Source organism: Prionailurus bengalensis, chromosome B4 (genome assembly GCF_016509475.1).
Source record: "Prionailurus bengalensis isolate Pbe53 chromosome B4, Fcat_Pben_1.1_paternal_pri, whole genome shotgun sequence".
Taxonomy (NCBI): Eukaryota; Metazoa; Chordata; class Mammalia; order Carnivora; family Felidae; genus Prionailurus; species Prionailurus bengalensis.
Window position 1 is genome coordinate 1,122,378 of NC_057358.1, and position 576,716 is coordinate 1,699,093.

At 50.6% G+C, this 576,716-nt stretch overlaps 1 protein-coding gene, 1 long non-coding RNA gene and 1 other non-coding gene across 3 annotated transcripts; 2 read left to right on the forward strand and 1 right to left on the reverse strand.

Moving 5' to 3' along the window:
* Window positions 1-26,767: 26,767 nt before the first annotated feature.
* ADARB2 (adenosine deaminase RNA specific B2 (inactive)) lies at window positions 26,768-449,578 on the reverse strand. Its single transcript, XM_043563430.1, has 10 exons — window positions 448,989-449,578; window positions 168,867-168,953; window positions 160,044-160,918; window positions 91,267-91,381; window positions 76,040-76,208; window positions 75,007-75,158; window positions 66,658-66,826; window positions 52,721-52,902; window positions 33,887-34,065; window positions 26,768-32,192 (listed from the first exon to the last, which is right to left on the reverse strand). Exons 1-10 carry the CDS (start codon window positions 449,086-449,088, stop codon window positions 32,016-32,018), a joined length of 2,205 nt encoding a protein of 734 aa, XP_043419365.1. The 5' UTR covers window positions 449,089-449,578; the 3' UTR covers window positions 26,768-32,015.
* On the forward strand, window positions 117,550-120,553 carry LOC122473200. Its single transcript, XR_006294619.1, has 2 exons — window positions 117,550-118,965; window positions 119,768-120,553. It is a non-coding gene; the product is annotated as an uncharacterized LOC122473200 (long non-coding RNA).
* Window positions 348,552-348,636, forward strand: TRNAQ-UUG. Its single transcript has one exon. It is a non-coding gene; the product is annotated as a tRNA-Gln (tRNA).
* Window positions 449,579-576,716: the final 127,138 nt, after the last annotated feature.

Consider the following 576,716-nt stretch of genomic DNA (forward strand, 5'->3'; position numbering starts at 1 on the left):
TCCTAAATTTATCTGAAACAAAGGCCAGGATTGATGTGATATCCCAGAAAACAGGAGGAAGGAAAGGAGAAGAAAATGGTTTCCTAATCCTGGCAGGGCTGTGGTAGATAGAATGTACTTTTGGCACAGGGCTGGAGAAATTGACCAGTGAGGTTAGGAAGAGATCAGATTGATTCAAGTATCTGTGAAAATTTGGAACATGTCATCTCCTAGAACCACAAGTCGGGAAGAAAGTGGCCTGTGTAATTAATTAATGGTTCTAGTGTTATTAGTTATTAGTGTCATTAGTTATTAGTTATTAATGGTTCTAGTGTGGATGGAACGGGAAACGAATCTGGATCCCTACCTCACACCAAAGAAAACCAGTGCAAACATTATATGTGAAAGGGAAAACATTAACTTTTCAAAAAAATACGAGAATGTTTGTATGATTTTGGGCCTATTCAGCAACTCTCCAAAAATGCATTAATCATACTAGAAAAAAATGATACATTCAACCATGTTAAAAGTGAAGATTTGTGCTTTACAGGGCATGCTAGAAGAGGTGAGTGGTAAGCCACAGATGGTAGTCACAGCATATATAATCCACAAAGCATTAATATCCAGGATGGTATAAACAAAATTCTACATGTCAGTAGAAGAATTAGAAATTGGGCAGGAGGCGTGAATAGGTGTGTCACAAAAGGGAAAACTTGACTAGTCAATAAGGAAGCATAGAAATAATAAAAAAAAAAAATCAAAATGAAATACTATTTCACAGCCATTAGATTTGGGAAAACTCTGTCAAGCATATATACTGTTGGAATGCCTATAACTGTTGGTTTGGGGATAAAATAATGCAGCAAGTTGGAAAACACGATCTTGCAAGTCTGAATGTGTGAATGCCGCCTGGCCCCAGCAATTACGAGCTGTCTTTAGAACATGGTTTGTTAAGGATGATGTGTGGAGACCATGCGGGTCTGTCTGTGAAAATGAAGATTTCTGGCCCACAGCTACTGGCTGAGGATCGGGATCGATTGCAAGAATCTGCACCTCGAACAAGCCTCTGCTTGTGATTCTGCTGTCCATTTTGGGACCCACAGTCCTGACACACCTTTTCCACGGGTGCCCGAGGGGATGTGAGCAAGGTCGTAGCGCCAGACTGGAAGCGACCAAGCAACATGGACCGACTGGGATGTAAGTGGTGGCACGTCCGTGCCATGAAATACAGCAGTGAAAATGAATGGGCCACACAGGACTACGTGGGATTGTTGATCTTGGAACATTGTGTTGAATCAAAAGCCATTTTTATAGAGCATGAGCAAGCCCAGCCATACACAAGTAGGGTCACATATTTTGGAACATGGGAGTTAAAACTCCAGATTCTTCCTGCTGTTCTCTAGGCCGGCTGTGGAGTAGTGGGATGGGAGGTGAGGTGGGGTCAGGAAGAGCCCAGACTTCATGGCGTCCAGTTCCTGATGTAGACACCAAGCCTGTGTTCCAGCTTTCGTACTTCACAACTTAGGTGTCCTTATTACTGTTTTGTTAATGTGTCTACCATTATACGATTAAGGTAATATAAAAAATTCTAAACAGAAGATGCGTGCTATTACAAGGGTGGATGAGCGTGGTGGTGATAAAATGGGGGTTTTTGGAGTAATATTTTTGTCTGTGTCACGTTCAGGCCTCTCGCATACCCCTGTTCTACTCCAGAAATTAATTCTTGTTCCTCTTACAAACATGTGGTTTTATGATTCTACGGTGACTGATTTTTCAGTGTGTGCGTTCCATGGGAGGAAAGACAAAGCCAGTTTTGTTCCGAGATAATATTCTTGAAAAAAAATACTAAGGAAATTGTAAAAAGGCCATGTTACACTGTGTCAAAATTGTGTTGTTTTCAAATACATTTTGGAAATTCTAGCTTTAAAGTGGGAAATGTAATAAGGATTTCATTTACCAGGTGTGATCATAAAACAATAAAAGTAGCTTTCTTATGTTGCTCATAAACTGAAGTAATTTCAAATCCAGGAGACAGTCCAAAAATTATGTTGCGTAATGGCCACATACCAGAGTAGAATGTTTTTTCTCACAGCCTGTGTTTTGGGGAAAGCAGCACTTATTTGTCTAGGTGGCTAAGTTTTGGTATATTTGCTTAAAAATATCATTTTCTACAGTGCACATGTATTACAGGTGTCTTCTTGATCTGAATTAATTTTCAGTAAAAACAAAAGTCCTGCTGTAAACTTCATGTTTTCTTTTTCAGTGACAGAAGTAATTGTATATATTCTAAATTTTTTTTTTTTTTTTTTACATTTTATTTATTTTTTATAGAGACAGTGCACACTTGGGGGAGGGGCAGAGAGAGAGGGAGACACAGAATCCAAAGCAGGCTCCAGGCTCCGAGCTGTCAACACAGAGCCCAACGTGGGACTCAGACCCACAAACCGCGAGATCATGACCCGAGTGGAAGTCGGACACTTAACCAACTGAGCCACCCAGGTGCCCCAGTAATTCTGTATATTCTATAACCAATCCCTAAGTGTTACATGAAACTAATTTTATTTTTTCCTCTTTAAAAGTTTTTTTTAGTGTTTATTTTTGAGAGAGAGAGAGAGAGAGAGAGAGAGAGATGAGAGAGAGAGAGAGATGAGGGAGAGAGAGAGAATCCAAAGCAGGCTCCAGGCTCTGAGCTGTCAGCACAGAGCCCGACGTGGGTCTCGAACTCATGAACCAACTGTGAGATCATGACCTGAGCCAAAGTTGGGCACTCAACTGACTGAGCCCCCCAGGCGCCCCTATTTTTTGCTCTTTTTAAAAACAGCTTTATTGTGGTATAGTTGATCAAGCATACGCTGAACATTTATAGAGTGTAAGATTGGGTAGGTTTTGACATATTCACCCATGAAGACCTTGCCACAGTCAAGATAAATGCAGCTTGTCACCCAGTTGTTCATGCCTGTCTGCATTTCCTCCCTGCTGCCCCTCCAGACTCCGTTCCTGGTGACCACCCTGTCCACTTTCTGTCACTGAAGCTTATTTTGCATTTTCTATAATTTTATGTAAACGCACTTACGCAGTTTGTGCTGAGTTTTGTCTTCTTCCACAAAAGCTGGTCTTGCATATGTGAGTGTGTTCTGCTTTATTGCCGACTGGTGTCGTTTGCATGGATGTTATCACGTTTGTTTATGCACGTCCCTGTTGATGGAGGTGTGGGTTGTTTTCAGCCTTTGGCTGTCCCAGGTAAAGCTGGTGGGAATGCACGCGTGTCAGCCCTGTGTTCACGCACTGACACGCTTCTGCTGGGCGGACACCCAGGAGTGGAACCTCTGGGCCATGTGGAGAGAGTGTTTTTCTTGAGAAGAAACTGCCCTGCAGTTTCCAAAGGGCTCGTTCTGGAGACTTGTGGTTTCTGCTGTGACATGTGGAAAGCTCAGAAGTTCTCTCTTCTTCCCTCATAACGAGAGAAAAGGCGAACGGACTGAAATCAGTGACTCTTCTGAGGTCCACGAGAGAATTGAGGGCAGAGGGCACACCGCTGCCGTGAAAACTGGAGACGCAGCAGGTGCACAGAGGCAGCTGGAATGGGAGCCCATCAGGGGCCGAGGGGGGTCAGGCTGGAGAGTTCAAGCCCCTGGGGCCCAGCCAGTGGGTGTTGTCTCCAGGGGCAGCGCTGAGTTCCCAAAGTTCCCATTGGGAAGATCAGAGGAAAGCCTGTCATTCTGGTCCGGAGGCGGGGAGGGACAGATGCCTCCTCACCGAGGGAGAAGCCTCACCGCAGCTGGGCCCTGTCTCGTGCAAGGGCAAGGGCGCCTGAGCGGCCCCGGGGGGTCACGGCCCAGGGCCCAGGCGCCCTGTGAAATCGCGGCAGACCTGGGTGTGGCTGAAGGCAGCACGAGGCACATGCCCAAGGCCCAAGGCCGTGTGGAAAGGGCAGGTGGGGAACGTGAACAGAGGGGGAGCTCCAAGGAAGAATCAAGAGAAATACTAGAAATAAAGACACACTCACAGGAGTGAAGGTCTTTGATGGCTCTTTCTGTAGACCTGACCCAGCCGAAGAAGGAAACCCTCAAGACAGCTTTAAGATCAGTCGATAGAAACTTCCCAAACTGAAAAGCAAAGAGAAGGGTGAACAAAGCAGAACGGAATGCCCAGGTGTTGTTGAACGGTTATAGAAAGGTGTGACACACACACACACACACACACACACACACACACACGGGAACAGTGGAGGAAGAGGGAAGAGAGCGGGAGAAAGACTTGAAGTCCTAATTGAGAATTTCCCCAAATTAATGACAAACAAAACCACAAATCAAGGAAGTTAGGGCGTAGCAGGTGAGTAAATGCCAGGAAGTCAGTACTTGGGCAAATCAAATGACAGCTGAGGGCACTGGGGTGTCTTGGTGGCTCAGTGTCAAGCCTGCGACTCTTGATCTCAGGGTTGTGAGTTCAAGCCCCACGCTGGGTGCAGAAATTCCTTAAAGATAAAGCCTTTATTTATTTTTTTTATTATTATTTTTTTTAATGTTTATTTATTTTTGAGACAGAGAGAGACAGAGCATGAACGGGGGAGGGGCAGAGAGAGAGGGAGACACAGAATCGGAAACAGGCTCCAGGCTCTGAGCCATCAGCCCAGAGCCTGACGCGGGGCTCGAACTCACAGACCGTGAGATCGTGACCTGGCTGAAGTCGGACGCTTAACCGACTGCGCCACCCAGGCGCCCCGATAAAGCCTTTAAAAAACAAACAATAGGGGCGCCTGGGTGGCTCAGTCGGTTGAGCATCCGACTTGAGCTCAGGTCATGATCTCGTGGTCTGTGAGTTCGAGCCCTGCGTGGGCCTCTGGGCTGACAGCTCGGAGCCCGGAGCCTGCTTTGGATTCTGTGTCGCCCTCTCTCTCTGGCGCTCCCCTGCTCACGCTCTGTCTCTCTATATCAAAAAATGAATAAACGTTAAAAAAAACCCACAAAAAACAATAAAAGAGCAGATCTTGAAAGGAGCCAGAGAAAACACACGACACCTACAGAGGAGCGGTGATCAGGAACCACACAAGCCACAGGAGGGGAGAGTGGAATAGTTGCCTCAGAAGGAAAGACCGCCAGTCTCCAATTTTGGATCCACAGGAGTGAAGGGAGAAGACAGCTTTTCCCCAACAGTAAAGGTTGGGGGCGGGGGGAGTACATCTATCCCTCAGCCTCAAGGGTTTCCCGAATTCACCTGTTCTAACAGATTTAAAAAAAATGTATTTGTTTATTTAAATTAGCCTTCACGCCCAGCACGGACCCCAACTTGGGGCTTGAACTCACAACCCTGAGATGAAGATTTGGACCCTTAACTGAGCCACCAAGTCACCCTTCAAACAGATTTTAAAATAGATTCTTTTGGATTGTCTTCTTTTTTTTTTAAATACTTATTTGAGAGAGATTGAGAGAGAGAGAGAGAGAGAGACGGTGTGAGCGGGGGAGGAGAAGAGAGAGACCGGGAGACACAGAATCCGAAGCAGGCTCCAGGCTCTGAGCTGTCAGCACAGAGCCCGACGCGGGGCTCCAACTTGTGAACCAAGAGATCGTGACCTAAGCCAAAGTCAGACACTTAACTGACTGAGCCACCCAGGCGTCCCCTGGATTGTCTTCATAGGGGGTCCTGTCACTTTCTCACCTTGTCTTCCTGCACAGGCTGGAGCCCAGCGTGGTGCTGGAAGAGCTGGTGACGGCGACCTGCGTCGTTTCTGATGGGGAGAAAATACTCCCTGTTTGACCCACGAGTTACCACGTCAGCAGTGCTTGCACATGTGCTCGCTCCATTGGAGTAACTCCTCAGGATTGTTGAAGGGGCTTTAGCAGGAACAGATGTGGGGTTTTCCTCAGTTGCCATTTTTGTGTGTTTATTGAGGTAATCTCGACTGTTTTTTTGTAGTTAGTGGATACGATGCTTTAGGTTGATGGATTTATATGAATATTGAACCGACCTTGCCTTTTTGGGATAAACCCTATTTTGTCAGAACGTACTATTAAGAAAGTTAGCGTGTGTGAGAGTAGGGAAGGAGCAGAGAGAGAAGGAGAGAGAGAATCCCAAGCAGGCTCTGCACTGTCAGTGCACCTGTGTCTGAATGGCAACATCTCCTGAAATCTGAGTAGGACCTCTGTGTTTAAGTTCTTTTTTTTTTGTTTCTTTTAGAAATTTTAATACTTGTTTTTTAAGTTTATTTTGAGAGAGAGAGAACGAATAGGGGAGGGGCAGAGAGGGAGGGAGAGAGAAAGCCCGAGGCAAGTGTAAAGCCTGACGCGGGGTTCTAACTCCTGAACCGTGAGATCATGACCTGAGCCGAAACCAAGAGTTGGACACTCAACCCACTGAGCCACCAGCCGCCCCCATATTGTACGATTTTGTATATTGCCGGGCATCATTGGCTCCTACTATGTTGAGGATTTTGGTGTCTCATTCTCGTACCATTGTCTGGTTTTGGCATTAATGTAACGCAGGCCTCGTAGAGTGGCTTTGGAAGCCTTCTTTTGCAGTTTTCTGTGAGAGTTTTTGTAGAGTTGCTATTATCTCTCCCTTAAATGTTTGCCAGAATTCACTAGTAAAGTCGTGGCCTGCAGTTTCCTGTGTTTGTGTGTGTGTGGGGTGTGTGTGGGGGTAACTCTGAATGAACAGAAGCTTATTCAGGTTATGTTTCTGCCCGAGTAAGCTTTTGTAGTGTTTCTCAAGAACGCGTGTGCTTCATCAGAGCTGTTGAATTTATCAGTATCAAGGTGCTCGTATTACTTCCTATATTCCCTCGTCCCTGGAGCCTGTAAGAGTAATCTTGGCGTTTCCTCCAGACCTCTGTTGCAGCATGGGTGACGCTTCAGTGTGACTGCTGTGTGTTCTACCCTCAAGCGGACTCTAAGACCGGCCAGGAACCGTGGGGTCGGCCGGAGGTGGAGACTGCTGGGAACGTGGACACTTGCCCCGGCCTCCGCCCCTCACGCTGCCCTCACCCCTGCGGTCGGCTGTGTGCTTCTGCTCACCGTGTTAGGGGCTAGCTAACATCTCGGTGAACTGCTCCAAGTTCTTGAGAAAAAAAAATTGTTTTAATGTTTACTTATTTTTGGGAGAGAGAGAGAGAGAGAGACAAGGCTCGAGCAGGGGAGGGGCAGAGAGAGAGGGAGACACAGAATCTGAAGCAGGCTCCAGGCTCCGAGGTGTCAGCACAGAGCCTGACGCGGGGCTTGAACTCACAGACTGTGAGATCATCACCTGAGCTTAAGTTGGACACTTCACCGACTGAGCCCCCTAGGCGCCCCGAGAAACAATTTTTTTTTCTTTTTTTTTTTTTAACGTTTATTTATTTTTGGGACAGAGAGAGACAGAGCATGAACGGGGGAGGGGCAGAGAGAGAGGGAGACACAGAATCGGAAACAGGCTCCAGGCTCTGAGCCATCAGCCCAGAGCCTGACGCGGGGCTCGAACTCACGGACCGCGAGATCGTGACCTGGCTGAAGTCGGACGCTCAACCGACTGCGCCACCCAGGCGCCCGAGAAACAATTTTTTAATGTGTGAAAACAACAACCAACGTTGTTAGCTTCTGAATGGTCATTAGTATCTCTTAAGTTGACTTGACCTGAGATGTGGCAGCAGCGATTTCCCAGGGAGCCCGTCTTCTGTCCCCTGTTCTCGGCCATGGGCACCGCCAGGTGGCAAATGGGTCACCTTGGCCGTTATCAGTGTTTGCCAGCGTCACAGGGTGGAGACTGCCTTGTGCACACTGCTCTGCAATGTGCTCGTCGGCGCATCCTGTGGGTCACGCCTGGCTGGCGAGCTGGGTTTCCGGGCTGAGTGGCTCTGACAGTCTCTGTGGAGGGAGGAGAGACAAGGGACGAGGACCATCTCCCACAGTCTGCCCTTTCTCAACCGTTGACCTTGACTGAGGGTCCCTGCACCACAGGCTGCGTATAGGGCGGCTGCGACACGTCCCCGGAGTCCAGGGTTTGAGATGCAGACGTTCCTGGGGCCGTGATTCTGGATCGCCGCTGGTACACATTTGAGGTCACCGCTTAAAGAATCTCCTTTCCGTGCCTACAGTATGAACGAGGTTTAGTTGCACAATGTTGTGAAACACGCATGTAGTTCTGAGCTCCTGAGCGCTTCCTTGCGTTTACAGGAGCGAACGTCGGCCCGGCTTTGCTGTTCCCTGGACGTGCATTTACTAGCCTGGATTCTCTTTTTCTCTACAAATTGGACAGAAGTGGTTTCATGTGAGCAAGCATTCTGTGTGTCCCCATTTCCGATTTTTGGGTTTCCTGTCAATTTATTATGGTCATCAGAGTCCAAATATGATCTTCATTCTAGGGAAGTTTGCCGGACAGATGGGGAGGTAAGAGATCTCTCCAAACGTTGAAATGCTGAAATCCCAGTTTTCAAGGGAGTGCAGCTCACGTGATGCTGAAGAATTGACCTGAAAACAGTCCGAACCACGGAGCCACCCCTTCTGGGCAGGGCCTTCGCACGGGTGACGTGGCTGGAGTGGCGGGAGGCGTGCGGGAGGCCGGTGGTGGCTCTGTGTCCCAGTGTGTCCGGCCACGAGGGTGGGACACAGCAGCTGCTTATTATTTGAACGTTTCCTGGTTTTCAGATTCGTCCTGAGACCTTGTATCCATCCAAGGTCTCAGGCCGCACAGGGTGGTGTCCGGGTCCAGACAAGCTGGTGGAGCCTGGGGAGGAGACAGCAGCTCTTCCTGTGTTGTTTAAGGCACAAACAGACAAGGTGCCTGTGGGTCCTGGGAACACACATTTGTCTGGTGTTATGTCCAGATGAGTGTGTCGTCTTGTTTTGGCTTCTTTGTTTTGCCCTCTGAGGTTGACGGCCAGGGACTCCCTGGCTGCCAGGGGCTCGTTGGTCCGGGTGACCACACGCTGCCCCTTCCCTGTGTCTTCTCCGTAACTAGCCTGGTTCGCAGTCTCAGTGAACCGCTCGGGGCCCAGCTCATCCTGCTGGTCCTGCGCTGCTCGCGTCCTCTGTCTCGGGCTCCTTGAGGACCTGCCGTGTGACCTCTGTGCCCAGAGGCACCAAGAGGGAGTGTGCTGGTGTCTGCTCTGAGGTACGCCCGTCAGCAGCCCGTTTCAACGCAGCTGGGCCTGTGCCCTGACGACACCCCTGGACCGGGCGGCCTCCCCTCTGGCCTCTACACACAGCAGTAGGGAGGCAGGATGAATTCGTCAGGACGCTGCGTGCTCGCTCCTTTGCTTCTGCACCTGGGGAGTTCCTCCCATCAGCTCGACGTCATGTTCACAGTGTGCTGTGTAACAAGTGGCTTGTCCCAGGCAGGGTCACAGAGAAGGTCACGCAGGGGCGCATCTGTGTCCCCACCTGATTTCCGTGTGCGGTTGTGGGGTCCCGTCGAGCCAGGGGCACGGCGCGTTTCTGGACATGCCCCTTCTGTTGTCCGTCAGTCGGTATGTCCACGTGAACAGCTCCATGCCTGCAGCGGAGATCCTGACGGAGACCCCTCTTCTTGTACAGACGGGAGCACAGACGAATCCCAGAGGGAAGCCGGCGAAGGGGCAGCCGTGTCTGCGTGATGCCACCCGCTCGGGGGTTCTTGAGCGGAAGAAGCCGGGTGCGGTGCTGACCTGACGTTCGAGGCCCAAGAGACAAAATGTGTGTGTTAGAGACAGAGAGGCAGAGGCAGGGAGAGGGTGAGAGAGACAGAGGCAGAGACAGACGGAGGTGGAGACACACACAGGCAGGGGCGTCTGGACCGGGCAGGCTGGGTGGGAGGTGCTGAGGCACAGGGACAGGACTGGAGAAGTAGTCTAAGGACAGGACGGACATTTATTTGGCCCTGGATGGTTGGCTTCTTGTTAATCTCTCCCAGCTCCTGGCACGCTCTTGGAGGCTTTTTGTTTGTTTAGCGTTTAGTAAGGATGCGATATTTTTCCAATTGAGAGGTCGTGCAGATAACCACGACGGAAAAAGGTAATTGGAACTCGAGCAGAAATTGAACATCGGCAAGAACCAGGCGGAGACCTCATTTTAAAGATGAGGGTGTGGAGACTCAGAGATTCACGACTTTGGCCATAATCCGTAAGTGTCAGGATTAGGGTGTGGACACAGCACTCAGGGTCGTCGGCATTTTTCGCTGTCCTTCACTGAGACACGCGCAGCATGAGCATTACGCCACAGGCCTCTCCCTTCTCGGCACACGTGTCCGGGCAGACGCTCACCGCTCACACGCTAGGCGCTAGAATCCAGATGTCACCTTGCGTCCAGAAGACGGGCCTTATGCTAGTGACACAGAAGCATAAACAAGCTCAGGAGTTGTAACTTGAGGACAGGGGTTTGCACACCATCCGGGGAGGACGCGATTCCCAGACCTCCCCTCCTCATGGCTGTCCAGTGTGTCAGGCACCATAGCAGGTGCACAGGATACACCTCACTGTTGTCCTGTGAAAGACTGACAACGTGAGAGGCTTACACAGGACGTGGGCCATCCATGCACGTTTGTTGGGTGGGACGCGGGGCCACAGTGTTGGAGGGAGAGCTTGGGGAGGAGGGGACGGGGCAGCCCGTGGCAGGATGACAGAGTCAAGTCACCGAAGGTCCTAGAGGAACGGGGCAGTCGAGGGGAGTTCAGTGACGGCACCATATGTGGCATGCGCAAAGGGTTGAGGGAAACTCGGGAAGGAGGGCTGTGTGGACCTGGTGAGTGGCTGCCACAGAGGCAGTGAGGGCAGCTGGGAGCCACATGTGATCCCACGGCTGCCCTGGGCTCGCTCTCTCCAGTGCACATGCGTGCATGTCCATCACACGGGACACCCACAGGCTTGCATGAGCACACCAGATGCGTGCACACGCCCCACGTGTAACCGCACGTGACCCGCATGCCACACTTGACCACCTACCACACGCATGTGCTCGTGGTGCACTGCACACACCACACACAGGCACACACGTGCAGTGCTCATGTCACCCATGTACACTCATGCACGTGTGCATCACGTGTGTATGCACACACGCTGGGGACACAGAATGGGGGTGACGGCACCCTGCGGACGAGTGCTGCTCCTGGGCACACGCAGGGTGTCCCCCTGCCCTTCCTTCTCTGACGGAGGGCCCTGGAGCAGCACCCCTCCCGCCTGAGACCCGCCATCTGCTCTTGGGTCGTCGTCTTACAAGGCAGAAGGGAAGGCAGTAAATACATAATTTTCTGTTGCCTGGGCAGCAGTATTGACCGCTTCCTTTTCCCTTTTCTCTTCTTTCTAAACTGCTTGTTACGGACATTTGCAAACATACACAAAAGCAGAAGAGGATGATGAGCCCTGTTCCCACAGCCGGTTCTGATAGTTTCCATCTCATGGCCCATGTCCTGTGAGCTCTGTCCCTGTCTGTTTGTTTTGATACAAATCTCTGATGTCCCACTGCTATTTGATATGTAACATGTAATTCTTGAGGAGACCCGGATTGCGGCCTCCAGATCTCAGAGATTCTGTGCTATTCAGTAATCAATCCTGTTTTTAAAAAAGGTTGTAATATTTAGAAATGGGAAGATTAAACTGGGGTCTAGTATAAGAGGACACACATCTTTAAGATTCTTAAGGATTGGAAGAACCAGTGTTGTTAAAACGTCCATCCTACCCAAAGCACCGTGGAGATTCTGTGCAATCCCTGTCCGGATTCTAACGACATTTATCCGTACGGCTGGAACAAGTCCTAACATTTGTGTGGAACCACAAAAGACTCTGAAAATTGAAAGCAGTCGTGAGAAAGCACAAAGCTGGAGGCATCGAGCTCCTTGATTTTAAACTACGTCACACAGTTCTAGTGATCGAAACAGCATGGTCCTGGCACAAAAACAGACACATAACTTGGCAGAACAGGATGGGATCCAGAAATAAACCCACACCTACGTGACCAATTAATTCACGACAAGGGAGCAAGAACACACAATGGCGAAAGGACAGTCTCTTCCACAAATGGTGTTGCAAGAACTGGACAGCAGCATTGAAGAATGACACTGGGCCACTGTCCTCCACCGTGCACAAACATAACGTCAGAACGGATGAAAGTCTTAAATCTAAGACCCCAGGCAGTAAGCGCCTTGTCATCAGTCTTGGCGACGAGTTTTTGGACCTGACACCAAAAGCAAAGACAACAAAAACAACAGTGAACAGGTGGGACCACATCAAACTAAAAAGCTTCCGCTCAGCAAAGGAAACCATCCACAGGGTGAAAAGGCAGCCTACCGGGGATATAATACTTGGAAATCACATGTCTCATAAAAGGCTAATTTCCAAAATATATAAAGAACTTCTATGACTTGAAAGCAAAAAAACCCCAATCTGATTGAAATAGGGGCAGAGATACCTTTCCAAAGAAGACAAATAGGTAGCCAACAGGTACGTGAGGAGGTGCTCAGTGTCACCGACCGTCGGGGAAATGCAAACCACAAGGAGGTGCCACCTGACACCTGTCAGAATGGCTGGGATCCAACACACAAGAAACAGCAGGTGCTGGCGAGGATGCAGAGAGAGGAGAACCTCTTGCACTGCTGGTGGGAGTGCAAACTGGTGCAGCCGCTCTGCCAAAACCAGTATGGGGGGGTCCCCAAAAAGTTAAAAATGAAATTACCTTATGATCCAGCCATCCAGCTTTTGGGTATTTATCTGTAGAAAATGAGAACACTTAATTCAAAAAAATATCTGCACCCTCTGTTCACTGCAGCATTATTCACGGTAGCGAAGACCTGGAAACAAGCTAAGTATCTGTTGACGGATGAGTGGGTAAAGAAGATGTGGTGTGTATACGACGGAATGTTACTCAGCCATGAGAAAGAAAGAGATCTTCCCACACAGGTGGATGTCATGGGCGTTCTGCTAAGTGAAAGAAGTCATAAAGACAAATACTGTATGGTCTTACTTGTATGTGGAATCTAAAACCAAAATAAACTTAAACGGCGGAACAGATTGGTGGTTGACAGGGTGGGGGTGGGGGTGGAAAAAAAGGGTAAAAGGCGGAAAATGTTTAAAAAATTTGAACATATGGAAAAGCATTCCACACTTTTGGCAAGGAGTCTCCACACCAAAAGTCATCGGTCCCCCTAAAGTTAGTCCATAAATTTAATTAATCCCAATAAAACTTGGAATAGGATTCTAGACGAGTTAATCCAGAAGCGAGCAGTGAGTAAAACTAGTCATGAAAATGTTGATGGGGGTTGCTAGAGATTAAAAATCTATAGTGGTTAAAGCTATGCAGTAGTAGTAAATGCACACAGAGGTAGATCAAAGAAATGTCCACCAATAGACTAAAGAACACCTAGGAATTCGGGGCGCCTTGGTGGCTCAGTCGGTTAAGCGTCTGACTTCAGGTCAGGTCATGATCTCATGGTTCCCCAGTTTGGGCTGTGTGTTGACGGCGTGGAGCCTGCTTGGGATTCTCCCTCTCTCTCTGGCCTTCCCCCCCCCTCCCCCCCCCCCCCCCGCTTGTATGTGCACACTCTCTCTCAAAAGTAAATAAAGCATTAAAAAGAAAGAACATATAGGAATTTGATTGTTTTATAAGGTTAACATTAAAGATTTTTGAATTTTGAATCTCACAAGATGAAGTTCTTGGGTATTCCACGAAGTTCTCTTCGTCTTGTACAGCCAGTGTTTACCTGCGCGATGAAGCCTGCTCCAGCCCTGGACACTGCGTTTGTCTCACCTGAGTTCTCGGTGACAGCCCTCAGAGCCACCTTTCCTTCTCTGGCACGCAAAGCCGCTGGGGACAGCGCACCTGCTGTGTGGGCCCAGGGTGGGGGCGGCCTGTCTTCCCGACTCCCGAGTGAGCCGTGTGATTTCTCCTGGGGTGCGTGCTGCCCGAGAGTGCGCTGACCTTGTCTGTCTGTCCCTGAGGCAACCGACACGTGCCAGGTGCCCAGGGTTTGGCCTCGCGCCACGGCGTGAGGAATTAACAGGAAACCCGTGAAGACGTCTACTTGTGTCGGTTGGAAGAGGAGAATGAGCTTCTGGGACGGCCGTCTGCTGATTAATTTTCCCCTTCAGAGGGTCCTGGTGCCGGTGGTCCACACCTCCCACCCCTGTGGGAGCCCCAGGGCCGATTTTGGGCAGGCCTCTCATGGAATTTCCAAAACCCAGGCTGACGCTTGGCTTTGTTTTGAAAAATAAGGAAGCGTGGTGTCAGCTGTCCACCGTGGCCCCGTGGTTTTGTGTGAGGTGCTCAGGAATGGGGCGGAGTAAGAGCAAGGCTGTGGGGGACCACTGTGTCCCTGAGCCCAGAAGGAGGGGCAGGTGACGGGAACGCAGCCCCGTGGCTCTGGGCTGGTTCTGGGGACGGGGAGCCACCGCCCCCGTGCCGTGCACACCGCCTCTCACGTGCCAGCATGCTCGATCCCACGGCGGTCAGGATGCAGGACATGCCACCACGTCCCAGGTGGGAATTCGTGTCTGTGGATGCTTCCGGCATGTTCCGTGCCTCTGTGAGTAGCGCTGCCTCAGGTCTTCAGTCCTGACGGAGCGACTTCCCATGCCTTCAGGTCTCGCACACGCAAAGGCGGGATCCCGAACCCTCCATTGTGAGCAACCCCTTCCCCATCACAGGATACCTGCTGTGTAGTCACTACCCTTATCTTTGATACACTAATAAAACCATAGCAAAGGAACAAAAAGCACCTAGGAATGGTGTTGCTCTAAAAACAAAAACTTTAAGCGGAAATTGACCACATCTATCAGGCAGCGCCTTAAATGCCTGCATAGGATTTAAAGACAAGGTGTAGTGTGACATTTAGGAGGGACAGGGCACTTGTACTTGAGTTAAAGGTAGAGTGTTGCCAGTAACCCAGACCTGCCCGTCCTACCTGATTTCCTTTCTCCTAAACGTGACCTTTGTCTGGACGTCTGTGACACTACTCCTCTGCATTTCTTTGTAGCTTTAATGGAAATAGAACCCTTGAGTCGTGATTGCTCAGATGTGCCTGTGTTTGAGTCTCATGTAAGTGGATCCGTGTCCTGTTACGCTCCCAGGCCTCACCCTCCAGGACACAAGCAGTTCTGGCCACACATGTCCAAGCTGCAGTGGAGGACGGTGGGTGGCCCCGCTCGTCTCTTCCCAACTCAGTGGCTCGCGCCCCTCTGCCCATATCTCCCCTCGTTCTGTGGGTACCGGCCGGGCTGGGCGTGCTCACTGGCTTTTCCCATGCAGTGGCTGTCCCTTGCTGGGCTGGTGACAAGGATGCCTGCTTCACGGCCACTGAGGGGTCTGGCAGCGCGCGGAGTTCACCCGCACTGTGGACAAGATTGTCTGTGAACTCACGGCCTGGCCTGGTTACGGGAAGGGCCCTCCCAGGCGCAGCCATCGGGAGACTCGAAAGAAGTTGTCAGCAGGGTGGGCCCCAGCCAGGTGTTCGCAGGTCCATGTTTACACGTCTGCCAGTCCCAGACCCAGCCTGGGCACAAAGAGGGGACAGCCTGAGTGCGTGAACAGCCGTGCTGTTGGGTACAGGGCTACGGGTGAGCTTTCCTAAGTCTCCGGTGGGTGGGCACAGGATTTTATGGGCCTATTCCCTGACACTGAGTTGCTGGGCTGTCTGATGTCTCTTGTTCAGCTATGCTAACAAGTACAGCTAGTTCATGGGGGTGGCTGGGCAGTCACACGGGCCCTGCCCTTGGCACGCCCCACACTTGGTTCCTGCTCTGCTCAAGTCTCTCCAAATGATCTTGTCAATGTTTATTTATCTTTGATAGAGAGACAGCAAGCAGGGGAGGGGCAGAGAGAGAGAGAGAGAGATTGAGAGGGAGAGAGAGAAGGGGAGAGAATCCCAAGCAGACTCTGCATTGTCAGCGCATGGTCCGATGTGGGACTTGAACCCATGAACTGTGAGATCCTGACCTGAGCTGAAACCGAGTCAGATGCTTAACCAACTGAGCCACCCAGGTGCCCCTAAAAAGTTTTAATGGAGTCAAATTTATCAATATTTTCCTTTGTAGGTTTTGTTTTTTGTATCTACGTTATTGAAATTTTTCCCTTTCCCAAGGTTACAAAGGTAGTTTTCTGTGTAATCTTGCAAAAGATTCCACACCTGGCCTCCAACACAACTGGAATCAACTTTTACATATAGTGGGAGATCGGAGCACGCCTTCCTGTGTTTTCCACATGAATGTTCAGTGGTCCCGGTACCAGTGACCCACACAGTCCCCTCGGACACTTACCCAGCGTCCGTCTGTGGACACGTATCCTGCCCTGTGTCTGGGCTCGCGGTATTCTGATCTGCTGCCTATTTCCCAATCCCCGTGTCAATATCTTGATTAACCAAGTTTTGTAATCTTTGCATTTAATAGGGAAAACCTAGGGTTTAAAAAATAAAAGTCTGTTGGGAGTTTGGATTGGCATCCACTGAATCTGGAGGTCAATTTGGAGAGAATTGATGTTTTAAAGGAACGTGTCTTCCAATATAAGAACGTGGGCTAACACTGCGTGTATTTAGGTCTTTCTATTTTTAATAATTCTCAGTGAAGTTGTATAATTTTCTCCATAAAGTCTTAAACATCTGTGGTTAGTTATTCCTAGGTACTTCGTAATTGTAATGTTTTAGTAAATGGTGTTTTAAAAGTTTATTTTTGAACGATTTATTGTTCATAAAAAGAAATGCAATTGTTTTTGTGTGTGTGTGTGTTGCTCTTATGTTGGAAAATTTGCTGAAATCTCAATTTATTTTTCATATATTGCTTATTTTTTAAATGTTTACTTGTTTTGAGAGAGAGTGAATGTGCACACGTTGGGGAGGGGCACGAGGAGAAAGAGAGAAACCCAAGCAGGCTCTGTGCTGTCAGCGCAGAGCCTGATGCGGGGCTGGAACTCAGGAACTATGAGATCATGACCTGAGCCAAAATCAACATTTGGATGCTTAACTGACTGAGCCACCCAGGTGCCCCATATATTTCTTATTTTGGGATAATTTTAGATCAACAGAAAAGTTGAAAATGTAGTACAAAGAGTTACTGTGTACCTGTCACCTGGATTCCTTACATCTTACACGACCGTGGCACGCTTGTCCACACTAAGAGATTAACAAGGACACACCAGTGTGAGTAAGCTCCAGACTTTACTTGGGTCTTGCAGGCTCTCCCACTATGTCTTTTTCTGTCCCAGGGCCTGTCTGAGACCCCCAACGTGTGTAGCTGCTTAGTCTCCTCAGTCTTCGCTTGTTTCTTGTGGCCTTGACAGTTTTGAAGACTGTTAGTCTTGTGCAGTGTCCCTCAGATTCAGTTTCTCTGGTGTCTTCCTCAAGTTTAGACTTCAGGTGTGGGTGTTTGGGAAGATACCACTTTCTCATTGCATGATATCAGGACGTGTCATAGCAACGTGACTTATCACTGGGGATGATAAACCTTGATGAAGGTGGTACCAGCCCCTCTGTCCACTGTGAGGTTACCAATTTTCCCTTCCATAATCTGTTCCTTGGAGTAAGTGAATAAGTCTAACCCACTGTCAGCTTGGGTTGGAGAGTGTGTCCATATGCTCCTGGAAATCTTCTAAGGGCTCTCAGTCTCCTCTTCACCCTTCATTTATGCAGTCATTTACTTGTATCCGTCTGGACTCATGGGTATTTGTTTTATACTTTGGGTTATGATCCAATACTACATTATTCACTGTACTTCTGTTTTTTTTTTTTTTTTCTATTTAGGGCCCTTTCAAGTTGACTCTTTTGTCCCTTTGAGGTACGCCCATAATTATGGGTTTCTTTTTATTCAGCAACGTCTTTCTTTCTGTTACAAAAAGATGTTCTGGGATCATCTTTCTCTGCCCCAACCCCAGAGTCAGCCAGTTCTCCGAAAAATCATGGAGAAATACCATCCTCCTTGTCCTGGAGAATGATATTTAGAAACCACGACCCCAGCATTTGGTGTGCTTGTTGCTACGGGGCGTCACTGGTGACGTGACCACGCAGCTGACAGAGCGACTCATGCCTGTGTGAACATGTGTGTGTACCCTGTTTCTTTATCATTTATCTGTCCACCCCTCATCCCTCTCTATAAATGAAACACGGATTTTTGCTGATGTTTCTGATGAAAGCATGTGTTCTAACCTCCCACATCCTCACTTATTTGCGCCTTGTCCCCAACATGGAGAAACCAGGCCCCCACGTCCACTGTCTCTGTTTGTTCATCTCTAGGACAGAAGGAGACTATGTTCAGAATTGGTAGCTCACACCCTGTGACAAACAGATGCAGAGAGTCAGGTTCGGTTCTTCCGTCTTTAGTTTCTAGTCCCAATAGCAGCTACTTTGGTAGGCACCTCCATCTTTAATCTACTCTCTAGAGTGAAGTTATATCGTACGCTTGTCATTCAGATGTCGTTATTTTAGATTTACTTGTCATATTCCATTCTAGGACCTTGTTTTGTATTTGCGTTGGAAAGTTCGCTCTTCATGCTGTCCAGTTCTGTGGGTTTGGGCAAATGCACAGTCAAGTTTCCATCACCCAGAACCATACAGAACAGGCCCACCACCCGGGGACCGTACGGGAAGGCCCACCACCCTAAAATTTCCCCCGTGGTTCCCTTGCAGCCGTCACCCACCATGCTCTGGCATTGCCTGTTCTGTTTTCTGGCCTAATGATTTTGCCTTTTCCAGAATGTCACATGAATAGAAGTAAACAAAGTGTATTTATATCTTATACATTCTCCCTTTAACTTTGATGATTTATATGTAAATTATCTTGAACTTTCTATATTTAAAATCTTACCATCTGTAAATAATGACAGCTTTGTTTCTTATTTTTAACTCCTTATGCGTTTTGCTTCTTTTTCTTGAAATTTCATTGTCTAGTGTCCTGTAAGGTCAACACACATAGTCCGATGTTTATTATATTTGGGCTTTTGAAAAGCTGTATTTCTAGTGAATCATTTTTAATGACACATCGTGCATGGCTTTCCATTAGCCGTTTTCAAGCTCTCAGATGTTCTGGAGCTATTATGGCTAAATGGATAGGAAAACTTATCTCTGTTCATGAAAAAATGCTCAACAGAGGACAGAGCCTCTTCTGTAAGAAAGATTGATCTTTGGAGCAGGTAACAAAGATTGGGAAGCTTCATGGGGGAACCAAGGGGTTCTCTCAGATGTTTAATGATGTACAGCGTAACTTCTGGAACAGAAGCTGAAGCTCAGGCTTTTCCTTCTACTTAGTATGTGCACAGCCAGGACCCTGACCATACAAGCAGGCAGCTTTGCTATGGCACTTTGGGAGTGGAGAGTGGGGACCCCTGAAAACCTTCTCTTTGAAAGCAGTGAGAACACTGACAAAAATTGTCACAATCACCCTTTGCAGAGCTCTGGAAAATGCCCAAAGACTGCAGCAGACTTTCAAGGGAAAGTGCCTGAATCTTGAATCTTGGTAGAAATAGCAAGTTTAGTGTTGGTTTAACTTCAGCTGTCCCTGTCCCCCAGCCTCACAGTGACAGCAGTGCAAGATACTGCGGCCTGGTCACCACTGGAGAGAGCTCCCCAAGAGCCCTGTCCCCAGAGCATCGCCATGTGACTGTTGTCAAAAGTGCTACCTCCCCGGGAACCCTGCCTCACAGGGCTTGTCTTCCTTTGGTCTGACCCACAACTTGTCCTGTGAACAGCCTGTTTCCCTGGGCCGCTTGTTAGGGAGAAAGTCAGCAACTGCTCCCCATCACAGCTGCCTGGGGTGACAGTCACAGGACACATAAGAAGCTGACCAAAAACTGAACAGGAAAGGCTGCGGAAATGGATGTCCACAGAGGGCTTTGGGAAAGCTCGCCCAGTCCTGGGGATCTGTGCACAACTCCGCGCCCGGGAAGACCCGAGTCGGTCCTGATCTCCCCCTCCTGGCTGAGCTCAAGGCTCTGCACAGGGAGAGGGTGGAGGGCCGAGACGCAGTCGTAAGCGGCCTGTCGGGGCAGTAAAGGTGTGCTCCCACGTGCTCCCAGAGTCCTCCACAAACACCGGGCATCTTACTGGTTCACGGCATTTATGGTGATTGTTGAAGGGCTCTGTTAGCTGGTTACCAAGCTCACTGGACAGAGACTTTGGTGGCCACACGTGACAGAAGGAGACACGTGATACAGGAAGAGAAACAGTCAGTAGAGTCTGTCCCTGAGGAAGTCCAGATGCTAACTTCCTGGACAGGGACTTTATTTTACTTTTATTTTTTTTTTGAGCTTATTTATTTATTTTGAAAGAGAAAGTACAAGTTGGGGAGGGGCAGAGACAGAGGGCGAGAGAGAGGATCCCAAGCAGGCTCTGGGCTGTCAGCACAGAGCCTGATTCAGGGCTCGATCCCATGAACCATGAGCCCATGACCTGAGCTGAAATCAAGAGTCGGCCGCTCAACCGGCTGAGCCCCCCAGGTGCCCTGACAGGGACTTTAAGTGAGCTGTTTTGATGTGTCGAGCTGGGGGAAGCCCAGCCTAAAGAATGAAGTCCACTAACGTAAATGTCGTCTCACCAAGCAGAGACTAGCAGGAAAGAGACAGAAGTTACAAGAGGAACCAAGCAGAATTGTGAAGCTAAAAAGTACCAGAGGGCTTTTATTAATTTCCTGTTGTAAGAAATGAACGTAAACGTAGTGGCTTCAAACAACACAGACTTATTCCCTTGCTGTCCTGGCAGTCAGCAATCTGAAAGTGAGGTCTTTGTTGGGCTGCGTCCTTTCCTGAGGCCTTGGTGGGGGTGGGGGCGGGGGGCAGTGGGGGGAAGCCCTTCTTGCTTTCTGTGGTGTTGCAGGCTGCCTGCGTTCTTCGGCTGGTGCTCCCTTCTCATCACCGGTGTCTCTTGCTTCTGTCCTGGCATCTTCTATTATGCACTCTGATCCTCGGAGTCTTTTGTAAGGACCCTTGTGACTGCAGTGGGGCTAGTTCAGATAACCCGGGATAATCTCTCCTTCTCAAGATCCTTAACTGCATCACACATGCAAAGTCCCTGTGCTCTCTAAGGTAACCCAAGTTCTTGGAATTAGGATGTGGGACATCTTTGGGAGGAAGCATTGTCCAGGCTACACATAGGACTGAAGAACAGATTTGCGTTGCCAGGATAAATAATCGGTGAATTTGAAGATACGTCCATTGAGATGATTCCATCCAAAGAACAGAGAGAAATAAGAATGAAGTAAAATGAACAGAGCCTCAGAGACCATCAGGTGACAAACACACCTGTCATGGCCATGAGTCCCAAGGGAGAGGGGAAAGACAGGGGCAGAAATAATATTTGAACAAGTAATGACCAGAATCTTGCCAAATTTCATGAAAAACATTAGTCTCAATGAACTCTAGGTAGGATAAACATAAGGAGATCGGTACCTGGACACATCTTAATTAAACTGTGAAAAAACAAAGACAAAGAATCTTGAGTGAATCTAGAGAGAAATATCACGTACAGGGGATCCTCCATAATATTAATAGCTGGTTTCTGATCGGAAACGAGGTCAAAAGGCATCAGACATGTTCAAAATGCTAGAAGAAGAGGTCAGCCAGGAAGCCAGACGTGAAAGGCCAGCAGTTCTTCAGAACTAGAGAACGTTAGCTGTCCCCAGATAAACAAACTGAGGATCTGTCAGCAGCAGACCCCTGCCTTGGCAAGAACGCACCTCAGTCCCTCAGGCTGACGCGAAAGGACACTAGATAGGGGCTCAAATGGCGGTGTCAGTAGATGCAGGGGAAGCACTGGGAAAAGTCCACCACTCAGCAAACCAGGGGCAGAAGGGAGCTTTCTCCACCCATTAAGGGCTGTCTACAAGTAACCTACAGCTACCTCCCACTCGATGGTGAAAGACTGAAATCCTCCTCCCTAAGATTTGGAACAAGACCAAACCCCTGTTTTCACTACTGTTTCCAACATTGAACCAAAGGTTCTGGCCAGGAAATTAAGCAAGAAAAATAGTCAGAAGATGTAAGTATTGGAAAGGAAGAAGTCAGGTGGTCTCTGTGTACACGGATGTGACCCTGAGGAATCCACAGAAGAACTTCTACAGCCCATACACAGTTCCTCATATTTATGGTCAGTTGGTTTTTGAGAAGGGCGCCAAGACCGGTCCATGGAGAATGAGCACTCTTCAACAAATGATAGGCTGTCTGGATTCCCACATGCCAAGGAGTGAGGCTGGACCCCTACCTCACTCCGTATGTAAGAATTAACCCAAAGGGGAGAAATTTCCTAAATGTAAGAGCTATGCAACTCCTGGAAGGAGACACAGGTTGAAATCTTCCTGGCTTTGGGTTGGACAGGAGTCCCTTACACATGAAAGCAATGGCATAAGCAACAAAAGGGAAAATAGATAAATTGGGTTTCATCAAAGTTAGACATTTTTGTGCTTACAGGGACATCATCAAGAAAGTAGAGCAGCAGTGTAGAGAGGGAGGGAAAACTTTTAAGTTACTTTTGTAATGTATCTGAGGAGGAAATAGTATCCAGAACAAGCAAAGAAATCTTGTAGTTCAACAATAAAAAGGCAAATAACCCAGATTCACAGTGGGCAAGGGATCTGATATTTCTTGAAAGAAGACATACAGGCGACCAACAGGCATGTGAAAAGCCCAACCTCATTAGTCATTAAGGAAATGCAGCCTGAGCTCAGTGGGATCCCCCTGACGCTCGCTGATGGCTGTAATGGCAAAGAAGACAGACAGGTGCCGGTCTCTGTTTAAAAATAACAGGTATATGTAAGGATGTGGAGAAAATTGGAAAGCTCATGCACTGCTGGTGGGAATGCAAAGAGATGCAGCCACTTTGGAAGATGGTTTACATTTTTCAAAGTGTTAACTATGGGATTGCTGACTGACCTATAGCAGTTCCGCTGCTAGGTATATACCCAAGAGAAGTTAAAACCTGCCCATTCAAGGGGCGCCCGGGTGGCTCAGTCGGTTGAGCATCCAACTTGGTCATGATCTCACAGATCACGAATTCAAGGCCCAAGTCGGGCTCTGTGCTGACAGCTCAGAGCCTGGTGCTGGCTTCGGATTCTGTGTCTCCCTCTCTCTCCCTGCCCCTCCCCCGCTCATGCTCTGTCTCCCTCTCTCAAAAATAAACATAAAAAATCTTTAAAAAGAAACAAACAAAAACACGTGCCCATACAAAAACTTGTACGTGAGCGTTTACAGCGGCATTATTCATAATCGTAAGAAAGTGGAAACAACCTGAGGATCCACCAGCTGCTGGGTGGATGACAACACGGGTCGTGTCCATACAGTGGAATGTTACTCAGAAATAAGGAATGAAGGCCTGGCACAGCCTACAACACGGATGGACCTTGACAACGTGATGCCAGGTGAAAGCGGCAGATGCCAAAGGCCCCACGGTGTCTGATCCCTGCGATTCCGTGAACGTGCTGGCTGGGATGGGCGGGGCAGGCGTACGGACACGGAAAGTAGGTCTGTGGTTCCAGCAGCTGGCAGGGGCTGGGGGCGGGGCGTGGCGGCTAAGGGCACAGCACTTCTTTCTGGGTAACGAAGGGTCTCAGATCGAGATGGTGCTGTCGGCTGTGCAAATTTTGGGCGCGGTGGTTGCCACTTAACACAAGTGGAGTTTGGAGGATAGCACAGAAGGGTAGTAAACTGTAGACCCAGGATTGGGAAAGGGAGGGAACAGAGTGGCTACTTTGTTTTCCTGGTTTGACCGGAATTTCTCAAAAGGAGGGACCATATTTGCTCTAAAACCTGCCTTGAGTTCCTGGTATGCGCGTATCTTTTGTCTCCTGAATCTCCAGCAGCACCTAGGAAGGCATTCAGTGTGGATTCTTGCAGTACTTGCTTGGGATTTAACGGCCGTGAGTGATGAGAAATTCTGTATTTACTACTGAAGCGCGCAGCCTTGACTGTCCAACATTATGGACTCCAGGCCGATAGGAACCGCCTCTGTTTTACTGTCCTCCTGGCACGGCTCTCTCCTCCAGAGCACAATAAAAATTCTCTGATGACAACAAGGAGGGTAGTTTAATACTCCTTCGAAAATGGAAACGCGCCCTTCAGCTGTACCGTCCGACTAGCGGGTGCTGCGGCCTCGGGAGCTGGCTTCCTTAGCAAGTGCCAGACCCCTGCTTGGGCGGGCTCTATTCTGCCAGTGTCTGGCTTTGGTGTTATTGTAACTGGAACCTTATTATGTTCTGTTTCACCTGGTAATCTGTCACTTCCTTGGGACCAGACATCCACATAGTTTTTATTTGTCTCAGGACTGAGCACGGTGGCTTGTCCGAGGCAAGGCTCAAGACACGCTGTTTATTATAGAAGCTGGGGGGAGGAGGGCCTGCGGTGGCTCCTTGAGCACCTGTCTCAGTGCCCAGCTGGACTCGGGGGTGTGTGAGTAGCACGTGGAATTCCGGGGGTGGTCCCCTTGGGTATCTGAAAGATAACGCGTGTCTCCCCTGTGTGCACCCTTGGGGGGTGGGGAGAGGCCTACGCTGCGAACCAGGATCAGAGCCACTGAGCACGCAGGGCCCCGTCCGGCCCCACACCCTCTGCCTCCGTCCCTTCCCGGCTCCGCTGGCCGGCCTGCCGCCCTCGCCGCGGGCTGCTATCTCATATTGTGGAGGACATTGCCATTTCGGGTGACCAGAACTGACAGGACCGAGGCCCATTTTGTCAAAGGCAGAGTGGAGCAGGGAAGAGCATCTCCGTGACTTTAGTTGCTCGGAAAGGAGACAGTGTCTCTTTGCTGTCTTGACAGCATCGCCCTGGGTTTGTCTTGAGGGTCCCAGCCTACTCCTGAGGCCTGGGCCTGGCAAGCCTAGGGCTGTGGTGGACCCCAGTGGCTGTCCCAGGACCCTCACTGCCTGCGCTCACGGAGCCTGTGTGAACACCGCACGGAAGGTCTGATGAGTGTCCCTCGGCTGGCTGCCGGGGCGTCTGGGGCAGCGCTGTGGTGGCGTAATTGAAGGGGCAGGTGCAGTGGAAGGGACGTTTGCTGAGCAGGTGGTAGGTGTGGAGTGAATGGGCGTGAGCCGTGCTCTTCCAGGGAGGAGGCTTACGGAGCAGCGACTTTGTATCCTGTAGTGTGAGTGTGTGAGAGTGTGAGTGTGCGAGTGTGTGTATGTGAGGAAGAGGGAGGGGGAGAGAGGGAGAGGGGTGAGAGAAGGAGAGGGAGGGGGAGGGAAGGGAGGGGACAGGAGGGGGGGAGGGAGGAAAGGAGGGAAGAGAGAGGGGAGGGGAAAGGACAGGGAGAGAAGGAGGGGGAGGGGGAGACAGGGAGGAGGGGAGAGGAGGGGGAGGGAGGAAGAGACAGGGAGAGGGGAAGGGGGGAGAGAGGGGGAGGGGGCAGAGGGGGAGGCAGAGTGGGGAGGGAGGAAGAAGACGGAGAGGGGGAGGGGGGAGAGGAGGAGGGGGAAGAGGGAGAGAGGGGGAGAGGAGGGAGGGAGGGGAGGGGAAGGAAGAGAGAGGGGGAGGAGAATGGGGAGGGGGAAGAGGACGGGGGAGAGGGAGAGGGGGAGGGAGGGAGAGCGGGTCCTCTCACCCTCCATCTTTGGGGATGACGTTTCCAGAAAGCGGGTCTGTAAGGACACTGGCTTCCTGAAACTCACTTGGGAGAGCGCATTTTTTGCCAAGTTAAGGCCAGCCCACGCCCTGAGTAGCTGTGGAGTGGACAAGGCACGATGGTCACGGTGCTCATCTGGTCACCTCGCTCCTCAGACTTCATGCACACCCGTCACGTTCTCTGTCTGTCCTGCCGCTCTCCCCTGGCAGGAGGGTGTCCTCCAGGAGTGAGAGTGCGTGTTGGGTACCGGCCGAGAGTCACTTCTGGGACACGCGGAGGCCAGTCTGCAGAGGTTTTTTGGTCTTTGGTCAGTGGTGACAGTCCCTGCTGCCAGACATCTGGACTCCCAAAGCTTGGAGATTTGGACCAGGTGACGTCTGAGACGTGTTACACTCCTGATGTGTCTGTGACTTGTCTTGAACCTTCTTTGTGTGCTCAGGTCTGCTCTCTTCCTTACTAGTAACCGTGGCCCCGACTTCCTCTCTCTCGGGGGAAACTCACAGCGAGACCTGCCCAGTCCTCCCTGGCCCTGGCCCGAGGGTGAACGTGTGTGTCAGACCCCTGCCTTCACCTCTGCCCTCAACCTGAGCCCCGCTATGTCCTGCCTTGAGTGGAGTCTCACTGTGGTTAGTGGAAGTAAGTGTGGACAACGCGAGAAATCATCACCCAAAGGCACGCGTGCTGGAGTTTCAGACACTGGTGGACCAGACGCTTACTTGCAGACGAGCCGTCCTATGTGTAGCCCACAAGTCCTGTGCTCAGCACACTGCTAGAGTGACAGGTGACATGGCCGGTCCCCAGGAAGGGACAGAGCGTGTCACTGGGAAATGTTGGGTTGAACTCTGGAATGTTCAGCCATGCACAGTCCTGTAGAGCCGAGGCCACCAACAACCTGAGTGATGTTTTCGGTCCACGAGTGTTCCGCAGGAGAGCTACCAGCCCACCTTTCATGTGTGGTGGCACATATGGGCGGGGCACAGAGCCTCTTAAGTATTTGCAGTGTGTTTACCCTTTCAAAGCACCACAACACCCCGAGTCCACTCATGGCCCTCGAGGCTGGGGGATGACGGTTGTCCCCACACTTGACAGTGAGGAAATGGAGGCAAAGGCACACGTTGATTTGTGATGCTTTTGGTCGCTGGTTTACAGGACGGCTGTGAGGGTAGCGTCGGGGCTGGGGGACCCCCTGGGTTTAGAGTGGATGTGCCACTTCCCTGGGGCAGGCAGACCCTCTGAGACCCCTCCCTAAACCTACACACCATTCTCCAGAGACCCCCTGCCCCCAGGACTCTGCTCAATGAAGAAGGGCCAACAGTCAGAGAAGCACAACTTTACTCGATGTTTTTATTCACTTAACAGAAACATTCACTTATCAGATATCACTGAAGTGCAGTTTCCAGCACTTAGAAGCAAATTAACGTGTAAATTAATACTTTAAGGTTTTGGAGGTTTGTTTTTTTTGTTTTTGTTTTTTTTACAAATATTACAAATGTACATCCAATATTGCCATTCACCCATGCTTTTTATGTACATACCTTTGCTTAAGAATTACTATTTATTAAGTTCATTTGCTTACAAAATGCTGAAAATTAGCTGAAAATTAAGTGGGCACTGCTGGGAAAGTGTTTGTGTTTGTTATCGATGCACATAGGGCAGAATGGTAAGATCCAGTGCCTGTATGAAAAGAGGCCATTGAACCCAGATCATTTTACCTTTATCTTTAGAGAGTGTTTCATCCCTGCAACTTTGATTTTGAAATGAGTTGGGAAATAAGGAATTTCTTTCTCCGGGGCCAACGCTGTCTGTAGTTCCCTGCAGGTGCTGCTGTTTGGTCTAACTTTCTAGAGACTCGGCCGTCAGTGACCCTTTGGCGGCAGTTCGGACTAATGGACGTGTTGCAGGAGTCCAAGAAAGGACTCCAGTAGACCCTCCGCCCCCGGACGTGCCTTGGCGTCAGTCTGATGCACAGGTCAGCGCCGTGGAGCTCAGGGGTGGACAGCCTGAGGTCTGGAGCTCAGCTGCACCAGGAATCACAGGTCTAGGGTAGGGAGAGCAGGCACTAAAACAGGGAAGAGGAAGGGGAGGGGGAGGGAAATGTGAGGGAGACAGCGGAGGCGCTCTGTTGGGAGGATAAGAGGTGGAGGTAGGTCTGGTCTCGAATCTCTGGTCTCCCAGAACGGGGAGGTGCTCCTCTGTTCTGGGCCGCCTCTGGATAACCTGCATCTTTTGCACCCTTCTTCACCCCCAGCCCCCCAATCCTTCCCTTTATGTGAATCAGAATTTGTGGGAGAAGTTTGACGGGAGCCAACAAGATCCCCGCATTGCTGGGAACAGCCCTTTGGGCAGCACCACGGACAGCACCGGCGAGTGTGCCCCAGCCCTGCCCTCCTCCCTCCTGCCCTCTGGGTATCCCACCCCCACCCCTGTCTGGGAGGGCACAGAACACCAGGGGGGCCTCACAGGGGTGGGTTAGTCCCCCAAAGCCTTTCCTGAAACACAGAGCTTTAAATTTTCACTTTCTCCGTGAGCTCCATAAGAACTCAAAGCTGGACAGCCTGTCCAGGAGTGCAGATGGCGGACCTTCCTGACCCTGGCTGGGTTATGACTCCACAGACTCTACTGAGGGGTGGGGGTGGCGGAGGAGCCAGCAAAGGGACACTGGTTTGCTTCGTGTCGGGTGAAACCTCTGTCCCCTGAGGCGGTTGTGGCGTCAAGGGGCGGTATGTGAAAACAGCCTTGTCCTGACTTCCCTTTGGTCTTTATTAGAAAGAGATATTTATTGTGTTTGGGCCAATTAGATGATTTTATTACAATGGCTTCTTAAAAAATGGTTATAGAAGTTTCCCTAAATTATAAATGTCTAAGTTTCAAATGTCTTTTTAAATTTTTTAAAACAAGATACTATAGATACATCTTGAAATTTATAATCTAAAAATAGTGTTTCATCAAAATACTCTAACTATTCTATTCTGGGCATTGATATACCATGTATTTACTGTTTATGGCTCTCCAGACATGGTAAACACTATAGCAAAAAAACCTCAAACAAACAAAAAACAAAAATCAAACCCAAAACAGCCATTTGACCGTATTGATAAGAACAGCTTCCTGTGAAAAGGAAATCATATGAGAAACTATATGGGAAAAACTTGACGTTTCTGAGGAACAGCAAGACTCACAAACTCAGTAGTGACATGATAGGTATATACAGACCTGAAAAGACCCACAAGTATAAAAAGAAACAATACTTCTAGACCTGCAAATCCTTTCCTTGTGGCAAAAAGAAAAACCAAAGAAACCCTAGATCCAGTCAGTACCTTGCAGTGAAGCCGGGTGCTAGGAATGGACAGGCGGGGCTCCATGACCGGGTGACCTTCTTGACCACGTGCTAGGAATGGACAGCCAGGGCTCTGTGACCCATTGACCTTCCCCCTTGGACGTAGTCCCATGGAAATGCTTGCAGATACTGACTTTGTGGCTGAGAGCCAGACAGGAAGCCTTCCTTTGCTGACCTCCCTGCCAGGAATGCAGCGTGTGCTTTGGAGGCTGACAGAGGTGGTGTTGCCTTTATTTGGACTGGAGTCGCAGGTGCAGTAGGTGGGGAACAGAGGACTCTGAGCCAGCGGCCGTGAGGCGCATTGAGACAGGCCTAGATGCCAGCAGGCCCCTGACACTGCTCCGTGGCCTTGGGGCGCCTGAAGGTCACACATCACATACCTGAGCTCTGTTTTCCGTCCGGAAGCCCAAGGTGGCGCGGTGTCTGCGGCTCCTCCCCAGGCTGTGACTCACCGTTGACGCCGCGGCATTGGCCTGGCCTCTGACCCAGAGTGGTGTTGGGTGTTCTCATGGACTTTGAAGTGCAGAGCGAAATCCGCAGGCCGCCTCATCTCCAGGCTGGTGCTGCCCATCCCTCCAGCCTTAAGCAGGTGCCACAGCAGAACCCTGTGACTGGCCTCCCGTTGGCCGGGCCAGCCTTCTGGTCAGCCCTGCTCTCCTGCCTTCCCCCCACCCCCTTGTGCGCCCAGAGCCTGGGCCGGCGCCTCCTCTCCGTGGCCCTGTCCGTCCCCACTCCTGGACATGCACCTCGCACCATGCTCAGGCTCTCGCTCGGGGCTTCCTGCTGCCATGCCAATGCCTCTGCCGCTGTCAACCTCCTCTGTGGAGCCATCTCCTTTCCCCGCAGGATGTCCCCTCTGGCCTGATGGACGAGTCCTATGCTGGCGCTGAGGTCTGGCTTTCTCCAGAAGGAGATACTTATATTTTAGTGACGCTTCTGGAGAGCCAGTGTCTCAGACGAAACGAATGGTGACCGGATAGCCACAGTTTGACCCTTATGGGAGTGTCTGTTATTAGCGAGCTGAGCGCCACCCAAGTCGCCGGGGTCAGATCTCCTGGTGGAACCCGCTGTGTGGTTTGTGGATGGATCTGTCTGGCGTCTGTCCTCTGGCTCCTGCTGCTGCTGTTGGCTCCTCTTGGTGGAAGGACCATTATTTGGAGCACGTTGATATAAAGCAACAGCTCAGAATGTCAGTAATGGAAGGTTCAGGACACAGGTTTCCTCCAGGACTCGACCGCGCCTCCTTCCTTTCAGAGGAGGGCTCCGGAGAAGGGCGAGTCAGAGTCTAAGTCATAAGTCAGCTCTGGGTTTCTGGGTCCCTAAGCTTCCTCCTGGTGACATGTCAGACTATCAGAAACTAATGTAAAGTGGCAATTTGACTATAGCTTTTATACTGAGTTAACATTTCATTGTTATTTCCTCAACTTTTATGAAAGATTGGTATGCGTCTTATGTTTGCAAAAACATTTTCATATCTTTCAAAACTTTGTCTTGAGGAACTTGTGCACTCAGTGGCCATTTCCTTTTCTGGAAGAACTTGAACAATGGGTCTGACTCTATATTAAGTCCTAGAGAGAGTTTGCTTCCATACTAACACCTCTACTTGTTAGCCCATAACAAGTCTCTAAAACATATTTTGTTTCATTTTTGCCTCGCTGTTAGATCTGCAATCTGTACTTGAGTATCTACTGCATGATGTTGTGCTCACATTTCTTGTGTTATGGGGCAATCCTGTGTTTTCAGGGTGTGCGCCCATGGGTGGCCAGCTGGGATTCTAACCAGGAGGCCCATGCCCAGCGCTGGCTACTGTGAAGCTTTGCTGTTTGCCACAGTGACTTGCAGATGTGGATCTTCTGTTGGAGAAATTAGAGGCCTGTTAGGTAGCATGTTGGATGTTAGAAATGAGTCCTTAGTGGTCAGAGTGGAACAATTCAAGGTACCTGGATGGAACGAAGGTGTGTAAGAGAAATGCCTCCCTCTGACGTGGACAGGCCATGTGGCCTCGCCCTGACTCTTAAGAAGGGTGCCACAGGCTAAATCCCAAATGGTCTGGTTGTTTGGCACCTGCCATGAAGGGGACAGAATCCTGCCTCTTGCATTTCAGCAGCTGCATTATGTGATTTTTTTTTTTTTTTTTTGGTCATGCAAGATGGTGATCAGGGGACCCAAAGCAATAGAGAGCTGATACTTCTCAAGCTCCAAGTAAAGTTTGCTCTGGATGTTTTTTCTTTGCTCACTCTCTAATAAAGATTTAGTTAAAAGTCAGAGTGTGGTCCAAGACTTGGTGTCCTTGTGACCTGGTGAGGGGCTTGTGGGGTAGTTAACCCCCAAGCAACAACAGCTCAAACATTGCCAGCAGCTGTGGGCACCTGTCACAGAGACTGTGGTCCAGGTGTGGCTGGTGGGGACTGGGGAGGACCAGTGGGGACTGGTCCGGGTGTGGCTGGTGGGGACCAGTGGGGACCGGTCGGGACTGGTGGGGACTGTTGAGGACTGGTGGGGACCGGTGGGGACCAGTGAGGACCGGTGGGGACCGGTCCAGGTACAGGGGTGGTCTGTGGCACACAGTTCTGGAAGTTCAGTCTGCCCACGTCCTACATCTCTGCTCACGGGTGCTGTGGGCCCTGTTCCTTCGCTCTGCAAGAGTGGACTTCATTTCTCTGGTCCTGGCTGAGGGGTTCTTCAGTATTGCACATCTTGAATCTGCTGTGAAAGGAGGTGGAGTTAAAACTTAAGTGAGTAATGAGGGTGGTAGAGCTTTCTGTTGGCTTCTTTGGAGAGGAGCCCATGGCTTTTCTCTTCATTGTGGCTTATCCTGAAGTATCGTGTCAGCTTGTGCTAGAGAGAACCAGACGCGTCGCTCGAGGCGCGTGGTGGGGAGGAAGACCCAGGGAACGGTGCCCGAGGCTCGTTTCCAGCCGCAGCCCTCGGCTCCGCTGCTCAAGGCTGCACCTCAGACCCTTTAGCCTGAACGGAAGCTTTCCCTTTGACACACCAGGAAGAGTTGGCTGCACCTGCGCCTCCAGGTCGGGGGGCCGCCCGGCTTCTGACAACGCGGGAGCAGTACGCTCCCGGTTTGAGTCTAGCTGCCCGTCGAACGTTGGCCACGCATGTGCTTCTGGAACACCGAGGGGAAATGAGCAGGAAGAGCCGGTGAGCACCGCCTGCCGCCCCACGCACGCGCACTCACCCCGCCCTGCCCGGGCGCCCACTCCGCTCCGGGAACCGCAGGTCCGGTGGCTCAGAGGGTTAGTAGGAACTGGTCCTGCTCAGGCGGCTTCCTCACCCATGTGCCCAGCCCGGCCTTCTGAAATGCCTTGAACAGCTGCTGCTTAACAGACTGGTAGGTGCAGGCCCCCCGCTTGGCCTCACAGTACACAGACGGCGTGTCTCCGTGGCTCGGAATCCGTGTGCTCAGCTGTGGGCCAGGAACGAGACAGAGAGCGGGTTAGACGCTCGCACCAGCTGGGCCACCTGTCCCGCTCTCTTACTAGGAGACGGGAAAGCGACACGTGTGTGAAGTTTGCCCAAAAGGGGCTTCTTAAGGTGAGTGTTCTCCCCGCATGTGGTGACGGTCTGTCAGCTAGCACGGTCGTGGTTCTCAGTGTGTGTGCCTCAGAATGCCATGTGACGCGCCCTCAGTGTATCTGATGCTGTGTGTTATATATGTTATAAATGTATCCAATGTCATGTTACATGCCTTAAATATATCCAATGTTAGGTCAGTCTTCCCCAGGAAAGCTCTTAACAAAAGATAAATATCCATTCTCCTTAATTTACCTGTTGACAAAGTAATATTTCATCTAAATCTGAAAAAGGATCAGAAGAGTAACTGCCGTGGCCAGCCAGCTCCGTCCAGCAGTCCTGGGGCTCCGTGGAGGGAGTGCCCAGCAAACAAAATAGCCCTATAGCTCACCTGCTACTGAGAAGACACACTGTGTATTTTCCTTTTGGGGGAAGGATCAGGGGCCCATGTTGGGGTGGGGATGGTCCCCCAGGGATGTTCATGGGCGCCGAAGCAGCACTGCACAGACGCGAGATGGGTGGGTTTCCAGGCAGGAACTCGGTGGGAGCAGGCTGTCTCCTCTGTTGGGTTTCTGAGCTGGTACTGGGCAGGGCCTTGTGGCTAGTGTGGGCAGGGAGGTGGGGAGGCCAGGGTGTGGCGCGCTGAGGTGGGAGGCCCGAATCCCCTGTGTGCTTTCCAGGGAGTCGGGGGACCGGCCTGCCCACTGGCTGGCAGCCCCCCCCCCCCCCCCCGCAGTGGGTGCAAAGGGCCCTTTAGGAAGACAAAGCGATGTGCTCTGACACGGCCCCACCTCTGTGCAGAACAGGGAGACACGGACGGTGCCCTGAGTGGACAGAGAGGCATGTGAGGCCGTCAGGGCGGTCAGGGCAGAGCCAGGTCCCCATCGGCGGCTCGTGGCAGCCACAGAAGTCGTGCCTTGCTAAGGACGACACGCACAACTTCCAGGGCCCTCTGAGTTGAAAGGAACGTTTATCTTGAGGGTCAATGTGTCTGTCCTGCTCCGGTGGCCGGGAGACCTCCCCACGCTGTCACTGCTGTGTGGAGCTGTGGGAGGAAGGAGTGTGGGGAAGCCGGCCCAGCCGCTTGAAGCGTTTCTGCTGTTTGGTTTCTGTGTGTTTTGTTTTGTCGCGTTGTTTGCTCGCGCCGGGGCCTGCTATGCATTGGGAGCATGTGGAAATCTGTAGATCTCAACCTGAAGTCTGTAGATACAGTTATCGAGCAGAAAGGAAGCTCAGAATTGCAGCAGACACGCACAGCCTGGGGGTTGCGGGGAGAGCTCTCACCTTCCGCCTGGCATTCGCGGGAAACCACCCAGTTTCCTTCCACCTAAACTGGGAGTCATACCAACTTCAGGGGCTTCCTCTGGACTTCCCTGACGATGCCCTCCACGAAGCCGCCGGCCCCTCCTCTCGCCCTGAGGCTGCTGCCGGCACGGACCCTGCGCAGAGTGGCCGCGGGCACCCGGGGGGAGAAGACGGAATGGGAGCCGGTGTTCGTGCCACGTGCCACTCTTGCTCAGACAAGGTGACGGCTTTCCGTGGGCCCCTCCCCTTGGTCACTGGGAGCCGCCCCCCAAGGACTATTACCTTTCCATAAAGCCGCGCCCACCGCGCGGAGAACACGTGCTTGCAGAGCCTCGAGGAGCCCCCGCAGCTCCGCCTGCCGGTGGTGCCATCGATAACCTCCACGTCGGTGTTGCCCACCACCCAGTTCACGCTGAAGTGTGGGGACTTTCCAGGCTGGCGCGCCTCGGCATGGCTCACACCTGTCGGGGGGGGGGGGACCGGGAGACAGCCGGGCGTCAGCGCTCTGGGCCACTAGGTTCCTGCGGGAAAGGTGAGGGCCAAACGGTCTGGGTTTGCGCGGGTGTGGGGTGCCTTTTCTCACGGGACTTGTGGATTTTAACTCAGGAATTGTAAATGGTATCAGGCCCTGAGGTTTGTAGTTTGGTTGACGAGATTTAAAAAGCTAATGCAGGGGCATCTGGGGGACTCAGTGGCTTCAGTGTCTGCCTGTCGGATTCAGCTCAGGTCATGATCCCATGGTTTGTGAGATCGAGCCCCACGTTGGGTTTTGTGCTGACAGTGCAGAGCCTGGTTGCGATTCTCTCCCTCTGCCCCTGCCCCACTCTCTCTCAAATAAGTAAACTTAAAAAAAAAAAAAAAAAGCTAATGAAAACGACAGAGCCAAGAGTGTAGGATAGTTAATTAACCAAGCAAGGTGGTCCAGAAATAGCACCGGCTGCAGAACTTCCAAGACCCCGCACAAAACGAAAGCATGAGGCCCCGCGTTCAGTAGCTGTTAGGAATTTCAGGATGATGGCGGGTCTTTCTAGCTATGTTCCCCATGACTTCCCCAGAAGCAGTGCCCCGGGTGACACCGGCCTGTGCAGAGCGCCTCCGGGGTTGTCCACGGAGCCCTCCCTCCAGAGTTTCCCCGTATCGGGTTGTGAGCTGGTTTCAGTTGGGACACAGCCAACTGTGGATCAGGGAAGGGGGCACCGGTGACCCTCCTCGGGGGCAGCACCATCGGGCGTCTGGCCTCTGCCTGGCCTATGTCCTGCCCACGGCGTGGAGTCTGCTAGTGGGAACACGAGGGCTTTCCACCCAGCCATCCGAGGATTCTAGAATGTGCTGCCCCGACCTCCGCCCGAGGGTTGCTCATTCCCACCCTGCGTGACCTCAGGGGAGAAGCGTGAAGCACGAGGTAGGAAAGGCCCCACGGTGCCCCCGCTCTGTGCCCGCACCGTGGGGAGCACAGCCTGCCACACTCAGCGGGATGGAGGAGGGGCCCCAACTCCCGCTGCTTCAGTTTACAGCCCCCCACCCCCTCCCATCGCTCCCACAGCCGCTGCCCCTCCTCGGGACACCTTCCAGAGCCTGCCCCTCTGGTGTGCCTGTCCTCTCCTCCACGACCACACCACCTGCTCCTTCCCCTGAACACCCTGGGCGGAAGGGTGGGGGCCGAGTTAGTGACCTGTGCCATGGGGGTCCCAGAGCTGAGAAGCCCTGGCGTTGGGAAGCAGTCTGGCCCCTGAGGGCCTGCAGCAGACATCCTGGGAGGGGGCGCCCCCCGCACCCCACGCCCTGTTGGAGCCGCACAGCTACAGACCCGGGGCCCTCCCGCTGCGCCCAGTCTCACGCACCATCCAGGGGCCGCCCGCCCTCGGCACACACTGGTCTGCATTTGCACCTGCTGCTGCAGCAGCCTGAGTCCACAGCAGAGTCACCCGGTGACCTTCTCCTGGTCACGGATGGGCAGTGCCAGGCGCCCGGGCTAATTCCATCCATGTCAGCTTGTTCCCTTTCCTTGAAGCGATTCCCTGTGGCAGCTGCCCACACTGAGAGCTGGGCAGGGGGACAATCTGGCACATTGGCAGCGAGGCGGCCCCTTGGGCAGAGGGAGGCAGTGGCCAAGGTCAGGAGTGACCAGCCACAAAGAGAAGCCAGCCTGCTCCAGAGCCTGCTGTCTGTCCCTCCACCCCGAGACGGTGGGGGGGGGGGGACACCCACAACAGTCAGGACTGAGCGCCGAGGCCCAGGGCTCCGGCATCGTCACCCGGGTCTCCTCACCGCTCTGGACTTGGGGGAAAGGCTCCAAGTCCCAGATGGATGTTGCCATCAGACCTCCCTGCTCCCTCCGTGTCCTCTGTGCTGTGGAAAGTGCCTGCTTTGCTGCCGGCTCTCAGCTCACAGACACCTGCTTGGAGAGCAGCCCCGGCAGGGAGGCCACACGCTGGCCACTGGCCTCACCAGGGGCCGCCCTGTCTGCCAGCTGCACACACAGACATGCACAGAGAGAAGGGGCCGGCAGTGGGCAGGAGTCTGACTGCAGACAGGCAGCTCCCACCTCCCCACCAGCCCTTGAGCCCCCTTCTTCGCAGGCGGGGCCCAGGTCGTTGGTGTGTGCTGAGGCACAGAAGGGCCTGTGCTGTCAGTCACAGCGGCTCCATGAATCACACACAAAAATCGTCGATTTCCAACTGTAATAGTCCCATAATGACTACTTGCAACGAAATGAAATTTTAGGTCCAGTGATGACGTTCTACATCACCGAGCCTCTGTTCCCAGACGTGGGAAATGTGGGGTGAGATCTGTGTTGACTCAGGAGTCAGAAACAGCTCCAGTCCTGCCTTTGCTCCTAATTTGCTCTTCCACACCTGCTCTGTTCCCTGCCACCCACCCTGTTCCCTTCCACCCGCCCTCTGTTCCCTTCCACCTGCCCTCTGTGCCCTTCCACCCGCCCTCTGTGCCCTCCCACCCACCCTGTTCCCTTCCACCTTCTCTGTGCCCTCCCACCCACCCTGTTCCCTTCCACCTGCCCTCTGTTCCCTTCCACCTTCTCTGTGCCCTCCCACCCACCCTGTTCCCTTCCACCCGCCCTCTGTTCCCTTCCACCTGCTCTGTGCCCTTCCACCCGCCCTCTGTGCCCTTCCACCCACCCTCTGTTCCCTTCCACCTTCTCTGTGCCCTCCCACCCACCCTGTTCCCTTCCACCTGCCCTCTGTTCCCTTCCACCTTCTCTGTGCCCTCCCACCCACCCTGTTCCCTTCCACCCGCCCTCTGTTCCCTTCCACCTGCTCTGTGCCCTTCCACCCGCCCTCTGTGCCCTTCCACCCACCCTCTGTTCCCTTCCACCTTCTCTGTGCCCTCCCACCCACCCTGTTCCCTTCCACCCGCCCTCTGTTCCCTTCCACCTGCTCTGTGCCCTTCCACCCGCCCTCTGTTCCCTTCCACCTGCTCTGTGCCCTTCCACCCGCCCTCTGTGCCCTTCCACCCACCCTCTGTTCCATTCCACCTGCTCTGTGCCCTCCCACCCACCCTGTTCCCTTCCACCCGCCCTCTGTTCCCTTCCACCTGCTCTGTGCCCTTCCACCCGCCCTCTGTGCCCTTCCACCCGCCCTCTGTGCCCTTCCACCTTCTCTGTGCCCTCCCACCCACCCTGTTCCCTTCCACCCGCCCTCTGTTCCCTTCCACCTGCTCTGTGCCCTTCCACCCGCCCTCTGTGCCCTTCCACCTTCTCTGTGCCCTCCCACCCACCCTGTTCCCTTCCACCCGCCCTCTGTTCCCTTCCACCTGCTCTGTGCCCTTCCACCCGCCCTCTGTGCCCTTCCACCCGCCCTCTGTTCCCTTCCACCTTCTCTGTGCCCTCCCACCCACCCTGTTCCCTTCCACCCGCCCTCTGTGCCCTTCCACCCACCCTCTGTTCCCTTCCACCTTCTCTGTGCCCTCCCACCCACCCTGTTCCCTTCCACCCGCCCTCTGTTCCCTTCCACCTGCTCTGTGCCCTTCCACCCGCCCTCTGTGCCCTTCCACCCACCCTCTGTTCCCTTCCACCTTCTCTGTGCCCTCCCACCCACCCTGTTCCCTTCCACCCGCCCTCTGTGCCCTTCCACCCACCCTCTGTTCCCTTCCACCTTCTCTGTGCCCTCCCACCCACCCTGTTCCCTTCCACCTGCCCTCTGTTCCCTTCCACCTTCTCTGTGCCCTCCCACCCACCCTGTTCCCTTCCACCCGCCCTCTGTTCCCTTCCACCTGCTCTGTGCCCTTCCACCCGCCCTCTGTGCCCTTCCACCCGCCCTCTGTTCCCTTCCACCTGCTCTGTGCCCTTCCACCCGCCCTCTGTGCCCTTCCACCCACCCTCTGTTCCCTTCCACCTTCTCTGTGCCCTCCCACCCACCCTGTTCCCTTCCACCCGCCCTCTGTTCCCTTCCACCTGCTCTGTGCCCTTCCACCCGCCCTCTGTGCCCTTCCACCCACCCTCTGTTCCCTTCCACCTTCTCTGTGCCCTCCCACCCACCCTGTTCCCTTCCACCCACCCTCTGTTCCCTTCCACCTGCTCTGTGCCCTTCCACCCACCCTCTGTGCCCTTCCACCCACCCTCTGTTCCCTTCCACCTTCTCTGTGCCCTCCCACCCACCCTGTTCCCTTCCACCCGCCCTCTGTGCCCTTCCACCCACCCTCTGTGCCCTTCCACCCACCCTCTGTGCCCTTCCACCCACCCTCTGTTCCCTTCCACCTTCTCTGTGCCCTCCCACCCACCCTGTTCCCTTCCACCCGCCCTCTGTGCCCTTCCACCCACCCTCTGTGCCCTTCCACCCGCCCTCTGTGCCCTTCCACCCACCCTCTGTTCCCTTCCACCTTCTCTGTGCCCTTCCACCCGCCCTCTGTTCCCTTCCACCTGCTCTGTGCCCTTCCACCCGCCCTCTGTGCCCTTCCACCCGCCCTCTGTGCCCTTCCACCTTCTCTGTGCCCTCCCACCCACCCTGTTCCCTTCCACCCGCCCTCTGTTCCCTTCCACCTGCTCTGTGCCCTTCCACCCACCCTCTGTGCCCTTCCACCCACCCTCTGTTCCCTTCCACCTTCTCTGTGCCCTCCCACCCACCCTGTTCCCTTCCACCTGCTCTGTGCCCTTCCACCCGCCCTCTGTGCCCTTCCACCCACCCTCTGTTCCCTTCCACCTTCTCTGTGCCCTCCCACCCACCCTGTTCCCTTCCACCCGCCCTCTGTGCCCTTCCACCCACCCTCTGTGCCCTTCCACCCACCCTCTGTGCCCTTCCACCCACCCTCTGTTCCCTTCCACCTTCTCTGTGCCCTCCCACCCACCCTGTTCCCTTCCACCCGCCTTCTGTTCCCTTCCACCTGCTCTGTGCCCTTCCACCCGCCCTCTGTGCCCTTCCACCCACCCTCTGTTCCCTTCCACCTTCTCTGTGCCCTTCCACCCGCCCTCTGTTCCCTTCCACCTGCTCTGTGCCCTCCCACCCACCCTGTTCCCTTCCACCCGCCCTCTGTGCCCTTCCACCCACCCTCTGTTCCCTTCCACCTTCTCTGTGCCCTTCCACCCGCCCTCTGTTCCCTTCCACCTGCTCTGTGCCCTCCCACCCACCCTGTTCCCTTCCACCCGCCCTCTGTGCCCTTCCACCTTCTCTGTGCCCTCCCACCCACCCTGTTCCCTTCCACCTGCCCTCTGTTCCCTTCCACCTGCTCTGTGCCCTTCCACCCGCCCTCTGTGCCCTTCCACCCACCCTCTGTTCCCTTCCACCTTCTCTGTGCCCTCCCACCCACCCTGTTCCCTTCCACCCGCCCTCTGTGCCCTTCCACCCGCCCTCTGTGCCCTTCCACCCGCCCTCTGTGCCCTTCCACCCGCCCTCTGTTCCCTTCCACCTGCTCTGTGCCCTTCCACCCGCCCTCTGTGCCCTTCCACCCACCCTCTGTTCCCTTCCACCTTCTCTGTGCCCTCCCACCCACCCTGTTCCCTTCCACCCGCCCTCTGTTCCCTTCCACCTGCTCTGTGCCCTTCCACCCGCCCTCTGTGCCCTTCCACCCACCCTCTGTTCCCTTCCACCTTCTCTGTGCCCTCCCACCCACCCTGTTCCCTTCCACCCACCCTCTGTTCCCTTCCACCCGCCCTCTGTGCCCTTCCACCCACCCTCTGTTCCCTTCCACCTTCTCTGTGCCCTCCCACCCACCCTGTTCCCTTCCACCCGCCCTCTGTGCCCTTCCACCCACCCTCTGTTCCCTTCCACCTTCTCTGTGCCCTCCCACCCACCCTGTTCCCTTCCACCTGCCCTCTGTTCCCTTCCACCTTCTCTGTGCCCTCCCACCCACCCTGTTCCCTTCCACCCGCCCTCTGTTCCCTTCCACCTGCTCTGTGCCCTTCCACCCGCCCTCTGTGCCCTTCCACCCGCCCTCTGTTCCCTTCCACCTGCTCTGTGCCCTTCCACCCGCCCTCTGTGCCCTTCCACCCACCCTCTGTTCCCTTCCACCTTCTCTGTGCCCTCCCACCCACCCTGTTCCCTTCCACCCGCCCTCTGTTCCCTTCCACCTGCTCTGTGCCCTTCCACCCGCCCTCTGTGCCCTTCCACCCACCCTCTGTTCCCTTCCACCTTCTCTGTGCCCTCCCACCCACCCTGTTCCCTTCCACCCACCCTCTGTTCCCTTCCACCTGCTCTGTGCCCTTCCACCCACCCTCTGTGCCCTTCCACCCACCCTCTGTTCCCTTCCACCTTCTCTGTGCCCTCCCACCCACCCTGTTCCCTTCCACCCGCCCTCTGTGCCCTTCCACCCACCCTCTGTGCCCTTCCACCCACCCTCTGTGCCCTTCCACCCACCCTCTGTTCCCTTCCACCTTCTCTGTGCCCTCCCACCCACCCTGTTCCCTTCCACCCGCCCTCTGTGCCCTTCCACCCACCCTCTGTGCCCTTCCACCCGCCCTCTGTGCCCTTCCACCCACCCTCTGTTCCCTTCCACCTTCTCTGTGCCCTTCCACCCGCCCTCTGTTCCCTTCCACCTGCTCTGTGCCCTTCCACCCGCCCTCTGTGCCCTTCCACCCACCCTCTGTGCCCTTCCACCTTCTCTGTGCCCTCCCACCCACCCTGTTCCCTTCCACCCGCCCTCTGTTCCCTTCCACCTGCTCTGTGCCCTTCCACCCACCCTCTGTGCCCTTCCACCCACCCTCTGTTCCCTTCCACCTTCTCTGTGCCCTCCCACCCACCCTGTTCCCTTCCACCCGCCCTCTGTTCCCTTCCACCTGCTCTGTGCCCTTCCACCCGCCCTCTGTGCCCTTCCACCCACCCTCTGTTCCCTTCCACCTTCTCTGTGCCCTCCCACCCACCCTGTTCCCTTCCAGCCGCCCTCTGTGCCCTTCCACCCACCCTCTGTGCCCTTCCACCCACCCTCTGTGCCCTTCCACCCACCCTCTGTTCCCTTCCACCTTCTCTGTGCCCTCCCACCCACCCTGTTCCCTTCCACCCGCCTTCTGTTCCCTTCCACCTGCTCTGTGCCCTTCCACCCTCCCTCTGTGCCCTTCCACCCACCCTCTGTTCCCTTCCACCTTCTCTGTGCCCTTCCACCCGCCCTCTGTTCCCTTCCACCTGCTCTGTGCCCTCCCACCCACCCTGTTCCCTTCCACCCGCCCTCTGTGCCCTTCCACCTTCTCTGTGCCCTCCCACCCACCCTGTTCCCTTCCACCTGCCCTCTGTTCCCTTCCACCTGCTCTGTGCCCTTCCACCCGCCCTCTGTGCCCTTCCACCCACCCTCTGTTCCCTTCCACCTTCTCTGTGCCCTCCCACCCACCCTGTTCCCTTCCACCCGCCCTCTGTGCCCTTCCACCCGCCCTCTGTGCCCTTCCACCCGCCCTCTGTGCCCTTCCACCCGCCCTCTGTTCCCTTCCACCTGCTCTGTGCCCTTCCACCCGCCCTCTGTGCCCTTCCACCCACCCTCTGTTCCCTTCCACCTTCTCTGTGCCCTCCCACCCACCCTGTTCCCTTCCACCCGCCCTCTGTTCCCTTCCACCTGCTCTGTGCCCTTCCACCCGCCCTCTGTGCCCTTCCACCCACCCTCTGTTCCCTTCCACCTTCTCTGTGCCCTCCCACCCACCCTGTTCCCTTCCACCCACCCTCTGTTCCCTTCCACCTGCTCTGTGCCCTTCCACCCACCCTCTGTGCCCTTCCACCCACCCTCTGTTCCCTTCCACCTTCTCTGTGCCCTCCCACCCACCCTGTTCCCTTCCACCCGCCCTCTGTTCCCTTCCACCTGCTCTGTGCCCTTCCACCCGCCCTCTGTGCCCTTCCACCCACCCTCTGTTCCCTTCCACCTTCTCTGTGCCCTCCCACCCACCCTGTTCCCTTCCACCCGCCCTCTGTGCCCTTCCACCCACCCTCTGTGCCCTTCCACCCACCCTCTGTTCCCTTCCACCTTCTCTGTGCCCTCCCACCCACCCTGTTCCCTTCCACCCGCCCTCTGTTCCCTTCCACCTGCTCTGTGCCCTTCCACCCGCCCTCTGTGCCCTTCCACCCACCCTCTGTTCCCTTCCACCTTCTCTGTGCCCTCCCACCCACCCTGTTCCCTTCCACCCGCCCTCTTGCCCTTCCACCCACCCTCTGTGCCCTTCCACCCGCCCTCTGTGCCCTTCCACCCGCCCTCTGTTCCCTTCCACCTTCTCTGTGCCCTTCCACCCGCCCTCTGTTCCCTTCCACCTGCTCTGTGCCCTTCCACCCGCCCTCTGTGCCCTTCCACCCACCCTCTGTGCCCTTCCACCTTCTCTGTGCCCTCCCACCCACCCTGTTCCCTTCCACCCGCCCTCTGTTCCCTTCCACCTGCTCTGTGCCCTTCCACCCACCCTCTGTGCCCTTCCACCCACCCTCTGTTCCCTTCCACCTTCTCTGTGCCCTCCCACCCACCCTGTTCCCTTCCACCCGCCCTCTGTTCCCTTCCACCTGCTCTGTGCCCTTCCACCCGCCCTCTGTGCCCTTCCACCCACCCTCTGTTCCCTTCCACCTTCTCTGTGCCCTCCCACCCACCCTGTTCCCTTCCACCCGCCCTCTGTGCCCTTCCACCCACCCTCTGTGCCCTTCCACCCACCCTCTGTGCCCTTCCACCTTCTCTGTGCCCTCCCACCCACCCTGTTCCCTTCCACCCGCCTTCTGTTCCCTTCCACCTGCTCTGTGCCCTTCCACCCGCCCTCTGTGCCCTTCCACCCGCCTTCTGTTCCCTTCCACCTGCTCTGTGCCCTTCCACCCGCCCTCTGTGCCCTTCCACCCGCCCTCTGTGCCCTTCCACCCGCCCTCTGTTCCCTTCCACCTGCTCTGTGCCCTTCCACCCGCCCTCTGTGCCCTTCCACCCACCCTCTGTTCCCTTCCACCTTCTCTGTGCTCTCCCACCCACCCTGTTCCCTTCCACCCGCCCTCTGTTCCCTGAGCCTGAGCAGGCTCCCGCCGGCTTGTTGGCCAGGCTTTTGTTAACTCATGGCAGCCAGGGGGAGCTGTGATCACCTGCCTCCTAAGGAGCGTCGTGTGCATTGAGTGAGCTCATTCATCACGTGCCGGCTTCATAATTTTCCAGCAGCTTCCCAGGAGCCACGCGGGGACTGGGGCCAGAGAAGGGGCTCGTCCAGCGTCCTCTCCAGGCCGAGGACGGCGTGCTTCTGTGAGCGCTGGAGCCGGGCAGAGATGTGACCACATGGTGTGGTTAGAGGAAGACACACTGCTCAGGCCCAGAAAGGAGACTCTGGTCTGCATTTTATTTTTCCTCCCATTGGCTGGAAGTGATCATTCCTCTGGAAGCAGTCGTCAAATGACTGAAGGTAAAAATCAAGTCTCAAGTTCAAGTTCAAGTTCAAGTGCACAATGTATTTACAGTCATGGGCATCACCGCCTACTGCTGGCTTTTGTTATCATGCTTGAGATGACAACTCATTGGCACATCGTCCAGATCCAGTCACTTAGAACGTATAGCATAACCTTCTGTCCCCAAATCCACAGCTTGAACTGCCTCCTGGCGGCTCATCAGAGCTCTCCATCCAGAGGAAGGTCCCGGTCGACATGGGCCCCTGTCCCAGTTAGGGTTTAGGGAAGAGCTTTACATTCTGAGCAGTGAAAGCAGGAGCCTGTGCCTGCTGTGCTCCAGGAGAAGGTCCTCTCAAATAGTAACACGTGGAGAACCCAGCACTGTGTACAGATGACCTCTGTCCAAGGTCACAGGGTCTCTCTGCAAGCACATACGTGGACTCTTCGTATTTTTCAGCCCGGACTACCTGTGCCAGTCTGCAAACCTGCACCTTCACATCCAGAAACAAAAATAATTCAAAATAAAACTGACCCAGCGTGGATCCTGGGGGACTTCTGCCTTGACTGTGTGGTAACATAGGAACAATGTTGCATTTTTCACTGTGGTTTCCGCTCCGGAGATTTTATAGGTCAACACTGCAGCACTGTGTTAGTCCCCTGGCCGCTATGATCACCTGCCAGCAAGTGTGGTGGCTGGAAGAGGACAACAGTGTATCCCTGCATCGTCCTGGAGGCTGGCAGGTGTGACTAGGCAGGGTACCCCTGCGTTACCCTGGAGGCGAAAGCCCAAGACAGGCTGAGAGAAGAGGTGTCCCTGAAAGCTGGTCGCCAGGTGGGTGAGGACCAGGTCCGATTCCTTCTTCCTTAGTGAAATCTGTAGTAATTATTCCCAGCCATCTTGGAAAGAACCTCATCTTCCCAAACTCTTTCTCCATCAGCACGGACATGCATGGCCTCTGTTGGCTTGTCTTTGTGCCATACCATATGCAGGCCATTCATCTTTTATGAAATGTCCTAGACGAGTATTTTACTTCAAAGCGGATACCGGTGAGACCAAGCAGGTCTCCACCAGCCTGTGACACAAATACTCTGCCGTGGTGGCAAATATACAGAGGGTCTCCATGGAGATTGTTTGACATTTCATTCAGTGTCCACAGTCGTGTGAATAGGCTGAACTTGAAGACCTCGTTCAATGTCATGTCTGTCACTTACCAGCAGTGTGGCCTTTTGATGGGTTAGTTAGCCTGCTAACCACCACCATGCGTTACCGCCACGGTCAGGACAACGGTTACCATGGCCACTGCTGCAGTTACTGGAGTCACCACCACCATTAGTGCTGCCCCATCACCACTATGACCGCCATCACTGAGAGCAGTGGGGGCAAATCCTCCATCATCTGTGGAAATGGCTTATCTAGCTATGAAAAGATGCCTCATTTGGAGAAAACCCTTATACACCTTTTTAAAAAGCAGTACGTAAGAGAGAGCGCAGCATGTCTTTAGATAGCCAGTGGGCCTAATGTATTTAAAATCTGATTCCCTTTCTCCAGATTAAGTTTACACGAGACACTGAGGAATGTGACATTGACAGGAAGTGAGGCCCGTCTGTGTCTCAGGGCGCCACTGCGTCCAGTCTTGTGACATGGCTGATACAGCAGAGTCCACTGGCAGGCCCTGTTGTGTTACACACTGCTGGCTGCCCACGTGCCATCCCTTGCACGTGCACATAGACACACTTGTCACACACGCACACCACACTTCTAAGGGAAGTGGAGCTAGGGGTATTTAATGCCGACTTACAGATTTGGAGTAACTAATAAGGCTGTATTAATGTCCTTTTATTCATTTTCATTAGCACGAACACCATTATAATTGACAGTAATTTTACAGCTACTGTCTTGTCCTAATAGAGCACGTTTCTAGGCAAGTGTGGGGAATGTGCTAGAGTGTGCAGGACTGCTGCGAGATGCTTGTCCCAGTTCGTGGGTTCCTGCCAGCCCGAGGGGACACACAGATAAGACCCGGGCTGCTTCGGCTTCCCTTGCCTCCTCTCCTCTGACCAGTTGGTGAGGTTTAGGGTGTGTGTGCACACTGCTTGAAGGTATGCCGTTGCTGGGGAGTTCTACTGGAAGGTTCCGGGGTCACCTGCTTGGGGAGCTGGAACCTTTTCTTATAGTGAGAGTTTTCCCCACAGATTTTCAGGGACTCCCGTCCTGGAGTCAATAGGAATGTGACCTTGTCTGTGCACATAGTGACTGTGGTTTGTGGTCTGCATAGTTTAAAATGCATGGGCCCACAGGACCCTCTGAAAGGTGTGAAATTTCCTCTGTGGCAGGAAAAAAATTTGAATATTTCACTTTATAACCTGATAATGACATGGTTCCTGGTACTGATAAGGATTGTCATTGCTTTAGAGGACATGGGACAAGGGGACTTTGGCAGAATATGGTCATTTTTTTCCTTCATATTATGCATCTTTCACTGCTATGGTATCCAAAATAAGGCAAGTTTTATACTGGTAAAAATGCAGATTATTTTCATCACTTTTTATTTGACTTTATCTATTGAGGACCATTTTCCTTATGCCCCAGTAACACACTTAATGTCTCCTGCAGCACAAGTCTGCTGGAGCTGATAGAGCTCTGTCTGTCTGTCCACAGTGGTGTCTTGTTCTCATTTTTAAAGAATGCTTTTATTGGGTCTAGGATTGTAGGTTGAGATTCATTTTCTATCAGCATTTTAAAGATGCTGTTTTATTGTTTTTTTATCTTCCCAGAACCAGCTACTAGTCTTAGTTCCCCTGTATTATTCTTTTATTTTCTGACCGCTTTTAAAGATTTTATGTATGTATGTATGTATGTATGTATGTATATATTTATAAGCCGTTTTACTGCTGAGCGGAGAACTTAAGAAGATCCTTCTTGGGCCATAATATGCATCTTAGGTCTGTAGTTTGATGCTCTTCAACTGTCCTGGAGAGTTTCTTGCCTTAGTTATTGCCTCTTTAAAGGTTATGTCTTAGGTACGTCAGACTTCCTCACTCCGTCTCTGACCTGGCTTGTATTTTCCCAGTGGGATGGTTACTTGCATGTGTCAGGTTGGCTGGTCTATGGTGCCCAGTTGCTTCGTCAAACACCAGGCAGATGTTGCCGTGAGGGACTTTTAGGTGTAACTGATGTTTGAATCAGTAGATGTGGAGTAAAGCGATGACTGTCCACTATGAAGGTGGGTCTCATATAATGAGCCGACAACCCTAGAAGCAAGGAGTGTGGTTCCTTGAAGAGGAAGGAGTTCTGCCTCCAGACTATCCTTGGACACAGGTACAATGTCATCTCCTGCTGGAATTTCCAGGCTGCTGGCCTGCCCTGCAGAGATCAGACTTGCCAGTCCCTGCATTCATGCGAGCCAGTCCCTTAAAATAAATCCCTCTTTTCTAGTAGGAAAATGAATATACTGTTTCCTATTGGTTCTGCTCTCTGGAGAACCCTACCTAATGCACCTTCTTTCTGTTTCTCTGCTGTATTCAGGATCTTTGTCAGGGGGATGTTCCAATTTACTAATTCTCTCCTCAGCTGTGTTTAATTTGCTATTCAACCTATCCACTGTTACACAAATTGTTTTATTTTCTTTACTTCTGAAATTCCTATTCAGTTCTTTTTTTTTTCTTTTTTTGGCTTCTATCTCCCCCCTGCATTTTCCTTCTTATTTTTTTTAAGATTAAAAAAAATTTTTATTCATTAAAAAAAAATTTTTTTAAATCTTTATTCTTGAGAGAGAGAGAGAGAGAGAGAGAGAGAAGGAGAGGGGCAGAGAGAGAGGGAGACAGAATCTGAAGCAGGCTCCAGGCTTTGAGCTGTCAGCACAGAGCCTGATGTGGGGCTCGATCCCACACACTGTTAGATCATGACCTGAGCTGAAGTCAGACGCTCAACTGACTGAACCACCCAGGCGCCCCTCCTTGTTTTTCACATCTCTTTTTCGCTGGTGAGTCTGCATCCGAGAACAGTGATCTCTGCAGCTGTGACTCCTTCCCCACTCCTGTGCCTGCTGGCTTTTGTTAAAGTGGTCTTGTCTCCTACCATGCCTGGTTAGTTTTTGCTCTGTGCCCGTGTTGTATTTCCATATTTTTTTGTAGCATTATTTTGATCCAGCTCTTAGAGGGGTTCCCTCAGTGTGAATTTGGGAATGGAGACAGTTTCACACTGCTCTGGGAACCCCTCAAGGGCCTGCTTACCTGGGTTCAGACTTGGTCCTGATTTAATCCACAGAAGCCTGGCCTCTGTCCTGAATCCCCTGGAGACTCTCCTCCTGCTTCTGGCCCCCAGGCTCTTCCCTGGCAGCCCCTCCCCACATTATCTCTCTTCCTGCAGGATTTTGCTCCAAAGTCACCCCCAGTGAGGTTTGTCCTCACCCTCTGGTTTAAGGTCAAAGCTCACTTTTAATCCTTTCTTTGCTTTATTTTTCTGCAAAGCATTTTCATTTTGTCCCCCCTGGAATGTAATCTTCCTGGGGCATGGGTTTTTGACCGTTTCATTCACTGCTGCATTCCCAGGGTGTAACTAACTGTCCATGGTATGCCTAGGCAATCAATACATATTTGTTGAATGATTAAGTAAGTATGGATTATGTTGACCAACTTCTTGATGTTTGCATAAATGAAATGTATTGACAATGGAAGTATTTGCCTTAAAGGGTAAAAATTTCAAGAGCAATGGAATTAAGGTTGGTGTTCAAATACTTTGGTGAACGAATTCCTTAAAATCATGGGGGAAATTAAATGTAACTTGACTAATATACAAGTATTTTTGGAAAAACTCCTCAGAAAACTAAAACAAGGTTTTTCTATAATTGTAAATTTATCATAAGCTATGTGCCATCTGATTTGCAGGGGGAGATCAGTGCTAATCTATGGAAATGTCTTATTAAATATTTGTTGAATCTAACATTTCAATCTTTAGGCAAAAATATTAGGATTGCCTTTAGATTATTCTAGCAAGATTTATAATAATCTTTTTCTACCAAAGATTCCTTCAAGGGCTCAGGAGATAAATTTCTACTTCTAACAACCCCAAGACAAAGCAGCTGCTCAGATACACTTTTAAGCTCATGTGTTTTATCCTAAACATTTATGAAAAATTTGTAGGTTTTTCCATAATAAACCAGTGTTTATTTTAGTATAAAAATAATACTGCGAATTCGTTACCATCTGCATAAAAGACAATGTTTGCTCCTACCCCACTGGGTTGTTTTGCAAGACACTATTAATGACCATTGACTTCAGAAATTTCTCCTGAATTAAAGAGGCGCAGCTCTCCCCGTCAGATTCTACAGCTTGAGTGACAATACTTTGGAGACTGGAACTCACAAAAGCATGGCTATGCATGGCGACAGACCTCCTCCTCCATCCCACCCACTACCGCTCCCTAAAGAGAGGTGTCTGGAGTGCAACCAGCAGGTGGTGTTGGGCAGGATTTACAGACTGTGTTGGTAGACATTTCAACACATTCAGCTCCTTGAGAAACATGGAGTCTGAAAAGGCTCTGACATGCCAGCTAGCCATTTTTACGCTTCTGGGAAGATGTGCACTGGGAAGGGAGACAACCGATGTCTGCTTATCACGATCCTGTGATTTCCATCACGTGCACAAGAACCAGGGGTCCGAAAGAACTCGCGGTTCTGACATCCAATTCCCTGCGTCCATCTCTTGGATATCATTTTCGTTGCCAAGACCTTGCCATGGGCTGTAAAACTAATTGTAAGTTTTATCTTCAGTGTGGACTACGAAGGCTCATTGTTGAAAACCAGATCCATTAAATATGCTGTTAAGAGGAATACAGAACCTGTGCATTCCACCCAGATTTTCTGCCTTGGCTGGGATTCTTTTTCTTGATGAAGAAAAATAAGTTTATTTTTCTTCAACTTTGAGGTTGGAAGCTCAGACACACCATACCCCCGGTCTGGAAGAACAGGCTTCAAAGTCACTTTGTATGTCACTTTATGTTTTCCTAAAAAGATGAGTATTCAGAGCACAGATTTTTATTGATTGTCATCATCACCATTTTTTCACCATATCGAATATGCTGAGAAACGGGAAAGGCAAGCTCCTTTATGGTGGCTGCTCCCACCTGGTGATGTGACTCTTGCCGAAGGGTTCGGGCTGCTCCGCAGCCGAGGTGTGGACGTCCACATTGTGGTGTTTTGCCCGTAGGTATAGGCTGGTCTGTGCAGAATGTTTCAAGATCTCTTTGGAGGACATTAGTATACCCTATAACCATGTCAATAGGGCATCTTTTCAGCTCGGCTGCTTCTTATTAACCCAGAACTGATTGAGCCCTAGCTAAACGTAGGACTCCTGCACTAATATGTGGGCTTCATCTTCTCGGGCAATTTTGCAAACTGACCTTGAGGGAATCTTCAAGCAGATTTCATGTGCTTGTTTGAGTGTGTTTCATTATCATCCTTATATAAGATCTCTCTCTCTCTCTTCTGTTGCAAAAAATCCTGATGATTTCCTTTCAAAACTTGAATGATTGGTTTTTAAATATCCATCAGAGCAATGCAGTCACTGCAGTTAAAAGCATGTAGGTGAGAAACCATGGATGGCGTGGGCTTCTTTGCATCTCGGCAATAATAAAAACTGTATTTTTTTTAATGTTCATTTATTTTTGAGAGAGAGAGAGAGACGGAGTGCAAGTGCATGAGTGGGGGAAGGGCAGAGACAGAGGGAGGTGGAGCATCCGAAGCAGGTTCCCTGCTATCAGCACAGAGCCTGATGTGGGGCTCGAACCCACAAACTGTGAGATCGTGACCTGAGCCGAAGTCGGACGCCTAACTGACTGAACCATGCAGGTACCCCAAACGGTATTTTAAATAGGCATCTAAGCATAGACTGAAGTGTCTAGTCACTGTCCTGGTTGTAAATAGGGGTGACTACTCCTCTGGATGGCAGGGTGGGGGTTCACGTAGGTCTCAGGCACTTTGCCACTTGATGATTTCAGGTGTTCTGAATTTCTCTAATTACATTTTTTAAAAAATTCACTTGTGTCACACTTATAATTCACAATTCCTGTTTTCATCTATGTGTACATGTTCCAAGTTGAACTTAGGATTTTTAAAAAGCATTGCCAGAAGAATGGATGCCGGCAGTATTGTGTGGTACCCAAAGGATGAATGAAAAGCAGCCACTGGCGGAGGCTGGTAAGTATTTGCTTTCTGTATTCCTTGTGCTCATGGGGCTTAAGTAACTTCCTCACTGGGAGATGAACGTAGAGGAGAGAGGCCACTCGAGGAGCTGGAAGCCTGGGAAAAGATGGCACGTGACACCCGTGCAGACAGATCAGAGTTCTCTCACGGTTACTTAGGAACTAAGAACCTCACTGTGGTTTGCGGCGCCCCCGAGATGGGAATTTTGGACTTGAGCACCAAACCAGTAGTTCTAGATCTCCTGGGGTCCGCTCTGGAGCTGTGTTGGCAGTTCAACTGTAAGAAGTAAATATTCTTTGCCATTTTGAGGAAAAAAAAAAAAAAGGAAAAATAAAAGAAAGAGGTTGAAACTGAACTACACCTGAACCTGCTAACTTTAAAATAATAAATGTGGGGCACCTGAGTGGCTCAGTCAGTTAAGTGTCCCACTCTTGATTTCAGCTCAGGTTTGATCTCATGGTTCTTGAGTTCGAGCCCCGTGTTGGGCTCTGCACTGACAGTGCAGAGCCTGCTTGGGATTCTCTCTCTCCCTCTCTCTCTCTGCCCCTCCCCATCCCCCCCTCTCAAAATACATAAACTTAAAAAAAAATAAATGTAATTTCATAAACTTTGACGCTGGGTGAGCTGGCAGTGAGCCTCCAGGGCTGTGTGAGCCCTGGGCTGGTTTGCCACTCCCATTTTGCATTATTAATTTTTATGGGATTAAAAATATAGGCATCAGTTAAATGGTGCGGGCCACGGGATGCAGTGTGGAAAGATGAAAGAGCTTAGCTCTGTAGTCAAGCCGAGTTCGAATCCTTGCCCCATGTCAATGGATGGAGCATCGCAGCAAGTGACTGAATTTCTAGGAGCCTCTTCCCACACCTGTGACATGGAGACGGTTGGTGTGATGAGGCGTCGTGCACCGTGTTTGTTGAGAAGGACGAGTGGCTGAGTGTCCTTCCCTCGTGTTGGCCGTGTAGCCGCTCCCAGAAAGAGACTCGAGTGCTGTGTCCTCACCGCTCTGTGCAGACCGGGCCCCTCAGGCGCTCGCCCCCCAGCAAGACCGCCCACAGGCCCGTCAATGCCCGGAATCGGTTCTGGTTCGAGTCAAGGGCCCTGCAGTATTGGGCACAGGGTTTCGAGCGAGGATGGTGCTGAGGAAACCCTGCCTTGCTGATCGTGTTACCTTGGCCCCTGGGACAGTGGTGAAGAATGGACCCCCTGCCACAAAGGAGCGGCCCTGGGGACCAGCAGGGAAAGGTGAGACCCTAAAAGATGGTGACTGTCCTGCGTTCCTGGACAGACTCTGTGACCCCGTTTCAGATGAAGTGTGCAGATCTTCAGGCCTTGCTGAAGTGTGCAGACTTTTGCATGGAAGGCTCCCTCCCTGGACACATGGAGCCCCCGGACTCTACCATGGTCACAGGGATTTGAGGACAGGGGACACAAGTTTTGGACGCAGGCTGATTTCAGACCTACTGCCTGAGGGCCACACCTCCTCCCTCAGCAACAGAGAGGTGGTTCTTGGCTCAGGGTCTGGGGTCCTAAGAACGGGATCTCACGTGTAATGCAGCGGGGACCTGACTGGTCACGCCAGCCCAGCCCCAGGCTCTTCCTGAAGCAGCAGGTGCGAGTTGCTGCCTGTGGTCGGTGGTCGGTGTGCAGAATGAACAAATGTGGAGGTATCTTTTCTTAAATCCATGCCAAATGTCATAAAGCGCTGCTCATGAACCGTGCCTGCTCCCACTCCCACCCCGTGGGGCACTATTATCACCCTGATAATGTCATTTAGAGAAAGTTCAGAATCCTGGGAGTGAATCTCCAGCCCAGCTCTGAGCCGCAGCACTGAACACCTCTAATTTTCCTGTTTCTCTCCCAGGTGATCTAGTCTAAGACTTAAGCTGGCATTTCACCGCGTGGGCACTGCAGACCCCTAGTTACAGTGGTCAGGTGGTGCGCTGAGTCCTGGTCTGTGCCCCCCTCAGAACGCTGCCCACTCCTGCCCGTGGGATGCACTGTGACCCTCTCATTTTGTTTCGGATCTTTGTAACTTTGCTCGCTAAATCTTAAATAGCCGTTGGCCAAAATGGGTACCGTGTGCCCGAGTAAGGACCCATGGGGCGGGCCGATGGGAGGGCATTGGTGCGCGTCTCCGGGGAGGGTTTTCTTACCACTGAGGAGGGGCCGGTTGTGCCTGTAGGAGGTCGGCAGCTGGCCGATGTCCTCGGTCCGGTGGCTCATCACCCGGGAGAGATGGCCGGTGTGGTGCAGACTCCCCACGATGATGCTGTGCAGGTACACGGGCTCGATGAAGTGGCAGAGCAGCGCGCCCTGCAGTCCCAGCACATTCCACCTGGAAGGAAAGGGCATCAGCGCGGTGCCCCCGAAGGTGGGTACCCTCTGTGCCCCCAGAGCAGCCTCCCTTCCCTCCTCCCCTCCCCATAGGGCACTGGCTGTGAGAGCCCCCCCTCCGCGCCAGCCCTCCACCTGGGGGTGCTGTGCGAACCCCCTCCCCTCCTGCCCTCGGCCCCGGGCTGTGGGGGCTGTGACCCCCCATCAAGCAGGCCAAAGGACAAGCTCCTTGGCACACGGACCGGGAGCAACCCCAGCTTAGGCGACTGATGGTTCTGAGCCCCTCAATGCCGTGCAGGGGTCTGATGGGGGGCTCTGCATTTTAATGAACGCGGCTTCCTTTTCTGGAAAATGAGTTGTTAGATGGACTGGAAGCTACATATTCTCTCAGGGACTTGAAATTAGGTTAAAAAAAAAAAGACAGTGTCCCCAAAGTAAATCTGAATTTTTCTTTACGTGAGCAGGGAAATATCAGAAGGGAGTTTATTTATTTCAGTTTAGGGAAAAATGCTTTCTCCTCCTTTTGTCCTCAGCAGTCAGAATGACCTGTTGTGTGGAAATTAAATGACATTAATAAATGGCCCTGTTTTGCTCTGAGGAAGATTGTGGTTTTAGAAGCCCAGAGCAGACATGAAGGACAAGGCCGCTCTCCTGTGACATAAATATAGCCCCGGGCAGGTGTTTTTGCTTCTGCAAGCAAAGATGACAGCAGCATTTTAAGACTTTTCCCCCTAAACTTGGGTGGTACAAGGTTACATGTATCTGTTTGAGGCAACGGTTTGTGGTTTCCACTGTAAATAACGTGTTTCGAACCCAACCCAGCCTCCGTCGGAGGCTGACATTATGCAGCTAATTTCTTACATCATTGTTCTTTTCATTAATTAACATTTCTCCGCTGTTAGAGCAATTACCGTGGTGCCTCCACGCTGTACATTTCTTTTCATGATTAATAAGGAGTCATTATATTTCCCTTTCCTGAAGCAGTCAATTAACACAGAATTCTTTCCATTAATTACCGCATGTTTAAAACCAGCATGCCCTACCTGGAGAGCAATCTGCTCTGAGAACCTGTGACACCAATCGCTTTAAAAAGTTCTCTTTAAATTTTATTCCGAAAACACAAGCAATTTAGCTGGCGATATTAATTTGCCTCAGAAGCATCACAGTGAATGAGAGACATGTTTTAATCTCATGCAAGAAAAGGCAGCCATCTGGCGGGCGGGAACCGAGTCTCCCCGCAAACGCGGGTCATTAAAGTAATGTGTTCATCTACATAAAACTCAAATGGAATATAAAAGGTAATATTTATATACAAACAATTTAGTCCTACAATTTAAACAGTCATTGGTTTTATGAAACATTTACTTTAGTCTATCAGATTTGCATAACTTCACTTAAAAAATAATTGTGGTCATTTCTGTAAGTCACATCATTTCTTTTAGAAAGGCCTGAAACTGCTGTCCTTTGGAGATATCTGTGTATCTTATGTATCTATATATGTATCTATCATCCATCTATTATCTACCTATCAATCTATCCATCTATCAACGTATCCATCATCTATTATCTATCTATGTATCTTTCTATTATCTATCATCTATTTAGCTAGCTAGCTATTATCTAATTTTAAAAAGTACATGTGGCAAAGTTCTGAAGGAGCACACATTTCTGAAGGCCGCACATGTACTTCTCACTACTTTGTAGGAGTCCCTTCACTTGATGATGTTGCCTCTGCCCAGGCTTCTGTTCCCACCTGACTGTACAAGCGGGCACACCAGCTGGGGCCCTGGGGAGGCTGCCTTTCCCTCACTTTTCACTGATGAATTACAGAATTCCCACAAAATCCCGGAGAGGAGGTACATGAACTTTCCATGGAAGGAACACTGATGTTTTTGAGGGATTGGGTTCCTTCCCTTAAATCTGAGACTGTATTTCTGGGCAGGGCCAAGGACACACCAGAAAGTGAGGACAAGTTCAACAGAGTCACTTCATTTGGGATTTCGAATACCTCCTTCCCAGATTTGAAGGTACGCCAAGAAACAGAGAGACAGCACATGTAGTGAGTAATCCCTTTCACTCTGGAGGTGTGCAATATTTGTGGTTTAAGTGTGTGCTTTACTCCTGACCCACGTGTAGGATCTCCTGCTTTGGGAGACGCTCTTGCAGCAAGGGTCACAGACGTAGTAAATCGCAGTTACGAGGCCAGGTCGCCATTGATGGGATGGCAAAGCGCTCCGGGACGCAGGCGGCTGAAGTGGTGTCTTGTTATCTCTCTGACCGCTAGTGAAGTTTGAACATTCCTTATGAATTAAAAGCAGGTAAATGGACATTTCCCCCATTGATAACAAAGTGCTTGCTTGAAATAAGCCAAGTCTTGAACAAGAAAATTAGTACTTCCGGAAGAGACAGCGCTATCCTGTGGGCCATCCAAGTATTGGTGCTGAAGAGACTTCTGGAACATATTCAAGTGGTTCTGAGTCTGTGGGATCGTCAAAAAAACCCCAAATACCTTCTATATCTAGTTCCCTCTCAATAACCTTTATAATAAAGAGAAAATCAGCCTTCTTCTTATCTGGCTATAGGAGTTTAAACTCATTCAGCTAACCTGATCAATAATACCAAATGTCTTCCTGAACATAAACTGGGGAATTTTCAATGTCCAGGATCGAATGAATATACCTCTCCTTTTGTTCAAACAGCTGATATTTCTGCAATGTTGACAGAGAAAAAAAATCCCTTGTCTGGTTTTCAGTATAGATAATCCCTCAATAAATATCTTTTTGTCTGTTTGTCAATCATGGAATACGGAAATACCAGAGATAAGTGGAGGCAGCGCCTTGGGAAAAGCTGCATTTCTTTCACCAGGAGATGTCGTCTCCATGCTCAGTTCAAGTTGTGGCTTCTAAGGACCAGCGGAAACAGTCGCAGGGGTGAGCCCTCTGAGCCCTGGCTCAGGTGGTCACCGCTGGTGTGTGCCTGGCACATGAGACAGGATGGTGATGACTGTTACATACTGTGGACAGTTGGGGTCCTTGCCTACTGTTTTTGCCACCTTGATGTGGCCCTGTGGGAAGATGTAACTCTGTAAAATTACAGTGAGGTCCGTGGTACCGTCTTCAAGTACCATCAGAGACATACACTTACTTGGCATAAAAATAGGCACACAGATCAATGGAACAGGATAGAGAGCCCAGAAATAAACCCATGCTTATACAGTCAATTAATTTACAACAAAGGGTCTAAGAATACACAACGGAGCAAGAACAGTCTCTAATAAATGTGCTGGAAACACTGGAGAGCTACATGCAGAAGAATGAAACCAGACCACTTCCTGACACCATACCCCCAAATCAACTCAAAATGGATTCAAGACCATCTCCTTATGGATCCCGACCCAGGAGTCCATGAAGGGGAACCCGGTCTCAGCCCACAGTCTGGCCGAGCTCCTAGCGGATCGTCAACACCAGCTGGCCAGCCATGTGAGCGTGCCATCTAAAGGGGGCCCTCTGGCCCCAGGGAGCTGCCCTGGCTGACCCCATGGAGCCCAAATGAGACATCCTCTTGAGCCCCTGTCCCCCACACTGAAGGTCTGCACACAGAACAAATGACTCGTTTGAGGCCACTAGGTTTGGGCGTGGTTGTTACAGACAGTGGACAAGCCTTGTGCAATCCACTGCATTTTCCCAGGTGACCTTGCTCCCAGTAACCCCTTAGGAAGTCTGGTTATGTCATGGCGACCAGGGTAGCCCGGACAGTGCAGGACCGTGTGCAGTGGATGTGGGCTCTGACTGCAGACGTAGGGGACACAGGTGCCCTGGAGGTCAGGTTGGGGTCAGGACGATGTGCCGCTTCTGTGTGTTTTCAGCTGGAAGAAATTCTGCTTCACGTGGTGTCTTGTTTCTGTGCTCTGAAACCTACCTGGGAAGTGTCCTCCCTCTCGACATCACATTTCTGGCTCCATCTGCCCCTGACAGACCGGTATACTGTGAACGCTTTCACCAGACAGACAGCAGCTCTGTGACTAGGTCGTTCCATTCTTGGTGCTGACAAGTTCTGCATATGGGGGGCAACGGTCTCTAGGGTGTGTGGGGTTTCTAGTGCCGAACGTGGGCTCTGTGCTGGGCCTCTGGCTGACTCTCAGAGCTGGACTCCATGACCCCCCTTACAGGGGCTGCATTTGGCCCCTTGGCTCCTGGGGGACAAATGTCACATGTTACTTACTCTAGGGAATATCTTTTGTTTCTTTTGTGAAGATGGAAACTGTAAGGTAAAGAAGCTTCCAACACTGCGTGTGCCACACAGGCTCTTTCTGCACAGACCTGTGCTCAAGGCTGTTGCTTCTCAAGTCTCTGGGCCCAGTGTCCTTCTCTCAGCCCCATCACCAGGACCCCCAGCACGTCCAGCCAACATCTGTACTATTCATGAGATGTCTGTGGTCTGGCCTGTACTGTCACATTGCCAACACGCTCTTGGTATTGTCTCCTGTGGGCCAACCAGGTCTCTAGCTTGTTTTGCAGAAACCGAGTTTCTCAGCCCTTTTCAGCGTCCTGGGGTGGATGGCTGTGGATGGTGGGTTGATACTCACGTGTGTGCCTGCCTTAGCTGTTGTTGCAAAAGCAGTGGAGGCAGCAGACACACAGTGTCCCTGACTGTTGCTCCTACTTCTCTGTTGGATCCATAGTATTGAATTTATCACTAGAGATTAGGTAAGACTGGTGCAGAAGCTATAGTAAGGTTACCACACAATCTCTGGTACAAGAGGTGCGAGAGGATTGTTAAACCAGGCTGCAAGCACTCTGGGGTTGGGTATCTAGGAAGCACCTATTTTACAAGGACCTGTATTCCGAGACTGGAAAATGACCAACACCTCCAGTTGATTTCTGCAGAGCTGGTGAGGCTGGTGAGACTTCAACAAGACGACCGCCACAGATGGGGGGTGGAGTGGAGCACAGCCATAGATGGGGGGCTGGGGCGGGAAGGGGGGGTGCTGGGACGGGGAGGCAGGGGGACGCAGCCATAGATGGGGGGCTGGGGTGGGGAGGGGGGGAGGGTGGCATGGCACACAGAGAAAGCACTCTTCACATCTGGAATCTAAGTTTAGAAGTCAGACAGTGCCTCGCTCCCCAGAGAACAGCTATAATTTTTTACAGTTCATTTTTATGGAGAAAGTTTTAATCTGTTCATTTAAAGACACATTGTGATCAATAATCAAGCTCAGGTACTTAAAATTAGAAACCATATCTAAAGGAACATTAGTTCCAGAAGATTTAGATTTTTATGTGCCGCTAACTTTGGATTCTCAGAGGCAAAGGCAAAAAGCATGGCTTTGGTTTGCCTATCCTTCTGGGAGGTGGGCGTTTGCCTGTCGGCGAGGCTGTAGATGGCGGACGAGCAGACCCCGCATTCAGGACAGTGCACCATGGCAGTGGCATTGGTGCCGTCTGTCCCTCCCGTCTCGCGGATGTGCAGTGTTTGCTGTTTGATCTTTTTGAAGGGAAGTTGCACTGCTCTTTGCTGTGCTGCTACGCAACGTCAACTTGTGGTTTTGAAGGTCAGCTTTCATTGACCCAGTGAAACGACTCATTTCCCGCAGTTACACCCAGGCTTTACCATGGCGATCTTGAAGGGTGCATTTTGGGAACTGACTTTACTATGACTTTCTCTGGTTCCATAATTTCCAAGGAGCAAATGAGTTGGTCTGAGTAATGCCTCTTACCTGGTTGTTCTGGTCTTCTGGGGCCCTGTGGCACACACCACAAACCGGGGGGTTTCTTACAGTCCCAGAGGCCAGAACACTGAAGTCAAGGTGTGGGCAGGGCTGTGAAGCCTCCAGAGGCTCTGAGAGAGTCTGTGCCAGACCTTTCTTGGATCTTCTGCTGGCTTCTGGCCATCCTTGGTGTTCTCAGCTTGTGGACATGTCACTCCAGCCTCTGTGTCCACCCCCACATGGAATTTTCCTCTGTGTGACCTCTTCTTGTCCCCAGCTCCCTCTGCCTGTCTCTTATGAGGATCTAGAACCAGCCTGAATAACCCAGGGTAAGTTCCTCCTCTCATGCTTGCCTGAGTCCCATCCTGTAAGGGCACATTCACAGGTTCCGGGTGTGAGGACACCTGAGTCCCATCCTGTAAGGGCACATTTGCAGATTCTGGGAGTGAGGACATGGAATATCTTTTTGGAGGCTACCATCCAGCCCAGTGCACCTGCTGTGGCCCACCCAGAGGTCCCAGCCTGTCTCGTTTATGAGAACCTTCTGTTTCCCCTCTGCCGTGGTGGGGTCTATGACCCACAGAGGGGAGTATATCTGAATACATACTTGGAGATTTGGGAAAAAAACTTTTGTGTGCAGACATTAGGGGAAACATTCTTCCCAGTAGCAGTCAGGTGGGAGCATCCCAGATGACCAGCGACGGGAGCATGCTGATGGATGGATTGCTCTGAGACAGACTGCAGGGCACCACGAGCACAGGGTGGATAAGGGATGGCCAGCCATCTGCCGCAGCCAGGCCTGCACACGGGATAAGGGATGGCTGTCTGTTCACCTGTGCACAGCAGGAACTGTGAGCAGAGGCGGGAGGCTCTGGGTAACAGAGCAGAAGCTTGCGGCTGTCTTCTGGGTCTGCTGGGGTATCACCAGTGGTTTCTTCTCTGCTTTCCACCTTGTTCTCCTATCTCTTCATTGGGTTTGACTTTGTCATGGAGGGAAAGCCTCTCTGTGTGGTTGGGCTTGCTCTGAGCTCTTCCTTGGCAGTAGCGGATGTGACTGCTTGGTCTTGATTCTGCTCAGTTGCCCCCATCTGGGGGCCGCCTCCAGCCGGGAACTTTGTGGTTTGGTTTGGTTTTCCGTGCAAAGCCAGCTCATCCACACAGGATTGACCTCCTCCCCCCCCCCCCCCCCCCCGCCGGGTCTGGAGCACTGGGACCACTTTTATCGTCAAGATAGCATTTATGCCATTTCTACAGAATCTACAAAGAAGAAATTATTTCACTTTCAAAAGACTTTGATGACCCAAGAATTTTCCTAGTGATTCTGATGACTTTGTTCCCAACAAAAGAAACCACCTTTCGTTTTGTGCATGTTCAATGTCAAAATTATGTTTTAAGGGAAAAAAAATTAGTCTGTATCTCCATATTTCAAGGTTCTGGGGTGTCTTTTCCCATCAAAAGGGGAGCAATACTCTGATTTGCAGTGTTTGTCTTTTGGGCTTGGGGTAGGGGTCCATCAGTTGCCCCCCACCACTGTGCAGGATACCCCAGGCCTTACTTCCAGAAGGAGCTGAGCATGAGCTCCGTCAGGCAAGGGACCCACCTGTGTCCAGAATGAAGCCTTCAGGAGAGGAGATGTGGTTAGCCGTGTTAACTCAGGCACACACGCTTCTCAGGTCTTGGGTCCCCTGCCTTTGGACAGGAGTTTAATGGAATGACATCACCATACCAGCAGCTGCCCTGTTCACCTTGGACGGTTGCTTGAGCACTGGACTTACTGAGAGAAACCGTATGAGGGTTGCATCTGTAGCTGTGGCCTTTGTCCACTCTCTCTGCATCCTGGGCCCAGAGCCTTGCCAGCTGCTCAGCTTGTGTGGTTTCACTCTACAGGCGTGGCTGGGTGCCGGCCCTCCACTGTCCCAGGCCACAGAAGCCCTGCCCTCCTGGCTGTGACACCCCTGCCCCTGAGATGCAGGAAACCTCGCTGGGCACAGGCCACCTGGCTCCTGGCCAGGTGCTGGCCACCCTCCCATGTTCTCCCCTCTGCAGCGCAGGGCAATCGACAGGGAGGGGACCCCAGCCTGCACATCTAGTGGTAGGAAGTCTGTGCTTCTGAGTCCATCGTCCCCTCACAGGGCTGGACTCGGTTTGTTGCTCCTGGGTAGTCTCGGTGAGCCAGCAGCACCGTCCACAGCCCCTTTCTGTCTCAAGATGGCTAAGTGAGCATCACATCCGTGGGCACCTGCCACACTCTGTGTGTTCTACAACCCTGGTGGGGGGCCCAGGGGTGCACATGATTTCTACTCACTCCCTTATATGTAGCGTCTGCTGGGGGGCGAGGCATAAAATAGGCCACTTCCATGAGACAAGACTCTTCCCAGGTGAAAAATGGTCCTTTGAGGCCAATAAGCACTGATGTATAACCAGCGTTGTTCTTGCTGCTCAGAGGTGGGTGGGAGATCTCCAGGTGACATAGGCGGAGTTCTGCCTGTCACTGAGCCTCAGATCCTTGGGGGGTGGTGGTGGTGTTTCAGGTGGATGGGGGACCAGGCCGAGTGAGCCCTGAATCGTCCGTCTTGAAGGGTAGAAAAGTTGCCTGTGGACAGAGGGATGTACACAGGAGCTCCCATCTCTGAGGAGGGCTGAGCCCCTCTTGTAATGGGCAGAATTAGTTATGTGATTTCCAGAGAATCCTAGAGGGCTTGTGGGAGAGTCATATTGCTGGCCTAGGGGGGATTGACCTTCTCTGTAGTGAGGCTCTTGTCCTCGTGGGGAACAGGGGCACTCGGTCATCTTGCTCGCCCAGGATGCGGCTGCTGCTGCAGGGCTGTGGCAGGGTGAGGTGGGGGGTGGTCTTCAGGCAAGGCCAGAGGACACAAAAGACCAACTGGAAGCCGTAGAGAATACGCAGGCAGTGTGAGCACTTATCCAATGGCTGGAATCCAGGAAATGTGTTCACAATATCTTATGGCTCATTTTAAACCACTGTAAAAATTTCAAGCTTTCTATAACATGTTGTGCTGTAAATCTGTGTTTGCACTCTTACCGCTGACGTTGTAAAATGACGTCAATTGTTAGTCACGAAATCGTACTCAGGGTATGTATGGTGCTTTAATTGACATTGCTTACATGTCATTGATCCAAAAGTGACCCCTGTGTATTGGTTTTGATCTCTGGGAGGAGAGTTGTTTAGAGTTGTTTAGAGTTTAGAGTTGTTTAGAGTTGCTGGTTGTTTAGGTCTTTAGACATTGGCGGTTCCCTGTTCATTACACACGGATATGAAGGGATTTGCAAATCTGGTGGATGCACTTTCTTTACCTTAGTTAAAAATACAATTTTATTCATTTATTTTTATCTAAATACAGAAAAGTCACATGTGATAGGTAATTAAGTCAGCCGACTATTTCTGTTTCATGGCTGCTCGACTACAACTCCACCTGCGATTGGAGAAACTTCTGAACTACTGTGTGGACACAGCTTGTGGGTCCAAGCAGCTTTGGGGTCACACCCTTGGGATGACAGTCAGCAGTTAGACTTACTTGTCTGTGACCCTTCCTGACAGTCTCTGGGCAGCACAAATAACCGTTAGCGTTGGCAGCCGGTGGGCAGCGTGAGGGGTCAGCGGAGGCTGGACCCCTGCATTTGACAGGCCGTCTGGGCCATTGGAAGGAAGTAGGCCCTTAGCTTCTGGTTCCCATTGGGCCCCCCGAGCCACACTTTTCACGTTGGACGTTGTGGCTGCTCTGGGCATAGACAGGTCACGTTGGTGCGGTATTTCCCGACCGCCAATGGGAGGCACCTGTTTGTGCTGCGTGAAGGCACAGAACTTCAGGGTTTGGCGCCTCATCAGATGGGGGAGTGGCTGGAAAGTCCGAGACAGCTCTGTCTTTCCTGCTGTTCTCCCGAAGCAACAGCCAGGAGCTTCCACGTGTTCACTGATGACTGTCCTCGGCAGCCCCTGCTGGCCCGGTCATCTGCTCCCGGTCTGTCTGCCTCACAACGTCCCACACGCAGGCTCTGGGGTTCAGACGCCAGGACTGCCTCCGTCACCCTTTCTCCTATACCTGTCCACTTCTCTGTTTCTCTTGCAAGTGTGAATGTGATGTAGTGCTCAAGGGGTGGGTGGACCAGGGTAGGAAGAGCAGGCAGCCCCATGGGACCCACTAGTGACATGAGGGACGGGAGGGTGGTGCCCTTGTCAGCCTCCGTGGGGACGACCTTGCCCACGTGGTGCAGACTGAAGCCAGGTGCCTCCGGCTGGGGCTGATTGTGGACGGTTCTCCCAGGATGCCTGTGTTAGGAAGGCAGTGTGTCCGCACTGGTGGGGGGTTTGTTTGCTTGGTGAGAAGGATGAGCTGTGTGACGACAGCGCAGCCAGGGTCAGGCCAGCAGATGTGGGAATGAATGAGAGGGAGACGGGGCTAGGGAAGCAGAGGGGAGGATGAGAGGGGGCACCAGGGAGGCAGGCTCTGGCCCCCAGAGGAGTGATGAGGGGCAGCATTGGGACTGGGGTCCCAGACGGGATGGGACAGGCCTGTGTCTCCCACCTGCACACACACGCCTGTTTTGATTCCTGTCCTGATGTGTTCACGTCCTCCCAAGTGAGAGGACACACGTGTCATTTCTAGTGTCCATAACTTGGTAAGGTCCTGCATGACTCTGATGTCACTGGTGTGCTGCTAACAGCCGGCTCTCCAGAAAAGAAAAGGCACTGATTTGTAACCTTTGCCAATTTCCATGGTGTAAGTACCATCCCTGTGGCCAATTTCATGGGGCTGGTGTGAGGCCAGTGAGCACAGATTTGGGACAAGGTGTGCAGGAGCTGACATTTTGTGGACCTCCGAGATACAGACACAATGGGTGTGGAAAGGGCACAAATAACAGTAAATAATTAGGAGGCGGTGAGTTTTGAGTGTTTCCTGCCTTTATTTTTGATATAACTTATTTAGCTGTGAGTCGCTGTTATCTGACTCGTATTAACAGCTAAGTCTGACAGTCGGCGTTCAAAGTTGCCTGAAAACCATCAGCTCATCAGCCACGTTGGCCCTGGAGGCCCTGGAGGCCCTGCCCAGCGTGTGGCGTGTTGTGCTTACAGATTTGAGAGCCAGGTAGGTCCTCCCCCAGCCATAGGCTCCTGAAAGGCAGACGTGACTTGCACATCTCCGAGCTCATACCCACACTCTCCATGCAGAACCTCAAATGTGCCAGGATGGCAGCATGAGCTCTCCGAGTTGGAACACTTTCTCTGTGTTTCTGTAGGAAGAGTCCTTATTTGGAACGTTACTGAAGCCCTAGGCGTGATTTCGTTTCTGTACAGGACAGAAAACAGACGCACATGTACATCACCGGGTGGTCCCTTTGTGAAGCCTCTGCACAAGTCACGTGTGTTGCAGACGCTTGTGGTCTTGAGTCACATGCCATTGTGTGCTTCCGTTCAAACCCTGCCGCGTGCGCCGACATAACTCACGCATTGGTGCTGACACCCTCGACTTGTGTGCGGGGCCATGCAGACACTGCTGCACCACAGCGCATGATCTTCCTTCATCATCGCCGCCATCCTTGGCCCAGTGTGCAGGGGCGCCAGCAAGTACTGTCTAGCAAGAGCCACACCTGCACCTCACTGTGGAGAGATGGGCCCTGAGCTTGGCCCTTCCACGCAGAAGCAAGCAGTCCCTGCATTTTTGGGGGGGGGGGCGGCAGAGACAGACACGGAGACACAGACACAGGGGGAGGCAGAGAGGAAGAGAAAATGGGGCTGGGGGGCAGTAGGAAGGTGGGTGAGGGCTTGGAGAGATGAATGAGTGAGGGGAGGGCTCTGTGTGCCCCTCAGTGGCCCTGCTACTAGATGTAGGGACCTGAGCTCAGTGCACGGAGAGGGACTGCCTGCGGGGCTGGGGTCCACCTGGCTCTGTCCATTAGTTCCTGGCTCAGCTCAGGGAGAGACAGCTGACCTTCCAGGCTGCCCAGAGCTGTGATGGTCAGTGTCTCCACACGTGTACCCAGGGTACCGTGTGAACCCCCTGCGGGGATGCAAGTGGGCTTTTGTTTTTCCAGATGTTATTAAAAAAAGTGGAGCCTGGCTTCGGAGCAGGTGCATCGCCGTGGACACACCTGTGAACAATGGCCCTGCTGTGCATTCTGTATCCCGGGTTTGATTTGCTGCCGGTTGACGTTTAAGGTCCCAAAGACAATGAAATCACACTTCTGCAGTGTTAATTCACTTCATTCTTCCAGGGAGTCAGAGAGTTAATTTAGAAGCCCAATGTGATCTTCAGGCACCCAGAAGATTTCCATTGAGTGAAAATTGCCCCTTTTTTCCTGCTTCTTGAATAGATGAGATTATTACAAAGGAGGAATACATTTTCTTCTGGAAGATGAGCTGCTTGACGAGTCTGGGCTGTTCGTTTGATGCAGAAATCAGTGCTTTGATTTATTGTCATTAGGCTGTCCTGTCGCCTCTGCTGGCCCTGACAGTCACAGCCAGGGAGGTAGGTAAATGGCCCTACTTTTCCTGTAGCTATTTGGTAATTCCCCAGGAGAGTTTGGCTTTGCCACTCAGCCTGAGAAGTCTGAGGAGGCAGGGGCGCCATGTGCAGGGCCTGCAGTGGCCTGGGGCAGGCCTGGGTCCCCGGCCCACAGACAGTGGCCTCCCCTCGCTCTGCCCTGTCCTTGCTCTTGCCTCACCCAACAGCTCCTCTCTTGGCCTCCCAGGAGACACACCGCATCTCCTGGTAAAGCAGGCGTCTGGCCAGTCAGCAAACACCTGCGGAGCAGTGGGCATGCCCAGCCCTGTGCTAAGTGTCGTCTGATCGACCGATGGGCAGACAGTCCTGCCTCACTGGTGTCCACCTCCCGGGAACCATACCTGGGAGGGTGCACCTTCCCTGGGCCCTGTGGGGACACCCTGCCACCTTCATCTTGCCTCCAGGTCCCCCCGTGGTGGTGGCACATTCTAGGTGTGGTCCTCCATTGCTTGCACCTGGTCTGGCTTCCCTTGGGCCTCCACATCACCCCCACCCCTTAACCTTGCTCTCCTGTCTCTGGTGAGTTCCAACCCGAGGGCTTTCCAGGCCAAGGACCTTGGGGACAGCAATGTGGCTGGGTGGGGTGGGGCTCGCCCCAAGACCCCATCTACATAGAACTTACTATTTTTACTTAGTTTACAGATTACAGATTAATGAGCGTAACCAAGTGTCCAAGAGATGTTTTGATGCACTCTTAACAATAACCTCATTGTTACTGTCACCATCAGGGTGGCTCTGGAACAGTTTACGGCTGTCTTGGGGCAAACTCTTGCTGCAGTGTTCCCTCCCTGCCATCCCCAGGTGCTCTGGGATGGTTTCCAAACCCAAGTGACAGGAATGCTCCTCTGTGGGGATGGCATCTGGGAACACAGGAAGAGGGTGGTGGGGTCGTGAGCAAGAGGGCTCTCCCTGAGGACAAGGTGCCTTTGAGGGGCACCTGCATGCCCTTTGTAAATCCCTCTTCCTCCTGCTGGCTCCCTGCCCAGAGCCTTCAAGGGGGGACTTTTGATGTTCCATCTAAAAAGAGACTCTTTCCTGGCACAGAGGGGGAACTCCCACCCAGCTGGCATCATGGGTGGACACGTTTTCTGGAAGGTCTGTCACACTTTAGGGAGATCTGATGGCAGGGCCCACATGCTGGAGGCAAAAAGGCCCAGCTTTCTGGAGAGCTGTGGGGTCTGTGAGGTGGGCTGGCTACTTGGGTGGGGAGTGGCTCCCAGGGCCGTGCTCAGCAAAGGTGGGCCTGGAAAGCTCTGTCTGCTTCTCGATGGCCCCGTGAGCCAGCCTGGTGGAGCTGGACCACTGGGATGCTGCCCTGAGCCCGTGTTTCTGTGAGAGTGCCTGCTGGCCGCAGCCTGCAGCAACCAGGCCCTTGCTTGGGCACGCACATGCAGCTGAGAGTGTGGCCTGTGAGAGAGGCAGAGGGATAAGGCTTCCTGCTCCCCCAGGACACCTTCCCTGTTCCACCCTCACTCAGACCTCGCCAGGCCGCAGCCACCTGGGCGGAGGTGAGCAAGGGGGCCGTTACCTGGCAATCTTGTCTGTGCAGGACATGGTGACCAGTTGCTCACCCAGCAGGACGCCATCCCATGTCTGTACGGTGCTGGGGCCCCGGACGGGGACGGTCCCTTCCCCAGACTCGATCTTGGTGCGTAGATGTCCACGGAGCTTCCTGACGATGTGCTTACTGCTGTTGACTAGGAGGTAAGAGGCAGCTGTGAGAGGCTGGGACCCTGTTTGTGCAGAGGGTGAATCCCCACCCGGAGTGATTGGGAGGAGGGGGGCCCCCGTGCCGTGGACACCTGCTAGTCTGGGGAAGCACAGATAAGTGTCCCAGTGGAGGGGGGCAGTAACTGGTACAGAGCTGGGCTCCAGAGTGCCACCTCTAGACCAGGTCAGCTGACTTTGTATAATGGGCCAGACAGTAAATATCAGAGGCTCCGTGGCCTTTTGGCCTCTGTCCAGCCACTCACTGTGCTGCCACAGCATAGACAGGTCAGTGAATGAGTGTGGCTGCATTCCACTTTATGGATGCTGAAATCTGAGTTCCATATAACTTTCATTTGTTGTGAGATATTACTCTTTTCACCTTTCTCAGCCATCTAAAAATGTGAAAACCATGCTTCATTCACGGGCCATACAGAAAGGAAGTGGGTGGGATCTGGCCTGTGGGCTGTGTTCTGTAGGCCCTACGTTTCCTAGCTCCTTAACCTTGGGAAAGTTACTCATGACCACTGAGACATAATTATTGCATCTTAAACTAGGGCGAATCATGATGCCTGCCTCCTGGGCTATGGGGGTGGATGAGATAGGGCATGGACAGTACAACAGGGTGTCCATTGTCCCCCAGGGTCTCTATGAGGACGAGATGGAGCCTATGACTGGTTCCTGTGGGTCCCTCATGCCTCCATTTCATATTCTCCTTTCCCTTCTGGAGCCCCCTCCACACACACACACACACACACACAGAGGCACACACACCTACGCCACACCCCATAGTCCATGGTTATTTGGAGAACTAGCATGAACAAGGTGAAGATTGTTTTTATCCTGTCTTTCTTTAAAAAAGTTCTGCACATTAAGTCTGGATTATATTGGGATATGGAAATGGTTAACTGCTTTGCATACAAATGATATATAGCACAGTTATTCCAGCATTTATATACATATGGCGACATGCATGGATACTAAAGATACTTCCTTTAAAAATGTTCTATTTAAGTTTTGAAGTCCTGGAAATAGGATTTCTTATTTATCATTACTGAAGGCATAAAATAATCAAAAATATGTGGATTTATATAGGCACCTTCTTTTATAGATCTCAAAGTAATTTCCAGTCTATTTTATCATTGTTTGTAGGAACTGAAGTTCTTTGACTACATTTTCATTGTACCTCAAGCCCATGTCTTAGGGAGAAAGACTGCTGTACTCCTTGAAGAAAGTAAACTTTTAAGAGGTTTCAGATTGCTTTTTGATCCTCACCAATGAGGTACTTGATGAGATCCAATTTTGACTGATCTGTAAGTCATCCACAGAAGGAAGAACCAAGATGAGAGACTGAGCCCTGGGTATGCAAGCCAGGGATGCCCCACGATGATGACAATGAGGGTACAAATCTCTGTTGCTTTCAATGGCACTAGGAAATCAGATGATGACAATGACTCTGGTGGTGATAGTGATGATCATCATGGCAGTGATGGTGATGATGATGATGGTAATGGTGATGCTGGTGGTCATGATGATGATGATGATGGTGATGGTGATGATGGATATGGTAATGATGGTAATGGTGATGCTGGTGATGATGGTAATGGTGATGATGATGGTGATAGTGATGATGGAGATGGTGATGATGGTGGTGGTGATGGTGAGTGGTGATGATGGTGATGGTAGTGATGATGGTGATGATGACAATGGTGGTGATGACGATGGTGGTGATGATGGTGATAGTGATGATGGAGATGAGGGTGATGGTGGTGGTGATGAGGGTGATGGTGACAGTGGTGATGATGGTGGTGTTGATGGTGATGGTAGTGATGATGGCGATGATGACAACGGTGGTGGTGATGATGATGGTGGTGATGACGGTGATAGTGATGATGGAGATGAGGATGATGGTGATGATAGTGATGGTGATGGTGACAGTGGTGATGATGACGATGGTGATGATGGTGATGATGATGATGGTGATGATGGTAATGGTGATGATCGTGGTGATGATGGACATGAGGATAATGGTGGTGATGATGATGATGGTGATGATGGTGATTATAATGGTGGTCAGGATGGTGATGTCGATGATGGTGATGATGACAATGGTGGTGATTATGAGGGTGATGGTGACGATGGTAATGGTGATGAGGAGACATGATGATGACGATGATGTAGAAGATGATATAATGACAGAGATGATGACAGTAATGGTGACGATGGTAAAATGAACATCAAATCATTCATATGACTCAAGACGCTCGAGCAAACATTTGCTTTGACCTGACTCTTTACACTGCCCAGGTGGGGTCTTACTTATCTCATCGACTTCCTGTGGCAGGCAGCACTGGGAGAGTGGAGGACCAATACACCTCAGTTCCCACAGTTTACCACAGTGTCATAGAGCTTGTCATATCCCCCTAAGATGGGGATATTTTCTCAGGGAATATGGTACTTTCTGCTCCTCTCTTTGTATTAATTATAGTGTCCTTGTCGTTCTCTCGGTGCTCCAACTGTTGTGTAATTTTTCAGACTTTGGAAGTTGCCTGATATATTGTAAGGCTTTTCTAAATTCTTACCCTCTGCTTCTGCACAACTGACTTTCCATGCAGTAGACTTTATGGTCCGTTAATGCCCTGACAACAGGGAGTCCTGGCTTCAGTCAACAATTGGTTTGTAGGAGTTAACTCAAAGTTCTCAGGTGGATTAATTTTGCCTAAAGAGCCAGGTGCATGAGGCACTCCTGAAAAGTGTTTATTTTTGGAAGTGCTGTGTCTCGGGCTGCCTTCCCCAGCATGCTCCCTGATGAGCGTGATCCATCCTGGGGGCAGGGGGTGCTCTGAGTGTTGGTGAGCCCACTTCCTCCAGTTCCTTCTTGCCTTATTGTGAGCGGGGAGAGAGAGCTAAAGTTGGCACTTGAAGCAGAACAAAACAGCAGTCCAGCCAGAGGCTGCATGGACTGGATCTGCATGGGCTGTGGCGTAGTGCACCCAGGAGACCCTGGGGGTGTGCAGTGTTGAGACCCTGCCTGCCTTGTGCATGCAGATACCCCCAAATCTATAGGAATGTTCTAATCTGCTGCTAGTACTCTAAGTCCTCAGACTCTTCATTATGGCATTTATCAATCTCAAGCCCTTACCTGTGAAGATGGATGTCAAGATAAAGTAAGGATTGTCATATGCTTTATAGGGTTTTCAAGTGAATGTTTAATTTTTAGGAGAGACTGGAAAGAAAGCAGAGATCAATGGCAATTGAAGGAGCCCACCTAGGGAGCACAGCTGTGTCTAAAGAGCGAGACATGGCTGCTGCAATGCCGTTGGCAGAAAGAGAGCCAGAAATGGGGGAGAAAGGAGTAGGAATGGAAGACAGTATTTCTAAGCAACAGATAAACTTTTAATTTCTACATCATCTTTAAAAGGTGTATGTATCCCATAAGGTACACCTACGGTGAGATCCAGTATTTATTGTAATAGTGTCTGCATCATCCGTCGTGTAGTCATGTGGGTGTCCTTTGTCTTATGTGACACAGCGGTGATCGTGATGGTGGTCAGTTATGAGGTCATCTGAATGTGTTTTTTTCTATGGTGCACCGATATTGTCATATGTTGCACACGTCTGTGACTCAGTGGGCAGAAACCTGAAGATAGGGCTTTCAGGAATGTGCTTTAGACTTCCAGACTTTGTATGTGATTTTGGTTTAATCTCTTGAACTCCCCTAGGTACAATCAATGGAGCAGGCTTAGAACATACTGGCATTTAGTACGTGCTCGTGAGATATGATGCAGTCATGCCCTTTGTCATAGCATTTGGGGGAAGATGGAGGGGAGAATTTACGCGGTTAAATCTTGGAAAATGGCAGTAAGAACTGAGTTTCCCAGGTTATTTAAAAGATGCACCATGAAAGGCATTTGCATTAATGATGTTGGTGAGTCAGGAGGATGGTGGTTGCTCAGCCGCAGTGAAGGGCCCTGGATCTTGTCTATGGAGGCTCCCCTCACAGCCAGCTGGGGCCAGCCCAGCTCTGCCCACAGCCATTCAGGACATGACATCACCCTTGTGGCTCTGCCCTTGGGGAATGAATGGAGTTGCTCTGGGTCGCCAAGACCAATGACCGTCATAGCATAGGCTCATCCCTACTGGTAAGAGCCTTGTCCACCTGCCCTCCACGCCAGCCTGGCCCCTGCAGAGACTCTGGGAGACCCCTTTTGCATGCAGACCCAATCTGGGCAGGAGGCTGCTAGGGGATTTTGAGTCCTGTTGCTGGAAACACGTCAGATTCTCAGAACACTGGGGAGGTTTTAAAAGTTCCCCACTCTACCCTGAATACACCAGAATCTTAGGAAGAGTGGTGGCAGGAAGCCACATTTGTGAGACTCCCCAGGTGATCCCGATAGAGAAGCCGGGTTTGGAAACAGTTCGCCTGCTGGCAGGCAACACGCCTTGCAAACATTTCAGACCGATTGGTTTTGATTTCACTTTTAAAGACTCCAGGAAGGAAGAATTATGATCTATCTAGATGAATATTTTTGAGGAAAAAAATAAAACTGGGGAATTTAGAATTTTTTGAGCTGCAGGCGTCTGAGGGAGGTGAGGCTGCTTCACAGCACAGGGCTCAGTGTTGTCTGAGACATGGACAGGGCCTTAGGGACTTCGGGGTCAGGGAGTCATGGACCCATTAGAGCCCCTGAGACAACAGGGCCAGGCATCGTGGGTGGATGGCCACCATCGCTCTGTGGCACTTGCTCTTGGAAACACCAGGTCAGATTCGGTTCTCTGCCGGGCCTTGCGGCATGTGACACTGGCTTACTGGCTGTCCAGACCTCTCTACAGAACTTCCTTGCCACACTGCACTCTTTAGACGAAGGGGAATGATGTCAGCAGCTGTGTCCAGAACTTTCTCTTAGACTCAGTATGTGATTCAGGTGTGATTACAGCTCCTGATGCATCACACTCCTGTCGAGATGTGTGTGTTCACATGGGTGTCCCTGTGTGTGCGCACGTGTCTTGTGCGTGTGTGTGGGGGCGGAGAGCCCGGAGCACTGTCGCTTCCTGCCGAGCAGAGGAGGCTGAGGACAAACGCGGGGATGTGGTGGGCAGCAGGCGGGGAAGGTGTGGAGGGCCTGGGGAGGTCTCAGCTCCAGTGCTGGGGCTCCTGGGCACGGGTGGACCCAGCACATCTGTGTCCATGCACCTTTGGGGCTGTGATTCCAGAGCTCCGTTTAGGAACATGGAGCCGGGCTGGATTCTCCAGGGTTACCTGTTGGAGGTAGAGGCACTGACTTCTGGGAGTGGATGGCCCCACAGGCCTGCACATCCTGCAGGGACTTGTCCCCACTGGCTCCCTGGCAAGAGCCCCTGAGAGCAGAGACCCAGTTGCCCACATCTCCCCTGTGCGCCCTCCTTCTGAAGCAAAGGCCTGCACTGGGCGATGGCTGCAGGTTCCCTGGGAAGCCCTTCCATGCGGGGTTGGCAGGAGCCAGTGTTGGCTTTGCTGAGAGTGCAGGGAGGTGATGTGTGCTCTGGCTGGGAGTCTGAGTCCAGACTTGCCGACAGCCCCTCCTCGGTGGTCCTGGGGAGGAAGTGCCAGAGGCTGCGGTCTAAATAACCCCTGCACCTAGGTGGCTTAGGTGGTTGAGTGTCCAACTTCGGCTCAGGTCATGATCTCACGGTTCATGAGTTTGAGCCCTGCGTCGAGCTCTGTGCTGACAGCTCAGAGCCTGGAGCCTGCTTTAGATTGTGTCTCCCTCTCTCTCTGCCCCTGCCCCACTCGTGCTCTGTCTCTCTCTCACTAATAAATAAACGTTAAAAAAATTTTTTTTAAATAAGCCCCAGCAGCAGCTCGTTCCTGCCTGGCATATCTGCGGTAAAAATGTGAGGAAGATGCTCTATTTTCTTCCTAGCAGCACCTGCCACTTCTAAAAGCACCAAGAAATAAAAGACATCTGTGTCAGGAAGTGAGCCCCAGGGTGCATCTGAGGATGTATTTGTTTGTTTTTCTGAACCACTGGTTTTGCAAGTTGGAACCGGGGCGGGGGGGGGGGGGGGGGGGGGGGGGGGGGGGGGGGGGGGGAGCTGGGAGGCTGCGGTGGGTGCTGGGCGCAGAGAGGCAGGGGGACACAGTGGGTCTCAGGGTGTCCCCACTTGGCCATGCCGGCCTCAGGAGGAAGTGGGTAAATTAGGTAAATTAGGGCCGGCCCTGAACATTCTGCCAGGCCTCTCCTCCCAGACCTCAGGGCTCCTGGGTCTTCATGATGCCAGACTTTCGGGAGCAAATGGAAAGACAGTTCTAAGCAGCTGTCTAATGGAGCACAGTTCACAGTTTTATACAGGAAGCCGGTCTCCTGGAGATCCAGCTTGATGAACCCTCCAGGAAAAATGAATCTGTTCCATGTTGTTTCTCCTCCTTTCTCTGGGATATGTGACAGTGAAGGGTCCCTGCTCTACCCTTGGTGGGGGGGGGCGCCTGCTGTCACCTGCCAGCTCCCGGGGAAGCTCCCCGAAAGGCCTCTATATTTGGGGAGCTCCCTTATCCTGACTCTCAGTTGCATTTGCTTTCCATAGGGTGTGGCTCTGGGCTGGACGTTTGTGTTGGACACACAACTTGGACCAACTCTTGTGTTGAAGCCCCAGCCCCAAGGGGATGGAGTCAAGAGGAGGGAACTCTGGGGGTGATGAGGCCATGAGGGCCCCCCTGATGTGATCACTGCCCTTGGGAGGGAGCCCCCGCAGAGACCCCGTACCTCCCCACCCACGTGAGGATACAGCGGCTCCCCCAGACACTGGGTCCTGCACTCCCCGTCCCCAGATTGTGGGCAGCCAATGCCTGTTGTTTCTAATCCACCCCAGCTGTGCTGTTGGGTTCCAGCAATCATGGGGGAAGAGAGGGGTGACACTTACTCAGAGCCACACTATGGGGATCTCCCCGACCACTCTCCACAGGGGAGAGTGAGGGTCTTGGAGCAAATCTGGAGGAAAGGGGAATGGATCTTTCTGGACAGGCTGCAATCCGTGTTAGAGAACTAGGTTAAGTTCAGTACACGTAGGGTTTCTCAAAAGTGCTCTTCCTCTGCACCTGCTTTATCTCAGCAAAGCCTGGGCATTCAGAAAGTGCTTCTCTGTCCTTCCACTGGCAATTAGAACACAAACGCAGCCTTCCGTGGGGGAAATCAGATGCCAAAAATAAACCTTCCCTACGCGTGTCTCGTCTGCTGCACCTCAACTGAAGATTTCCCGGGATGAGTCAGCATCTTTACTGGGACCAGATACCTCATAATATACGCGTCTAATTTCACTGCCTGCCTCAGACGGTCTGCCTGGTGCTGCTTTTGGGAGGGGTCTGTGTGTGCATGTGCACGTGTGTGCATGTGTGGGGGTGCATGCACGCACGGTACATGTTGCACGCACGAATAATATCAGGAAGAGAATTTACTGGCACTCTGGAGCAGCTGAACACTCTTCCCGAGATGCTGATGTCATCAGACCCACACAGGAGAGGCCGGCTGTGTCCCCGCACTCCAGAACACAGCGTCCCCTCTGTTGGGTGCGCAGCGCTCACACCGGGGTTTGCTACCCGGGGCGACACCCACTGCTGGCTTAGTTACACATAAATAAACACGCTCAGCGTTATTCTCTGCAAAGCTGCAAACACAGGTGAGCAAAGCCACCTGGACCTGCTCTTTCTCTGCGTAATTCTCTCCCCATCTCCTCCCCTCTCTTGTGCAGAGCGGGCAGGGGCCGCTGATCAACTGAAATGAGGCAGAGAACCATAGCAATTAAATAGCTAATTTTAGGGGCGCCTGGGTGGCGCAGTCGGTTAAGCGTCCGACTTCAGCCAGGTCATGATCTCGCGGTCCGTGAGTTCGAGCCCCGCGTCGGGCTCTGGGCTGATGGCTCGGAGCCTGGAGCCTCTTTCCGATTCTGTGTCTCCCTCTCTCTCTGCCCCTCCCCCGTTCATGCTCTGTCTCTCTCTGTCCCAAAAATAAATAAACGTTGAAAAAAAAAATTTAAATAGCTAATTTTAGCTTTTCAAGCCACCCTGCTCTCAGTGATGTGGGCGATTCACACGAGGGTTTGGAGGCTGAGGGGGCAGCCAGGCCACACGAGTGAGCATGCTCAGCGCAGAAAGCCCAGCCCGGGGGCTGGCGGAGGGGAGGGGGCTGTGTCTTACGGTCGGCCGTGATCTCGTAGGGTGAGTGCAGCCTGGCATCTCCACAGGGGGACGTGCTCACGTAGAGATGGAACAGCACGTTGTCCCGCAGCCGGTAGCCGCCGTCCTTGGACCGTTCGAATATCGAGTGCTCTGAGTCCTCCCGCCGCTTGCTAGGGTCAGAGAGAGGGTCCTCGTCACTCATTATGAACCAACAGGAAAGGCGCCCATTGGGCCGATGCCTTTGCATCTTATTTTGTGTCTTATTTCCCCATGTCTTTCTCGTGGCCCTCTGCCTACTGCGTCTAGAGCAGGTGGCAGTGAAATGGGGAAGGGGGACCCAGTGACAGCAGTTCTGTTCTGTGCCCCCAGCCGTGTGTCCGGCCTCAAGAGGGCACCACTCCAGATGCCTGTGGCTGGGTCTGTGGGGTGCTGTAGTCGCGTGGAGACACTGCCCTTTGGCGACCACCTTGCTAGAGGCTGGACGTCTGTGTCCCCCAACTTAATATGTTGGAGTCCTGCACCCCAGGATGTCAGTGTCAGCACGTGGGGCCTCTGGGAGGGGAGGAGGCCATGAGGTGGGGCCCCCATGATGGGATTAGTGTCCTTATGAAGGAGACCCCAGGGCGCCCCCTCGCCCCTTCCACACGTGAGGAGGACACAGGAGAAGACACCGCCTGTGACCCAGGGTGCAGCGTCTCATCAGACACCAGACCTGCTGCCCCTTGAATCCTGGACGTCCAGCGAGAGCTGCGAGTGATTGGGAGCCTGTGGTGTTCTGTGGCGGCCGCTTGGGCCTGGACAGTCCCCATGACTGGGGGGATAAGCCTGTTACCGGGCGTGTTTGTACGTGTGGGCAGGCGGGGCACGTGCACCTTGCAGACCATCTGCTGCAGCCACCCGTGGGCGAGCAGGTGCCCCAGGAGGGAGGCCAGAGGAGAAGGCGGCCTGGCATTTCAGGCTGGCCAGCGCTCAGCGGACGCACCGTCTGGGTCACAATGTGCTGTGGGCAGACGGCTGTCCACACAGGCCCGTCCCTGGGGTCGCCGCTTACCTGAGGTGAAGCTCCAGCTGTGCGTACAGGAAGTGGACCAGCGCCCTCCGGGCCACGATCTCCGCGTGGCAGTCATTGACCACCAGCCCCTGGTCGTTGATGTGCTCGCCGCTGATGCACTTGGTGCCCGAGGACAGGACGATGACCTGTGCCTGCCTGACGTCCAAGCCTGGGGGACAGAGAGGGCATCAGACCCCCATCGGACCCCCTCCGTCAGAACCCCCCTTCCCGTCAGATCCCCCATCGGACCCCCATCGGACCCCACCAGAACCCCCGTCAGACCCCCTCCATCAGATCCCCCATCAGACGTCCGTCAGACCCCCCATCGGACCCCCGTCAGACCTCCGTCAGACCCCCCCCCCGTCAGATCCCCCCCATCAGACCCCTCCCGTCAGACCCCCGTGCAGGAGCGAGGCCGCCCTCCCCTCATGGGACCCTGGCGGCCCCGGCCTGGAAGTCCCGTGTGAACGGGCACCACACCGCGGGCCGGGTACGGGGGCCGCACTTCACGACAGGTGCCTGGGGTCTCGGGCCCACCCGGCCCGCAGAAAGCTCCGCCCCGAGAACTCCTTACTTCCCAAATCGAGACCCGCGGGGGCGCCCGAGCGTGCCCCTGCCGACTCCGGACGGACGCGGAGGGGCTCCCCACTCTGGCGGCCGCGACGCTTCGAGGGCCGGGCCCGGAGCACGTGGCCTGGCCGCGCCCAGAGGCCCCCCTCGCCCCCCGCCGCTGACGCCCGGAAACCCGCCCCGCGCGCCCCGCCGCGCGGGCTGGGATTGGCTGGTGCGGGCGTGTCGAGCACCTGCCGGGGTGGGGGGTGGCGCCGGGAGCCAGGCGGGGGCGGGGGCGGGGCGGACGACGCACCCGCGCACGCTGACCCCGAGCGACCGTCCGCGCCAGCTCCCCGCGTGGGGCCGCCGCGACCGGGGCCCGCGGGGCGGGCGCGTGCCTGCGTCACGTGCCCGGCGCCCTGGGCCCCGAGGCCCCCGGTGACCGTGGCATTTCAGGGCCGGGGACCTGGGGTGTGCGGTGGGGCCGCCCCCTCTCCGGCCCGGCGCGGAAGTGGGAGCCACCCCGTCCCCCACCGGCGCGGCCTCGCTTCGCCGCCGCAGTTCAGGAGCCACGTGGAAGCCGCGGGACCTGAGCGCCAAGCGCGAGGCCGCGGTCACAGACGGCGTGCAAATGGTGAGTGTCCTGTTTGGGCGCCACCAGGCTGTTGTTCGTAAAGAGCCGCAGCACAGACAGGAACTCCGTGGCGGGGGGGAGTGTGTGTGAAGCTCTGGCCCCCCTCCCCCCGTCCCTGCGCGGGTGAGGGGCTGGCGGGGGTCCCGAGGGGCCCCGGCACCGTCTCCCCGCCCCTCCCCCCCTCCCCCTCCCCGTCCCTGCGCAGGTGAGGGGCCTTGCGGGGGCCTCCTGAGGCCGGGAGCGGATGGGTCATTCCCACAGTGGAGGCTCCTTGATTTAACCGTCTCAGGACAGTGCTCGTTCTGACCACAGTCCCAACGACATTCTCTGCAAGAACGGGGAACAAAACCAAAGAAACCTTAAGAACGAACCCCACACTCCCGTTTTCACAAGTGATGTGGGTCACCTGCATTTAGGGGAGCCCTGGAAGACCACAGGCCGAGTTTGTTGTCCTGACTGCACAGCCGGATCCCGCTCCCGATTCGCCCCCCACGCTCCCCGTCGGAGTGGAGCTGAGGAAAGTGAGTGACCTTGTGAGGAAGGGGTGCTGGTACCCGCTGTCTGTGTCTCCCGTGGCTGTGCCCCGGGTGGAGGAGGCCCTTGCCCTGTGCCCCCTGCACCCCCGGCTCCCTGTACCTCTGTACCCCCTGCACCCCCTGTGCCCCCTGCTCTCTCTGTACCCCCCACCCCGTTCCCCCTGCACCCCCAGTACCCCTGTGCCCCCTGCACACTCTATACCCTTGTGTCCCCTGTGCCCCCTGCACCTAGGCTGCTGAGATCTGTGAGTAATAAACGTTGTGACTTCCTCCCTTGTACTGAAGCTGCGCCTTCAGTCCATATGGGCCTGGGGTGTCGTGGGGGCTCGGAGGCAGGGGGGGGGGGAGCCAGCTGCTGGCCCCACGCAGGTGGCTTGTGCCTCCCCTTCAGTAGGTCACACAGTGGGTATTCCTGGTTCAGTGAAGCTCGGCTGCTCAATGCACTGACCTAATAGGCTTATGGGTCCACGAATGTAGCCCTATTTTCTCTTCATGTAGATGGTGAATTCCTTCAGGAGTCAGAATTGCCATAAAATATTTCAAGAAGGGTCTCCCCGGAGAGTCCGTGTAATTGGATGGGTCACCTGCGACAATCCAGTCAGTTTTCCTGAGTTAGTAACAAATCTGATTTCCAGGTGCTGCATGGGAAGATGGTGTCAGGAAACCATAAGCCAGATCCACCTGTTAAGCAAAAAAAAGGACCCCACCTGCAGCTTGTGGGGTCCTGAATTCTGTGCTGCGTGTGGTCAGCAGATACCCGACAGGTTAGCAGATGGTGGTATTGCTCTGTTGAGTCCCTCAGAACTTAGTCTGAAGGCCAGATGACATCTGCCCGCGCCTGCCCCATAAGTGTGGGTCCTTCTTTTGAAATGAAACAGGAGAGGAAAAAAGAAGGAAAGATGTGGAGTGGGGGAGCACCACACATCCCCCTGCGGTCAGGAGGCTGGCCCTCTGTGTGTGCAGTGGGGGAGGAGGCCCTCCATGTGTGTGTGCAGTGGGGAGGGGGCCAGGGGGCCCTCTGTGTGTTAAGGCGAGACTGCCTGATGGATGGATGGGGTGCAGCAGTGTTTCTTTCTGCGTGTCCGTCCATTCTATTCCTTCCTTCCTTCCTCCGTCTCCGTTTCTGTGGCCCCAGACTGCCCAGTGCCCTGGCCAGGCTGGCCCTCGCCGGCCCTCTCCATGTGAGATGTGGCTTTGTGGACATCTCGGGAAACAATTGGATGCTCACTTCTTTTGTTCTGGTCACACAGTCAGCTGCGCTGCTCTGAGAAGAGGGAACATAGGATCCGATTAACCCCCTGTGGTTTCTTCCCCAGGACTGGCGAAATGTTTGAAAGCAGCCCCCAGATCAGCTGCTCCCATTCCACTGCCTGCAGCATCCTGGCACTCGCTTGGGGGACACCCGAGAGTCATCGATCAATAGGCCCTCGTCCCAGGGGATAAGGCCGGCCAGCTGCCAGGGAGCCGCATTCTAGCAAAGGTGGTTATCCGGTGGAGCCCGTTGTGGACGAGCCAGCTTGATGGAGAAATGGCTTTGCAGATCCCAGCTTAATTAAAGCAGGTATTTAGAGTAATGGAAAGTAACGTTTACAATGGTTTCCTTAGTTTTTCCACCTTCAGATGTCTGTGCACGTGCCCGATAGCTTAGCAACGGAGGACGGTTTGGGACTTGTCCCCATTTCTCTTGAGGGCCGGTCTGATTCTCCTCTCTTGATTCTGTGGAAGTTGGAGCTGTAGAAACAGAAATTGCTGTCCCTTCACCCTTCAATAATCCTCACTTCTCTGGACTCCAGGCTCTGCCTTATTCAGTGTAGTTATGTGCCCCTAGAGATACACTATTTGCTTCTTCACCTCCTGTGTGCCATTCCATGCCACATGCCACAGTCCTACTCTTCAAAGGATTTATCATGAATTTGGGGAGATGATTCAGACACAGAAATGTCTACAATATAAGGTATTATGTGATAAATATCATGAAAATCTGCACACAGAATGTCATCAGGGGAAGGGGAGGGGAGAGAACTCTGTGCTTGGGGTCTCTACAAGCTGGCCGGGGCCTGGGCTTCCTGGGAAGTGATTCATTGAGTTCTCTTGGAGGCTCTTGGAAGGCAGTTATGCAAACAGAGAGGGTGAGGGAAGAAGCCAGGCAAAGAGAAGGTTTCACATGAGCCTAGTCTCCAGCTGATCTGACAGAAAACTCTGGAACTTGTAGGTGCCACAGAGGCCATGTGCTCTGGGACACAGGTGCTGAGCTGTGGCCCCTGTTGTGGTGACTGTTACTCTGAAGGGCGACATGATGCATGGTCATAGAAGACACAACCATACTGAGTTATACAGAACGAACAGAAGTGGTCAGAGGCCCCTGCCCGCAAAGCACCAAGCCCCGTTAGTTTTGTGGGAGAATTGTACCAAACTTTAAGTAGCAGACAATTTCAAGGCTATTTAAAGTGTTCCAGAGCGTATGAAGACCAGGAAAGGCTTCAAATGATTTTTATCATGAAATGCCTGTTACTGCTATATCCACCTGACTGAGAACGCGCAGAAGGAAAACTTCAGGTAGCCTCGGTTATAGGTATTGAAAAGTCTAACCGCCAAGCATTGGAGGAGAAGAGCAATACAGTAAGTACTACAAGGGTGGTTTATTCCAGAAATGCAAAAGCGGGTTCAATTAAAATGCAATTCAAAAATACGATTATAATTACAGAGACTGAAAAGGCATCTACAAAATCCAACAACTACTTTTGGTAAAAATTCAATAAAAAATAGGTGGATCTTTAAATGTGATTTTACATGTACGTGCGTGTATATGTATATATTACATAGCTATGTACACACACACACACATGTACGTCATAAAGATATAGATATACTCACACGTTATAGAGAGATGTGTATACAGACCCAGATGTTATAGAGGTATATGTGTTATATAGAGAGATACATACACATGCACAATGTTATAGAGAGTTGGATGTAGACACAAATGCATGTTATAGAGAGATGTACACACATAGACATATGTAGGCAGAGGTATACACACAGGCACACACACACATATATAATATATAGAAAGAGGTGTAGACACACGCAGAGACAGGTATATTCACATACATGGTAGAGAGGGATATGCACATGCACCCTCCCCTAGCATCATGCTTGCTGGGGAAACAGTAGAGGGGTGTCCACTGAGCCCAGGAATACCGCAAGAATGCCCATGGTAACTTCCTTACTTAACATTTGCTGAAGTTATTAGCCAGCACAAGAAGAGAAGGAAATTGGAGATACAGTAATTGGAACGGAGAAGTAAGAGTGTTGCTATTGAACGTGCTATGATTTATATGTGGAAATCTCTGGAGAATCCAATTGGAATACAGCTAGAAATAGAGAATCAGAAAGGGGATAGGGTGCAAGTTAATATACAGAAATCAATAGCTTTCATCTGTACACACAACAGCGGGTAAGAGACTGTAAGGGACAAACCGCTCTGTTTACAGCAGCAAACAAGGTAACAGGAATAAGTTTAATAAGAAATGATCAAGACGAATAACCAATAAAACATTACCCTTCCTCCCGCAAGACACCAACAAAGTGTGAACAAGTGGATGTCCCACATACTCAGACAGGAAGATCTGACGTCATGAAGCCTCTCTAAAGTGATTGATGAGGTTAACATGGTTCTGACGGGAACAGCACTAGGGCTTTGTTTCTGACAAAGAAAATCGGGTTGAAAAGTATAGTTTTGTCCTATCATTTATATTTGAGCCACGCAAGTTGATTCTGGTAGGAAACCCAGGAAATTCTGGGAAAGAACACCAATAGTAGCACACAAAGCTGGAAGATACCAAGCAGATTACAAGGACTCAGTAACAACTTGCTGTGGTTCTGATCCATGAAGTCCCACAAGGGGAACAGAGCAGAGTCCAGAAATTGACCCAAAGTCATGCAGGAAGTTGGTGTAGGATACGGTGATAGCATCTCAAACCTCGGGGGCAAAGGGCCACTATTCCATTAGTGCTATCTAGTAACTGAAGAGCCATCTGAGAAATAAAATTGTATCTTCACCTTATACCATGCATTCAGGACCAATTCCAGGCAGATCAAAGGTTTAGGTGCAAAAAAATGAAGACCTACACATGGGTGTTTCCAGCAGTTTCATTCATAATCTCCCAAACTTGGAAGCAACCAAGATGTTCTCTGTTAGTAGGTGATGTGGTCCGCCCAGACAGTGGAACAGTGTTCGGGTGATGCGGCCCGTCCAGACAATAGAATAGTATTTGGCACTAAAAAGAAATGAGCTCTCAAATCATGAAGAGACATGGAGGAAACTGGCATGCTTATTACCAAGTGAAGGACGCCAACTTCCTTCCTAGGGCTCCACACTGTGTGACTGCAGCTACATGACGCTCCAGGAGAGGCGAAAGTATGAGACAGAAAAAGATCAGTGATTAAAGGGCTGGAGGGAGCGTGGGGTGAAGAGACGGAACACATGGAGAGGGTTCTTAGGGCAGTGAGACTGGTCAGTGTGACACTGTAATGGTGGATCCATGTTGTTACACATTTGTCCAAACCCACAGAATGTACAACACCAAGAATGTAAACTGTGGCCTTTGGTTATTAAGAAAAAGAAGACGTGGGGGTGCGTGCCTGGTTCAGTCGGTAGAATGTGTGACTCTTGATCTTGGGGTCATGAGTTCAAGCCTCATGTTGGGTGTGAAGATTACTTAAAAATAAAAATCTAAAAAGATGTCAGTGTGCTAGAAGAAAACATGGGATAATCTCTTCACAAATCTGGCAGGTGAAAGACCTTTTAATTATAATTAAAAGTCTCAAAGTAGTAAAAATCGCTAAATTCAAATGCATAAAATAATTCTCAACAGAAAAACATCCTAAAGTCAGTAAAAAGACAATTAAAAACGGGAAAAATACAATTTGTGTCACAAATAATTTGTATCTAATATATAAAGAACTTTTGGAAAAAAAATCCCAAAAGAATAATGTGAAAGGCTATATAAAAACATTTCACAGAAAGTAAATAAAAAGTGTTCCTAAATATATGGAAAAACAGTCTCACTGATTTAAAGAGTATGACGTTCAAAATACAATGAGACGCAGTTTTTCACCCATCAGGTTGGTCAACATCTAAAGGTTTATTAATGTACAGTTGGAAAGGCTGTGGGGTAGCCTCTGCCCTTATGAGCAGGGGCAGGAATATTTATGGATAGAGTGCATTTGAATGACAAACTCACAAATGCATGTACCCTTTGACTCAGCAGTTCTGTTTCTGGCAATTTACGTGACCCGTTCATAAGCCATGTGTGAAAACGATGTGGGCACACAGCCATGTGGCACAGTGATGTTTGTCACAGCACACCTTCTCAGGGCCTGTGTCCAGCAGCAGGGAAAATAAACCATTGGGTGAAAAAAGCAAGTGGCAGGGCAATGATGTAACAGCCGCACCTCTTGTGTGCGTTTCCTTGCATTTGCATAAAGAAACTCTGGGAGGGTGTTGGTCACGGTCTGGGACTCTACCTGATGTACAAGGTGGCAGGTCAGCCCGTACTGCCTGAGGGATGCTGGCTCAAGACATGAGATTCCTGGCTCAGAGACTAAGGGTATCACTGCAGCCCAGCACAGCAGTTGGCTCCTATTTGCTGTGGTGCCCTGGCCCCCACCTCATGGGCATGTGCCGGGTCCCAGAGGACACTGCAGCTGGGCAGCTGGGGACACTGAGCTCTGGAAGGTCTCTGTCATGGTGATTCAGTGTGGTTCACTGTGAGTGGAAGCAGGCACACCAGCACTCTGTCCCAGAGGAAGACAGTCGAGAAAAGTTCCAGGACTGGAGTGAATGTGTCTCCCTGGCTGGCCTCTTGCGTCGCCCTGGTCACTTCCGGGAGAACTGGACTGTCTGCTCACTAGCTGACGCGGTCACCTCTCCCCACTAGGAAGCCGGTACCGGGTCGTGGGAAGGTGACTGGGCTGGCTTGCTCTCTGGCTGGTCTCCATCTGATGCACTGAACTTCTAAGTCGGTGGGCTTCTCCCCAGTGCACCCTGGCCCTGGCGCGCCAACTTCGGGCAGTCGTTTGGAATGTACTTTTATTTATTTAACTGGGGAGGAGCGGTTCTTAGCCCATTCAAACCTTGAATGGAATTTTCACAACACAACCTCTGATTTTGGAGGGAAATGATTACATTTCTGAGAATAAAGGTAAATATACCAACCAGCATCCAAGAAACGAATATCAAAACTATGGATTTATCCCACATGCAGACTGCCCAGGGTTGCGGTGTAGAAATGAGTTCTGACTCCCTGTTTCCTAGCGCTGCACCCACTGAGTGTCATGACCCTGGCATTAGGGTTTCTATAATCTCCTGTGGAGACAGTGGCCAGCCTTGATGTAGGGCTCGACCATTGGGAAGTGTCCCCCAGCAGGAGCCACCCGGCACCCTGCAGTGTCTGCCTCAGACTGCCAAAAGCTTGCCCTTTCGCCTCTGTCCTCACTTGGTCAGACCCTGATTATCTCTTTTCCTTCAAATCAGTTCCTTCCTATTGTCAGTCTCTGTTTCTGTTCTTTAAATTTCCTTTAGTTAGTTTGAAATCAAGTGCATTTAAAAATGTTGGCTCAGGCACCTCTTGTGTGGGAGCGCCATGGGTAAGACCGAAGGAAACGTTTTCACTTTTGACGGAGACTTTTCTCCCATCAGCGTCTCGGTTTACGGCCATCCCGCAGGGCTGTATTCTCTAAACATTGCAGATGCGTGGACTTTAGGAGGAAATTTCGTAAGCTGTGTGAACAAGCTTTGTGCGCTGCCCTGGGGATGGCAGTGCCGGGTGGGGACATAAAGCCACGGGATGTGACCCGCACCGGGACCCAAGCTTTGGAGTCAGGTGACCCTGTTTCTGCTACTGACCTCAGACTTGGGTCACAGGAGCTTGTCCGCTGTCTCCTGTGGCAAATGGGGACAAAACTAGTGCTGTCAAGGTTTTGAGGATGAAAGGGAATCGTATAAAGTTGTGACAGGGGCCGTTGAATCCCAAAGAAATGCTGTGATTTCTAGCCTTTAGTGTCACAGGTATTGGTTCCTCTGATCTGCAGCCAGACTAGTGACATCCGCTGGTAGAAGTCATTAAAGCCACGTGTTCTTTTATGACTTATATTGACTATGAAACATGTTCTTTGTATGAGGAGAGGACTCTTGGAGCAGGTGATAAACAGAGTGTGTTCAAGGACCCCTTAAAAATCAACCTGACCACACCCCTCCTGGGCTGCAGGCGAATGGCTGCTGCATTATAATCCCACAGGTTCCAATCGTTCATTCGTCACAAAAATATTATAGTTTAAGAGACTAGAATAAAGTCGAGGTTAGTTTAAATGCCTGGAAGTAAAACAGGGTGTGGTTTTCTTCCACCGGTGAACTCTTTGGGGGCAGTTACCTGCCAGGTTGTGATGTCATGATGAGGAAAATGCCGAAGTGTTTGAACAGCTTTGACGGGGGCGCCCGGTCTTGAGAGAGAGTTCAGAACTGCCGCCTTCCTCCCCGTCTGTGTCTCCTTGTGCGCGTCTGGCGAGAAGCGAGGGCTCAGGTGTCTGGTGTGGGGTTAGCCAAGGTCGGCCGCTGCCCCTCCGCAGGTGGCTTCTCCGGAGACAGGCTGGGCCTGTGGCGACTTGGGTGAGTGAGGGCTCTTCTCTTCTCTCCATTTTAAGGAGGGGCGTTCAGCGTAAACATGTCAGCAGTCATGCTACACAAGGCTCAGCAGTAAAATACACCCTGCGTTTTGTGGTTTAGACCTCACCGTCTGCACCAAAGCCTGAAAATCATTGTCGCACATGCTCCTTACTGTACAAGGTGGGGCCGCACGCATGGTGACGTGCCTGGACACCAGGACCTTCCTCCCTGCCGCCTGCCTCTGCACCTATCAGCAGGGTCTGGGACCAGCCCCCTGAGGCCTTTGGGGCACCGGGTGCCATGGGAGGATCGGGGCAAAGACAGCCTTACCTGGTGGCTGGCTCCGTACCCCGCCAGAGCATGGCGTGACATCCCAGAAGCAGATTTCTTCACCCCACGTGGTCATTTTAGGTTCAGAGCAACACGCTCTGAAACACAGTGGAACACATGTTCCATGTTGTTGCTTGGGACTTTGAGATTGTCCCAGGAAGACGGGCCGGCCTGCTTAGCCCACACGGTTCTGACGTGCTGAACGGAGCTGTTCTGGGCTGTTTTCACGAAGTTTGACCTCACCGTTTTCTTCCCTGTCCCGTTTTCAAGGAGTTGTGCGTTTTTTTCTGGGGAGTCCTAAATCCCAGGCATTTGTGAGCAGTTATAGCTGAACGTCAGCTGAAACCAGACAGATGTTTGTCAAAGCCGTAGCCTCTGGGTGTGTTGTGCAGGGTGGGCCAGTGGAAGACGAGCTGGAGCCTGAACTTCGGAGAGTACACACCAGGAAAGTCTTTCTTCTGGTTGTTTATTTAACAAGCTTAGAAGTAAGTCATTTTCAGGCAAAGATCGAGCATCTCAGCACGATGCCTCGTGCTCAGTCTAAAGGGACCCCCACATCTTGCCGAGACTCGGGAGAGGCACCTAGCCTCTTGGTCTCCTTGTCTGTGTTTCTTAAAAGCTGTAATTAAGATTCCTGCCTTTCCCACTTCTCAGGGTTGGAGCAATTAACTTGATTAGTGTGTGCAAAAGTGCTATCAAAATTATAAATTTGCATATCAAATGAAAATCATCATTACTAAAGGCCTCTTCAAGAATCTCTTTCTCATGGAAACACCCGCCTTGCTTCACAAAGAAGCCCGAGCTGTTGCTTGACAACTTGGCTAAACGGTCAGTGTCCAGGTTTCCGGTTCAGGAGGTCAGAGTGAGTGACGTGTTGCTTCTCCTCCCGTGGGATCCACCGAAGGAAAGGATTCTGGGGGGTGTGTGGCGGCATGGAGGGGCAGGATGACATCCCAGCACCGCGTGGAGGAGCCGTCACAAGGGAGCAATGGCCTGCGGGGTGGGCTCAGAGAAAGCAGGCACCGACCAGCAGGCCCCAAGGGCAGGTTCACTGGGTGACTTTCAATTTAAGGGGCCTTGTCTGGTCCCGACCCACCTGGGTCAAGGAGGCTTCCGATGGGGGGGAGCCCCCACCTTCCGCTGTATCCCCGGAAAGGGATACAATTCTAGAGGAAATCAGAGCTGCACTGGTGATAGTTGAGCTAGTATTTTTCTCATGAATGTGAATATTCAGACAAAAGCCAAAAAGAGACAGAGACAGACAGTAAACAAAGCTCCATCACAGAGGAGGCCCAGGCCTCAGCTGCTGAGTCTCCCCAGGGACCTGTGGGGAGTGTCACCTCAATAAAACAGGAGAAGGGAGGAACCTGAGGTGATGAATGATGAAGATTGCAGAGATTAAGAAGCGACGGACAGGGTTGCCTGGGTGGCTCAGTCAGTTGAGCATCCGACTTCAGCTCAGGTCATGATCTCACCGTTTGTGAGTTCCAGCCCCACGTTGGGTTCTGTGCTGACAGCTCAGAGCCTGGAGCCTGCTTTGGATTCTGTGTCTCCCTCTTTCTCTGCTCCTCCCCTGCTTGTGCTCTGTCTTTCTCTGTCTCTCAAAAATAAATTTTAAAATGTTAAAAAAAAATTTAAGAAGCGACGGGCAGTTGAAGAGGGTCAGGGAAGTTTCAGAAATGCCCAAGAACAGAGGAAAAGGGTAGACGACATCAGGAAGTAAGACCGAGGGTTCAGTCAGAATACTGAATGTTTGACAAAAAGTGTGTAAAGGAAGGAATTTATCAACAGAATGATAGAAGGAAACAGTGCAGAAACAGAACAGCTTAAATAAATCAGGGTGGGTGCATGGCTCCCACATGCACATATTCTTGTGAAATTAGAAAACATTCAGTTTATTTATTTGTTTTTAAAGTTTATTTTTATTTATTTAGAGAGAGAACGAGCAGGGGTAGGGGCAGAGAGAGAAGGAGAAAGGGAGAGACAGAGAATCCCAAGCAGGCTCCTCACTGTCCGTGCAGAGCCCAAGCCAAGACTTGAACTCACAAACCGTGAGATCATGACCTGAGCTAAAATCAAGAGTTGGAGGTTTAACCGAATGAGCCCCCCCCTCCCCCGATGCCCCTAAAACATTCAGTTTAACAAAGGACCCTTTCCCTTCCTTGGGTGGGGTGGGGGCTATCCGGCAAAGATGTCAGCCGGATGTTTCTAGTTAGAAACATTAGTAAGCGATAATAGAAAAATCCCCTCCAGATGTGCAGGGAAAATAATTTTCAGTGTGGAATTCTCCCTAAGCAAAGCTATTCCAGTAATGTGAAAGGCACAGTCAGGACACTGCCTGGCGAGCGAGCCTGCTGGTTTCTGTTCCCCACGCGTTTTAAAGGGTGTTTCTTGAGGCTGCACCTGTCAGGGAGAAGGGAGGAGAAAGAGGTGTCGTGTGTGTTGGGGGCACAGTCACAGCTGGGGGAGGGTGTGGACCTGTCCACAGACACAGGGACTTGCAGGCACTTCCTTCTTTTCAGCGAAATAGAAGAAAGTTGAGCGTTCTGCCAAACACACATACTACCTCAGAAGGTCTTTAAGGAAGTCTAGCTACAGATTTGGGCCGACCCTAAATGTGACATGGCTTTGAGTGGTGGCAGAAGGAGAATCTGTAAGACTGGATGATACTGCTCTCAGGACACGGTCTGGTGACAGCACAGCCACCCTAGGTCAGCCCGTGCTTGGCGCTGGGGCCCTACGGCATCCTGACCGCGTGGAGGCCAAGTGCTGGTTTCCAACTTCAGATGACCGGACAGAGTAGGGAAGACTTCAGTACGGCGGAGAGTACAGTACAGTATCGTTATACGACAATACAGATATACACGCACAGTGATACAAGGCCACTTGCAAGGCAGAGCACGAAGTAAAGATAAATCATCTCCGCTTGTAGGACAAGAAATAAAAGCATATTATCTAAAACTACAAATATTACAAATATCACGAAAACTAAAAGTGTCCGATTGTAATGGTGCAGATCAGTATTACTCAGAATTGAAACAGTGAACACGGAACCGATAGTGTTGAGAGTTGGGAGGACACAAATAGACCATGAGTGACGGCTTCCCTGAGGGGCTGGCAGGAGAGCGCCGTGTCTCGACCTGAGCTCTCTTCTGGAGTTTTGACCAGTGACTGCATCATTTAGATAAAAGTAAAAGCTATTCTATTCACAGGTGTATGTTTTTGCAATCAGATTTCTCCTGATGGCCACACAAGGGCAAGCACGTTGCAGGGGCTGAGTCTCGCCCACCTAGAAGTGGACGGGCCTCTGAGTCCCGTTTTCCTGCAGAATCACTGCATTTTTACAACTTTGTACACAGATAGGAACTCGAGCCAGAACAACCTTCCCTCTTGGAGCTTCCTAGGCATTAGCTTAAATATCTGTACTAGGACTGGGGTCAAGTGCCACATCAGCTTTAAGTCAATGATTAAAGAAAATACTTGTCAGTAATTCTGCACACATCTCCCTAATGTCTTGTGAATCAACATGTTTATTAAATCTTCTCTTTGTAACAGGAAAGTAAATTTCAGCAATTTATTCTTCAACGTTTAAAGTTACTAATTAGTGAAACTTCACTTTGTACAGTTGCACTTAATAGAATAAGTTTTGTTCATGCAGATAAATTGTCAGCACATAAAACGGTGTATTCACTGACCACTTTTACATGCAGTTTTCCCACGAATCTTTGCAAAGTATTACTCCCCTTCCTTCCTTCCTCCTCCCCTCCCTCCCTCCTTCCTTCCTCGCCTCCTTTCTCCCCTCCCTCTTCCTTCCTCTCTTCCTCCCCTCCCTCCTTCCTTCCCACTCCCCTCCTTTTTTCCCTTCCTCTTTTCCCTTCCTCTTTACTTCCTCCCCTCCCTCTTCCCTCCTTCCATCCCTCCTTCCCTCCTTCCCCCTCCTCCCCCCTCCCTTCTTCCTTCCTTCCCTTCTTCCTTCCTTCCTTTATCTTCTTCCCTCCCTCCCTCCCTCCTTCCTTCTTTTTTCCCTCTAAGTTGCAGAGAGGCTGATTGACCTATAGTCATGGCTAGTTGAAGGTGGGGCTGGGATTCAAACCCAAGCGACTGTTCTTGGACTCTAGCACCTCTCACGGTTTCCTAGATTATGTCCTAAAGTGGGGGCTCTTCTTTCCTGGCACCCCCTTAGTGTGCAGAATGGTGCCGGGCATGTAGAGGCATCTGGGCTGCTGGCCGGCTGGAGAAAAGAATGGCCATGTCCAGCAGGAATGATCTCGATGGAGGTGGAGTCCTAGCCCTCAACTTAGAATATCGCATTTTCTACAGAAAATGGCAGATGTTTGTGCAAGTACAAGAGGGGGCAGGTGTCGGTGACTAGGGCCGAATGGAGGCACTGGGCACCGTGGTATCGTTGGCAAAACTGAATTGCCTTGGCCTCAGCACGTCGTCCTCCTACAGTAGTCGTTACCTTTCAAAGCATTTCATATGCCTCATCCTACTCACCAAATAACAGCAGGTGGGGGGGGGGTGGGGGTGGCACTTTTATTTCCATTTTACTAAGATGCCCTGGATGGAAAGGACATGGGATCCTGAGTGGCTTTGCCGCTCCTCCGGCATCCTCACACTGGGCCCCCTGGGGCTGGGATGATAGGTAAATGATGCCGACTATCTGGTTTTAATGGATTTTTAACCTAAATCTGTTTCGTCATCAGATAGATAGTCTTTGTGTAGACACGCAAAGTCTCTGTGTGAAACCTAGCCCAAAGTCAGTTATTTCTGCCATAATCATTTTGAGCGGGTCGCTACCAACTCGTGCTGAGCTGTGGAGCCAGAAACAGTAGGATTCAAACAACCAGCCGGTTAGTTACTATTCATAGGCTAGTGATGAGACGTTTTCACTAAAACCGATTGCTGAAAATCAGCCATCGCCTCTCCCGCCCTGGCCGTCCCAGGCCGAGACCTTCTCTGCGGTCTGGAAGTTCCCCTCCCGTCCTGCCGCTCGTGTGGGGCGGGTGCCACGTCTGCGATCCATTTGGCAGGAAGGAGAGCACCCCATGTCCTGTGCTGGGGTTGGCACCCGGTGGGGACTCAGACTCCCTGTGCAGAGGAGACGCAGGCACCCGAGGGCAGCCTCCTCACCCACCCGCCCGCGGCACCGGTCGGCGGCTGGGCCTGACCTTGGCTTCCAGTGCTAGCAACACCAACGTGCCTGGCGTTCTCCACTGCGGCTTGGGAGCCTAATGGGAAACACAGGCCAGGTCCTCACGTGGCCCTTCTTGGCGGGACCCGAGGCGCGTGGGCAGAGCTGGCTCTGAGGTGGTGGGCTTTACGGCCACTGGTGGCATGGCTCTGCTGACCATCTATTCTGGTCACAGAGCTCCCTGGGTCCTATTCCTGTTTCTCTTGTTGGCGTCTTCGTGTGGAAGAGGGATTTGTCTTGCTCCCAAGATCAGGCAAACACTAAATCTCCTCTCCTTGCAGGTGAGGTTCCCACGGGGAAAACAAGAGGTGTTACCTGTGGTCATGACGATCCCTGCCAGTGCTTTGTGGCGGGCGTGCGCGGACGCCAGGCCCACGGTCAGCTCGCGGAACTTCTGTGTGACCAGCTGGGACACGGAGTCTGCGAATTCCTGAAAGACACAAGCACCAGGGCCTCTTTGACGGCTGAGCGCGGGCGGTGGCCTGGCCTCCCTCCTCCTCCAAGCCACGTCCCCATGTGCGGTGTCCAGACGACACCATGCCCACTATCCTACGACCCCATGGCCTGGGGAAAGAACCAGATATTACACTGAACTGGTGGCAGACCACGGTTGTGGGGGAGGACCCCAAGCCTGGCCCCGAGTCTGGGCAGAGCCTGCCCGTGGGAGGCCACAGACACTCCCACCCTCCCCTGCCCCTTGGAGGGGCCAGCCTGGGGCTGTCCTTCTGGGATTCTCGTTTCACAGAACCCTGAGTGGAGCTGGGGGCTTGCACAAACCACACACTTGGTTCCCTGTCTTCGGGGTTGTAGAACCAGTTTCTAAGTACCCCACGATCTCAGGTGCCTCCTGGCTGAGCTGCTCCCTGCTAACCCACAGTCTGCCTTCACATTTCTGCACACGTGCGCATGCACACATGCATGTGCACACGAGCACTCACAGAGACACTTTCACAGTGCGTACCCACACACGTGCATATGCACAGCTGTGCACAAATACATTCGGACAGCGCGTGTGCACGCACACACGCACACACAAGAGTCGACATAACCCCACGTGTTGAAATTTTCCTAGTGTGACCAGCGTCCCTACGGAAGCCACTCATCTGCAGTGACAAGGCCGGCGTGGTCCACGGATGTGGTTTTCTCGTCACCCTTCTCCCTCCGACATGGCCCCACGGTGGCCGTGTCGCTTCTCTGCCGCAGGAGGCAGGCTGGGATGCAGCGCCCTTCACGGCACTGGAGGCAGAGATGTGGTGTGAGTCACGAGGGCCCGTTTAATAAGGTAATCCTCTTTGTTTTGAGCTGACGGTGTTTCTATGAGGATTCAATGCACTCACGTGTCTGAAATGCTGAGTGTGCTGCCATGGGCTTTCTAAGTGTTCTTCGTTCATCACCATCGTTGTTACTAATGATCGTTTCCCTGGTCGCTGCAGACGCTGGTGGCATCTTCCTGTAGCCACGTCCAGCATCCGCTTACCTGTGAGGTGGGCAAGTGGCTCGTTTCTGTGACGGGACGGACGTTCATTTCCCGCCAGGCGTCTGCACGTTGTGCTGCAGACAGGAACAGGTCTTGGCAAAGATGCGGAAGATAGAGACTGCGTTAAAAAAAACGCATTTACGGTCAGTGAAATGTGTTGATACAGAAACAGGCCTGCCTCTCGGATGCTGGAAACGTGCAGCGACGACACTGAGGCTTTGGCGGCTGCTTGTCCAGTGCCGCTGGGGGCTCGGCGCCTTTCCCTGTGCTGCTGTGGCTGCTGCCGAAGCCTGGAGTGGCGGGTGCCATACAGGTGTGACGGTTCAGGCCTGGCAGGTGGCGTGGGGCCTGCTGGGCGTGGGGCGTGTGTGCTGGGGGGTCTTCCCTGGCTTGGCCCCAGAGGCAGCGAGGCTGCTGGGTGAGGTGCCTCACCTCCACTGGGCACTGTGGAATCAGTCATGGGCAAGACGAATCCTGGAGACTGTCCTGTCCTGTGTGACCTGAAGATGGAGGTCCAGAGAGAGTGGGTATGTGTCCCAGGCGCACTGGGTGTGGGTGTCCTGGGGCAGCCGGAACTGGAGACCACAAACGGGGTGGTTCAGAACAGCAGAAATCTGTTCCCGCCTGGCTCTGGAGACAGTAGTCTGAGGTCAAGGTGTCGAGGGCATTCTCCCTCCTGAGGCTCCAGGGAGGGTCCTTTCCGCCTCCTCCAGCTTCTGGGAGGGGGCTCCACGTATCCCTGGGCTTGTGGCCATGTCCTTCCTGTCTCTGCTTCCATCATCATGTGGCTTCTGTTCTGCGTCTGCCTCTCCTTCTCTGTCTCTTACAAGATGCCTGTCACTGGGTTTAGGGCTACTCTCATCCAGGATGAGCTCACCTCGGTTCCTTCAGTTCACATCTGGATAGACCCAGGCACGGGCTCCGGGGCAGGATACGGGCATGCCTTTTTGGGGCCACATTCAGACCATTTCTCCTTGTCATGACTCTTCCCCTCTTGTGCTGTAACTGAGAGGGCAGCAGTTTTTCACAGAGTGTGAGTTTGGGTAATTTCTGCACGTCTTGGATGAGCCTGACTTCTTAATTTGTGTGGGAAGATTAATTGCATCATCAGGCTTTGCCAGGCACCCAGACCATGACCTGGGCAGTCGTAACTGCTGTTTCTTGAGCAGCTACAGGTGCGGACACGGGGCTGGTAGGGTTCATGGTGCCTTGGCCCCACCTCCGAGGGCAGGGTTTATCCTTTCCCCTGACACATACTTAGGTCCCACCTCTGGAGGCTAGTGGGGAGGGGAGCTCAGAGCTCTGACTGACGGGACACAAACAGGGAGCTGGGCTCCGTGGGAACAGGGGTCTGAGGGCTCTGTGGGGTGTCCGAGAGGCCCGCTCTTGGGCAAGAGCCTTTGGGCACTGTTCCCGCAGGACCAGCAGGAAGACGCAGCCTCGGTGCCACCTGCCTCTCAGGGAGGAGGGGCTCTCACCTGGCCACGGAGAATGAGGCTCCTGTCTAGGCACAGGGGGCCAGAAAGGCATCACTGGAGCTGACAGCCGAGATGGACCTTGAGGAACCAGTGGGCCTAAGGCCTTACCTTTTGCCTTTGTCAGGTCACAGGAGGACGTGGTCTTCCTTCCTCCGGCTCCTCAGCATGCTGGCCGTTGGGGGAGAGCCGAGATGCTGTTCTGTGGGGGGACCTAACTGCTCGGGTGCGCCCTGCCTGCTGGGCACCATGGCGCCTGCAGGTGGCTGTCCGTGCAGTCTCTCTCTGGGATGGGCTTCCTGGGGCTTCACATGCTGCCTTCTTCTGGCTTCCCCATGGTTTTAAGCGGCTCAAGGGCAGACTGCCTGTCTTTTACTTCTCTAAAAATGTTTAAAAAATTGAAGTATGGCGAAGCTACTGTGTTATATTCAATACTAGTTTCAGGTGTGCAACATAAGGATGAGATAACTCTGTTCAGCACTCAGTGCTCGTGATGATATGAAGGAGACTCTCAGTCTCCTTCACCTATCACCCCCCCCCCCCCACCACTTCCCCTCTGGTGACCATCAATGAATGAGGTCATACAGTGTTTGTCTGTCTTTGACTGATTTTTCTTAGAATATATTCTCGTTCCATCTACGTTGTTGCAAATGGCAAGATTTCATTCGTTTTTATGGCTGAGTAATATTTCATTGTGTATATACACCACCTCTTCTTTATCTGGTCATCAAACTATGGAAACTTGTTTGCTTTCCATATCTTGGTGGTTGTTGATAGTGCTGCCATCAACACTGGGGTGTGTATCTTGTGAATTAGTGTTTTTATTTTCTTTGGGTAAATACTAGTGGAATTATCGCATTAGCTTTTTGAGGCACCTCCACATTGTTTTCCAGAGCAGCTGCACCAGTTTGCATTCCCACCAGCAGTGCAAGAGGGTTCCCGTTTCTCCACATCCTCGCCAACATCTGCTTGTTCAGTTGTTAAATTATAGCCACTCTGACCAGTGTGAGGTGGTATCTCCTGGTGGTTTTGATTTGTATTTTCCTGATGATGAGTGATGTTGAGCATCTTTTCGTGTGTCTGTTGGCCATCTGGATGTCTTCTTTGGAAAAATGTTTATTCAGGTCATCTGCCCATGTTTAATTGGATTATTTGGGGTGGTTTTTGGTGTTGAGTTGTAGAAGTTCTTTACAGATTTTGGATACTAACCCCTTGTTGGATGCGTCATTTGTGAGTGTCTTATCCTGCTCAGTAGGTTGCCTCGTCATTTTATTGAGGGTTTCCTTGTCCAGTAAGTTTTCAAGGTGCTGAGATCTGATTCCCATGCCTTGTATGCTCTGAGGTGGGATTCCAACGGACCTCTGATTGCCCTTTTTCCTTCCCTTGAAAGTGAAGTTTCTGAATGTCCGCGAAGCCATAGACCATCAGCCCAGGAGGTGTCTCGTTGTTCTGTGCGCCTGATGGGCCCTGTGAGGCTCCCAGAAGAGGACGTCCCAAACCACTGCCTGAGCCTGGGTGCCGGCGGATGGTTCCTCTCAGGACCACTTCTCGGTGTGTGCACAGACAGCGAGCTGGAGTCTCCTCTTGTATGGACGCTGACCCTGGTGTGGGGCCCACCCTCACGACCTCATCTGACTCTGGTCATTGCCTTAGAGGCTTTGCTCCAAATACAGCCACCTGGGGGTGGGGGTTTCAACCTGGGGATTTGGGGACACAAACATCCAGCCCACAGATGCGTGAGATGTGGCGCGGCGAGTGACCTCTCTGGCAGCAGTGTCATGTGTTGCTCTGGCTGCTGACGTTTGTGCGGGACCCCTCCTGTCTCCGGCTGTCTAGCTCCCCCATCCTTCCTTTCTTGTCCCCTGGCTGGGTACCCAACCTTGCTGGAGACTCTTGAGGGTGGACCTACCACGGAGGAGCCGGGGACCCAGCCGCCCACCCACTGGCACCCGGGTGGTTTCTCGGCTACTCAGGCACTGCTTTTGAGGATGTAGGTTGCAGCAAGAGCGTTATTTACTCCAGCATAAGAATGAGAGGAGTTTATTATGAAACAGCAGGTAAAGCCTGACAAATTAAGGGAAACGAATAGTGCACAGAGCGCCGCCTGCACAGCTGGCGCTCCAGGCATCGTAGATCCGGGTGAGCTGACCTCTAACCCTGGTGCCCTCTAGGGGGTGTTCGGGCTCCAGGGCCCCGACAGCGTGGGTCAGCAGCTCTGCACAGTTCTGTTGCCAGTGACGTGCACAGGTGGAAAGACAAACATAGCAGGACACAGGACAGACGGAGCCATGGCCGGGGGTAAGGACAGGCTGCTGGGCAGCCACGAAGCAGTTCTGAGGGGTGCACACGTGCTCCCGCTGCCCCCGGCCTTGGCCGCCCCCTCCCCTCTGACCTGGGCACTCCCTGTTGGGACCTGGTTTTTTAAAAAACATCTCCTCTGCTACAATCTTTTGCTTTATTTTTGCATTTTCAGAGGTCCTTGGCATTTATGTGAAGGACATTTCTCCATGAACATTTTATAAAGGTAAACGTAAAAAGAAAGGCCGAGATGTGTCTGACCCTCCTCACGTCGGGCGGTGGCAACCTAACTAAAGCACAGGGGAGGGTTTAGTGAACTGTTGAAAATTTACCTCTGCTACGTAACTGATGCTATTTCCTAAGACTGCCCATAAATCCTTGCTTGTGGTTTTGCCAGGGAGATGGAATATTTATGAACTGAACTATGTCCCTCGGTTTTCCTGGTTGTAAAAGTGGACAGGAGAGAAATCAGCACAGGAAGCATCGGTTGCGGGGACTCGAGTCGTCTCTGTACAGACCTGTGGGGTCTTTGAGAAGTTAAACGTGTGTGGGCTTCGGAAAAGCCCAGAGAAACCCGCCCTGGGGCGTCTCTGCCCTGCCTCCACATCTTCCTGGAGGAAGCCTCCCCTCTCTGCCCGCCCCCCCCCATCTCCTGCAATGCGGGCTATTTTAGGCGATTGGTTTTTAATTAAGTCACACACATGATTACGGCTGTAGGTAGGTTTTCGTAGTTGCTTTTGTGTATGTAAATGAGGCTGTGGTTGATTATGTGGGGCTACAAGCTAGATGGAAACTCAGAATTCACGTTGGGAGGTATGTCCTTACTGTCTAACTTAACACTAGGGATTATTTATGTTTTAATCACTTGGGATTTAATGTATACAGTCAACTTTGGTTACCACAAACCCAACTAATCAGATCACAAAATAATTCGATTTTCTTCCCCACCTGGCACTTGGTTTATAGTAGAAGCAGCCAGAGTGCTTGCAAATAGCTCATGTCACTGATTATTTTTGTAGATTCAAATTCCAGGGTATGCCTGTGGGCCACTCGGACTTCATCCCATCCCTGTGGGACGGGCGAGTGCATGGGAACTAATAGCACGCTGTTGAACTTACAGAGTATTCAGCGCATGGGTCAGGCTGTATTATAGCATTTCTTTCTTTCTTTCTTTCTTTCTTTCTTTTTTTTTTTTAATCTTTCTTTCTTTTTTAATTTTATTTTTTAAATTTACACCCAAGTTAGTTACATATAGTGCAACAATGATTTCAGGGGTAGATTCCTTAATGTACCTTACTCATTTAGCCCATCCCCCCTCCCACAACCTCTCCCGTAACCCTCAGTTTGTTTTCTATATGAGTCTCTTCTGTTTTGTCCCCCTCGCTGTTTTTATATTATTTTTGCTTCCCTTCCCTTATGTTCATCTGTTCTGTGTCTTAACGTCCTCATGTGAGTGAAGTCATATGATATTGTCTTTCTTTAATTTCACTTAGCATAATACCTTCTAGATCCATCCATGTAGTTGCAAATGGCAAGATTTCATTCTTTTTGATTGATGAGTAATACTCCATTGTGTATGTGTATGTGTGTGTGTGTGTGTGTGTGTGTGTGTATGTACATATATATATATATATATATATATATATATATATATATCACGTCTTCTTTATCCATTCATCCATCGATGGACATTTGGGCTCTTTCCATACTTTGGCTATTGTTGATAGCACTGCTATAAACATGGGGGTGCATGTGCCCCTTTGAAACAGCACACCTGTATCCTCTGGGTAAATAGCTAGTAGTGCAATTACTGGGTCATAGGGTAGTTCTATTTTTAGTTTTTTGAGGAACCTCCATACTGTTTTCCAGAGTGGCTGCACCAGCTTGCATTCCCACCAGCAATGCAAAAGAGATCTTCTTTCTCCGCATCCTCGCCAACATCTGTTGTTGCCTGAGTTGTTAATGTTAGCCATTCTGACAGGTGTGAGGTGGTATCTCATTGTGGTTTTGATGTGTATTTCCCTGATGACGAGTGATGTTGAGCATTTTTTCATGTGTCTGTTAGCCATCTGGATGTCTTCTTTGGAGAAGTGTCTATTCATGTCTTTTGCCCATTTCTTCACTGGATTATTTGTTTTTTGGGTGTTGAGTTTAAGTTCTTTATCAATTTTGGATACTAATCCTTTATCTGATACGTCATTTGCAAATATCTTCTCCCATTCTGTTGGTTGCCTTTTAGTTTTGCTGATTGTTTCCTTTGCTGTGCAGAAGCTTTTTATTTTGATGAGGTCCCACTAGTTCATTTTTGCTTTTGTTTCCCTGGCCTCTGGAGATGTGTTGAGTAAGAAGTTGCTGCAGCTAAGATCAAAGAGGTTTTTGCCTGCTTTCTTCTCCTTGAGGATTTTGATGGCTTCCTGTCTTACATTCAGGTCTTTCATCTGTTTTGAGTTTATTTTTGTATATGGTGTAAGAAAGTGTTCCAGGTTTATTCTTCTGCATGTCGCTGTCCAGTTTTCCCAGCACCACTTGCTGAAGAGACTGTCTTTATTCCTTTGGATATTCTTTCCTGCTTTGTCAAAGGTTAGTTGGCCATACGTTTGTGGGTCCATTTCTGGGTTCTCTAGTCTGTTGCATTGATCTGAGTGTCTGTTTTTGTGCCATGTAGCATCACTTTCTACGTTAACCCTAAGACCCAACAGCGAGCGCACAAACGCATCACTGTGAATCAGAGCAACCACGTGCTCGCTTTCCCCAGGCCACGTCCAGGGCTCGGTGGGAGCTGCCTCAGTGCCTGCGTACCCGTCTCCTGTCTCTGTCCGCGTGAGCCTCACAGACCATGGGCAGTCAGCCTCCTCACCCTTCTCACAACAGAGCCCCTGGCCGAGCTCCTGTTATGGCCTCCACAGTGATTGTGATTTTCCTCCAGACCCAGGAGCACCTAGAACCTGTCTCCTCTTGTGGTACATCCTGGAAAAGTAGTTTTTCTTTCTCTTTTGCACGTCATGTATATACATGTATATAGCCCTGTGCACGAGGGGTCTATGTTTTTACTGATTTTACAGGTAATAGCAATTATAGCTGGTATTATTTTGAGGTCATTAGTTGTCAAACACTTTATAAAAGTGGTGAGTGTGCTATTACAATTAATCTTCAACGAATTGCCTCATGGTTAAGGAGCTGTCGTATCTCTGTTTTTGTTAATGATCATGTGAGTTAGTTACAGTATAGACTGGTTATGATTCATGTCCTCCATGTGACTCACTGGGGGAGAGTGAGCCACCATGTGAACCAAGTAGTGTGGACAGCTCACAGGGGGAGAGTGAACCACTCAAGTGCAGTGTAGACAGATCATTGGCAGGGAGGTGGTGAACCACTGTGTGAATCAAGTGTAGTGTAGACAGCTCACTGGGGAGAGTGGAACATCTGCAGGAGAAAGAGGTCACCTGTGGTCAGCGGCTGGGGGGCAGACCCCTCAGGGACGGCTTTCTGAGGATGCAGATGGGCTGGGCCTGCAGGGTCATTTAAGCGAAGTTTCTGGGGTCATGAGCAGGACAGCCTGGGGAAGTCATGGCTGGAGAAGTTCAGAGGTGGGATGGTGCATTTGCAGGGAGGCGATGAGCTGCTCGGACGGGTGGGGTGAAGGACCTGGGCGTGGTAGTGATGAGAGATCACACCCAGGTTCCAAGCCCAGGAGCTCCTGCGAGAACTCAGTGAATGTTCCCCGACTGCTTCCTGGGGCTCAGTGGGGCATACCCAGTGGGGACGCAGCGTGGGAACAACAGAGGGCCCCTGCATGGCTCTGGTCCCATCTTACGGCTGCAGAGACGGGCGCTTGAGACCGGACATGTGCACAACTGGGCGCGACAGGTTGTGTGTGTCTGCCTTCTGGGTCGTGCTGTTGGGTCTCAGCATGTAGTGTCGGCCGCTCTTCTGGGGCCGGTTTCTCAAACCTCAGAAGACAACCTAAATCCAAGCGCATGCTGGATGTGCTCTGAGGCGACTGTGAGCATGTGGTGATTCGCTCAGGCGGTGCCGAGACCCTCGCTGATGGTAGTCAGCTGGATCTCAGGCTAACCCTCCACCCTGAGGGGGCCTCAAGGGGTGCTGAGGGGGGTGGGGGTCCCGGCACTCTCGGGCCCCCTCAGAGCGCTTGCTCAGGGTGGGGACAGCGGCCTCTCTGTTCCAAGGGGTAGAGGCTGGCAGAATTTGGGGACAGCTGGGCCCCCTTTGGGACATTTTTTGTGACAAGTGGGGAAGCCAGGAGGCCTTGCATGGGAGCAGGTGTCGAGAGGTCGGGGGCCTCTGGAGCAGGTGAGCCTGTTGCCTCACCCACCCCGTCACCGAACCCACGGCCCTTGGGCTCATGCCGCTGTAGCCTGTCACTGCTTTTGCTTCCTCCAGCCCCGGGTGCAAGTCCTGCCCCTGAGATAGCCTGCACTCACAGAAGCTGGAGCCAGGCGCAGGTGCCCAAGCCTGTGGCCATCCAGGAGTAACGGATAGGAGGGAGATGAGGGGGTCCTGCGGAGACCCTTCCATGGTCTGTCTAGCCCAGTCCTTGGCTGGGAGGGAGGGGAAGGGGGTCCTGCAGAGACCCCTCCATGGTCTGTCTAGCCCAGTCCTTGGCTGGGAGGGAGGGGAAGGGGGTCCTGCAGAGACCCCTCCGTGGTCTGTCTAGCTCAGTCCTTTGGTGGGAGCACACCCTTCAGACAACTTGGGGTGGGATGGTGGCCTTCCGTACACCTATCCCCTGCAGTGGCCAGGTGAGGTTCTGGTGTGCTCTGGGGTGGTACCAGGAGAGGCTGGCCCTGGCACCTGGGAAGGGCCAGCTTTGCAATAGAAAAGTGTGCACAGAGAGGCTTTAAAGACCTAACACCTGGGAAAATAAACTGAAGTCATTTGCAACATAAATTCTTTGTTAAATATGAAAAAGAGACATCCAGCTATACTCATTATTGGTGGTTTAGCAGTTTAGAAAAAGCCTGCAGAGGGGTCCCTTGGCAGTGGGAGGGGGTTAATGTGTCCTTCACGAGGCCTCCCTGCATACACCCGCTGGGGAAGGAGATGCCACCGAAAGCCTCTCCTCCTGGGAACGTTACAAAGCAATGTCCCCACCCCCGTTCTCTTATGGCAGGAGCACATGCGGGCAGTGGGGCTGGCGGGGGGTGGGGGGAATGTCTCCGGGCGGCAGCCCCGATGAGCCTACATCTGAGATGTGCAGCGTTGCTGGTGTTCACACACAGATTGGCACAGGCTGGACGTTTGGAACAGAAATGATCAGAGGAGAGAGGATTTGGCTTCTGGTTAAATGATAGTGATAATCAGGTGCTTGTGTCCCAAAGGTTAAGTGGGGAAGCTGGCCCCACACTTAACGAGCTGTGTATCACTGCACGAAATGCCACGCTAGCTTCTGCCTGGGGTTGTGCCCGGTGCCTGTTGGCCCCAATTACCGTGGCAAATTACCAGCATTATTCAAATAGAAAAAATAAACTTTAAATAGGAACACTGAAAGACTCAAACTTTACTCATTTCCAACACTAATATTTTGAATGCCGTAAATAAATAAAGTGTGTTCAAATTTGCAATCGTAGGTCCTCAGGGTAAAATTGACATTTAGCCAAAGTGGTAAGGATATTAAAATCGATAGATTATGAAAGAAAAAGCCTTCAGTAAATATTTTCCTATTGAAATCCTGTCTTTGGGTTTATAATGCTAAAATATCGGAAAGGTTAGATTTGCATATAGGCGGGGCCAGGCAGGATCTGGGAGCACAGGCGACCCCATCCCTGTTATCCCGTCTATGGTGCTAGTTGTGGGCTCCCTCGGTGAATATGGGGAGTGCCCTGGGGTCGGGGGGGAGCCTGCCAGGAGGGGCCGTGGCTGCCTGTGCCCCCTTCTAGGACTGGGCAGCAGAAGGGTTCCTCCAGAAGGTGGACAGCCAGTGGACAGCCCGTCGTGGCCTAGAGAAATCCCACTAACTGGGAGATGAACTTCCACGGCTCCTCGTGTGTCCATGGAAGAAGTGTCTTTTGGTCTTGGAATGATTTCTGTTTGCTGACGATGGCAATCAAGCCTCATTAATTTCAAAGTCTGACTACGTAATTCAAATTAACTGACTACTTAATTATTCTATATCTCAAATTATCTAGAGGCTAATACGAAATTTGAAGGAAGTCATGAAAGATGAACGAAATCCTTATTGTTACCCACATAGTGGAAAAAGCGTTAAAATTGGAATCAGAGGAATGGTGCAGGTAGCCTCTCTGAGGCACGGCTTCTGCGTTTGTAAAAGAGGCATCAGGAATTAGCCCTGATGGTCCTGATTCTGACTCTCGGCATGCGGACCTGGCCTGTAGCATCACAGAGATGTTTCTGGATGATGTGCTTTCTTCTGGAGGGGGAAGACCTTTAGTATCTCAGGAAGCAGTGTTGCTCAGGTGACCAGGGGCTGGGTGTAATGGGAGGTAGAAAGGAAGGCTGGGAGGGCACTGCTTCGGGGTTAGGCCTCCGAACACAGGCCGCAGGGAGCTAGATGGTGGTCATCCTGGGGCCAGGGAATGGCAGCACAGCCCTGTATCTGGGGAACCACTGACTGTACCGCGATTGACAGGCGCCGGCACGAGGCTCCCGCAAGCCCTTTCTTTGTGCTCCCTGCTTGGGTACCTCAGCACCGTGTGGCGTGGATCCCAAGGCTAGGAGGTACTTTATCTTGGCAGATTGCATTTTCCAAAGCCGGCTGTGCCAACGTTGCCCATCCTGCCAGCTCCTCTTTCCATGGACCTCCGTGTGGCCGCTATGCAGTGGTTGGCCCTATGTCCTCTCCTTGGAGACTGTCCCAGCAGATGGAGCGAGGAGGGGATCGTGGCATGTGACTTTTGTTCCTGGGGTGCTCCCTCTTGGAACCCAGCCAGGAGGGACCCTGTGCGGAGGAGCCTCCGTCCTGGCCATGGGCCAGGCCGAGCTCTCAGACCACAGCCAGCACCAACCTGCAGCTCCCGGCCACACCCTCTGGGGAGGGGTCCTTAGCGCCCAGCCAAACTGCCCAGCTTGAGCAGAGGGGCACCATCTCCCCCAAGCCCTGCCCAAACGGCAGGTGCATGAGCAGAATGAATGCCCGTGGGTTTCAGAGTGGTTTTGATGCCATAGTGATGAACGCAGATAGAGGTAGGGTGTTACGGACCATGTGTATGTAGATCATGAGGGGTTATTTGGCCCAGGACTTAACCATGGACTCTCTGATGTCATTCTGACCCAGATTCAAATCCTGCTGTTGCTACTTAACAGTGGCCTGACTCTGAACATTACGTAGGCCTTGATCTCCCCTTCTCTGAGATGAGGCTAGTGCCTACATCACACGATTCTTACCAGGTGCAGTGCGAGAGTGGGTGTGAGATGCTGGGTCCTGTGCCCGGTAGTGTACATGCAGTGTCTCACTCTGCTCTTGTCGTCATTGTTGCCCGGACTCATGCAAACGCAAAGTTTCCTAGAAATACTCCTCGCTTATTCGGTTGGTCAGTGAGATTACAGTTTTCTCAGGACTCGGGCTGTTTGAGGGACACGTTCTGGCACCGTTAGGCAGGTGCATACAATGCTGAGCATGTGTGTTGAGACAGAACTTCCCGAAACGCCTCCCGGAGTTGACTCCTCCCTGGGCCCGGGTTAACCCCGACTGCTGCTCTTCCGGCGCGATGCGCCCTAAGGGAGCCTGGTTACCAGCTGAATAGTGGGGCAGCCTGAAAGCTGCACCTTGGACTGTACTCCACACCCCACGCACAGACACTGCCTCTTCTTGGATCCAAAGCTGGTCTTAGGGAGAAATCACGCACATGTCAACTGTTTGATATAGTCCCTATTCAGTGAACACATCGGTCAGTTTTGGGTGAGTTAAACTATTCGCTTGATCTTTTATCAGCTTCCAGTCTGTTATTCTGTTTTCATCTGGAGGACGGTGTTATGCCAACAGCGCATTTGGGCATTAAATATTGTCTGGAGTTACGTTGTCCTGCGTTGTGGGCTGCTTGTTTGCCCACCGTTCTCTGGCTTCGGGTTCCGTCCTCTCTGATTTTGTCCTCAGGCCACATGATTTTGTGACTGTCAGCATGAATGTCCCCCCAATTGGCCTGGATGCCTGAGGACGAGAGTTCTGTCTTACTCATCGTGGCAATCACCACACCGACACACGCACACGGTGAACCCCAAACACAGTGTGCATTTCCCTTGGGGGGGCCTCGTAGAGCACACCCAGCTTCTGAAGCACCCCCCAAGGCAAGCCAGAGTGGAACAGGATTGTCAGAGCCGCCACTGGGGAGAGCTCAGCTGTGTCCACAATGGCCCCGGAGAAACCACAGTGGAGACAGTGTCTCAGGCATTTCCACTGTTATCTCTACACCTGTCCCTTGGGGAAAAGAACAAATCAAAATTTATTGAGCAGGACACTAATGAAATATAGAGACGAAGAAGACAAGGTCCTCTATATAAAAAAGCCCGTAATACAAAATAGGAAATACAGGAAGAACATCGTGGGATAGATGGTAGCCAACATTCCTCAAGGGTTTGCTGCATGTCAGGTGCTAAGTGCCCAGTGAGTCGTGTTTCCCTTGGTCTACGTTATTGTCCTAGGATACTATTATTACCCCACTTTACGGATGAGCAAGCTAAGGCTGGGTGAAGTCAGCCTCCTGGCCAGAGGCACATGCGGTCCTGAGTGCACACAGGTGTGGTCAGAGCCCCCGCCACAGACCCCCCGCCATGCTCCATCGCTGTTCTGCCTCAAGAGAGGTGGACAGAGCAGGAAGGTGTCACTTAGACTCAGACCACACGAGCACATGAGCCTAATGAACCTAAACAGGCATAGAGGTGGAGGCAGGAGTGTGAAATTCTGCCTCTCACACAAATTTGGGTTTTATGACTATCTTAACTGTAGGAGTTTAGGGAACAGAGGACCCCTGGTAGTTGGGGAAGGAGGACTTCCCAGGGGTCAGGAGAGCACCCGGGGACATCTGTGGGTCCACAGGCCCCTTCCTGGATCCCCTGAATCAGAATTTCAGGCAGCAGAGCCCACACCAGCATTTTCTTTAAAAAAAATTTTTTTTTAATGTTTATTTATTTTTGAGACTGAGAGAGACAGAGCATGACTGGGGGAGGGTCAGAGAGAGAGGGAAACACAGAATCTGAAGGAGGCTCCAGGCTCTGAGCTGTCAGCACAGAGCCCGATGCGGGGCTTCAACTCACAAACCACGAGATCATGACCTGAGCTGAAGTTGGACGCTTAACCAGCTGAGCCACCCAGGCGCCCCAAGACTTCTCCAAATGTCTTTAAAAAATTTTTTTTAAATGTTTTTATTTATTTTTGAGACAGAGACAGAGCGTGAGCAGGGGAGGGTCAGAGAGAGAGGGAGACACAGAATCTGAAGCAGGCTCCAGGCTCTGAGCTGTCAGCACAGAGCCTGACACGGGGCTCAAACTCACAGACCGTGAGATCATGAGCTGAGCCAAAGTCGGAAGCTCAACCGACTGAGCCACCCAGGTGCCCCCACATTGGCATTTTCTGATCGAATTCCTAATCCTCAGCACCGCAAGGTAACATGTGACCACCCGTTCTGTCTTTGGCGGGACCCCCTTCACCTGTGATGTTTCTTCTTTGTGATTCCCATGCACTGACCCCACCTGCCGTGTGGCTCTAACCCTCACTTCCCATGCTGCGTCCATTCCTGCAGGGCCCCTCACCTGCCAGCGTTGTGTAAACGTGGAGAGGGCCTGTGGGTCAGCAGTGGGGGTGGATGGCAGGGTTGGTGCAGACCGGGGAACTGTGACTGGCCAGCCAGCCACACCCCCACACTTGCTGGGATTGGGAACCAACCGCCTTCACCCGCAAGAGCAAAGACCTGGGCATGTGCCTTGGAACATCAGTCTGACTTATCATCTTGTAGTCTCCAGTCTGGGTCCCCAGACAACAGCCTGCTCCCTCTCACCCGCTGGCTCTGTGCCTGCCCGGCCCCCACTCCTTTGGTCTTTGCAGGCCTCACCCCACTCATCGCCACTCAGTGCCCCCCACCAAATTCGTCCCCTCAAGGAAGACAGCAACCTGTATCCTTCCCTCTGCATGTGTCGGGATCAACCAAACAAATCCAGGGGCACAACAGTAAGGTCCCCTGTCCCAAGGGGACAGGCTCTAGCTGCCGCTTATTTGCCGAACAAAAAAATTCTTTGCCAGTGGATAAGAAGATCCCTCTTATGTATGATGGGACAGATATGAATAGACAGGGCTGGGGGCTGGCCACTTCCGTAAATACAATTTTACAGACACAAAGGCACTTTTAGTCGTGTATTGTGGGCATTGTTAAATTCTACATGATTAGTTATAGTGAAGAAATAGTCTAGGGAAAATGAATAAAATAGTGTTTTTAAAATAAAGGACCTATATAAAGTAAAAGGTAGGGGACATTTATATAGATGGCTCATGCTACGTTGATGACAAAAGTGTAATAACCTCAGGGACCAGCCTTCTTTTTTCCCTATGGCTGACTGATTACACTCCCTGCGTTCTGCTGTTTCTTTTGTGAATTTGCTCTCTGGCTCCTGTGCACCTTCAGTGGAGAGCAGCTGGAGGGCCACGGGGGCTCAGTGGTCGGGGGGCAGGTGAAGGCTCCCCTCCTGACAGGCGGGAGGAGAATGGTGCCAGCACCACGGCTCACCTGGGGCAGTTCCTGGGGACCAGGCGTGGTGGCATGAATGCTTTGTGGATGGGCAGCCAAGACTGAGCGTGTCGAGCTGACTCAGCCAGTCAGTGTTAGGATTAGAATCTCACGCACGTGTTTGAATTCTGGCTCCAGTATCTGGGCTCTTGGCCACAGTATACCCTTCCACAACCTTTTTACTAACTAAGGATTTCAGAAAAGCCTACGATGAGAGACCACATGTTTGTTACCTTAATAACTGAGAGCTGAGGGCTATGTGCACAGATACCTATGCACCTACCTATTGGTTAAGTAAATTTGTAGCTACTCACAATTACCTAAATTGTTACATAGCCACAAATCTGTTTATACTTATTAACAGTGGTTACTACTTTAACAATCACCTTCAAATCAAAATAAAAAATATGTAGAAAATAAACTAAAATTGCATTGGAAAAATGTAATATCTCTGTTTTTCTTGAGCTTGTGATTTCTGATGTACTCAGGAAGATATTTTGCATCTGGGTTTAATTAGAATCTTTAAAATGTCATTAGTGTGCTAATAAGAGGGTGCCAACAGATGAAGTCCTCTGTTTGGGGTTGATTCATAGTTGTTTGAGTTCATTAGGATTTAAAAAGACATGTACAAGGAAAGCCATCCCAGTGCATCAAGAGAAAAAGATGCAGGTAGAAAAAGTAGCTGTTCCATAAAGGAACAACTTTATTTACTTTCCCAGCTTTTGTTAAGTTCAAGAAGAGTTTTATAATTATTGCCTAAATAATAAAGAATGCTAACACCTGTTTTGCAATAGCCCCATTGACATCAGTGTCATGTTCACTTATGAATGCCATAAAGGACAAACTCCAAATGCCTCTGTCTTGTGACTTTGCCGCCCACCCTCCTGCTCCCCACAGTGTTCTTTCTTTACCCTGAAAATAGGTTCTGGAGAGGAGAAATGAAGTAGATGAAAATCATTAAATAATTTCAAATAGTGCATCTGAAGCACTAAAGCCAGGGCTTAGCCATCATCGTGCATTTCCTCAAGCTCACAGAGATACTTGAGACCAGAGAGACACATATATCCCAGCCCTTTTTACTGGACATAACAAATAGGATAGAGATGGCCCAGAAAATGCCTATTCTTTCAGCTGAACCTCCATGGACAAGAAAGGCATTGCCTCCATGCCCTGGTCTCAGTGCTGCTGTGTGCACACCTGTGAACTGGACTTCATGTTGTCACACTCCGTGGAACCAGTGCCAAATCTGGCACCACTGTGCATGCCAGCCAGCTGGTGCCCTTGCACTCATTGGCCAGTGAAGGCCTTTCCTGCTGAAGTGAGCCCTTAAGCTCTGGAAGAAGTGACCGTTCCTTCAAATGTATAGACACCAAATCAAGGCTACATGGAACACAAAACATTTCTAGTAACCAACCCTAAAGGAATGGAGACCCATGAATTTCCTGACGAAGAATTCAAAATAATGGTTTAAAAAAAGCTCACTGAGCTACAAGGAACAAGATAGACAACTTGATGCAATCAGGAAAACAACACATGAACAAAATGATGGGTTTAACAAAGAGATAGAAATAATAAAATAGAGCCAAGGGGCACCTGGGTGGCTCAGTCGGTTCAGGATCTGACTTTGGCTCAGGTAATTATCTCATGGTTCATGGGTTTGAGCCCCGTATCGGGCTTTGTGCTGACAGCTCAGAGCCTGGAGCCTACTTCAGATTCTGTGTCTCCCTCTCTCTCTGCTCCTCCCCTACTCACGGTGTGTCTCTGTCTCTCAAAAATGAATAAATATTAAAAAAAAAAGACTTTCTGGAACTGAAGAATGCAATGATAGTAATGAAAAAAAAAATGTAACAGAGAGCTTCAATGACAGACTTGATCAAGCAGAGGAAAGTGCCTGTGAATTCAAAGACAAGGCATTTGAGATTACCCAGAGGAGAAAAAAGAATAAAAAAGAGTGAAAAAAGCCTATGAGATTTATAGGATGCCCTCAAAGGAACAAAATATGCATTCTTGAGAGTCCATAAGGAGCAGAGAAAGAAAAAAGAGGCAGAAAGCATATTTAAAGAAATAATGACAAAAAAATACCCCAAATCTAGGGAAGGAAATAAACAGATGGATTCAAGAAACCCAAGGATTTCAAATAAGTTAAACATAAAGAGGTCTACATGGAGATACATTGCAATTATCAGAAATTGTAATTGTAATTGTAATTGTAGAAATCAATTGTAATTGTAATTGTAGAAATCAAAGGCAAGAAGAATTTTGAAAGCAGCAAGGGGAAAGTGACTCGTCACATACAAGGGAACACCTGCAAGATTACTGGTAAACTTCTCAGCAGAAACCTCATAGACCAGAAGAGAGTGGGTGACATATTCAAAGTACTGAAAAAAATAAGACCAACAAAGTACTAAACCTGGCAAACTACCCTTTAAAAATGAAGAAGAGGGGTGCCTGGGTGGCTCACTCAGTTGAGCGTCTGACTTCCTCTCAGATCATGATCTCACAATTTGTGAGTTCGAGCCCCACGTTGGGCTCTGTGCTGACAGCTCGGAGCCTGGAGCCTGCTTTGGATTCTGTGTCTCCCTCTCTCTCCGCCCCCCTCCCCCCCACTCACACTCTGTCTCTGTCTCTCAAAAATGAATAAATGTAAAAAAAAAAGAGATAAAGACTTTCCCAAATAAAAATTGAGGCAGTTTATCACCTTGTTTCTTGCCTTGCAAGAAATACTGAAGAGAGTTTTTTAAACAAAAACAGATGCACTCCAAACAGCAACATGAAAACATGTGGAGGCATATATTTCACTCCTGAAGGTGAACTGGGTAGACCCACCAAAGACAGAATATGCGACACTGTAATGGTGGTGAGTGATTTTGTATGCGACTAAAGTAAAATTGTTACCAATTGTTTACAGCTATGAATATATTTTATGCGTGCCTTGCAGCAACCACAGAAAAACTATAATAGAGGTACAAGAGAAAAGGAAAAGAATCAATGCACATCACTGCCAAAAATGCAAGTAACAAAGGAAGATAGCAAGAGAGCAACAAAGTGATAAAAAACTATAAGCCAGTAGAAAACAAGGAACAGAGTGGCAATAGGAAGTCCCCTCCTCCCCATAATTACTCCGAAGGTCAAATGGATTAAACTCCCCAACCAAAAGGCCCAGTGTGGCTGAAACAAACGCACAAGATGCAGTGATGTGCTGCCTAAAGAGACTCCCTTACAGGTAAGGACACACAGGCTGAGAGAGAAGGGGTGGAAGATACTTCGTTCAAGTGGCCGCCGGGGAACAGAGAGGGAGCTATACTGCTTTCAGACAAAATAGTAAACTACGAACGCCGTGGCAAGAGACATAGAGGGTCATTATACGACGAGGAGGGAGTCAATTCAACAGAAGGGCTTAAGGGTTATAAACATCTGTGTACCCAACATCAGAGACTTACATATACAAAGCAAATTTTGACAGACCTGAGGGGGAGAGCAACATCAATGCAGGGATAGTAGGAGACTGTTACATAGTCCTCCAGTGCCATGTTGCAACTACCACTACGTTATCATATAATACTGTTCAATAAGAGGGATTGTCCATGAAGCTACAATTACTGCTGTGTTATATAATACTGTTCAATAAGAAGAGACTATTACATGATGCTGCAACTACTACTCTATCATCATATAATACTGTTAAATAATAGGAGACTATTATTTTCAACAGTGGACAGAGCACCCATGTAGAAAATCAATAAAGAAACGGGTGATTTGAACAAAAGTATAGGCCAGGTGCATTCTAACAGGCATGTACAGAACTTTCCATCTCCAAGCAGAAGAATGCACATCCTTCTCAGGCACGCAGTGAACCTCCTCTAAGATAAATCACAGATTAAGTCACTTGGCAAGTCTTAACAAATTTAAGAATCTAGAAATCATTCCAAGCCTCTTTTCCCACCACAGTGGAATACAACTAGAATTTTTTTTTAAAGAGAGAAAATTCACAAATAAATGGGAACTGAATAACATCGTCTTGAATAACTATTGGTTCAAAGAAGAAATGAAAATGGAATTTAAAAAGTGTTTCAAGGGGCGCCTGGGTGGCTCAGTAGATTGAACACCTGGTTCTTGATTTCAGCTTAGGTCATGACCCTAGAGTGGTGGGATTGTGCCCTGTGTTCGGCTCTGCACTGAGTAGGGTGCCTACTTGGGATTCTCTCTCCGTCTGCTCCTCCCCCTGTTCTCTCTCTCTGTTCTCTAATATAAAAAAATAATAATGGCAAATTAAAAAATATTTTGAGTCAAATGAAAACAAAAGCACAGCACACTAAAACTTAGGGGATTCAGCAAAACCTGAACTAAGAGGGAAGTTTATAGCAATAAATGCCAACATTGAAAAAGAAGTAAGATCTCAACTATAGAACCTAACTGTGCACCCCATCTAGGAAAAGAAGAGCAAACTAAGCCCAAAGCTATGGGGAGGAAGGGAATAATAAAGAGGAGAGCAGAAATAGAGAATAGAAAACGATGGAAAAAAGTCAACAAATCTTTGAAATTTGTTTTGGGTTTTTGAAAAAGATACACCAAACTGACCAACCCTCAGCTAGGTTAACTGAGAAAAAAAAAAAGAAAAGCCTCAAATGAATTAACTTAGAATGAAAGAGGAGACATTACAACATGAAAATGGTCATGAGAGGTGTGATGAACAATTACACGCCAACAATTGGATAACACTGAAGAAATGGATAAATTCCCAGAAACCTATGACCTACCAAAACTGAATGAAGAAGAAATCGAATGCCTGGAAAGACCGAATAACAATATATATCGTTGTTCTAACAAATACAGAGATTGAATCAGCAAGAAAAACATCTCTCGACTAGATTTCAATTTTTAAAAAGTTAAAAATCTCTTAACAAAGAAAAGCTCGGGACCAGATGGCCTCACTGGTGATTTCTACTAAACATTCCAAGAAGAATCAATGCCAATTATTTTAACACTCTTCCAACAGATAGAATAGGAGAGAACACTTGCACCTAATTTTATGAGGCCAAGTCACCCTAACGCCAAAGTCAGACACAGACACCATGAGAGGAGAAAGTGACAGGCCAATATCAATATCCCTGAGCACAGGTGCAAAAATCCTCCATTAATACTGGCAAACCCAATTCAACAGCACGTTAAGAGTGATGGTGACCACGCAGGGTTCATCCCTGGGATGTGAGGACAATTCACCCTAATTGATGAAGTGCTAGAGGCCCCAGCCAGAGCAGATACACGAGAGAAAGAGGCAAAAGGCATTCACATTGAAAGGAAGAGGTAAAGTGATCTGTTTGCAGTTGACATGATTATATGTGTAGAAAACCTGAAGGCTTCCCAGCAGTCTCTTTTACTTCGGTGGTTTGTTCACATGTCTGATGGTCCCACTGGAGTGAAGGCTTCTGGGTTCATCTCTGGATTCCTGAACTAAGCAAGGGGCTTGCCAGGCCGTGGGACCTGACAAATATTTGGAAAAGTCAGTGTCACAAATGGAGTGATGGACACAGTCTGCTTCGGCTGGGTAGTGTTTCAGATATGAAAGCAAGATGCCCCTTTGGGTGGACGCCCTCCTGTCGGGCTCTCCTGCCTCTCCAGACGGCACTGGTCAGCCTCTGTAGCCAGCAGGCCTCTGTGCACCCTCTGCAGAGGAGGGGACCCCCAGGGGTGTCTTCACGTCTGTGGACTTCCTCTGAGGCTCCAGTGGTCACTGCTGCTCAGGAAGGAGCCTTGTGCAGCTGCAGGGGTTCGGGGCTTACAGGGATGGACCGTGCTTGTATCAGGCATGTGTCAGGCCTGTCTGATGCCCCCACGACCTCTCCTGTGGCAGTGACCTTAAGGCCATCAGCCTGCCTGTGTCCGGACAAGCTTCAGGGCCCAGTGGCTGCTGTGCAGGCCGGCAGATGGGCGTCCTCTCCCCTGGGGGGCTGGTGGGCCGGCAGGCGCTCGGGCCAGAGACACGGTGGAGGAGACAGAATGTGACCGAAAATTCCCACTAAGGGCCTTTTATCTGCGATAAAGAGAAGTTGTGTTTTCTGTCAGACGTGGCATTTCACGTTCCCTGGCTTCCTCACACGCATTAATGAATAAATATTTGTCTCCACGAAATGTTTAGGGGGAAATAGAAAACATTACATAAATTACTTTTTCAGGATCAATAGCCATCACTTTGTGAAGCCTGTTTATCCCAATTAGACAAAATGCTTTTGATCTGAGGCCAAGCTCTGGCCCTTCTCTGTGGAGGCATTTTCTTCCCAAATCATAACACACTTAGAAACTCAGTAGGTTTTTTGTTTTTGTTTTTCCTGGTACAGTGGGTGTTCTGTTCATCCCACATCGTGCCCGAATCAAAGATGGCTCGTATCGGCCTCCTGCCCTGTTGTGAGGAAGCCTTGCTGGGTCCCGTAACAGTGCTGAGGGTGACACATGGTCCCCTAACATGGACGTCATGTTCCTAGGACGGGGCCACGGGTCCTCTGTCCGCAGCTCACTTGGAGGACGTCTGCGGCCCCGAGCAGAGGTGGGAGCAAGCAGCTGTGGCCTGTTCTCTGAATAAGGGTCCCGTTAACGGAATGCTCTCACCCTGGCTTTTCCTCAGTGACTCGCGGGGAGAAAAACCCAAAGCTGGGTGGTAGCAAATATGTTGCTAAGATACCGACGTTCTGTGACTGCGAAGTTGAACCTTTTTGGAAAAGTCTGTCACGGCCAGAGAATGAGAGAAAGAAGGGGAGAGATTTCAAAGCAGTTTTCCTTTTCATGAGGCCTGTTTCATTCTCTTCTGTCGCTGTCTTTCTTCTCCTGTGCATTCAAAAAGCCGCTAATAGGTTTTGGAAAGCAAGTCTTGTTTTTGTTGTGAGCCTCTCGGATTTCCCTTTTGCATTTTAAGGGCACTGGCTGGGAAGGCTTGGACTCGCCAGACAAACTACTATACCAGTGGAAGTCTGTCCAGTTTCTGATAACACCAGAACTAATTTATTTTTTGTTTATACTCCACTACCTTTGACAAAGCTTCCTCTGGAGATGTATATCTTCATTCTCAGCTCTTTTGGTTTGTCATCTTTTTTTTTTTTTTTTTTTTTGGCTTTGTTTTGCAACTGACAAGGGGAAAAAAAATCTGACATCAACCTTGGAAGATGGTTATGCATTCAAGACTTTTTTTTTCCTTTCAGATCTGATAAAAATCTTGCCTAAAACCATGTCCAACCTTTTCAGCAGGAAGTCCAGATGGCTTTGCAGCCTGTATAACAGACTTTACTCACTGATGCTTTGCAGAGTGTCGGCAGGGCAATGTGTTTCCCGAAACAGAAATGCAAAACAAAAGACGGCAGTTGGCTGTGTCTCGGGGCAGGTCTGGGGGCACGGATGTGGGGGGCACGTGGGGGGCGGAGGGGAGTGCAAACAGAGGAGAAGTCTTAGAGCTCTCTCAAAAGGCAATCTTGAGAATGAGAATTCCATCCGTGGGAGCCTGGGGGGTTGGGGGGGGGCATGGCTGAAAATCAGATGCATGTGGGGCAAAAATGGATTTTTCTCGACGGGGAAGAATGTAACTTCCCTACTGTTGAAGATGAGCTGTTGCTGATGTGATCAGTGAGGTGTGTTTGCCCATCTCTTTCGGCCGAAGGGTTCCTGCAGTGTCTGCTGTGGGCGATTGCCTCTTTGGTGTCCACTGGAGACTTACCATCAGCAGTGCGTGCATGAAGTGAGGCCAGGAAGACTCGCGCCGGCAGTGGGCGCGGGCAGGAGTGACGTCTTTGGTCACTTATTTTTACTCGCTGTCAGAATGAGCCATCATCATTCCTAGTTATGCCTTCGCTAGCCACAGCTAGCGCATTCCGGGAGGATGAGATCATTTGCAAACATAGCTGATGAGGCCTTTGGCTTTCTGGGGAGCTGAGTGTGTAGGACTGACATCCTGTTTTCCAGCTGGAGGAGCGGAGGCTCCGGCGGCGACGACTTCAAGCTCCTTTCGTTAGCAGCCAGGCCCAGGGACGGACGGTTTTCCTCCGACTTCCCCCAGGCTGCCTCCCTGCACCTGCACACTGCTGTCTCACTCCCCCATCCAGCCACATGCCCAGTGGATACAGCTCTCCGGCCCTTCTCTCTCTCGCTCCCAGTTCCGGAGCTTGGTTGGGCTCGTTATGATGCCTGGGATGGGATAGCAGCCACCCGCGTCCTTCCCCAGCCGCCTCTGCCTCCGCCAGGCGGCCATCCCTAATTGGCCCGACCCAGCGCTGACCCACCTGTGCACCATGGCGTGACGTGGTGGTTCTCAGCCCTGCGTGCGTGTTATATTCTCCTGGGGAGATTGAAAACATTCCAGTGCCAAGGCCCCAGCCTACACCAATTATAATAGAGCGCCTGGGGGTGAGGCCAGGACTTATGTGCTTTTAAAAGCAGATTCCAGCATGCAGAGAGAAAGTCACTGCATAGAGGTAAATGGCTTACGTTGGTTTCTAGTGAAAACACTTGAATGTCTTCGTCAGGTGTTTCGGCTACTTCAACTTTGGTGTGCTCGGAAGGCCAGCACACCATCTTTCTGTCTGGGATCACGTGATGGGCCCATCGGCGGAGGTGTGAGTGTGACATGGGAGGGAGGAAAGTCACAGGAGTGACAACCCCAGGAATGACCTTCCTGTGTGTACAGGTCCTGATAAGGACCTGACGAGTTGGGTGCAGGGAGATATGTGTCCCAGGTATTTGGACACCCGTCGGAAAGTGTTCAAATGAATCGATGTGAACTTTTTGGCTTCGTAAAGCCGTTTTGGGAAACACTACGGCACAGTAGCACAGTTTCATGAGAAAAGCTGGGGACAGTACGAGAGATGTCTGATCCAGCTTAGGAGACAGGAGAGCACGGGGAGCAGACGGACGTCTGAAAGGCTGAGCTGCTGTGCGACTTTGTTTCTTCATCTGCTAAATGTACCAACGTTATCAGTCTTGTCGCTAAGATTTGGTTTGTTTGTAGATCGGAAATAGCAGAGGATGGTCGTTAAGAATTTTTTACTTTCAGTATTATCTGAATCTGAAATACAGAATAATGATAAATATTGTTTTCTTTCGTTTGTTATCTCAGAGTATCCTTCAGAGAAATAATCTGTAGGACGTCTGATATGGGAACCATACAGCTTCCTTAAAAGTCTGTGAACTGAGACGTTAGTAGCAAAATGGCTTCGTATGTGGTGTATTAGTGAAGTGCTTTCTGGGTGACCGATAGTTCCCAAACTCAGTAGGAAGCCTCGGCTGTTTGCTCAGCGTCTGGAGTCTGGCTGGGGTGAGTGACCTTTCTGGGCTTCCCAGTGGCGAATGTCTGGCCCTGGCCAGGTGAGGGGCTCCTGAGACGAGCTCCCATCACCGTGGGGCCAGAGGGGCAAGCGCAGTCCAGGTGCTGGGGCAGGGCAGGCCGCTGAGCACCCGCTGGTCCCTCCAGACCTGCAGCGCTGGGGTGGGGGACAGCACCCTTTCCAGGGCCGGGAGGAGAGAGCGAGTATGAGCTCGCCTGCCCATGCAGTCTGCGTCCCTGGCTTGGTGCAGGGTGTGAAGCACCGTGGAGGCTCTGGAAAGGTTGGGCTGTGCCCTGGGCCCGAGGGGCTGGTCTGCTTTGTGACACATGCTCCTTGAATTGCAGGGCCCTTGGCAGAGGTGGGGGTGGGGGGACGGAGTGTGCCCTGGAAGGCGGGTCTGGACGGTGCCTTTCCAGCAGCTCTCGCCAGGTGAGATCTGGTGTCCAGAAGGACTGACAGACAGACGGGGCGTCAGAGGGTGGGGAAGGGTGGGTGGCCGCAAGGTCATGAGGTCATGACTGCTGTCGCGGCTGGGGGGGGGGTCTCAGGGCGTTCTGCCCTTAGGTCTGTGACTTAGGAGCACCAAGCACCCCACCCCACCCCACCCCCACGCGATGGGTGGGGGGTGGGGCCACACACCTGCACTCCCAGTGAGGCGGGGAGGAGGTGGTTCCCGTGTGGGCGCGGGGCCTCCCCACCCCGGGGATACCCACGCAGTCAGACGGCGGATCCGAGTTTTGCAAGCCCGCCCCCCCTTCCCCTGCCTCCCAGGTCTGTGGCCACAGCGTGTGGCCTCCCAGATGACCGGGTTCCCCAGTTCCGACCAGATTCTGGTCTCTCTGTCCGTCAGTGCTGCCAGCCTTTCCTTCATCCCTGAACCAGCCAGTGGGGCCACCTCCTCCTTCTTGCGGAAGGACCTCACCCCTTCCCTGAGGAGAACCAGACATGGCCCCTCACCATCCAGTCCCTCACCTCCATGCCCCAGCCAGCACCCTCCTCCCTGGACCTCCGGATTTTGCACTTCGCCCTCCTGCCCCCTGCCCCCACCCCCTGCCCCCCTGCTCTTGCCTCCTGCCCCCCTGCCCCGGCCCACCTGCCCTCCTGCCCCCCTGCCCCGGCCCACCTGCCCTCCTGCCCCCTGCCCCCACCCCCTGCCCCCCTGCTCTTGCCTCCTGCCCCCCTGCCCCGGCCCACCTGCCCTCCTGCCCCCCTGCTCCAGTCCTCCTACCCACCCCCCCGTCCCCCGTTCCCCTGCCCTCCAGACCCTGCCGTTTTGACCTCCTGTCCTCCTTCTCCCCCACCCCCGCCCTTCCTAATTCCGGTCTCTCCAGCACTTTTGTTTGCTTGTGTATCAGTCAGACTGGGTTGAATAGTGTTGCACCAAATTATATCCACTTGGAACCTCAGGATGTCTGCTCAGGTGGAAATAGTTAGATGTAATCAGTTAGAATCTGGAGATCGGGGTTTAGAGTCGCTGGGAACCTGGTCCCTGGTTGCTTATTGCTTCACTGTCAGCCGACACTTGTTAGTGCCAAAGCCTACCAGTGCCAGACTCAAATTTGTGCACACTCAGCAATTTAAAACTAACGTGAACGTGCAGGTTTTTAGCCATTGAGAGATTGCCTACTTTTCAGACTGCACAGAACCTGACAGCTGTTACCCATAGATAAGACAGGTCCCAAGATGCGGTGGTCCTTGGCGTTCTCTGATCCAGAGCCCCCTCACCAGACTGCCGAGTCACCTCACCTAGACACGTAACCCTCTCTGAGCACCCAGGCCCTCCTGGCCACCCCAGGACAGGCTGGTGCTGTGAGGGACGCCCTGGCCTGCAAACCTGTCACGGTGTTGTGTTGTCTAAATAACCTCACGTGAGCTGCCACCACTGTGTGGCCATGGCTCCTTCCTGGATCTGCCCCGAGATGCCTGGACCCTTCACAGGCACAGACAGAGGCGGGGCCTGGGGTGGCCGGTCTGGCTCCCAGAAGCTGGAGGGAGGAAGGAGCCTCAGCCCAGGCAGCGCCTTGGTCTCCATTCTGCTGTTGAGTTTTGGCAACAGGGGAACACAGTTCTGTGGTTCTGAGCTGTTCGTATGTGGTGATTCATCACGCAGCCCAGGGATACCCACACACACGACCTTGCTCTCCACCCGTGCTGAGTCTCTGATGTGCCCAGAGTCGTGGGGCTGGCGGCTGGCACGTTTTCACTGTATTTATAAGCACAAACAGGCCCCTGTTAGCAGGAAGCCGGGTACCTGTCCTGGGCCACAGAGCCTCGGCGGGGAGGCTGACTTGTCTCCCTCACACCAGAGACTGCCCCAAACGGAGCATCCGTGCCTTGATTCCTCCAGCAGATGCGCACTGAGTGCCCCGTGCGTGCCCTGCACCGTGCTGGGCGTCAGAAGAGACCCCTGTCCTTTCTGGACAGTAACACGTGTACAAAACACATCGACCTTGAGGGAGGCTGGAGGGGAGGTGGCCAGCCGACCACAGGGCAGCTGAACAGAGATACAGAAGGCTGTGCTGGAAGAAACAGGACACACGTGACAGGCGTGGAGGAGAAAACCGCGTCCGGCATCCCAGGGCCACACGGCCTCTCCTGTCAATGCTGTTATTTACTCAGTGATGGATGGCCACCCTCCTCAGTCACTCCGCCAAGCCAAGCGGAGGAAGAGTGCTGTCACGTGTGCTCCGTGTTCAGAAGGGAAGGCAGGAGCTGCCCGGCGGGACATAACAATTCGGGGGTTGGGGAAGGACCCCGAGACCAGCAGGCAGGTAAGCAGAGACCCGACAGAGATCAAGAGTCGCTCTGTAAACAGTGGGGTGGGAATGGCCTCACACACGGAGGCTCGGGTGTCTGGGTTACTGGGGGGCCGGGGGTGGCCACGCACCGTGGATACTCCGTTTTCCTTCCTGCCACCCCTTCCCTCTTGTCCGAGGGTGCTCCTTTCCCTGCTGTGGTGACACTTCCCGCAGAGCACAGGTGTCAGAAAATTTGCGAGACTTGCGGACCTACCGTGTGCCATCACCTCCATTTAAAACCACCGACTCCGGGGGGCGCTCGGCCCGGTCCCGGGAAGCACTGCTGCCGGGAAAGCCCGCGTCTCTCCTCTCTCCTTAGGAGCGAGGACTGGGGAGTGCTTCTTCCCGCCCCCCGTTCCCGCAGCCATTTAGCAGGCCAGCAGATTTATGGACTCCGTGCCCGGGTTTTAAAGATACAAGATAAAAGCGTAGAGCTATTTATTTGACTGCATTAAAAATCTCCTACAGGAGCCACTTAACTTTTGAATGTTGGTAGATGTGAGCGGTAGCGGCCAGGCCGGACTTGTTGGCTCTGGCTACCGCCAATAGAGGGTGACAGCAGTTTTCTGTATGGGATTAGCTGAAATCGAACACATTGACTTCAGAATCTAAACCGGTGATACAAAGAAGGCTTGTATATGTTATTAAAAACAAAAGCTGTGGGATTTTGTATAGAATATGCACGTCTACCGCAAATCTCCCGGAAAGCCAACCTGACGCAGACGCGCGGGACCTTCTCCGTGTCTCTGTCTCTGATCGTCTGTCCCTCTCCCAGGGTCCATCACTCTGGCTGATGAAACACTGGGGTGAATAATGAGAACCCCGAGGGGGTCATGCAAGGCCACCTAAGGAACCATTACAGAATTCCTGGCAGTTTATTTCCTGTCATGGATGTTTGCACAGACGGCTCTGGTACAACACCATCAGGTAACTCTGTTTTTCCTTAGTGGACTTTATTTTCCAGACAGTTTGTAGTTTTAGAGCAATAGTGAGTGTGACATAGACATTTCCCACATACGCTGCTGCCAACACACCGCAGCCTCCCCCACCGGCAGTGTCCCCACCAGATGGTGCATTTCTCACAATCACTGCCCCCACAGGGCATGTCGTCGTCACCCGAGTCCATGGTTTACACTGGGGTCACTTGGCATTGTACATACTGTGGGTCTGGACAAGTGTATGAGGACAGGTGTCCGCGTTGTGTCATCACACAGAGCAGTTTCACTGCCCCCAAGTCCCCTGTGCTCCACCTGTTCAACCCTCCCTCCCTTCGACTCCCAGAAATCCCTCACGCTTTTCACCGTCTCCACCGTTCTGCCTTTCCGGGGTGTCAGATAGTGGGACTCACACAGGATGAAGCCTCTTTAGATCGGCGCCCCTCGCTTAGTCATACGCTGTCACGTTTCCTCCGTGTGTTTTCATGGCTTGGTAGCTCGTTTCTTTTTATGGCCGAATACCGTTCCACCGCCTGGATGGACCAAGTTTGTTTATCCAGCACCTACTGAAGGACATCTTCGATGCCTCCAAGTTTTGGCGATTGTGAGTAAAACCGCTATACACATCTGCGGGCAGGGTTTTGTACCAACACAGCTTTCAACTCATTTGAGTAAACGTCAAGGGGCACGGTGGCCGGGTCGTGTGGCGAGGGTACGTTTAGTCCTGTAGGAACCCACCAGACCGTCCTCCCGAGTGGCTGCCCCGTCTGTGTGCCCGCCTGCCGTGCCCGAGAGACGCTGTGGCTCGACGTCCTCGCCAGCATGTGCTGGTGTCGGGGGCCTGGGTTTGGGCCCTTCTAACAGGCGAGCAGTGTTGTCTCCTTGTCTGAATTTGCGTTTCCAGGTAACTATTTTTTTAAATGTTAATTTATTTATTTTGAGAGAGAGCATGAGTGGGGAGGGGCAGAGAGAGAGAGGGAGAGAGGGAATCCCGGGCAGGCTCTGCACTGACAGCATGGGGCCTGACGTGGGACTCAAACTCACAAGCCGTGGGCTGAAATCAAGAGTCGGATGCTTAACCGACTGAACCACCCAGGTGCCCCAGTCACTAATTTTTGACTGTACAGTTTACTTTTGTGGGCTCTTAGCCGGCTGGGAAACTCTAACCACAGATCACGTCTTTGTTTTTCTATTTCTAAAGGACAGGATACAGAGAGAGCATGGGGTTCATAGTCTTCTCCAGCTTTTTATTTTCTCGGCCTCAGAAGAGTTTATGAAAGTGATTTTCTAGAGCCAGTAGATGGGGCTTCTTGTAAGATGGTTTTGGCCAGGATCAGATTTTATCAGACCCATAGACCGAGATTTCCTAGAGGGAAAACAAAATGGGCAGTGATTCCATACAATGAGGTTCCTTTACTAACGGATATTTAGACTGTACTACATTCACTTCCTCCCCTATAGTAAACAATGTAGTTTTCACTTGAGGGAATGAAGTTTTGGGTTGCTTCCGGGAAGTTCAGGGCTCTGTACTCACAGGGCGATCAACAGACACCATCACTTTGAAGGTACTGAGCAATGAACTTGATTGAAAACAAAATGGTGCCACTGCCTAAATAGTGTGTGGTTGATCTCAGCCTTGTCTTGACTATTCAATCTTACTTTCACTTACAGACGCCCCCTCCCCCGCACCCCTGCGCAGCCATCACTGGGCATGCGCTGAAGGTGATCCCTGCGCTGCATGAGGCATGATTAGCGGACCAGGGTTCATCCCTGGGACAGGGATTCTGCGAGGCTGGTCAGTTAGACTCTCGGGGGTGGTCATGGGGGGCGATAAATTTAGCTGCAAGAAGCAGTGATGCTCTTTTGCTTGTTTCTGGCTTAGATTTAGAATTTGAGAAGTTTTGTGAAATGTACCAGGACCAACGCCTGCCATGCCAACCGCAGGGATTTCAGTCAGATTGCACGTTACTCTTTGTTGCTAAGTGTTGGCATTCATGGTTTCGGGTCTGGCAAGGCGGGCTGAAGTCTTCAGTTCCAGTCTCCAGGCAGCCCACGGCCCAGCGGTCAGCCTAGATTTGGGGCCGTTGGGGAGGGTTTTGTCTGTGGTGGAGTCCGCCCTCCTCCTGTCTCACATGGCGCCCTCAGGGCGCTCCCGCTTTGAGTAAGACGTTGCTCTGTCCTTCCACCGCTTCCTTCTGCAGATTTGGACTTGCTCCTGCCTGTCTGATTTCAGATGCTTCGTTCTGCTTGGGATTTCCAGCTGTGGCTCCTTCTGTCCTCTGCACAGTGGTTTAATTTCTGCCGGTTTTTGTTCTCGTCTTAACTCCGTGTGTTCCCGTGATCAGCTTGCACCTTACTTCTCCATGTTAGCCTGCTTCTTAATCCTTGCTTCCAGAGAGCCCGCCGTGATTTCTCGCTGCCTCATTCATGCCGCACCTGCTTACTGCGGCTGGCTTGGGGACAGGTATGATCCAGGGACGGGGTGCACACAGAGACTAGAATGACTGCCGGTTTCTACAGTGCTCCGCGAGGAGACACGTTCCTGGATGCTAAGACTCCCCACTTCTATGAGAGTGGCCTCAATGGGACGTTGTCTGCATCAGATGTTAAACACTTCTGATAAACTACAGACGCCTAAGAACCAGTGTGGAAAGAAAGGCCTTCTTGTCTGTGTGTAAGGATCTGCTGCCTAAGTTAAATTATGAACCTAGCTGGCAGGTGCCACTGAAGCCCACTGTGTGCCCGGCCTGCTGGGAACAGGGCTAACCTGGTGCTGGGCTGATGGGACTTCTCCGCCAGGCTGGGGACCCCTCTCCTGGCAGCTCCTGGTGGCCCCTCTTGGTGGACAGGAGGGAGGGGCAGGGCTCTCTCTGGGTCCAGCCCCTGCCCTCCTCAGGAAGTCAGGGAAGGAGGAGACACAACTATAAAGAGGAGAAAGACCTTTTAGTCACTTGAATTAAAAGGGATTGAGGTTCATGGTTGAATGTTGAACTATATGAATCTGGCTGTAGTTGACTTCTGAGCTCGGTAATGTCGCATACTTGAACCTAATCCCTTAGACAAGTGCTCTGAAGTAGATGTGGGTTTTAGTTACTCAGGCGAGGTCTACACCAGTCCTCCAACAGTGTAGACTTGCCGGGAAGGCCTGCAAAGGAAGGCAAGTGCCCTGTGGCGGTGGAGGCTGGACGAAGGGTGACCACGGGCCAAAAGATCTGCACTAAGTCTGTGCTTTGCCGTTACCCACCCATGTCCGTGGGCAGGTGTGGCTGCCTGTCCAGTGCCTTCCGTAAAGAGAGGAAGGGGGAGGCTCGAGGGTGGAGAGGGGGCAGACCGGACACTGGCCTGGAGCTGCCTGCCACCAGCCTGTCCAGCTCCAACTTGGCTCTGGCCCAGCTCTGGCGTTTCTGGTGTGCAGTTTGGCCTGGGGTGGCCACACGGAGCTGCCTGGGCCAGAGTCCCTGGGGCCTTGGTCATGAGCGCAGTCTGTGCGCATTGTTAGCATGCCTCCTTTTGCACACTGAGACACCAGGCCCGGTGCCCCGGGGCGGCCCTGCAGGGACGGCTGTGTGCCTGTACCTGGCATTGGGCCAGAGGTACAGGGGCTGCTGGTGGGGGCTGGGTGCACAAGGGCGCCCTGAGGAGCCTCTGTGATTCGCTCACCCCCAGGTGTCCCTCCAAGGTCCTTGTAGCTCTTCCGTCTGCAGGAATGTGTGTGAGGCTGGCCCTGCACAATAGCAGGTGCCCGGCAAGGATGCATGCGTGCTTCGATCCGCGCTGGCCCCGCCCTGCCCCGGGGACTGTCCCCTCCCTGCCAAGACGGAAGCCAAGTTAAATGAATTTCTTTCTGGAGCCAATGGGCCGGATCTTAAGCCTTCCTGAGAACTGAAGTGTAATTTAAGAAACTGGAAGAAATTATTGAGTTGGTGTCCTAATCCCCCGAGAGTCTCCGTGCGCACTCCACTGAGCAGCCTAATCCCCGCTGGTGCCTCGACCCCGGTGGAATCCTTAATTACCAGAATCTCATTTCCGCTTCGTGGGCTACCTGAGTAGCATCTGTCGCTCAAATAAACTCATGTGAAAATAAAGTATTAAAATCAATAATTCAACTCGGGGGTGAAATGGAACAGAAAACTAACTGCAGCCTGCACGCCAGATTCCTGGGTGGCCCTCGCGAGGCTCTGACCTCTGCTCTCTCCGTCTTCCGCAGGGGTGGCGGTGTGCGTTTTGGCATCTGCACTGTCTGGAAGCAGGGACAGCCGCCTTCTTACAGGACCGGGCCCAGTCCCCGGGAGAGGCGCTGGCCACTGTCCCCTCTGGGTCAGGGGTCACCTCTAGGAGGGGCCACGCAGGCCCAGGAACTTCTCTTATCTGTTTCCATCCTGATGACATCTGAACTGGTCTGAAAGGCCACCTTCTCTGGGATGTCTCTCCGGATTACCCTGATTACCCGTCTTTGTAGGCTCATGAAAAGCACCAAGGGTTATCAGTTGCTTGTCATTTTGTGTAGTGCTGTGATAGGCACGTGACTGCCTCTCCGAGTCATCCCAGAAGAAAGGACACGGCTGGTGTGTGGCCTCCCAGACTTGCATGGCCCCTTCTTGTCTGTGAGGGAGTGATCTGACCTGCACACACCAGGGAACATCTGTGTGCAGGAGGCCGGTCTGTTTCTGCCCCACCTGGGTTTGTGTGTGTGGGGGGCAGGGAACACAGTGAGGTGCCCTGGGCCCCATCAAGTCGGGACCCACGCTCACCAGGCAGTGACCAGACGGTGTCACTCATGAGGGCTTATCCCCAAAGTGTGGGGGGGGGGAGGTCGCAGAAACAGGCATCCCCATACCCAGCAGGGGGACCCCACCCAGCAGGGACGGTCACGGTTTTAGTGACTGCTTTCTGGGAAGGAAGGCCAGCTGTGAATGGCTGGTGCCAGGTTTCCCTCCCTCCAGGAAGGAGGCGAAGCTGGGCGGCGGGGAGCGAGGAGGCCTCAGCTACACAGGCCAAAGGCGTCGTGCAAATCTTGTGCAGCAACGTATGGTCATGTCACTTCCTTTCCGGGTCTGCAGAAGTCCCCAAATGCCCGTGGCTACCCTGCCGACCTCCACCCCATCTCTCTCCAGCCAGCACAGGCCGCTGGGGGCCACAGCGCTGGTCTTTGGCCAACTGGTAAGGTTTCTGGAGTCCTCAGATCTGGAAAGCAGTCATTTGGAATGTTCCACGGGTGATTCAGCATCGACTGACGAAGGGGGAGACGGTCTGTGAAGCCCAAACATGTGGTCGTGAGGGGCTGGGACGCTGGTGATTTGGGGTTCCCGCTGTCGCCAGGCTGACGCTCTAGAGTCTCACCTGCCCCCTCCCCCACTTTGTACCCGGTGCAGCTGTGGTCATTACAGGAACCACACCCAGACCATCCGCACCTGCCTGTCCACACAGCCGGAAATCTGAACACGCTCCAAGCAGCCGAGGTTCTCACTGACGCCCCACTTCCAGCCACAGCACCCCCCTACCCCCACACCACCTCAGTTCACAGGAGGAGAAATCCCAGACGGAACACAGCTTGCAAGATGTCACCTCACCTCCCAGGTTCCCCCAGCTGGGCCCAATTGGTGACGGGCTCACGTCTTAGCCCAGCTGCACTGCTGAGCCCTTCCCTGCCTCGTCCCCCTGCACCACCCCCAGGGCCCCTTCCCCAGGCTGCCCACACCCTCCCTCCATCTCCCTCCACCAGCCTGTGGTTAGCAGGGCCGCGAACGCCAGCACGCTGTGTGCAGAGTACAGATCCTCCTGGGATCTGAGGTCTCTGGGACGCAGGGTCTGTCTACACCCGCTGAGACAGGCCTCCCTACGAGGCATTTCCATCAGCACGCAAACAGAAATGGGAAACAATGGGAATTTCTCCCAGATAACGGAAAGGGTCAGCGTTTCTCCAGGAGCAACCACACCACCAAGCCTTGGGTGGCTCTGTGCTGGGCTGCTTTGCTGTCATGGGGACCAGCATAAACTTGATGGGCCTCTTTTGCTCCTTGGCTATTTCACTGTTGGTGCAACATTTTCTAGACTAGAGTTCACCCCGCTTCAGGGGGAGAGGGGAAAGGAAAGTCTGCCCCAGAAAGACTTGGGGTGGGGCTCGCGCCGGCTCCTTGGCCGTGCTGTCACTCCAGGCGCCACAGCCACGCTCACCATGAGACAGGGTGGGCATTGGAGTCCTCCTCCCCACCTCCCTGCCTCGGCGGCCGCAGGTGCAGCCCTCTGCTGAGGAGGTCTGGGGCGGGCGGCGGCTCGACAGCAGGGTCCATGGGCACCGGCTAAGCAGCAAGCGTGGGAGTAGGAGGAAAGTCTGCCCAGCCCGCTCGCCGCTTCCTCAGGTTTGCTGACTGCTGCTCAGGGCGCACGGCTGGGTGAGCGCCAAGCCCTCGCTGCCTTGTTGGCATGGCTCCAGCTCTTGAGCACCCCCCGGCCGGCCATGCATCATAGAATATTGATACGGTTCCCCCAGACTTCTGCACCTGACATTTGATTTATAGCTTTAGGTGTTCTTTTTAATTCTAAACACTCGATAGAGGATCAAAGGAAATGTCATATTTGCAGCGTTTAAGCCCAGAGTGACACCTCGGCAGCCAGAAGGGGGGGGGGGCGCCCGAGGTGGCTTTTGCCAGCGGCCTCTTCCCTGCCTGCCATCCTGGGGTTCAGAGTGCCCCGTGCTTAGGCTGACACCCCTCCTCTGTGCCCCCAACACTTCAAATATTTATCACATTATATAGCAACCTCCAGAATATTGCCTTCATTTAAGCTTTTCACGTCCCAATGATTTTTTATTATTTCCATCGACCAAAATAAATGAAGAAATGTTTTAGACTACACTTGAAAGCATGTAAAAATCAATAACTGGATTTTAAAAGATTTAAAATGTCTTGAATACATTCATTTTCAAACATTTTCCTCTGATCTTTAAATAGCTTTTCTTGGAGCATAACATTTTTTTGAAAAGTCAAATATGGAGCATTAAGGGTATAATTACCATTTTAATTATAACTCAATCATCCTATCTGCTTTGCATAGAAATTAAAGCTTTTATGTCAGGATTTGGGGCGCTCACAAATGTTCAGGAGCAATTAATGTTAAAAGTTTAATTTTTTTCACAACCAGGATGAACTTTAGAGTTCCTAATTTCGTTCTTGCTCAGAGTGGAAAGCGTGGATGCTCCCCCTTGTCACTTGTCGCTGAAGTAAATCCCTTCCCACTGGTGACTTGGTTTGGTGTCCAAGGAAGCACAATGGCAGAGTCACAGCTCTGCCCCTGGGCATGGGGCCCGGCTGGAGTGACAGCCCCTCGTCTGTGGGACTGTGAGTGTGCAAGCTGTGGGAGGCCTGGGGGTCCATGGCCTGTGCTCACCTTAGGCTTGCAGGAGCCCCTCTCTGCTGTAGGATCTAGAATAGTCCCTGCCACTCAGGGGTGTGACTTTGCCTTCTGCCCCCAAACGGTAGCACCTTTCAATCCTGTAGGTTCAAGAGGCAGGGACTGTTTTTATGACATAGCAAACCAGTACCCAGCCTGATGACGCTTGGGCTTATGGGAAGTAACACTGGCTGCAGACCCACTGGAGTTCATGGCACTTAGCCCTGAAAAAGAAATGTTAAATGATGGATTTCCCATCGTTTTGCTGCAAATGACTGATGTGCTCCACTGCTGGCTCCTGGGGCCCAGGCTGCAGGTGTTTGAGTACACGTGCACGTGTGCAGATACGTGCACGTGTGTACCCGTGCATGTGTGTGCATGTGTGCACATGTGCGTGTTATGTGCGTCCGTGTGCCTACATGTGGGCATGCATGTGCTTGTGGTGCACGTGTCCACGTGTGCATATTTGTGCACTGTGCACATGTGTATGTGCGCACACATGTATGTGTATGTGTGCGTGCACATGTATGTGCACATGTGCACACATGTGCACATGTGCCCATTTGTGCATGCATGTGTTTGTGCGCGCACATGTCCACACACATGCGTATGTGCATGTATGCATATGTGCACGCGCACACACATTTGTGTATGTGTGCATGTGCGTGCATGTGCGTGCATGTGCATATACGTGCATGTGGGGTACATGCATGTGCACATGTGTGCATGTGCACACATATGTGCATGCGTACGTATATGCATGTGTGCATCCATGTGTGTGTGCATATGTATGTGCATGTGTGTATGTATGTGCACACACATGGGTACATGCACGTGTGTGGGCTTGCTTCTGTGTAAAGTTCAACCTCGCCATTTTTCTCCCAGTTAAGCCCCCAGTCTAGGACCCTGCACATTTCCTCCTGGGCCGCCAGTGTTCAGGCTGGAAAGAAAGTCATGTTTGTGGGTGTTGCTGAAACAAAACGAAATACTCACATTTCTAGGCCATCTGTGGAAGCCCCCTCTTCCCTGTACTTTGTGCTGCCTGTGTGTCTCCTCTTGACTTTTTATTTTAGCCTGTGTTTGTGGTTTGTATTTTCCTCCCTTGTGCTCATGCCTTACTTTTTGGCTTTGTTAGGAGAAGTGGCAACGGAGGCAGGCGGACATAAGTTTAAAATAGTGACTGTACCAACTCTTCTCCACCTGGAGTGAGGCCGTGCTCCCTGAGCATCACTTGCACACGCACATAATCCCGACCAGGAGTGTGGAATATCCCGTAATCACTAATGCCTGGCAGGCAGAGGCAGCCGGCTTTGTGAGTGATCCCAGGGCCTAGAGGTTTCCCAGGACGGTGGGGATTTCACATACTTTTATTATTTCCAAGGAAGGAAAAATTTTTAAAAATCCGAGTAAATACGAGTTAGGGTTTAATGGTTCTGGAGGGCTCCTCCTATAAATAGCTTCACCCCTCAGGAAGTATCCCTTTCTCGGGCACTGGCTGCAGACTTGGGTGCGGTACAGGAGGCAGCAGCACGATGGGTAAGTTGAGTCCCACGGCATGCTCAGGGCTTCCCTCAGCCCCTCCCTGGCCTTGGGAGGCACGCGGGCAGTGTGGTGCTGGCAGGGCTGCAGCCCTGGGGCCGAGGGGCCCGTTTGTACCCTCACCCCCGCCGGCCCCAGGCTACAGGGTGCTGCTGTTTTCCTGGTGCTTGCCCAGCCCTGGCCACACCGTGGTAAGGGCCCCCCACTCCGTGGTCCCTCGCTGGTGGTGTGAGTGCAGGTTCCTGATGACGCACATCCACGAGCACGCTAGCAGTGGCAGTGGGCCCACCCCATCCAGGTGGGTTTGAAGCTACTGATCGTCTGCATTCTGCCTGGCTGGGCAATTTGCAACGGTGAAGAACGTAGTATAATTTTGTCAGATGAAGTAAGGTCTTGTCATTTTCCAGCGTTTACTGCTGTGTGAGTTTCATAGGAACACAGCAAAGAACAGAAGCAAAACCCATCCATGATTGAAGGTGCCAATCACAGGTACCAGCTGGCTGGCGGAGGACACGGCCCGCCTGTGGGGGTGCCACACGGCACCATGGGTTCACCTTCCCACGACCTCCTGGGCGTTCCCTGCAGAATTCGCTCCCTGCAGAATCTGTGAACCACCCGCCGGAGGGAGAGCGACTGAGCTCAGGCAGGGGCATCAGGAGTGACGTCGGAAAGGCTGCCGGAAACAAGACGCACCAGAGATGCTCCCATTCTGGAGCTCAGTGGCGGGTGCCGGTGTCATTCCTGTGCTGCTTACCACGTACTGATTTGTGCACTCAGACTTCTCCCTATGAAAAACCCTCCATGGTACTTGGGGTAAAAAGTGAAATAAAAGGTGCCCGGGGCCCGTGGCGGGTGGGAGGACCAGTGAGGTCTCCAAGGGGACAGTCATAATCACAGCCTCCCTGTGGACGAGAACTCACCACAGGCGTTCCTGTCTTTTCCCAACTTGGGAACAGTCCAGTTTCTGGCGAATGGGTTACTGGAGGGGCGTTGGGGTTCACACTGCTGTTTCCCTCTCAGCCTCCGGCTTGTCCTCAGTCCCGCATGCCGCCATCCCTGGACAGGTGTGGGGCTCACCCGGGTTCTGCCTCCTCAGCCTCTGCTGTCTTGTCGCAGGGGGCCCGGGCTTCCCAACCACCGCCGTCAGAATGGAAACCACATGTAGATGGAGTTTCATCCCCAGTGCTCGGTGCACAAGTGTGTCAGGTGGCTCCCACGTCCAAGACATACTTCCTATTTGTTTGTTTGTTTGTTTGTTTATGAGCAGGGGAGTGAGAGAGCACAAGCGGGGAGTAGGGGAGGTGCAGAGAGAGAGAGAGAGAGAGAGAATACCAAGCAGGCTCTGCACTGTCATCGCAGAGCCCAAAATGGGACTCCAACCCACAAACCATGAGATCCTGACCTGAGCTGAAACCGAAAGTTGGATGTCTAACCAACTGAGCCCCCCAGGCACCCCCCAAACATGCTTCTGAGAACAGAGCAGGCCTCAGGATTGTTGTTAACACAGCAAGGGAGAGGGGCTCCCAAGAGCATTTGACTTTTACAAGAGAGAAGGGAGTGGTTTGTCCAGATAAACTAGCCCACTCAGGGGCAGTGTGTCACACAGGGGTTGTTTTCACTGTGGGTGGTTTTGCGCAGAGAGGAGGCTGGCGTCGGAACCCAGGCTGGCCTCTGTGTCATTGGTTGCTCCCCATCGAAGGCACAGTGTCCTCTCTCAGGCTGAGAAAAATGACCAGAGGAGGTGTAGCGGACAGTTCCTGGTTGTAATACGCACAATTTAACCACCGTCTGCGGAGAGGGAGTTCTCTCGGTGACTTTATAACTGTCATTCCGCCAGATAAGATGAGGTTTGCTGACAGGCTGCTGGGTCCTATAAATTCATTCATTTTTCCATAATGGGAGAAGATGATAAGGTGGCAATACGAAATAAGACACAGATGATAAAACAATTCCCTACGGAAAAAACATCAACGCGGAAGTGCTGGCGGGCAGATGATAAAATGCCTGTTTCCTGGTTTTTAGGCCCTTAGATAAAACATTCTGGAGAATTGGCCTTGTGGGTGTGTCGCGTGCCAAGCCCTGTGGCAGCACAGGACTGTTGGGGTTAGTTCTCGGGGCGGGGGGGGGGGGGGGAGCACGTCTTACTGTTAAATGTCCTGACTGCACCTGAGGTTGTCAAGTCTTCTTAGACAAAGGTTTGGCTTCGACTTCTGTCTGTGAGACTGATGGGTCTGTAGTGAAAAACCGTCGTAACTCATTTGGAGCCGAAGTCCATCCCATTGGCTCTTACAGGCCTCCCTGTGTGGTGCTATTCACGTGGGCCTCTCCTCCCATCTGTGGGGAAGCCGCCAAATCCTTCCCCACCCTGGTCAGGCAGCGGGCATGCCCTGGGGAGTCGCCCTCATTCCAGAGACTGCACCTCAACCCGCACTGCTTGAAAAAGTCCACTGTGAGCAAAGACCATCACACCACCCGCCATTCTCGGAGGCTGATGATGCTACAGTTTCAGTACGCTCCTTGTGACCAAAGACACACACTCTGTTCTCGGGAGAATGTCCTGGCTACCAGGACCTTCATCCGGGGTTGGAAGCAGGGCAGGGCCGGGAGCCCCTATTCTCCAGCACAAGAGGAGGGGGGTAAAGGATGTGACACGGACTCCAGCTTCCCACCGTGGGAGTGGCCATGGGGATGGGGAGCAGAGGGCAGGGTCAGTCCTGGAGGGTGAGCGAGTTCCGTGTCCTCTTGGCCATGGGATGAGAGCCCAAAGCAGAAACAGACTGGCCGGCTCTCTCCTCAGAGCAACCCAAGTTTTGGGCTCAGGAGACACAAATTGGTCCCTGGTGATAGTTGTAAATAACTCGGCACTAGAGAAAAGTGCGGGTCTCAACATTCCTCGCTATGTCTTTAATGAAAGTCTCTGAAGCTTGGTAAGAGGCAACGGGAGAGCTGGAAATCATTAAGGATGGGCCATAAACTTGATTTCCTGTGTTCTGTGCTAAACCTCACTTTCTGCTGCTGCAAAGAACTCAATCCTATTTGATAAAATCTTTGGTAGGCATAGTCCTTCTTGGAAACTGTTTTGTCTTTTTTAAAAACTCAGTGCCATGTAGGGCTCAGCACTAGGGGGACAGTAGTCTGATTTCGATTTCTGTCTCTGTCTTCTTATACTTTTTCTAATTCTTTAGACTATAAAGTACTTGAGCTGGGTTTTCTCACTGCCTGCTACTCAAGTTCTTGGTTTGGGGGAAATAATGACTAGTTAGTTTGGGAGCTTGGTGAGGAGCTCAAGTGAGGGATGGTGAGGACAGAGCACTGTGTGTTTATTAGGCTGATACTGAGGTGGGGGAAAAAAGCATTAAAACAACACCAAGAAAGGATGTTTAAAGCAGTTGGCCATTTGGGACCATTTACTGAAAGAAAAATAGGAAGTAGTCAAACAGATCACAGCAGCTATGGAAAGCTTTACTCCATTGTAATTGAGTATAATCTTCTAGGTCCACAATGATGTAGGGTCTAGAAAAATGACACTTGATGGTTGGGGCACTCTCCTTAAGAAGAAAAGCTGTTGCATTTATGATGATTCCTATCCAAATTACTTTAAAAAGTTTGGCGTTAAAAATATATTTATTTCAATTATTCCAGTTATTTTAAAATTCAATTTTGGATTTATCCATTGCGTTTTTCCCTAATGTAACTAAGATGGAACCAGCAGCACATCACTGAGACACGATTCCACCCTATTTATTACATTTGGCACAAAGAGAAAGAGCAAAGACTTGGCTGACTTTGTTACAGCAATGCTGGAATCAAACCATAACACATCTGTTTGGTCTGTTAGCGGACAGTTTAAAAAGTAGATTGGGGCTTGAAAAAGCATTGGAAGTCAGTAAAGGGGGGAAGACCTTTTCCAGAAGCTACTTTTGTCTTTTAAATGAATTAATATACTAATACATTCAGAACAGCACCAGAACAGAACCAGTGTGTACCATATACGCTTCAGTCAATATAGTCACCATGGTCAGCACCACACTGCACAGATGCTTTAGGATATCTTGAGTTTGTAAATATACACAATTAGTATCTGTATGTTGAAAATTAACAACATGCAAATGGAAGAAATCAAGTAAGACCTAAGTTAATGGAGAGATGTACTATGTTCATGAACGGGAAAACTCAAATAGTCAAAGTGTCAACTTTCATGAAACTGACCTATAGTTTAATGCAATTCTTATCAAAATACCAGAAAACATTTTTGTAGATGTATACAAGCTTATTCCAAAACTTATATGTAAAGGCACAAGTCCTGGAATAACTAAAACACCCATTTCATGAGAAGTGGAAAGAATTGCATCACCTGATGTTGAGGTTTAATGGGAAACTGCTAATCAAGACTGTGTGGTGTTGTGAGGGGGTGGATGGATAATCCATGGGACAGAACAGAAAGCCATGCAAATGTGCCCAGCTGAGTTCTGACAAAGGTCCATGGGCAGTTCAGTGGAGGAAGAATTGCCTTTTCAGCAAACGGAGCTGGAACAACTGGATTTCCATAAGCAACCCCCACATCGACGTGCATCTCACACCTACACAAACATTAACTGAAAGTAGCCATAGTCTTGAACTTTTAGAAAAATGCAGGAGAAAATTCTTAGGTGCTACAACAAGGCAAAGAACTCTTAGACTTGACAGAAAAAGCACAAGAAAGGAAGATACTGGGGACTTGGAACTCACAACGATGGAAGGTTCACGATAGACCCTCTCACTTATGCGGATGAAAGCCACACTAGCAAGAGGAAATGTTCGCAAGTCCCAAATCTGACAAAGTGCTAGTAACCGGAGCACACGGAAGACTCTCAAAATCGTCAGTGAAAACATACAATTGAACTAGAAAATGGGCAAAAGACACGAGGTATGTTAGCGAAGAGGATGTGCAGATGGCAGATTAGCATGTGATAAGATGTTCAGCTTCATCTGTCACCCAGGAGATGCAGATTAAACCACATGGGACCCTACGATACACCTGCCAGAATGGCTAAAATAAAGGGTGCTGGCACCACCGGATGCTGGTGAACAGTGAAGGACCTAATCCCTCACATGGCTGGTGCTGTGCAAACTGGTGCAGCCACTCTGAGCAACAGCCTGGCAACTTCTCATTGCACTGAAGACCGGATCCCTGTATGACCCTGGAAAATGCCTACGGGCGTTTATCCCAGAGAAATGGAAATTTATGTTCTTACACGAAAACTACATTGATGCTTAGAGGAGCTTTAGTCATGATCGTCCCAACTGGAATCAACCTGATGTCCTTCACTGTGTAAAGTTTAGACAGAGCGTGGCCCATTTGCACCACGGAACACCACCCAGCAGTAAAAACAAAGTCTTGATTCACACAGCAAGCTGGATGGATCACCAAAGGACTATGCCGAGTGATAAGAACAATTCCACATACACACGGTATGATTGCATTTACATTATGGTAAGGAAAAAAACAAAATTATAGGAACAGAGGACAGATTGGTGGGTGCCAGGATTAAGGAAGGGGTGTGGGAGGCAGGTGGCTGTGGCTTTCAGAGGCAGCAGGACACACCTGTGACGATAGGTGTCCTGTGTTGTCACTGTAGTGCTGACTGCACAAACATACCTACATGTGTGACAGAATTGCATAGCACTGAACACACACACACACACAGAGTCCTGGGCCTCATCCCAAGCCGATCAACCTGAATGTCTTGAGAGTGAAGCCAGGTATGTCTGCGACACAAGCATCTTGAGGATTCTGTAGAAGGAACCAACCTTATGCTAGGTCTCCGACCATTCAGGAGCCACAGCCAGCAGAGTCCTCCTTCCTGGCCTGGACTCTGTCTTTGTGAGTGTCCCCTGAGCAGAGGGTGGCAACATGCATGCTGACAGGACCCAGTGCAATGTGGCAGCTTCACACCATGCCTCCACAGTTGCTGGATGAGGACTTCGGTCTGGCACGTGCCAGCGTTTTGCTCCCCTTGGCACGTTGGGGCTGATGCCATTACGTCCCTGCAGCACCACTCCTTATAATACACTGCACAGTGAAGGGAACAATCAGCAAAACTACTAGGCAACCAACAGAATGGGAGAAGATATTTGCAAATGACATATCAGATAAAAGGTTAGTATCCAAAATCTATAAAAAACTTACCTAACTCAACACCCAAAAAATAAATAATCCAGTGTAGAAATGGGCAAAAGACACGAATAGACACTTTTCCAAGGAAGACATCCATATGGCCAACAGACGAAAAAATGCTCAACATCACTCATCATCAGGGAAATATAAATCAAAACCACAATGAGATACCACCTCACACCTGTCAGAATGGCTAACATTAACAACTCAGGCAACAACAGATGTTGTCAAAGATACAGAGAAAGGGGAACACTTTTGCAATGCTGGTGGAATGCAAACTGGTGCAGCCACTCTGGAAAACAGTATGGAGGTTCCTCAAAAAACTAAAAATAGAACTACCCTATGACCCAGCAATTGCACTACTAGGCATTTATCCAAGGGATAGAGTTATGCTGTTTCGAAGGGACACATGCACCCCCATGTTTATAGCAGCACTACCGACAATATCCAAAGTATGGAAAGAGCCCAAATGTCCATCGATGAATGGATAAAGAAGATGTGGTGTATATGTGGTGTGTGTGTATATATATATATATATATATACACACACACACACACATATATATATATATATATACACAATGGAGTATTACTCGGTGATGAAAAAGAATGAAATCTTACCATTTACAACTACGTGGATGGAACTGGAGGGTATTATGCTGAGTGAAATAAGTCAGTTGGAGAAAGACAAATATCATATGTTTTGACTCATGGCATTTGAGAAACACAACAGATGAGCATAGGGGAAGGGAAGGAAAAATAAGATAAAAAGAGAGAGGGAGGCAAACCATAAGAGACTCTTAAATACAGAGAACAAACTGAGGGTCGCTGGAGGGGTGGGGTAGGAGATGGGCTAAATGCATGAAGGGCATTAAGGAGGGCACCTGTTGGGATGAGCACCGGGTGTCATATGTAAGTGATGAATCACTGGATTCTACTCATGAAACTGATACTACATTGTATGTTAACTAACTTGAATTTAAATTAAAAAAATTAAAAACTAAAAAATACTAAAAAATATTTTGTAATTGTCCACACCACCCCCCCCGCCCTCCCCCACAACACGCACAAAACACTGCAAACAACCTGCCTAAACTTTGAAGGGGTAACTGGAGGTTGACTTTGCTCCATATTTAAATATTTCTCTCATTCAGAAAAATAAGTAAGAGCATTCAAATAACATTAGGAGACCCCAGGGCCTCTTTGTGTAATGGGTGGCTGTCAGCTAGCAGTGATCAGCCTCCAGAAAAGGCCTCCAATGCTCCCGCAGGGCTCTGTGCTGGGCCCCCAGGCAGAGAAGACCCGTCGTTTTCACCCCGCAGAGAAGGGAGCTCACCCCGGGCTCAGGAGCTCTGTGATGCCTGGTGCCCAGGGATGTCTAGAGAGTCCTTCTCCCAAGTGCCAGGCCGTGGTGAGGTGTGCACGTCTTCCTGGTTAGCGGGACTTCTGTACTTTTCATTTACACCGTTTGCTTGGAAGAATTGGTTGGTGGACCCAGTGTCTCTCAGAGAATCTCCACAACGGGGAAGGCAGTCAGTTACAACAGTAGATGTGCAAATACTAAGAAATTCTAATCTTGAAAATGGCATGGAAGTGAATTGGACCTTTTCCATTTGGCAAACATCCATTGTGGTGTTTTGACTATAAAGTTAAAAATATAGAGAAGAATAAATCACTTTCTTGAGTTAAAAATATACTTTTAGGCCCTTTTGGCATAGAAGGCTAAGCAGGTATGAATTCATGATTCATCAAGGACTATGGTCTGAGGCTATTGAGAGCTTTGGTGACATTGTGAACGAAGAGAGACAAGGTGGGAAGACTGTGACACACAATTAAGAGGACCCATATTCTAGTTCTGTCTCAGCCACTGTTTTTCTGTGACCTCGCGAGTGACCTTGCCAGATCCCACACCCACAGTTTAGCTGTTCTTGCCATAGTAGTGGCAAAGGAGGAGGATAAGGAAGAGAAAAAGGGGAAAACAACAGAAAGAACATTAGTCCTCTCCTCCAAAGGACTTTGTTAGGCCACATTTACGCTAACATTGGTGCAGCTGGGGGTGTGCCCTCTGTCCCCAGACCACATAGGCGGGAAGTGGCCAGTGGCACAAAGGCCTTGAGAAAGAGGAATGCATCCCTGACATCACAGAGTGACATCATGGAGTGGCATCATGCAGTGACACCACAAAGTGACATCACGGAGTGACATCCTGGAGCACCGCAGGAGCCGGAGGGGGGCAGTGGCCTGGGCTGAGAGGGCACTGTGAAGGGAGATGATGAGGTATTTGAGGGCCGATCGGTGTCAGAGGCTGCAGGTCAGGGGTCGGGAAGGATGGTTCCAGCCAGCACAGTATGGTGGTGGCAGAGCCCTGCCTCTGGGCCAGGGGAACCCCAAGGGGCGTGGCTCCCGACAGGGCCGAGTCCTGACCCCCAGCTCAGAGGCGGTGCTCTGATTATGTCTGGCCTGGCGGAGGCACTGAAAGAGTTTGAGCAGGCGAGAAGCATGCCCGAGTATGGGGCTCAGCGAGATTGCTGAGGCAGCTTCACGGAAGAAGCGGGGCAGTCTCCCGGGACCTGGTCAGAATGTGGAGGGAACCTACTGCAGGTGCAGCAAGGGCTGCTAGGTCCCTGAGGCACCGAGAAGTGGAATCCACATGTGTTGGAGTCGTGGGGTGAGACTGGACAGAGCTGCAAACGGCCCAGCCTCGCGGAAAGATTCTAAACATGGTGGAAAGGTGGGGTCCGGAGGAGTATTAGTGCCCGGATTCCCTGTCCTCCTGTGTCCTTCTGGTTCCTGTGGGATGGAGCAAACAGCCTACGCTCAAGTGTCAGTTCGGAATCAGCCACGGGAAGTGCCGCTCTTCCACGCAAGCCCGTGTGGTAGCTTCTCCTTGTTCTTGACCGGGTCAAATTATTACCTGTTTCTGGGGCTATGAATCACGATGTGTTTTGCAGATACTCCTGGAGCAGGGAGGGCTCCCCCTGGCTTGTGCGCCAGGCGGAGGGGATGCCTGGCGGCCTCCCGCCGTGCCAGACTCGCCCTGTGGAGCTTTGGCACCTAACACTCTTATTTCTTGTTGCTTATCAAGAAGCGGCTCGGGAGAAAGGAGGCTCCAGAAGTTTGTCACTGCGCTAATTTATGAAACGTCGAGTTCAGACACGTTGCTCTGATTCAATATGAGGTTCACACTCCAGCTCATGCCACCCGTGGCAGCCACGTAGATAAAGGGTTTAACAAAATGCTGCCGTATTGCATTTCGGCACGACGGAGAGCTTCTTGGCAGCTGCCTCGTATTTTGTGCCTGCTGCCAGTTGAGATGTAAAACTTGTCAGACTATTTCTAAATGGAAATCCAGGCATTGACAATAATGAAAGTGTGAGTAAAATAGGAGAAACCCCTGCTATTAAATCTGTGCCAACGACTTCTTAAGAGTTTAAATAATTAAGTCTATTAAAATGTATCACTTGTTCAAAATCTTTCAGACTGGAAACCAGAATGTCCTGACCTATCAGCACATTAAAGCAGCTGTGCGCCTGGTGAGCGAGCCCGCCAGGCCTGGCGGCACCCTTTCCGGTTCCTTCCTCAACCACTCCCGCAGTTCCTGCTGCCGACCGTTTCCAGGCTGTCTGCCCAGCAGTCCCAAGTGCCCAGTCTCCTTTCTGGGCACGGTTCTTCTCCCTCAGCTCCCGCCTGAACTTTGCTGCTCTGCGCGTTTGTTTCGGGAGCTGAGGGTTCTTGTGGACGGCTGCCTCTCTCTGCTCCCAAAACACTGTGTCTTCACCCCTTCTAAGATCCGTCTACGGCAGCATCTCAGCCACGGGCTGGCCCCAGATTCCACGTGTCACGAAGGACCAGCCTGGATACCTGACTTGTCCTTGGAAACAGGACCTGGCAGAAACGTTCTGACAGGTGGTGGGGTGGGCAGGATCAGGGGCTGGTGGCTTGCCGCTGCCTGTTGAGAAGGCTCCGGAATGGATGCCTACGGTTCAGGGTCCTGGGCCCAGGAAAGCTGTGTAGAAGAAATGAAATTTTTTCTTTGGTTTTTCCTAATCATATGTAAACATGACTGGAGTGTTTTCTCAGACTGAAGTGACATGTTCAACGGTGTCTTCCCTTGAGTGGCACTTTATTATCTTTGCATTTCCATAGAAGTAGGGTACGGCTGCATAATCGCTGAATTTTATCCATGTTCTTTTTTATCTGAAGATGGAAGTAAGGACTTCTTCAGCAAGGAGGGGTGAGTCGGGGCTGATTGAGCCACATGTTCTCCTGGGCACCTCTCAGGCAGCAGAACAGAAGTCAGTACAGCCTGTGGCGTGATGTGTAATGTGGGTGGCCCTTCCTGGTGTGGGCTGACCACAGTCACAGGCTTGGCGAAGCCACACTAGAGCCCTGGGGCCTTCGAACTGACTCTACACTGTACATCTAAAGTAGCTTTGAGTGTTCTTTCCACATACACACGTCAATCCATTTATAGATGGTGTGGGCTGCTCTATTAATTAATTTGTAAAACATACACAGAGGTAGAAATTGAAAAATCACCAGCCGTGTTCCAGGAATGAGGGGTATAAGGGAACTTCCTTAACCTGAGAAAGTAACCATGAAAACCCACCGCTCACATCATACTCAACGGTGACTGAATGCTTTCACCTGACTGTCAGGAATAAGACCAGGGTGTCTGCTCTGACCACTTCTATTCAACACCATCTGGAGCTTATAAAGCCATCACAAGAGAACACTGGAGTCTAGCTTCATGACCTCAGTGGGGTGATGATTTCTTAGCTATGACACCAGAAGTACAGGTCACAAAAGGAAAAATGGATCAAGTGGGCTTCATCAACATTAAAAACTGTCATACTTTAAAGGACATCATCAAGAAAGTTCAGAGACAACCACGGAGTGGGAGGAAGCATTTGCAATCCTGTATCTGATACGGGACTAGTATCCAGAATGTACAAAGGCATCTCATAACTCATAAAAGACCCAGATAAAAACAGTCCAAGAAGCTGAACAGATATTTCTGCAAAGATGCACACATGAAAAGATAGTCAAGATTGCTGGTTGTCAGGGAAATGCAAGTCGAAACCACAACGAGATGCCATTTCACACCAACGAGGATGGCTAAGACAGAAGCCAGCTAACAACAGGTGTTGGCAAGGATGTGGGGAACCTGGAGCACCCACTCATTTCTGGTGGCACTGTAAAGTGATGCAGCCACTTTGGAAGAGACTTTGGAGATTTCTCAAAATGTTACGAAAGTACTTGTAGCACTTCCACCAGTAGATGCATATACCCAAAGGAGATGAAAACACATGTCCACACAAAAACGTGTGTGCACATGTTCACAGCAGCATTATTCATAATAGCCCGAAAGTGGAAACAACCCCAATGTTGAACGGATCAAGTGATGGATGGATAAAGGAAATGTGGTTCATCCATAAAGTGTAATGTTATTTGGCTATAAAAATGAATGAACAACCAATACATTCTATATCATGGATGGAATTTGAATAAAATATGCTAAATGAGAGAAGCCAGACACGAAAGCTTCAATTTGTATGATTCCATACACTTGAAATGGCCAGTCCTTAGAGACAGAACATAGATCAGTGGTTGCCAGGGGCTGGGGAAGGGGAGAATGCTAGTAGGGTTTTTTGGGGGTGGTTAAAACATTCTAAAATTAGATGGTGGTAACAGTTGCACAACTCTGTGAATATACGAAAGACCATTGGATTATGGACCCAACCATTTGCAGTTACCTAGCAAGCTGTTAGGTTTGTCTCAGAAATCTCCTGTACCCGTGATATGGTGGTTGTTATGTGGACAGTTTGGGAAGACTTGAGGAAAATCACTCTTGAATCTGTCAGGCTACAACATTTGGACTCAGAATGTCCCCTACTGTTCTTTCCACGCGCATACATTTGAACATTAGGGTCTGTGAAGCCCCGTGCTAAAATCCTAAATCTGCAAATAGGCAAAACTGGAAATGCTTGTTGACCAGCATTGGCTTTTGTTGCTTTTGGAGCATCTAATAGATGTTGAACACCTTTTGCTGATTAATGAGAACTATTCCAATGAAGAATGGCATGTTTTTGATATTTTGACATAAGGATTCACAGGACTTCAAGACAGTACAGGTGCTTCCCTCTGAGAGCAGAGAATAGAAATGGAGAGAATTCATAAGTTTAGGACCAGAGCCTTCCACCTGCCCCTTTCGTCCTCCATATATTTTTGTAATTTTGGTTTTTTGATGATATGTATTCAATATAGAAATGATGAGATGGGTAACTAATTCAAATGGGATACACCAGTTTGAGGAAAAATCCCAAAACTTTCAAGTGATTTGTTTGACTAAATTGACTACTCATAAGTAAAAATGATGAGTCTGATTGCTCTGGGAAACACAGCTACAGTTTTCCCTTCTGTAGATTTTACATTATGCACTTTCTTCCCGGTCTCCTTCCCTGCCCTTAACCAATATCTCATGGTGTGTTAACTAAAATTTAAATAAGCACATAAATAAGTGAAATAAAAATGTAAGAAGTGTATGTGTGGGGCAGCAGACACTGTGTTGGCAGGAGCAGACCCAGGTGGCGGGAGGGGTGGGGGTGCTTGTCTGAGGCCAGCCCATCTTCTGGGTCTCGGCCCCATTCGCACAATGCCAGTTGCTAGTGGCCAGCTCAGAACTCACGTCCCTGAGCTCATTAAAGGAAAGTGCTCGATCCGTTTCTCGTTCAATTGCCAGCTCATTAGAAGTGCCCCCGACTTAGCTGAGTTTACTCAATTTTTACTAGCTTTCCCCTTGGTTTTGATTAACTTTGGCGCTGTAATTGCTCAGTTCGCAGTCATCCTACGTTACACGATCCTTAGGCGGCCAGCGTTGTGTTGCCGGTAGTGACAGGGCATCCAGCGTGCATGAGGCTCTTTGATTTACCCTCCCCGCAGCCTGTGCGGTCGGTTCTTCTGTTTACCAATTTTGTACGAGGGTGAACAGGCAGTGTGCCGTGGGGAGGGGGGAGGTTCGGGCTCCTGAGTCCATAGCCCTGACCATGGGGGGGGGGCCTCTCCTCACGGGCTTGCTGAGCACACGGTAATTTTGAGGGTGCTGTTTGTGTCAGCAGGTAGTTATCCTGACATGGGTTTTCTCATCATACGAGTACATCATTCTAGTAAATAAGCAAAGTGTGTGTGTGTGTTTAACGGAGAAAGGTCCCAGGAAAACAAGTGTGTGCAGCAGGAGGAGGCTGGGGAAGGTAGGGGCAGCCCAGCAGCCAAGGACCAGAAAGGAAGCAGACACAGTCACTGTCCTGCACGGGAGAGCCGGTGACAGACCGGCCGTCAAACCACCTGCCTGGCCACCTTCCCATGTCAGCCTTAGAGCAGGACACGTTTCAGAGGAAGAGGGAAGCATATGCTATGGGGCCAGTGCTCAGCGGATCTCCAGCAAATGGATCAGTTTCGTGTCAATTAGTGAATGGCATGACGTATGAAAGAGATCAGGCTCTTATGGGTCAAATACATTTGAAAATACGACTGGTGCTGTGGGCAGTAACATCTGAATCTGTTGTACGTAAAGCTCGCGGATCAATCGCTCTGGGCTTCTTAAAGAGAAATCTGCTTCAGGAGAATAGGCATGTTTTCCTGTACCGTGTACACAAAGTCTCTCTTCACATATGAATGTGTACATTTATTGTTATAATTCACATCTGTCAATCCAGCTACTTCAGTGTAGATCCTCTTATTAAGACTTACAGCCTCAATAGATGTATCCTTAAGGTTTCAAAGTGGATGATTTTCCATGATTTTGCAGTTTTCCTTGTATAAGGAAAGTTGTTTCCTGAAGCCAAACACATTTATATAGAGTTAAAAGTAACTTCCTATTTTACCATTTGGTTTTCTGTTGAGTGTATCTGACTTAGCGCTCTATCCTCACCTTTACCAAATGCTTAACACTTGTCTAAAACAGCACAGTAAAACGTATTATAATTATTGCTTTCATTTCAAGTCTTTTCCTGAGTTCGGTTCTGAAATTTTAGCATGACTAGTAATCATTTGGGGTAATTGTTAAAAAGGGAGCCAAAGATATTCTGATTTGGCAAGTCTAGGCTCAGTGCCCCGTATCTGCATTTTAAAATGTGATGTCCAGGCAGATTTATGCTGGGAGTTATTGGATCACAATGGGGAAACCCATTGACCAGCTGTGAGCAATTCTCAAGGGGAAGGGTTTTATCCTGTTCACCTCTGTATATTCCTAGCACCTGGCACATCACCTGAGGCAGCATATGCTCATTACATTCTTGTAAGATGGATCGATGGATGGATGGACGGAGGGATGCATGGATGGATGGATGGATGGATGGATGGATGGACGGAGGGATGCATAGATTGATGGATGGATGGATGCATGGATGAATGGATGCATGGATGGACAGAGGGATGCACAGATGGATGGATGGATGAATAGATGGACGGATGGCTGGCTGGATGGCCGGCGGGTGGATACATGGAAACCACTCTCTTTGCAAGCAGGTCTGACAGTTTATAAGCCATTAGTTGAGCTATGAACAAACTTTGGCAGTCGTTTATGTCTTTTATAAACCCTAAGGAACATTTTTGTATGTCTTAAATAAGAATAAATCAGTGCCTGCCTAAATATGATATACTTTCATTTTTTTTTCTGATTTCAAAAGTCATCAAAGCAAAATCTGTGCATCCTGATTATCTCATTGTCTTTGCAACTAGCTCATTGCTTTGTTTATCCTGTTTTGTGCATACAAGTCAGAAATATGTTTGCATCACAAACTGCCTTCCAAGTGCCTTAACACCGAATTTGGATTTGAATAGTACTAAATGGGTCTTCACATTGGCTGTTGTGGTTAATATGACCATTCATAGCATGTTTCCATATATCTTCGTGACAAATGTAAACATAATTAACTCTTATTCAAAAGTAATTGGGTTGTAAAATCTAGTGATTTCTAAACGTGTCCCCCATTTTAAGAAAGTCCATTATGCAAACATTCAAATTTGTGGAATGCATATAAATTCAGCACCAACTCATTTCAAAATTATTCTTTGCTTTACCACAGGATTCAGTGCAGGAGGTTTTCCAACAATGGGATTCCACAAAGCATTTACAATGTTACTAATTTTGTAATAATCCGATGTCGCCCATATGGAGTGCAGCAGCCCCTCTGTTAAGGCAATTATCTCATTATCGTGGGACTCTTGAGGCTGTCTTTTATGCTCACCATGACTTTCTTAATGGGTTTCATCATGTTCGCCTTTGTTTCATCAGTGTCTTAAAGGCTTGGTGCCTAATTAATACTCTAAGCATCTAAAGGACTTTTTTTTTTTTTTTTGGATTCTTGCACACCTCTGTCCCTTGAGATTCCTAAAACATTGTGGGAGCCCCTCAATATTTATTAAATGGATGCTCTTGCTGTAGAAAGGCAGATAATTCTATATTATGATGTATGAGTGCCGTGTGGCTGTGGAAGGAAATGAAGGCTTTGAAGGCTCCTTGGAAATTTCTTCTTGTTATAAAGCAAGAATGACCTTTGCAACTCCACTTAGGTTCACTCCTAGTGAATTACGAGGTGTTCCTCATGGAGGAGACATTTCCTGTACTCTGCTCACCCCCCGAAGACCACAAAAGTTCTCTGTAGAAAAAATTACACCTTCTCAGTCCGCCGAGGGTTACCTATGTCAGGTGAAGTTTATCACTATCCTTGGTTTCAGGAAGAATGACTCTCAGGGTGGCTCAGCTCATTACCTCTGCTCCTCAACCGCCGTTCTCAGTGGCCGTGGCCTTTGTGCTGGGTGTACAGCCTCTCTGTGCTCCCTTCTCCCCCCACGGAAATAGCACGTGGCCCGGCAGTGGGGATCCACTCAGGACGCCAGAAACCAGCAGCCAGGACATGAAATGGGGCAATTTTAGAAGGAACTCAGAAACTTTGCTCCCTTTTTCACTTAAAGATTTGTTTGTGGGCCTTATACGCAACACTGAGTCGACTTTCCCAAAGTCAGTTACTGGGAGAGATAAAGAAAGAGGGTCCAGGGGCACCTGGGCAGCTCAGTAGGTTAAGCGTCCGACTCCTGATTTCAGCTCAGGTCATGATCTCACAGTTCTTGAGGTCGAGCCACATGTCATTCTCTGTGCTGACAGCATGGAGCCTGCTTGGGATCCTTTCTGTCTTTCTGCCCCTCCCCTTCTCTCTCTCTCTCTCTCTCTCTCAAAATAACTGAATAAGTATTAAAAAAGTAGATCCGTGTAGTAGATGCCTATAAGCACCTAGCACAGGGGTGTGCCTATGTGAACTTCTCTCCAAATTGAATTCCAGTCCTTGACCAAACAACCAAGTGGTGGAAAGACAAAAATACCCACTGTGCTTCCCTGAGTGCGGACTGGTTGTGGCACAGCCGTGTCAACCACAGTGAAAGGATGTGTAGGTTTTGGCTCATGTGACAGGTGAGCGGGCAAGTGGTCCGTCCGGTTTCTTGGGACTGGTCAGTTCAGGGATGCCGTCGAACCTATGTGTGTGCAGGTGGCTTGCCGTCCACCCCTCCTGCCTTCCGGCCCCTCTCCTTGTCCCCTTGGCCTCACGGAGGGGGAGCCGTGGGCAGTTAGAGGAAACCTAACACCTGCTCTGCTGTTCAGGTCCCAGTTAGCCACATGACTGTGCTCCATTGATCTCATTCCCGTTTCAAATGCCAGCAGAAGTTAGAGGGTGAGTCACGACGTCTTTCAAGGTACCTGGTTAGCCTGTGGAAGGGGGAACATACAGGGCTGGGCACGCCAGAGTCTGCTGACAGGCCCGCTCCAGCCTGCGCCGGGTCTGGGGCTGACGCCAGCCTCGTCTTGGCGTTGTCTAGTGTCGCTGCGGTCCTCTGCCAGGTGGAGCGTACGTCCTGGTGTCCTGAAAAGCATCTGTTTTAAATGGGAAGGTCTCATGGAAGCCAGTCCCCATGGAGGAAGCCTGAGGGTGCCTGTGGTTCCCAACGCTGCGGGCATCTCACTGGAAACGGGGAGTCCATCCACGGGTGACGGTCATGCCGGCTGACAACACACAGCCCACTTCCCGAGCGCAGCCTGCACATTTCAGCTGATTCCTGCACAGTCGGGCGGTCTTGGGCTCCGGGTTCACTGCTTCTGGTCCCTGGTCCCTGGTCCCTGCAGGTAGACTTCATTTTGTATCCTTCTCTCCCCATTTCCACTTTCCGTTCTTCAGATTCATGTTAGGTAAGATGTTCACTTTCACCTCCCTCCCAAATCCCTCTGTGGGGAAAGTACCGGAACAAGAAAATCAGGCCCAGCTCGTGGTCTGTGGATTGTCTAGAATGGTGTGGATTTTCCGTGGGGATGGCCGTGGTCCTCTGAGGAGAGCCAGCCACAGGGCAAGCCTCTGGGATGGCCCCCTGACACCCCACACTAGTGGATTTTGGGGCAGAGGTAATGGACCTCTAGGCCGAAGGAAGACAGAGCCGCCTTCCTCTGTGCTCCGCCAGTGAGTCGGTTCCAGACTCTGAAAAGGAGTGCTGGGCGGGGTCCCTGTTCCTCCGCAGGGTCCTGGGCTGCCGAGCCCCTGGCTTGCTCATCCCGATGCCCTCTTGGTCCTCGTTCACGTCCGTGTTGCCGTCACCAGCAGCCTCTGCAGGGGCCCAGATTCTGGATTCAAAGCACTGTTTTCCTCTTGGGGTCCCTCTGGTTCTGGCTCCATGGCTTCTAGCCATCTGCATGTCCCGCCCTGGGACCCCCAAAGCCAGCCTGGCTGCATAATCATCTTCCTCCAGGGCTATCCCTGCTCTGCGGTGGACAATTGGATCGAACTGGGGTCTGCAGCATTGCAACAGCACACGTACTGCGGTGAGTGTCCCCCTGTACCTTCCGCTGACCAGACTCCGGAGAGCAGAGAGCGGCGGCCTGCAAGGGCAGACGTCCACGAGGGGGTCAATCAGAGCCTTCCGCCAATTCGTGTAGTGGTTTGTAAAGACACGCCATGGAGCCCCACCTGGGTCTTCGAGGGTTTTTCTTTTCTGATGCCTTCCACCTGTACCCATCTGCTTTGCTTACAAAAGGGATTAAGAGCAGACAAAGCAAAAAGACAGCGGCCAGTCCAGGGTACGGTGGATTTGTGCCAGACTTTGAATATTTTGTGAGTCAGCACTTCCACAGGAAAGAGCTTCTCCCGCTCTGAGAAGTTGCTCTTGGCAGAGGGTGTCCTGGTGGCTGCTGAGACAGAGAGGCGTCCGTCTGTGATGGTGCCGACCCTACTCGAGATCACATGCAGATTTGATAAAAGTACTCTGAACAATAGAGCACAAGGCTGGGGAAGACCTGCTTTTGATGTAGATCCTGACCGTTTCGAAGCTGTCCCGGCAGCCTCACTTCGCCGTCCTGCATTCTGGCGGTTTCTTGGAGAGCCAGGGTCTTGATGGCCGGGGAGAAGGGGAGCACGTGGCCTCCAAGTTCTGTGGCCCAAGCGGGCTGGGAATTACCCTGGGCTACAACTCAGCTAGATCCAGCCAGAACCGCCCATCCCACGGCCCAGTGTCCCGAGGCTGCACGTCACGCCTTTGCAATCGGCTTGTTTTGCCTGGGACACTTCTGCCCGCTGACCCGGGACACTGACTGTTCCTCTGCTGTGCATGTTCCAGGTTCTACTGATCACAACGGTCCTGTGTGGTTCTTCCAACCAAATTGGGCCATACAGCAGGAAAGTGCCATTTGTCAAGGATGCGGGGGTTCTGGGGGTTGTCCCACCAGGACCCTGTCCCTGTGTGCTTTCTCCTGCTCACGTGCAAATACCACCGTTAGGGTGCAGATAGAGAGTCAGCACCTGACCCGACGTGATGTGCCCCACGTAATCACCGAGCAGCCCATGGTGCGTCCCCCCTCCCAGGGAGGTCAGCAGCCCTCAGCCTCACACGTGGCCCCTGGCAGACCAGGACTGAAGCTCTGATGTGTGACCTCAGAGCCCCCTCGTCACCACACCGTCTCCCTGACGTTAGTGGGGGCTGGCATCCATTCCCCGCCTCCCCGCCCTGCCACCTCCCGGGTTTGTCTGCTTAGAGGTCGGGGGGAGGCTGCAATGTGGGCTCTGCCCGAGACTCGCGGGCTCTCGGGAAAGTCGGCCATCATGTGGGCACCCCAGCCTCCCTCTCACACCTCCGACACAGCCGTCTGCATGCTGGTCTCGTCCACCGGCTGCTTGGTCTGGGCTGGATGAGAAGTTGGTTGGGAAAAGAGGGGTTTGACCACAGCCCCTCCCCATCTCTCCTGCCATTTATTATTCTGACTTTTTACTCTTTTTTTTTTTGAAATTCTCTCCATCTCGAGAGCAAGATTCTCGGCTGTGTTCATGAAGGAAAGTGACCCCAACCCAGGAAATCCCCCAAAGCTCTCCACTGGAATGTGGGAGGAAAATACTAAAATTTCAACGTCTGGTGTGATTGCAACAATGTTTTGCATTTTTTGCAAGCACAGGACTTCAGTTTTATGTGTTCTCAGCGTGGGCCAGAATTTTGGTTTTCTTTGTTTTATGGGTCTTGGGTTTGGAGAGAGGACGGTGTGTGTGTGGTCTGTGTGGCATCCACAGCAGGGCGCACTTAGAGCTCCTTGGATCCTGGTGGCACAAGGGACCTGAGGACCACAGACACTTCCAGGTTAAACAGAAATGCCGCACACATAACACACGCGCTAGTTCAGGGCTGTTCTTGTTGCAAAGTCCTCCTCATAGAAGCCTGGTTTGGTGGGAGGAGTCCGCACGTCCCAGAAGGAACACCAGGCCCCCGTCTCACCTCCACGCCCCCCCCCCCCCAAGTCGCTGGGCTGTGTCACTTCTGCAGGGTCTGGTGCAACGTCTATGACATAAGGGCTGCCTCTCAAGTTCTACATCATCTGATTTACTAACCAAACCAGAAGACCAAGGCAGGACACAAAGCCATAGTTCAGCCGTGAAAGAGTCACTCCTGGGTGCTGGGGTCACACGTAATCCTTAGCCCTGGTGAGTGCCTGGGTCAGGGCATCCAGCATGGGAACCGGTACCTGCCGTGTGTCCAGAAGCAGGGAGAAAGGCTGGGGGGCTGGTGCTCAGCCTCCGGGAGCTTCCCGGGAGACACGGCACCACAGGTGGGCTTGGGGCCGGGGACCCACACGAAGGGCTGCCCGGTGCCCAGCCACCGGCTCCCACTGTGCTTTTTGGGCCCAACACTCCCAGTTCCTGCCCCAGGTAAGAGGCAGCGCCGACTGTGGGGATCAGAGGTAGCGAGCAGGTGCCCTGGGGGTTCCCTGGACCCATACACCAATGTCAATGCCCTAAATGCAGAGGCGTCCAGAGTCACCCCGAGGCTGTGTAAGATGGACTGAACCCTCAGGGTGCCCGAGCCTCCCCGTTTCACCACCCTCAACCCCAGAGGTGCTCACGGCAGCCCCTCCGTTGGGAAAGGTGAGGAAACGCAGAGATTTTGAATGAGTTGCCCAAGGGCACTGGCCGTGAAGGCTGTGGCTGGACCTGAATTCAAGGCTGCTGGCCCCCGAGCGGCCTGGTGCCAGTGGGACCCCCACCAGGATCTGGTCTGCGATTGCATGGACCCCCTGGCCCTGCATACACCTGCCCCCTTGGGCCCGGAGCTCCAGGGGCTCCCGTGTCCTGCACCGAGCAGACTTGGTATCCTTTGCCTTCCCCACACTGTGTGTGCCTCTGGGGGCCTTTGCAGCCTGGGGTCACCTCCCCTCCTCATGCAGTCTGTCCTTCCCTGATTCCACCACAATCAACCCCTCGTCCATTTCTCAGCACTCTGCTTCCAGCCCTCATACCCCGGTTCTCAAGCCCCAGTGGCTGCTGCAGCTCCTGATGCCACGTCCTCCCTCGGGGGCCCTTGTTCCAGGCGCGGGGACCTGACCCGATGGCCTGCGGGCCCAGCCGGCACAAAGATGTCCCCGCTGTAGGCCAGCGTGCATGCTCTCTGGAAGCCCATTTGCTCTGATTTCCCAGTTCAGATAACTGAATAAAACCCCTGCCTTAAACCATGCAACCTGAGGGTCGTTTACTGAATGCTTTTCCTTTTGCTGAAACTGTCTGATGAAACACGGTTAAGACACACAGAGATGTGTGCTGCCGGCTGAAGACAGCTTTTTACTGTAATCCTGACCAGAGGGGATGGCTCTGAACCACAGCAAGTTTCCTTGGGGTTTGGATGGTGACTTTTGCTCTGTAGTACTTGAGTGAACTCACAATTCCACCGGGTGCGCTGATTTACGAAAATGCATTTTAAAAATGTTTCATTGTGGTGCTGTTGTTACAAACCATCATTTCACGGGTCTGGGAACCTGCGCTCATCTCTCTCCAAGCTGAGATGGCCCCGCCCTCGTGTGATGGGAAGGAAAGTGGCATCCTGAACACAGGCCACTTGCCCCAGTGCTGGGGGGACCGGGGCAGACACTGCGTTTCACTGGAAATACAGCCACAGAGGGAAGAATCGATGACTGAGACGTGACGCAGGGCTGAGTGTGACCCCACCCGTGCACTGCATCGTGTTCCCGGGAGCTTGAGGCCAGTAGAGACACGGGCGCTTGGGGACACAGTGTGTGAACAGGTTTGCAATTCAGAGAGGCAGGCGGGCATCTGAGGGCTGCTTGCCGGCCATGGGACACGCTCCCTGCTGGTATCGCCACTCCCCAGCCCGACTGTGGGCCAAGGGCTCGATGTCTTGTGTCTCGGTGTCCTCATCTGTGCAACAGGACATGGTAGCACTGTCTCCGAGGACGTTACGAGGCTCAAATGTGCTGTTGTAAGTCAGGTGCCAACGACAACGCGGTGCCTGGTGAGTGTCAGCTCCTAATGTCGTTGCCGTATCAGCCGCACCAGCAGTGTTAATCGTGGCCGAGGAATAGCAAGACAAATGGGGAAGGTTGGTTTAGAGACTGCAGAATTAATCAACAGTCATATTAACTGTATTTGGAAATGTCAAACACAGTGCTGGGAACGTTTAAGCTCACACATTACTTAACTCCTACTGAAGTTGCGCTGAACTTGTTTCAGTAAGAGGTAAGATGGTGGAGGCTATGGTATAAACACAGGTCTCACGTTGCACGTACGTTGTGCGAGTGTGCACCACACAGTATACGTTGTATATAGTTGCACATCGCATACGCATTGTGCAAATGTATAAATGTGTTGTTAACAAAGCCTTCAGCACTCTCGTCAAGGAGAGAATTTTAGAAGGGTTTTCCATGCACAATATGACAGGGAGGTGACCTGTCAATACAGTTCTGTGGAAACAAGGAAATGAAGAAGGTTAAGCCAAGTTCAGGGCCGGCTGGGCACGCAGGAGCGTGTCTTCCTTCTATAAAAGGCTGCCTTTTTCTTCTCGCGGACCACGGGAGGGTGTGTGTGGTCGCAAAACCCAGACGGCTGTGTAGTCACACCTCAGCCCTGGGCAGGGGGTCTTAGAGCAGGAGGAGAAGAATTCCAGGGAGGCAGACAGGCTTCCGGGGCCTTCTGGGGCAGCAGGACGTCCTGGTGACGCCGAGTACTAGAGGTTTAGACCCAAAGCCGACGCTTTGAGGCTCCAGAGACTGGGATCATCTCGGGGCACGTTGATGGAAAATAACAGAGCTTCACAAGGGCCTCATGCTCCTGGTGACTCGGGTCCATGACGTCTACCTGCTCAGGGCACAAGTCCCACCCAGGAGAGTGGACACAGAGAGCGGAGTTTGTTTGGGGGGACTCTCAGGTGGTGATCCTGTGAGGCCCCTTCTCAGGAAGGCAACACGATTCTGGGTGAAACAGCAGTGTGGTCTCCCTACTCTTGCCTCCCTTGGTCTCCCCCCTCTTGCCTCCCTCATCTCTTCTCCAACAAAATACCAACAAAGCACCTTCAGAGCTTACGGAACGAGCATTTACCGCAGACCAGCCACCTAACAGAAGGTCCAGGTCTCCCTTGGTGCACGGTAGTGAGACCCAGAGCGGCCTGGCGGGAAGGGCCGGGCCCTAAGTGATGCCCAGCGAATGTTGCATACTCAGACTGCTGCAGCGAGCGAGACCTCACTCTGGCTGCTTCTGGGTCCACGTCAGAACTTTTACAGTTTTAGCATCAGTGACACCAGACGGTGACCAGGAACACACATGAATGAAGGATTCCGTGGCAGACCAAGGTTCTGCATGGCACGGGGGCACTGACACTAACCCGTGCTGTCCCGCCCTGTGTCAGTGCTGGTCACCTGCGTGGGCACCCCCAGAAGACATGTTCACCAGTGAATGGGGACGGACACTACTTTCTGGCTGGCGGGGACTGTGGTATCCGAGGGGCGGACAGAGTCCTGGTCAGTGTCCCCAAGTGGGACCCTGGTGTATCAGGCTTCTCTGCGCCCTGAGAGGGACAGGGAGGGTGCGAGTAAGACAACTGGTGGCCACAGACATGCCCTCCTCCCACCCAGAGCCTCTGTCCACAGCACCTCATCTTATATTCTCTGCTGCTTCTCCGTTGCAAGTAGGGCTGCCTGAGTTTGTAGCGGATGAAACCACAGGACATCCAGGTGCGTTTGAGTGTCAGGCAGGCAGCACGTACTCTGTCCACATAAGCGTTGTTGCTGAATTTTACCTGCCGGCCCCGAACTCAAGCAGACGTCACCTCTGTATCTAAAAGCCAGACCTACCGCGAGTGACCGGTGTCCTCCCTGCCCGCTGTGTGCATTTGAGTGTCCTCGAGGCAAAAAGAAGACGTCCCAAAGAACTGAGCCTCTGACTGTGTCTGGATCACCGCGATAACACCAAGACAAGCTAGTGATCATCGGGCGCTAGAAAACAGAGCTGCATGGAGGTCAGATTCCTTGGTGGAGAAAACAGCTTTTGCTAAATGTCTGGAATGTGACACGAAGGACAGACATGTTTCTCCTACCTTTGCACAAACTGCTGGTGGGCGTCTTTCTCTCTGGAGGTGGAATCACACAAGACATGTGTATATGTACATCCTGCATGTGCAGTGTGTGTGTGTGTGTGTGTGTGTGTGTGTGTGAGAGAGAGAGAGAGAGAGAGAGAGAGAGAGAGAGAGAGGGAGGGAGAGGGAGAGGGAGAAAGAGGGAGCTGTAGAGATCACTGATTTTGCTCTGAGTCAAAAAAGTGGGTTCATCTTGACCGGTTGGCTGACCTGACTAAAGCCATTAATGAAAACTGGACGTGATCGTGTTTCTGCGTCAATTTTATAATTTCTCAGTGTTGGGACAGAGGACAGTGTCAGCCTGTCCTCTTCTGTACCTGCCTCTTTGCTGTGTCTCTGGTGTCTTTCCACATCTCGCCTGGAATCCATCACCATGTCTGATTGGAAGGGAACGTGCTTGTCCCCACTGTAGGGATGCTTGGTGATAAGGTCATATCCTATTTATTTGAGATGGTAAAGACCAAGGTTCTTTGCATACGGACTCTGCGTACACATTTTACATTGTTAGTAGTTGCATTCCCAAATACAAACTCATAGTACCCAAATCAAATACGTGTTCCTGGGCCTCACCTGCAGCCTGGGAAGGGGAGGGTGGCCGTGCTGCCTGGGGCCACCATGGGTGTCCGTTCAGAACGGCCCCTCCCCCCACAAGGGTTTTTGCAGCAAAACAAAATTGTTGTTTTAATCTATGAAAAGGCATCCAAGGAACTGTTCCCCTTTGGGAAATGACTGGTTCAAAAAGTGAACTCGGTGTGCGACTGGGGAGCAGTGGACAACAGGTTTAGGGCCGAGCTGCAGAAACCAGAGCAATTGGGTTGTGGTGTTCTTGGGTGCAAGACTGCTTCTTGCCGAGTCCCGGGCATGCTGTGATGCCAGCATGGTCATTCCTGACCCAGCTCCCCAAGCAAAACGGTGTTGGGGGAGGTCGTTTGTCCCCTGGTACAAACTCCTCTTGAGACATAATGATGACTTTACAATGGCTCTGCTGTGATGAGCCCCATGACGCTGACCTCACACAGCAGAGCCGTGGAGAAGCCCCCGCCCCATCCTGCTACCAGAAAAGGGGGCTGGTGACTGTGTTGATGCAGGCGAATGGCTGGGTACGGTGGCACTGAGTCTTTTATCCCACAATGGCTACTGAGACGTGTTTTCTCTCGGAGTATGGCCCCTGTTCACGTGGGCTGGCTCCTTAGGGGACTGAGGACAGAGTGACACAAAGGCTGAGTGGGTGGGTTGGGGTCAGGTCAGCTGGTGGTGTAGTAAGCCGGTTTGTTCTGCCTTGAGTGTCGGTGTGTAGCATTCTCTGTAATGTTAATGGTTGACAGATTGCTGTAGTCAGACTGCTTGTGACCCCCTCCCCAAGTTCGTGTGGGACACCTAACCCCCAAGGTGATGATGTCAGGAGGCAGGGCCTCTGGGAGGTGATGAGGTCATGATGGTTGAGCCGACTCGATGGGATTAGTGTCCTTGTGAAGGACACCCCGGGGAGCCCCCTGACCACTCCCCCCAGGTGAGGACACAGCGAGAAGACGCTGTCTGTGAACCAGGAGGAGATTCCTCACCAGACATGGAATCTGCCGGCTCCTGGACCTTGGCCTCCAGCGCCACGAGGCTAAATTTGTTGCCTATGAACCACCCTATGAACGGTATTCTGTTACAGCAGCCTGAATGCACTGACTTTTATGAGAATCCCAGATTGGTGAATTTCACCCGTACGTTTCCCAGATCAGGTGGAAATCATCCCAGGCACGTGCCTGTCCTCCCTCGCAGCTCTCACCGACCACACCTGTCCACGTGGTTGCACAGGTATCTGCCTGTCTTTTATAAGCCACCTGTACCAGAACTAGCACCAGAGTTGAGATCACCTTGTCTGGATGCTTCAAGTGGAAGAGAGACATTGGGTTCCCTGACACACAGGGCTTTTGGGGACGGTGGTGGTGAGAGACAGCATGTAGGTAGAGCAGGTCGAGGATGAGGGGCGGGGGGTGGTGCTGATGGCTGTCGGGCCCCGTACCTTCTGGCCATTCCTGCAAGCCTCAGCGGAAGTCCCCGGAGACCCCAGGTCAGCTGCTTGGCTGAGTTCTTTAGCTTAGGGTCTCTTTGGCCAGAACTGTGCTTCTACGATGGTCCTGGGCCACCTTGGGGCTCCTGTGCCAGCCAGTGCCTGCATGTGGGGAGGTCAGACCTTAATCCCACTCCCCAGGGGACAATAGGAAAATAGCTGAGAAACTGAAATCCTGTCAGATGGGACAGCCACATGGAAATGAGAAAACACCTTGTTGTCCTGACTCCAAGAAGGTCACTTGGAGTCCAGAAGTGATCCTTTCTGCCTGTGGGACACGCAGAGCTCTAGGACTCTGTTCAGGCGTCTGTCTGGAATTGCCCTGGGCTGCGCCCATGGCCTACCGCAAGGCTGGCACTGGCTGGCCCGTCTCGTGTCCCCCAGAGCCGAGTGGCAAGGACACGTGGGCACCTGCTGCTGTTTTTGGGTGTCCTTGGGTAAACCAGCTAGACAGCATTAAGCCGTTTCAAAGCCAAGTGCATATGATTTCCATAGCTATCTGTTTTTAATTTAAGCCTATTTAAAACTTGAGGGCCCCTCTATAGCTAATTTGTTACAGCAATATTAATTAACGGTTTCACGTGACAGTGGTTAGGATGCCACTCCTATTGAGTAAGATAGATTTGCAGGAGCAGGAGATCAGAAGAACAATCTGTGAAGTGGCCAGAGGCGGCTGGGGGTCACCTTGGGGTTTGGGAGAAGGACGGCACGTTTGCGCAAACGTGCTATTAGCGTCCCGCAGTGCAGCTGTTGAGGAGCCAGTACGGCCCCCCTGGCCTCATTCCGCGGCTAATTATGGGGGGCAGATTCCGTGAGATGGGATCGCGGACTGCAGCTCGGATCCACATTTGCTGTAAAATGCTCAAACTTAAAAAGCAATTGTTCCTTTCCATCGGGTTATAAATTCCCATAGTTTCTCCCCTCCCCCACAGTGATCGCTGCATACACCGGAGCAAAGCAGGGTGTGGTTAGTGGGTCCCTGAAAGGATCCCCCCAGAGGGCGTGGCAGGGACCACGCACCTGCGTGAACAGTTTTAAGTTACTCCCCCTCTTCCTCTGTGGGCAAGACACACGGCTGACACCACCACAGTCTGACATGGAAATTAAAAACAAAACAAAGCAAAATAAAATGAGGGGGATCCTCGAGTGTGAAGGAGAAGCTGACCCAAAGTCAGGAACCGCGTTTGTTTCCACCCGAGGGTGCTTCCTGGTGTCCCTGTAACTTTCTCTCGCGCTCCCTTTATGGCCTTCCTGTTTACTCACTCTCTTCTCCACGGTGGGAGAGACGCCTTTCTGATGGAATCTGGTGCTTTCCTGAGTCACCTGTTTTCATGCTGGGGCTAGGAAGCAAAGACCGGAGAGAGATGGAGATTTTGTGATTTTATCTTGTTTTATGATAATGTTTCCAGGGAATGAGTATTCACAGATCCTCCTTGACTTAATGATGGGTTATGTCCCGATTGAGGGACACCGGAGCCGAATGGCAGTGTGGGTGTGGATGAGTGTAGTTGTCCACGCGTCGACTGTTACTCTCATGATCGAGGGGCTGGCTGCGAGCCACTCACGAGAGAGGATCGTCCTACATGCCGCTGCCCGGGACAAGATCCAAATTCAAAATTCAAAGAATGGTTTCTACTGAATGAATACCGCTTTTGCACCATCGTCTAAACATCATTAAGTCAAACCGTCTTAAGTTGGGGACCATCTGTATGTGTCAACACAGTGTCATTATCACTTCCTATCTCGTTAATGCAGAGGAGTCCTGTAGGCCAGGAAAATGGGAAGAGTCGGGACGGCTGGCCTAGCTACCTCCTGGTCTGCCTCGGGTACCCTTATCAACCGATATTTGCAGAGTGCACAACCTGTGCACCAGTGTGGGTGTTATAGACTGCTCCCCCAGCTCAGATAGGTCTGTACTGTGCTCTAGAGAATTTAATGAAGTCTTGATCTCAGCCCTGTGGATAAGAGACCAAAGCCAGATCTCGCGGAAGTGAAAGAAGAAAACTAGCCCAATTCTGAGAGATGCCCCCCACAAAGGAATGGGTGACAATCAGATCCTGGAGAAATCAACACCTACGATTTTAATCTTCACTGAGAATATCGCTCTTCAGAACTTCCTCCTTCGAAACGGAGGTGGAACCAAGTGCCACTTTTCCTTTCTCCTTCGAAACGGAGTGGAACCAGTGCCACTTTCCCTTTCCCTTCCTGGTGGACGGTGACATGACGTCCCACACCTCTGGCAAGGTCGGTATTTGCTCCAGACAGGCTCCCTTCAGGTCTTCAGCAGAGGGATGTGAGGAAGCTATGCTCACCCAGACTTGTCTTGAGGTCAGAGCAAACCTCCAGCTGGCCCAGCCCGTCCTGTGTGGTCCTGCTTTCTGGGCTCAGGCTGGAGCAGAGCCGCGAAAAGGTTCGAATGGTGCAGGTGAGCCGACCTACCTTCGTGGGAACCAGAAGTTCAGGGGCCAGCTTGATGGGTTTTTACAGTGGGACCCACCGTGGCATTTAAGCACGCTACCCACATGGCTCCACGTGCTATCTCGTTTGAATTTTCCCTCATTGTGGGTCACTGTGAGGGAGCGCCCGTCAGAGTGTTCATGGCAGACAGAGACTTTGTGAAAGCCTTCAACAGAGACTCGGTTTGTCATCTGTTCACCCAAGACCACCCTGTGTGGGACAGAACCTCGAAACTGGGCCGGGAACGTTGAATGCTGATGTTGACACCCAGTTCTAAAATTGTCACTCTAGCAGTGAGCGGGGCCACCGTCCTCCCCGTGGGCTTGGGCAGGGTCCTTACGGCTCAGTGTCAGGGCACCTGCCTTTTCCGGAAGTCTGGCTGGGCCTGGGGCTGCCGGCTTGCTCTCCTGCACAGATGCTAACAGCACAGCTAGGGAAAAAAGGGTCGTGCCTTTGGGGACCTGGAGCCCCAGGACCGGGGGAAGCCGGCTGTATGGACAGCATCGGGCAGCGCAGGAGAGCAGAGCAGGACTTACAGGGATTCTTGGGATCTTTTCCTGAATTAAAGATCAGTCCAAGAATCCAGGCCACATCTAAGACAGGATTCGGATTCAATAAAGCCACTGATGGTGACTGGTCCTGAGTCCCCCGGCCAGCTCAGCCCCACCCAGCCCCGGGGTGCAGGGGCGAGGCGACAGGTAATGAGCCTGCGAGATGGCGGAGCCTGGGGTGTGATGGATGGCCCGCAACCCTCACGCTGCTCCGCGCCCTCCATCATCCAGTCGGGGTGGTTAGCAGACTGTCAGAGAAAAATAATTTAGCGGCCGTGGCTTTAACTGATGTGCTGCATTCTGGGGTCAAATGACTGTTACAAAGCAGTGGTGCTGCCTGGTTCTTCCGTCTGAGCGCTCGGGGTTGACAACATGAAGAAGAAGGCGTCGCGGTCAGAACTCACTGACACCCTTCAACCTTCAGCGGGGCCGGTGCAGCGGCCACAGAGGGAGGAGGACGGGGAGAACGGCCAGGCCGGCGGAGGCCCGCGGGGGCCCGGCATGGGGGGCGTCCTCAGAGAAGGTGGCTGGGAGACACAGGCCATGGCCAACGTCACGGCAGCCTGGGGCTCACGCAGGCCGCAGAGGGCACAGCGGCTTCCTTGGGTGTTGTTGGCGAGTTTAAGTGACGAGTGGAGACACAGGACAGGAGGGAACAAAGGACACAAACCAGCAGGGGTGCAGAAGACAGGGAGCAAGACGCAGCCCCTCCCTCCCTCGGAGACGTGCGGGGACTCACAGGGATGCCCGGCTGCTTTGCAAACACCGTGTTTACTTGGACGGTGTGTTACTTGAGGGTAGGTCGCAAGACAAGGCAAGGTTACAGTCTAAACGGCCCCAACTGGCCTCCTACAACGTGCAGCAAGTATCTGAAAACCAAAGGACGGGATCAAGGGCAGAGGGAGCAGAGAAACAGGAATATCTCGCTCAGCAGTCTCCCTCCATCTCTCTACCCCGCTGTGGGGGGCAGGCCACGGCCGGAGCAGGCCCCTGCCCTCCTGTGCCCTGCAGCCGCTAAGGGTCAAAGACTGACGGATGAGTGAGTGAGTGAGTGGGTGCCTGCCCTGGCGTGATTCTGCTCTAGGGTCTTTCCCACAGCCATTTGCTCTGATGGCTGTGCAGCCCCTTGTTCTCCCCGGGGAGCATGCGCCCGGTCCCCTGGGTGCGGCGAACTCTGTTCCGGATGCTGTGATGGGGGGCATGGTAGTCCCAGCGGTAACTCAGGTACACGGGGCCCACTCTGCGCTCACACTGGCCTCTGTGCTTTCTAACTGCGTGAAGCACGTCTGTCCTCGATTGATGCTGAAGCCAATATAGACACCGTCCTGTATCTAACACACACACAGGACGCCCACAAGTCCCCAGAGTGGTGACAGGAAGGGTGATTTGCATAAATAAGCACTTTCAAGACTTGGAGGGAAGAGGTTGTTACAAAATCACAGATAGACCGTTCCCGACACACGGACGGCGCCACAAAATATTCCCCGAATGAGCGACCCAGTGTTGCAGAAACGGCAAGGTTGTGGCCGTGACGCAGGCGCGAGCCCCCTCTCCCTCCCCGAGCTCTCGGCTTCCCGCCAGCCCCTGGCCTCAGCCCCTGCACCTCTGTCTGGCCTGGCCGGGGCCCCCGACTGGCATCACCCGGGCGAGATGAGCCACGTTCGCGGGGCTTTCTGCCGGCCCTCAGCTGGAGGCCCCACCCCTGGACCCCGCCTGGCGCACACATCACGCTGCTGCGCTCACTGCAGTGACCTGCCGCTAACCCTCTCCCCGGGGAGGGCCCACTGCGGCCCCTCATGGGTGGCATGGCCATCTCCAGGGTGATCTGCTACCTGCTCCGGGAGCGTGGACACTGTCTTCACACTCACACGACCCGCTCTCTCTCTCCAAAGGCCTGCAAATCGCTCCTAACAATGATGCGGGGGGCGGGGGGCCCGCCAGTGATGGGAGCAGAGGGGTCTGCCCGCCACCCGGCCTCCTGGCTTCAGAAGACGGCCGCCTGTGGCAGCACCTGAGAGGCTCACCTGGGGCAGGAGCTGACCTCTACTCCTGCTGGGGACGTGGCCCGGCAGCCGGATGTCGAAGAGGGCCTGGAGGGCGGCCCGCGCCGCCTGGCCCTTGGCCAGCTTCTTGCTGCGTCCTGAGCCCTCGAACGTCCTGCCGTCCACGCACACGGCCATGACGAAGCTCTTGGCCCGCTGCTTCTCGGCCGGCTCCGCGAGGCACACGTAGCGCAGGCCGGAGCGCAGCTTGTTTAGCACGACCACCGGGTTCCTGTCGCCCGGGGCCGCAGGGCCCACCAGATCCAGCGGGTGGCAGAGGAGCCGGCCCCGCGGGCAGGCCGTGGCCAGCAGCCCGGGGTCGGCGGGCCGGCGGCCGGGGAAGGCCTCGCTGGGGGCGGCGGGCGCGAACTCCTTGAACAGCGTGTCGGGGAAGTCGGCCTGGTCGGAGGTGAAGTCCGTGGATGGCCCGGCGCCACCGCCCATGGCCAGCTGGGCCTGGCAGGCGTTGGGGAACTGCACGAAGGACCTCAGCGCCAGCTCGGCCGCCCGCATCTTGGCTTTCTTCTTGGTGGGCCCCGTGCCCTCGAAGGTGAGCCCGTTGACCTCCACGGCCACGGCGAAGACGGGCGCGTGCACGGGGCCGGTCTGGGACACCATGCGGTACTGCAGGCCCGGGCGTAGGTCGTGCAACTGCACCAGCGCGTTCTTGGGCGCCATGGACCACGAGAGCTTCCTCCAGACGAGCTGCAGGGGGCACAGGTGGCCGCCGTTACCCTCCTCCAGAGGCCTCTTCCGCTTCATGCCGGGCGTGCCGCCTCTGGCCCTGTCGCTGGCGGCCAGGGGCCTCGCCTCCCAGTTGCTCACGCGGTTTTCCTTCACGTCCGCGCTGCTGGTACCTGCGGGCGAGAAAGACAGCCGTGACCCAGGGCCCTGGCGGCTGGCCGCCGACGTCAGACGGTACCCCTGCAGCCGCCAGCAGGACGGCCGGCTGGGGACTCGCGCTCGGCCCGGGGCCCGGGGCCCGGGGCCCGGGGAGGGGGTTGTGTGGACGTGGGGGCCGCTCTCCAGGAGGGAAGGGCCCGCGTCCCGGGCGGTTCTTGCGGAGAGGCATTTCTGAGAAGGAGGTGCCGGTGGGGCCCGCGAGGCCTCCAGGCTGCGGCCGGCTGCCTGCCCTGGGCACGGACGCCGCGCCTATCTCCCCAGGCCGCCCCGAACCAACCAAACAGGCGTCCCCTTCCTCCTACGGGCTTTGGGCAATGCTGAGGGTCAGGGCGGCCTTTCCTGCCCAGGGCGGTGGTGGGCGAATTGTGGTGCCGTCATTCAAGGGAAGGCCACGTGGCACTTGCACTTAATCAACTACGTGTGTATGCGTCCACGTAGGTGACTGAGAAATGGGTTAGATGACGCAAACCAACGCGTAGGGCGAGGACAGCACCAGATTTTGCAGACACAGACCTTATACACTGTTTGTGGAATCACACATAGGGGGTAAAGGTTAGAGACTTCCCACCTTCCCCGAGACACAAGGACGGAAAACGGATGTGGGCTTACAGGGTGGCTTCCTTTGTGTCTACGGTGTTTCCTTTTCCCCTTTCTTCCTTTCCTTGCAGGAAATGGTGGGAAGTAAATTTGGCGAAACCATCCCTTGTTAACTGTGGGTGGTGGATGGGATGCGTGTAATGGTGACTTAACTTCCGTGGCCTGGCCTTCTTGGACCCCTCTCAGCCCAGACAGCTGTTCCGTGTGGGACATGTGTCGCTTCGGGACCACAGGACGAGGTCCCCACTGCTCCAGAGACAAGGGCGCTTCTGGGGCGCGGACCCCTCAGGTCTCGTCCCAAATCCTCAGGGGACGGTGGTGGCGAGCGGTGCCGTTACCTTTCACGGAGGGCCCTCACACCTTCACTTTGCTGCCTTTCTTATTCCTAAAACCCACCCTGGGTGGGGTCGTGGCACCAGTTTCTAGAAGAAACGAGGCTCACAGAGGGAAATGCTTGCCCTGGGCTAGTTGGTGGAGATGTGAATGCGTCCTAGGAATGTCTGTCTAATGCACGGGTGGTTTCACAGAAACAGAATCGTCCCACCATTTTCTCAGCCCTCTCGCAGGGCACCTGCGCTGGGCTCTCCAGGAGGTGGTGAGGGAGTTATCGTCGGCCATCGGTTTGGACAGACGCGGGGGCCACGCACGGCCCTTGAAGGCTTCCCCGGAGTCAGGAGTGGGTTTTTTCTCATTAAGCACGCGGAGATGAGGGGGGATTTTTACAGCTGGCTCACAGCCTACGGACAGACGCCCAGCGGGTTCCCCTCAGTCCTGCCCCGGAAGGCGAGCAGCGTTAAGAGCCGTAGACTCCGTGACCTTGCCCTCGAGGCGTCGCTGGCAGAGAAAAGGCAAAGCAGTGCAGCCTGCCAGCCTGGGTGGGGGGGAGGGGGGTGCCCTCGCGTTCCTGTGCGGCCCCGCCCAGTGCTCCCTAGCCAGCCTGCACCATTCGCCTTTCCTGGAGCCGTTCGCTTCTACGAGGTGCTAGGTCTGCACAGGTAACTTTGCTCAAAGGCTGGACACGGTGGGTTTTGTAAGAGGTGGGTGGCATCTATTTACGGTCTATTTTGGTAGAAATAACTACCTTCCAAATATCAAGCACTTAATCTCTACCCCTTTTTTAATCATTATGGGTCTTGGCTATAGACAGACGGCAAATAGCTCTGCCATTTTTAGGGCATTTCGGGCCAAGAGACAGTAGATCAGATTAACCATGCAGCTTCTCAAATTGAACGTAAAGATGGGAAAAAAACCCAACCCAACCAAAAAGGCCTACTCCAGATTGAGTAGATGTTGCCGGAGTCCTCTAATTTCTTATTGATTTCCCACAAGGTGGGGGTCCGTGAGCCGTTCGTGCCAGTGGAGCAGGCAGTATATCAGATGACCTCCGTTGCCTTTTGAGGTAGAAAGGTTTATCTTGGAGGAACAGCCCTCACAGACCGACATTTCCCTATGGCTGCCGTGGCATAAGCCGTGGTTGTCAGATTGTGGCAGGAAGACCCCTTCCATAATAACCAATAACTGACAAAAATTGATGAAAAATGTGGGCTTCTGGGTCCCGTCCGGGAAACACTAGCTACAATGTCTGGGTTTTGCAAATGAGCCGGGTGGGGGTTCCACTTGGTTCCACACAGCCCGGCTGCCCTTGGAGCTGGAGCCTGCAGGGGGCGGGGGGCAGCAGCCTCTCCACCCGCTCTGGGCTCAGGCACACGAGATGTCCAAGTCCCCTCGGCCCTTCCGGTGCGTGTCCCTCCGCCCGCCCGCACTCCATTTTCTTACAGTGGCTTCAATAGCCTTGCCTTGTGGGATTATTCTGAGGTTGAACCAGAGGAGCGTGTGAAGGAGGCTCAGCCCAAACCCTCACATACAGCAAAGTCTCACGCAGGTTTTTGAAAATAGCAGGACAGACTGAGACAGAGACTCCCGAACTCTTGAGAATGACTTTTCCCTGGAATTCTAGGACCGCCGGGGATCAGGGGAGCAGCCTTTCTGTCACAGTGCGCCGGGAGCCGGGGGCTCCTGAGGCCAGGCCTGAAGACGTCCACTCCGTTGCTGAGGCCATGGTCCCCACAGTGCGACACAAATGCCTCCTGTGTGTCTCCCGTGTGGTTGGCAAGGCAAACTCTGATCACACGGACTTACCAGACCCGTCTGAGCGTCAGCAGCCTTCTGGGTCCCGAGACAGACAGGGGCGAAAGTAGACTTTGTCATTTGGGACAGTCAGTCCGGTGGGGGAGACGGAAGGACACCTGGACCACATGCACCGTAGCTCCTGGCTGCCAGAGGAGGGATGGACGGGGACCTCGCAGGGAGACCTGTCCTGCAGCCATAGTGCTGCTTAGAGATCCACGAGCCTGTCCTGGAAAACCTCTCGCCACTTGCCGGGTCCCTGCAGGGCTTTGCTGTAGCAAGGCCGCTTGGGTTTCTTATGGGACTCCAGCTCTGACCTTCTTGTCTCCTCCACACGGACGGTACTAAACTCATTGCAATCCCCCCACCCCCCGACCTAGGAGAGGATTCTCATTCTGTTCTCCATCATGGTTAACGCGTTTCCCATACACTGTTGTCAGAATGACCCGGAGACAAGAAGTCAGGAGGCTGAGAAGGCTCTCACTCCTGATACAGGCTGTTGGGTGCCTGTCCCTGCACACGTGCCCTTGGGTCTGGGCACCACGGAGCCCACGCACCCAGGGCTCTGTCCCAGCACAGTCTTCTGCTCCTTGACCCTGGGGTCACCCCTGAGGTGCCTGGAGATCACGGATTCTCCTCGTCCAGGACAGCAGGGCCTGGTCTCTGCTCCTGGCCTGGCTGCCCTGAGAATCGCCCTGCAGGCATGTTGCTGACACACACTGGGGCCCCTCGATGTGGGCAGCGGGCTCCTGTCATCCCCAAGCTGCCCAGGAGCTCGTGTCCTGTGCTGACCCTCCAGGCGTGCATTTTTTGCTGGTTCAGAGTTGGCCTTCTCTCAGGGAGCTGACCCCAGGCCTCATGGACGGCACGAGCACTGTCTCTGGAGACGGAAGGAAGGTGCAGCTGGGGCTCTGCACGGGGCTGGCGGCAGAGTCGTGCACAGACAGAACCCACCAGTGGGGCCTTTGTGAGGGTCCAGGGGGATAACGCACCAAGACTTTCCACATGATCTGTAAACGCTGCGGCTCTCTGACCGGCGACCGATCATGGCCGCCTCGGAGGTAGCAGTTGCCAGGACTCTCCCAGGGTTCCAGGGGGCGAGACGTGGCTCTGGAATATTTATTGTACGATAAAAACGGGTTGTTTCTGAAAGTGTATTTGTTGTACGCTCGGAAGCCCTCAAACAGACGGGTCATACTACGATATAAGAACGGGCGAGTCCTTAATTCTACCCTGGAATTCATTCTCCCGAACGATTGCTTTTCTTGCGGGTCATAACTCAGAGACTCGCAGGACGTTCGAGCTTGGAGCAGCTCTGCAGGGAAACTCACCTCCCGTGTGGGGGGCCGGACGGGGGCTGTCACTTGTTACAAGTCAGGTGCACGTTAAGGTGCATTTAAGGATTTGCCCGTCCCTACACTCTTTGTGCACGTGTGTGTGCGTGTGCCCTCGGGACGCCAGCCTGCGGGCGAATGCTCGGAAACAGAATGGGGAGCAGAATGGGGCGGTGGGCCTGGGGGCCCAGGGCAGCTCCCACCACCCCACTGTGTCCCCATCCAGGGCTCACGTCATGTTTCTCCCCCTTGGAAAATGCCTTCCATTGGCAAAGTCCGCTCCCGAGGGAACCACGCGCAGGCGCCCTGAGAGCCCACGCTGGCTGGCGCGTTGCTGCGGTAGGACACCGGTGACCTCCCTCATCCTCACGCCATCCGGCACCAGACGTCCGTGAACTGCGGTGTCTGTGACTCCCACAGTTTCGTGTGCCCTTCCATCGTGGGAAGTGGAAGAAACGCAGGCAAATACAGATACCACAAAGGTCAGTGATGGACGCTCAGCGGCGACTTGAAGACGGCCGGGCACAAAGCCACCCTCCGAGGCCGAGTGGCCGTGCGCGCGGGAACTTCAACCACGGCCACGTCCGTTCCGCTCCCTCACGCGTCGGCCCGTCTCCTGAGCCCACAAGTACTTCTCCTGTCTGACAAAAAGTGTCAGCAAATGCAGTGCTGTCTGTGAAGGTCCAGCGCATAAAAGAAACGCATTTTGGGGAGAAAGACCAGAGTTTTATCCTGGCCTGGCTGTGGCTAAACTTGAATTTTCCAGGTGAAGTATTTCCTCCCAGAGTTAAGTCCGGTTATCGCACTGTCCTTGCGCACTGGCTGTCGGCCGTCAGATGTGAACAGGCCACGTGGAGGGCGAGGTCCTCGGCTGTGGGCTCATGGCCCTCACGGCTCCGGCGCGAGTGCAGGCGGCACGTGGGGCTGTGTATTATGCCCACGCTCCGCCCCTCCCTGCCCCTCCCCTCGCCCCCTCGCCCCCTCGCCCCCTTGCCCCTTTCTGGGGCCAGCATCTGCCTGGTTATGATGCAGCCGGACTTCTCCAAGCAGTGCCAGTGCCGGGAGCTGTTCAGCGCCGCGTGTCTGCTGTGTCCGCAGCTGGCGGGGCGCCAAGGAACCGGCCGTCTGAGCTCCACATTCATGTCTGACAAGGGTGCGGCCAGGAGCCAGGCCAGTGGCCCGGAGCTCCGTTCACAGGAGGAGGGAGGTCCTGGGGCCTCGAGGGTGTGGGCTGTGGCCCACTCTCTGAGCACAGAGAGCCCTGTGGGCCGGCTGGCTGGGGTTGCAGAAGGGCAGGCCCGACCGGGTGGCTCCTGGATCGGGCTGGGAAGCAGGCCAAGGCGGCCTCCTTTGCAGGACCTGACCTGTCACACGCGGTCCTGGACGCTGTGCCTGCCGCACATCTGGGGGAGGATCAAGCAGGCACGGCGGGCGGGTCTTCCTCCCTCCAGACCCAGTACAGGAAGCACCCCAGGAGTGGGCATCACCGTCCCGCCTCATGTGACCTGGGTCAGTGGTGGGCATCAAGGTCGGGGGGCCAGTGTTCAGAGAAGAAAGCTTTCTGAGCTGCCCGCTTAAGCAGGAAGTCTCAGCAAAGTGGCGTCGTCCCGTAGACCCTTGGCGGAAACCCACCCCCGCTGACAGCTTCCAGAGGGGCTCACGGGCACCACTTCTCTCCGGCTGAGTCTCTCTGGCCACCAACCCCGGACCCCAGCTGTGCCCTTGGCGTTGGGACGAGGGAGGTGAGTGCCGGTGGCCGCACGGGGGGCCTGCCTGACGGTCCCGCCCCTCACTCCGCGCGTGGAGCGGGCAGAGCACTTTCATGTACCACCAGCCCACGCACACCAGAGCCACGTGACCTAAGAACAGAAGGAGACCGCAAAGCCGGTTCACACTTGCTCCTACCCCTCCACCCTCTCTCCCTGCACAGGCGTGTGCACGCACATGCCACACGCGTCAGACACATACCCCTGCCCTCTCAGGGGAGTCACCACTGGTTCCTCTCCCGCCTTCCAGTGGCGCTAGGGTTACAAATTGTGCAGGCTGTGTCGGAGAACTAGAGTTGCGAAGACAAGGGCACGGCTTGGGGTCTGTCTCTGAACGGTGTCCGAGCACAGGGTTTCCTAAGTACATCAGCAGCTTATATGGCAAAGACGGATGGCCACTCCACTGACAGAAAACAATTTTCTGAGCATTGCTAAGGCATTTTAGCAGGTAACAAACAGCGAAAAACCACCTGTTAGCCAGGGAGCTGAATTAGGGGAAATCCCCTTAATTGCTGTTAGCCAACTTGGGCACTTCCTCTCTTCCAGGTCCTTGCTGAACGTCTCGATGCATCGTCCTGATTCCGATCTCAACTCCGTGACTCAGGTAACGTTCCCTTCCCCACTTTGCAAACGAGGTGCTAGGGCTCTGAGCCGTGGGTCTCGTGGCCAGGCTCGTGGGGGCACTTACAGAGCACGTGGCCGTGTCCACACTGGGCTCCCGAGTAGACACACAGCGTTCCAGCCCCTCGAGGTGGGAAAGAAGAGGAAGCAGAGGGATATTCTCTTTCCCAACTCATATATTGCACGTGTGTTATCAGATAGCTTTGGCCATACGTCCAGTCCAGCGTGGGGCTCGTGTGCATGCCTGCTTAGAATATGCATTCATGGACACGTACACATGCATGTGCACTTTGTGTGTGTGTGTGCGCGCGCGCGCACGCCCCACATTTCTGAAGCAGCTCAGTAAATTGACCGAGTCCTAGAAATTTTCTCATTTAGACCCTGAGAGAAGAAAAACAAGCACTTGCAGACTTTCCCTTGGGCGCATGTGCTTTGCTGAGGCCCTGACCCCGAACTGAGGGTCCAGAGACGCATGTTCTGATTTCCACGCAGGGCGGCGACCTCAGCCTCCAGTCCCCTTGACGGTTGGGTTTCCTGGGAGGGGCCCCTGCTTCTTCCCAGCTGGCGGCAGAGGGGACAGCACTCCCGTGTGGGTCCCCGACGGTGCCTTCTGCCCTGGGAGCTCCCGCACACGCCCCTCGCCCCCTCACCGCAGGCAGCAAGCACGCCCTTCACTCTTGGCTGGAAGGGCGACCCATCTGTCAGATAATATTGAAATGCGAGAGGGATCTGTGTGGACTGGGATGCTTCACCCCTCGCGTGAATGGTTGACAGTGCGCCACAGACTGGAGACCGTGTGTGTCAGGCACGCCCGGGCACCTGCACACGCACACCAGCCCTGCCTCCCTTGGGGGCCCTCAGTGGTCTCGGCAGGGGGACTGTTCAGATCCCCTCCCCCAACCAGCTTTTTGGTCCCCACACCACACTGCTTTGGTGTCTGGTTTCATCCATGAGCCAGAACTATTGTCCCAAAGGGCAGGCAACCATCCAGCTCTTTCCTTGTTGGATGATCATACAAACTGTGTTCACCTCCCTCTCTCCCTCTTCTCTCCCCGTCTTTCTCCCTTCCTTCCTCCCCCTCTCTCTTGCTACCTCCCTCCTTCCCTTCCTCCCTCCCTTTCTTCTTTTTGGAGGGAAAAACAAAGGAAAGAGAGGCGGGGGTGGTCCAAGAGAACTGTTTCTTCCCTGCCATTGCTGGAGTTCTCAATTATATAGTCACTGCTCCTATTTTCCCACCACCCAGGTGGGGACAGGATTGCAGGTGGGGATGGGATTCATGATGGGGAAGGGACTCCAGGTGGGGACAGGAGTGGAGCCTCCTGCTCTGGGAAACCCACACAGTCCCCCCCCCCCCCCCCGTCACCCCAAGGGTCTCTCATTCGGGGACAGTAGAGGACACCCCCTCAGCGCGTGGGGCTGGGACCCCCTCCACTCTTCAGGGAAGGGAAACCGCTTACTTAGATTGTCTTCATCCTCCGTGTTGGTGGCCCCGGGGCTTAAGTGCTTGAAGGGAGCGATGAAGGCTGACAACATGGTTACTTTGTCTGGAAAGAAAAGAAGAACAGGAAATGCACTTTTGACATTGAGTTTCAGAAAAACTCAGTGCTCTCCCAAGTTCTTATTACTGCGGGTTTGGACGGGGCGTTGAAGGCTTGTTTTGGCTTCAGCCACTTCATTCTGGTTCAGTCTTTTATTGAATTTCTGACAGCGTTTTCATCAAACCCCTCTCTCCATTCAATTTTAGACTTTATGATTTCCATCTTTCTTCTTTTCTCATTTTTGGCATCTCCCCTCCTCTTGTTCCCTGTCCCTCAAAACTCCACAAACGATCGTCTCCAGGGCGACAACCTTGCGTGGGCTCCCGGGGTGCTGGGTGGGGCAGAGCTCGGGCCGAGGGCATTTCACAGGGAGGCAGTGAAGCAAGTACCAAAAAAAAAAAAAAAAATGCCACAATTAAACGAGAATCGTGCAATTCAAGCCCAGACCTTTCCTCCCCCGTCAATGGAGAACTTGCCATGTGGGCCGGAAGTGCATGAGCAAGGATGGACCTTCAAGCTGCCAAACAGGGGCAGCGAGGGAGGGAGGGAGGGGTGCAGGATGGGGGCCCCATGTCCATCCTGCAGACGGGCGCCCAGCAGAGCCTGGAGGGGAGCCGGCGGGAGGACAGGCAGTGGGGACAGCATCATCCCATGTTTGGGCTCTTGACATCTGCGTGGGCAGCTGGCCCGGGGGGACGCTGCTCGTGGCCGACGGGACGTGTTTTCCCACAGTCTCGGCGCTGCGAATCTTTTTATTTTATTTATGTATTTATTAAAAATATTTTTTTAATGTTTATTTTTGGGAGACAGACAGCACAAGTGGGGGAGGGGCAGAGAGAGAGGGAGACACAGAATCCGAAGCAGGCTCCAGGCTCCGAGCTGTCAGCACAGAGCCCGATGTGGGGCTCGAACCCAGGGAACACGGGATCATGACCTGATCCAAATTCGTACGCTTAACTGACTGAGCCCCCCAGGCACCCCTCAGCGATGAGTCTCTTAAAAAGAAAGACAGGATTGTGGGAGGAGTTCAGAGGGGAGACACTACAGACGGAATATTAAAGGGCCCGGAGGAGAAGCTCCGTGTTGTAGAGACTCCACTGATTACATCCAGCCTCCAGAGCTAGGCGCTTGTCCACAGGGGAGCCTCCTCGGGGGCAGAGGCGAGTGCACCCTGGGTCCGCATGTGGACACCCGCCTCTCCCGGGCCCCCTCCCCACCGTTCTGGGCAGCCCTCGTGTCCGGACCTGGCCCGCAGGGGTTGAGCTACTTTGCTACGGGGACACTCCGTAGGAATCGGTTGGCACCAGAGGGCAGGGTTTTCAGTGCCCCCTGCTGCTTCTGTCCGCAGGAAGGGGGCCTGCTGGCGTGTGGGGCTCCCTTCTGGGCACAGCTCTGACCGTGACTTCGCCCGAAAGCCTCAGCTGGTGGTTTTATCTGCAGTTAGCCTTCAGGCGTTCAGACCCAGGCCGGCAACATGTTCTTTTTCTTTCAATTCTGAGCCCGTTTTCTCTTTACCCAAGCTTCCCAGAGGCCAGAGGACTCCACATTGAAATTCATTCAGGAGCCTGTTAACAGCTGTTGTTTCCAGTGGGGACGGGCAGCGATGTAATGTTCACTCAGAGAGAACAATAAATAACTCAAATATAAAATGCCTGCTCCTTCTTCATTCTACGGAACGAGAAGAATAAGCCAGGGAGGCACTGGCTCTCCCAGACCCTCACAGCCCAAGCTAATTTACTATGAGGGAATGAAATCTTTTGCTTGAGTTATAATTTCATTAAGGGCGCCCAATAATGTTACACAAAGAGTGTGAAGCTCAAATGATTTAGTCTGGAGCATCTCAAAATGAAATTACATTTTTCTAATAGAGCGGAGGCTACCAGCCAAACACCCACAAAAATACACTAAACCATTTCAGAGTTCACCTTAGCAAAATTGTGAAATATTTAAAGACTGTTTCAGATCCTCAGAGTTCTTGCTTTCTAGGGTTGCCAGATTTATCAAATAAAAACACAAGACCCCGAGTCAAAACTGAGTTTCAGATAAACAGCAGATACTTATTGAGTGTGTGTAAATGTCCAGTATTGTATGCCGCGTGCATATACCGAAATGTTATTCAGTTTATCTGAAATCCAGATTTAAGGCAGGGGACTTGAATAGACATTTCTCCGAAGAAGACATCCAGATGGTCAGCTGACACGTGGAAAGATGCTCCACATCAGTCGCCATCAGGGAAATACAAATCAAAACCACGAGACACCACCTCACACCCGTCAGAATTGCTCCCATCCCAAAGCCAGCTAGGAGGTGACAAGAGTCGGTGAGGATGTGGAGGACTCGGAGCCTTGACCACCGAGAGTGGGAGTGAGAAATGGTGCAGCCTCCATGAAACCAGCAAGCCCGCGTGTGGGTCTGCACCCAAGAGAATAGAAAGCAGGGTCTCAGAGAGGTATTTGCGCCCCTGTGTTCCCAGCAGCACTATTCAAAACAGCTGAACGGTGGAAACAGCCACGTGTCTGCCTGACAGAGGAGTGGACAACAAAATGGAGTGAATGCACACAGCGGAACATTATTCATCCTTAAAAAGGGAGGCGACTCTGCAAGACGTGACCACGTGGATGAACCTTGAGGCCATTATGCTGAGTGAAATAAACCAGCCACAGAAAGACCAATACTGTGGGATCCACTTATTTGAGGTCCCTAGAGGAGTCAAAGCCACAGAGACTGTACAATGGTGGGCGCCAGGGGCTGGGGCTGGCGGGGGTCAGTGTCTAGTGGAGACAGAGATTCAGTCTGAGAAAATTAGGAGGTTCCGGGGATGGATGGTGGTGATGGTTGCATAACAATATATATGTATTTAATGCCACCAAACTATATGCTTAAAAACCGTTAATGTGTCAACTTTTATGTTATATATATTTTACCACAATTCGATCATTCAAATTTGACTGGATATCCAGTATTCTATGTAGTAACCCTACCTCTTTCACATCCTATCGACTCCTCTGCGGCAGTGGATTTTAGGTTCCCAGCCCAAACTCGCCAACCCGAACAAAACAGGGCACCTGCTGCTGGCCTGTCTGCTGGGGAATCCCACATCGTTGCTTCTGTGAGAATCAGTTGTCCCTGAGAGTGGGAAGGCTGCCGCTTTAGCGTGTCATTAGGACACACGGTGGAAATTTCAGTTTTTATTTAGAATAATCACACTGAAAATGATTCGGTGTCAACGCCTTTCTTTGTGGCTGTTTCCTTGACCCACTGTGTCAGTTGAGCCTCCCGTTGGCGTGGCCCTGTCTGAGCTGCGCTCAGACTTCTGGCTCTGTCTGCTGTCTGTGTTCACCACAGTCGTGAGGTCGGGCTCATACGGGTTACTGATGAAAACAGAGGCTGTGCTTGCATTTTACCCGATTCCGGACATTTTGTGTACACTGAGAGAGGCTGGCTCCAGAATTCCCCACGCTTCTGCCGCCCCCACCCCCTGTGTAAAGTCGGGAAGAAGGAGAAGGTGTTTCCTATAGGGAGAGTATCTGGAAGGGGTGGCTGGGCCCTGCACCCAGAGTATCTGATGTGGCCCAGCCGGAAATTGAGCCGAAAGAGCAGCCCTACACTGGCCGTGATGCTGGATGGCGCCCGGGGCTGCCCTCCAGCCAAGACTCCCTCTCCGGGAAGGCCCGGTCGCCATTTGTCATATCACAGCACGCCGTTTCTAATGCATTTCTCAAAATGATCCAGGACATTTGCGTTATAAACCTTATTACTCATTGCAAAATAAAGGCCTATGGCCCCGTGGAAGTGATGTGATTTCATGTATTTTCGGAGCACGTGGGAAGCATTTTCAGAGGGCAGAAACTCTTGGCTGGAACCAAACGAGATCACATTCGCTGAGAATATTGATAACAAAGAACAAATACAATTTGGTAGTGATGTAAAGATAGATAAATAATCCAGGGGGACAACACAGAGCATTCAGGAATAGAATCGTACCTATAAGATCAATTGATTTTCAACAAAGAATTCAAAGTAATACAATGGAGTGAAAGAAAGTCTTATCAACAAACAGCTGAAAAAATTGTACACCAGGTTGGGAAAAATGAATTCTGAGCTGTGCCTCATACCATATATGGAGATTGTCACAAAATGGGCCATAAACCTAAATGTGAAAGCTATAACTCTAAAACTTGTGGAAGAAAATACAGATCACTGTCATGGTCCTCATGTGTGCGGATTTCTTAGGACACAGAAAAGCACTAATCATAGAAGAAAAAAACAAATTAGTTTTCATCAAAATTAAAAATTTCAGCACTGAAATATACTGTTAAGAAAACAAAAAGCAGGTCGTACGTTAGGGTAACAGACATATAATCAAGACAACTGATTTGTATCCAGAGTATAAGAACCCTTTCGACTGGATAATAAAGGGAAAAAAGTCCAAAGTTTAAGAAATGGGCAAAACACTCGAACAGAAACTTGACAGAGGAGAATATCAGAAGCCAGTAAGCCCACGCGAAAGTGCTTAACATCACTGCACACAGGGGGAAATGCAAATTAAAACCATAAAGGTGTAGTGTGTCAGCACACTACAGTGGCACAGCAGTGGAACAGCTGAGACTTAGGACTGTAGCTCAGTCTAGGCAAAGACACAGGGGGGCCAGGATGCACCACTCTGTCCCTGGGACACTTTGGAAGATGTTTTGGCCGTTACATATACACCTGTTATGCTTCTAAATATTTACCTGAGATAAATGAAACACGTGTTAAAAAAAAAGATTTGTGCAAGAATGTTTAGAGACATTTCATTCATTACAGCTCAAAATTAGAAACATCCCGCATGCATATCATTAGAAGAATGGATAAGTGAATTGTGTTACATTTACATGAAGGCTAACTATCAGCAACAACAACGCCTGAGGGACTATGGATGAAACTCTAAAACATTATAGTAAGAAAATAAAAATCTGGGCACAGAAGAGCAGGTGGGAAGTACTTTCATTTCTATGCAGTTCCCAAACAGGCAGACCACTCTCTGGGGAAAGAAGTCAGGTGGCGGCCTGGAAGAGTGAGCGTGCGCAGTCGTGGCCCCCCAGGGGCACTGGGTTCTCGGGTTTGTTTTTGCTTATTTCATGGAGTTGGAAGCTCAAATATCTTAGAAGGCTTGGCGGTGGTTATAGGAAGAGTCACCGCCTGAAAGGTGGAGCCCCTTGGAGACACCCTCAGACTCCCGTCAAGACTGCGCATGCCTGGAAACCAGGGGAACTGGCGGGGATGGGGGTGGAAGTGAGAACCACAGCAGGTGCACAGAGAACTGGAGCACTCCCGCCACGCCCGTGACTTAAGACTCTGCTTACTCATGAGGGCGGCAGGAGGGGCTGTGGAACCTGGTTCGTAAGTGTGGTGATTGCCTTCACAAGCTGTTTTGTTTATAAATGATGTATGAAGCAATTTTACTAAGTGAAATGAATTTTTTTATTTTTTTTTTATTTTAGAGAGAGAGATTGTGAGCGCGGGAGACAGAGAGAGAGAATCCCAAGCAGGCTCTGTGCTCAATCCCACGACCCTGGGATCCTGACCTGAGCCGAAATCAAGGGTCAGATGCTTAACGACTGAGCCACCAGGCGCCCCGGTAAGAGGAAAATTTTAGAAAGTCCTCTGGTGCTTGAGCACATGTCAGTTACCTGGAGAGTATGTTCATGTGATATAACGTGTTTGCTGGAACTTTTACTCAACCATAATTGCTAAAATATCTAAGCATTTGATCTTCTGCTCTGCCTCCTTAAAAGCACTAAATATTTCACAGTTTAGGTTATTTTTAAAAGTTCCATAAGTTGAGCACTTTGGTTCCTCCCTCATTTCAACAATTTAAAGTGAGGTTTTGAACAACACATCTCTGCTTTGTCGGCCACACTCATGCCCACGTCTAGCACAGCTCAGCTCTCTCAGACAGTCGTGTCCCTGGACAAGAAGGTGACAGTTGGAAGCCACAGAACTCTGCTGGTGCCTCTGGGCTACAAACCTCAGCCCCTCCAAAGTCCCTTTCTTAGGGTTTCTTTTTGCCAAAATGCACTCTGACAGATGGCCTCCCTCAAGCCTGACCCACTTTCCTTCCTAGCCATATATTGTGATCAGATACAGGTATGTCTTTAATGGATGTTCCTTCTTTCTAAACACAAACACAAATCAGTTTGAACAGGTGGGTTACCCTGGGAAGCAAAAAAATAATTAACCTCTATGCGGGCAGGAGAAAAGGAGTAACGTCTTGGGGGAAAGGCAAAGGATTTTTCTGAGTTTCAGGAACATGTATTTTAAAACACTGTTTTCAAGCTGCTGTTCTATGAACGACACAAGGGAGGTCAGGCAACATTAACACAAAGGAGATCCTGGGTCTGCATGGGGTTTTGTGGCACACAAGGAGGTCTGATTGTCACGAGATGATGAAGACCCCTTTTGGAATTTCCCGATAGGGAGCAGTCGCGAGTGGTCTTGAATGGGTCCAGTAAGCAGGCGGCCAGCATGGAGTAAGTCACTCGTTTGCTGTGTGGGCTGAACTATGACTTTCCCCCAAATCCACGTTGGAGCCCTGACTCCAGGAACTCAGGGTGTGACTGTGTTCAGAGACGGGGTCCTCAAAGAGGGGCTGGAGGTGAAACGAGGTCACTAGGGTGGCCCCAATCCAATCACAGACACGCACAGAGGGATGACCAGGTGGGGACATGGGGAAGGAACGACATCTACACGCCCAGGAGAGAGGCCTCGGATAAACCAGTCCTGCCCACGCCCAGATCTCACACTCCCTGCCTTCAGCATGTGGGACAGTGAACGTCTGCTGTATAGCTGCCCGGTCTGTGGTTCTTTGTTACAACCTGGGCTGACTAATACCTTCACTCAACAAATCTTTGTTGAATGCAAATAGTTGCACACCTAATCCATGAAATTTCCAACTCCAACGCCAAGAAGGAATCATGCAAAGAGACCTTGCCAGGCCAGGGGAATCTAGAACCTCAGGGACCTCGCCTGGCCAGGGGGGATCTAGAACGTCAGGGACCTCACCTGGCCGGGGGGGGGTATCTAGAACATCAGGGACCTCGCCTGGTTGGGGGGGGGTCTAGAACGTCAGGGTCTTCGCCTGGCCAGAGGGGGGGATCTAGAATGTCAGGGACCTCTCCTGGCTGGGGGGTGGTGGTCTAGAACATCAGGGACTTTGCCTGGAGGGGGGGGAGGATCTAGAACATCAGGAACCTTGCCTGGCCGGGGGGGGGCGGTCTAGAACGTCAGGGACTTTGCCTGGCCGGGGGTGGGGATCTAGAACGTCAGGGACCTCGCCTGGTTGGGGGGGGGGTCTAGAACCTCAGGGACCTCGCCTGGCCAGGGGGGATCTAGAACGTCAGGGACCTCACCTGGCCGGGGGGGGGTATCTAGAACATCAGGGACCTTGCCTGGTTGGGGGGGGGGTCTAGAACGTCAGGGACTTCGCCTGGCCAGAGGGGGGGATCTAGAATGTCAGGGACCTCTCCTGGCCGGGGGGGGGATCTAGAACATCAGGGACCTCACCTGGCTGGGGGGTGGTGGTCTAGAACATCAGGGACTTTGCCTGGAGGGGGGGGAGGATCTAGAACATCAGGAACCTTGCCTGGCCAGGGGGGGGGGCGGTCTAGAACGTCAGGGACTTTGCCTGGCCGGGGGTGGGGATCTAGAACGTCAGGGACCTCTCCTGGCCAGGCGGGGGGGGGGTCTAGAATGTCAGGGAGCTCGCCTGGCTGGGGGGATCTAGAACGTCAGGGACCTCACCTGGCCGGGGGGATCTAGAACATCAGGGGAGGCATCCTTCAGGAGGTGACTGCTTAGCTGAGACCTAATGGAGAATAGTAAGTTTCCCATTTATTGAACTGGGAGGTCTGCTCCAGAACCGAGATACTCCTGCTGGAAGGGTGAGAATGGGACTGTGCACTTTAGGGAGGGAAGACCACCCCACCCGGAAGGAGCGGCATGTGCAAAGGCTCTGAGTCAGTGCACCAGGTTCTCAGTTCAGCCTCTGAAGCTTGGCAGCTGTGTCTGGGTGGCTCCCCATTACCATGGGCTTGGGGCCTTGATTCTGTATTGAGGGCCACAGGGGATCAGAGGGCAGCACACGTGAGACTTCATGTGGGAGAGCCACCACTGAGGGACATTGGTCCCCTGGGAGGGTCACCACTGAGGACACGGTGGTCCCTGGGAGAGCCACCACTGAGGGACACTGGTCCCCTGGGAGGGTCACCGCTGAGGACACGGTGGCCATTTCGACAGAGGTTCCTTCCCTCCCCTCCCCCGGATGGGCTCAGAATGGGTTCTGTGATGGTGAACTTCAGTCGGGACAGGATGGGTCTCTCGGGTGGGAAATGAGCCTGGAGTTGAGGCTCTGCCTGGGATTTGCTGAGGGTTTGGGGGCAGAGCATGATAGTCCTTCTGTGTTTATAGCATGGAGTTACAACTTCCAGTGAGCCAGTGGACCCGGCCTGGGCCCCAGTGCTTTCCCAGGAGGGCTCTGTGCGGGTGCCGGGTGTGCGGGGCGACGGGGGAGCGGGAGCGCTTCCCTCCCCCTGGGACTCCAAGGACGTCGGGGGACACATGACCCCCATCTTCCTTCGCGAAGCCCCCAGATTTCTCAGGCAGCAAGCCCTAAGTGAAGGGCACCTGAGCGCCAGCACCCCGCCTGCACCTGCGAAAGCGTGACTGTGGCTCCTGGAGCTTGAGCCCCACCCTTGAGGTCCCGCACGGATGCCTCCGGAGACAGGCTCCCTGGGTGACAGTGACAGCACCGATGTGGGACATATCCTGGGAGGGGGAGGGGGGATCCTGATCCGGCCTCGATCGCGGCCCTACGACAGTCTCGGGGCCGTGCAGACACTTCGGGCGTGACGCGAGCTGCACTCCACCACCCGGCGTATTTTTGTAAGCCGTGGAAGACAAACACACTGGCACCAGATTGCGGTGAGCAGAGAGCAGGCAAAGACAGATGGTCTGACAACTGATTGACGGACGAGAAGGTGACTCTAGTTAAGTTTTAAATGCGCACACGTAAAGGTGTGGGTTCACACTTCACTTTTACTCGAGCCCTCCCAATTATCTGGCTTGCCGTCTAGATGCTGACTCCGTTCCAGGCTCCGCCTGCAGGCGGCCGTGACATCATTCTCCGAATCAGTGTGGTGCCTCCACTAGAGGCTCCCCGTCCTTTCGGCCAGGACAGCAGTCTGTGCAGGACGACAAGAGGTTTCAGACCTAACGGCCGTCCAGCCTGGATGCGGTCCTCACTGCCATCCCTGTTTGCGGCAGAAGGTCCGCGCCAGTAATGGGTCTCGGCGGGCGGGGGGCAAAGCCACGGTTCAGCTGGGACTCTGAGGCCGTTTCAGACTGCACTTCTCCCAGAAGGCTTTCTTTCTGTTGTAACCAGCGAGGTCAAAGTTCATCAGAGCCTCCCCCCCCCCCCCCCATTCCATCAAGGTCACAGTTCATCTGAGCCCCTCCCACTCCCATCAGCAGATGGTGACCGGACTGGCTCTGAGGAGCAGTGAGTATACGAGAGGGTCTACAAGACATGGCTGGACTGTGATCCCGGCCAGGAATTCTAGGAGAGAATTATCTTGAGGCTGGAAATTTTCACCAATGCAAGTAACCCCACAGACCTGATAGGCACCCAGGGGGCTGTAGTTAGGGAGCCGTGGGTACAACGAGAGTATAATACTCCGCAAATAAGCGCGAATCCCGCACTGTCTGGATTTCTTGCCCTTAGAGACACGCCGCCCCCAAAGTCCTTCGGTGTTGTCGGTTCCTTGCAGCTCCTTGGGCTTCCTTCCTTAGCATGCTGGTTTCTTTGGAGACGTGCCAAACCAAAATGCTTTTATTTTTCAGTTTTACATTCTATTCTTCCATTTTTTATGAAAAGACCTCCTGTATTAGTTTCCTCTGGCCCAGACCATCCTTCACCCGTTCTCACCTCGCGCCCTTCCTGCACTAGAGGCTTCAACCCTCAACCGTTGCTTCTGTGAGTGAGTGAGAGCTTCACCAGCGTTCGTCTCTGACTCAAGGTCACCGGATTCCCTGAGCACCGAACGGCACATCTGTCGGGTGATAACCACGACTCTACAGAAACACCATGAGTGGCACATTTGTGTTGGTTAATTGTATGTGTTACCTTGAATGGGCCCTGGGTGCCTGGATATGTGGCCACACATGATTCTGATGCGTCTGTGAGGGAGTTTCTGGTCGAGACCAGAATTCGAATCGGAGGACTGAGTCGAGCAGAGAACTCCGGCTGAGGTGGGTGGGCCTCACCCAATCAGTTGAGGACTTGCACAGACAGAAAGGTGGAGAAGGGAGGGGGATTCTCACTCTTCCAACTCTTGGTTCACGGGCCCTCACATGTGGACTGGGGTCTCGGAACCTGTAGCACCAGGTCCCCTGGGTCACGGACCTTCCAGCCGTGTATCATCTTCCTGCGTCTCCAGCTTGCAGGTGACAGACGGTGGTGGGGGGTGGGGCTCTGCGCGCTCCGTGATGAGGGAGCCGGTGCCTCGTAATCTCTGTTACTCTGCTGGCTTCCTCTCTCAGGACCCTGATGTGGCACTAGCGCCCCTGTGGCATGGCTACTTTATATACACGCCCACGGCGCAGCAGAGCCCGGGTGACCGAACCTGTGGCCTCTTCTCCCTTCCCCGCCTGAAAGTCAGCCGCGTCCAGATCAGGGAGCTTGTGCGGGCCAGGCGTGCCCTTGCCAGCATGCTCTCCGAGGCCGCGAGTGATGGCCAGCGTCCCCGCCGTCCCTCCACGCGTGCTCTCCCACCTGAGCGGGGGTTCTGGGCTCGGAGCGGCATCCCTGAGGGTTTCTGCTGCGGTCCCAGGCGGTCCCAGGCGGTGCCAGGCGGTCCCGGTCTGCCCAGCGTGACTATCAGCAACTCGTGCACGCCGACAGGGGTCGTGGCTCGCGTGGGCGGCAGCGGGCGTCCCGCGCTCAGACGGAGCTCTCATTTGCAGGCGGGTGGCCCGAAGGCGTTCTCCTCCTCCAACCCTGCCCGACTCCCTTGTGACGCGTTGGCCACGTTTTCCACTTCCGGCGGGCACTGTGCCGAATTGCTGTAGACGCGTCTGAGTCCGTCTGCTCCAGACGCGGTGAGCGTCTCCAGTCAAATCCAGCATTCCCGGTGTTCATCGCCCCCGCGCTCATCCTTTCCGCCTGGGGCTCCAACGGGAAGCCCGAGTCACGGGACTCACCTGCTTCCTCACGTGGTGACCTGGCGCCCTGCTTTCCCAGTGTGCCCCTGGCTGCTGTCACATCCGCACCCCTGCTCTCAGCCCGCCCGCGCCCTTCCCGGGTTTCGGCGCTGATCCCCCATCGGTCTGTCCTTCCAACGGTTGCCTGAGCCACGCTCCTGATGGGGTCCTGCAGGGTCCGGCAGGGAGGAGGGAGCACAGAGCCTCTTGGTCTCTGCTGGTCTGAACGTCTGGCGTGTGGCAGGGGCGGGGGAGGTGAGAGTGTCAGGTGCACGGTGGGCAGGAGAGGAGCCACCGGCCCCCAGGGCTCCATTTCCCGAGCATGTGAGCTGGTGGTACCTCCAAGGTGTGCAGGTCAGGGCTGCCCAGGGCAGTGACAGTTTGCAGAGATCACCACACAGGGCTTCCAAGGGGACAGCGCTCATGGAAGGAAGGACTTTCATTCTTCAAGACGAATAGTCCTCTGCGAGCCCCTTCTCAGAGGCCCCCAGGGCAGCGGATGATGCCGCCCTGAACGTGAAGTTTGACATGGAGGCTGGACTCTATGCCGCCATGAGTGACCGTGAGACCCTAGATGTCTCTCACGTGCGTGGTGCTCTTTGAAGGACCTGACTGCGCCTCATTTGTCATGGGGGTTCTGGTGGTTGTTGGAGGAGAGAGAGGCGAGGTCACTGCCCATCCCAGTCACCGCCCCGTCCTTACAGTCTTTCCTGTGACAGGATTCCCTCCAGTGTTCACTGCCCACACCTCATGCTGGGCTGTCCCCACGTGTCTGCCTTCCCTCTGTGTGTTTGTCTCACCAGCTGGACCACTAGCCCCGTGGGTGTGCAGGCTGCCTGCTCGGTGTCTGGGTCCCAGCCCACTACCAGCTGGGGGATCAGCCCCGTTGCCTGGCCTCCCCAGGTCTCCATTCCCTCATCTCTGAAATGCAGTCATCCCCTACGTCAGGGGTGTGGGTCAGATTTAAGTGAGATGTACGGGTAACACACACATCCTGACAAGGGACACGTACCCAATACGGGTCAGCAGTGACTGGTTCAAACACGATGATGAAGTCAGAACGATCTAGGACGCAAGCAATTTCTTGATGTTACTAGGCTGTCAGGAGATGCTTGGTGACTCCTGCATTCCTCAAGCCAACTAGATCTAGCGTTGTTTTTATTTTGTTTTCTTACATTATTTTTATTATGTAAGGTGCTGAAGCGAGTTCATTCGAGAGCAAGAAATGAGACATCATGGAAGCTCCTGGCAGGGCCCCCTGTCCTCTGCTGACTTTGTTAAGTCCCACTGTCAACAACAGTAATGTCTTCAATGCTGTTTGAAATTTGGCTAATTTCTCATCTCTTATATGAGTGAGATATTCTAATAACCGAGAATAGAACACTCATTACATAAGCAGTTGTTTAGAGAGCAGGTCAAAGTGTTGGTATCTGAATTTGCAAGTCTAAATTTAATTATCTCCCTTTAGAAGGGAGCTCGTGGCTGATGTATGTAAATGATATTTATTATTTCCAAGCTAATAGCTCGTCTGTTCGTGCAGCACGCCCAAGGCTGACCTGAACCCATGGTACCCAAGTGGTTCTCTGCTGTTCTGATGAGTGGTCACCTATGATGCTCACACATGGTGGGGGCCCGAGGCAAGTGCTGTCCTGAAAAGTCTAGGCTCCTCAGACCCAGACTGGCATTCGTTGACTCCATTTGCTCAGTCAACAAAGGGTCATGGAGAACATGCTATGCTCCAAAGCCTAGGACACCCCTGGAACAGTCTAGAACAGTCTAGAACTTTCTTTTCTTTTCTTTTCTTTTCTTTTCTTTTCTTTTCTTTTCTTTTCTTTCCTTTCCTTTCCTTTTTTTAAGCGTATTTATTTGTTTTGAGAGAAAGTGAGAGAGAGAACCCCAAGCAGGCTCCAAGCTGTCAGTGCACAGCCTGATGTGGGGCTCAAACTCACGAACCGTGAGATCACAACCTGAGCTGAAATCAAGAGTGGGACGCTTCACTGACTGAGCCACCTGGGTGCCCCTCTTTCTCTATTTTCTGTGCAGACTGTATCACATCTTCAGTGCTATTTGTCACGCCTGTTTAATTCGCCCTCTCTCCCGACTAGACGCGGAATCACATGGGTAGACGGTGTACCTGCTTTCACGATAAGACCCTGCAGTTTGCAGACCAACCCATTGCACAGGATGGGCGGGTGCTGGTCACACATCAGCGATGTTCTTTCCCCCGGCCACTGTTTTCCTTACACAGTGCCATTTCCCTCCTTGCTGACTGAACTCCAGTCGGTGTTCAGGCTCATCCAGCCCTGCTGCTGAGGTCTTGGCCTCTTCACCCCCTTGTCGCTCACTAACGCTCAGTTGTGCCGCGCGGGTACTCTTAAGCCCCACCCCCATGTGTTCAGGGGCTCTGTGGTCCTGGTGGGAGGTGCATCAGCCCACACACACCGTCACCGAGAAAGCCGGGGCACGGCCAACCGGGGAAGGTGTACCCATGTCCCAGATCAGGACCGTAGGTGTAGGTGGGTGCTGTCACCAGGGTGTGCAGGTCAGGGTGGCCTGGCAGGGGCCCATGCAGGCAGTCCACGGGACCAGGCCCCACGCAGCCTGTCCTGGGAGGGGCTGGAGCCGCCACGCTTTCCCGTCTGGTTCTGGTTGGCCCTGATGCACACGGAGGAAGAGGAGCCAGCGCTTAGCTGTTCGGGGAAGAGGAGAAAATTCTGGAAGAGCGAGGGCGGTGCGTGGCGGGCAGAGATGAGGAGGCCGAACAGAGGACGGGTAGATGTGGGCTCTGGGTGCTGCCCTGGCCCCAGGCCTCCCCTTCCTGCCAGAGGGAGTGAGCGGATCTCGTGTCCGTGTGAGCGGGCACTTGAGGAGACCGCCTGGGAGGCCGTGCCTACGTCGGGCTCCATTGGAGGGGAAGGCGTTCGCAGGGTGAGGCGCGCTGCCTTGTGAAGTACGAGCTTCTGATTACTTGTGCTGAAGCACAAGGCGAGTAGAAAGTGGTGTGGTGGATGGATTTTCTATGAGACGGGCAACGTGTGTGTTGTTCTCTATTAGATTCCATGAAAATCAATCTGCAACCTAGTTCAGCCTGGTAAAATTAGATCTAAAACTATTTAATTTTGTTTCAGGAGTGTTTTTCCCATCTGATGCCTAGCCTGAGGACACACAGTGATAAAATACCTTGAGTTATTACCAGCTCTGTGCGCCTCTGTCTGGGTGAGACTCACACAGTGTTATGTATTTGCTCCGTACTGCTGCTCCAGAGCCCGGGATAAAATGCAAGCCTTCCCCGTTACCGAGAGCCTCGTTTTTTATGCTCCTCTTTTGCATTCCACATGGTTCGGGAATAAGAAGTGGCAAATGGATGCTTTTAATTTGCCTGAGAGTGCGTTTTTGTGTGTTTGGGGTCAGACCGGCTAAATGGCTGAGCGCTCTGAGCGGGGAGTGTTTGGGGGCGGCCGCACTCTGGCCAGGCCGGCCCTTAAAGACGGGGGTGAGGGAGGATTTCGAGTTGCTGCTGCTTGGACCAGAATCTTCTCCACTTGGGGGCTCTGGTAAGAAGGGAATAATCAGAGGGTTCCAAGAACACCTCGTCAGGGCACCAAGCATGACAACCTGTGTTTGCCGATGCTAATGTTGAAACCAGTGTTACACTTTGCTAGGATCCCGTGCCTTCCCAGGGCTTCTGGGTCTCCCCGGCCTGCTCAGCTGACCCCGCTCTCCCAGTCACAGGCGGGAAGAGACCCCGGGATGCGAGGCGCCTACGAGGGTTGGAGGCAAGCAGGCGTGGGGGCCGGCTGTGGGTGGACTTCCCAGTGAGGCATGGTGAGCCTCACAGAGGTGTGAAAAGCAGGGACAAGTCACACCGTGCCCCGTGGAGCGTTGGGGCCTTGGCTCGAACGGGCGGGGCTCTGGGAGGCGCTACGGTGCCGGCTACACGGCAGCGACACAGGGCTTGGTTTTACTCCCCATCCAGACAGACTTCAGTACCACACGTGGCCCCTCACTGCGTCATCCCTGGTCTTTCAGGGGTGCTGTGGGGTACAGCGTGGCCCTCTTGGCTTTCCTCTTCTCTGGTAGGAAAGTCAGGTGCAGGGCGGTGGGGTGACCACGCGTGTGTGGCTCGCAGGGCCCCCGCCGCTCAGCTGTGTTGGTAAGACCAGGCTGAATTAAAGTACTCAGATGGGTTTGTCATGGCCAAGAAGTATTTGCATGAGCAAATACACTTGAGGAATGCCGAGTTCTATGAAACCGAGCACATCTCTCTACCGAAGGGCTTCCAGGGGCTTATAACGCACAGTCTGCTAATGTGACTTGAAAATCTTCACAATGGAGTGGGCAAACAGCACTTCTCATGACCTTGGAGCGTGCTTTTCAGGAGCATCCACGAGGTGCTCCTGAAAAACACGCTCCAAGGTTCTGTTCCACGAGATGCTACTGGAGAAATGCTGACAGATGGGGCTCTGGAAGGCCTCGCCTGATGTCTCGGGCACAGCCCTGCGGGCATTTCCGACATGGTGCGGTGGAAAATCTCCAGTCAGCTGTGGATCTCTGGGATACAGGCTGGGGGTGAGGGAGGCTGCCTGACTCTGTGTCTGACGCAAAAGTCCGTGCACGCGTGCAGAGGTCTGGCCTCGTCAGGGGTGTATCTAAGGTCTGATTTTTGAGTGGTTCGCTCATCGGCAGTCACTCGGGGAGTGTTTGTGGAAAGCCTACTATGTGTAAGCACTGTCCTTGCACTGGGGGTCAGCAGAGAACAGGATAATGTCCTTCCTCTGCCCCCGGGACTCACACGCCGGCCTGTGTAAGCTCAGAACGCATCTCCCTTAGCACCTTGCACTGCAGATTCTGCCCCAAGGGTAAGTAATTATTCTACGACCTTTGCGTCCAGCACATCTGACCATCAAGCGAAGTGTCCATATCACCACTGGTGTCACGGCACAGTATCGGCTTCTCTGTCCCTGTGTGGGAGAAGGACCTTGTCTGGGCCACCACCCCCCGCCTGTTCTGGTGACGTGGGAACCCCAGACCTGGGGCAGAGGGAATAATTGTGGGGCATGGCTACTCTCCTTGAAAGTGCGATTTTTGGGTCTTTCGTCTTCTCTTTCAAAGTTTAGAGAGAGAGAGGGAGAGAGACAGAGAGCGTGGGGGAGAGGGAGGGAGAGAATCCCCAGCAGGCTCCTTGCTGTCAGCGCAGAGCCTGACTCGGGGCTTGAACCCACGAACGATGAGATCCTGACCTGAGCTGAAATCAAGAGTTGGATGCTTACCCAAAGAGCCACCCAGGTGCCCAGTGATTTTGTTTCAACAGGACTTTTTGCTGCCGCCGCCCCACGTTCACCTGCAGACCGTGCCTGCCGGAGTGAACAGGCTGGGACTGCTGACACGGGAAGCTGGTCTGAGAACCCAGAGCAGCACAGAATTGCGAGAGTCCCCCACACACCCTCATCAGAGCCGCTGTCACACTGTCTGTCACAGAGGTGGCCTTGGGCCCGGCTCACGCGGCCCCTTGTGCGCTGGCTCACACCTGTGTCACTGGGAATGCTTGTGGGGTTGCTGACTCAGTGCTCACGGGGAGCAGTGTTTTACCCCCGCTGTCACGAGTAGGGGTGCAGTCATGCTCGGGGCTCAGAGAACCAGGGCACAGTCCTCTTCTCCAAAGCTTGGAAGCCCAGCTGGTCTGGGAGGAGGAGTACTTTTAGCCAAAGGGCTCATGCCCCGTCGGTGTCTCTTGATGACAAGTTCCCGAGTTCCCTACCTCTTAATTAAAACATAAGGTTTGTTGCCCCAAAGGGGAGAATGGGAGGCAAATCCTTTCTTTGAACTGAGGAAAGTGTTTCCAAGAACCGCCTTTGAGGCTCGGCCGTGCAGAGGGCCGCCGCATGGAGGGGCTGTGTTCGAAGGGTTCGTGTGCAGAGAGCTCGGCTGGAGAGACTTCCTGGGGGCCTGTCAAGCTTCTGGGAGCACGCTTCTCAGTGTGTCTCAGAGGCCCTGCCTGGCCGTGACGCGCATCAGCAGCGATAATGGTGGCCGTGCGTCTGGGTCCCCGGGCAGGGAGCTGTCAGCCTGCCCTCGAGGGTCTGGCTGGGCAGGAGCTCTGCAAAATGGAGCCGCTCATTTGCTGGCTGTCACCGCTCCGCTGGCGTTCCACGGTGTCCCCAGTGCCTGCTGGGTCAGAGCGGGCCAGGCCGCAGAGAGCGCCGTGTGGGGGCACATGGGGAGCACTGAGTCTGGCCCCGATGCCCGTGCGTTTAGTGAAAACACATCCTGCCATAACTCACGATCTGTAGGTCAGGTGCGCACAGGGCAGGGCTTGGGGGGGGGGCAGTAGCGCAGGCACCTCCCAGACGTTACTGTGGATCGCGGGGTCGCGGCTCTGGGGTCGAGACCGCCTTGCATCGCTTCACTGAAATCCGTGGACCCAAGACCCCAAAGGCAAAGCGATGAGTGGTTGTTCTGAAGTTCTTGAAATGAAAGCTGGAACGAGAGATGTTAGGGCCATCTTTCTGGCTCTTTCTCGTCTCTTGGGAGGTACCGGGCTTACTTTGTATTGCTTCTTTTACTTTAAACGGTTTAAGAATGTGGGGCTTGTGTAAACAGCACAATGTTCCTCTCTTTTTGTCCAAATTAAATCTCGGGTCTCAGAAGCTTCATAGGTAAGACTCTTGGCGTCGGGGCCAAGTAGGGTGTGCTGAGCCTGCACCCTGTCCCCTGTGTCCCTCGGGGAGCGCTCACACCCCTCCTGGTCAGAGCCTGGGGGTGCCCTGGGCACCGTCGGAGCTGAGGAGGGCAGGGGGGGAGCCCATGTCAGGATGCACACTGCACAATCCTCACATGCTCGGTCCCTGTGACAGGCTCGCGTCGACAACAGTGAGTGTTTGCTGTGTATGGACTGTGTCAGGGACACAGTGGAAAGAAAGCATCAGTGTTCATGCGTTTCCTCAACTAGCACCCATGACGGTCTTGAGATAGCTATCACCAGTAAGGAAACCGAGGCACGGAGGAAGTGCGCATTGGCTCACGTTCAGGCTGGCTGGCACGCAGGCCTGCGCGGAACAGCATGGACATCTGTGGCCAGGCTGCCGCGAGTCAGAGAATCTGGGGAGATGCACCGCCATGTACCCACATCAGGCTGCCGCCTCTGAGAAGCCAGAGCGTTCACCCTCCTGCTTACAGATGCCGATGATAATTGTTCTTTTCAAAACGGCCTGCCCTGATACGGGTACAGGCTTTCATCTGGATGAACAGACGGGTGTGGCCCAGAGCTGGGTGCTGGCCGGGTCTCAGGCCGATTGCCCAGCGAGTATCCCTGCCTTTGACGTGTCAGCCCTCCTTCCGTGGCTGGGACACAGAGCTGGTGGACACATGTTGCCCTCAGGACACCGCGGCCCGACCAGCCTTCACTCAGACCCGCAGGTTCGAGCACAGCCACACGGACGGAGAAGGGAGCAGACAGCGGACGCGCCCTTGGCAGCTGAGGTGAGGACAGCAGAGGGCGATCGGAATTGACGGCGGCCATCTTCCAATGGAACCCCTTTCTTCTGAATCTGCACGGAGGAGATTCAGCCCCCCTGCACGGACTCTGTGACTTCCTGTAAGTAAACACGGCCTTGACCTCCCCCGTGGACTGAAGTGTCTTTCAAACTCTGGAGAAACTCTCGGACAATTGACATGGCTGCTGGGAATGAAGGGCCACGTCCGGTGTTTCCGGGCTGCCAGATGCAGAGCCAACGCGCCTGGACGGGTACCGGCTGCCAGCACCGCAGCTGGTGTCGCCGGTGTGTCTGAGCTTCAGTGGGAGCCGCCCCGGGCGTGGTCCCATGAACATAGGATTCGGGAAGTGTGGTGGGACGCTGTGGGGAGCCGTGCGGAATAGGGAGGGAGCCCACGCCCTGCGGAGAGGCCGCCCTGGGCGATCCCACCGGCCCAAGACCTGAGGGCCGTGAGGCCCATCTTCCTTGCTGCTGTGGGCACCGCAGAGCCCTCGGAATTACGACCTCACCTTAAATTAAACGTGTTGTTTTACACCAGCACTTTCACAGCCCACTAACTACGCTTACCGGCCCTGAGCCCCACCAGGGGCCGGCCCACCCCCGACCCACTTGCACCAGCCTGGCGGGAAGGCCTCTCGCCCTCCGCACCTGCCCCGTCCCTCTGTCCTCTGCAGGTGCCCCCAGAAGGAGAGCCACTTCTGGACATCTAGGCGGAGTTCACGGCTATTTGTGAGGAGGCCGTGTGCGGCTGAAGGACCAGCCCCGCTCCTGTAGCCCTGCCAGCACGGAAGGACGGAGCTGTCCTTGGGGCTGGGAAGGGGCAGGGGAGCCACCGAGCCCAAGTCCCCAAGGCCGAGGCCTGGCCTTCTGGTTGAACCACTGAAGTCCAGGCTGGCGCTGTCCTGCCCTCCTGCAGGGTGTGAGGAGTCAGTGTCCTGGTGGGGGTGCGCGCGGCCTCAATCCAGGCCCCCTAAAATAACCAAGCGGGCGGTGGCCCGTCCCTTCCTTCACGGACAGATGTCAGGGTCAGTGCAGAACTAGGTTGTCGAATGCTCGTCTCCTGCCTGCAACCACCTGTCCTGCAGCTGAGTGATGGCGGGTAGGTGGGGCCATGGATGGGTTGCTGGTGGAGGATAGACAGGTGGACAGACCCTTGTACCTTGTCAGAGTTGTGGACTGTATCTGGGAATGTGGAGACCTGCCAGGTGAGAAGTCAGTCACTGTTTTTTTGGTGTGCTTGCTTATGTGTCAGAAAATGATAGTATGATTGGATTTCTTCATTTCATCAAGTTGGCTTTGTGCATATCAGCTAACTGCCTTAATATAATAGATTAGCTGTTTATTTAAAATTAAAAGTAATAGGGGCGCCTGGGTGGCTCAGTTGGTTAAGCATCCAACTTTGGATCAGGTCATGATCTCACGGTTCGTGGGTTCGAGCCCCACACTGGGCTCTGTGCTGACAGCTGGGAGCCTGGAGCCTCCTTCGGATTCTGCATCTCCCTCTCTCTCTGCCCCTCCCCTGCTCGTGCTCTGTCTGTCTCTCTCACTCAAAAAATAAATATATGTTAAAAAATTGTTTAAATTAAAGGTAATACTATAGTTTCTAGTAAGGATAAAACTCAGTTAGGAGGTTATTTGCTTTGAATCAAGGGTCAAAAGAAAGTAATTGTCAGTTTGGCGAAGAGTCAGGTCTTTCCCAAATGCCACCTCTTCCAGGCAGCCTTCCTGATCAAAGTAAAGCAGTGGCACCTCTCCTGTGAACGTTGTTGGAGCTCATATTATGGTGGCTGGTGCAGGCTATTGTGGTGACGAGGACCCGGATGGAAGTCCCGGTTCCGTCACTTGTCACATGGGTGGTCACACCCTACACAGCGACTGGCCCTGGCCCCCCATCCCTGCTCTCCAAAACAGGCAGGAGCGATAGGGCTGAACTCGCGAGCTGTGGCGAGCAGGTGGGACTAGCAGTCTGGGAAGGTCTCATACCGACTGTCGTTCGGGCAGATCTCGTTTTCCCGCTGCAAGTTCTGAGACATGGCGGCCCGCGGGACACACACGCGTCCCTATGTGCACACAGAACACACACACAGGCATGGACACGTGCGTGTACACACAGAGATAAGTTGATATACACACGTTTGCATGTAAGATAGTGTTTGCCGAGCAGAAGGTCCTGGAACCACTTACTGCACATGTGAGCTACCGAGCATCACACTGAGAGCAGCTGGAGGTGAAATCGTTAGGGCCCAGCGGGCATGTGCACGTGGCCGTGTTTGCAGGGCGGACGGCCACCATTTCACTGACTTACTCCGCGGGCCCGAGTTTTCCAGAGCGCTGGAGGTGGGGTGGGGCGGGCAGGCCAGAGGGGCGAGCGCCAGCCGGCAAGTATGGGCCCGTCCTATGGGGGCCACATCCTGTGGGTGTCCCTCTGCTCGCCCGTGTCCCCTCTTTATTTAGCACCAGCCCCAGAGGCCTGAGCCCACTGGCCATGCGGTGTTTACTAGGACAGTCCTGCTGGGAGCCGCCCTTCTCTTTCTGGCTGCCGGGCGGTCCTGCCTCCTTATGGTCAGCCACCCAACCAGGCCTGGAGGGTGGTGTCGAGGGAGAGGGTGGGGCTGTGACGTCCAGGCTGGGGTGAGGAAGTGTGTGGACAGGGAAGTGCGGTGTGGACTAGGGGATCGGGAAGACTCTACATTTGTTGTGAGATTTCCAGGCGCTCTGCTACGTGTTCGCACCGTTATCTTATTGTCCCTAAAGTGATGAAGGGCAGATACTCTTAAGAGTCTTCCCATGATGCCCGAGGTGCTAGGGAGATGTGCTACCAATGGTCACCTCATCGAGATGTCAACAAAACAACTGAAACCACGTGGACAGAAGGGAAATTGTCTGCGCTCAACAGCAACTCTCTGAGGCATCTGCCGTCTTGAGTGCGTTAGTTCTGCATCGTGCTCCGCGTAGACTCGAGAATGTCAGTCCAGGGCTGCAAGAGCACCTGTCGAATGGCACACGGGTCCAAATTGTGTCCTCCCCAGTGCCCAGCTGGTTGTAGGTTGAACAATGTTGATGGAATGGTTTTTACAAAGTGCAACAGCATTCCAAATTCCGTAACTGTATCGAGCCTTCCAAATAAATATGTTTATATAAAAATATATGGATACATGTATGTGTATAGACATATCGAGTTTCCAGAAACACTGAAAAACCCAACGGGATGCCAGCATTGTCAAAAGATGCATTATTTCGGTTGTTTTATTTTCTAGTACTGTTTGGACTCTCTGGGGGAGGAAGATCCACTCCTCAGTTTTTGCGAATTTTCTAGGAAATTCCCCTTTTCTATTGAATGTGCTACACACCATGAACCAGTTACGTGTGACCTGTGGCTTTTTGGTAAGTGCAGCTGCAGAGCCTAGGGAAGAGAAAGATTCACCTCGAACACAGCATCTCAAGCAAATAATGAGTTAATGGGCATGTAGACAAAGTTGGCTTTAAGAAAATAAGACAGAAGCAGGGGTTTATACACACACAGAAACGTCAGGTGACACCGCATCTCAGGTGTGTGCGGATCTCCTCTCCATTTAATACACAATTCTAATTTAGAACTCAGCGCGGGAAAGCGGAGCCTCACGACAATACACTTAGGAGAAAATCAAGGGGAAATCAATGCAAGGGGTTTATCTCGCCTCTCAGCAGAGTGGGTGAGTTCAAGGGAAACCAGGAGCCCCCGTGGAGGGTACGGCTTCTGCAGACGGTGAGTCCCGAAGGCTGCAGGTGCATGAAGGGTGACGGAGGGATGCTGCTGGTGGCCTAGGGGTTTGTCCCTCATGTCCGTCTACACAGCTCTTGTTATATAACCGAGTGAGTTACACTGCCCAGGGTTAGTGCTCAGATAATCTGCTGAAGATCCTGGGTTCCCTTTTATCACACGGATCTAAGTGTTAACTAAGTGCTTGTTAGCTTTTCACATTACATTGGAGGGATTCATTAGCTCTTCTGAATCTGGGTTTGTGCTTTAAGAGTCTTTAAAGATGAATCAAAGTGATTCCGTTCTGCAAGTTTTGGATTAGAAATCAGTGTCTCTCTGGATATCATCCAAGTGTAAAATGTAGCACAAATTGCCTTTAAAAATTAATAATTCACAAAATCTATGGGCTAAGCCCAGTCTGGCTTGAGAAGATAAGTAAAATAAATATTGTAAAGTCAATTTTTAATAATCTGTGGCATGGAATTTAAGCACAAGAGAAAACATTTAGCAATTAGGCAGGAGCATTTGGTGCGTGATTAAATGTGAATAATAATATTTAAAGCCCCGTACCTTCCTTGCTTGCAGAAAATATCACTTGAAGTTCTAATCTAGCACACAACACAGCTCGTACCATTTCTTTGTTTAATGAGCTCCTGTCTTGAAATGTTCATGTTTGAGCAGTTACTTTTATAAGTATTTTTACATCGACAGCTATGTGTAAAGCTGGCGAGAAGTAGCAGAGACAGATATTTGATGAGGGATTGTCAGACCAGTGCAGTCACAGAAAATAATATAATTAGATCCGTCACCAGGCTGGTAACCAGTGGTCGGGCATATTTATCTAATTATTGAGACAGCGCATTTACATCTGAGGGGATTTTATTATAAGAGGTTTATAAGATTGGGAGTTAAGGCTGATCTCCCGACTCTATCTACCAAATAGAAGCTGGCCTCTGGGCTATGGTTTTTCATGATGAAGAATAAAATCCCTGATGGATGATGGCAGGTCCTCATCTTCCAGAAAGAGGCATCAACATAAAAGGCTGAGGAAACGGAGCAGCCTGACTGGAAAATAGACAGAGAGAGAGAGAGAGAGAGAGAGAGCATGTGTGAGCACACACCTGCTCTCAGATGCGAGGGGCAGCCTGCTGCAAGAGCATTGCTCCGCACCCAGGACGGGGGTTCTGGAAAGACAGAGACAAGGGGGGGAGGTAATTCTGGAGGACCACAGGGTTATCTGCTGCAATCAGAAGGCAGTCCTGAACGAACCGACACTAAGGTTTTCCTGCCTGTGCCGCCCTCGAAACCGCGTTTTGTGGGTTTGCACTATGCGTGTGCCCGGAGCGAGTCTGTGTCGGGAAGGGGTGGGGTGGAAGCCTGGTCATCTCCGAGCCCCCGTGCGTGGCCGGTCCTCCTGTGCCGCTGGCCACCCGGGGCGGCAGTGGCAGCCACCGGCCTCTAGAGGGAGCTCAGGGCTCTCAGAGCCTCTACCGCTGGTCCCACAAAGTACCAGTAACACTCAAGGTGGTGTCTCCGGGCATTGTGGGGGGCGGTGGGGAAGCTGGGTGGAGAAGGAACTGTGTGGACACTTCCTTGCGCCTGCCGTGATTTACTCCACGCTGAGGTGGGAACCAAAACTTCTGTTAAGGACTGGATGTGTCCTCCCCAAATGCCTGTGTTGAAACTGAACCCCAGGGTGATGATGTCAAGAGGTGAGGCCTCTGGGAGGGGAGGGGGTCGTGAGGGTGGTGCCCCCACAATGGGATTAATGTCCTCATAAAGGGGACCCCGGAGGGCCCCTCCCTGCCATGTGAGGACACAGCGAGAAATTGCCGTCCCTGAACCAGGAAGCAGATTCTCTCCGCCCTGGGATCTGCTGGCACCTGGATCTTGGACTCTCCAGCCGTGGGGAGTCCATCCCTGTGGTCTAAGCCGCCGTCTGAGGGGGTCTCTTACAGCAGCTTATAGTGAAAACACTACAAGTCCGTCTGCCCGTGTGCTCTGTGGTTTTTGTCTCCTGTTCAGATTCACAAGCCTTGTGCTTTGCAGGCTTGTTGGGGTCGGAGATCTAAATTCTAGCTACGCACAACGCAGCCTCAATACATCTCAAGTGACCCAGCCACAAGCTTCAGGGTTGCCACCCGTGATGGCACCGAAGCCACTGAATCCTTCCGTGTAATAATTGGCCCATGTCTGAGAGCTTTGGGAGTGCGGGAGTTCTGGAAGGATTTGAACTCTGTCTTCTTTAAGACCACCTTTATGATAGAATTTTATTGTCTTGAGGAACACATGTTTATTGACACCACCTATGGGCCAGACACTGTTCCAGACCCTGAGGGTGTAGCGGTGAACCAAATGAGCAAAGCTCCTGCCCTTGTGACTGCACGTGCCCGGGCTTGAACCAGGTCAAACGTAAAGTTACAGGGCACTCAGCCAGGACGGCCCGGCAGTGGGAGCGTTTGGGTAAAGGAGGCGTGGTGATGTAGCATCCAAGCACTGTCAGCCCCACCCACTGTCACCCAAAGGAAACCAGGACTGGGACATGCTGACGGGAAGGGGGTTGGAGGGCGGGAAGGGGGGATCACTGCCTAACCCTGGCCCCAGCCAGAAGGCTGCTCTTGGGGAGCAGTAAGTTTCAGGGAGCGTTCCTGGACTGGGAGGGAGGACACATCGTGTACAGTCATGCTTTGTCCTTGACCTGCCGCTGTTGGTCTGCACGGCCGGGGGTGGGGGTGGGGGCAGGAGCTAGGTGTGAGTGTGGAAAGAATGTGGCAGTAAAAGTCCTGAAGCGTCAAGCTCTGATAGTGGGGTTTGAGGCTTGCAGCATCCGAATCTGACACCTGTTCTGAGGAACCCACCACTCAAGAAGCCCAGTTCTAAGCCAGCGTCTCCCACCAAAGCTCTGGAACCTTCCCTGGGAACAAAGACTCAGTTCCCGACCTCCACGCTTGCCATCCAAGGTCATCGGAAGGAGCGGAGTACGGACGCGAAAGGAGGCGCAAGAATGGCAGGAGACACGAAGACTCAGTCAGGTGAAGAAGGATCTCACAGCGTCCTGCTTTTCCCTAGGGTCAGCAGTTGTAGCCGCTCTTTGGCTGTAAATTGATTGACAAAGACCGTCATCCTGGGGTTGAGTGAGTGCTCATGCGAGGGGAGGGGCCGCAGTCAGCTCTCCCGTGGCCCACGAGCAGCCAGTGCTTCAGGGACAGAAGCTCCAGCCTGGGGGCATGAGCAGAACTGCCAGGGGGGGTGGTGTGCACCTGGCCCGCAGGTGGCCGTCAGGACAGGGGGCAGCGACAACCCACACTGTGCTAATAACACTGACAAAGAGGCAACTATCTTCCGGGTCGGGCTCAGGCCCCCTGGCCGTGATTCAGTCATCTGGAGCCACGGCACCTGCAAGCCACTAACGCATATAGATCTCCAAAGAGTTGACATAATTTACCAGCTACTTGGTGAAAGATGACAGTGGACTCTCGAAAATTGCAATAACGATCACCACTAATCTATTCGTGCAAACCAAAGAACACAGGCTATGCAGTTACTCAGACTGGAAGGACCCACTGGGCTTGCCTAAGGCACTCAAGTTACTTGCAGTATGAAAGGCGTCCGTATGCTCTCTAGGGCCAGACGTCAAACTCCACCTATGGTTTACTCCCTCTCCCCAAGTCCCTCATGCAGATGGAAAACAGTGCAGGCTTTCTAAAAATGGCCCTTGCTGCATGGCAGCAATAGCACTCACCTTTCCGGCATTATAGCTGACAAGCCCTGTCACTGAATAGTCCTATGAGGGGGGTGGGATAAACACGATCCCCATTTTATAGAGCCATAGACAGGTGCTCTGACTTCCACAATATGAGCCTCCAGCCAGTGAGGGGGACTCCAGGAGGAGTCCTCTCTCTGCTCAGAATCCTGCTGTCTCCACCACATAGGTCTCCATCACCCAGCTCTAGCTCACCTCCCCAGCTCTGCCGTTGTACATGCCACACCTCCTGCACAGCCCCCCCAGTGGTGCACACAGGTCCATGCACCCAGCTTCATGCTAGTGCCCACGTCATTGACCTCCTCCCCTCCTAGAATTACTGCTGTCCTTACTACCCCCACTAATCTGAATCCCACTCATCCCTAAAAACCTAGATCAACTCCTCTATCCTCTCTGAGGACTCCCCTTCTGTGAGCCTTAGGGACTTCTCCATCCTCCTCACTCCTGAAACATTCACGGTCTCAAGCCTCAGACCAGCCTCATGAGACCCTTTGCATGGGTAGGCATTGCTCACGTGCGTTCATTGTACTCAAGGTGATGCTAAGCTTCTTGACGGGAGGGGGGACACTTCTTGACTTATCTTTACATTCTCCCTAGTGCCTGGTGGGGTTCCAAGTGAACAGTAGGTCCTCAAAGACTTTGTTGATTGATCTTAACTGAGAAACATAGGAGAATATTAAAATTTTTCATGTGAGTTGGAGAGTTAGAGGGGTCCAGGGCTAACTAGCTAGCTACCCCCTAGTCTAGTGGACACTATTTGCCCATCAGTGGCAGGAAGAAATGCTCCACGTCCCACGTGGGAGTCCATGTTAGAGCCGTGGCTGGGAGTCTCACAAGAGGCAGAGCCCTCTGGAGCCTCTTCCTGGTGTTACTGACTCATGACAAAGCCCCATCTTCAAGCAGCGTGTTTACAAATGGCTTTCATACGCCACTGCAGAGTTCTGTTAAAGGTTGGTCTCATTTTCCTGGATTATACCCTAGGAAAGTTTTCTGACATGTCAACGAAGCTAGCTTCTCAATGTGTTCATTTGGTGCACATGTAAACTCAGCACTTTGGATTTCATGATAGTGCATTGGGAGATTGAGAGAGAGAGAGAGAGAGAGAGAGAGAGATAAATAAAAAATAAAAGGCACAGATGGGGCATGGACAGTTTCTCATTGCTTGTTCCATATGATAGAACTCAACACATCTGGTCTGCTACGAAAAGCATCTTTGCACTAATTTGTTTGTCAGTATCCATTGAGAGGATGATCTGTCATCCTGTCGTATTTTGGTTGCCCCGAGATGTTTGAAGACAAGGCTAGCCACAAATTGGAACTGTGGCCACCCGGGAGTGAGCGGTGGAAACCACCAGCTGTTCGAAGTAACATCAACTGTGATATTTTTAAAGCTGAAATTTTAACCTAACCTCTCCAAAGGCATTTAGCAGCTGTGTGAAAAAAGCTAATCACTGTAAGAGGAGAATGAATCAGTTTGTCCCCATGTTCGTGTGTGTGTGTGTGTGTGTGTGTGTGTGTGTTTTCAACCCTTATTACTGGTTGGAAAAACAATAGAATGGGGCAGACTTCAAAGGGAATGGGACCTCCATCTTGCTCCTTGGTATTTTAAGGCTTTCTGGTCAAAGGAGACCTAATGTTCCATAATTTGTCTTGGTTTGCAGAGACAAGAATTGAGATTTCAATGTTATGCTTCATTTGAGTTCATGATGGTGTAATCTGGTCATGGTGCCCCCCTGCTTCCTCTTCACTTTACCTCATTCGCCCCCTGTTTCTCAGAACATATTATGCTGCATGGCATTCATTTGTTTAAATTTATGTCTCCCTGAATAAGTTTTAATCTTCCCAGGGCACAGAGACTATGCTTTGTCCTGGAACACAATAGATGTTCAATTAATGTTATTTGGATTGAACTAATTTAAAGGTGTATCTTTGGAGCAGTGTATGAAATGTGCTAATCTGTTATTCCTCACGTGCTGCTGTTCAGTGTTCTGAAGGTTTCTTTATAGATTCCAGTCCATTGACTCCATTCTAAGAGCTCTGTGGAGTAACCAAGCGGTGGACACTACTGTGCTCGTTGTCCTTTGTGTCTTGTAGAGAATGACCAGGGTCTATGAGGAGACAGCCTGCCTTTGCTAGACTTCTGAGGTCTCGTAAATTGCCGACCAACAAAAGCTATCTTTGCTCTTGACTTGGTGACCCTTTAACTCTTGCCTTTCCCTTACTTTCCCACTTGTCAGCAGGTTAGTTTAGAATGTGAATTACATGACTAAGTTGGATATATTTTGATCTCTGTGGACACATCACAGGCATGTGATGGGAAAGACGAGCACATACTGACTCCTGCCCAAGCCGTAGTCTTCCAGCAGAAGCCCCATCATCAGAGAGAGCTGTGAGAGGGGGAGGAGGGCCATCCCAGTCAGGGGCAGAGTGGGTTATAGGTGCCTTCTCCAGACCGTTTACTCTGGAAACTTGAAGCCGGTGTGTCGCTTCCTTTCGCTGTTCAGGCAGGTCGTCTTGCACTGTGCTGGCTTCTCAGAAGGCTGTACTTATGTTTTCTATTTGATCTGAAGTGACAAAACGAAACTGATCTAGAGAACGGGAATCAAGGTCTGAAGGGTAAAAGAGCCCGTGGTTTAAAACATGGTGGTATTCTGGGCTCCCGGGTCCATGTAGGAGGCCACGTGACGCAGCAGACAGATTGCCACCCTCGGGATGACGAACCTCCAGGGTGCAGGCGTCGCTGAGCGAGGGCCGCATGGTTCTTCGAAATGGAGGTTCTGTCATCTTTACATGAATGAGGTATTTCACAGTAGGAAAACAAACAAGGAAAAACCTACCATCCTTCAGGGCATCAGCCTTTGTAACCCTTTCCTTTTCCTTTTTCATGTTATTTTCCTTTGCCAGAAAAACCTGTCCTACATGACGATTCAGAGAATCGATAAGATTGGTAGGCACACACATTCATTTTTACGGGCCCCTTTCTGTCCCCCTGAACCCTGGGAGTCCTCCAATTTTTTCTTGACGCCCCCCCCCCCCCATTGTAGGGTGAAAGCAGAGGAGCTCAGCCCCGACCTACACCCCAGGGGGAGGGGCAGAGGTTGTTGTGTGTGATCCACGGAAGTGCAGGGGCAGGGTCTGCAGTGAAGGGAGCTGGAGCAAGCAGGTTGGTGTTGGTGGACTGTCATAGGCCCACAGTGCAACCATCTGTCCCCTTTACACCCTGATTCTGCCATCAGACCAAGGCAGAATCTTGGGTAGGTTGTTTTGGGTTGGACAAAATACAGAGGTGGCCAGCAAGCAAGGTGCCAGAGAAAGAGCCAGAGCACCGGCTGGTCCTCCAGTGACTTCTGTCCTCAAACCCACGCCTGTTTCAAGAGAGGCCCAGGCTGCTGGCTCCACCTCTGTCTCCTGGTCTCTGCAGCAAACCACTCACTCTCCCAGGCTCTGGGAGCCCTGAGCATATGGGGACATCCACACATGGGATAATAGTAAGAGTTACGGGTGATTGAATAAATCGTCTCAACAACCCTGTGAGGAAAGTATTATCCCCATTTCATAGATGAGAAAGCGGATGCCCAGGGAGTCATTTGTTAAGTATTACTCAGCTAATAAATGATCCCATTGGGAGAAAAAACCAGGTCACTTGAACACAAAGTCTGTTCTTTCTCTACTCTGCCTCACTCTAACACAAAGGGTATCCCACATCCTCATTTGCAATGTCTTCTAGGAAGGAAGTCGCTCTTATGTGCAGAGCTCACAATTTCTTCTTCAACAGGCAATCAGATGTCTGACATTTGCCAAGGAAGCCACAGCTCTGTCTCACAAGATCAGCAGTGTCTTTGTGTGTATTCAGACTTGGTTTTATGTTGTTCATAATGATTTGCTATGACTGCATTTCATCTGAACAGTACACTGAACAGTAGCTGTTTGCTTGTCCTGCTGTGTTCCCTTCTCTACAGACATACAGCTTGACAAAAGGGCAGACTTAAGCCCCAACATATCAGCGATTACCTTACATGTGAATTGTCCAAAATACCACCTAAGTGACAGGGATTGACAGAGTGAATTAAAAAAAATAAATCCATGATCCAACAATATGTTGTTTTCATGAAACTCACTTAAATTACAATGACATAGGTAGGTTGAGAGTGGGGGATAGGAAAAGATACACCATGCGACTCTGAATTAAAGTATCAGGAATGGTCATATTAAGATCAGATAAAGTAGACCTTACAGCAAAGAAAATTGCTAAAGAGGGATATATGTAATAATGACAGGATCAATCTGCTGGGAAGACATAACTGTCTAACTATGTGTGCACCAAATAGCAAAGTGTCAGAATACATGTAGCAAAAAGCTGACAGACCTGAGATGAGAAAGAGACAAATCCTGCATGCTAGTTGGGGACTTCACACCCGGCTCCCAGCAACTTATGGGACCACACAACTGAAAGCCACCAAGGAGGTAGGGGAGCTGAACAACACCATCGGCCATCAGGGGCTAACCAATGTTTACAGAGGATCTCACGCAACAGCACAGAACTCACACACTTTCCAAGATGGAACAGTCACCATGCAGACCATCACTCACTGGGCCATAAAACAAATCTCAACAGATCACAAGGAATCAAGATCATATCAGGTGTATTTTCCAACCATAGTGAAATTAAATCAGAAATCAATAACATACATCAATAACAACAGGAATGTCTCCAGATACTTGGAAATTAAATAGCACGCTTCTAAACAATCCATGCATCAAAGAGGAAGTCTCAAAGGAAATGAAAATGCATAGGGTGCAGCTAAAGCTGTGTGAACAGGGAAATTTATAGCCCTAAATGCCCACATTAGAAATGAAGAAAGTTCTCAAATCAATAGTTATGTTCCTATCCTAAGAAACTAGAAAAGGAAGACAAAAGTCAACTCAAAGCAAGCAGAAGGAAGGAAATAATAAAGAGAGAGGAGAAATCAATGCAGTTAAAAACAGGAAAACATACAATAAGTGGAATAAAGCTAATTCTTCAAAAAATATCCGTAAAACTGAGAAACATCTTGCTAGACTGAGAAAGACAAGAAGAGGCCACTGATCCCAGAGATGATCCCAGGGACATGGTGACAGATCCTGTAGCCAAGAAAAGGGTACTAATGGGATACTATGAACAACTTTATGTTCATAAATCCAGTAAGTTGGAAAAAATGGTTTCTAGAAAACTGTAAGGTACAGAAACTCAGCCAAAGTGGAGTAGCTAAACCTATAGTCCTCCAACCGTTAGAAGAAATCAACTGGTAATTAGAAATCCTCCCCAAAGCCAGTACCTCCGATCCATCAGGCACATGTATGGGAAGCCCTCAGCAGAAGAGAAAAGCTTCTCTTTTCCCACATGGCATTTATCACAGCTCATGACATTGTATTTGTTGATGTGATCATTTTATTGAGGTTTCTTTCTCATAATCCTGTAAATCCCACAATTTCCTACATGTCCCCAGCATGATGCCTGATAGCTCACAGGAAATGCATAGCTATTGAACGAGTGAATAAACGAACAAACGAATGGATACCTTTGGATGACAGAAACAAAACTGTTAGTTTGGCTTATTTAAATTATGACATATTCGAATTTGCTCTAGGATGTCAAAGTTGATTTTGTTTAGCTTAGAAATTTGCCATTGACAAATGTGAGCTGCCAGGAGCAGTAGCTTTCAGTAGTTAGAGCAGAAAGAGAGGTAAGAACAAAGTATATGCCCCCTAATTCTCTACATTTTCACAAAATACCAAGTTTGTTTCCTTTTTTATGAAGTCTTGGCTAATTACTGTGATATTTATATTTATAATTTTGCTTAGAATATTTTCTCATTAGTGTTTTTAACCCAGGATGCTCACTTGCTTTACCAAACAAAAAGTCCCAAGTTGTGGGATTCCAGATCTCTTTAATGAAGGATGACATTGCTATTTATTTTCTTTGTTTGGCAACATAATCTTGCCGTCAGGCTCGTGGTACAGGTTTAACAAATATTTATTCAAAGAATGAATGAAGAGGTCCCAAGGGTTCCATTTTCTCCTTTGTCTCACTTTGTTATTGGTGGCTGTCCTTACTGAGTCAGTCACATTGGGGCGGGGAAGGCTGGAGCTGACCGTGTGGACATCCCCCAGCTGAGGACGGGTCTGTGTGCCCACTGTCATGCGCCAAAACCTCAGGCAGCAGCGGGTCTCCATGAAAACTTCTGGAATGAATGAATGAGTGAATGAATGTGTGAGTGAGCAATTCATTTTAAAGGTGGTCCTAGGTAGAGACGGAACCTGTCCCATAGACATACTTAAAGAGAAAAACAAAGAAACAAGCAGACGAGCAAAAACAAAAACAAAACAAAACAAAAACAAACAAAAAAAACCCCTGGAAACCAAAAAACCCCCAAAAACCCAAATCCCAAAAGTCCTGTGCTTTCTAACTCAGCCCAACTTTAAAAAATGTCTTATTTTCAATCTGGTCCATAAATAATTCAGGATGACATTTCAACTCTAAGCTTTGAGAATGGCAATTATCATAATCAAAGAGGGAATAAAATTAAGAGGGGATAATGAAAGGAGTTGTTCAAGAGAAAGGCCAGCATCGGGGAAGAACAGAAATACGGTGAACCAGGATGATGAGTCCCTCTGACTTGCTGCCACTTGAACTATGTTGAGGCTGACGGACCTCATTTGTCCCCCAGAAGGGTTAGCACAGAGGGTAACTCAGGCCTTAAATGTCTGATGTTACGATTAACGAGGCCAACCGGAGACCGTGTGGTTTGTGATTGACTGAAGGTAATCTGAGAGGAATGAGACGAAGGAGTGTGAGCAGGGAAATATGGGTAAGAGGGCACAGACCACCCACTGCATCCGGGTCTCGGAGACCCCTACGACAACTGTGTGGAGGAAATGTTTATTCTTGTCTCATGGACGTGGAAAGCGAGGCAGCGAGGTGAGCTCACGTGAGCAGGTCACCGGGTAGGTGAGGGGTGGCGTGGGGGTCCTAACCCAAGTGCGTCCCGCTCCACAGGACGGTGCCTCTTCCCACAGCACAGTCTTGCCACCGAGTGGCGGGGTTAGTGCGACCCCGTAGCACGGACGGGGACACTTCCAGATGGGGAACAGAAAGTTTGAAGGATAACGTGGAGAGTATTTAGAGGATGGGTCGTGGGCCGTTCCCTTCATGTGTGCAGAACGTCTGAGAATCTGAAGGATTCCCAGAGGACTTTAAAAACTCTGCAATACAGGTCTGAAGTACGTTTGGAAAACTGAGCAGAACTTCCATTCAGATGGACGAGCCTCAGTCTACCTCACACTGTAACATGACTGTCATACTGTTAACGATCGTCTTGACTGGAAATGCAACTATATAGTCACTTGACAAGTCAGTGCGTATCAGATGGACAGGGAGGGACAGTACGGCACTTGATATTTACGTACTGATATTTTTGTGCTCAGAAAGAAAGCACTAATGTTATTAAGATGTTAGGCAAAGAGCATGGGTTTTGGATGAAGCCATCAGACGCAGAGTAAGGTGATATTGAGAGGGAACTTAAGGTGACGTGAAAGCAGGTGATGTCAATGGAGACCACTATCATAAATTCCCATGTAAATACGATTTGCAATTTTTTTTATTTGTCGCTATTTATATCTATTTAAATGAATAATGTTTGGCAAGTGTTCACCAAGGGCTTGCTCTATGCCAGGGTTCAGCTCCTGCTGGCGATTCAGAAGCGAGCCAGACACTGCCTGCTTGGGCTCATGGCCCAGTATCAGTGTCAATATCAGTATCGACATCGGGACCGACGCTGAATGCACCTGGAGCTCATCTGGAGGCCTGAGAGTATAGAGTGGAGCCATGTCACGCACGCCGGTGGGTGACTCTAATGGGAGGGGTCTCTGGGCCATGGCGTCCTGAGCAGGGACAGCCAGGAGGATGGACAGCACGGGCAGGGCAGACGCTCTGGGAGGACGGTGCTGTGTGGGCACGTGGCTGACAGGAGCTGGAGTTTAATAGTTGCCTTTTGTATACAACTCATTCAAGGAGGTTTGTGAAGCTTTAACCCTCTCCCGTTAGTTCTAGTGGAGAAAGCTCGTTAAGGATGATATGATCCCTGCTCTATGAAAATTAGGGCCATTTAATTATGGAGACGGTTTCCTTCAGCTCCCGCGCCGTCCCCATGGGCTGCCCGGTGCTGAGTACTCTGTGCCACATGCTACGCCTTGTTTCTCGTAATCTGAGCTGCAGCACCGCCCAGCACTTCATGGGCCGGACATCCTGAGTGTGCACAACTTGTGCACGGCGTGTCTCGGGCGCAGGTGTGTCAGTCAGTGACACTCACTTGCGCATGGCCGTGTCTCGGGCATGGGCACCTGTCCCTTGGTGACCCTCCTGCCTCCCAGGTCCCGGCCTGAGGAGGATGGACAGATGCACCATGAGGTCAGGCTTTAGGGAAGCATCTAGTCCACATGTTGTTCCTAACAGGGAATTCAGTAGAATGTGCACTAATGTTTTAGAAAGAAAACCCTTTCAAAGGGAGGGGAAAGAATAGTTTTGGTAATGAGACCACTTAGCCGTGTTGCTAACGGCTGACCACCTTTCCCCGTGATAAAGTTTGTCTTATTAACCAAACAAATGTTAGCTCAGAGTGAAATTGTATACAAACCGGAGAAGTCAGGGGGATGTTTTAGGTTTAAACCCGAGTAATCACCTTCGGTAATAAGATTTCATTCTATGATAAAAACGACTCTTAGAAGGCCCTCACTGTGTGTGTGTGTGTGTGTGTGTGTGAGCACGCGTGTGTGTCTGCACAGAGTGAAGAGCGTTTTCACACACAGCTGTTCCTCAGAAACCACTTACGTGTATCAACTGTCTGTTCATTTTCTAGAATTTTGCAATATAAAGACTCATCATGAAAGGAACCTGTAATTTCCTAACAGCTATTTTTTAATCCCTTTTGTAATTATCCCAGATCACTTTTTGTTTTAAAGGAACTCTTTACTGATTTTTAGCAATCACATTTATTTCTTGTGCTCAAAAGCTGGTAATGTCTGTGGCTTAAAAGTCAATTATGCCTGGGCTTTCATTCAAAAGTGACTTTGATATTACAAAAACATAACACGTGGCAATGTTAGGACTGAAATGGGGCCATTCTTCATATAATACTTTGTGGCAATATAAACACCTTTATAATAATAAAAAAGCATTTACATTGTGAACACTTAATTTTTGTTTTCTAAAAATCTCTGCCTTCCAAAAGCTTTTAGGGAATAGAACATTAAAATATGGTAATGCACATGGACGCATCTGAATTTCCCTTGGGGAGAAGATACCTTAACCGCCATTTCAAGTTTTACATTTTTGCTCTAAATGAATGATTTCATTTAAATAAAAAGGTCTTATTTTCTATGATGAAAATTCATCTGCTTCGTGTGACTCTGAAGCATCTTGATTTATTATTGACTTGATTCTCTTTCAAGGAGAATATTCTTCTAAAGACATTATGCAGGAATCCTCCTATTTCTAACTCTTTGGCGCTTTCTATTAATCTCACCATATCTGTGTTCATGCTATTTGGATAAAAAATTAGAAACAGACGGTAGTTACAGATTTGGATAAATACTCCTGCAAGAATTAACTCTCTCTGTTCACCCAGAAGAGCTGTCTGTCCCAGGCCACTCGCTGTGTGAGGGAGTCTTTGAGGTTTAAGAAGCATTTTGCCTGGAGAGAGGAAAGGCAGTGGAAAGGTTCTTTCTCAGTCCTCTAGAAAAAGTGCATGAAGTTTGTGAAAATAACTTAGAGATTGTTTCTGTAAGAGATGTGAAGGAGGAAAATTTTTTCTACGAACTTGCATGGGTATATGCCTCCCATATATGTGTATACACTTGTAAGTTACAGGTATGCCTCGTTGGGGTTTGTGTATACTTACGGTCCACATCTACCTGGTCATAGACACGCATACTTTTATAGCACACGTCCGATGCATTCGAATCCACTCTCCAGAAGGGACTTTTACAGACAGACACGCAGCCACCGGTTTCTGAGCAACAGAAGTTAAACAGCGTTCTTTGGGAGCACCGTGAACCCACCGCCGTGGTAACGTAAAAGACGCTGACCCAACGGATGTGTGGAAATGCATCTCTGGCCCCAAGATGGGGCTTCTCCTGCCCCGGGGCCACATCCGCAAGCAGGAACCTGGACAACCTCAGTGTCCCTGTATGTGCCCTGCCTGACCAGAGACACAGACCTTCCAGTCAGCCAACCCACCCTGGGTCCACTCACCCCAATGGGGGTGACTGTGTGGCCCCAGCTGGTCAGATATTTTCTCTCTTTCTCTCCTTGTTCTCTATTCTTTATCCCGTAGGACCTCCCCGCCTTGCGCCCCACTCTAGTTCTCCGAGTAGACTGCCCAGCTTACGAGAGCGGAGATTCGTACGTGGCCTGCTGTCTGCCCCCCACTGTGGCCGCTGGCCCTCACCCCCTCCTTTGTGAACTAGGCAGTGTGCAGTGACGCTGGGCTCGCAAACCCGGCCCCAGGTGACTATCATCTCTGCACCCTAGGCACAGAATGTTTTCACGCTTAAACAGATTGGGGCAAACCGACCGCTCTTCAGTCCCGCTAGTCCCCGTTGCACATTTATTTGACGAACAAGCTTGGAATTTGCAACCACCGATGAAGGCAATGAACCAAGTGTCCAGGGAGAGACAGGCCACTTGTTAGCTGAGTGGCTGAGGGCCGGTCAGCCCATCCTCACGGTCTTAGTCCTATTTCCTCTGTGGCCGACATTTGGTCTCAGGCCTCTGGCACTCCAAAACCTTTTCTCCCACCCTGGGCTTATGCCCATCACTCTCCCCTTCTCTTCTTTCTTTTTGGTGTGCCATGTATAAAATACGGAGCACCTGAGGTCAGAGACGGCTCTTTGGAGCCCGTCAGCCCCTACACACGTTCCCAGATCGTAGCACAATTTCAATGTCATGATGATGAATGACTCCAGCCATGGATTTTACTTCCAATTTTAAGTTTTAGTTTCCCACTGCCTAATTTATTTGTAGCCCACCCCAGAGGCTGCTCCGTGCTAATGTCCTGAGGCATGGCTAGTGTGTAATGTAAATCAATCAAGATCATGCAACGCTCCCGTCCAGGGCGCATTGCGAACCATGTGTTAATTGTAAAATACCCCCTGAAGTGTTTTCCAGAGCCCAATGGAAGGAACACAGGGGATACCAGGGAGTGGGACTCTGTTTTAAATTGAGAAGGGGGATCTGCGGGAGAACACGAGCTATAGAGACCAGGTGAGTTTCACATGGTTTCTTGTGCCTCAGCCGAGCCCACGGAAGACCCAGCAATGAAAATTCATGTGTACACACCTCACATCAGTCATTGCCACAGCTAAGGGAATAAACAGCTCGTGCACCGCAGACATTTTGTCATTATACTTTCTACTTGGGTTCAACAGCCGCCAGTGTTTTTGCTCACTTGATGGCATTAGCCGAATCACGCCCCTGAGTACAAGTGTCGGGTAGACCAGATGCCAGCTTCTGGATGTTGCATTAGACACCCAGTTTCATTTGCTGCGGAGGGGAGGCTGTGGGGGGAGTGGACAGGAGGACAAGAAATATTTCTAGAAAATCCTTTTCCTCCAACAAGCTCAATTATCTGAAAAAAATGTGTTTTGGGAAATCAATATTCCTGTCTACTGTTTTCATCATTTTTCTTCATATCCCCTCCTTTTAACATTCACTTTCTAGCATCTCAGAGAAAGAAGCATGTGTGTGATTAATCTTTCAAAACAGAGAGGTAACTCCTCTAATAAAAGCTGTTGCAGGAAATTCATGGTTTTCCTCCAGTGGTTTTTGAGGACAGTCTTCATGGTGCTAATAGTGGCTAACAGTATTTTCCTGAACCCGTCCCCATGTTACCTCCACGAACTCTTGCGTGAGTCCTTCCTGGGCTGGTATGGCTCTTCACTCGTGCCAAGCCACACAGGAAGTAAAGCCAATCATTTTTATTTATTTCCATGGAATTTTAGGTTGTACTTTTTGCCACCGTGACAATCTCTTAATGTTGTAATAATCAAAAGGGATTTTCACATTTGCTGGACCATTGATGCTTCCAATACTAAGGAATTTATACAGATGGTCTCTTTGATTTTCAAGTTTGGCATAAGAACGGCATTTTATTCTCTCTTACACAGGAGTTGAGCTCAGGGAAATTAAGTAACTTGTGCTAATTCTGTGATTCTGAATTTTCTTTTTACATTATGGAAATAACAAGGAATGTTCGTTCGATTTTGTATTGCAAGTGAACCCAGTGTGCTCAACATACTGGCCCCAATTAACGTCACAAAAACTACCAAAAAAATTTCAAACAGATGGCGGGTTGACTTTTAAGCAAGCATACTCGCAAAATTCTTGAAATGGGATCTTTCTACAGCTTTCTCCTAACTATGCAGGTAAGTTCCCCATGGAGATCAATTAAGCTAATGAGATTGAGATCAAGTAATTGTATGATATCTGGATTACCGAGATTCTCCGGGATAGCTTTTCTCCTTGCTGCCCTGGCCCACCAGGTGCTTCCCTTTTTTTCTGTGAACCCTCCTTGGGCCATCAGATAGTGAAGGCTTCTCTCCTGTGTGGGAGGTTCCTAACGACCCAGCTGTGTGTCCTGGGGGCACCTCAACTAGAGACCCTGTGGGGCTCATGCGCTGGTGTCAGGTTTCAATCTAAATCTCAAGTTTCCCCCGTGCTGGTGTGTGTCACTGTTTCCCGTTTCAGACCCCAGGCTCCCACCGCGGGCCTGGGAGAGAAGGCCACGCGCTACTTGAGGCTGAGCTGAAAACAAGAACGGGAGCAGAAAAGCAACCACCTCCAGCTAATGGCTTCTCTGTTGGCTCAAATAATGACAGTGTCCGTGTCGGCTGGCCCCTTGCTGGCCAACTGACGGTAAGCATTTTCATACAGTGCAGGAATCAGTAGCTACCATCATGAGAGTAAGGCGCCCGCTACTTACGAGATTAAATGAGATCGATAAGAGCCCAGCCAGACGTTATATTGTGTATGATAAAAACACAGCAAATGGAAAAAACCCAGCTGAATACTTCGTCTCTTTTTTCCCCTGAGAAACTTGGAAGGATGATAATGAGAATTCTGACCTCGTCCAAGGACCCAAGAGATGCTCACGTGAACGCCCGCAGAGCCGAGGGGGCATAATCCGGCCTGGGGGGCACCGTGTGGGACAGACACGTGAGCCAGGCTTTCCGAGAGGAAGCTGAGCACAAACGAGTTCGAACTGCTCCTCCAGGCAGGCACAGCCCGAGCGAAAAACACACCCCAGACCCAAGCCGGTTTTCGCGTCCTTTCCTGGGACTCACTCCTCTGAGTTGCGGGAGGCGGGAGGCGGCCCGGGCCCCAGCTCCGTCCTGCTGTGGCCTCCTGGCCGTTGCTGTCACCTTCCTGAGTGCGTGGCGATCCCCCACGTCCCATCCCGACGGTGTCCCCGCTCCCACTCCCACACAGGGAAAGCTCCGGCCTGGAGGACGTGCTTTAACGGCAAGTACTGGGTCAGTTTGTTAGTACAGGACAGCAGGGTGCTGGGCATGACAGACCCGAGACGGGGGGGGGGGGGGGGCGCGTGATGGGAGGGCTGCGCAATGAACATGTGAGACGGAATGAGCTAACCATAGTGGACAGAACTGTCGTGGGCCGCCCGGCACTCGAGGGACAGAACAGGCCAGCACCCCACCGGGCTCCTTCTGCTGGACACGATGGCACAAAATCGAACTGCGTGACAGCTTGTCTTGTGGCCCGTGCTCCCGCGGGGACGCCCTGCATCCCTGGACGCCCCCGGGACGTGTGAGGACTGTCAGCTGCACACGGGGGCCACGCACCCAGCTCTCAGGCCAGAGGAGGGAGTGGGGCAAAGGCACAGGATGTGAGTATGACAGTGTGACAGTGAGGCACCCACTTTCTGGACAGAATTCACGCCATCTCCTTGAGCCTTTGTGTCTCCATTCCTGGAACACGGGTGTGGTTGTCACTGGACAACTTTACTCTTCTCGCGTGGGTCCTTGCTGGGAGATGAGGACAGGACTCTGCATGCGGCCCAGGGGTGGCAGCCGGTCGTCCCGGCCTCACACACACACTCATTCCTCCGCTCTGCACAGCGCTCTGCGAGGCGCATGTGGCTGTGAATCTCCCCACTCCACTCACGGGCAAAGGGAGCCGGAGCCCGAGGTGTGAAGGGTGGGGAGCAGGGTGCACGCACCTCTCTGCCTGTCAGCAGCTGTGCTGCTTAGGGGAAGTCACTTGTACTCTCTGAGCAAGAGTTTGTGCATTTGTTAAAAAGAGTGAGAACTTCTGTCTGTCTGGCGATGTTCTCGTGAGGGTCAGATGTTATACACGTGTGGTCACCTCTTCGGGGCGTGGTTCCTGGAAGGTCCTGGGGGCATGGCTTTCTCCTGTGTTTATTCAATCCTTTTCACGGCCCGACGCTCCTCCCAGAGCACTTGACTTATGGCCAGGGAACACTGACTGTTCGTGTTCTATCCCACTCTTCTTAATTTAACTGTAGCACTTGAAGCTTATGACTTCATTAAGGAAATATTTGAAAATTGATTATTTAATCACTTAATTGTGAAACACGAATGGAACTTCTAGGTTAATGAAAGCTGGTGGGTAAGAGTTTAATTGTGATTTTGTATGCCAGACTTAGGCAGGGCATCTTAAAGGCGGGATTAAATCCGGTATGTTTGGATGCACAGGTGAGTAGGATCCTTCTCCGAGCACTGCGTGAAAACCCGGACAGCACAGAGGACATGCTTTATATTAGAATCTGGGACGGCATGGTCGCTCTGTCTCTAGAAATACCTGAGCTTATCCTAGAGAAAATAAATCACTTAACCCCTTTGGGTCTCAGTTTTCCCTTCCGTAAAATGGGATTTTTACGCCTCTTTCCAGAAGGTGTTGTCAGGGTGAGATGCTGTCCCCCTGAGGTCCATCACAGGCAACACCCTGCGTGGCCATCCGGTTTCAGGGGGAAGAGGCATGGCCAGACACGTGCTGGGGACCCAACATCTGTGTCCTCCCAAGGTCTGTGCACTGACGCCTCACCCCCAGGGTGATGGTGTCGGGGGGCAGGGCCTCTGGGGGACGAGGTCATGAGCGTGGGGGGCCTGCCTGATGGGAGTTGTGTCCTTATAAGAACACACGTTTGCTCTCTTTGCTGTCCCTCACGTGAGGACACAGCGAGAAGACGCCGTCCACGAACCAGGAAGAAGCTCTCACCAGACGCGGATCTGGCGAAAGCTGGATCTCGGACGTCCAGCCTCCAGAGCCGGGAGAAAGAAATGTGTCTTGTGTGCAAGCCCCCAGTTCTTGGTGTCGTGTCACAGCACCCCGGGCTGCCAGAGACAGGGTGTTACTGCAGTTCCGACGGGCAGAATAGCGTCGGGGGAGAACACCCAAGTCCAGCGGACAGCGTCTGCAGTTTGGACTGAGGAGAAACCCCATGCAGTTTTATTTTAAAGAAAGGAAGGATTAAAAACACGCAGGCTAAAATCGCTGCGCTTCAGTTGTCCAAGGGGAGAGGTATTCATACGCCCTGTGGTGTCCGATACACAAATGCAGACGTTTGAATTGAACACGTGAGCCGTGCTGGAGACCACGCGTGAACACGTGTGTCTCAGGTAAACCGTGGAAGAGGCTGGTGGACGTGCCCGTGACCTCGATGATGGTGACAGTTCCACGTGTCTCAAACTGCACCTACCTTGTGCTGCTTAGTGTATCTCGACCTCAGCTGGGCCGTGGGACACACACGTGCATTTGGTACGCACCTGGGTCAGCAGTGTCTACACCACTGGCCACTTCTATGCCCCCCGGGTCAGCAGGGTCTACACCACCGGCTGCTTCTACCCCTGGTGACCAGGGTCTACACGGCCGGCCACTTCTATCCCCGGGTGACCAGGGTCTACACTGCCGGCTGTTTCTCCCCACCCCCCAGGTCAGTGAGGTCTACACTGCTGGCCGCTTCTATCCCCGGGTGACCAGGGTCTACACCACCAGCCGCTTCTACCCCCCGGTGACCAGGGTCTACACGGCCGGCCACTTCTACCCCCGGGTGACCAGGGTCTACACAACCGGCCGCTTCTACCCCCAGTGACCAGGGTCTACACCACTGGCTGCTTCCACCCCCCACCCCCCACCCCAGAAAACGATTCCTTCCCATGAGTAGTACTTGCTTCTTCCCCTCCTGCTCTGACTGCTGTTTTCATCGACTTTAAGTATCACGTCCACCCAACGGCGATGCAGTCCGTGTCTGGGATGGGGCCACCCGAACCGTGCTGGATTTGTTCCTTCCCTCTGGAGACGGACCCCCACATCTGAGACTCAGTTTCCCCGTGATAGTAGGACACGCACAGGGCAGTGGCCGGCTCACGCGCTGTCGGGGACACAAAGCACCTGAGGACAGTGCCAGGCGTTTGCAACTTGCTTGGAAATGTCAGCTGCCCGAGTGACTATGAGATTAATATTAATGAGAACAGGTGTGCCAAAGACGTCATCGTTTTCAGGACACAAGCCAGAAAGGAAACGGGAGAATGTCAGTGTTAAGAATTCAGGCTCAGAGAGGTTCTGCACACGGCCAGGACAGAGGTGGCCGAGAAGCCACCGTCCACGGAGAGCACGCCGAGGGGCGCGGAGGACGCAACGTCATCGCCTTGGGGCGGTCCACGTGACCGGTGAACACGTGCGTAAATGAGTCAGAGGGCTTGTCAGAAAAAGTGAAGTATGGAATAACAAGAAAAAGATCAAACGGGTCCAAGGAACAGAACTCAGGGCTGAGAATACGAGCAAATGCAAATGTTATAAAATGTTGGCTTTCAATGAAATGTGTAAGTTCGAGTATGTCTGACCTACAATTGCCTTTTTGTGACAAAGCCCATGAGAACCCACATGGGAAGACACGTGTACCATAGGGCAGGGCCTGGCTCGTATCACATCGCCCACCTGCTCTTGGCACCGACCTGCCCCTTCCCGGGGGGGCTGTCACACCAGACGTGGCCGCAGAGGCCCGGTCATCTTCCACCCAAATGTGTGGAAAATATTTGGAAACTGCATTTTAAGCAATTTACCTATCATAGAATTTAAAGCCCGTACACGCATAATAAAATTAAAGTGGATATAACGTGGGGTGGGATGGAAACTTCACATGGACTCCGGGGAGGCGACATGACATCTCAAAGAAACTTTACTTTTGCAGCTGACTGGTTCCTGCCCCAGACCCGGGGAGTCTGGGGCTCGTTTTCCTGTGCCGCCCAGAGTCACTCAGTGGGAGGTTCCTGCGGATGGTGGGCCCCCCCAACATGCACAGGTCACGTGTCTGGGAGAATCTCAGCTCTGGGGAGCACCCGTCTGACGGAGTGAAATGGAGTGACTTCTGACTTTAACCCAGTGGCATTCGGGCTTGAGGATGTGGCCAGTGGCCGGTGGTGGCATTTTCTTGAGAGGCGGAACCATGACTCAGATTGGCCCAATCTCAAAGATTCCCGAACACTAGAAGGCTTACGGTTTTAACTCTCATTTCCTATCAGCAAGACACAGGAATGTTTATGCTATCGGGGAATCTTCAATACCAGCTGATGACGAAAATGGTTTTCTTAGTAAGGAAGATAGCCAGTAGCAGAAACTAAGTACGGAACTGTCCAGATTACCAAATGGCCTTTCGCTTCATCTTTCTGTTTGAAGACTCTAGGGCCTATCCTTAGAGGTCTGGAGACCGAGATGGACCCGACAGGACTACAGTCGGTCCAGTGACAGGACGTCCCAGGACACAGCGCTGGCTCTGTGTCTCCCAGGTAGTTAGACTCCTTTCCAGGTGACCTTTGTGCCGCTGGAGACAGCGTGAGCAATTATTAGCCTCACGGGGAAACTACGTGCTTCGCTTGAAAACACAAGAACAACAGAAAGGAAAGCAATAAGAAAGAAGCAAACAGGAGAGGAATGGCTGTTCCCCCACCGTACGAATAAAGGACATCCCAGGAAAGCACGTATGCTGCCCTCGAGCACTTAGCGGGGCTGGGGGAGGGATGGAGAAGCCACTCACAAAATGCCATCTGCCAGGCTTGCGTAAGAGGAAGACGGGCCACAGCCCACGGGGCGCCGGGCTCCCTCAGCTCCCCAGCTGCTGACCACGGAGGGGCCCCTCCTCAGCCCACCGCACCCCAGCCTGGCTATCCCCACCCTTGGTGGTTCCCTGGCCCTTCCACACCCTGCCCATGACCGCACGTCGCACAAGACGCAGCCCTGCGGCCCCAGCCCTCCCACATCACTCCTGCAGGACGCCTTGGGGTGTGTGCGTGCCCGCGAACCTGAGTCAGGGCTGCGTGGTTTCTGCCCTGGAGAGCCGGCTCCCTCTGTGATCTCTTTGTCAGACGGGGGAGGACAAACTGTGTCACCTGAAGTGACGCCCCCTTTCTTTCGTTTCCAGGGACAATTTGCACCAAATATGGTCATCAGAGGCTGTCGCTTTCCCACCCTGCCTAATTCTCTGCCATTGTTTCACTTCCTTGCGCAAAACCCCTTACGTTTTCATTTTTCCTACTTGCATCCCGTGCCCCTTCGGATATTGATATCCTTCCTTGTCGTCCAGCTACCCTCCTCCACTGAGTTTAAGTACGTCCAATTTATCCTTAAAGTGAAAAAAATTTTTAAGTCATACTATCCATTGATCTTATCGATTTCCTCCCGTTCCTATCCCAAACCTCTCCCGTGACCTCCGTTTCTTCTCGTTTAACTCCTTCCACGATGCTCTACACCAGCAGATCAAACAGCTTTATGAAGGGTTCCTTTTTATGAAGGGTTCCTTAGAGCAGAAATCAGATTCTTTTCCAAAGAGAATTCCCAAAGGAGAAGCCTGACAGAGCCCACGTACAATTAGGTCCTTGTTAGCAGAAATTACAGGTATTATATAGAAAGAGGGGACTTCGTAGTGACCCAGCCCTGGGTGCTTTGTGCAAAGTGGCTCCAGCAAGATTGAAACAGAGTCAGTATCTCCAGGTCTGATTTCATTTCTATTAGGCCCTCGGTGGCTAAATTAAGAACCTTACGGATACCTAATTTAGATAAACCCTTAACTATTAACCTCCAATAATGTCATCATTTCACTGAGTAGAAAAGAAAACATCTGGCTGAGTTCAATTAGCCAAGGGCGTGGGTACAGAGGCCTCTGCATTCTAATTGCGTCTCACTGACCTTGATGGACGACTTCCCCAGGAAGCAGGGCTCACGGGCGTAGCGGCCGCTGTGCATGTGGACAGGGCGCTGCCTTTCTGCAAACAGCTTCCACGGGAGCGCCTGTACCCAGGCACAGCTGAGGGGTGCAGAGGAGGCCTGCTTTACGCGCAGCTCCGAGCCTCGGCTGTGAGCCCCTTTCCTATTTTGGCCTTAAACACTGGGGACTAATTGCCTTTTTTTCCCAATTGTTGTCTCCTATAGAAAAGACTTGCACGATCTCTAAAAAATTATTGTTTCCTTCCACCTTGTTTCTTGTCTAAATGATGCCATTTTTTTTTTAGTAGCTGCTGTTGCATTTGGTGCACTATAGGTCACAGCGTGTTGAATCTCTGCCTCCAGGGCCCTGCCTTTGGTACTTATTAGATTCGTGGGCTACTTCTCAGAATATGCCTCACGTACCTGTCGATCACCTCCACACCCCAGCTCTTTGACCTGTTTTTTTCTGACTTTGCTTTTGTTGGGCACATCCGGCTCTCCTCCACTTGAATTTGATCGTAAAGGGGATTGAACAAGACTGGACTGTCCTGGGCGCCTGGGTGGCTCGGTCGGTTGAGTGTCCGACTCGTGATTTTAGCTCAGGTCATGATCCCAGGGTCATGGGGTCGAGCCCCATGTCAGGCTGCGTGCTGAGTGTGGAGCCTGCTCGGGATTCTCTGTCTCCCTCTGCCCTTTCCCCGCTCACACACACTCTCTCTCGCTCTTGCTTTTTCCCCAAAGCAAGTTCCAAGACAAGCATCGGAGTATAGGAAATTTTTTCTGGGCATAATACCAGCCTGGCCTGGATGGGGTGATGCGGAGGGGGTGTAGAAGAGATGGGCCAGTCCACTGATGGCCCCTGGGGCTCAACCCACTCTGAGCCCTGGAAGGTGACACAGAACCTCCCTCTGCTGTCCCCCACCCCAGAGACCAGGATGTGGGGTGGTCGTCTGCTGACCCAGCCATAGCTGCCGAGGGCTGCTGCTGGAGGGAGGGGGCATCAACCCCCCGATTCTCCAGGCTGGTCTGCACGAAGTTGCCACGTAAAGTTCACACAGACTCAAGCTTCTACAGAAGGAGGCCGCCGAGTGTTGAGGAAAACGTGGGACTGATCAGCGTGTTCCATGTTTTCGTGAGATTGTTCAGACAAAGAAAAAAGAAAAAGGTTTGTGTTCAAATAAAATTTGGAGAATGACCATATTCTCATCTTTTGGAGAGTCTCAGAGTTTTCTTTTTTCCTTTTTCCCCCCAATTTTTAAAAGTGTATTTATTTTGAGAGAGAGAGAGAGAGAGAGAATGCATGTGCACATGAGCGGGGAGGGGGGCAGAGAGGGAGAGAGAGAGAATCCCAAGCAGGCTCCCCATTGTCAGTGCAGAGCCCAATGGGGGCTCGATCCCATGAACCGTGAGATCATGACCTGAGCTGAAACCGAGACTTGGATGCTTAACCGACTGAGGCGCCCCTTGACGTTGTCTTATTAAAGGCTCTGAGAGGTCGTGGACTGAAGAAAAATAAAGCTGACCTACTTAACTCCTGCTTTCTGGATAGAACACTTTCTCCTCCCAGGTAACCCCTGGTGATATTATGCAAAAAGCTTTATGGAATGATAAACTAGTGATCCAGTAAAAAGAGCCCCCAGCCTTTCTAGGTGAAAGGTGGCAGAGGACCTATGAAACGGAACACATTTGGAATGTTCATCCCCTAGGGACGGAGAAGAAGCTGGCGTGGGCTTTGCTCACTGTGGACACTGATGCCCTAAGCTTCGCCACCCACGGGGCCACGTGGGGCTCACAGTCTGTGCAGAAACGCTGTGGACTCCAAGGTCCATGCACCGGCTGGGATCGGCACCCGTCCAGGAGGGGACACACGTGCAGGGGACGGGGGCTGCAGCCCTGGGTGAACAGCCCAGCAGGACACGCTGCAGAATCAGGGCTCTTTTCTCTCACGGGTGGGAGGGATGGGGGCGTCTGGCATGTTGCTCGTAGACTTCTGGAGAAGAACGGCTCTGGATGCTGCCTTCTTCGGAAAGAGGTTCCAGGTGATCTCGGCTGTTTGTCAGAGGGCAGACACACGAGAATGAAGAGGAAATGAAATGGAGTTGTGGACAAGCCTGCTGAGTGCTGTCCCCTTGGCTGTGGGAGGCAGGGGCCCGGCCCACGGGAGGACGAGCCTTCGTCAGAGTCAGAGTCTCTGCCTCCGCCAGGCAACAGAGTTTGCCTTAATCCGGGATGGTAAGTTTCCAGCCGCAGAGCTCTGGCGGCGTCATGACGCGCACATCCGAGCAGATCGCGGGTGTGGAAGGACTGGTCCACTGTGCACACGGTGTGGCCCCGAGTCCGTGCTTCCATGGGAGTCTCAACCTGCGCCCACGTGTGAATAATTGAGGGGCGAAGCCTGGTTTCTCACTCTCCGTGCCTGCCTAGTTCTTACCTCAGCCCAAAGAACTTCTAAGACATGAGAGTTGACGTTAGCCTGCTTCAGAATCACCCGGATGGTTTGCTTGCCTCCCCCAGGGTGCTGACTCCACAGGGTAGGGGCACGGGGGGAGGGGGCAGGGATCTGAGAATCTGCCTTCGTACAAGTCCAGGTGATGCTGCTCTAGCCGGTCAGGACCACACTTTGAGAGCTGCTGTTCTGTACCCTCTGACCCCGACCTCAGAGGGGTCGTGTCAGCGCAAGGGTGGGCCACACGGCTCTGGGTCCCTGTTACGCACAGAAATGCCGGGTAAACTACAGCGGACTGGGTAAAACGGCTCCGTGGGAACTCTCAGACTAATCAAGGTCTGCAGCAAGCAAGCAAACAGCGGCAGGAAAGTCTGTGGTGTCTCTGCGCACTCTTGTCCCGCCCTCCCTGCGCAGCCGGGCACAGGCAGAGGAAGCCACCCCATTCCCCGTTCCTCCTTTGGACACAGGATGGGAGTGGAACTTCTCTGCACATTCTGGCTTGTTGGGGGGCTCCCTTGAGACGGATTTCTGTCTTGCCTGAACTACAACTGCCAGCCAATAGCTCTACATGTGGAAACATTGTCCTTTGAAAATCAGGGAGAAATTAAGACATTGCCAGATAAGCAAAGGCTGGCAGAGTTCTTTACTGATAGATCTGCAGTAAATGCTAGACGGGGTCCTTCAAGTCGGAGTCAAAAGGTGCCAGGTGGCTGCTTAAAGCCACACGAAAATATAACGTTCTCCTAAAGATAAACACATGGACAAGTACATAAGCCAGCGGTCCATCATTTTGGTCCATCATCTCCGCTCTTTATTCTTTTATGGGGTTTGGCACGTGCAGTGGGTACACCACGCAGAGATGTGACCTGTGACATCGGTAGTGTGAAGAGTGGGGGGGCAGAGCTATACGGGGGGTGGGGGGAGCTACTGTATGCCGTTGAGGCTAATTATTATCAGTTTAAAGTAGATTGGTATCATGGCACAGTTTAGATGATTCCCATAGCAGCCACAAAAGAAGCGTCTGTAAAACAGACACAAAAGGGAGGAGAAGGGAATCAAAACTTGTCATTATAAAAGATCAACTGACCACAAAGGAACGGAGTGAGGAACAAAACAACCGATAAGCCATACAGAGAGCAAAAAGTAAAATGTCAGAAGTGTGTCCTTCCCCATCAGTACTTACTTTAAATGTAAGTGGATTAAACTCCCCAGTCAAAAGACAGATTGGCAGAATGGGTTAAAAAAATAGGGTCCAACCATCTGCGGATCTACAAGAGACTCACTTTAGGCGTAAAGACACAGGTAAGTTGACAGTGCAGGGTTGAGAAACTTGTTCCGTGCCGGTATTATTGAAAGGGAGGCTGTGCTAACACCAGACCAAACAGACTTTAAGTGAAAGATTGTTACTTAAAGAAAGCATTGTAAGAGACAAGGACCTTATATAATGACAAAGAGGTCAGCATAACAATTATAAGTATACATGCATTAAACATCAGAGTTCCAAAATCTACGAGGCAAACGTTGACAGAAGTGAAGGGAGCAGCAGAGGACTATTGTGATAATGATAATAAAGTGGCCTCCACTATGCCACCTCAGAGACTAGAGAGAACAATCAGAAGATCAGGAAGGAAACAGGACGTGAACAGTGCCCTTAACCAACGGGACCTAACAGATGTGTACAGAACCCCCCACCCAACAACAGCAAAGCACACATTTTTCTCAAGTGCACATGGAACATTTCTAGGATGAACCATATGAAGACCACCAAGCAAGCATTATTAAATTTAAAAAAAAAGTTGAAATATGCAAAGTATCTTTTTTTGTTGTTTTTTTAAATCACGATGGAGTGAAACCAGAAGTCAACAGAAGCTTGAGACTGGAAAATCCATAAATAGGTGGGAATTAAACAACATACTCTAAAATAACTAATGGGTCAAAGAGGAAATCACAGGGGAAATTAGAAATTATTTCCAGGCAGATGAAAATAAAAACACAACCTACCAAAACATATGGGAAGGCTGGAAAGCAGTGCTAAGGGGGAAATTTGTAGCTGTCAACATGTACATTAAAAAAGAAGAAAGATCGCGAATCAACACTCCAGCTTTCTAGCTTAAGGAACAGAAAAATAACAAATTAGACTCAAAGGTAGAAAAAAGGAAGTAATAGAGATAGGATCAGAGATAAAACAGGGAATAAAAAATTGATAGAGAAAATCAGCAAACCCAAGAGTTAATTCTTCTAAAAGATCAACAAAACTGACAGATTTTTAGCTAGACTGTCCAAAAAAGAGGGAGACAGAAGAATGCTATATCTAAAATCAGAAATAAAGGGACATTACTATTGATTTTACAGAAATGAAAGGGATTATAAACAAAGTACTATGAATGATACCAACAATTCGGATAATCTCTATGAAATGAAAAAATTCCTAGAAACACATAACCTATAGATACTGAATTATGAAAATGTAGAAAATCTGAGCAGATCTATAATTAGTAAGGAGATTAAGTCAGTAATCAAAAACCTACCAACAAAGAAAAGTCCAGGAACAAATGGCTTCACTGGTGAAGCCAAGCATTTAAAGAAGAAATCATACCATTCCTTCTCAAACTCTGCTGAAAAGCTGAACAGGAGGGAATATTTCTTAGTTCATTGTATGAGGCCAAGATCATCCTGATTCCAAAGCCAAATAAAGACACTATAAGAAAAAACTGTAGATTCATATTCTTGATAAATACTGATGCAAAAAACCCTCAACACAATACTAGAGAACACAATTCAACAGCACATGAAAAGGATAGCACCGTGGCCACGTGGGATTTATTACTGGAATGTGGGATGATTCCACATTAAAAATCAATTGGTAAGGGGCGCCTGGGTGGTTCAGTCGGTTAGGCATCCAACTTCGGCTCAGGTCATGATCTCGCGGTTCATGAGTTCGAGCCCTGCGTCGGGCTCTGTGCTGACAGCTCGGAGCTGGGGGCCTGCTTCGGATTCTGTGTCTCCCTCCCTCCCTCTCTCTCTGCCCATCCCCCACTTGCACTCTCTCTCTCTCTCTCTCTCTCTGTCAAAAATAAATAAACATTTAAAAAAATAAAAAAAATCAATTGGTAAAATACGCCACATCCATGAAATGAAGGTGGGGGAGAAACAATCTCATCTCAACTGATGCAGAAAACTCATTTGACAAAATTCAAAACCTTTTCATGATTAAGACAAGATATAGGGAGCTACATCAACTAATAAAGGCCGTATGTGAAAAGCCCATACTGCACTCAATGATGAAAGGTTGAAAACTTTTCCTCTAAGATCAGATGCCTGATCTAAGAAGAGATGCCTGCTTTTGCCACTTGCATTCAAGATAGTACTAGAAGTCCTAGCCAAGCAATTAGTCAAGAAAAACAAAGGGCATCCACACTGGAAAGGACAAAGTAAAATATCTTTGTTCACAGATGACATCTTGCATGCAGATGGGCTACATATGTAGATGATCTACAAGTGTACACGATACAAAACCCTAATGATTACACACACACACACACACACACACCTGTTAGAACTAAAAACGAATTCAGCAAAGTTGCAGGAAATAAAAGCAACACTCAAAAATCAGCTGCATTTCTATAGACTAATAATGAACAATCTGAAAAGGATATTGAGCAAACAATTCAATTTACAATAGAAGCTGACAGAACGTAATGCCTAGGAATAAACATAAACCAAGGAGACAAAGACTTGTACAGAACTTGTACAGAAAACTTGTACAGGGGGCGCCTGGGTGGCGCAGTCGGTTGGGCGTCCGACTTCAGCCAGGTCACGATCTCGCGGTCTGTGAGTTCGAGCCCCGCATCAGGCTCTGGGCTGATGGCTTGGAGCCTGGAGCCTGTTTCCGATTCTGTGTCTCCCTCTCTCTCTGCCCCTCCCCCGTTCATGCTCTGTCTCTCTCTGTCCCAAAAATAAATAAAAACGTTGAAAAAAAAAATTAAAAAAAAAAAAAAAAGAAAACTTGTACAGAAAACTACAGAACATTGCTGAAAGGAATTAAAGATGCAATAAAGGGAAAGGCATCCCACGTTTGTGGATTGGTGGATGTTAATACTAAGAAAGGTAATTGGGAGATGCAAAGCATCTCTATCAAAATCTCAGTGACATCCTTTTTTGCATAGCAAGAAAACTCCATCCTAAAATTCTTACAGAATCTCAAGGCTCTCTGTAGGTTCAAAACAATCTTGGTAAAGAATAAAGGTGGTTGTCTCACACTTCCAGACTTCAAAACTTACTACAAAGCTACAGTAATCAAAACAGTGCAGTCCTGGTATAAAGACAGACATGTAGACCCACAGAATAGAACAGATAGCCCAGATATAAGCCCTTGTATATACGGTCAAGTTACTTTTCAGAAGTTGTCAAGACCCAACCAGTGCTTCTGGGAAAACTGGGTGTGCACATACAACAGAATGAAATTAAAACCTTACCCAATTCCATATGCAAAAAGTAATTCAAAATGGATCAATGACCTAAATGCAAGAGCCAAAACTGTCCTGTTCTTGGAAGAAAGCATAATGAAATCTTCATGATATTGCATTTGGCAACAGTTTCTTGTATACAGTGCCCAAAGCACAGGAAACAAACAAAATAGATAGATTGAACTTAACCAAAATTAAAATATTTGGTTCACCAAAAGACGCAGAATGAGAAGGCAACCTCCAGAATGGGAGAAAATTTCTGCAAATCATAAATGCTATTAGGGGTTAATATCCAGACTATTTGGAGAAGTCCTACAACTGCACACCAAACCAAACCACAAACAAAGAAAAACAAACTCCAAAGAAGCAAAAAACCAAAAAACCTGGTTTAGAAATGAGCAGAGGACTTGAACAGATGTATGACCACACAAGAGCTACAAATGGGTGATAAGCACATAGGAAGATGTTCAACGTGACTGATCATTAGGGAAATGCAAATCAAGACCACCATGAGACTCCACCACCTGCCCAGTAAGGGGGCAACTATTACAAAGAGAAGAGAAGTGTTGGTGAGGATGTGGGCAAACTGGAACACTGAGGAGTGCTCTCGGCAGGAGTGTAAAATGGTACGAATGTGATGGAAGATAGATAGTGTGGCGGTTCCTCAAAACGCTGAAGCACAGAATCACCGTCCCACCCAGCACCTGCACTTCTGGTTCTGGACTCAACAGCACCAAAAGCAAGGACACGGAGAGACATCCGCACACATGTGTCCACAACAGCCGAGAGTTGGAAGAAAACCTCATGTCCGTCCGCAGATAAACGGAGAACAAAATGTGGTTCAGACACGCAACGGAATATCATCCAGTCTGGAAAAGGACGGAGATTCAGACACTCCCCGTCACACAGATGGCCATTGAGAGCATTAAGCTCAGTGAAGAAAGTCCATCACGAAAGGGCAAAAGCTGTATGATGCCACTTACACGGGCTACTTCGGGTGGTAAAAATCGTGGAGACAGAATGGTGGCTGCCGGGGCTGCAGTGCTTCCTGGGGACAGAGCTCTGGTTTGGGAAGACGAGAAACTTCTGGAGATAGATGGTGGGGAAGGGTGCACAACATGAATGCACTTAATGTCACCGAACTGTGTGCTTAAAGACGGTCAACATGGTAAACACTGTGCTATGTGTGTTTTACCACGATTAGAAAAAGGAGAAGAGAAGACCCCTGTGAGGCCAAGCTTTAAGAGCAACGCCTCCTTGTCTTCTAATATTCTGCAGGGAGCCAGACTGCCCCGTGTTACTGTTTTAATAGCAACCCGCGACGGAGGAAGTTCTGAGTGAGTTCACTCACACTGTGGAAATCTGCTTGCAAACCAATACTGGAATCCCATTCCTCAAGGACCTTCCCGCCTCCACGGAAAGAGTACATTGGCAGTGAACTACGTGATTTTCACTGGCGTGGTTTTCTTACTGCTATTTTTAGGTAACTGAGTTATTTGTGGTGGCCAATTTCTGAATTTCTTAATGGGTTCAAACTCATTTCTAATTCATCCAACTACACACTTTTTTGTGATCAAGAGTTTACCAAAAGAAAGCAATTTTTGCACACGGAAACTCCTTCTCCACCCCCAGCAGTTCCTGCTTTATAGGAATGCAAATGAAATAACGCACACTCTTCAGCTTTCTCTGGAGTTGGTGTTGAGTGAGGGATCACACAGTTCCTAGCTGGTCAGCTCATTCCTAAATGAGTGGTTGCAAAGTTTCATTCATAGTAGGGCATTCTGAATAAATAATCTGGGTATAGTTATCAGTAGGCCCTTTCCAGGCAAATTAACAGCCCAGCTGAACTCAACATGTAATTCTATCGTAAGTGAATATTTCAAATCAGTGAAACACACCCTTGGGACCTGCTGGAGGGAGAGCTCAGAGAACTTTCTAGAGCAAATCTACCAGTGAGAACAGAAGCCAATCTAGGTCCTGGTCCCTGTACTAAGTAATGCTGGGACCAACCAAAACTGATCTTGCCACTTCCTCCAGGAAATATCTGGTCCTGAAAGAGAAGCCTGATGACTGGCAAAACAGCTTCCTCATCTTCACCCCAGCTTCCTCACGGAGACCCGTTTCCAGAGCATCGCCTCATGGAGCCCACAACCCGTCACATCATGAACCCTGCTGTGCCCGACCAGGTCCCTGCCTGCAGGGCCCACCGTACTGGTGCCTCTTGCCCCCGCCCTGCCCCAGTTCTAGTTGGGGACGGGGCCAAGGCTCCCTGAAGGGACATCCTTGCCCACCGCTGCACGTCCTACAAACTTAACTCTGTGCATCCAAGGTCATCCTGCAGGCTTTTCTGAGAGCGGCCCTTGACGCTGTTAGTAAGGTGACTTCTAGGCACGGCCCACGGTAAAAAAAGATCACCAGTCACTTTTCTGCCGCCCCCTTCCCCATCCAAGTGCCCACATAACCTCTTGCTTTGGGTGAGACAAACAGTGAGGTTTCCCCAGGAAAAATGGGATTGTTTGGGTGCCTGAGAAGGATCAGTTCCTTTTCTTGAAAAGAGGTTGTGTCTCATGATCTCCCGACATTTCACCCGAACATTTTCACCCGAAACCGTACATTTCTCCTGAATAAAATACAACCAGTCAAAACTCTGAGGAAATCTTAAGAGAATAATGTCCTGGCAACTGAAATACAAAATAAATTTAGAAAGACATCAGACTCAGCTCTGTGGTGGAAGGTTGAAGACCCGCTTGGAGGGGTGGGGACCGCTGTTGACGCTGTACCACGAACCCGGTTCTGAGAGCTTTGGGCCCCGACAGGGCTGGGCCAGCAGGCTGCCTCAGGCCCCCTGTCCGGATGCTGCCCTTCCAGTGGGGGTGGGACGTACGCCTCATTAGCTCGCACACAGAGAGGCATCTCGCGGCCCCGTGGGGGTCTCGGTCATGCCACTAACACGTACGCATACATATCCGAGTCTCCGTGGGAAGAACGGCCTGCCTCCGCATTTAAATTTCTACATTCATGGTACTTCCCCCCACAAAGCGAGCTCCCCGCCGCAACGTGGGGCAGCTGTGAATCTTCCGGCAGCAGCAAGCTGCGAAGTCTCTCTGGAAAGCACGCCTCTGGAGCCTCACACGGTCCCTTCTCTTCCCTGATTTAATGAGGAGTCTATGAAATTAAGCTTCTCTGCGTTTTGGTGTTAACGAAGTGCACACTTTTATGGAAGCTACAGAGAAAGAAGGCCAAGATGCCAGTGCTCAGCTCAGGAGCTGAGGGTTGTGTTTCCCAGCCAGGGTCCCCAAGAGAAGGTCTCTTTTCCTTCTGTACCTCCATGGCCATCGTCCTCACCGTGGTGCCCCTGATCCTGAGATCCCAGCCCACTCACAGCTTCTGCCCTGTCACTGAGCCTGTGGGATTTCTCCCTCCAGGCTCAGGGGCTCCCCTCCCGCATGGCTTGACTTTTCTCCACGATGTGGGATGAATTGCATGGGGCCCAGATTCCTATGTTTCTATTTGGAGACAAGGGTTTTAAAGAGGTGTGCTTGGTGTCCTTATAAGAAGAGGTCTGGCCCCACAGACACAGGGGACAGGCCTCAGGAGAAACGGACTTTGGGGCACCTTGGATTTGGACCAGCCTCCAGACTGGGAGACAGTGAATCCCACTGCTGAAGTCCCAGCCAGTGGTGTTCATTGTGGCAGACCGGAGGACCATTTGGCACAAGTGGGAGAGACCCATGAAGAAGACCATTTTGTGTACGATGTGCTCATGGGTTTTGTGGCCAAACTTAAATGCTAATTTGAACATGACATAGTCTGTTGTTTTTGACTATTTTTAGTAGGACAGAGAAAAGTGGTTATTTTCAGCCCAACGGAATGAACTCCTTCAAAGCCAGACCCTGCCGCGAGCTGTGGACGGGGACACGAGGAAACCACGTCGCAGCAATCTTACACCCGACTCCTCGACAAGGAGATGTTAGATCGGTGACATCACGAAAACTGCCTCCAAACCGAAGTGTTCCTGTGACACAGCCCTCTCATTACAGTCCTAGCGTTTGGGGACCGCCTTGCATCTCAGATGTCCCGCCCCGTTGGCTTTAAAAGTACACGTGTACCTGTCAGGTTCGCTGTCCCGATGCCGGTCCAGGAAATATGGCCACGGTAATTATAGTTCTTCACGGGGTGAGGAAATGAGAACCAGCCGTAATCCTCTTATCGTGGAGCCGGAGGATTTATTCCTCAGCAAAGGAGAGCAGAGAAATTTCAAGGGCAATTTATCTAATTCTTTCCCCGCATATAATTTTTAAAAAGGAAATTTTCCCCGATGAGGAAATGTATGTTTTTAAGAGTGATTCTTTAAAGATATTGATCTCTGGCGCATTCCCTGGCCTCTGATAGACTTTAAATAATTGTCCCAATTAGGCTACAAGGTGAGTTTCTAAATCTTTCTCTCCTTGACGAGGCACAGGTGAATTTTAAACTGTTTTAATTATTTTCCCATCGTTTTTCTGTTTTCCAAAGCAGAACCATTAAGGCTTCCTTTCAGCTTCCTGTCCCACTTTTTGGGGCACACCGCCTCCCTTCCACCTTTGCTTACAGCGCCCCCAGCCTGTGCCCCTGGCCCACACCCCCCTGAGCGCACGCCTCCCAGCCCTTGCCCCCTGGCCTGAGCCTCCTAGCCTGCACCCCTCAGCCCACGTCCCCCTCCCCCCACCAGCCTGCGCCCCCAGCCACCAGGGCTCACCTGTACCCTTCTCTCGCGGCTGAGCTAGCTTGACCGCCAATACACTACACGGGTGCTAACTGCCCAGAAAATGTTTCAGTAAATGGGAGCCATGGGAGAGAAATCAAACAGTGGACGCTACAGGTTGAGTGTCATGTCCCCCCAAGATTCGTATGCTGAAGCGATACCCCTGTGTCAGGTGTCAGGAGGTGGGGCCTCTGTGGGGTAAGGAGGTCGTGGGGGTGGAGCCCCCATGAGGGATTAGAGTGCCCCCTCGCCTGTTCCCCCAGGTGAGGACACAGGGAGAGGACGCTGTCTGTGACCCAGGCGGATTCACCGGACCCCGGGTCTGCCGGCACCAGGATCTTGGACGTCCAGCCTCCAGAGCCGTGAGGCCTCAGTGCCTGCAGTTTATGACCCCCTGGCCCTGTGGTCAGTTATGGCGGCCTGAGTGGACACGGGGGCCACTGGTACAAAAGACTGTAGCGTCTGACAGAAGCCAGGATGAGCCTCTACCCGCTTCCCGGGCTGCGTTCCAGCCAGAGAGACGCGAGGTGATTGTGGTGGCTTCCAGACCGGGATGCAGGTTTGTGGGGCAGAGAATTACCCTGTGTGTGTGCTTCCAGTCAGTTATGAATAAAACAAGCCACAAATGTGAGTATCACTTCAATGAGAAATAGACTCACATCTGCGGCGTGCACCTGCCGAGAGCTTGCCCTGACGTGCCTTGGCCAGCAGCGTGGCTTTCCCTCATGTGCCCACAGGTCAGCCCGGACACTGGAGAAATCCCCTGGAAGCAGTGTGTGGGGCGGTGGGGAGCAGGCTGGGGGCACCTGGGTGGGGGCAGGGTGAGGTCGTGACCGAGGGGAGGGGTCAGGGTGGGTGTGGGAGCACTGGCAGGTGAGGGGGGAAGGAGGCGGCTCCTGACTCGAGCGACTGGGAGGGTGACTGGCCTGGTACGCACTCCTCAGAGCTGGATGTTCATGGGGCCTTTATTCAAGTGCTCAGGACACGGTCACCACATGACTGTCCCTGTCAAGGGGACCTGCTCAGGTGAAGAGCCCAAGCCAGCAACGCTCTGGCCTGAATTAGCAGAGGGGAAGGTTTGGAGCCCCCACCCAGTCAGGGACACGGGTGGCGGCCCGCGGCAGGCGGCTGATCCGGGTTCAGTAACTTGCATTTCCATATCAGTAATGAGTCATTTTATGTCTGATTAATGAAGTGCCTTTGGAGACAACGAACAAGTGTTCTGTCTCACGTTTTACAAAAGGCCAAATGCTCCCCTCTGAACATGACTTGCTGAAAGAATTTTTGGCACAGACCCACCTTTAATGCAACTTAACTGGTTGGGCTTCATCAGTGTGTGCTCCTCGAAATGCACACTTCAGGGAGTGAGAAGACACGCCATGGTCCGGGGGAAAATGCCTGCAAGACACGTGTCCTACACGCGTGGGGCCCTGTGGCCAGAATATATCGTGTGTTCTCACTCAGCAGTAAGTAGATGGTCAAGCCGGTGGAAAAGGGGCAGTGAATCTGAACAGACACAGGGGCGAAGATGGTGGTTGTGGGAAACGTGGGGGAGACCGGACGAGGCACCTCCCCGTGCTGCTGGGGCCCAAGGATGGCCGTGCCAGCCTGGACAGAGACACAGGCTTACGTGGGGCCCGAGGACGGCCGTGCTGGCCTGGACACAGACCGTGCTTACACAGGGCCTGAGGACGGTGGTGCTGGCTGAGACGTTGACTGTGCTTACGCAGGGCCCGAGGACATCAGTGCTGGCCTGGACACAGACTGTGCTTACGCAGGGCCTGAGGACAGCCGTGCTGGCCTGGACACAGACACACGCTTACGTGGGGCCCGAGGACGGTGGTGCTGGCTGAGACATTGACCGTGATTATGCGGGGCCCAAGGACCTCAGTGCTGGCCTGGACACAGACTGTGCTTACGTGGGGCCCGAGGACGGCCGTGCTGGCCTGGACACAGACCATGCTTACGCGGGGCCCGAGGACGGCAGTGCTGGCCTGGACACAGACACAGGCTTACGTGGGGCCCGAGGATGGCCGTGCTGGCCTGGACACAGACCGCGCTTATGGGGGCCCAAGGACAGTGGTGCTGGCTGAGACACTGACCGCAATTATGCAGGCCCTGAGGACGGCAGTGCTGGCCTGGACACAGACACACGCTTACGCGGGGCCTGAGGACATCAGTGCTGGCCTAGACACGAACACACGCTTACACGGGGCCTGAGGACGGTGGTGCTGGCTGAGACATTGACTGTGCTTACGCGGGGCCCAAGGACATCCGTGCTGGCCTGGACAGAGACTACACTTACACAGGGCCCGAGGACATCAGTGTTGGCCTGGACACGGACACATTGTGCTTACGCGGGGCCCGAGGATATCAGTGCTGGCCTGGACACAGACCGCCCTTACGCGGGGCCCGAGGACGGCCATGCTGGCCTAGACACAGACACACGCTTATGTGGGGCCCAAGGACGGCCGTGCTGGCCTGGACACAGACCACACTTGCGCAGGGCCTGAGGACATCAGTGCTGGCCTGGACACGGACGCATGCTTACACGGGGCCTGAGGACGGTGGTGCTGGCTGAGACATTGACCATGCTTACGCGGGGCCCAAGGACATCTGTGCTGGCCTGGACACAGACTGCGCTTACGGGGGGCCCGAGAATGGCCGTGCTGGCCTGGACACAGAAACACGCTTACATAGGGCCCGAGGACATCAGTGCTGGCCTAGACACAGACACACGCTTACGCGGGGCCCGAGGACCTCAGTGCTGGCCTGGACACAGACCACACTTATGCGGGGCCTGAGGACACCAGTGCTGGCCTGGACACAGACATGCTTATGCGGGGCCCAAGGATGGCCGTGCTGGCCTAGACACAGACACATGCTTATGCGGGGCCCAAGGACCTCAGTGCTGGCCTGGACACAGACCGCGCTTACGCGGGGTCTGAGGACAGCTGTGCTGGCCTAGACACAGACACAGGCTTACGTGGGGCCTGAGGATGGCAGTGCTGGCCTGGACACAGACACGCTTATGCGGGGCCCAAGGACGGCCATGCTGGCCTGGACACAGAATGCGCTTATGCGGGGCCCGAGGACGGCCATGCTGGCCTGGACACAGACACGCGCTTATGTGGGGCCCGAGGACAGTGGTGCTGGCTGAGACGTTGACTACACTTACGCAGGGCCCAAGGACATCAGTGCTGGCCTGGGCACAGACACACGCTTACGCAGGGCCCAAGGACGGTGGTGCCGGCTGAGATGTTGACCGTGCTTACGCAGGGCCCAAGGACCTCAGCGCTGGCCTGGACACAGACTGCGCTTACATGGGGCCTGAGAATGGCCGTGCTGGCCTGGACACAGAAACATGCTTACATAGGGCCCGAGGACATCAGTGCTGGCCTAGACACGAACACACGCTTACACGGGGCCCGAGGACGGTGGTGCTGGCTGAGACATTGACTGTGCTTACGCGGGGCCCAAGGACATCTGTGCTGGCCTGGACAGAGACTACGCTTACGCAGGGCCCGAGGACATCAGTGCTGGCCTGGACACGGACACATTGTGCTTACGCGGGGCCCGAGGATATCAGTGCTGGCCTGGACACAGACCGCCCTTACGCGGGGCCCGAGGACGGCCATGCTGGCCTAGACACAGACACACGCTTATGTGGGGCCCAAGGACGGCCGTGCTGGCCTGGACACAGACCACACTTGCGCGGGGCCTGAGGACATCAATGCTGGCCTGGACACGGACGCATGCTTACACGGGGCCTGAGGACGGTGGTGCTGGCTGAGACATTGACCGTGCTTACGCGGGGCCCAAGGACATCTGTGCTGGCCTGGACACAGACTGCGCTTACGGGGGGCCCGAGAATGGCCGTGCTGGCCTGGACACAGAAACACGCTTACATAGGGCCCGAGGACATCAGTGCTGGCCTAGACACAGACACACGCTTACACGGGGCCCGAGGGCCTCCGTGCTGGCCTGGACACAGACCGCGCTTATGCGGGGCCCGAGGACCTCAGTGCTGGCCTGGACACAGACCGCGCTTATGCGGGGCCCGAGGACCTCAGTGCTGGCCTAGACACAGACACATGCTTACGCGGGGCCTGAGGACAGCCATGCTGGCCTAGACACAGACACACGCTTACGCGGGGCCCGAGGACGGTGGTGCTGGCTGAGATGTTGACTGCGCTTATGTGGGGCCCGAGGACATCTGTGCTGGCTTGGACACAGACACACGCTTACGCGGGGCCCCAGGACAGTGGTGCTGGCTGAGATATTGACCATGCTTATGTGGGGCCTGTGAGCACTTGGTGCACAGCGTGCCAGCGTTCTGTGAAAGTACATGGAGGACCTTCCATCCACATGACTCAGTGCCCCCGTCACTGCCCGGAGGAAGTGACGTCCTTCCCTCCACAGGCCGCAGTGTGAGCGTCCACGGCTTGCTCACCACCGCCCTGAGTGCATTCCATCAGGACAATGGGTGAAGAAGCCTGGCTCAGCCATGGGAGGGAGGAAACTTCTGGAAGCTCAGGTGATGATTCCATTCTGGGCATTCTTGAAAAGGCAAGGTTGTAGGGACAGGAGAGAGATCAGGAGTTGGGTTGGGGGCGGGCTCTGCCTGCAAAGGGCAGGAGGGAATGTTTCTGGGCCTGGGCTGATGGAACTATTTTATATTTTGATGGTGCTTTTAAGGCTGTTCTGCTGTCAAAACTGGTAGGTCTGTGCACTGAAAGAGCCAGTTTTACTGCGCATTCCTTATACTTCAGTCAGTCAGAGATTTTGTAAGAAATAGGCCAGGGCAGAGGAAGCAGCCTGCTTCTCTCAGTTTGAAAGTGTCAAAAATTCCCTGAAATGCCCCATCCCCGCACACTTGCCTCTTCAGGATGAGGGGTTTCCTTCCCATGGTGTTAAACCTTTGATAATCTCCAGAACCTCAGGAGAACGGCGTCCACTGCTCAACAGGAAGGCCCCGGGGAGAAAATCCACAAAGATAATGGGTTTATAAGTATGGATGGCAAAGAGAGTGGAGAAGCACATTCTTAATTTTTTTGGTTAATTTTATTTATTTTTATTTATTTTTTTCATGTTTACTTATTTTTGAGAGAGAGAGAGAGAGAGCAAGCAGGAGAGGGGCAGAGAGAGAGGGAGACACAGAATCCAAAGCAGGCTCCAGGCTCCGGGCTGTCAGCACAGAGCCCGACGTGGGGCTCAAACCCACCAACTGTGAGTTCATGACCTGAGCCAAAGTCGGACGCTCAACCGACTGAGCCACCCAGGCGCCCCTCCAGTCATGCACTGTTTTTATTTATGTTTTATTTTTATTTTTTACTGTTTATTTTTGAGAGGCAGAGAGACAGAGTATGAGCGGGAGAGGGGCAGAGAGAGAGGGAGACACAGAATCTGAAACAGGCTCCAGGCTCTGAGCTGTCAGCACAGAACCCAACGTGAGGCTGGAACTCACAAACGGTGAGATCATGACCTGAGCTGAAGTCGGACGTTTAACCGACTGAGCCACCCAGGCGCCCCTTTTCTGTTAATTTTAATGATAAGAAAGGAGTAACCAGGGTGAACTCCGAGGGCCATGGAAGAACCTGTCACGTAGGATTCCCCTGATGGGGCCCCTGCTGTTGGGCCCCTGCAGCAGGTGCTCACGGGGCAGAGTTTCAGTTTGAGAAGATGGTTATGACCTGGAGATGGTGGCCATGGGTCACAGCAAAGTGTGTTCAATGCCCTGAACTCTGTATGCACTCAGAGCTGGTGAGAACAGTAAGTTTCCTGTTATGTACGTCACCTAAAGTAAATAAATAGAAAAGACTAACCCATCGGCTCCGTCGCCAGCACCAGGGAACTGACTCGCGTGAGCTCTTGCTTTCCAGAATGGCCTTTTCACACGTGTGGACCCCAGGTACCACATGTGTCTGTGTCCCCAAGGACTCCGCGGTCTCCCTCGGAGCCCACGACAGCTCTGTGACCCTGAAAAGCATCTCCCGCAGCTTCCCCTTTGCGACCTCAGGACAGCTGGGGCGTCGGGGAGACTCTTGGTCTCTTGGCTCTGAGGATCTTACCTCCTGTTTGTGGTACGGAACCAACTTCACCTTAACCATCAATTTTGGGTCTTTTTTCACTAGTGGAGTTCACCCCAGCCTGACGTCTGTCCTGTCCTGCCCGGGGAGTGCAGGGCCAGTCCCCCTCCCCCAGGCCTGTAAATGGAGCTTCTGAGGACGGAGATGATGGAGGCCGAGGTTGAGGAGAGGCTTCTGATTCCGCTGCTATGCTGCTGGGCTGCTGTCCTCCGGGGCGTGGGGAGCCGGCAGCAGGCGGGGTGCCGGGCGGAGACCTGGCAGCGGCCTCTGGCCCAGAGCCTCGGTGATGAGAGAAGGGCCCTCTGGGCCACTCTGGGAGGTGGGGCTCCAGGGCCACCAGCTGTGGGCTGGTGGGTGGGCCTCAGTGTACCTGTCTCTCTGAGGTCACTCTGTGAAGCGTTTTCAATGGCTCCTGGCCGTGGTGAGCATTCAGCCAAGGTGAGCAGGTCAGCATGTGCGTTGGAGCCCCCCCGGGACGGCCATGCATGCCATCAGTCCCTGTGCCCTTGCAGCTGTGGCCGTTGGTTGAAGCATGACTAATGTTCTCTTGTATAAATTTTCGGCTTTTCTTTTCTGCCGACGGAAGGGGTTAGGCTCCCAGGCCCGAGCTCGAGCTTTTCCTCCTCAGCGTGGGGCAGGCTGGAGGCCCAGATTTGTTAGGCTAGAACTCACACCCGCTGGCTCTTGGGCGGGGGCAAAGGCACAGGAGAGGCCCAGGGGGCCCGCCGTGTACCTGAGCAGGTCCCGCAGGGGCTGAGCTCGGACTCCCGGCCTTGCGGTCAAGCTGTCTCTTAAATTCCCACAGCTGTGTGTGAACGAGAAAGGACATTTAAGCGGGGCTCCTCCCTCTCTCCACGGTGGATGTGGGTCAGAAAGTTCTGGGTGGCCCCAAGCAGCGTCACACTGCTCCACCCACACGTTCGCTGGCCTGTGAGCTCTCTCTCCAACTAGGTCAGGACGCTTGGAAATGCCACACACAGGTGAGTAACACAGAGTTCATTGACTTCTCTGAGGCCCCCGGGGGGAGGGGGCAGCCACGTCTCGTGGTTAAGTTGGTTTACCCAAGTTCACACGCAGGGAGAGACACAGGCCCACCATGCTCCAAATGGAGTATCTGTGCCCAGAGAGCACAGCCAGTGGGCAGAGGCTGATCTCTGTGCTGTAGTGCCTACAAGTCCCACCCTTGGAACGCATTAGACTTTCCCAGAATCATATCCCAGAAGGCCCCACAAAAGCCACATCTGACTCTTCCGGACAAGTGCCCGCAGCCATGATGTGGCTGGCGAGCCCAGTGGTCTGAGGCTGGGTCTTGGGCAGACTGGATTTTGATGTAAATTGGAACCGAGGAAGAACAATTTAGGCACCGCCCTTGACTACTGAGTACAGAACGCAGGTGGTTCCTGAGAGGGGAAGGAAGAAGGGGGCAGGCGTCAGGTTACAAGTTTCGAAGGCTTGGCCTTGACTCTCTGTTTTGGTCTCAAATCTATTATTCCCTCTGTCTCCCCACTTCCTGCCACACTGTAACCCACCTCGTAAACCAGCGGGGTGACTCCTGGTTCCCATCTACCACATGAACTTGGAGCACACGGCAGCCACTTTGTCCATATCCATCTTTAACATGGTAAGTGCTCACCATTTAGCTCTCGCCTACCCATTTGAGAGGCACACAGATTCAGGAAGAACATTTGTGCCAAAAGGCATTAGCAGTTTTCAAGCTTCGGTCTGTTCTTGAAAGCAAGTGTCCTTCTGATGAAACCAATTAAAAAAAAAAAATGCCCGGTTGGGTTTTTGAGAATTAATCAAGGACTGTGTGGCCTCTCGAGAGAATGTTCTCCTTCCGTGTCTCCTTCTCGGTGCCTTGGAAATTAGGCTGAGGTTAGAAGGCCCATCACAGGCTGTTTCTATGGTGTTTCTCTTTGGGCCGTGTTGACACAGGAAAGCCACACTGCTTCCGTGGTTGGCGCCGGAGCAAGATGGAGGCCGAGAGAGAGGGGGACGCGACGAATGTAGAAGGGCCGTGTCACCTTCCTGTGGGGGTTCAGCCCCGAGGGGCGACGCCCGGCGGGCTAGCAGCCCTGCCTATTAACCAGTCAGCCTGGTTCCCGGGGGGCCCAGAAAGCGACGTCCAGAACGAATCGTGTCAGCATTCCTATGCGGGGCTGGCGCTCCATGCTTTGGGAAAATAAAAATAAGTGTTTATGCTGGCGAATTGTAAAATCTGCTATTTCCTTTATTCCATCTTGTGCTTTTAAATAGACCACATTAAGCTCACCGGGGTAGCGTCTCTGACACAGCGCGCGTCCCTCCCCGCGGAATGAAAGCAATCTGTCTGACGAGGGCATTGAGGACCAGTAATTTACTACCTCAGCTGTGATTTTAAATGCTCCCCCACTGCAGGGACGGGAGCCTTCTTTCTCTAATTACAGTGGAATCAGTGGCTCGCACACGCATGTACCATGCTGCCGTGCCCGCTATTTATAACAGTCGCGTCTCCGCCGACGTGTTCTCAATATGTCATCCACGAAGGGCTGTCGGGATCAATCCTGTCCTTTCTTTTTTCTTTCTTTATTATTTTTTTCTCTAAAATAATATCATCACTTGAAAATTCAAATACGTGCAAAACTGAAACGTAATAGGAAAATGGCACCAAGCAAAATTGAAGTCAACTCACACCCAGTTGCCCACTGGGCGTCTCCCAGAATCGCGCTTTCCGGACGGAGGCCACGGTGAAACGCCAATGCCTGCCTGGGACGGGCGTCGCAGCGGCCTCTCTGCCTGGCGAGAGCTCCTGCCCCGGGTGGAGACTCCGCCAGTGTGCCCGCCGCCCGCTCTCTGCACCCCATGTAGCTTTGTGCTGCTTGCCACACCCCTCCGTCTCGATGGGGCCAGCTCCTGTGGTTGGTTATCTCCTAGCACCCGCTGCGGTGTACCGGCCGCACCTCTACACACTCGACCCAGTACCTTGCAGTGGAAAGGGCAGCCATCAACGAGAGACGGAGGAAGCAGACAGATCTGAGGGGCACAGAGGGTGCTTTGGGCGCCCGAGCCTGGGCTTTCCGCTCCCACCGGAGGAGTGCTCCTGGGAGGTTGGGGGCGCTGGCCCTGCTCTGGCCCAGAACCGCAGTGGTTTCCCCTCTCGCGGGTCGAGGGGGCCGTCCTGTGTTGGGCGAGTCTGATGCTAAAGCGAACCAAGACGGTTGTAGGATTTGTGTTAGGATCCCTGAATTACTGGACATGACGTCCTGAAGGAGCCTGGAGAGCCACTCTGGCGACAGCATGGCGGCCACTGTCCCCTGTCCTTCCATCTTGGGTCTCCATCGGCTGGTAGCCCTTAAGGAGCTGCTGGGCTGCTGGCTGCCTCCCCTCTTCCCTGCAGAGCACGCCGATCACAGACACTGAAGAAGCCCTGTCCCTTCGGGGTGGCACTGCAGGCCAGGCTTAACCAGGGTGTGTCCCCAGCAGAGAGCTGCTCTCACAGGAAAGAGGTCGCCAACCGCTTTAGATCCCGAAGGTCGTGACCTCTCTTCTGTTGGCAAAATGCAGTTTTCAGGCAACACTTAGTCACGTCTTGACTCCCAGTGTCCTTATTTGCTTGTCTGATTTGGAGTTATTATTTCTTTTTAGTATTATGATCTTAGAATTTGTTTTAAAAGACGCACAAAGAGTTTTGAAAACGATGAAACTCTCAAATTTTACTTAAGCTACCTGATGATGCTTGCCAAGTTTTAAATAAAAAAATTTCTTTTTAGGGCACCTGGGTGGCTCAGTCGGTTGAGTGTCTGACTTCGGCTCAGGTCATGATCTCACAGTTTGTGGTTTTGAGCCCCGTGTCAGGCTCTGTGCTGACAGCTCAGAGCCTGGAGCCTGCTTCAGATTCTGTGTCTCCCTCTCTCTCTGCCCCTCTCTCACCTGTGCTCTGTCTCTGTCTCTCTCTCTCAAAAATAAATATTAAAAAAAAGAGTAAATTTTTTTCTTAAATTTAACGGTGGGAATGCAAACTGGTGCAACCACTATGGAAAACAGCATGGAGATTCCTCAAACAAGTAAAAATAGAACTAGCCTACGATCCACCAGTCCCCCTTGTGGGTAGGAATCCAAAAGAATTGGAATCAGGATTTTGAAGAGCTATATGCAGTCCAGCATTCACTGCACCGTTATTTACAAATCTTTTAAATAGGCTACTACTATCTGTGAGCCACTGTCAGGTACTTCCAGGGAAAGAAGGATAAATAAAATACTGCCGTTCTCAAGGCAACTATAGTCCAGTAGGAAAATGTGGTCTTCTAACTGTACTGGGAGGTCACATAAGAGAAGAACAGACAAAGTGCTAAGAAAGTTCAAGGGAAGATCACGGCTACTGGAGATATTTGTAGAAGGGCTCGACAATGACTTGTAAAACATGGATGGAGGAGTAAACTTTAAACTTGTGGAATAAATCCAGCCCGACGAAAGAAACGGCCGAGTCTCGGAGCCGGGAATGGATAGAGCTTGGAGAAATGAGCAGAGTTTGGATGAAGTGGATGTGATTCAAGTGGGTGTGAGGCAGGGGCGTCTCGGGAGCCTGGGTGGCACAGACTTTGTCACGGGGGCAGCAGCCCAACCCGTCTCTGGGCGCCGGGCCATGGTCCCAGTAGCAGAACATGCCTGGGCCCCCAACAAACCCATGTCTGCTTGTCTCCAGCCAAGCAGCTGGGCCGTGACAACCATAGCTGTTTCCGGCACGAGCACCTGGGGGGCTTCAGCTGCCTTTCCAGCAGCTGTGCTGATGATGCACATTTGAGCCGCTATTCATGCATCTTTCCAGGTCTGGCTACCGGAAGTTGTAAGCTATAATAATGCTGACGCAAATCTACGATGCATCGCTGCGGGCCCTGCAGGGTTGACGGATGACACTGGGTACAGACCATTCAAAAACGCTCAGGTTAACCTGACACAACTTCACACTTAGACGGCAGAGCAGCAACAGAAAATCGTGACTGACTCAAAATAACGCTGAAGATCTATTCCTGTGCATGTTGTCTCACAAACGGCAGGAATCCCACTTATCTGTGTGTGCGTATGTTTATAGGAGCTCGGGAACAGCCGGGATTTATTGTAAACACGGCGTTTCAGTCTTTATTAACTCTGCGACACCAATTCGGTAAATGTTAGGACTCGTGTAGTGGGTTATGTGTAAATGATCTTTGGGTGTAAATACAGATAAAAATCGATGGAATCGATTGCTTATAAGAACTAAAGAAAAGAGAACCCATGAAGATACCCTCGCATGTCTCAACAGCCCCGTGCCAGACTGCAGAACGATCCCCAAGGAGTGGACACGAACGCACTATTCCACAGAAGATTTCTTTCTACGGTCGGAGCCTTGTGGAAAGGTTTTCTCACATTATTATGATCTACCTCCTTGTAAAGCCTGCCCACCATCCTTCCGAAACCCCGTTTCTGGATGTCTGCAACTATCATACGAAAGCAAATTGTTCCTGTTATGTTCTGCCCTTCTGGGGGGGCGGCGGGGTGAAATACAGATGTGTTTTCCGGCAGACTTCGTGCTGGCTGGTGTTTCTGTTATTGAGGCTGGTTTATGTCGTTCCCATTCTGACTTCCAGCACATGACCCATGCTTTCTGGAGGGGGAGGTGTGTGGCTTCATGAACTTACAATCTGTTTTCATATCTAAAACTACTAACAGGATGTCACTCCATGCCTCGCCCTCACAGGTCACTCTTCAGTGGAGCAGTAGTCTGCGGCTATGGTCACTTAGATGACCACAAATCCAGTTTATTTGTACTCTTATTCAATATGCACTTCATCAGCCTGCCCTCAAAGAAAACAGTTCAGTCTAAGAGTTCAACAAACACATTAAGCATCTATTGAATGCTGGATAATAAGATCACTGAGATGAACAAGATAGAGTGTCTACACCTGAGATACTTCTTTTGAGAAAATGGATCAAACAGATCACTTCAGAGTGTCGGGTAAGTGCTGTGGTGGAGGGACGCACGGCCGGCTGGGGTGGGTGAGGGGCGGTTGAAACCATGACACCTTCATGGGAATCCTTCCTGACGGGCCAGTGGGAGAAGGGCCACCCACATAAAGGGAATTGGATGAGCCAAGTCTGAGGTGTCAGGGATGTTGATGAGAGGCAAGGGGGCCCGTGAGGACGGGTGTGAGCGAGCGGGCAGTGGCCCAGGCACAGCCTTGTCTGTGCCGCCGGGGACTTGGATCACACCGGGGGAGAGACGGTGAGGAGGTGGGACAGAGAGCATGGTGGCCGTGGCTCCAACAGCCTCTCCATTTAATAGTCTAGAAACATTTGAAAAGAAGATTTAGTTCAGCACATCTTCTCCTGAGCCAATCTTTGCCATCAGTGTTTGTATAAATATTCCTAAATGATCCGTGGGATGATCTTGCCTAGTTTTTTGTTTTTTTTTTCCTGTGGTTGACACTATAGCGACTGAGCTTTACTTTTGGAATATACGTCCAGCCTTTTTCGAAATCAGGAAATACTTGCTTAGTTGGGATATCTGGGGTGGAGGCGGAGCCTTGTGCCCAGAAGGAAAGGCAGGTCTGAACGCTGGAGTTAGGGTTCCATTATTTAGGGGACGGGAAAGCCGATATGGCTGAGGCTGGGAAGGAGCCCAGGAGGGGCACGAGGAGATGGGGCAGACCGTGGGGGGCGTCCCCAGCGCTCACAGCTTCTCCCCTGGGTGACGGGACCCCCCCCCCCCCGGGGGCACACAACTGACCAGACCCGGGGACGAGGATGCCGTGCGGAGCCCCAAGGGCCGTGTGGGGTCCGGTGGCCGCATGTGGTGGTGGTGGCTGTGCTGGGAGCAGGGCCTCGGTCCGGGTCCCCCAGGTGCCGGCTGTAGGACGGGGCGCGCTTGCTCAGTGCAGGGGAGGGGCTACACCACGTGCCTCGAGGGGCTGCTCTGAGGGTCTAGGGAGCTGAACTCTGCCGGGCAGCATCCATGGCCGCCTAAGTCCCTAACCCTGGGGGCTGGGTGCATGGATGTGTCGAAGGTCAGAGGTGACTCCCAGGCTCTGAGCAAAGCAGGGCCGGGTGCCGCGTGCCAGGAGTGGTCTCTGGGAAGAGGTGCAGCGCGTGCCATCCGTGGGCCTGTGGGGCATTTATGTGCCCGCGTCAGTGACGCAGCCGTGCGGCGGGGAACCAGCCCTTCCATGGCGGGTGGGGGGGGTGGGGTTCCTGAGGGCGGGGGCGAGACGCAGCAGGTGTATTTAGGGCACGGAGGAGTAGGGCTGACACGGGAAGCAGGGCCATCCCCTTCACACCAGCATGTGTGGAGAGCCGGGGAGGGACCCGGTGGGGAGGGGTCAGGCTGTGTTTTAAAGGGTCACTTTGTCTCCGGGGTTAGCATCATCGGGGCCAGAAGAGATGCGGGTCCAGAACAGCAGGGCTGTGGGGATGGGATGAGGGACGGGAGAGGGATTATGGGAACATGAATTTATGGGCCCTGCTGACGGGGAGCGTGGGCTGGGGAGCAGGCGGGTTTGGGGCTGGACTGTTTGGTGGGTTCTGGCAGCATTCACCAGGGAAGCACTGCAGAGGCAAAAGCGGATCTGTGGCTCGGGGAGGGCGGCTGGAGGTGCCCGTGGTCACCGTGGTGCGGGGGGAGGGTAGGCCGGGGGAGTCGGGGAAGCCTGGCCGGTGAGGGACGCAGCCTTTCGCTGTCGAACCCCAGGGCCGAGTCGCACTAACATCCGCTCCTTTGTGGGGCCGTGGTCACACCTGTGTGTGTGGGCATCTCCCTGTGTAGGTCATTCTCTCTGCAGAGGGAGAGGTTCCTTCTCCCTGCCCCCCGTGCTCCTACATCCCGGGCTCTGAGCATCCCTAGCTCCAGGGGAGCACGGCTGCAAAGCAGGACGTCTGCCCCTGGGACAGCGGGCGTGGGCACCAACTGACCAGAAGCTGCAACCCAGGCTGACCCTGTGGCACAGGTGGGTGTGCTCGGCAGCACAGGGAGGGTGGCCGGCCCCACGTGGGAGGTCGGGGAGGTCTACAGGGATGGATGGCCAACGGCCCCTTTCATGGTGGGGGGGGATGGGAGGGTGGCCCAGGAGAGGGGGGAAGGATGTGCCTTCGTGGGGGGTGGGTCGGTTTGCCACGGGGCTCCCAGAGCGAGGAGGGAAGGAAGCCAGGGCGGGGGTGCCCCATGCCCAGAGGTGAGCAGACTGGCCCACTGGCTGGGGTGGCACCGGGCCTGCTGGCCCCCCCACGCCAGCACGGACCTCTGCCTTAACCGCCTGAGCCACCCAGGCACCCCTCTGTGAATGTCTTAGGCTTGGTGGGTATTTTGCATAGATTTGGAGCTAAGGTTTGGAGAGAAGGAGCTGAGGAAGGGAATGAAGATGTGTTACTAACTAACCTGCTGTGTTTGTGGTTTATCTCCAGGTGTAAAGGCCACCTGGGGTGAGCCGGCCCAGGAGTCGATTCTCCAGGCGACAGAGGAGGGTATCTGTTTGCTCAGAACCACAGAGTTTTGTTTCTCCTCAAATCTAGGTGAAAAATCATTGTCTGGGAGGCAGTTAAGACTGAGAAAAAATTCTCAGCTGCTTTGAAAACAGTGAAAACACTTTGCATTTCCAACAAAAGAGACGCCTTTTGAAGGTGGGAAATTGTCACCACATGATTAAAGAGGAGCCTCTTCAAAGGGAGACGATGGGAGCCAGAGAGGGAGTTAGGGAGACCCCACCGACAGCTTGCCCAGGGCGGGTGGGATGCGGTGGGCTGAGGTCAGTGGTCTCTGGACGGCAGGCCGGCTCGGGGGACAGGACGGTGGAGGAGGACTGACTGAGGCAGCCGGGTCCCCAGGACAGGGGGGTTGCTGGCAGAGGCCCCGCCCCAGGAGGCCCTTCCGCCGGGGCCCCTCTCACTTCCCACGAGGACACCTTCCCGGAAGGCGCCGCAGCCCTGCCGGCCACCGCGGAGGGGACAGCCACACACCCAAGCCCTGGGCCGCTTTCTAGGTCCTGTGTTGTGGAGGCCTCGTACAACTTGCCGTTCCCACATTCGGGGTGGATCAAGGCCCTGAACGAGGCCTGAAGCCGTCTGATTGACAGCCCAGGGGAGCGAGGCCCCCTGAGCGCGCCGGTGCGCCGTTACCGCTCTGCTTCCATGGAAACGCGCAAGACTGGGGGAGACAAGGTAAGGGTTTTAAAGACAGCCTTCTTTTTATAACTTATCCTCTTGCGTCTGACCGCCGTTCCCATGGCAACCGGATCAGAAAGGCCATCAGCGCCAGAACTCTTATTTGCACCGTGGATTTCGAGCGTGGGAGGACTGCCCGGCTGGTCCGGAGGCAAGGTGCCTCTCCTACCACCCAGCCCTGGGTCGGCCTGACGGAAACCCCCAGGAAGGCGCCTGGACCCCCTGGACCCCCCGGCCCTCTGGTGTGTCAAGGGCACTTCGCGTGTTGTGTCTGGCTGGGACCCATAAGTGTGTGGCCGCATTCGTCACGAGCTGCAGACGACTTAGAACCCGCGATACTTTCTGCTTTTCACGGTCGAGGAAACGTCTGGACTGCCCGTGGTTGAAGAATAGTGATCCCGGGACTGGTCCTAGTCGCTCTGGCCCACGTGCTCCCTGCCACGCCGAGGCCACGAGCCTGAAGCTCGTCTTGTTGCCACTAGAGAACACACTGCACTCAGGCCAGGTGCGTGTGGGGCCGCCCCACCTTGTAAACCCTGGCTCTGTCTGGTCATCAGCAGGGTGATCATCCTGTCTTGTTCACAAGGGCTGACACACCAACTGTGTGGCGAGGTGTCCAACGAGAACAGAAAGTAGCAAATGAACATGAGGGGGTCTAGTCTTTTAAGTAAAAATATGTAGACCAGGGGCCCTTGGGTGGCTCAGTCGGTTAAGCGCCTGACTTTGGCTCAGGTCAGGATCTCCAGGTTGCTGAGTTGGAGCCCCCGCGTTGGGCTCTGTGCGGACAGCATGGAGCCTGCTTGGGATTGTCTCTCTCTCCCTCTCTGTCTGCCCCTCTCCCACTCTCGTTCTCTCTCAAAATACATACATAAACTTAAAAAAAATGTAGACCGAAAGAAAGTGCCACCCTTGTCCCCAGAGAGCTCACACAGGTGTCTGTCCATCATTTGTCCACTGGAAGTGGCTCACGGCTCAGGGAAGAAACCATTGCTGCAGGGTTTACAAATGGCCTGTGTGGACACGGCCAGGCCCAGGGAACCTCTGTGATCGTGTGTCTGTGTTGGTTCTCTGTTAAGTGAAGGATCTCAGCTCAGCGAACCTTTAGCAAGCCTCCGCCGAGCCCAGGAGTAAAGGTCTGGAGGGCGCAGGGTTGAGTAAGACCTCAGTGCTGCCCCAACGGGCCTGCACTCCAGTAGTACGTGACCTCCGCCGACCCTCTCTAACCCCGAGCACCCCAGTCGTACGTGACCTCCGCCGACCCTCTCTAACCCCGAGCACCCCAGTCGTACGTGACCTCCGCCGACCCTCTCTAACCCCGAGCACTCCAGTCGTACGTGACCTCCGCCGACCCTCTCTCACCCTGAAATATCGTGCAACGTCTTATTGACTGTGACATTTGGTTTTAACATTACTGTTTTCATTTTCTCTGTGAGACTCCGAGCTTACACAGACAGTGCAGTTGAAGCCCAGGAGACAGCCCCGTGGCCTTCAGCTCGAGACGCGACTTCCTTTTCCTGCCCTGGTTTTGACACAGGGTATGAGGGTGTCAACGGCCAAATGTAAGTGGAATTATGGGAGTGTCTCCAGTGTCTGTTCCTTGCTTTCTTGCTGCCCCTGTTTAAGCAACTTCATGTCCTGGGTCCAGCTGTTCAATCTGTAGGGTGAAAACGTCATACCCCTGTGCTCGGCCGTGGTTGTTGGGAAGATCTCAGCTTTACGAGGTGATGAACTTGGCTGCCCACTGGGAGTCCCGATCCCACACTTTGGCCGTCAGACTTGAGAGCACTCACCGGGGTCCTCCGGGGAGCAGAGAGGGCTGTGTGCATGTGAGTCCCAGGCCGAGGAGTCCAACAGCCATCAGAGCCGTTCCCAAGGGACACGCCAGTGTCCAGAGGTTAGTAAGTGTGGCTTGGGGTACATGTGCTGTGTGGCTATGGCCACATCTCAGCATGTCAGCTGCAGGACACTCCATTGGGGTCGACCAGAACTCCAGTGAGTAGCTGGGCTATAGAGCCCAATTCTCACGGCAAGAATTAGGCAAGGGGCAAGGGACTGGGTTCAGGGTAAGGACTTGGGGTACAGACAGCAACCCAGGCAGCCTGCCTGTGTCGTGGACCCAGGAGGATCGATGTTTGCTGGGAATGCTGGGATCTCTCCAGTGGGGGCTCCCTTGACACAGGATAAACAGGGCCTGGGCCACACAGGTGGGTGGGGTCTCACAGCCTGGATTTGGACAGAAACCCTAGTCCTGAGAGGGAGCAGGGCACAGATGCTGGAGCCAGTGCCGAGTCCGGGGTCACTTCTGCCCCATCGCTGGCCCTCTGAGCCCGGACAAATGGCCACCACCTCCAGCCTGTGCTGTACCTGAGAAAGGCAGCCCTCCTCTCCCCGAGAAGGGGGATGATGTGCAAGCAATTTGCACCTGCTGCATATGGCTACTTTTGGAAGACAAAACTTATATTCGCTATTCCCGTACCTGCCTCACGTACCAGCACCCTTAGCCCCAAACCGTCCACAGGCCTGCCAGGCTTGCCCACCGAGGGCACGGCTCTGTAGTGCACAAGCCTGAAATCCTCTGCGTGACTTGGGCACGGCAGTCCCGCTCCCTGGGCCCTCTGGGGCTATACAGCCCTTCAAAGAGAATATCCAGAAAGGGCGATGCCTTAATGCAACCAAGTGAGCGTCTAACACAGAAACCGAATTGCTTCCTGGGTGTTAATGTAAAGTCCGGTGCTGAACCGCCTGGATTCAAATCCTGCTTTTACCCCTAACAGCTTTGTGACTGGTTTAATGTCTGCGAGTCTTAATTTTATCCCCCCACATCACTGTAAGGATATGACACCTGCTTGTTGCCACAGAGTTGTACACCTAAACATGGCTGAAATGGTATATTTTTTATTATGTATCTTTTACTCAATAAAAAAGCCAGGGGCACCTGGGTGGCTCAGTCGGTTGAATGTCGGACTTCAGCTCAGGTCATGATCTCACGGTTCGTGGGTTCGAGCCCCGCATCGGGCTGTGTGCTGACAGCTCGGAGCCTGGAGCCTGGTTGGGATTCTGTGTCTCCCTCTCTCTCTGTCCCTCCCCTGCTGGTGCTCTGTGTGTGTGTGTCTCTCTCTCAGAAGTGAATAAATGTTTAAAAAAAAGCCAAAGCTTTTTGATAAAATATTTTGGATAAAATATTGCCCCCCCCCCCCAAACAGCTCTGGTGTAACATTCTTGCCACACACATTGAAGGCATACTTTCCCGTCAGATTGCCTGTGTGACACACACACATGACCCCCCTGTTCCCCACCCCTGCCACGCTCAGACTGTGTCCTGGGCTCCCTCTGAGACCCTGCTGTGATCCTTCCCCTGTGACAGCAAGATCACAAAATTGCCAGACTGTCAGATTTTCCTTTATACTCTGGCTGCAAGGAAGCTCAGAGCTAAATCTGTAGCTCAACTTACAAACTGCATTTCTAGGTGTTCAGACTTACAATCGAAATAACCTTTTTTCTTTTTTATCCTGTTTCTCAATGTGATTTTAATGCGTTTTCTATTTTTTCCCCATTGAAACGATCTTAACAGCTGAGTTCAGTATTCTCATAAATGGTAATTATTGTGATGAAAGACATCTCTGAACCTAGAGTAAACCCTCTTATTTCTCTCTTGTTTTCTTTCTTTCTAAAAGTCTTACAGGATTTGAATTATAGATTCAAGTCATGCGAAGAGTAAAGCCCAGCAAAACAAGAAATTTCTAAATGGCATATTCCGACAGTCTTTTCTGCTTCAAACAGCTTCGTGCTTTGTTTAGCTGTTTTTCTGGACACTTTCCGCTGTAGGTCTTCGAGATCCAGAGAACCCTGTTATGGGAACTACAGGACCCTAGCGTTTTAAGTTGGCATATACCAATTTTAATGCTGTAATATCATAATGGCAACTTTACGTTCAATGGTCATTCCCAGAAAGCTTAATAGTCATTTTGTCCTGGCTACCCGAATATTTACAGAAAATAATACTTATTTCCCTAGTGAGCAAGTAATTTCCACAACATTTTGCTTGAGTAGAAACGAAGGTCTCTCTGGGGACTCGGAGATCCCCTTGTCCCCCCATCACGAGATGCCCCTGTTCTGATCTGAGAGCACCCAGAAAGTCTGGCTGTTACGCGGTGCCCACGGAATTCTTAGATGGCCCACCTTCTTCCACCCTGACGTGGAGGGACTGATGGAAAGCACAGAAAACAGCAACACCAACCGAGACTCACCCGAGTCTATGTTGTTCTGACTTGTTGTGACTCTCGATGTCTGGTTGTGTGTCTGCTGTGTCGCTGCCTTTCCTCAGGACACGTCGGCCCTTCTGGGCCCAAACAGGTGTTTAGGCGAAGGGCCGGGCCAGGGTGTCACTTAATCAACCCAGCGCTTGCTATAACTGCCTCAGCTGTCGCCATATTTACAAACTGACGGTGCTGGGGCTCCTGACACCTCCGGTTTCACGGAGGACACGGAAGTGACTTAAGTGCACGCGGTCTCCTCGTGCTACTGCATCAGAGGGTTTTCCTTCACTCAGTGAAAGAGTGGGTCTCTCATTTGTTAGGGACACAGACACATATCAAAGCTACTCTTGGATGCGCCTTTCCCCATTTAGTCTCCCTTCCTGTTTCCACACCCCATATTTCTTGTTTAACAAATTGTCCTTGATGTGACGTGTTCACAAGCAGCCCACGAGCACGGCCAAAACACAATTTCCTGCGCGCTCCGTCACATTAATCCCCGGGATTTTCCCAGGACAATGCTATCTCTCGCGTGCAGGCTTTATTTCTCTCGTTCGGCTGCAAAGGAAACAAATCCTCGAAAAGTGACACACACACAAGTCAGGGCTGAAATTCCTGGCGTGCACCATTTTCTTTAAACACGCACGTTTTCACCTTGCACCATTTGTTAAATGCTCACATGTGAGAGCGATTCAGGGTAAGAAGAGTTACTGTGTAGACCCCTCGCAGAGCCATCTTGAGCCCCAGACGCACGCGCCAGCACTGCTGGGCCGGTCCTCCACTGACAGCAAGTTCCTTTCTGCCCCGCTCCAGGAAGACCCCCGGGCTTGAGGGGGAGGAAGCAGGCCGTGCAGTTTTTAAATCGACCGGGACATCAAAACAGCCTATTCTCCAGACAGCTTGTTCGGTGAGGACTGCATGGCTCAGAGCATGAGGATCTGCCTTTCCATCTAAGCGGGTGGCTACGTCGGTAGGTACGCACACAGGCAGCTATGCTTTGTGCATGTATGTGTGTATAAGCACACAGGTAGGTACATAGGCATGTATGGAAGTAGGTATGCAGGTACATGTGTCTCTATGTAGATGCACATGCACGTATGTCCTCATGCAACATAGACATGTATGTACGAAGGTGAGGGTGTAGGTAAATATGTAAATAGGTATGTAAGTATGTAGGCACACACGGATGTACATGTGCAGGCACACACACATATGTAGGCACACACGTGTACATAAGCACACACATGTATGCAGGCACACACATACACGCATGTGTAGGTACAGGAATAGGCATGTGTGCACACGTGTACACACATGTAGGCGTATATATGTGTATTTATGTACACGTGTATGTTTGCATGAACACGTACACGCACATGTAGGTACAGGTGTAGACAGGTGGGCGCACATGTGGGCACAGGTGTAGGCAGGTGGGCACACACGTAGGTGGGCAGGTGTAGGCAGGTGGGCGCAATGTGGGTGGGCAGCTAGGTACAGGTGCAGGTACGCATCAGCGGCTTCAACTTGCCAGTCTGCAGCACTTGTGGCTCGTGGTGAGGATGGGGAGAACGCCCATCATCTGGTCTGCATGGTGCTGCCCTGCCCCCCTGTCATGACACACGCCCGATGAAGGGTAGTGAGTTTCCATCTCACGGGGGAGACTAGGCTTTCCCGCAGTTGTTGGGTTTGAGAACAGAGGCAACAGTGAGTCTCCTTGGTTCATCCCCGTGCCTCACGGGCTCACATTTACTGACAGAATACATGCGTGGGAGCTGGAAGCTACTCGGATCTAGGCTTCCAGGGGACAGGTGGCCTGGCCGCCGCGCTCCAGTGTCAGCCAGCAAGAAACAAAACTATACGACTTTCCCTCCGTGTTCTGGCTGCATCATCAGATATCAGCAGGTGAATGTTTGAGAAGGCCTGGCAGGGAATTGAAGTCTATCTACCCGGTGGAAGTTCTGGGACGTCGTATCTCTGGTGCATCTCAGGCCCTATTTAAGGAAGAGAAGGAAGGCACAATTCCTGGAGGTGCCACGTGGGCTCGTCATTCACCCTGAACATTGTCCCAGGGCCAGTTATCCCAAACGGTAGTCGCCAGCCTTGCAGGACAAACAGCAGCGTGTGTGCGTGCACGTGTGTATGTGTATGCTTGTGCGTGTGCATGCACATGTGTGTGTGTGTGTGTGTGTGTAAGGCACCCATGTACATCCAATGGAAAATTTCTAGATGGCAACTGTGACAGAAATCTTGTCTGTTGTCTGGCACGTGAGAAGTAAATTCTTGAATATTGCATTATTCTCCCTAATTTCCAAAGCGTGGCTATTCCGCATGGGTAACTCTAGATGGACAGCTGAGGAAATCACCTTGTGGACTGAACAATAAAGACCACGAGGCTGCAAACGCGACGTCAGGAGGTTAGGTTAAAAAGCCAACTATGTGCAGGGGTGGGTCGGCGCGGGCACGCGTTCAGCAAGCTGGACCTGGGTGCAGGTTTGCTTTGTTAATCAGCCAGGACCGCTCTTGCACCGCCATGTTCCACTGTCTTTTTCTTGGCCTGTGTGTTACTTTCTTATTTGGAGAGACCATGTGGTCATACAGAGGTCTTCTCTCCCTTGGGAAAAAGTGCCCGTGTGGAAGTGATGATGAACAGCCTCCATGTTGGGAAAAGCAGGGCTTAGTGAGGACTGGCCGGGTGCACCTGTTACCACGGGGGAAGTGGCCCAGAACCGCTAGATATTTCAAGGGAAACCGAAAATCCGGATTTGTGTGTGAGGTTCTCAGATTTAAAATGCCAAGAAGAGAGCTAACACTGTTGGAATTTAGGTAGTCCAAGTCTATGTACTGGTTTGGGGGTTGAACGAAGGAGGAACAGAGCTCAGCCTCACCAGCTGGTATTTCTGGGGCCCTCGATCCTCGCTCTGCATCATGTGTTAGGGTGGCTGTAGGACCCAAGGTCATGCAGACCCACTAAGTTGAGTGGGTCCCAGGAAGCGGGCGAGTTGGGTTCCAGGCCCTCCCTGTGACCGGGGCCTCTGGGAGGAAACCTCCCAAATCAAACAGGATAGCTGGGCGGGGCTTAGGAAGGGTTTTACAAGTCCTAGCTCGGTTCTGATGCAAAGTGAGGGTTCAGAAAGACGGTGACTTTCAAGTTGCTGGAGCTCTTGGGTTGCAAATGATTTAAAAAAGCAAAACAAACAAAAAATCCACTAAATAAACATTGTCTACACACCCCACTTAAAAACAACACGTGGTGGGTTCAGTGTGGGCTGGTGCAAATCCACAGGCAGCAGGAGGGAGTCGAGCTCGGGCGCGGAGGTCTGGATTTTTCCGTGCCCTTCGTGAGGGACACCCGGGCATGGGCGTGGCCACCTGCAGGCTCTGCCAAAGACCATAACTGCACAGGGGTGAGGGTCACAGCGCTCCAGCCGGGACATAGGACTTATTCCCAAGATGCAGTCAGACTTAAAAAAAAAGCAGCAGAAGGAATCACGGACATCGTGGCAGACACAGTTTCAGGAAAAACATTCTAAGAAAATAATAAATAAGTAAATAAATAAATGCACGCATGCACAACGGTGTTTGTTGTTCAGTTCCTATTTCCAGGTTTGTGTGAACTGAGTACTGACTCACTTCCGTGTAGAGTCCAGAATGACCAGAGCGTGGGCTCTGCAGCTGCTGTGACTTTGCCCTGACTCCACACAGGCGGAAGGGGAAAAACAGACGGGAGGGAATCAATGGAATTTCGAGCCGACTGGAGTCTTTCCTTTGCACTAATTTCAGTATTAACGTATCATTTCCTTACTTTTCAAAAATTGCATAAGTTACAAGAGGAGGCGATATATATATATTTAACTTTTTATTTATTTTTTTACATGTATTTATTTTTTAAGAAACATAGACAGAGCACAAGTTGGGGAGGGGCAGAGAGAGAAAGAGACACAGAATCTGAAGCAGGCTCCAGGCTCCAAGCTGTCAGCACAGAGCCCGATGCGGGGCTTGAACCCATGAACCACGAGATCATGACCCAAGCTGAAGTCGGATGCTCAATTGACTGAGCCACCCAGGCGCCCCTGAGGAGATGACAGTTTTGTTTCTAGATTGGCTTTATGAGAACCTTCCAGATAAAGTGTCCATTCTATCCTTTTTTACACACATAGGAAACTCTCCTGAGCCCACGATGACTCTACAACTTACGTTACAGACTTTCGAGGCAAGTCCTTTCTTTTCAAAGATGCAGCCATTTCCTCAGATTTGGTGAAAAATGAATGTCTAAAATTCCTACAGTTGGTGCTGCCTTTTTAATCATATTCCAAAATGATCCACGGCAAAATGAAAATGGTAATATTTGTTCATACCATATGAGTGGGTCTGAGTGGCCAATGATCTGTGTCTGTGCTGCTGTAGTGTGATGTATTGCGGTTCGTACGATTTGCTGCAGGCAGAAATCTTAATTAAGGCCTCTCCTAAAGAGTGCCCGTCAGGGAGAGCATTACCAAATTGGTGTGAAAATTGACGAATGCCCACATAGCACCAGGGCAACTGTGGGACCCCACTGAAATGTGTTTTCCTCCCAAGACTGTGTCGTCCTTGGCCTGGACAGGCCGCAGGCCCCTTCCGTCATCAGTGAGCCCCCTGGGAGGGAGGCCTGAGCCCTGCGGGGAAGTTCAGGGTGTCCCACGTCTGCCAGCGTGTCCGTCCGTCTGATGGGGTCCCGACACAAAGCACACGTCCCTGAACTGCTGCTTCTCCTAACCAGGGACACGTTTATCTGCTTTCCACTAGCAGCAAACATCATGTTGGCTCTGGGGACCCTGGGGACGCGGCCTGACGGGCCGGTGTTTCAGGAAATGCGTCCTTCCTGGCAAACCAGGACGGGCCAGGAGCACACTGGGGGCTGTGCACACGGTGTTGGCACTCCCCTCTGAGAACCACGAAGAGGCTTCCCTGCCAGGTTCCAGACAGACGGCTCTGTTCTGGGCACGTGGAACCCGGGCAGCCGGCCGGCACAACCACGAGGCTCAGACCCGTTAGCACTAACTTCTCCAGATTCTCAGGTCTGCACGAGGGCCCGCGGCCAAATGTTCCCCAATCTGCCCATTCCTTCGCCAGAATGATTCCCTGACATTTTAACCCTGACACATTTGAGCAGCCTGTCATTTACTTGTGGGGACCATGGGTTCATCTGATCCCTTGTTTTGTGATGGGATACAACTGTGTATTTCCGGAAGATTCTGCACACTGTAGCCCTAGGCCCGGCCGGCTACACCATCTGGTGGCGTCTGTGCGTTAACATGCCTCCCATGTTGTTCTATGCCCTCAGACATGACCTTTCCCTGGCCCTGGAGGGACAGTGTCTTCATGGCACCTCACGCGCACTCCCAGAGCAGTGTCTCAATGTGCGCCAGTGGAGGGGGCGCAAAGCTCAGGGATCTCTGACCCGCAAGTAAACATGAACGTAGGAAAGGTTCCTGCACAGTAATTCTCGGGGAAAAACCGTCTCCACTATTTCACCCTGACCAGTCTCCAAAATTCCCAAAAAGCACTTCTACAGCCCAGATAAGACTCGGGACGGGGAGACCCTAACCCCGTACCAGCGCGGAGGAAATGCCGGGTGGAGGCCGCGAGCGAGTGGCCACCATTGTTTCTCTCCTGGCTTCTCTTTCTTGTCACCTCACTGGTCATTCCGCCTGACAAGTGGTGGGGACTTTTAGTAAACAGTCCCAAACCTAGAGCGCTGTCCTGGGGAAGGCGCGCTGGCCGGCGGTGGCCCTGAGGGCCCCCTGCCACCTCCCCCGCCCCACCGGTCCACACAGTCCTCCACGGATGGGGAGCCTGCCCTGAGCATCTCTCAGGAAAGAAGGAAGGGGAGGGAAGCGCAGCCACAAAACCGCTTGCAAGCCCACCTGTGCCGCTTGCGGCCGAGTGTTCATTTCCACGTGAAGAAGCAGAGAGTACATCCCTTGCACGTCTAGCTGGGCTGTTGTAAAAGTCAGAGGCACGAGGAAGCCGGTTTTAATTTGTAAAATGCTGCACAGTGAGCGTTGTTCTCTAGCCCTCCACGTGGTGGTATCGTATCCCACTGGCCCTCTGGGGAGGTGGTAAGTTTATTTTGTGACGGGAGCATCATTCGTTCATTGTGCATCTATCGTCTCTGCTGTTTGATTTAGAGAACTGGGCAGAGAACAGGGCCGAGAAGGTTCTCACTGTCATGGAGCTGAGAGCTTAGTGCAAGAGACACAGAGTGAGCCGCTACATGAGCGGGCAGGATACAGCAGATGCAGTAAGTGTGTGTAAGGGGCTAAGCGGATCCTCGGTAACAATGAGCTGGGACACACTGTATACGGCTGCTTCGGGCATCCCCCCGGGAAGATCTGTAGGAGGCCTGGCCCCCAGTGCATCAGAAGGGAGGACACGGGGTCATTGCCAATGTCACCCATGAAGGTGACTGAGGTCACAGGGGCTTTGAAGGGCCCTGACCCCCAGGGAGAGTGCCTGTGGGGTGGGAGGCAAGACCCCAGAAGCTGGGAGAGGCGGGAAGGCCCTCCCCTGGGGGCTTTGGAGGGAGCACAGCCCTGCTCACACCCAGATTTTGGGCTGCTGGCCTCAGCATAGGGGAGGGCAGATGTCTGTGCCCTGGGAGACAGCTAACTGCTGGGCAGGGGTCACTCCACAGACGGCAGACCAGGGAAGCAGTAGGTCTGTGCATCCTGGAAACTCTCCTCACCATGCGGGTGTCTCCAAGCTTGGTGAGTCCCTCAGGGGCAGGGAAAGCTGGGGTCCCTGGGGGGAGGGGAGGTCAGAAGGGAGCCAGGACTTTGTAGGATGGGAGGAGGCGTTGGGCTCCGTGCCAAGTGCCCTGGAGAGGGGAGCGCTGTAAACATGGGGCGCAGACTGGGTGGAAACAGCGCTGCATGTGGACCGGCCAGGCCGGCCATACTGAATGCTGCCCCCCCCCCCCCCCCATAGCGGGACTCCAACAGGCCACAAGTGTACGATTCATAGTGACGCGATGTGACATTTTCTGTTTCTGTTCATTGGGCTTAAAAATGCTTCATCAGAACTTCCGCCATGGAACAGTGACTACCTAACGCACGGTTTTGCTAAGTAAGGAATAAAATTTCCTCCCGAGTGAAAAAGTCAAGATTCAGAATTTTGGCAACACAATATCTATCACAGTATTTTATTTTTGCATTCGATGATGTATTTTTGCTACTTATGCAATCTTAGGTGGTGCAGGTTGGAGAAAAACATAACATTCCTTATTTTATTTTATTTTATTTCTTTGCTAATTCACAGGTGGCCAGTTCGTTTCACCTTTTATTTCTTCGGGTCTATTTTGCATTCAGTCTGCGTATCCTGGTTTTAGATCACGATAGATCCAGTTTAGATCACGATAGATCCAGGTCAGCATCATGGATGCTGAGGAGGGTGCAGAAGAGGACACAATGCCAAACAGGTCTGTATCTCTGTGCAGCACAGAGACTAAGCTCCGTGAGGATAAGGGAACTGCGTCCACTCTTGTCAGTGCTTCCTGGTGATCTGCTCGTGGTCCTCCCAGTGGCCTGTGGAGACCCGCTTACTCAGTAATTAACTGACTGATTCATTCACTTACCAAGTATTTACTAAGCACTCAGTGGTGGGAGCACAACCCTATAAGGTGCGGCCCTGCCCTCGGTCTGCATTTTGTTCCAGTAATTTCTTCTGCCGTAAACAGACCCTAAAAGCTTAACAGCATGAGACAGCATCCACGTCGCCTTCTGAAAATCAGCTCTGGTCTGAGGGTAATCACCCCGCTTTGATTGAAATAGTGTCCTGTCTGGATCTTGTGTCTTGTTTATTGCTAAATATGGGCGTATTTGTGAAGGTGGTGAATGGAAATTCTGCACTTGTTAGGGAGCCGCTGTTTGATTCCTAAAGCCACAATAATAACACCACCAGCTATGAATGCCAAGTGAAAATAACCCTTTGTTCTGATTTTTTAAATCTGTGGACTACAACAGCACTCATGGGGACAGTAACCCACACAGTAGATTAAAAGCCTGTTAAATGTTATTTTCAGCTTGGCAGAGCACCAACTGCCTGGGTGCCTCGGTCCCACCGCTTTTGAAATAAGGCAGACGTGCTACAGCCAGGTGACAACACTCGTGTGCCATTTTAGAGAGACTGGGGAACTGTACAGACGCGTGGAATTCGGTTCACTCTCTAAGTCCTACATGTGAAATGCAGGCTTGGCCAAGGGGTGAGATGGAGGCCTTTGACCTCCTAAATGCCCACCGTGTGCCCCAAGCCAGTCCTAAATACATTTATAATCCACCAAAAAGTGTGTTTGGTGGGTTAGTTCAGCTTCAAGACAAACCGCTTCCCATACTGCCCTCTGCCCAACTATAAATCTCTCCTATATTGAAATTCTTGAGTTACTTCTGGCGAAAATCCCAGAAGCTTTCACTGGTTTAGTGGTTTTCTAAGGCTCTCTCTTTTTTGTCGTTTGAAATTCTCAACCAAACCACAGGTATAACTTGTATTTTTCTGTGTAGGAAGCCTTGGGTTATCCACTAATATTAAATAGTTTGATTCTGGTTAAAATAGTTTTTAGACCTCAGTTTTCGTATGATACGGCTGATTTGAAAATTGCTTTTCAGCATAAGTAGTAGAAATTGGCAATCTGAATTGCATTAAGTCTTGCTACAAAAATCAATCTTGCAAGAGTATTTCCTCAGTTACAGCACGTGGCTTTAAGAGCATTACCAGTAAAACGCAACCAGTTGGAGATCCATGCTAGAGGAAATATCCAAGTTGTATGTCAGATATGTAAAATTCATATCAAGAAGTTCACCTTTACATTTATTTATGAAATCCTTCAGAGAATTTCTACCTTGCTAAGGACAAAAGGAGAGCTCGTAATTTCTGAATTCAGTGAAAAGAGTCCCAGAGGTTATGCTGCCAAGTGAAAATAAATCTAATCTGGTGCCACTCCACAATGGATTTAAACATGTACACCTAGACTGATGAAAAGAATTCCAGCCCCAATGCTATATTTGGTCAGAATATTGTCTTGCAAAAGATTTGGAGGAGCTTCAGTCGTAAGATGCGTGAGCTTCCGAAATGTTTCCTATCACTGATTAGAAAGGGTGTAGAACCTCATCACGCTGTGTGATCTGGAGAGAAGTACACACCTCTCTAGTCATCATGGCGCTCACTGTCATCACCATCACCTTCAGCATCCGTATCGTCACCATCACCGCCATCACTGCCATCACCATCATCATCATCACCTTCAACATCACCATCACCACCATTATCACCATCACCACCATCATTATCTTTAACATCACCTTCATCATCATCACCATCATCACTGCCATCACCATCACCACCATCACCATCACCGCCGTCATCATCACCATCAACATCGTCACCATCGCCACCATCATCACCTTCGACATTATCACCTTGAACAACACCATAGTCATCATCACCATCATCACCATCACTATCACCATTATCAGCAGCATCACCATCATGTAAGTGGACTTCTGTCTTATGGAGGCCAATAAACACTGGGCTATGAACAATGGAAAGGTTACATTATTTTGTACTCTGGCTTGTTTGGCTAACACATGAAGTAGAAACAAATATTAAGGCGTTTTACAATAGGCATTTATAACACCATGACGCTGTGGCAAAGACTTGGAGTACAGACCCAGAGAACTTTCGGTCCAGTCCTACCTCTAGCAATCATCAGCTTTTGGTTTAAGGCTTAAGCTTTGTGAGCCTAAGTTGTCTCACGTATAAAATAGAGTAATGATGTTCATGACGATGACGACGACAACAACAACAACAACAACACTTGTCTCGGAAGTTGTGGGTTGCACATAGTATCCTTCTCAAAATGCCCATGTTGCAAGCAGAAAACCAAGCTCATTAAGGTTAAGTAATGAGGAAGTGCAGCTCTCAACTGGAGGATTCTGAGTATGAATAGGGATCTTTTCAGTTAGAGAATTTGTGCTCCTAACCACTTGGCCATGGTGCCTCCAATCATGGGATACTGCACATTTATCGCTGCTCTTTAAGACTAAAGAAATTTCTAGATAGGTTTGCTGAAATATGCAGAAAATTTACTCTTTTATTTGAGGTGGATTTTGGAACAAGCTCATGTAACATAAAGGTCCATTTACAAATTGTTTTCTAACCTATCAGTTCCTCTCTGTTCATTAAAGGGCTGTTGCTCCTCTTTCTTTTATAATATTCAGTACAAAACTACTCATAAGTTAACTACACCTATTATATATAGTTATATATAGTTATATAACATGTATAACATATATATGTAATTATATACAAGTACACACACACACACAAGTCATCACCAATTATGCTTTTAAATACTATTCCTTAATCTCTCTTCAACTGGAATTACCTTTTAAAAGTAACTTGTTCTGTGTGAAATAAAAAAAATATTTATAAATATCACTTTTGCTTTTTAATAGTTTATAAGTTAACCAAGGCGATTCTAAACACACACTTGAAATATCGAGTAGAAAATCCAAATCTGTACAATTTGACTAAATGAAGAAGTAATTGAGTGTAATTCCATAGACATGGAAGGAGGGGGTTGATGTGGTTGGTGAGGTGGAGAAGGCTCCTTGGAGGATGTGGAATCTGTGGCATGGGAGACATGTGGCTTGACATGTCTGGGGAGGCTGGGAGAGAATAGCTCATTTCTAGAGGTAAGGAAGTATTAGCAGTACCTGATTGACAAACATGAAAAAGTCTCATGAGATAAAATGGTTGTGCACAGGTAGGACAATAGGAAGTCTCCCTCGTTGCTTGTGGTCGTATAAGTCAGTCGATGCTTCAGGGGACTGTTTGTCATTGTCTGGTAAGTCTGCAGTGACACATATCCTATGCCTAAGTAATCCCGTTGCTAACAATATGAATGAGTGGTGCTCCAGGATACATGAGCACTATCGTCTGTAAAAACAAGCAGTGAAAAAATCCACATGCTCACCTACATTAGAATGGATAAATAAATGGCAGTGGTGTGCATTCAGTACACCTGCAGAATTCCAAATTTAATGTAACAAGACACAACAATGAAAGCAAACAAGAGCTACATGGGACAACATGCCTGCATTTCACAAATAAGTGAAAGAGCTAAAACAATAGAATTTAGGCATGCATATTTACATGAAATGTAGAAACTGGGAAAACTGAACTATATAGTTTAGAGATACATATAGTGGTAAAACTACAATCAAAAAGGATAATGGTAGGGGCGCCTGGGTGGCGCAGTCGGTTGAGCGTCCGACTTCAGCTCAGGTCACGATCTCACGGTCCGTGAGTTCGAGCCCCGCGTCGGGCTCTGGGCTGACGGCTCAGAGCCTGGAGCCTGCTTCTGATTCTGTGTCTCCCTCTCTCTCTGCCCCTCTCCTGCTCATGCTCTGTCTCTCTCTGTCTCAAAAATAAATAAATGTTAAAAAAAATTAAAAAAAAAAAGGATAATGGTAGTCAGAAAAAATAGTAGGCTCCTCCAGGGTGGAGGGGGAGGGTTGTACTCAGAAGGGGACACAGGGGGCTCTGGGGACTGACAGACTCTCACCTCTTGGCCAGAGCATGTGGACAGAGGTGTTGTACACGCGTGATGTGTATGTTATGCATGTCTGTATGTCGGTTGCAATTCATAACTTAAAAAAACCAAGTGGCAAAACTTCTAAAAGCAGAACGTCCATTAGCCTGTACTCGACTATGGGAATGTGTCTGGCATAGTTAGTGGATGTGAAAGAGGGAGTAGCTTAATAAACAGGAGCCAGAGGCACATGTTTGGAAGGTTACCGCGAAGCCACATGGAGGCAGAAGCACCTTGTGCAAGAATGATAGAGACTTGGGGCACCTGGGGGACTCAGTGGGTTAAGTGGCCCACTTTGACTCAGGTCATGATCTCGAAGTTTGTGAGTTCGAGCCCACGTCAGGCTCTGTGCTGACAGCTTGGAGCCTGGAGCCTGCTTCGGATTCTGGGTCTTCCTCTCTGACCCAACCCACTCACATTCTGTCTCTGTCTTTCTCGAAAACAAATAAACATTTAAAAAAAGTTAAAAATTCCGTTGTTGGAGCACCTGGGTGGCTCGGGCGGTTAAGTGTCCGACTTCAGCTCAGGTCATGATCTCGCTGTTTGTGAGTTCGAGCCCCGCGTCAGGTTCTGTGCTGACAGCTGGGAACCTGGAGCCTGCTTTGGATTCTGTGTCTCCCTCTCTGTCTGCCCCTCCCCGCTCCGGCTCTGTGTCTCTCTCAAAAAATGAATAAATATTAAAAAAATTAAAAAAAGAATGATAGAAACTCAATTTCTACTCTACTGTAGACACTTCTAAATATTGTTTCTATTTTCCATTTACATCAGTTAACATATGTTAATGAATCCAGATGAATATATATGGATGCATATAATCACATGTAGGATAAATATATATTATTATATATATAAATAACCACTTCACACATATAATTGCACATTTGGAGATGGAGAAAAGATAGTAGCAGGAAAATTGTTTTGAAAAATGTTGATAGACCCTGGGAATGTATTTTCCTCTTTCTTTCTTTTTCCCTTACTTTTATCTCCTCCCTGATGCACAGTTTTGCTCTGCACACACACACACATGCACACACATGCAATTGCATATCAGAAATGCCTTTAGGTAGGTTCTTACAAACCTAGTTTCATGTCTCTACAGATGGCTTACGTTGTTCATTGAATGTTTTAGAATGTTCTGGTTGACACTGTTTCCCAGGCAGTCTCTCAGTCACTCCTGCTCACTCGGTAAGCCCTGGGGGCAGGGAGATGTTGCCTGTGGCCAGAGTGTACCCACACTGGGGCCAAAACTGTGGATTCCATTCCCCCATTTCTCATCTCCTTTAAGCAAATTCCTTAATCAAGCACGTGTTTTTAGATATGCTGCTACTAAAACTCAGTAATGGCTTCTCTGGGAAGAAGAACTTAAATAGAGTCTCTCACTGGCTCATGACACAGCAGAGTCATACATCTTGATCTACCAGCTCCCCAGTAGCACGGTGGAGATAGCAAATCTCCATGAACTGCAACCCAAACAGCATCTACACAGGTGTAAAACTACCCCCAACGTCACCTTTTAATAAGGCTCCACCGTCATCTGCTAACACACGATCAAAACTTGTATGATGAAAGGGTAAGATTTATAGAGTAGAGCCAGAAGAAAATCTGACTTGAACTTTTCAACAAGTGTCTGAATGTCGTTAGAAGAAACCACTGAGAAGAAATAAGGAAGACCTTACTCCTAATTTAAAAAAAATGTAAATGGAAGAAAATAAATCCTGGAGATGATTATTAATGAGAAAACAATCAAATTCTCCTGAGTAGTTTTCATAATATCCCTTCACAGAGTTTCTCATAGAACACACAAACACCACAGTAAAAGCTAATGAATCCCTCCTCTGTGATTCTTCCAGAATTTACCTAATGAATAAGTTTGATTATTTAGATTTGGCTCTTCATGAAACCACAGGGTCATTACTCCATCCAAACCAAAATAAACACTTTCGGGTAACATTAATTCAGGAAATCACATAATGCCAGTATTTTAATATAAAAAATAATCAGCTACTATCGTTCACTGTGGGAAAGGACTGTGCTCTCCCATCGCTCCCCAATGCCTCCGTTTCCACAAAGAAGTGATCTCCATGTTCCTTTCATCCATACATAGCAGATATTCAAAGTGACAATCCACAGGCTACATGTGGCCTGCAAGAAACATTTGATTTTGCATCATACTCTCTATTAGGATATTTTTACCTAAGAATGCTAGATTTTTGTCTCTTTTGAAAAACTGGAGTTCTTTCAAGCCTGTGTCTCCTCCTGAGTCCAGCTCTGAGTCCAGCCCCATAGTCCCTGACACCCTCTGTACTCACACCCCACCGGCCACCCTCATGTCTAGTTGTCTGCCTGGTGTGTCCTGTTATTTTCGTTGTCTGCCTGTGATCTGAAGGTTTTTAAGCCAACCGTGGTTACATAAATCAAAGTCCTGTATGTCTGTCTCTATTTAGAGAATTAGAGAGAACAGAATGCATTCCAGTCAGGATTCTATTTTCAGAGCTATCAAAAAAGGCCACATGTCACAGACAAGGGAGATTCCCAGGCCCCATCTTGATACTTTGAGACTGACTTAAATATTAACCTATCTGCCGATTCAAAATCGCACATAAGTTCTCTGACCTCATTGATAAAATATCTTTCCTTATTTGGAAACACAGCAGAAAAGGATAAAAACAAGTTTTGGATGAATTGTGCAAAGAAAATTTTGGTTAAGCCGATAAACTGAGTACAGTAGGCATACACAATAAGAACACTGTTATCTTGTCCGGCTGGTAGAGGTGGGTTTGCACATGTACACAAGAGCTTCCTCAGCACCAATGCAAAGGAATTATCATCTTTGACAAGATTCACAATAATCATAAAATAAAAACAAACCCCTCGTTTGAAAGAACACTGACTTTGCTGCCCCGGAAGCCTGGAGACATGTTCTCTGGCGTGACTTTTTTTTTTCCCAACGTTTATTTATTTTTGGGACAGAGAGAGACAGAGCATGAACGGGGGAGGGGCAGAGAGAGAGGGAGACACAGAATCGGAAACAGTCTCCAGGCTCTGAGCCATCAGCCCAGAGCCTGACGCGGGCTCGAACTCACGGACCGCGAGATCGTGACCTGGCTGAAATCGGATGCTTAACCGACTGTGCCACCCAGGCGCCCCTCTGGCGTGACTTTTTAACCAGGGGGTCAGCTTAAACATTTCTGCAACAAACAGGTTTTCATTTTGGTATCTGTGGAAATCCTTCTGATTCTCTTGGAATGGTTTACAGAATTTGTGCATGATTGTTTCTAGAGTTAAGTACCCAGTGTTTTCTGCAGGTTCTCCAGGGCAAGGGCAGTCACCCACATGTTCCCCAGACCCTTGTGTCAGAAGCACTGATAGTGTGAGGAAATGAAGGGCCCTGGTCCACCCAGAACAGACTCACTGACGGCGGGACCCAAACATTTGCACGGTAGTAAATGGCCCGAATGAATCCTCTCCCCGACATCAGAATGACCTTGTCTCCACAGGCACGTGTGCACGTGAGCACACACACACACCCAACCCATCGCGTGGATCTGTTTCTTGCAACTATCCTTAATTCAATTAAAAACAACAATTTACAAAGAAGCAATCCCACAGAGGGCTCCAATCAAGACAGCTCAAATATATCGCTCTCCAGCAGTCTGTTTTGATCCAAGGGTAAAATGTAAACTAGCCAGGGGGATTTATGGACTCCATGCCCTTCAGACAATCCTCCATAAATATAATTTCTCCCCACTGGGCATTTCAGGAGGATTAGAAAACAGAATTCAAGGTTTTCGTTGCTGACAAGAACCTGTAGGCCAGAAATTCAGTGTCTCAACTAAGGACAAAGCCATTTGATTTGTTAATCAGCTGGACAGAGGGCAGGATTAAGAATTAAGATTGTATTCTCTTCTTTCTGAGAACTCCGCTGAACTGAGCGGCCTCTACCCGCCCTGGCGCCAGGCAGGCCACGGGCAAATACTCCACTTGGGGAACAGCCTGGTGAGGCCTGGCCTGAAAACCGTAGAGGCACTCGCGGGACCCCAGAGCCAGTGACTGGCAGCGATGTCCGTCTGCAGGGCGGGGATGCCCAGGGCACCTCCACATGAGTCATTGAGGACGGACCCGGCGTCTGCTGTTTCCACAAAGAAAGAGGACTGCTCACTCGCCAGGCCCAGCCCTGGGTGGCCGGGGCCCCAGCTGCGCGGCTGAGTCCTTTCATGCTGAGCCCTTTCACCCCAGCCGTGGTGCTAAAGACACTTTGCTTCCTAAAACACCGCGCACAGCCCTTTTTATTTTGTGTCTCCTGCAGCCACACCAGGAGACAAGATTTCATTCCGATCTGTGCAGAAGCGTGTGTATGTGTGTGCATGCGTGCACGCGCCCTTGGTCTGTCTCTGCAGAGAGAGACACCGTGGTTTTATAGACCACACGGCCCCTAATGCTGGAGATCTCCTAGGCCTTCCTGCTCTGAGAACCAGATGTAAGCAGCCCATGGGAGGAGTGTCTCTGAAAAGGAGATAAGCGCCAGTGTGGCCACCCACAAGGGGGCCCCTGTGCTGGGGACTCCCTGCCCTGCTTCCAGCCGGCACCCTCACACCTGAGACCCCAGGAGTATTCACTTCGGGAAGCTCGCTACCTGGGGTGCAGTTGGGGCTTTAAATCATCCATTTGCCAAGCTGCATAGACTTAGCATTTATTTTTCCCTCGCAACCCCTGTCAAATAGAAAAAGAAATGGGATCACGGTGTCTGATTATTGCATAAAAATAATCTTTATGCATGCAAGAAGGAATTATTTTCCAATAAATTTTGTTGAGATGTCTGTGTTTTGGATAGATCTCAGTAATGGCGGGACCATATGGCGCTGTGTCTTTTCTCTTACCATTTATTCGTTTCCTATATTTTCCTGCCGCAATCGAGCATATTATCTTAATTATGTTTTAAATAACTTTCGGAAAGACATTAGCAAATGGCAGTAAGATTAAGCCTAAATGCATACATAATGTGCACCGCAAAACTCAGAAGAAGCAGCTAAGAGAAGGCAGTGTCTACATCCACCATCCAGGGCTTCGTTAATTAAATCGCCCCCCTCCCGCCATGATCCGTATACATAAAACTGTCGGCAAAGAGACATCAAGCTTCCATGAGGGATTTTTGTCAAAGAACACAAGGAAGCAGTTCCTGTAACCTCGGGAGCTGGGTACTTTCTGCTCACGATTCCCATGCGTAGTCTGTGTGGCTCTTCCACGAGAGTCTACACCCGTGTTTGCTTCAAACTCAAAACCACCAGGCGGAACAATAGCCCCCAAGTGAAGAGCTGCATGTGCTCGGTGTATTTGTACTGCATTTGTCGTTGGGGATCCAGGAATATGTGGCTCTGTCCGGTTCCCGGCCACACGAGGACGGCTCGGAGGGTTGACTCTAAAAGAGAAGGTGGCCAGTACCCTTCATGCAAGAATCTGGGCTTTATCTTGTCACGGAACCAGACACCTGCTGACCTAAGGCCCTGGCCCACGTGCTGGCTGCAGGCTCCTTACACTGGGGGCTCTCCCGGCCTCGGCCTGGGCACCAGCTTCCCATGCCCTCTGCCTCTTTGCTCCCCACCTCTGCAGCCTGGCTCATCCTCTCACCCTTCACCCCCCCACCTGCCCCCTCCTCCTCGTTGGCAGGGCCACCCCCCCAACCCCGTCATGGTGCTGCTACCTCAGAGACTCACCTCTCCCCCACTCCCCCTCCTTTCGAAAGCCAGGGTGTACTTCGTGTAAATTATCACATGTTGTTATGCGGCGCGTAGACTGCAGGGCCTCTGTACGGAGCCCAAGGCGGTTGCCGTGGCCTGGGTAGTCTGCGTCGCGGCTGCTGGAAGGACACTCGGGCGGCACGGCCAGCGTGGGGAGAGAGTGTGCTGGGGCGTCCGCGCTCCCGTGTAGCATTCATGCCCTAGCTCCCCAGTCGGGGGACACTGGGAGGCGCCTCTCTGCTCCAGCCACGTGGCTGGGCTGCGGCAGAGTCCCACCCGCAGGCTGCCCGCCAGCCCTGGACAGCTGCCAGCAGCCCGTGACTGACGGGGAGGAGCAAGGACATCGGAGCGAAGGTTTTGTAAAGCTTCGTGTTTTCAGTATCTGGAAATCTCTTTGAATAGTTTTACTATTGACTTTCGCTGCTCGGTAAGAAGATGTTAGTGTGTCATAGTCTCATGTTGTGCCCAACATGTCTTTAAACTCGTGCGGAACGGTGCGGTCTCTGAGCGAGGGAGCCACATCCCGCAGACGCACACGCGTGGTCACAAGCAGATCATCTGCTCGACGCAGTGCGTGGCCCGTCTACTGACTCCGTAACCGTGTTCTGCATAATCAGAAAGTCTGCAAATGACCATAAAGCCAAAGAGAGCCACAGCCATGAAGGCAAGGCACACACGAGGGACATTAAACTCAGTCCTCCCTTCCTCCCTCCTTCCTTCCTTCCTTCCTTCCCTTCCTTCCTTCCTTCCTTCCCTTCCTCCTTCCTTCCTTCCTTCCTTCCCTTCCTTTCCTTTCCTTTCCTTCTTGCTTATTAACAAAGAACTCAAATGCCCCTTCTCCTCTAAGGGAAGTTTCATGTTTGGGTGGCTGAGTCACAGGGAGGTTAGGTGACCTCCCCCGCCCCCCCGGCATCTTGGGACACACATGCCTTTCCACTGAAGAGCCTGTTCTGCTGGAATTGGATCCCAGCACCCCCAGTGCTGGCCTGAGAGACCTGAGCCAGGGGGCCTGGGCTGGGGAGGCTTGTTCATGAGCACCGCCGGGCTCCGCTGCCTTCCTTCCTCACCATCTGTGTTCCAACAGGTAACTCCCTTTACGAAGCAAACCCCACACTCCTATCTTTTATCTCTTTCTGTGCATGTGCAGCATGGCTAAAAAAAAAAGGTAATGCATACATTTTTAATTTAATTCTTTTTCCTGACTTTTTTCACCCTTGGTATCAAAATCAGGACCCAGTCTGATAATTATCTACTTGTTATCCATTATTTCTTTTACTACTCTGATCTGATCATCTGCATTACCACGACTTTGGGTGCAATAATGTGTGTCTAAACTATTTGGCATGCTCGTTTGCTGGGAGGGTCCTCCAGGAAATTTTTCTAAGATGAATAATGAGTAAATGAACAGTGTGATGTTGTTGGTCAGGGAGAAATTTCATGATGTGTTTTTGTTTATAAAAGTTTGAATCTGGTCGTGCAGTTCATTTCAATTTCACCTGTGGCGGCCCTTCTGAAATAGAGAAACCCTGTCTCAGTATTTATGATTCTGGTGAGAAGTGCGAGACACCCTCCCAGATGCTCCCAGATGGTCAGGTCGCAGGTGTAGGAGGCCGTTGGGTCCTGTCCCCCCGCCCGGAGTGGACCTCAGGCATCTTAGGCCAGGCAGCCTTCCCAGGCCCTTCCAGTCATGCCAGGCACAGTCAGGCATGGTCTTCTAGAACATTCACTGAGCACCTGTGGGTCCGCAGCCGTGGGCATGGCACTAATCACTGTGTCCGCTTCACAAAAGAAGAAGGTCCAGGGAGTGTCTCAAGATGCCCAAGCGTCTCTTCCGGCCCCGTGACGAACTGTCTTGGCCCCGGGGGGTGGACACAGAAGCTTCTCTGACTTGGTGAGGTATCTGTGCTAGGCCCGCAGCATGGCGGGAAGGATGGCAGGCGGTTTTGTCAGTGGACACATGGCCGTCTGGGCACAGGTGAGTGGAAACCCAGGGAGGAGGAGAGCCCGAAGCAGCCCGTGTCCTCCTGCGGCTGGCTGACGGGTCGGACACTTGTATGGGGGTCAGAGTTCTTCTCCAGTTCTGGGCGTGCCTAATCCAGGCTCCGGATTTACTAAGTGTGTGGTCTCAGGCAGGCTGCTGAGTATCTCCAGACTTCATGGAGACAAGTGCCCGACTCATGTGCCGGTTGAGGTCCTGTGACATCATGCGCACGCCTGCAGATATCGCGTCACAGCACCAGGACATACGCCCTTGAGAATGTTGCTGACCATCGATCAGTTAGACTTGTTTTGAGCACAGACACCAGGTGGCTGATTACACTTCCTTCTCCAGGACCAGCGTCCTGCGGCCCCTCGATCAACATCACCTCTGAGGAAGGAGCAGCGCAGACGAGCAGGTACAGTCAGAGGCCGTGTGAATCGTGGCTTGAATGTTCCCAGTGAACATCAGGCCCCGCCGTCCTCCTCTGGAAGATGTTTCGAGCGGACGTGAAACTGTTGTGTGCTGATCTGCGCACACGGCCGATGTCCGTGCCTGCTGCTGTCTGAAGAGGCCACTCGTTCTGTCAGTGATGAAGAAATCAGTCTGGACTTCATGGGCACGGGAACTCCGGAGAGTTCCTGAAGGTCCACCCGTGGTCAGTCCAAGCTCAGTGCAAGACTGTTTACTCTCCCCTGCCTGATCCTATCGCCACAGGGCCCAAGGGGGAGCCACGCGTTTCTACAAGAGAGTCTATAAATAGACCGCATTTCAGGGCATCCCATGAGGAGCTGGGTCTATAAAGACCCCGATAATTGCACTTGTTTCCTGCTTTTATTGCGAGCCATGCTTTGGATGATTAGTGTGTTTTTCGGGCTAATGGCAACAGTATGTTGAATGAAAATGCCATTCCTGGATAAAATGATCAATCTCCTTGACTTTGCCAGTAAACACATCCCATCGGGGGGTCGCTAATGTGCTTTTATGACCTCCCTGTCAGAGAGGGTACCATCAGCACGCTTGATAAACTATTCTTTGGGGGGCTTCCTTTTAATTTTATTTTTTATGCAATCATGGGAGACCATAACCCATAAATTTGGCCTGATGCTTTCTCACTATTAACTAATCCTGAAGAAGCCCTCTGGGGTCCGCCAGGCACAAACCCTTCAAAGAATCTGTGTGGGATATTGGGAATGATGTTCGCCCTGGGACAGAGGCTTAGAGATGGGGCTGCTAGCGTTGTCTTTGCGCTCAGAGCTGCAACTTGACTAAATGTCATTTAGTCAAGATGCTGGACGCTGCAGGATTTGCAGATGGGACCGACTGTTTGTCTTTAATAAATTCATTGACTCACAGAAGAGGTATTAGGTTGTTTGTTTGAGAAAAGGATGTGGAAGTGGCTCCAGACTGCTGATGTGCAGTTTTTCATTAGGTCCGTGCAGGCTCCAAAGTGCTCAAATCCAAATGAAGCTCCAGAGTCTTTTTGGAAAACATGGTAACAGCTGTGCAATGGGAAGGGGAATTTAAATGTGTCCCCGACCAGAGGCATCGAAGGGCGTCGCTCCAGCCCCGCCGACGATCTGGACCCACAGGACAGGCTATTTGCTTCGCCACGGAGGTCGAGACGGGCCATTCTCGGTGTAATGCGGGAGCTGCTCCGCTACCCAAACCCCCCCTTGCAGGAGCTGTTTCTATTGTCTTCAGCCACTGAGAACACTCATGGGCAAATGATGATTTTCAAACTAAGGCTCAAATTTAAGAGATGTCTGAAGCTAGCCGTGGGAGTAGTTTCTCTTTTCAATTTCATATTTATCCACGTGGAGAAGTTGGGAGGTGAAGGACAGAGTCGATGGCCCCTTGAGCCGCTGGTTCTGTTGTAATTATTGCTAATCTTGGTAAACAATAGCTCTCTACTGTTGTGATTTCTTCACTGGGATCTAGCCCAAATCTGCACCACGACACTAAAACCGTTCGTCATAAAATCAGTAATAATCAGGTATCTCTATACAACAAGCTCTCAGTCCCAAGGTGTTTTGTTCTGTTTACTTGTGTGTGTTGTCTGGGGGTTGGGCGGGAGGTACTACCAGCTTGAGCACCTAATTCCAACACATAGATTCCTTATGGGAGTGGCTTTTGTGGATTCAGCAAGTATTTACTGAGCAGCTATCATCGGTGGCTTTGTTCTCACGCTCAGAACAGTGGACAAAAGGGAAGGAGTCTCGCTCCTCGTGTGGCTTACACTTCGTCTGGAAGGGGCAGACCACACGTGTGCACACGTGCGTGTGGTCTGTCCTCTGGAGCAAAGCCAAGCCAGGAGGACGGGCTGCTGGGCCTGGTGGGCCTGGTGCAGTGTGGGGGGCATTTGCGCAAAGTCCTAGAGGGATGGATGTGAAGGCGGATCGCAGGTCAACGTACACGAGCAGCAACGCCCTCTACATGCAAACACCATGCTCAGCACTGAGAAATCACAGTGGATTCGGTTATCCCCCCTGTTTGGTTTGCCCAGAAACTTTTGGTTTTACAGGGAAAACCCTTTAACTTGAGTGTGTTTTTCGCCTCCCTCTGACTTCTTGCTGTTGTACCCTCAACACCTGTCCGCCTTTAATCCTATAGTCTGGAGTGAGACGTTCCATTTTTTTGGAATGCTATGGTGTGTACACAAACCAGCAAAACCACACAAATGCATAAAAATATATACGATACTACTGAAACGGAGCCCCCTTGGATATTCAGAAGGATGGACTTACCATTTTGGGACAATTGGTAGGGAGTTCAACTAATGTATGTTTGTACAGCTATTTCCAACAACCGTTAACTCTCAATTGTTTTTCGATGATATGAATAAGAAACGAGTTTGGAATTTTAATGTCTCTCAATGGCCATGTGATACTGAATATGTTTTTTTTTAATGCCCATTATCTGGAAAGTACTTTCCAGATGATGTTCATCCTTTGGTAGAATACCATTTTAGTCTGGACAAGCACTACCGACAAAACTTTCTGCAGTAATGGGGATGTTCTAGATCTGTGCTGTCAGGTATGGTGGCCACCAGCCACTCGTGGCTACTGAGCACCTGACATGTGAGACAGAGAAACCGAATTTTACATTTTATTGTTTAATTTCGGCCCAAGTTGAGTAGCCGCGTGTGGCTACCAGCTACTAGATCAGAGCGGGTCCTGAGAGTGGTGTATCAGCTGCCACCCAGAAGCTTAAAATCCCACTGCACCCACACTTCTGATGGGTTTTATGCTGTGAGAATAAGTCCTTCACGAAGAGGTATCTATACTTTGCCAAGTACATGGAAAGTAATGAAATTAGGCCGTGTTCCAGGAAATGGGGGAATCTGCTGAGCTCATGGCAAGGCCAGGAGTGGGTTTTACCATGTATCCTTGAAAACTCAGGAGAGTCTCATCTCGAGGGGGGGAGGTGACTGTCATGGCCACGGCAGGAGAGGGACACAGAGGCAGAGGTAATGGGGAGGACAAAACAAAGAGGCGAAATGCCAACAAGTGCTGACCGCTGACGAGCACCGAAAGCCTGAGTCTTAGGGTGAAAGGCAGCTCTGTTGGCCACGTTCACATTGAATTTTAGCTGGAGGCTTTTCAGAAAAGCAATAGCATGAGTGAGCTCCTGGCATCTTGAGAAAGAGGCAAACAGGAGGGATCTGCATCAGCGGCAACAGCCTGGCTGTGGACTGAGGTCCGGACGCACCCTCCTCTCCAGGGAGCACCGGGGCGGCCCATGACCCATCTGCGTGCTCCCGCTGCGGCAGGGCAGGCTGTCTGATGGGGTGTCCTGGACGCCAGCCCCTGAGCCAACCTCCAGGTGGGCTCCAGGGAGCACGGTGCCCACGGCGTCAGGACATCCCATCCTCTGGGTGCCGCCCGGAACAGCCCCACCGTCCCTGGAGCCTGCTTGGCTTTCTGGCTGGGCTGGGGAAAACTCGCATCACAACAGTAAGCACACCCTTCCAAGGTCACCAAGTACCTGAGACACGAGTTAATACCGACCCTGCAGCCCTGAGAGCTCGAGGAAGCGAGGCAGCTTTCTAGCTTCTGACATTACCTAAGCCCCGATGTTTCCACAGGGGAAGGACAGGCTGGACCCACGTGCCACCCACCCCTGCAGCCAGACTCCCCCAGGGCCCGAGGAAAAAGTGACCTGAGAGCCCCAAGAATACCTTATCCCGACCCTAGAAAAACCAGGGAGAGGCCAGGTACCAACTGTAGAAATGGTGCTGTTCTCAGCACTTTTGGGAGCAGATTTCTCGTTGGTGAGGGTAAGGAGAGCCTCCGTTACGTTGCACCCGTGTTTCCCCCTTATTGCTGCCGTCTTGCCATTGTCGACTCTGAGCATACGGGCCCTGATTTTCCACACCCACGCCTGTCTCCATGCCTGTGGGTAGAGAGTCTGGGCCAGCCTCCCTGTTCCCACTCCGGTGACAAGAGACAGCGTCCCTCTGCACCCACCCTTCTCTGCCTGAGGTTTTCCCTTGTGCCCAGAGTGGCCACTGACTGAGAACCGAGGGCAGGCGGTGCTCAGAGGCCCGTGGGTGTGGAGCTGAGGCACGTGTATCCCACACCAAAGTCCCGTTTCCCCGGAGGGACCGACGCCAGGGTGCGCGGGCCATGTGGCGGAGGCCGTGCCCTTGTTGGCTGAGCCGCCTTCCTGTCTCACGCCCCCCACCCCAAGCAAACAAACCGCCTCTTCCCCTTCCTTCTGAAGAAGCTGTTCCCATGTCGGGAAGACCAAGGCAGCCCGCCGAGGTCCTCGACCACCGAATGTGATAACCACTGGCTCGACAGGGCGAGGTCTCCTTCCCTCTTCTCTTTCCTGTGTGGGGAGCCAGCCGGCTCATCCTTGACACCTGCACCTCCCACCGGACATCTGCCTGTTTACCTGGGTGGGCTGTTCTACGTTTGGAAAATGAAGGCTGGCGTCCCTTCCCAGGATAACGTCAACCTGCTTCCCACGGTCACACGGACGAGGAAAGACACATTTAAAGGAGCTGCCACCCCATCGTGGGAAGCGCACAGCCCGCTCGCGTTCCTCGACGCACGCCCAGCTGGGACGCGGGGGAAGCAGGGCAGGTGAGCTCACGCACAAGAACAGCACACGGGACGGTGGCAGAAGGGTCACAAGTGGCCGCGCCTGAGGTGTCTGCCTTTAGAGGTCTCGGCGATGAAGCAAACGGGAGCTGTGCCGGGAGGCGTGCTGTTAACCCACCTGTCTGGGGTTCGGCCTCACAGGTGCTCGGTGAGGGAGTCGCGACTCTGCTGCAGAAGCGGAAGGAGGCGTCGTGTCCGTCACACGGGCCAGTGGGCAGGGATCTCGCCCGGGCTGGCGCTGTGAGGGGCATGTCCCTCTGGGCACATCTGCCCGCCAGGCTTCCCTACCCACCGAGGGAGGATGTCCAGGAGGGAATCTCACATTCAAGGTTGGCAGCAGCCGCACCCAGCAAGGGAAGGTGACGTCACTCAGACGCTGTCCTTGCTTCCTGACGTCCTTTCCTGGAAAATGGTGAATCGGGTAGGAGACGGCTGTAATTCATTTTTCTCCGTCAGATCAGTTAAGCAAATGAACGCCAAGGAGCAAATTTTCTTGTCTGATTCGTATTCCCGCCAGAAGCAAAGGGAGGGAGGGAAATCTTGGGACGCCATAGTTTTGTCCGGGGAGAAGCAATCGTGGAAGCTGGTATTACCAGGGAAAGCTCTGCAGAGTGGTGAGGGTGTGATTCCGCCTGGCGCTTTGGTCGATAGGCTCTCAACATGAGTAGTCCGTGCTTTTTTCATGTATTGGAAGTGAAGTTTCTATATTGATTATTTCCTTCCCTGATTTTCTTGGTCTGCTTGCCTCCTGGATTTGCTAAGCCCATATGCCACCTGGGTATGGCAGGGTGCCTCTGGAAACCACGTCTCCCAGGACAGCGTGGACCCAGGAGCCCAGCCGCCCTAACAAACAGCAGTGATAGGTCGCTGTCTGAGAAGCGGTCCCTGCTCTGTCACTACCAAACAGGATTCCATCAGGGTCTCTGTTTCCCCACCTGCACCACCAGCATGCATGGTTTCCCTACAGCTGTGGCCCCAGCGTGGAGGACAGAGCCTGCTGTACGGCAGGAGCTCACTTGGTCTTTGTCAAGCAAATGACGGATGGCATCATCACATCCCTTCCGGTCCAACCAACTTCAGGATAAAACAGCAGGTGAAACACAGCAGGTGATATCTAGTGTGTGTGTAAGGGACCAACCCGTTAGAAAAAGAAGCATCTTGGCAGTGAAATTATGGATACAGGATTCTTCCAGTCAGATCAGAAAATACTGTGCTGATGGCCTTTGGACACTCAGTCCCTATCAACTGGAAACAGTGGTTCAGAAAGATGAGCTCACACAGCCGGGCATTTATCTACTACTTAGTTTTAGCACAGTTCTTACTCCGATAAAAGAAATAAAACCCTAGACTCTTTGTTCAATTCCAACACAAGTGATGACTTTTAAAGTTACTCAATGGTTGCCGTAAACTGTATTTTAAAATCCGTGCCCAGTGGTCTGTCCTGTTCCACGGAGCTCGGGCAGCAGCCTTGAAAACCCCCGTTTGTTTCAAGTTTCAGCATATGTCCTCTTAAAAATCTCGGGGCGCCTGGGTGGCGCAGTCGGTTAAGCGTCCGACTTCAGCCAGGTCACGATCTCGCAGTCCGTGAGTTCGAGCCCCGCGTCAGGCTCTGGGCTGATGGCTCAGAGCCTGGAGCCTGCTTCCGATTCTGTGTCTCCCTCTCTCTCTGTCCCTCCCCCGTTCATGCTCTGTCTCTCTCTGTCCCCCAAAAATAAATAAACGTTGAAAAAAAAATGTTGTGCACAAATCTTCTAGGGAGAAATACGTATTCCCAAGTCTCCCGTAAGACGCACCGAGAGGATCTTCAAGTCAGGACGTACGTAGGCACCTGTGTCTGAAAATCCCCACGGAGAAGCCGTCTGCAGCTGAGCCCAGAGAGAATCGCGCCCTGCTCTGACCCACGACGACGACGTCTAAGGGCCGAGCGGACCCTTCTGCCTGCCCACGTCTGTTCCTCTTGCCTCATTGACTTCTCTGCCGCTCTGATGTGTGTATCCCGTTACTAGCCCGTGACGAAGCATGCCAGTCAGGGTTTGGGACTTTCCTTAGCGTGTTACCAAAGCCACAGGTGCGCCTATGTTTCTGTCTTACATACGTTTGCAATTCTTTTCCTCCTTTATCCTCTTGAAAGAGAGATTGTAGGATATTAAAATAATTGCCGTGTAGGCTCCATTCTAGAGCTGGAAATGTCTTTGCTGAGGCCTAAATGTTAGCATCTGTGCCCAGGCTACCGTTGACCCTGGAATTTCACTTTGGAATTTATCCTGGAAAGTAATTGGATAAGTTCACGCTGGCAAACGTCCAAGAGCATTCATGCCAGGATTTCTCATAATATTAAGAAGTATAAGCAGTATAAATATCCAACTGAAACCAAATTAGGTTGTATCCACACAAAGGAGCGTATGCAACCTTTCCCCGTGATACTATATTTACTTAGGAATTTTTATATACTATGCTGTTGGGTTGAAAATTCAATTACTGGGGTGCCTGGGCGGCTCAGTCAGTTAACCATCTGCTCTGCTCTTCATTTTGGCTCAGGTCATGATCCCGGGGCTGTGGGATAGAGCTCTGTGTCAGACTCCGCACTTAGCACAAAGCTTGTTTGAGATTCTCTCTCTCCCTCTCTCTCTCCCCTCCCCTGCTCACCCTCTCTCTAAAATAAAAAAAAAAAAGAAAATTCATTCACTGAATGGCATGCATCGTATGTTTCCTTTTTGGTAACAACTTTGTATATATGTGTATGCATAAAAAATATAACTGGGGAATTTTATTTACCAAAATGATAAAAACACTTCTAACTGGGTGGTGGGATTATGAGTGATTTTTCACTCTGATTTTCGTATCTGTATGAATTGTCTGTTTTTTTTGTTTTTTTTTTGTTTTTTTTACCACGGTCATATGTTATATTTTTAAAAGCAAACAAGTAAAAAGCTAAATTTAGAGAAGAAAGAACATGGATCCTCCTCTCTTTTCTGAGGCTCAGCAGCAAGAAAGTTGCCTGCTGACAGGTGGGTGTAGAGAGTCAGCCGCTAAGCTTGTGTCTGCTCCAGGTAGAGCGGTTAAGGACCACCGTGTTTGGTGCGCGGGCCATTTGGTCAAGCGGCCACACTGAAAAACCCAACGTGTGTTAGCTCCATATTTGCTTGACTTAGGTCGCTTCCTCAGGAAGAACACGAAGGGAAAATCTCTTGGCTCATTTGCTGGATGATGAGCTTTCAGGGACTGCTCAGATCCGGACACCCTTGTCTGCATGATGGCGATGTCAAACAGTATCTACAAATCTACACAAAAAATGCTGAGATGCAAACTTTTCAGATGGTTCTTTGGTCTTTTCTGTGCTTGAGAATGAAGCAGGACCATGATCTCAACCGAAACGTTGAACCTGGCGGGACACATTTCAGACATGTCGGACGAGGTCCTCTGGGCCCAGTCCCAACCTTCTCCCCAGAGTTGATGCTGACCCACAAGAGGCACTGTGACTCACCCCGGCCTGAGTGTCACTGTAAAACATGAGGAACAAGTGCCAGAGGCATCCTGTGGCTCGAGCCGGGGTGAGTCGGGCTGCCTGAATCGGGCCTGCCGTGGACACTAATCACAGAAACGGCACAGGTTCGGAGCGCCTACAGGTTCCCTGTGTCGTGCGTAGGGGAGTGACCCCACCAAACACGAACTGGCTTTGCACGTCCCGGGTCGCGGCAAGACGCGGTGGTTAAGGACAAGCTTGAAATCTAACAGGCGTGGGGCTGGATCCTGACTTAGCCACCAACAACGTGTATGATCTTGGATATCTTTTCTAATCTCTGTAATTCTCTGTTGTCTTTTTATTTCCGTACATAATTCTTAGCTAAAAATGTCTACCCCATAGGATCGTTGGGAAAAATCAGAGGAATTCTCGAGGAGCGCGCAGTTGCCTGGAGTAATTACAAATGGTAATTATCCCGTCATTGTCGGTGGTGAGACGGGGTTTATGGTGCCTTGGTTGGAAGTTGAATCAGGCGCACGTTTGAAACAGCCGAGAGCAACAAAGTTCATCTTTGTTGACAGCTGACCTGTGTCCTCACAAATGGCCAGAATCCGAGTGACAAAGTCACAGCAGGAGAGCTTTAACCAGGCAGCGAAGTTGGATGTGGGGCGTCCGAGCCCTGGAACACACGGGGGCGGGAAGCAGGGCTGTGCTAACACGAGGGCCTCGCCGTAAACCAGCGTCCCGAACACGGTGCCTGCCTCGGGTTGGGACACTCGGCCCCCACAAAGGCTCCAGTTCAGAGCCTCTTCTTTGTCCGTGGCTGGCGTGACCTCCCCATTTTCGGGCTTGCATTTGCTCCTTTCTTCCTGTCGCTCAGCGTGCTCTGCCCTTGTACATGCTAGCCAAGGCCTCACAAGGTCCCGCTTTGTAGCAGTTACATATTTCTGCTTCCTTCAGACGCGTATGTCCTAGTTATTAAGCCTGTTTTAAGCCTGGTTTTCTGTAGTCCCTGTGGGGTATTTCAGGTCTCCTTCTCAGAACATTTCCACGTTGTGTCTGGTGGACACACGACGTACGTGCCGAGGTTCCTTCCCGACAGCTCACGTCTCCTCACCGGCTCTTAACTGCACACCTCGTTTGTGCCGCGGGTCCTGCAGTGTTAAGGACTCCTCATACTTACTAGAGGGAGGATTACAGTGTTATTGGTTATAAAGCCGTTAAGCTCTCTTTTCAGGTTTGTTTCAAATCCTGATCTCCCTGCACTAACTGGGCACCGGGCCTACTGGACAAAGGCGGGGAGGGGACTGGCCACAGCTTTGCTGTCTCTCAGCCTCCATTCAGCCCCTTTCATCAATAAGAGCCCGATTAGGGGCGCCTGGGTGGCGCAGTCGGTTAAGCGTCCGACTTCAGCCAGGTCATGATCTCGCGGTCCGTGAGTTCGAGCCCCGCGTCGGGCTCTGGGCTGATGGCTCGGAGCCTGGAGCCTGTTTCCGATTCTGTGTCTCCCTCTCTCTCTGCCCCTCCCCTGTTCATGCTCTCTCTCTGTCCCAAAAATAAAAATTAAAAAAAAAAAAAAAATAAGAGCCCGATTAACATTCCATTAGCAGATCAATAAGGGACCAAATCTACAGTCAGCCACTTGGCTGCTACTGACAGTTGGAGTTGCCCGTTTTCTTCACAGGGGAGACATGTGGGGAGACAGTTCTCTGTGAGCCTCTGTTTAATCAGATGACAGATTAGTTAGCAACAATGACTGTCCCTCTAGTTACCTGATTTAGAGCTTGAAAATAATATTTTATCATAAGAATTAAAAAAAATTTTAACTTTTTTAAAAATTTATTTTCAAGAGACAGAGAGAGACAGAGCACGACTCGGGGAGGGGCAGAGAGAGAGAGAGGGAGACACAGAATCCTAAGCAGCTTCAGGCTCCGTGCTGTCAGCACAGAGCCAGACGTGGGGCTTGAATCCATGAGCCGTGAGATAATGACCTGAGCCGAAGTCAGACACTCAACTGACTGAGCCACCCAGGCACCCCATCATAAGAATTTTTTTCAATTTATTAATTAGAGAGAGAGAGAGAGAGAGAGAGAGAATCCCAAGCAGGCTCCACGCCCAGAGCGGAGCACGACTTGGGGTTCGATCTTACAACCCTGGAATCCTGACCTGAGCCGCAATCAAGAGTTGAACACTTAACCAACTGAGCCACCCAGGTGCCCCTATCATAAGAATTTTTAATTAGAATGATAATCTTTAAGCGTGTAAGCAGAGAGATGACGTCATCTGAACATCCTGTGCAGACTGAAAGTTAGATGCTCCCTCCTCCATTAGGTTGGTCTCAGGGACCTGCCTTGGGTTCTATCTGCACACCATCCTGACAGTGTCTGTGGTTACTACGGCATTTGGACCATTATCCGGTTCTGAAACGCCCGACATGTTTTAGGGTTTCTAGTCTTAATTAGCACAGGAGTCTCGTGTTTCCCAGATTACTAGCAGCTCTTTCCTCCTCAGGAGCAATGGAGGATGGCAATGATGACAGGAACAAGGTCCAGGTTTTTTTTACTCTGGGGTTCTACCCTCTCAAGCCTGGCTAGACCCTCCACATCCTCGTCCACCCCCTTGTCAGCTTTACCCTTGTGCATGGCCACTGTTGTAGTCCTTCTGTGAACCTGTCCTGTGGATTATAAGCATTTATTGCATAGCTCTGTGTTGTTCCAATCAGTGTGGCTCATTTGTTCACCATCCATCCATCCATCCACCCACCCATCCATCCAGTCACCCATCCAGCCACCCATACACCCATCTATCCATCCATCCATCCATCCATCCATCCAGTTTATTAAGGTTTTCTTTCATCTAGTCTGTGCTCACTACGACTCAGACAATGTCTGCGGAATACGGAGCTTGATGATGGGTACATGGATGGACAGATGGAAGAGATGGCAGACAGACAAATGATCGATGACAGATGCCCTGGGGTCACTACCTCTGGGGATGCAAAATTCTGGAAGAGAGGCAAAGGTGTAATATACTGTCGAGTGCAGTGGACAGAAGCAAGCTCTGGGCTCCATGCTGACTCTGCACCCAAGTCTGGCAGATGTTTTTCATGCTCAAGGAAACACCAGATACAAGTTCAGCTAAAGTGACAGCCACTCACTCCTAAAATTCAGTAACCAAGACGTAGAGTAAGATTCAAATTATGAGGATCTCTTAATCATCTCTTTCCCCTCCGCAAACATGCATCCATTTTCTTGGTCTTTTCGGCAATTTTGCAAACCTGTTGGTATCACAATTTTGAATTTTCGCCAACTTCCTCCAACTAAACTGGATTACGGGTCAGTAAGAAATCAGCGCTGTTGAGCTCAGAGCCTAAAAGCTTTGGAGCAATGGATCTAATGAAAAATTTAATATCTTGCACTTCCTCTTTCTATTGCCTTTTTGTTTGGTTTCCACAGGAATTTATTTCTGTGAGTGTTTGCTGTAGGCAGATGCTTTCTCGTTCTTTTAGCCTTTGATTAAGAGGACAGCACAGCCAGGTTGCTGCCTAGAGGGAGGTGGAGGCAAGGGGTGGTTGTGTGCGTGTGCAGGCATGCGTGCGTGTGCAGACGTGTGTGCGTGTGCATGCAGGTGTGTGCAGTGTGTGCAGGTGTGTACGTGCGTGTATGTGCCCACCGCGACGTGCGTGTGTGCTGTAGGGCTCTGGGAACCACTGACTGTTATCATGACAAGCCATGGGGAAGCCTATAATTCTGTGCTTAAAATAGTATTTCCAGCCTCGGAATTTGCAATCTAGCTGAAATGAAACACACAAAGAATAGAAAAGGCGAATCTTGAGCCTCAAGATTTAGGGATAACTTATGTCCACAAGTAAGTAATGCTGTCTCTCTTTACCCCTCCATTTACCAGCTACCTGCACACTTGTGTAAGTGCCCCCCACCCCCATAGCGATGGACTTGAGTAACAAGGTAGTAAGAACTTCCCGGTACTAGATTTTAGGACTAGAGGTGCCCGTGGGCTGGAGCCGGCTGCCTGGGCGGGTGCTAGGATGTGAGGGAGCACAAAGACTGCACCAGGGAGGGTGCGTCTGTGCCGGAAAGGACCTGGACAAGAAATTCCATATCAGCCTGCATGAGTAGAGCTTGCCTCATGGAGCGTGAGGCTGCCGTCCCTCCCGCTGCCCATGTACTGGCAGGTGGGCGGGCGGTCATAGGCACCTGGTTAGCACACGACCAGGGGGAGCAGGTGTCTCCCCACATCACTCCACGAACAAGCTGTCTGCTGTTTGCCTTGCCCTTAACAGCACGTGTTCTGGGTTAGAAGCTTCTGGAGCCTGCTAATCTGCTTTAGTTAATAATTATGTGAAATGGAGAACCCGGTTCCTTACCACTTCCAAAGCAAACCCTCCTCAGAATTTTGGAACCTTCAGCATTTGGGGGTAAGATCAAGCCAGTGGCCGCGGAAGGAGACGAACCCCATCCAACTATTTAGTACCCCCAAATAGTTACTTAGGTTGCTTCTACAAGCAAGCCCCATAAAATCATCAAGATGGTACATCAGACATCACCCTGCTTTGTCCCTGAAGGAAAGATACCTCCAAACCCTGGTCTATTTGCAGGCACAGCAGTGATTTCCCAAGAAGCAGGTGATGTGCTAACAGGCTCCCATCAGAAGTAGGGGTGCTGGGAGCACAGGAAGTAGCGGCTCACTTAACCATTTGGGGGTGCTGGAGAACTTCACCACTGGCTCTCATTTGAAATCATTCACCCAAACAAATCATCCCCCACACCGAACCCACATCGGTACCCTGCACACGGCTGGCGGGAAAGACGCTATTTCCATGCGAGCAGTACTGGTAACAAAGCCCATCCACACATGCAGTAGATTACAAAGTTCAAACTAGAATGTTGCGCGATGGGAGCGAGATATTGTGTTGGAGTAATTCTCCATCCGTTTGATCCCCCATTGTATTAAGAGAGCAGGAAAGTCTCCCTGCTGGAGATATTTAAGGTCATACTGGTGAACACGTCAGATGGATGATGGAGCGGAGGGGACCCTGCAGCGGCTGGAGGGGGTGCAGGTCAGTGAGGGCTCTTTGCTGGCACCAACATTCGAAGTCTATCATTCCGGATGCATAAGTTCAAATTATTCACGAAGCAAGAATGCCATTGAACTGTACCTTCTAAAATTCCTGGAGTACGTAAGAAAGTGCCAGGCTGATATATCTGGGCGGTAAGAGACATATAATCACGCCACCCCCGGTGACAACCCCCACACTTTATGGACTCCACTCTTCTGCACGCAGCCACGAATGACCAAAATGCACACACAGCCCTCGTCAAATCCACGGCGACGGACTGGGTACTACACGCACCACCGTCTGAAGCAGTTAGAGGATCCCGCACACAGCCCGAGTCTCGCTCTGCTAAAGTCACCGAAGGACACAGCAATGTCACGTCCCCAGAGGGCTGAGATACTGATTCCTAGAACCACCGGCCTGCCCAGAGTTTTCAGCTGACATCCAGTAATGTACCTTCCTTTCTGCTTCCTTTCAAACCGTGTTGGCATCTATTTTTATAATGCCTGGTCAAATCTCATAGTCTTCTATACATAACGATTCAACCTATAATGTATGCAGATCTGTGAACAATTATTTACTGACTCCTTCCCACAAGTCGAGCACTGAGTTAAGGCTTACAGGTGTGCTAAATTATTTCATCAATCGCCGGTAATAACTCTATGAGGTAAACAATTTTATCCCCATCATGTAGGCTAGTGAACTACGGCACGGGGTTCGGGCAGTGTCTGTGGCCTTTAGGATCACTGCAGAGCTGGGATTGGCACCCACTGGCCTTTTCCAGGTTGGCTTTTCCCTTTAGGAATGCAAACGCGTTCCCCGCTCAGTGGGGGCCTGTGATTCTTTGTCCTCTGGCTGAGTGAAGTCTTTCCTTGGGCAGGTGAGGCTCTTCATAGTCAAATAATCAGATGTTGCCCCGTTTGGTCGAGAGCAGAACAGACCGTGGGACGAGGAGAAGACAGCCTATGAGGGACATGGTTTTCCTTACGGCCTAGGAAATGGATGGAGTCAGGATTTTGACACACGGTCGTCCGTGGTTGCCTGGAACCCCCTGTCTGAGCCCCCTCTAGCTACAGAGGGCCTGGTCTTGCCCTGCGGCCTGCCTATCCGCTCAGCTTCTGGGACCTTCCGCCCCAGGCCCAGCTTTGGACTGGTGTCGGGTGTGTGCTGTGGCTTTCGAGACGGTGCTGTCCTGCCCCCATCTGTGAGTGAGCTGCCTCACGGACGCCCTCTCTGATCTCTCCACCTTCGTGTCCTCCCACCCGGCCCAGTCACACCCTCCGGCGGAGCTCCGGGATCAACGAAGCCCAGATTCTGGGCTTCCTGAGCCCCCTGGTCACCAGCACCAGCTGCCCACCTGCCCACGTCTGCCTGAATGTGTCCTGTGGCGGTGGACCTGCCTGTCCCGTCCTGAGCTGTCCTCCTTCCCAGCCTCTTTCCCCTCTTCTATATTCTCCTGCAACTGTATCCTCACCACCAGATGGTGAACATTTTCAAGTCTCTCCTGTTAAAAATACGCACCACTTATCTGACACCTCCCCACATCAGCAGTTTCTGTGGGGTGTGGGTTCCCCTCCAGGGGACACGTGACAGTGTCTGAAGATGTCCGCTGGTCACACCTCAGCGTGTGTGCCCAGGACGCCCCGATTACAAAGGACTACCCAGCACTAGCTGGTCAGTAGCACCAGGCCTGAGGCACGGTGCCCACGCCCGAGTGTCCGGGACTGCCTGCTCCCACTGTCCCCCACTTTCCCCTCTGGCCCCGTCGCCCCACTGGGCTGCCCCTTTCTGGACAGCGATGGCCTCCTTCTTGACATCAGCTGGTGTGGATGCAGGTCAGACCCCACCTTGCTTGCCCGCCACACCCACTGCCTTTCCCCTCGAAACATACTCCCCTCGGTTTCCTTCATCATGTGCCTGCGGCCACCAGCCCCAGTCAGTTCCACACCTGTCTCCTCCCGGGTCCCTTTCCCGAAGCATCTGGACTTGGTCTGTCCTCCCCTGACCTGTCCGGGGCCACAGCACCGCTGGCGGCCTCCTCACTGTTCTGCCAACCTAGAGAGACCCCCAATCTGCTTTCCAAGGTGCAGCTGCCCCCAAACTGAAGGCTGACGTCCTTCCACTCGACATTAGGCTGACCTCCCGACAGGGTCCGTGGGGAGGTCCACGCCTTCCACTTCCCCTCCTCACCTGCTGCCTCCTGGCCCTGCTCACCTGCTCAGTCCTGACCCTGGGGCTCTGCATGGCAGCACCAACCTCTTCACCCTGCAGAGACCTGCTCATCCTGAGTTTCTGGCTGTTGTCAGTTCCTCACACAAGCCTGTGCTGCCTACTGGGGCCAAATCCCCGGAGTCGAGGCTGTCCCGGGGCTCATCAGGTTGTAATGATGACTGATCGGTGCCCCACCTCGTAGACGCCAGTCCTCTTGCCCGCTGGGCCTCGGGCAGGCTCACCACACGTCTCGCGGCTCACACACACCGTCCCCGAAGGGTTATTAGTGCTGGCACCAGAGACTTCTGCAGTGCTCGACGCGGGCATGGCGTTATTAACAACCATCGAATGAAGGAACGAGGGAACAGGCCTTGCCTTCCCGAGAGCGTGGGCCTTCCCGAGAGAGCGTGGGCCGCTCGACAAATCTGTCCTCGTGCCATAGGTGAACGAGGAGGCTACTGTGTGTCACACACTCGGGGACCTCTGGCAGAGGATGTTCCGGAAGACACCGGAGTGCTCCGTGGCTGTCTGACCGCGTACACCTCCCAGATTAACCCCTCCCCCCCCCACTCCCCCCCGTGTAGCCCCAAAGGAGCCACAGGCGTCTCCTTTTCTAACCAGCCTGCAACACGATTACGCACTTTATTCACCGAGGCGGGTCGCTGCCACCCTCAGGAGGTGACAGCCCTTTCAGGGCTGAGGGGCGCACAGCCTGCCTCCCGTGGCCCATCGCCGGCACCACTGCAGTCCCTCGCAGCCTTCCCACGCTTGGCCCGTGGTTTCCAGGAAGCATCCCATGGTGTCCCAGGCTGCAAGCCTACCCCAGACACTTTCATGCCTGCAACTCGAATTAGAGCAAAGCATCCCTGGGCACCGTCCCTGGAGAGGGTCCTGGCTGCCGGCGGGGTGGGACCTGTCCTCTGCCAGCATCCCTGGGCAGCATCCCCCATTTCCCTCCCAGATCGCTTCGTAGGTAGGACCCAAAGGTCACTGCACGTCCTAAGCTGAAGTTTTTCTGAAGCCCAGATGCGAACCCCGGCTCCTGCAGGGTTGAAGAGACATCACGTTCTGTGAAGCGGCCCCCCTTTGACCCACATTCTGGATGATTGACGGTACTAACACAGCCCATTGCCGGGTGCTGTTTGTCCCCACTTTGAAGACGGGGTCTCTGAGGCTCAGAGCGGCCACAGGACTCTGGGCCGCATCTCTGAGCACAGACGGACGTCTCCTGCATCGTCCACACAGCGCGCGCTGGATTCGATCGCGTGAAGCCTGCAGTGAATTTGGAACATTTGTTTGAGAAACAAAGGGACGTATTCAACGGTGGCCATTATTTCTAAACCAAAGACTAGGTCGCACGGTCCGTCAAGGACACGAAAAACACACAGCTGAGGAGCAGGTCGGGATCCCGTGAACTTGAAGCGGCCTGCAGGTCGGGACCACAGACACCCAGGCTGGGTCTCGCGGACTCGTGAACTCTGCCCCGAAGGCCTGATGGCGCTGTGCCCAGTGGAACAGAGCAGAGTGGAGACGCGCACACGAGCACGTGACCGTGTGCCGCAGTCCCGCCTCCACTCCCGTGTCTCGGGCTCGCTCGCCTGAGCCCTGCCGACCGGGCCTCCGTCCTTGTGGCCGTCTGGGGCTGGGCTTGTTTGACTCTGAATTTGGGTATTGAGGGCGGGTCACGGGAGGGCACACGTGGTCTGGGCGCCCAAGCCCTGGCGGGCAGGAGGCACGTGCCGGGGACCGGCCCTTGGGCACCACCCGTCCAGAGAGGTGCAACAGCCTGGGCTCCTGAGCGCTGACCGCGTCCTCCCAGGGCAGCTGATCTGACCGCCCTCCCTGCCCCCGCCCTGCCGGCCTCGCCCGGCTCTGCGGTTTGGATGTTTGTGTCGTTTCCCATAGGAGCGCTGCCCAGCGCCCCTCCAAGGGACCTGCCAGGCTGGAGGTCACTCCCAGCGCCAGGGCGCAGGGGACCGGCCATGTCCAGGGCTGCGCCAGCCTCCAGCCATGTGGCCCCATCCCCTCGGGGAGCCGCCCGCGTACAACCTCACTCTGTGGTCCATTAGGAACACCCCCTGAGGGAGGAAAGGCTGGTTTATCCCGGCAGAAGGCTCGGGCACGGAGGAGGGGCCCTGAGACAGAGCCCCTGCCAGCTGGCGGGGGGCAGGACAGCGGGGCTTCCAGAAAACCCCATGACACTGCCACGGACTTCCAGCAGTGAGGACGAAAAACACAGCTTCCCTTTAGGAGGAAATGGCTGGCTGGTCAATGGCCTGAGGCACACTCGCCCGCTGGTCACTGATGCCTTTGGGTGAGTGGTTGGGAGGGCATCAGGCCAGCCCCCCACACGGATGTGAGTGCAAACAGGGAGGGTTTCCAACCATTGCACGCTGCCCCCCACCTCTGCCCGACCCCAGCACCCGCACAAAGCTCCCGGCGGCCGGGCCGTGGCCGACACGAGCCAGGGCTTAAAGGAGAGCAGACGTGGCACCCCATTTTGTTACCCCGGAGGTGTGGGGGCTGGGGTCCCGCGCTCATCTCCACTGGAGCAAACTCGTCACACTTTCCTGCTCTGTTCTGGAGTCTCGTCACCTGTGCAAACATCACCTTCGCTCACCAAGAGCGGCTGTGGCCCAGGCACCACCCTGCTCGCTTGACCTGGAGCCCTCTCGGAACCCATCGGATTGGGGAGCAGTCCCGACACTGAGCCGCAGGGACTGTTAGGGGCCAAGGCCGTTTTCATTCCTGCTCTGAAACGCCTTCCCCTAGGTGAGCAGCGGAGTGCGGTCTCTGCCTGGACGAGAACCGGGCTCAGGCCACGGTGTCAGGGTGCGGTACCCCCAAAGCCCTCATTCCGGAGACACCACAGCACCGAGGGGCTTAGGAGGGAACAGCTGGGGTCCCTCCTTGCGTGTGACGTTGGCACGTTCGGTGTCCCTCCCCTTTGGCTCCCGAGGGAGTCCGCCGTGTGGCCCCTTCCCCGTGTGAGGCTGATACCACCCTACGGGGCAGGCGCGTGGGAAACAGCTTTTATGCCAATCACCTGTGAGCCATTTTTTGTATCTGTGTCTTTCTGATTATTAAACCCGCAAAGATAGGATTTTAAGTGTTTTCTGAATATCGGGATGAAAGTGTTGGGTTTTCATGGCATCAAGAGGGAGACAGAGAGAGAGAGAGAGAGAGAGAGAGAAAGAGAGTTAGTTCCTGAAGCAGCAAACGCTGTGTAAGAGACTGGAGAACAATTTCCCTTTATTGGAATTTAAGGCCAGAGACAGCTTTGAAGCTGTGGGCATTTCTGTATCTGCATTCCCAGTGCCCATGTCTGCCTGAGCGATGCGCATGCCCGCGGGGCCGACCTCCACACTGGGAGTACGAGGCAGGCATTGAAGGCAGGGGCGCGGAGGGGTGCGGAGGGGCGCGGAGGGAGGGGAGGGGCGCAGAAGGAGGGGCCGGCCGCGGCCGCTCAGCACACACACCCCACCCCTTCCTGGTCCCGCTGCAGACAAGCAGGGCCGGCCACGTGTGTCTGTCTCCGCTCCTACATTCGCCCCCACATCTGTCTCTCCCTCTGTGTCTACACTATAACCTCTCAGTGGTTTTTCTGGAGTGCCCTGAGTGACGCACAAACATCACTTAAACACGTCTGTCCCTTGAGGAGTGAGATTCCCTCCTCCTGGTACATCAGTGCCTCCTCATAAGCTGCCCCTGCCCTTTCCATGGGGGTTTTAGGTAGGGAAGTCAGCGGTGTGGGCAGATACACATCTGATTCGATTTCTGCTGCTCAGGCGTTGAGTCAGCACTATGGGTCTGAGGGGGAAAAACCACCAAAGACCATTATAGTAGGATGTCAGGAGGCACCGCCCCTTATTTTCTTGGATCTGAGGGTCCTGGAGGCTAAGAATACCGTGCTCAAGGTTCGACAGCCCATGATGGGCTCAGATCCCAGCTCAGTCCTCACACCCAGCAACCATGATGCCCTCAATTCGTGTGTTATTTTGTCTTGTTTGCCAGAAAGCAGGCTCTGCTGTGGTTTCCACACTGTGGCCTGGGTCTAAGCTGTGGTGGGGGCTCTCGGAGGGTTTGGCAGACGTGACGCGGGGAGTCAGCGCAGTGCTGTCTGTGCGCAAAGCTCTCTAGCCAGCGGCGGGTCCCTCTGTGGAGGTGTCTGAGGGACACTGGGTGGCAGGGCATCCACGGGAGGCCACGCTGGGCCCTGTATTTGCTGTTTCCTGCAACCAGCCAACGGGGACTCCCAGCTCGGGTCCATCTGGTCCCAAAGGGTGGGGCTCCTCTGCCCCTCGAAACTCTGGAATGTGTCTCGTATTTAGCTCCGAATAAACATCCGAACCCCACGTTCTTCTGCTTCCCTCCCACACAGCAGTTGTCTTGAGAGGTGTGGTGTCTGGGCCAGCTGCTCAGCTGGACGTAGGGAGAAAATATCAGAACATGCGTCTCATCACTTGTGTTTTGTTGTGTGTGCGTGTTCTTATGCACACCGGGCATGCATCACGAAGAGTACACGTGGGTAACGCAAATACGTAAGTACGCAAACACAAGAAGTGCCTGATCAAAATGGTACCATCTAACGGGCGTGTGATCAGTGTTTGGGAGAAAACGGGCAAGGCTCACCCGCGAGGTTCACATTCAGGCCGGCGGTGTCCCTGGAGGCCGGGGGCTGGCGGTGGGGGGGGGGGGGGGACACCGAGGGGTCTTAGGAGGCGCAGGTGTGCTGGATGCTCGGTTGGTGGGGATTCATCAAGCTACACTCACACTGACACTTTAATGATAAAAAGCTTTAGAGAATTTGGCGTTGGCCCCTTTAGAGGCAGCTGGTCACCAGAGAACACTCCCTGGTGACCGATGGATCGAGTTCGATCTCTCCTGGTGACCTTGGATTCACTCTGGAGCTGAGGCCCTCACAGGCTTGCCCTGAAATCCCAGGTCTCCCGTCGGTAGCTTGAGGACGACAGGGTGTGCGTGATTCCCGCTGACCTTTTGAGCCCCCATGGTTGGCTCAGAAGCACCTAGAAGCATGCTGGTCTTCCGGAAAGAGCCCGCATGTTGTCGTATGGCTTTCTGCAGGGCTCTCCCGTCAGCAGGTGCACACCCCGTGGAGCCCCAGAACTACCTGCTCCCTCAAGCCGCAGGGGACACCAGGGCACCGAGGACTCCAATGCAGCGGCGTGGGTACCCTGTGCTCCTCAGAGCCCCCGAACTCCAGATGTTCACAGCATTCTGGCTACAGCTGCTGTTTTCTTCTGTCTTCACAGCTGCTTCACTCTGTGTTGCAGACTCCCGCTGGTTTGGGGAACCGGGGCTTGCAATTGCTTTCTCCGGTTTTTGATAACCTCACCTGTGTTTTGAGAGACGGCAGGAGTGAGTTCTTACACGTCTGTTCTTCCTGGGCCCGTTTGACGGGAGCGAGGATGGCTCGTGTGGGAGGGCCAGGCTGCCAGGAGCCACAGTGACCCCTGACTCTGACACTGCGGGTCAGAACATCAGGGTGTCAGAGTTTCTAGAAGGAGCCGACCACCCTGCTTTATCCCATTATTGCTTCGGTCCTTGGTGCCTTTGAAACCACCTCTGCGGGTGGACGAGCCCCGTGGTAGTTCATAGACTCGACTGTGCCCACCGCAGCTCTGTCTTTGGACCACTGGTCTCCATCTATCTCCAAGAATTAGCACCCGTGTCCTCAGCCCTGCCACTGATGGGGAAGCGAGGGAGCCGGAGCCTGAAGGTGACAGGTGACACGTGAGCACAGGAGAACCACGTCTCCGCCGACCATGGAGGACAAGCCAGGCAGGATTCCCGAACACTGGCCACTCACCTTCTTCCTCCCCCCACGGGCCGTGGCCACAGAGGCACCAGGGAGTCGCGTGTCTGTGCAGCCCTGGGAATCCAAGGAGCCAGACTCTCAGGGTCTGAGCGGACGTGGAGAGTCCAGGTCGGAGCCTCGTCCCAGAGGAGCCGATGAAGTGAGTGCCAGGAAGCTCTTCCGTCCATGGTGTCCACGTCCCCGCACTCACAACAGGCCGAGCCCACGCCGGGCTCCGCTTCCTCAGATTAAATATATCTCATCCTTAGATTTATACCCGCACTTTACGGCTTCTGCAAATGACTGCCCCTGTGCTGCAGAGTAATCCCACCCTGTCATATTTGTCTTTGGAAATTGTAACAAATTATGGTGATTTATAACATCAAACCCAACTCCTGCATCTCTGCCCAGACAGCAGTGTCGCGGACGGCGAGGTTCCGGGCCATCCATTCGTTCTGTGCGGAAGGTGACAGAGAGGCGTGTTTCATCATCATGACACCTGCTGTCCCTTTGAAGGGAGCCTGTCAGCATCACTCAGGCTGGCACCGCACCCTCGATCAGGGCCCTGGGATGTCCCAGGCCTGCTTCTCGGCCGCCTCCTTGGGAGACGTGGTTGCTCCGCTGGACAGTGGGGTGCCCGCCTCCAGAGCCTCCTTGTCTCTGATCCCTGTCCCTTCCCTCAGGAGGTGCCCAGCCTGACCCGCCACGGTGGGAGGATGGTGTGGACTGGAGCCACAGGGCTTGGCAGGTCTGTGGCGAACCTAGACCTCACTCTATACTCTCTGGCCTCTTCCTCTGAGGGGACGGCTGTCAGCTCATCCCCAGGGTTTCACAGATAACTCAGAATCCCGGCCTCCAAGAGTAGAAAGATGGAGAGGCCACTGTACCGGGCCTAGGACACAAGACGGCTCAAAACTATGTGCTACCAGCTGAACCGTGTCCCCCCAGACTCATGTGGAAGGTCCCATCCCCAGTGTACTTGGAGGTGGGGCCTGTGTAACCAGAGACAGCAGGGCCCTCTGATCGGCCAGTGCCCAGACTTGGGGCACCCAGACTCCAGAGCCATGAGGAACAAGCATCTATTGTCTGCAGGTCCCCATTGGTATTGTCCTGCAGACCCCCGGGGTCACCTTTCTCTTTCCCACCCATGGCCACGGTCATAGCCAACATTAGGGCCAGGGTCACGGCCACCCTTATGGCCAGGGTCAAGGCCATGGTCGAGGATGTGGTTATGGTCATGGCCATGGTCATGGCCATGGTCACGTCCAGAAGGCATAATTGGCTGGCAGAGCATTTGATGGTTTGCAGCCCCTACGGAGAAACAGGAAGTGAGTCAGGGCGGGCGGGGCTGGACTCCGTGGTTTGTGGACACGGCTTCCCCCTCTGTCTGGAGGTGCTGGTCTGGACGCGAAGACACGGCGTCCTGCAAGAGCCCAAACTGCTAGGACATGGTGGGGGAGGCCCCATGACAGAGACCTCACAAGTGACTCGAGTGACTTCCCAAGCCCGTCTTTCAAGTCAATTTTGTTCAGCACTGAGACACGGATGCTGCTGGAAACCTGACACGGGCCGGGTCTCCGGTGCCCGGACCGCTCACTGGCCACGTGGCCCCGCGCTGGTCTGGCCCGGGGGGGACCCTCCGGCTCCGGGAGCAGAGCCAGGCAGGCTGTGGGCTGGCCTCCCGACAGCGGTGGCTATGCGGACACATCTCTTTACCTCCCAGGACGGGACACCCCGCCGTGAAGAGCAAGCCCGATGTGGGGAGGCCTCGGTTCCACGGAGCCCCGACGTGGCCGCTCTACACGAGGACACGCGGAGCGACGCATCCCTGTCTGACAACATTGCTTTATTTACCGGGATTGGATCAAATGAATATTTTAGGTGGTAAGTGGGAAGTGTCAAAATGAGCCACCTATAAAGTGGGGACAAAGGGATCATTTCAATGAAATTACATAACATAAAGCGAATCACTTTAACAGCCGCATTAAATACGATTCGCACGCAACATTGCATTGTACCATTTCTGACACTCTGCGGAGAAGTATTAGGTCTGAAGGAGCTGCGCTGAGAAAGCAATTTGCAGAATTTCTGTTCTTTTAGCTGGTTTGAAAGCAGTGATAATTTTTTTTTTTTTCTGGTAGCTGACAATTGAACAAAAACCAATAATTGAATAGTACCGTTTTACCCAGAAGGCAGGCTGGTAATTAGAGGTGTAGCAGACAGTTTGGATTTTATCTCAACAGTGGCAGCTCTGGATTTTTTTTTTTTTTTTCTTTTTTTAAAGCTGAGAACCAAATCAAGACCCGTTCCCAACAACAACAGGAGAAGAAAACAGGACGGTATGTTCAATCCCTCCAGCTGCCTGGCGGGTGTTTTCAGGCCCCTAAAGGGAGGTCTGTGGCTCTGATTTGGGAAGGGCGTGTCCACCAGTAATCTAGGAAACAAAGACAAGTCCTCAGGAGCCCGCGTGGTCAGAAATAGACTGTGCACAGAGTCAGTTTATGCCACTAGGAAGCTCTGACCAACAGCTGCCTGCACCTGCCTGGCAGACTGCCTTATGAAATATTCCCGCTGAAAGCGCCTCAGAAGAAAGGTCCCCAGTGCGGACGGGGTTACATCTGCCACCACAGCCCCCTGTGTGGGCAGACGGTCACCCACGTCATGGTTTTAGCCTGGAACACGGCTGCTGGCCAGTGGCAGCTGTGGTGACGAGGCCACGTCCCCCGCAGGGCAGGGAGCCATGCACGGACACGTGTGGGGTGTGGACCCCTGTCGTCTCCGTGTTCCCGTCCTGTAGGGCGATGGCATCCTCAGCCAGAACAGTGGGGGTCAGGGCCCCAGGAGGCTGAAACCTGGGGTCTGTCTGCTCTTCTGTCTGGTCCCCATTTAGGAGACCTGCCTGTCAGGTCCTTCAGGCTCGGGAAGAGTATCGTCTGGGCAGGATGTCCCGGAAGAGGGTCTGCAGAGCCCAGCAGGGCCCTCTTGGAATCAATGTGCTGGGAGCACATTTGGAAATAGCTCCCCCCTCCTGTTAATAGCACCCGCAGACAAAAAACCCTGTATTTAACGTTCCATTTTTGATGGTTCATTGTATCTAGAAAGAGATCAATTAAAGCCCTCACAAGCTCTCAGACTAATTGAAGGACAATTTAGACATCACGGCAGCACACGGACGAGGCCGGCTACTGCTGACTTGTGCACGCGTGGCTCCCGCAAGCCCTGTGCAGATGAGCAGAGCTCACACGGGAGCGGAACGCAAGCATCACAAGGAAGACAAATTGTCCCCAACTTTATTCTTCCACGGATGAAGGGAGCTTTTGGAATAGAAAGTACCCCTGACAAATGATGTGATGGGAATGTTTGTGCCCATGTTCTCCTGCATAAGGGGGAGACCCGTGTTCATTATCCTTTGCGAAGACGGGGCGCAGGGTGACTTAAACGTGCAAGCGGCAGGAAGTACTAGACCCGTAGGGTTTGTCTTGGAGGACGTATCTCCCGCAGAACGGGGCGTGGCGGTGTTTCCGAGGCGCCCACGGCTAGTTCTTCCCGAAAGCCAGACCCGTGGTTGAGGGGAGAACGTGTGGGTGAGGACCCCAGGTGCTGCGTGCTAGGCAGGGAGGTTTCCCTTGGAGAGCAGGGCCGTCCCTCCAGGGCCCGGGGAGAGCCCGCCGTCCTAGCCAGGGCCCTTGGCATCAGAGGCCAGAGAGAGTGTGTAAGGTGGGTGTGCCCGGCCTGAGGGTGACCACTGACCTCTGCAGCACTGGGGCCCAGCGGCCAGCAGCACAAAGCCCCCTGGGGCGATGCGGGACAGTGCAGGGCGTGTGAGGCGTCTCCAGTGGACACGCAGGGTGGGCCCAGGGTTCTTGGGAGCGGCGTGTGGGGAACTGCCCCCCAGCGACCAGCCTTCAACACCACCGACCGGACATGGGGAGCCTGGGTGGGGAGGACGGCCGCTTGGCCGCAGGGACTGTCCCCTTCCAGCTCCTCTGGGCCCACCCGGAGCCTGCGGGGCGGGAAGGACGAAGGTCCACAGGGCGGGGCTGGCGGGACCGAGTCGGTGGCAGCGCACGTGGGGAGGGCGACGTCGGATCTGGGGATACCTGTGCCTGCACGTCTGTGTCCACGGTGACAGGTGCCTGGTCAGGGTGGGGCGACACAGGTGGGCTCCGTGTGCCGTGAGACACGCCGGGTCTCTCTTGTATCTGTGCACGAACTCGGACACGGGGGAGCCTCTCCAAAGTGCACACGCACGTGCACACACACGCACAAGAGCCAGCCCACCGTCTGCAGGACGTGCAGGGCACCTGATGGGTCAGCTCAGATGCCCCCCCGCAGCAGGCACTGGACAGTCAGCCCTCGTCTGCCCCACGGCCTCCTGGCCACGTTCCCCCCAAGCCATGTCTGCGTCTCCGGCGTCCGGTCCCCCACGAGGACGCAACGTGTGCCACCCGACCCAGCGGCCACCGCGCGTGGCCGTGGCGGTGCCGTGCGGCCCACCCCCATTTTCTGCTTGGTACGCGGAGAGATATTTCAAAATCATTGGAATCAAGTGGATTCGGGGGATGTCGTCAGCCCCCGTGAGGTAGACCACAGGCTTTGCCAGGTGGCAGAAAGGAATTCCGGGTGCACTGGGAGTTTCCACGAGTCCGAGTGTGAAGGGTGCGCTTGGTGCTGTGACCCGACCTTCCCCTCCCCTCTGCCTCTTCTCCCTCCCCCCACCCCTCCACCCCTCCCACCTGGTGAGGGCAGTGCTGTTGGCCAGGAAGGGGTCTGCTCCCCCTGAGGACGAGGACGAGGACGAGGACGAGGACGAGGACGAGGACGCCCTGTAGCCCAGGGAGGGGTGGAGATGTGCCAGGCGTGCTGGAGGCGCTAAAGCCGGCCACGCTGCCCGTACAGCGACAGCAACAAAGCTCGAGTTACCCCAGGCCTGCGTCCCCATGGCGCCCCCGAGGACTGGTCCCTGGAAGGCCTCATGGGTGCAGATTCATACATCCCTGACCTGCCGCCTGTTACGGGCGGAGGCTTGACCGGCACCAAACCCCGAAGCCCGGGGCCCCTTCTCCCTCCGAAGCCTCTGGTTCCTTCTTCTGCAGCCTAAGCCCGGTGGAGGGAGGCACGGGGCGTGGGGGCCCTTTCCCTGCGGCTCTGAGACTGCCACCTGTGGGTGACACCATGACAACTGTGTGTCCGTCTGTCCTGCTCTCTGGCAGAGTGCCTGCGGGCGAGCCCAGCCAGGCCCCCGGGGACGTGTGCCCCTGCCCCCTTAGCCCCTGGCTAAGGCAGGGGGTGACCCCTTACGGGCCTCTCTCTGCCCCTTAAGGCGGATGCTAAAATCTCCTCAGAAAGGCACCTTACGGCCAGAGAGCGGTAATGGTTTCAGGGTGGAAACAATGCTGTGGAGGTCAAAAGGGTCCAGAACCCATTACCGACCTGCTGATAACCATTCCGATGGAGAGGGTCCTGACAAATGACTCCCACAAAGCCGGATAAGCCCTTGATATTCATCACCGTGACGCTGTGCGCCCGACGGCACCGTGGCCTTACAAGGAGAGAGCGTCGTGTTACCTGCTGGCAGTCGCCCCCGCGTTTGGGAACCGGTGAGCCCGCCCGGTGGGCATCACGTTGGGGGCACAGAGCCCTGGAGCGTCTCCTCTGGTGGGGGTGGTGGGGAGGCAGGCTCAGAGTGAGTCAGGGGCCCAGGAGTGCCTGCACTGGGGCTGGGGTCAGTTCCCGCTCCACGGACCCAGTTTGCCCCCGCGGAGACCCGGGCACCCAGCCCCTTCGTGCCACGACCGCCCCGGAACGCTGCTCCTGAGAAGCGTGTCTGTGTGCGGAGGCCTCGGGCCTTGCCGTCAGGCCACGAGAGCCGGTGCGGACGCCGGGGCTCTGGGGCTGGGGTCTGAGGGCAGGTGCACAGCCGCCGAGCCGAGCACTGGGCGAGGGGGCTGGATGCTGAGGCCCTGGGAACCCCCTGGGCGTAGCACTCGCACTGGGGCCCCCACTGCTGCCAGCAGGGTGCGGGGGCCTGAGGCAGCTCCCAGAGGAGACGCTGGGCCTGCTCGGTGGTCTGGTAATTGTAGGAGGACCTGTGGGGAGGGACAACGGGAAGCCAGGAGGAGGAGCGGCGACCTGGGTCACATCGGTTGGCCCTGCTTGTGCCCAGGAAAGACACACGCTGACAGTCTGTCCTCCAAGAAAGGGCAGGCGGGCAGAGAGGAGCCACTTACTGGTGGGAGCTCTGGGGGGGGAGGACCAGGCCCTGCCTGTGTTCCAGCGGCTGGCCGCCGGGGGGCCCACGAGATGCGGGGTGGGAGCCCAGACTCTGTTCCTAGACCCAGTGTGATTCTGGAGAAAGGCAGCTTGAGAGCTGCGCCCTGGCCTCCTGAAAGCCCGTGGCCACGTGTGGTTACACTCAGACAAGAAAAACACTTAAAAACCACAGTGGAATGTGCTCTGCTGTCTGTAACCACTTCTGGCAACAGAGTCAGCACGACGGAGCTCCGGGCCCTCCACCTTCCCTGCAGTCTCAGAACATTCTAGCTCTTCGTAGGCGTGAGGGCGAGCAGGGGTTACGGTAGGTGGGGAGAAGCGTGGGGCACTCTGGGCGCCTCCCGTCTCCTGCCTGGCGGGTCTGTCCCAGCAAGTGCCGTGGGACCAGGAGCCCCTGCCGTCCTCCCGCCCCCCTGTGGCCAGCTGGGCAGAAGGCGCTTGGGGACAGCTGCTCTCCCTGCACCCACAGTGCTCACACTTTCCTTGGAACCAGGAGCCCTCGATGGACAGCATCTCCTCCCAAGAAAGCAAAGCACCTGTTACAAGAGGCCGGAAAGGACTCAGAGGCAAACACACAGGAACTACCCCCCCCCTGCCCCGCCCCCCCCACCGCCAGCAGGGCCGGGGTGCTCGTCTCTCTCCAAGTGTCACCCCCGCTCCCAGCTCAGCTGGCCAGGGAGCCCTTTCTTGGTGCTCAGCAAACCATAACTGCATTGGGTTTGTTTTCTCCTCTTACCTTTGATCAAATCTCCAAGCACCTCTCTTTCTCGTTCTGTTCTCCCTGAATCCCCCCCACCCGCTAAACTTGCGACACCACGGAAAATGCCTTCCTTACCGCACCTTTGGCCTGAAGACGGAGAGCGGCTGCTATTGTGTAAGAAAGCTCATTCTTTCAAGAGTTTCAGTGCAATTGTGCTGATTTTTTTGCTGGCTCTGGAAACATCTGTGGCACCGCTCACTGCTCTTTGAAAACCAAGAAAATGCGGCACAAAGTTTTTGCAGCTAATGACTTCATGAATAAAGGGGGCATCAGTGTCCCGGCGATTAAGCCAGCTAGCTCAAATGGGCACATGTACCACGTGTTCAGGGGCTCTGAAGGGCTAGGCCTCCCTGTCCCCTCAGCCTGTGACTGTCACACGGGTTTGCACGGGAGCGATGTTGATGGGGTGCGCTCAGGGAGACCCTGTGTGGCTGCAGAACCACCATCTTACCGGGTGTTGGTCGCAGCCTGCTTGGAGCTGGTTGGGTCGTGGCAGAGCGTTTCAGAGGTGCCCGAGTTCTGGAAGGGCAAACGGAGACCCCAAGGGCCAACCATTTGGCAAGAATGAATGTGGCTAATAGAGGGCAGATCTAGGACTCCAACCATAGCCTTCTAACCCAGAGTCATGCATTCTTTCCAAGTTGGGGATGGAGAGATGTCTGGGCCATGACCAGAGGAACCAGCACAGAACCGGAGGCTTCAACGTACTACATTTTTAAAATATAAAGTAAAAAGAGGCTGTTACGGCTGGATCACGTCCCCCGAATTCATGTGATAGACTCCTCACTCCTCAGGACCTCAGAGTGTGGTTGTATTCAGAGATAGGGTCTTTAAAGAGGAGATTAAGATAGAAAGAGGTCACTGGGTGGCCCTAATCCAATCTGACTGGTGTCCTCACAAGAAGAAGAGATCAGGACACAGCCATGCACAGAGGGACGACCACATGAGGACACAGGGAGGGACGGCATCTACACGCTCAGGAGAGAGGCCTCCAGAGAAGCCGGCCCAGCCCACGCCCCGATCCCAGACTCCCAGCCCCCAGCACGTGGGACAGTAGACGTGGTTGTTGTTTAACCCCCAGGCTGGGTGCTTGTTACGCAGCCAGAGCAGACGAACGCACCCCACCCCCACATGCTCCATTTGCTTTGAGAAAGGAAAGCAGGTGACCCAGGGCAAGGCCCAGGGCTGAATCCTTCTGACCCGGCTAATTCTCCGTGATCCCTGGGGTGGAGGCAGGAGGCTCAACAGGGGAAGACGGCTCTGAAATTCATGTGCTTTACGCGTTTCCTTTCTCGGTGGCCCCTTTCTCTGTGCCCCGCTCATCAGCTTTCTTTCACTAAATGCTTTTGGGAAAGCCAAGAGGGAAGGTGTGGGTTTCTGGATAGCATCATCTTCCTTTTATTGATCAAGTCAGCGGAGTGCTTCTCTGCTTCCATTTCGGGACACATTCCTGCCTCTGTGCAGGAGACGGTGCCCTGTTTGCCCCGGGGCCTGGGGGCAAGTTACGCGTCACCGTGTGAAGTAAGGGGTCTTTTCAACCCCAGAGAAGGGAGAGGGATCTCAGAGGTCCAAGCCCAGCCCTCCTGCTCACAGATGACTAGTCCTCCTTCTCTCCGGCCAGCCGCGGTACAGCCTCTTTGCAAGTCAAAGGATGTGCGGAACATTCTGGAAGCAAACTGAAAAGTGCCCGTATTCACACACCATCAGCTTCATGCACGTCAGCCTCAGAGATCTGGCACTTACAGGAAGCAAGCTGCCTAGGCTTTGAAAATGTCCAACGGCAAGAAAGAGCAAAATGAATGGACTTTTCTGTGCATTTCTCAAGCGAGGACAGTTTCCATTCACCGGTGCTTCCTTCCTTCCTAGAGTCGTCGGCGCCTGTTTTCCTCGGCCGTGCTTTTCCGGTGAAGTCCACACAGCCGTGTGTGTACCGATACCTTTTCTCATTGGAAACAGACTTTAAAAAGGCCAAGGGGGCTACTGACAAAATTAAAGCACCCAGAATAATTCCTCCCTGCTTGTTGCTGAAGCAAATATGCTGATGGTCGGAGTCAACTGAGGAAGCAACGGACACACGCCCCGAACCCGCCCTCCCACCCCCACCAGGCTCTGCAGGCCTCTCCGGATCTCAGGAGCTCCTGGCTGCTTGGAAGTCCCTGGAAATCATGCCCCGGTGTCTCCGATTCCCACGAGGCATAGGTTCTGGCATGAGTTAAACTTTTACTACTATTTCTAAAGCAAGGAGTCTTTCTTCCGATGGCCAGGCAGAGGAAATAAATAAAGGAGGGGTTTGGGCTCCCCAGGACCCTAGGCATCTGTTCTTCCAGATGCTTCTTTGGCCCCGTGGTCGGGGCTGGGCCCGAGTCTGGGGACAGGATGCTGGCTGTTCCAGGGAACAAGGCATGGACAGGCTGTGAGCTGGCACTGTTGGACGGGGCACAGAAAGTCTTGGAGTGGACAGCAGAAGACACGGCGTGGCCCGGCCCCTGCACCGCAAGGGCCCTGGATGTGAGTGAGGTGAGGCTGGGCTAAGGGTCTGGGGGCCTCCTCCTGTGCTCGTGAGGGTCCTTCGTCCCCAGGACCTGCGACAGGGACCACCCTGCTGGGGAGGGACTACACCACAAGCCCACCCACGCTGACTGACAGGGAACTTCGGCCCGGCCCCCCACGGCGTTCCCCTGTCCTCTCCCCAGCCCGGGGCCCCCCACTGGTGGGAAAGGGAGGTGGAGGCACCAGGCCGCCTGCTCTGGACGCCCTGCCGCGAGTGGGTGGAGAAGTGGAGAGCAGAATCCGCTGGGTTGTCGCACTCACCCCACACAGACGCCCCGGTACGGGTACTCCAGAGGGGGTGCGGGGGGCTGGGGTCCGCCTGCTCGGCGGTCGGCTAGCGGTCCCACAGGTAAGGGTCACAGACATCCTTCCTACATCAGACACTAGCCTTTGAAGAAGACAAAGAGAAGGAGGGAGAAAGACCCAGACCCACTCTGGTCCAGCTGGACATCCGTCTCCGGAAATGGCAGGTGCTTTCACCGGCCTGCGTTTTCGGCTTGTGTTGCTTTTCTGTGGACCGTGGAATCCAATCACTCATTCATTCATTTATTCACTCGTTCGGCGAATATCTGTCAGGGCCTTCGAGGCAGAAACCGCACGTAAGCCGGGGTGTTCTGGAACATCCCGGGCAGCGATAAGGACAGCGAGGGCTGGTGCACAGAGTTCTGGGTTTGAGACCCTCCCCCAGTGTCAGAAAGGAAGCACGGGCCTCTGGCCCTGGCGAGGGCACGTTCACTAACCAGCACCAGACACCAGGTGGCCGCTAACCGCGGGGAAATTACTGTTTTAATCATTAATTACCAAATAAATGTCACTTTGCTGGTACAATATATGCAGTGATTTCTGTCATAAATTGACATCTGTAAGTCATAAATTGCTTAGTTTTAGCTGCTTTTAATTGCTGCATTTTCCCCAGCTACATGGCGCACGCATTTTGGATGTGGTTCAAACTTCCCTGGCGCTCGGGCGGCTTCTGAGAGCTGGCAATCAATTATGCAAACACTGGGTTCTGAGGGTTCAGCAGCGAGAGGAACGAGGCCCCGCACGCGAGCGTGGGCCTGATCACAGGAAAGAGGACTCTGGGACGCAGGAGGAACACCTTTCATCAGAGAGGCGACCCCAGCCGGTCTTGGAGAAAGCGTCCGTTCCCACCTCTGAAAACGGAAATCAAAGGGAAGTGATGTCTAATAGGCGCGAGAGACCCACACAAGGCGTCTGCATTATTCAGAAACATCCCGGCTTCTTCTGTTTGATTTCAAACAGGCTATTCCTAGAGGAACCCACGGCCCTTTCTGCCCAGAGGCCTAAAAATACACGCCTTTGAGAGCACGACTCGAGTAGTTCAGAATAAAGACGGCTTTTGGAGCGTGGCAGAGAAATGCAGACTTTTCTTCCTCGGAGCACAGAGATGGTCAGGGGAGTGCCAGGCTCCCAGGTGCACACGTGTGTGCTTCGGAACCTGTGCTGTCCGCCCTCCCAACACAGGGCCGCTCGTGTGTAAATGAGGTCCTTGCTCGCAGAGGGTCCCTGGAGCCTTGGCAAGTGTACAAACGACGTGCGGAGGCTGGGACCCGTCGCGTGTGGGGCAGGGGCTCTGCTGTCCAGGGAGGCAGGTCTGGGAGGCTCCCGGAGCCCCACAGCGCCTGCGGCTCTGTCTCCCTTCCTCTGTCTCTCTGGTCTGTGGGAACAGACCCGGCTCCGTCTCTACCTGGGGTCCCAGGTTCTGGAGCCCTGCCTGCCCCACTCCGTGCCCCCAGCCCCGGCCAGCGGCCTCCTTCCTGGCTGCTTCCTTGCGGCTCCCGGCCTCTCCCCCGCCTGTACGATCAAGTCCCTGCCTTCAGCCCCCTGTGTTGAAGTGCTCAGAGTGGGTTTGTTCTTTTGTTGGGACCCTGAAAGAGCTTCCAATACTCTCTTCCCTAGGCTGCACGAGATGAAATTTTCATTCAAAACCCAAGCCCAGAACCTCTGCCTTGTCACCCATGGACCAGCATCCTCCCCCAATACAGACTGTGACCTGCTGCCCTTCCCCTGCAGACTGAGGTCCTTCTGGCTCCGGGCGCCCCCCCCAGGGCTCCGCCCCCACCGCATCTACTCACCCGGCCCCTCCCGACCCTGGTGTCCCTGGAAAACCATGCCCCCGGCTGTCCCAAGCACGCGGCTCTCCTGCACCAGCCAAGCGGGCGGGGTCCGAGCCGGAGCTCAGTCTCTCCTGGTCCCCGCGGCGCCTGGCGCTCTCACCCGCGCTCCTATGGGGTCCTTCCAAACTCCAGCAACTCGTCAGGGCTCTGTCTTCGTCTCATGTCTACAATAAGCTCATAGTTTCCCCATTAAAAACACATGTATCTTGAGGACAGCTTGTGCTCAGTTGTCCTTAACAAAAATGGGGGCTGATAATGAACTGGAAGCCATAAGTGTACTTCTGGGAGCAGATGAGACACTGACGTGACGGGGGGGGGGCGGGGGCGGGGAGCAGGTGCACATGTGACCCCGAGGCCCTCCATCCTGGCTCCCCAGCCGTGCGGCCTTCCAGGCCCCCGCCGCCAACCCGGAGGAGCCAGGAAACCCGCAACCCAGGCTCGTGCGGGGCACCGCTTCCCGGGAGGGCTTCCTGAGCACCCATGCGGACCGCCCGCCTACGCCCCGGGTCCTGCTTCATGTTTCCTCATAACCATCATCACCTCCTGATGGCACGCGCTCACGACCGGCTCATCCCGCTGAAGTACAAGTCTTGTGCCTGCCACACACGGTGTTGTCTGGACAAGGCCGGGGGCAAAGTGAGGTCCCGAGGGCTCGCCCAGGTCCGAGATCTCCACGGCCCGCGTCCCCCGGGGCTTTCACACCCTGACCCCTGACGCCAGGTAAATAAGGTCTGAAGATCCACCAGACGGCACAGCGCCTGCAGCTAATGATGTCGTGTCGCCCACTCCCCGCTGCTGAGAGGGGTGGTCGTATGTTGCTCGCTCTCACCTCAAAACAGTGACACGATTACCAGCAAAGGGGGCTGGAGGGAGCCGTGGGAGGTCTTGGGCGCGTCCACGGCCTTGGTGGTGGTGGTGGTTTCGTGGGTGTGTATGTGTCCCCAAACTATCGAGCTGTCTGCATCAAATGTGTACAACTTTTTGTAAGTCAATCACACGTCAATAAAGTAGTTAAAAAAAAAGAAAGAAAGCACAGTAATATCATATCAGCATTCAGCCGAGAAGGATGCAGCTTTTGAGGCCAGCATCCTCTTCGTCGGGGGCTCAGGGGCCCTGCATGGAGATGCTTGTGGTTGTGCTGGGGAGAGGAGACGCTGGTCAGTGAGGTTGCAACAGGGAACAGGTTTCGGCTGCTGAATCCTGCAAACGCTTGCTCGCCAAGCTGATCCTGGCCACGGGCCCGGTTACCACTTCCTGAAAAGCCAATGGGCGTCGTGGGCCCCGTGTTTGCTCGGCTCCTGCAAATGGCTCGGAGCAGAGGGTCCCCAAGGCAGAGGTCACCGGCAGAGAGTGTAGCCTGAAGGCCAGAGGACACTCTCCACTGTGAATGCCGGCTGTCTCAGAACATGCGTTCCCTCTGTGACGTGGCCAGTGCGATCGGCTAAGCCGATGGTCACTTGGGGCACAAGTGCTGAGTAGCAGAGTCTGGTGGGGACCCAGCTGGTGACGGGGCGGGGACAGAAGACTGGCCGGGAGAACAAATTACAATCAGTTACTGTGCAGTTTTGCTGTTTATCTACTACGGATGGATGAGAAAATGCAAGAACATTCCTAGGATTCTCTGTGGACGGGACACGTGTCTTCATGCTGAGGTTACAGGCCTGAGCAAGGGAGACAATGAACACAAGCACTGCCCGCTGGTCTACCATCTACAGCTTGGGGTGGCAGGCCACTGCTGACCATCTCTGCCTCAGTTTCCCCATAGTACAGGGTGAGGCGGGTGTTGGGAGGTTGTCACAAGGCTAGAGAGAGTGTGGGCGATAGTGTCGCTTGCACACGGCTGTCCAGCCCCTGTGCCCACTGCTCTCGAGTCTGTCTTATCAGTTTCCTCCTGCACAAAGTTAAGGTGGGGGGCAGAGAGGAGCTCTTCCTGGGCCTGTAGGACATTACGTTTTGTAAAAACTCATTTTTTCAGAGCAGTTTTAGGTTCACAGCATGGATCTCCCACACACCCCTGTTCCCACACACCTCAGCCTCCCCCACTATCGACATCCCCACCTGATGGTACGTTTGTCACCAGGGATGAACCCGCACGGACACGTCACTGTCATCCGAGTCCGCGGTTTACGTTAGGGGTCACTCTTGGTCTTGTACATTCTGTGATTTGCAGAAATGTACGGGAACACGCGTCCACCATTCAGGTGTCATAGGGACACCCCTGGGCTGCGCCATTCGTCCCCCCCCCCCCGCCCTGGCAACCACTCATCTGTTTGCCATGTCTGTGGTTGTGCCTTTTCCAGAGGGTCATAGAGCTGGGGTTCTACTGCGTGGAGCTCCTCAGGTTAGCTTCTTTCACTCAGTGATAGGCATTTATGGTTCCCCCACGAATGATATTAAATTTTGATGGCATCGTCATTAGTCTTTTATTTCTGTCATTCTATTAAATCCCGTAGCTTTGTAATAACATCAGTCTCTGTTGATTTAGCAACTCCTGACTTTCGTGGGCTGCGGTGTAAATTCAAGATTCCTGTGATCTCAAGCACCTGATTTCAGGAGAACGTGGGCACCAGACCCTCTCGGCCCAAACCTCCTTCTCCCGTCCGTATGACCCACAGAAAACAGCATGCGCACTCTCCCTGGCCCGCAAGGCTCTCTGCTCTCTGGGCTGGAGAAGATGTCCCCGCCGTCTCCCCAGTGTGCTGACGCCTGGTCTCCCGTCAGAGCCCTTGTGAACACATGAGGCGCTGGCCCTTGCCCTGCACCGCGGTCCTCACCTGCCCCACGATCATTACCTTTGGATCCCTTTATGCGTTACTCTGTCTTCATTATACTGAAACTTCCTGGCTCTATTTTGTGTGTGTTTGGTTTCTATATTTGTTTACGCTCTTGATAGGAACAATCTCATACTCCACAAATGTAACCCTTCTTCCTCCACCACTACAAGCCTCTGCCCTTTCTCTGCGTACTTGGTTTACGTCAGCTGTCTCTTCACACCCAGGGATGTGTTTGGAGCTTGTTCGGTGTAACGTAACATATGTGGTGGGAAGACGTCGAGGGGAAGGAGAAGGAAGACAGAAAATCCCCGGGGCCACAGAAATAATCACAGAGCACCTTTGAAAGGCCTCTACTTCCCACCACCTTGGACAGGAGAGGATTTGAACCCTGGGACTTGGGTCACCTATAGTAATGTGCCCTTACTGTGCAGGCTGTCTGACGGCGAGCTGCTCGGTTTGTTTCTGTCTTTCTCCATTTCCCACAATTCAGCCGGGATAACTGTGCAGTGGCGTCAAGGCATTGAGAACTAGTCTCTTATCTCCAGAAGCTTCCGGGAGAGAAGAGAAAACTTTCAGTCTCTTGTCTTGGAAAGCTGTAAATTGTGAAAATACTCCCACGTGGGTTGGGGTGCCTGAGGTCTTGTGAAGACCTCTGGGGCTCTACAGAGCGACCCCCACACCCCCATCTCAGCCACATTGTGGTCAAGAGCATGGAGCCATGATTTCAGGCACCTTCCCCTGGATTGTTCTGAGACTGAGAAGGGAGACTCTCACTTCTTCTGTGATTGTTATTCCTCTTCTTGGTGAAATTAGTTTGGTAAAAAGAAACAGAAACTCTGTGCACATGTGTCTGTGCAGATCACTGGAAATATTTAATATTTATTTGTGAGGTTGGTTTGCTTCACATAAAACTTTGACTCTATCCCATATATGTACGGTGGCAGGTTGTTTGGTTGGCTGGGGACAGACCCCACGTACACCCCTTGTGTCCATTTCATTTTTACTGGTGTCCCCGTGGCCAGTCTGCAGAGTCCTTGTCCGGACAACAAGTACATCGTCACCTGAGACGTATGTCTTATTTTATTTTATTTTATTATTTAATTTTTTTATGCTTATTTATTTTGGGGAGAGAGAGAGACAGAGCGTGAGCGGGGGAGGGGCAGAGAGAGAGAGGGAGACACAGAATCTGAAGCAGGCTCCAGGCTCTGAGCTGTCAGCACAGAGCCCGACGCGGGGCTCGAACTCACAGGCTATGAGATCATGATCTGAGCCAAAGTCAGATGTTCAGCTGACTGAGCCACCCAGGCACCCTGACATATGTCTCTTTTAAAGCACAGTTCTAAGAAATCGTTCTTTTCTTCTGGAAATTGTGCTTTCTTTCCCCAAGCTGCTGCTCTAAACAGCAGGTGCCTTGGAATCCTGACTGTTCCCTTCACTAGACGTGCACGTAAGTTTTAGCGGCTAGTGGAGAGTTTTCTTGGGGAAGGATAAAGGGTGTTCCTTTTGGTAAACCAGTCACCGGGCATCTTGGTGATGCTTACTTTCCAATAGCAGATGGCTGGCTAACGAAAAGAAATGCAGCTCTAACCGTTAGCCAAAAACTAGTGTCACTTTGTTGGATTTAGCCGTTTGTGCTCTGAACTGGAAGTTGAAAGACACACACTTTCCACTGATACCTATTCCGTATACGACCAATTCTGTAGTGTAGGCAGAGCCAATTCGACTGCTAAATTCTTTAGTTACACTAACGCTGTTCGTTCTTTTTCTTTAAAATCTGCTTACACAAAAACTATACTCTTTTACATTCTAAAACCTGGTTAACGCCTTAACTTTTCATGAGCATGTAAGGATATGAATATGATTGACTCAGAAACGGTTAAGAGAAGCAGATATATAAATACAAAAGACTCCCATCAGGAAAGAAAATAAATGCCCCAGGGTAGAAGGCACACAATGTCAGTAAGAATTCTTTCTCTCTTAGGCTTTAGAGCTGATGCGTAGAATTGCTGACTTTACAAAGAGCGGGAGTGAAGGACTCATGCTATCATTAAATCCAGCCATTGTAAGCCTTGGTGATTCAAGACTCTTCTGATAATCGCAAGAAATCTAGGCGTCCCTTCTCGAAAGACAAACCTGACAACTGTGTGTACATTTGGAATTCGTTGTCTGGTGTCTTGTAAGCCCACTAAGGACTTCTGAATGTTCTTCTAAGAAAACCTGACACAGCCAGTGCATTCCAGGCTTTCTTTCTTCCAACGTTTGGTAATCCTTGGGCACATCCACTCCCTAGTGTGGTGCCGTGGATCATGCCGGCCTCCACCTAGACAACAGGAGAGGGTTCCCAAGACCGGGTGCCTTTCCACAGCCTTGGCTTGGCCTTCAGGGTTCCTGAGGTGCCCGTGCTCTGCCCCCTGCCGTGGAGTGCTCTCCACGAACAGATAGCACTCCTCGGGGAGGCACAGAGTGCCCTCAGCGCCTCGCAACTCCCCAGCCCTGCCTCGGCGCCTACGGAGCACTCTCACGAATGCACTCAATGTGACGTGTTAATGAGGTCACTTTTGTCATTCTCACATCTAATGCTTGGCATCTTGGAAGACAGTGTTTCACCCTTGCTTCCCTACACCTGTGTTCCCTGCAAGGACTCGTGAATCGTCCCGTGCGTGGCAGGGGCTCAGAGAGCGTTTGCCGAAGGGGTGGTAGCTTCTCAGGGGAGGAAACCAGGTCCCACAGAGGCTGAGTGCCTCATCTGAGTCCAGTGGGGTGGCGGCTGAGCAGACACTCACTGGGGTCTCCGGTTCCTAGAGGCCTGGTGTCTTAATGACACTGCAGATGCCGGCAGTCCCCAGCACAACTCCGGTCTGTACCAGCTCCCAAACCAGGGGTGTGGCACCCACTCTGTTAACGGGACACTTAACAGGTTAGAAAGAGTCTCCACCAGGAGAATTATTGATCATATCTCAAAGACCGGTGTCACCAGGCCTTAACCTGAGCCATCGCCTACAGAAACTATTTAAACAAAGCGGGAAACTTTCAACGGAAGTGGCTGGAGCCCAGAGGTAATAGCAGAGGCCGGGGTTTGACTCTGGGTGCACTTTTCTAGAGGAACGCTGGATCAGAAAGGTAAGCTCGGTTGAGTGGGTTCCCTCCAGCAACAGAGAAAAGGGTCCCCGGAACAGCACCTGCATCAGGGTCTCTGTTTAGAGGGCTCCACGCAAATTCAATGTCATACCAACCAGCTTGGGTGAACTGAACCCCAGAGCATGTGGTTTTAGTAAAAGGCCCTTTGCCAAGTTACTAGTTTAAAAACTACAAAAGAGAAGGAGGAGGAGAAGGAAGAAGAAGGGAAGAAAGAGAAGAAGGTAAGGGAGGAGGGGGAGGGGAGGAGGGGAGTAAGGACACAACAGGCAGGTGGCCTTCAAGGAGGAGTTACCATGTGACTCTTTTCTGATGAGTTTGAAAGCAAATGCTCAGGAAACGGTGTGATTCGCTAATACCTGGGCCAGAGTCCCGAGATGTTGACTTCTGAACTAAAATGATTTCCTTGGTGTCGGTATGGAAACCAATTTGACAACAAATTATATTTAAAAAAAAAAATGATTTCCTTAAATTTTTTTTTATTCTTTATTTATTTTTGAGAGAGAGACAGTGAGACAGAGTGTGAGTGGGGGAGGAACAGGGAGAAAGGGAGACACAGAATCCGAAGAGGAATCCAGGCTCTGAGCTGTCAGCACAGAGCCCGACGCGGGGCTTGAACTTACGAACTGCAAGATCATGACCTGAGCCGAAGTCGGACACTTCACTGACTAAGCCACCCAGGCGCCCCCATAAAATGATTTCCTTTTTTAAAAACTGATGAACCAGATGGACAAAGCACGCACGTTAGGGTCACCGTTTATCTCGGGGCCCTATGGCAATTTTAGTCCCCCCAGAGGAATAGGGTACAATTGACCTGATGATCTGGAATGGCTTGCATCAGGAGAGGGGTCAGTGGAAGGAGACGAGAGAGACAGACAGACAGAGATGGACAGAGAGACAGACGGAGACACACACAGGGAGAATTAGATCTTGAATTTATTTACGGGCTCTGCAGGGGCGTCTCCTAACTGCCTCTTACGCGGCTCCACAACACACAGCCTCTCTGGTGACGCCTGGGCAGGCAAAGCGCGGTGACCGCGGGAGCGGCCGTCCCAGTACCAGTGAAGCAAGGCTGGCAGCCGACATCTGTAGAACATAACGAAGCCAACGGCCTCCGGGCCCTCACACTGTCTGTTTTTCAGCTGCTAATTTTATTCTTAAATTCTATCCTGATGAGCTGCAGAGGAAGAAGCCTTAGGAAATGAATATTTTTACCTTAGCACCTGTCTCCCTGTTAGAAACTAGACGTATCCGTTTGCCTATCTTTAAATCAGCTAAGGATTTAATTGCCTGTAAATCTGATCATTTTTACCTTGGTATTCTAGACACAGGCGTTGTTTTCAAAGAATATCAGATTTCTTTTTCCTTTTTTCCTATGTTGCTGGTTTTGTAAGATACTATGGTCAAGACATTCTTGTAAATGACTTTTCGAAAGAATGACAGAATTGGGGGCTGCTTGTTTTTTATCCCGTCGGGTTCCACATCCTGCCTTGGGAGACTGGCAATTGCTACTTAAATCAAAAAGGAAGCTAAGAATAATTTACATCATTCTTCGTTGTTTTCTTCCTTGAATAAATTACTAAATCACCACTAAGAACTCCATTTTGGAAATAACAGTTCATTCTTTGCATAAAAACTCACATATTGGTTTTTAGCAGCAAGAATAGCTTTCTTTTCTCATGCACACATAACTGTATATATATTTTTACATTACCGTCAAACGTTAGTGTAACACATGCGTTTAGATGCGCCCGCTATGATGTATGCATTAGTGAGGTTTTGTTGCCGAGTGGGCCACTGTTCGAAGGGGTTTAAGGTTGGCAGCCGTAGGGCGGGATTTGGTTCCAGACTGACGTTTGGTGACATGTACTGGGAGTGCTTGCTCACCGAGCTAGTCCCCGCCCCGGGACTGTCCTGTGTGGGCCTGGTTAGCCATGACTGCCCCGTCTCTGACTTTTCTCACACCGCCACGGGAGCCGCCACCCAGTAGGTCCCCGGGGGGATTTTCAGTGACAAGGTAGACATGGCCCTGGGAGACACGTGCTTCCCGGCAGGTTCCAACCACCTTCCTATGGGCGTGTCTCTCTCCAGTTGATGTTGGCAGAGTATTAACTGGTCTTTTCCTGGAGACCCGTGTTGAAGTACTAACTTATCACCTTGGGGAACACAGACACGTGGCGTCACATCTGGGTGCCTACCCTCTGGGTTAGCACATGGGTCGTGACCCATACAAGACAGCGGCCACACTCCCGAAAGGAACGGCCAGACTGGAGCTCACACAGGAGAGGGTGGCACAGGGTGGGGGCAGATGGGGCGAAGGAAGGTGGGGGTGCCACACTGCTGGGTGATGCCAGCCTCCTGGAGCTCCTGGGAGGATCTGGGGTGCTGCTTTTCTGGAAACATTAGCTGTACTATGTTGGTGACAAAGATGAACAAAACTGCTGTCATCGTATAATTAAGAAAATCACGTAACAGAGATTCTGGGCCCATAACTCGGAAGAAATACCCACTGGGTTTTGGGTGGGAAGTCTGCCTCCCAGATGATACAGGTTTTGGGTCTTCCCAGTTACATGGAATGAAATCAATTCCTTTTATTTATCCCAATAAGTAAGCTCTGACTGATGTGAACAAATCTGCATTTCTTTTCTTTATTTCTTTTTTTGAGTTTGAGAAAGAAAACATGCATGAACAGGGGAGGGGCAGAGAGGGAGGGAGAGAGAGAGAGAATCCCAAGCAGGCTACATGCTGTCAGCACAGAGCCCGATGCGGGGCTCGAACTTGCGAATTGTGAGATCATGACCTGAGCTGAAACCAAGAGTGGGTGGCTTAACCGACTGAGCCGCCCAGGTGCCCCCCGAAACCACGTTTCTAAGAATAACGTCCGATGTGCCCCAAATCAAGATACATTTAAAAGAAAGAACATGCCCCAAAATTGCTGCTTCACGGATCCCACCTGTGGGACACGCGTCCGTTCCCTGCAGGAGAATCGCACTCGCCCCGTGTGACGACGGGAAGGAACTGGTACTTCAAGAGGATCGTGTATTCGATCTGGCTTTATTTTTTTAAAGCCGGCACAACGGGTTCTGTTTGCGGCTTCATAAACATATTTTCAGAGCGCTTGCTGTAATGTATTCCGGTCCTGCCTGCTTTCGCGGATACTTTCTGTTTATAAATTTAGGAAGAGGACGAGAAGGGAACGTGTACTGTCCAAACCACCACGCCGCTGGGATCTGCCATGGGCTGCCGCTGGAGGTTAACAGGGTTGTGGATACTCTGTCGCCAGCACGTTCTCCGAGGAGCTGCGAAGCCAGGGGTGTGGTGGGGGCCTCACTCTGGGGCCTCTTTCCCTCCGCAGGCTGGGACCACCGTGCTGTCACCTTGCACGCGTGCTGGGGAGAAGAACTGGCAAGTCTCTCCCCGCCTTCCTTTGGGAGGAGGGAAGGAAGACACCAGGCCCTTCTGTTCAAGCCGTGGTTGGTGACACAGAACCAACCGGGCTATACACCAGGCACCACGTGACCCCGGAGGGAAACCGAGTCAGCCAGCCTGGGTTCTGATCTGCGCGGCATCCCTTCAGAAGGCCACCCATGGCCTCGCCTGCCGCCCGCTGAGCCCCCTGTAATCTGTTCCTGCAAATGGGAACTGAGGCCCCCGAAGTGTAACGGAAACAATCGGGGTCTGGCTGGCAGCCCTCCTTCCCGTTCGACCACATCACTTACCCTCCTGGGGCCCCCGTTCTAAAAAGTCCTCCTTGATGTACTTCCTGGCTGTTTTGTTTTGTTTGGGAACCAACATGTCTTACGTTTGAGCGAGCTCTTGAGAAGAATCAAGATGTGCACGCAGGCAAGGGACAGCCATTGCCATTACCTGGGCTGCCGAAGGGCAAGCCAGGGCCGCACAAGGTTTTAAAAGGGAGATGAGAGGGCCTTTCCCAAAGGGAGCCCATCTCAGCGTTCCCCAGGACTGTATTTTGGCAACCCGGCCAGGGAAACCCTTCCCTAGCTTGTCCCTGGAGGTAGCTGCTCCTGGACAGGAGGGAGGCTCCTGTGAGACCCGCCCACGCCGGGGAAACCGCGTGCCCAGCAAGACCCAAAATACCACGAAGGCAGCGTCACGTGGACCAGAAACCCCATGCATGTTCCAGGGGACCGGACGACCCCGGAGCAGCATCCAGGGCAGCCCCCGCTGGGAGGTGTGGGGGCGGGGTGCAGGGTGCCTGGTCAGTCTGGAAGGACAGGAGGGGCCGGAGGCACAAGTAGGTGGGCGGTCAGGAAATGGGGGGTCGAGGGCCTGCCCAGCGCCCTGTCCTGCTCACAGCCGTCAGGCCTGTACCTGTGTGTTCTGTGCTCCGCAAACATTTCCGGGCGAAACAGAGGGGACCCCCCCCCCCCCGACATTGCTGCAGAGACAAAGGGGCAGCCTGGCTCTGCTTCTGGCTCTGGGGCTGCAGATCTCTGCGAGGACGCCCCCAACCTCCCGCCCCACAACCAGCCTTCTGCTCCCAAAGTCTAAGGCCCATCGTGATCTTGGTTGAGAGAGAGGAAAGAGGTGTCAGTGTACGTGCAAAACAGAGAAAGTTTCCAAGAGGACGGGAGTGGAGGCCTGGTCAGATCTGAGGCGTGAGGACTGCGCGCTCTACAGGGAGGCACCTGGCATTCCTGAGCCGGGACACCCGGCGTTCCTGAGCGGGGACAGGTGCTGGGCGGTGCTGCGGGGAGGGAAACCGGCCAAGCAGATGCAGGGGAGGAGAGGAAGCAGGGAGACCTTAGGAGGTCGCTGGGGCGGCTGTAACCAGCACCCAGAGCGGGGAGTGGGGGGAGGGCTGTAACCACAGACCGGGCGGCTGTAACCGGCACCCCAACCTGGGGGCTCACACAGCGGACAGTTGCTGTCTCCCGTCCCGGAGGCAGGGAGTCCAGGATCTGGGTGTGGGCAGGCTCCCTCCTGAGGCCTCTCTGCTGGACGTGCAGATGCCACCCTCTCTCTGTGTCCTCACGTGGTCGTCCCTCTGTGTGAGTGCGTGTCCTGACTTCTTCTCACAGGGGCACCAGTCATGTTACATTAGGACCTACCCAGTGACCTCATGCTACTGTAATCACCTCTTCAGAGACCCTGTCTCCACATGCAGTCTCATTCTGAGGTGCCGGGGTTAGGGTTCAACACAAGAATGTAGGGGGCAGTTTATCTAGGGACAGGTTGTTCCTTACCTGGCATGCAGTGGGAGGGGCCTATACCTGTGGCGTGGAGAGGAAGCCAGGGTTCGGGGGATGTTTTCTGGGCTGCGTATGGATGCCAAGCCGGATACCGCAGGACTGCACTGACAGGCAGGAGAGTGGAACCCCGAGAAAAGTCGGGGAAGTTATATTTTCGCAGGCAACTCGGGTCTCTAGCTTCCTTTTACACATTATTAAGCTGAATTGGTTTTGTGGATGAATTAAGATTATTGATAGAGCAGAATGAATCAATGGCAGTAAAACCTTAATAAGTAGTGCTAATTAATTCACCCCTCATGGAGTGGCTTGTCTGGGCTCGGATTTTATGAGGAGAGCGATTCTGCTGTTTTTGTTTTTTCAAAAAAAAAAAAAAGAAGGAAAAAAAAAAAGAAAACTAATATATTCCCCTGGCTGCTTAAGAAGCTGCTATAAATTAATGGCCGGTCTGCTTAGCTCATTAAAAAGTAGTGGTTTCATTCTGTATTCTCACCGCTGATTATTTTCTGGTGGGGAGAAATGGATGGCTGGCAGGTGCCAGCTCACAGGTGGTAATCACGGGGAATAATGGGTCCTAAAGACGCTGGAGTAGTGCGTTTGGCAGCCGAGAGGTAGGCAGAGGGGGTGTAACCCGCAAGTCGTGTCTGTGTGTGAGTGCCGGCCGGGTCAGCGAGGCCGCTGCACCGGTGCCCGCACCCCCGGTGGCCCGGCTGCGCCTCATTTCCCCCGTCGTCCTGACTGCTATGCACCTGCAGGGGCCGTTCACCGGGAGGTGCCCTCGGGCAGGTGGAGGAGTGGGGCCGGGGAGGCGGCAGTAGTGACCGTGGGAGTCAGGAGAGCTGGGGTTTCCAGACAGGACCCCCAAGACGAGAGGGGCGGCGACAGTGTTGGGAGTGGGTCCAGGGCAGGGCCTTGTGTCTCCCTGACCCACTCCCCTTCCGGCCCCCTGGCACTTCTGCTGGAGACCCTGTTCCTGTCGGAGTGCAGCGCCACGGGGACCAGTCTCTCAGAGCCACTGGGGCTCTGGGTGCCGTGGAAAGGGAGTGGGTGAGTCCCTCCTACATCCCTCTGGGAAGTTGCTGGAAGGTTCTGGGAGGTGCTGGAAGGTGCTGGAAGGCCCTGGGAGGTGCTGGAAGGTGCTGGGAGGTGCTGGAAGGTATTGGAAGGTGTTGGAAGGTGCTGGAAGGCCCTGGGAGGTGCTGGAAGGTTCTGGAATGTCCTGGGAGGCAGTAGAAGGTGCTGGGAGGTTCTGAGAGGTGTTGAAAGGTGTGGGAAAGTGCTGGGAGGCCTGGGAGGCGCCAGAAGGTGCTGGGAGGTGCTGGAAGGCCCTGGAAAGTCCTGGAGGGTGCAGGAAGACACCCAGAGGCCCCGGAGACTACTGTGTTGGGGTTTTACCTGGCATTTTCTGGGCTGTTCCGTGGCATGCCGGATGGTGCTAAGGGAAAATGCAGGGCCTGTGTGAACGGTGTTCTAGAAACTCTAGAATCTGGAGTGACCCCTGCTCCTCCAGAGCCTGTGGGGAATTGGTGTGCATGCCGCAGCCCTAGCAGGACCCACCGTGTCCTGCGTTGCATGAAGCTGCTTACCCACAGGCCCCGCTCCCCCTCCTCCCCTCCCCATCTTCAGGAACATGTGGCATGTGGCACTTGGGGAGTTATGTGCCGGGTCACACATCCAAACGTGAGTTGGGCACCGGACTCAAACGTGGTTTGGGCTCCATTCTGCTACCAAGTACCGTGGGTCCTGGGGCAGTTAAACCCTCTGGGTTTGTCTCCCACTCTGAGATGGGGAGATGGGGGGAGCATTTGCACCAGGAGCTAGGAGGTAAATGAGGTAACCAGCTGAGCCCAGTGTGGGGCTCCGTGAAAGTCTCCCCGTGGGGTTTGCGAGACGACGCCAGAAAACAGCAATTATAGTATCAGCAAGTTAGCAAAGAGCCTCTTCGTGCAACCAATCATGCGTGAGGACTGAGGCTCCCAGACTTAAATAAAAATGCAGGATGCCCATTTAAAACGAGTTCCAGGCAAACAACAGATAAATTTTAGTAGAAGTACGTTCCTAACGCTCACTCACTCTCCGCGGCAGCTCTGTAGGGATGGAAACCATGACATCCGTTGTAAATGTGAAAACAGCAGCCTAGAAGGTTACCCAACATTCCCCAAAGTGACACAGATAGCTTGTGGCAGAATGGGGACTCAACCCCGGGCCCTCCAAGTAGAGGAAAAAAAGCAGGTTACAAAGCATTATTTAGAGTTTTATCTCAGTTATCAATAAATATTACACAATTTTTTTTTTGCTAAAATGTTATTTTTCTTCAATGAATATATGTAAATTGTAATATTCAAACAATTTTTAATGTTTATTTATTTTTGAGAGAGAGAGAGAGTGCCAGGTGGAGGAGGGGCAGAGAGAGAGGGAGACACAGAATCGGAAGCAGGCTCCAGGCTCCGAGCCGTCAGCCCAGAGCCCGACAAGGGGCTGGAACCCATGAACTGAGATCATGACCTGAGCCGAAGTCGGATACTTAACTGACTGAGCCACCCAGGCATCCCAATCTCATAATATTTTTAAATTAAAAAAAAAAAAAAACATGACCCCTCGGTTCGTTACTGGCAGCAACTTTGAAATACGTGGAGCGTTTTGTTTTTGCAACAACCTTGAAGTTCAGTTATTGGCGGTAGGATTTTGCATTGCGTCAAAGTTGCTATCACACGGTGTGCCCCCTTTCAGTTGCCCCTTAGTGAGAACGGTTTCCTCGGTGTGCGGAGTGTGTCTCTGGCGGCTGACTCCAGACCCTCTTGTGAGCACGGGGTCCCTCCACGCATGAGGGCACCCACACTCCCTGGTCGCAGCCACTGTAGGACCTGGACCAGGGTGTCCACGGGGACCTAAGCCCGTGACCAGGCTGAGGGGTTGAGGTGGGCCAGAGGGGCTGGGAGCAGAGACAGACGTCGGGCAGCGGAGGGCTCAGAGCCACGATGGCTCCGGACCCGAGCCGGGAGGCCCACAGGGCCCTGAGCTGCCTCAGTTTACACTGCCTTCCAGCCCCCTCTGGCTTGTGTCCCCACAGTGCATCACCTTCTCTGCAGCCCTGAAGAGGCAGAGATGCAGAGAGCTCACTGGACCCTTGTCCCCCCGTCACTGCTGAGAGCTGGTGTCTCCCTGTAGACCCAGAGGCCCAAACCGGCAACACACATGAGACGCCGTGTGCTCCCTTAGACCACCACCTCCGATAGGCCCTGCTCATGCTTATTTCCGCATTTTCTTAACAGAAGGTGAAAACAGGGAATTACAGGATACACGTGACCTCAAGTTAATCATCACTTTGCGACCACATCGGAGATGCCGCTGTTCAGCGGCCAAGTGTCCACAATGGACCGCGCGTCCAGTGAAGCGGATTCCTTTGGATTCACGCTGACACAGTCACAGGCACTGAGGCGGACCCCCAAATACTCTCCATCTGGGCGCCAAACTGCTCAGCACCCTGCTTGTCCACACGGAGCAGAATCCCCTCACGACGAGTGAGATGAAATCTTCAACTCTGCGCTGCCAGAGTTCATCAATGGGGAAGAGTGACAAGACAGGTTCCCTTGGCCGAAGGAAACTGGACTCTGGGGCACAGGTCTAATATTCCTACCCGTGCGTCCCCCCCAAATGTGATCTCTGATTTTCCAAACGCGCCTGCACAGGATGGCCTTCCTCTGTTCCGTGTGACATTTCTTCCTGAAACTTCTAACCCTGTCCAGGTGTCTGCGGTAGCCACCCCTCGCTTTGGGACCCTCTCTGGTCACCGACTGACATGCGTCATTCCCTGTTGATAAACACTCTGTCTCCACTCTCAAAGGATCCGCAGTTTGGCGGACCATCTACGTTGCATCTACGATGCAACACATCGTAGTTGCTTAAACTGTTGCCATATTTCTGAAATAGCGGACACCTTGCTCCGCTGTTGGTGTCCCTTCCCTGGTCTTCCTGTCTGAGATGACTAGCTGTGTCAGGTTCACAGCAAGATTGGGTGGACATATACCTGTATTTCCAGGTTTCTATGTCTGCTTATAGGGGCCTGTCAGCCATCTCCCCTGGGTGCGGGGAGCTTGGGAGTCATGTGGGGCTTTCACCTGATCACAGCGCTCTGGATCCAGCCAGACTGGTTCCCGGCGTGACTCCACTTACAGCTGTGACCTTGGACAGGCTCTTAGCCTCAGGAAGTATGTAAGTTGGAGCAACACATGGGGATAATTTCGGAGTATCCCCACACGGGGTTATATGTTTGAGTCCAAATGACTCTGTGTGTGTGTGTGTATTTCTTTTTTATTTTCTTAAATTCTTTTTTTTGAATGTTTTTTATGAGAGAGAGACAGAGCACAAACAGGGGAAGAGCATTGAGAGGGAGACACAGAATCCGAAGCAGGCTCCAGGGTCCCAGCTGTCAGCACAGAGCCCGACGTGGGGCTCGAACTCACGGACCGTGAGAGCATGACCTGAGCCGAAGTCGGACGCTCAACCCAGGTGCCCCTATATATTTCTTTTTTTAAATTGAGGTATAGTTATTGCATTTTGTTCTATTAGGTGCAGGTGTACAATGTATTGATTCGCTAATTCTACCCATCACACAATGCTGACCACAGTAAATACAGCCACCGTCGGCCACCACACAGAGTTAGTACAATATTATTGCCTATGTTTCCTATGCCGTACCTTTCATCCGATTACTTATTTATTTTCTAACTGGAAGTGTGTACCTCTTAACCCCCCCTTTTCTATTTCGTCCATCCCCCCCCATCCCCCCCCTCTCTGGCAACCACCAGTTTGTTCCCTGTATTTAAGAGTACGTGGGTTTTTTTTATCTGCTTGTTTTGTTTTTTAGATTTCACAAATAAGCAAAATCGTATGGTATTGGTCTTTCTCTGTTTGATTTATTATACTCTCTTAGCATGAGAGTCTCTAGGTCCATCCATGTCATTGCAAATGGAAAAATTTCATTCTTTTTTATGGCCATAAATATTCCATTGTGTGTGTATGTATGTATGTTTGTATGTATGTATCTATTCTAAATCTTTGTTATCCATTCGTCTACCAGTGGATATTTCGGTCGTTTCTATAACTTGGCTATTGTAAGTAATGTTGCTATAAACATAGGGTGCATATATCTTTTCGAATTAGTGTTTTCATTTTCTTTGGGTAAACACCCAGTAGTGAAATTACTGAATCATATAGAAAGTACTATATGAAATTGGTATTTACTATTATTTGCTATTTATTTACTACTTATTACTATTATTTACTATTACTTACTATTACTATTATTTACTATTTACTATTATGAAAATGGCATTTCTATTTTTAATTTTTTGAGGATTCTCCATGCTGTTTTCCACAGTGGCTGTACCAGTTTGCACCTGTAGCAAGCAGACAGGAAAAAAAAGATAAAAGGGAACCGAACTGGCAAGGAAGAGGTAAAACTGTCACTGTTTTCAGATGACATATTTCTACTATACGTAGAAAACCATTAGACTCCACCGAAAACCTATTAGAACTGATACATGAATTGATCTAAGTTAATAAATCAATGCAGGATGCAAAATCAATCTACAGAAATCTGTTGCATTTCTCTACACTAATAACAAAGTAGCAGAAAATGAAATGAAGAAGGAAATGAAGAAAAGAATTCCATTTACAGTTGTACCCAAAAGACTAAAATACCTAGGAATAAATTCAACCATCTGAAAACTGCAAGACAATGATGAAAGAAATCAAGGAGGACACACACAACCGGAAAGACATTTCATGACCGTGGATTCAGAGAACAAATCCTGGTAAAGTGTCCATACCACTCAGTCCAACCTACAGATTCAGTGAAACCCCTATCGAAGTGCCAACGACATTTAGAACGAATAATCCTAAAATGTGCATGGAACCACAAAAGACCCCGAAGAGCCCAAAGCGGAAGAACAGAGCCGAGGCACCACAGTCCCAGATCTCGTTATGCTGCAGAGCAGTCGTAATCAAAACAGTGTGGCCCTGGCACAAAATAGATCAGTAGAACAGGAGAGAGTCCGGGGTAAACTCATGCCTGCGCGGTCAGCCCCTCTACCACAAGGGGGCAAGAATGCGTGTACACGGTGGAAAGCGCCCTTCTCCACGCGTAGTTCCTGTACGATGCCCCTGCTGAGAAGCGTCTTAGCCGCCTTCGTGGCCTGAAGCGGAACACCGCCTCCCTCTCGTGCCCCCCTCCCCCCCACCTCGGCCTCAGGGCTTGGTTGACACCCAGGCTGCACCGATGGCCCTTGAACTGAGGTTGGAGCTGACCTTGCTCATCAGGCGGCTGTAAAGACCTTGCCGTAGAGTCCGGCAGCCTCTTGAACAAGCGTGGGTCTCATTTGCAGCCTGGACCTGACGCGCATGTGGGCCACGGGGACCCATCTCAGCCTCGGGTCCACCCCCGCCACGCCAGCTGCGCCGGGAAACGGCACGAAGCCGCTATCAGCGGGAGGCGTCACTCGGTCTCAGGCTGGGGCGGGCTCCAGATCACCACCAGGCTCAGGCGGTGCTCGCCCGTCTCTGAGCCGCGGTGGTGACCCCCACCCGGCTGCGCGGGCCATGCTCTCGGTGGTCCTGACGGACCCTGCATCCCTGCAGGTGTGTGTCCTCTGGGGGGAGTCTGACGGTGTCGGAACTTGTCACCCCATGCAGCCTCTGAGGAACCACGTAGGCCCTTTAGGACAAAATAAACCCATGCATTTATTTACTCCTGATATGTTCTCCTTCACCTGAGAATAGGGACAGTTAGTAAATTGACTGCCAGGTCTGCATGGAAGTTCAGCGGCGGGGCTCCATGGCCCTGGCCCTGCCCCCGGGCACACGGGACTGTATCCTCAGCCTGTGGTTTTCCTCGTCATGAACTGCTCCAAATCCCAGCTCGCAGGGAAGCCTGGCCGTCATAAAGCCCAGCTTTGATCAGACCATTTTCATAGGCCGGTGGCCCCGTCATGGCCAGCTCATAACCACGTGTCCGGTCAGGTCTGGCAAAGCCTAAGAGCCCTCCCTGCTCCACTCACCTTACTAATTGTGTGAAAGATCAGCCATGAGCCCCCTTTGAGAGCACCCCCCCCCCCCAACCCACGGGCTGAGTCTGTTGCCGGATCGCCTTCCCACAGATACGCACTTTGTACTCCTTGTAATCAGTATAACTCTTTTTTCCCGGGAGCTGCTGGGTCCTGTCCTTCATCGTGAAGTAATTGTTGGGTTGTGCGTTAACGAAAGGATGATCGATTCGCTAGAATCACAACAAGTGCAGCTTCCTGCCTTAGATCACCACTGATGAAGCCTACGTCCGCTGAGGCCACATTTCGACATCAAATGCTCCGAAAAGTTTGCCTCGCAGGAGGGAAGAGAAAAATGCCGCACAATAAGATGGTGTGAGGGTCACCGTCCTACAAAGGTTGGTGGAATTTTATATCCCGACAGGACCGAACATGATCTTGAGCATCTACAGGACTTTACACTTTACAAAGGGCCTTCACGTTTGATCTGTGATTTGGTCCTCACCCCTGCCCAGTGCGGTAGGTAAAACAGCATTCTGTAGACAAGGGTACAAAGGCCTAAAGAAAGCAAGAGCCTTACCACGATCAAAACTGGAGCCAACAAAGGACCCTGGTGTCCTACCCCCAGGCTGTGATTTTCCATTCCTGCACCAGGTACAAGATAAATGAGGCAGCAAACAGCAGTGGCCAAGGGGACTCGGAGGCCGTGCCGGGCCTGCAGGAGTGAGCCGGGAGTCTCGAACCTAAGGGACGTTGGAAGGACGGTCAGGAGCCGCCCAGCTGATTTGACGTGTCTGATCTCGCTTTACTGACAGAGGCGGAGGCCCTCACAAGAGCAGATCAGCACTGGCGGGTATCTACAAGTTCTTGTACAATGGGGCCATTACCCTGATTCCTTGTTGCCCTGCGATCACCTGACTTTCTGGGCCCAGGGGGGTTCCTTCACTCGCCACCCACCAGGTGGTGACCAGAAACTTTCTCAGCACCTTCGTCTTTCAAGTGAAAACTGCATTTGGTTTTGCTTGGAAAGCCAGGAAGATGGACCCCCTCCCAAACAGATAATGGATTCCTGGCTTCTCCTTGATTATTTGGTGTCGGTTAAGCAACACAGTCGTTATTATAGTCAGAGGAAAAAAAAATGTGTTGCACAAATGTGATTTCTATTCAAAAAGTAGCTTGGGTTTGTAAGCGGCAGAAAGGAATACATAAAACCGCTCCTTTATTAACTCGTAAAAATGTGAAACAATAAATAGAAATGAAATACAATGTAATGAAATCAATATATAAGCTGGGGTTGTTTTTAATTACAACTTAAATTAACCAGAGTATCTCTGTTGTGGAAGAATTAATTTCCAAAACAAAAATGAAGTCTGTAAAAGTCTACTCAATTACACTGGGGAATTGCAAATTTTCTGTCTTCCAGCACTCAAAAGATTTTGCTTTAAATTCTGGTTAAAATTATTATAGCTACTTGTATATTCATTTCCCCTACCAAGGGTTCTCATCTCCTTTCTTGTTTACACATAATTTGGCTGTACAATTGGTTTTCCCGTAAGCGATGGTTTTGACCTCAAAAAAAAAAAAAAAATGATTTCTGGTATGAAGCCTCCTGAGTATTAATTGAGTTCTTTGGACCTTCAGGGGTCCCCCTGGCAAGAGAAGGAGCTACTGAAGCTTTATCCTCACCCAGAACGCAGAGGAGCTCGGTTTTATTTGTTTTAAGATTTTACTTTCTTGCTTATCTTGGAAAATAATTTTGAAAAACACTGCGTCCACAGAGCTAATAAGGTTTCAGCTAGAAGAAAAAGTTAAGGTGGTTGCACGTGAACGGGGCGGAACATTTGGTGCGTTTTGCTGGGTGGTTTGGTTTTGAGTTTTGCCTTTTATCCGATGACGGACGCTTACAAAGCAATGGCAGTGAGCGCTGGCGGTCGATGTGCACACACGGAGGTGCCGATTGAGGACGCCCAGTACCTATGCCTTTCTGGCCCCTTAGCTGAACAATTTGGAACCAGACACATTTTTTTCTGTGCTCACCACTATTAGGACAGGGGAAAATTAGCCTAGCTAATCCTTGCTTCCAGATGATGAGACTGTGGGCCAACTACCATAGTTACCAAGACTGCACTGGCTCACCAAGGCTCACTTCAAGACTCTCCGCGTCTGCCAACCTATTCTAAGTCCTGAGGTCATGAACTTTGCCCAACCCCCAGCAGGTGGCCGCCCTGCAGGCTCTACGGGACAGTGAGCTGACCCAGGGCCTGAAACCCTGCAATCCTCCAATGCCCCCATTCTGAGACCCTACAGGTAGCATGTCAGGGGGGTGTTCTCTTCTGCAGCAGGTGTAATACCCTTAGCTTCGCTTGACCATGAGGTCTTCTTTTGTTTTTTCTGGGGAGTCAGCCACCAATGTCAGAAACCCGATAGGTCAAACAGCAGATAACCATGTGCAGGTGGCCTCGAAAAAACCCAGCTTGGTAAGGTTGAGGGGGGGAGGCCAGATGGTGTCGGGTTAGGAGGGTTTGCCCATGAACACAGCTGCTGGTCAAGGGTCTGGCGTGCCCCACGTCCATCCTTTGGCAGGAAAAATGTCAGTGGGATGAAGGCGGAGAAGATCTCCCTACACACGAGGCCACGTAAGGGAGACAAACACCCAGGGGAGCCGTGGAGGGTGGGCTGGCAGGCACCGAAACGCAGATGCCTATAGCCCCTTCTTCCAGTTCAGCCCCTTCTTCCGCTCAGTCAGCGGACCACACTTTGAGCAGGGGCAGAGGCTGTCTTTCATTCTGATCATCGTACTTCAAGAGACAGACTTGTAAAATTTCACTGTGGCTGTCTGCACGGGCAGCTGGAAGCCTGGGGGATAGGGCAGCCAGGTAGGGCGGGAGACTTCTGCTCAGTGCACAGAAGATCTGGCAAGAACGTGATTGTGCAGAGCGAGGCCGGGGGAGGAAGTGGCCGAGGCCGTGTAATCTGTGTCCAGGCTGTTGTGTGGGGCTTGGGGGCTGGAACAGAGTGGGGGCCCCAGGAACATTCCTCCTCTTCCTTCCCCTCCACATTGTCCTGCCTGTGAATATTACAATTCAGTCTGGGGCTTGGCTCGCATCTTCCATGTATCAAAATGGTATTTAGGGGCCGGGTGAGGTGACTACGGTGAGTTAGCTACCCACTAATTCAAAAGAAGTTGGAAAGGCCCTCGGAGGCCACCTTGATCACCCAAACACGCATGGAGCACCTAGTGTTTGCTCGGGGCCAGAAAGGACTATGTGGGCAGGTGGTGCCAAGTGGCAGAATGCCTGTCGGGCGGGGAGTCCCAGCGGCGGCACCAGGGATCCTGCAGGTGGACCGAGCCCCCGTCAGAGGCCAGCTCTCCCACCCACCCAACTCGTAGAAGCTGTTTGTTCCCATCCTGCTGATTTGGTTTTGAATGAACGTAGTGGAAGGAGTCCCCATCATCTTACGGTAATTCGGCCCAGACCAGAGACACTTGGGGAAGAGGGTTCGACGTTGGCACCGGGTGACAGGGCCTCATGTCTCTTCCTGCCATGGGGTCCCCTCCTCGGGCCAAGCCCCCAGCAGACCTGAAACCCTATCTCTCTGTTACATGCTCCAGAAAATAAGAATTACCAAGCACTCTCCTGTTCCTCCAGGTTACACAGTGACTCATTTTCTTTTCTAAAGCATCCGACTGGACACTTAACTATCCTCCTGCTTGGGGGACGTCAGCTCTGGACGTCCAAAGCAGAGCAGCTCTGGGGTTTTCCCAGGTTCGGTTAAGAGGAGAAGTGGTGTCCACAGGTGCTCTGACCGCACCCCTGACCGGGCCCTCCCTCCTCCCTGTTCCCACGTATCACCTCCCCCCCGCTTTGCAGACCACGGAGGACGGCCACTCCACCAACTCCTCCATCTAGTGTCATTTCCAGCACGAGCTGATGTCCAACTTCAAAGTGTTTTCCTGCCCGCAGCCCAGCCTATGGAAACGGGCGGGGCTCCGGGCCATGGACACCTGCGGATGCCCCGTGGGTGTGCGATCCCACAGTGGGTCTGGGGACGGTTCCCCCAAACTCGTGGGCACAACACTCTGCAGGCGTCAAGGAGGACCCGCCGAGATGCTGGGGAGAAGCCACACGTGGGGGGAGGCCAGGCGGGGTAGTGGGGCCCACGGTGTGCTCGTCGCCAAAGGAAGGGAAGCAAGGTCGGTCCCACCTGAAACTCCTCCGTGGAGACCCAGCTCCTTGCAGCGGCCCCACGGGGTGCTCTGAGCATTCGGCTTCCGGAACACAGTGCTGTGGACACACTAGCACCCCCAGACTCTGGGGACTGGGGCCGGCCCAGGAGGTTTGCCCGAAGTGCCTTCTGAGGTGAGGGGCCCCAAGGATGCCGGCCAGTGCTCTGCCCTGGGTTTTGTGACGGCCACGTCTGCAGCCCAGCGTCATGGGCTTCAGCTTCAGGCAAGGTCAGGCCGTGTGAGGTGGGACCCTCTCTGGCCAGCACGGGGAGGCTCCTTCCGAGAGACCAGGGAGCCCCCGAGGGTGCTGGTTTTGTGGGAGAAATAGACCCTCCCCTGGAGAAGAGAGCTTGTTAGTGAACTCAGCAGCAGAAATAAGTTCCCAACCCCGAACTAAGTTCCTGTGGCATGGAACGCTGCACACACCTCTGTTTTACATGGAATATTATGTTCGAAGGCACCAATTACTAATATGTTTCTGAAAATTCCACTGGGATGTTATTTGGCCCATCCCGTCCTCCTTTCTCTCAAATCTGAAAATGTCCTAAGTTCTGGACTCTGGAACCTTTCAAGGGCTGGGATGGCGGACTGTGTCTCTGGATTTTTAGGGACTGGTATCGCCAGGCCAGAAGCCACCGACCCTCAGCCCAACCATCTACCCGCAGCGTGTGTTATAGAAGGTCTGAACCACATGGGGTAGTCGGCGAGTGGTCTCCCCGAGATGCTTCCTCTCGTGGCCTCAAATCCCAGGGCCCTCCAGCTCTCCCATCCACACTCACTGACCGGCGGCCCCTGGATTTAAAGCTTCCCTTCCTTGTCTGTTGATGTCCCTCCTTCCCTCCTTGCTTTGGAAGATTCCTCGACCCTTCCACCTAGGTTGGGAAATGTGTGTGGGGGCTTGTGGCTCAGACTGAGTCACCGGAGGGGAGGACAGAGCCCACCAGGGTGAACGTGGTGGGCCAGTGACCCCATCCTGAGTGTCAGAGATGAGCTCAAATTTCCACCTCGTTATCCCGCATCCGGCGCCCTGTGTGGACAAATGGGGAACTGGCTTCAGGGCTGTCTGGGATGCCACTCCCCTCCCTTCTGTCATCTCACCTCAAATCGCCTCTTAACGCCCCGGAGGAGGTTCCATCCCTCCCAAGCGCTGCTAAGCGTCAGCTCATTAGTGTCTACCATTGGCAACTGTTGGCGAGTGTCTGAACTCAAAGATGTTCAGGGCTCCCAGAACTGGAGTTGTATTTTGGGGGCAGAGGTTTTCCCTGGCGCCTTCTGCGGTCACTCCACGGTCTTGTAGGGTGATGCTGCTCCTTTCTTACCTTCAGTGTCCGAACGATCAGCAGACCCCACTGTGTGCCACTTCCTCTCCCACATTAAATTAACCCCCAGCCTCTGGCTCTCTTTCTCTGTCTCTCTCACCCACATTCGCCAGGAATCCCACCCCATCTTGTCTGATGGCAGGAGGATTGTGTTGTGCTTGTCTGACATGATCCCACGTATGCTTCTGCGTGGAAGGCTCCTTAGGGCAGAAACATGGTTCGGCACAATTCCATCCATTATTCAGCAGTCTCTCTGTAGCTCTGGTGTCTTGTAAGTGATAAATTAGTATAATGAAAGAAAACCAGCTTGCCAGTTAGTCTTGGAAAACGCAAGATCAAATTCTTATGCCAACGTTATTCACCTCGCTCGTGAACCTACGACAGAGGGGCGCTCCCAGGCCTCCTGGGAGGGGGTATTCTATTCTACGTCTGACCCTGTGTATGGGATATTTCATACCCTCCTGTCTTCCTCAGAGCCTCATGTTACAGTGGGATTGCTTCACCGCGATCCTGTTTAGGGATGCTCGCGAGAAGATGTTGAGAGCATCAGACACCAGAGGAGAGAAGTAAAATCTTCCATGACAGTAACACACTCAGACTCTCTTCGGTTCGAAAAGAACCAGCCAGGCTCCAAAACCAAGCTGTCTCCCCATGCAGCTTCCTCCGCCAACCTACACACGTTCATTTTCCTCTTGGCGTTCAACGGAGTCAGGCACGCCAGACGCTCGATAGTCTCGATCTTATTTAATTTACATTAAACATCCTCTAGGTAATTTGTAAACCAGGAGTAAACATGAGAAATAAAAATAGTGAGAATAACTTAAAAAATTATTGTGATCTCCAAAGCACGTTCCATTGTATACTACTTCCATGAAATATTAGCGAGAGCTTACAAGAAGGGAGAGTGTTTTTAAGAGTTTGGAAAAGTTTTCCTTAAGGTGGTTGGTAGATTATCCATTTCTGTGGGCTCTCAGCCATGTCAACATGCCAATGTGAGTGTGTTCACAAGAAGCTTATTGGGTCCATCTTTGTCTGGCCCCCACCCCTCCCTCTTCTTTCCCAGTGCAGTGCTGGTTTTCTTTCATTATAATAATTTATCACTTACAAGACACCAGAGCTACAGAGAGACTGCTGAATAATGGATGACATTGTGCTGAACCCAGTGCATTCCCAGTGCAGAACAGTTTGGGAAAACTTCACAGGACTAATCGCTTGCCAGAGACCATCAATTGACGACACACAAAATGCTTCCGCAGGCACATCTTGAATAGGACCCCATGGCACCGAGGCTCAGACAGCTGTAGGACACGTGTGTGCAGCAGACCCAGCCTGAACGTTGACCTGTTAAGGTACAGTAAGTGTTGCGTATCTGCTGACCTACAGGCACGCTGTTATTGCAGGGAATGATGTGTCTAGGCGTCTACACAGCCACTGTCTTCTTCTTCAGGTCTGCAGGGATGCAGTAGTTTCCATCATAGCCTCCAAGAGCCAACGCTTTGCACCAAGTTTTGCTGGAAAGGATTTTGGCGTGGATGCTTGCTGTGAGCTGATGCTGCTAATTAGTGGTCAGATGGCCCAGACTCTCCGAGTGGGCAGAACACTGCACAGTCGAAGCTCCGAGAGCTTCTCAGTGCCCCGGAGTGTGGCACAGGAGCTCTGGCAATACTTCACGAGACCTTTAGTGCTCCTGGAAACGTTTGTTCATTCTATCGGCCGACCAGAAGGCTCCTTTTCAAAATCAACGTTTAAAACAGCTTAAGCCACCAGAGCAAGAACAAGTAAAAGCTTTGGAAAAGTCCCTAAATAGTCTCAGCTATTTTACAGCTGTATGAGTTTAGATCCTGGAAACCCTGTGAGAGGAGAGTTGCAGAACATTAGATTTAGGGATCCCGGCTCTCAGCCCCTGCACCATATTGAGGAATCCAAGGCCCCAAAGCGTGGCTTGCCTGTGACAAGCCTGGTCCATCCATTCGATTGTCCCCTCACCCGGGTGACATTTATGAGCATGTACCATCCGTTCAACTTCGCGGGAAGTTGTGGAGAAGCAGCGAAAGATGGTGAGAGACGGTCTTTCCTCAGGGAGCTGGGAGCTGGCGGTGATGGTGAATCATTCATGGACACTCCCGCTCACTGTGGACGGTGTGGTGCCAAGTGCGGTCTGAACACCGCAGAAGAACTCAGGCTTGGGAAATAGGGGAGAGTTTGCAAGGGGAGGTCTCTCATGCAGCTCACCTTTGAGCTTTTCGAGCATGAGTGGAAGGTGGGCGTGAGGACCGCACTCTGACGCGGAGGAAGGATGCTATTTAAAGTCGAGAAAGGCTCTTGACCTTGGCCAGTCCGTGCCTGTCCGTGCGGTTGGAGGCACCTAGTGACGGAAGGCGTCAGACATCATGACACGGACTCTGGGCTGCCCACACACGAAATCTAAGAATATTTTGGGAGGCGACATCCCCATCAGAGTTGCATTAGACTAAGTCGTGTGGACGGTGGCCTCGGTGGGTAAGATGGTTGCCTTGGAGCCATAACTGCCGTCAGGGTGGGAGCTGAGGTCCGAAGTCAGTGGTCACTACGGAAATAAGGTGGGTCTGACCTTTGCCCCAGGGTAACAGTCTTTTCCTACAACGGTACTCAAGGATCTGATGGTTCTGTGAAGACCCCAGAGGGAGCAGAGAAGGGTTACCGTCCAGCCAAGAAGGCAAAATTATCCTTAGTGATGCATGTTTAGAACATTTTGGCACTGAGAGGAATTGACTTCAGACTTGGTTACTGGAGATCTACGTCGAGATTAGAGTCACTCTACTTAAAACCTTGAGGGTCTACTTTAGGGGAGCCTTACTGCATAGAACAAACCTCCATGGCTGTCTTGCTTCACTCTCCGGCTTTTGCCTCATTAATGTTCCTTTGAGGTCCCCAACAGTGAGTTGCGTCTGCCCGTGGCTGTGGCATCTTCCTTGGCATCCCTTCAAGATTTGTCCAGACAGGTAGAAGATTTGTCCTTCATTTGACACGTGGCAGTTTGGATTACTGGCTTTTGTGGTCTGCTGAGTTGTGCATATTTTTAGGGCATTTGTCTTCTAAGATTTCGTACTCACAAATAACAACAGAAGTCTGAAATGGCACCCAGTGGCAACGATACTCTCAGACAAGAAAGAGAAGTAATAGTGAAAGTTTCTAATATCACAACTGTGTTTCTTGTATCACGCGCTCTCAAAAAAATGACAAATTTATCTTGTTTGGGGACAATCAGCTCAAGCCTAAAGAGAAGTTAACTGTATATGATGAGGGATCCTTTTTGCCTCCCTGCAAGGGTTACTGCTCTATAAATGATTTAGTAACACTATTCATAACATCAGCAGATAGGAGAGTAAAAACTGAAACCGGGAAAGAAGCGTGGCTTCACAAATATTCACGTGCTAAGGACTGTGCAGGAGCACAGGGGCAGAAGCCTCACGGACGAGAGCCTGCAGTACAGAAGCCCACCCAGGACAAGCCCTCTGGGCTGTGGGCGGCCCCAGGGGGTGGCCAGTGATGGTAGGGCACCGGTGATGGTGAACACCAGCCTCATCTGTTGCCAGGGCTAAGGGGACAGAAGAGGGTCGCCGGCACCCAAGCACAGCACGACTGGCTGTTGGCGCTGGGCTGAGGGGCCCACGCGGTTCAGGGAGCCGAGAGAACAATTTAACGGCAGGAAGGGACACGGTTTACTGCAGGGCAGCAACCTTGGCCTTTCCCCATTCAACTCCCCATCTCTGGTGCCAAGCTGGTCTTCTGAAGCCCGAGTGAGTGGAGGGCTGCCTTGACGTGAGCGTCTGGATGGCAGTGCCTTCCGTTAAAGGTGAAATGGGCTTTGGCCAGTACCGCCAGACCCACGAAGGTCCCCGGCACCGCTGGCCGCAGAATTAAGGAATCATGATTATATAAGCAAAGAGCATAAAATGATTATGCATTATGCCGACTGTGGCTTTCTTTTGAAGAGTTGTAAGGCTTCATTAAAATCTTACAAATGACAGTAATGAAGGAAAATAAAGCCTTTCAACTCAAGCCCTCTGGGTTCTTTTTTTTTTTTTTGATATGTGTATTAGCAAAAATAAAGTTGATGTTTAGGCGACTGTGATACAAACTTTTTAAAAGTCATCTTGAAAACAATTCCTTATAACCTGATCTTGCTCAACAGTCCACAAGTAGCCACAGAACCCCTCCCCCCCTAGAAACCAGGAGAAAATGCCACGGAACCCCCTAGAAACCAGCGGAAAATGTGGTTAAACGTCCTGCACGTTCAGTGCTGAGCTGCGCCCTGTCTCTCTGTGAGCCGCGTAGATAAAGAAGCCGCCCCGGCGGTGGGGGCTCCACAGGCGACGGAGCAGAAAGGTCTTGGAGGAGGAAAGCCAAGTGGGACGCCACTGTAGGGCCACCGGGAGCCAGCTGCAGGGGAGCGTGGGGCCCAGTGGTCACTCCCTCACGAGGGTCAGAGCCAGCCGTGGCTCCCATAGGGCGGGCCTGCTCAGGAGGCCGGAGCCGAATGTGGATGGAGTCGGACGGGGGCAGGGACATCGGCAGCCCACAGGTGGGGACGGTGGAGCCACATCATGGAGCTAGACCCGGGGCCCTCAAAGCCCAGCCCCCCTCTCCCTGTACCGCCCCGTGTGCTGGTTGTGCTGAACGGGGGCAGCGTGTGCAGGCTGGGCTTCGAGAGAGCAGCGGACAGGTGGCCTGCAGGGGTGTGAGGGCTCCGTGCTGAACACACCTCTCTTTCCTTTGCCGTGCAGTCAAGCATAGAACTCACGGGGGTTAACAGAGAGCGAAAAACAAATTTTGTTGATAAATTTAGAAAACACATTTTGTGAGCTGATAGCACCTCTTAAACATACAGGTGTACCTTTTCAGTGTTTGCCTTGGTGCTGACCACCCCCCACCCGTTTGACTCGTTCGGTAAAGCGTCCTGGGGTCAGAGGTACGTGGGAGACGGACATCAGGATGCAGTGATGATCTCACCGTGCTATCATCAGGGGTGCACCCACAGGCTCAGTTTGCTGGTGTGCAAAGCAAGGATGATAATGACCCAAGTTCATAGGGTCTTGGGAAGATCAAGGGAGAGAAAACACAAAGTGCCTAGTGCGCTGTCTGCCTTAGAAGCGCACAGTAACTCCTGGCGGGATTAACGTTGGTGGTTGTGTTGTGAGCGCCATTATTGCCACGAGGACCTCACGATCCCTACATAATGCATGCACACGCCCCCAGACATCGGGGCTGATGTACAGGGTGTTGGGATGACACTGGGTTTCGGCAGTGTGTGCTCCCAAGGTGACTTTAATTAATATTTTAATACACTATCGTGGTGCCACAAAAGACGTCTGTGGGTTCCTCGGAGGATGTAGCCCTCCCAGACTGACCCTAAAATCCCAGCAGAAAAAAGGCCGACTTACCAAGCTGTCTTGTTGCGTTCTCTATAGTCGATAATAATTACAACAGAAATCATGACTTGAGGTAATGAAAAGCCAACATGCTATACTTTCTCCCAGCCGCTGTTAGCAATCTGTCACTAAGGGGGATGCTAGCTTCGGGACAAATTGTGCCCGAATTTCTGGTTAATGTTTTGAGTTTCTGGGCAGAGGCTACCCCATGAAATGTACATGATAGAATTGATTGACTCATTCTATTGTATTATGATTATATACGTAGTATGTATATGAGGACATCACAAATGCGTGTGCCAATAGGCTCACAGAAGATGCGTACAAGATCCCTGGACTCTTCTGTCCCCGCCCGTGAGGAGCTGCTGGTCGTGACATCACGTGACACAAGCAGCCATGGCACAGGAAGAGCGGGAAGAGAAGGTCATGTTTAACTGCAGGCAGGTCACGTGTAACAAAGTGGCTGAGAAGTATGAGTCGCAGGAGGTGTACCTGTCTGCGGCGAGAGGTGGCAGCGGGGGATGTCCCGTTGGGGACTGATTCGGGCTTAGTCGCTAGCTCCTAGGAACTGGCGTCGGCAGTATTTCATGACTGATGGATGGAATGCTGTTCTTTGTTCTACAGACTGATGGGACTGTACACACCCAATACGACAGATGCTGAGAGTCAAGCAGGAAACAAACACGTAACTGCACGCTGACGGATGGCTTGGCTTGAAGGAGTCAAAGTTTGCTTCCACTCCCACCTTCTGCTTCCCGACTGTGTGTTTTGCGCAAATTCGGGATCTGTCCGCGCCACGGGCTCCTTATCTCCGACACAGTGAAATCACAGTACCCCCGTCACGGGCATGGGTGCAACACCAGGTACGAAGCTGTGTGGTTCCCAGAGCGGCTTAGCTACAGGTGGCGACGGTGACCACGAGAACAGCGGCGATAACACATCGCTGTTAGGAGCAACGGCAGGGCCTTATTCAGTTGCAGAGGGTTGATACTAAATACAACTTGTTGGAAGAAACAGTGTCCGGGTGTGTGGAGCCTGCGGTTCGCACGGCCAAATCAGACAGGTTTTCACTGGCCCCCGGACCGAATGCTGAGAGCAGGAAGCCAGCGCACCTGCTTCCTTCCTCCTCGAAGCTCCTGATGTGGCTCCAATGTCACAGAGACGCTCCAGAATGGTTCTGAACTTGAGAAACATCACCCTACAGATTTTTGGTGGACGTGTGAATGGTGGCCAGAGCCCAAGGCATCAGTGACCAAATGGTGAATATTGTCACGTACCAGATGGGTACCACCAGGTGGGCGTCAGGTAGGAATCCCGTGGGTAACAGGTGCGTGTCAGGTGGGTAAAAGGTGGGTAAAAAGTGGGTTTCAGGTGGGTGTCAGGTGGGTGTAGGTGGGTGTAGGTGGCCATCAGCTGTCGTGCAGGGATTTGTCACTCCTCCTTCAGCACACCTGTCCTCTGCAGGATGGTCTCTCTCACCACCGTGGTCCCTGTTTCCCATCCCAGCATTGCCATTGATCTTTTTGAAACAACGTGATTTAGAGCCTCCTTTCTTCACGAACACTCGTCCTCGTCTTCCCACTCTCCAGTCTGCAGTAGTATTCCCTTGCTTCTGACAATCTCACAGCAAGTTAGCTTCTCTCTTGCAGTATCTACATTTATATTACATACCTTTTATATTTTATTTGTACTCTGTGTACTTATGTATATTTTACTTGTATGTGTATATGATACAGTTATATGTGTTTGTGTTTTATATTTGTATTACACATGCACGTGTCTTATATATATTCATGCTTATGTTATGGGTATTTTCATTTTACATTATGCGTAGTGTATGTTTTACTCTGCATCATAGTTTAAGGCCATGAACTTGGGACTGAGCTCCCTGGACAGGTATCCTGGCTCCTCGCAGGCTCTCTGTGTGACTTTGGCTTTACCTGATATTTTAGATGTCAGTGTTTCTCATACTCTGGGGATCAGAGGAGTCGAGAGTGTGGAATCCCTCACAGAGGCCAGGGGCATCATATCACCCTTTCGGGGTTAACTTTTGTCTCCCACAGATGGTCAGCCTATTGAGGGCAGGCCTGATGTCACTTCTTTTTGCATAAAGCTGGGCTGCCGGACCCACACTGGTGGGGTCAGTAGCTCACAAGGGCCAAGCGCTGGCTGGAGCCGGGGACTCTGGCCGCGAGGGCAGTGTGCCCATCACAAGGACCCCTATCCCAGGGCCCAGGCCACAGGTGGCTGTCCCGGTTTTGGGATCCTTGTGGATGTCTTTCAAAGACAGCTTTGGAAAGGTCATTCATGCCATCCTCACAGATTGCAGTTAGGATGTTCATTTTCAGAAGAAAACTGAGCCAAAGAGAAGAAAAAATCAACTACAGGGAGAAGTCATTCCCTTCTTAGAAACCCGGGCTCAGAGCAGAGCCGGCGTCCGTAACCGAGCCCCTTCCCGTGGTTAGTTCTGCGCCTGCGCTGCCTTTGTGCTCATTTCTGCGGGACTTCAATCCCCCCGCACTTGTTCCCGACAGCCTCCAGACGCAGAGTCACCCCCAGGGAGGGACCTCTGGGACGGTGGAGGGGAAGGGGCTCTTCCTCTGGTCTCTTCGCTTCATCTCTTGACACGTCGGCTCTGTCTCTGGTGACGGTGGCAGCCAGGGAGGAAGCGCCAGCCTCTCCGTCACCGGTCGTTAGCACCTGCCAGCCCTGGGCTGGAGAAGCGCACCCGCTCCTGGGCTGTGGCTGCAGGAAGACACCCGAGGGCCACCGTCCGCGGAAACCCCCGGGGGGAGCCAGCGGAGATGGAGATGAGATATCACAGACAGGAGCGTGGTGACCAACCCGGGGGGGCACGCGGGCCACGTGTGGGGCAGGTGGCAGCCGTTCTGGCTCGGATGGGCCACCCTGAGGCCCAGGAGATGCTGACGACTCACAGCCCTGGGGGCCGGACGTCCAAGATCAGGGTGCCGGCAGATTCCATGTCTGGTGGCAGCTGCTCCCTGCGTCAGGGACGGCTTCTCTGGGGCCGGTGAACGCCCTTGGCCTTTCCTCATGATCTCATTTAATCTTTGTGAGAATTCGTCACAGGTGGCCTGACTTCTGCTGCTTACAGAAGAGGAAGCGACATTGAAGGCTGAGGCCGCCTCCCTGGAAGGGCCCGGGGACAGCAGCTGATGCAGGGGTGAGGCCCCGGAGCCCCAGGCCTCAGCACCTTAGCACAACGGAAACGGAGAATTAGGAATATAGGACAGTAATCGCTATCTGGTCATCTCTGCCGCTATTTCTAGAATTAGATGTTTTCGCACAATTTAGGTGGAAAAACACAAAAGACCCAGGGTTTGCAGTATCTTGAGTCCTGTATCTGCCATTTACTCGTGCTGTGATTTCGCAGGTGACAACCTCCCGCAACCCTTGGTCCTTTCTCTGCAAAGAGGAGCCATCGCCCAGCTTGCCAGCCTCGCCTTCTGCTGAGAACCAAACCGAAGGTTACGTTTCAGTGCCTGTGGTGCAGTAGGTGTCCTCCAGCCGTCACCATTACAGAGTTTTTAAGGGGTCACAATTATCTGAAGGTGGAAATCGTGTTTAGAAATTGTTCTTTTAATCGATACCCACCAGTGTCACTGGACAGTCTTAAAGGGGAAGGTGAACGGCCTTCCCTGTGAATCAGGTAACCAGCGAAGTGGCATATCACTCGAGGTCCAGGGGAGTCTGGTACCGAAAGGGCGTAGGACCACCCGAAGTCTGGCCAGAGTGTGACGTAAGCCTCGAAATTGTTTTGCAGCTTTAGAAAACCAGTCTGCTCGGATTAATTCTGTTTCTGACTCATCTAGTTTGCTCAGAACACCTTGGGGGACCTGGACTGGTGAACTCACGATGATTTCTCCGGTGGACGATGCGGTCCGGTTCTTGCCTCAGCCTGTCCACGTGACGCTGGAAGTGGGGGGCACAGTGCCCACACACCCCTCCTCCCTCGCGGGAGTTTCACATTGCTGGCAAGGGGGGGAAAGTGCTTGAAATACAAAAATGGGGCTTCACGTGATACCAGCACGAATCTGTGAAGTTATTCAAGAGCGTTTACCTGAGGCCTTCGTGCAAAAGATTGTACACGCAAATGCACAGACAGAATGCTCTGTAGCGTGTCTATATGTGCGTGTGCAGTATGTGCGTGCACGTGTGTGCGTGCACATGCAATATATGTGTACGTGTACGTGTGTGTGTGTGTGTGTGTGAGGTGGGTGTGGTGTGAAATGATGTTCCCGACTATCTCTCTCCCCTCTGGTGTCCTGCTTTCAGGGTAATAGGAACAGGCAAACAGGGGTGGGGAGAACGGTCCTCTTCAGACTCTACAACACGGAAGAAACACTTGGCTTCACTTTCAAAGAACTCTCAGGCAAGATTACTGCTGGAATCAAACAGACACACACACATTATCCACACACATAAATATGTCTGTACGTGTGTACGCACGTATGCACGCACATATTTGTGTATACATGCATATATACTGTAGGAGACTAGAACATAAATAAAATGAGCATTATTTTCAGCTGATTATTCTGAGACACAGCAAACACAGGAGAAGTTCTGAAGGCAGAGAGCAAGTGGCACTTGGAAGGTAAATTTGCATTTATAAAGGAAATCTCCTGTCTGTAAGAGTGTCCCCTCTCTACCTGCAGAAGGTACAGGGTGCCTAAGTCAGGAGACTCTTATCCTTGGAGGAAGCGGAACTTAGGCTGCATAACAACTTAGGCTTGTTTACTGGGCTCTCCTGGTGGCCTCCCCCCACTAGCCTCCCCAGACCCTTCTTCCTCTTCAGCTAAAGATGGTGCTGGAGCCCGAGACCCAGCCACCTCCCTGAGTGGCCCCTCCTGCATGGGAGGGAGGGAGTGGCCCCGGTGTAGACGAGATGTGCATGTTAATCCACTTCTGTGTTTTCCACTTGTTAATCTGTCTTTTGTTACAGGGGCCCCAGCTGAGAACCTAGAGAGACAGATAAAAAACAGTGTCCTTCCCATCAATGCACAAGTGCATGCACACACACACACACACACACACACACACACTTCTGTCACACTAAAGGTCAAAGCTAATTTTAATAATGGCAACTGGCATCATATTAGGGGTCACGTAGGGGGGGCCTGTGGACAAGGAAAGACGAGGCTGGTCCATGCTAACTCCAAGGTGGGACGGGCATCTTGTTAGTAGTGTCAGCTAAGATCCTTGCCGGAACAGCGTTGGGGCGGCATGTGAACACGTGAGACAGGTTTTATTAATTTTTAAGCAGCTTGTTGCTTAAACTGTCTTTTCTCACACAGAACTATGTAGTACCTTTTCCTGATTGCTAGCCTCAAAAGGAAAGAACCTGAATGAACGTATTGACTCTACGTTGATCCTTACCTCTTGTTAGACTATTGTTCTTGTGTGGTCACTCCTCATTAATGAATGAAAATGGCAGACTAGTTAACGTCCCGATAGAAAAGATGGTGTGTCGTATTTGGGTCTGGATTCAAAGGTCACCCAACACTTCTAGCGACAATTTGGTGAGCAGGTTTGTATGCACCCAGCTCTAACACTACAGTTCCCTCTGGATTTTATCATTTGTGCTTTGCTGAGGAAGCGTGGCACTTTTTGTCTGCTTGTCCTGACATCCTAGCTAGAACTCAGAAGGCTGAGCTAGGAAAAAGGGCAAAATATTATGGCCGGAGAATTCAGAGGCATATTTTCCCTCAATTATTTTTGTCATAGCAGAATAAACCCATTTATATAATGGAGTTATACTAATAAATAGCATATTATACTTCCTGCTGGGAAAATGACTTAGAGATAATGGGAGCCCGATCTATATAAAAACCAGGCAGAAGAAGCCGTTTCCCGACGGCTTTCCAGGGGAAAACTAATCGGCTGTTCAGATTCTTCCTCCAGGTCTAGTGCTCGCTGGCAAACCCAGCTCTGTGTCTGTGACCTCAGGGTCCCCGTCCGCCGCATCGCGTCAGCTGGCGGTTCAGAGCGGACCCTCAGAGGTCTGCTGGCTCCTAACTTAGCCGGGGCTTCTGATCATTTGCAGACACCAGTGTAAGGATGTCACTGTCCCCTTGTATTAGAGACACCGCAGGGTGGGGCACGGACGTCTGCATGACACCTGTTGGCTCTTTCTAGCGTGTCAGTTTCTGATTCGGGTTCATGTTCGGGGAGAAGTCCCCTCTGGGGAAAACGGCCAGTGAAATGCCCAGGGCGGTCACCTCACAGGGGCGGCCTGGCGCCTGAGGAGGGACAGTGCCCGTGCTGGTCAAGGGTTCTTTGCTCACACATCCTGCATTGACTTGTACTTTATTGTTAACACGTGCGGGTTCTATTGGGGTGAAGAAAATGCAACTTTTGAGAATCATAGTAATTTTTGGCTAATGTAAGTATTTTCTCAAACAATCTATGCCCAGCGTGGTGACTACGGTTAATGACTCTGTACTGCGTACTTGAAGTTTGCCCAGAGGGAACGTCCCCAGTGCTCTCAACACACTGGAAAAATAAGAAAGGAAACTGTGTGAGGTGATGGAGGTGTTAATTAGCTTGATTGTGAGGATTGCTTCACGGGGGAGACGCATGTCCAGCCATCGTGTTGTGCTCCCCGCGCATATACAGGTCTTGTCAGTTTTGCCTCCATAAAGCTGGGAAGAATAGCAATGTGGGCACTACCGTCCGAGGGTGCAAAGATTCCTAACATGGAAAGAGGTCTCACCTCGGAGAAGACTGGAGGTTTGGCTCTAGCCGGCTCAGGAACGGGACCGGGGCTGCTTGGGGCTCCGTGAGGACCCCGACCCTGTGTGAGGGCGAGGGCTTGGGAGGAAGGGAGGTGCCTGACCCGGCCAGTCCTGCAGCTGTCTCCAGCTAAGGCACAGGGTTGCAGGGTCCCCTGGGAGCTCACTAGAAATGTGGCTCTGGGCCCCCACCTCCTGCTCTCGAGGCCCCCTCCCTCCCCAGGAAAGCACACAGCCCGGAAAGGGGGTTGAGGGGGGGCAGGTTAGAGCCAGGAGCTGGGCTGGGCCGAGATGCACCCCCAGCTGGACACCCCACAGACCAGGCAGACAGAATGGCAGAGAAGGGGCAGGTCCTTTCTGGCTGCAAACGTGCTCCCTCCGAGTCTGAGGCTGAGAGGTGGCCAGAGGGGCTCAGAGAAGGGGCGAGGGGGGCAGGCAGGCAGGACCCCGTCTCTCTGGGGAGGAGCAGGAGGGAGCTGGGCTCTGGAAGGGCATCACGAACATGCTGGCCGGAGGAACTGGGCTCGGGCTGCGGAGGCCTCCAGGAGGGGACATGTGTGTCTGTCTGGGACAAAATGTGGGCAGACAGACCAGGACTGCTGACAGAGGGTGAATCCCTCCATGGTCAGCTTGATTAAAGTGCCTTCCGGGGGGCGGTGAGAGTTGTGGACTTAGAAACAAAATGAAGCAAGAAACTGGACAAGAGGTAAAAGCCAACACATGCTATTTTGTAGATATACCCCCAACTGGCCGTTGGTGACAGCGGCGGGTCTGGAAAGGCGTGGTGAGGAATGGCAGGTCACATGGTCTCCGGCCCCTCCCTGAGGTGACATTTGGGTGGAAAGAGCTCCTGATGGGCGAGTGGTCTGCCCGGACAGATGGAGCCCGAGCTGAGCGGAATGTAAGCAACCGAGCCCAGCTGGCTCCCGAGGTGCCGACCGGTCGGTCACCCCGGGTTCATGCCTCGCGTGTGCCGCGTGGGTCAGACTGTGGGGCCCTGGAAGGAGGTGGCACGGTCTCTCCTGCCAAGCGCCTTGCCTTCAGTTGGTGAGATGGAGCAGAGGGTGCGTTACGACAGTAAGTGGGCGTCCGCAGGGTGGCCCGAGAGAGCGGGGACACAGCGGGAGGAAGAGCAGTGACAGCATTTTCCATGCATCCCACTGTTAATGTCACGGAGTCATGCTGACTGGGTCCCCCTCGTCCCCCAAAGCTGATGAAGAGTCAGTGTGTCTGTGCTCAGCATCAGCACTTGTCCCAGAGAATTTACATTGTAGTTACCAGCAGGAAATATAGGATGTGCTGTTTGGAAAGGTGCCTCCATGGTCTCTCTAGGGAGGGAGGGAGGGGGGGAGGAGCGGGAGGAGGGAGGAGGAGAGAGGAGATGGAGTGGGAGGGGGGAGAAGGGAGGAGGGAGGGGGAGGAGGAGGAAGAAGGGAGGAGGGAGAGGAGGGAGGAGGAGGGGTAGAGGGAGGGGAGAGATGGAGGGAGAGAGGGGTGGAGGAGGGAGAAGGGAGGGGAGAAGGGGATGGGGGGTGGAGATGGAGTGGGAGGGGGGAGGAGGGAGGAGGGAGGAAGAGGGGGAGGAGGAGGAAGGAGGGAGGAGGAGGTAGAGGGAGGGGAGAGATGGAGGGAGAGAGGGGTGGAGGGGGGAGAAGGGAGGGGAGAAGGGGATGGGGGTGGAGATGGAGTGGGAGGGGGGAGAAGGGAGGAGGGAGGGGGAGGAGGAGGAAGAAGGGAGGAGGGAGAGGAGAGAGGAGGAGGGGTAGAGGGAGGGGAGAGATGGAGGGAGAGAGGGGTGGAGGAGGGAGAAGGGAGGGGAGAAGGGGATGGGGGTGGAGATGGAGTGGGAGGGGGGAGGAGGGAGGAGGGAGGAAGAGGGGGAGGAGGAGGGAGGAGGGAGGAAGAGGGGGAGGAGGAGGAAGGAGGGAGGAGGAGGTAGAGGGAGGAGAAAAGGGGAGGGTGGAGATGGAGGTGGAGAGGGGTGGAGGGGGGAGAAGGGAGGGGAGAAGGGGATGGGGGTGGAGATGGAGTGGCAGGGGAGAGGGGGAGGAAGGAGGGAGGAGGGGGAGGAGATGGAGTGGGTGGGGGAGGAGGGAGGAGGGGGGAGGAGGGAAGGAAGGAGTAAGAAAAGGAGGAGGAGGGAAAAAGGAGGGAAAGGAGGGGGGAGGAAGAGGGAAAGGGGAAGGAGGGGGAGGCAGGAGGGGAGGAGGAAGGGGAAGGAAGGGAGGAGGGAGGGAGGAGAAGGGAGGAGGAAAGAGGAGGAAGGGAGAAGGAGGGGGGAGGAGGGAGAAGACAAGGGGAGCGGGTGGAGATGGAGGGGGAGGGGGAGGAGGGGGGAAGAGGGAAGGAGGAGGGTAGAGGGAGGAGGAGGAAGGAGGGAGGGAGAAGGAGGGGGAGAGGGAGGAGAGGGAGAGGGGAGGGAAGGGGAGGCGGGAAGGGGAGGAGGGAGGGGAAGCAAAGGAGAAGGAGGCGGAAAGAGGAGGGAGGGAGAAGGGGGGAGGAGGGGGGGAGGGCAAGGGAGAAGGAATACTAAAAACCCCTCACTGGCCACATGCCCCACTGCTTTGTCTCAAGCCTGCTTAGCAGTGTGGACAGTGCCTGCAATCCTGTCACATATATAGGAGTCTGGATCGCGCCTGAGTAGTGGCGCCCCCGTCACTTGTTGGGGCGCACGCGGATAACACAGGAGGCCAGAGGGAGGACAAAACGTGCAGGTGAACGGAAGAGCCTGGAAACCCCCAGGAGAGCTGCGGGGGGAGGTGCGGCCTGGGGACTCGCTCTCCTCCCCCCGGAGCCTGACCCCGGCTCCCAGGAGCGCCCGTCCCGGATTTGCTCAGGTCACAAGCGGGATGGAAATGAGCTTCTGTGCGGCTGCTTCACACGTCCGCGTTTAATAGACTTTTTTCCACTGATAAAAGACCGCTAATGAGTTCATTTTCAAGCTATTAAATTGGCTATAATAGCTAGTTCTACTGATGATTGCTGGAGACCCGCTGGTCACACTGGGTTTCGTCCCGTGTTAACCGTTGCTGGCCTGGTGCTGTCACCCGCAGCTTGGAGGTGGGGCGCCCCCGGCCGCCTCTGTGCCTGCGCCCCACCTCCCCGCGTCTGGGCGCTGGTAATACGGCTAAATCATTTCGGTCCTTCTCAGAAATCTCAGGCACAGTGTCGGCGTGCTGTGCCGTGCGGAGGACGGTTCAGTATCGCGCTTAATATGCCGGCTTGCACGCCCTCTGGACAGGGCGCTTAAAAAGACAAATCCGGGGGCCTCTGCTGCCTTCCTGGGAAGGGCCTGGAAAGGAGGCTTCATTTCCATCTTCACTGGCACGCGAAAGCCCACGGGTGTGGCTACAATCCACAGGCTAGGCTTGTGTGGACGCCAGCACCGTTGTGTGGGAAATGAGTCTGTCCCCCTGTGTCCAGAGTCATTACGAGGCGTGCAGTTAGTGAATAGCCTCTCCAGGTGTCTGGCTTAAATACACTTCTCCGGCGTTTAAAGGCAAGTAATTAATAGTGGGGTTGCTCACAGCCTCAGTCTGCCCTTTTCATTATGAGTGTCGCAGGGCGCCTTCAGGTTGGCGCCTAATGCATCCGTTTATTATAATTTTGTTTTTAGCTATTTAAGCAGAGGTGCCCGGAGACCTTCAAGCTTGGGCAGCCACCAGCTGAATTGGATTGCTGAAAAATTTTTTTTTATGATTACTGCCTGTTTTCCTTTTTAAGATTGTTTTATTAGGAGGGGCCCAACAGGTCAGAGGCGTTAAATTGCACAGTGATAAACTGTAATGTGCAGCAATTAATGGCTGCAGGCTCATTCCAAATTGGCTGGCGGCTGTGGGTCACCTCGGGTAGCCTGGCTGGCTCGGGTGGGGGCGGGAAGCTGTCTGGGGATGAGCACCGTGAGCGGTGCGGGTCCTGTCAATGCCCCTCTGAGCCGGGGCTGGACACACGTCTGGGCGGAGCCGGGTGGGGCTGACTGATTCGGGCGCACAAAGGAACCCCCCCCAGTGCGGCTTCCCTTCCTGTAGCACAAAGCTTTCTGCCGCCCAGGCTAGAACGGACATCGGTGGTCACGTGTCCACATGCACAGGGAGGCAGCAGCCCCGAGGGTTTTGGGCAGGGAATGAGACGCACGGCTCATCTGTCTGGCCCTGGGCTGGCCGGTTCTCGCCACTCACTCGAGGTCCTCTCCTGGTTTCGTGCACGGCCTCCCAGCAGCCCTGCTTCACCCCCACCGCACCCCTGCCCTGTTGCCACTCTCTCCAGCACCATGCTCTCCCTGCACACAGGGCTCACAAGGCCCCAGGGGACTGTGCCTCTCAGTAACAGGTTCCTAGGTGTCCCCCTGCCCCGAACCATGAGTGGCTCCGTGACGGGGCCAGAAACACACTCCATCCACCTCCTTTCTGTCCTCCCAAGGTGGTGCCCTGCTCTCCACAGACATTCAGTATACATCTTTGCAAAGAAGGGAAGACGGTCATTTTTAGGAATAGAAGACAAACACGTCTGGTCAAAGGAGCCGAGAAAAGGGTCAGAACACACGTCAAATGAGAATAGATTACGTGGGGTCGAGACAAAGAGTTTACTTGTTTATGGTCAACTGAGCCCGCAGAGCTGTTCAAGGTCTACCCCGTGGGAGGGGGGGGAGCCTCAGTTCTTAGAGACCCACCATCTTCTTTTTTTTTTTTAATTTTTTTTTTCAACGTTTATTTATTTTTGGGACAGAGAGAGACAGAGCATGAACGGGCGGGGGGCAGAGAGAGAGGGAGACACAGAATCGGAAACAGGCTCCAGGCTCCGAGCCATCAGCCCAGAGCCCGACGCGGGGCTCGAACTCACGGACCGTGAGATCGTGACCTGGCTGAAGTCGGACGCTTAACCGACTACGCCACCCAGGCGCCCCGAGACCCACCATCTTCTGGTGATCTGCCGGACCCCACTGGGGCCAAGAGTGCAGCGAGGTCAAGAGCTCTTTGTCTGTCCCGGTGACAGGGTCCCTGAACACAGTGCACACTCATTCACTTGGGGATGTTTTCCCCAAACGTACGATAAAGATTCAAGGATAAGAGCAACGAAACACCAACTGTGATAAAGCCAGGCAGGAATCCTTCGAGCATGAAACCACCCCGGCCACCGAGGCCACAGCCCACTCAAGCTGCCATCACGCCAGACTCCTCCAGCCCATTCGCTCTTATAATCTCCTGTAGGGACGCGCAGCACCAGGCCTAGTCCCTTAGCTAACGGCACGCGCATGGCACAGTCTTACCGACCAGTCTCCGTGATGCACACTGGACTCCAGACCTTGCCCGTCTCCTTACCAAAAGTTTGCACTTTTTGGCCAACGCCTCACCGTTTCCGCGCCCCCGGCCCCGGCCGCCGCCAGCCCGCTCTCTGCTTCTGTGACTCTGCTTTATTTTGCACGTGCCAATGGGATCGTGCCGTATTTGTCTCCCTGTGACTCCCCCCCGCAGCACAATGCCCTCGACCATCATCTTGGTTGCTGCACGTGTCACGATTCCCTTCTTCTTCTTCTTCTTTTTTTTTTGTGGCTGAACAGTATTTCATCATGTTTTCCTGAATTTTCTTTATCCACTCATCCGTCAGTGGACACCTGGGTTGTTTCTATGCATGGACCGTTGTAGACAGTGCTGCTATAAACATACGGGAGCAGATACCTTCTCAAGGTACGATTTAAATTCTTTCGATATATACTCATAAATGGAATTATATGGTTTCATGGGTATATACTTATCCCCAAACTCATTGGGTTGTATGTATTAAACAAGCAGTTTTTATGTGTTATCCTTGTTTATTTATAAAGCTGTAAAGTTCTAAAACCCACAGGCACTGGACAGATGGGGAAGGTCAACCTTTCTCCATGAAAGGCTGAGAAAAGTCACACCCTGCTGATTCTCACTAAGTCCATTTTCGAGACCCAGATACAACGACCCCATGTTAAAAGTAGCTGATCTTTCCTTTTCTCTTTGGACCTTCAGAGAGCTGAAGGCCCATAAATCAGCTGGCACTCCCGGCCGCTGCTAAACTCGGTGCTACTTGGCTACCCTTTCAACGTACTCTCAGAACAAATAATTTAAGATGTTAGACAGTAGCAGTATATTTGGTCCAGGGGGGAAATTCACTCCTATTCCTTTGGAAATCACCTGTCGGGATGATATTCTCTTTCCAATAATTGATTTTCTCCCCTTGCAGCTTTACCAGTCAAGACCTACATCACCCAAGACCCCATTGTCCTGCATGTCAGTCCAACGGGGGCCTTCCCAGGGAAGAACTTTGCTTCCTTCTGTAACCTCCCCCGTCCTGCCCCACATGCACCCCAGTCATTCTCCTCCGTCCTTGGAAACAAGACTGTCCTGTGACATCCTAAGACAGGAATATGACATGTGCATTAGGCTGAAGGAAGAGGAAAAAAAAATTTTTTTTGCCTTTGGTGTAATTTCAGCCCAGATACAGGATTCATTTCAGACGACCTTAGCTCAAGGTGACTTGATATATTTTTCTGGCAAGAGATTTTTCTTGAATCTCTCTCATCCACTCGTTCCCTTCTGGGAGGAATCCTTGCACGGGTTAAACAAATTAATCATTCTATAAATAAATAAACAGATAAATAAATAAACAGACAAACAAATGAGGTGGCTCTGGGTCCACCATCGCTGCACATGCGGGCTCTTCCCTATGCTGGGGCCCTTTTTCTTTTTCCACTCTGGGCTGCACGATGCCCGTCTCCCAACATCACAAGAAATTGAGAAGGGTCACACATCAAAGGGTGACAAGGCCTGTTGAGATGCCTCAATCGGAACCTCTGGAAATCGGAAAGGTCTTTCCAGGACTTCACTCAATGACTCTTTCCCTCCTCAGGGACCAGCGGGGACCTTTCTCTTAGGTAATTCCCATCTGCTCGCTAGGCTTTTCAAGGTATCACCTGTGGCACCTGCTGCAGGCTGGGTTCCAGGAGGCGGGCTCTGAGACAGGGGTCTGCATGCCCTATGGGTCTCAGGAAGGCTCTGAGGTCCACATGCTGGGATGATGAAGGAAGCAGGAGTGGGGAGTGGGCTGTAGGGCATCCCGCAGGGGGCCACAGAGTCCCGAAGTGGAGTGAGGGACCGAGGGGGTCACCTGCTTCTGCACCAACCCCTCCTCTGCCTCCAGGCAAGGCAGCTCTCTATCAAGCTGTCAACCCTTCTGGGAGCTGGGGGCACGCCCTGGCGTCCAACAGAATAACCACTGGTCAAAACCGGCAAAGAATTAGAAGACGTCGTTAAATTTTGCTGACTTGGAACCAGTGCTAGCAATTGCTCGAGCCCTCACCCATCACCGGTACTGTTCGCCCCCACGACTCCACCACGACGAGCTCCTATGACTGTGCTCATTAACACAGGAGAACATCAGGCCTGCGAGATGGTAGGTAACTGGTCAACACCACGGGCCAGTATTGCAGCCCTCGTGGGTGTGAACTTGGAGATGACACTATTAACCGCTGGATTCTCCTGCCCGAGGCTCTGCACTGAGGCCAGAGGTCAGTCAGCATGCCACAGCCCTTGGCTGAAACCCGCCAGCCGCCTGTTTGGTTTTGATTCGAGTGTATGCGTGTGCGTGTGATTTGTGTATTTATTTTCTCACCCATAAGCTAACAATGTTTCTTACATTTTTGAGTGGTTGCATTACAATTTTTTTTAATATTTATTTATTTTGAGAGAGACAGAGCACTAGCAGGGGAGGGGCAGAGAGAGAGAGGGAGACACAGATATGAAGCAGGCTCCGGACTCTGAGCTGTCAGCACAGAGCCCGACTCGGGGCTCGAACTCACAAGCCGTGAGACCATGACCTGAGCCGAAGTTGGATGCTCAACCGACTGAGCCACCCAGGCGCCCAAGTAGTTGCATTTTAAAAGGTTACCTGAGTACCTACATGATATCCTGATTTTGCCCCTTGACCTGCAAAGCCTGAAATATTGACTGGCTTTGAGAACAAGTTTGCTGGACACTTTTAAACTCTGGGCTTCTAGTGGTTGGTAGCTGAAAGGTATTTTATTCTAAGTTAAAGGAGTCTCTGAAGTTTTGACGGGGGGCCACTGGTGGTGAGGTGGGAGGAGGTTAACACTCACCCAACTTTAGGATGTTAGAGGTCATCTATCTCAGCCATGTTGATTAAAGGACTTTTAGCAAATCTAGAATTACTACTTGGAACTACACAGGGTCTAATGTATATGCCAGAGATAAAAACGACTCTGCTGTCACACTCCTATCTCAAGAGGAAGGATGTGTGGAAGGAGAAATCCTCAAGGAAAGGCACTTAAAATGAATCTCTTAATAGCACGGTTCTCGGGAATCTCTGGGGCAAAACTGGTCCTATGTGTCCTGGGTACTGGTCCACTGAGTTACTTAAAACCATTCATGAAAAGTTGTTTTAAGCAGAAGTGCAAATTTTACGAATATTCCACAGGACGTCTTCACAAATTTTTCCTATTCTTTTCCTCCTGACTCTCTGGAAGCCGCTACCCATATGGACATTCTTTAGCCCCAGAGTTATCCGTGATTTCACAGTGAAACTTGAAAGTCTGCTGTAGCAGTCGTCTGGGATCATTTGTTTACAATTTCAAGGAGCGAGGTGCAGCGCCCCCGAAAACAAAAGGAACTTTTAAAGCAGGTGTTCGTTTTAACGGGTGTTGATTTGTGCCATCCATTAGCGCTCTATGTATCGGGGTTTATGTGCCGCAATCTTGTTCGTCCACGAGGTGAACTTTGACTGGCACTTACCTGTGGGTGCAGTCTTCAAAGGTGGAGTCGGGTAGACACATTTCCTATGAGCTGGTTTCTGCCGCTTTGTGATGAGAACACGGTGCCCTGGTGAACAAAGCCAGCAGCCAGATAAGCCGCACCACGTGCTTTATTGGGCCCGAGTGCAGCAAGCCAGTGGTTAACGATGCTCAGGAGCTTGGGCAGATTCAAGTATTTTACTTCTCCGGGCTTACAAATTTGATCACTATAGAGTACAAAGCCATTAAAAATATGACCTTTCTATTTTTCACACCTTGGCACAAAGCCCGATAATAACTTTGTTTGACTTGGTTAGTAGGATAGAGTGCTTATTCAGATGGAAATAGAGTGACTTTTCTTTACTGGAAATTATACCTTGAAGTCGAAATGTCCATCATCGATGTGGCACACAGACAGACCCATTAATTCAGGCCTGAAAGCAGCCAGAGCCGGTAGAGGGGCTGTAGAACCTTCCATCTTCTCGAGGGGAAGTAGAACCTTCCGTCTTCTCGAGGGGAAATGTTGAGTTTTCAGCAGATGTCAGCAATTTAAAATTATAATAGGAAAAACTACTGTGTTAGGACAAGTAGAGTATAAAAAGTTGATTAGATTATATTATCAGAATATCAAAACGTGGCTTTATTGCAGCCTTAAAAGTAAATAAATAATATTTTCTCCTTAAGCCACTGTCTTCCCTTCGGGACTTTTAAACTAAGCCGAGAAAGTACACTTGGATACATCAGTCCAGGTTTTAATTTGAACATTATAAAATTTTAAAAAAAAGCAGATTTTATTTTCCTAATTAATAGATCAATCTTTGAAAGCAAGGGAAACCTGAAGTGTTGCTATTAGGTTTACAATCAGTGAAAAAATATTGGGATTTTTGTTGTCCGGTGTGAGTAGGAGAAGAAAAATAGGTTTCCCCAATGTGCATATGAAGGGAGAAAGTGTGTGTGTTTCAGGATTTTGTGGAATAAGTTTATAAAAATGCCCTTTTTTCCTGGGTGCAAGCAAATACCAGGCCTCGAGGTCTCCATCACAGAAAGAAACTTTGCAGTAGGAACGGAGCACGAGCCTCTTTCTGTCTCTGTCTACTGAGGTGGGTGTGTGGCAGGTTGGTTAAGAAGAACAAAAAAGTACTTTTTTCCAAGGCCTAATATTTTATTTTTATTTTATTTTTTTGCTATTGGAAAATGATCAAACTTGACATGGTGAAGGGGGGTGCAGGGGAGAGTTCTGGAATGATCAGAAGGCGCGCTGTGCCCTCCAGGTCCCCTCTGAGCTCTCTCTGCCCCTTGTGGCCCACGTCCGCGGATTTGCCCTCCCGTCCTGCCGCACTGTGCCTGCGGTGGCACAGGTGCACCCAGCATGTCTGCCCACGGCCAGGCCCTGCATCACCTCTGACCGTGGAAACGTTGCTCAGACAGACCCAGGACTGTCACTGCTCAGCTGCGCTTCCCTAGGACGCGTCATTGAATGGACACTCAGGGCCAGGGGTGTGTGCCGTCTCCCTCAGAAAAGGGGAGTGTGGAAGGGGCGTGTGCCCCCTCGCTGTCACACCTCACTTCGAGGACTTTTCCTCACCCCACAACCCTGGGAGTGGAGGGTTGGAAGTGCTAGTGGCAAAGGAGTTTGCCTGTACCAGAGATCATGGCCAAGGTTTCTTTAACAAGATGCTAAGATGTTTCCAACTCCTCAGTCCCTGGAGCATTTGTCAGAGAAGAGGTCATTGTTCTGAGAGCCTGAATCCATCCGTGTAGACACTGGGTGCTCCCATCTGGCAGGGCTGGGTGCTGATGTTGGGAACACAGAATTCACCAGCACTACAGCATCCGTTGCATCTGTCATTGGGAACCTGTGGCCACCCAGGAAGGACAGACCACCAAGGACGGGATCCTGTGGGGGTGAAGATTTGGGCCACCCTACCAGTTATAGTTCAAGTCTCACCAGCTGGCGGGGGGGGGTGGCAAAGTGTAAGGGAAATGTTACAAATCTGGTGGCAGAGGAAAGAGACAAGTCCACTTGTAGACTTTGCAATCTGCTTCAGAAGTGGAGAGTGTGGCAGCTGCAGTTTAAGCTGATCAATTATACTTTGCCCCCATTTTTCTTGCCACATTATAGGGAAGACATTGATGGCAGATTACATGTCAACGGAGGAGTGCAGTGCAAGTGTAAAATCATCATTCAAAAATACCTGAGGCTGATGGAACTCTGGGCTTCTCTTGGGGTCGAAAACTTGAATGTTTAATCCAGGAAACAACAGTAACAACGACAACAACAAGCTAATGAGGGTGGGAAGAAATGAGCAGTGCTGGGGGCTGTCCACCTGCCTGTCCAGATGCTTTCTCCACTGGCTGGCTCTGCTCCTGTCCTGGCAAACTGAGCTCTGAGGGTCACCTCACCTCTGGGTTCCATTGGCTTCAAGCAGTCAGCATTATGGGCCTATTTTAGAACATGGGAGGACAGACTTTCTCACTGGTCTTTGTTCAGCACTTGCTATGTTCCTCCTTCTGAGACACTGGCTTCCCCCTGGATGGCTCTTCTCCCTCAGCAATAGAGCTCCCTGAGTTCAGGTAACACTGCCTCCCTTCCCCTGAAGCAATGGCTCCCATCTATCACATGTTCTGGATGGTTCACCATTCCCGTTAGGCCCCCTAACATTTACATCTCCTTGTTTATCCCTTAGAGAATGCCCTATTGCCTGCCCAAACCAACACACCTAACTTCCAGTCTTTGTTCTAACTTGTGCCTACAGGCCAATCATGTAATTGCTCTGTAAATTTGAAGGAAAATGGACTTATGTAGGAGCCGTTTTTTAAATTTGAGATCTTATGATTCTAGCTTTATTTTAAAAATACCCATCACCATTACTATCATCGCTTTATTGTCACTCGACCACTGGAAATTATAATTGGTGGATTTTAAATTTTTATTGTTTATCAGGCATTTAAACAGTCTTGTAGGGACGCCTGGGTGGCTCAGTCGGTTAAGCGGCTGACTTCGGCTCAGGCCATGAACTCATGGTCCATGAGTTCGAGCCCCACATCGGGCTCTGTGCTGACAGCTCAGAGCTTGGAGCCTGTTTCAGATTCTGTGTCTCCCTCTCTCTGACCCTCCCCCGTTCATGCTCTGTCTCTGTCTCAAAAATAAATAAACGTTAAAAAAAATTAAAAAAAAACAGTCTTGTAGTAGTGAAAGACTGAAGAGAAGATTCTATTGATCAAGAGAATACATGTATGTATAGGAAATGCTGATATGGTCAACCATAGAAAAATTTGTTCTTATTTCTCAAAATAATCATTACCTCAAAACAATTCATTTTTTTTCTAGGTATCAATGCCACTAAATTTTAAATTTAAGTCACAAATGATGCCACATACCAAGGTGACTAACAGTTATTCAATGAATTAGATAAACAAAATAAGGTTTTGTTTTAGTAGAGAGAACATTGCATCAGGTCCAATAACAACAACAAAAAAAATTAAAACCACTAAAAATGAATAGCAGGCAGGACTTCTGGCAATGGTCAGCTTAGGAGGTAATCAAATCCTCTCCTCAGAAAGCAACTATAAAACTGCCTGCCCCCCATACCCCGATGTTGGTGGAGGTTCTTCCAGGCTAGGAGAAGCTGTGAAGACCTGGAGCCCCTTGGCTCTACTCAGTGGGTCACTTGCTTTGGAACAATGGATGATGTGAAATAGTCAACAAAGGAATTAAAGAAGCACTTTCAATCATTCAAAGAGAGATCTGAGGAACAGCAACAACAAAAGGCAAGAGACAAATGGAAAATAGCAAAATAGCACAGATAAATCCAGCCATATCAATAATTTCATTAAATATAAATGGTCTAATCACCCAAATAAAAAGGCAGGGATAATCAGATCAGATGAATAAGGATTTAAATATAAGCTGATACAAGATACACACCATAGAGTCAAATAAGAATGAAAAAATAAATACCATGCAAACAGGATCCCTAAGAAAGCTACAGTTATTACTATATTACTAATTGATAGAAGAATTCAGTGGAAAATTGGCAAGTATAGAGGAATTAAACGACGGTATAAACCAACTTAACCTATGTGACATATATAGACATTCTGCGTAATGACTGTGAGTTCATATTCTTTTCAAATACAAATGGAACATTTTGTAGAATAGACAGTGTGCTAGGCTATAAAACAAATTTCAATAAATTTAAGAGGATAGAATCCATATAAAGTATGTTCTCTGACCACAATGGAATAGAAATCAACAAGAGAAAAAAAAAATCTGGGAAATCCCCAAATAATTAGAAATCCAACAATGCACTTCGGAATAACCCATGGACTAGTGAAGAAATTACAAGGGAAATTAGAAAATATTTTGAAGTGAATGAAAGGAAAAGTATCACATTGATAGTTTTAAACACTTCTATCAAGACAGAAGAAAGTTTTCAAATCAGAAGCCAAACTTCCACCTAAAGAAAATAGAAGAGGCAGAGCAAAATAAAGTCAAACAGAATAAAGATTAGAGCAGAAATCAATGAAATAGAAAATGAACAAAAATCAAACAATATTGACAAGTCTTTAGAGAGACTGATCAAGGAAAAAAGACAAAATCCACAAATCACTGAAATCAAGAATGAAAGAAGGGACATTAACACCAATATATAGAAATTAAAAGGATCACAAAAGAATGTTATGAACATCTTTGCTTTCAAAATGAGACAATTTAAATGAAATGGAGTAATCCCTGTAAATGCACACATTTCCAAAAGTGATTAAACAAGGAATAGAAAATCTGAATAAACCTGTGACAAGTTACAAAATTAAATTGATCATTAAAAATATCTTTCCACAAAGAAAAGCCTAGGTTCAGATGGTAACACTAGTGAACATATTAAATATTTAAAGAAGAAATAATAGCCATTTTCCACAAAGACTTTCAGAAAATCGAGGAGGAAGAAGCAACTATCACCTCATTCAATAGTTCCAATGTTTACTGATGCCCCGCACAGAGATAGGACAAAAAAGAAAACTAGAGACCAACATCCCCCATGAGTATGGATGCAAAAACTATAAATAAAATATTATCAGACTGAATCCTGCACCGTATAAAGAGGCTATATATCAAAACCAGGTGAGATTTATGCTTGTAATGCAAAGGTGGCTTGGAATACGAAAATCAATTAATGTGATGCACCATATTAATCAAATAAAGGTCAATAATTGATTACCACAATAAATGCAGAAAAAAGTATTTGGCAAAATCCAATACCCGTTCATGAGAAAATCTCTCAGCAACTATGAGTAAAACAGAACTTTGTCAATTTGAAAAAGAGCGTATATGAAACCCACATCTAATGTCATAGTTTATCACGAATGATTGAATGCTTTCCCATAAGGGCAAGAACAAGGAAGAGATGTCCACTTTCACATTATATTCAACATTATATTGCTGGTTCCAGTTAGTGGGATAAGCACAAAGAAGCAAACAAACAGCAACCAAACCAACCAATCAATCAATAAATCCAGGTCTCCACATAGAAAGAAAGAAATAAAACTGTTTGGGGTGCCTGAGTGGCTCAGTTGGTTGAGCATCTGACTTTGGTTCAGGTCACGATCTCACGGTTCGTGGGTTCAAGCCCCACATCAGGCTCTGTGCTGACAGCTCAGAGCCTGGATCCTGCTTCAGGTTCTGTGTTTCCCTCTCTCTCTCTCTCTGCCCTCCCCTGCCTGCGTGCGTGTGCTCTCTCTCTCCAAAATAAATAAGTAAACATTAAAAAAACCCTGTTTATTTGCAAATGGCAGTATTGTCTATGTAGAAAACCTAATGGAATTGATAGAAAAAAATACTAGAACTAATAAGTGATTTTAGCAAGATTATAGAACACAGGATTAATAATAGGCGCATCAAGTGTGTTTTTATACGCCCATAATAATCTCTGTTTATAAGAGCAACAAAAATAATTAGAAAGAAATTTAACAGAAGAAGGGCAAGACTTGCATACCGGAAGCTACAAAACACTGCTAAGAGAAATGAAAGGAGATCTAAGTAAATAAAGAGATATTTCATGCTTGTGGATTAAAAGACTCAATAATGTCAAAACAACAATTCTTCCCAATCTGATCTATGGATTCAGTGCAAAATCCCTCTCAAATCCCAGAACGCTTGTTTCTTTTTTTGCAGAAAGTGACAAGCTGATTCTAAAATGTATATGGAAACGCAAGGGATGTAATTGTCAAAACAATTCTGGGGGCGCCTGGGTGGCTCAGTCGGTTGAGCGTCCGACTTCAGCTCAGGTCACGATCTCACGGTCCGTGAGTTTGAGCCCCGCGTCAGGCTCTGGGCTGATGGCTCAGAGCCTGGAGCCTGTTTCCGATTCTGTGCCTCCCTCTCTCTCTGCCCCTCCCCCATTCATGCTCTGTCTCTCTCTGTCTCAAAAATAAATAAACATTAAAAAAAATTAAAAAAAAAAAAAAAAACAATTCTGTAAATAAGAACAAAGTTGGAAAACTTACACTAACTGATTTCAAACTTACTGAAAAGGCACAGTAATCTAGGTTAATTGAACAGTATTGAGGGTTCATGAATAAATATTTACATTTATGGGAAACTAATTTCTACAAATGTGCCAAGGCAATTCAACAGGGAAAGGACAGTGTTTTCAACAAATGGTTCTGGGATAGTTTTATGATCACATGCAAAGAAATGTACTGAGACCCTTACCTCATACCATACACAAATATCATCTCAAGATGGATCATAGACCTAAAGATAATAGTTAAAAATTAAAAAAAAATTTAACAGTAAAAAAATATTAAAACATAGTAGAAAAACTTCATTAGTTTGAACTTGGCAAATAATTCTTAAGACACAACACAAAAGCATTATCCTTAAAAGGAAAATCTTAAAATTAGACTTCATCAAAATTCGAAACTTTCAAGCTTCAAAAAAACACCAATAAGGTAATGAAAAGATAAGCTTCAGGGGCGCCTGGGTGGCTCAGTCGGTTGCGCGTCCGACTTCAGCTCAGGTCATGATCTCACGGTCCGTGAGTTCGAGCCCCACGTTGGGCTCTGTGCTGACAGCTCGGAGCCTGGAGCCTGCTTCAGATTCTGTGTCTCCCTCTCTCTCTGACCCTCCCCCATTCATGCTCTGTCTCTCTCTGTCTCAAAAATAAATAAACATTAAAAAAAATAAAAAATAAAAAAATAAAAGATAAGCTTCAAATGGGGAGGAAACATTTTGGTATTTCCTATCATATTTGATAAAGGATTTTATCCAGAATACATAAATAATCTTACAACTCAATAATGAGAAGACAAAATCCAGTAAAAAGTCAGTAAAATTTTGAGTCATGATTCCACCAACGATGACATACAGAAAGCAGATAAGAACGTGAAACGATGCTTAATGTCATTAGTCATTAGGGAAATGCAAATAAAACCATAATAAGATAAAGCCACTCTCCCAGTAGAATAACTCTGATTAAAAAGACAAAAGACACCAAGTATTGGCCGGAATGTGGAGATGCTGGAATCCTCACATATTGCAGTTGGGAATCTAAAAATGCACAGCTACTTTGGAAAACGATTTGGTACTTTCTGAAATAGTTAAATGTGTTCTTGCCACCGAGCCCAGTAATTCCACACCTAGGAATCTGCCAAGGGACTTGAAAGCATGTGGCTGTCTTGAGATATGAAAGGGAATGTCCGCAGAGGCGCTGTTCCTTATAGACCAGAGCTGGAGTCAACATGAATGTCCATCAACCGTGAGGGGTAAGCCAAAGGTGGTATATCCATACCATGGAACACCACTCGGCCGCTAGGAAGGGTGAACTTGTGCTGTAGCATAGATGAATCTCAGACACACGCCGGAGGAAAGCCGTTAGAAGGAAAACACTGCATAGTGCCTGATTCTATTCATACGAAATGTCCAGAAGAGGCAAATATGGACAGAAAGTGGATTAGGGGTTGTGTAGGGCTGAGGCCGGGCATGGGGATTTACTGCGAGCGGGCACGAAGGAGCTTCCCGCGTCAGCGATGACCTACAACTGGTGGTGACCGCTGTTCAACTCTATACATTTCCTAAAATAATTAGCATGTAAATGATATCTCGGCAACCCTGCAACGCATAAGTGACAGTCTCCGTGGTTTGTATTTCACCACTCGAATTCCGCTCACTGTATTCTACTCAAGCAAGGATGTACACAGTGATATTTTGGGAACATTTTTGTTACAAAGCCAGATTTCGCATAGCCCACTTGAGCCTGTATTTTTCTTACTCACCACAGAATTCCATTCTCGGCACCAAATCCCACCCCTCCTCAGGCTTCCCTGTGTGCAGTGCTCATGCACAGTGAGTGATTTCTCCCTGGAACCTGTTTCACCCTCATTACCTGCTCTGTCATTAGTGAATAAGCAATTTTAGGTCAGATTTCCTGCCGTGTGTATGGATTTCGTGTCTCCTTGAGTGGAATGGAAGTCCCCCACCGAGTGCGAACCAGGACTAGGCTTTCTTTACCCTTAAGAGTACCCAGGGCGGGGGCGAAGTCTCGTTCCAGCAGCCGGCTAATATTTGTAAAGCACGGCATGACATCCACTCCTCAAACAACCCGGAGAGGTTTACACTATCCTTCCCTCATCTAGTGCCTGATGCTAACGAGGGAAAGCACGGGAAATGATCTGCCCATGGTAACTCAGCTGGTCGAAAATGGACTCGGGGTAAGAATCCAGACAGCCTCCAGTTTTCACCATTAAAGACCATTTCGGATTCTCCCCACCTTTTCTGACGGAACCACAGGCACCACTCGCCTTTTTCCAGTGTGGCTTTCCAACTGGTGATTTGAATCACAGCAACCACACACATTATCGTGTGTGTGTCCTGCCCTCCTGTCTGCGGATGCGGGCGCGGGCAGTCGGGGAACCCCTGGTTTTCCAGACGGTGCTGACAGTTCTCAGCGTGGAGAAGCACACACACACTGGTGAAGCGTATAATCACAGACCAAGCGAATCCTCACGAGGTGACGACAATTCCCCACCTTGGAAAATAACTTTGATTGATATGTTTTTAAGAGACTGACATATGTAACTCTTTATTAAAAAAATTATTAAATAACTCCTTGAAATGAAAAAGGCCGTCATGTAATTAATAGTTAGGCACTGCATGACAGCATAATTATTCATTACCAAGATGCAGGAGCGAAATGGTTTCTAATTTCATCTTCAGAGTCTGGAAAGGTAAGAAAGTACTTTAAAAGGAAGTAAACTACGAAGAGAAGCCAGCTTTTGTAAGTGCTTGAGATTTTTCTTGATTCAGAATAAAAGATCTAAAGGTAAATGACAGGTGACAGGCTATCTGTACTCAAGAAGAGGCAAGTGACCAATTAAAATAACATATATCTCAATAAAAATAAAATAAAAAAATACACATGGAGAGAGGTCTCTAGTGCTTTATTCCCACTGTTGACAATGTTTTGAGCCCTCTGGAAAAATGTGAATTTATGTGTACCTGTTCCGAATTGGCAAAATGCCTCTATGAATTATTCAGAATTAATGATCAGTCCTGAGATCTGAATCCCGAGAGACGTTTTCCTAGCTCGTTTTCTGTGATACAAAACGGAGTCTGTCGTAAGATAGCACAGTTTACGGACTTAACTCAGGTGCTGCGTCGAGCGGTTACACTGAGGCTAAGTCATCCCCTTTGCCCTCATCTGAGGGACCCTTGTTCATGAGTAACTAGGATATAGGCGGTCAGTGTAAAATCCAGACCAAATGACCCCTCACGAGTGGGTGAGGTGGCTTAGGGCTGGGCCAGCAGGGACCAGCTTACAGGGACTTTGATCTGGACCTCGGGTCGTGGGCAACAGGGGGCGTGTCTTGCTGAGGAAACCAGATTTGGGAGGGCTGGCTCTGTGTTCTAGGATTACATTGTGGGGTCCTGGAGTGGCACGCTATGGGGGTTCCACTTGCTTCTTTATGAATCAGGGAGCCACGAAGACTTTTGAGGCGTCATCAAATTGTCATTTAGCAAGACTAAACTGGGGGCAAGATTTGGGGCTGAGAAATGCCTTATCGACAATCAGAGAGAAGGGGTGATGCTCGAGCATAGCCTTGGGTGCTTTGGGCCCCCATGGCCCATTTCAAGTGTCTTAAAGATCTCAAAGGGTCCTCCCAAGCTCAACCTCTGGTTTAAACTCTCCGTTTCTTCCCTGATCCCCAGCTGCCGTGCTCCTCACACTGCGAGGCCGGCTGGAGGGCTGTTCCTCCACCCCGGCTCCTGCCGGCCTCCCCGTTCCCCACCCTTTCTGTGCTCGCTCTCCTGGCTGGGTAGCAATCCTCCCTGGATTTCCAGCACGACCCCACACCTGGCCTGCTGTCTTCCGGTTGTCCTGACCTTCAGGTGTGACCTCCCCTCCTGCCTGCCTGACCCTTCTCCTCCACCTGTGACTGTCTACTGCGCAGGGCTGTCTGCGCACGCGGGAGTTTGCAGCCATCACATGGGCAGACCAAGTTCAATTCACAACTGCCAGTCTCTCGGGGTATTTTGTGGCCCAACCTGAGCTCGGCAGGGAAGAATGACCTAGATGGCTTGCTGGGGCCATCGGGAAAGTGGCGGGGTGGCCAGAGGCTTCGCGGATGTCCGTCATTGCCGTGACCAGTTACACGTATTCACAAAGTAGCCTGTGGATTCTGGACCTGCCCGACCGTGCATCCCAGTAACGAGATTCAAGTGTCTGTTCTGCCTATTTATGTCTGTTCTCATTCATCCAAGTCCTCAGTGTGCCTCCCCCTAATGACTTCCTCTCCCGGCCGTGGCCTGCCTCCCCTGCTCGCCTAATGTGCTCCGGCCCACCGGTGTCCCGGTCCCCACGTGCCTGGTCTCCACACACGTGTGATGGGCACTCGGTTCGCCCTGAAGTGGGTTGTTGGCTCTGCAAAGACCGGGCCGGGCTCATCCATTTTCATAACTGGATGTGCGCAAGAAGGGGTTGACGAGCTTCAGATTGATTGATCGATTCAGAGGTTGCTTTTCTAGCCACAGTTACTGAGGATTTGAATCCTGGAAGACTGTGTCACAGAACTTGAGACATGACAGGACTCTGGTGATCACAGGGCACTTGACTGCATTTCGGGAGGAGGGCTGATCCACGCACTTAAGATTGCCTTCCTTTCTGACAGAAGCCCTACCAGCTCTGTGTCTTGACTGCCTTTCTGTCTTCACTTCTGTTCTGTCTCAGCCCTTCTCATGTGCGCGGGAGGGTGAAGGGCACAGCCCAGGGTCTAGTGACATGACTTTGACTTTACACTTAAATCTCAGACATCGTGCGGACTCTCACTTGAAGTATAAAAACACCAGCCTTTTAGTAGTAAACCCTTGTGTGGACGTTTAGCCGCACATGCAAACACCGTGGTCGTGCAATCTAAACTTCCTAGATTTCTGCTGGAATTGGCTTGTGTGGCTCACTCGTCCTAGGAGACGAAGAGGCACAGAGGTTGCCTGTTGGACAAGATGGAGTATGTGGTGTGTGGGGGGGTCTCCTCCCACCTCCTCCGTCTACTGCTCCTCTTGCTATGCCTTCTGTCTGTCCCATCAATCGCCTGTCCCCCCTACACTAAGAAAACAAGGTGAAGCTGTCCAAAATGCACATTTCTTCTCCACGAGGCACCAGCTACAGTGCTGGAAACACGCCCAGACCGGGTTGTGGCCCAAACACCCCGTCCCTGCAGGCGTCTCCCTCCTCTGCCCCGCGTCCCTCTCGCGGGTCCACGTTTCTCCCTCTCCGTGCGCTCACTTCCATTTGCCCTCGTCACCCTGCATGGTTACTAGCATGTACATTCCATGTTGCGTCTCTAACACATGTGGATACGTGATAGACAGTGGAATTATAGCAGCATAAACCTGTCCCCTTCCACCAACCTGTGCTCACCTGGAACGCGGACCCTGTGCCCCAGAGCTCTGTCTCCACCCCCCTGGCTTCCCCACCTTGCTTCCTTGCTGGGTCCCTGGAGGGCGGTGCATTACCCTAGGTTGGGCTTACTCAGTCGTCTATGTGAGGAGGCACGTGTCTGGAACTGACAAGTGTGGACTACATTTAATATGACACTAATTTACTATCATTGGTTTTCTTTCTTTTTTAAAAATTTTATTTATTTTTTTGAGTGAGAGAGTGAGTGGGGGAGGGGCAGAGAGAGAGAGACCGACAGACAGACAGAGAATCCAAAGTGGGCGATGACCGCAGACAGCCCAATGCAGGGCTCGAACTCACAAACTGTAAGATCATGACCTGAGCCGGAGCAGACACTTAGCCCCTGGGCGCCCTGCCATATTGGTTTTCATCAATCACATTAGTCAGCCTGTTGAGAGCAAAAAAAGTGAGTTGCGCAGGGCCATTCATCGCGAGGCACTAGGCGTCTCTATGTCTACGTGCTGGTTGCCTCCAGGCTGGAATTCTGAACAGTTATGTATGGCGGGTATGCTACTGCCTCTGGAAAAGCTCTCCACAATGACCGGGACTGGCCGCTGAACTTGCTGGAACCCCCTGGGGTGCTAAGCTTGAAGGCTCTGTGAGGTGTCGTGGGGCATAGAGCAGGGGCACCAGGTGGCAACGGCCATGAAGCGGAGAAATCCTGCCACCTAGCTGCCCACCCAGCACCCCCGCAGACACTTCCTGGGTCAGCTCGGACCTTCTTCCTGTGGCTGGGATGGCCATCAGCCCGCTGTCTGTGTGTGGCCGCGTGCGGCCCCGCGGGGAGGTCAGAGGCCCTGTGGACTCTCCGGGACGTGGCCACCGTTGGAGAGCACCGGCGAGCAGGGGCGAGAGTGAACACATTAGGAAACAGTGTTCCCAGCCTTCCTTCTGCTCCTCTCGATACGCTTAGGGGGGAAGATGCACTTGGCGCATACGTCGTAAAGGACCAGCGGGGCCTCATCAGTGCTTTATGATAACCGAGCGTAAATCCTCGGCGCGATGGGTCCTTCCGTGATTAATTGTGTTCTGCCGACATTAGGCTGCGTTATTATCAGCTGCTTGCTAGGCTGTTAATTATTGTTGTGTGGCTCTAAGGAATGTTTTCAAAACATTTTGGAATTCTGCTGCAGTGAGGGCACGGGGAGGGATTTAATAAGGCACTGCTCTACATCAGAAAGACAAACAGATATTTTAAAACAGGAGAATAATTTAATTACAGCTTTCCCCCCGAAGCCATTGCTGACAAAAATGTATTTCTAACGTTCCACCGAACGGCGGTGGTGCGTCTCAGCCGCCCTGGATTCCAGTTCGGTTCCGTGCACGGGAGGGACGGAATCGCGCCGCGGCATGGGAGGCCGCCAGACGGAGGGGAATGAGTTCCAGTCCCGACGGATCCTTACTCTTCCAACCGGGTGCCACTGCTGGCCCCGCCGTGGACTGAAGGGGCACAGGAGGACGTTGCTGGGGCGTCTACGTCTCTTCCGCAAATAACGCGCAAATCAAACTGCCTCCACGGCTGTCCCCGGCTCTGCCTCGTGCTGGACGTTGGCGCTCTAGCTGCCCGGGGCTGTCTTCCACGTGTCCAGCTGGCCCACTGGTGCTCCTGGCGGCTGGAGCTTCCACCCCAGATCAGCCCGTGCTTTTTAGTTTCACGGCAGAGCTGGGCAAGCGGCCAGGGTTTTGCTTCGTTTCACGAGGGCCTTGGAGACTGGGGTGGGTACAAAGTACGGCAGGAAAGTGCAGGATGTTTATGTTCTCAGGGCTTCACTGTGGGCCAGATGGAGGCCGCCATCCTTGACATGGGGAAGTTCCTTCATGAGGAAACACATCAGAACCCGCACCAGCTCCCCAGGAGCGCGTTCTCTCCAGTGTCCCCGAGTGATGCATGCTCCTCTGTATTTAGCAAGTTTTGTCTTCAAATCTTCATCTTCTCTGTTCACACGAGAAAGCTAAGCTCTGAGACCACGACGGCAAAGCTGCCCCCTGGTCCGTGCGGCTCCAGGCTCTGAGCCATCAGCCCAAAGCCCGACGCAGGGCTCGAACTCCCGGACCACGAGATCGTGACCTGGCTGAAGTCAGATGCTTAACCGACTGCGCCACCCAGGCGCCCCAACAATGTTTCTATTTTTAAAAAGATTTTTTAATGGCCAAGTTTTATAATTTTTTAGGTTCATTTATTTATTTTGAGAAAGAGAGAGAGCAGGAGAGGGGCACAGAAAGGGAGAGAGAGAGAGAGAGAGAGAGAGAGAGAGAGAATCCCAAGCAGGCTCCGCGCTGTCAGCACAGAGCCCGACAGGGGGCTCGAACTCATGAACCGTGAAATCATGACCTGAGCTGAAATCAAGAATCGGACACTTGACCCACTGAGCCACCCAGGTGCCCTTCTTAAAATATTTTTTTTTTCTGAACAACTTTTCTAGAACAGCCGTGGGTCATTTAGAACCATCATGTTCTGGCGTCCACAATGGGTCCTAATGGATCTTCTCTACCTTTACTTCCTCTTCCCACCCAGCCAGCCCCACCAGGTGCCAGCGCCTCACGAGTAGCCACAGACATCCATGTATTCGCGTCTGGGTTATTATATCCACGTTATCTCCGCGTCCTCTCTCTGCCCCTCCACGCGTGTCCAGTCCCTTCCTCCTCCGGACAGCTGTTCTGTCCCAGAGGGCCGCCTGTCTTCTCCAAACCCCTCGGGGCTTGGGATCTGAGACACACACGACAGCACAACATAAGTTCTCTCCAAGGACTCTGGGAGGGGAGAGGTTGGGAGACACGGCCAGGTTGTGTCTAGCGGCCCCGGAAGGAACCACGGGAGCTGTTTCTGAGCCACCGCCTGTGAATCCCATGGGGGTTGTTAGCCCGGTAGCCCGGCTCCCAACACTGGATGAAACAAACTCTGAGGAGAGCGTCGGGTGTGAGGGTGACACCGGGGTCAGGACAGAGGAGCTGACCTCACCTGTCCAGCCTCCGTCCCTTGGGCGTGCATCTTGTGTCAGACCTTTGCAGCCACTGCTCCTCCTGGGGCTGCCGTCCACGTGGAAGAGGTGGCCAGGCAGGAGTAGGAGGCCCTCACTTTCTCTTACGTGTCACAAGTGCTCCCCACGGGCCTGCCTTGGGCACCGAGTGCTCCAGGTCGATGAGTGAGACAGATGGGGCTCCCGTTCCGGTGGGAGGGGGCACAAATGCAGAGCTACCTTCACATGGTGAGGAGGAAACAGCATACGGAGGGGCAAGGGAGGTGGGCGCACGGCGGGGCTCACGCTATCGTCTGTCTCGTGTCCGGGCGCGTCCCGGGACAGAAGGGTGCCCCCTCTTGGCGGTGCGGGGAGGAAACTCAGTCCGCGGAGACGGGGCATCTGTGCTTTAGAACACAGGGGCGACCTGCTCTTTAGTCTTGGTCAACTACTGGGTCCTCACTCGTCCACAGCAACTCCGATCTGGGGGTGGCGGAAGTGCTTTGTCCGTGTGCAGAAGCCGCGGATTGGGCATCCGTCAGCCTGTATTCCCACAGATGCCACGTGTGGGATTCTCGATTTACCCGACACCTGACCCAGCACTCGCACAGGTCAGGCTCCGGCCAGGCTGGGAGGGGTCCGCCCTGTCTCCCTTCCTCCGCCCCGTAGTGCTTCTTGAGCACCTGCTGCCCCAGGCCCTGGGACTCTGGGACAGTGGGGAGCAGGGCACTCACAGTCCCTGCCCCCCGTGCCCTTCCCGTTAGGCCGCCCGGAGTGCTACAGGAAGGTTCCATTCCTAGTGACCTCGCGGTCTGGATGCAGAGCCAGCTGGCCTCATTCCGACGTCACATAACCCTTCGGACGCACTGTGTCAGAACACAGCAAAGTGTCCCTACCACGTAGCCACGCTGAGCAGTGGCACAAGAGGGGCGGGGTCGGGAGGGGAATGGGCGGAATCCGTCATTTACATGGGGATTTGTGACAGCGATAGTGGGGTTTAATCAGACTATTATAGTTGTTTTGGAAGACACTTCGTGTCACAGAAATTGTATAAAAATTACTGTCTCCCTTAAAATTCAGTTTCCGCTTCTGAAACCGCTACTGAAAGGCGTCGCCGAGCACGTCTTGGGGAGGAGCTGGCCACACGTGTGGTCCCAGAGAAACGTGTCCATTTTTGCAGAGAAAAGTGGAATCTGCAGGGGCAGGACTGAAAGGCTTTTAATGCAACACTGCTTATCTGCAAAGTTGTAAATCTTAGAAACGTAACTGCTTTTAGCAAATATCCAAGCTTCTCCTTCCAATCGCTCGCACACACGATGCACGGGCACACTCCGGCACACTCACGCAGGCCAGGATAACCCAGAGTGCCAGCACTTGTGCACACAACTGGTCCTACGCAGGGGCCGTGGGGCTGAGTCGTAGCGGGCTGTGGAGACCAGTCTGGTGGGCTTGGGTGGGAGATAACTGACCCCAGACCCTGAGAAGTCGGGTCTCACAGCAAACCCTCCCTGACCTTCAGGGCATGTGCTGTAGACACAGCACGGGACTCTCAGACAGTCCCTTCGTGCCGTCACGGAATGACACAAGACCTCACCCCTCCCCGTGACCTGTACGTTTCCTCTGCCTCCCTGAGCGGCCACGTGGCTCTGCTTCCTGGGGCCACAGCGACACACACCATGCCAGGCATCGCCTCGCTGAGCTCCTGCTCCGTCCTCCCTCCCCGCCCGTGTCACCACCAAGCACAGTCCCCTAAGTGTGTCCCCTCCTCCCTCCACACCTGTTACGTGTGAACACACGTGTGACCTCGCCTGCTCTGCTGTCAGATTGCAAATGACCAGTTACTGCCCTCAACCTACCAGCCAAAACTTCAACCCAACAGTGACGAGACTCGAGTTTAGCGTGTTATATTGTGAAATCGGGGCACAGACACAGCACATCAGAGACGTCTGGTACGAGAAAAAAGCAACAACAGCAGGGATGCTTCTGAAATTCTCCATGGCACGTAACGGAAGTGATCTCGAACGCCTGGTCATCGTCAACCCTGGTCCTCTAGGACGGGGACCTAGCAGTGACCTTCCACGGTCAGACGGCGCACAGCCCGCTGGCCCCAAACCAGGGACATCCTTCCTCCTGGCCAGCCCTCCTGCCCAGGAAGGACTGTCTTCTGAGATTTGCAGGTTATTATTACTTCAGTTGTGGACAGTGGTTGGAGCCGGTTCTGCCAGAAGAGCGACATTGCTGCACTTAATTTATGTTTACCACAATATTTCGAATTCCTTCCTCCCTGAGATGCTTTAAAAGGGTGCATGCATGTGTAATAATAGTATTTTGATTGAATTCATTTCAATACCAGAACAGCCGATACTGGTTAACTGAAAGCAATATAAATGTGCAGGTACTCATCAATAATCCACCTTTAAGTAGTTCTAGCAAGCTTCTCATAAAAACCAGTAGTTACACTCCAAAACAAATGCTTCTTAATCTTTCTCGTCTGTGTTCAGTAATCCGCTCAGTGCCACAGCTAGACGCAGTAAGCAAACCAATGTATATTCGTAGAAGTTACAAAGTGTGGGTAAAGCCCCGGAAAGTGGGTATGAACCCAAACATTCCTCCGGGATCCTACACATACGAACTAAAAGCAGTGTATCTGTAAACCTGGAAGACCGGAATGTACCGTGAAAGAGTTTACGGCATGTTTACAGTTTTGCATTTATCTTAACACTGACACCTCCGGTTATATCACCCACGGTTGCTGAGGTTTAAAAATATACAAAATTGTAAGAGGTTATCCCGAGACACGTCATCTCCATTCATTATTTAAACCACGTCCTAGGGTGCAACGTTCACACGTGGATTCGTTCAGTAACTGGATTTGGGAACCTGTCCGTCCGCAAGGTGCGGGGGATGAATTAGTGAGCTCGGCGGTGATCTACCCAGCACTCGGCAGGTGCACGTCGCACACAACTTCTACGTCATCCGAGGGGCGTCCGTCCGATATGAGGTGAGCCTCCCAGTCACATTCCCTGTGCTCGCCAGAAAGCCCTTATGTCAGATTTGCCCTTGGAGAGCACCAAGCTAGAGGCCCAGCTCAGACGTCCCTACCTCTGAAATTTCCAGAGGGAAAATCCTGCCTACGCTGTCCGCCGAGACTCGTTCAGGGCGGCGTCCCTGCCCTGAAAGCCCCACTCCTCCTCCCGCAGGTGTATTTCCTCCCGGAGCAGAAACAGCTGGCCGTGCGTCTCTCCCAGAATTAAAACTCATCGTTAGGCTGCTCTCCCCATCTCTCTGCATTTCTCACGGGGGGATTCTGGTGCCTTTCATCTTCCCTCACATTTCCCTCAAAAAAGACTGTGGTTTTCTCTGAACCTCTCTCCGTTTTCATCTCCGGATGGTTCTTGGTGTTGGTATCAAAGCACCACTCCACTCACCCGGAGGCCTCTCAGCGAGCGCGCAAGCTATCAAGCACGCCGTCGTGAGGAAGCCCCGAGTTAGTGGAAATAAATAAAGGCTGCTGAGTTGTGTACAAATCGCTGCCTCAAGGTCCACGCGTGGGAATTTGCGCACTTTCCCCAGGGGATTCTGAGCACGAGTTTGGAGCCCTGCTGCTCCTTCTTAAATATAATTTTAGATTAGGTAGTGGCCTCCAGCATAAATAATATGAGAAAGAGCTCATTAGGAGCACGAGGACCAAGCGGGGCCAGACGGGAGAGAGGCCCCAAAAGAAACGGGTAAGCGCTGGCTCGGTTGCTTAGAAAGCGCGGAAGGGAATGGATGGTGTCCGTTTACCGCGGGGAGGAGCTCAGGTCGGAGCTGCTGGAGACGTGGGCATGAGCTCGCGTCAACAACACCACCCCCGTCAGAAAACCCCGAGGGGGCACCATTTGAACTCACTCAATTTGAACATTTCCAACCAACAATGTTTGGTTACTTTTGTTTAACTTTTGGTGCTACAAGGCCCAGCCTTTCCCCCTGAACACTGCCATTGTGACTTCATGCTCTTTCAAGGTATGTTGAGATCTCTGAGGGAGGCGTTCCCAGCATGACAGAGCGGAGCAGGGCGCCGCTGAGCGAGGCCTTTTGCTCTGAACCCTGGAGAGGCTTTTGCGAATGCCTCTCCAACCGGAAACAGCAGATACCGCCAGCGAAGGCGTGCGCCCTGTTTCTAGAGAATTCTTCCACTTCTACACCGGGCCCGTCCGGGGGCAGGAAAGAGCAGAACTTTCACGGATTGTGCTTCTACAAGTGTCGTCCTATAAGGGTGCGCCTCTCCTGGATCAGAGCTTGACCGCACAGAGCTGCCGGCATCGGGCCACCCGTTGGGAAGTACCCGTCTGGTGAAACCCAGTACGCCCTTGAGAAAGCAAACACGTGCTTCTCTTGGGTAGACGGTGAAGAGATTTTGTCAAGTAATTACACTCAATATAGAGCTTTCAAGGTTTCGAGTATTTCCATAAACTGACTCATTTTTCCCATGACACTAAAGAGTGAAGCGGAGTCCATGGCAGAATGTAGGGGACACATTACCACAAGCTAACCTCACGTCCTCCATAGGACGGTCTTCGGTACGACTGGTATCCCACCAGAGGACGTGGGTATAATCTTGGTGTCATTCCTGAATCGCGTTTTCCTATGATGATGTGCTAATAATCACTCTGAGTGATTTGCCTCCTTACTCAGCTGGCATGTCAGAGGATGTGGAGGAACGTCAGAGGAACGTCAGAGGACGTTCCAGTGAAGCAAGCCGCGTTCCGGTCTGGGATGCCTCCTAACACACTTCGACTACTTTTCTGAAGCTATTTGGATCCATTGCCAGACGGAAAAATAGAAATTAAAATGGCAAACTTATGTGTCTGGCTTTGAACGAAAACCAGCAAATATTTTTACATGATGAGCAGGGAGAGTGGAACTCTTTCCACCAGCAGATAAAACCTTTGAGGTTTGGGGGCGGAACGGGTCTTTGGTGACCCTGGTCACTGTTCTTAACCTGGAGGGGACTTGTACAACAATGGAAAGTTTCCTTTCCTCCTTCCATGGTATTTCTTGAATTACCCTGTCAAGTTCCACACCCAATGAGAATGAAACAACTTTTAATCATTCTGGGAGAGAAGGGAGACAGATGTAGATATTACACTTCAATATATGGAAATAGCCTTGGAATGTCATTAACTTTTGAATTAACAATGAGCCTTGATTGTTTGAGAAAAGGTGACATATTTCCCCATTTAGAGTTTGGGACAAGAAGTTAATTTAAATGCCAAAAGTACATATATTTGAGCAACTTGATGTCAAATAAATCTTTTAGCATTAATATAAAAATGGCATTTATAAAAACTATAATGGATATTGCTAACGGCATGCTTTCTTAAACAGTTTTACTCAATCGAGACCTTATAAAGCAGAGTCTATTGTTCTACTTCATTAGTATTTTTTTCCAGGCCAATTATAGGAAAGGAATTATATTTTGAGCTACCATTTCTCAAGCGTTGACTACGGGGTGAACATTATTCGTTATGTCCCAGCTGCATTACACAGCTTCTTACAACCCTGTTGAGCAGCAGATCACTTTACTGTTATCAGTTCCCGGGTCAGTAACTGAGACTTTGGACCCAGTATTCCTTCTGAGGTCACACATGTCATGAACCGTGGCTCCTGGTCCAGCCTGTTCTTCTGGAAGCTTCCAGAGCCAGGGCACAGCTCCTCTGTTGGCTCAATGTCTACAAGGCCAAGTGGTTAGACTGATACTAAGCCAAGAGAAGAGCTGCCAGCCTCTAAGCATCTTCTATGTGCTTAACACGGTTTCTTGGTGTTCTGGTGTTTCTAATTCCTGTACACATCTTGCAGGTGATAATGGGTCCCCCTTTTTGGAATCAAATTGAGAAATTTCACTGACTGGCCCACAGTCACGCAGTTTGCCAGTTGGGAAGGAGGGGTCTCAGGAAGCTTCTGTTTTGGAGAATTGGGTCAATTATCCTTCATTACAGTCAAGCTTTTTGCAGCTGGGGTAGCAACAACCTTAAAAGTGCATTCAGTAGTGTCAGAAAGGTCTAGAAGAGTGGGAGGAGCCATGGCCCCATGGACAACACGGTCTCCCTTCCCTCTGCCCCCACACACCATTCCCTGGGGCTGGCTGGTTGGGACAGCTCAGAGCTAGTGCTGTGGTTGCTGGCTGGCTGCAGATGGCCCCACAAGGCCATCCCTACAGCCTTGTGGGGTCCTGGGAGATGCCGTTAGCTTTGGTCGGAGCTGGTATTTTTTCTCCCTGGTTGCCTTCCGGAACCATGTGGTCCTTGGACTAAGCATTTCTCATCAATGATCAATGATCATCAACGTGAGGAAATATTCACCCTACACTGAAAAGAGAAAGCTCTGGGCACCACATCTGACTTCTGCCAATGCCCCAGATTATAGAACATTAGGAGCCCCCAGGAGCAGGGTCAAATCCTCAGGTTTGCCCTTGGGACAGGGTGGCCTTCAATGCGGCCCCTTCATAGTGAACCTCAGACCCCACAGGGCATCATGTTTGGCAGGGTCAGAAGAACAACTCACTCACTGTTCACAAATGTTCGGATGCCATTGGCCCAAGGCACATTAGCTATGCTTACATACCTCCAGTGGTGGGGAACTCACCGCCCCCATGGTGCCTTTCCTCTTTCTCCCAAGGAAACCTATTCTGTCTGTAGGCAGTTTTTGAACATTGTTCTTCTGAAGAAATTCAGCTTAAGTGTCTTGAATTTTATGTTTGATGGTCATGGTCTAAGTCCTCAGATGGACAGGATTAAATTTAAGCTCTCTGCTAGGGCTCAGTTTTTAAGGATGACAAGCTGGATGGGGGAGATTACTTTTCCCTTTCAATGGTGATGTTGCAAGCAGACCGCTGAAAGGTGCCAGATGAGCAAAAACACACACCTCTGCTGTTTGGTAAAGGTTAAAGGCAGGCGTCAGACCTTGCGGCCCATCATGGCTAAGGGGCTCAGGTGGCCCATTAACATTTTGACTTGAATGGCGAGGAAACAGAATTGAGCGAGACAGTAGCAAGGGCGGCTTCTCAGAACCACATGTAGAAGCCGACCTGTACTTTCCGCAGATAAAGGGCCAGGCAGAAGTGAGCACTGTTGTTGGCTGGAGGCTCACACGGCTGTCCGACCACCGTGTGCGTCTGTACGGTGTGCGTTACCCGTAGTTTCGCACACATGCATGCCTGCTACCCGCAACTATTTTATGGGACGTCCTCGGAAACAGCACTGAGCTGTAGCATGACACGCTTTCCGCTTTTGTGTGTCAGGTGAAGAATACATCAGTGAGAAAAATTACTTTTTACGAGGAGACTAATGGCAGAAAGTAAGGTTTAGTAATAGAAAGTGGAGAGCGTGAGAGGGGACTTCCAAGCAAGACAGCGCCGCGAACGGCTCACATGCTGTTCACCCCCACCTGACTAAAATAGCAAGATCCTGAAATGCATTCCTAGCTAACGGATACTGTGAACTCAGAAAAAGTTCAGCTTCTAGGGGAAAAATGATTTCTCTCCTCATTCTTAGACGCTCTTGCTGAAAGGTAAGAATCAGCCACATTCAGAAAAGTTTCAATAAACCCCCAAAAAACCATTCAAAGACACAAAAATGCCCGTCGTTAATGCGGAAGCCGCGAGTTACCAGTGTGGGCACTTGTGATGTTATTTGTCGCCTGATATAAAATAATTCGCTTAAAAAAAGTCTTAGGGCACCTAAATCTAAATCTGGCATTGTTAAGGAATGAGATAACCCCAAAAGAGCTGTAAAAGCCAATAAATTTCAATCAGAGCAACGCTAGGAACTGGTTTTGCTCATGTCTGGCCTCTGCTTGCAAACCTGGAGTAGCCAAGTTCATTGGAAAGTCCTAGAAGCCAATGGTGTGGGCTGCACATAGTGTTGTTGAAGCCACAGTGTGTTTTTCAAAGGACAGAAAAGCCTGAAGCTTCTCTCTAGGACATAGGAGCTATTGGATTCTGGAGTGAGAATCACAGGGAAAAGAGCAGGCTGAGCTACATTTCATCAGCTCTTGGGAGGTGTGGGTCTGGGATGTGGCAGTTTCCTCATGTTCCTCACATCTTTGTTTTGAAAGCACTTCCTGGGACAATTCTGGCCCCAGATGCATCTGGGCTCCTGCTAATTAAGCAGCCAAGGACCTGCCTCATTCTGCTTCCCTAATCAGCCTGCTAAAGCAATTTCTCTGTAAATGGTATAAAAATCTGCTTTGAATGGTTATGTATCATTATACACTTCACCTCGTATGTGCAAATTTGACATTTATGATTTGCTCCTGATTTGTTTTTTTTTTTGACCAGAAATCTTGTTCCCCGTTTCGCTGTCATTAATGACATCTTTTTGATAATTTGGTCCTAAAGCTCAGAAATCAAAATCAGAACTTGCATGAGATCAGAAACTCACAAAGGACATAGACTTTGTACATATTCTTCCAAAGACACTCAGAGCCATGCTTGGTACAGGGCAGGTACTGAGCAATGACTTATGGCATGAACAATCAACTAGTATCTGTTAACCATGAATGTTCTTGCAACCAGTGAACTTGGCCTTTGAGAAGGAATGTGGACCCTCTCAGTGTCCATGTCTGTGTGAACAGACATACCAGCTGTGTGGACATACCAGCTAAATACTGGTAAAAACCATCAAAAGCTAAAGGGAGCCACATAAACATTTTGGCAAATTTATTTAAGTATTTATTTATTATAATTAAGAATTCCTCAGTTCTCATTTCTCAAATCATATATTACTGCCAATCAGACCATTGGATCAGAACAAAAACATGGTATTGATATAATTTATTCTAAAGTAAACAAAATCAAGGGAAAACACATTGATTAGAGCTGGCCTGCCTCCAATAAATACAATGTACCTTGGAGTTTTCAAAATATCAGATTAGCTCAAGACTGTCCCCCATGAACACGCACACACTCATGGACCCCCACTCCCCCAGTCTCCTAGCCAGAACCTCGGGGACACTCTGGGGGAGACTTGGGGACACTCTGGGGGAGTTCCTCTAAATCCAGGAGAATGCCATCCTGCTTGGCCCCTCATTCACTCAGTTATCAACAATGTCAGCATTAACTGGTCACCACTGTGTGCAAACCCACTGCTAAGAGGCAACCCTCCAAATCAACAAGGGCATGGGAACTCTTCCCCACTATACAGATCAGGAAACTGAGGCCATGGACTTGGAATTTAAAACTCAACTCTAATAAACTCTAACACATCTGCTTCACCCAATGTGCAGATCTAAAGTAAGACATGCCCTAAAATACAGCAAAAAACAGAGTATAAAACACAGTCCTGTGTGTAGCGCATTGATAATTAAAAACAATTTAATTTTATTTATTTTGAGAAACAAGGAGAAAGTATAAGTGGGAGAGGGTCAGAGAGAAGTAGAGGCAGAATCCCAAGCAGGCTCTGCAGCATCAGCCCAGAGCCCGATGCGGGGCTTGAACTCATGAGCCGTGAGTTCACGACCTGAGCCAAGATCAAGAGTTGGATGCTTAACCGAATGAGCTACCCGGGTGCCCTGAGCAATGAATGATTTTTTAAGTGGAGGTACTGAACTCTCCCTTTTGTGGGGTTTTTGATATAAAGTCTTTGCATATAAACTTAGCCATGTAGGGATCGAAGGTTAGTGGCCCTTCTCGCCCTCACTCACTCACCACGTTGTCTTATGCTGAATCTGTTAGATTCTCAGACCAGAGAACAGGGCCGGGTCACCAGGAGGGGGGCTCATCGATTACATAGTGATTTTAGTTCCCAAACCCAGTGCCTGCCTCCTCACGGGAGGTGAAGAAATGCGTGAGTGAGGTACAGGAGGAGCCCATGAGCTCCTGGAGAGCAGGGGAGACCAGGAGGCATCTCCACGGGCTGCCTCCATGGGCGTCAGCACCACGGACAGCTCTCCAGGCCCCGGCTACCTCTCTAGTCCTCCCATCCTACCATTTCTGCTGAGAGGCACTCTGGGAAACTCTGCAGAGACCCAGCCTCCCATCACCAAGCCCGATTCCGAGAAGGATTGGGAGGCAGAGGGTGGCAGTGAAGAGGTGCCCGAAAACTTTCCCGCGAGGGGCTGGGTGCTGCCCTGGGTGCGGAAGGTGCCCTCCTGAGCTTCATTGCCTGGGCTTCATTACACACGCGATGGTCTCTGCTCCCCTGGGCGCAGCAGACACCAACAGGACTCCAGGTTACCTGAAAGGCGGGGGTGGGAACAGCAAATGCAGGGAGCCACGGCATCCGTTATGCCGTTTACACAGGCCGAGGATAAATGATCCACTCCCTGCGTCAACCACAAAGAGCTCAACACAATTTTTAAATGCAGGAAGTATTTCTCCGGGGCTTTGATATTTTCTTCCTGCGGGCTGCAGCAGCATTTGCAATGGTGCCAAGCCACGCCGCTGCTGATTTACTGCGCTGGGAGCAGCACTCCATCAACGTCCCCTGGCTGCCACCGCCACCAAGCTCTCCCTGTCCCCGGGCATCTTGCTTACAGAAGAAAATTATTCACTTGCTTGTATGTTACATGCAAAACAAACTATTTTTAGCTGCCTACATCTATCACCTCACTTGGCCATCGCGGCTCGGGTGGGGGCGCCGAGGGAAGAAGGACAAAGGAGCAGCAGAGCTCAAGCTTTTCCTTGAGAAAGCAAAGTGAGCACACGCTGGTGGTGACACGGGTTATCATAGGCAGTGACAGAGAAATGTGGGGCTGTTCCAGCTGCTGTCACGAGAGCTTTGTCTTGTCCTGCCGGGCGCCAGCCTGGAGTGGACAGCCCGTGATAACGCTGCTGTGCCTGGAATTTTTCTTGCCTGTACAAGAGGAGCAGCACACAGTTCCCCGCGCTGGATGGTCTCACACTTTTACAAAGGGCGGGGAGCCTTTGAAATGACTTTTTGGGTCAAGTGATAGGTGGCGTTGACATCACACTTCTCTTTTTGAGGTTCGGGGTTTCCGTTTCGTGTTGTTGACATTAAAGCGTAGGACAGGAGAGGGTGCCCAGAGACTCTCCAAGTGCGACTTGGTCGGGCTAGTTTTTTCAGAAGTGCATGTAATGTTTATGCAAACAGGCCCACAGAAGATGGAAACCCAGTGTGGGATTCCAGTTTCTGGTCATGTAAGATATTCACGTGGTTACTGGATGTATAAAAATCAGATATTTGGCAAAAAATCCCAACATGTGGGAAATTTGCTCCAGAAAAGAGTTGTCTGCAGGGGCTGAGGAAGGAAAGGTAGGGGGCCCACTCGGTGTGAACCAACCATCCCTCCCCTAAGTCTGCTTGGGGCTCAGCTCACTGGGTTGGTGCTAAAATCTCAGGCGGGGCCGAACCACCAGAGAGCTCTTGAGGACGCCCTCGCTGACGGGTCAGATGCACTCAGGGTGGGAGATGCACGGATCTGCAGATCCCGGAGAGGGCTCGGCCTGGGGAGCTCCCACTGCCCCCCATCAATGCCACTGGGTGGCAACAGACAGTAGAAGATGCCCATGTAGCCACCTTCCAGACAATAGCCTCACACCTGTGTCCTTGAAAGAGTAAGGAGATACACAGACCTGAGACCAAGTCAGGTCGCAGCAGCTTCCTGACCTGGTCTGAGGACGTTCTCAAACCAAAGTAAAACTCACACCAGGATCTGTGTGCACATCCACATAACCAGTGGAAAGACCTGTGGAAGACTCTGTGACTTCTGGTTCAGCTCTTGGGGGGTCCCAGACCTGCTCATTCTCCACCCCGGCAACGCCACGTGGCTAACGTCCCTGCCCGTCGCCCCCGCGATGCCCAACACCGACGCTCACCATCTCTTCCCTTCCCAGAAGCACCTTTTCCCCACTCCTCATCGTCCTTCACGCATCCAGTTTATTGGCTCACAAATGCAGCCACTGTAGCCCATGTCCTGTGCAGCATGCGGGGCCTCCATCCCGGCCTCTAGCGGGAACGACAGACAACAGACACTCGATTACAACCGTAAGAAGCGTCAGGAAAGACATCGCGAGGACTTCCAGCCTTTGCACCCAGCCTTGCGCAAGGAGGTCGCACCCGAGCAGAAGTGACACTTGTGCTGACTTGGTACGGATGAGTAAGGGCTTTCCCATAGGGCAGATCCAAATTTAGTGACATGGCCTAAATTCTCTGCAAATCACGGGTCCTGCGTACCAGCCTGACCTGGGTCAGCCCTTTCCTGCTGCCCCTCGTCGCACAACAGCAGGTGGCCCAAGCCTCTGGCCCTCCACATGGCTGAGGCTGCACCGGTCCTGAGGGGCTTTGTCTGGCTCTGGTGTTGCCCACGCACATTTGTACACCATGTGTGTCCAGAAACAGTGGACGTGATTCCTGCTGTGCAAGAAGGAAGGAGATAGATGTTCAAAAAATGTCCCCAAGGGCTCTTGATGCTAATTAGTGTTGGGAGAGGGGCTTGTCTTCGAGGCTGGCGGTGGTGGGGGTGTTGATGGCCCGGAGGACTCTCCCTGAAGGTAGCGAGGCCCCTGAGACCCTGCTTCTGAGCCCACTTGCAGGCAGAAGACCTCCAACCCCTGGTCACACGGGCAGTGGCGCTCTGGAATCTGGACTCGAGGGCGCTGATGTCAGCAACTGCTTCTTGCTCAGCGCTCTGTCCATTTCTAAATTCTCTGCTGGTTTGCCATCTGCCAGCGACCCTCACCTTCCCTCTCTGTTGTGTGTGTGTGTGGCAGGGGGCACGCGCTGTATACTTTGAAGAGCTGTGGGCTTGCCTGGACGCCACAGAGGTGTGCAGGGGTGACTGCTCGTCCCGCCACTGCCCGCAAGCCTAACCGGCAGGAGCTGAGGACCCAGGCAGCCGTGCAGGGCCGGGACGGGGGAAGGCCCGCGGTTCTGGGGAGGAGAAAACCGCACGCCTGTTACCTTCAGCATGCCCGTGAGTTCCGCGGTCACTGCTAATGTTATTTATGGCAGCTTCATGTTCCTTTTGAGGCATAATTAGAAAAGATAAATAACTCTAGAGCCCCTCGCCAAAGATAAATGGACAGGCTGAGGCTTTTTCACTTCGATTCCTATTTCAGAAACCTTCAGAAGGAAGAAAGGTGTCTGTAGAAACTTTGCAGAAAAACATGGTAAGATTGCAGAAGTCACTTGCCTTCTCCTGCAACTGGTCCCGTGTGAACAAAGAGAGATATTCCGTCCTATTTACCTTGGGTGCATCAGAACTGCAAGTCCTAATATATGAGGCTGAGATACCATTAAGCCGATGCAGAAAATTCTAGGTGCATATGTACATGTCTTCTCCAAGAGGAATAATTTAGGGAAGTTGGGGCTTAAAGACGCACCGCTTTGTTAGCAGAAAGCTTAGAAACAAATACTTTCACAGTTTTAAAAAGCTTCTGTTACCCTTTTTCCTTCCTTCCTTCCTTCCTTCCTTCCTTCCTTCCTTCCTTCCCTTCCCTTCCCTTCCCTTCCTTTCCTCCCTCCCTTTCTCCTCCTTCTTTTTCTTTCTTTCTTCTCTTTTTTTTCTTTCTCTCTTTCCTTCTCTATTTCTCTCTTTCCTTCTCTTTCTTTCTTTCTTTCTTTCTTTCTTTTTTCTTCCTTCTCTCTCTCTCTCTCTCTCTCTCTCCCTCAGGAACGTGTGACATTTCTCTGGCCTTCTGAGCTCGTGCAGATGATGACATGGGGCTGACACCGTGTCTGCCTTGCTCTCTCCCCTTTGCTCTCTGAAATCATCCCTCTTCCTCAGCAGCACCCGCTTCAAAGGAGGATTCATCTCCAACCTTTGTCACAAAACCAGGCACAAATCGGCTTTCTTCAGCTGGACGCTCCGGGACAAGGGCAGGGCGTACGTGCCTCTTCCCGCAACCCCGGGGCCGCTGCCTGGACCGAAGTCATTCAGACTGGCCCAGGGACACGCTAGGGACCAGGGAACAGCTTATTTCAAAAATGTATTTTTCTAGGAAATATTTGTTTGGCTTTTCCTCATGCTCGTTTACAAAATAAACACACTTTGCTTAAAATCACCACTGCGTCTTCCCTCCCTGATCTATTAACCGAGAAAACAAATCTGTGCCCAAGACTGGGTCTGCATCGATCTGCAACCTAGGCTTGTGGCCCTCCTGGGAACATCTGCTCACAGCCAGCCTCTGATGCTGTCTGAGTTCTTTCTGTTTTGCACGCATACACAGAAGCTACATCTATAGTTATGATGCCTAACCAAATCTAATAACGATGAAACCATCATCTCAGAGGCAAAAGGGACCACCCGTTACTGAGTGATTTCGTATGTCACCTGTGCTAAAAGCATCTTGTAGCCACTGGCCTGTGGAGTCAGCACCACGGCCCCATGGTGGGCACAGCCCTATTCACAGAGGAAACTCAGGCGTGGCGTGCTTACGCGGCGGGTGCCGTGTCTGGCAGGTCGTGAGTGGTGGTGTTGACCTCCTCACCACGGGCTGTCATAGCACTGCGTAAGGATGTTGTCATAGGCGGTACTTAGGGCAGTCTCCAGAAGACAGGCGCTCGGACGAAGCCCAGAGGGCCCCAGATACACAGGCACTAGGTCGTAGACCTAGCTCTCAGATCTAAACTGAACCACATCGACCTGAGCCCTTCCCATCCACACGTGATTAGGTCAACCTCATCTGCCCGTAAGGGACAAATTTCAGGAAAAAGAGACTTTCTCTTACGGCCTTTGGAATGCCCCCAGTGACGTATTTGGCTTGAGATCATATCGTGAGTCGGTACCACTTACAGATTTTCCAATGTTGGGCATCCCCACACACAGGAAGGGGTCTTCTGTCCCCTGTGCACACCCCTTGTCCTTTACCATATTTTCCCAACCATTTCCTGTTTCCCAACCATTCTCGCCCAAGAGCGTCTCCCTTCTCCGGGGTCCATCGCTTACCTGGCAGCTGACGTGTGCCCCATATTTTGTTAATGTGGATTTTTGTGGCTTCCAGATTGTTTACGCGCGATACGGGCCCATTGAAGGAATTCTAATTTGCTGATGACTTTGCCAGAAATAATCCTGTGACCTGGGTCAGACTGCTCATGTGGGTTTGGCAGGACGAGCGCCCTGGGGCCGGTGGGGGGGTCACCCTAACCTGTCCTGGCTTCTCCTCCAGCCTCTGGCTCACTGACCCACGGATTCACTTCGTTTCTGCTGTACCATCGTAAAAAGGACGTATCGACACGGGTCAGATAGCCTCTTAGGTTCTACCAAAGTTCTCGGATCTGTGAGCTGCGCAAATCGTTCCCCAAGTCACCTAAGACCGTATCTGAGAGTGTGCGGCTGCAGACCCACTGTGGGGGAGCGTTCGCGAGGACCTCGCGAGGACGCAGGGAGGAGGTGTTTATCAGCTCTTGTGGTGGCGCAGCGACCTCCCCACGCGTGGGCTGGACCGTGCCCGCACCCTCGTGTGGCGACAGACTCTCTCTGAGGGACTCTGCGGATCAAGTACTGGGGGACGATTCAAACAGTGTTTATTTGCTGGTGCTGTTGTTTCATGCGGGGGGCTCACCCTGCAGATTCTGTGGTAGCTGCTTTGGGAGCATGCGCACCCCTGTCCCACCTCCTCTGCTGAGGCAGCTGGTTAAGGGACAGCGCCACACGCGGGGGTTTGCAGGCTTACAGATCTATGTTTTCTGTGAGGAGAGAAGCCCTGAGGTCTCCAGAAGCCCCTCCCGCCCCCGGCCAATCCACTTAAAGAGGAAGAGAGCGATGGGTGTGCAATGGGACGCGTTTTTGTCAGCATCCGCATCCCGAGAAGGTAGAAACACCCGGACAAGGTGCTTGACAGGCTGAGTATTTTAGGGCTTGTGATAACCGAAAAGACACAAAGAGGACAAAATACGGAAGCAGCCTCGTGAACACAGCTGGGTAAGCAGACCTGAGACACAGATCTGAAAACCGCAACATAAAATTGCAAGTTTTCCCCAAGCCTTACTGTGTGGACTTCGTAGGGCCCCCCGACACAGAAGCGTCGGGTGCTGGCCCAGCACGCAAAGCCCCTGTTCTCGGCCCACACAGGTCTCGCTGCTGTGTCCCTTAGTCTCTTCAATCACACGGGTGTCTCCCCACCTGACCGTCAGCAAAGACCCTTCAGGGTGTGGAGGTCTAGTCCCCTGCAGCCTGCCCCTGAGGGCATATGGGGGCCGGACTTCTGCTCCACGGCTGGAGGGGGGAGTGTGGTGTGCTTGAAAAAGACACACGTGCCTCGGAGACTAATTGCCCTGGGACATGCTCCTGTATGGGGGAAGGCCACCAGCAATGCTGACAGGTACAGCCGCCTAAATTCTGTGTGTGCGCGCGTGTGCATGTGTGTGCATGTGCGCGCACATGCATGTGTGTCAGTTGGTGCATGTATGCGGTGTGTGCACGTGTGCGCGTGTGTGCACAAGTGTGCATGCGTGCACATGTGTGTATATGTGTGCACGAGTGTGTGCACGTGTACCTGTATGTGAGTGTGCATGTGTGCAAATGCATGTGTGCGTGCATGTGAGTGTGTGTCATGGGTGTGTGTGAGTGTGTGTGTGCATGTGTGTATGTGCACATGTGTGTGCACATACGCAGTGAGTGTGTGCACGTGTGTGTGTGCTTATGTGTGTGAGCATGTGCATGTGTGCGGGTGTGCATATGTGAGCGTGTGTGTGCATGCACATGTGCGTGTGTGTGCATGTGCACGTGTGAGCATGTTCATGTGGCGTGTGCATGTGTGCGCATGCACGTGTTTTTGTGTGCATGTGTGCATGTATGCATGCAAACACATGTGCACTTATGTGTGCATATGTGCGTGTGCATGTGCGGGCATATGCACGTGTTTGTGTGTGCATGTGTGTGCATGTGCACGTGTGAACATGTGCACGTGTGCATGCGTGTACACGTGCATGTGTACTTGTGTGCATGTGTACTGTGTACGTGTGCATATGTGCATGTGTGTATGTATGTGTGTGCATGTGCGTGTGTGAGCGTGTGCATGCGTGCGAGTGTGCATATGTGAGCGTGTGTGTGCATGCACATGTGCGTGTGTGTGCATGTGCGCGTGTGAGCGTGTTCATGTGGCGTGTGCATGTGTGCACATGCACGTGTTTCTGTGTGCATGTGTGTGTGTGCATGCAAGCACATGTGCACTTGTGTGTGCATGTGTGCATGTGCATGTGTGTGCATGTGCACGTGTTTGTGTGTGCACGTGTGCATGTGCGGGCGTATGCATTTGTGTGTGCATGTGTGTGCATGTGTGCACGCACGTGTTTGTGTGTGCATGTGCACGTGTGAGCGTGTGCACCTGGGCATGTGTGCATGCGTGCACATGTGCATGTGTACTTGTGTGTGCATGTGTACTGCGTGCATGTGCACGTGTGCGTGTGCACGTATGTGTGTGCATGTGTGTGTGTGAGCGTGTGCATGTGTACATGTGAGCGTGTGTGTGGGGAGCAGCTCGTCACTGTGCTAGGACTGGCTGACAGGACAATACCCGCCCGACCTTCAGAAGCCCTCTCTCCCTGGATGAGGCCATCTCACGGATGCTGGGGCTGGGTGTCTGTCCTTGGTGTCAAGGTGACCTACACACCTGCCGCACACGTGCAGCCACTCGCACGTGGAACAGGTTGCTCGGCTGCGCCTGGCTTTGGGGTGCCAGTGTGCGGTCAGTGGCCGCAGGGTGACAAATTGCCTCTCTGCCGGCGTTGGAGCTGTGACAGTCCTCGCCACAGCCCCCTCCAGATGGGCCTAATTAAACTATTAGCCAATGAGCGAGTCTGACGGCTCCATTAGCAACCCTCCTGTGCTCGCACAAACAGCTCAGGACGAGCGTCCTTCCAGGAACCGCGCCAGGCTCGCCTGCGTGTGCAGACCTTGCAGAGACGCCTGGGCCCCTGCCTGGCAGGTCCCTGAGATCCGCACGCAGCCATGGGCCATGTGGGGAGGGGGTTCAGCTGCAGCCCGCTGCCCCGCGTGGCCACAGTCTCTCCTCCCGGTGGGCTCCTTCTTAGGAACATGGATGCTAGTACCTTGTTAACTAGATGCACGTCTCCCAACACAGAGAAACTATGGACAGACGTTGTCATTTGTAACTGTTGACACAGTAGATGGGGCGCCTGGGTCGCTCAGTTAAGTGTCCGACTTCGGCTCAGGTCATGATCTCGCCGTCCACGAGTTCGAGCCCCGCGTCGGGCTCTGTGCTGACAGCTCAGAGCCTGGATGGAGCCTGCTTCGGATTCTGTGTCTCCCTCTCTCTGCCCCTTCCCCACTCATGCTCTGTCTCTCCCTGTCTCTCAAAAATAAACATTTTAAAAATGTAACCATTGCCACAGTAGAGACCCCACTTTCTGCGTAGCGAGTGGCAATGTCAGGAGCAAAGTGGGCGTCTGATCCAGAGCTCGCTAGGCCTGGGCCGCATCCATCTAAAGAGGAAATGGGTGCTCGATCTCACCTCTCCCAGGAGCCTAAAGCAGCCAGCTGCACAGGAGCAGAGAGTTAATGGCAGTCGCAAGGGGCTGGGGGTGCAGAAACGGGGAGACGCTGGCCCAAGGGCACCGACCTCCAGTTATCAGATGAGCAAGTTGGGGACCTCACGTCCTGCACGTGACTCTGCTGAACAGCGCGGGGCTGCCCGAGCAGATCCGTGTTCCGTGTTCTTACGGGAAAACCATCACCACCGCCACCACCGCCATCACCAAAGGGCTGCGGGGAACTTTGGGAGGGGAGGGGCATGTCCGCGGCCTTGGTGGCAGGGATGGTTCTACTCACCCCAGACTCACCAAGTGGTCTGCCTTAAATACAGGCAACGCTTTTACACGTCAGTCGCACCTCAGCTCGGCTGTGCAAGATTAGAAGAAGACAAACGAATAAATACTACAGAGACACGGGGCCTGCCGTGGTCTGTGCTGGTTTTCCTTTATGTCTTAGGAGCTCTGCCCTCTGGCTGTCCTCGGAGGGTCCCTCCTCAACCCTAGCGCTCCCGCCGGGAGAACGCAGCCCTCAGGCAGTGGGGGACACTCGCTCTGTCTCATCCTTCCTTTTAAATGTTATCTTAGGAAACAGTCAGTTGGAAATGCCAGTTCTTGAGAAACAATCAAGAAAAATAAAGATAAAAAGCACAAGGTTAGTGACATGCGGTGAGTTAACAATAACACACTATGAATAAAATGGATTTAAATGCGAATGGACAGTCCTGTTGACATACCATTGAGGTCATGGCAGCTCCCGTGGCGAGCGGGGCCCTGTACTTGACTGGTTTCAGTGCGTTCTGGCTGGTACCGGTTTCCCTGATGTTCCAGGAGAGGACGGAACGCTCTGTCACCTGCCCACTGTCCCTGGGAAGGGCCACTTATCCCCCCCCCCCCCCCGCTCTAGCCCAGACCGGAAAGCAAAGCCACTGGTGTCAGGCCACTAAGGGCCTTCACATCCCTGAAGCATCCCTGAGCACGGACTGTGCACCTGGTCTCTGGGGACACAGCCCTGAGCAGAAGGGACAGACCGTTTCCACCCTGCATGCCCCTCAGGCTGGCTCTGGGGTCACCCTCAGTGGTTGGGGCCACTCTGTACCCAGGCTCGAGCCTTTCCGTTTTGTGTTCTTTTCTTCCCCGCTGACCTGTGCTCCCAAGGGAGGATCAGTGAGTTATAAATACCCAACTTTGTTCTACGGTGTTGTTCTCTTAACAGAGTGATCTTTTTCACAGAAGGAACGTCTATGGACAGTAATCATCACTTGACGGGGTTGGTGTTATGATTATGTTATTGTCCGTTCCTTCCCTTCTGTCCCTGGGGACAGACATTTCTCGCTTCTGTTTCTCTGTGGGCCTTTTCAGTCCTCGTGAAATCAAACTTTCCCAGGCTGGCTTCCCTAGCCCTGGACAGCATCACCACCACGAGCTATTTATTACCTGTTTTTTGTAAGGACTAGGTGCTGCTAAATCCCACTGCCTGTTTTCCCTCTAGGGGACTCCCTTCTTAGCTTCCCCTCTGTTTTAGTGCTACTAAGGATTTGTGCCTGACACGGAAAGGCTCTTCTTTGCCTGGCTTGTTCTGACCCATCTTGCAAGACCGACATCCCCCAGGATATGCTATCCCACCCTTCGGATGATGGGGACCCCTTCCTCTACGATGGGGGGGTGACAACCCTTGTCTCCATCACTCGGCCACACAGTGCTTGCGAATGCTCATGTGGAGTCCGCCCGCAGCCGGGACCTGTCGCCGCATGCGAGTGAGGGGCTGAGCCGTGATGGGAAGCAGGCCATGCAGGGGACCCCATGGGCACCTGCCTGGGCCTCGAGACAGACGGGAAAGGTGGTGGGGAGGGGCGGTGCCCGGAGGGTGCTGGCAGGGACAAGGGGACACGCAGCGGGGGGCCACAGTGGGGCTCTGCCAGGAGGGTCTAGCAGTGAACCTTCATGCGATGTCCCTCCTGTCTTCAGACGAGCCCACGGTGGGTATGTGGGCTCCATGTGCCTGCCCGGTCTCGTCCTCAACAAAATACTGTTGAATTCCTCTGAATTCAGGACCGGTCCAAGGCCATGCACATAACAGTTTCAGTAAATCCTGATAGATTGAATTGATTATAAGGAATTGATTTCCTTAGCCTTTGAAACCGAAGAGCCTGACACGGGGCTCGATCTCAGGAACTGAGAGATCATGACCTGAGACGAAATCAAGAGTCAACTGCTCAACTGGGCGAGCCAGCCAGGCGCCCCGGGATGAGTGAGTTTTGGTTTGGCTCTCAGCCAACAAGCAGTGCGTTTAGTGCCCCATTCGTGCTCACGGACCACAAAGAAGCAAGCCAGGGTGGCCACCCTCTGAAGCCTCGCTGCCGCCTGAGACGAGGCCACATGTGCCTTCCGGATATGAGACGGCGCCACGATAGCGGGTAGCGATCTGCATACATGCTGCTGGGCGAAGCCTGGAATCTCAGTCCACCGGCTCCGCCCAGATGCTGGCCACACGTCAGGTCCAGGTGGGGAGGCGCGTGAAAACAGGGACAAAGAATTAATGACCAGCACCCTGACCACGCTAACTGGCCGCCCGGGAATGCCTGTCACACACCTCCACCTGCAGGGCGGGTTCCCAGGCCTGCCCCGGCAGGACCAGCCCAGCAGGGAAACGGAGGCGGGCTGCTCCCAGAGACCCCACTGCTCTCGCTGGGGGAGGCTTAGACACCCGTAGTCGTGCCCGTTTACACGGTGGTCTGTATCTTCTCTTCTTCCCTCTCTCTTTCCCGTGGGGGGCTCCCCAACCCCCAGCCTCCCCAGGAAACTCCCCGGCTCTCCCCTCATGAAACCCTTGAGCAGGAAAGCCCCAGCTGGTGTCTGCTTCTGAGACCCTGGCCAGCTCTCCGCCGTCTGCTCCACCCTGCCAGACCCCCACTCAGGACGCCCCGTCCCTCCCGCTGCTTCCCCTAAACCTCAGTTCTCCCTGACCACTGCCTCCCTTCGTGCCCCAGCCTCCATATGCTTCCCAATCAGCCCAGAGCCTCCCCCAGGGCACCCCACCTCTCCAAGCCCCTCACTCCCCTGCGGCCACCTCACTCCACTTGTCCAAGCCTCAACTTGACCCTTTGGAAATCTGTCAGATGGTTTGGCTGCCTAAACCCTGCAAAGGCTCCCCGTGCTGTTCAGAACAGGAGCCACCGGACCTCACTGTGTCCTTTAGGGACCTGCGTGGACTGTCCACGCCCCACACCCCACACCCCTGCCCCATTGTCTCCCATTGGGTCCCACAGTGTGCTGGCCTCTGCCCCCTGTCTACTCCCCACGCTCCCCTGGGCCAGCTGTCACCTCCTCCCCGTCCTTGCTGAGACCTCGCTGTTCCCCAGGGCTGCCTGCCACACCTCAGGCTTGAATCCCTCCGTCCCTGTCCCCTGACCCCTGCCGGCTCCCCCCAGGTGACACAGCCCTCCACACACTTGTTCTTGCTCATGGCTTGTCTCCTCAGGGACACGAGTCCCATGAGGGCAGGGCTCCCGTTTTGTCCAGGGAAGCGTCCTGATACGGGTTGCTCCTGACCTGATGCCCTGGGCACCCAGTGAAGGAAGCCTACTCTTACCGGGGCAGCTGGTGGCCACGGCAGGGCAGTGCCCCCGACTCACAGGGACCCTGCTGAAGGACAGTTACTCGGGCGACAGCAAGCCCAGCCGGTTGCTCGGAGACGGTTGCCCCCTTTCCTCTCACTGCACACAGGCCCCCGGCCAAGCCCAGCTCTCACCGTGGCCCCACCTGTCCACGTGAGCCACCCACTGTGACACTCTGGGGCGTTACGGCCCTGGCGGATCCATGAGTGCCGGGCCTGGTCCCTCATTCGCTTACGGGGTGACGCTTCCCCACGGCGACAGAGAGGGTGCTGGAAGGACAGGGTTCCCAAGAGGACTGCCCTGATCCTGGGGCACAGGTGCAGCAGACAGAGGGCAGGAGGGGCCCTCGGGCCAGCGAGGCACGTCTGGATGGCAGCTGTCCTCCCGGGCCTTGTCTAGGGGCTTTCTCGGGGTCTTGGACTGTCAGTCTGGCCGCTCTGTCCGTGACCAACCGTCATAGTCCCGAGAGAGAGTGCTAGGACTGGAGGTGTTCTGAGGACAGCGCTGCAGAATTCGGGGCCCTTTGGAAACCCCCAGGCCTGAAGGGACCTTGACACCCTCATTCACCACCTGGGCCGAAGGAAGCACCAAGTCGAACTGTTCTCAGATGAGCCTTGCCGGAGGTCTCTGTGGGGCTCCTGGAGCCCATGACAAGTGAGCACTTAATCCATAAGCTGCAAACACCTTGCCACGCACACTTAATTATAACGAATTTGCTATTGATCGGCCATTTATTCCAACGGGACCATTGCAAAAGTGTCCTGCGTGTTTGACCCTGGAGACAGAGGGGCGCTGACCTGTCTCCTACTTTCGCGCATTCTCTTCTCTGGGTCAAAGTGCATTCTGATTGGCTCCAGAGAGGGTGTGCAAGACCACAGGAGGGAAAGGGGAATTAGCAAAACAACAGGTGCAGGCTGGAGAATGAAAAGTCGGGCCGTTCAGGAAACCAGGGCTGGGCTCTGACGTCCGCACGGGGACTGCAGGCTTCTGAATGCTTCCAGTGGTATCTCTGGTCCCACGTGGTCTTCTGGGGGTCAAAGCAGCTCTCCCAGGGGGGAAGAGGTCTATCTTTCACATCCCTGTTCTCACACATTACATGCAAGCTTGCGAGTTATGGGGTTTTGAGAGAAGCCGCGAGCCCCCCTGGGCGAGGTGTGAATCACTCACACACGATGCGAATCTCGTCTGTCTACTTCATCTGCATAAAATTATGTACGAATGTAGTTCTTCAGGTAACTGAAATGAACCCATTTGAGAGTAAGTTCTGTGTACAATTTAAGCATTTTTATTAATATATTCCTGGGACATTTTACTTAGCTTCCCTGACTTTTTAAAGAGAAGACGCATAATGATGTAACCTTTTTAAGGCACATGATCACCCATGTGGGTATTAACTAATATCCTGCAAAGTAATTTAAAATAATTCCCTTTGGGTTAATAGAGTGTTCAGAACAATTTACGCTTATCTGAGGGTCCCAGACATCCTCAGATCCCGGGACCCCCAGACTTCACTGTCTCCAACACCTGTTAGCTGCCATGATCCAGACAGAGGCAGAGATGAAGGGAGGGAGGATGATACCCAGACATACAAACGTCTGTGCCTCCCTCTGTTATAAAGAGTTCACCTTGGGGCTCCTGGGGGGCTCAGTCGGTTGAGCGTCCGACTTCGGCTCAGGTCATGATCTCGTGGTTCGTCGGTTCAAGCCGCGTGTCAGGCTCTGTGCTGACAGCTCGGGGCCTGGAGCCTGCTTGGGATTCTGTGTCTCCCTCTCTCTCTGTTCCTCCCCTGCTTGTGCTCTGTTTTTCTCTCTCTCTCTCAAAAATAAACAAACGTTTAAAAAATTTTAAAAAATGAAGTGTGCACCCTTGTGAACGACATATCCTTGATTTCACAAAAGGCCTTGACCCTTAACACTGGGTTCTTAAGGTTTGCCAGCCAGCTGTGGGGCACGTGACCTGAGCCTTGAACTTGGCTCTGTCCCAGAAGACAGTTTCTTCAGGCTACTGTGGACTGTGCTCGCTGGGGTCAGATTAACTGCGATGATTGTAAGAACATTTTAAAGCAAGGTGCTGGTCGTGGGGGCGTATGTTTAAGTGGTTCTCAAGGCGGGGTTCTCCCGCAGCTCAGAGAGTGCCAGCGGGTTTCGGGGGTCACTGCTGTGCCCAGAAGGGAGGCATCGGGAGAGGCCAGAGAAAAGGGCACAGTCGCTAAGAAGCAAGACGCTGTAAGACAAAGGGCTTAGAAACTCCCTCTTCCCAAAGCAATGCGTTCCCTGGCTTGTTGCTTTGTTGTGTTTTTGGGCAGAGGTGCCCGCGGAGCTCGGGGTCCCTGTCTGACGCCCGCGTCCCCCACGCCGCTCGCGGCACAGAGCGCCCACCGGCAGGGTATGGAAAAGGTCGTCCAGTTCTGCACCTCTAGGTGCCGAATTTCTTCAGATCTAGACTTTCGAAAAATATGAAAGGAGTGAGATGTTATTAATCAAAGCTCAACGGTATTTCTCAGCTTCAATAAGCTGTTTCTGGTCGTGCTTCAGACTTTAATTAACGGTTTCCTCACTGCACAAGGAAGTGCGCCTCAGCCCTGGAGACGGCAAGGGAAGCTCTCGGAATCTGAAAACCCGTGTTCCTCCGTGTTTAAAATTCCTTTCCTCTTTTAGCGCCTCAGTAAGAGTAACTCCCCCTGTTCATCTTATTGACAAGTTTCAAATAATTTCTTCTCTCCTCGGCCTTAGCTTCCAACAGGTCACGGAGACTGGACACCGTGACCGTCCTTCCAAAACCACAGCCGCCGGGGCAGACGTCCCGGATCCAGCCCAAGGTGACAGACACGTCCTTTACCGGAAGCAGTTACCAAGTGACACGTGTCAGAAGGCTTCCCAGGGCTTGAGCACGGTGTCTCCTGTGCTGTGGGATTCCAGACGCAGAGAGACTCTGTCAGGAAAAGTGCCTTGGCTTAGAGGACGTCCTGGAAACACAGAGAGGTCCCTGGAAGCCCTGAGGTGCCATCTGTGTGTGCGTGCGTGTGCATGTGTGTGTGCTCTCTGCCTGTCTGTCTGTCTCTGTCTCCCTCTCTGGCTCTCCCCCTCTCTGTCTCTCTCCATCTCCCTCTCGCTCCCTCTCCGTCTCTCGCTCTCTGCACCTCTGCCGGCTCCCTGCGGCCCACTCTGGTGACGAGGGTCTGGGAGCCGCCTAACCCCCGGCAGCTTTGCACAGGCCGCAGCCGCGAACCTGCCTGACGTCTGTGACGGAGGTCCCTTGTGTCGGTGCGGTGACGGGAACGCGTTCGCGTCGGGCCCTGGGAGCCTCGTCTCCTGCACCGTTTCACCGTTTCAGGTTCGGCTGGTGTCGTTCGTGCCGTTATCTCGTGGAATCACCGAATTCCCTCTTCTCTGTCTGAACTGCCACGGCGCTAGCCAAGTGGGGAGAAAAGGGTCCTCGGAGCTTGATTTTCTTCCCAGACGCCATGGTTCTGTTCAACTGAATTCACTCAAGTTGTGGTTAACATAAACACCACAGACAGTAGGACATGTCAAATTAGCAGCTTTGCGAATCTCCTGTTAATTGTCAGCCTAATTAAAAAATTGCTAATTATAATGTTTATAACTTCAAATAACTGCTCAGCTATAAAGTACGGCCTGTCAGGTGTAAACAGGGGACTGGAGGGAAAAAAAATCAATCGACATCTGTTAATTTATCAGCGGCACAACACCAAATTGAAAAATGGATCGCCTATTGTACCGTAAATCTGCGTTGTGATAAAGAGACCAATTCATCGAACACCTGCTTAATAAATGATAATGGCCGTCTTTACCAGCCCGCCCCCGGGCGTCTCTGCTGATAAATCCCCATCCCGCCTGGAACCGTACACGGAGCAGATCTCCAGGAGGCAGAGCCCTGAGACAAGGTCCCCTGTTCACCAGGCAGTCGGCCCCGCAACTTGACTGAAGAAAATCATGTTAACACTCGGTGCTGTGCAAAACTAAGAATAGAAGAACCTAAAACACACACAGACAGGCGCATCCAGGTGGGATGAGTCGGGGGGATCTCTTCCCTGAAAGAACCCTGCAGCTCTGGGGCCCCCACAGCTCACTCCCTTTCGCCCCAGTTCCCCGAGCATCGCGACCTGCCCGACGCCGTGGACCAGGAGGCGGGAACAGCCAACACCAGACTCCAAGATCTGTGTGCTTCTGTCTCCCCCTTTCTGGCCCTTTGTAGACGAGCCCACAGGCCTCCGCACAGCGCTGCCCCCCGCCAGGTTACGCGGCCGGCCACACTCTGCTCCCTGACCCTCCCAGGTGCGTTGTCTCTGCCAGGGTCCTGATGACTTCCCAGGGTGGGGGCCTCCCGCCGTACCCGCCCTCTTCCCCGTGCCGCACCCCGACCCGCACCGTCACCCACACCGGCCCCTTCTCCCTCCCATGATGCACGCCAAGTTTCCTGACCTCCCTGGAAGAAAATCCCAGGTGGATGCTCACCAGTGCTTCAGCAAGCGCGGGGATGTTGTCTACTCCTGACTCAGCAGACGTTTACCGAGAGTTTACTCCTTGTGGGGATTGGCAAAGGTGACCAGTGTCCTGCCCTCAGCCTGCTGGTGGATTAAATCTGGGAGGAGGCGGTCAGCTGTGTCCTCCTCGAGCAGCAAAGACCTAGAAAGTCTTTCCTGGCCTCGCGTGGTCGGCGAACGGGGGCCTGGTCGGGGCCCAGACGCAGGGTTGGGGTGTCTCATGATCATGTTTTCCCTGCATTTCCTGGACCCGCCCTTTGGACCCGAACCTCGGAGGAGGGGGTGTGCCAGTGGCCAAGGGCAAGGCCCCCGTGCCTCCCAGTATCTGCACTTGGGGCTTGAACTTGGGGGCTGAGTTCACGGTCGGCCCCTCCTTTCTTCAGTCCTGCACACCGGTCCTGCCAGGTCATGTCGCTGGGTCACAGTGGGGCACTGTCTGCTGGTCTGCACCCCGAGCTGGAGGAGGGGACCTCCGTGTCCCTGCCCTACCAGCCCCTCGTCCCACCTCCCCCATCAGCGGGGAGAATGAGTGAGGGCGACCGTTCTCCTTTTCTTCTTCCCTTTGTGGATGCCTCAGCACCTGTCCCTACACAGCAGGTGCGGGGAAGCTCTGAGGGGCCCGGGGCCCAGCCAGGAGAGGCGCAGCCCCTTGGACAAGCCCCCTCACACAGCGGGCATCCGAACAGAGGGAGGCTCGTTTGCAGAGAGCGACATTCAGTGAGCAGACACCCACCCCCTGTGGTGTGCTCGTGTCCTTCCGGAACATCTATCGGGTGGCATCCCAATCGCTCCCGTCTACAGGTGACACACGCTGGGTGTTTACGTCCCTAAATCTCCTGAGTGGAAAGGCAGGGACATGTGGGTTCTTGTCTCCATTTCCACCAAACCACGTGGCTTCGGGGGGAGGGGCTAAGAGAGGGGGGAGGATGCTCTGGTTTGTCACTACTCGTGCGTGGTGAGAGGAATAGCCGCCCAAACGTGTCCACACTCCGGGCCCCGAAACCCGAAGGTGTCACCTTATGTGGCCAGAGGGGCTTTGCCGATGGGACTAAGGTGACCGAGTCTGAAAGGGGAGGTGCCCGGATTATCCAGTGGGGCTGACCTCATCGCCCTCAGAGCCAGGCGGAGACCTCTCTCTCACTCGAGTCAGAGACGCAGGGGGTTCCAGGCATGGAGGAGGACTGCTGCAGGGGCCACGGAGGCCACGGGAAGGAGCAAAGACTGGTCCCCTTGTGTGGGGCTCAGCCCTGCAGCCTGGAGGAACCAGATCCAAAGAGTGGAATGAGCTGGGTGGGGGGCAAGCTGGCTGGCTGGCCGGCCCAGTCATGTCCATGGACTGTGGGGCGATAAATGGCCTGTTTAAGGTGCTAAGTGGGTGACGATCTTTCTGCCACAGCAGAAGCTAGAACACGTCCATTTCTTGCCCAGGAAGCCGCGAGATCTGGGTGGCAGCTCCTCACGGTGCCCTGGGCTCTGTGCTCAATGGCAGCCCCCTGAAATCCATTGCTTCCAGATGGTCAAAGAAGGAAGAAGGGCCCAGGCCCAGGTCCCACCCAGGAGCAGCCTCATGGCCACACTGGGACACCAGGCCGGAAGCGAGTCCCAGCCACACGGCCACCCGGGGGCAGAAAGCTCGCTCGGCAGGAGATGGGCATCGCTCAGCGGACACCTGACCCTCTCCCAGACGGAGGCATCCTGGATGTCTACTCGGGGACGTTTGCACACGTAAAGACCGTGCACATGAGCAAGAGTGAGTTGCTGACCCAGTGGGACAGAGCAGCCCACGCTGGGCAAGGGCACAGTCAGCATCTATGGTGGGCACGTACCTGGGGCAAAGCCGAGCTTAGATTCATGCACAACACATGGGATTGGTTGCCATGTTCTGTGTAAGTATTGGACAAAATCAGTTAATAAACTCTCATAGTGTGTAATTAAAGTGTTCGATGGACCATTTTTTAGGGCAGTTCTGGGCTTACAGAGAAAGTGGGCAGAACGTACAGACGCTTCCATATGCTCTGTGTCCCCTTGCGCATCTTGCCAGTGTGACGATACAGGAAACAATATGGATGCGTCATTATTAACTAAATTTACACTTGGGTTCATTGCTGGTGTTGTCCAGGTCTAAGGGGTTTGGATGAAAACATATCTCCCGCCTGAGCCTCATCCAGAGTACTTTCCAGCCCTAAAAGTCCTCTGTGCTCCCCCTGCTCATCCCCTCCCCCAGCCCTGGCGACCACTGGCCCACCAGTTGTGCTTTTCCGGCGTGTCGTAGAGCTGGACTCACACGGTTTGGAACCTCCTCAAATAGGCTTCCTTCACTCGATAATATGCATTTAAGTTTCCGCCATGTCTTTCCGTGGTGTGATAGCTCTTTCTTCTCATCCCTGAACAGTGGTCCTCTGTCTGGAGGGACCAAGTTTATTCGTCCTCCCCCTGCTGAGGGACATCCTGCTTGTCTCCAAGCTCTGGCGGTTATGAGTAACGCTGCTGCAAACATCCGTGTGCCCGTTTTGCGGTGGACACACATTTTCAACTTTTTGGGTAAATACAAAGGGCCGTGATTGCCGGATCGAGCGGTAAGCGTGGGCTTGGCCTTGTGAGAAACCCCCAAGCTGTCCTCCACCATGGCTGGGCCATCCCCTGTTCCCAGCAGCCGGCACTGAGAGGTCCTCCTGCCGTCCTTCCAAGACCTGCACAAAGCTGATCCCTATTAAGCTGTCTTTGGGGTCAGAGAACATCATCTTACCAATGACCCTCGTCCCCTACTGTGTGCACGCCAGGTGCGAGGTGTTTGATAGTATTGCCTCCCTTAGCGATCTTGGCGGACGGCCGCACGCGCTCTGTTACCTAACTTTACAACAATCACAACCAGGAAAGACAGGAAGTCGAAATTCCAATGCAACCGACTCTGGGGCCCACGTCCCCCCGGGTGGCCTCTCTGCGCCACATCAGCATCACTCCCGCCTGACATGGCATCTGGAGCTCTTTCAGGGGCAGCTCTGTGCCCAGCTGAGCTGTGTGGGCCTCACTGCTCAGAATGAGACCAGAGAAGAAACAGAGACAAGGGAAATGAAGAAAATAGATCATTCTTGGGAGGCCACAAAGCCAAAACAAAACAAAACAACAAAAGCCCAAAACCCAATCACAGAATACGAGGTTTATCGTGCGTTCACCTTGACCAGGTGGACAGAGGCCTGTGTCTTGTCATCAAAAGTGCATGAGATGCCAGAACATCTCAGACCGAGGGCCCCTCATCTCCCAGGGAAGCAGTGGAATCATAATTACAAAAAGAAAAGCTTAGGTCATTGCTAACTTCTGATTTGAACATCTTTAATTTCGGCCATTTCCCCTGGCTCCTTTGCTCATTGCCCTAGATCTTTCTTTAATATTTAAAACTCTGCATAACAGTTCATATTAAACCTTCGCCAGTGTTTTCAGATGATTCAGAAAGCACACGGGGCAGGGTCGTGTGCAGACGACGCACTTGGTCACACGGTTCAGGGAAGCCCCCTAAGCCTTGGATGTGAGGCGTTCACACAGGGTCTGGGGAACGTATGTTTGCGTAGAGTCCGGAGCGGACCTCAGAGGTTACCTCGTCTAACACACTGATTTCAAGCAAGCTGCCCAAAGTTCAGAGGCGGAGTAGCTTGGCTGGCCCCTCGCCTGGAGTGCCAGTGGGTCAGTGGCTGCATCTGCCCCCTGCCAGGGGACCAGGGATGGTGAAGAAAGTGCCAGAAGCTATGAGGTAGCACAGGGGACTCAAACCCCTCTGTCCCGAGGGAATCCATCGCAGAGAAATGTGGAGTGGGTGTCTGGCTGGGGTGGAAGGGAGGGGCTCTGGGAAGCTCCCCAGAGAGCAGACTCTTCTAAGGGGCTCTGCTTCCCCGAGAGAGGGCCCCAGCAGCAGCAGTGAGGCTCCTGCGGGCTCCTTTGATTTGCAGAACCTCAGGCTCACCCCAGGCAGACCTCCCCGCCCAGAACTCGGGCCAGCGAGGGGGTGGAGAGCATCTCAGGTCAGAGCACAGCACAGGTGACATCGCGGGCCTGGAATCCACAGCCGCCCACCGGGGACTGCCAGGAAGAGGGACACACCGAGGCCCGAGATGGAGGTTGCAGGGTGAGGCTTTCCCAGGGAATGTGACCCCTAGATGCACGGGCCCCGAAGCAGCTCAGCCTCAGCACACAGCAGCGATGACTTAGGTCCCAGAGGCCATGTGCAGAGGCGGGGACACAGGCTTACTGTATCAGGAAGGGACATGGCGAGTTAGGACAGGGCAGGACGGCGGGGAAGGGGGAGGAGCCGGACAAGGAGGTGGGAGGGCCACCTGCCCCACATGTGATCCGCGGGGGGGGCCTTCCCTGCACAGCTGGCACTCTTGTGGCTCCAGCCCACCCTGCATCAGAAGCTCAGGGGCAGAGTCTACCGGCTGCCTGGCCCCCGGGGCCTGGCCCCAGGAGGGGCTCGGAGCCTGGCAGCTCGTCGCCTGGGACGTGGATGGAAGACTGTTCCCCGATCAGCACTTCCCAATTTCTTCTTCCCGTTTCCGGAAGAGCCCCATTTCCAAGGACCCCCACACCTCCCGGTTCCATCTTCCGGGGGGTTCCGTCATCTGCCCCACCTCTGGTGCCATGTCCTTCTCAGTCAAAGGACGCCTTCAGCCCGAAGGACAACTTCAAAAGTAGTGTCAGAAGCGGCCTCGTCAATAACTCAGTTCTGAAACGTTTCTTCCAAATCCGGTCTTTAGCTCACCGCTTTGTTGTGTTTTGCAAAGGCCCCTGAGCCCTGGGGGTGTCTGATTCATGGGGAGGCGTAGTGCACAAACGAGCCTCCATTGTGTTGAACTAGTTTTCAAGAGTCTGGGACTGTGGACTCTGAAATGACCCTGTCGTAATCTATTAAAAATACAGGTGTTTTTTCTTCTTTATTGTTATTATAGAACTAACATCTGTATTAGCAGTTGAGTTCAGGAAATGGTTTTGCATGAGTGGTAGATACGTTTGTGTGAGAAATTATTTGCCTAGATTGTCCCAAACGGAATTTCATCTGAAATCATAGATTTCACGATCTTGTCTCATTGGAAAGTTCAAGATAATAAATCAAACATCAAGTTAAATGTCACATGATAATTAGTCAGGTACTGTGAGCTTAGACCTAAGATCCCTCTGACTCTCCCTCTCTCTCTCTTTTCTTTAGGTAATCGGGACGGAAGCACATGTTTTACGAGGGTCGTAAAACACGGGAACGTTTCATTTAGCTATTTTTAAAGGACTATACAGACGTTCAAATTTGGTACGTTTAAGCTGAATGCATATATCAGACAGTGTAAGTAACACTGCACACCCAGTTACGAGTGGGGTTCTTTGTAAACATCTTTGCTAATAAAAACATTTTCATTTTGTAGATAATACCAGAGATAGTCCCGGGAAAATAAATCATGCATTTATAAACAGCAATTGCTCAAAAGAAGCAAACTAAGCAATTTCCCCACTTCCTCTCCACTGGAACCGAGCGATCCCTGTTTCCACAGCTGAATATTCAAAGGGTTGTTTACCATAATTGGGAGACACTTGACAGTTAAAGTAGCCCACATTTAGCAGGCTTCAAAATAGGCCCTAAATTATTTGTTGCAAGCCCTTTGCATAAATAAGCAAGAGTGCTGTTCAATTGTCCCACAAAGCTACAAATTAGAGGCATTTGGGGTTATCCTGAGTGGTTTCTGAACGCGATGATAAAATTCTGATTTTTTTTTTTTTTTTTTATCCGTCTGCTTCTTGAGCTGCAAGGGTATTCTCTCTCCAGTTCAGTAACCTTTCAGGAAAACAGTCCTGGAGCAGAAAACTGGAAGCCCCCCGGAGGGACCGGCCCTGCCCGTGTGGCCCTGAGGGCGGCGTGCTGGCCTGACACGTGAGGTCGGTCCTCCCCCTCGAGGAGGGCTCTGCCCTGGCCAGGCTTTGCTTCTGGTTTGACTGAGAGTCCTGCTGAGCTGTGTGCAGAGAAGCCCCACCCGGCCGTGACCGCCAGCCAGGCCGCTCTGCGCTGAGCCTGGGCGCCTACTCAGCTCCGTGGCTCCCACCCCGCTGTCCTGTCTCCCCTCCGAGCGGTAGTCTCGGTGAGGTCTTCCTTGCCGGCTCTCCTGGCCGGGCGGGACTTTTCTCTCACACGGCTCTGGCTTGCTGCAATTCAGCTGTGAGGATGACAGAGCTTATCCCCAAATGAGGTGTGAAGGTCACAATAAACTTGGCACAGTTTAGACCCTCGCTTGTGCTGTTAGTTCAGTGGAAAGCCCCTCAGATGCGTATCTGGAGACAACGTACCCGTGTTTCAGGTTGACATCCAAAAGCTTGGATTCGTGGTATCCAAGTTCTAATACACTGACAGCCGTGGGTTATAGAGGCAGCAGAATGTCCGTGGGGCACCCTCACAGTAGGGAGAGCACCCATCCGTCGGCACACGGCTCGGGGAAGGCCAGGGTAGGATCTCAGAGACCGAAGAACCATCTGGGCTGTAGAACTGGGAGGCGATCGTGTCTACAGGTTTCAAGAGGTGAGATTCGCGTCGATCTGAGAGCCAGTTTTTCCTGAGGAGTCTCCGTCTCGTAGGACAGATTGATTTCTCTCTCTGACGTTTTTTCATGCGTGCAATAAGGCATTTCAGTCCCTTAGACAGATTTTCAGATTTTTAAAATCCGACAATCTCCCGCATTTTGCTGCCTAACAAGGGAGACTAGACACAGCCAGACATCTCTGGTATGTTCAGGAGACACGTCTCGGAGAGCTCCTGACAGCAGAGGTCTCACCACGTGGGACCCAGTCGGTGAGACTGCCCCCGTGTCGTGGCCCTGGGAAAGCCAGGGGAACGGCCACTTGATTTTTATCCGGGCGGGGTCAGTCACGCCTGCTTACCCTCGCTGGCTCCCTGACGCACAGCCAGTGGAGGAACGGGGAAGGGGGCAGGTGCTTTCTAGTCCCCGGCTTTGCGGCAGGCCGAGATCTATCCGGCTGAGCCCGAGGAGGGAGTAGGAGGAAACGGTGGACGTGTTTCCTGTGGGGTGGCCCGATTGTCCCAGATGGTGGCGGGTGAGATTTGTCCCAGATGGTGGCGGGGACACAGATTCTAAGCAGGAAATGGAGGTCCCTGTTGGCTGTCGTAGGGGGCCTCCCTCACCCGCCCCTCGTCCCTCGAGTGTGGGAAGCCCACACGTTGTGCACACACACACACAGACCGAAGGGGCACGCGGATGTCTGGGAGTGTCCAGCCCCAGGGCTGAGCGCCTGGACACGTCTCCAGTTGGGGGCAGGGAAGGTGCGGCCGTGGCGACGCTCAACCCTTCGGATGCGGCCCAGTTGGGAGACCCACCCAGTACCTGCCAACCGTTCGTCCTCCTCCGTTGGCCCCACACGCGTGGCCGTGATTGTTATATTGGGTGCATCGCTGTGGGTCAAGAAGTTCACATTTGGGAGGTTTTGTGTGGCTGGTGACGTATCTGAGTTTCTTCTACAGCGCGTGGAGTTGTACGGGCAGCACGTGGAACAAAGGCCTTCGGCGGGGGGCAGGGGGGTTGCTGAATCCAGCCATACGTGGATTTCGCTTGGGCCACATTATTGTTAAAAATTTTAAATTATTGGTCGGTTTGAAAACTAGGAAGTTTTGCATTAAGATTGGGGTTACCGGTCTCCCCTCAAAGAGCAGAAGGTGTGTGCCCTGGGGTCCCGGGTGCCCTCCCCCGTCGACTGCTCCGGGCCTGTCCCGCTTGGCTCACGTCTGGGGCCCACCTGGAAGCCCGCAGCAAGTTCAAGGCCTCCCATCATGGCCGAGGCCTCGGGCTTCATAAATGCCCCCGGGGTCCTATGTACAGAGCTGGGGTCAGACTGCAGGTGTCCTGAATCACCCAGAGGGTTTCGCTCCTTGACATGTGTCCAGGTGATTAGGCAAGGGTTGTGGCAAAAAGTCCCACACAGCGGTTTTCAGACAACGGGAAACTCAGATGTCGGGGAGGGGCAGGAGCCGTGGAATGCGGGAGCCGCAGATAAATGTGAATCACATTTACTGCATGTCTACTGAATGAGTCGGCTACACAGCTCAGACTTCTTCTCATTTTGATGTTTAAATGGAATTCCAGATTCTTTATATGGAAGGAAAACGAAGGGTCAAACGCGGGTCATTTCATCTTTCTGCCGTGCATCCACTTCTCCAATATGATTTTCCAGGCCTGCTGTCCGTCCCCACGGCCCCTTTAGTTTCTCCTCTTGCGGGGTGCTGAGCCTGGTCTGGGGGTGCCGAGGACCCTGGGAAGGCCCCGCTGGCGGCCCCCTCCACACTCACGCTGTCCTGTGTCAGACTCCCGCAAGCCCGTGGTCTGTCTCTCGTGACTGAGGCCTCGCGAGAGAGGCTTCAGTGCTGGGGCCCCCGGAGAGGGTGCATTCTTGTTGGTGAAACTGGGGCACTGGGCAGAGCCAGCCTGGATCGGGCAGAGGCTGAGTTCGTTAGCGAACTGAGAATATTTGGAAGGAGTCGCCCATTGTACTGGTCTGGGCCTTCTGATCACACGCACCGCAAGGCTTAGGGGTTTGTACCAGACGCAACGCTGGCCCAAGCAGAACAGAGCCAGCCCGCCCCACCTGGGGGGCGTACGCATGCCCTTCTCTGGACGTCCCTGTCCCCTTGGTCACCACCATCAGCATGCACGGTCAGATCGTATTCTCAGGCACTCACATCCCTCCCTAGACCGCCCCATATGAACCAGGCCCGGTATCTGAACCCCAGGGGTTACCCAATAGATCTGCGTCACTGGACCGAATGCCAATCTGCCCAAGTATTAACGTTATCTTGCACTAAAGTACCGAAATCTGCCAGATATGAAGAGTTCAAGGCAGGGCCTATGTGCTACGGTGTGTATCCTGGCCCAGTCATTCTCGGGAAGCGATTACAGGCGAGGGTGATCATTTCCTCGGGACTTTCCTTGCCGCGTTTGTAGGATGAAGTCGACAGCAGGGTCTGTTTTTAGGGCTTTCGTGGGGATTGAGTTAGTATTTGTAAACCACTTAGAATATGTGTTAGGTGTACGATGTGAAGGCAGACAACGTGTTAATAATCTGAATACGGTTCGGGAGGGGGGAGAGACTTCCCAGCCGCTGCCGTTGGAAGAAGCGGAGTGTGAGGCGTGAGGGAAGAGGGAAGGCGTTTAGGAACGACCTGTTGGCCGGCTGCCCAGAAACGAGGTCGTATGTGTGAGTGCTTTTCATAACGTTTTCTCTTTCCCTACTTCAGAACAAACGATTCTTTGAAAGATCCCATTTTTTTTAAACCCTCCATGTTAGAAAATTGCCGAGGGCGACGGCCCCAGGCAGCTTCAAATGCGCGCGTGCTGAGTTTCTCCCGCGAGAACGACTTTTATGCTGAATTTCAGTGACTCGGCTACATTCACTGGCACTGGTGGCGCTTGGCTTTGTGAATTCGCCTGGTTGGCGTTTTGAAAGGTTTTAGTGGCGTTCCGCTTTTCAGCAGGTGACGCTTGTCGTGATATGGATTTGACCAATACGGAGCTGGCTTGCTCAGTACGAAGTCCGAGCCAAAAGTTGGTACAACCCCATGTGGAATTGTGACGTTTGGGATTTGATGAACTGCACGGGGAGCGCGAGCCTGAACCCTGCGGTTATTTGTGGCATGCCCTTTGTCCGCGTGTCAGTTGGAAAGGTTAAGGAGCGCCTGTGGGTTTTGATTTCTAGCCTCTGGGTCATTCCATGATACATGTGCTCGACGCCACCCTAAGCTCAGTCCCGCTCCCTGACCAGCCACAAGTGGAGAACGGAGGGAAGCGTAGCCGCAGGAAGTCCGCTACTTGAAAACAAACCGGGGACATTTGAAATCCTTCAAATCAAAAAGTCTCTCTGAACCTTCTTCCGCCATCTGCACAGTGGCATCGGAAGCCCAGGGCTGGGTTTGGGATTCAGGGCGCGTGGACCAATTCTCACTCGGAACCTCCCGATCCAGAAGCGGTCACGGCACTTGGAGGCAGCGTCCTCATCTGAACCCACGGGCATGGCAGTGATACCCCTTCGGGAGGGCCCCCTGCGAGCAGTACCACAGCACAGCGTGCGCTCGGTAGGCGCTCACTGAGCGGGAAAGGACCGTGGGCTCTGGCCGCCTGGGGCGTCTGGCCTGGAGAAAGTAGGTGTCCCAGGCTGCAGACAGCCGGACTCCGCTTTGAGTGGCAGCTCGGGAAGTGGATCCGGCAGCTCTGAGTCCTAAACGTGGAACCAAATGCACATTCTTGGGAGCCTAGCGACTGGCCCCATCGGATGAGGACGTGCACCAGGGGATGTGTGCACACACAGCTCCCTTCGGCAGAACGCTGCACGTCTGCCTGGGCTTCTGACTCCCGAATCACGGCCCGGTGGGCAGGTGCGTCTGGGCTACAGGATGCTGGGACACGAATGCCATTCGGAGGCCCGAGAGAGGTGTCATACCTAATGCACCAGGCACACGTCACTGGGGAGGAATTAAGGAGTCACTGAAACCCTGCTCGTGACACAGAGGCCGGGGAGTCCCTTCAGGGCCCGAACGGAGCCTCTTCTGTGCTGAGCTCACGGACCAGAGGCTGTAACCCCCCCGGGCTGCTGTGCCCACGGTCAAGGCTTCCTTGGATGAGCTCCAGCATGTGACCATTGACTTTTATAGACTTAGGTGTTTTTGTTAAAAGCTCATGAAAATTTTACGGTGAGATCATATGGTGATCTTGAAAGCATCATATGGTGCTTTCAAGCACACACCGACACAACATTCAAAGAAAAATAGCTCATTTGTTGTAATAATGTACCTCAGAATTACATATGACCATATTAGCTGGTAAACGGTCTGTGGCTTCTCCTTCCTCTTTCTACTCCAACTGTTTGGGAGTTTGGGGAGAAGGAACCGGAAGGTCTTAGGAGCATTTCAGGGATTATTTTTAAAACTCCCGGGACCCTGCTTTCTCTGACATCCTTGGTCCTTATTCCAATTTATTATTATTATGTTTAAGATGAAAAGAGTATTTGCCAAATGAAACAATGGCCACAGAGGCTGGGGAGAGGTCAGGACCAGTCACGGGCCATCAGGAGGACTGGGGCACACCCCTTTCTTCTTGAACCTTTTTTCTTCCCCTTTCCCGAGTGAGAGCCCCTGTGCCCTGTTCTGGAAACGCACCCAGGGCCGGGCAGATGCACCTTGCACTTGGCCACTGGGGGCAGGGGAAAGAGGACTGGACGTGGGGGAGGCGTCGTCGCCAGTGGGTCACCACCCACGGCCAGGGACCCCGCTGTGCTGCCCGAGTGCGGGGTTCTGCTCCCCAAGGCCGCCTCGACGCCCCTGAGCACAGCACACCCAAGACTCAAGTCTGGTAAACGGAGGTTTTAACAGGAACGGACGGACCTGTAAGCTCTTTCCAAAAGACGCCCTCGACGCCCCTTCATTCTGTCTCTCTCCGGAAAAGGCAAAACGTGTCTCAACGCATTTATTTCTGATTTCTATTGACAGAACAAAAACATAGAGGGGCGCCCGTTCGGGGTCAGAAGCTTCCCGTCGGGGTTCAGAGCAGAGTCCCCGCTGTGCTTCTCCAGGCTCACTGTTCCGGTTTATCCCAGAGCCTGTCTCATGAGGTTAGGATGAGTGATGTTTGTCATGTTATGTTATGCCTCTTATGTTAGAGAGAGCACAAGCCCAAGCAGTGTAGTGGCAGAGAGAGACAGAACGGGCTGGGGAGGGGCACAGAGAGAGAGAGGATCCCAAGCAGACTCCACGCTCAGCGCAGAGCCCAACGTGGGGCCCGATCTCAGCACCCTGGGATCACGACCCGAGCCGAGATCCAGAGTCCGCCTTTCAATGGACTGAGCCCCCCAGGCGCCCCTGTTCTGATTTCTTCACGTGAGTTTGTTGTTCGGGTCTATGGAGTAACGTTGCAGGTGTGACCGTTCAGCACTTGAGTGACACGGGGTTTTTAGGATTGAAACACTGAAATGGGAGCGCAGAGGCCCGACCTGTTTCCTCGGTGAGGAAGGAGCTGGAAGGAGAGATGGTGGGTGGGTTTCTTTCCTGCTCCCGTAGGAGGGGAGACCGAGGCAGCAGGGGGCCTGCAGGTGGAGGTGCCCAGGGGGCAGCACAGATGGGGCCCCCCCACCAGCAGCACTGGGCGGGTCTCCAGCCGCCAATCCCCGGTTCGCAGCCCCAGGGAGGTGGCTGAGCCCCGGCCCCAGTGGGGTTCGTTCCCACCTTTTGAGAACCTCAGCCAGACCCGCACTGTCCTGGAGGACGGCCCCCAGCCTCCTGAATCACCATCACGTCCCCCCACCACCTGCCTCCCACCCCAGACCTGTCCCCCCCGGCCAGACCCTGCGTGCCAGGCCCCCCTCGGCCTCTCCAGGGTCCCAGCTCCGTGCGCTCTGTATTTCTATTTATTCTTTGTGAACAACACGGACACGACGGCACACGTAAGCACCACTCGGTTCTGAGCGCAGGGGCTCCTGCCTCCACTAAACGTGCCCAGGGTGGCCGGGAAAGCTGGGGGGCTGCTGGAGGGGGCGGACAGGGTCAGCACCCAGGAGTGCAGGGCGTGTTGTGGGAGGTGGGGGGCCCTGCCCGAGGCCAGAGTCCCAGTCCCAGTCCCCTCCGTCCGCCCTCTGCTGGGAGCCGCACAGGTACTCTCGTCTGTGGGACCCCTGGGGGTGGGGGTGGGGCGGGGTCAGCGGTCCGCAGCCACCTTCGAACCCAGAGCAAGACACAGACCTTGGGTGGTCTGCCCGCCGGAGCCCCTCTTGGCAGTTTCAGGGACTTGGTGGGAGGGGCTCGTCCCCTCTCTCCCGTGGGGACATCCAGCTGTAACACCCCCCACCCCTCACATCACGGCTGCTTCCATATCTGAACCTTCCTCTTCTCCACTGACGTCTCTCCAGGTGGCTTGCTCCCTGCATGTCCCTTACTGCCTGGGCCATCCAGATCTGCTGTGTGCCCCTGCTCTCCTCGGCCAGTGCCCCCAGAGCTGGCCCCATCACTGCCCCCCAGGGCTGTCCCCAGAGCCGGCCCCTGGAGCTGTTCCCAGTGCTGCCTCCCAGAGGTGTCCTCCTTCACTGGCCCCCATCACTGTCCCCCATCACTGCCCCCCAGAGCCTCCCTAATGAGCTGAGGTCAGTGGCACCCACACAGCAAGGGGGGACAGTTTTCTGTGTGTCTGGCTGCTACATGCCCCCTGAATGTGGACACGGGTCGTTCCCCCACAGCCCCGAGCAGTCACGATCTGGGGCAGCTCTAAGACTGGTGGGGGGGGACACGCCCGGTGCCACACTTCTGGGGAGGCAGCTTCCACAACAAATATGGGACACTGGCCCTTTCATTTCTGCAGAGAGAACTCAGGCCACCGGAAGATGAAAGGCAGAGGGGACGGTCCTTGTCACTTATCCTTAGAGGCAGGGCGGCCCGCGTCCCAGGTTGCCCGGGACAGTCCCAGTTTACGCCTATTGTCCCCGTGTCAGTATTAATAGCGCCTTCTTTCACTTTGAAGAGTGCCCTGGTTTGGATGATAAACCATGTGAGCTCCCTGTTTGGAGGAGGCCTGTGGCGTGAGCACCGCACCACGGGTCCTTCTTTCCCTCGGCCCTGCAGCCGCCATACAGTCCTTTCCAGGCAGAGCTAATCAGAGCTGCGTGTGTGTAGGACGGCTAACGAGAGACTGACTCTGGTGCTGTTATTTTGGCTGGAAATCTGTGCTGAGCGAACGGCTGACTGCCGTCCAGGTGACAGGACATCACTCAGCGCAGCTCCTGGACCCTTAAACTCTCATTTCGTGTGACCTGGTTAATTGAGGCATTTTTATGTTAACGCCTCACCACGGCCACCGAGGGGAAGGCTTCCGTGGCAAGACCGAGATCACTCTCCACCCCTGCCACTCTCAAGTCCAGACTTTAGAGCCAGATTGTTCTAGCTTGCATTCGCGTGGAAGCCATGGTTCAATTACCTGTTATCTAACGGGCTCTGCACCGTGCAAACCCCAGACACCTGCCACGTGGACGACCGCGTGGATCTGTGTTTCCTGAGTCACAGGAGCTACCGGCCTTATTTTCTGCTTGACGCTTCCCCCTTCTCCCCTTGTGAACGCTCCAAGGTAGGAATGTCCCCCTGCGCCTGTGCCAGCCGAAGGCAGGTGCACTGGCCAGCGAGGCACCCAGCAACCTTGCCAGACACAGTCCGGACGCTGAGCCCAGCCCTCCAGATGTTCCACACTGTTGCACCCTCTCTGTTTTCTTTTTTTAAAGTTTGTTTATTTATTTGGGGGGGGGGTAATGCATGCGTGTGCGTGAGCAGGAGAGGGGCAGAGAGAGAGAGGGAGACAGAGAATCCCAAGCAGCCTCCACGCTGTCAGCACAAAGCTCAACGCGGGGCTCGAACTCAGGAACCGTGAGATCATGACCTGAGCCGAAATCAAGAGTCGGACGCTTAACCGACTGAGCCCCCCCAGGCACCCAGCCCCTTCTCGGTTTTCTTAAAGCTCATATCTATGCTTTCCTTCTTGTGCAAAATCCACAATCCAGACAAACTGGTTGGTGCTCCGGTCATTTCCGGGACCTGCTTCTCCACCTTCCACTCCCGACTCTGCCGTCTTCCGATGGTGTTTACACCCTTCATCTGCCCATCTCCAGACCTGCCCATCGACATCCCGTGCACACAGAGGGACCAGCCCGGCTGTCTCCCGTCCCTGGACCTGGCCGGACGCGACAGATCACTGTGTCTGCGTGCACTTTCAAGAGCAGGGAGGCAGCCTACTGTCATCTCCCAGCAGCGGACGCACCAAAGACTCCCCATAAGGACGCACTGAGCGAGGGCAGAGGGGGGCGAAGCTTACTGCCCTTCAGGGGAAGGTCCGTCTCCGCCTGTGACCTCCTCCCACAGCCCCTGGCGACTCCGCATCAGCGTCCACTAGGGGCACGTCAGGAGAAAGCAGTTCTCTGCCAGAAGGGGCAGTTCTGGGCCAGGCCAGGCATCAGGGTGAGATCTCAGGATGCGGGAACATAGGTTGAAAATAAAAACTCTTGTGTTCCATGAACTCCGTGAGTGGGGATTGTATCTCACTGATCATATAGTAATCCTTCCCTTCCCCCCCGGAAGAACACAGTGTTCCCACGCATCTCTCTGGTGAAGCCCGAGTGTCTGAGATGCCAGGGTTTGGAATCCCGCTGGGGTCACTACGTAAAGATGCCCCCGGGGCATGGAGGAACCTCAGGCCTCAGGGCGTCGGGAGGAAACTGCAAGGGCCCCATCTCGCAAATCAAGTGCAAGCTTCCGATCAGCTTGACTCACATAAGTAGATCAGCTGCTCTGTGTTGCTGAGGGAGGAAACATTTACAAGGGTTTTCCCGTCCAGGTCACGTTGGCCAGAATGGACTTCTCTCCAATCTGTTTTCTCCAGGCCAGAGCACGTGCCGTGTGACTTCTCGTGTTCCTTTTCCCGGCAACTGGCATGAGGAAATTCCCAAAGAAATAACACGGTGGCCGTCACTAATGCCTTCCCCTCTGCTACAGGAAAGTCTGGAACTTAAGGACTAAGAGTAATACAGCTAAAAAAAGAAAAGAAAAAAAAAGCCCTAAACCAGGAATTAGGACACACAGATTCCAGCCCTCAGTCTGCAATAAATTATCTGCGGCTTTGGGCAAATTGTTTGGCCTCAGGGTCATCGTAACCACCCCAGACAATGAGGTGATGGAATCACACCATCCTGTGATTCTCCAGAGAGGTGACGCTCCCTGGGGCCCCACACCGCCGACAGCCCCCCAACCCATCCCCAGTGGGGGCGGAGCATATTTATGTCATGTGCAGAGTACCCTCCCGGCCCCCAAATCCCAAGTGAAAGACAACAAAGCAGACAGGCCATTCAGGGTCAGAGGCGCCACACCGGGCACGTAGGAGTCTGTCCAGAGGGCAGATCCCAGGTTAAGTGTCCCCACCGCAACACAACATGGTAAAGTTCAGGGAGAAAAGACGGACAGCCGTGAGGACGGTGCTGCAGAGACTGAGCAGCGGGTTAGCTGAGGGTCTGGTTTCCCTGCAGTGCTTTCTGGGAGCCGCTGAGCAGCAACCAGAGTCTGCCAAACGGGCGATAAATGAAGGAAGCAGCTCGGAGAGCAGCTCGTGTCTTAAGGAGAAATACATTCACAGACAGCATCATCTGAAGGTCTGGCTTAGAAACCAACCGGTCACACAAGCAGACGGAAACGATCCCACAACAAAACACCGACAAGCACCACCCAGCGCTAGGCAGCTATTTTGTTTTAGCCCCTAGGCTGCTCACTGTCCCCCCGGGCGCCCTGGCGCTCAGCGAGGTCGGCCACATGTCTGCACGCCGACCTCGTCTCCAAGTCCCGGCCGTTTCGGATGTGCTCCTTAGGGCTCACAGTGTGCTGTGAGCGCTCACGGCCGCCTCGGCACGTGGGGGGACGCATATCCCCCTAACACGGTCCACCAAGGGCATCTCCCGGGGGATGGGGTGAGAACACTGGACATGCTATTCAAAGGGCATGTATTTACTAAACCAGAGGAACATTCGGGTCAGTGGGTCATGACGACATTTTGATGCCGAGGCTCTCTCTGTGCTCATCCTCAGAGCAAGGGTCACGGAAGGGGTGTGCTGTGCTGGCCAGCAGCTGGGACAACTCTTCAACGTGGAGGTCCACCATTTAGGGCCACAAAAGGAAAAGACTATGGAATTGGATTTAAGAAGCATATTGTCGTCCAACGTTGCAATTAATTATAGGTTTATTTGAGTGGAAAGGGGTGATGGACACTATATACATAATTTCGTATGTTTTCATAACTGTCTTACGGGGCATCCATCATTCCTCGTTCAAAGATGAGGGCTGGACATTGGACGAGGTCCCATAACTGGAAATGGCTGGCATGAGAACTCCTCCGGAGGCACGTCTGACCCCAAATGCCATCCACCTTCCAATTCTGATACATGCCTCTCTTGGTTCTAAATCAAACTTATTTCTGAGAACATTAACGTTGTGTCTTACATAGATCCCCAACCGACCAAGCCGCTGACTTTTGGGTTGTGATTCTAGAAGGAGGGAGAGGGAGAGGAAAAGAAGGGAGCCATGAGTTGACCCACATTAACGACCCACATAACTTGTCTCCGAGAAAGGAGCAGGAGCGATCCTTCACCTAGATTCGGCGAGCCCTCCCCCGCCAGAGGGCCACTGCAGATGAGCGTCAGGGAGAGGTAGGCACCCGGGGTGTGCTCCCCCACGAGGCCACGGAGCCGACCCGCTGAGAAGCAGAAGTGGGATCGGCTCCATCACAGGGCCGCTTGTGTCTTTGGGCTCGGGACAGGCCAGGGGGACATACTCCACGTTTAACGTCATCAGTACCTTAGCATGGATTCAACACAGATCATGGCAACACGTCTTACTGGCTTAGGTGCACACAACCGTCATGTTTTGAAATGGAAGAGGATAGAGAGAAAAAGACATCCTCAGAAACCGTGGTGTGGAGACAATAGCTCTGTTTGGACGAGCAGGAGACGCAGTCAAGACGACAAATGATGCCGGAAGATGGGGAAACGCCTCGAGGCGGGCGGCGGCTGATGGCTTCTGCAGACAGTGCTTCCTCGAGGCCAGGAGACTCTGCGCTGGCCTGTTCTTTCTTCTTTCAATGTTCATTTATTTTTTTCTTGGTGAGAGAGAGACCGAGTGAGTGCGTGTGCACGTGAGTGGAGGAGGGGCAGAGAGAGAGGGAGACAGAGAATCGGAAGCAGGCTCCAGGCTCTGAGCCATCAGCACAGAGCCCGATGTGGCACTCGAACCCACAAACCGCGAGATCATGACCTGAGCTGAAGTCAGATGCTCAACCGACTGAGCCACCCAGGGGCCCCTATATCAATCTTTTAAAAATTATTTGTTTCATGCTAAGAAAGATCTGTGCCACTACAAGCTTATAAAACACTAATCTACATTGTTTTCTATATCTTTCATGATTTTATTTCTTTGCACTTAATTTCCCTCCACTTTAATTTTTTTCTTTTAAGGTTTATTCATTTCTCAGAGACAGAGACCGAGCGTGAACGGGGGAGGGGCAGAGAGAGAGGGAGACACTGAATCCGAAGCAGGCTCCAGGCTCTGAGCCATCAGCCCAGCGCCCGATGTGGGGCTCGAACTCACGGACCGTGAGATCGTGACCTGAGCTGAAGTCGGGTGCTCAACCAACTGAGCCACTCACGTGCCCCTCGGATGCTCAACCGACTGAGCCACCCAGGTGCCCCTGTTTTCTAGTTTCTTTTTTTTTAATTTTTAAAATGTTTTTATTTATTTTTGTGACAGAGAGAGACAGAGCATGAGCAGGGGAGGGGCAGAAAGAGTGGGAGACACAGAATCCGAAGCAGGCTCCAGGCTCCCAGCTGCCAGCACAGAGGCCGACACGGGGCTCGAACCCACGGACCACGAGATCATGACCTGAGCCCAAGAGTCAGACGCTCAACTGACTGAGCCCCCAGGGGCCCCTTGAGAAGCCTTTCTAGGGAGGAGTCAGTTTGGTGAGAAGCGCCTCTGTCTGTGCACCAGGGCCCTAGACCTTCAGGTGGAGCCCGTGGGACCCGTGGGACCCTCTTAAAAGGGAACAAGTACATTTCCAGACTCTAAACAGCACAACTTAATGAATTTAAATATGAGAAGTAAATCTCTGATTCTCTGCAGCCCAGACACCGAGTCCTCTTTGCATTCCATGCTCTGGAGTCAAAAACACTGTCCTGTTGAAATCTATGACAGAAAAATAGGCTTCTTTCTGAGGGATATATATAAATATTTTTTTTTGAGAAGACAGTGAAAAACTAAAGACATGTTTCTCAGCTACTAAAAGATTTAAAAAAAACGTCCAGAACTTCTAAGAAACCCTAAAAATATTTTCTGGAACTCAAAGAAGCAGTAAATGCAAAGCGTTTGTCCTAAGATTCAAAAAGCTGAATTTTGTACTGAAAAAATGTCTGTACATATGTATGTACGTATCCCTCTCAATGGAAACGTGAGTGGAATATAACGGTGGCCCGGGGACACTTTCCCTAAGACATTTCGGTTTCAGACATCACCAGAAATAAGCCTGAGAACATCAGTTTCAGACGGAAAGCTCTAGATTTCCCTCTTCTCTTGTTCCTTCACCGGAGGTTTACGTATCTGTGTGCTTTTTAACCACGTCTGTGCCGAACATTCTGGGTTGCGCTATACACTCTGAGCGGCGGCGCTGACCCCGGACTCAGGGGAAGTGTTCAGACCTGAGCCCGCTTCCCTGTGAGCACACGGCAGTGCCGGACGAGAGGCCTCCTGGGCCAGAAGGCGCTCACGGGATGAATTGCGCGCGACGCGCGTGGACTGAAGAGATCCTAGGACAAGGTACTGTATTTGTCTCCGACTCCTTAATCCTTGAGAAAATTCAGAATGCTCTCTGGAACGCATTTCAATAAATTCTAATATCCTTATACAACTGCACCCGATACACGACTCAAAGCACTTGTTACATATTTGCTTTCTATTTTAGAAAGTGGGCTAACCTCGTCACCTCTGTGTGCAGCAGAAATTGAACAGAGAGAGGGAGGAAGATTCTGCAGTGTTTTAAACTATAAATACCCGCACCTCTTCAGAACAGGCGCACATCTGGGGAGCCCCGCACAGGCTCCTGGCAGCTGCAGCAAGGTCCCCGATGGGCACCATGGCACAGAGTGTGGATGCCTCCGGGCGCCCTTGAAGCCTGGCTGGTGGCGGGTGGGACGGGGGCCCCCCGGGGCCGGCGGGGAGGGGCTGGCAGGGGCCTGGCCCGCCTCTGAGTGGCACCCGCCCAGTGACACCCAGCCCCGGGCCCCCTCAAGGTTGTTCAACCTTCATGGAATTACCTCTCCGAAGCTTTTTCCGTTTTAATCAGATCAGGCCAGAAAGAAAAAACACTGGGAGTGAAATGAACCTCGGTATCTGAGGGCTATTAGACTTTCCTCCCATCTCGTAGAATCGTGTTCACGAAGACCGGAACAGAAACCGACTGGAAGCTGGTTAGTCGGGCCGAGTGCTTCTGCTGGCGGGCTCGAGCTGCGGCCGGGGCATCGATCCGCCCGCGGGGCCGTTCCTGTGGGCCGTGCAGGTAGTTGAGTGAAATAAATGGCTTGGTTATAAACTGGTTGGAATTAATCAATTGAGTCGACAAAGGGAGATGGTGTGCCGGGAAGTTAGGACCAAATAGGTTTAAAGTAATCATAGTTTGAGAGATACAGCTGCTGCGAGGTTTTGCAATCATGGAATTGATGAGCAGTTAATTTGCGTGAAACTAGAGAAAGGTCTAATGGCACCGAGGTGATAAGAGACCCAGGCTGCAGGGCGCCGAGGGCTCCATCAATCTTGTGTGAATGGCTGGGTGTTCGGCATGCGGCTGGGGACACACGGGACCTGGGGTGGGGTGGCCCCGGCCGTCATCAGCACCTGCGCCTGGCTCCGTGGGTTGTCCCCAGATGCACACCTCACGCTGACAATTCAGCTGTGCCCACGCTAAGGTCGCGGGGTCCCAGACCGTTACCCAGAGGGCACAGTCACTGCAATAATGACCACTATGAGTATTGCTACAGTGTTAACGTCTGTACCCAGAACCCCAAACAATAAGTACATTGGACCTTGACATTTGAACATTCCAGCTGGTTAATCGTGATCAAAGTCTGAAATGAAGACGTGCTTATCATTTGTCATGTATGTTTCTGTCCTACCGCCTGCTCTCTGTGCATTGAACACACCCAAGCCCCAGGGTCAGATTCCCTGCCACCTCCCAGCCCCGTCACCTCGGTGCCAGGCTCTGGGCTCCGGAGCAAAGCCTCCCTTCTCCCGCATCTGTTTGTAAAGGAAGAGTGTCCTGAAATACAGAGTGGCCTAGGAAGCCATCTGCATATTCTTGTCACAGCTCTTGGGTTGGACCGAGACCAGTGAGCAAAATCCATTATATCACAGAGCTCACCTAAGAGGAAAGCTGCTGAACGTAGTAATCAACACAAAATAAATAACAACAAACTGTCATATTAGTAAAGCTGCTAAAATTCTCAGGTTTAAACTTGGACTCTCTAGGGCACTCGGGTGGCTCAGTCAGTTAAGTGTCTACTTTGTCTCAGGTCATGATCTCAGGGTCCGTGGGTTCAAGTTCCGCGTCAGGCTCTGTGCTGACAGCTCAGAGCCTGGAAACTACTTTGGATTCTGTGTCTCCCTCTCTCTCTCTGCCCCTCCCCCGCTCGCACTCTCTCTCTCTCTCTCTCTCTCTCTCTCTCTCTCAAAAATGAATAATCATTAAAAAAATTAAAAAATTAAAAAAATAAACTTTGGCACTATAGAAACACCTCACCCTTCACTTTGATTGATCTCGTAGGACAGAATTCATACAATATGTTTGTAATAATAATTATAGTGTGCATTGAATTATTTAAACAATAATAGAATTCTCTTTGTAAGAGGACATGTTTGTGTCAAGGATGTTCCCACAGAGCTTGAAGACGGGGGTTCGCGGCTGGACTCTGGGTGATGGCGAGCGGCCACGGACCGTCAGGAATTGTGACGGGACACCTGGGTCAGAGAGGCGGTGCCGTTTGCCTGCACAGTTTCCAGATGAATGACGTCTGAGCACGAAAATGTTAAAGTTACTAGTGCATGTAAAGTGACAGTTCTAAATAGAACAGTTTAAATGTTTGCGTGTCACATATGTCATTTAGATTCACAGCCTACTTTTAAAAAGGCTCCCAGCAGCTGGCACTTTGTTTATCGTATCATGATTCTCTTCAAGCACATGGGAGAAGAACGTCTCAAAGACAGAATCCTTTTAAACAAAACAGCGTGACTTGCTGTCGCTACCACGAAAACCCCAAGACACCAGGCTGTCTGACTATGTGACCGGGAGGCGGGGACGCACGGGCAGCTCCGAATCGCAGACCGGCCTGCCATGCCCCTCCCGACAGGGTGCCCTGGGCTCTCCCTTACAAGCCCCCAGGGGCTGCAGCGTGGGCCCCTGGGGGCCACCCTTGGCGGCCTTGCCCACCGGCCCCTCCACCCTTCCAACACTCACTTCAGGTGGCGTCTGGGTCTGAGCTCCTGGACGCTGGTGTGGGCAGCACAGGGCTGAACGCCGCCCTCCAGCCCGAGCCTTCCTCTGGGCAGCCCGTGGACGCTGAGCTCCTGCTCCAGGGCTGCGTCTTTCCGGGAAGAGCGCGTGCCTCCTGGGACACAGCGCACACCATGGGCTTAGAAAAGACCACAGTGGAGCGAGAGCAGCAGACCCCTCTGGAGCCTCCACACCTGTCTTCCTTCTCCCTAAACCGCCTCATGTCAGTCCTGCTTCCTCAGTCTACCCGCCACCCCCCCAACCAAAGAACTGAGGGCGATTACTCATTAAACAAATGGGCTGAGAAATAAAAGGTAATTTATTATTTTTTTATTTATTAAAAAAGTTTTTCTTTAACGTTTATTTTTGAGAGAGAGAGAGGGGGAGAGACAGAGCATGAGCAGGGAAGGGGCAGAGAGAGAGGGAGACACAGAATCCAAAGCAGGCTCCAGGCTCCGAGCTGTCAGCACAGAGCCTGATGTGGGGCTCGAACCCACGAACCGTGAGATCATGACCCGAGCCGAAGTCAGACGCTCACCAGACTGAGCCCCCCACGCGCCCCTAGACATAGAAGGTAATTTAATTTGCTGGTTCAGTTTAAGAGGGAAATTGTGGCACAGATTAGCACTGACCCTCACTCAACCTTGTTGCATTGGCCACGAGCCCTTCCCGACATTATGTTACAGAAGCTTTTGTGAGCTTCTGTATATTTCTACTCATTACCAAAGTTGAGGGATGGAGAATTCTTTAAAAATATTTTAAAGTCAAAAAGTGTGATAACTTGCGCACAAAGAATATATAAAGAACACATATGTGGAAAGTCAGGCACCTTGTGTCCCCAGTACCCTTCGCCCTGGAAACAACGTCAACAGCATTGAGTCCCTTCCCCGGAGGCCTTTATGACACAGGGTCGTCTGGACGCACAGGACACACGGGGCACGTGGACTGGGTGCCCGTAATTCCTGTGACCATCTCCTCCTGGCGGGCATCCAGCGTTGGCGCCCACAAGCAAAGCGGCAGCAAACACCCTCACGCAGACCCTCGTTTCTTGCCCGCGCGCCTGTGTGCACAGATACAAGCTCACGTAGGTTAAGATGCAACTACTGAGTCACAGGTTAACATGGATTTTGAACGTGGGTGGAGGTAAGTCAACCACCGAGCTACATTCACAACATAGGGTAGGCGGGGGCGCCTGGGGGGCTCAGTGGGTCAAGCGTCTGACTTCGGCTCAGGTCATGATCTCCCGGTTCATGACTTTGAGCCCCGCATCAGGCTCTGTGCTGACAGCTCGGAGCCTAGAGCTGCTTCGGATTCTGTGTCTCCCCCTCTCTCTGCCCCTCCCCCACTCACTCTTTATCTCTCTCTCAAAAATAAACATTAAAAAACTATAAAAAAAAATAGGGCAGGTGTCTCTTTTCCTACTTCTCTAAAGTGTTTTTTGAAAAACCCCAATGGGAAACCCCACCATTAAAGAAACAATGGTTTTAGAAAGAAAGAAGGTTCCCTGGCGAAGCCCGCTTACCCAAGGCGGATACCAAAGTCACGGTGGGTATGAGGAAAACAGAACATCGCGTGCTAATGTACTGGTTATTTGGGGACAAAGGCGCTACGAAAAAGCCAAATGAAGGGAGAGATTAATTTCCACAGAGAATTCCCGAATTCACGGCTAACGCCACAGGGCTGTGTTGCAGCTCTCAGGAACATGAGCGATGCTGAAGTTTAACTAATGATAGTTCCCTGCGAAAGAAACAGTAGCAGAAAGCCTTGTTTTGATATCTAATTAAATGTGAACAAGCTGTTTTAAATGTTAGCAACTTACAACATGTCTGCTTCAGGATATTAAACACAAATGGTCACGTGATGGTGGGTTACGGCCGATCCCGCGCTCTGGCTTTAGGAGATCAGAGCCCTGTAGACAGCGTGGTGAGGGTGGGGTCCCCAGACAGAGTGGTGGAGCTCCAAATACCCCTATTCAACGACATGTTCCAGAATGTTCCACATGGTGGACCTCGCCCCTCTTCTCATGCCCCCGTCCAGACCTCCCCGTGTCTCCCACCCCCACAAACACGTGCACAGGCGCTTGCTCTCTCCACTGTCTCACACTTCCTCCCCGGCCCCCCCTCCCCCCACCATCTCTGTCCACGCAGCCACCAGAGGAGCTCTCCTAGATGCACATCCCATCCAGGCATGTTCTGTCCCTACCTGCCACCTCTCACCCCATCCCGTGCCCCCCGTCCGTCCAGATGCACCTGCCCCAGACACTCTGGCTGAACTGTGCCTCCCCCAGATTTGAATGCTGAAGCCCTAACCCCCAGGACCTCAGAATGCTATCACGTTCGGAGACAGGCTCTTTAGGGCGGCAGGTAGGACAAATGAGGTCATGAGGGTGGCCCCAGGTCCTAATAAGAAGAGGAATTTAGGACGCAGACACACACGGACTGACCACGTGTGAGGACACGAGGAGGAAATTCTGTCTGCACACCCGGGAGAGAGGCCTCGGGAGGACCCAGCCCTGACCTCGCCCGGATCCCGGGCTGCCAGCCTCCAGGACGTGGGACCCTGAGTATCTGTTGTGTGAGCCCCGAGTGTGGGGCGCTTGTTATGGGGACCCGAGCCAACTGACACACCGGAGTCTTACTGCTCACGCTTGCTGTGTCTCTGTGCTCAGAGCCTTAATTCTTGTAGATCTCATAGGCTAATATGAGAAAATTATGTAAAACATCTCACTTGCGATGTTCCACATTGGCTACGTGTTGGGAGAATAATGCTTGAATATATTGGGCTATGTAAGGTTACTGTTGAAACGAAAACGCTCTTAAGGTGGCTGCTGGGAACGTTTCAGTCGCTACCGTGTCCCCGCACACAGACGGCGTTGGGGGGGACGTTGGGGAGGGTTTCGGTTAGTATATTAGTGGAGACTAGAGCAGATTCACGCTTCCACAAGATTCTTGAGCTCATGAAGCTGGTTCTCAAAGCACCCACCTCCTCTGTCCACCTGCCTCCCTTCACGTTTATCCCCACCCCTCCAGAGTCCCGGGCCTCTGTCTCTGGAAGATTCCCCATCGGCAGACTGGATGTGGCCATGGCTGGGCTGCCGCTCCCCTGCAGGAGCGGGCTAGCTCGCTGAGGTGTCTGCTAAGCCTTTTGTCTCTAATTAGGGGACAATTAGCTTTGTTTCCTGTTGGAGGCTGTGGGGAGTGAGGGAGCATTTGTAACGATCCATGCCTGGGTGGGTCCCCATTTTCTCCTTGGAGAACCTGAGGTCTGGGAACATGAGTGGCCAGGCTGCCCGCAGCCCAATCCTGTTTGGCTGCTGTGATGCTACAAGGTGGGGCCGGAGATGCAGAGGAGCCAGAACAGCCCCATGAATCAGTCTCCTTCATTTCTGTTATCTTCGCCATGTCATAAAAAGACAAAAATATAACTCAAAACGATAACCTGGTGTAGCCAAATGAATGAGAGATTTGTTGTTGTTGTTGTTGGGTATCATTTAGTATCCACTCACTTTGAAACGACATGCATGATCGTTTTTAGATAAAAAAAAAGTAGAATCACCAGTAATAAAATTCTTATAAATTATACGGAACCCCATTCATTCTCTAACATCTCTGACTTGTGGACCAGGGAGTACGTGTGTCACAGCCAATGCGCTAATGGCATAGCCTCCTTTGGACACAGTGACCCGAGGCCATCACTGCAGAGGAAAGATGGATAGAGGCTTAAATTAAAAGAAAAATCATCTCAAATTTCCGGAGTAGCCTAATTGAGAAAATAGAGGAAAAATACTACATTGTTTCAAGTTTCCTTTTTTAAAATAATTTTTTTAAATGTTTATTCATTTTTGGGAGAGAGAGACACATATCCTGAGTGGGGGAGGTGCAGGGAGAGAGGGAGACACAGAATCCGAAGCAGCCTCCAGGCTCCAAGCTGTCAGCACAGAGCCTGATGTGGGGTTTGAACTCATGATCCATGAGATCATGACCTGAGCTGAAGTCGGAGGCTTAACTGACTGAGCCACCCAGGCGCCCCAACTTTGAAAATTATTTTAAAGATCACTAAGCCGTTGTGGTCTCTCCTCCAAGAGGCTGGAGATCCAGGGATAACACCTGCCCCCAGAGGGTTTCCCAAAGTGTGTGCCCTGAGGTCCTCACCCCAGAGCAGCTCGCTGTGCAGAGAAGCAATTCTTTAGAAGACCCTCGGGAGGGTGTGTGCCCTTCTTTACAGAAGGGCTTCCTGGCTCACCTTCTACTTCATAATCTAGTGTATACGGCACGCAGATTCCTCATGTTGACTCGACTACTTTTAGAACAGTTACATTTTTGTCTGGATTTAATTCCAAAGAGTGTTTCTTTAAAATATTCTGTTCTCTTTGATTTCATGTGTTATCTACAAGGAAATATTGATTAAGGTTCACTTCTTGGTGTGAAATTCCAAGCTTTTGAAATCCATATACTTGTGAATAGCAAGCATATGCTTCATATATGCATTGGAATAGCACGATATTTAGCTAACTCATTGTCTTGCAAACTGTCAGGTACAATACGCAATTACTCTTTTGTGGGGGTCAATGGAGTATACATAATGTATGTGCTTATCTTGTCTCCTGGATGCTGATTTTTACCTTTTATTTGGTCTTCAACTGAACGCAAAATGGGCTTTAGGGGCTCTGTGCACAGACCACCCACAAGAGCTAACTGCACTCTTGTCGCTGGGACTCGATCTGCCTGCAGAACCCCGTGAGACGAATGCAGGCTGATGTTTCCGGGGGCGGGGCACAGGGTCTACTATTCTGAGGTTTGGTAAACCAGACTCATCGTGCACTTGGCCAGTGTGTGGAATCTCAATGAACATTCAGACTGATCCTTCCGAATGAAGACGTTTTGGGTAGAGGGAACTGTAAGGAGGGTGCTGGCCGGACAGGCCAAGGGCGCCCACGTTTTTAGCCCGTCTTTTGAAAGTGGCCGTGGCGCCATGGCAGGAGGGGGCGGCACAGAGGTGGGTGCAGAGTGAGGGGAGGGTCGTGGGTTTCCACTTGGCCATCACCCTGTGGTGGAGTCTTTATGTGGGGTCAGGAGAGACGGGCGGACATGAGTCAGTGTGTGTGGAAGGCAGAGGAGCGTGTCCGGAGGGCTCCCCTCAGGTGAAGCTGCCGGACGGAGGGCGCATCGGCCTCACTCCTGCACCTTCTCTGCTCTCCGGGTCACCCTGCTTTCCATCATCTCTGCTTCAACCTGAGGACGGATCTCCACCGCCTTGGCAGGTGCCTCTCGGACGGCTGTCCCATCCCATCCCGTTAACACACCCCACGTGTTTGGTAGGCAGGTGCTATGGCTGGAAAATCTCCAGTGACTCGGGGTGAGTACACTTTCTCCTGGGCTCACGGTTCTTCCGTCAGAGGGAGTGACAAGCCATTCATCCCTGGTGCCCCAGGGGTCAGTGGGAACAGAGCCCAAGCGGCCAGGGCAGCCGGAGAGGTCCTGGAAGACTTGAGTTGTGTCTTGGAAAAGAACGCAAACTCTGTCCTCTACTCTACAGTGTGGGAAGTGTTTCCAAGGAGCCTCCCCCAGCACGTGTACACACAGATACTCAGCACACCGCTACTCCACAATGCTGTGCTTATCTTTGGGGTTTACACAACTTTTAGCCCACGGCCACATGCGTGCTGGGGTACAAGTTCCAAAGTCTGGGAAAAGCAGCTCTGTGAGCACCCACACTTAGCTACTCCCCTTCTCCTGGACCGGTCTAGCTGTCCCCGTGCAAGCGCCAGTCTGCTCGGTGGCCACGTCTACTGACCAGCATCCTTCAGCTTCCCGAGCCTTGTGACGACCTTGCATCTCACCCACCCTGTCATGATGGAATATGGCGACTTCAAAACAGAAACGGAGACTCTTCATGGAGTTTTGTAGTGATCCATTTCCTTTCATCTCCTCCAAGATACCATAAAAAATCCAAGAGCAGCAGATGACATTTTGGGGGGGGGAGGTAGCCCAAACCATGGGGGGCTGATAAGTCTTTCCTAAATTAGACAGACCTGAATCAGTCAGATATCAGAGTTCAGAATATTTGTATTCTTAATATCTTATCTGTTGCTTCTTTGTCTTTCCTATGAATAACCCAAGTCACTTACTTTCCCCCGGGGCCAAAGCCACCCCTGGTAAGCAGGTGGGAGCGGGGGGACACGGGCCGTTGCTGGCCGCCCAGGGCAGGGAGAGGGGCTGGGGGCTCCGGGTCTCACTCCGTCCTCGTCAGCCCCTCCTCGAAGGGAGGCTCGGTAGCAGCTCCCCGAGGCGGGTCCCCACCCTCTGGGGTGCTGTGAGCTCGGCGCCGTCCTCCAGGGAAGGGCAGGTCTCATTTCTCGTCAGAACAGCCACATGCTGTTCGCCCTGGAACAGCCTCCAGCCAGCGTTCCAGTCGGGAACGGGGAATATGTCCAAGTGAAACCTTGACTGAAAGCGTAATTTCTAATGTTGGAAAAAGGCACAACTACGTGTCTCATGAAAGAGTCGTTGAAAGGGAGCAGAGGGTTGGAAAATACGGTTGGTTGTAATCAGATAGTGAAGCTTCAGATTGTTAAAGGGGAAAATGACCTCTTGTTCTCTGTCTCTGTCTCTCTCCCCCTCATTTGACCAAGGTTGATAGCGGAGTCATTTGAGACAAGAGAGGTCATCAGGTAGGGACTTGTGTGCCCACACCTGCAGCACGTGACAACCCCACCCACTTGGGAGACGGGAAGCTTCTGACACATCCCTCCACCCCAAGTGCGGCTCTGGGGGACGGAACAGGACCACGCAGTCAAAGACCAGGAGAAAAAGTACAAGAGTGGGGGTCAGGCTCTGAGCCCAGGGCCGATGACAGCCCTCACTTAATGGTGACTGGAAATGCACAGTGACGTCTCTCTAGGTCACCGGGACTGAGACCCCGGCATCTGGTAGGAGAAACATACCTGCTCGGAGAGTTTGATACCCAAGCCCCCACAAAAGCAGTGAGGCCTTTACACACAAGGCCTTCAGCGCGAGGGCGATTAAGTCTCGTGGCCCGCTTTGTAAAAGCAACACGTTTGAAATGAAGTAAATCAGTGATGGCAGCGGATAAGGAGCTCGTTAGGTACGGTTTCAGAGGAGGCCGAGGGGCATTCGAGAGAGGCAAGGAGGCCCAGCCCCCGCCCGTCTCCTCTCGTGAGGCGGCTGGGGCCGAACCTGCTGGCACTGCTACAGGACCCCGCGGGACCTCGGGGGGCCCAGGGAGCAGGGTTTCCTGTGCAGGCCCCGTCCCGTGTCCCCCCTCCCCTTGCACAGAACCTCACCCCTGCAACTATTTCTCTGCACGCTAAGGCCCCGACTGGCCAAATGGTGGCTGCAAATCCCCCGGGGGAATCCCTCCGTCCCCACACCCTCTGACCCCGTGACCGTCTCCTGCTAGAGCCCCATGAGATGCTCTGCCTGGGCTCCTCCAGCCGCCGGCCCTGTCGTGGGGTACACGCTCACGTAGGCAGTGCCCGGGGTTGCGTTTCCCCCACGGGCTTCAGGCAGGGTCTGTTGGCTAACACCCGACCGTGCCCGCCCGTTAGAAGGCTGTTTGTGAACGTGAGGGTGGTTCTGGAAAGCAGATTAAGGCAGGATGCAAGGTTTGAGCCACTGGGTACGTTACAAGCCTTGGAAAAAAGACTCTGTGCCAAAGTACTGGCCGCTGTCCCCTCTCAGGGAGGGACTTTTCTGCATCTTCACAGATTTCTGCAACGGGCCTTCAGGAATTTCACCATCAGACGCAAACCAAACCAAATGCACGTGGCGTGATTTGGGACGTGGGATGGGGAGTCGCAAGGGGAAGTACAGGCATTCATTGAGCAGTCACGCTATTTATGAAGCACTTGCTGTATGCCGGACCCGTCCTAGGTTCTCGAGATGCATTCGGCAAAAGGCGAGTGAACACTCCTCCTTCTGGTGGCATAGAGAATGTTCAGGGGTGGAGAGAGGGGCAGGTGCGTGGGGCTGAGGGCTGCAGCCAGATGGGGCGCCCAGGGAATGTCTCCCCGAGAAAGTGATATTCACTTCAGGACCCAGAGGGAGTGTGGAGACAGAGCCACGTGGCCCTCTGGAGGAAGGACGTCCCAGGCAGAGGCCAGGGCCCACGCACAGGTCTGGAGGCCTGGAGAGTGTGGGGGTCGGTGAGCGGGGTGGTTGGAGGAGGGGAGGCGGGGGCCCCCGAGGGTTTTTAGGTGAGAAAAATGAGATCATGGGAGTATGTAGAGCAGAGTCATCCAAGAGGGAGGGGAAATGTGGTGAAATAGGAGACGAAGGAAGGATTGTGGAGTGTGAGGTACCCCGGGAGCGTCTCCCTTACACATAGAAGAAGGGAGGAGATTTTGTATCACATTGATAGAATGAAAGAAATTAGCTGCTTGCATAATCAGGAAAATTAAAAATAATTAATAGGAGATTTTGCCCGAATTTTTTATCTTGTAATGTTACTTCATCAGCTTCGTCAGATTTTCAATGCCCACCGGATCTGACAGTCACCATCACGCAGGAGCATTTCACTTAAAGCAGGATCCGGCCGGCTTCGGGCCACCAGACACATCTGTCCACCAATTGTCATCCACCAGCTTACAAACCAGGTCCGAGGTTTGCCAAGCGCACCCACACCCGGGCAGCCGGTGGCTGTGAAAATCCCACATGGCGCTCAGCAGAAGCCAGGGTAAGACAGGAAACCATCGTGGACTTTTTTGTTTGTTACTGTCTGTTGCCGTGTGACAAATCACCTCAAAACTCAGCAGCTTAGAAACAGACACTACCACAAAGAAACGGCAGCCAGAAGAGCGTGCTGCCGGTGTAAAGACAGGTGTAGACCGATGGGACAGAGAGCCTAGAAATAAATGCTCGCCTGCATAGATGGCCATGACTTTTGACAGAGGAGCCCCACAACTCAACGGGGCAGGGACAGTCCCTTCCGCAGACGTTGCTGAGGAAATGGCATCTCCATGTGCAAAAGAATGAAGTTGGACCCCTAGCTTATGCCACGTATAAAAATGAACTCAAAGTGAATAAAAAACCCAAATGTGAGCCCTAATATGAAAATCTTAGAAGAACGCCTAGGGGGAAAGCTTCGTGACATTCGATTTGGTGATAATTTCTTGGATGTGACACCAAAAGCACGGGAGACCGATGTAAACTTGGACAAATTGGACTCTTTAACATTTAAAAATTTCTGTGCATCGAAGGACACAGTCAACAGAGTGAAAAGGCAGTCTGTGGAGTGAGAGAGCATATTGCAAATCAGAGGTCTGATGAGTTAGCATCCAAATACATAAAGATCTCCTACAAGTCAACAACAACAAAACAAACGCCCTGATTACAAAACGGGCAAAGGACTTGAATAGGCATTTCCCCAGAGAAGACACACAAATGACCAACAAGCACATGAAAATATGTTCAACATCCCCACTCACCAGGGAAGTGCAATTCGAAGCCACAATGAGATACTGTGGCACACCCACTGGGATGGCTGCCATCAAAAACAAAAACAGGAACAAAACCAGAAATTAACAAGTACTAGAGAAGACATGAAGAAATTAAATCCCTTGTGCACTGCTGGTGGGATCACAAAATGATGCAGCCACTATGGAAGACAGAACGGGAATGCCTAAAAAAATTAAAAATGGAATTATTACATGACCTGGCAATTTCACTTCTGGGTCTTTTTCCTGAAGAATTGGAAGCAAGAGTTCAGATATTTGTACACCGTGTTCATCGGTGCATTATGTGCAAGATCTAAGAGGCTCCCATCAGTGGACAAATAGATAAACCAAATGGGGTGTATGCAAACAATGGAACATTATGCAGCCTTTAAAAGGAAATAAATGCTGACACCCGCTGCGACACACATGGTCCTTGAGGACATTATTCTCAGGCACACAGAACACAAACACCGTGTGGTTCCGCTCATGAGAGCTACTCAGCGCAGTCTGATTCATGGAAGTAGAGGGTAGAATAGTGACTACCAGGGGCAGGAAAGAACACGGGTAGTTTCGCATCTCCTGGGGGCTGGGAATCTGTGAGGAGGTGCCTCTGCTGGGCTCTCTCCCAAGGCTGTACCTGGAGATGGGACCGAGGGGCACCTGCATCTACCGTGCACGCCTCTCCTTGGAGCAGCCTTGGGAAGGCAGCCACGGAATAAGAGCGAGGGCCAAGCCAGATGGAAGGCTCGGTCGCCCTGTCACCTCATCTCAGAAGTGGCTGCCCGTGGCCTTTGTCAGATTCTATTCACCAGAAGTGAGGCACTAGACCTTCCAGCCACACTCAAGGGTGTTTGGGTGTGGGAGGGTGTTACATGACATGTTTGTCCTTGACTTCTAGTGCACGGCATGACCGTTTCTCTCTGTTGTTCGCTGTGGGTATCTAGTGTGGGGGGAAGGCAGCGGATGAAGACATGACCTGCTTAGTCACTGTAATATACTCTTGACTGTGGTTTTAGGCATGATATTTGGTACTGTAGATAGTGTGTGCATTTTCTTGTGGGACAACGCCATCGAAATTGTTGTTTTTACAATAAGCAAGGCAACTTTAATAATGTAAGACAAATGTAGAAAACACCGGTCTCATGGCTGCTCAGTGCTCTCTCTTCTGGGTAGAGCACCCCATTGATACCTTGGTAAGCTCTTCCTCCTTCATTCTGAGGGTGTCTTATCCCCGTAAACTAATCTGATTCTTTGTCCAAAAGACCAGAGGCACGTGGGCTCTGTGCGATGACAGAAACACCCTAGACTGATTGCCTACGGTAGCTGCCAAGAGCCACCTCCAGTACTGGTTATTAGTATTGTGCTCTACTTGCTTACCTCCAGCTTTGATCTCATTACCCACCCAGCACTTTTCCAATGAATTATTCACTAAAGTTTCTCAGATCTGACTTGCGGTGCTTGCAAACAAAGAAGCTAACTCAATACAGATGCCTCCTCTGTGCTAGGTACCGTGCTGGGCATGAGGAACCCCAGGATGAAAGATCCAGCATTCGAAGGAGCTCCCAGCCCAGGAGGGGAGACAACACACAGGAGAATAATTAGAACACAAGGTGGTAAATCCCATAAAGCAAGTGCCCCAGTTGTGTTCTGTGACTTTGGAGAGTCAACAGAATATTTTAACCAAGAATCGGTAATTAGATTAAATCCCAAGAGAAGGGACAGAGAAGAGAAGTGGTAGAACAAAGAATGTCCCAGAAGAAGGAACAGAATGAAAATTACTTATGGTCCAGGACTGGATTTTTTTTTTCTTTCTGTTTCATTTACTGACGCATTTGCTACGCCTGGCCACATACTGGCATTGGAGGACTATCTGATAAATGCACCAGGGCACAGGGGCACCAGAACCTGTGTGGTTGGGTGAGGGCGACGGGGACAAGGCTGGGGAGGGGCAGCTGGATCAAAGCATGCAGACCAGTGCTACGGGTTTGGAGCGAGCTTCAGCGGTTGGGGGACCACTGAGGATTTTTAATCAACAGAGTGACATGATTAACTGTGTTCTTTATTGGTTAAGTTCGTGAATAGCGTAGAGGGCAAGTCTGGAGGGGGATTCCATTTAGGAAGTGCTCATGATGATCCATGTGACATAGTTTGAAATAACAGCATTCCACAGACAATGCATTCTCCCAGCTCAACTACATGTTCCTTTAATGGCTGAAAACCAGAGGCTCTCGTGGTCAAGCAGCCACCAGATCAAGGAGCCGAGTTTCAGTCTGTGCCTTTGTGATTCCAGGACCCAGTCTTAACCACAATGCCTTCCTGGCGAAACACTGAGGAAAGCCTCAACCAGGTCAGTGGCAACCAGAATGGCGGAAAGGAGGGGTTTTAGGGATGATTAGGGTCCCAGCAGCAAGATGAGCATGAAGCTTCTGAGAAAAGGGAATTTAGCGGGACCTAAATGATTTCTTGTGACTGTCCCACGGGTCCCCCATGCTCCTTTGCCTACTGTGATCTGGCCACTGGCTGGTCACTCTGCGGGTCGGGTGGGATGCTCCAGCTTAGCCCTCACGTGTCCACTTCTAGATCACCCTCTGTTTTCTCTGTCACTTAACTCAGCAGTTCACTCAGGTGGAGATGGCGAGGGTGTGGACAGCTGAGCCCCAGTTCCCGGAGGTGCTGAATCCACACATCCACTGGCCAAAGGGTGATAGAAATCTTTTTGATTTGTTTCATTGATGTACAAGAATAAAAAAAAAACACTTGAAATCCCATTATTTCATTAAAAATTAAAGGATGCATTAGAATGGTTTTTCCATCATTTAATTAAAAATTAATTTTCCAAACTTCTGCAGAGTTAGAATGGCTTTGGCTTGATGGCCATCTAGAGTTAATAAAATAGTGATTTCAAAGCTTTTTTGGCCGAGAGGGTGGCTGTGTCGGAAGGGTGGAGCCTGGGCTCTGTGTTGAGCCCATGGCCATCCTGTGCAGATTCCGTGGCTGGGGAGGGTGGATGGGGTTTGGAAGAATTGCTGGGAGGATGGATGTGGCCAAGGGTTGTGGATGGGCTCGCTGTGGCTGAGCCCTTTGGGAAGCACGGGGCAGGAGCAGGGGACCAGTCGCTGGGAGAGAGCTGGGTGCACGGGCTGGGAGGTGCTGAGTGCAGTGAATGCACTGCGTAGCAGCCTAAAGCACGGAGTGTTCTGAAGGGGAGCAGGGGACTGTTTCGAGGGACACTGGTTGAGAATAAGATGGTTAAAATGATGTATAACTTGCCCTAAAATGCAGGGTGTGGCAATTGAGGGGATTCCTTCATTTCAATAACCTCCACTTTTGGGTGGTTTTATGTAGGTCACAACCTAGAGCTATTCTTTCAGAGAAACGCGAGCCTCTCTCAGGATTTCCTGCTCAAGCGTTCTAGCTGGCAACCAGCTCCGTTGTTGGCATCTTGGAGGGACAGCAGGACCTGTTGACTAGAGTTTGTTTGGAAGTCGTTGGAATTGTGAGACCAAATTTTGAGTTCATTTTCTTTCTCTTCACAATTCTTCCTTAGATATTATAGGATCAGAAAGTTACCAAACAGGGACGCCTGGGTGGCTCGGTCGGTTCAGCATCCAACTCTAGATTTCGGCTCAGGTCATGATCTCACGGTTCGTGGGTTCAAACCCCACGTCAGGCTCTGTGCTGGTTGTGCAGAGGCTGCCTGGAATTCTCTCTTCCTCTCTCTGCCTCTTCCCCACTCACGCTCTCTATCTCTCTCTCTAAAAATAAATAAACTTAAAAAAAAGAGGAAGTTACAGAACATTTCCTGGCAGTATTTCACTGCTTTCATGCCTGATTTTTAAATGCATATTTACCATTTTATTTTACTTTTTATTCTTCATCGGAGCTTCTGGCCCACACTAATGCTTAACCAGCCATTAGTTTTTATTAGTCAAGGCAAGACGGATGACACCAATATGAGCAGCGAAACATGCTGACCTGCTTTTACGGATGAAAAGGAAGAACTCACAGGCCTGCTACCTTTCTACTTTGTCTCTTTTAGCTAGGTTATTTACTTTGTGAAAATGCTGGTGCCTTTTCTACTTCCTCTGGAAATGTAGGCGGCTCTTTTCTTCTCCCAAATGGGGCTGGGGACCAATGTCCAAGTATGCTCATTGCATTGCTACATCACCTCACTCACCGCTCTGAAGCCATCACGTGCCTCATGGCAGGGTGAGACATGGGTACCGAAAGCATAGGGAGTCAGGGGAAGGTGGAGTAAGAGCACACAGGGTAGGTGTCCCCACTCCAAAATCTGACCTTTCTCGCTTGCGTTTCTTGTGGGCTTGTCTTCATCCTGGAAGCCAAGAGAAGGCAAGCCGCAGGTATTTATGTGTTTTGGTAATACACTGCGCTGTGGTCTTTTTTCCCTCTCAAGACCGTGATCCAAGGGATGACCCAGCAGCAGTATTTCAGTTCCTAGCGGCCCTCCAAGAAAACGGCCCCACTCTTCCAGAAACCTAGTGCTGTGTCTCCAGACCTTCCAGCGTATGAGGACACAGCTTTACATGGTGATTTGCGGGATCAGGTTCCTCAGATACTGTCCTTGCTACCATAGCTCTGGTTCCATTAAATAAACACACCCTGAGGAACTAGCCAGAAAGACAGCACTCACCAGAAAGGCATGGTTTTAGTAAGAGACCATTCAGGTTGGGATGGACACCATCTCCTCTGGAATGATGCACAGCGGAACATGGCAGACTACAGAGCTCCCACAGCCAAGCTTCCTCCCAGGGCCTCCGATGCTGCACCTCATGTTCCTCTCTCTCCACACCCTACCCCTACATGCACTACACTCACCTGGGGAAGTTTAGGGTTTTTCTTATTTCATCAAATGGGTAACAAATTATTTCCATTGAAACAAATATCACTTCCAAAGACACTCTCTTCCTCACAGGATTCCGTTTTGGGAGCTTCCTTCTCCGTATCTCCCAGAGTCCTACACCACTTCATACTCAATGCTTGCAGGCCCAGTTGGCTGTTGGCCTTCCCACACCACATTCTTTTAGTGCTTTCGCTTCATATCTACCTCATCTGAGGCACTGAGGGGATGCTCTAAGAGGGAGGAAGGAACATATGTGCACCACAGTTCTTCAACTTCTCATTACCCCCATTTTCTAGAATCTTCTTCCTCCTATAAACACGTGCGTTGCCCAGTGATGCCTCACTTTAGTCTTTGATTTGACATCTGTTCAGCCCTTGTGCTCTCCTCATACCGTATTTTTTTCATATCATTGTTTTTACTCAGTTTCATAATCCTGGTTTTTTTTTCCAGCTTTCAAATCTTCTGATTTGGGACATGAACTTCATTATTTTATTAAAAGGTTGTTGTTTGAACACTGTTCCAGAGGCCCAGTGTCTCACTTTGGAATGGCAGAGTTGAGTCAAGTACACATGCAAACATAGTTGACTTAGTTTGCCAACCTTGAGTTTTCCAAAAGAAAGATTTCATCATCTCGTCTGGTTATAAACTAAGTAGACGTGTGTCTCAGAAGACTGGCATTAAACCAGGACAAAGGTTCTGGTTTTTACAGAAACACAGAATTCAGGCTTTCCCCTGATTTATCTCCACCTGTAGAGGAAACCCGGACCAGCCTACACATGTGGAGGGGCAGGGAACTCTAAACATCTTCAACGTTCCGCAAGTATTGAAGTTGAAGACTTAGGTCTCTTTGGGAAAAGTGACACATTGACTCGTGCTCACCTTAGGGAAGATACAAGATCTGGAAACCAAACGGCTCATAGAAATTCTATCTGGGGTTCTATGTGGCACAGGCTTCCTTGGCCCCCTTGGGATTCCTGTTTCTCAGTGGCAGAGATTCTAATTTAACTTTCTATCCTCCAGTGCCTTGTAAGGAAACAGGGAGATTATTGAAACTGAGGGAAAACCCTGTATATTAGCGGTGACATGAGAAGATAGAAGGAGGCAAAGAGAAGGGCCATTGGACTCCCAAGGCCAAACTACCCAAACCAAGCTTTGGTCTGGAAAGCACAGCCTGTCCCTCAAAGATGTAGTGATGTGTTCGTTTAAGCAGTAGGCAGCAATACAGATGGGCTTTGACTGTATGAATATCAAATTTGCATGGAAAGGAAAGTATGACTGTGTTTACATCTTCCCTGCTCAGACCCTGCAGGAAGGTACTGTTTGGCAAACACTGCCGGTCAAGACTCATCCTTGTAAGATGGCAACGGAGAACACATACATATTGCATGATTCTACTTCTCCCTGAGTTTTGGAATAATTGTTTTTACAACTTTACCGAGGTATAATTGATAGACAAAGAATTGCACATCCTTAATGTGTACAATTTGATGAATTTAGGCATAAATAGAGATATCTGACACTTCCCGAATTTTTTTCCCCTTATTTTCCTGTGGTTTGTGGTGTGTGTGTGTGTGTGTGTGTGAGAACATAACATAAGATCTGCTCTCCTAACCAATTTTTAAGTGCACGCTGTACTGTTAAGTCCAGGCTCTATGTTGTGCAGCAGACACCCCCACCTTGCTCATCTTGCACGACTGAAATGTTATGCCCATTGAACGACGTCTCCCATTTCCCGTACCCCCCAGGCCCTGGTAGCCATTGTCATGATCTCCACTTGTGTGAACTTGACCATTTTAGATACCTCACATAAGTGCAATCACGTACCATTTGTCCTTCTGAGACTGGCTTTTTGCACTTAGCATAATGTCTGTGTTGTTGAAAGTGGCAGGATTTCTTTTCTTTTAAGGCTGAACATAAAATTCCAACTCATTCTAAGATATGGATCTTTTTCATATCTTTGTGAAAGATACGGGGGAAAATATCTCTTCGCAATCCTAATTTTATTTTTTTAAGGATATATACCCAGAAGTGAGATTGTTTACATTAATCAGTGGTGAAAAACTGGAAGCTTTTCCTTTAAGATCAGGAAGAAGACAAGGATGCCCACTCTTACCACTTCTATTCAACAAAGTGTGTAAGACCTAGCCAGATAAATTAGTCAAGAAAAAGAAATAAAAGAAATCTAAATCAGAAAGGAAGAAGTAAAATGGTCTGTACTTGCAGATGATATGATCTTATGTTTAGAAAGCCCTGAAGACTCCACAGAAAATAATTGCTGAACATATACGTTTAGTAGAGTTGCAGGATACAAAACCAACATACAAAAATTGGTTTATATCTATACACAAACACTGAACCATCTGAAAAGAGAACTAAGAAAACAATCCTCTTTACTATAACATCAAAAAGAATAAGACATTTAGAAGTTTATAAGAAAAAAAACTTAACGAAGGAGGTGAAAGATTTGTACACTGAAAACTACAAAACACCTGTGAAAGAAATCAAAGGAGATTTAAATAAATGGAAAGACATCCCATGTTCATGGATTGAAAGACTTAATATTGTTAGAAAGTTCATACTTCCCAAAGCAATCTACAGATTCAATGCTATCCCCACCAACATCTCAATAGCATATATTTTTGGAAATAGAAAAGACCATTCTAAAATTCATGTGAAACCGTAGAAGACCCCAGATAGCCAAATCAATTTAGAGAAAAATAGACAAAGCTGGAGGCATCGCACTTCCAATTTCAAAATATATTACAAAGGTGCAGTAGTTAAAGCAATATGACACTGGCATAAAGGCACACACATACACTGATGGGACTGGATAAAAAGCCCACAGATAAACCCAAACATATAGTCAATGATCTTTGACAAGAGAGCCAAGAATACACAAAGGGTAAAGAGCAGTCTCTTCAACAAATGGTGTTGGGAAATCTAGATAAATCACATGAAAAATAAAATAAAATACAGTTGAACATTTATTTACATAAAAAGCACAGACTACAAAAGTAAAAACATGCAAGCAGTACTCCATAAAACTAAAAAGCTTCTGCACAGCAAAGAAGACAATCAAGGAAAGAGAAAAGGCAACCCATAGAATGGGAGAAAATATTTGCAAACCGTACAACTGAGAAGGGGTTAATTCCAAAGTATATAAAGAGTTCCTCCAACTCAATAACAGAAAACAAATAACATGATTTAAAAATGAGCAAAGGACTTAACAGACATTGTTTTCCAGTAAAGACATACAGATGGGCAACAGGCATATGCAAAAGTATGGGAACAACATACTTCAGCAATCGTCAGGGAAATGCAAATCAAAGCCACAGTGACATGTCACCCCACACCTCTTACAATGGCTATCTTAAAAAAACCAAAACAACAAGTATTGGCGAGGATGTGGAGGAAAGAGGAACCCTCTTGCGCTGTTGGTGGGAATGCAAACTGGTGCAGCCGCTGTGGAGAACGGTGTGGAGGTGTCTCAAAAAATAGAGCTGCCAAAATTTTGCTTGGTTATACCATTTCAGGAAGAAAGCATTAGTTTGGGAGGCAGTCTGGTGTCATGGGAAAAGTGCAGGTTCAAGCACTCTTTTGGCCATATTTTATATCATTTTAAGACCTGAGTTTTCTTTCCTGCAAAACAGAAATAAGAACATCTACCTCCTTGGGTTATTGTAAAGATTCAGTGAGATGATGTGCACATGCTAGGCAGTAAGTGATCACGAATATCAAAATCTTTCTTCCTTCTTCTTTCAAGAGTCACTTATGCAATCAACCCATCAGCCTGTGAGCCACACCAAGGAACACCCAACGCTGTGGGCAAATCTGGGCATGGGTACAGGGAATGCTGCATGAAAACACATAGGAGGAGCGTGTGATGGTAGATGGAGGAAATGACTGAGGTTAGGGAAGGAGGAGGGCATCGAGCAGAACATTTTAAACATGGAGGAGTGAGGAAGGGTGGTCTCAGATCTGGATGGACGTTTTCACCCTCAACCTCTTTGCACAACTAGCTCTTAAACTACGAGTGGCCATCCGTGGGAGTTTCTTGCTCCTGTGCTAAATAATTGTGTGCAGACTGGAGACCTGCTTTGAACCCATCACCCAGTGGTTTATTGATCAGTATTATAAGGCGATAGTTTAGACTTTCTACAAATTGCTACGATATTTGCTTTGACAAGTTGCAAGTGTACCTTGCTCAGACTAAAGAAAGCTGCTGTTTGGCCATGTAAAATTGGAAATATGTCTTCTCCGTGCCCTGTCCAACATATCTTAATAAAATAGAGAAAGAATCCAACATTTTCCTTGCCAAAGAGTCTAACTTCCAGGTTTATTAGCCCTTTGCTGCCAGTGAATCTTGGATTTAAGTTCTAATAAGCAAAGAGGAAGGTGTGTGTAAGATTTGTTGACTGCTGATTATGACATTGATGCTGCTTGTTTTTCTTTCTTGTTGTATTTTACTTTTATTTTTCATACTATTTTTATTTTGAGCTGTTTTCATCTAGGGGAAGCTATATTATGTTTTTATTGGAAGGAAGGACTCTCAATATCTAGCAGGTGATGTGGGCTCCCCAGAGACAAAAAATTCCGAAAGTATCTTCAAAGACAGAAATACAGAGTCGGGAGAACGCCAACGACGCTGCACACTCTTTGGTGTTTTCTGTCACAATATGTATGATTGCACACCTGGTTCTTCCAGGGGAGACCTGGAGGTGTCCGTATGGTCATCGCCTCCCTTTACCTCACCCAGACCATTACCTCAGCAGCTCGGCTGTGTTATTGAGACATTTCAGCGTGAAATTTGTTTTTCCTCACTGAACTTTAAGCAGAATTTCAAGTGCCAAGTCTCCAAAGCCAAGTGGGGCTATTAAGAGATAATTACTAATTATGCTAATTTGAGAAGTAGCTGCCTTTTCCTTCCCCGGTCATTTTACGTGCAGCTCTCCTGAGACAGCGGTCCCCTCCGTGTGCTAATCACCTTCCCTCCGAGGTCCTCGGTGGAGGACGATGTGTCCTGAACCTCCACACCCTAGTCTGGGAAGGTTTATAGTCCATCAGAAAGTGAGGCAGGACTGGAGATCTTCTAGGACAGTCAATGTCCTCATCATCGGTGATTTATGCTACTTATTAATTTGTCCCATGACAGAAATATTTATTGTCCTTCATACTCAGACCAGAAGAGTACATTTAATTTCTGATATATGTCTATTTTTCCCTCATCATCTCTGAATCTTGGTAATAAATCCTAAATGTCTGAGTCCTCGGTAGTGTCGCGTGTGGTGGCGAATTCAGCACTATGGGCTTCGTGGGTCTTGGATAATTATCACCCTTTCTCCTAAAAAGTTACTGTTTAGAAGAAAAATAAGTCATGCATCTCTGGGTTTGATGCGGATCACATACACATTGCATCTGTAATCGGCACACACCCGTGCACGTGAAACTGGCACATGGCGTGGTGGACGAATGGGCACGAGGTGATATTGGAAAATTCAACCGTCAGGTGGGTGTTGGCGAGGCGCCTTCGTCCCCAAGGGAGTGGGGGCACTTGCTTACCTGGTAAACTAGGGAGGACTGATGGAGTCATCTGTCACTCTTCCACGGGCGGGAGCCCAAGGAAGACGTAGGGTCACCTGTCCTTGGGTACCTACCTCCCTGTCTCCTACCTCATAGCTCAGGCCACACTCCCACCTTCAGCCTTGTTTTTACTGGCCACGAAACCCATACTGGGACTTCCACTTTGCTCCTTACACCACTTCTCTACCTGTTCAGACCGGCAAGGGGCAGGAGCAGGGCTTTCAACACGCTCTCAAAATGCTTGCAAGGACTGCTGCAGTGTAGACACAGCCAAACTAATGGCGCCGACTGAGGAAAGTCAATGTGTCCTGCACAGGGCATGTTGCTGCTTGGAAGTCAGTTCTTGCAAACCCTCGGGGCACACTCAGCCAGCGGCTGGGCAGTACGATCACCTGATGCCTGGCCAGTCCAGAGGACATGAGGTCCCCGAAACAGGCCGGGGGCACCACGCTGAGTGACTCCAGGACATCAGCCAGCTCCGGGCTATGGCCAGGCTGGATCTGACTGTGCCTGCTTCCTGTTCCTTCTGAGGGGGGCTCGCGTTGCCACTTTCCCAGTGAGAAGGCAAGGAGGCGCTGGCCGACACTCCCAGTGTGGCTGGTATTGGCGGGGGGCCGTGAACACGTCTGGGAGCACTGACTGCGGGCACAGGCGTCACTGCCTGTCCTTTGATGGACAGTGAATCCTCACATGACTGTGCTCAGGTTTCCTACGCTTGACAAAGAGAGGCGACGGTGATCAGCAATTTGGAGACGGTTCTTACCCGTCTACCAGCTGTGTGACCTCAGGTGGGCTACATAACTTCTCGGGAACTGAGTCTTGTCTTGAGCTACAGATTCCAGTGAATGGGGCTGTGACCATCGCTGGGGCCTCGAAACTGATGGGTGATGCTTTTTCAGGAAGATAACTGATAAAGGGTTTCCTCTTTATCTGTTTGATTGTAGATTTACATGTGTAACTTCTGCCTTTATAAGGAATAGAGTGTCGGCTCTGACATTTCTAGATTATTCCAGATGGTGGTAGACTTCTCACAGCTGCCTAGAATTTAATATGACTCTGAATTGTGCTTTCATGCCTCCAGAAGAGTCCTGATAAAAAAAAGTGGAGCTTAATTACCTTCTCTGGGTGCTTTATCCGTGCAACGTTAGATTGGTGCTTAGTGTTTATTTTCAGGACTTTCAAACTGCCCATTATTTGTTTTGCTCAAACCTCACCCATTAAAAAAATAAATCTCCAAATTATGTATGCCTCAGGTCCATTAAGACAATTCACAAAACAATAATGTTCTAAGCTGTATCTAAAACAGATGTTCCAAATTCATGCCCCTAAGTTCCTCCAGGACAGAAGCCTAAGTGACAATGACTATTTTTTAACTTATAACTGAATCTTTGCACAGCTTCTGACACACAGGTGTTCAGAACAGTTGCTTTATAGTGACCGGCTATTTCCAAACAGAAACATAATATTTATTCATCCCATGAAAATTAACATTTGGGGGAAGAATTCACACAGCTCTTATGCAGGCAAACATCACATATTTTTGATAAGACTCTGTTTCATATAAAGGTAAGAGATCGCCAAGTGTATTACAGTTTTCATCCCGCTGTTTTCTTTTTCTGTGTATATGCTCTGCATGAGGAAGCAGGTGCGGGAAAGCACGCGATGGGAGCATCTCATGTGGTTCCTGTGTGGCGAGCCAGTAGGAACTGAGGGCGCCAGGAAGGCTCCCTTTTACCTCATCCAGAAAGATCGCTCTTGGTCTTGCCACATTATAAGATTGCATCAGTAAAATCTCTTTTCTTACTAACAAGCAAGGCCCTCAGATATGACAACATAATTTTCATTGTTTATGCTTCCTTGTGAAAGGGTATCCGATGGTTTCTGATGTCAGCTGGGTGGCATCAGGTATTAAGAGAGACCAGTTGGAGAAAAAAAGCCTAGTGGGAAGGAGATGGGTAGAGTCAGGCCCCAGGCCGCAAGATCTCAGACTGAAGGCCCAGGACACCTGGGAGGCAGACACGCCTGGAGAGGTTGGTGGGTGACGTGGGGCCGCCATGGGAACTTGGCTGACCTGTTTCAGAAAAGCTTTAAGCTGAATGGCACAGAGTCCCCAATAAAATATTCAGTGTCCCCGGCCAGCACTCGCCTTAGGCACAGAACTGTCCCAGCCACGTGGGGAATTGGGAAAGAAAACTACATTGGGCCATGTCGACCTTAGGGTTCCACAATTGGACGAGTGCAGGATATGGAGCCCGGGGAAGGAACAGGACGCTCAGACACATGAACACAATCACAGAAATGCAGAGCCCATGTGTGTGAAATATCCATAGCCCGACGGTGCTACACGGTGTTTCTCAGGAGGTTTCTGGTGGGGTTTACGGAGCATTTTAAGGGCCTAAATCCTCTTTTGTTTGGCCAAAATGACATGGGAATTGAGCATCTCAGGTGAGGCTCTCTGTGAAGAGACTGTGAGTCAGCCTCAGCGTCTTGTGTACAGAGGTCTGTTGGACGAGGACGTGGACCAGAATTCGATCTACGTGCACCAAGCGAATTCTCTCGGAGGCGAGGCTAGTGCCGCGGGTCTCACAGGGACCCGAAGGGATGGGGTCGCGCCCTTTGTCTCTTTCAAGCCAGCCAGCCATGTGGGATACCTACTTGCTTCCACAGGAAACAGAGTAAGCTGAGGCAGGGCGCACAGGACACGTGCGCACCACAGGAAGACAACTACCGCGCAAGTTCGCGTCAGGGCCGGTGCTCGGTCAGCCAGTGGTTTACGGAATGTGTTCCCTGGAGTTCTGAGGGCTCGCAAAGCTTAGTTCTTTCTTTTGCATGAGAAGACTCCATGTGATTTCAGTGAAAAAATGTGCCATTGCTTAGAAAACATTTGATGAGAGTCTGCAGGACGATGTGTGTGTAAAAACCTTAAGAGAAGGAAGGTTTTCTTTGAGCTAGGATGGCGGTTAAAAAAAAAAAAAAAGGAAAATTTAGGCACTTCCTATATAAAATTGTAGGCCAGGATTTGGAAGCATTAGAGGTCAGTGTCCCAGGTCGACACTGCCCTGGGAGGAGGCGAGGTCATACAATGCAGGTTGCGTCTGAGATAGACCCAGGGAAGCACTTGGTCAGCTGAGGGGTGAGTGTCTCCATCGAGAAGCCGGCCCGAGGAGCAGACAGAATGCAGACACAGTCTTTTGAAAGCTAAATGCTGACCTTGGTGTCACTTACTAAAAACTAAAGCTAAAATAATTCACCTGACAAGCATTTCTGACCCGCACGGAGCCTGGCTTGCCAGGCGTGCATTCGGAATGTAAAAATGATATCCTCAATGGTCAGCCTGAAATGGTAAACACTAGGTGTGGGTCCGAACTCACTTCTTACATTTTGTATTTAATGACGTGGATTGGATGTACTCCCCCCGCCATACCAGCCTTGACGGCCCTGACGTCACCATGCCAGCCTGAACGGTATGAGGTGGCCCCACGAAGACCGTCAGCTCCTTTAGACGCTGGGCACACATTTTAGAACTGGCTCTGTGTGGACGCTCCATCAGAACCAGCTGATTAAAAACCAGAGGCTTCGTTGAAACCTTAATGAAGTCCTTTTATAACCATAATATCCAATTAGTTACATATGCTCTCATATGTTCCTGAGTCAGATAACCTAATTTTTTTCTTCCTGTGGTTTCACAACCCAGTTCATTGCTTTTATTAGAAACTAAGAAGTCTGCGGTATGACTCTTTATGTTTCCTTTTTTTTTGCCTTGGCTACCAGGAAGCCCAGTACTTTGCCTAATGCTCGATAGTCATATCATCCCCCCCAATTCTTCCATTCATTTTGGGAGTGTATTTTCATTTGCAAAGGTTCACTGTATCTTTCTTTTATGGTAATCACATAATTTTCTTCTGGAAACTACGCGAGGCTTAAGGGAAAAATAAAAATCACTACATGCATTTTTTTGCTATATGAATAATTGATTTTGTTTAACTGATTGGGAAACTTCCAAGGTTACTTCTTATTAAAATGTAACAACATAATTCTTTTAAAACTGTGGGTGACGATTGACCCCAAAGAGCTAGGAAACGTGGGAACATGCAGGTATTGTGATGCTGAACAGGAATAACATCCGTGAGCTGGGGGGGGGGGGGGTGACCCAGTCGGTGGCTCACCACCCGCTTCTCAACAGTGTGTTTCATTTTGGCCTTGCTCTATTATTTGAAAAGGATTCCAAAAAGAAAACAATGATAGTTCTTATTTATAAGCAGTTGAAACTAAACACATTAGTTTTCAGCAAAAAGAGCATTTACTGGAAATAGAGAGGGGATTCATAGAGCAGACAGAGGTAGGGGGAAACGGAGGAAAGCAAGAGGTGTTCCGGAAAGTTCCAGAGGTTGGTGGCAGGACAGCGAGGCCAGAAGCCTCCATTACCACTGACCTCCCCCCTCTTCCAGTTGATGGACCAAGCTCTGAACACCTTGCTGGACAATCATGAGCGTTAGCTCAGGGTTACGCTTCGCGGAGGCCCCTCCCCCTCCGACATCCATGTGTGTGTCTGTTCCAGTGCGTGCGGATGTGAGGCCGTGAGCCATCTGGCTTCCCCATCAGGAAGGTGGCTTCGATTCTGAGCAGACTCTAGAAAATAACCCTAAATCTGATAGATAGTCGTCTAATATGGCTGGTGACAGTAATAAAGAAGGTGTTAATGGGTCTAAAACTTATGGTTCTTAGGAAGAAAACAGAAGGCTTAGATAAATTAAAAATCGTAATACAGATTGCTTAGTAGCAGATTCCATTGTGAAGGAGGCAGTGGAAATGTTCAGTGAGGCTCAATTATTTGGGCATTTCTTAAACTCTATCCCAGGGAATGCTAAGGTTAAGTGAGACTTTAATGTATGGTCCCCAAAAGTTAAGTTTAAAATCTTACACCAAAAATAAAATAAAATAAAATAAAATGAAATAAAATGAAATAAGTTATACTGCATGTTTCTCCCTGCCTTGGATATTATCATATAAGTACTATCCCTGAGAAGTCCTGTAGTAAAACAACTCGTTAAATTTATGAAGATCAAAATATCCCAAGCTTTTTTTTTATTTTTTATTTTTTTTATTTTTTTTTTTCTCAATGTTTATTTATTTTGGGGACAGAGAGAGACAGAGCATGAACGGGGGAAGGGCAGAGAGAGAGGGAGACACAGAATCGGAAACAGGCTCCCGGCTCTGAGCCATCAGCCCAGAGCCCGACGCGGGGCTCGAACTCACGGACCGCGAGATCGTGACCTGGCTGAAGTCGGACGCTCAACCGACTGCGCCACCCAGGCGCCCCAGCAAGCTTTTTTTTTAAAGGCATCCTGAATGTTGCATGAACCTTCCCGTTTTACTTTGCCCCCGTTCCATGGAGAAATGACCTGTGATAAAATATTGGCAGATTCAGGAGTCAAAAATCTCTGAATTTATCTCTTATGGCTGTCAAGGGTCTACTGGAGAGAATATTATAATACAATATTACTTACTTGAAAAATCCAGAAAATACCCCTAAAGTTCACATATGCCCTGGGGGATTGTCCGGTGTACCCAGTCCTTTTAGGGCCCCTGCAGGACGGACAGACGGTGCCACTGAGATTCCTGACTGAACGCGTTTCCTCAGACACATTCCCATCATCCTGTCTGTGAGCCGCCCGTCCTCTTGAAGGACAGGAAGCCGGCCTCATGACGCAGGGATACAAAGCCGCATTGCCCATGTCTCTGCCGGATTTCCTTCGGTTTTGATTCTGGAAGTGTTCTGAGCTCTTCTCATTTGAAGGCACAGATCAGGCTCATTTCTCAGTGATTTTGGGGCAGGGACATCAACGTGTACATGTGATGGGGGTTGATGTCTGGTCCCAGGATCCCCTGGTGTCAGGCCGCAGTGTGACAAAGGGCAGATCTGCGGCCCGGGGGCAGTGACACCCTACGGTGGCACCCCCTGACTGTGGGCGTGCTGCCCTACAGGTGGTCCCCCCTTACTGCATGGCTCTCTGCTGTTGCCCCATTCTGAGACTGTGCTTTAGAAACGATTCCCATCCCCCCCAGTATGCATGCACACTTAGCATGGTTTCCAGCTGGTTTTGTGAAAACCATCAAAACATTAAATGCTGTATTGGACACGTATAAAGCAGGAACATCGAAACCACAAATGTATGAATACTATAGCTCAGGAAAATGTCACAAAAAAAGGGAAAGAGAAAAGAATGCCTTGAGGTGGGGAGGTCTCTGATTATTTAGTAGAATGGTAATAATATTTGGTGTTGTGACTTTAACTACCTTGATCTAGAAGCTTCTGAGAACCAAACAGGCATTGTTTCCAATCACCCCTCACTACAGATGGACATGGGCCCTAACTTGGCCCACCTGTACACGTAACTGTCCTTGTTAAGAAATCATTAGTAGAGGGGCGCCTGGGGTGCTCGATCGGTTGACCATCCGATCCTTGATTTTAGCTCAGGTCATGAGCCAGGGGTCATGGGATTGAGCCCCACGTTGGGCTCTGTGCTCAGCACAGAGCCTCCTTGGGATTCTCTCTCTCTCCTTCTGCCCCTCCCCTGCTTGCTCTCTTTCTCTCTCTCTCTCTCTCTAAAATAATGATAAAAAGGAAGCCATTGGTGGAGGCTTGATAGTCCATTTAGAGCAAATTTTGGGACAGCAACTAATGTAACAGCGGAAAGAGGAGGGAGCGGTATAAAAGACAAGTACACAGCCTGTGTATTTATTGTTCTTTTTTTAACTCGCTTGTGCCTAGTGCCTTGCCAGCCCGTGTTCAGTGTGGAGGCGTCTATTTGCAAGGTTATCAGAAGGTTTAAGGCATCCATTACCTTTTCTCAAATGAGTCCACATTATCCATTTGATGTTCCTGTTGCCTTGACGAAAACGATCCCACAAACACCACACCCCTGTGAAGCTGGACCAGATGTGCGGTTGTCGTAGCCAAGTGCAAAGTCAGTGCGCGTCTGGGCGAAGGTAGCGGGGGTTCATGAACAAACCACACTTTCAAACTCAAGCCTTGTCTTTTTGTCAGCTTGGAGGGACCTCGGCCACGAAGACTGACCAGGACCATAACTGATTCATTATTATTCAACTTGTGTAAAGAATTCAAGTCACTTAAAGCAACAACAACAATAACAACAAAGCAACAAAGAGAAGGAAATGAACCAGGATATTACAAGAGGTAAAAGTTTACTGTGTGTTTTAGGGCCAAATAAATGTTAATGTTGATATAAAGAATTCAGAAAGAACAAGTATTAAAAATTAACTTTAAAAACATAAGCTTATTATCAGAGTGTTTTCTAAATTTGCCCGTGCAGCATTTTCATCTGGCAAGGTTACAGTTATATTCCGGGATTCCGGGACCTGGCTTTGCCGTTTCCATATTTGTAACACGAAGGGGGCAGGGACACGGTTACGCACACATTTGAAGTCACTCAGATTAGGAGCAACTCTGGTTGTAAATCGACCGGGACTTGGAAGACATTTTTACAAATAAGGCAATTTAGGCACTGGTATTGCGCCAGCGGGGAAGTTCACAAAAGCCCAGTGAAGCTGATGTACCGTGTGCCATGCGTAAGCCGAGACCCTCGCGTGATACTGGTGAGACGCTTCGCCTGTGGTAGACTGGGCTCCGTGCCCCAGACTCAAGGCCCCTCCACTGAGAGGCGGCCTGTACTCTATCTTGCTCAGCTCTTCCCCTGTCCCTGTTCTGGATCTGGAGCCTCCCTCTGTCCAGGTAACCGAAAACCTCTGCTCGGTCCTCTGTGTGCCCCACCTTCAGGCCTGAGGGGACTTCCCAACCTTATTTCTGGAGAAAAGGGATTGAGGTTCATTGGCCTGCTTAAAAACTTTTTTTAAATGTCTCTGAGAGACAGAGAGAGACAGAGCGTGAGCAGGAGAGGGGTAGAGAGAGAGGGGGACACAGAATCCGAGGCAGGCTCCAGGCTCTGAGCTGTCAGCACGGAGCCCGACGCGGGACTCGAACTCGTGAACTGTGAGATCATGACCTGACCCGAAGTCTGACGCTTAAACAACTGAGCCACCCAGGCACCCCTCATTGGCCCTTTTTAAATCCAAGTACCAAGAATTGGTGATTTTCTTACAGAGGAATTAAAGAAAATGACAACAGAGATCCTACCTGTGTGTGTTTATGTAAAGTGATTTTGTAAATAAGATTTGGAACAGATGGGGAGAGTGATTTCAGTCAACTTGTGTGTATATATCGTCCTCTGCATTAGCATCCGTTGGCTACGTCGCGGGAGCGTGGAGTGCTTCCTCATGAGGGCCACGGTCATTTGACTGCTTTGTTTCGGGGTTCGTGTTTCCAGAGTCGGTCCTCACAGGGTGGGCTCAGATGTCCTATTGACCATTCTGTACCCAAATTTGTTTCTGGAATCCAGGTGCCATCTATTTACTCAGGGAATTTAAAACAGGGCCGATATGTTTACCTGCGGCTTCCGCTTGGTTTTGACTTCGTTTCTCCAGCACAGAACCTGAGCCAGTTCAATCTAGGAAATTGGAACAGTAAACTTATCCTTTACGCATGAGAGTAGATGAAACGTATTCTGTTCACAAACACACAGAAACACACAAAGTAACGCAGAACGTTTTCATGTTGAATCCAGATGCGGAATAAGCAAAAAAGTGTATTTAAATCTGAGGAATTCATTTTATGATATTCAAATCTAGCTCCAGCATTTCACTGAATGAACAGTATGTTTTATTTTCATTGCACACTATTAACTAACTTGAATATCACAACAAAAAAGGGCTCGTGTAGACTTATCTTCCCGCGTATGGTGTTGTGAATTTACAGCAGGCTGGATTCTCTTTTTTCTATTTGTCTTTTGAGAGAGAGAATTTAAAACGTCCTCACTTCTAATCTTATTTCAATGTGTTCCTTAAATATCTTGCCTTATGCAACAACTCATGTTTGTTTTGGAATTGAATAGCCGTGCTGTATAGACATCTGAAAACTAAACATGCTGATGTCTGAGTTTGTTCAACCATCTCTACAGTTTCCTTTAATCTTCAAATCAGAAAATTGTGTTACTGACACCACTTAAGCAAATGAACGTGCAGTGGAAGATATATAGACATAAATATTTGCATATATGTGTATTTACATATATACAAACACATCCACACACACACTCATTAAGACGTTGTGCGCTGGTTTCACGGTGAAAATGGCAAGTACCAGCCTCTCCCTGACGCCCTTGCTGTCACGGCTCTGTGTCACAGCTCTTGTGGGCACCGGTGACACAGCCTCTGGCCCGGAGAAGACGGGGCCCGGTGCTCCGCCCACCCCTGCCCTGGAAGCCCCTGCTTCCAGGGGCCTGCCCTCCCACGACAGCCTCTCTGTGCCGATGTGTCCAACTCTACCCCGGGATGGAGACTTTCTCAGCACGAGCACCTGAGGACCCAAGGCCCTGGGCTCCCGGGCCAGCTCTTTCAGTCTGGAGCTTCCTGGACTAGCTGCTCATCCCCTTGGGTCCTACTGCTCTCATCCACAAAACGAAGACAGTGTTGGGGCGTCTCGAGGCTCAGTCAGTTGAGCGTCCGACTTCTGCTCGTTCAGGTCACGATCTCACAGTTTGTGAGTTCAAGCCCCGCTTTGGGCTCACTACTGTCAGCACAGAACCCACTTTGGATCCTCTGTCTCCCTCTGTCTTCCCCTCACCTGCTTTTGTTCTTTCTCTCTCTCTCAAATAAATAAATAAATATTAAAAAAAACCCAAAACACCAAGATGATGTCGAGTTCACGATACCCGACGGTCCCCTTTACGTCCCGATAAGAAAAGTTTATCACTGATCCTACTCCAGTCGGAAGAAGCGTGGTCAGGGGTGAAAATGACCTTCCCCACTCACACTTCTTAGAATCATGCCCATTCACCCCACCTGTAACTAGAAATGAGGATCTTGAGAGGGGCAGGAAAGCACGAGGCGGGGCAGAATAAGGTAAAACTCCCTCAAGTTTGTACCATCATATTGGGGGACAACACAACATGACGGACAATTGAGAAGAAAATTCTGGGCATCCTTTAATCACATCTGAAGCTGGTCCAATTCTGCAAGCAGATCATCCACAGGAGAGACCAGGGGCATGAGATGGAACCAAGGAACTCACTGGCCTGCCCTGAGGTGGACGCGATATTTCTGGAGAAAGAGCACTGCTAACCTAATGGGACACCTTAATTTTCAGGAAACGTCTCTGAAGGCGAATGGAATTCTGGCTGTTGTGGGCTGAATTGTGTCTCCCCAAATTCACATGTGGATGTCCTGACCCCAGGACCTCAGCATGTGACTGTATTTGGAGACAGGGTCTTTGAAGAGGGGATTAAGGTAGGATGAGGTTACTGGGTGGCCCTAATCCAATCTGACTGGTGTCCTTATAAGAAGAGGAGGTCAGGACAGAGCCGTGCACAGAGGGATGACCATGTGAGGACAGGGGGAGAGGGTGGCATCTGCACGCTCAGGAGAGAGGCCTGGGGAGGAACCAGCCCTGCCCATGCCCGGATCCCGGACTCCCCGCCTCCAGGATCCGGGACAGTGTGCTGTTCTATCACGGCAGCTCTCACACGCTAACCACTGTGACCTAGACATTCTGTGAATCGTTATTTCATCTAATGAGCACAAAAAGTCCCGTCTACTCTACATTTTATCTTGAAAGTTCGCGCGTCGGTTACCTAAACATGACACGTTATGAATATATGTACACACACATGTAAGTGTGATGGTGTCTTTGCATCTCATGCGAACCTTGAATATTTTCACACAGGGGTGATTTTGATATTAGTGATAAGAACCCTGATATAAGAAATAACACTTTAGAATGGGAACAAATGAGTCAAGGCCATCTTGGGAAACAGGTCAGCTCACCTAAACGTCCAAAGAAGAAAAGTCCAGAGGAATCAAGGGCACAGATGGTCTCCTTAACCATCTGAACTGAGGATCAGAGAGTTTCCTCGTGAAGAGGTGTGGATGTTAATGTCAGATTTCTGCTGGTTTCAATCTTATCAATTCCTACTTTTATTGTTTCCCTGATGTTCAACTTCGGAAACATTCCTAAGTATCATTATAGATAAATATCTAGACCTAGAGACCGCAGCCAGCATCGCTCCCGCCCACGTAAGTAGGACGCACTGACGAACTTTATCTTCCAGTCTCCACACGTCTCCTGCGTAATGAATGTATATGAGATGGAGACAGAGACAGAGAGACAGAGAGATAATCCCAAAGCTCTCTTAGGTAAGAGATAAGAAAGACCAGGGAACATGCCATCTACCCGGAAGCAAGGGACAAATTCGGTGACTCTCATCATTCTCAGGACGTATTCTGTGTCCACAATATTGAGTGGACACGGCAGTGGGGACACTCCCTATGACTGTTCGGATGAGCTCTGCGTCCTACTTTATACGGCCTTCAGGAAAAGACAGGAAAAGAGTGCCAGGTTGCATCACATTAGATGCCACGTTTACTTAGTTTCCTGGGCTTGGCCCTAGACTTTGTGTTACACACGTGCACACACACACACACAATGCTTGCCCCAGCCATGAGGACAGAGCGGAAGTTTTGTGAGCCAAGGAGCGAGTTGGTAGCTGAGTTCTTGGGCAGCGCCCGGACCTTCATAGAAGGAGGGTGTCTCACACGGGTCGCGGGAGTGGGGCAGACGTGCAGCCACCAGGCATGTGGTGCCCTGGTGCTCAAGCTGGAGGGACAGGAGAGAGAGTCTGTAGAAGAGTCAAGGCAGAGGCACCACGGTCCAAAGTCCTGCTCTCTAAGAAGCATCTTTGGAATCTGTATGGTCTGAGGGTTTCGTCTGACCCCATCCACACAAATGCCCACGAGCGTGCTAATTCTCAGAGCAGCTGGCTTGACAAACAGTAGAGATGTGCCTCCCGAGCTTTTTGGGGGGTTTCTCCAGCATGGACCACAGAGAAGCCAGAGCCCGGTGACGGGTGCTTTCTGACTCTTTTAGGACATTTTCGGAGCTTTTGTTACAGCTCAGTCCCTGCCATTTACCATGGCGGCTGGCCCATAAAGGTGTCCCGTAAATGCTTGCCGCATGCGTAAATTCAGATTTACATATTAACAACTTAAAAATAAATCAGACAGCATCCTTTATAAATTTGCAGCCTGAATCTAAAAATTGGTCCTACGACAACAGTTTACTGAGGGTGCACAATGAGACGGCCACTGTACTAATTTACGGGGACACAAATCTCACCATGGTGCCCATCCCAGAAGTCACCTCACACACACTACAAACTTTTGCCTTTCCCACCAGCAGGTAAATCTACGTCATCATCCCAGAGCTGGCTTCTGAGCATCTCCCCCGTATGCTACGGCCCTTCTTTGTCCCCCACAGCTCACACCATCTGTACACAATCCCCTTAGAAAACGTTCCCGTCTACCGTGTTGTCCTGATTATTTCCTTAAGCCATTCTTCCTTCAAAAACAAAGTCAATTTTCTCAGTGGGTTTTAATTGAGTAGCTATTACGTTTGACATTGCGGGAGAAATAAAAATGCTCAAACCTAGAGGGGTTTATATTAGTTTTTACTTAGGGGTTTCACTTGAAATAATAAAAGAAATGGAATAGAAATCCAATTTTGTAAAGAACACAATCATATTTGGATAAAAAAAATTCCTATAGAACCTAATAGTGTGTTGGGGTCATGACAGTTTATTTCTATTCTGTGTTTTGAATTTACATCTGCATGTCTATATCTCCAGATACAATATAAGCCCAGACACAAGGATCATGCCACCTTGTTTTTCTTGCGTATTTTCGGTTCCTAGCTCCTTGCTCAGAGTGAAGAAATCGTACTTACACATCAGATACAGCCCTTGTCTGAATACACGCAAAATGTTTAAGGCAAAATTGCAAACAGACAGAATTGGATGCCCCGTACTTTTTTTTTTTCAAAGTTTATTTATTTTTGGGACAGAGAGAGACAGAGCATGAACGGGGGAGGGGCAGAGAGAGAGGGAGACACAGAATCGGAAACAGGCTCCAGGCTCCGAGCCGTCAGCCCAGAGCCCGACGCGGGGCTCGAACTCACGGACCGCGAGATCGTGACCTGGCTGAAGTCGGACACTCAACCGACCGCGCCACCCAGGCGCCCCCCCATACTTTTAAATCAAGTGCCCTTTCTGTTTTTGAAGGTACAGGAGATAAAATGTAGGAAGGTGAACTTTGATCAGGGCACAGGAAGAAAAAGACGACGCTGTTCTCTGTCTCCCTCCCTGTCTCTGTTTCTCTGTATCTCTGTCATTCTGTCTTCAATGAAACCTCTTTCTGCCATGTGGCTTTTGGGTCTCTCTTATTATGTGGTATAAGAGGATAGATTGATTTTCATTAGTGACAAAGACAAAAATATTTCACGTTGTGCGAAATATGCAGAAAAGGATGTTTTTAAAAAATGATGTTTTGGAACTTTATAATTAATGAATGTTTACTTCAGGACCATAAGGAATGGTCATAAACCAAGGTCATTTTTCAGCTTTCTCAAGGAGTCTGAGCTCTCAGAAGTTTATTTAATTCATTTAATCTGTACTCGAGTTTTTAAATGTCCATCTAAAAATGTGTACATATTAGACTTTTGCTGTTTAGAGTTAATCTTTTAATATTGCGATATTTCCTTGCTTCAGCAACTGCTTATACGTACGGTGGAGCTTTGAACAACACCGGGGGGGAGGCGCCGAACCCCTGAGTAGTTGAAAATGCACGCATAGTTTTGATTCCCCCCAAATTTAACTACTAAAGGCCTACTATTGACCAGAAGCCTTATGGATAGCATAAAACACACATTTTGTATGTCACGTATATTAAATACTATATTGGTACAACAAAGGAACCTAAAGAAAAGAAAACATCCTTAAGAAAATCATAAGGAAGAGAAAATTTTACAGGACCGCCCTGTTTTTATGGAAAAACATCTGTGTGTAACTGGACCCGTGCAGTTCAAACCATGCTACTCGGGTGGGCGTTATTTCAAATCCTGACTCTGTTATCTTTCTATATCATCTCTATATTGTCTGCGTATATTACAAATCTACCCAAAACACACAAGTGCAAGCTTTTAATGACTTGAATTCTATTCATTATCTACGTATAAAAGCCCAAATTATAATTAACTTCGGCACAAATTGGATTAAAGAACTCAGGTGATTACATAAAATTATATGAACTCTCAAATTTGTTAGATCTAAGGCACATATCTTCCTAAATGCTTCCTGGGTGAAAATTTCCCTGAATTTCAATCAGATCGAAGCCATGCCCGTGGGCAGTTCCTGACCGAGCACAGACGTGGGACCAGCACACATTTACAAGACATTGCGGTGCCTGCCCCGAGCAGTCTTTCCCGGGCTGTCAAAGGAAGGGGTTCCCTATTCTGCTGTCTTGGGGTTTTTTAAAAAGCTACTATGTATCCTGGGATTTTTCCTAGGGGTAGAGCAATAATTTCTATTCCAAGTTTATTTTTTCTTTGGAAAGAAAACTAGCAGCATTGACTCATTTGAATACAGCAAATTTATCGCTGAACCGTAAGGTTTTGAATTAAAAAGTCACTTCCCGTTACAATTCTGTTGGAATCTGAATAGGCATTTGAAGACTTTCGTCTACAGTATCGGTATTTGGAGCTCAGGCACAAATAAAGATATCTTCATGTCTCTAGTTAAATTTGGCCCTCTATGTTTTTATTCACCCAAGGAGTAGTGAAAGGTGCTATTTTTAAATATTCTCTCACTTAACAGCCAAATGTATAAAAGTCTTTTTTTTTTTTTTTTTAAGGGTACACGTCAGACTGTCTGAGTTTGTGCACATTTGGCGTCTCAGCTCTCAGGCCTGAGCACCGTCCAGTAAAAAGAAAGTGTGTGTTTCCTTTAAGGACACGTCGCTTTCACAGCCGTGAGCCTAACACAAGCGGAGCATCTGTTACCGACAGGGTTGAGTGAACCCAGCCAGACTTGGGGTGCAGGGGAGGTCAGAATCTATTTTGCTGACGTTTCTGTTATGTTTATTAAATTGCACTTTTCCAAAAGCAATTAAACTTTTAGGAAATACTGCATTAATTTTAACGAGAGGAAATCTGGGTACTTCCGATGGGCTCGGACGGATAAAATCTGCGGCTTAATCAATTACTGGTGTCCTAGGCGTATGCTCTGAGCCGGCTGATTATGATTCCAGGTCCTGCTTCTAGAAACAGAAGCTCCCCCACTTTTGTTTGCTTTTAAGCAGAGAAGGGACTCAGTTTGGGTTTGCATCTTCAACCAGTGACAGGCCCCCTTTCAGAGAACCGAGTCCCCTCCACCCTGTTTTAAAGCCACATCTAGAGGACACATTTGAGAAATCGGGTAAGGCACTGCAAAACAATAAGGCCGGTCTCCCGTCTCTCAGCCGTGGGAAACAAGGATCAGGGATTTCGTCCGAGATAAACGGAGCAGCGGAGATTAATTAAATCCGTAAAATTCTCCAAAGCACATCCTGGTCCAGGTGTTTAAAGGAACGCTTTCTATTATGTGCAAATCACCTGGCGGTGTTGAGCGCTCCCTTGAGTGTGAGATTCACTTCTGTACGATAGACACTCGAGAAAAGAGTGTTTACTAATGAATTCTGAGCAATGTTAGTCTCATTTATTGTCCACATGGTGAGGCAACGGCAACAGAAAGACACCTTGATCTGTTTCGTGAACAAGTTCTCCATGGGCGCCGTCAAGGAAACGCTCAGCGGGCCGGATGCAACCAGACTGCGGCTAAAGTGGGCATTGCCTCCCCTAGAAATACTGTCCTGTTCCCCCTTTTGTCTACACTGCTGGACTTCCCTCCCTAAACCCTCAGAGAGTTTGATCCTCCTAGGAGCGGAGACAGACCCGTGCCTTCCGGCTGGAGGCCAGCTCCAGGGAACCTTCACGCTGGTCCCAGTGTGCCACACGCACGGCCACTCTGGCCGCCCTCCACTAGATGCTCGGCCAAGCCACCTTCAGCCCTGCATTTTAAGCGTGCGTAGCCCCCCTCTTAGGGGGTCAGAAGCAACGATCTTAAAATCTAAGAGCCACCTGGGCATCTATATTCGACGTCTCTTCCGTGTTTAACATACATAAAAAAAAGCTGCTTTTTTTTTGTTTATGTAAATGCTCCACTTACTAAACACTATGTCTTAATCAAGCATAAAGTCCCCTCTTTAACATAAATACAAAATTTATGTTACCTGTTTGCTATTTTTTGAGATTTAAAACGTAACATTCGCCCCTGGTAATTTTTAAAATTTAAAACAGATAATAGTGAATTTGTGTATACACACGTGCGTGTGTGTGTGTGTCTTGTAACACAAGGAGGAAATTTACCCACCACTTTCTTACCAGAAACCAGATGCTAATTGTATTCGTTCCTCACCAATAAGATAATAAGATGAACTTATTTTTTTGCTGCCCTTCATATGCAATGCCTGTAACTAGAATAAAAATGAGGGGAGGGAGAGGACCCACACACTCAGATTAACTGTTTTTCTTTTCTCTTCTTTTGTCCCCAAAGATTTCTCACTCTTCAGGAAAAGAAAAAAAGCAAACAAACAACTTCTGTCTTTGCAAGTGATCAGGCTCACTTCTGGTAAAATTATAGATCTCTTGCAAAGCAGATCTCTCCATCTCTAGGCTGGGGCTCTCTGATGTGGCTCCTGGGAGCTGGTCCACCCGTCACTCTGCAGGTGGGGCAGGGGCTCTAAGAGCGACGTTGCCCTGACGTTGCTGAGATGGAGTCAGCCAGAAGTCAGATACAGTAGCCCCTGTGCCCCATTCCTTTTAAATAAAATGAACAGGTCAGTGCAAGTTTGATCACCAGAGAGGGATGTTTGGGAAGCAACGTGGCCACACGTGTGAGGAAGGGCAGGAGTCTGTCTGACGAATCTCTCAAGGCGGTCTCCTTCCTGCTCTCGAAAGCCTCACAGATCTACACGTGGATCCAGAGTCGGATAAACGTTCCTCCTCTTTTTGGAAGTACTGCCCCTTCACCTGACGGTGGTACATCCTTAAGTGAATTGTAGGATATTAATGGCTAGGAATACACAATTCTCTTTGTGTAATGAAACATTTAATGGCATGTACTTCCATTTTTCAGTGGAGGAAAAACATTTAATTGAAGAGATAGGAGTTAGTTCACGTGCACTCTATTCACAGATACTTAGCAATGTGAATTCAGACAGGCCCTTACTGGCCTGTTTTTCTGTGTAACACGGAGCCACATGATTAGTGTTAACACTCAATAGTTGCAATATTTGTGAAGGATATCTGTGCTTTTCCTTTTTCACTTGGCATCAACCTTTTTTTTTGTTTGTTTGTTTCCAGTTTAGAAATGGCTATAAGAAGTGCTTCTAAAATCTTGCCTTCACCACGTGGAAATTTGTCCCTTTAGGAATCTTATTTGCTCGTAATTAAGAGCCCACTTTACCAACGGAGCATCGATTTAGAAATGATATATTTATGTGACGAAGGACCGAGTAATATAATTATTTTTGTTTTACGAATTGTTTAAAATTGTTCGTGTTATGAAAACACCAACATTCATCCCCCAGCATTTCAGGAGAAGAAGCAGGCAGACATAAAAAATGCTCAAATACTTCAACCGCCGTTACGACGTATGCAGGTACAGCTAGGAACAACAAACACACACATGGCTTTTAAATTGGACCCTGAATGCTTTCGGAGCATAACTTATCTTCCCCTGCCTCCGATCAGAAAAACACAATTTCCTCATTCTGCATTTCCTTACATAATGCTCCTCTGGGACAGTGCTTCTGCGGTAACTGAATCACCACTATTTAGATACGGATACATGAATCTCATATTTTTATTCTAAATTCAAGTTCACTCATCATATCTAATGCCCTCGAAGCAATCTCAAATTGCTGCTATTACACGGGTCACTAGAAACCAGAGGTACTAACACAAATTTTAAAAAGAGAAAGAGGGAAAAAAGCGCTACACAATTAGAGGATGGTGAATGGTTTAATCAACTTAATTTTATCACGAAATGCGGTCTCCTTCCGCCCGAGCCGTCAGACGGCGAGGCAGGCGGGGGCACGGGGACGCGCGGCCGTGGTGCGGAGCTGTGTCCCCACCAGCCAGGCTGAGGCACACTCATGTGTCACCCGGGCATCGCTGGGGACGAAGAGCCTCATCCACACGCGATCTTGGTGTTGTGTTAATTTTTCACGGGATGCCGGTTCACACCAAGCCCGTGCCTATCATCCGCCCGCTGCCCTCATTCTGCTCCGTTTGCCAACTTTTTATTTGCATTTCACGACATTCAGTGGCCGGCCCTTGCTCCCACCCTGCCTTCCTGTGATTCATCAGCTCACTGTCACTCAGCAACATCTCGTGTTGCTGTTTCCAAGAATCACCTTCAGTGTTTCTGAGACTGTGTGTAAGGATCGCCCTGTAACAACATCTACATTTCTGGCATTAACTTCTTTTGCTGTCAAATGCCTCAAAAAAAAAAAGAAAAGAAAAGAAAAAAGAAAAAAAGAAAAAAAGAAAGGTCATGTGCTGATGACCGAATCGGCTTTGTTGACTTAACAAATGGTTGTTTATAGAGCCTTGCGATAGCTCTCCAAAGTTCCCTCCCTTTCTCCGTCTGGTGACTGACTCCCCTGGCTCAGAACCCCGACCTCCCGTTTACCTCTCGGAACCAGCTGAATTTGCATGGGCTCTCCATCCAACTGCAAATACGTTTTGCATCGAAAGAACAGTTCTTGAAAAATTTCCACAAACTTGAGTCATTTTTACACGCTGTATGTGCTCATTGTCAAATACTAAAAATATTTTCTTTGCAAAATGCATTTCATGCTGCTGCGTGCCTTCAGGACAGCTACAGTCGCGAAAGAGAGAATGGCAGAAATCCACGACAGAATACAGGTCCTGTTTTAATGATTGAAAATATACCTATGAAATTCCTCGGACACATCACCCGGAATGCAGCCACTGGTTGAGGGCTATCTGATAAAATTTGAAGTGATTTATGCTTACATATTATACTGTCTCCATGAATACTGACTCTTCCTACTCCACCTGGCTCAGTCGGTACCGATTTTAAATAACCTTCAACCTTCGCCTTTATTATTTTGGGCTAAAATACAGACCTTCCATAATATTCACGCATCTAGTCCTTCTCGAGTACGGGGGACATCGCTCGGAGCACCCAGCACAGATCTGCTGGTGTGCGATCGCCTCGAATAATCCCACTGCCAAGTACAGAACAAAGTGTCGACTCTCAGAATCCCCCACGAGCAGTGAGCTGAGTGGGTGCTGAGTTGATGAATAAACTCCGTAAACTACGAGTGCTCCCGGTATTTTCTGACAGCAAGCTGACACGTCTCCCCCATGTTACACGGCTTGTGAGCAGCTGTAGCCACACGTGTAAAAATTACACGGCTTCCCTGTCCTTTGCACAGTGCTTTTTTTTTTCCAGCTGCCCATTTTTCTCCTCCTCAAAACTCAAATTTTGACATTTTTTCACTTGTACAGAAAATGTAAATTGTTCATAAATAATTTCTAAGACAAAGTCCCGACTAAAAAGTGACACATAGAGAAAATGCAAAAATGCATCATACGGGGTTCTGATGAGAGAATGGGAAGAGACGGGTGGGTGGGTGGGTGGGTCTACTCTGGACCTCTCCTTTAAGGTTCATCTGGGGGAGACATGCAGGTCCCGGCTTGTTAATACCCGGGACCAAGTTGTTGTTGTTGTTTTAATTTTTTAGTTTTTTGGATTCTTAAAGATCTATACTGCCTACGGTGCCTGAAAACACTGAGTACGGGAAAACATTTGATTTCTGAGGCTCTGGATCACATTTCATGGTAATGAGAGCATGGTATGAATCTCACACTTAAACTGTAGCTATAGTTTTTATTTCAAAGCCCACGGATTATTTTGACAATAATAAGTGACGTAAAAAAAAATGTATCAAAGCACTTCTGGAGTTTACACACAGAACACTGATAGCTTTTCACAGCCCGGGGAGCCGAAAGTTAAGATGTGTCTTCAAAAATCACCCCTGTTCATTAGAATAGGTGGAAAAAGACATACCATTGGCACGTAAGCCTCACGTTTATTCCGATTTAGCTCCTCCCGTACGAGACGGGCTCTTTCTTTGTGCTCCCAGTCGGTGGCTCTAGTTAGTACACAGTAGAGCCCTAGACAAATTCCTTAACAACCATCAATACGCACGTGGGTTTAGAATTGTGACAAACACAGAGTTTTAAGTGGGTGAGCTCAAAAGCCGAGGCCACGGCACTCAAAGGCTGTCGCCGGGAGTCATGACTGTCAGAACGCAATTTAAATTCCCCGTTTTTCTTGGTAGAAGAGAAAAACGAAGATCTACAGAATTACACAGAAACTGACCTATTCCCAGCACATGCAAATGATGAATTAACGTGTCCCGTAATTGCCATGTTTTCTTTTGATTTTCCCACTTACGGTTATCTTGTTAACTCTCCCCTACGATGTGAATATTTACAGTTTGAGCTGACCGCCCTACCAAGGCCGCTGTCCGCAGACGCCACAGGAGATTTCACCCCCACAACATAAACCTACGAGCACTAGGAGTTAGCACACGCATACACATCAGCCTTTCCCACCTCGGTTTTGGGGCACGAAAATTAAGAGACCTGGTTTCTTCGAAAAAGCCAAGGCATGGGAATATTTCACACAGAAATTCCTCTTTGAACTGTTCTAGTTAAGTTTACAGCAAATGAGGTCTTCCTTCCGGTTTCTTGTTGTTCTTCTCCAAATTGGATGCTTTCTAAGCCAGCATGGCTGACATTTAAAGGTAAGAAAAATGAATTTGGAGAAAGGCTCCCACGTCCATCAGCTTGTATCTTATTTCTGTAGAATGCCGTTTTATTGTGAAATATTACCCCCTACTCTTCAATTTTAATATGTAAGTAGACTAAACAGCAATGCTGGGAAACACGAACACTTACAATTTACAAGATAATGTTTCCTTGTTCCCTCTTTTAAAAGTTGTAGTCATCATTAAATTCTGTGATCCACCCCCCCCCAGCCCCTTTTCGCTGCCACTTTCTGTCGGCATCACTCCGGAAGGCGCCCGCAGGTCTGTTCCCAAACGGCATCGCCAGGTAACCAAGTGGGCAGCGGGCATCGCCGGGGCAGCCCTGAGAGTTGAGCCGGAACCCAGAATCCACCCCCAGCCGAGTTCCAGAGCCCAGGGCTCTGGAACCTCCCCGGGAAGGGACCGCTCCCCGTGGTCCCGACTCGCAACCATCATCGGTGACTGTGTGATGGTGGCATTTCTGTCTTCACGCTGCCTGGCTAATTTCTGATTTCACGGAAGAAGCCAGGAAGGGCTCCGGGGGTATTTGAGGACAGGTAGGGGGAGATGTGGCAGAAACTTCTGCCAGGCCACCGCAGAGGCGACGACCCTCTGGGGACACAGAGCAGCCTCCAGCACGCATCCTGCGGTAGGAGGCAGAGAATCCGATGCATCTTAGTGGCATCTGCCCCACGGTTCTGAATAGCTCCGTGTTCATTCTTTCCCCCCACCCTTAAATCAACACATTTCAAACCGTCAGAAGAGCCGAACTTTCTCCCGCAGACTCATGGTGAGGGGCTGCTGGTAACGAGTTCCTCCCCGGGAGAGAAAGGGCAGGCGCAGGAAGCAGCCCCCCTCGCTCCCGGGACCGCGCGCACCCCCACGGTGGCATTTGGGGCACGGGCCCCAGCCCCCGGCGGAGCCCCGGAATGCACTAACTTCAGGGCGGCGGTCCCCACAATGCAGACGCCACCCCCAGGGAGTCGGGAACAACCTGTCACCCGCTGCTCGCGGCTCGTCCTCCCTCCCTGGTTTGCAGGGTTTCTGTCACTAACGAGCTGCCGTGCCTCCTTCTCTTTCCAGGTTTCAATCTCTGCTCCCCCCCCCCCCCCCCAGCCACCCCAGGACCAGCCCATGCTGCCTGCGGGTCCCAGTATTTACGGAGCCACGAGCACCGAGCAGACCGAGGGGGCACGTCGGCCAGTTTGGAAGCGTGGTCGCCAGCATCCTGCCCACTCCTGCCTCCGAGACGATTTGGACGGAGAAGCTGGCATGAGGTCTGCTCCCTTTTCTGGGGCTGCTGGCTCACACGAGTGTTTCCTTTGGCACGGGTGCTGCTGTGGCCTCGGAGAGGGTCAGAGGCTGTGTGAGGCGGGGAGGGGACTGTCCTCCGGTCCCCGCACCCACTCCCCCTGCTAACCCTGCTCCCAGCCGGGCTGTGCGGAGCCCGGGCTCTCTGCCCCCCCCCCCCCCCACCCCGTTCCTGTCCCCTTGGAGCCGGCAAGAGCCCCCGGGGCCTCCACAAAGGGACGTGAACTCTGGCGCTCTGCTTGGAGCAGACCCCCCCCCCAGCCCCCCGAAAGTGGAGCTGCGGGAGCAGGCGGACCCCACACCCGGGGTGGGGGAGCGGTCGGCGGAGACAGCGCAGAAAGCAGGGTCCTTACCTTTCCTCTTGGACCGCCGCCGTCTCCTCTGGGACTTGCATTTGAGTTGGCCGCTCAGCCCTCCTCCGGCCCCTCTGCTGGTGCCCAGGACCGAGGCCATGGCCCGAGACGCAGCCGCCAGAGCCGGGAGGGACCCGGTCCCCAGCAGCTCACCTTTGCTGCTGGCCCGGCGCTGCCGGATGCCTGCGGGCCGGGAGCGGGCTCACTTTTCAGGACGAGCCTCGGGCTCCCGCTCCTGCTCCCCAGCTGTTCTCGGCCAGCTCTCGGCGGCGGGGGGACCCCGGCCAGCAGCAGCTCCTCCACAGGACTCGGCGGGGAGGTGCGCCCCCTCCCCGCTGCCCTCCTCCTCCAGGCGGCCGCTCCGGACCCGGCTCCCAGCGAACGCAGGGCTCCTACTTTGGCTCGTCTGCTAGTTGTTTGGCACCAGCCACTTTGAAGCCAATCACGCAGGGAGCTTGTCTATTTGCTGCTGCAAAGTCTAATTAGGTCCAATCACAACTGTCTTCTGGCTCTGACATCAGCACCACCAGCCCTTTGCATCCCTGTCAGCCTGCAAACTCAGCTCCGTTTGGACGGATGGAGCTGCCCAGGACGCGGTGGAGAGGGAAGGAGGCTGCACGGGAGGGAGGGGACGGGGAGGGGACAGCTCGCCGAGCCGGCTCGTCTGGGAGCAGCCCGAGGGGACAGCTTACGGGAGCTGCTGCCCCGGGCTCCGACCACAGGACCGCGCGTGGGCTCTGCACGCTCCGAAAATGCCGTGACCGTGTGTCTCTCCAGGCGAACAGCTTTTAACTAGTTAATTCACTGTGTCAAGGGGGAGATCTCTCGCCAGGAAATACGGACCCCTCACCTGCTCAGGAAGGGACTAAGATTTGCAAGTCCCCGGAAGACAGCCTCTTAGGGGTATTCATTTTACAGAGAATGCGTGTTTGTCTGTTTGTTTGTTTCCTTGTTTTGTTTCTTTTTCCCCCCTTCCCTACGTCTCCGCTGTTCCCTTTGCTAAAGAAATATTGCATAAAGACAGAGGTGTTCGGATCCGAGTCTGATTTTTAAGGAGAGGGATTTTAATGGGTTGCTTTATTTAGGCAACAATGAAATGAAATGTAGGAGAGCTTCCATCTGATAGTTTTATTGCCAAATATAACATTCGGACGAAAGAAAGTCGTGTTTACCAGGAGGCGGACTGCAAATTGAAAGAGTTTTCAACAATTTTTTTTTTCCAGGGCTATCCTATTGTTTCAAGACTGTACTTATGACACGGAGAATCTGATGTAAAATATAAGAAACATAACCAAGGCGTCATTATTGGCTTTTGCACTCAAGTCTCATAAGCCATTAATTAAAATAGTAACAGTTTGGGGAAAAATCCACCTGCAAAGTCATTAAGCGAGCATTATGCCTCAGATGTTGATAAGATTTTGGCATGTGAGTATTTCTATAATATTTACTATTTTATACGCACTGTTTCCATGCTCCTTATGGGCCTGGAAATTTCTAGATAATTTTCTTTCATAAGGAAAAATCACCCCTCCGGGGAGCATGGGGAACAGTGAGGTTGTCCAGATGCGTCATGGGTTGATCTGATGGGTCAAAAACCCATGTGTCATTGGTGAGAGGGAGGGGCACGTCTGATTCCAAATCCTAGCTCCCCTGCTCTGATTTTGGGGAAGTACGCTGTGCCTCGGTTTCCCCATCTGTGAAACGGGCGTCACAGCAGCATCAGCCTCCTAGCTCCGTCCACACGTGAGGACTGGCGCCAACAGTGACTGGTACGTGCTAGTTCCTCTGCGATTGTTCAGTAAACCAATCCAGTAAATACTCTGGGAAGAGTGAGCATACATTACAGGTGGGCCCCGGAGAGAAGGAGCCCTCGTAGCCGTCTGGCTCCTTTCCGACTGACGAGAGCGCTGGGAACAGGCCCCTCTGCTGAGCCACACCGAACAGTCACATTCCCCCAACAGCGCAGCTACATGAAGCTGCCGGTCCGTCGTCCCAAATGCCGGAGAAGTCCACGACTTGCCCACCTGCTCCCTGCAGCACAAGAGATATTTGAGAGCACCGGCCGCATGCGGAGGTGTGGCCGCGGGACCCTCACACTCCCCAGCCGCCCACGACCCGCCTGCGCTAACCCAAAGGAGCCCCACGTAGGTCGTGGCAGAAAACCGGTCCCTAGTTGGGAAACCGAGGCCCTGCAGACAAATGTCACCGGCAGGGCTGTCTGCCTCTCGCGGTGGCCTTTCTCCCATCCCCGCATCACGCGAGGCAGAGATGCTGCCTGTGGACGCGTACATGGTGACTCTCTCTGGAGGAGCTGGGGGACACGGCCACTGTCCCCACGTGGTCTCCATGTTCAGTGCGGTTGGAAGGCCAATCGAAACCTGGACGTGAACACGTAGATTCCGATCTGATAAAAGTCTCGGCCAACCTTTCCCTTTCCGGAAGTTTCTCCAGTTCACTTACTGATTTGTATTGTGCAAAACCTGGATGTGAACACGTAGATTCCGATCTGATAAAAGTCTCGGCCAACCTTTCCCTTTCCGGAAGTTTCTCCAGTTCACTTACTGATTTGTAGTGTGGTATAGTTTCTGCCCACGTGGCTTTAGCGTAGGTATGTGATGTTTTCTGTATTGTCTTGCGTGAGGTCGTGTTTAATCGCTGAGGCCAGAGCCGTATAGAGTTCTGAGAAGTTTGCCTCTCATCGGAGGAAAGGCTTCTGAACAGGCTCACGATTACAAACATTTTAACTCAAGGATGCGTAAAGTGAGCGATGTTCATGATCCGCCATTCTTCTGATGAGCCTCCTGGCCTTTGTGTGTTCCCCAGAGCGCTTGGGCACAGCCGGACAGCCTCCACTGATGACACAGGTTGGAAAAGGAGCAGAAGCCAGTGTCACCCGACTGCCCGATGTCACCTGACATCGGGAGACGGCGCTGATGTGTGTCTTGAGCCAGTTTGAGCCAGCGCCTGCCCTTCCCACGGGAACAAGGACTGGGAGCGAGCCTCCCAGGAGACGCCCGGCTGCCCAGAGCCACCTGTCAGCTGGGGGCTCTACAGAGCCCGAACCGGGGCAGGGGGAAGGAGCTGGCCCTCACTCCCAGAAACCCCTTTGTGCCGGGAAGGTGTCGGGTGGGGTCCCCTTCTGTCCCGTCCTCACTCGCTCGAACTGTGGGCTACCTCCCCGCTGACCTCTCCACAGACCCTATGGCCCATGAGGGACGCCACGTCCCCGCAGGCCACTGTGGAGGGCGCTGAGCCAGGTGCACAAATGTGTCCACAGGATTCGTGACCGTGGTGGCCATGTGCTCGAGGTACAGGACATAGTGGATGTTTTATACTGCGTCTCGTCTGCTGTCCACAAAGACCCCGTGAGAGCAGAACTGAAACCGAATTCCTTTTACACATGAGGAAGCCGAGGCTCAGAGAAACCTGCCCACAGTCACTGAGGTCAGCCCGAGGGCCACACTCGGATTCTGCCAGCTGGCCAGCCTGTGACGTCCGCCGCTTTCCTCTACTAGTTTTAGTTCTAGTGTCGGACACTGGCGAGTTTCGTGAACTCCACAAGCCTTTTCTGAGATACGGGAGGCTATTAAATAGTGACTCTGACCTTCAGTGTTTAGGTGTGTGTGTATATGATTTATAAACATAGAGAGTTACACAGAACATATAAAGAACCCGTATCTCTACCCATACCTACATCTATCTTCACTTCTGTGCCTGGATATCTCTATCGAGATGGGTTCTACATATCAACAGGTATCTATGAATATCGAGATACAGACACGCACAAGTATATGAGTAAGGAGCTGTGACGTCCACAAGTTCCAGATGCAGCCGCAGGGCTCTGAACAGGTGTCTGTTGCTCCCGAGCACCCCATGCTCAGTGTCTGTCACTCCCAAGCACCGCATGTTCAGTGTCTCTCACTCCCCAGCACCTCATGTTTAGCCTTCCTTCTCAGAACAAACCTACGATGTGGGTGGGAGAGACCTCATCGTCCTTACCTCGCCACTGAGGTTGAGGAGGCTCTGAGTATTGGTGTGTCTGGACCAGTGTTGCATCGGTAGATGGTGGATCCAAGACTCAGAATGTTCCAAGGTATTCCACAAAGAGCATGTATCAGAGATCTCGTCCCACAGGCTCACATGGCTGACCTGACCTGTTTCTGTCAAAGGAACCTGAGGTCTGGCCAGGATGCAAGGTCACAGGAGTCCTCCTTGACCAACTTACCGTAATCTCACTTCTTAATTCATCACAGTGTCTGTATTTCTAGTCCATTAAAAGTATGGTTAACGTGGCTTCGTATAGTTAACAAACAACTAAGAACACCCACAGAAACTAACATGACTTATTTGGAGTCCAAATTTTAGCTAATGTCCCCCTCCCCGATGAGACAATTTGCGCTCGGTGGAAAATAGCAGAACAAAGGGTCCCCTGGAGATATTCATGTCTGCTGACTCACAACAGTATCACAGAAGGCATGAAATTATTACTTTTCACAAACAGGGAAATCACACAAGAGGGCTTTTTTAGTCTTTCATCTTGGCCCATTGTTCTTAAATGTAAATAACTCACATCAAAGAACTTGGACATGAGACCTGAAAGTATCGGAAAATAATATATCAAGACAACAGCTGCAGTGACACAGGCATCCTTATTCACAATCCCTCCCAGGGCACGAGAGACTGCGGGGAGGCCCCGGGTGCAGGAGACAGTCCTGGATGTGAAGATGCTCTTTGTACAATGAATTACTAGACTCATTTTCCCTTTGTTCGTTTTCTTTGTCCCAAGCGTGCCTGCGGTTCGAGGGAAACCAGATCCATTCTTCCTAGTTCCCTGAATGAACGTGGTGTAGAGCAGGTTTGCGAAGCGTGCCTTCCAGATTTCCATGGGGTGCTACTTGTGGGCACGCCTGGGCACACACATACGTTTTCGAGTTCTTAGGTCCAATTTGTCGTGCAGGGTTTTCTACATGGGCCGACATGGCAGATTTTTAACTCGAACAAACAACTTTAGACTAAAACTCACTTGAGTTCTGTATTCGTGTTTAAGGGAATGCTACTTGGAAATACAGGTGAAGAGAAAAAAACATTCGAAACTTGTCACCACAAGACCTGGCTTCAGGTTCTGCTTGCGTGTTGTACTATGCCCAGTTTGGGACGTCACATGACCCCCCTGAGCTGCTGTAAACTGAGCAGAGAGAATAGCACAGAGTTGCTGGGAGCAGCAAAGAGAACAAGTGAGCCGAACGCTGTGTGAACGGACCCCGGGACGCTGACGTCACTGAAGATGCTTACCGTGGCCTTTCAACACACAGGGCGCTGGTTTTAATCAGGGACTCTCCTGCAACCAGCAAAGCACATAGAACTGAAGGTGGTCCTTGGGATAAACAGAGCCCACAAGAAGGTGCCTGCCATTGCGTGGACCCTGCGGGCGTCGGGGCCCCATCGATCGTGCAACACAGGTGGCTGAGTCACCTATCTCTCCCGCAGGCTGATTGTAACCCCGATGGCATTTCCCCACACGTACAGGTCGACCTCCAGACGGGCCTAATCTCCAAAAGCACTTGTTTCTGCTTGCTCCCACTTTTCGGTTGAAGGATGGAGTGTTGCTACCAACTGTTTGTGTAGGAAGTGAGACACCATGACCCGAAACACTCCTCTTCAGCCCTCTAGACAGACCCGCCTCCTTCCGCTTACATTCAAGATGCCCTGGGTTGCCAGTTTCTGAAATGTGAAGCCTTAATATTTTATTGGATCACAAAGAATGACCATCATTTAAAAACCTTACTAACGAACACCCCATCCTAGATTTTCCCTTGTGTCTTAAACCAACACAGTTCAGAGTTCATATATGTGTGTGTGTGTGTGTGTGTGTGCGTTTTATGTTCCAAATCTTCTTCTGGAACCAGCCATTTTCAAAATGAACAATGTTGCATCCCCAGAGTGCCCTGTGACAGCATGAAGAAAGAAAGAAAAGGAAACACAGATGGAATTAATGGTTTGGGGTGTTAATCAATGTAATAAATTGAAAGGCAGGACGCGAGCTCGTCGGGAATACATTTCAGTTGTCTGAACCGGGGGTGGGCTGATAGAATGGATTTATGTTAATTCTCTACCCGGATGTTTAAAGTCTAAACACTTCATTTCCTCCCACGGTTTCCCAGATTCTCCCATTATGTGGCAGGCAGGCTGTGCATATGTTATGAAACCGGCACTGGTTAGTGACCGGGCCTTTCCCCTACACCTGCCGGCAAGGATCACGGAAGGGCAGTGGCTTGTCCCACGGTTCATGTCAGGCTCCGGGCTGACAGCACAGAGCCTGCTTGGGATTCTCTCTCTCCCTCTCTCTCTCCGCCCCTCCCCTACTCATGCTCTCTCTCTCTCAATAAATAAATAAACTTAAAAAAAGAGAGAAGCTAGAGATAGGAAAATATTAGAAGGAATACGGATGTGGGTTTCTTAGTGGGTTTGAAACTCGAATGGAAACCCCATGCGTCTGCCCTGACCTAGCCTGGCCTGTGTCTGGGGGCCTCTTGTGTCCGTGAACAGGGACCCTCCTCACAGGGGCCTCCTCCTGCCTTGTCCTGGGCCCACTTGTGAGTGACATGGGCAGTCACAGCACAGAGCCCCGGAGGAAACGGGGGCTCCCTGTAGGCAGACAGCACTCACCGCAACCCCGTCCCTGAAATCACGTGGTCCTCGGGAAAGCATCCAGGTGCTAGCAAGAACGTCATTGGTCATAAGAGGTTTGTGCAAACAGCATGTGACTGCATTGCCCTCCGTGGACGGCAGCTTGGCTGTCGTCCATCAATGCAAGATGCAGACTTGCAGGCCATGTGTCTGAATTCCCAGAGATGCACTCTTGTTCCCGTGAGAACTGGAACCCTTGGCCCGTGCAGAGCGGTCCTCACTCTCAGGATCTCAGGACCATAAGGAAAGTGACGCATCCCCCACCCGTGTCTTCAAAAGGAAGCATGCTCCCTGCCCCCCACTGGCGCCACGACCCCAGGCGAGAGGTGGGAGCAAAGAGAAAGCGGGTAGGTGTCCCATGCGGAGGGCAGTGAGCACCCTCTCTCCTCAGCCCCGTGTGTGCAGGGCTCTCCCCTTGTTCCAAAGGGGAAGAAGGGGAAGAAAGCACGCTGACCAGCATCTCGCCCCGTGAGGCCATCCTTCTGAGCCTCTCTCTGAAAGACCTTGGCCATCACCACAGGCCTTCGGCCTCACGGTCGCCTCGGACATTTTCTGAGCATGACTCTGGCCTTCTGGGGCTCATTCCGTGCTCCCTCCTTCGGGTTTTTGTACATAGAGATCAATCCATGACTTCCACATCCCGCCTTTCGGGAAGTTCCCAGAGGGCCGCTCAGCTCCCGGAGCATGAGACCTGGTGCCCTGGGCTCCCTCCTGGGCCCCTGGAAACACTTCTTCTTTAGAGCGTCACAGCAAAGATCACAGGATGCAGACTTATAAAAGTCACCAGAACAATTCGCAGCTGTGTGCAAACACAAGAAAGTGTTGTCTCACAAAACATGTCCCAGGCCCAAAGACGACGCTGGGCCTGGATGAGTCAGGACCAGGGAGCACCCACGGTGGACACGACTCCCCATCTTGCCCCGGACACGGCCTGGCCCTTGGCTGCACTTCTGTCACTGGAAGGAAGCAGAACACATCTCCAGCACCTGTCGTCAGCATCTGCAAGGCACGTAGCCCACGCCCGGCGGGTGCTACATGACCGGCACGTGTTGGTTGAATAGCGGTCAAAGCTCCAGTGGCCTCACGGCACTACCCTGCCCGCGGCGTTGAAGATTGGCTTTTCACGTCAGCTCTGTGCCCTTGGGACCAGGTTAGTGGCATTCTCCGGCGGTGGGGTCTGTCCTTTCACTGCAAGCTACAGGTGTTAAGTGTGAACCCGTGTGCAGTGGGTGTGGGAAAACACTGTCACTTCATTAGTTCCTAAATTCGCGCCTCCCCGATAGGATCCTTCTTTGTACCGTGAAGTGTCAAGATATTTTGGAAAAGTAGCGGGACAGGCGCTTGCGGTCTTAGGAAAGGATGCAGAAAGGAGGCCTTAATTCAGGAACATTCCAAGAGAAACAAATGAGCAAGAGGGACACTCACAGCACAACGGAAATGCACAAGGGCCCTGAATCGTCCTGAGGCCTGTTCACTGGGAGAAAGACCACCGGGACGACAGGGGCAGGTTTTCTGAGCCGCGAAGACCTGTGATCAAATCCCGTTTGACTCGTTGAGTGGCTGCGTGCCACTGGGCATGTGCCATGCCATCCGTGGGCCTCTGTCTCCTCATCTGCAGAACGGGGACACGGACGTCAATCTCCTGACGTCGGGATCCTTGGGTGCAGCGGTTTACGTAAGGCGTGTGCACAAGGCCGCACTCACTGCGAGGACCCGTGTGACCTTTGCGCGCTCTCGCTTGCCAGACAAAATCCAGGGAGGTTTTCGATGGCGCTCACTTCCCCGTGGGTGGTTTTGGCCAAGTGTTGTCACGGCAAACAGGAAGTTCAGCCCTGCATCCTTCACGACTCTGGTGGCGTGTTGGCATCTGTGAACCCCGGGAGGCGCCTGGCTGTGCCCTGACCATGACCGCAGGCGTACCTCCAGTCACACTGGTTTCCACCGGACACTCAGGGACGGCCTCGTCCTCACCCGCCAGCCGCCAACCCACCGGAGGGAGCTGGGGTTTTCTCGGGACCGTCGGAGGCAATCCACATAAATTGCAGCTTGAGTGCGATCAATAGATGTGACAAGCGGCTAATGCCGGCGACCGGGGACATGACGCGGGTGTGACTGCGTGAGGCCGGCCGAGACAATGCAGGGAAATCACGGGGCAGGGCTGTATTGACCGAGCGCAGTGCAAAATGAGCTACCACGCTCGGGTCAGGCGTCCCCGCTGTGCCGGCGTCCCTGCTCCTGTCCCCGGTAATTGCTAGTGGCAGCAGAACGCCGAGGCATGGGGACAGGTGCGCGGCCTCACTCGTGCTGCGTTTCCGGGCCGTGCGGGCCGCTGATGTGTCCTGTCGGCGACCGCCCCCCGGGGGATGAGACACGCGGACAATCCCAGGCCCCCTTGCCTGGAGTCAAGAGGCCTGTCGTTAGAGCAATATTGAGTTCGGGGGGCTCTCCTGGACGAGACTGGGACGCGGAATCACTTCAGATGTTGTGAAAATGTTTTCAGTTTCCCTGGTGTTCAAGAAACACTCTGTGACAAATGAAGGGGAATATGCTAATATGGTATTTCTTTTAAAAAGGGAAAATTTGAGATGCCATTTGAAAAGCTTAATCTTATATCTACAGTCTGCATGTACAACGGCATTTCACTAAGTTTAATATTGAACTTGAATAATTTTGCTAGGTGGGTTTTCCTGACTTCTGTCATTATGAATACATTTCTATTGTCCTAAAACTATGTTTATTAAAAAAAAATCGTAACAGAATATTACTAGGCACTGCCATTGTTGGACCTTTACAAGGCACTTGCAACTTTATGACTGAAATGACTACTTATTTCTCTAAAAATTGCTGTATTAATAATTAAATATATTGCTTTTTAGAGTCATTAAATCCTCAATTTAATATAATAGTTAAACAAACTCATCTGATAATTGTGTCACTATATTAAAAGGAATTAAAACACCAGAACAGACGGGTGAGGTCTGGCCCTGGAGCCGATCGCGTCCTCGTGATGGGGAACTGGAATCGGAGGCAAATAGACACCGAATGGAAGCTTCCCCCTTTGGAAAGTGGGTCTCCTGATCTCCATGAGAGACACCGGTGGGCCCCCCACCTATCGCCTGGGGCCATCGCGGTCACGGGGAGGTCCCCCTTCACTCTCACACTTCTGCTTTTTCAACTGCTTCACTCCCCACTGCCCCCGCCTTGTTTTCTGCCACTGTCTTCACTCTTCAAATAACAATTGTTTTTAACAGCCTTGCATATTCTCGCATATTTCTCCAAACGTTGATCTGCCCACATAATTAAGAAAAATACTTCAGTGAGGCGCATGCTGTAATGTTCATTAATGAGCATTAAGTTTTTCAGGGTTTATAGGCCAAAGGAGTGTTCATTGGAACATAGCAACCCCTCGATGGAAACCATTTTCTTTGGTGAACAATGCATTTAGTTTTTATATTATAACGAAAGACGTTTTGTAAAGATCTGCAAAGCACGGTCCTTGTTTGTTACGGCTACTGCAATGTTGTGTGCATCATGTGGCATTTATCTGGGGGACACCAGTGCCCTGTGCACCTGTTGTCTGTCTGGCAAACTTTCCCAGTTCTGAGGGGCTGAGGGAAAAAATGCAGCCCTCCGCAGTATGTTAGTCCCAGTTTTTGAGAGAACGTGGGCCTCAGAAGGTACTTCCTCGTTCATCCAGATGAGCACATCCGGGTAAAGCCCAAAGGAATGAAAGCCAGGGTGTTGAGGAGAAGGCTGAACAGGCTCACAAGCTCAGCATTCAAACCATCCTCTCTCGGGGGCGCCTGGGTGGCTCAGTCGGTTGAGCGTCCAACTTCGGCTCAGGTCATGATCTCACGGTTTGTGAGTTCGAGCCCCGCATCGGGCTCTGTGCTGATGGCTCAGAGCCTGGAACCTGCTTCGGATTCTGTGTCTCCCTCTCTCTCTGCCCCTCCCCCACCTCACACTCTGTCTCTCCCTCTCTCAAAAATAAATAAATGTTAAAAAAAAAATCCTCTCTTGGACACAATTCTAAAAGGAAGTCAGAGTTATAATTTGAAGGAAAATTTGCATTTCCTTCTCTTCTCCTCTTCTCCAATTTGCTCTTCCTCATCGCACCAGATCATGGGTTTTATGAAAATGTGGAACCAAACGAAACCTTAAGTGATCAGCTAAAGTGAGGCATTTTCAAAGCTTTTTCTAGCACAGAGCACCCCTGTTCCTGTCCAGGAGTGTGCAGGATGCATGTGAGTGGGTCCATTCCAGATGGAGACCATACCGGTCACGGAGCTGGGTCCTGCCGCCTGGTGCTGCCCTTGCTGTGAGGAGGCCTTCGGGCACGGCCTCGCTCCGCGTGCCCCAGGAGTGCAGTCTGGAAATGACCCAGCTTCTCAGTCGCCGCCTTCATTCTACAGATGGGGAAACGGAGGCCCTACATCATGTAAATGAACGACAGGACGTCCGTCATCATGTGACCCTAACCAGGGCATCCCAGAAGCTATACCTAACAATCTTGCTTCTGAAATTTTTAATGTATTTTTTTCTACCAAAGTGACCTTTGAAATTTGTTTTACGAGGTTTCACCTCACGTGCTTGCGAGCGGCCAGCAGATACTGTGTTTGTTCTTCCCACGGCATTTCAGCTCCCTCTGCCCGTGTGAGAGAGGACGGTACCAGGTGATCGTTATTTTAAAACCCTTTCATTTTCAGAGGTGAAAATTACGTTTGGGTTCCCGACCATCAAAGCATGAAAACACTGGTTTTGTGTCTGAATGGTAAGACTTGCAGTCTCCAGTGGGCATGGCAGGAAGGTCACTGTTGAGCACACAACCAGTAAGAAATCATGGCCCCAGAATGGGGGACAATAGCCAGGGCAGGAACCAGGAGGCTCGATGGGGACAATTCTGACCTCCACTCACAGGTGGGAGTTCCCGCCCCTGAGGGTTTCTCCTCCTGGAGCCCTACGGGGTCCTCACCGTGAATATCAGAGAAACTCTTCCGGGCTCCCAGTGGGAGGGGACACACACCGTCCCAAGACAGGACAGGACACCCTGTTCTTCACAAGGCCTGCCTCGGGGGGACAAGCTTACCTGAGCCCAACCTTCTTGAGTTTTATCAGAGCCTGACTGACCTGAAGGAAGGAAGGAGGGACTCTAGCCCACTGCCACCATGCCGTCCCGTGGGAGAAACTGACCAAGGAGCACGTGGGGGCCACACCTAGGGTCTCGGGCACACCGAGAGTGAGACCTAATAGGAATCCTGGCCTTGCACAGAGCGACTTCCGGCCCTGCTACACATCAGTAGGACCCCCGGGTAACAACAGGGGACTCAGCTCAGACCTTGTCTCTGAGGAGCCTTGAGGGAAATCTAAGATGACAGGACAGACAAAACCAGGACACCGGGGGAAATTTCAGCCCCGTACATGCAGCCACAGCAAGAGTAAAACTGTCCCACCTTCCAGCCGGGAAAATATAAGGCCCCACAATAAACAGCCTGTTCATCCCAGTGATTTCCACCCAGCGCTTCATGTCCTGCTTTTCATAGCAAGCAGTACATGGAACAGAAGAGGACAAAACGATGGGGTTTGAAGGCACAGAGCAAGCGTCAGAAGCACACTCAGATTTGGCCGAGATGATGGGATTGCCAGGCCGGGAATGTAACACAGCTATGGTTAATATGCTGGGGGCTCTGATGGGAAGAAGCAGACACCGTACAAGCACAGTGAGTAACGTGAGTGGAGAGATGGAGGTTCTAAGAAAGAATCGAAAGGAAAGGACAGAAACCAGAAACACTGTAGTGGAAACGAAGGATGCCTTCGACGGGCTCATGAGTCGCCCAGACTTGGCTGAGGAAACAATCGGGGGGCCTGAAGAGATGTTAAGAGACACTTCCAAAACCCAAATACGGACAGAGGAAAAAAAAGGCACAAGAAAAAAAAAAGACAACGGAATGTCCAAAAACTGGTACAATTAGAAAAGGCATAATAAGAACACCAGAAGGACAAGAAAGAGAAGAAACTGCCAGGTGGAGACGAGAGACAACAAACCACAGATCCAGGAAGTTCGCAGAGCACCAAGAAGGATAAATCGAAAAACATCTACACCTGGGCTTGTATTGAAACTTCAGAAAATCAAAGACAAGGTTTTAAAAGGAGCAGAGAAACAACCCCCTCCCCACCTATGGAGGCACAGGTCATGAACTGCATGGGCCTTCTCTTTGGAAACTGGGACAGCACGAGAGAGAGGTGAAATATCTGAAGTGTAGAAAGAAAAGACCCCACCAAACCTAGAATTCTGTACCCAGCAAAATCATCCTCCGAAAGTGATGGTGGAGACAAGCCACGGCCTGGGGGGCGAGTTTGCGAACCACGTATCTGCTGAAGGACTCGTGTCCAAGATGTCCAAAGACCTCTCAACAGGCCACAGTAAGAAAACGACCTGATTACCCGAGAAGACACGTCTCCAAAGATGACATACTGAAGGCAGATGGAAAGAAGCTCCAAATCATATTTGATCAAGGAAACGCAAATTCAGACAAGGAGATGCCACTGCTCGCCTGTTAGAAGGGCCCAAACCCAGGCCCCCGACACCAGCACATGCTGGCGAGGACGTCGAGCCACAGCGTCTCTCAGGCATGGCAGGCGGGCACACAGACGGGGGCAGCCACTCGGGAGGACGGTCTGGTGGGTTCCTACAGGACTAAACGTACCCTCGCCACACGACCCGGCCACCGTGCCCCTTGACGTTTACTCAAATGAGTTGAAAGCTGTGTTGGTACAAAACCCTGCCCGCAGATGTGTATAGCGGTTTTACTCACAATCGCCAAAACTTGGAGGCATCGAAGATGTCCTTCAGTAGGTGCTGGATAAACAAACTTGGTCCATCCAGGCGGTGGAACGGTATTTGGCCATAAAAAGAAACGAGCTACCAAGCCATGAAAACACACGGAGGAAACCTGACAGCGTATGACTAAGCGAGGGGCGCCGATCTAAAGAGGCTTCATCCTGTGTGAGTCCCACTATCTGACACCCCGGAAAGGCAGAACGGTGGAGATGGTGAAAAGTGTGAGGGATTTCTGGGAGTCGAAGGGAGGGAGGGTTGAACAGGTGGAGCACAGGGGACTTGGGGGCAGTGAAACTGCTCTGTGTGATGACACAACGCGGACACCTGTCCTCATAATAAACTTCTTCCTCTTGAATAAACTTCAAGAAAGTTTGTTTATTATTTTTAAGTTATCTCTATACCCAAGGTGGGGCTTGAACTCATGACCCCAAGATCAAAAGTCACTCGCTCTTCCGAATGAATCAGCCAGGCGCCTCTTAAAGCAAACTACTGATTTACTTAATAATTATTAATTAATGCATAGCATTGGCCCGTCAGTTGTGACAAATGTGCACTCTAATGCAAGATATTAGTGATAGTGCAGACGGGGGCAGGGGAGGGATTATATGGGAACTCTGTAAAATTTTTATGCAAACATCAAACTGCTCTGAAAGAGAAGTGTATTAATTACAAAGCAAGAAGTTTTAAAAATACAGGTTAACAAACCCCTCTCATGTAGTTAGCTCAAGTGTGTATGTAAGCGCAGTGACCATCCCTAGTACAGATACCAGAAAGAAGGTAAGATACGCGAGCACATCACATGGGATTAACAATAAGGACACTTTGGTAGAAGGAGACATCTTTCAAACACATGCTCATGTTATGTGACAAGGGAGATAATTCTCTAAGCAATCTTTACAAAAAGAGTCATTCTGCTTAAGAGGAAGCCCATTATTTCTGGATCCTGGACGTTGAGTCCTCCTGAAAATGACAGTATTTGAAATTAGGCATATATTTGGGTATATGATGTAACACTCATTATCTTCACTGCTGGTAGATGACTGGCCATCCAGGAAGAGCATTTCCCACCGCCTCCTGAACCGGCAAAGCTCATCGATTTCTCCCAGCTCAATTTCGTGTACAAGTAGTTCTGACGACAAGAGCCTTCAGTTAGCTAACAGTAATTTTCAGTACTTAACAGCTGGAAACCAGAGACAATGGCAAGAAAACAAATTGGTGTCTGGGATTTATTGAAATTCACAACATCTTACAGAGAAGTGCTGGAGGTCACCATGTGGCCAGATCCACGCTGGCAATGGCGAATCTCAACCTTGGTTACTTACGACAGTTTTAAATAAAGAACAGACGTTAAAGTCTCTAGTAAGACGAGGTTCAGGACGTCGGGCAGGTGGGGTTGGGGCGTCCGTGTGTTTTAAGGCTCCACTGCTGAGTGACTGCGTAGCCACATGTGAGGGCCACTGCTTCACACCGTCTAGGGAGGGCCATTTGCTTCTGAACAGCAACTGTGAGTCACACATTTATCAAACTGGAAAGGAAAGCGTCCTTACCAGCAGTTTTAGCTACTGAGCCGGGAAGGTTGACTTGCACTTCTGGGATCATTTTCAGTTTTGCAGTTTTGGAAAATTAAAACAGAGCTAGTCTCTTACCTCGATTAAATAGAGTTGGAGTGGACCAGCATAACTATTACAAAAGCGTTCTGGTCAATGAAGCTTTTGAGGGTTCACTGCGCCCCTGTATTGGAGTCTTATTTGAGAATCGCGGTCTGAGCCCAGAGCCATAAGGAGTCCCCCACGCAAACATCAGTGGGAACGGTGGCTGTAGCTACAGGACGTTGCCAGGGCAGGAGAAGTCTTCTCTTCACACGTATGCAGTTAGCAAACCCCAAGTGCTGGATACCCTCGCAGCCAGGATACATGACACTGACGTCCCTTCACTATGGGGCTTCTCTGTAGGGCATGTTCGGTAGTTCAGGGACCACTTGTGTAGCCCGTGTCGAGGAGAGAGGCGTGCTATGAAATTATCCAGCGTCCAAAGCACGAGGCAGCGTAGGGTATGTGCTGGGAAACATGCACTTAAATTACTGATTGAGAAGAAGAAAACACTGTGTACCTTGAGAAAGGTCTCGAGGACAGAGGGTGTCATCAGGTTTACTCCTGGGACATAAACAGTTAAGGAGAAATGCTTTGGCTCCGAGCTGGTCATTGGAACCTCCTTCTATTTGGCTGTACTTTCAAATGCATCTGAGTCTTTTCCCTTACAGAAAGGTTCATGAAGTGACAGCCACAATCCAGGCTCGACATGACGCCCCAGAGGACCCGGAGAGGCGGCGTTCTAAAAATGGCAGTGAGGAAAAACAATAAATCCACATCTCTATAAAAGCTAAATGCTCCCAACCAATACTATTATATATTACAATTTCTACAGTTTGTGGAGAAGTCCCCCTAGGATTTGATTCCAACTGTATCTGGGTATGGATATTAAGGACATTACTCTATACTTTCCCCAAAACTCAAAATAGAAATTGTCATGACTCACACATCTAATAGGATACAGCTTTTTTTTTTTTTAATGCTCAACTAAGCATTAAACTACCCCCAAGTAGTTTGTTTCACAATTATGTTATGTTTTCACCTTTACTTACTCTGTATTTAAAAGTTCTTTTGTGGGGCGCCTGGGTGGCGCAGTCGGTTAAGCGTCCGACTTCGGCCAGGTCACGATCTCGCGGTCTGTGAGCTCGAGCCCCGCGTCAGGCTCTGGGCTGACGGCTCGGAGCCTGGAGCCTGTTTCCGATTCTGTGTCTCCCTCTCTCTCTGCCCCTTCCCCGTTCATGCTCTGTCTCTCTCTGTCCCAAAAATAAATACACGTTGAAAAAAAAATTTAAAAAAAAAGTTCCTTTGTAAAAATGGGAAAAAATGTATGAAAGAGAATTTTCTACTCTCACCATTATTTGATATGAACTCAAATCTGTTCAACCTTAAAGAAATGATTTCTGTAGACTTTGCTCCAGGCTTCATAAGTGTTTACTTTAGGTCCATAAAAGTCTGGGTTTTTTTCCCCCAACTTTGTTTTATTTTGTTTTTCCTTGCAGGTTATCAATCCAAATGTCCTCTAGAGAAACAAAATTAAAAACGACATTCAGCTGTCCAGCGGGAGGGATCTCTTTGCACAATGATTCTGCGTCACCTCGGCGATCAGAGCTGGTAAACACAATCGCATCAAAACGGCATCGCGCTGTATGTGTGCACGTGTGCTCGAGCAGGTGCGCTCACACGTTCTGCCTGGTTCCCCCTCGTGCGCGTGTGCGAGTGTGACAACCGAGCCTTCCCTGGGTTCTTGCATCATCGGTGTCTCATGCAATGAATCAAAAGGTAAGTTGGCAGGAATCCCGTGCTCTTTTACCAAAGGTAAATGATGCTGCTGATATTGGAAGTGTCTCTCCCAGTTACCGGGTCGGGGGGGTGGGTGTGTGTGCCGCTCTCCCCGGCTCTGCCTCATTGCTACGCACAAACCGCGGGGTAGAGATGATTTTCTTTCCCATGTCAAATCCTGGCCAGCATTGACGCCATTTAACGCTTCCTGAACGGAGTGAGAGAAGAGAGATTCCCTTTCTGAGGACGAAGGCAAGGCCGTGCGGGGAAGGCTGACCTCTGCCCAGCCTCACGCCTGGGTTGGGGAGCACGGACAATCGCGGAACTACTGTGTTTTGCAGAACACGGGGGTCATTATGCTGCAGGAGGGGCGATAATTCAAGCCCGGTTTGCTTGTGCTGAGCTGGAGTGTGGCCGGGTCAGATGTGGCATCCTGGGCCACGCCGGCCGCAGTGAGAAGGAGCGGGCGCGCAGAGCAGACTTTGGGTCGGCGTGGAGGGCTGTGCAGAGGTCACGATGACCTCCGTGATCCTATTATCTCCTTATTCGCGGGAGGGGGAGACGAATCTTTTATCTCCGAGGCACAGGTTTTCCGGAAGCCTTCTGATCCGTGCCCATCTTGCCCCCTTCCCCTGAGGTCGCTCGTCGCTCTGTGGGCCACACCAGCACGCAGGGAGGCAATCACCTCTCCTCCGTCCGGAGCGCCCCCTGCACAGGGCCAGCGCGGGATTTAAGGATGCTGCGGCCTTCGGCCTGGACGGAAGAGGGCCACAACACAACCGAACAAGCAGCCCCAAACGGCCGGACAAGACAAAGGAAGAAGCCAGAACAAGGACCGAGTCTCCTATCGGGACCCAGCTACACGGCTCCAGACCTCACGGTTATCGTAACGTGCGTGCAACACGCTGCTTTTTCCCCTGCGTGGCGTGAGTCACGCGTTCTCCTCGCCGGACGCACACTTCCCGTCTTTGTCCTTGAGAAACACCAGGGGGTCCACAGACGTGCCTCCTCCGGTGTCCCCAAGTGGCTCACCTCCCACTGCACTGCCAGGCGGAGCAGCGGGCGCGACTTTTCAACCTGAAGTGCTCATGACTCTCCATCCAGGGTCCCGAAGGATGCCTGTTTTCCGTCGCTGGGCTCCGAGAAGGAGACAAACCACCAATTTTCAAACAGCCACACTTTTTAGGTTAGTGAAACTTGGCATAAAGTCTGTTTTCCCCCATCCCTCCAAACTCTCTCCCTCCCTCTCTCTCTGTCTTCTCTCTCTCCCTTCCCCCTGCTCTGTCTGCCTCTCTCTCTCTCCCTCTCCCTGTGCTCTCTCTCTGTCTCCCTCTCTCTCTCTCTCTCCCTCCCCCCCTCTTACTTTCTCTCCCTTTAGTGTGTGTGTCTGTGCACACACACACACACACACACCAGCATCTTGGCCATGAAGGGTGCTCACAATGGAGAGGAGCCAGCACCGAGCAGCCACAGGGGGTCACTGCCGAGCAGCCCAGGTCCTGGCTGAGCGGGAAGCTGTCAGCCTCCATGTGCCTACAAAGCAACTGCCACGTCTTCAGAAATACTCCTGCTTTGGCTTAGAATGATCTTATAAAGAACAGTTTTCTTTTCTTTTCTTTTTTTCCTTTTAAATGAAGTGAGGATATTGAGAGGGGATGTATTCCCGAGGATTTAATAAAGGGAACAAGATGCACAGCTAAAACAGCAGCCTCGGTGGCTAGACGCCCAGATGTTGAGATCCCAGGAAAAAGCAGAGAAAAAGTGCCAAAGAACTTGGCTTTAGAATAAGAAAAGAAGCAGTTGTATTATTCACCAAGGGAATCATTAAAAAAAAAAAAGGCAAAGAAAAGTCCACACAATCAAATGGAAGCAGTACCACAGTGTTTAGTGAATAAATCTGAAAAGCCTAACACTAACTATTGTGGCTGGTCTGGTAAAGGAAATTAAAATTTGACAAGCTAAATCTAAAAACTAAGGTGTGAGAGAAAATTGTGTCTTGTTTCGTTCTTTGGTATAATTCGCTGAATCAAAAAGAATGGGTAGAGTTCACCAATTTGATAGGTATCCCTAATTTGGGGTAACCACATTCCCGAAGGATTAACACACACGCACGTATTCATCGTAATAAATACAGTTTTAAAATAAAGGAGGAAGAGCAAACTCACTCTGGGCCAGAAAGGTGGAATAGGGTTCTGAGAGTTTTCGGGTATCGAGAACGAGTTATCAACCATGTAAATTGGGATTGGGGAAGGAACGGTAGATAATCAATCAGGAAATGCCTGAGTACCTGCTCTAGATAAGACCCGTACGTGGCGTTTCGTGGGGAGTGTGTGCATGAGAACCGCTCAGCGATAAGCCACACAGCCTGGCGTGGCAGCTGATGGGCTGCCCAGATATGAAAACTTTACTAACGGGTAACTCGCAATAGCCTCAGAGTACGTTCTGATAGTTTGGGTATAAACAGGAGACGTCAGGAATTTAAAACACACGTGACTGGGTTGGCCTGAGAATTCTTCGTTCAGGGGGTGAGCTTCCATGAATCCAGTCAACACTGTCGAGCATATGATAACCTCGCTTAGGAAAGTGACTTTGCCTGATGCAGTAGATTTATGCGTTTGGAGATGGAGAGATATATCGGGCAGAAAAGCCCAGGGACAGGAATGCTCTTGCTTTTTTCAGGGACTCTGAGGAAGTCACGCTGGCTGGCACAGAACAAGCCAGAGGAGATTAGGCTAGATGGACCCGGGGTGGGTGACTGAATGGCTTTTACGATCAGGGCACAGATTTGGGATTTTATTTTGTGCAGAAGCCACTGGAGACGTTTTAGGAGGAGAACGGTGGTCTGTTAGGACCATAACGATGCCCATCTGCTTCAGGCTCCTCGGTGGCATCCCTTCCACGCGAGGGAAACTCTTTCTGCCCCCCTTCCGTCTCCTGGCGCTCACGTGTGCTCTGAACGGGAGGTTCCTGGAATCGGCGCTGAGCTGGAGCGCACACCTGGCCTGAGCTCGTAAGCACCGTGTGGCCGTCTTCTGCTGGTGACGCGGCAGCAGCAGACAGTCTTGAGCCCAAACGGTTTACCAAACTGAAGGCTCGCTCTCCGTCACCGGCTGTGTGACTCTCCCCAGAAGGTCTGTCTCATTCTCGAACGTCCTCCCCAGGACGTGGCCGTGCTCACGGCGAAAGGAAAAGGATGTGTGGGTAGAGCCACGAGGGGGCTTTCAAAGCCTGTGCTCAGATGTGGCACACCTCACTTCCAGTCACCCCTCCGTGGCCAGAGCAAGTAACACAGCCAAGCCCTAGGTCAAAAGTGTAAGAAACTGGGTCCTGCTACGGGACAAGCAGAAGATGATGCAAGCAGGGACACACATCCGTCTACCTGGACAGATGGACCGAAATGTGGATGGACAAATCCAAGTGGAGTTAGAATCTTTCCCCAGATTTTCCTTTGTCTGCTCCTTTTCTCTCCCTGACTTGGGCAATGGGGGAGGTTATAGGGAAGGAAGGTTCCCTTTCTGATGGGATGCTGGGAAGCCGTGGTCTCAGAGCCATCAGCCAGCTTGCCATAAGTCCAGGCCACCCTCTATGATTGCGTTATGAGCCCTCTTTTCCCGGCTTCATTCAAGGATACTGTGGGCACGATCCCCGAAAGGAGATACTCTGAGTTTGCTGCTCAGCGAAATCTGAATTTTCAGAAGAAAATAAGTAGAAGTCTATAATTGCATGGCATTGATGATATTAAGGTGTTGGAATGCACAGCCCCGTGCACTGCTAAATACAGCCCGAAACCCAAGTTATGAAGAGAAAGTTATGGTATGTCTTCCAACATCAGGATAATGCTGATGACGGCATAATATCTACCAAAACAATCTTGTCTGGTGTTTTCATGGCAGTTTCATGGCTGTATTGGTGAACAATCATATCCAGAAAAAGACAAGAATTTTGTGGCAACATAGTTTTGAATTTTGTTAATGTCTAACATAACCAGTAATTCCTCTATAGTTATACATTTTCATTAATGCTAATTTGATTCAATGTGAACAGCTCAATAATCTAGAAAGGAAGTTTTTATCTGTTTAGAAGCTGTAGGGATTGTATATTGATAAACATACAGCCAATATAATGAGCTGTTGGTGCATTTTGCTATTAAACATTGACCAACACGTTAGTCTTACGAAAAGTGTGAATGCTGCATAGCGATCCCTGCGTATTGGACCGTACAGGTCCTTGTCAGACAGTCTACGGGCAAGTTTTAGCTCCTGTCCACATTTTTATTTTATTTTATTTTATTTTATTTTATTTATTTATTTAAATTTTTTCAACGTTTATTTATTTTGGGGACAGAGAGAGACAGAGCATGAACGGGGGAGGGGCAGAGAGAGAGGGAGACACAGAATCGGAAACAGGCTCCAGGCTCTGAGCCATCAGCCCAGAGCCCGACGCGGGGCTCAAACTCACGGACCGCGAGATCGGGACCTGGCTGAAGTCGGACGCTTAACCGACTGCGCCACCCAGGCGCCTCTCCTGTCCACATTTTTAAATGTTATGAAAACACGTAGGGTCTTTTTTGTTTTTCCTGACTCGGGCGAGTAACGTCATGTGATTACTAGAAACGCTGAATGGATTATCTCTAAACTTGGATGCGGGAGTATGTTTTCCAAAGTGTTACATATATTTTGCAGGAATTTTACCCCATAATCTTCTCTTACAAAAAATAAGAATTAAGTGTATCAGGTGTTTTTTTCTCTTTACAGCGGACACACGAAGTCATGAGAGAAATGATATAACGTTATTTCCTTTATAAGACCTTTAACCTTTGACATATTGCTCAGGTAGAAGGGATTTCAGGAACAGGTGCCTGTCTCTTCATCACCTGAGGTTAGAGGAAAAGAAAGAAGAGAGTTTGATCAATCAGACCCACAGGAGGCTCTTCTCTCTGACGAGGGCAGGCATTTTAAAGAGCTACGTGAACTTTTAGGTCAATAATTTACAAACACTATCCTGAACCCGGAAGGGTCAAGTGATTTTCTAGTGCTCCCAGTGCCCACCGATTTCGCCACGGTGAGAGCTGTACCATATGCACGGAAGGAAAGGCTCTCCGGTGATTAGAGCCAGTCTCCCGTCTCGAAATTATTTACCACCAGAAACACTATGTCCCTAACAGGTGTTATGTAAGGAGCAGGGAGAACTCCGGTCAAAGGAAAGGAAATCCGGACACACACACGCACGCACACACACACACACGAATTCACACAATTCACACATGGAATAGCTTCTGACACAGACATAATTTTGTGTTTAAAGCTAAGAAAAGTTTAAACAAGTGGAAGTAGCTTAAAACATGATTTTTCTAGAGTGAAATTAGTATTTGAAAGAATGATTCAGTGGTGCATAAAATTAATGTCACCTGTTATCTTGGGGAAGGGGCAGCAAGCACTAGGGAGAGACTGAAACCAGGAGGAGGGGGGAGGAGAGAGAGGCAGGAAGGGGAGGAGGAGAGGGAAGAGGGGAGGGGGACGAAGAGGAGGAGAGGGAAGGGGGAGGAGGAGGAAGGGGAGGAGGAGGAAGAGGGAGAGGAGGAGGAGGAGGGTGGGGAGGAAAGGGGGGAAGGGGAGAAAGCAGAGGTGAGGAGAAGGGGGAAGGGGAGGGGGGGGGAGGAGGGGGAGGAAGGAGAGGAGGAGGAGGACAGCGAGGGGGAGGCAGAAGGGGAGGAGGGAGAAGGAGGGAAGAGGAGGAGGGGGAGAAGCCTGGTGAAGGAGCTGACCTACGTTTCCAGGGGGCGCACGGACCCAGATTTCACCACCACAAGGTCTGGGAAAGGCGCAGCCGTCTGCTAGGGCCCTGCTTCCGTGGGAGGAGGTTCCTGGACCAGCAGACAGGTCCCGTCCGTCCAGGTCACTGTCGCCGTCACCCACACCCTCCCTGGTCCCCGGCACTGCTAGAAGGCTGAGGTGGCCGCACGGGGACCACAAGGTGTCAGAGAGGCTTCCTCAGGGCAGTGAGTTCACTGTTCGGGCCCGGGTCCAGAGCGGTGGGGGTGCTGAGGGGTTGACCAGAAGGCGGGCAGAGGCCGGCAGGAGCACACAGCACCTCCCCGTTGCGCAGGGCCGGGCGTCCGCTGGTGACAAGCTCCCGGACGAGAGCACGTGAGCCAGGCTTCGCCGCCCCCAGGACTTCGCAGAGGCCGAGGCCGCCTGCCCTCCCGGTGCACGCACCCCCAGGGCAGGCGTGCCGGGCCTCGCTCCGCACAGGGGACGAGTCTGGAGAGCGCGGGACCCAGAAGGCTCCCGGAGGACCTTCCCACAGGGAGGGAGGGTGCACCCGACGGGGGGGGGGCGGGGTGCAGGGGAGGCGGAGGGCCCCCCAACACAGCGGGGTTCGTGGGAAAGCCCGGGCACGGGAGGCTCGGCCAAGCGGAGGACAGCCGCCGCCCCATCAGAGACCAGGGGAGCCACCCCGCCCGGTCCCACTTCACACGGGCAGCACTGCCGGTGGGGACACGGAGGCGGCCTCCTGCCTGAACCCCCAACACAAGTCCTTCCTCCCTCGCTCTCCTCCATCCCGGCGGCTGCTCAGATGAGGCGGTTTTCTGATTTCACTAGGGGAGCAAACAGCTTCTTTCCTCCGCCTGCCCGCCCGGCCTGATTCCTCTGCTCCAAGAAAGTGAGGGCCTGACCCTCACCCTTAAACACACCAACAAAGGCAGCCTTGTGCTGTGGGGCTTAAGTGCCCAGAAAACCTCGTGAATTAATTGCATTCCGTATCATTAACCTCGAGGTCAGAATAGGTCAGCTCGAGTAAAAGCTGATGCCCGAAAGATTGAAATGGGTCAGGAAACGGTCCGGGATATCACAGGAGAAAGTTCCCCTTACGGCAACAGTAACCCCCCAAAACCTTAGAACTGTAAAAATATCCAGGGACCTCACTTATTTAGAAATCACTTCACCTATGTATGTATATATATTTACACACACACGGGGACGTGCAGGTGTATATTCATGTATATGGTCTGTACACACGTTTACCTCCCTGGTTGTAGAAAGACACTTTCGGAAGGTCGATTTCTGCCCTGAGAACATTCTTTCGTTACTGATCTTGTTGTCCTTTCATTGGTTTGTTTTTTGGTTAGACAATAGCGTCAGTTACAAGTGTTCGTAAAAGTCCAATAAATCAATGCATGTGTGGCCTCACAAGGTCCTAAAATTGCCAACTCTTTGTATAAAAACTGAATCCCATTGGCCGACCTCAGAGCCCACTGCAAGTTGCCATGGAAATGGATTTTCCTGTGTTGCTTCGGCATTCAACCGTTTGCTTAGAGACTAAGTTTCTGCGTGCACTGGTCACTCCCAGTCCCACGGTTCGCCGACGTGAGACAGCCTGATGTGCTCCTCGGGGAGCAACGTGTCTACACAGAGGGGAGTGACGGCCTCAGAGCTGTATGTGCTACGTCTCTGTTCTTAGGGGAAGGCTCCCGAATCACTCCGCCTCACAGCACGTGCGGGGGGTTGCAAAGGTGCACCGGGCTTTCTAAGTCCATACCCCAAACTGATGCCAAGGATGCACTCTCTCTTTGGTGAGTGGGTCCCAGAGCCACACGCGTCCCCCCCCCCCCCCCCCAACCTCAGAGGTGCCTTGTTCTGGACACCCTCTGCTATCTATGATTGCTGCCCTGATCGTGCCCCAACAGCCTTCCACCATACCGAGTGAGATGCTGACTTTATGGTGTGATTCTACAGGTGGCCAGCAAATCCCCTGCCCAAACGCCATCAGAACTATCCGGCCAAAACGTGAAATCTGCACAGTCATCAAAGAATTTTTCAATCAGCACCGGATATTTTTTTTTTAATTTTTTTTTTCAACATTTATTTATTTTTGGGACAGAGAGAGACAGAGCATGAACAGGGGAGGGGCAGAGAGAGAGGGAGACACAGAATCAGAAGCAGGCTCCAGGCTCCGAGCCATCAGCCCAGAGCCTGACGCGGGGCTCGAACTCACGGACCGCGAGATCGCGACCTGGCTGAAGTCGGACGCTTAACCGACTGCGCCACCCAGGCACCCCAATCAGCACCGGATATTTAAAAAAAAAATTTAATTCTATTTAAATACAAGTTATTTCACATATAGTGTACTAATTGTTTCAGGAGTAGAATTTAGTGATTCATCACTGCATATGACACCCAGTGCTCATCCCAACAAGTGCCCATCCCCCATCTAGCCCATCCCCTCACCTCCCCTCCAGCAACCCTCAGTTTGTTCTATTTAAGAGTCTCTTATGGTTTGCTCCCCTCTATGGGTTTATCTTATTTTTCCTTCCCTTCCTCTGTGTTCATCTGTTGCGTTTCTCACATTCCACATATGAGTGAAATCATATGATATTTGCTTTTCTTGGGCTGACTTATTTCACTTAGCATAATACCCTCCACTTCCATCCATGTTATTGTGACTGGCAAGATTTCATTCTCTTTCATTGCTGAGTAGTATTCCACTGTATATATAAACCACATCTTCTTTATCTATTTATCCATCAATGGACATTTGGGCTCTTTCCATGATTTGGCTATTGTTGACAGCGCTGCTATAAACATCGGGATACATGTGCCTTTCAAACCAGCACTTTTGTGTCCTTTGGATAAATACCTAGTAGTGCAATTGCGGGGTTGTAGGGTAGTTCTAATTTTCTGAGGAACCTCCACGCTGTTTCCCAGAGTGGCTGCACCAGTTTGCATTCCCACCAGCAGGGCAACAGGGTTCTCCTTTCTCCACATCTTTGCCAACATCTGTTGTTTCTTGCGCGGTTGAGTTTAGCCATTCTGAGAGGTGTGAGGTGGTATCTCCTTGTTGTTTCGATTTGTATTTCAGTGACGAGGAGCGACGTTGACCATTTTTTCATGCGTCTATTTGCCATCTGGATGTCTTTTTTGGAAAGTGTCTATTCACCTCTTTTGCCCATTTCTACACTAGATTCTTTTTATTTTTTTGTTTTTCTTGGGGGGGGTATTGAGTTATATAAGTTCTTTTGGATACTAACTCTATCCAATATGTCATTTGCAAATAGTTTCCCTTACTCAGTAGGTTACCGTTTAGCGTTGTTGATTGTTTCCTTTGCAGTGCAGAAGCTTTTTATCTTGACAAGGTCCCCATAGTCCATGTTTGCTTCTATTTCCCTTGCCTCTGGAGACATGTCTATAAGAAGTTGCCGTGGCCGAGGTCAGAGAGGTTGCTGCCTGTTTTCCCCTGTAGGATTTAGATGGTGTCCTGTCTCACCTTAGGTCTTTCATCCATTTTGAATTTACGTCTGTGTCTGGTGTAAGAATGTAGTCTAGTTTCCTTCTTCTGCACGTCACTGTGCACTCGTCCAGGCACCATAGATTGTTACCGTACCTTCTGGGACGCGCTGCTGGCCCCTGTCTGAGCCCTGCCCTCGCCGAAGCTCCTTATGGAAGCAGGGCAGCCGATCACTTCTCCAGCTTCCTTTGCAACAACGTGTGGTCCCATATCCCAATTTTGTCCAAGGAGACATAAACAATGCGGAAAAGGATTCTGCTGAAGAAAGGGACACAAAGGGAGATTGTCCACACTGCCCGGAACCTATCTTCCTTGCTTCAGTACGAGGAACTCCGGCAGGAAGATTTTGTAAAGCGGAGGATAGAAAGGCAGCGGGACTAGGAACCAGGACGGTGGGAGACTTGAAAAGGTGGGTTGCAGGACTCTGTGAGGACCCGTGCTCTGACCCCAGTGCCTCTGCCCCAGGCAACCGCGACACCAGCCTCCTGGAGACGGCTTGAAGGGTGAGGGACACTGTGACAATCAAAGTGCTAGGTATCTCACACCGTCCCCCATCCACCTGTCTGCTGCTCAACAGCAAATAGCCCGGAAGCCTAGTGGCTTAAACAACACACAGCAGCTACATCACCCCCGGGCTCAGAGTGGGGGTCCAGAAGCAGCTGGGCCTCGTGGCTCTGCCTCAGGGTTGGGCCACTGGGGGAGCTTCACTTTCTCATCACGCGAGCCCCTCCGTACTCTGCCCTCGCCCACAGCGGGGGATGGGGAGAGAGGGGGAGACAGAGAGAAAGAGAAGGGGGGAGACAGGGAAGGGAGAAGACGTGAGGGAGAGAGCGCAGCCGTTTGTGACGTGACCTCCAGGGTGACCCCCCCCCGACTCCTGCCATCTGCACCTGGCGCTCTTGGCTACAGTGGGTGCAGGGGTGAGCGCCAGGAGCTAGGCGCCTCTGGGGACCCTCTTGGGGGCTGCCCGGCACAGTCCCAGAGGCACTCGGTTGCAAATAAGATTAACTTGCTGGAAACAGTAAGAAACATGAGGTAAAGGGGCAGTGATAACAGGCACTTCAGTGGCCTAGACCAGGGCTGCCTGGTGGAAAGAGTGTAGGCCACTCACGGGAGCCACCTGCAGAGGTCCAAACTCCGGGGGGCACGTGAAAGTCACGGCCCCCGACAACTTTCTTAGGTCCTCTAAGCCTTGATGTTTTCGGCTGTAAGATGGGAGGGTCCACTGCAGGAACCGAAGGAGTCACCGGGGGAAGCGTCCAGTCTGCCGAGCCCCCGAGTGTCAGAGGCTGCTTTCTTTGGGGTCGCCACGGGTGGACTCGGCTCCGTTCTCACTGCCAGCCAAGCAGAGCAGCTGACCTGTGAATAGATGGATGTGATGGCGAGCCGAGCTATAGACCTAGAAAAGCTCCAGAAGAGGTTACATGATGAGATGATCATCACAGCTTTTCCAATAGCTTTGTCATTGACAGGGATTGTATAGACAAAGGTCAGCCCCCAAACAACATTTAAAATACCATCCTGTTTTCTAAAACCGTGGCTTCCGGCTACGATTATATAAATTATCCAATGTGTTAGGATACTGAAAGGGGGCGGCCAGAATCTCTCCTCTGTTGTCAGTAGGGCATTTGTGGTTCGAGAAATTGTAATTAGGTACAACACTTGAGATAGAACACGGGTCTCCTGAAGGCCAAGGACCACTCAGAGCATGCGGATTTTAAAGTATCAATTGCTGGGGTGCATGGGTGGTTCAGTCAGTTAAGTGTCTGGCTTCGACTCAGGTCATGATCTCACAGTTTGTGAGTTCGAGCCCCACATTGGGTTCTGTGCTGACAGCTCAGAGCCTGGAGCCTGCTTCAGATTCTGTGTCTCCCTCTCTCTCTGCCTCTCCCCTGCTCATGCTCTGTCTCTCTCTCTTTCTCTCTGAAATAAATAAACATTAAAAAAATAAAGTGTCAGTTGCTTATAAGCATTCAAAATGCAACATTATGATAATTCTTACTGGTTAACTGTGTGTGTGTGTGTGTGTGTGTGTGTGATGGAGAGAAGGAGGGAGAGAGGGGGAGGGATAGGGAATTTTAATTGAGGGCAGTAATATTATTTAATCTTCCTTTCTATCAAGTGAGTTTTCAAAATATATTTAAAATTCTCACCTCTCCACTTCCTTTATGACATATTTGGTTTTATGCTAAACTGAATTCAGAAGATGCTATTAATGAAGATGGCTTAATGCCTACGCGTTATTATAATGGACCCCTTTGTTCTACGGTCTCTCCGCGTGTCATAGACTAAGTCATTAATCAATGGGAGCTGAAAAATAATTGTCTAGTTCTTAACAATCGCCTATTGTGGAAACATTTGGAATTTTAAGATAAAGATGTACAGGCTGTTCTGGAAAATGGTTTAAGATTACCCTTCATGGGATTGTGGACATATTGTTGGAGACGCCAAGCAGCTGACCTGGTTTTAATGCGTTTCTGAGTCCCGTTGTTCTACTGCCTATTCAGATTGTGCTGGAAAAGTTGACTTCATTAATGTCAGGAAATAATGATTTTGTATTTTTTTTTTTTTATGGAGCTGGCACAACTGTTAAATGCAGAAACATCACAGGATTCTGTAGCGTTTTAAAGCAGAAATGCAGCACGTTAGTAATCGTGATGGCGACTTCCGTTATTTAACACTTTTGTACATCGCGCTCCCATCCTAGACACCCGCGATAAATAAGAATCCTGTCTCTCTGAGTGATTACTATTCAGCAAGAAATATATGACTACACCATGCTGTTTTAGTAGCTCAAAATTAGATGCCTTTCTCATTGAAAATGCTATAATTTGAAATGTCAATAAATACATTGCATGCCATCTCATACTATAACAGATTACCACTTAAATCTGTCAAGATTGAAGTCTAACTCAAAGCCTGAAAGAAATGTGAATTCTAAATTGGGGGAGAATGTGTGCCTGACTTTTTAATGTAACTCCCCTTTATGTAAATACCTGCATCATTGCATATTTATTTGATTATAATTCTGACTCTCCCCAGACAGAGTGCTCTCACCGACAGTCTTTGGTCACATTTATTTTTGGTATACCACTAACCTATTACACACTCTGATGAATAATTATCCAGTGGCTTTGTCTGACGAGTGCCTGTAACGGATACTATTTCTTAATCAGAGAAGAAATAACTGTATTCCTCTGAGTCCCCGTTCTCCAGGGGGACCGACAGTAAACAGCCTCTCTTCTCTTGTCCCCAACCACACACCACAGATGGGGAGCCCTGTCCTCTCTCTGATGTGTATCCAACGAATCTTCACAGCATGTTCATGGGGGAGGGACGGCTGGCATCAGCAGGCCCCTTCCATCACTTTGAAGTCTAGAAGGGAGAGGCCCACAGAGGACACCTGGTTATTTCAATGGGAAGGTTTGTCTGTTGGATAGCTCCATTGGGCAAAGCACTGTGCACGTGTTATCCCATGGAAGGATATGCGTCATCACAGTTGGACGGGGAAGGTCAGGTGGCCAGAGTCACGGAGCAAGAGTCACGGAGCAAGAGCAACCACTCTGTCTGGTTCCGGAGGCTGAGTCCTCCATCAGGCTGATTTGCCTTGTTAGGTACAGGCTAGTTACTGGCAGAGCCTTTGGGGGTGCAAGACAGAGAGACCTTGGCCCCTGGAACCCACGTTATTTCCAGCGCATCACATGGCCAAGTGGACTCACAGCCACACTCTGAATTCGGGGCACATGGTAGCCAACTACACCCATACTGGATGGATGGGAGGATTAAGTTCGAAGGGAAAAATACATGATATGACATGCTATAGATCCAGACACATACATGTTATTAGACACGTGTGTGCGTGCTGGCTTTTGCAACAAGCAGCGGGTATGAGGCCATGAATCAGAAACCGCTCACATTTTTGTATCTCTCACTTCCTCTTTCAAAAACGTTGTGGTCTGAATGTCTGCGTCCTCCCAAAAATGCAGTGTTTCAACCTAGCCTCCAAAGGTGTGGAGACAGCAGAACTAGAACTCGATGCCGTGTTTAGTGTTGAAACCTAACCTCCAAAGATGATGGTGTCAAGGAGACACCAGAACTAGAGCAAATAATCCTAAAATTCGTGTGGAACCACAAACGACCCCAAATAGCCAAAGCAATCTCAAAAAAGAAGAACTAAAGTAGAGGTATCGTAATCTCAGCGGTATTACAAAGCCATAGTAATCAAGACAGTATGGTACCGGCACAAAAATAGGCACACAGATCAATGGAGCAGAATAGAGAGCCCAGAAATGAGTCCATGATTACATACATATTCAATTAATCTGTGATAAAGGAGGCAAGAATATGAAAATGGGGAAAAAAACTGTGAAAGGAAGAAATCGACAGCAACGTGCAGAAGAATGAACCTGGACCACTTTCTTACACCATGCACACAAAAAAACCTCAACATGGATTACAGACCCAAAACCATAAAAATCCTAGAGGAGAACACAGGTAGTAACTTCTTTGACATCAACCATAGCAGCTTCTTGCTAGACATGTCTCCTGAGGCAAGGGAAACAAAAGCAGAAATAAACTATTGGGACCTCATCAAAATAAAAGGCCTCTGTACGGCAAAGGAAACAAGCAACAAAACAGACAATGTATGGAATGGGAGAAGGTATTTGCAAATGACATGTCTGATAAAGGGTGACTATCCAAAATATATATATAAAAAAAAACTTGTACAACTCAACACCAAAAACAAAAAACAAGAAACAAAACAAAGCAAAAACAAAGGGAACTACAGAATGGGCAGAAGGCATGAACAGACATTTCTCCAAAGAAGACATCCAGATGGCCAACAGTCACACCAAAAGATGCTCAATATCACTCCTCATCAGGGAAAGCAGATCAAAACCACAATGAGGGGAGCCTGGGTGGATCAGTCAGTTAAGCATCTGGCTTTGGCTCAGGTCATGATCTCAAGGTTCATGAGGTCGAGCCCCATGGAAGGCTCTGTGCTGACAGCTCAGGGCCTGGAGCCTGCTTCGGAGTCTGTGTCTCCCTCTCTGTTGCCGCCCTGCCTCTGCTTGCACTCTGTCTCTCCCTCTCTCAAAAATAAATAAACATTAAAAAAAATCTCCAAACCGCAATGAGATGCCACCTGACACCTGTCAGAATGGCTAAAATAGAAAACAGAAGAAACAGCAGGTGTTGGCAAGGATGTGGAGAAAGGGGAACCCTCTTGCGCTGTTGGTGGGGATGCAAACTGGTGTAGCTACTGTGGAAACAGAGGTTCCTCAAAAGTTAAAAATAGAACTACCCTGTGATCCGGTATTTCCACTACTGGGCATTTACCCGAAGAATACAAAAACACGAATTTGAAAAGATACATGCACCTCTCTGCTTACTGCAGCATTATTTACAATAACTAAGATATGGAAGCAGCCCACACGTCCATCAACCGATGAATGGATAAAGAAGATGTGGTGTATATACACAATGGAATATCACTCAGTCATAAAAAAGACTGAAACCTTGCCATTTGCAACGATGTGGACGGAGCGAGGGGGGTATTATGTTAAGCAAAGTCAGTCAGTCAGAGAAAGACAAATGCCGCATGATTTCACCCGTATGTGGAATTTAAGAAACAAACGAACAAAGAAAAATAAAGACACAAGCGAAACACAGACTTTTCACTCCGGAGAATGCTCTAGAAAGCACACTGATGGTCACCAGAGGGGATGTGGGTGGGGGATGGGGGAATAGGTGATGGGGGTTAAGGCCACACGTATCATGACGAGCACAGAGTAATGTGTACAACTGTCGAATCATTATGCTGTACGCCCGAAACTATCATAACACTGTATATTAATCATACGTTGATCAACAAACCCCTCGTAACCAAAGATCATAAAACAACAAATGTGCGCCGGCTCTGGGTTCAGGAAGTCAAATGTTCTCACCAAAAACGAAAGTGCAGGAATTCCAGGCCTGTCTCTACCAAGGGAACGAGCAGGAATTTACTCTAGACGGTTTCGTACCACGTGCAAAATAACGTTGAAAGCTGGCACACGAGGACACCCGTGATATTGCTCCCGGATAACCCCCTGACTTCCATAGATCTTGGAGTCTTCATGTGCACATGAGCAGGAGCCAGTTCCCAGGCTAAATAGAAACACCTGTCCCGGGTAAAGAGATTTAAAAATCTTCTGCTTAATGAGTAATAAGAAGACACCCAGAGAGTATGTAGTGTATATTCTATTAAAAGTTCTTCAAGGCGTCTTCGTGTCAAAATCATCTTGATCTGTGCGCAACTACTCATTTACCTCAAGGTCTCGGAGAGCAGGTGTTGGTGTTTGCGCGGTCGCTGGGGCCCAAACTCCGTAGAACTTAGCGCCGCCAGGCACCGGGCGCAGGCACGTTCTGCCCACAAACGGCGACATGCCGAGGGCTGCGGGTGGCACGGACCGCTCGCTGCGCTGGCGTCTGACTCACGGCCAGACATGGAGCAGTTTCGCGGGCCGACCCCTGAGAAGCGTGCGCCCGAGTCGCCCGCTGTGATATTTCACACGGGAGTCAGGCTGCCGTTTCAGATCGGGGTCCCAAGGACAGAGGCTAGATTCTGGTGCTCGTGGCTTCGCTCATCTGGGGATGATTTGGAGCCAGAAGTGAAGGCTGTCCGTGAAACGAAACCAAATGAGCCAATACGAAAAGCGAATGAACACTGGAGGACAGAGAACGTGAGACCCTTTCGCAGATCACGGGTCCTGAGTGCGGGGCTCTTTCTCCGAACGCAAAGGGGTGGCCTGGCATTCGCGTGTTTTAGCGCTGGCGATAACACGAGCTTCTTCAAATTGTGCTTAGAAGGAAAACCCTACTCAGGTCTTGGGATGATGATTTTTTTTTTTTCTCCTGGTCCTTTATCGGGCAGGGGCATTCACGAAATGGAAAACCCCCTTAGGCTTATGTGAAATTTTGAAATAGAAACATAAAAATTTATAGGAATAATAATGATGCAAATCTAATAATTTTTAGTCTATTTACTGCTGTTTAAGAATTTTATGTGTTTTTTACTCCTTTCCCAGATGCGTGTCATAAATAAAAAGCTTGAAAGTGATTATCGTCCAGCTGGGAATATGTGGAAACATAATTCAGTTTTAGTGTCTAATACGGGACAGAGAACACGTTAAGATCAGTTTATTTTTATGTCCCCCTCTACTTGACTGGCATATCTAAGGTGACTGAAGGATCCATGCCGGAGACATGAAAGAGACAAATGGTTTTGCTGAGAGATATTCTGTTTTTGACGATAAATGTTTCTGGCGAGGGACATTGTGCCTTTAACGGTGAGTATTTCAGCGGCCTCGTAGCCCATCTTACAATTGGATGAACTGAAGGAAATGTACCCTGCCCGCTCATGCTGGAGATTGTCTAGCTTCGTGTGACTTTACCCGTTGACTCCGTTCCCGAAATGAACGATGCTCCCCATTTATTCTGGGAACTCTTCACTTATTCTGGGCACTTGCCTCACTGGGGTTTCTTGATGGTCCTCACCTGATTTTTCGCTCGGTCCTTTCTCTGCTCCCTACCCCGGAATCCTTACAGGTCATAACGGTGGGCCAAGGCCGAGCCCTTACAGGGCTCTCTGTGAAGGCTCCCATTTAGAGAAAACAGAAAAAAATCCATTGTTGAGAGTCGTCCCCGGGCTCAATACCCATGAATGGAAGTTGGGCGTTTTCACTGAAAACAAGCTTCCTGTGAGTCAACAGGGAGGTTGTGGTTGCTCGTGAGGCTGACGAAAGCACGTGTGGCTGAGGCCACATTGAGGAAGTGACGCTGATGATTTGTAATCTATCCAGAGAAGCGTGGTCGGGAAATCTGGAACACCAGTCCGTCAACAGCTAGTGTCGTGAGTGTTGCCGTGGATCCGATCTGTGGAGAGTGACCCAGTCACCCCGGCTTCAGCCTGATGAGGACTCTAGACCCCTTGACTCTGCTTCCAAAGTGTAGAACCCCGCTTGTGGGAGATGCCACTTTCCTCCACGTGGCACCAGAGCATGGACTGAAATTAATGTTAAACATGCAAATGGAGCCATTTTTCGTGTGCAGGGTAAGCCTTTCTTAACTCAGGGACCTGCTCCCAGTGGACGGGCCTCCTGTGTGGCTCTGGCAGGAATTCAGAGAAGGGTTTGCCCGGCGATGGGAGTAGAGATACCATTTACTGATGGCTCACCAGGCGGGCAGGAAATCTCAGAGCTGTACACGATGGTTTCTTAGTTTTGCCACAAGTCCACGACGTGGGATCTGGTGCTATTCGTGGTCACAACGACAGCACCCAGGCACCTGACGTGAAGCCAGGCTGCCCTGCCCAGAGACCAGCTGCCTCCTCCAGGGCACAGAGCCTAGCATTTTAGGGATGCGGGTGGTGAAAGGGACAGGCAGTGAGGGAAGACACTGAGGACAGAGCTGGCAAGAATTCATGATACCTACGTGCAAACGCTTCCTGCTGATACTCAAAGCTGCCCCTCCCTCTTCTGAGGGCGCTCCTGTGTCCAGAAACCTGGAATTGCATCTTCCAGACCCCCTGCCACCACGGTGGGGTCTGGATTCCACCAACATGGAGTGTCTGCCATCATGTCGGGGGCAGAAACCAAGAGGCTGGGATTCTCTGCCCCAGCAGCCGTTGGGCAGTGGACGCCAGGAGACAGCCACGGGTGGTGTGACCCGCAACTTTGAAGAACGTTCTGGAGGACCGCTGACTGGAGCCAACATTTCCTGTGATCTCTGAATCCTGGAATTCCTCTAAGTCACACTTTTCTGGTCCTTCCAAAGGGGGTGTAGATCGATTTTCTTGAAACACTAGAGGGGGTTTTTGTTTTCTTCCTGAACACTGGCCTGGTACTGTTGAAAAATGATTCTTTCTCCGTTTACTTGGGCTTACTTTGTGAGTATAAAACTTATATCAGCGCAGATAAGGCCTTTGAAGGGGCACAGGGGGGACGCAGGGGTGGCCAAGGCAGCCACAGAAAGTGCCCAGCTTTTTGAGGTGGCGCCTCTGTCCTCGGCGCCCAAGATGGGCCGCTGTCTTCCTGTAGCTGCGTTTTGGATCCCTCTGGTTTATGTCCCTAGCACAAGCCCGGGCTTTTCTGTTCCTTCAAAACCCACGTGGTGCCAGGTAAATGACCAGGTGTTATAAGAAAATACAATTTGGAGGCAATAGCGGTAGACCTCTGTCTGGCACTGATTTGCGTGATTCAGGCCGTTGGTTCTGCCTTCTGCTAAATGATCTCTTTGCGGCCCCTCCCAGGTATAAAGCGGGGAGAGGGGGTTCCAGCTGCTTAATTCATCCCAGTCTGAGTGAGGACGCTGTCCGGGCGCCTGCCCTGTTCCTCAGGTTCTGCTTTGAAACGAATAGTAGCATCACACGGACAGCAAAGCCCGATTCCGGGACACGGAGACTTTATCGGAAACGTCCGTTGCAGGTGGGAGCAAGGTCTCCATCTGTAAGGATGTCACAGGTCAGGCAGCACGGATGTCCTGTGTCGGGAGGAGTGAGCCCCGCTGGGGGCCATGGGGCCGTGGGGTGTCAGGGCACAGAGCAGCCCGGTTTCCCTTGCCGTCTGCTGATTCTTGGAGGGGATGTTGGGAGGGTTCTTCTGCAGGGTGGCCCCTGCTCAAGATCAAGCGCAGGTCAAGATCACGGCCCCGGGGGAGAGAAGCAGAGCTAAGGTTTGGTCAGGTCACGGTGTCCGGTGTTCCGTCCCGATGGTCTGTGGGGCGGGTAGTGCAGCTGACCTTGATGAGACGGAGCTGGGGTTTGGGGGCTCTGTGCGTGGCCTCTGTGTGTGGGGCCATCCACCACTCTTTTCCGTCCTGTGAGGTTAACTTACAAGGGTGGGGGCTGCTAACCACGGCTGCTTCCCAGGACCCCAGGGCTCTGCTCAAGGTCAACAGTGGAGGCGGATGGAGAATGAGATCCCTAAGCCGCTTCTGTGAAACCCATGCTTTGTGCCCAGCTCCCGGGGGGAGGTGTGGCCTTAGGGGGGGTCCTAGAGGCTGAGGCAGGGGTGGGGTGCACAGAGCCGGAGGGGCTGCCCCCCAGGGGACCACAGTGGAGGGTGGACGTGCCGGTTCCAGCTCGGCCTGACCCACAAAGGAGGGGCCTGGAGCATCAGTAAGTGCAGAGTTACCTCCTCGGAAAGACGGAACGGGGTGCTGTTTGTCCTTCCAACTGGGCTTCTCTGGCAGTGGCCGCCCTCGGAGAGGTGGCTTTTATCAGCCAAGGGCATTCTGAGCGGGTGGGGGACAGCCTGTGTCCGCCCACACTCAGAGCTCACCTGCCCAGGTAAGTGCATCCCCCTGGGGCGGCGGGCCATGTCTCTTTGGGACAGAGGCTGGCAGCTATATGCGGGTTGGATTAGTGGTGTTTTACTTGGGTCTGTCTTGTTTAATTAGGTAGTTACTTCCCAGCTTAGTGCGGACAGATAAGTGCATATAAGGCACCATAGTGACAGTGTCATTTGACAGAGTTTCTTTCTTTTTAAAAAAATGTTAATGTTCATTCATTTTGAGAGACAGAGAAAGACCGAGCATGAACGAGGGAGGGTCGGGGGGGGGGGAGGGGCAGAGAGAGGGAGACACAGAATCCGAAGCAGACTCCAGGCTCTGAGTTGTCAGCACACAGCCTGACTCGGGGCTCAAACCCACGGACCATGGATCATGACCTGAGCCAAAGTCGGTTGCTTAACTGACTGTGCCCCCCCCCACCCAGGCGCCCCAACAACGGAGTTTCAGAATGGAATTGTATGGGGCTGTTAAGATACCAGGAGAAGACGTGTTTATAAATCAGTTTATGTCCCCAAAGCATGTCCCATGTCTACGTTTTTCGTTTTCCTGCCATGCTGGCGTCTGTCTTCCCTACACGGGTCTTTCACATCAGGAGGGATTTTGGAGTCAGACAGACGGAGGTTCAAGCCCCCACTCCGGAGTTACTGTTTGACCCCTGGCAAGTCAGCAGACCCCTAAGGGCCTCCTCAGATTAAACCGGGAATAGAAATGACCGGGACAATGAACGTGCTGACGTGTGCGAGCGTGGCGGGGCCCCAGACGGGGTGCTGTCACTCCTACCGCTTCTGAACCAGGACGCCTATTTCCCGTGCGCCCAGAGCGCACCTGTCCTTCCCACCAGGCGTTCACACTGCCCAGCACACCTGTCTCATCCTTCTCGGTGACCTCTCGTGTGACGTGCAAGATTGTCACGGAGCTCAGTGCTTCCTCACACATGCGGTTTGTGGTTGCTAGTCACCTCTGTTTGCTGTCACCTCTGTCCGTGTTCATTATCAATATCGAAAGTTGCAATCCTGGATGCACGTGCACATGTCGCCCTCCCGCACACGGCCCTCTGTATGGTTTTCCCGGATGTCTGATAGCACTTCCTGCTGAAGGCACAGCTGGATTGATGTTTCTCCTATAAAGTGAGTTTCCTGATCCACGCAACTCTTTCCTTTCCCTGGTGATGGACTAAGAACCAGAGGCCCGTAAAACACGCCCAGGGTTTTAATTTTCAGCCTCTTAAAATAATGTGCAAAAGGCTGAATCTGCGAACTGTCGACATGAAGCGGAAAAAATATACTTTTCATTTTAACACTAATAACCATATTTACCTGATTCAAGCTACTTTGTAAATAATATTGTGACTGCCTATGAATGAATGAACCCCTAAAATAGGTATTTCTCTCCTTTTTGTAAGGTGAGTGTTTACAGTCAAAGTCAAAACAAAAACAAAGAAATGGAAAAAACTCACGGTGACTCCAGAATTATTTTCATCATGAATACAATTCAGAAGTTTTTTCTCGAAAGATCTCGTATAATAAAGGACGCATTTTGTACTATAAAAGAGAGGACAGCAAAATCAGTCATTTTGTGAGTCCTTTTTTCTTTTCCCTAAATTACGGATGTCAGAATAAAAGTTGGAAATATGGTCAAATATCAGATAAGAATTTGAACAGCACTGTGTCTACCATATTTAGATATAATTATAATTTTTCAATATTTTATTAACAACAAAGTCATATTATGATAGCAAGACGTATTAGCATATTTATAATTTTACCCTCTGTGACCAGCCGATAACTTGCAGGCTCCCTCATTTGAACAATCTTTTGTTTGAATGTAACTACCTTCCATTGCTAACAACACCATTGACCCCGGTGTCAGGCAACATTATCTACTCCGTAATTTGCACCAATAGTCTCATTGTATTTCATTTAGCAGAATGCTTATCAGGGAAAGACAGGAAGAGAGAGATCGCAGCTCTTTGTAAAATAAATGGAAGTAATAATAATAAAAAGATAGGGCGTCAGAAAGCAGACGGGGAGGAGGCTGTGGACAGGTGACAGAGAAAGCTGATATTTAGTCATCTGATGGCAGAGATAAAACCCGGAGAGAAGTGGCTTAGGGTTGGGAGCTTGAGGGTCACGACTGGGTCTGTATTCTAAAATGTAGCCATTTCTAGCTTTGGGGTTTGAAATGAAACGGAGCGGTTGCTTAGATCTCCCGTGGAGCCCGGAGGTGGAACAAAGATGTGGGGGCTGGTTACGAGGTCTCGGGAGCCTCGAGGGGAAATACCTCGTTTGCATCCCGCACTGGACGAGGCGCCGCTCTTCTGGTCCCCAGACTTTGTTTGGAGGCACCTTGCACCGAATTCAGTTCTCCATGTCGTGTGGCAGGATCTTGTTTGTATCCAAGTCCTGATTCTGCCCCTTCCAGGGGGAGTGTCCTCAGAACAGTTCGTGGATCTCCTTGCTGCCTCAGTTTCCTCATTTTTAAAATGGGGGTAGCAGTAGGACTTTATCACAGAAAGGGACTGAATGTGCAGTGTGCGACAGCCAGACCACGAGGACGATGGAATCTGACCCATGCGCTGTAGCCCTCAGCCCGCGAGGCCAGCCACAACCCCTTAGGCAGCCCAGATGGTCTGCACTTGACCATCGGCTGGAAGCTTTCCTAATCTTTGCTCCTGCTGCCAGCTTAGGACGAGCCAGAGAGAGCCCAACAGGCTCCCTTGAGCAGTCACATGGCACGCCCCTTCCGTAGCTGCCTCTGCACAGGGCACACCCAGACCCTTCTCTTGTCCCTGCAAAGCTCTCTCTGCCCTCCTGCCTTCGAGTCTCTGTGATGGTGGCCGTCCCCCCACCCCCCTCCACTCCGCTTAGAAGGCTCTGGGGGAACAGCCTTTGCCTGGTCTCGCCTGGGTCGTTTATGCCTGGATAGTGCCTGGAACGTGGTAAGCACTGAGCCCAGGGCAGACTGTGTTCCTCAGATGTCTACACGCATTTCCGAAACACCAGTTTGCTCATGCAAGTCATAGCTTCCTGGGTAGGAGTCCCTTCAGAAGGCGGTGGACTCCCGCCATGAACATACAACGACATGTGAGAGATGAGAGGAAGAGTGCTATTTAAAAATGTTCCTAGCTGATCCTGGACCGAAGACACTCCTGGCCTAAAATGTATTCTTTTTTAAAGCAGTATATTGCTAGCTACACTTTGGATGATCGCTTATGAAGACAGTGAGCGAACCTAAGCAACAGGGCTAGTTTGAAAGTTGCTAAAACTCCTTGTGGCAAAGATACTACACACTGGCGGCTTGGGCGGTGCGCAGAGCAGGGGGAACGGAGGAGGTGCTGCAGGCGGGCAAGGGCCACACAGGAACGTGGGGGCCGGGGACGTGGACGTCGGCCAGTGAGAAATTCCCAGTCCGTGTCACCGAAGCTCTTCAAATTGCGTGCTGTGTGATCCAGCCTCCCTCCCCCTCCCTGGACTTCATTAACACTTGCAACACCCCGCATGCTTGGCATTTGCACAAAATCACGTAAAAGAGACTAGGAAAGAAAGAGGTCAGGTGTGAGCGGGGTTGAAAAATCCCGCAAGGACAAGAGTTAAAAGACAGGGGAAGTTTCCAGATTCTTGGGTGGGAGGCCACACTTCTGAGCCCCCTTGGATGGAAGACCTTAGTCCCATTTCACATAACTCTCAAAGGACAAGGCGGTCCCAACTGACATCCAGCTAAAAAAAAAAAAAGTATTAAAAAAAAAAAAACTAGGTCATATGTGATTGTCTTTGGAAGTGACACCAAAGCTCACAGTTTTCTGCTGGTTTATATGTGTGGATATGTAAAGTCATGGTTTTCAATTGCTGGGGATTATTCTCTGTTACATTCAAACCATAGAACTCATTGTTGATAGAATTGCTTTTGAGTATTATGTATTAAGCATCACAAAACTATAAACAATCTGAAATATTATAATGAAAATTTTCCAAGACTGACAGATTATGGAAAAGACATAAGACACGAACGAACACAAAACAAAGCTATGACAATATACACACGTTTAGGTATATGGTTAGGTGCACAGATACTTAGATGGAATGAATTATTTTGCTGGCAGCATCTTTGATCTCTGATATTTGTTATAGTGCCATATTGCGCAGACAAAACTTCACATTTTGTAAAGCTTTTATATATAGAGAGATTTTATTTGGCCTTTTTTTCCTCCATGAGTCATGACTGAGAAAAAGTTGGAAACATGAACTTTCGATATTACTCTTAATTTTTTGGTCTGACTCCACATGGTTGCACTTAGCAGTGGTTATATGAAAACTTCTTTGGCCATAATTTTAGAAAATGTCAGTGTGGCTAAATGTGCTGTGTGGTCAATACAAAGTGACAACAGACCCTTAGGAAGCAGCACAGCTAAGCTTTTATGACACAGGGTTTCAGACCTGGTTCTGTCATTTACTGACTCAGAGCTGGTGGAGTGGTTATTTATTATTTTTGAATCTCACTTCCCTTGTGAGAATGTATAGTAATAATTACCTTTCAAGAGTTATTTGCACCAAATACTATGATGTGCCTACCTCAGTGGCCAGAACACAGAGGTCTTAATCAGTGGTAGGAATCTTTATTATTATTATACTTGGTAATCGGGTGAATGTTGTTGACTTTGTTTGTCTGTTGGTCCCATACTAGCTACTTTAAAATCCCTTTTAATGTACCCAGTTAGAATACCAAGTTAACATGACTGAGCTTTTAGGTTTATGAGGTGAAATCATTTATTTCAAAGAGCTCAGACATTAATATTGCTTGTGTTTGTAACCTGAAAGAGAAGCAGTTAGGGAATCATGGAATTTTTCTTCTGGGAAGGACTCTGACTAATTTCTCATGTATGGAGTCTACCTTTTTACTTGGCAAAGGATGTGTAACTTCTGAACCAAGAAATGAAGTCGAGCCCCTCACCACTGTGGCTTTGAGTTGGCTATCTTTCTAGAAACTAGAGATTCTAAAACTAAACATTCATCAGTCCATCATGTTCAACCATGTTTCTGTGTGTCTGGCTATACATGAACCCACCAGTACATCCATCCATCCATCCATCCACCCATCCATCCATCCACTCATCCATCTGTCCATCCACCCATCCACCTGTCCATCATTCATCCATATATACATACAGGCACATTTTTATTTATGAATTGTGACATATAAAATGGCACACGAAATATAAACATTGAGCTAAATGAAGGTGTGACCATTTTTGCAGGACAGCAAAATTCAAAGTCCTTACCAAACACAAAATTAAGAAATTTCAAAACTAAAAAACCCACAGATGCACAAGACTCTCATAAAATAAACGATCTCCACTGAAGATGAATTTAAAAATGGAAACCACCGCAGAAAGTGATCTACCACAAGAGAGACACAAAATTTAAACAGGAAAAGCAGCTTGCCAAGAGCCCAAGGCAACGCAGCAATGTGGGAGAGACTCAGAAATAAGTATTCTAGGTGAGCGCGAGGGAGAGACGACTCAGGTTCCCGAGGCCGAAGGTGTGTGTCCTCAGCCCGTGCTGCACAGTGCGGCCAGACACCTGCCCCCAAGCCCGGCCCCAGGTGACAAACCAGAGTCCCTGAACACACTTTGTCCCAGGAGGGCCTCGGGCGGTTCCGGGCTTGAGCTCCCTGCACACACGGGGCATAGAAACGTCTGCCCCAAGTGACCTCCTGCAGCACCTGCGCACCTGTTCTCCTCTCTGCAAGGCTCCCTTCTCTTCCTCCCTCCTGAGAGCTCCGCTCGCCGCACCCTCACCTACCTTCCCTCGTTCCCATTTCGTCGTTCCGCTTTTACTCCTGCCCTCTGTCTTTTCGTTTCGTGAGTTCTTCATGGATAAATTCTGCACCTTTTTCCATGTCCTTGTTACTGGTGTCCACTATCGTTCCTTAGAAGCCGTTGTGCCCTGGTCACGGGAATGGACTATTACCCAACCGGGTCTAATGGAGAACATTCGGCAGAATAGATCAACGAACACCCCCCGGGCAGAAGAGAAGGGGGTTCGCCCCGGGCACGTCACTGCAGCATTTTTAGTAGGAGCCTAGAAATCCCGCAGCTGAGGCGTCCTGGGAGCTCGGTCTCTCCTCCAGAATGAGGTCCAGCCCTTCCTTCACTTCTGGGACCCGACCATCCCTCCGACAGAAGGTCTTTGCCCCTTGCAGCTAACTGAGATGTTCGTGCAATCTTTCCTGACTTTTTATCACAGTAATTGTTAAATAGAGAAGGGAAGAAAGCACTGTGTGGAATCTCATGGATCTCTGACCCAGCTTCAACAGTGAGCAGAAGTCTTACTACGTCCACGCGATAAGGTGACGGTCAGCCTCGCAACAGAATACCATGGGTGCGTTTTGCTCTTGGCTTGGTTCTGTCACTCGTTTGTTTAGTGTCCTGGATTTTGTCCGCAGTGAGGTCAGTAGCGTGGCCGAGGGCCAGGGACACAGCTACGGACCTGGCCTGTGAATCTAAGTGCTCAAACTCTTGCACCAGTAAAGGGATGTTTGAGAGTGATTCCCTCCACTAGATCAGAAGCACCCAGAAAACCGAAACCTTGCCTGTCCTTTGTGTTACCATCACGCTGCCCACGGCAGAGCTGAGCTCACAGGAAGTGCTGTGTGTGGGGCGTTCCAGATTCAGCTAAAATGGGGTTTGCTTTTCTCTCTGGATTTCAGCTCCTGGGAACATCATGATGGACCTGGCCTGATTAACCACTTATGAGACGTCGGGAAAGTCACCAAATACATTTCTTGTGCGAGATCGCTCTATTTGAAAACCTGCAACTTCCCATTACCATGGAAACCATAAAGATTCTGCTGTGAATTATAGTTTGAGATTTTCTTCTTTTTTTTTTTACCTGGCTGGTTGTGTGTAATTAACTTTTTTTATATAGTATTTTTTGATATGCCAGGAAGGGCTTCTGTAATACCGGCTGTAATACTAACGAGCCTGACTGCATGTCCTCTTTTGAAAGGTGTAAGCCCTGGAATGGTCCCTGGAGACCAGGGTTCCTGTTCTAAACCTATTACAGGCTGTTAGTAGCCGCGTGACTTTGAAAAACATACTTTTTCTTGGCCCACGTTTGCTCACCCGCATGGTGACTAGGGATGGGCTGTGTTCCATTCGTTTAAAAATTCTAAATCGTCTACTTGGAATGTGTCATTTGAGGACTAGATCAACTTTTACGTTTTTCACAAGCCTACTGATTTTGATGTCACCTTTATCTGAAACTATTTTCTGTCTTCAAATAAGTCTACTTCCAGATTTTCTAATCTGCATCATTGTTCTAGACATGTATTGTATCCACTGATATCATGCTGTTTCAATCATGGGGAATTTACGGTGTGTTTTATTAATTTTTTAATATTTATTTGAGAGAGAGAGAGACGGAGAGAGAGAGAGAATGTGGGCAGGGGAGGCGCAAAGACAGGGACATGGAATCAGAAGCAGGCTCTAGGCTCTGAGCTGTCAACACAGAGTCTGATGCAGGGTTTGAACCCACAGACCATGAAATCATGACCTGAGCTGAAGTTGGATGCTTAATAGACCAAGCCCCCCAGGCGCCTCAATGTCGTATTTGAATATGTGAAGGACTAGTTCCCCAACCTCTGGTATTTTTCAGTCTATTTTTGACTAATCTTGCCGAGTTATTCTTCCAAGTAGTCTTTATATTTGACTTGTTTGCTACAGAAAAACAGACAAACCTGAGGTGGGATTGTTAAATGTGTATATTAACTTAACAAGGATTGCTCTCTTTATAATATTGAATTTTCCTATCTAATAATAAGATATTTATTTTCAATTGTTCAAGTATAGTTTGTATCTTTTGAGAGTGTTTTATAGTTATCCTTTCAGAAGTTCTGGAAATTTCATGGGTAGCTTGCTCCTAGCTTTGTCTCCCGTCTACTTGCTTCCTTCCTGCCTACCTGACTTCCTTCTTTCCTTCTGTCCTTCCTCTCTCCCATCTTTCCTTCCTCCCTCCCTTCCTTCCTTCCTTCCTCCCTCCGTCCCTCCATCCCTCCGCCCCTCCCTTCCTTCCTTCCTTCCTTCCTCTTCTCCTTCCCTCCCTTCCATCATATATATACTTTAATCTCTTCCATTGTAACTTCTAAGTGGTTTCTGTTTGCACATATAAAGGCTGTTCGTTTTGTATGTTGATTTTACAACATGCTGCTTAATAACTTATTTTATTTTTTGGTAGTGGGTTTCCATCACTTCCTCTGGCTTCACCTGATGTAGAATTATGTCCCCTGTAGGCACACATGGCTTTATCTCCTTTCCCTTGTCTAATTGCATAATTGCATTGTCTGATATCTCCACCACCGTGTTGAAGAAAAGTGAATGAGGGCATTCTTGTCTTTTTCTTGTATTTGGACTGAAAAAAAAAATACCACAATGAGTAATAATCATCCCAGATGAACAATGGTGAAACCATACCCCAAATCTAATTATTGGAAAACATTTTCATGTATGCATGTGGATTCTATACATACTCTCTGGTGTCTTACTGTGTGTTTTAACTTGAAAGCGTTGACTTTGCTGATACAGTTGATACACGTTAATTTTGTCAATTGCATTTTCTGAATTCCCAGAGGTAATCATATGATTTTTCTCCTTAACTGCATTAATATAAGATATATAATATATTCAGTTAAAAGAGTTAAAACTTAAGAGTTAATAAGTTTTTGGGTGCCTGGGTGGCTCAGTTGGTTAAGTGTCTGACTTTGGCTCAGGTCTTGATCTCACAGTTCGTGGGTTCAAGCCCCGTGCCGGGGCTCAGAGCCTGAAGCTCGGAGCCTGAAGCCCCACTCAGATTCTTTGTCTCCCTCTCTCTCTCTGCCCCTCCCCCACTTGTGTGCGTGCTCTCTCTCTCTCTCTCCCAATAAAATAAAATAAAATAAAATAAAATAAAATAAAATAAACATTAATAAAAAGGAGTTAATGAGTTTAAGTTAAAAGTTTCCTAGGATCCAAGTATTCCTGCATTTTTAGAGTAAAGCTCATTGGATCAGATGTGTTAGTTCTTAATGGGAGATTAGGTTCAGTTTGCTGACATGTTATGTAAGAGACAAGCATTTACATTAATACGGGAAAACAGCCATAGGTTTTTTTGTTTCGTGATTTATTTTGCAGTTTGGGATCAATATTTTCTTTTTACATAAGACATTTTTACAAAAAAATTTTCTATGCTCTGGAATAATATAAATGACATGGGATTTACTGACATTTAAAAACTTGGCAGAATTCTTCTGGAAATCTTTCTAGGTTTGGTGCTTTCTAAAAAATATAAAGTTGCTTTTTATTCTGTCTCTTTCTTATAGTAGTTTATCTGTTAGACTTTCCCTAATGGGATCAATTTTGTTAAATTGTACTTTTTGCAAAAGTTTTCTTTTTCATCTAGGTTTTCAAATGTTTTTATAGTGCATATTACTCATAATTAAAACATTCTACTTTACTTGTTTGTGTTTTTTGTGTTCTTGATAATTAGTGTTTTCTCCCCTTTCTCTCTTCTTTATTGGGTTAGCTATTCTTTTTACCATTTTGTTGAATTTTCTCTTATTTATTTGTTGTAGTGTTTTATTTGGTTACTCTATTTTTTCATTTTCCCATTCATTAATTTTTCCTTTAATTAATTCCTTCCTTTTGCTTTTTATTTTGCCTTTTTTTTTTTTAGTTTTTGTAGTAGGGTAATATATTCATTTATTCTTTCTATTATTTCTAATTATAAATTTCCCTCTATTTGGGTTTAGGTGAATCCCGTGGGTTCTGAAATGGTATATTTTCATTATTGTGTTTGAGAGGCTCTGAAATTCTGTTTGGACTTTCCAGTGTTGCCCCTGTGTGTGTTGTGCATGTGTGTGCCCGTATGTCCAATGCTGGCCCCTCTCAGCCATGTTTTAAAGGAAGTTAAAGGAACGCTTTTGCGATCAATGTTAATATTCAATGTTTTTGCATAATGGTCACAGAATGTTTTTATCATTTGTATTCTTTGGGATATATTGAAGTTCTGATTGTAGGCTAAATTATCCCAAGTTTTGAGCATGTTCCATATGGACTTAAATGCTCTTAAAACATTCTGCATTATCTATTTCGGTTTCGAGTAGGATTTATAGCAATAAGATCTGCCTTATTTATTTGTTACTATGTCTCCTCTATTCTTTTTGTCTACATGCTGTGTTTTGTGATTGGGGGAAATATATGAAATTTCTTTAGCATTACCCTGTCTCTTCCTGTAACTCTGTGTTACCTATAGTTTCTGTGGTACACACTTTGTTGCCGTTATAATGGTGTATACCTATTAATGACTGTTAAAGCTTTATTGCTCACTGTATCGTTCAGCATTATGAAGTAAGTGCCTTTCTTTGCCTCGTTAAGTGCTTTGCCTTCTGAGTATCTCTGCTCTCTGCCAGCATATGGGACACCTGCTTTGCTGTCATCTGTAATTTACTTGGTGTAACTCTACTCATTGTTTACCCCTTAATTTCTCTAGAATATTCTTGTTCATTTGTTTCCTGTGTAAGCTTGCTGTATCACCAACGCCAGAAGGAAGAGGGAAAATTGGACTATGGGTTTAATAAATCTTAAGGGGCAGGGGGAGAATATTCTTAACAAGCTAATGTCAATAAGACAACTTGGATAAAAGGGACACATTCACTGAAAATTAAAATTAACCGAAATTGAGCCAAGATGAAAGAGCAAGTATAAACAGTCTTATGTCAATTAAGCAAATTTAACTAATAGTTATTGAAAACCGTCCTCAAAAGAAAGCTCCGATTTAACTGGTTTCATTGTGAATTCTCTCAAGCATCCCAGAAAGGAATAGCAGAAATCATATCACATATTGAAAAAAAAATTAGAGCAAGAGGAACATTTCCCAATCAGACAAAAAATTAAGAAATATATCCCCACGAACAATGACGTGAAAACCAGAGTCACTCATAAGCATAGTTGTAAATATCACTCATGATTTATTATCAAACCAAACAATAGATAAAACGCAACAACCTAATGAAATTAGTCCAGGAATGCAAGTTTGTTTTACAATTTTGAATTTCACAGAACTTACTATAGTGAAAGAATGATAGTAAAAGCTAAATGATCATTTCGATAGACGCACTGAAACATTTCACAATCCAACACCCGTTTGGTTCAAAAAAGTGAGTAGGTAAGGAAATAATAAAAAGTAAAAAATAAAAACATGAGGCTGATTATAACAATTTTCCTCTAGAAAAGGAAAGAAAATTAAATATAAAAACTTAAAAAAAAAGAGGCTTACCCACATTTTCAAGGAAGTTACTTAACCTGCTAAAGGTGACCTATGAAAAATCTACAGCTGATTTCATGTTTAATGATGAAATATCAAAGGATTTCTCCCTAAAATCAGAACAAAGAAAATATCCATTCTTCAGCACTTCCGTTAATCATTGTACTGGGTTCCTAGGTAATACTGAAATAAATACTGAAAAATATATAAAGGGCTTATGTATTTGAACAGAAGCATTAACCCTATCCTCAGAGTATTTTTTGATGCAGATAGGAAATCGTAAATAATCTAAAACAGACCTGACAAAAATAATTTAATTAGAGTATTCCAGGATACAAGGTCGGTGTAAAAGAGCTGACTGTATTTTTTATATGAGTAGCAAAAAATCAACAACTGAAATTAAAAAGAATATTTCACTTAAATGCTTTCTGAAAAGAAAAAGTACTTGGGAAAAAATTAAGAAAAGATGTACAAGATCTTTACACTAGAGATGATAATATATGAATGGGCTAAAGAAGATGTAAATAAATGGTGGACTCACCATGTTCATGAATTGGAAGACCAATATCTACAAATTGATCTATAGGTTCATTGCATTTCTAACCCACACTGCAGAAGACTTTTTTGAAGAATGAGCAATTGGATTGTAAAATCTCTATGGAAATGCAAAACAATGGTGAAAAATAACAACTTTGGAGTATTTCTATTATCTAGTATCGAGACTCGCCGTAAGATACTGTAGTCAAGAAGTGTAGTACTGGCATAAATATTGGCAAACAGATAAAGTCACAGAACAGGGAACCCAGAAACAGACCTCCATTTGAACAGACGGCCGATTTTCAGCAAAGGCACCAAGGCCGTGCGATAGACAAAGGAGAGTCTTCTCAGCAAATGGCACCAGCACAGTGCGCTCCTCGAGGACACAAACACAGACCTCACCTTCTAGACCTCGCGTGGTGCATCAAGTCTATGTGGGATGCATTATAAGTGTAAACCTAAAAGGTAAAACCTACACGGCAGAAAATTTTCGGAAAACAGCATAAACGAATTTCTTCATGACAGACGGTGGGTGGCTTTCCCTACACGATCACCTAAAACAATCACAAAACAGGTAAGTGATAAATTAGTTTTCATCAAATTTTAAAAACCTCTTCCAAAAGCCGTCATGAAGACAATGTAAAGTAAGGTGTATCCTGTGAATACATGTTTATAGAATATGTGGGGTTTTTAGAAAATTTTTTTTTCAACGTTTTTTATTTATTTTTGGGACAGAGAGAGACAGAGCATGAACGGGGGAGGGGCAGAGAGAGAGGGAGACACAGAATCGGAAGCAGGCTCCAGGCTCCGGGCCATCAGCCCAGAGCCTGACGCGGGGCTCGAACTCACGGATTGCGAGATCGTGACCTGGCTGAAGTCGGACGCTTAACCGACTGCGCCACCCAGGCGCCCCTAGAATATGTGTTTTCAAATGGACTGGGATCCAGCATATAAAACGGTCTCCTATAACTCACTAACAAAATTACAAGCAACCCAATAAAAATGGGTAAAAGAGGTGATGGGATATCTCACAGAGGAAGACACACAAGAGAAGGCAAGCTTGTGAAAGTGAGTGATGGCCACACCCCAACCAAACGGCTGCAGGGGAAAAGCCAGGAAACACCCAATATTGGTGAGAATGAGAAGCGCCCAGAACTCTCCTACATTTCTGGTGGGAGTGTAAAGTCTTACAACCATTTTGTAACGTTGTATAGCAGTTTCCTATAAGAATAAACAGAGGCAGCCCTCATATGACCCAACAACTCCACCCCTGGACATTTGCTTGAAAAGTACAAGCGTTAAGTTCACAAAAAGACTAAATAGGAGGATATCCATGGAGGCTCTCTTTGTGGTATACACAACCTAGAAAGAGCTCCAGTGACCTTGAGTAGAAGAATATGCACACGAACTGTGATATATCCATACAATGGGTACTAATTATCAGTTTAGAAAAAACCTACTGATGGTCAGTTTAGAAAAAAACCTACTGATACATGCGGGAACATTGATGAACGTCAAAAACACATGAGCTGAGTGAAATATGCTTTCATAAAAAAGATTGCTATAGCAGGCGACATCTTCTCTATGCTGGAGAAAATCTGAATAGTGTGTATGTTGGTGGTGGTCATGGAGGCAGCGGGGTCTGGTGGCTGTGGACGGAGATTCTGAGGCAACAGCACTGTTCTCTACTTTAAACAGGTGGGCTTCACAGGTGCACCCACATGATGAACCGAGACACCTGAAGTTTCAGAAATGAGAGTCATCGAACACAGAGTATAAAAGAACTCACTATGAAATAAAGAAATAAATATGGCCATAGCAAGAGTGAGTAAGCAAGAAAAGACAATTAAGGAGAGCCAGGCGGGTTTAAAAATCAACAGAACATTGGAAAATGAAAATTATAACGGTCGAATTCAAAAAGTCAAGGAGCCAATTAAAAACCAGATTCGACTCACATGAAGGAGGAATTCACAAAGCCCAAGATAAATCTGAAGAAATTTTCAGAATGTGTGTGTGAGAGAGAGAGAGAGAGAATTGGAAAGAAGTTAAGGGACATGAGGATTTAGTGAGAGTATTTAACATTGCCGTAAAGAAGGTGCCCAACGAAGTAATGAATGAGTCCAAGAGGGCAGAAGAGTTATCTCTTCAACTGCCGAGGGACGTCTCTCACACACGGCAAGTGCGAGCAGTACCCAGAGGGAAAGGCAAGAGCAGACAGGCATCACAATCTGGTATAACGATGCTATGAATAAAGAGAAGTAAGGGTCTTCAACACAGCCAGGAAGGCACATCATCTACTAAAGAACAACCGTTTGACTGGCAGCCGACTCCTCAACTACAAAGATGGAAATCAGAAGACAGGAAAAAATATCTTCAAAATGCTGGGGAAAAAACTAAGGCGAATGCAGACTACCCAAAACACATCTTTCAATCAGGAGTAAATAAAGATACCTACAGATGAACAGAGTCTGCGAGAGTTTTCGTCCAGTGGGTCTACACCAAAGGAACTTCTAACGAACGAGATTCAGAGGAGAGGAAGTCCTTACTGGAAGGAAGGTCAGAGGTGCAGGAAGAAATGCCCCGTAAGGAAAACGTTTACTTTAGTCTAAACTCTATGTATAAAATAGTCACGTCTCATTTTTGTGGGATTTTTTGAAGAGAGCAGAACTAACATACAGCATAAGGGTAGTAGGCCGGTTGACAGGATCATAATCAAAGCAGCAAAGTTCCTATGTCCTTTTCTTTTTTTTTTTTTTTTTTCTGGACATATAATACTCACAGCATACTTTGTGAAGTCAATTAGATGCACAAAATTTCAATGTAAACCAGAAATAGAATAGAAGTGAGGTGAGGAAATTAATAGAAAAATGCAAAGAAAAATAGATAAAACAAACAAAAAACCCAAAAAAATTTTTGGACAAGAAAGGAAGAAAAGGAACACAAAAATAGGACACAACAAAAGCGAAAGAGAAGACGTAGAAAAGTCTCTATCAGCAATCCCGGTAAGTGTGGGTGAATAAAATCATCCAGTTAGGAAAAATGTTAGATTCAGAGAAAAGAATTCAGATTTCGAACGTTTAGAAGAGAGAAATCTGAAACATAATAGTGCGGAACAATGAAAAGTATCTAGGTGGAAGGGGTTAACCAGGCAAAATTAACAACAATGACAAAACCCCAAACCTGATATCAATTTCCACAAAATAGACTTCAAAATAGAAGGAAATATAATGATATGGATAATTACTAACATATCATGAGTATCCTATCAATAGGAAGATAAAAATTTTAAACTTGTATACACTTAGGAAGGTGGTAAACCACATGAAGCAAAAATTGAAGGTGTCATGAGAAGAAACCTAGAAATTCAGAGTTCCACTGCGGTAACAGGAAGCTTAACACATCTCACAGTCATTGGTTCAACCGAATAAAAAATTAAAGCAATACCCATATACACACATGTGCACACACTATAAACATTTAAACAACTTAGCAGGGAAAATGTTATCAAAGTAAATGTTAGTTTGTCAGGATGAGGGCTTTTTATAGTCCCACTATTTTATATATATATAAAATACATTTAATATATATAATGTGTATTGTTTTTGTTATGTGTATATATACACAAAACAATACACATTATATATATTAAATGTACTATATATATATACACATACACATAACAAACCACTATTTTGTTAATTCATTCATCACCTGGTACAAGACAGTATCAATGGCTCTTGCATAACAGAATAAAGAACTTTGGTTGAAATAGTTAATGATTAGAGAAAGGACTTTTTTTTTGGTATTTATTTAAAAGCTTAAAGAAAATAACTCACACGTAGTTTTTATTTATAACAAGGAAAAATGACAAAAATAAATCCCGAGTATCTAGTTAGACTCGGAGATCCTTGTGGTCTGTCAGAGTTCCATAAAAGGATGAGTTATGGCTTTATCTTTCTTCGTAGGAAAGATAAAGGTCACTGCATTGCCACCCTTCGTGAAGATATTGAACATCACAGAAGAATGATAAAGTCTGGGAATAACCTGAAAACATGTACTTTAGTCCCGAATTTCAATTAAAAAAAAGAAAGATGGACGTATTTGGGGAGAGGACACAATTGTTTTATTGTTGATTCAAGGGTTATGTATGCAAATTTCTTAATATTAGTAAGTTTTATTCGTATCTATCATCTATCTATCATCATCATCTACCTATTATTGTCTACAAACTTGATTGAAATATGTTGAAATTCTCAACTAGCAGCATGAATATAAAGCACACATAGTCTTCAAAGAAAGAGACTTTAAGGGAGAAACTTTTTGTCTTCCTACAATATAATCTATATTTTGGTAAAATGACACAAAGATCTTGGTGAAACTGAAGATATACACACAATGTCCATAGTCTATCTCTCTCATCTACTTCTCAGAGGAAGGAAAATTCATGAGTAATATTAGGGCATAGTAGAGGAATCTTACTAAGGCTGTCCCAGAAGATTTTTTCTTAGGATATATCATAATTCAGTTAAATACTTCCTTACTTCTGTGTATCTGGACTGTTTCCAATTTACATCCTTGTAAATGACGTCATCGCAGACATACCTGAACATACATATTTGTATGAGCCTCAGATTAGAAGGTGAAGTGGATTTCTAATACTGAAATGTTGAGCAGAAGGATTTAAATTTTAAATGACCTTTGACAGACAATCCCAAAGGAACTTACAGTATTCTGACACCCGTACTCGATAGTTCTCTTTTCACTTTGTTTTTGCCAAAATTTAGTATTCTTGTTTACATGTATGTTGATACGTGAATTACGGTGTCTGGTTTGTTTTTGCATTTTGGGGCTTATTAATGACATTGTCCACATTTATACGTATTAATTAAGCTTTTTTCCTCTTTAAATGTTTGCGTTTATTCCTACTTTTGTGTTCATACTTTATCACTTATTTGTGAGTCTTTGTATGTTAAGGTTATTAACTCTGTAATTCTTGAAGCAAATAATGAGGGGGAAGGGAAGGGAGAGAGAGAGAGAGAGAGTTTTAATATGATTTGTTTTTGATTAGTTTTCTAATAAAATTATACACAAGCCAGTATTCAAATGGCCCTATTTTAAGTGTACTCATGCAGAGGGGATAATTTTGTCATATTTAACCAGTATTTTGTTCTTTAGATGTTGGCTATTTAATTAAGGGCTATAAATGGCTACACCTCAAACCACTATCTTATAGTGGTTGACCTGTATTAAATAATTTCTTTAAAGATTAATGTAGGTATTTCTACCGAGCTACAAAAAAGGCAAAGCCTACGCCAATCCTTTTGTTTGGCTGTGTAGAGTGACTCACTGGCAAAACCAGTTTACAAATGGCCTTCATCAAGGAGGCATTTAGGAAGGGACCAGTATGGCATGCAGGGCTGTGTATTTTGCCAGAACTTTTAAATCGGTGAGCTCATGTTACTACCTGTTCATTCTTTTTTTTTTTTCAGATAAGCTTTCATTTTATTTATTTAATTTTCAAATAGAATTTATTGTCAAGTTAGCTAACATGCAGTGTATACAGTGTGCTCTTGGCTTTGGGAGTAGATTCCCATGATTCATCACTTCCATACAACACCCAGGGCTCATCCCAACAAGTGCCCTCCTCAGTGCCCACCACCCATTTCCCCTTCTCCCCTGCCACCCATCTATCCTCAGTTTGTTATCTGTATTCAAGAATCTCTTACAGTTTTTGCCTCCCTCTCTGTTTGAAACTATTTTTTCCCCTTCCCCTCCCCCATGGTCTTCTGTTAAGTTTCTCAAGTTCCACATATGCATGAAAACATAGGGTATCTGTCTTTCTCTGCCTGACTCAGTTCACTTAGCATAATGCCCTCCAGTTCCAACCACGTTTCTGCAAATGGCAAGATTTCATTCTTTCTCATTGCCAAGTAGTATTCCATTGTATATGTAAACCACATCTTTATCCATTTTTCAGTTGATGGACATTTGGGGGTCTTTCCCTAATTTGGCTATTGTTGAAATGCTGCTATAAACATTGGGGTACAAGTGCCCCTATGAATCAGCACTCTTGTATCCTTTGGATAAATTCCTAGTAGTGCTATTGTTGGGTTGTAGGGTTGTTTTTTTTTTTTTTTAATTTTTTGAGGAACCTCCACACTGTTTTCCAGAGTGGCTGCACCAGTTTGCATTCCCACCAACAGTGCAAGAGGGTTCCCGTTTCTCCACATCCTCATTAACATCTGTTGTTTCCTGAGTTGTTAATTTTAGCCATCATGACTGGTGTGAGGTGGTATCTCAGTGTGGCTTTGATTTCTGTTTCCCTGATGAGGAGTGACGTTGAGCATCTTTTCATGTGTCTGTTGGCCATCTGGATGTCTTCTCTGGAAAAGTGTCTATTCATGTCCTTTGCCCATTTCTTCACTGGATTATTTGGTTTCGAGGTGTTGAGTTTGGTAAGTTCTTTATAGAACCTTTGTAAAATATATCACTTGCAAATATCTTTTCCCATTCTGTCGGTTGCCTTTTAGTTTTGTTGATTGTTTCCTTTGCTGTGCAGAAGCTTTTTATCTTGACCAGGTCCCAATAGTTCATTTTTTGCTTTTAATTCCCTTGACTTTGGAGACTTGTTGAGTAAGAAAGTGCTGCAGTTGAGGTCAAAGAGGTTGTTGCCTGTTTTCTCCTCTAGGGTTTTGTTGGTTCCTGTCTCACATTCAGGTCTTTCATCCATTTTGAGATTATTTTTGTGTATGGTGTAAGAACATGGTCTAGTTTCAATCTTCTGCATGTTGCTGTCCAGTTCTCCCAGCACCATTTGTTAAAGAGACTGTCTTTTTTCCATCGGATATTCTTCCCTGCTTTGTCAAAGATTAGTTGGCCATACATTTGTGGGTCCAATTCTGGAGTCTCTATTCTATTTCATGTTGGTCTATGTGTCTGTTTTTGTGCCAATACCATGCTGTCTTGATGATTACAGCTTTGCAGTAGAGGCTAAAGTCTGGGATTGTGATGCCTCCCGCTTTGGCTCTCTTCTTCAATATTACTTTGGCTATTTGGGATCTTTTGTGGTTCCATACAAATTTTAGGATTATTTATTCTAGCTTTGAGAAGAATGCCAGTGCAATTTTGATTGGGATTGCGTTGAATGTGTAGATTGCTATGGGTAGGACTGACATTTTAATAATATTTATTTTTCCACTCCATGAGCATGGAATGTTTTTCATTTCTTTGTGCCTTCTTCAAGATAATCTAAGGCCTGGGAGCAGAGGCCTAGCCTGGTAGGAACATTTCAGGAAGGAGAGGGTTCTTTAAGATGGAGAGACCCTAACATTTACAACATTAACAACACCTTGTTGTGTTGAATCAGCATACAGTGGTATAGATGAGTTTTGGATTGTAGTGAGATCTTTTTCTTATGTGGGCTTGCTCTGTCTCTTAGTTTATGGTGATGATTTTTTCCTCTTTTTTTTTTTTAAAAAAATGTTATTTATTTTGAGAGAGAGAGCAAGCAGGGGAGGGGCAGAGAGAGAGAGAGAAAGAGAGTGCAAGCAGGGGTGGGGCAGGGAGAGAGGGAGAGACTCCGCCTATTGGCCCAGTCGAACTCATGAATCTGTGAGATCATGATCTGAGCCAAACCAAGAGTCGGACACTTAACCGACAGAGCCACCCAAGCGACCTTTCCCCCCCTTTTTTGAAACTGTATTAACTTAGGCTAAAAAGCCATCACTGCTAGAGTGGGTGACGTCCCCTCACCTAGCCCCTCTCTAGCCCACTGTCTACTAGCTACTGTACCACTCGGCATCTGTTGATTTGCATGGGCTTGATTGTGTGATGGTTAATTTTACATGTCAACTTGATTGGGCCATCGTATTTGGTCATATTGACCCTCACATCTGGTCAAATGTCCTTCTGTCTGTGTGGGTGTTTCTGGATGAGATTACCGTTTGAGTCAGTAGACTGAATCAAGCAGATTGCCCTCCCTATGTGGGTGGATTTCATCAAGTCGGTCGAAGGCCTGAACAGAACAGAAGTCTGACCCCCCCATCCCCACCTCAAGTAAAAGAGAACTCCTGCCTGACAGCCTTTGAACTGGGACGTCAGTTCCTCCTGGTTCTACATCGGCTTTTGGTGTTCAGAGCTGAACAGAGATGTCAGCTCTGTGAGTGTGGGACCTGCCAACCTCCATAATCACAGGAGCCAACTCCTTATAATCAGTCTCTGGATGGATGGATGGATGGATGGATGGTTAGGAGGAGATAGATACAGATAAAAATACATGTCCTATTCATTCTGTTTCTCTGGAGAGCTCTGGCCAATACAATCGTCTTATGATGGAGACTGAAGGGGAGTTTGGTTGGGGCTAAGCTGGAGGACTGCAGAGGAGGGGGGACAGATCGTATGGCTCCTGTGGTCATTTCTCAGGTCCCTGCACTTACTGAGTTTGAGAGAGAGGAGTATAAACCGATTGCTGAGACTATCACCTCTGTGGTCTACAGCTGATGTTTCTTTGTCCCTCTGAATGAAGCCCAGTATTGCCTCCGAGGACCGCAGGCTGTGAGGTCAGGCAGAAGAGCACCCGTGATGGGAGCACCAGCCTGTGCTTAGGCTCTTGTGGCAAAGTAAGAATTACCCCAGCCAGGTCACGTACAGAAGGCACGGCTGACCAACGGTGGGGCCACGCAAGGACAGCAGCTGTCGGGCTACTTTCTGGGCTCAGGGAAGGTAGCCCACCAGGAAATTTTGGGGAGCACTGGGAACATATTCCGAAGGGGCTATAATTCAGTCCTAAGGCTCAGTCTTGGCTGTATTTTGTAATCACTGGTGTGAGATCAGGGGCATTTGTCTGCATATTATACCAATCAATGCACGTGAGAAAGTTTAACCTTTCAGAGTTTTTGTTTCCTTATTTAAAAATAAGGATAATAAGGGAAGCTATCTCTAACATAGCATGAGATTAACATTTCACATACACTTGTGATGGATTCTGTTCTCTGGTGATCCTGCCTCTGGAAGAGCAGATATTTTAGTGAAGAAGAAACACATCCAGAGAAATTACCAGCAACACGTCCCACAAATGTGGTTATCAGAGCGAATGTCAGGAAGCTAGCCCAAGCCTAGAAAAGAGAGCCACTTAATACTTGGGAAGCTGGGAAACATTTGATGGGGAAGTTGGCTTTGAGCTAAACCTTAAGACACGGTGGCGGCTGCCTGGCCACTGGAGATGGAAAGGGGGCCGAGGTAGAGAACAACGGAAGTGGCAGGCAGTGAGGGGCCGTGTGCAGACACAGGCTGAGTGCGTGTGCCTGCGGGTGAGGGTGAGTTTGTGTATGCTCACGCTTGTGGGGGCACGCCTGTACCCGTGCACAAGCGTGCACGGGTGTCTGTGTATGCATGTGCGTACCTGTTTGCACACACGTGGCAGTGTCTTCGTGTGTGCACATACGCACACACGAGTGCACGCGTGTCCATGTGTTGTGCACGCATGGGTGTGTGCGTGTGTATTCGAGTGTGCGTGCATGTGTGTCTCTGAGGGGAGCTGTCAGGAAGTGAGACCCCAGGGGCAAGGATGAGTCTACCAGAGACTAGGGAGTCTTCTGTCCAAAGTTTCCCGGTTCACACGAGCAGGTATACGGTTTAGTTTTTGAAAGAAGACAGAGAAGCATTGTTCATGCACATGCCTCTCACGGGGACATGAACACATGGAGGAACTTCACCACCTGAAGTACTGAGCGGGCTGCACTTGAAAGTGTGGCTGCCATTCGGAAATTACAGAGAAATTCACTCACTGCCGCTGTTGCTCGTAAGTCTTTGAGGAAATTCTCAGCAGGTGAGATATAAATGAATGTGTTTTGTGAAAACCCAGAGATACTCCATTGTGATTCTTCCATATGATAAGCTTTAGCCCATCTGTTTCAAGTTTTCATTTTCTTAATATTTAATCTGTGTTTAAAAATTAATTTATATCATGAAAAGTGACAAAGCTTCTCACTAAGTCATAACTGGGTTCAACAAGATAACAGTTGAATAGATAAACCCCTCGCCTTTTTTTTTCATAGTGCTTAGGCTTAAGCAGATGTAGTTTTTCCAACTAATAACAATGGAAATTAAAATGACCCTTGAGTTTTACTTTTTGCCAATATCTGCAGTTCTGTGATTTCATTATATTCGTAAAATGCGTAGGTTAGAAATATCTTACATTAACAATTCATAGGCAATGCAATAGATATGTTAACTGTGAGAAAATTTGAACAAGAACAGAAGAGAAACTGTATCCTCCTATGTTTATAATATTTGCTTCTTGATGATTGTATAAATAGACTAAATATATTTAGTATAGAACTTTTACAAATATTTTTTTACTATCTGTAAATCATGCGTAAATAGCACAGCTTCATGTTTTTTATTCAGCGTGGAAAGCTAGTATGCTTTCACCTTTAATGAAATTCTTTTTTTTAAGTCTTATTTTATTTTTGAGAGAGAGAGAGAGAGAGAGCGCACTCATGAGCAGGGGAGGGGCAGAGAGAGAGGGAGACGCAGAATCCGAAGCAGGCTCCAGGCTCTGAGCTGTCAGCACAGAGCCCGACATGGGGCTTGAACCCACGAACCGTGAGATCGTGACCTGAACTGAAGTCAGACACTTAACTGACTGAGCCTCCCAGGCACCCCCTCTTTAATGAAATTCTGAAATTTACTTAGAGAATCATAAATGTGAGGTGTCAGGTTTGTTAATAGAAGGGCCCTTGACCGGAAGTCGGTTGTGATGTGTTCAGTCGTGGCTCCTGGCGTCCCAGGGTCAAGGGCTGACCTTTCCAAGGTCTGTGATGGGACGGGTACGATGGGTGTGTTGGGGCCGAACGATCTCAGATCTCTTCCAAGTGTGAGCTGCTCGGACTCCTCTGTGCACCTGGGACTTGAGGAGCTTGTGAGGTGCCCTGTGCTCTTCGTGCAAGTGTCCGCTTGGCCCTGTGCGCTGTCGTCATGTGGCTCCAAGACGATGAGAGAACGGCCTCACTGCCAGTGAACAGCGTCCTCTGCAATCCACTTTCCCCAACGTCGGAGACTGTGCTGGGCCAACAGGTGCAGCCGTTTCAGATGCAGCCCTCATTGTGGGAAGTAACACGGGGATTTGCTTCCTCCGGGGAAGGGGCTGCGCGGGATGAGCAGGAGAACGTTGATTTAAAATGGTAGGATCACCTGTACCGAGGTAAACAACCTGGCAAATGCTTCCGGCTACGTGTGCTGGTTCGGGGTCTGTATTCGGCACGGTGGGAATCTGTTTTAAGCATAAAACCTATTACACTCACCCCTGTGACAGCTCGCAATGGATCTGTAGTCCTGTCCCGACCCGAAGGAGCCTGGTGTCTCCAACAGCAGGGCGGGAAGGCCCCTTCTAAGTCGGGACACGGGGCGGGAGGCAGGACCCATTTGGACCGATGTCTCTTCCTGGGACAGGATTAGTAAAGGGTTAACCCGGCATTTGGCAAGGACACTTGAGGAGCCCAGCGTCCCAGCTCTAGGTGGAGAGAGCTGAGGGCTGTGGGGGGCACTGGAAGGAGGCCCTGTCACTCAGAGGCAGGATCGACACAGCAGGTCACGGCCCTGTGCCACCTCCTGCAGATGGACAGTGGGTGTGTCTGGGTCTGTCCTCCAAGCCTGACCTGCACAGGGCTGTGTCCTATTTCCTTCCTGTCAGCCGAGCCGATTTTCACACTCAGGAGACTGAGGAGCTACGCTATTCACCATGTCAAGATGTTTGTGCTATAAGACAGGATGGTCCGGGGAAGGAGGGTTGATGCTCCTGACCGAGGATCACTTGGTTCAGCCTGGTGGCACAGAGACTCGGGGCCACCAAGGGGCTTAACTTCCAGCTTACAACTTAGCTTAGTTGTAACTCTGATCCTCGTGGATGCTGGTTTCTGCATGTGTAGGTGTCAATAGCGATGCTCGCTTACGGTGGCCTTGGGGACGAAGCGAGGTGCTCTGTGTAGGGCCCCCTCCGTATGATGATGCACCGTATACTCTGCTGACTCCCCCTCCCCCGTGTCCCTTCTGTGATTCTCCCCTGCTGTTATGGCTCTGGATGGAAGCAGGTGCAGAGAGATGTTGAAAGCAATCGTCTTGCCTAAGGGAAGAGTATGTCTGACCACTTGGTTTAAAATGGTTTATGACGTTCATAACATTTTATCAGCTTTAAGGACCTAGATGTGGTCCTCTCCAGGTTCTCGTTCCCGCCTCTGGCCCAGGTCTCGGTCGTCCACAAGCAGACAGCCTGGCTGGCTTCCCCTTTGCTGCACCTCTCCATGCTCAGCCCCCGGGAGCGAGGGCCGGCCCAGGTCCCACAAGCCGGGAGTGAGGGCGCTCCTACCTCCTCTCAAGTCCGACAAGGTCTCGTGATACGGGAGTAGAAGTTGGCTCTTTGAATCAGCCCAGCCGTGCAGTTGACATCCCACGGGGCATCCTTTGACCATCGAGCGACAGAAGGTGATCATAAGCAATTCCTCTGCCTTTCTGCCTCCAGGGATCTGTTCTGCGTGGTGGGGGACTTCCGTGGCTGAACCACCTGCTTGTTACTCAGCCGGGCAAGGTTCTTCGATGTGTTCTCGGTGTTTGTGGAACTCATGCCATCCTTGGGACAATCACATAAATGATAAACTCAAAAGGCCATATGGAAACATCGAGGACAAGTGTCAGAGAACAGGCAACAGCCAAGAGGACGGACGCTCTGATGCACAAGAAGACAGCCCCTCTGTCGGCACTCAGCAAGGTCTTTGGGCCATTTGCGATGGCTGTGACCGTCTAACAATTCATTTAACATGTAACTTAACACGTCTCCTGTATGTTCTGAGGATGCTGGACTGAAATTAGGAAGGTAAATAGGTTTATTAGACAAACATCAACTGAGCTTTTTTATATTGACAAATAAGTTCTATGAACTAGAGGAATCAGGAATTGAGTGATGTTTTGCCCCCACAATGTCAAACTAACCTTACATTTTGGAGATTGATAGAATTTGGTAATAAAGTATTTTATATATACACATATATTATATATATGTATATTGCGCCCGTGCACATGTATAAATATTATACATATATACACATACATATATGCATATGTGCACATTTTAGACATATACATATATTATATAATATATAGTGTATATATATAGACCATTAAATGAATATATAATATATATGCACATAAAGTGTTTTATACATATGCTATAATTTGTCAATAGTTTACTATTGTGTTATTTTTTTACTAATGAGTGGTATTGACTTACAAAACTTTATCTTTTAATCCTCAGTAAGGACTGGTTTCAAGATCAGGTTAGCCTCATAAAATAGATGTATTGGAATGTTCTTTCAGCTCCTCCCAGGGAGACTTTATGTTAGGGGTTCATTGAATCTTTGGTGGAGCTAACTTTTCATGTCAGTCCCACTGGTCTGGCCAGGTGCCCTGTGGGAGGGACAGTCCAAAGCTCTATGCTAACAAAGCCAAAGACAATCAAGGTTCAACAAGCTCACACACAAATAATTCACTCGACAAAGTTACCTCTCTGACCTCATTATTGGTAATGGACATTGCAACTTAATGCTCCCCGCATTACTACGCTCCAACCACTAAGGATTGTTGGATTATTTTAGAGGTTCTTTTTTTTAAGTCCTATGGCCAACGTGGGGCTTGAACTCACGACCCTGAGATCAAGAGTCCCATGCTCCAACACAGCCATCCAGGTGTCCCTATTTCAAAGATTTTAAAGATTCTTCATCAACATGTAGCTCTTAGCCAGAAATTGCAATTAGATACAATTCTTTTCACTTTGTTTTTACAGCTTTGTTGGGATATAAATGACTTACAATTACCTACATATTTTAAAAGGTAGACTTTGGGGGCGCCTAGGTGGCTCAGTAGGTTGAGCGTCCGAGTTTGGCTCAGGTCATGATCTCGCAGTCTGTGAGTTCAAGCCCCACATCAGGCTCTGTGCTGACAGCTCAGAGCCTGGAGCCTGCTTCGGATTCTGTGTCTCCCTCTCTCTCTGCCCCTCCCCTGCTCATGCTCTGTCTCTGTCTCAGAAATAAATTAAAAAAAAAAAATTAAAAAAAATTAAAAGGTAGACTTTGATCAGTTTTAACATAGGTGTACACCTAAGAAACTATCCCCACAATCAAGGTAATGAACATACATACCGCCCTCCAAAATTTCCTATCTTCCCAGCTCTTACCCCCAGGTAATAATTTCCACCTTATCCCCAGGCAACAACTTTTTCTTATTTGCTCATTTATGATTTTATTAGATTTCTCTTTCTGCCTATCAGTACAGACTCAATGGTTTATAACATGGGTTTTGTTTTGAGAGTCAGTGATCATAGGAAGAGCTTGTTCAACAAGGCACTGGATTTTTTCATTTCCACATTTCCATTTCACTGTTTTGCTAGGCAGTCTAAACCAGAGGGGACATATTCTCCTCAGCTGGTTACTTGCTCCAAACTGCAGAGGATCTGCTATTCTCTTTGATGTGGCTCACGGAGGTCCACTTTACTAGATGCCGAAGGTCTGGTTTGCAGATGTTGACATAAAAACCAAAAATACAATTATTGGAAAATTAGTTGATGCCTTTTCCAGTATTTCAGAGAAAGGCAATATAATGTTTCTAGTAAATGTTGATTTGCCTGCCCGGAAATTAAAACAGAGTAAAATATCCTCATGTTTTTCTTTGAAAGTTTTTCAAATAGAAGCTTCATATATTAATGATGTGCATGGAAACTCAGGGGGCAAACGCCCAAAGGCTTCCTTAGCCCTTTGACTGCTGAGTCACTGAGAATCCAATTTTAATTATAAGTAGGTTGACTTTGCTTCCATCAAAACCTCCTCTTGTCCACATCTTACTGAGATATAATTAGGATCAGATATCAAATACTGGGTTCTGGGTTAGTTAGCCTAATTTTCTTGGCAACTAATTATTCCACTGGGTTGATTTTTTTTCAGGTACTTTCTTAGGCCTGGTTCTTTCAAGCCCTCTGAACATTCTTCTGGAAGTGATTCACTTGCTTATAAAACACCAAGACCAACGTTATTTTCCCCAAGGCGTGTCTTAAAAGTTTGAGTCATTATTTACTACATGTATTCATTTTTGAAGTGGAAATATAGTTCCAAGTAGTGCGTTTAGGTATTAATGAAGTCCAAGGTTAGTGTGAAAGCCGTACTCCTTGTAAAGTTACAGGAATGTGAACACAGACATGAAGGCAGGCTTCAGGGCAGAGTGGATAAAAGAAGCAGAGGGTGATGTGGGAATAGAGAGAGAGAAGCTGTGTACCGAGGAGAGCAGACACGGGCAGTGAGGAGTGACATCAGAGGAAACCTCTTACATGATCAAGTAGGAGCGAGAGTTCCTTTAACCACATCCTCTCATGACAATTAATCCCCTCATTGTAGATGAATTAAGCTTCTTCCGTGCTCATGGATTGGAAGAATAAATATTGTTAAAATGTCGACACTACCCAAAGCTATCTACACATTCAATGCAATCCCAATCAGATTGCACTGGCATTCTTCTCAAAGCTAGAACAAATAATCCTAAAATTTGTATGGAACCACAAAAGACCCCAAAGGGCCAAAGTAATATTGAAGAAGAAGACCAAAGCAAGAGGCATCACAATCCCAGACTTTAGCCTCTACTACAAAGTTGTAATCATCAAGACAGCATGGTATTGGCACAAAAACAGACACATAGACCAACATGAAATAGAATAGAGACTCCAGAACTGGAACCACAAAAGTATGGCCAACTAATCTTTGACAAAGCAGGAAAGAATATCTGATGGAAAAAAGACAGTCTCTTTAACAAATGGTGCTGGGAGAACTGGACGGCAACATGCAGAAGAATGAAACTAGATCACTTGCTTACACCATTCACAACAACAACAACAACAACAACAACAAAAACACCTCAAAATGGATGAAAGACCTAAATGTAAGACAGGAAACCATCAAAACCATAGAGGAGAAAACAGAAAACAACCTCTTTGACCTCAGCCACAGCAACTTCTTACCTGATACATCTCTGAGGCAAGGGAATTAAAAGCAAAAATGAACTATTGGGACCTCACGAAGATAAAAAGTTTCTGCACAGCAAAGGAAACAATCAACAAAACTAAAAGGCAACCGATGGAATGGGAGAAGATATTTGCAAATGACATATCAGATAAAGGGCTATTTTCCAAAATCTATAAAGAACTTACCAAACTCAACACCCAAAAAACAAATAATCCAGTGAAGAAATGGGCAGAAGACATGAATAGACACTTTTCCAAAGAAGACTTCCAGATGGCCAACCGACACATGAAAAGACACTCAACATCACTCATCAGCAGAGAAATACAAACCAAAACCACAGTGAGGTACCACCTCACACCTGTCACAATGGCTAAATTTAACATCACAAGATGTTGGCAAGGATGTGGAGAAAGGAGAACCCTCTTGCCCTGCTGGTGGGAATGTAATCTGGTGCAGCCACTCTGGAGAACAGTATGGAGGTTCCTCAAAAAATTGAAGTAGAACTACCCTATGACCCAGCAATTGTGCGACTAGGTATTTGTCCAAAGGATACAAAAATGCTGATTCAAAGGGGTACATGCACCCCAGTGTTTAGAGCAGCACTATCGACAATAACCAAAGTATGGCAAGAGCCCAAATATCCACCGATGGATGAATGGACAGAGAAGACGTGATATATACATTGGATTATTACTTGGCAATCAAAAAGAATGAAATCTTGGGGCGCCTGGGTGGTGCCGTCGGTTAAGCGTCCGACTTCAGCCAGGTCACCATCTCACGGTCCGGGAGTTCGAGCCCCGCGTCAGGCTCTGGGCTGATGGCTCGGAGCCTGGAGCCTGTTTCCGATTCTGTGTCTCCCTCTCTCTCTGCCCCTCCCCCGTTCATGCTCTGTCTCTCTCTGTCCCAAAAATAAATAAACGTTGAAAAAAAAATTAAAAAAAAAAAAAAGAATGAAATCTTTCCATTTGCAACAATGTGGATGGAACCAGAGGGTATTATGCTAACCGAAATAAGTCAGAGAAAGACAAATATCATATGGCTTCACTCATATGTGGATTTGAGAAACACAACAGAGGAACATAGGAGAAGGGAGGGAAAAATAAGATAAAAACAGAGAGGGAGGCAAACCATAAGAGGCTCTTAAATACAGAGAACAAACTGAGGGCTGCTGGAGGGGACGGGGGGGAATGGGGGAGGGGCATTCAGGGGGGTGCTTGCTGGGATGAGCACTGGGTGTGGAATGTAACTGATGACTCGCTGCGTTCTGCTCCTGAAACGAATGCTACGCCATACGGTACCTAAATTGAATTTAAATACATAAATTCAAAATCGTGAAAATAAAAATGCATTCCTAAGGGAAAAACAAAACAAAACAATTATTTTGACTTACTTTTGAACTTCACTGGAGTTAATGACTATCCCTATTTCTCCTGCTTCATATTTTCTTTCCTTCGTGCTTGTTGTCTTGTTCTGTGTGTGTGACCGATACAGAAGTGGCACCTGCAAAGGAGACCTGTTTTCAGAATCCTATTCTCATCCACATGTCTCCTGTTGCATGCGCTTCTAGTGAAGTCTGAGCTGGTGGCACGCGTGTCATCTACTTCCATGGGCGGAGAGGTGTCCGGAGGAACCAGGAAGCGTGACATGTGTGGGCCCTGCCGACGAGTGACAGTCATTTCCTCTGAGCATGGCAGGCTCCCTTCGGTCCCACAGGACGACCCCATTCCACGTGCTCTCCTGCTTTCATCCCGCGTGTCGGCAGGGAGCCAGGCATGGGTGGGAACCACTGGGGAAAGTGAAATTCTGTGGCTCTCTTCTGCTGCCTCCCTCGGACTCCCCGCTAAAGCTGAGTGTCTGCACAGGATGCCGAGAACGTGGAAGGATCCCGAATGGGCCCAGCTTGAGGCAGCTTTCCAAAGAGCAGGACTGGGGACTCCCCACCACCCTGGTTGGAAGCCCCGCGAGCTATGGAGTTACAAGGGTGCAAGACGGGGAGTTAAGGTCACTGGTGCAAAGACTGGCTTTCAAAAGGAAGAACGGGGTCTAGAAGTGAACAACGGAGAAAAAAAAATCATCATGGCGAGGTTAAATGACCCGGTCTCCATTTTGCTGCATTTACCCCACTGACACAGAAGCCAGACGGGTCCCAAACGTGTGGGACTGCAGTCCTTGCTGGATGTGTCACCGCCTGTGAAAACAAAGCGACTGCATATCACCCTTGTGTCTCACTCGTCCTTTAGGATTCAAAGTAAGATTTCCGTAAACTCCTTGTTCTTATCCTGGTGTTTTGCGAATGCCCTGGGCTGGCTGTGTATGTATCCTCAAGACTTGTGGTCCTCACGTGTGCACAGAACACACACATGCACGCACACACACGACGTGGCCACACGCACGCTCACACATCCTCTACCTGCTCCCCCCCAGACCGTCACGATTCCCTGTTTCTGGGCTTCTGCCGTGCCACCGGCTGCAACCCACCTATGACCTCGTGATCTACTGTGAGGTTCATGCCAGTTTTAGGACTGCCACGTGATGTAATTTGGGGTGAGGCCATGTCTCAGTTTCATTATTCGTCCCAGGGCATCAAGTACAGGGCTCTGGACAGGACAGATTCTCCATAATTGATTGTGGCTATAATCTCATATATAATCCCACAATCTCAATCGGTTGATTGTGGCTGATATTTTAGGAACTCCCTGAGGAGTAAAAGCACAATCTTAGCACCTGGGGAAAAGTGCAGGGCGTGCCCTCAGGAGGGTTGGCCTGCATCGGGGATGGGCTTACACTTTTCCTCAGCATTCTTATATAATGAAGTAAGATGCTTGCTAAAAATACAAGTTTTAGAGATTTTTTTTTTCCACTTGGATTGGAGCTGAATTGCTTTGCACATTCTTTGGAGAAACGACTGAAATCCTGTTAGCACGATGAGTCAGCTGTCTATATTTATGACATTGGCTTTCTGGGGTGCATATATTTATTAGGGAATGGTACCTGAGGGAATAAGGAAATCAAGACGGATGTCTTAGGTTGCCTCTGTGCGATGCCCGAGCAACTTACATATTCTACCAAATCGGTAAAAAAATCGTGCAAGCATGCAAGTTAATTGTTTGGAATTTTGAGTGCAGGGAATCTGAAAGAAGGAGTTTTTCATTTTTCATTATTTTCGCTTCATGTAGACATGATTCAAATACTAAGAATTACATCGCGCCTTTAAACTAGGTACCTGAAAGCCGTTTGTGACTATCTGACATTCTCCATGTTTGCGCACTCATTTGTTAGGTGAAGGATACATTTCTGGTTCCACGTCAGGCGTCAGAATTCCTTTCAAAGAGAAAATCGTTGTTTGGAAAGCTATTTTCTGCCATCAGTGCAGATCGAGGTATGACCCTCGGCGTAAGTGTCCCCCACGGAGTCAGGGCAAAGGGGTGCTTTTCTCAATATGACAAACCAACTTGAATGTACTTAGTGTTCTGCAGAAGGAAAGAAGAAATGCTAAGAGAGGGGCAGAGCACAGAGCCGGCCAGAACAAGGGCGACGGGACATCGCCTGAGGGCAGGCAAGGAGAGAAAGCCAAGTGGCCAGTGTGAATGTGAGAAAGCAGGTCACTTGCAGGAATCACAACCACACGCCCCGGGGATGCTCCTCCAGTGCATACGCTTCTTGCGTCGGATCTGTGGGGAATCCCGCAGGGCAGATCTGGACTGAGCCTGGGGAATCTTGGAGGGTGTGCACGGCAGTCGGGACCAGGGCAGGGGGTCCTCGAGTCCCCCCGGCGGAGGCAGGCAGCTGTTATTTATATTACAGAGGACGACCTAAATTCCAGTAACGTTTTTATGGTAACTGAAAAGAGCATCATCCTGTTGAAATGTGTTGCAGGTGAAGCATCACTTTTAATCAATCGGCATCCTCTCGCTCGAGAGGCGGCGTGGCCAGCTTTACGCAGGGCACCGAAGGGCGCAGAACGGGCACAGTGTACCCACGCGCGGAAACTAGGGAAAGGGGATGGGATTCAAGTTGAATGTGAGACAGTAACCGCTCTGGGATGGGCGAGGGGAAGAGTTCTTCGCAGACGCTGGAAATGAAGAAGGGAATGGGCTTGGTTTCTAGTGGGAAGGGGAACCCATCAACCTGCTGTGGACACGCCCCTGGATGTAGCACACATCCTCGGGGGAGACGCAGTGGGTTTTCTTTGATATTTAAGTCAAAGCCTCTCTATACATCCAAGTGGCTATTTACTCACGGCACAGCTTCTCTTCCTGTGTTTGAAGCTTGTCAACGAGTGTACCATTCATCCATCCTCCTGTGATTCTAAACAAACACCCCAAAGAGCTGGGATCGCACGGGGAATAAAAGCCACAAAAGAAAAGCGGTCTAGATATCATCTGTATTTACAAATTCGTGTTCTCGGGGCATAATTGGTAAAGAAGAAGGGTAATTTTCTCCCCGTGCCACACTGCCTCTCTTCCAGCTATTTTTAGGGTGGTGTTTGGGGAGCGAATGCTCCGTCCCCCCCCTCACCCCCGCACCCCCTGCAGCTGTCTGCCAGTCCCCACAGGCTGCTGAGTGCAAAGTGAGGCAGAGCCTTGAAATGCAAATGTGTGGGATAAGAGGGGAACGGGACACACAGGGGGTTGGGGTCAGGGTCGAGGCAGGTGTCTTGCAGGACTGCTTTCTCTGTGGATCCGGTAGGTGCTTGGAAACACAGTACAGGCTCCTCCTCAGCAAATAACCTGTAAAACTCCTGTCTGTAGGCGAGGACTGGCTGGTCTTTCAGAAGAAGAACCTGGCGGTTTCCTTTATATGGAAATTTCTTAACAGCCATTTTGTATAATTCTTAGGGGAATGTCCTGCCCAGGAATGCTGGGCGTGGGGGTGGGGGTGGGGTCTCCGCATGCTGGTTTTCATAGTTACTGTATTTTCTAAAGGAGCAGAGCTTTGATAATATCCATAGGCATAGGCTACCTTTTGAGAAATGAAGCCGTGACTAACAGCCTAGATGAACCTTCTACAGCCGGGACACTAAACACATTTTTATCTGTGTCTTTACCTATTCTTTATCTCGCTCATTTGAAAACAGAAATAAATCATGAGCAGAACGTGATGCATACTTGGCTCAGCTGTAGAAAAGAAATCAGAGCTCATCGTGGGTGTGGAGGTAATGGGTCGATCAGTTTAGTAAATTGGGTATGAACCTCTGAGTCAAAAGCTAAATTCCAAAACATTCTATACAACGCTTGTCATTTAGGATAAAAAATATATACCCACACGTATGCAAGGGGCGCATTTAAAATTCTGAGATTGTGTCACCTTGTGTTGAGCAAATGCCGCTGGTCCATTTTCCACCCTTGGGGATTTATGAATGACTTTCCACAGCATCAGTTCTGGGTGTGGGCGCCGAAACGGGTCTGTCTTTTAGCATATAATGCCAAATTGGAGATCTTTGTATTTGTGATACTTGCATATTTATTTTGTGTTTTACGCTCTTTTATATCCGTTTGTTATGTCAAAGCCGCTAAGATTCTCAATACCCCACTCTGGATAGATTTCTGCATTTTGGTGACACTGCTTCAAATGGTTTTCTAACCCAACGTTAGATTGTCTTTTAGGAAGTTACTGTTTTCTTTTACTGTGTTTTTATTTATTTGTTTTTGTTTTCTGGGTCTCCCCCCACCCCCAGTCTTTGTTGCTTATTTCTCTGTTTATCTACGCCAGTTGTTTGGAAAAGGAATACAAAAGTATTCCTTTAAGTGCTTATGTTTTTACCTACGTAACGATTAAAACCGTGTTTTGGCTTCCGTGAGGCGAGTGATTTATTACTCTTTGTTACTCACGCCATTCCTTATATCCATATTAAAAAATACCTGATCTTTCTAAAAAAATTTCGTTTTAAAATATCTGATTTACTGACCAGTATTTTATCACATTTAAAACATTGGGCCCAGGTTTATGCTTGACAGTTTTCAATGTCAATTTATTCAGTCCATATTTTTGGCAATTTTAGTCCATACTTTTGGTCCTAGTTTGGACCTAAATTACTTCCGTTTGCATTTGAATTGCTTACTGTCCAATAAATTCATAGCCGAAATTGTGCTTAAATTCTTTTTCCTTTCAAGGACAAGAGACGGGTTTATAATCTGGATGTCATTTATTGCTGATAGTGTTGTTGTTGCCACGACCTGTCAGCGAAAACCTGGCCGCTTATAAAATTCTCGGGTTCCTGTTTTCACTGCAAGTTGCCTAAAAATGAGGCACAATGTCCTTTAAAAATTAAGGCTGGACAGGATTACGAGGCTAGTGTGATCTTTATTTAGGCATTGGAATTTGTTTAAGCAACATGCCTGTACATTATTCTATCAAGTTTTATGATTTATTAAAACTCGCCCTATTTTCTGTTAGTATTTTATTTAAATTAAAAAAAATAATCGGCACACGCTTGTCCATTCTTACTTTCAGATTTTGCTTTGGTCTTGGCTTCTGTTCCTGTTGTTCCACATTTTTCCTCGGGTTCACCAAATATATCTTCAACTTAGACCTTCCGTCTCTGCCTCCATTTTTGTCACCTCAGCTTGACTCACATCTCCTCAGCCTCTTTCGTTGCTAATGTAGCTGTTTCCATGTCACTTTTCTGTGTGCCGTTCGATTTTACATTTTGATGAATTCCAAAGTGAAGTTGAGTTCTTGCATGTTCCAGGCTTTGCCCCCCTTCACCCCCCCCCACCCCCCCGTGCGTCCTCACCTTCGTGTTGCCCGAGTGTGGGCGTCTCTCCTATGTTTGGCTTCACCTTTAGTTTACAGAGACCGTGTCTTATTATGGCCCCCTACGAACCACTCACCCCTTCTCTAGATTTCCCCTGGTTCCTCAGGAATTCACTTTCTGCTGTGTTATGTTGTCACCAGTCTTTAAACTTCTCTTCCCCTTGTGCTGGTGACATCACGGGGACGCCCAAGGAGTCATATCAGGGGGCCCCACCTCTTGAGTGCGGGTGGCACCTGCCACTGGCCTCTCACCAGCACAATATGGCAAAGGGGAGCCCTGTCACCATCTTGGTGGCTGAAGGGGACATTCTGCCGTTGGTCTTGAACTTGCTGGTTCTCAGGCAGTCGCCCCGGCTGCGAGCTCCCCGGTGACAGCCAGAGAAACCCGGACCCCAGACTCCACGGCTGCGACGAGCTGGGTCCTGCCGACAAGCCCAGAAGAAAATCCTGAGCTCCGGGTGAGATCGCCTAAGACCCACCGAAGCCGTGTCCAGACTCCTGGCCGCCGGACGGCCCATCCATGCTGCTTTCAGCCGCTGAGATTTTGATAATTTTTTACTCAGTGATGGAAAGCAACACCCTCATTCTGCAGTACTTCGAAAACTCTATGTTAATGCCTCTCCTTATTCATTTTCAAAAGTTTTTAAAAAAGCTTTTATTTATTTATTTATTTATTTAAAATTTAATTTAATGTTTATTTTTGAGAGAGAGACAGAGCATGAGCAGGGAAGGGGCAGAGAGAGAGGAAGACACAGAATCCGAAGCAGGCTGCAGGCTCCAGGCTCCAAGCTGTCAGCCCAGAGCCGGACGCGGGGCTCGAATTCATGAACTGTAAGATCATGACCTGAGCTGAAGTTGGACACTTAAGCGACTGAGCCACCCAGGCGACCCTTGGTTTCTTTAAAGCTTTTTTTTTAATGTTTATTTATTTATTTTGAGAGAGAGAGAGCACAGCAGAGGATGGGCGGAGAGAGAAGGGGAGAGAGAATCCCAAGCAGGCTCTGTGCTGTCAGCAGAGAGCCCAACGCGACGTGGGGCTCAATCTCACCAAACAGCAAGATCATGACCTGGAGCCGAAATCAAGAGTCAGACACTCAATCGACTGAGCCACCCGGGCGCCCCATCTCCTTGTTCATTTTTAAACAAAAATCTCATGGCCAAAGACCCTCATTTCTTGTGGAAACAATTGTTTTGTTTTCGTCCCTAAAGAAACAACAGACCCAGAACCAAAGCTTTGCATTTTGTGAAAGTTTACTCGAAGGTAAATGCGTATTTTTTTGTCCGTCATTTACAGGAGCTCAAGTTTCTTTCTAGCATCGCAGAGATTGTTCTCCATGCCTAGAAAATATTAGTGCTATTAGCCCAGAGCATCTAGTTGGGGCAATTTTGACTTGCGACTGAGAATCAAATCTTGTCTCCTTGCCGGCATCCCCACAGACTCTTCTAAAGCTTGCGAGCGAATAAATTAGTCTGCTGAATGTCAACATAGGGGAAATATGCATACAATTTACCCCCAAAATAACAATCCTAGTGCATGTTTAAAATTATTTTCTGGCTCATGGCCACAACGGAGACCCTTGGGCCCCGAGGAAGACTGTACTTTGGTTTTAAATGCATATTCTGGTGTCATCAGGACCACGGTAAGGCTTCCTGGGGGAGGTTCACTCCATGTTCTCATCTTCTCTGTTTCCGATGATGCTTAATGAAGAATCTCTTACGATGCACTTGGCAGTGAAGGCCTACACGGGCTGCAGAGTAACCCAGGACTTCACACACATGCTCCATGCACGTTTGCAAAGCTGTCCTTGAAGACGAGGAGAGAAAGCTGCTGTCCACTCTGGAGGCCAGGAGGGTGACCCCCTCTGGAGGCCAGGGGAGATGACCCCCTCTGGAAGCTGGGGGGGGATGATCCCTCTGGTGGCTGGGGGGGAATGACCCCTCTGGAGGCTGGGGGAGGTGACCCCCTCTGAGGCTGGGGAGGTGACCCCCTCTGAAGGCCAGAAGAGGTGACCCCCTTCTAGAAGCCAGGGGAGGTGACCTCCTCTGGAGGCTGAGGGGAGATGACCCCCTCTGGAGGCTGGGGGGAATGATCCCTCTGGTGGCTGGGGGGGATGACCCCTCTGGAGGCTGGGGGAGGTGACCCCCTCTGGTGGCTGGGGAGGTGACCCCCACTGGGGGCTGGGAGGTGGGTCACCCAACAGAAAGCTGCTCTCAGCCACCCCTCCAAGGGGGCCATGTTCCAGAAGATTCTTTCTGAGCCCACATAATCCCCATGCCCCCTGCATTAGTCAGCTGGGACTGCCGTAACAGGTATCCCAGACTCGGGCTTAAACAACAGACACTCACGGTCCCGCATGCTGGAGGCAGGGAGTGCGGGATCTGGGCGTGGGCAGGGCTGGTTCCTCCCAAGGCCTCTGTCCTGAGCGTGCAGACGTCGTCTTCTCTCGTGTCCTCACGTGGCCGTCCCTCTATGTGTGTCTGTGTCCTGACCTCCTCTTCTTATAAGGACCCCAGTCAGATTGGATTAGTGACCTCATTCCACCTCAGTCACCTCTTTAAAGGTCCCTTCTCCAAATACACTTACATTCTGAGGTCCTGGGAACTAGATTTCAAAACAAGAATTTCGTGTGGACACAGTTCGGTCCATGCAGCGTCTGCTCCCACATCCCGGAAACCAACCCCGTCTTTGTGATTTCAGCCTCAGACTGGTCCTGGCTCAGAAACAGCCAACACCCACAGAAGCTCCCAGATCTGTTGGTGAGGAATCAGAGCAAGTGGGGGTATCATGGTCTTTCTGTCACTCTTCCAAGATTCCTCCGGGCTGCCGAACTCCAGATGTCCGTCTTCAGGGGGAGGACGGGGTCCTCAGTGACTTCCGTGATTCTTTGAACAGGGAACTTTGGTGTGCAATGGCACACGGATGTGAAGATATTTACCTTTGAGTGAAATCATGCAGGTGCACAATACGCAGACTTTTCTTTAAAAAATCGTTAACATTTTTTAATGTGAGTGTAACTCATCATAAACATTGGCAAAAATAATCTAAGAGTGTGCTTGCAACAAACATCGGGTAGGGCGACATAACTAAATGTACTATGCAATTTAACTCCCGCTGAAAAGATGAGATATCTTGCCTTTTTTATATAAAAGCAAAGCCAAGGTGGGCAGGGAGGATTAATTTATGGAAGAAGAAATTACTTACAAAGAGTCTCCACATCTTGGGAAAATGTATCTGTTAGCAGTGACATATGGGCTTCTCTTTAAAAGCATAAGCTTTTTCAGATCCCATTAGGCATGCATTTTTCTAAATAGTTACTTTTGAACTTCATAAACAAGCCAAACAACATATGGAATGATTATGATTTGCATAAAATATGATGTGGGAAATGTCCCACAAATGATTCCTAAGTTGTTGCACACTTTTTTTTGGAGAGACAGCAAACTCCAAAGGAAAAAAAACTGCCTTCAGTTTATGCTTAATTCTTTTTCAGTCGACCTCCCTTCTAATAAGGACCTTGTTTTCTTCTTTCTTTCTTTTTCTTTTTCTTTCTTTCTTTCTTTCTTTCTCTTTCACTCTCTCCCTCTTTTTCTCTCTCTCCCTCTCTCCTCTCCTCTCCTGTCTTCTCTGCTCCTCCCTTTCAGACCTTGTTTTCTAAGACCCTCTTTTGCTCCAGCTAAGTGCTACACATCATTTTTTTGGAGCTGACTGAACCCTTTCTGGTCACAAATGGGATTCTGTCTCTGTGACGTTGCTCTAGAACATGTGTGCTGGTCTGGCACTGAGGAAGCATCAAGAACAGAGTCCCCAATGAGTCCCTCCGGCCGCTGAGAGGGGACTTCCCTTGGGCTGTGTCACAATGCGCATCATGTCCCCCCCAGGGACACCGTGAGTGACCCGTGGTGCCACTGAGGACCCTGTGCAGCCTCCTCCAGCTTCAACTTGACCCCTTCCACTCAAATACATCACTATCTATCCTGCGTTTATGGGGACACTGAGGGCGTAGGTAACGGCGGTGGGGGGGGGGTAGGGGTAGTGAGACCATATCTAAGCCTGTCTTGAAGTTTACTGTATTGTGTCCATTCGTTTGATTTGCCCCTCCTTTGCCAAATACTCCTGGAGGGCAGCCAAGTGTCGAGTGCTGTGCCCAGTGACGGTGCCATCCGAGTGAGTAAAACTTTGTTTTTTTACAACAGGCGCATGTTATTTAGATAATCAGAAAAACACCCACAAAATGAAGGCACATTCTCTGTGAAATACGAATGGGTATCCATAAGAAGATTAGACTAATTTTATGGAGGGCAAGAACCATATTTTCTCTGTCATTATATTCCATAAAATGTCTTGCTGAATACGTTTTACAAATTCGTTTATTTGTTTATTTAAAGTAGGCTGTAAGCCCAATGTGGGGGCTTGAACCCACAATCCCAAGAGAGAGCTAGAGTTGTATGTTCTATTGACTGAACCGGCCGGGAGCCCCTCTTGCTGAGTGCTTTTGCATACGCCTTTAGTAAATATTTCTGAATAATTGATTCTGAGATCCAAAGACATTAAATAGTATTCACTATAAGAAATTTCACTCCAGTGAATATGGGTAGAATAAATGCATCACAGGCAATAAACATTAGTTTTATAGAAAACATAAGTGTAAGGAAAATTTTTAAAAGAGGTTTAGCATTAAATTTGTTCTGGGGATGGGATGTGATGAAACCATCACTAATTGCCAAATTCCGACTTTTTAAGAGGAATGCATCTTTTTACTTATTCCCATACAGTTTTTACCTTGTCAGGGTTTCTAGACTTAATTCTTGAAAATAACTCCTCCGACTATGTCAAAGTCCCCCTGTGGACCACACGAAGGGTCTCCTTGCTTCCAGCTTTGGTGCGAGGAGCAATCAGTGGGCGGAGGACCGTGTTCTGGGTGCTGTCTGCGCGTTTATTTAAATCCGGCCGGGCCAGGCATTGCCTAGCAACACGGCGCAGAGACAGGCCTCGGGACGAGCAGCAGAAGCTGTGACAGCAGTCAGCAGGAGACACTGTATAAAAAAGCATCCCAGCTGCTGATTGTTTTAAAGGAGGAAAATGCGTAAGATGAACTCTCGAGTTATGTCTGCTGTGTAGGCTCAGAGGCCCAGCAGCATGTGTCTACTTGCTGAGGGACACGTGCCTCGTTCCAGGGCCGGGTGGGCACGATTTCACCACCCCCTTACTCATCCTGACAGTTGCCTGTGCTGGTAACGACCAGCAGGTGTCCGCCTCGACCCGCAAGGAGTGGCCGGACGATGGCCGCACCACTCCTGTGTGTGCCTGTGCGTGCGGCACGAACATTTGCGCACGCGCGAGCACAGAACGTACGCACATACATGTGATGTGTGCGTGCGGAGGGAGAGAGCACAGATCGAGGGTTTGGAAGAAATGGGCTCACGTGATTATGGAGGCTGAGATGCCCGGGGTCGGCCACGCGTACGCCGGAGACCCCGGGGGCCCGGTGGCTCAGCTTTGAGTCTGAGTCTGAGTCCAAGGACAGTAGAAGACCGATGTCCCAGCTCAAAGACGGAAAGACAATTCCTCCCACTCAGTCTTTTTGCTCTCTTCAGGTCTCCAAAAGATCGTATGAAGCCCACCCACACTGGGGAGAAGGATCTCTTTACTCATCCCCTGCTTCAAATGTTAATCTCATCCGGAGACACTCAAGAGACACCTGGATTCACGGGTGACCAAATGTCTGGGTGCACGATGGCCTAGTCAAGTAGACACATGCAATTAACCACGATTATGGACAGACAGACAGATAGATATGCAGATAGACAGACAGACAGATAGACAGAGACATAGGCCTCGAGGCGGATAGCTATGGATAAACGTGGACACAGACAGGCGGACAGAAGTGTGGAAAGCGACTTAGAATTCTCAACAGCTCTCTTGTTGACCACCTCTGTAGAAGTTGGAAATTCATTAACCTTTCAGGGTTTTATTTCCTAAATCACAACAACAACAAAAAAGGGTTTTAGACTCATCCATAAACTGTGGAGTAGAAAAAAGCAGGGGTTTTTTTGTTTTCTGTAAATGTTTTTTAATGCTTATTTATTGTCGAGAGAGACAGATTGTGAGTGGGGGAAGGGCAGAGAATCCAAAGCTGGCCGGATGTGGGGCTCAAACCCACGAACTGGGAGATGATGACCTGAGCGCAACTGACTGAGCCACCCAGGTGCCCCCTACCCCATAAATATGAACAGTAGAGCAGCAAAGTAATTTCTAAAATATGAGACAACCTTGAAAAAAAATAAGCAGGACAGTTACTTGTCTCTAGTTTTCTGTGACTTAACACCTGCTTTTCCTATTTTTCCCTTAACACCAGGATAATTGTAACGTTTTTGCGAGAGAGGGTGGTATCACCCGTTTCAGTACGTAGAGGCGGAAGAGCGGCCCAAGCGACTTTCTAGCGTGTCATTTCAGAAAGGGTTTAGGTTATGTTAAAACATTCACTGAAACACATTTCCTCCTAGCACATTCCATTTTGATAACGCGTTCATTCAAACGCAGCTACATACACACGTGGATTTTCTTGCCACGTACAATAGGAGGAAATCTGAGAAACAGTATGAACTATATACCTATATAACACATAATTTATGTTACATATAATGTGAGAACATATTCTAAACGTATCGTAATATATTATAAAACACATAAATATTACACGATATATAATAGTGTAGTGACTATATAATGCAGCGTAAGGTATCCCGGGACAACCAGAGTTTCTGGAGTTCGTCAAGCAAATGTAATGACCCTAACGTTTTCGAAGCAGCTTTTTATCTTGACTTCGAGTGTACGTAAATTCAGAATCCAAGGAAAAATAATGTCTTCATTTGGATTCGGAGGCGTTCAGTCTGCCTCAGACGCGTCATTCACTCACAGGGCATGCATTCTCAACTTGCAGACAAATGTGGGGAATGACTCTTTCGGTTAGGAACCAATTTGTCCTTCACAAATGCATCTCCACAGGTTCTGTTAATTTGTTCATTAGGCCTCCATATGGGGCGCTCTGTGCTGAGAGGCAAACAGAAATAACTTGGAACGGATCTGTTTTGTAAATCGGGCGTGCGCATGAAAAAGAGAACCCACGATTCTGTGGCCTGATTTCCCTTAACTGATAAAATCCAGAGTTCGTTTGGGAAGTGTCTCTGCAGCCACCAGCAGAGATGGACGTTTCAGGGCTGTCTGTTTTGAATTGTCCGAGAAAGGGACATAGTACATTGAACCATGTAAAATCAGTGTGTTGGCACGTCCAAAACGAACGCTTACTGGCACTTTCCTAGCCTTCAGCCGGTACAGCTATTCAAGAGAATCAGTCAATGGATTTAAGGGAGTATGAGAAAGTCCGTGGATATTACTCAGACCAGAACTGGGGACTTGGGCTTTTTAGTGGCGCTATTTAGAAGCAGATACCTTTTGAGGTCGGGTAGGGAACATTTGTCCTCAGAGGTTTTAAGCAATAAATTGAGCATTATTCAAATAGATGTAAACGAGGGCGTGAGAGAGAAGACGTGAAAGAAAATGTGGCGCGGCAAGGCAGAAAGTGATTAGTACAAGAGCAGATTCATCAAATTACTGAATTAGCAATCACCTCTCACACAATTTTTATTCTGTTTCTAAGTTGTCTGCTCACCCTTCCTTATCCTTTTTTACTTTTCATTCCACTGCAGCTGTCACCATGTTTAGTCTCTAATTCTTGTTTGATTTGTACCAACCACACCAGTTCTGAGCCCTGCTGTTTTCACTGGCTTACTCCCAATCCCTTCTTCGACCCTATGTCGGGCAGACCCTTTCTGTCTTTCACGCCTGAAGCTCAAACCCGCTTCTAAAATCTTCCCTGCTCCAAACATCACATTTCTCAATCTGTTAGATGTCTCTGAACAATTATTTTCTTAACTCATAATTTATAACATAAATATTATCTTTTACTGTATATCAATTTCTCATGCCTCTTACTTCTCCAGTTACGAGACGATAAAGTCTTTGACGTTTGGGTCCATGCTTCACCATTATAATCCCCAGGCACACATAAGATCTTAATGATTACTTAAAAATAACTTACCGATGACCAACTCTTCCTAGCACACACTTATAGAATATGTATTATCCTCAAGGATAGACTATAGGACGACATAAAACCAGCCCCAATAACTCTAAAAGATTAAAATATTTTTTTAACAAAGTGTTCTCTGATCATAACACCATGGAATGAGAAGTCGATAACAAAGAAATTTGGGAAAGTCACACCAATGCGGATATTAAACAACACCAACACATTCTTTTTTTTTTCTTAATTTTTTTTTTCAACGTTTATTTATTTTTGGGACAGAGAGAGACAGAGCATGAACGGGGGAGGGGCAGAGAGAGAGGGAGACACAGAATCGGAAACAGGCTCCAGGCTCTGAGCCATCAGCCCAGAGCCTGACGCGGGGCTCGAACTCACGGACCGCAAGATCGTGACCTGGCGGAAGTCGGACGCTTAACCGACTGCGCCACCCAGGCGCCCCAACAACACCAACACATTCTTAAATAACCAATGCATCAAATAAGAAATCACAAGAGAAATTTTTAAATACTTTGAGATTAATGAAATGAGGACACAAAAGGCCAAAAATTATAGGATGGAACCAAAGCAGTATGTAAGGAGCAATGTATCGACAAATGACTACATTAGGAAAAAATTTTGATCTCAAATCAATAACCTAACCTTTTACCCTGAGACCCTGGGCCAATGCAAGCAAACTAAACGCGAAGCAATCAGAATGAAGGAAATAACAAAGATTAAAAATAGAAATTAACGAAATAGAGAATGGATAAATAGAGAAAAGCAGTAAGACCAAAAGGTAATTACTTTAGAAGAGCAACAAAATTGATAGACTTTTAGCTGGACTGAACAGGAAAAAAAGGAAGCCTCAGTAGTAAAATCGGGAATCAGAGAGGGAACTTACTTCCAATCTTACAGAAATCCAACATATTAGAAGGGAATTGTATGAAAAACTGGATGCCAATAAATCAGATAACTTCGATGAAATGGACAAGCTTCTAGAAAGACATAAACGACTGACACTGACTCAAGAGGAAATAGAACATCTGAATAGACATAGCAAAGAAATTGAATTAGTAATCAAAGAATTTACCACAAAGGAAACCCTACCTCAGTTGGCTTTACTAATAAATTCTACCAAATATTTAACAGAGAATACCATTTTTTTTCAAATTCTCCCAAAAAATAGAAGAGGAGGAAATACTCAGCAGCTGATTCTACAAGGTTGTTACTCCTCTAATCGCAAAACGCAGACAAAGACGCGATAAGAAAATCAGACCACAGACCAGTGTATCTTCTAAGCATAGACACAAAAATCCTCAACAAAATGGTAGCAAAAGAGCCCCCAGGAACCTATAAATGGGTTCTAGACCTTGACCTAAAGGCATTTGTCCCAGCATTGCAAGACTGGATTAGCATCCTGTAAGTCAATTAATGAAGTATCACCGGAATAGAAGATAAAAATAAAACCTCATCAACTATCTCAGTGGACACAGGAAAAAGAAAAAGAAATTTGATGAACCCAGTTCAACACCCTCCGCGATACAGCAGTTAACTAAATTGGAATGGAAGCAGACTTCCTGGGGCCGGTAAATGTTGTCTACGAAACTCAAAGCTAGTGCCGCCCTTAATGGCCAGAGACCGGCTGCTTTCCCCGGGAGACAAGAAACCAGACGGATGACACTCCTACCGCTCCTGTTCTACAGGAAACTGGAACGTGTAGCCAGGGAAGACTGGGAACAAACAGAAATAAAAGCAAGAAGTGCTGAAAAGCAAGGAGACTGTCCTCTCAGGCTGATGTCTCACAAAACCACATGAACACCCTGTGGATGCTCGGGCTTCCAACCCACGGCTGATCCGAAGGAAATAACACAAGCACTCCTGGGAATTACATATTCTGTGTTCGGTCTTCAGATACCAAAAACAACAACAACAACAACAACAAAAAGGTTCTAAACACTTGGTCATGCTCTCTGCTTACTCTTGGATCTTGGAGACATGACATGTGATTCTTGGCACAATAGGAATGATCTACACGATTTTGGAGGAATGGATCACTAACACTGATGGCTAGTACTTATCGAGGGCTTGATGTGTACCAAGAAGATTATGCTAAGTACCTTCAGTATTATGACCATCTAATTGTGAGAACTCTGAGGTTTAGATACAATCATTATCCCTATTCTTATAAATAAGGAAAGTGAAGAACAGAGAAGGTGGGTAACTTGTCTGTGATCACACAGCTAGAGTGGGTGGCTGAGCCTGGAGTGGAGACCAAGTGGGTGACGCCACACTCGTGCTGTTAGCCGTGAAGTCAAACTGATAGTGACTCACTACCTGTTCGCCATCGATTCTGTCGTTAGCACGCGCGACCCGCTAAGGGAGTGCGTGGGGGTGCGCACCTGGCGGCTGGCTATCGGTGTCCACGGATTATAGTTCAGTCCATCCTTTTTCACTCTGTCCTTACACTCAGATTGATTTACAGTTGGCCTGGCCAAGTCTTCTAGAACAAGTGCAGGTCAGAGGGAAAGAAAGGAGAGGGTGTCGCCCGGCCCAGAGTCTGACCTTTCCGAACTTTCCGTCCCTGCTCAGGGAAGGGAACCTGAGTACCCCTGGGTCTACCTGCCCCAAACAACCATCTGGGATGAGAGCGTTCAAAGTCCTCTCTTATCACTACGAAGTGTCCCGAACCGGGTCACACGTTCTTGAGCGGTCCGCACTGACCAGCACGTGTTGTTGTACAATCCCCTGTGTTAACGCCAGCGAAGAGCTCTGAAGTGAGTAAACTCTGCCGTCCGAGGCTGATCTCTGATGATTTGGTCCTACCGGGAATCTCACAGGCATTTCCTAGCAGACAAATGTACTGTTAATTCAACAGAGAATAGAAAGTTACAGCTTTCGTTTGCTGTAAAACAATAAAAGGACTGTTTCCATGTTTCCATAAGCAGCTTTATGATTAGTACAGTACGTAGGGTCAGGGACAGTAAATCAAGTCATGTTATAATTCTTTTTACACAACAAAAAAGTTATATTCCTTTTTTTTTTTTTGATGTTTAATTATTTTTGAGAGAGGGAGAGAGAGACAGAGCATGAGCGGGGGAGGGGCAGCGAGAGAGGGAGACACAGAATCCGAAGCAGGTTCCAGGCTCTGAGCCATCAGCACAGAGCCCGATGCGGGGCTCGAACTCACAAACTGTGAGATCATGACATGAGCCGAAGTCAGGTGCTCAACCGACTGAGCCACCCAGGTGCCCCCGTTTTCTAGTTTTGTTTTTTTTTTAATGTTTTTATTTATTTTTCAGAGAGAGAGAGAGAGCACGAGCAGGGGAGAGGCAGAGAGAGAGGGAGACACAGAATCTGAAGCAGGCTTCAGGCTCTGAGCTGTCGGCACAGAGCCCGACACGGGGCTCGAACCCGCGAACCGTGAGATCATGACCTGAGCCAGACGCTCAAAGGACTGAGCCACCCAGGCGCCCCTGAAAAGGAGTGTATTTTAATTCCTACCCTACCCTGCGAATAACATCACAGAATGGATATGGAGACACCCAGCTGGAGACAGAGGGTAGACCCCGCAGGCAGCCATGACAAACAGGGAAAGTGTTTATAGGCCCAAGTGCAGCATTTAGGATGGAATAATGAGGGTGGAATTCACAGAACCGTTGTGTGAAATTAACTAATTCATTTATAACCCAGACATTTTCTGAGTCTCTGCTAGGAACGGGGCTGAGTTAGATGGGGACACAAGGCCGCACGTGGTGTGAACCCAGGAGGGCTGTAGCAGCAGAGTATCGTAAGTGATCGTTACTCCTGTTCAGGACACAGAGGACGGTGGCCTCGGACAGGGGATGGGCATGTGGTGCTGACCACTCCCCGCGCACTGCCGTTCCCTCGCCATCTATGTGACCACCAGCTTGGCCACGTCCCGTACTCAACCCTGGGCGTCAACCGATGGCCTGGGATCTGAAAATTCATCAGCGTTTGTGGGGGGCTCTGGGAGAGGCCCCAGAAGGACCGCAGGGCTGGGGGAGAAGGGTAGCCCGGAGGGGCGGCAGCCGGCTGACGGACGTGGGCAGGGACGCTCGGAGCTGATGTCCCCGCACAGGCTGCGGCGAGACGGGAAGAACAGAGTGTGGGGGCACCCAGGGCGCCCCGTCCGTCCTGCAGTTTTGGGGCTCTTACATTTCTGCAGAACATGGTTCCTGCAAAGCAGGCTTCACTGTGAGGGCATCTGAACACCTGATGGCCAACAAAGCCAAGGCACAGGCCAGGATTAATAGGATAGGGACAAGTCTACTGCAAATCCAAGACCTCTCGGGGTAAAACATGCGACACCTCGCAGAACATGAAAACATAACGGCGGAAGTAACCTCACGGTCTTCTGTTCGGCGACAATGGCCGTGTTCCCGGCTGAGAACCAAGACTCACCTCCACACGCGCAAGTTAGCAGGAATTACTGTTAGCTAGCCCATCTAAACCGTGAAATAAAACTTTGCTCCAAAACGTGGGTTCATCTGCCCGAAAGTGATACTTACGTGTGATAGCTGGAAAAAATTCAAGGAGAATACGCACCTGCACGCACACAAGCTTATTCCTCGCAGAAATTATTCAAGTATTTGTTAAACTCCTATCATGGGACACGCATCATAAAAATATTAATCCCCGTGGTGTTTATATTTACTAGAGGAGAAAATACAATAAGTAAAGTTTACAGTATGGGAAAGAGTAATAAGAAAAATAAAATCTGAGAGAGATATTTTCAATTTTAAACAGTATGACCAGGGGAGACTTCACTGAGAAAGTTGTATTTTAGTGAAGGGGAAGCAGTGAAGGAGAGACGCAAATATCCAGTACAAAGAGGTTTTCAGGTGCAGGGGACAGTGAGTGCAAAGGCCCTGAGGCAGCGAGGCACCTGGCAGGTTGGGGAAACAAATCAGTGAGCGGGGGAAGCAGTCTGTGAGATGAGTCTCTGGGCCCCTAATCACGCGACTGAAACTAGAGGTCCAGTGTGTTTCAGAACTCCAATTTTCCCAGATTTTTAGGAAGGTAAGTAGGAAAGGTCATTTTCTAACTAGGGAACCTACTTCATAATAAGTCGGAAAGGTAATACACGGCACGTTCGAGTTATGACACAACCCCTGGGGGCCTGTGCAACGCCCCATAATTACGTGGACAGAACTGCATGAAAAAACGGACATGCTCACTGAGTGGGGAAAAGACTAGAAAAAGCTTTGTTTCCGTTCAGGTTGCATTTTGCTGCCGTGCAAGTGTTGAGTGTTCATCCGATGCTGGGTATCTGACTTTTGAGCGATGCAGAACCAGGGAATCGGGGTGGTGCTGTCTTCCAGGTGTGGCTGCATAAGACGAGGTACAGGGAGGGTGTTGGGTGCAGGGTCCAGGGGCTGGTGGGCGGGCAGGTGTGGGTGCTCTGGCCACTCTGTGCGGGTGCTCAGTACAGTGCCCTGCTCCCTTGTGCCACTGAGGCAGCCACGAGGACTTGACTGTGTGTGACTCCTCCAGTGTCCATTCCTTAGATGTTTGTTTGTTTTTATTTTTTTCTTTATGTTTTTATTTTATTTTTGAGAGACACAGCATAAGTGGGAGAGGGAAACACAGCAGAGAGAGAGGGAGACACAGAATCCGAGGCAGGCTCCAGGCTCCGAGCCGTCAGCACAGAGCCCGACGCGGGGCTCGAACCCACGAACCGCGAGATCATGACCTGAGCCGAAGTCGGATGCCCGACCGACGGAGCCCCCCAGGCGCCCCATCCTTAGACATTTTAAAGTCATGCATTTAATTAGCTCTTTCCCCAAAGGTCTTTTGTTCCATGTAGGGTCCCCTTAGAGCAGACGTAGAAACTATGCAAGAGAAGCATGTTTAACCCTATCTCCTGAAAATCCCTTTTGTTGTTGACATCACACCGTGGCATGTCGGTATCGTAGTATCTGTGGACTGTTAAATTAATACCTATTTTGAGCACCGATAACAGGTGTTTCCACAGCTATCTCATCCCAGCAGCTAATTACAAAGCAATGCTCGAAGCTATCAGAGTGATTCAGTGCTCAGCAAAGCTGTCACTGCCCATTTCGGGCGGGCACATTGTTTCCTGTCTTCAGTGTCCTCCCTAGAAATCCAACGGCTGGGGTCCCGTTCTGTTCCATTTTTCTTTCCTTTTCCTGGCTGCAGAGTTGATCATTCCGACATTGGTCCTGAAATTCAGCATGGGTGGGCAGGTCCGGTGGCCGGCTGGACAGAGCGCGCTCCCGGTAAACTGTCTAAGGTCCGTGCTCGGCCACGCGGGGGTGGGAAGAGGGTGTTTTCCACCGTCCTGGGAGGCGGCCTGTCCTTGACGATCTCTGTGGCACCATTTGTGTGTTTATTTGTGTGTCCGGGGTTAAGAAGCAGAAACTCTCTCCCGAGACTTTTGCTAAAAACACTCTCTAGCATTTGGTGATCCCTAATTTTACATTTTTGCATTTTAAGAATGAAATAATGTCATCTATTGTGCATCTCTCAGCTGGAATATTTTACATCCTTTTAAGGCCCTGTGTGTGGTTATTACGCACATCTAAGCAGCTGAAATACAAACCACCGAGGCCTTTGCAATAGTGCAAAGCACCGACGTTGTATGAAGGCGTGTGTGGTGTTTCAAGGGGTAAAGAAAGTATGACACACAGGTTGTACCCTCTAGGATCTGTTCCTGAGAAGTAAGGCAAAGATAAATGAAAGAGCAAAACACAGTGTAATGTCGGGTGTCCCGTGAATGGTGCCGACAAGGAGGCTTCTGGAACCAAGGCCTCTGCGTGTGAGGTCGGGTCCAGAAATACCCGGGAGCTTCCGGAGGCAGGGGCGGGTGAACCGAGCCCACGCAGAGCATCTGGGGAGCCGTATGGCCTTCCGCAAATGTTTATTACGTGGCACGGTAATGCAACACGTGGTGATGGGCGAGGACACGGCAGCAACTCTGAGCCTGTATAAGGGAGCGAACGGAACAGGAGGTTGGTTAAGCAGGTGACAGACGTGGATATGGAGGAAATCAGTCCCCCGAGCAGGCGGAGAGCAGCTCCCACACCTAGGTGAGGGCCGAGTCCCTGCAGACGCCCCCCCATCTCCCACCCGGGCCCCCCCTTTTTGGAAGCCGGCTGTCTCGGGAGCCCACGGGGCCGGGGCTCCAGTGAACGTGGTGGGGAGCAGGTGCTCTGACGGCTGACAGAAGGGCTGACGGCTGCTGAGCCACCTGAGCTGTGTTGGGCACGGTGTTTTCCGCAAACCACGAGCGACGATTTCGCTCCGTGCCCTGGGACGGAAATTTTAAAGATCAGGTAACAAAGCATAGAAATATTAAGTACCGTCAATACGGTCGCAAAGCTACTAACTGGGAAGGATGGAATTGTGAATTTTACCTGATTCCGAGCCCTGGATTTTTCCACCACGGGTACGAGACGCCCAGAAGAGCAGGCTCCAGCCCACTCCGGTGACTCCTGGCAACCCGCTCTTTGCTGGCTTGGGATATCTGGCAGACGGTGGTACCTGCTGGAATACAGGGGGCGTTTTGTAAAGAACTTTGGACTTAAATACGAACCGAACTGGCTGTTCCAGTGGCTCCTAAGCCATCTGTCCACAGCTGTAATGCAGACACAGTGCGGGGAACTGTGAAGGGCTGCGCACATTCGAAACTTCTGATGGAATATCCCATAAAGGGGGGAATCAATGGGGAAGCCAGGGTTTGTAAAAAGGACTTATCGCACGGTCGGCGTGCAGTAATCCTACGGCCACCTTTGTGAAACGGTCTTGCCAAACTTGGCTGCGATTAAAAAAGCAATGGCAATCAGCTTTCATAGTTCTGTTCCTCCTTTTGGGTGTCTTGGTAAGGTCTTTGTTACCTTTGAAGCGGTGTCTAGTTGATCGTTGCAGGCTACACAGGTGTGTTTACGCTACATTTCACTCTCTCTGTGCTCTGACGATGTATCTACAGTCCGCACTGAAGGATTTCTTTACTCAGAGCACATCTGGAAACAGCAGACATTGGAGTAATTCCGTGTTGCATCCGTGTATCAAGTACAAGAGATATTTTAAGCTTGTGACTTCCTGTCCTATCCGGGACCCCTGTGTCGATCCCCAGCCTGGGTTCGGAGCCCCGGAGCCCTGCCTGGGAAGCGAGACCGGAGGAGGGAGGTTTCATTCAGCTCCCCCAGGCTTAGTGATGACAGGAAGGGATGGCTGCTCGTGCCTACAGGTGCACTCTGTACATAGCATGGATGTTATAGATGAACATATAATATGCACATATATATGCATATATAATATACAGGTATTATATATGAATGCCCAGTGTGCACACATATGGACACACATAGAGACAGAGATCATAGTTCATCCCTAAAGCTGGTGTTGATCCAGGCTGTGTAGTCGGGGGCTCTACACTGGAGCACTTGACTGATACAGGCAGAGAAAGGCTGGAAGTGAGAGACGGGAAGGATCCCGGGTACCGGAAGACAGCTGCTCCCGCCCCGGTTTCCCCGATGGGCCAGCGCTCACCTGCCCTTACACACATCCTTCAAGATCTTTACATGCACGGGCTTTGCGGCCCCCTATATCAGGCGGTGTTTTGTACACTTCTCAGCTGCTGCTTAGAACCAACAATTAGCATTTCAGACGCAGGGGCTAGATATTAACCGGATGGAAGTTAATTGTACGTACTACGCACAGCATTAAATTTAGGGACTTTTTAAGCTTCTTAAAAATGTTCCCATTAGAAATAAGACCGTGACACAAATCAGCTCATCAAAAGTATACACTTTCACTAGCTTATTTATCCCTGTTCCTCATCTTTACACAGGGACAAACTATCATAGGCTTACTAGCTGGAGAATGAAGTTTATTTATAAGATAACAGAACGCTGTCTGGTTAGCAAAGGGCTTCCAAGTTCAAACAAGGTGGAAACGTCTTCAAAACATTTTAAGATGTCTGACCAGAATCCCCGGTTACACTGACTTTTTCCAACTAATTATTTTACGGAACAGATAAAATTGCAGAAAAACAACTCCATTTAATACGGGTATTTAAGACGATCAAATGTCAGGGAATGTGCCACGTTCAGCCAGTGAAACATTCGACACGTTAAGGTATGCGTCTCTATAAAGTGATTATATGGTAACAGTCTAGATGACACAGGATCTCCAGTCATCAAACACGCTTTAAATTCTTTCCATGGGAATCAGAACTTTTAGATATACTTTTGTCAAGGACACATGCATTTTTCCTGGAGCTTGGAGACCTCTAGAATCCGATCTTAGCTTTGTAAGCAATGACCAACATAAATCCAGGGATAGCCCTTAAACACCTGTGGTGTAATATTGTCAACAGTAAAACGAAAAGTTATTGAACATTTCAGTTGCCTTTTTTCTTTTTTTAACCCAGTACCCTCTCCTTCTTTAGGGAACAGCACCTCTCTCCTCTAGGGAGATGTGTTCTGCCTCTGCTTAGACCACGTAATTTAAACGGGGACCACCAGCATCGGGGAGTCCACCCTAACCTAGCGTGAGGGGACACATCTGACCCAGGTTCCATTTCAGATGATTTATTTTATTTTATTAAATTTTTATTTAATATAATTTATTGTCAGGTTGGCTAACGTGCCATGTATACAGTGTGCTCTTGGCTTCAGGAGTAAATTCCCATGATTCATCGCTTACATACAACACTCAGTGCTCATCCCAACAAGTGCCCTCCTCAGTGCCCATCACCCACTTTCCCCCTCCCCCACCCCCCCTCAACCCTCAATTTGTTCTCAGTATTTAAGAGTCTCTTACGGTTTGCCTCCTTCTCTGTTTGAAACTATTTTTCCCCTTCCCTTCCCCCATAATCCTCCTTTAAGTTTCTCAAATTCCACATACGAGTGAAAACATAGGATATCTATCTTTCTTTGCCTGACTTATTTCGCTCAGCATAAATACCTTCCAGTTCCATCCACATTGTTGCAAACGGCAGGATTTCATTGTTTCTCATTGCCAAGTAGTATTCCATTGTATATGTAAACCACATCTTCTTTATCCATTCGCCCGTGGGTGGACATTTAGGCTCTTTCCATAATTTGGCTACTGTTGAAAGTGCTGCTATAAACATTGGGGTACAAGTGCCCCTATGCATCAGCCCTCCTGTATCCCTTGGATACATTCCTAATAGTGCTTTATTTTAAGCTGGATCTGAAAAAGAGACTCTTATGCTCATGAGGTCTTAAGATTGGGTCAAGATTGGGTTAAGATTGAGCTCCCCATCTCATCAAAAGGTTGTGTGAGAGGAAGAAGCTCACCACAGAGAGAAGCAGAAACACAGGGCAGAATCCCAGGTTCCAGGCCCTCCTCAGGGAAAACTCATCCGTGTTTTTCCACGTTTCATCAAGGGAGACCCTGGTCTGACATCACAACCTAAAGATTTCTAGGGGTACTAACCTGAATGGACTTTGAAATCTCTTCCACCTCTAGGATTTCGTGATTTTATGGTCAACTAAATGCAAGTCTAAAAAAATAAATAAATAAAAGATTTTTAGGGAAACCTCAATTGATCAGAAAATTACTAGCGAGAAGATGACACAGTTTCACAATAATGTTAGGGATCTATACTAGAATAATGCCTGACACACGGAAGGACCTATATATTTGCCAACTGGCAGAGTGAGTCTAAAAAATTCATGCATCCTGGATGGTTACACTTACCAGGACGTATACCCGGCTGTCAACTACAGTGACTAAATTCCGCGAGTTTGGGTAGGCATAGTACGGTAATTCAGAAGTATGGTCTGCATGATATTTATGGGCATAAAATGGTAAATGCTAAACCTTTCGTCCTCTCATGTCATACAAGATGTTCGATACTTTCTACATGAGGACGAAATTTCTGCTGAAATGGGGCTTCAGTGCCAGGGCAGCCAATTGTGTTGAAGCAGGGTATACTGCCTTCCCCATCCCTCCAGTGTGCAGGAATGAGATAAAGGTAGTGATGGCAAGGGAGGGAGGGAGCCAGCTGGCAAGAGAGATGGGGTCGTCAAATGATCAGGAAAATAAGACAATTTCTAGAGTGACAGCAAAATAATGTAAGGCATTGGATAAAGCAAATCTCAGTAGATATCCACTGATACTCTTGTACTTAAGACAAACTTCCAGAAACTTTATAAACAGAGGCTGAGGGTAAAGGTCTGGAGACTGCATAGCACCCTAATGTGGATCAAAGGGGACAGAATAGTGTAGAATGCACAGATCAACCACCCCACATAAAAAAAGGGAGAAAAGTACAGAAAATAACCCAATCCTTTCATTAAGAGGAAGTGAAAACAGAATCCAATTTTACATATTTATTCCTTGTTCTATATAAATATACATGAGCCAGTTGGAGAATGAAGAGCATGCTATTTTCATATTTTGGCAAAGACATAACCATTCCCCAGTGATTCCTTTTATGTGTGTGTTTGCCTATGTGTGTGTAAAGAGTCTGGAAACTAGAATCCAGTTAACTTGATAGAGCGATTTCTGCACTGTGTGAAGCCTGAGAATTTCTGTCGGTATTCTGGTTCCAAGGGGGACCAAAACAGGTAAGCCCCCACCAACACCCTTACATTAACAATGTCTTATTTTTCATGGACAATGTTGTTGCCATCATCATCATCATCATCATCTTCTTCTTCTTCATCTTCATCACCACCATCATCATCATCACCATCACCATCATCACCACCATCACCACCATCATCTTCCAAGGGTTGTTCCTACACACAAAGGCTGCCTCTGACCATACCGTATGAGAGTTCTAGCCCCATGTTTCCTCACTGCGTGAGCTGGGCCTACATACTCAGTCTTTCCAAACCGTGGGCCTTCCATCAACAACATAAAAAGTGTATTGTACTCACTTCACTAGATTGCTGAATAGGATAAACAATAAAAATATAGCTCTTGACGCAGTGCTTCGTGCCTGGTCAGTCCTCAATACATACAAGCTTTTGTCACCACTGCTGTCATCATCATCAAAAAAGCAGAGCCTGGGTGTTTCCAGTTTCAAATGACTGACATAAGCAATTTCTGGAAGAAAACTGAATTTGGATTTTTTTTTTTTATGGCTGAGGAACAATATATACTGGAAAGAAGATTATGAGAATAGCAAGATTAATTAATTCTTAATTAATCTAAGTCATGTTTTAAATGTCGGCTCAGGAAATAGTTTCCACCCAAAGAGAGAATTTGGGAAGAAAGGAGAGAAGCAAAGCAGTCCTCGGTTGGCTCCTTCCTGGAGGAAGTGATATGAAGGGATGTCCTTCTGGAGAATTGCTGATCAGTAGGGAAGCCAGTGACGGACAACGTCTCTTGGTGGCCAGAGCACTGGCTGTAGGTCACATCATGCGATGCACAAGGGACGTCTCATTGTTGGGGTCCTGGTGATGTGTGTAATCCCGTCAGAGCGCTCACTGTGTCTCACTTACAGAGTCTGGGCAGGCGTGGCCTGAATCTGGTGTCTCTAAGGAGACGCCTGCTGGTGTGTGGGGGGCAAGGAGGCAACAAGGTGCTGAAAAACCTCCAGTCACAGGGAGTGGCACAGCCATGATGAGGGTTCCAATGGTGAACTCAGAACAGCGTTCCTATAATTTACTGCAGGTGGAAAACTCACTGATGAAGAATCACTTACTTTCATTTGGGGGCTTTGAAGTGAAGAGGCCATAGAGTTCGTGTCAAGATGATGATGATGATGTCTTGGCCATGGGACCGATGGACACAGGGATGTTGTCCTGGCCCCACAGTCTTCCCTCTGCACGAGCTCCTCAGAGACAAGCAATCCCTGGGGTTCACTCTTTGGGGTCCTTCATTTGCTGCTAACAGACCAGCATAGGAGCTTGTGCACAGGAAGTTTGGGGCCAAAGCCTCACCTGCGATTAAAATGCTAACTTTCCATCCTTGGAGTCTTTTGCTTGTTGACCTTGGAGGGAGGGAGGATGGTCACTGACCAAGGGAGGGGTTATGTCTACCAAGGTCTGTGGGCCCTCCCTGAAAAATGTTCCATCCCATGACCTCTGCCTCTTCGTGAGATACTGACGAGAGGGATGCATTTGCTGATATTTTTTTCCAACACATTAATTTCACCCCATGTGCTTCTTGTTTGCATGATTTCTGATGGGAAGTCTGATCTAAGTCTTACCTTTTTGTTCCTCTAGAATATTTTGAGAACTTTTTTTTGACTTTCTAACTTTTGAGTAGGATGGGCATAGAAGTGTTTTCCTCCCTCCCTCCCTGCCTCTCTCCCATCCTTCCTTTTCTTTTTTTTTAAATTTTCTTTCTTTTGGAATTTATTCTACTGGGTGTTCTCTGAGCTTCTTGAATCTGTGGTTTTGTGTCTGCCATTAATTTTGGAATGTTATCAGTCATTGTTATTTCAAATATAACTTTTCTCCCTTCTTTCCATCTTCTTTTGGTATTCCAATATGGGCATATTAAACCTTTAAAATTGTCCGTGACTGGGGCGCCTGGGTGACTCAGTTGATGTAGCGTCCGACTTTGGCTCAGATCATGATCTCCCGGTTCATGAGTTTGAGTCCCACGTCGGGACATCTCAGAGCCTGGAGCCTGCTGTGGATTCTATATCTCCCTCTTTCTCTGTCCCTCCCTTGCCTTCACTCTGTCTCTCTCTCTGTCAAAAATAAACATAAAAAAATTTTAGAAAAATAAAAATAAAATTGTCCATGGCTACTGGATACTTTGTTCTTTTCATATTTTCATTATCTTTTTTCTCTTTGCATTTTAGTTTACTAAGTTTCTATTACCCTATTTTCAAGTTCACTGATTATTTTCTCAGCTGTGTCCAGTTTACCAGTGAGCATGTGAAGACATTTTCGTTAGTGTTTATTTCCTGATTTCTTTTGTTTCTTTCTTGGAATTCCCAACTCTCTGCTTACATTGGACGTCTGTTCTAACACTGTGTACTTCACAGCTGTTCTGACTTCCTGGCCTGACAACATTCCTGCCCTGTCTGGGTCTGCTTCTGATGACTGTTCTGTTCATTCATACTGCATTTTTCTTGCTTTTTGAGCTCATTTCCCTGTAATCACTGTCAGTATGCTGAAGTGTTTTCGATGTTCCAATTAAGCCTCTGACTTCGGTGGCCTGTGTCTCAGGGCTGCGACCTTTGCTCCTATACAGTCTGCTTTCAGTTCCCTAATCTCTGTCTGGCCCCAGCCTCCTGATCTGCTTGAAGCCCTGGGCATGGTTGACCCTGTGAGTTCCCCACTTAGCTAAGACAAGATCGGGAGTGATGTGTTCCCTCCCTGGGATAAGACTCTGGCAAACCCTTCTCTCCCCGGGCCAGCCTTTGTCGGGAGGAGATTCTGGGTGTATTTCACTCAGAAGTGGCACTTTTCCCTCTCCCCTGGTGGAGCCACACGGGGATGTTCTTGGACCTTCACTGTGGTCATTCTATCATGTTTCCAGAGGAAAAAGCCTGGGAAGAGTGGAGCTCCCCTCAGCCCACAGCCCCACGCACTTCTTACCCTGCTGCTCGTCCACACTCAGCTGCCAGAAATTCATCAGAATCACTGCTAAGTACAGGTCCGGCGGCTTCTGCCCAATCAGCTGCTCTCAGCCGCACCTTCCCGAATGTGCCCTGTCTCCAGATTCTGGGCAGGGTCTGCCTTGCAACTCCAGTTCTCTGACGATTTTCCATTTTTCTAGCTCTTTCTTGTTCTAAAGACAGATGGGATGTCTTCTGAGATCTTTCCTGTGGCAAAGCCGGAAAAGACTCTGTACGTTTCTGGAAGATGAAAATGGCCTAATACGCTTCCCATCGTAGGAAAGATTAGCCTCCTCTTCAGTGAGGCCATCAGTGAATATGTCATTAATTGAATTAAAGCCCACCATCAGCATCAGCATTGATTGCAGGGACACAACAATATAGTAGAGAAGTATTTTGATTCTAATTATCTTTCTCTGGTGTTCTTAGCCCTTCATGCTTTCTCTGAGGTTCTTCATCTGATACATATATATATATATATATATATATATATATACATATATATATATACACACACACACACACACACACACACAAACACACACACATTTATTTATTTATTTATTTATTGGCCCAAGAAGTACATTTCTTCAAAAGATTAAAAAATAGCAAAAGGTACACATAGCTGGTTTTCCCTTCAAGATGTGTATTCAATTCTGAAGCTTCATGGGGCAGGAGTTTAAAACACAACACCAAACACTTTGACGAGCAACATGGATTTTTTTCCCCACATTCTTGCACTGTTGAGGGGACAGAATTTAGGGTTCAGGGTCTGCCTGGTGAACTCGCCAAGGAAAGCCCACCTTGACTACTGCTGAAGCCTTTGGGGGTGGGGGCTAGGTCCCCAGACCTAGGAGCCGGGGAAGACCAACCAGGTCGGAGTCTTCCCTGGCTCACGTCACTCCCTACTGGACCGAGGTCAAACATCCACCTGCGGAAGGAGGCCGCTCCATCTGCAGCCTCTCCTTGTTTTCAAACAATGCTTGGTGTGTGACCTACGCAAGAGAGCTGATCGAACATAAACCCACCATGGACCCCCGCTTTCCACAATAAAAGAAGCATGATTCCTATGCTCCGTATCTGGGGGGAAAGACATGGAAGACGTATAGAAAGGTGGGAATTCCACTAGCTGTGTTTTCCTTAACATGTTTCATCCAGCGCCCTGCTACGAGGCAAGGCAATCACGGTTCTGCCGGGGACAGCTTTCCCGGGTTGAGGAGCAAAGGCATTGGTACTGTCTTAGCCGTGCAGGGGACATTGCCACCTTAGCTGGCTTCTTCATTTCCATCAGCCAGCCTTTGTTTCCGTGTCTCTAAGTGGGGATTACATAGTCGGTCCGTGACTGTTTTTGCCAGGTCCCCGCTATTCCCCCAGCGCCCACAATTGTGTGCTTGCAACAGTATCCGGCCTCTCCACAAACTGAGCATTTGCTCAACGAGTGAACGGAGATAATATATGTAAAGCGCCTGGCCAGGATCTTCTGCGTTTCACGTGTGCAGAAAATGGTGAATTGATTTGAAGCTAGGATCCTGATCTGTTTGAACACGGTTGGTGAACTATGAGCACATTTGATGAAATTCTGGGCATGGAGGCGGGGGGGTGGTTTTGGTTTTGGTGAGGAGAGAGAGATCCAGTTTGGATGCTGGTTTTGGCATTCTGGTCTTCTGAGCCCTGTGGAGAAAGGCCAGGAATGCTGGACGGAGAACTCTGATCTCACATGATTTCAAGAGGAATGTATTTATTCCAGCTCTGGTGACCGTGAGACAACAATGCGGAGAAACAACGTGAGACACCTTCTTCAGGGCGAACCTCAGGAAGTCAAAGCCACATTTGCATTTGTCCCCTGTAAGTTTTCAGGTTTAGGGGCGTTGGTTAATGGTGTTCTTGGCTTGTACTTGAACATTGTTGTGGTGGTGAGCGGACAGAGCAGCATTTGTGAGATGCCATCCCAAGGGGGCTCCCAACTTAGAGGTCATGGATGTCCTGAGGAGTGAGGGGGAAGGTGATTTGTGCAGGCAAGTGAGTCAGTTCCCCAGCAATGAGGGGCCTGGAGAATTCAATGAAGGTTAAATATGCATGTACGTACATAATACATATGTATATACACTATAATGGACATATACACATACATATATACACACACATATATGTATATATGTGTTACATCCAATAGACATATAAATAAACAGATATAAATATGCTATATATATAGATTAAAATTATATATATACATATTTCCTTGTATGTTTGATCTGGGATACATTCTTCAAATTTATAGTATAATAGGCTAACACTGTGTTCTTCAGAATATCTGGAATTAAATGATTATAGTGATGATGATAACAACAATGATTAATATTCATTTGCGACTTTGTCATAATGTAGTACACTATATATGTAAATCTGCCTATCTTCATCATCTATCTATCTATCTATCTATCTATAATCATCATCATCGTCATCATCATCTACCTGTCTCTGAATATTAAAAGCATGCAGGCAGACTTTATTAATACCCTTGTTTTATGGACGGAGTTTGAGGCACAGAGTGGTAGGTGAATTCTCTGGGTTCACGGAGAACTGGTGGTGAAGCTTTATTTGAATCCAGTCAATCTAACTGCAGAGCCTGGATATTTTATGTGAGTGGAAAACAAAGCAGAGAAAAATTCTTAACTAGTGAATTCTTTATAGGACTATCAAAGCACAGGTACTCATGTCTGAGAATGGTAATTATAAAATGATATTCTATAGTAAATGTTGTTAGGTTAAAGCACTTAACGAAGCGATGAAACACACTGAGTTACTGGTCTCCGAGTCCCACATGACCTTCAGTAACAAGCTGTCAGTCACAACGAGCAGAAAATTAAAGATTCAGCATCTCCAGAGACCAGAGCCGATTTGGGAAGGAGCCCCCAAGAGTTGCCTAGGAAAGCGGGGGGAGCAAACTCACTAACGAAACTAGAGCTGGAGAGGGAGATAGCCGTAGGGTTATCTTTTTCAAAATAGAAGTATGGATGTCAGGCCAGAACGGCCAAGACGGGGTTCTTTGTCTCTGCGTGCACGCACAGTGAGTCTGTCTGTTTCACAGCCTGTTTCAACCTCCGTCCACAGACACAGTTTGAATAAACACAGGCCACATCACATTAACATAATCTAATTGCCACAGCCTCACTTCCCTAAACGGCTTTGAAAACACACAAACTTGATAATTTATACAAAGCTTCTTGAGAAGACTTTAATAGACTTTTTATAAGCGAATAAACTAAATGTGCCGGAGGTTTCTAAATTGCACCTCAAAGGCAGCACACACATCTGTAAATAATAAAAAAAAAACCCCTATATCACATTTCATGCATTGACTAACAATTTGTGGGGATCTGAATAGTTTAATACATAGAAGAATTCATAAAACCTTTATAGAAATAAAAAAATGTATCTTAACCCTACAGGGAATGACCTTTGTGATTCACTTTGGGGATCATTTCTTTTCGGGTAAATGTATTGTGGATTATAAGCATAAAAAATGAGTGGAAAAATTTGTATTATTCATTTTGAAGGCTCTTTTTATTAAGAGAAGAAATGAAATTCAATGAAAATCATTTTGCTGATAATTATAATGAAATATGAAGTGCTCTGAATATATTCTATTGCAGGCAATATAGAAGAAATGGCTCTATCTGCTTGATGCCTGATTTAATGGATTGGCTCCACAGAGCTGGCTCATTTCTACACATAGTCATCAGAGGGATAGTTGGTGAGATCGCTTCCAAAGGAGGTTTGAGAGGAAAGATCTGGAGAATCATGGACAATCGTGTTTCAGTTCCCAGAGGCTTAACCACTTATGGGTTGTTATTAGCCAGTGTCGGTTAGCAGTGACAGCTTGACCCATGGTGCAGTCTAGGCAAACCGCCTTGGCAGCTGCAGGGAGCAAAAAAAAAAAAGTCGTGACACTGAGGTCAGTGCCACAGCCAGAAGCCATGGGTTCCTGAGAAGAAACCGGTGAGATACAATCAATGCAGCTATAGTCCAACAGTCCTCACATTATTTGGTGCCATATTTTGGCCCATCATTTTTTCTAGCATGTCTAATACAATCCTGATCTTTTGTTTTTAAGAGATTAACGATGATGCCAAACTAGACATGAATAGATAAGAGCAGTACCTCATTAACGAAGATTTTAAAAACCCACTTTGACCTTGTAGCTCCCAGGAACTGCCTCAGAAGGGGCCCGTAGGTCCTGCTCACTGACTGCCCAGGGACTTGCGATGCAATGTTCCTTCTACGCCACAAGTACGGTGAGGACAAGCTAAGGACTTTAAAACATATGCATCATCCGGGAAATGCAAATCAAAACCGCGACGAGATATCACCTCACACCTGTCAGGATGGCTAACATCAACAACTCAGGAAACAACAAGTATTGGCGAGGATGTGGAGAAAAGGGAACCGTCTTGCACTGCTGGTGGGAATGCAAACTGGTGCAGCCGCTCTGGAAAACTGTGGAGGCTCCTCAAGAAACTAAAAATAGAACTACCCTATGACCCAGCAATTGTACTAGTAGACATTTACCCAAAGGTTGCAAAAATACAAGTTCGAAGGGGCACGTGCACCCCAATATTTATAGCAACACTATCTACAATAGCCAAACTATGGAGAGAGCCCAAGTGTCCATCGACAGATGAATGGATAAAGAAGATTCCATATACAACGAAATATTACTTGGCAATCGAAAATAATGAAATCTTGCCATTTGCAATGACGTGGATGGAGCTAGAATGTATTCTAAGTGAAATAAGTCAGCCAGAGAAAGACAAATACCGTATGATTTCAGTCATATGTGGAATTTAAGAAACAAAATGGATGAACACATGGAAAGCTGGGCGGGAGGGGGTGGGGAGAAGAGAGGAAAACAAACCACAAGAGACTCTTAAATACAGAGAACAAACTGAGGGTTGATGGAGGCAGGTTGGTGGGGGTTGGGGAAAATGGGTGATGGGCCTTAAGGAGGGCACTTGTTGAGATGAATCACTGGGTTCTGTTCCTGAAACCAATATTGCATGGTATGTTAACCAACTAAAATTTGAATAAAATTTAAGTTAAAAAATTTTAAAAAATCTATAAAACACATGTTTGGGATCCTGGTACAGCTACTGTGCTCCAGAATCCAACTGATTACTTTAATTGTGAAAAACAGAATTGAGGATCTCTTGATTGGACAGATTAAAACCCAGAACACATAATCTCAAAGCCAACACAATTTTCAGAGGATTTAGAAGGTCACAGATCAGGTATAGGCTGATCTCTTATATACTTTTAATCTAGTTACTTTAACAATGAGGTTTAAAATTCAGAATGATAATCCAAAGCCTCCAAAGAATTTTTGTTTAAATGGCATTCATTGCTTTCACTAGATTCTCTTTGTAATTTTTCAGTTGGAATACACCTTAGCAGTTAAGAAGCCCAACATTTACATTAATACACACGCAACTATAAACACCAGAAGTCAAGTCCAAAAGCCTAATTAATGATGATATTTGCATTCAACACCCAGAAATTCTTTTTTTTTTTTTTTTTTAATTTTTTTTTTTTTTCTCAACGTTTATTTATTTTGGGGACAGAGAGAGACAGAGCATGAACGGGGGAGGGGCAGAGAGAGAGGGAAACACAGAATCGGAAACAGGCCCCAGGCTCTGAGCCATCAGCCCAGAGCCTGACGCGGGGCTCGAACTCCCGGACCGCGAGATCGTGACCTGGCTGAAGTCGGACGCTTAACCGACTGCGCCACCCAGGCGCCCAACACCCAGAAATTCTGAGTGAATGCAATCCCCAGATGTTTTGAGCTTCACCACCAGGGGATCACCAATCGACCATTTATTAGGTGCGGGTCCTGAGCAAGTTCGTTCTTTACCCTGGGCCTTGACCTTGTCTCATCTGCTGAGGGGGATAATAATAACCTCATAGTGTAGAGCTGTGTTGCAGATTATATGAACAACACACACATAAACCAGTCTATGCAGTGCGGAAACATCTGTGAGTGTTCATAAACTGTTGGCCATCACCATGAAACACAACGGTGGGGGGAAAGCTGAGCCAGGTCACCGAGATACTCACACACACACACACACACACACACACACACACACACACACAGAGTGCATGAGTCTGTGATTCCACACGAAATCTGTTCGGCCTGACTTTTATTACAGTGTGTGTTCGGGCTCAGTCTGGAGATGTCAAAGCAGTGTGTATGCGGGTTGTCACTGAATTCTACCAAATATAAAATGTTTCAGTCAGAGGGAAACTTGGAACTCATGAAGTCCTAAAGGCAAGGTAATAGGACTCCACGGTCAAAAGTTTCCAAGGTGATTTATGAATCAAGAGAAACAGTAAAATGGAAACCCCATGTTGGGCTGCAGGAACAAATCACCCTTATAAATTCTCACCGGGGCAGTTGGGTTCTGTGGCAAGGCTTCAACCCAGTTGAAATTTACAGGATTTGTTTTACGTGTCAGGATCATTGTCACCTCAACCCTTTCTGATGTGCGCTAATGAAGATAAATGGTTGGAACTATCTGGGATGGAAGGACTTAGATTTATAACCCGGATGGTGCCATTCACTTGCTAACAATTTAAAATATATGAATGTTAGAGACACTTCTGCTTGATTTGAAAACCCTCAAATGAAGCTCCAAATCATCACTTCTGTCTGTGCACAAATGATTTAAAAAATGATCAGATAGATCCTCTTGAATTAGTTTACTATTTAAAACAGAGAGAAAACTCCCAAGAACATAAATTTACTAATAACCTACTAATATATTCAATATCCGGTCAAGATTTTGGAGGTGTCTGTACAAATGTGCCACAAAATTCTCTTTGCTTGAAGGTAATCACTACTTAAAAGAACATCTTTTTCTTATTTATATATGAAGTCCGTTTTATATGGTTCGACATGTAGGTACCAGGGTTGAACTCAGACAAAATGGAAGTACAGTCAAAATTTCACAGTTGAAATCGAAGTCAAATTTGGACAGAGTTATCTACCATGGCATTAAAGTGTCTTATCCAACTTAAAAAAATTTTTAATGTTTATTTATTTTTCAGAGAGAGCGAGAGAGAGAGAGAGAGAACAAGCAGGGGAGGGGCAGAGAGTGGGAGACCCAGAATCCCAAGCAGGCTCCACACTGTCAGCACAGAGCCCAACGCGGGCCTCCAAAGCATGAACCATGAGATTATGACCTGAGCCGAAAATGGAAGCTTAACTGACTGAGCCCCCCAGGAGCCCGTCTCATCCAACTTTTAAATTCCAGTGTGCAATAAACAACAACAACAACAACAACAATAATAAAAACCGTATGGAAAAGAAAATGGCATCCACTTTGTATAATAACTTAAATGTGTTTTAGCATCATTGCTGTGAATACATCCCAATGCGTTGCTCTCCAAATTCCTCTGGCCTGTTTCTACACACCTAATTTAAAACAGTCAAGGCGTCAGGAATTGATCAAGGTGGGAAGTGATTAAGATCTGTTCTCTCCTTGGTTTTAAACTGTAAAACAGGATTTCATGCATTTCAAATCCTATTAGTTTATTTGGTATAAGTGACCTTCCCAATAACCTTATTCAAATATAGGAGGCTGGGTTGCGTTCATCATTAGCAGGGAGAGCTATGCCAAACACGACTTTTAAACCTATTTTCTGATTCAAATTTAGTAGGTCTAATGAAAAAAACTACCTTGGGCTTCGCAGCTGCATCCATTTGCACACGCACATTCAGTAATTGCTCATATAAATTGAGTAAACTGTACATGAAAACAAGCTGTTAAATATTCAATTAATCAGTTTGCAAAAGTCTCCCCATGCTCTTGCTACCAGCAGACTCCTTCAGAGATCATTCGCAGGGGCCGGAGCACAATCGGATATTTCATGTGCACACGCGGTGGGGCCCCTTCACCCCAGCCGGCTCTGGCTCGCTCGCACGACCCTGTTTGGTGCACACCAAGTGCCGAGCACAGAGGCCCCGCGGTGAGGACGGACAAACCCGCCGTGCCCCTCACCAGGTTCATCTTCTGACGCTGAGGAACCACAGCAGGTGTAGACAAGGTTATTCTCCGCCACCCGGTTTCAGGCGTGAGGTCCTCAAAGGCGGGCAGGATGATGCCACGGAGATAACGTGGCCTTGAGATCCAGCTCTCACTTTCAAGGATTACAGTCGTGGAAGATGGTTTCTGCGTTTCTGCCAGTTCCCTCGAGTCTAAAATGAGGGAGCCGGCGGGCCGTCCTCTGCTGCTCTTCCTTCTGGTGCTGGGCACCTGCCACACCGTGTCCACCGTCCTGGCTCCTGGCTCCCTAGCCTGGACGCGCTCGCCCGTGGCTGGGGGACCCGTGCACGAGGGCTCCCCCCGGGCAGGTCTGGGAGGGGATGGAGAGCCGGTGCTCCCCGTGCTGGGGTGCCCTGCGCCTTCGCCCTGTGTCTACACCGGCCTGGAGCCGGTTGTCTGGCCGGCCTGGAGCCGGCTAGATGGAGTGAGGTGCCGAGTGGACAGTGAGCCTGGTGCCCGGGAACCGGGAAGGCAGGGTTTGCAGAACCTTCCCTTGAGCCTCCCACCGGCTCTTCACTGACTTGGTGGCGGCCGACCCGACGGAGGCTCAGGGACGAGATGTGGCCCAGCGTGTGCACCGTGGCGGGCGCTTCCTGGCGACGGCCCCTTCCTGGCACCGGCCTGCATCCCCGCAGCGGTCCAGGGCCCGCGTCGGACGGGAGAAAACGGAGTCCCAGAGCAGCTAAGCAATTTCCCAATCTCGCCGGCTGGTAAGCCGTGGGCTGTGACTCTCAGGCAACCGTGTGCGGCTCCAGAGCTGACGCTGGGCACGGTCCCTCCCGTCGCCGCCTGCCCCCAGCTCCCCCCACAGCCGTGCAATCACGGCTTCGCGGCTAGAAGGCACATTATGCCCAGAAATGAAAGAACATTGATTGTATCAACTGATATTATTTAAAACATCAATATTTGGCATAATTCCTGTTTCTTGAAATGATGACCTATTCAAGAATTTGGATTTTTACAGTTCTCAGATTTAATGAAGATAGAGTTCAATGGATCCAGTATTCTGTGAAAGTTCTATTAATATGTATGTGTAATAGGGGGGAAAAATGTCTAGTGCTGAAGATGTGTATTAGGATATGTGGTTTTTAAAATCCCTTCTACAGTAGAGAAATAATCTATTCATAACGTTTGGGCCAAAAAGTTCCAAGAATTATTTTTCTTATCTACTTCTTTTGGGAACTGAAGAAACTTTATTTTCTTAAAAGTCAAATTGAGGGTAGGAAAATAAAATGGTATTCTCATTTCTGGACATTTCCCCTTCCCTGTGCACGTAAACTTTCCAGAGCAGATGAAGAGTTTGTATCGGGATTCTAGAAATACAGGGAGATCTGATCCCACTTTTCAGCTGGTCTGAAATGACGGGTGGTGTGCCCCCGAGGCAGACACCAGGTCGGCGTTTCTGGGGGACCTCCTCCCCCTTCCTCCGACTTCTTCGAACAATGGTTCTCAACGTCGTACGTTAGTAGAGACATAGACAAAGTGGGATTCTCTTAATGGTGTTCAGAAGGGTGACATCTCTCTTTTTATTATGTTTTTATTTTATTTTTGAGAGAGAGAGAGACAGAGCGTGAGCAGGGGAGGGGCAGAGAGAGAGGGAGACACAGAATCTGAGGCAGGTTCCAGGCTCTGAGCTGTCAGCACAGAGCCCGACGTGGGGGCTCGAACTCACAAACCGTGAGATCATGACCTGAGCCGAAGTCAAACGCTTCACCGACTGAGCTGCCCAGGCGCTCTGTGGATGACACATCTCTTGAGCGATTGTTGACAGAACTGGAGGTGCGGGGAGAGAAATGGGAAGTTGGTAGAGATGCAACTCGTGTTTTCGAGTCCATGAAGGTGAACCTGCCAGAGAGGCAGGTGGTTCAGAGCAGACCCCGAACCCCACGTGGCTCTGCATAGACACCCCGCTCATCCTCAGAGCTGGGCCGTCGTGAGCTCTAGGAACCCAGCACGTGGAGGACAAGCATCAGGGGAGCAGACGGGGTCACCCCTAAGGCCTTGAAACTGTAGCACTGAGGTGCTGTTGTCTGAAGCTGCGTCCCTGTGGGCAGGCGCTGGCGAAGATCCCACTGGATTGGGCAGGAAGGACCTCGGCAAATCTGCGTGGGGCCAGGGCCCGATTCTCGCCTTCTCAGGGGCCTCTGTCTCCCACATGCGTCCTCTGCTCTCAAGTCTCTTTCTGTCCCCGTGGCCAAGTTCCTCTGTTCCGATGGCACGCTCCCTCTTGGAGTTCACGTCGTCTCAGCGACTCTCCTGCTTTATCATCAAACCTCTGGAAACCTCCGCAGCTTTCCTTAAGGCCCTACGGGCCGGGCAGAAGGGGGCCCCGTGAGCACTGGAAAGGAACAGCCGCCTCGGGTCCTGTGTTAATTTTCTCGGGTGATAATGCCTTTAAGGCTAATACAGGAGTTTCGGTCACAGCAAGACAACGAGGGGTTGTCTTGTCCTACGGTCCTCTTGTAGAAAACGTCAAGCCACAGTGGGCGCTTCCTCTGTCCTCACGAAGCGTGGCCCCTGGGCTGAGTGTAGGGAACGGTATCGGTGCGGGACTCTTACCAAATCCAGATGTGTGACTGCACACCGGGGCGCAGGGGCAGCCCGAATGCAGGGGCCCCCTCTCCACGTCAAGGATGCGTACTTTCTAGGAGGAAGAGACCGCTTCACACGCTCGCCCCAGGAACACGAAGCAGAGGCAAGGAGAACATTCACGTGTCTGAAGGGAAAATAAGTAGAAATCTCAAGTCCGACTTCTATGTGAAGCAAAAGCGTTTTTACCTGCTTTGCAGGCAGCACACCTGTGACAACATTTTTTAATTAACATCCTAAACAGACTAAGCGACGACCGGACAGGTTACCTGAAGGCCATATGCATTTTCAGAATTTGAAATTTTCAGAATTCAAATTTATTTGTCACCATAGTAATTATTTTCTAAATCCTTTCAGGTATATCCTTGCAAATCTGAGTTTTATTTTTAAAAAAATTTTTAACGTTTTTTATTTTATTTTATTTTATTTTATTTTATTTTATTTTTTTTAACATTTATTTATTTTTGAGAGACAGAGAGAGACAGAGCATGAGCAGGGGAGGCGGAGAGAGAGAGAAAGAGGGAGACACAGAATCCAAAGCAGGCTCCAGGTTCTGAGCTGTTTGTCAGCACAGAGCCCGATGCGGGGCTCGAACTCACGAACTGCGAGACCATGACCTGAGCTGAAGTTGGACGCTCAACCGACTGAGCCACCCAGGCGCCCCTTTTTTTTTTAATTTTTTTTTAACATTTATTTATTTTTGAGAGACAGAGAGAGACAGAGCATGAGCAGGGGAGGGGGAGAGAGATTTTATTATTTTTGAGACAGAGAGAGACAGAGTGTGAACAGGGGAGGGGCAGAGAGAGAAGGAGACACAGAATCTGAAACAGGCTCCAGGCTCTGAGCTGTCAGCACAGAGCCCGACGCGGGGTTCGAACTCACGGACCGTGAGATCATGACCTGAGCCGAGGTCAGACGCTTAACCAACCAAGCCACCCAGGTGCCCCGCAAATCTGAGTTTTAACTTATTACATGGTCTCTTAGTTACCAATTTCTCAAATAATTATGGTGCACAGTGTTTCCACTACGTATTTGCTGATGCATGAGCTGGTTTGTGGATGAGGAACAGAAGATTTATTCAGAGGAATCAAGTAGAAGAATATTTAATCTTAATGTGTATCTTGATATAGCTCTTAAGTTATTCAAAGTTGTCCGTTGATGTTCATGTAGGAAACTCCTTTAGAATTGTATTAAACATGTGTTTGCCTTTATGTATTTGCATTACATATTTGAAGACTATATTAAAATTATAAAGTAGTATCTAAAAAAGACTTGGAAATGTATATGTATAAGCAAATGTGTATGTTATTGTTAATTAATTATCAATTTTCTTTTTTTTTTTAAATTTTTTTTTTCAACGTTTATTTATTTTTGGGACAGAGAGAGACAGAGCATGAACGGGGGAAGGGCAGAGAGAGAGAGAGACACAGAATCGGAAACAGGCTCCAGGCTCCGAGCCATCAGCCCAGAGCCCGACGCGGGGCTCGAACTCACGGACCGCAAGATCGTGACCTGGCTGAAGTCGGACGCTCAACCGACTGCGCCACCCAGGCGCCCCAATTATCAATTTTCAAGTAGAGTGTGTAAAGAGGAATATTACCAAGTAGAAAGAGAGACATCGCACAATAATAGAGAGGCCAACTCATCATGAAGAGATGCCATTCCTAATTGGGTATGCAACTAATCACAGATTCCAGGTAAATCTGATAGAACTGAAAAGTGAAGCAGGCAGATCCAAAATCATCTTAGTAGTCGATAGAAAGCACAGACACGCAAGAAGGGACAGTGCAGAAACCCCGAGCGACGTTATCATCCTCTTTGCCCAACGGGTATTTGTGGAACTCTTCACCCCCAAAGCAGAGAGACACTCATAATTTTTAAGTGCACACAGGGTGCTTATTAAGACAGATGATCTTCTTGGCCATGAAACAGACAGCAACATATGTGAACACACTGAAATCACACTAAGTGTGAACACAACAGAATTAAACAAAAAATGTCAGCAACACAAAGGACTATATATACAAATATGTGAAAGTCAAACAACACTCTTTTACATAACCCAGTGGTCACAGGAGAATTCTCAGGGAGGTTATGATATATTCTAATTGAGTAAAAATGAAGCAGAATTAATCAAATTGGGTGAGATTCAGCTAAAGCAGAACCTAGAGGGGAATCTAATGCATGAACATTATATTAGAAAAGAGAAAAATCTCAAATCAATGATACAAGTTGCCAAATGATGAAAATAGAAAAGGAAAAGCTAATTATTAAAAAAAAATTTTGTAATGTTTATTTTTGAGAGAAAGAGAGAGACAGAGTATGAGTGGGGAAGGGGCAGACGGCGGGGAGAGACACAGAATCCAAATCAGGCTCCAGGCTCCAAGCTGTCAGGACAGAGCCTGACTTGGGGCTCGAACTCACAAAGTACGAGATTGTGACCTGAGCTGAAGTCTGACGCTTAACTGACTGAGCCACCCAGGCGCCCCTTAAGTGGAAAAAGGAAGTTATAAAGATAAGAGCAAAAGTCAATGAAATAGAAAACTGAAAAGTAGAGAAAATCAGTGAAGCAAAAACTTTGTAAAGGTTAATACGATTATTAAAACTAGCAAAAGTGATCAGAATAAAAAAGAAAGACACAAATCTCCAATATTAGGAATTAAAGAGTGGTATCACCTTAGACCTTAATGGGATTAAAATTATTTTATTTATTTTTTTGAAGTTTATTTACTTATTTATTTAGAGAGAGAAAAAGAGTGCATGTGAGCAGGGGAGGGGCAGAGAGAGAATCCCAAGCAGGCTGGGGCTGTCAGGGCTGCAGAGACTGACTCGGGGCTCGATCCGACAAACTGTGAGATCATGACCTGAGCCAAAATCAAGAGTAGGATGCTTAACCAACCGAGCCACCCAGGTGCCCCAGTTTAAAATCATTTTAAAAAACACTACGATAACCGGAAGGCAATATATTGGATGGATTGAATAGAAACTATGGCAAGTTCACCCAAGAAGAGGTGGACATTTGGAACCACCACTAATCCACTGATGAAAGAACATTCCAGTCCCACGCGTCTTCCTTGATAAAATCTACCAAAGGATTTATGGAAAAGGTAATAGTCGGCATTCAACACAAAGTCTTTTAGCAAATAAAAGAGCAGAGGACAAATCTCAACTTAATTCGAAGGCTAGAACTGTTCTGTGAGCAAAAGCATACAAAAACGTCACACGCACGCAAACCCTACAGAAAAGTAACTCCACATGAACATAGCCATACCAATCATTAACACGTTTTGAAAAAACAAACCCAGCAGCATGAGAGAAATGCAAGATGACCCCCTGAAATTCATTCCAGAAACATAAGGCCGTATCAACATTTGAACATCAATCACTGCGATCCCATCCATCAAGAGATTATGAGAAAACTTATATGATGATATTATGCGATTTGGACCCACAACAGTTTTCCTGATAAAAACTCTCAGCAAAGTAGGAAGAGAAGGTGACTTTCTCTACCCGAGGAGAAAACTTCCTCAATCTACAGGAAACACACTTAACCGTGAAGGACTTTCCCCCGAAGATTAGAAACATTGCAACGAGAGCTGCCCTCTTCTCTCCTATTCAACACTGAGCAAACAAGGCAAAATAAAGACTTTTCTTGGGGCGCCCAAGGGCTCAGTCGGTTAAGCGTCTGACTCTCGATTTTGGCTCAGGTCATAGTCTCACGGTTCCTGAAATAGATCCCCATGTTGGGCTCCACACTGAGCATCGAGTCCTCTTGGGATTTTCAGTCTCTCTCCCTGTCTGCCCCTCCCTGCTTTCTCTCTTTCTCTAAATAAATAAATAAATATTTAAAAAAAAGATTTTTTTTTTTCAAGCATAGAGCTTTGACACACAACATAGAAGTGTCTTTTATGGAAAATAAAATTATTTACAAAGAAGATTCTGCAAGAACTGCTACCCGAATTTGTAAGTTTAGAAAATTCTCAGGAAACAAGCTCAACATACAGAAACCAATAATTTCTATATTACCAATTTAAAGCTTAAATTGAAATTAATATAATGAACAATAGCATCAGAACTATGGAACAATTAGGGATAAAGCTGTTTGTGGGCAGCTTTTTATAGGGATAGAAACACATGTGTAAGATTTCTCTGTTGAAACCACAAAATGCTGCCGAAATAAATTTTAAAAATCTAACTGAATTTCTTAAAGAAATATATACCATGTTTATGGATATAGAAGTCAATCATGTAAAGTGGTTAATTGTCTGAAAACTGATTTATAGATTCAACACAACCAAATTTGCAACAGCCTGTTTGTGTTGAAATTTATAAGCTTTTCCCAAAATTTACATGGAAAACAAATGACCAAGAATAGCCAAAATATTTTGAAAAAAAAAAAAAAAACACAACACTGCCTGATTTCAGCATTTTTTCTGTAAAGGTAAAATAATCAAGATAGTGTATATTGACATAATGATTGATGTGTAAATCAATGGAACAAAATAGCAATAACACTCATTGATTTCTGAAAATGAGCAAAAGCAGTTTAATAAGAAAGAATCTTTCAAATGAATGGTTCTGTAACAATCGGGCATCCATTTGTGCAAAAATAAACTATGATCTGTAATTTACACATCAAACCACGAAAAAATGGATAGATGCTTTGCTTTTTGAAAGACAGTGTTATTGAATAAATGAAAAGACAAAACACAGATTAGGAGCAAATATTTGGAAAACACATCTGATAAAGGATTAGTAACAAAAATATATAAAGAATTTTTCAAACTCCGTCATAAAAAGACAAGCCAATATATAACAGGCAGAGCATTTGAACACTTTATCAAGGAAATATAGACATTCAATAAGCACACGCAAAGATGTTCAGTCTCATTAGTAATTAATGAACTGGAAATTAAAACCACACTGATGTCACTGAAGCAAACACATAATAACTGGAAATAAAAGTATGTGCATCGGTCCCGCTGTGAGACACTGCATGCACGGCCCGCCAGTCTGTGGGAACGCCGCGTGCCATCTCGCGGGGTTAACCTTGCTCCCCTGCGACACGGCAGGGACACTGGGCCCAGGTGTGATGTTGTGGAGGGAAGTTGGCCTTGAACCTAGAGGAAGCAGATTTGAAGTTCACCTCTCGACTGAATACGGGATATTGAGTCTGCTTTTCTCTACAATAGAGCCTAATTTTTAGGACCACTCAGGGCTGCAGTGAAGATTTGGGAAAATGCTTCTCAAGCGCCTGCATGGCAGCCCACACGGAGGGGATGCTTCACGAGTGGTGGCGACTGTGCTTGCTGCCATGTTACATGTAGGTCCTTTATGATGATGTTTGTTTAAACGGCGTTTGTCACGCCTTAACATCTGTAATAGTGAGAAAACAGGCAATATGCTTTTTGGATGGGAGAATCATACCAGAAAGTTCGTTATTCTTTGTTGAAGGGGAAGTGTGGCCAAGACCGTGCAGACTCTGTTCAGGTGCTGAAGTCGGTTATGACTGGGGTAAGCTGACAACCATCTATGAGGCGTGAGTTCTACATGTGGGGGCTTGTCTGTGTCCACAGCATCTCTCGAGTCCCCTGGAGAGGAACGGGGCTGGTGGCTGCTCACCGACACCCTGATGGGTTTTCATTCCTTAACAGCCGCTGGCTGTTCTCTCCTACCAAGGGGAACATGCCATCACCTCGTGAATGATCACGGACCGCGAGTATCTATTACTGAGGGACTAGAGTTTCTTTAGATGCTACCAGAATGAAAGAATGGAGCATGGCCTTTGTCTTAGCCTGTCTGGGCTGTGGGGACAAAACCACAGACGTGGTGCTTGTCAACAGGCACTGATTTCTCACAGTCCTGGGGGCTGGACGTGGGAGACCACGATCCGGGCAGATCCAGTGTCTGGTGCCGGCCTTCTGGTTCATAGATGGTATCTTCTCCCAGTGTCCTCCCATGAGAGAAGGGGCGAGGGGGCTTTCTGGAGTCCCTTTTATTTAAAAAAAGTTTTAATGTTTATTTATTTTTGAGAGAGAGAGAGAGAGAGAGAGAGAGAGAGACAGAGCACAAGTGGGTGAGGGGCAGAGAGAGGGAGACAGAGAATCCGAAGCAGGCTTCAGGCTCTGAGCCATCAGCACAGAGCCCGACGCAGGGCTGGAACTCACGAACTGTGAGACCATGTCCTGAGTGAACCGCTCAACCAACTGAGCCACCCAGGCGCCCCCTGGCGTCCCCTTTAGAAGGGCACTAATCTCATCACGTGGGCCCTGGCCTCATGACCTCCTCACCTCCTAACACTATCACCTTGGGGGTTAGGATTCAACATAGGAATTTGGGGCATACAAACATTCAGTCCTTTGCAAGCTTGATCCAGAGAAGTTTCAAAAAATGGACTTAGAGTGAAAATATGTGAACAACTTGATTCTATCTTTGTCTTAAAATCTTTTTGTGTTCCCTTAAAATGTCACATCTTTGAAAAACAAACTTAAAACAAAATGAGCCCTATTCTTATTACCACGAGACACAGATACCGCCTCCTTTCTTTTCACTACCCCCCCCACCCCCCAACCAAGGCAGCCCAGGAAGCACACTCCAGGTGGATCGGATTACTGTAAACCGTCGGCATCACTTCTAAACTGGGTTGAAATCTAGGGGAAAACTTGGTCTTTTAGAGTCCCTGCAATAAAAGTGAAAGTGATCCTGGATGTCAATTAGAAATCACATCGAAAAATGCCCCAGGCTTCTCTCTTCCCTTGATGGATTTTTCTATGGGCAAGAGTTTCCGTATTGAATATCTGAACGTGCCTACAGCTACCACACTGAAGAATCTTAACCCTCGGGCAAGCAAGGAACAATTTAACAATTCGAAGGGAGTTTTTCCCGTTAGAGTTCTAATTTTTTTTCCTTCAAAAAGAGGAGATCAGTATTTTGTCGAAAGTTGGAAGGAGTGTGTTCCGTGCCGGCATACATCTTTATGAGTGCAATGTCACACCTAAGATTTTTATTTTTTATTTATTTTTTATATGAAATTTATTGTCCAATTGGTTTCCATACAACACCCAGTGCTCATCCCAACAGGTGCCCTCCTCGATGCCCATCACCCACTTTCCCCTCCCCCCACCCCCCATGAACCCTCAGTTTGTTCTCAGTTTTTAAGAGTCTCTTGTGGTTTGGCTCCTTCCCTCTCTAACTTTTTCTTTCCTTCCTCTCCCCCATGGTCTTCTGTTGAGTTTCTCCGGATCCACATATGGTATCTGTCTTTCTCTGCCTGACTTATTTCACTTAGCATCACACTCTCCAGTTCCATCCACGTTGCTACAAATGGCCAGATTTCATTCTTTCTTGTTGCCAAGTAGTATTCCATTGTGTATATAAACCACAATTTCTTTATCCATTCGTCAGTTGATGGACATTTAGGCTCTTTCCATAATTTGGCTACTGTTGAGAGTGCTGCTATAAACATTGGGGTACAAGTGCCCCCGTGCATCAGTACTCCTGTATCCCTTGGGTAAATTCCTAGCAGTGCTATTGCTGGGTCATAAGGTAGATCTATTTTTAATTTTTTGAGGAACCTCCACACTGTTTTCCAGAGTGACTGCACCAGTTTGCATTCCCACCAACAGTGCAAGAGGGCTCCCGTTTCTCCACATCCTCGCCAGCATCTCTAGTCTCCCGATTTGTTCATTTTAGCCACTCTGACCGGCGTGAGGTGGTATCTCAGTGTGGGTTTGATTTGTATTTCCCTGATGAGGAGTGACGTTGAGCATCTTTTCATGTGCCTGTTGGCCATCTGGATGTCTTCTTTGGAAAAGTGTCTATTCATGTCTTCTGCCCATTTTTTCACTGGATTATTTGTTTTGGGGTGTTGAGTTTGGTGAGTTCTTTATAGATTTTGGATACTAGCCCTTTATCCGATATGTCTTTTGCAAATATCTTTTCCCATTCCGTCGGTTGCCTTTTAGTTTTGTTGATTGTTTCCTTTGCAGTGCAGAAGCTTTTTATCTTGATAAGGTCCCAATTGTACATTTTTGCTTTTAATTCCCTTGCCTTTGGAGATGTGTTGAGTAAGAAATTGCTGTGGCTGAGGTCAAAGAGGTTTTTTCCCGCTTTCTCCCCTGGGGTTTTGATGGTTTCCTGTCTCACATTCAGGTCCTTTATCCATTTTGAGTTCGTTTTTGTAAATGGTGTAAGAAAGTGGTCTAGCTTCGTTCTTCTGCATGTTGCTGTCTGGTTTTCCCAGCGCCATTTGTTAAAGAGACTGTCTTTTTTCCATCGGATATTCTTTCCTGCTTTGTCAAAGATTAGTTGGCCATACATTTGTGGGTCCAATTCTGGAGTCTCTATTCTATTCCATTGGTCTATGTGTCTGTTTTTGTGCCAATACCACGCTGTCTTGATGATTACAGCTTTGTAGTAGAGGCTAAAGCCTGGGATTGTGATGCCTCCCACTTTGGTTTTCTTCCTCAATATTACTTTGGCTATTCAGGGTCTTTTGTGGTTCCATACAAATTTTAGGACTGCTTGTTCTAGCTTCGAGAAGAATGCTGGTGCAATTTTGATTGGGATTGCATTGAATGTGTAGATAGCTTTGGGTAGCATTGACATTTTGACAATATTTATTCTTCCAATCCATGAGCATGGAATGTTTTTCCATTTCTTTGTATCTTCTTCAATTTCCTTCATAAGCTTTCTATAGTTTTCAGCATACAGATCTTGTACATCTTTGGTTAGTTTATTCCTAGGTATTTTATGATTCTTGGTGCAATTGTGAATGGGATCAGTTTCTTTATTTGTCTTTCTGTTGTTTCATTATTAGTGTATAAAAATACAACTGATTTCTGTACATTGATTTTGTATCCTGCGACTTTGCTGAATTCATGTATCATTCTAGCAGACTTTTGGTGGAGTCTATCGGGTTTTCCATGTACAATATCATGTCAAATGCAAAAAAGTGAAATCTTGACTTCATCTCTGCCAATTTTGATGCCTTTGATTTCCTTTTGTTGTCTAATTTTTGATTCTAGAACTTCCAACACTATGTTAAACAACAGCGGTGAGAGTGGACATCCCTGTCGTGTTCCCGATCAGGGGGAAAGCTCTCAATTTTTCTCCATTGAAGATGATATTAGCTGTGAGCTTTTCATAAATGGCTTTTATGATGTTTAAGTATGTTTCTTCTATCCCGACTTTCTCGAGGGTTTTTATTAAGAGAGAATGCTGAATTTTGTCACACCTAAGATTTTTAGAGAAGAAACCACAGGCACGTTGAAGTCTCGATCATAAAGCACATTTGAGCCTGTTGATTCATCCACTCATTTACTTTGCGCCCCTAAGTGTGAGCATTGTGTGAAGTGTTGGGTGGGTGGGCACCTACCTGGAAGACACTGTATTCACACTGGAGGAATTAACCAGTTAAACAGAGCGGCCAGAGACATAGGTAAATACCCACAGTAAGTGACGTGTTAATGGGGAGACATTTACAAAATATAATGGAAATAAATATGTGATTAACAACCTCTTTGGGGAATTTGAGTCACTGTAACATAGGTAATATGTGAACTGGATCTTGAAGGATCAGCAGGAATCTGACAGGCACAAATGGGTTGATGTACGCAGACAGGCCGTGAGTACCGGGGTGAATACTGCTGACTTCTGCTGAGCAGAGTCCTAACGAGGCACAGCGAGGAGGGGCGCTGGCCGTTCCTGTCCTCAGGACCCGGGGGGAGGGCCCGGGGGCAAGTGGCCAGTGAACCACTGGGTACACCATGGCTCTCCAGGACCAAGCAAGAAAGCGGGTTCAAGCGGGAAGCTGAGAAGCGTTTTGCTGTGACCCCATTCGGAGACACTGGCTCAACTCTCACAGGAGATCAGCTGCCAGAGGTCAGCCGAGAGCCCCCTAATTGCTCTGCGGGTCTGAGCATCCCACACGGTGTTGTCGGGGCCGCTGTGGATGGCCCACTCTGTTCTGCTGAGCAAAACCAGTGATTTGGAAAAATCAGAGCCCCGGACACCATGGCTTGCAGCACAGCACATCGCTGCTAGCGGTTAAAGAAGGGACAGTCCTGGCTGGCGCCCTGAACAGGAAGGCCTCTCCGTCAGCGTAGAGGGTGCTGGTCCTGTGGAAAGAAAGCAAAACAGAGCACTGAGTACATTCTGAAAGGCCTAGCCTAGGACGGGGGCATCTTGGAAGGCCATGGCTCTTTCTTTTGCAGCCGTTATTTTGAAGCAAAAGGACGTGTTCTACGTTGCCTCCCTCAGCACACGGAGGTGAATAGTTCGCAACGAGAAGTCTGTGGAAAGCTGCTCAGTCATGACACAGACGCTCACAGGCCCGGTGCTCCTCTTGCTGGGGACCCCAAAGGGGTACCCGAGTCACCAAATCTAAAGTAAGATGCCACGAGCCACTTTGTTACGTGTTTGCTTCCCCGCTCTGAAATGGGCCTGGGATTTTGTAGTTTCACAAAGGACGCATCTCAACTCGAAACTTCTTGTAATATCCCCGGTACTGGGGATCTACTTTGAGGGGAAAGGAGTATGCGTGGCTCAAGCCTTTTCCGCAGACGTCCGGACGCTGATGGTCAGATCCGTGAGGGCTTCCTCCCAGGAGCCGGGACGGACAGGGGCTCTGGCTTCCCGTCGGGGCAGAAGGGAAGGAAAGGAACGCTGATCTGACAAAGCCTGGGGTCTCCCCCAGGCTCGGGAGCAGCAGCGACGAGAGAAGCCCTGTCTCCTGATTGTCCCAGGCGTGGGGCTGTGAGCGGGACTCCGGAGTCCCGGGTCCCCACACCCGCGGGTGAGCGCGAGCGCGTGGCGTTCTGAGCAACAGACGTTCAATGAAACGCACAAGCACCGGGCCTCGCGCGGAGTCTGTGTCCACTGAGGAGGCCCAGGCCCGCCTCCTGCCACGTGGGTTCTCATCCGCGCGACTGTCTTCCACGTATGGGAGGTCTCACCCAACATCTTCTGATTTTCATGGATTTTCTTTTCAAGTTGTTCAGGCGGCCCACATCTGGTGGAGCATGCAAACGCTAAGCCACTCTTGACTTATCTGGAAGCTTCCGTGTTATTATTGCCCAGCTTTTCATGTGGGACAAAGCAAACAGCCACGTATTTTGTGTGTGTATTTCGTGTGTATTGTGCAGTCTTTTGCGTGTTGTATTTCTGATTCCATTGAATCTCTTTCGTTGTGCCTTGTAGTTCACCGAGCTTCCTAAAAACAACTATCTTGAATTCCCTATCAGCTAAGCAGGTCTCCGTTTGTGAGGGGGTTGGTCACTAGAAACCTGTCCCTTCTGGGCTGCTGTGTTTCTGGATTCTTCCAGTCCTTGAAGCGTTGTGTTGTTATCGTCACACTGGAGGCAGTGGTCACCTCCGAGGTCTCTACCCACTTACTTACGTCCGCTCTGATAGGGATTCGGGGGCTCCCAGGACTTCCCTACAGACACACCTGCCCCACACATCTTGTCTCCTCCTCAGAGATGTTCTTCGGGTCTTTCACCTTCTTTGACCTGAAGCACAGGTCTCGTGCTGATGGTCCCTGTCTGTTTCCGCAGGGACGACACTGCATGTTCACGTGTGCTCCTTCCCCAAGGCCCACAGACCGTCAGTGCTGTGCTCACCGGTCCTCTGCAAGGCCGCCCTCTCCGTGGTCAGGGGTGCCCCCGGGCCAGCTGAGGGGACCCGCAGGCACAGCAGTCCCCGTGGCTTGTGGGCGGGCCTTCTGATGGGGTCCCGGACGCCTGTAGAAGCATCCACGTGCCTCTGACCATTCTGATCCTGCACTGCCCCCAGGAGCTCCCGGCCCCCGGGGGTGCAGTGACCACTCTGCATGCTGGCCACGTGACTGGCAAGAGTAGGGGCTTCTGTGACAAGCGCCCGCATGGCTGGGGAAGCTGGCACCCACACACAAGCTCTCACGCTCTCACTTTCCCCCACAGGACGGATCACGGACCCTCAGCTGGGGCGCCTCGGGAAGGAGAGATGCCAGAGAAGTCACACGTTTCTCTTCCCTTCTCTGTGCATCCAGTCTTACATTGTTTCACTCCAGTGCTGTGTAGACCTTCTCCGCTCCACTCCCAGACTTCATAAAGTCTATGGGTGGACTCCTCACCCACAGATGATTATCTAAGTTTATGTTCTTTTGGGGGGGGGCAGGCGGTAGAACATTCCTATACTGCCACAATGGTGACATCACTCCTATTTGTTCATTTTCATTTGAGGCTTTAGAGCCATGCTAACTATGGGTCTCAGTAGTGCATTGAGGTCAGCACACTGTGAGTGAGATATCTAATAAATGGAAAATCAAAAGAAAAGCATGGCAAATGGTAGAGTTTGTCAGGACAAAGGACTTTTGGGCATGTGTTAAAACACTGTGTATGGAAGGACCCAGCTGTGGTGTCCAGACAGAAACCTTTTGGGAGAATAGTTTGCAGGAAAATTAAATGTATATTCAAAAAACGTCATTTGAAAAACAAAATAAAGTTTATAGGTTCTGCCTTAGGAGACCGGGTAGCCTGAGTCACATAGCCCGGCTGGTCCTCAGTCAGCTGGCTTCCAGACTCCCTGGTGTCTGCCCTCTGTGCCAATGCCCTGTGGCAGGACTTCACTCGGTTACATAAATGCTCAGCTGTGGCCTGGACGATGTCGTTTCTTACCTTTTACCTCTGCACAACCAGTCAGCTCAGGTAAGGAAAGCACAATCCAAAATAAACTCATGATCCTGTCCCATGTTTGTCTGTGTGACCACATGTTTGATACCCAAACTCTCAAATAAAACGTAGGACAAGTAAGGTGGTCTTCCATCCGATGGGGGGCCCTCAGGGGGCCTTGTATCAGATGGAGAACACAGTCTGTTCCTGAGACTGGAGAAAACAGGCAGGAGTTTGACTCAACGGTGACGTAAATCCATTCAGTGATTGGCCTCCCAGGCTTCCTGAGATCTCACAATATCCTCTAGAACCAGCGTCCACAAGCAGCACTATGTTGCGTGCAAAACTCCTGTCTGGGCACACTGGTCATCTCCATGTCTGAGCTCACATCTAACACTACTCTGAAGCTACCCTTGAGCACTACTCTGAAGCTATAGAAGCTAAACACAGCAGCTTTACATTCTCAGTGAGCACCCGTGTCCCACAAACAAGTGTGTGTCTTCACAGTCCACCTCTTCATAAAACCAACCTTGCCTTCCCAAGCTCATTCCCCTCAGCTCAAATGCCCCACCCCATGCTATCTCTATTGTGTTCATCACCACCTTGTCCATCAAGGACATTGGTCCTTCATCCATAGCCTTCTTGACCGAGTATAACCTCGGCTCTGAGTGACTGCAAGGTGCCTGAAGACTTCCCATCCAACACCCATCTTCAGGACCAGACATCCCCAATGGCCGCCTCACCCAACCACCTGCCTTACACAGTCATGGAGGCGTCTTGGGTCTTGTTACCCCCTGATGTGCCTCCTCACGTAAGCCCACCACCCAAACCTCTCTCCCTGCAGACTGCGTGCCCAGTTATTCCCATTCAACCTTCTGTTGATTCCACTGAGTCCAGTCCATCAGACACGTCTTCATCCCGAATTCTCACCTCTCTCCTTTCTTCTTGTTCCTCAGATGGAAACACCAACCTCATTTAGTCTTTCCCCACTGCTGTGGTTAGCTCCTTTGAGATCACTTCTGGGCGTAGAGGAGGGTGGAGAGGGTCACTCACGTTTCTTGCTCGACTCGAAGGTGTCATCTGTCAAGGAGAGAAATTAAAGCTCTGCTCTGGCAGGGAGAAGCCTCTGAAGTTGTCCTTTCAAGTCACACAGGCTTCTCTCCTCTGCTTTGATCACGACGACTGCCCTGAGCTTTCACAACAACCTTGTTAGGAGTTAGGCTAATCCGAGGCGTCTCACGAAGGCTGAGGAGTGTGCATCACGGTGGCCTTTCCCCGAGCGTGCTTCCACTGGACCGTTTCTTATGCCCCTTCACGTCACGTTGCCCCTTGCAGATGCACACAGCGTGTGGTACCACTTCTTACACAACCATTTTGGCTGCTGCCGTCATGCTGAAACGTCAGCGTATACTGGGCTCTTGATTACTGTGCGTCAAACATCAACGACCTCATGAATGTCCTCCTACTCGTGTTACAGATGGGAAGACTGAGCCTACCAGGTGCTGCCACGAGCTCCTGATTCTTAAATCTGACGCTGGGAGCCAAGTGTGATCCCAGAACTCCCCACTGCTCTGCCGTTCTGCCTTTCCGATGGGCGTATCCCTGGCCTCTTGGCAAAAGCCAAACGTGTAAATGTGATGGAGCGAACAGACAAAGCCACCTTGCACGGGTTCCAATGAGGCTGGCTCTTCGGTGATGAACACGTCTGTACACATTCGATGCTCGCCGTAGGGTTGCAGCGCTCGGCCAGGCTGGCACAGAACTGGATCCTCACGTGTCACGTTTACTAACAGAACTGGAAGCTACAGTGTGTTTAGGGGGAAATGTATGCGGCTGCAGCTAACAAGTAGGAATTTATCTGATTCATAAAATTGGCACCTGCAGCCTCAGGACCGGCGGCCAGTCTTCCTAAATGTTTACAAAACAGCAAAATTCACGGAGCGCCAAACATTGCAGTGAGGGAAAGCGGCGGTTCCTGAGTGTCCCTCCAGCTCTGCGTCGGCTCACTGCTCAGTCCCCCAGGGCACAGACACAAGCAGGGAACGGGTGGTCAAGGTAGTGGAAAGGCCGCTGAGCGGGGTCCAGCGCGGCTCTGTGGATGTGATGTGCCAAGAAGCAGCCAGAGGCCCAGGAGCCGGCCCTCCCCTCTCCCATCTCCTTCCTTGAAGATGGAATGAAGGCACTGGGCTGCTCGCTCTCAAGCCCGTGTCAGACCTCAGAGCAGGTGCCAGACATGGACGGTTTTTATTTCTCTGATTAACCTCGTATCTCAACCACAGTTTGGTGGAAACAGAACACATCGATTCCACTAAGTTATCCCAACAACATTTTGGCCGGATCTCCATTCCGATTCCTTCCTGAAAGTGACCAGACCCACTGACCCTCACGAGTAAGGATTTCCACGCCGTCACGTAATTTCACGTAAATTTTCTGGCGACGCCACCAGCCTCGCTCGCCCCAGCCTCTCCCTGTTGGAGAGGCTCAGGTTGTAACTTTCAGGTTCCGGCTTGTTATATGGATGTATGTGTTGAACCCCCAGGAGTAAACACAAGTATGGGTGAGGACATCGTTCCTTTTAAGTGGGTCTTGTTTTCCTCCATACCTCATCCCTCCCTGCCGTTGAATCTTTTCCTCATAAAATGCAGAGAGATTTCTGGTGGGAAACTGATGTGACAGGGAAGGAAAACTCTTTAGAAGCTTTTTGCCTTGGGGCGCCTAGGTGGATCCGTCAATTAAGGCTCCGACTCTTGATTTTGGCTCAGGTCATGATCTCACGGTTCGTGAGTTTAAGCCTTGCGTCGGGCTCTGTGCTGGTAGCATGGAGCCTGCTTGGGATTCTCTCTCTCCCTCTCTCTCTGCCCCTTTGCCACTCACTCTCTCTCTCTCTCAGAATAAACAAGTGTAAAAAAAATAAGATATGCTTTTAAAAAAAAAAACTTTCTTCCTAGAAATATCATTCGTTTTTGTGTGGCAGTATAAAAAAAATCTTTAAGTTATTTTGGAAAATCATTAGGTTGGTTTAAAAATTGTAAGTCGTTTGATAACTGCAAAACAACAACAACCAAAAAAAGGTAAAAGGGACGATACGGTAGGCAGCTGAACATCCGCGACCCATTCATTGTTAATAAATTTGTCTTGTAGTTTTAATGAAGAAAATAAAACATATGGCTAGAAGTAGACTCCTCAGGATAGTCACAGGACACCCTCAAAAATAAAGTCTCTCTGATCCATACGTCAGCCACGGATTCTGTCTCTGTCTCCTCACCTCTCTATCACTTCCCCATCTACCAATCCACGTGTCTGTCTCTCCATCACCAATAGCTATCTGTAGGTTAAAGGAACTCCGCACGGATTTGTCCTTGTATGGGGACCACTTGGACCAGGGAACACAGCTGATTGGCTCGCTGATGTTCCCCATCAAAGCATCTCGGAAATTTCACAATCCCACCGCTGCCCAGCGGGGAGCTCGGGACCGCACCACACCTTGGAGGCGTGCAAGGGAATGGTTTGCTCGGGCCCATGGTTAAGTCCCTTGCGAGGAAAGCTAAGGTGTCTAATGTCCCAAGTCCCTGTTAGTTGTTGGTAAAAACGGACTGGCGGTTCCAGTCACTCCTCACGTGGTTCTTCCCAGCCAAGGGCGTGGAAGGGAAAGTGTCCCAGTGAGCCCTCGGGCAGGCGTGAAGGTGCGGCCAGTGCTTACCTGTGGTTACCTGGAGGAGCAGTCCCTCCGAGGCCACTCCGGGCGCTGGGTCATGACGGGCATGGTCGAGGAGAGGCTTTTGTGTCATCCTGCACAACCCTTCTCAGCTCCGAGCTGATGAGGACACGCGGGAAACACATGCCGGTCAGACCCAGAGGGGACGGCAGGGAACCAGAAGTCACTGGGACAAACCGTCCGTGGCGCTGGAGCCACTGCAGCAACTCCCGAGCTGGAAAGGCCCCTCCAGGGGCCCCGGGATGCAGCACGTCCACGGGCCTGTCCTCTGAAGGACAGGGGCTTGGTTGCCCTGCCACCCCGCCCGTCTTCTCTCCAGGGCTGCGCCTCTGCTCCCGAGGCTCTGGGCCCCCGGCAGCCTTCTGTTCCAGGCAGAGATCTCTCCCCTCGGTGAGCTCCCATTTGTCTCCTTAACCTCCTCCGCTTGTAAGCACGCAAATGGTTCCACTCACCTTTCTGCAGAGCCAGGGGGGCCCCGCAGAGTCGCACGGCTCCTGCCTCCCTCTTCCCCGCAGATGTCATCTCTGCAACGGCGCATCGAACACCCACGAGCGGCCGTCGTCCCAACAGTCGTGCGCGTCTCTGCGGCGCCATTTACCTGTGTGTTTATTTGAAACTTTGGCTCCCGTATTTCAGAATGCCTTATTTCTGGGGTTTATAAGAGAATTCAGCGTTGATATTTTCACATGCTCCCGTGGTTTCTTGTTTGGCATTGGTGAACAAAAATGATGTTTTTTCTCCTGGTCCTTTTTCCAGTTCCGTTTCATGCCGTGGCCGTGCCCGTATGCAGAAGGTCATGTTGTAGAATAAGCCAAATGAAAACAAAAACATGAGGCCCTTCCTGCTCCTTCTGTAGGTAACATAAATGGTATCTGAATCCCTTGATTTACAATGTGATGCAAAAGAAAAAGCACCTGTCCCTTTAACCAAGAGTTTAAGAACGGATCCCTGTCCTAAACATGACAAGAATGAATAGTCATTTTTGTGTGTAACTAGTCATTTTAAATACACGCATTTTCCTTTGACCTGCTGTCTCTAATCATTACACATAGTGTCTCTATCATCTTAATTGTTGAATCCTTGCTAGGAGGATATTATGAGTTATCTGATTAACTGATTGCCTTATCCTGTAACTGTCTAATACCATCACCATCACCAGGTTTCACTGCATCATGATTCTGTCGCATTAAAGCTGCCATGAATTTACCATGAATTATCCCGACCTAATTTCATTTCTGAGTTTGAGTTTTTAAAAACCAAGACAAAGATACAAATTTATCCCAGGTATGTCATCGTAAACAAAAAATTTCTACAGTTTCTAGGGAAGCATGCCTTACCCCAAACAGTCACGTAAGTGCCTTTATTCACTTGCCCTATTCACTCTTAGTCCCTAAAGAAGAAGCATTTACTCACATGATTTTAGCAAAATAACTATTTTATGTTACATGAAAACATCATTTCATCCTGTTCACCAAATACTAAGCATACGAGTTTTGCAAATCAAATAAGCAGAGGATAATCGACAACTGGACGTGACAGACTAACCATTTCATGGTGCTGAATGGTAAAGACAGCAGGATTTAATCTGATTCGGCTGAGGGAAGACTACTTTGGAAGAAGCAGCATTAACTTTGGGTCTAGATCAGGGGTGCTGGGATAGGAAAGAACCCCAACTTCTCGGTGGGCTACAGCCACCTCGACCACATGCCTTGCCAATCCTCTCTCTGGGACCCCGGCTGACAAACAGGAGGCCCGCACAGGCTCTGGAAGCTTCTGGCTGGGAGGGACAATTTCTTCGACACCCCAGTCAGAGGTCGAAGCAACGTAACACAGACTCACCTGAGTTTCACAGAGCAGGAGTGTTGATGTGATCATCTCAGTGCTGAGGGAGCAGAATATTTCACACACAGCACCGGGACAGGGCAGGAATGGGCCCACGGAGATTTTCTAGCCAGCTGGGGATGGCCAGCTGGGGATTTTCCCGGATCTTACTTTCTACATCCTTGACCACTGGCACGATCACGCCCATCTCCGGGGGTGGTTCAAGCTCACTGAGGAGGCACAGCCTCCAACAAAGAGCCTGCTATGGTTGCTGCACTTTGTTAACTAGCGTGAGTTATATGGACCCCTCATATAACCTGAACACTGATGGGCAAACTCCATTCTACAAATGAAGGAGGCACAGTGTGAAGTGGTGTAATCACTTGACCTGGGTCAAGGTAGATTAAATGGTGAAGCTGGGCTTGGGTCCCGTCCTCCCCACCCTGTAGTGGAGGCTTAGCCACATTTCACCAGGAACATGGTTACTCTCGGGGCTCTGGAGGCTTCCCCTAGCAACTGCTTGGACTGTTCCACCACAAGGATGTTTTCTGGAACCTCCCATTCTCTGTGGACTACTGCTGATGGCACTCATCTGGCCACAGGTAATGATATTTCCCAAGAAACAGACCTTGGCTCGGTCTGTGCTTTGGAAAGGAGATCTCACTTGGAGGAGACAAATTAAGCCAAAGACTAGATCAGGACAGTGTCAGGAATGTGTGTCAAAGCCAGAGGTGGAGATTTGAGGAATGAATCATGGACGGTTATTCAGTCCCTTTGTAGGCTAGGCCCTGGGAATGGGGCGTTCCTCAGGCGTCATTCCACTGAGCTCCCGAGCCTCTGTCACCTCTGTGTGTGGAGGAAGAATCCAGGTTTTCCATTGAAAAATCAGCGTCCCTTCAATTTCACCTGGAAACAACAGTAACAACCTAAGTAACGGAGCTTCCTAAGAGGCATCCGTACAGGCTCCCTTGAATGTCTGCCGACTCCATCAGATTGGAAATGCGCTTCGCTGGTTTCCGTGCCATTCTCACCAACAGTGCACGGGGTCCCCTTCTCTCCACAAAGAACCATTAGGATATTCTTATCAAGGAATTTGTAAGGCCTCTGACATTAAGATATATGCTAATTTTTAAGAAGTTTAAACATCAATGTTTACCTTTTATATTGAAAATGAACATGACCTATTATTTTCGGGGAAATTTCTCTGAACGCAAACCAAGTTGCACCAGACCCCAAACACGGCTTTCCATCACCTTCCATGTGTGTCGACCGTGATGAGCCCTTCACCAGAACTGGTCCTCAGCCACTTCCTGACATTGACCTCTGTTGTCAGCGTGTTCCCCAGGGAATGCGTCACAGCCTACATCTCTAGGAATTTAAGGGTACGGTGAGTTCTTGAAAGAATGAGGTCCTCACGGTACGTCCATATTTAATGAGATGGCGTTTTTGTTAACATTTCTCCTCCCTCAGTCTGCACCTCTTCCATTCTCTCCAAGTAGTCTCAAAGCACCAAATTCTCCCCTGATATCTTCACCGGCCTTGGCTGTCAGAATCATACACAACGTGTCAACTACTTGGATTCCTGGGCTCCAGCACGAACCTGCGGTACCTGCACCACAGAGAGGGGCAAGCGTTTCTCCGTTAGGCCTAGATCGATGAATCTTTTCAGAGCGAGCTTACGGCATATGTGGCGATTTGTCACCGCGGGGTGTGGTCAGCAGTACAGCCCCCATGACCTCATGACACATTGCATTATGCTGCATTATGTGGCCAAAGCGTTTTTGCAGACGTGGTTAAGGTCATGGACCTTGAAACAGAGACATTTTTCCCGGGTTATCCAGTGGGCCCGTCTAATCACAGGACGCCTTAAAAGCAGAGAACTTCTCCGGCTGGAGGCAAGAGAGGCTGGCGGAAGGGAAGTCTGAGAGACTCCAGGAGAGAGCATCTTGACCGCCACAGCTGGAGGGATCCACGTGAGAATCTCAGAAGAAATCTGGGTGGCTCCCGCAGCAAAGACTGTCCCCCCTGCTAGAGGCAGTGAGGAAACTGGATCTCATTCCCCCAAGCACAGAGGTGAGATAGGAGACACATTGCTCCCAGGAGTTTCCAGCACAGAGGACCCTTCAGGAACACAGCGCACAGCTGTAGGTGGTTTCAGAAATGAAGTGTTTTTATGCTAAAACTCATGCCTACCATGAGACACAGATATCTGCTTGCCTCACGGAGTCAGGAGTTTCTTCTACGAGTCACAGAGGGCTTCCGCAGTCTCTAGTCTGCAGGATGGTCTGGCCTGGACGCCCGGTCGGGGTTGGGTCTCCCAGCTTCCCTGTCACCTGCACCCGGTGACACCACGGAGGCTGCAGACACTGCCATTCTGTGCTTGATGTCAGAGCCCCAGGGGTATCTGCTCATAAACACTGCCGTCACCGAGAATTCTTGGTTCTGTCCTCACGTGTGGGACTTCACCCCCAGTCTCAGTGGTCTGCTCGTGCTGTCTCCGTGATGGGTGCTGACACGGAGACATCTCCATAGGACCAGCTATGGCCACCCTCCTGGCCTGGTTCTTCACCTCTTCCTCGCTCGCCTTCTGCTCCGTATCCTGCTGTCAGTATCTTGGTGTTTTTCCCAACCAGGCCCTATTAGGTCTTGGTATTGTAAGGGGAAACTATTTTGGAACAGTAGGACATTTGGGGATATTTTATATCAAAGAGCAAACACGGTTATCAGACCGTGGTATGCGTGTCTCTCTACGCTCAGGATTCTGCAGCCACAACAAGTGTCTCCAGGTGACCCTGAGGCATCGGTCTCCACACTGACAACCATGCCGTAGGTATGGAGACGCGCAACCCGCGCTGATGGCGTGTCGTTGTCTCCCCGAGGCGGCCGGAAGGTACACGCTCACCTGAGGAGAGCAGCTCATGCTCAGTACAGATGGCTGATGAGTTGAAATGTGTCACTCTCTTGCCCCCAGAGAGCGACCCAACTGACATTGCCAGCAGGAAAGAAGGTCCCCAACAAACTCGTCTTCAGCCCCCTTCCAGGCCTGGCAAACGTCGCCACAACAGGGACAGCCTGCGTTTTGCCCGGCTGGGAGGCACCTTCTAAAGATGCATCACTGAGGCTAACAGGAGATATTTATGTTCTGAATAGCCTGTCTGTGGGGACCAATCCCCTAAAATTGGATTTCCTCTCTTTTTTATTGACAAACAATAAAATGGACAGTTAAAAATCAATTGGCTGTTTGACCCGCATGTAAATGCAATAGACCCGGGTCCCTTCCCACGGGGACCGTGCCCTCGGGTTAGGGTGGAAATTGCTTTGTCATAACGTCGCAGACCATCTCCTGTGATAAAATCTCATTCCAATCCTCCGTAGAGACGGCCGGTGTTATTGGTCTGTACTCTCCTGTAGGATTGATCTCAATTTGTTCTTCCCATTCAGCCTTGATATTATTCCCGTTCCTGATTTACAGCTCAGAAGCCAAATGCACTTTGGAGCACGCTGTTGACGAGCAGGGTAAGTAATGAAGGAACCGGACGGCTCGGGTGCACCTGAGCCCCGCACAGCATCATGTCTGCTGCTGCTGCTGCTGCTGACCCCGAAGAGGGGAGTTCTTAAGTGTGGCCTCTCTTGCCTAACTTACAATGATTAAAGCTGCCCGTACGGGTGTGGAAAGAGAGAGAGAGGGCAAGCTGGAAGACGGAGGGACAGAAAGCAGAAAAGAGGAAGAGAGTATTCATCTCAAGTCTCCAAGGCTCCGATGATCTGTCCGCTCCGCCCGTGGTCGCGGCAAATGATGAAACCCACCCACACTCCGATTTGTATGATTTGATTCACTGTGACAGAATGCTTCTCACATCCATTTAAATCACAGGCATTGGAGGTTCTTCACGCAGGCTTCTCCCAGACGGGTGAAGGAATGGTGGCACAAGTGGCTGAACCCTGACTGTGCTGTGTCCAGCGGCTGTCGGCGCCCTCACACTCTCATGCGACAGCACTTTTCCCTCCTGGGAGCCGCGACATTGTAGTGATTGATAAGGTGCATTATTTTAAGTGCATAATAAGCTGGCGGCCACTCCGGCTGAGTGGAGCTATCTAAGTGGAAGGTCACCACCGTTGCCATTAGGAAGGAAATCGTTTCTAATGATAATCCCCTTTACCTCTGGCTCTAGCTGCACCGAGTCCCTCGAAGAGGTAATCCGGCCCCGCCTCGGCGGATAGAGCCCTGCGATGTGCCAACAGCCGCTGCCCGTGTATTAATGTAACGAGCTGCCTTCCCAACCCGCAGACCGTTTCACGTCGCTGCGTCCAGGGGACGTGGGCAGAGGAGGTGGCCCGCCTGATGGAGTGATTTGTCAGGCGCTTAAGTGGCCATGTCCGACCAACGTGACGTCTCCTAGCGGGACACTGCCGCGAGCTTTGTTCAGGCCGTGAGGAGTCACAGGGTTTGTTTTCCTTCCCTCCCCTCAGTTCGGGCCAGATCTACAGGGCCGGAGCAGCACAGAGCCTGAGCGGACACCCAGCGCAGATGCGGGTGTGAGGGGCATCTTTGGGGCTTTCGGAGTCCAGGTGACCTGCCTGGGCCCCGGGGACATGCTCCCCATGTTGGGACCCCAGCATCCCCACCAGTCTTACACGTTCTGGGGGAGGGGCAGTGGCTCTGTGCTCACGGAACTAAAGAGCCAGGGGGAATCCTTCAACCCTTTGCTCTGCTTTGACTAAAACTTCGGGAGGAGTTGACCTTGAACTTCATGACAGAGATGAGTTAATGGAGAATATACCATTAAATAACCACGGAACCCAACACAGGTGTGGTTCAGGCCAAATGGGTTCCAGGGGGAATGCAGAGTGTGAGAGCCCCAGACCACCCCCTGAACTCAGACACAGTGAAGCCGGAGGCTCTCGACTGAGGCAGGGATGGGCGACAGGGTGCTTGGGTGCCAGGAGGCCACCACTTTGCAGAGGCCTGGGAGCTCCAGGAGGCTGAGGCCAGCCCCGCCCAACACACACCTACAGTTGGATCCTTCTGAAGATCAGGGTTCCAGTGGAGCGGGGGGTGGGGGGGCTCCCAGGGAA

Excerpts from the sequence above, each read along its gene's own strand:
- ADARB2 (XM_043563430.1), bottom strand. The coding sequence starts at position 449,088 with ATGGCCTCGGTCCTGGGCACCAGCAGAGGGGCCGGAGGAGGGCTGAGC. Across the intron at positions 34,066-52,720 it reads CAACCGGCCCCTCCTCAGTG|GTGTGAGCCATGCCGAGGCG; the intron begins GTAAGAAAACCC and ends CCCCCCCGACAG. Across the intron at positions 32,193-33,886 it reads GGGCGCGGCTTTATGGAAAG|CTGAGCACACGGATTCCGAG; the intron begins GTAATAGTCCTT and ends CCTGGCCCACAG.